General features: G+C 39.3%; 1 non-coding gene and 2 pseudogenes across 1 annotated transcript; 2 read left to right on the plus strand and 1 right to left on the minus strand.

The window, feature by feature from the left end:
• The first annotated feature begins 276,715 nt into the window (after positions 1-276,715).
• LOC130034240 (BOS complex subunit TMEM147-like) lies at positions 276,716-277,410 on the plus strand (annotated as a pseudogene).
• Positions 277,411-353,796: 76,386 nt separating this feature from the next.
• Positions 353,797-353,903, plus strand: LOC130034338 (U6 spliceosomal RNA). Its single transcript, XR_008794104.1, has one exon. It is a non-coding gene; the product is annotated as a U6 spliceosomal RNA (small nuclear RNA).
• An 83,029-nt stretch (positions 353,904-436,932) lies between these two features.
• LOC130034120 (platelet-activating factor acetylhydrolase IB subunit beta-like) lies at positions 436,933-437,812 on the minus strand (annotated as a pseudogene).
• Positions 437,813-576,716: the final 138,904 nt, after the last annotated feature.

Consider the following 576,716-nt stretch of genomic DNA (forward strand, 5'->3'; position numbering starts at 1 on the left):
TTTTAATAGTGAAAACATGAAAGAAACATAAATGTCCATTAAAAGAATTAAGATATAGTATATTTATGCATGTTAATGTTTGAATACATATATAAAATATTTGGGCTGGAGCTCTAACACAGAGGTAGGGCATTTGCCTTACAAGCGGTCAACATGGCCGACCCGAGTTTGATTCCTCTGCCCCTCTCAAAGTGCCCAGCAAACTACCGAGAGTATCTCGCCCACACGGCAGAGCCTGGCAAGCTACCCGTGACATATTCGATATTCGATATGCCAAACACAGTAACAACAAGTTTCATGATGGAGATGTTACTGGGCCCACTCGAGCAAATCGATGAACAATGGGAGGAATGTGACCGTGATATAAAATATTTATTTTCACAAATAATAGAATATTGTCATTTGCAACAACATGATGAATATTGAGAATGTTATTCTAGGTAACTAATTCAGAAAACAAATGTCTTATTATCTCATTGATATGTGGAAATTAAAAAAATTATCAAGACTATAGGAACTCTGTGACCTCGGACACCAGGCTCAACTGACCCAGGAACAGAGATCCTCTGCCTGCTCCCAGCAGCCTGGAAGAGCTCCATTACCTCCACTACCTCCACTACCCAGCAGCAGACATGCTCCAGGACACTTTCTGGACACTCAGGCCGAGAGTCACATACGAGTGAAGCCCCACAGAGTCAGGGAAGCGGAACTCTGTGACCTGGGACTCCAGGCTCAACAAACCCTGGAACAGAGATCCTCTGCCTGCTCCCAGCAGCCCGGCTGACCTCCATTACCTCCACTACCTCCACTACCCAGCCGCAGGACGCTTTCTGGACCAAGTGGCCACAAAGTGGCTGTGTGACACACAATAAAACACTTAATACAAGATTACCACACCATATTTGATTGCATTGAAATATTGTTTGAACCATGGGAACACCTGCAAGGACAATTTGAGGCCGCCCTAAAAGCTTCTATCCCTCTCGGAAAGCCTGGAAAGCTACCCAGAGTGTTCTGCCCACACGGCAAAGCCTAAAAGAGCTATCTGTGGTGTATTCAATATGCCAAAACCAATAAATACAATGGGTCTCATTCACCTCACCCTGAAAAAGCCATCAATGTGACAGTGTTAAGAAGGATGAGGAAGGAGAGGCTGATAAAATCTCAGGGCCGACCTGAGCTGCCAAAACGAAGGACAAAAATGACTGTCTGTACCTTCAATGCAAGCTGGCATCGGATGCATCCATCGAGGACCTGATGGTGCAAGTGTGAAAGATCAAGTGCGACATCATTGGTCTGACCGAGACGAGAAGGCAACAATCACATCAAGCCACATTCGAAACTGGGGAAGAATTGTTCCTCAGAACATGCGACAAAAGAGGCGTTGGTGGTGTCGGCATCCTTGTCAACACGAAAATGTCCATAAACATTGATTCATTTGAATGCCTAACAACCCGAATCAGACAAATACACTTGAATAGATGTGGCTCACTGCCTGCATGTTCTATCTTCATTGTCTATACACCAACATCCAATTATGATGAAGGAAAAATTGAGAAGTTCTACATGGAGCTGGAGAAGTTCTATAAAGAAGACCATACCTTCTACAAGATCATTGTCAGTGATTTTAATGCCAAGATAGGACCGAGAAGATCAGCCAAAGAACTCCACATCGGGACCCATGCCCTAGAATGGAACGAACAGGGTGAGAGACTGTCTGAGTTCATTATGTGGACCAAGACCATCCATGACAACTCACAATTCCAGAAGGCCTAATCTAAACATTGGACATGGGAGTCTCCCGGGATGGTTCCACAATGAAATTGACCAAATCATACTCAATCAATGGTCTTGACTGACCGATGTCACTGTTGTCCAAAATTCCAAACAGGATCGGACCATCGTCTTCGTGCAAAATTCTACTTCACAGAGTGGGGGAAAAGGGCTGCAAAGTTTAAAAAAAGAACTCCCAGAACTGCAACTGGGATCTCTTTGGCACTATTGCGGCAATATGGGAAGATGCGGTCGTTGACAATATTGACGAGGAATATGATGGACTGGTTCAGCACCTCCATGATTGTGCAAAGAATGCCTAGAATGAGATAGCCACAAAAAGACAACTGTCTTTGAAAACTCGAGCTGATTCACCAAAGTCGCTTGGCACAAGCCTTGGACAACTGCAAGCAAACATCTGAACTCGCAAAGCAGTGCAGTGAAGCGATAATAGAAGACCTCAGAGAAGAGCCGCAGTGTTGGCAGATGTGGCAGAAGCTGGGAAAAGCATTCACAATGCCCGCCTGTCCTTCGTCAACTATAAGACCAAGATGACTGCCCTCTGACATCCTGATGGATCTATCACATCTCCAGAAGGGCAATGGAGAAGATTATCCATGACTTCTACTCGTATTTATTTGATAGCCACATCCACCTGCCCACATACCAAATTCCGCAGGATGGATGTCATTCACAAAGTACTCCCTTCTGAAAAATGACATGCCATTTCATTCGTAAAGAAACGAACAGCACCCAGCGTAGACAAGGTGTGACCCGAACACCTGAAGAACCTGCCATCAATACTCTCAATACACTGGTTCGGCTCTTCACATGCTACCTGTCTGAATGCAAGGTTCCATTCCAATTGAAAACCAGCAGGACTGTACTACTATACAAGAAGGAGACATCCACGACATTGGCAACTATCGCCCAATCTGCCTATTGTCTGTCATCTACAAGCTATTCACTCGAGTCATCCTGAATAGGATTGGCAGAACACTAGATGGAGGTCAACCATGCGAGTATGCCAGTTTCTGAAAAGGATTTAGCACAATTGACCACATCCGCATGATAACCAAATTAATTGAGGTTTCTCTGGAGTTCAAGATGCCACTCTGTGTAATGTTCATTGATTTAAAGAAGGCCTTTGATTTTGTTGATACTGAAGCTGTCGTCGAGGCCCTAGCCAAACAGGGCATTCAAAGTCAATACATCAGGATCCGCCCTGAGCTGTATTGCGGATTCACTACCAGGATCTCAGCATTCTACAGGGAGGTGATCATTGATGTCAAGAGAGGGGTTCAGCAGGGTGATACCATTTCACAGAAGCTCTTCAGTGTCACCCTCAAGAACATCATGCGACGACTGGAATGGAAAGGAATGGGAGTGAAGGTTAGATGGTCAGCAACTACACCACCTTTGCTTTGCTGATGACATCTTTCTTATAACAACAAACATTAGCCAAGCGGCACAAATGTTGGCTGACTTTGACCGTGAGTGTGGAATGGTCAGACTACAGCTGAGTCTCATGAAGACAATGTTTATGAGAAGTGGTCTCCTTCCTGACATTCCATTCACATGTAGTACCAGGGATCTTATCCTGGTTGTTCACATGCAAGGCAAGCACCTGATCCTTTGCACTATATATCCAGCTCCAACTGCATAATTTTAGAGATATAATAAAACAATTTTCAAAATTTATGTTAACAAAACACAACAACTATCCAATTGCCAGTATCTCTCTTGTACTGTGGGATTAACTACCTTTGGATTCTGTCCTCGACACTTTCTCACTAATTTTAAATCAGTTTCAGTTTTCTTTCTTTAATACATAGGAGTACCCTATGACAGAACAATTTTCTCACACTTAATAATTGGCAGAATATATATGTACACATATATGTATACACACATACAATTTACCTTCTGAAGTTAAGAAATTATTTCCTATCTTCACCAATAAGATCACTCAATTACATTTTTATAGGGGTATATTATTAAACCACTACATTTCACGAACTTAATGTATTTATTTTGTCAGTATTTTGTCAGTGAAAAATTTTATCTAATTGAATTTCAAACAAACTTCATATAAGTAAAGCTTTGTAGAATTCCCTACTGTCTATTCAATAGAGAATCCAATTAAAGCTTGCCACGTGATTTCTATGCAGTCTGCAACCTCTTCCTAGGTTCCGCTGGATGGAGGAAGCCCCTCCCAAACCCCTGTAGATTCCAGGACATGAACCCATCGACCCAACAAACTGATTCTGGCTTTTGTCATATCGTATCAAAGCATGACACCGGCCCCCAGCCTGTCTTGAGACCTCTGTGCTATCTGTGACCCTGTCCCGAAGTGAGGAATACTCTCCCAAGCCCTTCATAAACCAAAAATTGCGCAGAAAGAGTAGCTCAGCAGGAAAATCCCACTCCTTCATCTCCACCAATTTCACGGCTTCTTGGGTCTTCTATCTTCCCTCAAATATGTCCATTTTAACCCTTTTATTCAAACAGTTATATAAGATACTGAACTGCTTGATCAGTGAAGTAACATCTTAATGGCACAAGCATTGTTAGACTAACAGATGATTTGAGTACTATTTTCAGAAAACAACAGATTAGATCAGGTGTCAGATATCTTGCATCTGAAAGTCAAATCGTAGCACCCACAAATCTTAAAAACAATGGTGAAGCCAAGATTTTACCTGTTCTGGCAGGTAGGTACAGAAGTCCTGGCAAATCACCCAGCTCAAAATAAACCCTTAAGTCTCATTAGTGAAGAACTTATATCAAAACTCCATATAATAGCCATGGAACTAAGGCAATCACTGCCATAAAAAATAAACAAACTTAAACACGAACTGACTCCAAGTATCAAAAAGTCCATACAAATGGCACTTACGGAGTTAAAATATATAGTAGCAAGTCACAACAATAGAATTCAACATTTAGAGGACTGTGCCAATGATATTGAAAACAAAATACTAGCATCACCAATAGCAAAGTGCAGAAAGTAAACGAATGGAAGTGAATGTCATATTCTTGATAGATAAAAGCAAGATAAATAATCGTCAAATTGTAGGAATACCATAAAAAGATGAAAAGGTAAAGGGGAAGAACATGTGGTCAATATGTAATAACTGAGTAGTTTTCTGATATTGTTAGAGAGGTTCCTTCACAGATTAAAGAGGCCCAAATAGTTTCAAACAAAATAGACTGAAACAAAAGAATACTAACATACTTGGGAATAAAAATGGTAAGATCAATAGAAAATTACAGATGATTTAAAATAGCATAAGAAAAGAAAATCCTCCAAGATAAGAGAAAGAACATAAGGATCACAACAGACCTTCCATATGACATCTTACAATCCAGGAAACACTGGAATGAAAAATTCAAAGTACTGACTGAAAATAACTTACAGCTTAGAGTCCACTATCCTGCAAAGGTTTAGGTAGACTTGAGGGCAGGATAAGAACATTTTCAAACAAACAAGAACTGGCAGCATTTGCAACAACTAAATCAATCCTTCAAAAATTAACTGGAACACACACACACGTCAACACAGTCCTTTATGTCAATAAATCTTTCTGAATGTCAATGGATTAAATTCACCTATAAAAAGAGATAAAGCAGCAGGATGGGCCAGGAAAGAAAAATTCATCTATTTTCTGCCTATAGTAAATCTATTAAACTCACAGAATAAATGTACACCACACCTCTCAAAATGACAATACATATTCTTTTCAATGCACACAAAACATATTCCAAGATAGAAATAAAGTTACTAATATAGAAATAACACAAGCTACTTTATCAGACTACAATGCCATGAAAGTAGAAGTTAATCCCAGGAAGACATTGGGGGAACTTTGAAAACATATAAGCTAAACAAAATACTGTAATCAATAATTTAATCAAACAAAGAAAGAAATACAGAAATAAAATAAAAAAAATCAAGGAAGAATAAAAATATTTCTGAGGCTAATAAGAAAAGGCACAAGATACCAAAAATCTATGGGCTTTACTGAAGGGGAAATTCACAAAAATGCAGGCCTACATTAGGGAGGAAGAAAAAGGCCAAATCAATAACCAAGGCACACATTTTAAAAATCTTTTTTTCCCTAATTTTATTAGGATACTTGGCGTCCAACACTATCTTCATTTTAATTTAGTTGATTTCCCATTCATATACATACCAACAAAATACCTGAAATGTTTTTCTTACAATGAGAACTTTTAGGAGCTACACTTGACTTCATGACATATAATATACCAGTTTCAACTAAAGTCATCAGTTGTATATTACATTCCTAGTACTCAATTGTCTTATTAATAGATATTTGTCCCTTAACCAAACTTCTCTTGCCTTCTTTGGAACCACAAACATAATCTTTTGTGTCTTTATATTTTTAACCAAACATTTTTTAGGTAACATAGATTTTAGAGCACAGTATATATTTTAGGGGTACACCTGCAAATCTTGACTCCTGTAATGTAAATTCCTGGCACCAAAGGACTAGTTTCTATGTATCACTCTCTAACTCCTGTTTCTTAAGTTGTGGGTCATGAGTTCACAATTAAATGTGCTGTTGTTTTCTTTTTTTATTTTTATTTTTTTGCTATTTGGGTCACACCCTGCGATGCACAGGGGTTAATCCTGGCTCATGCACTCAGGAATTGCTCTTGGCGGTGCTCGGGTAACCATATGGAAGCTGGGAATCAAACCTGGGTCGGCTGCGTGCAAGGCAAACAACCTACCCACTGTGCTATCGCTCCAGCCCCGTGCTGTTGTTTTAAAGTTCATGAAAAAAGTTTTAATTCATTTATGATTTATTTCTAGCAAATGGCTTATATACTATTTTATGTTCCCATATACTCAGGGCCATATACAAATTTTGGAGTGAAAAGGGATTGCAAATGTAAAGTTGACAAAATCTTGTTCTAGACCCTTTCCATGTTTAAATATTATTTGAGCTTTTTTTTTAAAATTTTTATTAGTGAAACAACATGAGGTACAGTTGTAGACTTACAAATTTTAGTTCTTGAATTTCAATTATACAGTGATCAAATACCCATCCCTCCAGCAGTGCCCATTTTCCACCACCACAGGTCCCAGTTTCTCTCCCACACCCCAACCCCCTTCCCACCCCACCTCTGTGGCAGTGCATTCCCTTATGTTCTCTCTCTCCATTTGGATGTTGTAGTTTGCAAAAGAGGTATTGAGTGCCAATCATATTTGGTCTCTAGTCTACTTTCAGCATGCTTCTCCCATCCTGGGAGGATCCTCCCAACACCCTTTATTTGGTGCTCCGTTCTCTATCTGAGCTCCCTTTTCCCCCAGCATGTGTGGCTGGCCTGCAAGCCATGGAGCAAAATTTCTGGTACTAATCTCAGCCACTCTTGGGTGTTAATCTCCTATTTTGTTACTTTATGTTCCCCAGATGAATGCAATCTTTCTATCTCTGTCCGTCTCTTTCTGAATCCTTTGACTTAGTATGATACTTTCCATGTAGTAACACTTGCATGTAAATGTCATGACTTCATCTTTTCTAACAGCTACATAGTACTCCATTGTGTAGATGTACAAAAGTTTCTTTAACCAGTCATCTGTTCTTGGGCATTCAGGTTTCTTCCAGTTTCTGGCTATTGTAAAGAGTGCTGCAATGAACAAACAAGTGCAGATGTCACTTCGACTATACTTTTTTGCTTCTCTGGAACATATTACCAGGAATATTATTGCTGGGTAAAATGGAAGCTCAATTTCTAAATTTTTGAGATTCATCCAGACTGTTTTCCAAAGGGGCTGAACCAGTCAGCGTTCCCACCAGCAGTGAAGGAGGGTCCCTTTCTTGCCACATCCGTGCCAGCACCGGTTGCTTTTGTTCTTGTGGATGTGGGCCAGTCTCTGTGGTATGAAATGGTATCTCATTGTGGTTTTTATCTGCATCTCCCTGATGGTTAATGATGTGGAGCATTTTCTCATGTGCCTTTTACCCATTCAGATTTCTTCTTTGAGAAATTTTCTGTTCATTTCATCGCCACATTTTTTGATGTGGTTGGATGTTTTCTTCTTGTGGAATTCAACCAGTTCTTTGTATATCCTTGATATCAACCCATTGTTGGATGTGTATTTGGCGAATATCCATAGATTTTCTGGGGCACAATTGTGAACGGGATTGTTTTCTTCATGTCACTTTCTTCTCTTTCACTATTTGCGTATAGGAAAGCCATGGACTTTTGGGTATTGATTTTATAGCCTGCAACTTTACTATACAAGTTTATTGTTTCTAGGAGTTTCTTGGTTGACGTTTTAGAGTTCTCTAATTATAGTATCATATCATCTGCGAATAGTGAGAGCTTGATTTCTTCCTTTCCTACCAGGATGCCCTTAATACCTAATTGCCTAATCGCTATAGCACGTACTTAAATTACTATATTGAACAGCTCCCATTTGACCCAGCAATACCACTCCTGGGAATGTATTCCAGAGAGGCAAAAAAAAGTATAGTCGACATGACATCTGCACTTGTTTGTTCATTGCAGCACTCTTTACAATAGCCACAATCTGGAAAAAACGTGAGTGCCCGAGAACAGATGTCTGGTTAAAGAAACTTTGGCAAATTTACACAATGGAGTACTATGTAGCTGTTAGAAAAGATGAAGTCATGAAATTTACATACAAGTGGTACTACATGTAAAGTATCATGCTAAGCAAAATGAGTCAGAGAGGGACAGGCATAGAATGATTGCATTCATCTGGGGAACATAAAGTAACAAAATAGGAGACTAACACCCAAGAATGGCCGAGATTAGTACCAGGAATTTTTCTCCATGGCTTAGAGGCCAGCCACACATGCCAGGGGAAAAGGGAGCTCAGATGGAGAAGGGAGCACCAAATAAAGGGTGTTGGGAGGATTGTCCCAGGATGGGAGAAGCATGCTGAAAGTAGACTAGAGACCAAACATGATTGCCACTCAATGCCTCTTTTGCAAACCACAACACCCAAAAGAGAGAGAGAACAAAAGGGAATGCCCTGCCACAGGGGCAGGGTGGGATGGGGGGATACTGGGATCTGTGGTGGTGGGAAATGGGCACTGGTGGAGGGACAGGTATTTTGTCATTGTATAATTGAAACCCAAGCACAAAAATTTGTAAGTCTACAACTGTACCTCATAGTGTCTCACTAATAAAAATTTTTAAAATATAAAAAATAAAGTGCTAAGCAGTCAGCAAAAATAAAAAATTAAAAAAATAAAAATGGAGAGTGGAAATTAGTATACATTTCTCAGTGGAAAACACGAGGAAATCCAGTAGGCATAATAAAAATGCTCAGTATTTCTTATCACCTGGGAAATTCAAATCAATTTGATAATTATATACCATTTTACATCTGTGGGAATGGCACATGCCAAAATTGTAGTAACTATCTGTGCTGGCAGGGATATGGTGAAAAGTAAATATAATTCGCTACTGATGGGAATATTGTCTGGTACAACCCTTGAGGAAAAATTATTGAGAGTTCTCAGTAAACGTAGAATTGAACTGTGCTGTGACCAGCAATTCCACTTTTGGGCATCTAACCCGCAACATAATAAACTATATCAAAAGGACATTTGCACACCATTACTCATTGCTGCACTAGTTACAATAGCTAAGATACGGAATCAACCTAAGTGTGCAATGACAGCTGAATGGATTCCGAAGATGTGGTTTATATAAGCAATGGAATATTATGAAGCTGCAAGGAATTATGAAATTGTGCAATTTGCTGCAACCTGATTGTGACTGGAAAATATCATGTTGAGTGAAGCCAGAAGAAGAAAGAAAAGTACAGGATGATCCCATTTATTTGTAGTATATAGAATACTGGATGAGGAAATGCACTGTAGTAAAAGGCAATACCTAGAGTACTCTTAACCTCAGTGTTTAGAAAGGAGCAGGGCAAAGAAGGAAAGAAATCAATGTGGCGAAGAAGAGAGTGAGAAGTAATGGGTGAATAAGAATCAGTGCTTCTGTTATACTGATGATATGGGTGAACAGGATAGCCATAATATCCAAAATATAGACACAACAAAACTGAAAACCTAAGATCTAAACTGAAACCTCTAAAATGTAATAATGTGCGTCTCAAATTGGGAGATGGGGATGGGGTGGGGGTGGGGGTGGGGATGAAGATGGAATATGGGTACACTTGTGCAGGAAAATTGACACTATTGGTGAGATTGATGTTGAAATATTATATGCCTAAAACTCAACTTCACTAACTTTGTAAATCACAGTTCTTTATTTAAAATGATGGAAGGAAAAATTGAAAAAAAATAAAATTCAATTAAAAGTATTTTCTCTTGAGACTGAGCTTCCTAATTTTTTGAAATAATTTGCCAAGGAAAATATTTAAAATATAAATGCTAGAATATATTTCGAAGACATGTTTTACTACTATCTTGATAATTTTGATTATGAAAATATTTAATTTTCTAATAATTGATTCTCCAATTTTCTTTGAAATGATGTGTGATTCTATATTTTGGTTAACTTTATTCTGTAATCTTGACAAATATGATCATAATATACAGTACAAGTATAGAAGGAATGGAACAATAAAAATTAAATCAGAAGTAAATTAAATATGTCTCCAAAGGACTGTAAGAACACAATGAAATCAGGACTGAAGGCATGGTGGGTAAGGCACTTGCTTTGCACGTTTCCTGACTAGAGTTCAATTTTTGGTATACTCTATATAACCATGAGGAATGGTTCATATATTCTTCAGTTGTTTTTTATTTGAAAGGTAAACGAAAAAGGTGACCAAAAGAAAATATTATATTTGTCCAGTTTATATGCATATGAAATAAACTTTTAATAGATCAGAAACATACAGTTAACTGTTTAATTATGAGAATAAGGATCACTTAATCACTTAACTTCCCATTAGTCGTCGATTTGCTCGAGCGGGCACCAGTAACATCTCCATTTGTCCCTGTCGCGTGCTAGTGTAGCCCAATGGCATCTGTTCACTCTGGGAACATGAAGAGCTTCAAACTGATCGTTCATGAACTTGATGAAGAAGTCTGACCAACTGGTAGGTGGGCGGCCATGCAGTCTTTTGACATCCCGTGGAACCAGTCGGTAACAGCTCTAGTCCAGCGGTCCTCTTTAAATCTCACTACGTGACCAGCCCATTTTATTTTTGACACCTTGGCAAACTAGACAGCATCCCTGATTCTTGATCGTCAATGGATGTCGGAACTCCAGATTCTTTCTCTCATTTGAGTGAAACGTGATATTCCAAGCATAGCTCTTTCTCTCATTTGAGTGAAACGTGATATTCCAAGCATAGCTCTTTCAATTCTTCTTCGGGAGACCTGAATAGCGTTCTCATCCTGTTTGCTTAGGGCCCAGGTCTCTGAGGCATATGTTAATGCAGGAAGAACAGTGGAATCAAAGAGATGTGCCCGGAACCAGAGGTTGTTCGTCCTCTTAGCTATTTCTTCAACGTTCTTGAAGGCGTTCCAAGCCGCTCTCTTTCTCCTGCACAGCTCGGGTGCCAGATCATTGGTCATGTTGACTTCTCAACCTAAGTACACATAGGTGTTGCGTTCGGGGATGGTCGTTCTGTTGATAGCGAATGGGGCATCAGGAACGAGGCTGTTTCTCATAAACATTGTCTTCGTAAGATTCAGCTGTAGTCCTACCTTTCCACACTCACGGTCAAAGTCAGCCAGCATTTGTGCCGCTTGGCTGATGTATGGTGTTATTAAAACAATGTCATCAGCAAAGCGGAGGTGGTGTAGTTGCCGACCATCTATCTTCACTCCCATTCCTTCCCATTCCAGTCGTCGCATGATGTTCTCGAGGGTGGCACTGAAGAGTTTGGATGGAAAGGTACCACCCTGCCGAACCCCTCTCTTGACATCAATGATTACTTCTTTGTAGAATGGTGAGATCCTGGTAGTTAATCCGCAATACAGCTCATGGAGGATCTTGATGTATTGAGCTATAATGCCCTGATAGGCTAGGGCTTCAAAGACCGCTTCCGTCTCAACAGAATCAAAGGCCTTCTTTAAATCAATGGACGTTAGACAGAGCGGCGTCTTGAACTCCCGAGAAACCTCAATGAGCTTGGTTATCGTGTGGATATGGTCGATGGTGCTGAATCCTTTGGGGAACCTGGCTTGCTCGCATGGTTGTCCTTCATCTAGTGTTCTGCCAATCCTATTTAGGATGACTCGAGTGAACAACTTGTAGATGACAGACAATAGGCAGATAGCGTGATAGTTGCCAATGTCATGGATGTGTCCCTTCTTGAACAGTAGTATGGTCCTGCTGGTTTTGCATTGGGATGGAACCTTGCATTCAGACAGGTAGCTTGTGAAGAGCCGAGCCAGTGTATTGGTGAGTACTGATGGTAGGTTCTTCAGGTGTTCAGGTCTGACCTGGTCTGGGCCCGGCGCTATTCCTTTCTTTACTGACTAAATGGCGTGTCGGATTTCGGAAGGGAGAATGTTGGGAACGACATATCCATCCTGTGGAATTTGGTATGTCGGCAAGTGGACATGGCTATCGGAGAGATTTGAGTAGAAGTCATGGATAATCTTCTCCATTGCCATTCTGGAGGATGCTATGGATCCATCAGGACGTCAGAGGGCAGTCATCTTGGTCTTGTATTTGGCGAAGGACAGGCAGGCGTTACGAATACTTTTCCCAGCTTCTGCCGCATCTACCAGCACTTCTGCTCTTCTCTCTTTGAGGTCTTCCTTGATCGCATCTCTGCACTGCTTTGTGAGCTCGGACGTTAGCTTGCCGTTGCCTGAGGCATGAGGCAATCCACCTTGGCGAATAAGCTCAAGAGTTTTCGAAGACAGGCGTTTTTTTTGTGGCTATCTCTCTCTTGTTGTTCCTCGCACAATCATGGAGATGCTGAACCAGTCGATCGTATGACACAATCAACTTGCCAGTAGAACTATTGAATACAACATTTCTTTTTGGGGAAATTTTTTTTTCACTTTGGAATAGCTTTTCCTTGATATCCTATATATGATTACCTATGGTAGGTAAGTGTTTAATACTATTTGAGTCTCATATTTTAGTAGTAGTTTATTCCAATATCTGTAATATTAAAACATGACATTATGACAGTAAATATATTCAAGATTTATGTAACTACAAAAATTTCATGCAACACCTGGACTTTAATGTTAGAGAATGTGGATTCTTAAAATCTAGTCTACATTTAAACAAATTCATTATTCATTTTTCCTAACCAGAAGTGTCACATCAACTGAAGGTCTTTTATTCATTTATTTATTTTTTAGTCCAACATCTTATTTTCAATTGCCTTATGAGAAACTGAAGTCTTTTATAAATTTTTCACTCTGTGGTTTAGCAAAAGATTTATCCTCTTGAAAATGAAAATAAAATAAGACAGAACCGAAATCCCCACCCAAAATTATATATGTAGCTGCAAGTATCACAATCAGAAGTTATATGGATCACCAGCAGTAGAATATAGGCAACACAGATAGAAATTTTTACCTACATAAAATGATACAAAGTTACAGCATTGACCAAAAAAGTGCAGTTTCTCATTAAACTTGGCTTTAATGTCTCTCAAAAGTCTTCCAGAGATTTTTTTGATCAATTTTCCTCCACAAGCCTGTCAGGAGTGATCCCTGAGTGTAGAGCCAGGAGTAAATACTGAGCACTGCTAGGTAATGACCCCAAAACAAGGTTTAAGTTTTAAACAGCACCTATTTTAAAGCTTCCATACGCAAAAATAAAACAAATTTGCCATCTAAATATTCTATTATTGAAAGTTTTTTCATGCATTACTAATAATTCATTAATATGTTATTATTAAAATAAGTGTCGAATTCAGACAAACCATTCAGAGACCTGTTTTCTATCATTGACTTAACCTCAGATGTCAAGATACCAGAAATAATGTTCATTTAGGCTTCGGAATCTTTTGAACAGACTTGGTGACTCCATTTCCTCCAAGCACTTTTTGCTTTTATGACATCTACGACAAAGTCTTTCCTCATGTCACAGACAGCAGAACAAACCAGACGGGTATGGTGAAAGTTCTTAAAACACATAGAATTGCTAGAAACAATATCAACATATAGCAGCTATACCTTATTTCAATAATTTGGGACCATCATCTAACTTTATTCCCAGAACAATAATAAATGTTCAGTTCAGTAAACTTGCAAGCAATATAAGCATCAGAACAGCTACCTATATATAATACTAATTTCGCCACTGTGGTTTCTGATAATCATCTGAGCTCTGAAATAGGCTACTTCCATCAGGTGTCATAAAGAGGCATACTTAAAAGTGTGCCAGTTACTTGAGTTTATAGGAGGATATTATATATAAGTACATAGACTGTAGCACTGTAGGACTGTTCTCCTTTTGTTCATCAATTCGCTCGAGCAGGCACCAGTAATGTCTCCATGTGAGACTTGTTACTGTTTCTGGCATATTGAATATGTCACAGGTAGCTTGCCAAGCTTTGCCATGCGGGCAAGATACTCACGGTAGTTTGCCGGGCTCTCTAAAAGGGGCGGAGGAATTGAACTTGTTTCTGCCGCATGCAAAGCAAATGCCCTACCCACTGTGCTATGCTCCAGTCCATCCTTGGACACTAGAATTGAACATATAAATATATATATATATACAATTCATAGGGTAGCAGGGTATCATAGATTTAAGCAGTATGGTTACATTGGTACTGGTACTTTATTTTGATCTTCATTCTCTTTTTAAGTGGAAGAAAGTAGAGAAATTGAGAAAAGTGAAATGATGCACTCTGGTTGTAACATAAGAGTCTGGACATCACATCAAGTCTTAGATACCTTGGTGGCACTTTAAAGAAAATAAGACAACAGGACCCCATTAACAGTCATTATAATCCATTGCCACAGTTGACAATCACTGACCTATATTATCCAAGATCAATTCTATTTGAAAGGTTTTAAAACATTTATCATTAACATGAGTTCTATCTCCTTTCCTTGACTCACACATACAAGTTGAAATCTTCAACTTGTATTATCTAGTATCCTGTAGTATATAAAATTAACTTTCAATATATAAAATATGTATATATATATGATTGTCATAGCTAATATCTGTTAGAGTTTTTGAGGAAATACATTTTGTTTAGGGGAACCATACCCAGTAGTGTCAGCACTTACTCCTGGCTCTATACCCAGGTTTCGATACTGGTCCTGTGTGGGAGACCATATGTTGTGCTGGGATTCAAATTTGGGTTGGCCACTTGCAGGGAAAATGTCATACTCTTTGTACTATCTCTCTGTTCCAGCAAGATAAGTTTCAGTTTCTTATTCTACAAAATTATAGAACGCAATTTCTGTTGCTCCACACCTATGTCTATTTGTTTGTTTTAAGAAACTACACCCGGTGGTGTTCAGGTACTCTTGCCTCTGTGCTGAAGGACTATTCTTGGCAGTGCTCAGAGTACCATGTGCTGTACCAGGAATCAAACCTAGGTCAACTGTGTGAAATGCAAATACCCAGCCCACAGTAATATTTCCCAGCCCCATTACACCTATATTTCCACAAAAAAGATGTACAAATTATGTATTCACATTAAGAGGCAAGAGTAGAAATTGGGTAATTTCTGTTTTCTTTTGTGTTAGCATAAGAAACACAATTGTTGTTCAATGGATTAACAACTAAAATAGGATCATTTTTTTCTTCAATTTTTATTAGTGAAACACCATGAGGTACGGTTGTAGACTTACAAATTTTGGGGCTTGGGTTTCAGTTATACAATGATTGAATACCCATCCCTCCACCAGTGCCCATTCTCCACCACCACCAGTCCGAGTATCCCTCCCACTCCCTCATCCCCCCATCCCACGCTACCGCTGTGGCAGGGCATTCCCTTTTGTTATCTCTCTCCTTTTGAGTGCTGTGGTTTGCAAAAGAGACAATGAGTGGTAATCTTGTTTGTTCTATAGTCTACTCTCATCACGCATAAAATAGCATCATTTTAATATGATTTATTCTGAGAAACACTTTAAGTCCTTAAAAGCTATTTAATACAGGGGTTTGAGGTTACTTATGGGTAGAATGACTGAATACTAGGCATATATTCATTCAAAATTTATCTCCCTACAAACTACCCCATGAATTACCATTTGTGATCTGCCTGTTACTTTGTATCCCAACAAAAATATATAATATATAGAAAACTACTTAGTAGATATATTTTAAAATGTTTTTTCCTGTGAAAACAGCAAAGTTGTAGCTATGTGAAAAAATTAACTGATAGAATAGTCTGTGGCATTGATATAAATGAATCCTAATCTACCAGAGATTGAGATAATTAGAGTGATCTGTAGATGTAGTTAAACCTGATTATTATTAATAGGTTGTTCGTATATTTTATATTGTTTCCAAATTATTCTATTTCAGAATTCCATTATTAACATTTTGAAATAAATAAATTTGATTTACAAAGATGTTAAGAGATTAGGTTTAGGAATACAAAAATTTAACACCAATCCCACCCTCCCCTGCATCAACTTCCCTGCAGAGTTGTTCAATTATTCCCTCCCCACCTCCAGTCTCTGCCCCATCCCCACTTGTCAACTTGGTAGGCACATTGAATAGTTACACTAATTGCTATACTCATTATAATAGTTAAGATATGAAATCAATCTAGGTGTCCAAAGACAGATGAATGTATTATGAAGGGATGATGCCTAGATCACCCTTGACCCCATTGTTTGGAGAGGATCACTACAAGGAAGGAAAGAAATCATGGAGGGAAGAGAAAGGAACGTAACAGGTGAGCAGGCATCAGAGACCCAAACCATTTTAAATAGAGGCTTAATCAGACAATATTCCCACCAGCAGTAAATGTGGTCTCCTTTTCTATAGCAATCCCACCAGGACTCATTATTTTCAGACATTTTGATATATATCATTCTCACTTGTGTGAGATATCTCATTATCATTTCCCTTTTCATTTGCCTGATAATAAATGCTGATGAATCATTTTTTTCACATGACTCTTAGCCTCTTCTTTGAATGTCTATCCTCTTTTCTTCCATTTTTTTCTGTGCAGATCTGTTGTTGTTGAGCTTTGTGTGTGCCCTTTATTACTTGGATATTAGCCCCTTATCCCCTTTCAGTAATGTGGTTTTCAATTTTAGTCATTGGTTCTTTTGCAAAGAAGCTTTTTAGTGTGATGTACCCCCGTGTTTTATTTTTACTTTTTTCTGAGGATGTGTAAAATAATTGAAAATTAATCTGTTATTAGTGTATTTAATGTATTTGGGTAAATATTAAGGTTTTAAAACTCCTTTGAATTAACTGTATATATGTGTGAGATAGTGGTCCAGTTTCATTCTTTACCATATAACTAACCAGTTTTCACATCCATTAATTCAAGAATCTTTTCATCCTCCACTTAATATTTAGTAATAAATTTACTGTCCATTTGAGTGTTCATCTCTGAATTTACAATTATATTGCATTGATGTGAGTTAATTCAGTTTTTATTACAATTCCTCTATAGTTAAGTTTAAAGTCAGGGACTCTTAGGCTTCCCATCATTATTTTCAAAAAAAAATCGTCTATTTTTAATTTTGAGAGCTGAATAGTGCCATACAAATTTTACCTTTATGAAGTTTTTTTTATTTAATTAAAGAACCATGATTTTCAAAGTTATTGATAGTTGAGTGTTAGGCACACAATATTCAAACACAAATATCATCCCCAATATCCAATTTCCTCCATCATGCTCTCTCCTGCAACACTTATTCCAACACCTGCCCCCTGACTGGCACGTTCCAAAGTTTAGCAGTTGTCTAGAAAATTTTTAAATATTTATTTCTATCAAAAACACCATAATTTACAAAATTTTTAATTATACAAGTGTTTCAGGCAATTAGTGTTCCAACACCATTGCTGTGGTCTTTCCTCCACCAATGCCCCTATTTCCCCATCCATCCCAAACTTGCCTCTTTACGCACATAGAACATTAACTTTATATAACTTGTTCCAACAAAACTCTAAGAAATGTCAAATAGAATGATCACTTGACATCCCGTTACTCATCGATTTGCTCGAGCGGGAGCCAGTAACATCCCCATTCATCCCTATCACGTGCTAATGTAGCCCAAAGGTGTCTGCTCATTCTAGGAAACGAAGAGCCTCCAACCGATCATTCAGGAACTTGACAAAGAAGTCTCACTATCTCACAGGTGGGCAGCCACATGATCTTTTGACGTCCCATGGAATCTAGTCAGTAATGGCTCTAGTCCAGCGGTCATCTCCAAATCTTATTATGTGTCCAGCCCATCTGATTTTCAACGCCTTCGCAAAGAAGACAGCGTTCCTGATTCTTGAACATCGACCGAGGTCAGAACTCCAGATTCTTTCTCTCTTTTGATTGAAGTGTGATACTCCAAGCATAGCTCTTTCGATTCCACTTTGGGAGATCTGAATAGCATTCTCATCCTGTTTACATAGAGCCCAGGTCTCTGAGGCATATGTTAATGAAGGAAGAACAGGGAATTAAAGAGATGTGCCCAGAACTGGAGGTTTTTTGTCCTTTTAGCTATTTCTTCGATGTTCTTAAAGGCGTTCCAAGCCACTCTCTTCCTCCTGCGCAACCCAGGTGCCAGGTCATTCGTCATGTTGATTTCTCGACCTAGGTACACATAACTGTTGCATTCGAAGATGTTCGTCCCATTAAGAGTGAATGAAAAGTCAGGAAAATGACCTTTTTTTTTTTATAAACATTGTCCTCGTGAGATTCAGCTGTAGTCCGACCTTTCCACACTCATGGTTGAAGTCGGCCAGCATTTGTGTGACTTGGCTGATGTTTGGTTTATAAGAACGATGACATCAGCTAAGCGGAAGTGGTGTAGTTTCTGACCATCTATTTTCAACCCACTCCTTCCCATTCCAGTTGTCACATGATGTTCTCGAGGGTGGCACTAAAGAGTTTCGGTGAAATGGTATCACCCTACCAATCCCCTCTTTTGACGTCAATGGTCACCTCCCTGTAGAATGGTGAGATGCTGATAGTGAATCAGCAATATAGCTCACGAAAGAACCTGATGTATTGACATTGAATGCACTGCTGGCTAGGGCCTCAATGACCACTTCAGTCTCAACAGAATAAAAGGCCTTCTTTAAATCAATGAATGTCATACAGAGCAGCATCTTGAACTCCTGAGAAACTACATGAGGTTGGTTATCATGTGGATATGGTCGATTGTGCTAAATATTTTTTGGAAACCAGCTTGCTTGCATGGTTGACCTCCATCTAGTGTTCTGCCAATTCTATTCAGGATGACTCGAGTGAACAGTTTTTAAACGACAGATATCAGGCAGATAGGGCAATAGTTGCAAATTTCATAGATATTTCCCTTTTTCTACAGTTCTGCTGGTTTTCCATTGGGATGGAACCTTGCATTCAGACAGGTAGTGTGTGAAGAGCCAAGCCAGTGTATTGATGAGTACTGGTGGCAGTTTCTTCAGGTGTTCGGGGCTAACCTTGTCTAAGCCAGGTGCTGTTCGCTTCTTTACCAACGAAATGGCGTGTTGAATTTCAGAAGGGAGAACTTTGGGAACGACATATTCATCTTGCTGAATTTGGTATGTCAACAGGTGAACATGGGTATCGAAGAGATCCCAGTCGCAGTCATGAATAATCTTCTTCATTGCCCTTCTGGAAGATGTGATAGATCCCTCAGTACATCAGATGAAAGTCATCTTGGTTTTGTCTTTGGCGAAGACAGACTGCCATTGTGAATGCTTTTCCCAGCTTATGCCACATCTGCCAGCACTATTGCTCTTCTCTCTTTGATGTTTTCTTTCATCGCTTCTTGCACTGATTTGTGAGCTCAGATGTTCCATTAAGGTTGCCTGAGGCTTGCGTCAAGCCACGTTGGCTAATGAGCTCAAGAGTTTTCGAAGACAGGTGTATTTTTGTGGCTATCTCTCTCGGCGTTCTTCGCACAATTGTGGAGGTGCTGAACCCGTCGATCATATTCCTTGTCAATGTTGTCAATGACGGCATCTTCCTATGTTGCCACAATTGTGCCAAAGAGCTCCCAGTTGGTGGTCGTTCTGGGAGTTCTCTTTTTAAACTTTGCAGCCCTTTATCCCTGCTCTGTGAAGTAGAATTTTGCATGAAGAAGACTGTTTGGAATTTTGGGACAACAGCGACATCGGTCAGGCCAAACTGTCAATTTAATATGATGTGGTCAATTTAGTTTTGGAACCGTCCACCGGGAGACTCCCATGTCCAATGTTTAGTTTCAGCCTTCTGGAATTGTGAGTTACCATGGATGGTCTTGGTTGACATGGTGAACTCAGACGCTCTCTCACCATGTTTGTTCCAATCTAGGCCATGGGTCCCGATGTGGAGTTCTTCGACTGATTTTCTCAGTCCTATCTTGGCATTAAAATCACCGACAATGATCTTGTAGAAGGTGTGGTCTTCTTTATAGCACTTCTCCAGCTCCGTGTAGCACGTTTCAATTTCCACTTCATCATAATTGGATGTTGGTGCATATACAACGAATATAGAAATTGCCAGCAGTGAGCCACATCTATTCAAGTGTAATCATCTAATTTGGGTTGTTAGGCATTCGAGTAAATCAATGTTTATGGCCAAGTTTGTGTTGACAAGGATGCCGAAACCACCGATGCCTCTTTTGTCACATTCTGAGGAACAGTTCTTCCCCAGTTTCGAAGGTGGCGTGATGTGATTGATGCCTTCTTGTCTCGGTCAGACCAATGATATTTTACTTGGTCTTTCCTGCTTCAGGTACTCAATGGATACATCCGATGCCAGCGTAGCATACATGCATTGAAATTACAGACAGTCATTTTTGGCAAATAGAATGATCAGGAAATAAATCAGTAGGAGCTGGCTCTGCTCTTATCCATGTACCCACCTGGTGGCAGGGCTCCTTCCCAGAGCCATGGCCGCTAACATCGCTGTGTGTTATGTGTGTTATTCTCCCTCTCCATATCCCATAAGAGGCATAAGTTACCCTCTTATTTGGAACTTTTCCTAGGCTTGCTTAACCGCCAGAAACACATTAGCCAATAATTCATTAAGCCCACCTCAATTAATACTGCATCATAAACAGAATAACAGTGAACATGAAGGGCTAAACCACACAGGTCACAATGGTAAAGCATCACAGAAGCCCATCAAGCTTACTTTTGAAGAGAATAGCCCAGAAGACCCCAACAGTAATGAAGTTCTAGACAACGTCTCTGACAAGAAATTTAGAAGGGAGCTACTGAGGATGCTTAGGGAGCTAAAAGAAACAATGAAAAGTGTAGGATAACATTTCTTTGTCCTTTCTCCCTTGCCACAGCTTAGGTTTATGAGGTTACACCCATCACAGTGCTCCTGAGTCACTCCCATTCCTTTGTTTATCTATAACCACTTCTCTATGCTTTCTTCCCCAACCAGTTAATCAACTTTTCACCATAAACAGATTCTTTTAATTTGTAAGGTCAGATCCATCTAGGACACTGAACTTGTAAGTTAATACTTCCTTTCTCCTCTCTTTATGTCTTATGAACAGTTTACTTTAATGCAATGACATATATATATAAAGACCATTAATATTGTGCTTTGTAACTTAGGATTTAATTGGCTTTGAATATTATTCACTCCCAAGCATCTGCTTTCTCGACTTAAGCCTCAGTTGCCCTTGGTTCTTAACACTCCAAAAGTAGGATCCCGATGAGGGACTGAATGTTCCCAAGGCAAGCGGTGAGCTACCCTGGCATCGAAATGGGCAAGCCAAAGTGCCACGATTCTTAACTATAAGTTAAGAGCTTGATCATAAACAAATGCTATCATGATCCAAAAGTAACGACAAGAATAGGACCCTTCTAGGGACAGGAAAGACTATCTGGCCTGAGCACTGTAGCCTGAGATCGAGATGGCCCTAGGAGAGCAATTCTATAAGTTTAAAGTATCTCTTACTTTATCCATACAAAATGATTTATATTATGTATGCTTGTATGTTTGTTGGACAAGGAGAGGAGAAACAGCCAGGGGATTCTGCTCTAGGGTGGATCGTCCTGCTGAGAGAGTAACTGTCCTAGAAGCAGCTTTTCCCGAGGGAAAGTATTCTACCCCTATAGATTGTGACCACACCTATGTGTAATTGTTACCCCAACCCCTCATGCTTTGGGATTTAACTGTACTGTAGTAATGGGCTGGGAGATCATAATCCAGACTCCAGAGCAAGAGGAGAAAGGGAATCGGGATCAGTATCCAGATTCCAGAATGAGAAGAATGAAGGGGGATAGAGAAGGAGAATGAAGTAGCATGGGAGAGGAAGAAGCAGGAGGGGAGGCAGAGGAGAGAGACAGGAATGAATGTAGAGAGAATTGGAATAAACTGCAACTAAGACCAACAAGTCTGGCACTTGTTCCTTCCTTCGCCTGCCATCGACATTACCCGCCACCTGGGGTGGGGGAGCTGGCATGAGACTACAGAAAGCAGGTGGGGGGCGGGGGAAGATAGAGCCACCGCTGATGCTGTCTTTTTTGAGTTTACACAGGAAAGCAATGCCAATAAAATACAAGAGAATTTGAAGTTGGAAATGCAGAAAATGCAAACAAAATTACAAACGGAAATGTCAGACCTGAAAAACCTGGTAGGCGAATTGAAAAACTCAGTGGAAGGCTCAGCAGCAGAGTAACAGCTGCTGAGGACAAAATCAGTGAGCTCGAAGATGAAGTCCAGAGACTCTCCAGAAAAGAGCAGAAAATGGAAAAGAGACTCACAATCAGGGAACAGATAGCAAGAGAAGATCGTGATGAAGCTATCAGGAGTAACAAGAATTATTGAAGTTCCAGAGGGACAGGAATAAAACCCCGATGAAGAAGAAACTGTCAGAGACATCATTGCTATGAGGTTCCCAGAGCTAAAGAAAACATATGACCACCTTCAGGAGGCCTGAAGGGTCAAGCTAGAAGAAATCCAAATAAAAATAGCCCAAGACACATCCTGATCAAAATGATCAAAACCTTAGATAGAGACAAAATTCTTAAAGTAGCAAGACCAATGAAAGAAATTGCCTATAAAGAAGCATCCTTAAGATTTACAGCTGATTAGTCTGATGAAACTCTCATGACCCGAAAACAGTGGTGGGATATAGTGAAAAAACTCAATGAAATAAATGCCTCACAAAAATACTTTACTCGTATTTTTTTACTTTAGTCATAAATTCCTAGATTCCTATAGACTGTCATTCCTATAGACTGTCATTCATAACAGAAGGAACAACACACAGTTTCACAAACAGATCAAGAACTTCTTAGTTAAAAATCATGGTTACAAGAACAAATAATGGGCTACTTTAAGACAAGATAGGCCCAGGAAATACAACGAATCTCAGCAGAAAAGTGGAAAAAAACCAATAACAATAATCTCTCTCAACATCAATGGGCTAAACGCACCAATTAAAAAACACAGAGTGGCAGGATGGATTAAAAAATTGAACTCAACACTCTGCTGCCTGCAAGAAACACATCTCAACAGTCAGAGCAATCACAGGATCAAAGTCAAAGGCTGAAAAACAATCCTACAAGCAAACAACTCCCATAAAAATGTTGGGGTAGCCATCCTAGTACCAGACCACATTGATTTCAGACTGAAGAAGGTCACAAGAGAGAGTGAAGGCCATTTCTTAATGATCAAGGAATTTGTACAATAGGAAGAACTTACAATACTAAATGTATATGCACCTAATAAGGGACCAGCAAAGTACTTAAAAAACTACTCATAGACTTGAAGAAAGACATCAATAACAACACAACACTAGTGGGATAATTCAACACAGCTTTATCACCTCTTGATAGATCAATCGGAATCAAGCTTAGCAAGGACATACTTCCTCTGAGGGAAAAAATGGAAGAAAGGGGAAGAGCAGATATATACAGGACACTTCATCCTCAAAAAGCTGAATACACATTTTTCTCAAGTGTGCATGGAACATTCTCCAAGATAGACCACATGCTGAGCCACAAAACATACCTCCATAAAATTAAGAATATAGAGATTGTATCAGCAATCTTCTCAGACCACAATGCACTGAAATTAGAAGTAAATCACACACACAAACAGAAAACTAAATCAATCACCTGGAAATTAAAAAGCTTATTAATGGACAACGAGTGGCTTAGAAAAAAATCAAAGAGGAAATCTAAAGATTCCTGGAAACAAACTAAAATGAGGACACAAGTTACCAAAACTTATGGGACACACCAAAAGCTGTGTTAAGAGGAAAGTCTATAGCTCTACAACCATTCCTCATGAAGGAGAAGCGAACCCACATAAGTAACCTAACCTCACAGCTTAAGAACTTGGAACAAGAAAAGGAGCTAAATCCAAACAGGAAGAAGGAAAAATAAAACTCAAAGCAGAAATTAATGAGATGGAAAGCCACAAAACAATCTGAAAGATCAATGAAACCAAGAGCGGGTTCTTCAAGAAAATAAACAAGATCGATAAACCTCTAGCAAGACTCACAAATAAAGGGAGAGAGAAAATCCCAATGAACAGAATTGGAAATGAAAATGGGGACATTACAACAGAAACTACAGAAATTCAAAGGATATTCAGAGATTACTTTGGGAAGTTTTATGCCATAAAACACGTAAACCTCGAGGAAATGGATAAATTCCTAGATTCCTATAGCCTCCCAAGGCTGAACCAAGAAGACCTGTAATATCTGAACAGACCTATGACCATCAAGGAAATTGAAATGGTAATAAAAAGTCTCCTCAAGCACAAAAGTCCTGGTCCGGATGGATTCACTAGTGAATTCTTCCAAATCATTAAAGAGTACTCCCAATCCTCTTTAAGCTTTTCCATGAAATTGAAGTATCAAAAACACTTCTGAACAGTTACTCTGAAGCAAATATCACCCTGATACCAAAAGCAGACAGAGATACCACAATCCCTGATGAACACAAACACAAAAATCCTCAACAAACTATTAGTAAATAGAATCCAATGACCGTCAAAAAGATTGTACATGACCAAGTAGGATTCATTCCAGGGATGCAAGGATGGTTTAACATTCAGAAATAGATCAACATAATCCATCATGTCAACAAAAGAAAATATAAAAACGATGTGATCATATCAATAGATTCAAACAAAGGATTTCACGAGATTCTGCACCCATTTATGATGAAAACTGTCAGCAAAATAGGCATCGAAGGAACTTTCCTCAATATACTCAAACCCATCTACCAAAAGCCCACGGCAATTATCATTATCAGTGGTGAAAAACTAAAAGCCTTCCCTCTAAGATTGGGCACAAGACAAGGTTGCCTACTTTCACCACTCCTATTCAATATAGTACTGAAATTCCTGGCCATTACAGTTAGGCAAGACAAAGGTGTCAAGGGCATATAGATAGGAAAGGAAGAGGTCAAGCTATCACTATTTGTAGAGGATACTATACTTAGAAAACCCTAAAAACTCTACAGAAAAGCACCTAGAAGCAATAGGTCGGTTTAGTAAAGTGGCAGGCTACAAAATCAACACCCAAACTTCCATGGCTTTCTTATATACAAATAACAAAAGAGAAGAAATAGATTTTTATAAAAACAATCCTGTTCACAATAGAGCCTTAGAAAATCAAGTACTCAGAATCAGCTTAACCAAATAGGTGAAGGACATATACAAGGAAAATTACAAAACACTACTTCAAGAAATAAAAGAGGACACTAGGAAATGGAGACACATCATGGATAGGGAGGATTAACATTATCAAAATAGCAATACTGCCAAAAGCAGTATACAAATTTAATGCAGTCCCTATCAGGTTACCTATGCCACTTTTCAAAGAAATAGACAAAACACTCCTGGTATTCATATGGAACAATAAACCGGCATGAAGAGCTAAAGTAATCCTTGGGTAAAAGAAGATGGGTGGCATCACCCTCCCCAACTTTAAACTGTACTTCAAAACAGTAGTAATTAAGACAGCATATTACTAGGCTAGAAACAGACCTGCAGACCAATGGAACAGAGTTGAATAGCCTGTCATAGACCCCCAAATATATGACCACTTAATCTGTTAAAAAGGAGCAAGAAATATGAAGTGGAACAAGGAAAGACTCGTCAACAAGTGGTGCTGGGAAAACTGGATAGCTACCTACAAAAAAAAATGAACTTTGTCCTCTGTCTAATGCCAGGCACAAAAGTTAGATCAAAGTAGATCAACGACCTCAATATCAGACATGAGGTACATAGAGGAAAATGTAGGCAGAACTCTCCACGGCATTGACGCTAAAAGCATCTTTAAGGATGAAACAGCACCGAACATGCAAGTGGAAACAAACATAAACAAATGGGACTGCATCAAACTAAGAAGCTTCTGCACTTCAAAAGAAACAGTGACCAAAATATAGAAAGAGCCCACAGAATGGGAAAGAATATTTACCCAATACCCATCTGATAACGGATTAATATCCAGGATATACAAGACACTAGTAGAATTGTACAAGAAAAAAACCTCCAACCCCATCAAAAACTGGGGAGAAGAAATGAACAGAAGTTTCCTCAAAAAAGAAATACAAATGGCCAAAAGGCACATGAAAAAATACACCCTAAAGGAAAAAGTGAGCAAAAGGGAATGCCCTGCCACAGCAGCAGGGTGGGGTTGGGGGGATGGGATGAGGATGGGAGGGCTACTGGTGTCATTGGTGGTGAAGAATGTGCAGTGTTGGAGGGATGGATACTCAATCATTGTATAATGAAACCCAAGCACGAAAGTTTGTAAGTTTACAACTGTACCTCATGATGTTTCACTAGTAAAAAAAAATGCTCCACATCGCTCGCCATCAGGGAGATGCAAATCAAAAGAATGAGATATCATCTCACACCGCAGAGACTGGCACACATTCCAATGAAGAAAAGCAACCAGTGCTGCCATGGATGTGGGGAAAAGGGACGCTCTTTTACTGTTGGTGGGAATGTGCACTAGTCCAGTCTTTCTAGAAAACATTATGGACAGTCCTTCAAAAACTAGAAATCGAGCTTCCATATGACTTTGCAATACCACTTCTCAGAATATATTCCTAGGACGCAAAAAAGCACAGTAGAAATAACATTTGTACCTATATGTTCATTTTAGCACTTTTCACAATAGCCCAAATCTGGAAGCAATCCCAGTGCCCTAGAATAGATGACTGGTTAAAGAAACTTTGGTACATCTACACAATGGAATTCTATGCAGCTATCAGGAGAGATGAAGTCATGAACTTTGCTTATCAATGGATAGATATGGAGAATATCTTGCTAAGTGAAATGAGTCAGAAAGAGTGGGACAGACATAGAAGGACTGCACTCATTTGTGGAGTAAAAAACAACATAACATGAGGCTGACACCGAAAAATAGTATATACACGGGACAGGAAGATTGCTTTATAACTGGAAGCCTGCCTCATGAGCAAAGGCGAGAAGGCAGCTGGAATATAGAAAGGATCACTATGAAAATGATGGCTTGAGGAACCAGTCAGGATTGGAGATGTATGCAGAAAGTAGATAAAGGACCAAACATGATAACCTTCCAGTGTCTGGATTGCAAACCATAATGCCCAAAAGTTGAGACAGGGTATGGGGAATATTGTCTGCCATGGAGGCAGGGGGAGGGTGTGAAAGGGGGTTTATACCAGGGACATTGGTTTTGTAGAATGTGCACTGGTGGTGGTACGGGTGTTTGATCATTGTGTGATTGTAACCCATTGTGTGATTTTTTACCTATATAAAAAAGGAAAATAAAAACCTTTAACACATATGAGCGATAGCACAGCAGGTAGGGCATTCGCCTTACAAGCGGCCAACATGGCCGACCCGAGTTCGATTCCTCCGCCCCTCTCGGAGAGCCCGGCAAGCTACCGAGAGTATTTGATATGCCAGACACAGTAACAACAAAGTCTCCAATGGAGACGTTACTGGGCCCGCTCGAGCAAATCGATGATCAACGGGAGGGCCTTTACCTTTACCTTTACCTAACACATATGATAAAATGCTTATTCTCATTTATATACTTGTGAAATCTAAAATATATTGCATTCAATTTTATTTTATATTTGGATCTCATTACAGTAATTGTCATATCTTACTTGTCTTTAATAAACTTTAAAAGAAATTCTGTGTTAATATATTTTGAAGTTTATATGAGATAAGTAAGCTCAATTTATATAAAATTTTCGCCTTCAATTTACATAAGCACTGTGGTTTGTAAAGTTTTTCATGATGACTTGTTATAAGCATTCATTATTCCAAAATGAATCCTAACACCACTATCAACTTCCTTCCACCATTGCCTCCAGTTTTCTCAATCACCCCTAAAATTGGCCCCAAAGGATGCCCACAATAATTTCTTTTATATTGCTTTTTTTCAACAAATTGCTAACAAAATCATCAAAAAATATTTTCTTAGAAGAAACTAAGTGTAAATTTTGTATCTCACCATAGAGATTTTAATTCATAGTATGAAGGATAAATACGATGTTGTTACTGGTTAAGAATTCTGTTTTATTATTTGTTTAGTCAAGATTGGTTGCCTTTTTTGTCACATCTCATCCAGTCTAGCTGGAGTGCTAATACTGGATTATCAGTATTGCAGAGTTTGGAGATGTTGCATGGTGGCAAAGGTGACTGTGTCTAAGAATTTCAGAGATTTTAACTGGGTGGGACAGCTGGTGTTAAAGTTTTAACTGAGTGGCATCTTTGGGGTGTGGAAGTGACTGCTGTTGCTTCTAGAAGTACTTCTGGAGACCATTCATCCAGATTCTGACCATCCAGATTCTGAGAAAGCCTGGAGATTTTGTTCACAGGATTTGCATGCCTGAATTTTCAGCATGTTAATTTCTGGATGAGATTTGTTTCAGAGGCAATTGGGTCCTGCTAAAGGTATGGTGGAAGTTTTGCAGTGTGGGAGCTAGCAGGTGCCCTGGGCTGGCCTTCCCCTCTCTGGGTTCACTGGATGTCTCAGCTATGCGCGAATGTCTGAAAGATTTTTGTCGAGATGATCTTTTTTTCAAAAATTAATTATTAATATCTGTTTTTTTGAGATTTACTTATGAATGTCTGTAAGTTGTGGTTTAGGTCATGTGTTTTTAGTGTTGCTCAATTTGTGCTTTGAATAAATAGATATACCAATTTCCCACATCACTAGTATACGCAAGGCACCTGATTCCTGTTTTCCGTTACGTCTGTTACTCATTTTTTCCTTCCCTCCCCAATTTGTTTCCTTCTCTGTCCTTCTCCTCCCTATACACTGGGGTCAACAGTGATCTAGGCGTAACATTTTATTACATTACAATTCCCTCATCCAGTTATTCTATATAATATGGGTAAGTGAGATCATTCTGTGTTTGTCTTTCTTCTGGCTTACTTCATTCACATGATATCTTCCAGGTTCAACCAGTTTGCAGAAAATTGCATGATTCCATTGTTACTTGAAACTCCACAGCATTCCACTGTGTATAAATACCATATCTTCATAATTCCTCCATCTGTCGATGCACACATAGGTTGATTCCATATCTTAGCTATTGTACTAAGTGCTCTAATGAGTAATGATGTAACTATGTCATTTTGAATCATTTTTTTTGCCATGGAGATAGGAATTTTGCTCCATGGCTTGGAGGCCAGCCACACATTCTAGGGGAAAAGGGAGCTCAGATAGAGAAAGGAGTACCAAATAAAGGGTTTTGGGAGGATCCTCCCAGGATGGGAGAAGCATGTGAAAGTAAACTATAGACCAAACATGATTGCCACTCATTGCCTCTTTTGCAAACCACAACACCCAATAGAAGAGAGAGAACAAAAGGGAATGCCCTGCCACAGAGGCAGGGTGGGATAGGGGAAATGAGGGGTGGGAGGGATACTGTGACCCGTGGTGGTTGGAAATGGGCACTGGTGGAGGGATGGGTATTTGATCATTGTATAATTGAAACACAAAAATGTGTAAGTTTACATCTGTACCTCATGGTGTCTCACTAATAAAAATTTAAAAAAAATGTAATTGCTAGGTCATATGGCATCTCAATTCTAAGTTTGTTGAGAACTCTTCACATTGTTTTCCATGGGAGTTGCACCAGACAGTACTCCTACCAGCAGTGCATGAGAGTTCCTTTTGTACTACATCCCTTCCAACATAAATTGTTTCTATTTTTTTGATATGTTAATTCTGTACAAATTTTAGTAATATTCTCTGTTTATGAACAATGAGTGGGGATTTTGATGGGGATTGCATGGGATCTATATAATGTTTTGGTAAGATAATCACTTTATCTCCATAAATATTTGAATTCATGAAAAAAGAATATCTTTCAATTTCCTTATTTCCTAACGTTCTTTCAATAGTCACAATATAGGTTTCTTTTTCTTTCTTTTTTTTGTGGAAAGGCAGTTTGGGTCACACCCAGCTAGGTCCAGGACTTACACCTAGGTCTGTGCTCATTCTTGGAAGTACTTGGTAGACCAGTACCATAGATTGAATCATAGTAAGCTGAATTCAAGAAGTATTCATAGTTCTCACAAAATGAGACTTCATCTCTTTTGTCCATCCCTAGAAAGGTAATTTTTTTGACAATTGTAACTTGGGTTATTTTACTTCTTTCTTACCTCATGGTCTGCATATAAAATGCAACATAATCCTGTGCTTTGCTGGTGTGTAGAAGATTTTTAGCATTCATTGTAATTTAACTCCTTTACCTATTTGCATCACTTTAAGTTCTGTTTATTGCCTAATTGTTTTGTCAATGGATGCTAATCCTCTGAAGAATAAAAGTGCTAAGATTTGATATCTTTGTCTTTCCACTGATTTATGAAGAAAGATTATCAGACATTCACCATTGAGTTTGCTAACTACTGCTTATGGCCTACTTTTTGTTTGTTTTTTTTTACAACTTACTCCCAATTCTTCACTCAGGATGGTCTGAACCACCTTCAGGTGGGCTCAGTGAACTATACTGGGTGCTAGGAATTTCATGTAGGTTTAGAGAACTTTTTAAAAATATATTTAATTAGTGAGACATCATGAGGTACAGTTGTAGACTCACACATTTTTGTGCTTGGATTTCAATTATACAATAATCAAATACCCATCCCTCCACCAGTGCCCATTTCCCACCACCACAGATCCCAGTATCCCTCCGACCCCCCATACCCCCAAATCCCACCCTGCCTCTGTGGCAGGGAATTCCCTTTTGTTCTCTATCTCTTATTGGGTGTTGTGGTTTGCAAAAGAGGCAATGGGTGACAATCATGATTGGTCTATAGTCTACTTTCAGCATGCTTCTGCCATCCTGGGAGGATCCTCCCAACACCTTTATTTGGTGTTCCCTTCTCTATCTGAGCTCCCTTTTCCCCTAGCATTTGTGGTTGGCCTCCAAGTCATGGGGCAAAATTCCTGGTACTAATCTCGGCCATTCTTGGATGTTAGTCTCCTATTTTGTTACTTTATGTTACCCAGATAAATGCAATCTTTCTATGTCTATGCCTCTCTTTGTGAGTCATTTTGCTTAACATGATACTTTCCATGTAGTACCACTTGTATGTAAATATCATGACTTCATCTTTTCTAACAGTTACATAGTACTCCATTGTGTAAATGTGCCACAGTTTCTTTAACCAGTCATCTGTCTCGGGCACTCAGGTTTTTTCCAAATTCTGGCTATTGTAAAGAGTGCTGTAATGAACAAACAAGTGCAGATGTCATTTCGACTATACTTTTTTGCCTCTCTGGGATATATTCCCAGGAGTGGTATTGCTGGATCAAATGGGAGCTCGATTTCTAATTTTTTGAGAATCGTCCATACTGTTTTCCAAAAGGGCTAAACCAGTCGGCATTCCCACCAACAGTGAAGGAGTGTCCTTTTCTTGCCACATCCATGCCAGCACCGGTTGCTTTTGTTCTTGTGAATATGGGCCAGTCTCTGTGGTGTGAAATGGTATCTCATTGTGATATTGATCTGGATCTCCCTGATTTATTAATGATGTAGAGCATTTCCTCATGTTCTTTTTGCCATTTGGATTTCTTCTTTGAGAAAGTTTCTCTTTCATTTCATTACCCCATTTTTTATGGGGTTGGATTTTTTTTTTTTTGTGGAGTTCAACCAGTACTTTGTATATCCTTGATATCAACCCCTTATCATATGTGTATGTGACGAATATCCTTTCCCATTCTGTAGACTGTCTTTGTATTTTTGTCACTGTTTCTTTTGAGGTGCAGAAGCTTCTTAGTTTAAGATAGTCCCATATGTCTATCTCTGTTTTCACATGCTTGGCCAGTGGTGTGACATCTTTGAAGACACCATTAGCTTCTATGTCATGGAGGGTTTTGCCAACTTTTTCCTTATGGATTCGGGTCTGATGCTGAGGTCTTTAATCCACTTTGATCTTACTTTTGTACATGGAGTTAGGCAGAGACAAGAGCCCACTTTTTTGCTTGTAACTGTCCAGTGATGCCAGCACAATTTGTTAAAGAGGCTTTCCCTGCTCCACTTCACTTTTGTTGCCCTCTTATCCAAGATTAGATGCTCGTATGCTTGGGGGGAGATGTCAGTATATTCAACCCTGTTCCATTGGTCTATAGCTCTGCCTTTGTTCCAATACCATGCTGTTTTAATTATTACTGCTTTGTAGTAGAGTTTGAAGTTAGGGAGGTTGATTCCTCCCATTTTCTTTTTCCCAAGAATTGCTTTAGCTATTCGTGGGGGCTTATTGTTCCTTATAAATTTCAGAAGTGTTTGCTCCATTTCTTTGAATAATGTCATGGGTATCCTAATAGGGATTGCATTGAATTTATACAGTGCTTTGGGAAGCATTGCCATTTTGAATATGTTAATTCTCCTGATCCATGAACAGGGTATATTTTTCCATTTCCTCCTATCCTTTTTTATTTCCTGAAGTAGCGTTTTGTAGTTTTCTTTGTACAGGTCCTTTACTTCCTTAGTTAAGCTGATTCCTAGGTACTTGATTTTCTGGGGCACAATTGTAAAAGGGATTGTTTTCTTCATGTCACTTTCTTCTCTTTCACTATTTACAGTTAGGAAAGCCATGGACTTTTGGGTATTGACTTTTTAGCCTGCAACTTGACTATACAAGCCTATTGTTTCTAGAAGTTTCTTGATAGAGGCTTCAGGGTTCTCTAAGTATAGTATCATATCATCTGCGAATAGTGAGAGCTTGATTTCTTCCTTTCCTACCTGGATGCCCCTAATATCTTTTTCTTGCCTAATCTCTATCGCAAGTACTTCCCGTACTATATTGAACAGCAGTGGAGGATTGGACATCCTCGTCTCGTTCCTGATCTTAGAGGGAAGGCTCTCAGTTTTTCCCCATTGAGGACGTTGCTTGTTTTAGGCTTGTGGTAGATGGATTTAACTATATTGAGGAAAGTCCCTTCTATCCCCATTTTGGCTAGGGTTTTATCATAAATGGGTGCTGAATCTTGTCAAATGCTTTCTCTGCATCTATTGATATGATCATACGATTTTTATCTTTTCTTTTCTTGATATTTTGGATTATGTTGATTGATTTCCGGGTATTAAGCCAGCCTTGTATCCCCAGGATGAATCCTACTTGGTAATGGTCTATGATATTTTTGATGAGTAGTTGAATTGTATTTGCTAGTATTTTGTTGAGAATCTTCGCATCTGTGTTCATCAGGGATATCGGCCTGTAGTTTTCTTTTCTCGTGTTGTCTTTGTTTCCTTTTGCTATTAGAGAGATATGGTCTTCATAGAAACTGTTTGGGAGAGTTTCTGTTTTTTCAATTTCCTGCAAAAACTTGAGAAGGACTGGGATTAGGTCCTCTTTAAATGTTTGGAAAAATTTACTAGTGAATCCGTCTGGACCTGGGCTTTTGTTTTTGCGAAGACTTTTGATTACAGTTTCAATTTCGTTGATGTTAATAAGTCTATTCAGATACTCCAGATCTTGATAGAGCTTTGGGAGATTATAGGAGTCCAGGAATTTATCCATTTCTTTTAGGTTCTCTTTTTTCGTGACATACAGACTTTCAAAGTAGTCTCTTGTAAAAAACTATGCACACAGAAGGTTGTGTGTTCGCGGGCTCTCTGGACGGCTCTATCTCACCGCCCGCGTTCGGTGCCCTAGAGCTGCTGTGTGTAGCCTGCATCGGGACGGCTGTTGGCCAAGGGCAGATGAAGGAAGAGACGAGGGCCAGGCCGGTTGATCTTAGTGGCAGTTTATTACAAGGAAGTTTATCCCATAGAAGAACTTATGTTGTGGAGGGCCTAGGTTCTCTCAAGCACATGTTCCCCTTGCTAGTCTCTCGGTAGTCCATCTTTCAGCCCCTCTGCTCTCTTCTTCTCCCACTCCCTTCTAGTCTGGGCTGACACTCCACCCAGTCAGGTAGCCAAATCAACATAAGAAAGCCCTTCCTGACTGCTCAAGGGCAAGATACCTCTTAAGGTGTTTTTCTCTTTTCCTCAGTCCAATAAACTTATCAACTATTTCTGAGGTTATGCAGGAAGGACAGAAAGGTGTTATCCTACAGTCTCTGATGATCTTTTTGATTTCTTTGGTTTATGTTGTGAAATAACCCTTCTCATTTCTGATTTGGTTTATTAGACTTCTCTCTCTCTGTTTCTTTCTGAGTGTTGCTAGTGGTTTATCTATCTTGTTTATATTCTCAAAGAACCAGCTCTTGGTTTCATTGATCTTTTGGATTGTTTCTTTGGTTTCCATGTCATTGATTTCTGCTCTACATTTTATGATCTCTTTCTTCTGCCTGATTTAGGCTCTTTTTGCTGATCCCTTTCTAAGGTCTTGAGCTGTGCGGTCAAGTTTTTTATGTGCATCCTTTCTACAGACCTAAGATATGCTTGCAGAGCTATAAATTTTCCCCTTAATACGGCTTTCACTGAATCCTATAGGTTCTGGTAGCTCGTGTCTTCATTCTCATTTGTTTCCAGGTATCTTTTGATTTTGTTCTTGACTTCGTTCCTGACTGACTCATTGTTCAGCATTGAGTTGTTTAATTTCCAGATGTTTGATTTGGTTCTCCTTGTTTGTGTGTGATTCACTTGCATCCTTAGTGCATCATGGTCTGAAAAGATGGTTGATACTATTTCTATCTTCCTGATTCTGTTGAGGTGTATGTTTTGTTTCCTAGCACATGGTCTATTTTCCAAAATGTTCCGTGTGCACTGGAGAAGAATGTGTATTTTTTCTTTTGTGGGTGTAAAGCCCTGTATTGGTCTATAAGTCCTTTCTCTTCTACTCCTTCTTTCAAAGCCAATGATTCCTTGCTGGGTTTTGTTCTTGTTGATCTATCCAGAGGTGATAAGGCGATGTTGAAGTCTCCAAATACTATTGTGTTGCTAGCAATGTCCTTCTTAAAATCTGTTAGCAGTTGTTTTAAAAATTTAGCTGTTCCCTCATTAGGTGCGTATACATTTAAGAATGTGATTTCTTCCTGTTGTATGTATCCCTTGATGAAGAGAAAATAGCCTTCACTGTCCCTTCTAGTCTTTTTCAACGTGAAATTAATGTTGTCAGATACGAGTATGGCCATCCCAGCTTTTTTGAAGTAGCTGTTTGCTTGCAGGATTGTTTTCCATCCTTTGACTTTGAGTCTGTGTTTGCTCTGAGTGTTAAGATGAGTTTCTTGTAGGCTGCAGAATTTTGGATCCTGCCTCTGTATCTATTTTGCCACTCTGTGTCTCTTAAATGGTGAATTTAGACCGGTGACATTGAGAGAGATTATTGTTATGGGGTTTTGTGTCATCTTTCTGTAAGGGTCTGTTTTGGTTGTAGGGTTTGTCTTGTGTTATAGTAGCCCCTTTAGCTCCTGTTTTAGGTTTGGTTTTGAGTCGATGAAGTTCCTGAGCTGCTGTTTATCTAGAAAGTAGTGTCCGTTCCTTCGATTTTGAGTGAGAGTTTAGTGGGATAGAGTATTCTTGGTGAAGCATTCATTTCAGTGAGTTTTTTCACTTTATCTCGCCACTGCCTTCGGGCTTGGAGGGTTTCCTCTGATTGGTCTGCTGTGAATCTCAGGATTGCTCCTTTGTATGTGATTTCCTTTTTTGCCCTTGGTGCTTGCAGTATTTTGTCTCTATCGGCAGCATCGATCATTCTAACTATGATATGTCTTGGAGTGTTTTTGTTAGGGTCTCTTTCAGCTGGCACCCTTCGGGCTTCTTGAATCTGAATGGTTACACTGTGGAGCTCTGGGAATTTGTTTAACCATGGTTTTTTCATTGGGATTGTTTCCCTGAGCTTCTGGTAGTCCAGTGATTCAAATGTTTTTTCTTCTTGAATCGTCTCCTAGGACTCTGATTCTCTGTAGAGCTATTTTGAGGTCCTTTGCCACTGTTTGTTGTTGCGTGTTGGCTTGGTGCAGCTGATCTTCCAGATCACTGATTCTTTCCTCAGCTATGGTCATTCTATTTTTGAGGGCACAGACTGAGTTTTTCATTTCATCTATGGAATCTCTGATCCCTGCCATTTCTGTGCGAAACTTTCCAATTTCCGTTCTCATTTCTTCCTGTATTTTGTCGAGTGTGATCAATTGTTTCTTTCATGTCCTCTTTCAATTTACTGCATATCTGTCTGACTGTTTAATTGAGTTGATTGAACATCTTGATGACTTCATATCTGAATTCTTTGTCAGAGAGGTCCCTTAGGTGGCTAGCACCTACTGAGGCTTCTAGACTTGTTTCCTCGTCCTCTCCCTGTGGCGGGGATTTGTGTTGTTTCTTCATTTTGGTGTGTATGTATAGGGCATATATTTCTCGGTATGAGTAAACTACTTACGGCCGCGTGAGCGTTGGCCTGCCAAAAATTAGGCCACTCCTACTTCTTAAAGACCATGCCCACTTCTAAAGTGGCCATACCCCCACTGATACCTGGTGTGTATCAGGGGAGTAAAGACTGGGTGGGTAGAACAGACCAGCTCAGCTTGGGCGATGGAAAGGGAGAGTCACACAGTCTCGGAGCTGCTTTTTCTCCTGGTGTCCAGGGGACACCTGGGGGACACCTGGGGGTTTACAGGGTGAACTCCAAGTCCCAGGTTCGAGAAGCGGCGGAAAAACTGACCTGGGTGGGGAGAAAAGACCAGCTCAGCTTGGGCGATGGAAAGGGAGAGGCACACAGCTGGAGAACTTTTAAAATATGTTTTTATTGAATCACTGTGGGATAGACCCTTCAAAAGCTGTTCATAATTGGATTTCAGTCATACAGTTTTCCATCCCCCAACCCTCCACCAGTGAACATTTCCCAGCACCAGTGTCCCCAGGTTCCATCTGATCAGCCCGCATCCCCCACCCCCTGCCTGCCTCTATCGCAATATTGATACTGAAGGGTTATCAAGAAAATCCCTTGCCTACTTTTAACCTTCAGATCTTATCCAGCATGATCATTCCCAGCTATTATTCTCATAGCAGTCTCTTATCTATTTTACCTACCCTCAGGCCATATACACTTGTGGTTAGTTCCAACCATTGACCAGTCCTCTTAACCTCTGTTTTCTGTTTGGGGAGATTTTGTTTGGAGCTTGTGTTTATCAATAGCATTTCAATTGTGTCTCCTGTAAATTTAAGAAGGCTGAGTTCATGTTTTTAGCTATTTAAAAATTCTGCCTGTTTTAAATGGCTAGTTTAGGTAAATGATTAAAATATAACTCAGTACCTTCTTTTTTTTATTAGATTATAGGTATTTGTGGTTAGTATTGTTTATTTTTATCTAATTATTCTTTGCTGTGATATGTTCCTCTTGTGTAGTGGTCCACTCCATCTTATTATTCTTGTTTGTGCCTTCTGAGTCTTTATGTCTTAAAATTACCATGAAACTTGTTCCTGAAGGCAAAATTTGTATTCCTTCTTCATTTCAAAGATAATGAGTCATTTTTTTTTATTTTTGGGCCAGCGATGCTCAGGGGTGACTCCTGGCTCTGCACCCAGGAATTACCCCTGTGCTATCACTTCAGTCCCAAAAGATAATGAGTCTTGACTCCATTGCATTTAGACTCCATTACAACTCTCTTTGTTTCTTGCATTTTTATTTGATTTTCTTAGTACTTATGGTATGCTTTTACTTGATTTCTTTTGTTTGATAATACTTTAAAAAGAGGCTTATATTTGTTTGCTGTCACTGTCACTGTCACTGTCCTTCCGCTGTTCATCGATTTGCTCGAGCGGGCACCAGTAATGTCTCACAACAAATTGTGAGACTTGTTACTGTTTTTGGCATACCGAATACATCACGGGTAGCTTGCCAGGCTTTGGCATGTGGGTGATATACTCTCGGTACCTTGAGGGCTCTCGGAGAGGGGCAGAAGAATCAAACTCAGGTTGGCTGCGTGCAAGGCAAACACCCTGCCCGCTATCGCTCCAGACCATTTGGTTGCTAACAGTAAAAGCTTAAAAAATGGGTAGAACCTTTTGCATGTAACAGTAATTGAATAATATTAGCAGATCTTCCTAGCTTGAATTCACTTTTGATGGATTTTGGGGATCAAATCCAGAGATTCAAACATGTGAGGCATGTACTGAGCTAATCCTCTAGTTTGACAGGTTTTTTGTGTATTATTTTTTTGTGTTTGTGTGTGTGTGTGTGTGTGTGTGTGTGGTGCCAGATATTAAAGCCAAGGTCTTACACACATGAGACAAGTGTTATACTTGCTAAGCTACTTTTCCCACCCCTTTTAAATATTTTAAACTGAGTCTGGTGTTCCTTCCCCCTTTTTTGTATGTGTATGTTTTACTTTTTATGGAAATCGAATGTATAAAGGCTTTCCCTTTATTAAAAGATTTACTTCCCCTCTGATTACTTCTGCGAATATTTGAATACAGGGGAAATTAAATGAGATAAAATAAATTTAAATGAGAGCTGTTACCGACTGTATTCCACGGGATGTCAAAAGACCGCGTGGCCGCCCACCTTCCAGATGGTCAGACTTCTTCGTCAAGATCATGAACGATCGGTTTGAGGCCCTTCATGTTCCCGGAGCGAACAGATGCCATTGGGCTACACTAGCACGCGACAGGGACAAATGGAGACGTTACTGGCGCCCACTCGATCAAATCGACGACTAACGGGAAGTTAAGTGATTAAGTGATTAAAAATAAATTAAAGTTTTGCTTCTCGTTAGTAGTTCAGGACTTTACATTATGATTTATTTTAAAATTTTAATGGAACTAGAGATGAAAATTGATAGCCACACAGTTCATGTTCAATTTTTATGCTTACATAAGACTTAGTTTTGTTTAAAACCACAAGTATCATAATTATTCATAATTGTATATATTACAGTGTATAATTTAAATTTGTAGAATTTAAAATTTATAGAATTTTAGATTAAGTTGGAATTTAGTCAATATAAGAAAGGAACTCAGATACGTATATATTAATTGGTGTGATAACTAGCAATAGGTGCTTGATGATCGATTCTAGGTCAATTGTTTAATTTCTTTAAAATTGGGCTGGAGCAATAGCACAGCAGGTAGGGCATTTACTTTGCACATGGCCGACCTGGGTTTGATTCCTCTGTCCCTCTTGAAGAGCACAGCAAGCTACTGAATATCCTGCCCACATGACAAAAAATGTCAAGCTCCCCGTGGTATATTTGATGTGCCAAAACCAGTAACAATAAGTCTCACAATGGAGATGTTACTGGTTGCTGCTGGAGCAAATCGATGAACAATGGGAGGACAGTCCTACAATGCTACAGAGTACTTATGGTTAGGGTTTATTTATTTTTTTATTTATTTGCTTTTTGGGTCACACCTGGCAATACACAGGGGTTACTCCTGGCTCTGCACTCAGGGGTTACTCCTGGCTCTGCACTCAGTAGTTACTCCTGGCAGTGCTCGGGGGGACCATATGGGATGCTGGGAATTGAACCCGGGTCGGCCAAGTGCAAGGCAAACGCCCTACCCCCGTGCTATCTCTCCAGCCCCTCTTTGTGTTTTTTATACAGACTTTTTATTGTACCATGCAGAATGATTTAAAGGCGATGCATTAGCCATAGCTGTTGTTTGTAAAGTTTGTACTATTTCTTGAAACATGAATGCTATCTGAGCTACACAGAGTATCCTATTTAAATATATGTTTCAGTCTGTGCATTTGCATTGTATGACATATCGTTGCATTTTGGCCTAAGTGTTTAATTTAATATTACTGTAATGAATATTAAGGGTATTCCCTTAAATGTAAGTTTTTGTTTTGTTCTTACTGCTCTAAATATTTATATCTGTCTTTGACCTTTCCCATTTAAATTGAAATTTTCTTTTACTGGGGGTTTGACCCCACACCATTGTGATTTTCAGAGCATATACCTAGTTCTATGCTCAGGTATCACTCTTTGAAATGCTGGTAGAAAATAATCAGTTTGGGGGATAAAACTGGTGTCCCCAAGTGCAAGAGAAGTGCCCAGTACTATCATTTTTTGATGTATTCTGTTAGACTTTATTTTGTTTAGAAGTTCTTGAGCTCCTTGAATCTGCGTATATGAATTGTATATGAATTAATGCTCAATTTGGGAAAGTTCATGGCTATATTTTCTTCCACAAATACTTCTTCCTCATTCTCTCTTTCCTCTACATAGCACTGCAACACTGTCATCCCGTTGTTCATCAATTTGCTCGAGCTGGCACCAGCAACGTCTCCATTATGAGACTTGCTGTTACTCTTTTTGGCATATTGAATACACCACGGGGAGCTTGCTATGCTTGTAGAATATTCTCGGTAGCTTGCTGGGCTCTCCCAGATGGACGGAGGAATCGAACCTGGGTCGGCTGCATGCAAGGCAAATGCCCTACCCACTGTGCTATAACTCCAGCCCTTTTTCTTTTGGGGTCACACCCGGCGATGCACAGGGGTTGCTCTTGGCTCTGAAATCAGGAATTACTCCTGCTAGTGCTCAGGGGACCATATGGGATGCTGGGAATCGAACCCTGGTCGACCATGTGCAAGGCAAATGCCTTACCCGCTGTGCTATCGCTCCAGCCCCTTCCTCTACATATGAGACTAATATAACGCAAACTATTCCTCTTGAATCTTCCCATAAATTTCTTTCCTCTTTTTCATTTTCCTTATTGTTTTTCATTCTCTGGTTTTTGAGGGCTCCTAGTTTCATGTATCTTATGGTTGATCATATAGATTCATTCCTTACTGTATGTCATTCTGCTACTGAGTCCCTCATCCTACACTTGCTATGCTCTTCATTAATAATTTTATTTTTATTATATCTTTCCTTCTCAATAGCACGGTGGTAGGGCATTTGCCTTGCACGCAGCCAACATGGCGGACCCAAGTTCGATTCCTCCGCCCCTGTCGGAGAGCCCGAAAAGCTACTGAGAGAATCTTGCCCGCACGGCAGAGCCTGGCAAGCTACCCGTGATGTATTCAATATGCCAAACACAGTAACAACAAAGTCTCCAATGGAGACGTTACTGGGCCCGCTCGAGCAAATCGATGAACAACGGGAGGACAGTGACAGTGACAGTGACATATCTTTCCTCATTAGACATCTTTTTTAAACTCGTGTGCTTATAGTTCTTCATTGGCATAAGTATCCTCATGCATCGACCAGGTGAATTCCTCTATTTCTGAATTCTGTGTTGTGATTTGAGTGTTATAGGTGAAAGCCTTGCTTTGTGCTTTCTTGGGTGGCACTATATGATTCAAACTTTAGATGCCACTTGGAGACTTGCCCTAGACTATATTACTCTGAATAGCTGCTATTAATTTTTACCACAAGGTTTTAGTTAAAATCCTCAGTACTGTGTGACAATTGTGACAGTGATACGGATGTTCACCGAATTGAGAAAAATAGTAAAAGGCATCCCTGAAACCAAAAGAAAAAGTATGAAGTAGAGCCCAGTATTTTTATTTGTTAGTGCCTAATTGTGGCAGTGGTATCGCCACACTGTTTTGGGCAGCTAGTGCACTCTAGACCTTAAGGGTGCCCTAGAGTTGTTCATCTCTATGAAAGTCTAGTGTCCACCAGGATATCTCTGTTTAACTGCATTGGAATTCCTATTAAGCTCAAACCAACCTGGTAAGTGCACATGGCCTGAACCCAAAACTGACCAGGTCTGGCCTCTTGTCAAATGCTCTACTATTTAATTGTATTGTCAGGTTTGTCTGGCAGTCAGAACCTAGAATTAGTAAATGGCTTTGTATTGAATGGATCTGTCATTTCATTATCCTTGTATGAAAATAAAGGCACTTTCCCCGGTACTGAAGATTTCCTCTTTAGTTAGGGACCAAAGACCTTTGTCAGATTGAAGTGAGACACCCCAGCAAAAATATTAGCCTTAGATTCAATGGAGTATCACCAGTAGACTCACCCCACTCCTATCCCTTCTGCCTAAAATGTACTTCTTTACTGTGATTTTGTTGTGTTTATACACATTCTGTGGTGCAGAATCTGCCAGAGAATGCAACTGGACTTCCTGGTTTCTTTTTTCATTGGAGTGCCATACAATATTATGTATATATTTTTTTCTGCAGACAATAGTGGCACCAGATATTTTTCAAGAAATAATTTCTTAAGCATAAAAAAGTGTTCAGGATAATCAAGAGTTAAATATAAACTATGATAGCAAAATGTTTTAGTAGAAAAGTGTAGTAAAATTGGTGGCTGCTAGGCATGTCAGAAAAAAAAATTGCAACATATCTATTTTAAAGTAGTATAAATTGATAGAGACTCAGAGTAAAAATTAACAAATGTATGTACGCTATAGGTGTCAAAAATCAGATGGGCTGGACATGTAATGCGATTTGGAGATGACCACTGCACTAGAGCCATTACTGACTGGATTCCACGGGATGTCAAAAGATAGCGTAGCCACCCACTTATGAGGTGGTCAAACTTCTCGTCAAGACTGTGAATGATCGGTTTGAGGCTGTTCGTATTCCTAGAACGAGCAGATGCCACTGGGCTACACTAGCACACAACAGGTATGAATGGAGACATTACTGGCGCCCTCTTGAGCAAATCGATGAGTAACGGGATGTAAAGTGATCAAGTGATGTACGCTATGATAAAGACAATTCACTTTAAGAAGTACTCTCCACATGAATACCAAGAATTCCTCAAGACATATTTCTATTAAAGACTATTCTTTGCATAATTGTTTAAGAGCAAAGACTATAAGCAACTACACACCTAGAAATATTAATAAGGCGAATCAGTGGATGAATTCAACAGATCAATACAAATCATGTTTTCTTCATTTCTTAGTATTAAATTCATCTTGTGGGGGTATAAATTTGTTCCTTTATGAATTACAATATGAAATCATTGTATATCATATGAATATTTCTATAATAAACTTAGTAAAGATATTAAAACATGCCTATATAGATTATAAGTAGTCATAAGCAAGGTAATATTTCTCCAATGAGAAAGAAAATCACATTTGGTAAAATATATCCTATTATGATTTTAATATTCTCATTCATTTTCCCCAACTTAGTAGCAGAAGTTAGTATCAGTACTTTATTTTTATTTTATTTTATTTTGTTTTGCTTTTTGGGTCACACCTGGCGATACATAGGGGTTACTCCTGGCTCTGCACTTAGGAACTACTCCTGGCGATGCACAGGGGTTACTCCTGGCTCTGCACTCAGGAACCACTCCTGGCGGTGCTCAGAGGACCATATGGGATACTGGGAATTGAACCTGGGTCGGCCACACGCAAGTCAAACGCCCTACCCACTGTGCTATCGCTCCAGCCCCAGTATCAGTACTTTAAAAATAGTTTTGAAAGCCTGATGCTAATTAGCAGAATATTCATACACTTAGAGAACAAATTTAAAATGAACATTTATCATATTTCTTCTACATTTTTGGGTGTTGAGGCACATTTATAAATAATGCTTAAAACATTTTATAATATTTTAAAGACCAAGTTCTATTGCCACTATTTAAATGCAGTAAGGTTGCAACTGGCATATTAGAACACTGAAATAGCAGTTCCGTCTATATCAAAGAATTTGAAAGGTTAACATAAAATTCAATACAATTAAATATTTAGTTTATTTTGATTCATTTCACAGTGTGTGTCCATCTCTTTAAGATTTAAGTAATAGGGAAGATGGGTTAGTTTCTCTTCTAAAATATAATACTGACCTAGAAAACAACAACTAAGAATTCATTATGTAAATGCCAAAAGCTAAAAATGGGCTCATTCAAAATTAATTATTGCCTACCATCACAATTCAAAAAGAAAAGTATCTCAAGGTAGCTTTTTTAAACCTCTTTTATTGAATCACTGTGAGATAAACCACTGCAAAACTGTTCATGCTTGGATTTCAGTTAGAGACAGTATTTCAACTCCCATCCCTCCACCAAGTGTACATTTCCCAGCACCAGTGTCCCCAGGTTCCCTTCCATCATCCCATACCTCCCACCTCACCTCCCTCTATGGCAGGCATTTGTTTTCCTATCTCGTCTCTCTGTCTCTGTCTCTGATTCTCTCTCTCACTCTCTCTCTCTCCTTCCCTCTGTCTCTGTCTCCTTTTGGGCATTGTGGTTTGCAATATTGATACTGAAAAGTTATCCAGAATAACCGTTTATGTACTTTGACCCTCAGAACTTGTCCAGTGTGATCATTCCCAGCTATTATTGTCATACTGGACTCTTTTCTATCTCACCTACCCTCAGCCCCACACACTTGTGGCTAGTTACAACCATTGACAAGTCCTCCTAACCCCTGTTTTCCCTGTCCATGAGAGTTGTTTTGTATATGTATATATCAAGGTAGCTTTTATTGTGTTTTTCTACAAATAGTTTCCCACTGCTTATTTTGCATTTTTAATTATTTGTACATTATAAAAAATATAAGTCAGTCTACGTTTTACCCGCTTTTTTCAAATTGTTGTTTAATGAATAGAAATGTAAGGAGAGAATTTTTTTTAATGTAGGAGTACTGCTATTTATTCAGCCATTGATTAAGCTGAATGAATTGGGCATGGACTCCACATTACCTTTTTTTAATTGAATAACCATGAGATACATTTACAAAACTTTCATGTTCGAGATTCAGCAGTATAGTAATTAAACACCCATCCTTCCACCAGTGCACACTTTCCACCACAAGTGTCCCCAGTATATCCCCCTTATCCCAGTCCTCACCCTGCCTTCATGGCAGGCAGTTTTCCCAATACAGGAAGAGAGATTTTCTAAAATTTCACTAATTTCTTTGCTCAGAACTCCCCTCCTTTTAATTCAAAGATAATATTTAAATAACATTTTTAAGAAAATAGTTATACTTAAGTTTCTTGTCTTCCTTTCATATATTTCAAATGTTGTGTCTTAATTTATCTGCTGCAAAATAAAAATTATTTATCTGTCTTATGTATCTTTAACATTTTTTATTTTTTGTTCTTCTTTTCTTCTTTTTAATTTTTATTAGTGAAACACCATGAGATGCAGTTGTAGACCTACAAATTTTTGTGCTTGGGTTTCAGTTATACAATGATTGAGTACCCATCCCTCCATCAGTGCCCATTCCCCACCTCCAATGCTCCCAGAATTCCTCCCACCCCCCACCCCTCATCCTACCCCAACATTGTTTTTTACTTCGAAAAAACAATTAAGTTTTAAAATAACATAAAGGATGAGGACTTGTTTATTTTGCTTTATAAAATAAATACAATAACGAAAGCAAATTATAACTTCAAGCTATAATTGCTGTGTAAATGGTTTCATATACCATGAAAAGAGAATTGTTTACACCAAATAATCAATATGGTAATTAAGTACCTTTATACATAAAAGTCACCTTTCTATTATGTGCAATTTTAATTGAATTTTTTAAATTATTTTTATTTTATACATTATTTGAATTTCTATAAATAACTTATTATAAATTAATCAATTGGGACTGGAACACAGCAGGCAGGGCATTTGCCTTGCATGGGGCAGACCCAGGTTTGATACCCAGCATGCCATATAGTCCCCCAAGCACTGCTAGGAGTAATTCCCTAGTGTAAAGTCAGGAGTAATACCTGTGCATCGGCAGGTGTGACCCAAAAAGCAAAAAGAAAAAAATTTATCAATTGATACAAAATAACTTCTAATTAGATTTTTTGATCACATAGAATATGCGAATAATATAAAATTATTTGATAATATAAAAACATCTATGCCTTCAAATTATGGAGACCTTCAGAATATTTTATTTTTATGAACAAAGTATAAAATTAAATTTCTTTTATGAATATTTTGTATTTTTAATAAGAAGGAATTTTTGTATACCTATTTAGTCTATTATTATTTAAAATTTATATCTGATTTTAGAATCACACCATGTGGTGCTCAGGGACTTTCAGCTTTGTGTTTTGGGAGATTGTTCTTGTCTGTGATCCAGGGACTGTGTGGTACTAGGGATCAAATTTGGGCCTACCACATGCAAAGTATAAGATTAAGTCATTTATATATCTCTTTGGCTCTTAGTTAATAAGTTTTATGTGATCAAAGATATATTAATTTTCATGTTTGCTTACCAACCTTGTATTCTTTCTATTGAAAGAATTGAAAGAATTTCAGAGAGAAAGAGAGAGAGAGAGAGAGAGAGAAAGAAAATACCTGCCATAGAGTCAGGCCAGTGGGGTGGGTTCATGGGAGAGAAATTGGGGACACTGTTGCTGTGAAATGTGCACTGGAGGAGGGATGGGTGTTAGAACACTGCATGACTGAAACCTAATCATGAACAGCTTTGTAAGACTCAATCTCACAGTGATTCAATAAAAATAATTACTAATGAAATTCATGTATTGATTCTTTCATAGTTGCAAATGCATAGAATAAACTTTATGTAAGTATAAACAGCTTTATATCTTATTTATTTTTCTTTTCTTTTTTTTTGTTTTGCTGTTTTTATGCACCACAACCAGCTATGCTTGTGGTTACTTCTGCCTCAGCACTAAGGGTTTACTCTTGATGGTGCTCAGGGGAACATATGGGATGCATGGGATTGAACCTGACTCTAATGAATGCAAGGCAAACACCCTTGTAATATTGTTACCACCCAGTCTTTTTTCCATTCAAAATTTTGTTTTGTTAAAGCACTATGAATTACAAAATTACCAGTCCCACCACTTCTGTCAACTACCCCACACCAGTGTCCCCAAGTTCCCTTTTCTACCCACCATCCTCACCTAATGCCAGTCTTTCATCTTGATAGGCACCTTTTAAATCTAGCCCCCTGATTTTTAATTTAGTTAATTTTGGTGTCTTCATATAATGGCATGGATACATAAGATAATGCTAGATTTGGAATTGAAATTGTATAAGTGGAATATCTTACCTTGTTCCTACTCTTCAAAGGAAGATAGTTATAACTCTACTGTTAAATATGATATTTTCTATTAATATTCTTTGTCGGCTCGAGCGATAGCACAGCAGGTAGGGTGTTGGCCATGCACGTGGCTGACCCAGGTTCAATTCCTCTGTCCCTCTCAGAGAGCCTGACAAGCTACCGAAAGTATCCCGCCCACATGGCAGAGCCTGGCAGGCTCCCGATGGTGTATGCGATATGCCAAAACCAGTAACAAGTCTCACAATGGAGACATTACTGGTGCCTGCTCGAGAAAATTGGTGAACAAGTGGACAACAATGCTACGACAGTGTTACAGTGCTAAATTTCTTTTTCAAATCAAGATGAGTCTTTTGGAAATATTATTTTTTTCATTTTAATGGTAGGTATCATAATGCTAGGTTTTTCTAAGTTAATTAAAAGTGTTATAGATTTCTCTTTAGTTCCTTGATATGGAATTTTATATTGCTTTAATTCCTTTCTCAATCATTTCAGTATAAAACATATTCTTATAGACTCCCACTCTCTCACCATGGCAGGGCTCTGGATAAAGAGGCCTATTCCGGGGACCCTGAGGTCCACCACCTCACTGATCCCAGCCCCTACTTCAATGAATTCCACCTTTTGACATCGGCTCCATTTCTCAAGACCCAGGTTTGTGCTTCTAGGATCCAGAATTCTGCTTATCCACCACCACCCTCTTCCCATAACGGGGCTCCAGATAGACAGCCCCATGCCTGGGAGCCTTAAGGTCTCCTACTCAACAATCCCAGCCACTATATGAGGAAGTCCCACTGTTTGATGTCAGCTCTAATTCTCTAATACAGTAATTGAACAGATTCAAGTTTACTACTGAATACTCTCATATTGAAGCCAGAAGGATATTACATTTATACTTCACTCACCATAAACAGATAGAAATATGAGTTAACTAAATGGAATGACTAGTTGAAGATTCCCTTGTTAAATTCAAACAGCACTTCATGGTATAGGACAAACTTATTATTTAAAAGAATGTATGCACATAATTATTCATTGTAACACTCAGTACAATAGCTAAGATTTGGAATCAATTTAGGTGTCCAACAACAAATAATGAATCCTGAATATCTGATATGTAAACACAAAGGAATACTATGAAACTTAAAAGATTGATAAAATCATGCAATTTGCTGCAACATGGATAGAACTGTAAGATGCTATGTTAAATGATGTCAGCCAGAAGAATAATCATAAATACATGATGATATCACTTATATGTGGTATTTAGAGTAACTATGAGAAAATAAATGTATTAAAAGGAGATGCCTAGAACACCCTTGGACTCACAGTATATGGAGGAGCACTGCAGCACTGTCCTCCTGTTGTTTATCAATTCATTCAAGCGGGCACCAGTAATGTCTCCATTATGAGACTTGTTGTGATTGTTTTTGGCATATTGAATACGCCATGAGGAGCTTGCCAGGCTTTGCCATAAGGATGAGATACTCTCGGTAGCTTGCCGGGCTCTCCGAGAGAGGCGGAAGAATCAAACCTGGGCCAGCTGCGTGCACGGCAAACGCCATACTGGCTGTGCTATCGCTCCACCTTCTATGGAGGAGACAAAAAGATATTGAGTGGAGGGGCTGAGAGAAGACACACATGAGAAACAGGGGGCAAGGGTTTAGGTGCATTGGTGGTGGGATGATGGAGCTAAATGTCCAAACCACAGAGTCCACAACACTGAAATCAGGAGAACCGTATTCTAATAACCAGACATACATGTTCCTGTTAAGATGACAGTCTGTAGTTTTGAGGGTAGAAGAGGGAACTTGGAGAGTGGTGAGAATGTTGATCCTGATGGCAGGATTGCTAATGGAACACTGTATATCTAAAACCCAATTATGGATAACTTCATAAATTATGGTTCTTTAATAAAATAAATTTAATAAAAGTAACATACTCACATACTTTTAGTAAGTAAGATGCTGGCCTTATATATGGCTGACCTGGTATTCATCTCTGACACAATGTATCATTCAACAAATAACTCCAGGATGGATCCTGGAGAGAATAATTTTAACACCTTTTACATAATGCTATTAGTTGTATAGAAAGAGTTAATATATGTAAGATATTGATGACTTAATTGAAAATGTGAAGGGCTGTTAAAATATTACTTACAATTAATATTGACACATTATTGACTAAAATGTTTTCAGATTTCTGATAAAATACCATGGTCTGCCTGTCTTCTCCAGCGCACAAGGGCCTCATGCATTTCATGGTTCACTTTGTTTTGTTTTCAACTTCCATTTTACTTTGTTTCTGCACTTTCAAAAAACATGCACATCAGGCACAAAACCTGCACAATGCCTGGTTCTCATGGTCACTTCATAAAAACAGAATCTTGTCACACTCCTTAGCAACAGAAATCTTCAATCTAGAGCATAAAACACTAGGCTTTTCAGAGCATTTATTTTTCTTTTCTTTTCTTTTATCTCTTAGTCTCTCTGCTTTCTTGTTTTCTTTTTCAGGTGAGATCAAATAGAGTTTTGAATTGCTATTTGGACTCAAGTTGTATCAAATAGTCTTCAGTCCAAAGCATATCCCAGAAAGAGATTGCTTTGGCCCTTTACTTTTCTTTATTTCTTTCATTTTATTTTCTCATTCCTCACATTTTCACCTGATTGATCACTTTGTACTATTGAAAAGTTGCTTTGAGAAGCAGCCATTTAAACTATTTCTCAGGGTGCTTCAGAACTCCGGACCCCATTGTTTTTAATGTAAAAGTCTATGCTCTCACTCATCCTTTCCCCTTGATAAAATTTCAAAACAATTGAATCACAAAACAAAACAGCTTGTCAGAATTAACCTGAACTAATCCTTGTAGCTTTTAACCTTAGTTAATGAAATCCAAACACTGTTTTTGTACTGACGCATTATGTTTTTAGTATCTTATACTCAAATAGTTTTAAAAAGTAAGAATGCACTTGAATCTAGGAGATATAAAAAAACAAAGGTTTAGAATTATATTTGGATATTCAGTTTCAACACCTCATACCCTATCCTCCCAACCCAAAGTACTAGTGAACTCCCTCCAGCTCTGCTTTCTGGGCTAGACCATTGAAACACGGGCATGGATAGTCAGGTAGATTAATACTGGAAGTGACGCCACACTGATAATTTTTTTGAGTCATAAAAATGTAAAATTGGAGGTTTTGTTTGGGGTGGGACATGCAAGTTAACGTAGACTATAGATCAAACATAATGGCCACTTACTACCTGTATTGCAAACCATAACACCCAAAAGGAGACAGTAAAAGGTAATGTGCCTGCCAGAGGCACGGGGTGGGGATGGGGTGTTGATGGTGGGAGGGATACTGGGAACATTGGTGGTGGAGAATCAGCATTGGTGAAAGGATGGGTACTCGATCATTGTATGACTGAAATTTAATCACAAAAATTTGTAAGTTTGTAAAGAAAAGTAAAAATGCACATGAAATTATACAATTAAGGTAAAATATATCTTACATTAACTGCTTTATTAACTAGGTATAAAATATATATTTCATTAACTGCTTTATTAACTAGCTTTATTAACTAGATATTAACATTTTATAAGCTGCATCTTTTTAGTTGTTTGTTAGAGAAATAAAGGACTCTGACTTTGAATGAAACCATTTTACATTTTCTGCCAGTGTACTAGGATGCTTTTGAGTTATGCTTAGAAAATGGACCTAATTAATATTTAATAAAATTCATGTTACTATAAATTTAGTATATAAAACTGTTATAGAGTGAATTTACCTTTCATAATAACTAATTCAAGGAGCGTGCATTATTTTAAAATCTACCAATATATTTGAAACTGCTATGCAAAGTCTAAACAGCATGCTGCTCTTGTTTTTTCTTCTACTCCATAATTATCTGATTAGTAATTCTACACACAATAAAAGATTTTTGGCAGACTGGTAGTGGGGGTTGGGGTGGGGTAGAACCATACCCTGCTCTACACAGGGCTTACTCCTGGCTTAGCACTCACTCTTGACCTCTATTCAGTCCTTATATGGTGCTGGAAATCCAACCCAGTCTTGGTTACATGCAAGTTTAACACCCTGTCTTCTGTACTACCTCTCTTACCACACAATAAAAGACTTTTTAAGATAATTGTAGAAGAATAAATAAATCATATAGCAAAATAAGTGTCAGTGCAATTATGTTCAGAGTCAACTCATGCAGTTTTAACAGCGGGTAGGGCGTTCGCCTTACAAGCGGCCAACGTGGCCGACCCGAGTTCGATTCCTCCGCCCCTCTCGGAGAGCCCGGCAAGCTACCGAGAGTATTCGATATGCCAGACACAGTAACAACAAAGTCTCCAATGGAGACGTTACTGGGCCCGCTCGAGCAAATCGACGATCAACGGGAGGGCCTTACCTTTACCTTTTATTTTTCATGTGAGACATGTTTTAATTTTTTCAACTCTCATGACTTTTTTTTTCTTTTTTGTGGCCACACCCAGCGATGCACAGGGGTTACTCCTGCTGTGCATTCAGGAATTACCCCTAGCGGTGTTCAGGGGAACATATGGGATGCTGGGAATCGAACTTAGGTCGGATCTATGTGCAAGGCAGATGCCCTACCAGCTGTGCTATCACTCCAGCCCCTCTCCTGACTTTTAAGGCAACAAAATGTTTACCCCAGAAACTATTGAGAACATATTAGAAAATTTAACTGCACAAGAAAGAATCTTTGCACAGCATCTTAGATAGAAACAAAACAGGAGGAGGTCTGAATAATTGTGGATAGATAAGTAGGGCCATGCAACTTAATTTCACCATAAAATGGATGTATTAATTTTTTATTCAGTCACAGGATTATTTTGTTTTGTTTTGAGTCCACACCCAGTGATGTTCAGAGTTTACTCCTGTCTGCGCTCAGTGGACAACCCAGGGGGGATCAGGGGACTATATGTAGTGCTGTGGATGGAACTTAAGTTGACTACTGGCAAAGTATATGCCTTTTCATTTTTACTATTGCTCCAGCACAGAATTATTTTTTTAAATGAGAAGATGAATATCTAAAACTAGTTGAAAAATGAAGTTTATGAAGTTTTACATTTATTCTAACCACATTATTACTATGGCTTTTTAAAATTGTTGGTTTGGTACATGCCCAATATCATAAATAGGTTCCTATGGAAAACTTTTATAGGCCAGGGCTTGTTTCACAAATGAAAATATATTTACTTAAGATAATTTTGACATTATAAATATCACATTTTTTTGTTATAAAAGGAGTAAATATCAATGGAATTTTATACTTGCACATAAGTCGGAGTTTTGCATCTCCTCTGTTGTAAGTTTACCAGAACTAGCACTCTCTGCTCTAATTTCTTCAAAATGTGTATAAAAGATTCTTTCAAGTGAAGACAATATGATGACCACATGATGCAAGAATAATGGCAATTGGCCTTCAGCACTGAAAAATGGGGCCTATAATATCTTGCTCCTAAGATATATGCCTGTTTCACAAAAGGCGTGGTACTTGGACAAATATACATGACAAATTACCTATTTTGAATACTGCATTTTACAATCTGGATATTTCACAAGTTGGAAATCTTTATAATATTTGTTACACTTAACAAAACATTTTATATTGATTCCCTTATATTTGAAGGGCTGGAGCTATAGCACAGTAGTAGGGCATTTTCCTTGTGCGCAGTCAGCCCGGCCAAGCCTGGTTCAATTCCTCCGCCCCTCTTGGAGAGCTCGGCAAGCTATGAGAATATCTCGCCCTAACAGCAAAGTCTGGCAAGCTACCCATGACACGTATTCGATATGCCAAACACAGTAACAACAGGTCTCACAATGGAGACATTTCTAGGCCCGCTCGAGCAAATAGATGAACAATGGGAGGACAGTTTTTAGGTGTCAGAGTTGAGATAATTCTCTCATACAGATTTCCCTTATATTTGAAAAACGGTAATTTATTTTTAATTTCTGGTTGCTACTTAGAATTCATCTAGAACGTACAAGGTATTTGCACATTGCATGGTTAATCCTAATCTATTGAATAAAATTGCATTGAAATTATATGTGTCATTTTTCAATTACATAAAATAAGACTATATTCCACCATAAGGGCAAATATCAAGGTCTCAAACATATGTTAATCAATAAAATGTACTTAAATAATAATTAATATTTAGATGAGCTGTTGGAATAGACTAAACTACTTGCATTGATTAATTAAAAATGTATGCAGTCTACTTCATCTGAGGGAAAGAATGGAAGAAAGGGACATAGTAGATATATACAGGACACGTCATCCTCAAAAAGCTGAATACACATTTTTCTCAAGCCTACATGGAAAATTCTCCAAGATAAACCACATGCTGAGCCACAAAACATACCTCCATAAAATTAAGATAGAGATCGTATCAACAATCTTCTCAGACCATAATGTGCTGAAATTAGAAGAAAATCACAAATAAAAACAGAAAACTAAATTAAACACCTGGAAATTAAACAGTGCGCTATTGAACAATGAGTGGCTTAGAAAGGTAATCAAAGAGGAAATAAAAAGATTCCTAGAAATGAATGAAAATGAGGACACGGGTTACCAAAACTTATGGGACACAGCAAAAGCTGTGTTAAGAGGAAAGTTTATAGCTCTACAAGCATTCCTCAGGAAGGAGGAGTGAGCACACATAAATAACCTACCTCACAACTTAAGAGCTTGGAGAAGGACCAACAAAAGGAGCACAACCCGAACAGGAGAAAGGAAATAATAAAACTCAGAGCAGAGATTTAAAGAGATAGAAACCCAAAACGCAACCCGAAAGATCAATGAAACCAAGAGCTGGTTCTTTGAGAAAATAAACATGATCTATAAGCCTCTAGCAAAACTCACAAAGCAAGGGAGAGAGAAAACCCTAATAAAACTAATCAGAAATGAAAAGGGGGTCATTACAACGGAAACTACAGAAATTCAAAGGATCCTCAGGACGTACGTTGAGAAGCTTTATGCCACGGAACATCAAAACCTCGAGGAAATGGATAAATTCCTAGACTCCTACAGACTCCCAAAGCTGAACCAAGAAGACCTGGAATACCTGAACAGACCTATCACCATCAAGGAAATTGAAATGGTAATAAAAAATATCCCCAAGCACAAAAGTCCTGGCCCTGATGGATTCACTAGTGAATTCTTCCAAATCTTTAAAGAGGACTTACTCCCAATCCTCTTTAAGCTTTTCCACGAAATTGAAATATCAAAAATGCTTCCGAACAGTTTCTACGAAGCAAATATCACACTGATACCAAAAACAGGCAGAGATACCACAAAGAAAGAGAATAACAGACCAATATCCCTGATGAACACAGATGCAAAGACCCTCAACAAACTACTAGCAAATAGAATCCCACTACTCATCAAAAATATCATACACCATGACCAAGTAGGATTCATCCCAGGGATGCAAGGATGGTTTAACGTTCAGAAATCAACCAACATAATCCATCATATCAACAAAAGAAAAGATAAAAAGCATATGATCATATCAATAGATGCAGAGAAAGTATTTGATAAGATCCATCACCCTTTATGGTGAAAACCCTAGCCAAAATGGGTATAGGGGGGACTTTCCTCAACATATTTAAAGCCATTTACCAAAAGCCTACAGCAAGCATCATCCTCAATAGGAAAAACTGAGAGCTTTCCCCCCCCAAATCAGGGACGAGACAAGGATACCCACTCTCTCCACTGCTGTTCAATATAGTACTGGAATTACTTGCAATAGCGATTAGGCAAGAAAAAGATATTAAGGACATTCAGGTAGGAAAGGAAGAATTCAAGCTCTCACTATTCGCAGGTGTTATGACACTATACATAGAGAACCCTATAACCTCGACCAAGAAACTCCTAGAAACAATAGACTTGTAGACTAAAGTTGCAGGCTATAAAATCAATACCCAAAAGTCCATGGCTCATTTCTATACCCAAACAGTGAGAGAGAAGAAAGCGACATGAAAAAAAAATCCAGTTCACAATTGTGCCCCAGAAAATCAAGTACCTCGGAATCACCTTAAATAACGAAGTAAAGGACCTGTACAAAGAAAACTACAAAACGCCACTTCAGGAAATAAAAGAGGACATGTGAAAATGGAAAGATATACCCTGCTCATGGGTCGGGAGAGTTAACATTGTCAAAATGGCAATATTTCCCAAAGCATTGTACAAATTCAATGCAATCCCTATAAGGATACCCATGGCATTCTTCAAAGAAATGGAGCTAACACTCCTAAAATTCATATGGAACAGTAAGCCTCCAAGAATAGCTAAAGCAATTCTTGGGAAAAAGAAAATGGGAGGAATCAAATTTCCTAACTTCAAACTCTACAATAAAGCAGTAATAATTAAAACAGCATGGTACTGGAAGAAAGGCAGAGCTGCAGACCAGTGGAACAGGGTTGAATACACTGACATCTCCCGTCAATCATATGATCATCTAATCTTTGATAAAGGTGCAAGAAATGTGAAGTGAAGTAAGGAAAGCCTCTTTAACAAGTTGTGCTGGCAAAACTGGATGGCTACATGCAAAAAATAGGCTCAGAGGTCTGCCTAACACCATGTACAAAAGTTAGATAAAAATGGATTAAAGACCTCAACATCAGACCGAAATCCATAAGGTACATTGAAGACAAAGTTGGCAAAACCCTCTATAACATTGAAGCTAATGGTATCTTCAAAGATGTCACACTGCTGGCCAAGCAAGTGAAAACAGAGATAGGTAAATAGGACTATCTTAAACTAAGAAACTTCTGCACCTCAAAAGAAACAGTGACCAAAATACAAAGACAGTCTACAGAATGGGAAGGGATATTCGCCGAATACACATCTGACAAGGGGTTGATATCAAGGATACATAAATTACTGCTTTAACTCCACAAGAAGAAAACATCCAACCACATAAAAAATGGGAAAATTAAATGAACAGAAACTTTCGCAAAGAAGAAATCCGAATGGCAAAAAAGCATATGAGAAAATGCTCTACATCATTAATCATCAGGGAGATGCAGATCAAAACCACAATGAGATACCATCTCACACCTCAGAGACTGACCCACATCCAAAAGAACAAAAGCAACCGGTGTTGGCGCAGATGTGGGGAGAAAGGGACTCTCCTTCACTGCTGGTGGGAATGCCGACTCGTTCAGCCCTTTTGGAAAACAGTATCGACAATTCTAAAAAAATTCGAAATTGAGCTCCCATTTGACCCAGCAATACCACTCCTGGGAATATATCCGAGAGAGGGAAAAATGTATAGTCGAAGTGACATCTGCACTTGTTTGATCATTGCAGCACTCTTTACAATAGCCAGAAACTGGAAAAAAATCTGAGTGCCCGAGAACAGATGACTGGTCAAAGAAACTTTGGTACATCTACACAATGGAGTACTAGGTAGCTGTTAGAAAAGATGAAGTCATGAAATTTACATACAAATGATACTACATGGAAAGTATCATGGAAAGTATCATGCTAAGCGAAATGAGTCAGAAAGGGAGTCAGAAAGGGAGGGACAGTCATAAAAAGATTGCATTCATCTGGGGGACATAAAGTAATAAAATAGGAGATTGATACCCAAGAATAGCCGAGATCAGTAGCAGGAGGATTACTCCATGACTTAGAGGCCAGCCGGGCATTCTAGGGGAAAGGTCAGCTCAGATAGAGAAGAGAGCACCATACTAAGGGTGTTTGGAGGATCCTCCCAGGAGGGAGATGCATGTTGAAAGTAAAATATGGACGGACCGAACATGACTGCCACTCAATGCCTCTTTTGCAGACCACAACACCCAAAACGAGAGAGAAAACAAAAGGTAATGCTCTGCCACAGAGGCAGGTTGGGATGGGGGGGATGGGCGATGGGAGGGATACTGGGATACATTTTCATTTCATTTAATTTCATCATCCTGTTATTCGTCGATTGCCTCGAGCAGGCCCCAGTAACGTCTCTTTCATCCTAACCCTGAGATTATATTCAATGCTCTTTAGGAGAATGAGACCCATCATTTTTACTGGTATTTGGCATATTTGGTACACCACGTGTAGTTTGCCAGACTCTGCCCTGTGGGCAGGCTACATTCGATAGCCTGCAAGTTTGTCCAAAGTTGGAATGACATAATAAGATGTCATAAAAAGATATCCTGATAAGATGTCCGGTTCCGGGAGCTGGATTTTATAGTCTCTGAGTCTTGGCCGTTGATGGGATTACACGGCGCCAGGGGGGCCAGGTGGTGGGTGTGACCCCCGCCTACTGGAATTTGGAGGATCTGGGTGGAGGATGCTTGACTCCAATCCGAGTAGGCTGGGAGATCTCGGCCCTGGAAACCGCGTGGATTTGTCCCTCTGCCAGTACCTTCATGTGTGCGGAGAGTGGTCTCAGCATGGTGGTGGCTGGTCCTGGAGGTCTTCGGCTGCCGGAGCCCTGGTCGGGGCGGGGAGGAAAGCTCAACCCGCTCCCCTCCAACGGGCCCCGGCAAGGCACAGCCAGGTGCGGGGGCAGAAGACTGCCACTGGGATACATGGTGGTGGTGGTGGAAAATTGGCACTGGTGAAGGGATAGGTATTTGACCATTGTATAATCGCAATCCAAGCACAAAAATTTTTAAGTCTACAACTGTACCTCATGGTTTTTCACTAATAAAAATTAAGAAAATTGTATGCAGTCAAATAATTATTATCACCTTAAATGATGTAGTTTTAGGAGTCAGTTATATTTAAATAAAATAGAATAATTAATAAGGATTCTAAAAAGTACCAGTACAATTCATTCTAATAAATATTATTTCTTGAATATTTACTATACATCAAGTATCAAGTTAGTGCCTAAGATGATTGAAAACTAGGTATAGCTGAAATCATTACAGTTTTATTTGGAGTTATGTGTTAAAAACTAAGCATCAAAATCACAGTATGATATTTGCTATGAAAAACTTTAAAAATGAATGTCATGAAAGCATTCACAAAAATCCTATGAGAAAAGGTAGAAATAATACATCTTATTAATTGAATTACAAATATTGAATTGAAACAAGTTATTTCATGCCCCTTTAATGTTTCTCATTAAATATGAGCATAAAAAAAGAAATATCCCTTACTGGAAAAATAACTTTGCGTGACATTGTAACTGAAACTATAAAAGCAGTTTAACTACGTAATGTCATAGGCATTAAAGGCACTTCTCTTGAGTCAATAAGTCAATATTTTACTTTTGTTCCCCTGAGTAAATCAGCCTGCTACATTTCAAGAAACTATAAAATTTTCAGGTGAAAATAAGGAAAATAAACTAAGAAAATAGAAGTTTTAGACTTTTAAATGATTTCCTCGCTGATTTTTTCCACTGTGGTTTATTTTAAACTTAACAAGAAAACATCAAGAAACTACAACTGAAATATGGAGAATGATTTAAAAGGCAATTTATGACTGTAGAGTGACTTCTAATTGTATTGAAGCCACATCCACTAACTAAATTTATATTATTATCTTATATTTCAATATTTGTTGCCTACTACATTTAAAAATTGATGTTTAGTCATAGTCTTAGAAATAGTTTATACTTATCTCCATACAATTAATATATTACTAAATATAGACAATTGTAGTACCTTGGCACTGAAAGAGCATAAAATATGGTCTCCTTATTAACAGAAATTATATAGATTATGTCTACTAAATTTATTTTAAATAGTCAAATGGAGCGATAGCACAGCTGTAGGGCGTTTGCCTTGCATGCAGCCAACATGGCTGACTCGAGTTTGATTCCTCCGCCCCTCTCGGAAAGCCCGACAAGCTACCGAGAGTATCTCGCCTGCACAGCAGAGCCTGGCAAACTACCCGTGATGTATTCAATATGCCAAACACAGTAACAACAAAAGTCTCCTAAGGAGATGTTACTGGGCCCGCTCGAGAAAATCAATGAACAACAGGAGGACCGTGGCTGACCGTGACTGAGTCAAATGAATGCTGCAATATTCAATTAAAAACTATATTTTTGTACTTTTAAGGCTTTAAACTAGATTACTAAATTATATCCATTCATTGACCTTCAAAATTCTAGAAAATGCATAAAAGTGAAAATGTAGCAATTATATTCTGATTCTGAACTACTTTTTCACGTCAACCAGAGTTTCAAAGTTCCACTGCTATGTGGAGAAATATGTTCGAATTACGATACAATTTGCAATACTTAAAATATCATCTCAGAAATACATAGACACAGATATATAAACAGCACACATCACATATGAACACACACAGAAACAGTAGCACACACAAACTTAAGCACATCATTTGCTATTATTCACTGATATATAAGATAAACTTCTACAATATTGACATAAAAAAGTGTCACTTATTTAACAAACTCTAAGGAACAAACAACCTGAATTTTATTGATTTCTATATATTTAAATAATTGCCCTAACTTTATATTTATCACACCCTGGTTATGATTCCTGGTAGAATGTATAATATTTCAATTTTGTGTAATTATAAAAAGATAAATTGACATTGATATGTTGACACAGACAAAGGATAATTCAGTACTGGTTATTTCTGTAACCTTAAATGGAAATAAAAATCACTGAATTATAAACAAAATCTGCTAACTGTTCTCATAGTCTAAAGTAACTACCCTCAATGGGCAATAATTTTGAGCCAAGCATTTTCTAGAAGACTTTCTAAGATATCATTGTACCATTTCTAGTCACCTTTCAATCTACATAAGATTTGATATGGGAAAAATTGTGTTGGACTTCTGAAGGCACAGTATAATTTCATTTTTCTTATCTGATATTATTTCTTTAATCCTAGTAAAGGGAAAATTACAAAAGAATACTAGAAGGATTCTTGTTCCTTTAAAGAAAAAAATATCATCACATTTTTCATTTAAGGATTAGATCAGAATGAAGGGACACCTGGTATTTTTATCAAAAGACACAAGAATCATATGGCAGTTCTATTTTTATTTAATTTTTAAAAGAAATCTTCACACTGTTTCCCATGGAAGCTGAACAATTTTGTACTACAACCAAACTGAATGATGAGCTGTTTTCTTCATAATTTGATCATAACTGATGGTGAGAATCTTCACATTTAACAAATAGCCATCTGTATGATTTGGATAATTTTATGTTCAGTTATTTTATTTTAACTTGTTTTGTTTGGGGTCCCATACACAACAATGTTTAGGGATTATTCCTGGCTCTGCACTCAGGACACTTCAGCCATGACTTGGGGGACCATAAGGAATGCTGAGCTGTGAACCCAGCTCTATGTGTGAAAAGTAACCATCAGACTAGCTGTACGCTTCCCTGCCTCTGTTCGGTTCTTTTCCATGCATTCCATCACTGTTCTTAAATTCAGCACTTTGTTTATCTTAGATAATAGCCGTTTGTCAGAGCATGGTGTGTGAATTTTTTCACCATTTAGCATAATGTCCTTTGTTTTAGTGATAACTTCTTTTATATTTTGAGTTTAATGTAATCCCACTTATTTATTTTTTGTTTTATTTCTTCCTAATTGAGTTCATGACTAAGTATAGACTGAGTATACCACTTAAACCGATGCCATGGAGTGCTTTGCTTATATTTTCTTTAATGAGCTTTATGGTTTCAGGTCTATCTTTATGTCACTTAAATCACTTAATCACTTAATTTCCCGTTAGTCGTCGATTTGCTCGAGCGGGCGCCAGTAACGTCTCCATTTGTCCCTGTAGTGTGCTAGTGTAGCCCAACGGAGTCTGTTAGCTCTGGGAACATGAAGAGCCTCAAACCAATCGTTCATGATCTTGATGAAGAAGTCTGACCATCTGTTAGGTGGGCGGCCACACGGTCTTTTGACATCCCGTGGAATCCAGTCAGTAACAGCTCTAGTCCAGCGGTCATCTTTAAATCTCATTACGTGACCAGCCCATCTGATTTTTGACACCTTGGCAAACGAGACAGCGTCTCTGATTCTTGATCGTCGACGGATGTCAGAACTCTGGATTCTTTCTCTCATTTGAGTGAAACGTGATATTCCAAGCATAGCACTTTCAATTCCTCTTTGGGAGACGCGAATTAGCGTTCTCATCCTGTTTGCGTAGAGCCCAGGTCTCTGAGGCATATGTTAATACAGGAAGAACAGTGGAATCAAATCTTTATGTATTTAATTTATTTTGAGTAATCTTTTGTGAATTGTGTGAGACATTGTATCATTTTTATTCTTTCACAGTTAGTTACCAATTCACTCAACACCATTTATCAAAGAGGCATCCTTTCATCTCTTTTGATCTGCTCCTACTTATGAATAATGTGAGTTGCTATCACTGGACTCTAAATTCTTAGTCCACTGGTCTGCTATGTGTATATGCATTTATCCCAGTACCACACTTTTTAATTACTGTAGCATTATATTAGAGTTTTTTTTTAAAAAAAGAAGGCAACACATCCCATCTTTTTATTCACTTGGATTGCTTTGGTTATTCAGGGGATTCATGACTCCATAGAAATTTAAATATAATTTGCTATGTGTCATTGAAAAAAATCCATTGTCATTTCTAATGTTTTGGCACCACACCTGGAGGTGCTCAGGTCTTATTCTTGGCTATACTGTCACAGATAATTTGGTGGGCTTGGTTGACCATGTTGGGGGTTTGAGATAAAACTTGGTTTGGCTGTGTGCAAGGCAAATATTCTACCAACTATACCAACTCCTACCAACTCCTACCCCTCCGCAGGAATTCGGATAAGGAGTACTTTGAATTATACAATATTTTGTGTAGGAGAAACATTTCAATCATGCTGATATTTTTATCCATGAACAGGGAATAATTTTTTGATTCCTTGTGTCTTCTATTTCTTTTAGTACTGAGTTAGAACTTTCAATATATGCAATGGTCTTACCTCTTTAATTGACTCCTAAGTATGTTATATTTGAGCACCTATAGTTGCAATTTTAAAAGATATCTCTTCTAGTTCCTTGTTTGTATTCCTAGATATAAATATAGATATCTTTATCTAGGTATTTTGAGATCCATCTTGCCTCTCACTGTATCATTGTATCACTGTATCACCATTGTTCATCTATTTACTAGAGGGGGTGCCAGTAACGTGTCCATTAGTTCCAGCCCTGAGAATTTTGCAGCCTCCCTTTACTTGTCTTTCCCAACAACAGTCTCGGAAGCTTTTTCAGGGTCAAGGGAATGAGGCTCGTTATTGTGACTGTTTTTGGAATATCGGATATGCCACGGGTAGCTAGCCAGGCTCTGCTGTGTGATCTTGCCTCTCAAGAATACAAAATACTAACTCAAAATTATATGCGCACCTATGTTTATTATAGCACTATTTCCAGTAACCAGGATATGGAAACAACTCAAGTTTCCAACAACAGATTAGTAGAAGTACAAGTATATCTACTCCACTATAAGAAAATATAAACTTGTTACTGTCAGATGTTCCTTGCTCAAGCTACCAAATATTGAAAGCTAGAAAAAAATGGCCAAATGTAAGAAAAAAAATAAAAAGAGAAAGGACGAAAGGAAGAAAGGAAGAAAAGAAGGAAGTTTTTATAGCATGATAGGAGGTTACCATAAGAGCAGAAAAATTCTTTGAGGAGAGTCCGTTTTATTTTTTTATGCCATTCTATATATGTATATATACATATATATACACATTTTATATATATATATATATTACATATGCCTGACTGGGAACACCTGTAAAGGTGATTAGAGGCTGTCCCAAAGGCCTTCATCCCTCTCAGAGAGCCCAGCAAGCTACCAACAGTATCCTGCCCGCACGGCAGGGCCTGGCAAGCTACCTGTGGCGTACTCGATATGCCAAAAAACAGTAACAATGATGGTTCTCATTCCCCTGACCCTGAATGAGCCCCCAATATGCCATCGGGTTACACTAGCACGTGACAGGGACGAATGGTGACGTTACTGGTGCCCACTCAAGCAACTCAATGAACAAAGGGGTGATAATGATAGTGCTAGTGATGTCATTACAAATACAGAGGTGAGAAAACACTTTAAATTTTTTTTCAATAAGCTAGATGTGGTAGATATTTTATCTTAAGGTTTCCTCTAACATTAATGTTTGAAAAAAGACAAGTAGAACTTTTAAAATGGCTATCACTTGACTGATTGTGATAACTAGTCTGGCCTTGTGACCAATATTTGTAACTTAAAACAATTCTAAATGAGAAAACACCAGTTTTACTAAGAAATTTAGGAAGCAAGGACATAATTCATGGTCGGTCATGGTCCTCACGTGTGGGAAGCCAAGAGCCCTCTCATAGACCCTGGCCGTGGTTCCCATGTTAGGAACTGCTCGGGAGAGACATTCATGACAGTTTCCCAGGACTTCCTGATCTCAGCCGATGCCTGATCTATAGCCACACATCAGGCTGATGGTTATCTTATCTGGCCTTAGCTATAGTAACCTCCAGGATGCGGATATGCAAATGTAAAGTGCAGGATGCATCTACTGCCCTGAGACCCTTTGATATACAAATGTAAAGCTCAGGATGCACCTACTGCCACAAGACCCTTTTGATGTACAGAGGTTTACCTTGAATGTTAGCTCTTGTTGCTGACTTTACCATGTATGGTTATATTGCCTCTGCTCCTGACTGGGCTGTCCCAGACCCTATATAAACAGCCTGTAGCCCCCAATAAAGTGCTACCCCTTTTTCTATTTCTATTTCTAAACTATACTCTGTCTCTTGTCTCTTGTGTTCATTCGGTTGGTCCTTCCCTGCACCTACGGATCCTAGGGCCACCTCCGCCGGTCGGAGAGTGGTTTTGCAGGCCCACCGCACTCACGTTGTTCATCGATTTGCTTGAGCGGTCCCAGTAATGTCTCCATCATGAGACTTGTTGTTACTGTGTTTGGCATATCGAATACGTCATGGGCAGCTTGCCAGGCTCTGCCGTGCGGGCGAGATACTCTCGGGAGCTTGCCGGGCTTTCCAAGAGGGGCAGAGGAATCGAACTCGGGTTGGCCATGTTGGCTGCGTGCAAGGCAAACGCCCTACCTGCTGTGCTATTGCTCCAGCCCAAGGACATAATATTAAAGATATAATTACACAGGGGTAAGAAATGGGAGGATTCTAAGCAAGTTAAACATGATGGACAAGGCTGACATAGTCCTTGTAATCAGGCTTGTCCCTTGGTTGGTGGGGAAAAATCCAGTAATTTGAGTAATTACTAATTTGAGTAATGTCGCTTATAGTGGAGCCTAGGGTTGTTTATATTATTTCTGAGGGAACAGAAGAGTAAGGAGAATAAGAAAGAGACAGATTCAAATTTTTCTTTGTTTTTGGTGCAGCAAATGTAGGTAAGCAAAATCACTATTAAAATTTTGAGTATTTGTCACTAAACAAAACCAAAGTGTCTGGAGACAAACTCATCACATTTTCTAAAATGGTGTAGCTGATTTTGTTTTATATAATTTTACTGGAAATTTTATTATTTTTTTTGTAAAACTAAAATCTGCATTTCATAAAGAGTTCTATTTCTAAAATGAAACACAATTTTCACTTCACGTACATCATTCAAGTGGCATACATTTGTTCATAGTAACAACTTATTATCTTTTGTGTTCTGGAATATTTGCTGCAATTTCTTCTCTTTGTAAACTCTAGTTGAATTTACTCGGATATATATATATATATATATATATATATATATATATATATATACTTTGTGGGCCTACTTGAGTCTAAGGGTTTGTCAATCCTGCACTAAAAGCAAAATCAGTCAAACAAACAAAAAACAGCTGCTGGTTTATTGACTCTGTGTGTTGTTTAATAGATTTTTATATCATTGATTTTTGCTCTAGTTATTTTATCCTTCCTTATGCTTCTTTTAAATTCATTTTTTCTTTTTAAATTTTCTTAAGCTGAGAGGTTAGTTTGTTGATTTAAGCTTCTTTTCTATTTCTTTCTGTTATTAGGATATAAGCCTGTATTTTTATGGAGTTCCCTGTTAGTCATGCTTTTTGTTTTTTCCCACACATTCTTATCATTTTTCAGTTTAATTTTCATTCTTCTTTAGAAAACCTTTTTTCCTATTTGAAACATTTGCTACTTAATATAACATTTTGAGTTTCCGAGTGTTGAATTTCTTTGGTTGATTCCTACCATTATCCTTTCCTGATCTGAAAAGATATTTGACACAATTTCTATTTTTTTTACTTTATTCCAATTATGTCACAGCTATGGTCTTTCCCTTAGAATATCCAGGGACACTGGGAAGAATCTGTATTCAGTCTGTTTTGTCTAGAGGCTCCTCAATAATCTTTCAAAATTCTTTCTTCCAATTCCACATGTATGGTTCTTATTTTTTTTATTATGTTCTGCCTTGCTCTTTGTTCAGTGTCAAGAGTTGCACATTACCATCTTCCACTACTATTGCGTTTCTGTCAAAGTGTCACTTCAGGTTGATTAACAGTTGCTTTAGAAACTTCTTTGCCCCTTCATTCCATGCATATATTTGATGAGAGTCCTATTTATCTAACAGTTTTTAATAAGTATGTAATGTCCATTCCCATTGCTTAATACTATTTTTATCTGGAATGCTATTTCATCTGATGCAGGCATGGCTATACCACATTTTAATTTTGTTACAAGACTTTTATGATTGTCTTACAGTCTTCATCCCTGAGTCTGTGTTCATCATATGAGAAACACATCATGTGTATCTCTTGTGAGAAATAGAAGGTTGGCTTTTTCTTTTCTGATACATCTAGCTACTCTGCACTCTTTTATGTGGGGGTTTACTCCATTGACATTTAGATATATTATTAATATGAAGGGATTTGTTGCCATATATCTATGAGTAATTTGGCTGATATTTCTTTTTAAAATGAGACCATAAGTGTTTCTTCCAGAGCTGGTTTAGACTATGTCCTCAACTGCTGTGTTTCCTGAGAAACCTCTTGTCAGTCATTAACAATGAGTTATAATCTTGCTTTATAGAGAATTCTGGTTGAAGTCTCTGCTTATACATTGCCTTCCATGTCATTCTACACTTTTATTGGTTGTAGAAATTCATTAGAGAGATGTACTGTGAATCTTATATTTTCCCCATACATATGAGGTTTTCCTTTTTTCTTGATGCTTCAAGGAGTTTATCTCTGTCTTTGGTTCTTGTCATTATATTTTCATTTTGACCTGGGTTGTTTTTTCTGGGTTTCCTTGATGGCACTCTCTGGTATCCTGCATCAGGGTTCTCATATTCTTCATCAGGTTGGGGAAAAATATTACCTATAATTTTTTTACACATTCATTTTCCCCTCCCCTCTCATTCATTTCCTGAAATTCCTATTATTTTGAGGTAGTTCTTCCTGGTACTATTGATGATATCTCTTATATTGCCTTCACGTTTTTCATACTGCTTTATATTGCTGCCTTGTTTTTGCAGAAAGTATTTACTGTATGTTTGAGTCCACTGATTACAATTTCACTCATTCTGCCCTTGAGACTTATTACTGTATTCTTTAGCTTATTTATATCAACTTTATATATCTTACATTGAAATATCATTTTCGGATGATTGAGCATCAATATGACTTTGTTTAAAAATTGCCTTTCGGTAGAGTACAAGGTTCTGACATCATTGAGTATCTTTCTGGATTTTGCCACATTTTCAGTTTATACAATTGAGTTTCTTCATCTTCCCATGTTTCCCCCATTCTTCCTGGTGCACATCTGGGGAAGAAGGTTATCTCTTCCTCCCCAGATACCTGACCATGCTCCACTCATGGGTACATTCTAATTGTTAGACAGAACAGCACAGGCTCACCTCATTTTGTTGCTGGGTCTGGGTATACAAGGACTTGCTTTCTTGGTGAGTGCTTGGGCTGTTCAGCTGAGCCATGGGAATTCTCCCTGTGTTGTTTCTGGGCCTCAGTGGAAACTTTCCATTTTATTAATATTTATACTATTTTTCATAGAATTGGTAGCCTTTTATATTCCCAATACTAGTCTATCAGACTTCCTTAATTGCTACATCATTGCCCACTTTTTTCAATACTTTGATATTGAGAATTTTCGCAAATGTGAAATAAAATATATTGAAATGTGGTTTTATTTCCATTTTTCCATTTTATTAAATAACTGTTATTTACAAAGTTATTGTAGTTGTTTTAGACATAATATTTCAGAACTAATCCTACCACCAGAGTTGAATTCTTACCAGCAGTGTACCTATATTCTCTTCCCCCCACTGCATCCCCACCTATCAACTGAACAGACACACTACAAATTTTCAATGAATATTTAAATTGCAGAGTCCAATACCTCATATACATTATAAACCATCTGTACTTTCTGCCATTATACTGATAGCTAGATAGATATGACTGATTGTTTTAAACCTAATTACACTATAATTTTTGCAACTAATAAACTTCTGTTGGTAACATTTTGAATGGCATAAAGTACAAAAAAAACTCTTCAGTTACATGGTAGCTGTATTTCTGGAAAACCCCATGCATACTAAAATCATGTTAAAAACACTTTGAGACTACAAGTCTAAACTCCAAGCCCATATAATCATAAACATGTTTTTCAAGAACAGGAGAAATGGTGAAACAACTGAGTGCCTGTTGAAACAACATTATTTGCCTGTTTGAAAGGGACTCAATTTGCCATATATTCAACTATTGGGAGTCATTTAGCTTTTTTTACTTAGATGTAAGATGGACTCATATTTCCTACCACCAGAATACTAAGACTTTGGCATGATTTAGTCTATATGACTAACTCAACTAATTTTCATTCTATTTACTTTTGTTCTTTTGTCCAAAATGCTCCATGTTATTGTCAATAGAGTGCTTCTCAAATGAAAGAATTAGAGCATTCTAGTTACATTTTACTAGTGAATTCTAAGTAAAACAATTATAACTCAATGATTATTGTATCGCATTTTGTGTGGGCATTTTATTCCACATTGTATTTTCTTAAACACCATGAATTATAAAATTATTCATAGTTGGAATTTTGATATACAATGTTCAATCACTAATCCCCACCACCAGTGTAAACTTTCCTCCACTAGTGTTTCCAGGTTCCCTTTCCTACCCTCTTCCCTGCTCCAGCCTGCACCTTGACATGAACCTTTTATTTAAGTTTACTTATTAAAGTTTGAGTCTCAGGATTTCAGTGTTGTTGACTCTGTGGTTTGTATAATTAGCTCTATCCTTAACAACACTGATTTACAGGAATCTGTTTGAAGTTTTTTTTTAACAATAGTAATTTTTGGGTACTGGGAATATACTATAGTGGGTAGTGTGTTTGCCTTGCATGTGGCCAACCTGGGTGAGATCCCTGGCACGCTATATGGTTTCAAGAGCCTGCTTAGAGTGATTCCTTCATACTGGGCCAAGAGTAAAGCCTGAGTATCACTTATTTATTTGGGTTTGTACCTCCCCAAATAATCATTTGAGTAGTTATAGATAGGTTATTTCATCACTCTGGGCATTTGTGCCTTGCTTATAGGTCTTGCATTATAAAAAGCAAAGGCACTGGTATACACAAAGTACTTGCCATTTATAAGATATTAAATTAAACAGGAATTAGAGGAAAATACAAGATTTTTAAAATAAGGAAGTACATGATCTGGTTATAGAAAGGATATTATATGGTTCCCTCCCACTTTTTTTCCCATTCCTAGTTCAGTTAACTTGTTAAGATGTTAATAAACTATGTATGAAAATGCTATTTATCTGCTAGTATTGGATATTTTCCCCACAGCATTTCTTCCTCTTTTAAATTTTGGCATATGTTTTACAATACTATTAATAATAGAGTTTCAGTCATGAAATGTTCCAACCATAAACCTACCATTGTCAGCGTCCCTCCAACAATGTCTCATGATTTGCTTCCTCTCATACCTTTGTCAATTTTATTAACAGTTTTAGTCACATTTTTGCTATAGTATTAGTGCTTTTTAATTTTTATGTGCACAGTCACTATATATCTGCACCAGCAAAATGTCCAAGACCTTCAACAATGTCCTTATATCACTTTCATTAGGCCTCATTGTTCCCCTCCACCCACTACAAACTTACTTGGAATTCTTAACTTTGTGATGTACAGCAAAGAATTTTCCACAATTTTATAACTTCCATTACCTTGTATTGTTTCATGCTATACTTCCAATGACTAAAAGGGGAATGATTGTATGGATAGGTAAGGGGAGAAGATAAAGATGCTATAATAAGTATTGATCAAATTACAAAGGGTCATTTTTATTATGATATTCTGCATCCTTTGATTTCACTGACAGAGTCCTTATTTTTTGCTTTGTTAAGAAGACTGTGCTGAAGCAAAAGAAATTTTATTAGTTTCAGTTATGAATGGTAACTCCGTGACTGCTTGTGTAAGCACCTTTCTAAGAGCTGTGTAAACTACTTAACTCAGGTGACACTATGAGCGATTACACATCAACGCATGTTTTCCACCCACGTTCAGTGTTCTAGAACCGCTTCCCCACCCCGGATGGCCGCTGCAATGGGCAGACGAAGGAGGAACAAGGGCCAAGCTGATTTGTGATAAGTTGCTGTTTATTTCATCTCTCCTCTCCCAAACCATCTCCACAGCTCTCTCCTCCTCTAGCCACAACTCTCTCCCCAACTCCTTCCACAACTCTTTCCAACTCTGCCCTACTACTCTCTCACTCTTCTGCACCCAGGTCTCTCCAACTTTCACTTTCTCCCCAATTCTACCTGTAGCAACCCTCTCTCTAACTCTCTAATTTCCTCCACCACACTCTCTGCAACCCTCTCTCTAACTTGCAACTCTTGCTGCTGCAACCACCTCAACTATCTCTTCTTTCATCACATATCCCAAACCATGCCCCCTCCAGAAAATATTCCAACACCCAAATAGGCTCTTGAAACTATATAGCATGTTGATTGCAGGAAAACACAATCAACATATTGATTGACCCTTCTTGACCACCCACAAGGTCAAAAAGGCACTTAATGCGTGTTTCTTCTCTCGTTAGACTAGTAGCTTAATTAACATCTTCATTCTAATTCCTAATATTTGCCATTCTGTATGAACCCAGTCATAGACACATTTAGGCATGTAGGGCAACTCTCCTGGGAACATCTCGCCAGAGGTTCAGACTACAGTGCTCAGGCAGATTAATCATTCCTAACAGTAGCAGGGTCCGAATCTAGTTATTACTTTTTGAATCATGAAAAATGTGTCCATGACCATGCTCTTAACTTATAGTTAAGAATTATGGCACTTTGGCCTGACCCATTTTGATGCCAGGGTAGCTCACATCTCGCCCTAGGTCCATCCAGTCCCTCATGAGGAAAATGCTTTTCAGGTGCTAGGAAGTAAGCCTCTGGCAACTGAGGCTTAAGTCAAGAGAGCAGATGTTCAGGAGGTAATATTATCTGGAATCAATTAACTCCTAAGTTACAAAAGCATGTCTTTTTAACTGTCTTCCTGTATCCATACAAAGGTAATTGCTTTGAAGTAACTAACAATGCAAAAGATATTAAGGAGAAGAGAAAAACACTATTTACAAGTCAACAGAGCTGATCAGGAGACAAATGTACTTGACAGGTTGGGGGAACAGTCAACAAACCCAAGCTACCTGCGGCAGGGAGGAAGGGCAAACCAATACTATCCTACAAATGCTAATTTGATAAGAGTATGTGATAACACACTAACCATTTATATATAAGACAATATTTTCAAGGGAACTTATTTTTTATTTTCTTTTATTAGATTGAATTGGGCTGGAGCAATAGGACAGTGGGTAGGGTGTTTGTTTTGCATGTGGCCAACCTGGGTTCTATTCCTCTGTCCTTCTCAGAGAGCCCAGCAAGCTACTGAGAGTATCCCACCCACACGGCAGAGCCTGGCAAACTCCCTGTGGCATATTTGATATGCCAAAAACAGTAACAAGTATCACAACGGAGACATTATTGGTGCCTGCTTGAGTAAATCTATGAACTATGGGAAGACAGTGCTCCAGTGCTAGATTGAATTATCATGAGATATAGTTACAAAATTGTTCATGATTGAGTTTGTCATGCAATATTCCAAAACCCATTTCTTCACCTGTGCACATTTCCTGCCACAGTCCCCAGTTTCCTTCCCACCTGTTCCCATTCCCAGACCCTGCTGCCTCTATGGCCAACAGTTTCTCTCTCTCTCTCTCTCTCTCTCTCTCTGTCTCTCTCTCTGTCTCTTATAATCTCTCACACATACTTTTTATCTCTTAGTTTAATTTTAGGCACTGTGCCTTACAATACTGTTACTGAAAGTGTATCATGCATAACACTTTACCTCCTTTCAGTACTCAGTTTTGTCGAATGATCATTTCTTTCATTTTTATAGTCGTTCTGTGTCCTAACTGCACTCCTCCTCCCACTTTGTGGCAAGCTTCTTAACATGGACTAGTATCTTGCCCATTTTTTCTATGTCTCTGGGTATTATTCACATCCTATAATGTTGTCGTTTTATGCCCTACAAATGAGTGCCATCATTCTAAGTTTTTCCCTCTCTGTCTGACGGATTTCACTCAGCATGATATTCTCCATGTTCATCCACGTAAGCAAATTTCATGACTTCATTTTTCCTAAGAGCTGAAAAGTGTTCTGTTGTGTCGATGTATCATATTTTCTTTTTTCACTAATCTGTCATTGGACACTCAGGTTGTTTCCAGATTCTGGCTATTGTGAATAGTGTTGTAATGAAAATAGGAGTGTAGATGCCTTTCTGCATTGTGTTTTTGGGACACTAGGGTATATTCCCAGGAATTTGTTTCTGCGTCATATGGAAGCTCTATTTCTAGTTTTCTGAAGAATGTCCATATTGTCTTCCACAAAGGCTTGGCGAATCAGCATCTCAATCAGAAGTGAATGTTCTCTCCACAGCCACACCGGAACTGGTTGTTCTTGCAAGATATCTCATTATTGTTTGGAATTGCATCTCCCTTAAAATTAGTTATTGAGAGCACTTTTTATGTGCATTTTGGCCATTCATTTGTATTTCTTGTTTGAGAAAATTTATGTTAATCACTTCTGCCTATGTTTTATATGGTTGTACATTCAGATTATTTCACAATTTCTGCTGTTTTCTATAGATTTCCTCCTTTTCATATGCCTCTAAATGCAAGATAGAGCTCAAGTAGGAAGCAGAGCCTCAACCTTTCTCCCCGATGAGTCCCAGCAGCTTCCACAAACAGTTTGAGTCATGTTAAGGGTCCACACCACAACTACTGTATTGACAGATATATAAAAAAATTACATGCTGTTCACATTTATTCTTCATTTTATTCTGTGAGGATGGGCAGAGAGGATAGATCCAACTTTTTCTTTAGTCCCTCAGCATCTTCCAGGGGGATTAACTACAGAGTCACTCCCAGCACAGCAAGAACTCTAGAAACCCAGTGGGGAAAACATATACAAACCCACCAAGCTCATTGAGCATAAATAATACCATTGAAGATATAAAGAATTCCAGGAAATCTTCAGACCACGTCTTTAGTGATACTGTGGTGTGGATGTTCAATTAGTTCAAAGAAATTATACCACAGGTAATCAGTAAAGTACATAAAAAGTATGAGAATGGAACTGAATAAACTGCTACAGTCAGAAATGACAGAACTGAAAAACATGGTAGATGACACAACAAAGTCAATAGAAACTCTGAACAGTAAAGACCATTGTATAACTGAAACCCAATCACAAAAGCCTGTAAGTCCACAACTGTACCTCATGGTGTTTCACTAATAAAAATTAAAAAAGTAATGAGAGTCTATGCAAAATGATTGAGGAACTCCAAGTTTAAGTTGTAAAAGTTTAAAGAAAGATTAATTTTTACCTCAAAAACTGATATATATTGATGGTGCTGAATGCCTTTCAGAACCCGGCTTGCTCGCATGGTTGTCCTTCATCTAGTGTTCTGCCAATCCTATTTAGGATGACTCAAGTGAATAGCTTGTAAATGACAGACAATAGGCAGATTGGGCAATATCCAATGTTGTGGATGTCTCCCTTCTTGTATAATAGTACAGTCCTGCTGGTTTTCCATTGGGACGAAACCTTGCATTCAGACAGGTAGTGTGTGAAGAGCCGAGCCAGTGTATTGATGAGTACTGACGGCAGGTTCTTCAGGTGTTCAGATCTGACCTTGTCTGGGCCAGGTGATCTTTATTTCTTTACCGACGAGATGGCGTGTTGGATTTTGGAAGGGAGAACATTGGGAATGACATATCCATCCTGCGGAATTTGGTATGTGGGCAAGTAGACATGACAATTAAAGAGATCTGAGTAGAAGTCATGAATAATCTCCATTGCCCTTCTGCAAGACATGATAGATCCATCAGGATGTCAGAGGGCAGTCATCTTGGTCTTATAGCTGGTGAAGGACAGGCGGGCATTGCGAATGCTTTTCTCGGCTTCTGCAGCATCTACCAGCACTTCTGCCCTTCTCTCTTTGAGGTCTTCTTTGATCGCTTCTCTGCACTGATTTTCAGGCTCAGACATTCACTTGCAGTTTCCGGAAGCATGAGCCAAGCCACGTTGGTAGATAAGCTCAAGAGTTTTCGAAGACAGATATTATTTGTGGTTATCTCTCTCGGCATTCCTCGCACAATCATGGAGGTGCTGAACCAGTCTATCGTATTCCTCCTCAATGTTGTCAATGATGGCATCTTCCCATGTTGCCGCAACAGAGCCAAAGAGCTCCCAGTTGGTGGTCGTTCTGGGAGTTCTCTTCTTAAACTTTGCATTCCTTTCTCCCCGCTCGGTGAAGTAGAATTTTGCACGAAGGAGTCGGTGGTCCGATCCCGTTTGGAATTTTGGGATAACAGCGACATCAGTGGACTATTTCTAAGAAAATTCCCATAGTATCCACAAAGTAGCAATAAAAAAATGACAATTGCAATGTCCATTGACTGATGACAGGATAAACACAATGTTGGATATTAAACAATGTTAATCAGTCATTCAAAGATCAAGGCAATGATTCAACCCAGGACTTGAATGAAACTTTAAAATCTATCAGAGACGGGGCTGGAGAGATGGCACAGCAGGTAGGTCATTTGCCTTGCACGCGGCAGACCCGGGTTCAATTCCCAGCATCCCATATGGTCCCCTGAGCACCACCAGGAGAATCTCCTGAGTGCAGAGCCAGGAGTACCCCTTGCATCGCCAGGTGTGACCCCCCCCAAAAAAAAGGAAAAAAAAACAAAAATAAAATATATCAGAGAAAGAAAGCTAGAAATTAAATCCAGACATGGTATCATTCCATTTATATGTGAAGAGTCAACAAATTAAAGAGGACAAAAAATTGTTGCAGGTGATTAGGTAGGGAGATCTAATAGGCTTTCTCTAACTTCTGGGGTTCTGAGAATGTTCTGAAGATAGGTATTGCTTATGGTTTCATGGTTTTGTGACTATAATGAATTACTCTAAATTATATGTTTTGAAAGGGTTAAATGTTATATAGTGTATCTTATTACAGTGAAAAACTAACATATTCTCAATCTTACCTACCCTCAGTCCCACACACACTTGTGGTTAGTTCCAACCATTGACCAGTCCTCCTAACCCCTTTTTGACCTGGTCATATACTATTCTTCTAATATATATAATATATGTATGTATATTATGGGCTGGAACGATAGCACAGCGGGTAGGGCATTTGCCTTGCATGCGGCAAACTTGGGTTCGATTCCTCTGCCCCTCTCAGAGAGTCTGGCAAGCTACTGAGAGTATCCTGCCCCCACGGCAAAGCTGGCAAGCTACCTGTGGCGTATTTGATATGCCAAAAACAGTAACAAGTCTGAAATGGAGACATTACTGATGCCCGCTCGAGGAAATCAATGAACAATGGGGCAACAGTGCTATATATATTATAGAACAAAAATGAATGTAGTCATTCTATATCTGTCCCTTTCCTCTGACACATCTCACTTAGCATGATACTTTCCATGTCCGTCAGTGGTGTTTCATCTTTGATGATACCTTTAGCTTCAATGTCGTGGAGGACTTTGCTGACTTTTTCTTCAATGTACCTTATGGATTCTGGTGTGATGTTGAGGTCTTTAATCCATTTTGATCTGACTTTTGTGCATGGTATTAAGTAGAGGTCTGATCTCATTTTTTTTTGCATGTAACTCTCCAATTTTGCCAGCACTGTTTGTTAGAGGCTTTTCTTGCGAAGACCTGAGGGTTAAAAAGAAGTAAGGGATATTCTTGATAACCTTTCAGTATCAATATTGCAAACCATAATGCCCAAGAGGAGAGAGAGAGAGAGAGAGAAAGAGAGAGGGAGGGAGGGAGGGAGGGAGGGAAAGAGAAAGCACCTGCCATAGAGGGAGGCAGGGGGTGGGGCGTGGGGGGTGATGGGATAGAACCTGGGCACAATGGTCCTGGGAAATGTACACTGGGAAATGTACACTGGTGGAGAGATGGGTGTTGGAACACTGTATGACTGAAATCCACCATGAACAGCTTTGCAATACTCTAAAAAGAAACAAAAATTTAAAAAATTAAAACTAATTGTACTTAATCTATAAAGACATTGTCAGTATGTTTATATCAATTTTATTTCCATAGAAATAAAAATTTTATAATAAAAGAAATCAATTCAAAATTTAAACAGACAAAATACATATACTTGGGAAACCACAAGCATTGTTGAGCCCTTATAAAATACCTAAAATAACATGCTCATAATGTAAACTATAAAGATATCATTTCTCCAAAACGTAATGCATAGAATCAATGAAGCCATAATCAACATACTTGTATTATTTCTTTATAAAATCTTTATTTAGTTTGTAGAAAGTGAGCATTTTTTATGAAATTTTTAAAAAAATATTTTAGTGAGACACCATGAGGTACAGTTGTAGACTTACAAATTTTTGTGCTTGGATTTCAATTATACAATGATCATGAAATTTTTAATCAGAATACTTTTGTAATTTTTAGAGTCATCCAGTAGTCTAATAAAATTGAATAGTGTTCACTCAGACACCAAAATATAACCTCAATTATAATAGTATTGCTGTCATAATTCAGCAGTGGAACAAGCATAATCTTTAAATAAATGTTAATATATTTGATATACCAGTAGAAGTAAAAGGAAATTGGTCATTTACCTCATGTTATACATGAAGGTAATTTTTGTTAGATTTTAAATTTGTATGTGAAAGAAAAAAATCTCTGAACAATATAAATTAAGGTTAACATTGTGGCTACGGGGTAGGAAATATTTATTTTTTAAAAATATTAAAGAACCATGATCTGAAAAGTTATTCATAGCTGAATTTTACACACACAATGACCGGTACTTGTCCTACCACCAGTGTTAATTTCCTTCCACCAGTATTTCCAGGTTTCCTCCCTAACACCATTGCCATCCCCAGCCTCTTGTCAGTTACCTTTTCAATTTTGCTTGTTAAAGATTGGATCTCATGATTTCAAGGCTGTTGACTCTGGTGTGGATATTCAGCTATAGTATTCCATTTTATACCATTAATTTACTTAATCTCCTTGACCCCTGACACCCCCTTTCCATTGCTTCCCATCTCTCTCTCCACCTGAAACCCAATTGATTCCATATCTTGTCAATTGTACTTAGTGCTTCAGTAATAAATTGTGTCTTTGTGTTGTTTGGAATGAAAGTTTTTCAATCCTGGTGGTAAGATCCACAAATGAAATTACAGGGTTGTATGGCAGATTAATTAAAAGTTTTCTGATAATTTTCCATACTATTTTCACAGAAGTTTAATGAAGTAACATTCCCACTAGCAATGAAGAAGAGCTCTTTATTCCTTCATATGCCTGCCAACACAGATCGATCCTATGACTTTTGATATATGCCATTCTCACTGAGGCGAGACAGTGTCTCATTATCTTGATCTGCATTTTCCTAATAAAAAGTGATGATGTACAGTTTTTTTTTCAATGTGCCTGCTGGTCTTCCTCAGAGACATCCCTTTTAATTCCGCTTATTTTTAATGGGATATTTTGCTGATCTTTTTGAATATTTTATGTATCATGGAGAGAAACCCTTCATCTGATGTGTTCAGTGGAAATACTTTATCTAGTTATCTACTTTTTAGTTTTTGCCCATGTTCTATTGCCATACAGAAATTCTTTAAGTTTATGCAGTCTTATTTATATTTGATTCTTTAGCTTTTGACAATGACATCATATAATTGAAGACACCTCTGAGGGCCAGATCTTGGAAAATTCTGCATACATTTTCCTTAATGTAATTTACAGATTATAGTCTGATCTAAAGGCCTCATCTGATTACTTTGAATTAAATTTTATGTAATTTTTGAGATAAATTTCCCCCTGTATTTTTATATGTGTTTAATCAGTTTTCCAACACCATTTGTTGAAGAGGCTGTCTTTATTCCATTTAACTCTTTCAGTTCCTTTATCTAAAATTATTTTATCCATTGGTCAGTGAAAAACTTTATATGTGGGTGTCTGTCCTTGAGCATCTTATTTTGACCCAGTAATCAGAGTCTTTCCACATTGAAGCACAATGCTGTTTTTACAACTATGGTTTTATAGTATATCAAGTTAGATAATGAGATGGTTCACAATTTCTTATTTTTTGATGTGGTTTTCGAGAGATTGCATTTGATCTATATAGTAGCTTATATAAGATTGTCATTCTGACAATATTGATTCCTGCAACCCAAGAGTTTGGGGTGTTTTTCATTTCCAATATCTTTCTAAGTTTTTCATGGTATTGTTCCCTACCTCTTTTGTTAGGGTGATTCCTAGGTACTCAATGTTTTGGGATACTATATTAAAAGGGATAGATTCTTTGGTTTCTTTCTCCACTTATTGATTATTTGTGTATAGGAATATGACCAAGTTTCATATATTGATTTTGTAGTCAGAAGCTTGATTGTATTTTGTGTTATGGTTTCTAGGAACTATTTTGTAGAATTTTTTAGCATCTTCAATATATTATGTTGCCTGCAAATAATGATACTTTGTCGACCTCTTTTTTTAGTCTGATCACTTTTATTTTCTTAACTGCATATTTCTTGTTGCTAGGACTTCTAATATTGAATAAGAGTGGAGACAGTGTACATCCTTACATTGTGTCTGATCTCAAGGGGAATACTTTAAGTTTTTTATTATTAAGAACAATATTGGCAACGAAACTTTTATAGATAGCTTTATTATCTTTTTTTTTAGTCACCATAAATTACAAAGATAAAGGTAAAGGCCCTCCCGTTGATCGTCGATTTGCTCAAGCGGGCCCAGTAACGTCTCCATTGGAGACTTTGTTGTTACTGTGTTTGGCATATCGAATACTCTCGGTAGCTTGCCGGGCTCTCCGAGAGGGGCGGAGGAATCGAACTCGGGTCGGCCATGTTGGCCGCTTGTAAGGCGAACGCCCTACCCGCTGTGCTATCGCTCCAGTCCCAAATTACTATTAAAATCAAGAGTATAATATTCCATTATCAATTTCTTTACCAGTGTCCATTACCTTACAATAATATCCCCAGTTTCCCAGTTTCCCTCTCATCCCCAAGCCTGCCTCTGTGGCAGGCATATTTCCTCTCCCAATTATCCTAGTTTTCCCTTCTGTAATGTATCACTCCAACCTCTGCCCCAGTGCCAAGCTTCTTACTGAAGACTAGTTCTCCTGCTCTTTGCTTATATTCCCTTAGACATTTGATAATCCCCTATGAAGATTATTTATATCCAACATATGAGAGATGCCATTCTGAATCTGTTCCTTATTCTCTGATTGATTTCATGAGACATGATACTCTCTAGATCCACCCATATTGCAGCAAATTACATGGATTTATCTTTTCTTATAAATTTTATATAATAAAATTTTAATTTAATTACAGAAATTTGATTTGAAAAGTTTTTGATAGTGAGTATTAGGCATATAATATTTCAAATTTAATACCACCACCAGTGTCATCTTCTCTCTAACAGTGTTCCCTCCCTACCCTTAACCTTCATCTCATTTCTCTCCTGTCAACTTGACTGGCACATTACACAGTTCCAGTGGTTGCAGCTTAGATCTAATGTTTTCAGATTTTTTTGGTTTGTGTTTTGGATATATGGCTATGCCACTTACACATGTCACCAGTTTAACTTAAGCCCTGCTGCCTTTTCACCCAGTGGTTTCCATTCTCTTCTCCCCATTATTTCTTTTCTTCTCTGTTCTCCTCTTTGGGGTCAACGGTGATCTAGGTACCCCCTTTACATCCTTATACATTATATTATATACCACAGATGAGTTAAATCATCCTGGCCTGACTTAAATTTTCTGGCTTATTTCACTCAACATAATATCTTCAAATTCCAATCATGCTGCAGCAAATCGCATGAGTTCCTCTTTCATTGCACCTGCATAGTATTCCATTGTGTGTGTGAATGTGTGTGTATATATAACACATCATCACAATCAATTCAGTTGTTTGGGGGTACCTAGGTTGATTCCATATCTTATCTATTGTGTACGGAAATGGATAATGGGGTGTATTATTGAAAGATTGTTGGATCATGTAGCAGTTCAATTCTAAGTTTACTGAGAACTCCCCACATTGTTTTTCAGAGGCTGTATACTTCACAACATTCCCAGCAGCAATGGATTAGAGTTCTCTTTGTGCCACATCCACACTAAAACTGATTGTTTCTATTATTTTTGATTTGTACCATTCTCACTGATGTGAGATCATATCTTACTGTCTTGAGTTGGATTGCTGATAAGTGATGCTGAGCATTTTCTCATGTGCCTAGTGACTGTCTACCTGTTTTCTTTTGAGAAGTGTTTATTCATTTCCTCTCCCAATTTTAATAAGGCATATGATTCTTTGGTTGATATTTCAGAATACTTTATATATACTGGATATCAAAACTTTATCTGATGCAAATTCTTTTTCTCATTTAGTTAGCTGTCATTTAGTTTTAGAGCATGTTGTTTTTGTCATGCAGATAGTCTTTAATTTTAGCTAAATAACATTTGTTTAATTTTGATTATGCTGCCTTTGTCAAAGGTATCAGATTATTGAATATGACTTTGATGTCCAAATCTTGAAAATGTTCCTCAATTTAGTTTATAGTTTCTGTTTGGATCTCAAGATGTTTGATACACTTTGAAATGATTTTTGCATGAAGTATAAGATAATGATCTGACTTTATCTTAAGGCTGAGTAGTATTCCATTGTGTATATGTACCAGAGTTTATCCATTCATCTGTTCATGGGTATATGGTTGTTTCCATATGTTGACTGTTGTATATAATGTATATGCATTTATAAATTTGTAAATGCAGATGTATTTTTTGATTTGTGCTTTTGGCTTTTTGGGTATATTCCCAGGAGGGAAATTGATGGGTCACATGGATACCAATTCTTTCATTTATTTATTTATTTATTTATTTATTAGTGAAGGCCCATATTGTTTTTCAAAAAGACTGGACTAGTAAATTTTCCTACCATCAGTGAATGATGGTCTCTTTTCTCCAACATCTTTGCCAATATTGGTTGTTGTTCATTTTGATGAGCCAATCGCTATAGTGTGAGATATTTCACTTGTGCTTTGATTTGCATTTTCCTGATGATTAGTGATATAGAACATTTTTTCATATGCATTTTGGTTATTTGTATCTCTTCTTTGAAGAACTTTATGTTCATCTCCCTGTTTTTATAAGATTGAATTTTTTTTTCTTGTAGAGTTCTACCAGTTCTTTATCTATCTTGGATTACCTTTATCAGATGAGCAAGAAAAGTCTTTTCAACAAACATTATTGGGAAAAGAGGTCAGCCACATGCTCCCAATACCCCCCCCAAAAAAAAACTCCAAATAATTCAGACCTCTTACAGGTGCCATGCACACAAGTCAAATCAAACAGAATAGAGAGCTAGATATCAGAACTGAAGTCATTATTATTTTGATTAAAGTCACTTCCACTCCCTAATTCTTTGAGTGTTTTTTTTTAATCTTGAATGGATATTGGATACTTCCAAGGCATTTTATTCACTGGTTGATAAAATAGTGTGAGTTTTGTGTTCTCTTTTAGTGATGTGGTATATTGTGTTAATTGATTACACATATTGAGCCATCCTTGCATCCCTGAGACAAATCCCACTTGCTAATACTTTATGATGTTTTTGATATGCTGTTGTATTTGGTTTTCTAATATTTTGTTGAGGGTTTTTGCACCGATATTTATCATTTATATTTATTTTTTTAGTATTCCATTAAATAACTTTATTAAATTGTACCAATGTTGATAATGCATAGTTTTTTTTAGTATTTAATGTAATATTTTTTAAAAATTTTATTGAATCACCATGAGATAGTTACAAGCTTTCATGTCAATTAGATTTATCTTAAATTTTCTTTTCTAGAATTATCTCTGTCTGCTTTGAACATCATTATAATATAGGCTTCATAGAAAGTTTTAGGGAGGATTCCTGTTTCCACCTTATATTTTGGTTGTTGTTGGGCCACACCAACAGGGTTTACTCAGGGTTTGCTCAGGGTTTACTCAGGTCTGACTCCTGACTCTGTGATCAGGGATAAGTCCTGGTAGGATCAGGGGAAATATTGAGTGTTGGACGTTGAATACAGATAAGCTGTGTGCAAGGCAGTGCCATACCTGCTGTACTATCATTCTGGCCCATTATTTTAGGAGAGCTTAAGGATCAACAATAGTAAATACTCTCTGAAACTATGATAAAATTTACCAGCAAACACCTTTGGACCAGACTTTTGTTCTAGGGAAGAGTCTTAATTACTATTTTAATTTTTTTCTTATAATTGATATGCTCATGCTTTCTGCATCCTCTTTATTCAGTTTTGGGAGACTACATGATTCCCTGAATCTGTTCATTTCTTCTAGGTTCTCCAGATTAACAAAATAAAATTATTCATAATCTCTTATGATGTCGATGTCTTAGATTTCTGGAGATTCTGTTATAATTTCTCCCCTTAGTTTTTAATCAAGCTTACTTTAGCCCTTTCTTTTATTCCCTCATGACTCTAGACAAATATGTCTCTATCATTTTTATTCTTTGTAAGAATCATCTTCTGATTTCATCAATTATTTGTATTGCTTTCTTTGTTCTTATATCATTGATTTCTGCTCAGAGTTTTATTGTTTATTTTCTTCTGCTAGTCTTTTGGTTACCTTTTTGGTTCTTCAGATATTTAAGATGTATATTCAGATTGTTGATTTTATCCTTCTGTTCCTTCCCATTGTAGGCTTGTTATAAGATTCCCCCTAAGCACTGCTTTTTTGTGTCACATAGATTGAATGCAATTAGATCTGATATAAGTATGACTGTCCTATTTTTGTTTCCCATTCCTTGTAGCGGGTAGGGCGTTTGCCTTACAAGCGGCCAACATGGCCGACCCGAGTTCGATTCCTCCGCCCCTCTCGGAGAGCCCGGCAAGCTACCGAGAGTATTCGATATGCCAGACACAGTAACAACAAAGTCTCCAATGGAGACGTTACTGGGCCCGCTCGAGCAAATCGACGATCAACGGGAGGGCCTTTTATTTCCTTGTACAACTGTTTTCCATATTTTCACTCTGAGTCTGTGCCTATCCATCCTATGACTTTTAAAACTATTTCCCTTAAGCAGAAAATGGATAAATTTTGTTTCCTGATTTATCCCACGACTTTATGTCTTTATATGGTATAGATTTGTCCATTGATGCTCAATGATATCATTGATATAGAGGGCTGTGTTTCCATTTTACTGGGTAGGGTTGTTTCTTCTTTATTTGACTGGTTTATATAGTGGCCTTTCAGTATGCTCTTCAGAGCATGCTTAGTTATCACAAATTTTCCAGGTCTTTTTTATTTTTTTACTGAATCATAGTGAGATTCATGGTTATATGATTGTTTATGATTGGGTTTCAATTACATAATAATCCAATCGCTTCAGTAGTGTACATTTCCCACCACCAAAGTTGCCAGTTTCCCTCCTGACCCTCCTCCGCCACCACTCCCTTTCTTCTCTCTCCATTTCTATCTCATTTTGGACATTATGGTTTGCAACATAGATACTGAAAGGTTATCGTGTATATCGCTTTATCTGCTATTAAACACTCAGTTCTTGTCCAGAGTGACCAAAGGGAAATATAACAATTTTTGCCAGCTCTTGTATAATTATCACAGAATGTTTTATTTTTTACTTTCTGGGACTATTTTTAATCCCTCTCTCCCATATAAATGAGAGGATTTATATGTGGTGGACTCTAGCTGAAAGTTTATTTTCATTATGTTATTTGAGTTATTTGAGTTATTTGAGTATGGCTTTTAACTCTTTTCTTGCCCATACCTCTTCTTATGGGGGATTTGTTGTGATCATTATGTTATTTCTCATATGTTTAAGGTTTGTCTTCTCTCTTGCTGCTTTAGGAAATTTGTCTCTTAAACTTTGGTTTTTGCAATTTTGACTATTATAGGAATTTTTTGCCTTTTTATCCACCTTCCTGGTGGATTTCACCAGAAGATCCGGAAAGTACACATTTGGAGCTGGAGCAATAGCACAGCAGGTACGGCATTTGCCTTGCATTGCCAACCTGGGTTCGATTTCCAGCATCCCATATGGTCCCCTGAGCACCAACAGGGGTAATTCCTGAGTGCAGAGCCAGGAGTAACCCCTATGCATTGCCAGCTGTGACCCAAAAAAGCAAAAAAAAAAAAGTACACGTTAACATACACATAAAGTCCAAATGCTGGGACCCTGGCATAGACTTTCCTTATATACTGATATCACAGAAAATTTGTTACACACTCCCAGGATTATTTCCTTCCTGGCTGCACTTTTGCAGCACCGCATCCCATGGTCCAAATGAAATAGGCTTTACCGAAGAGGCCAGTTTTGACATTGTAAATTTTTATTGGGGGACTGAGTTATCTAATATGAATTTTATGTTGTTTCCTAAGACTAAAAAGAAACACAAAGGCCTTCCCACATTCTTGACCTACATAAGATTCCATGCCAGTGTGAATTGCCCTATGTATAGTAAGGCTTGAGGGCAGACAGAAGGCCTTTTCACATGTCTTATAAACATAGGGTTTCTCTACAATGTGAATTATCATATGACCATTAAGGCTTGAGGAATAAACAAAGGCCTTCCCGCATTCCTTACATACGTAAGGTGTAAGTTTGCATATACCTTCAGTATAAGTTTGCATATGCCCAGTGAGGGTTGAGAATCAAGTGAAGGCCTTTCACGTGCCTTATACTTCTGAGGTTTCCCTCCACTGTGAATTTTCCTGTGTCTAGAAAGGTGTGAGGAGTAAGCAAAGACCTTCTCACATTGCTCACACACATTTAGTTTCTCTATAGTATAAATTCACCAATATTTTAAGAGGTCTAGGGTCAAATTAAGGCCTTTTCACAGTCCTTATATGTATGTGGTTTCCCTCCTGTGTGGATGTTCACATCATCACATTGTGATGATGCTGGACTCAAACTATGCCCTTGCCGCTGACACTCCTGGGGATTTTGTCCACTGTGGGTTTCTAAGGGAACATCATGGTTCTGGGAACACAGGGAAGCTCCCCCACACTCATTACTCTTAGACAAGTCAGTCCATGGTGACTTTGCTGTGGGCCTTTCAGTGTCAGGGACTCACTATAAACAGTGCTTCTCTCCCACATTCTAGAGTCTGCCCCAATGTTGGGGTTTGTGTCCGTGGACTGAGAACAACAGACGTGGACTGTGTGAACCTTTTCCCAGGGGAGGCTTCTTCGGAGTGAGGTTAATCTCTCCATTCTGATCACCATCATGGGCAATCTTGCCTGTCTTGGTATCCCCATGTGGTTGAGGGCACATATGCTCACTTGAGACTTTTTTTCACAGTGCGCAGGATCAGAGACATTCCAATCAGGCTGGCTGCTTCCCAGCTCATGCATACTCTGTGACTTTGTTCCCAAATCAGATTTCTGAAAGGCCAAATCCTGAAGTCAAGCTTTGAGTTCTCCATGCATGCCACTCCTCTCTGGCCTCAGGGCTCCTCCTTCCAGCCAGAAGATCACTGAAGTCTTCACCCCAGAATGCCCTGGGGTCACTGTGTCTGATGGCCTCTCACCATCTTCTTCTGCCTCTGTTTTTCCTGAGTATCAGAGACCTCGATAGCCAGGGGTCTGGGCAGGGCTTTGCAACTTGATGCAGATATCCCTGAACAATGACTCTCTGCCATTTTGATTATTATGACTTGGCAATGTTATAATTTGATTCTATTTTATTGTGTACTTTTGGACTCTTGAATCTGTGCAGCAACCTCCCTCTAGAGAGTGAGGAAGTTCTCAGCTATTATGTTTCCCACCACTTGTTATTCCCCTTTCCCTTTTCCCCTCCCTTCTTAAATTTCTGAATTTGAAAATCATTCCTCTTGTTTTTCATTAAGTACCATGTATTCTCTTCCTTATTTTCTTCTCCTTTCTTTCACCACTTCCTTATGAATACTGGATTGTCTTTTATCTTCAAGTTTGTCTGTATGACTCCCTGCTCATGAGATTCTACTATTGTGTCTTGCTATTGTGTTTGTTAGCTCTGTAAAATCCAATTGTATGAATTCTCTCATTTTTAAAAAAGTTTTTCTTTGAATTGGTTGAATTTATTGTCCAGTGATTGCTTAATTTCATTTTTTAATGCTTGCTTAACTTCTGTTGCTGATTCAATATGTTCTTATTTGAGCTGTCATTGACCAAGCTCAGTAATTTTGATGCACTTGATGACTTGCTTGGTATCGTATCCCTGTCTACCATCACAGGTGAATTTCTTTATTTTATCACTGTTTTAAAGTTTATGAGTGTTGATGTTGGAGGATAGTTTCTCACTTTAGACCTGATCTGTTCAGTTAAACAACTGAGAAGGCTCTGTTGTTCAGATTATTTTCCCTTCAATGCAGTGTTATTTGAGCACATCAAAAGGATTCATTGAGCTCACTTAAATTAATGAATGTATGCCATATGAAAATTAAAAGTGTTGCAGCCTATGTGCCCCTGATGTGAGAGATGTATGCAGTAATATCTTTGCACAGATGTGTTAGTGTCTGGGCAATTTGTTTTTTTTAGTATGTATTGATTTCAGGTGGGGCAGAACCCAACCATTGGAGCATGGAGTTGCATGAAGGGTGAAAGGTTGAAAGTTCCCAGGCTTCTTGGTGTGTCATGCTGCTGTGCACAGAATGCTCAGAGCAGGTGAGTTCTTCAAGTGAAGTCCCAGGACTGCTGAAGAACATTTCTTTAAAGAACAGGAATTTTATTAACTTTATTAGCAAAATATTTGGTGAAACGTGCCTAAATACAATTCAGATTTTATTAAGAGATATTATGGAAGTGAAAGTGCAAATTATACAGAAGATATTTGAAGTTCAAACAAATGAATTAAAAATCATATCTATAATATGTCAAGAAATCTGATCAATCAACAATTAAGTTAGGTTAATCAAAAGAATATCATATAACTCAGAACTAGAGTGATAGTACAATGGGTGCAGTGCTTGCCTCCCATATGGACAAACAAGGTTCAGTTCCTGGTAACTCATATGGTTCTTTGAGCTGTACCACAAGTGATCCCTGAACAAAGAGCCAAAAGTATGCCCTAAACACCATTAGGTATGGTCAAAATACAAACAAAAGATTATATATTTATTCTTATTTATTTATTATATTATATATTTTATATATATTATATATATATTCATTGATTTAAAGAAGGCCTTTGATTCTGTTGAGACGGAAGCGGTCATGGAAGCCCTAGCCAATCAGGGCGTACAAACTCAATACATCAGGATCCTTCGTGAGCTCTATTGCGGATTCACTACCAAGATCTCACCATTCTACAAAGAAGTAATCATCCATATCAAGAGAGGGGTTCGGCAGGGTGATACCATTTCACCAAAACTCTTCAGTGCCACCCTCGAGAACATCATGCGATGACTAGAATGGGAAAACATGGGAGTGAAGATAGATGGTCGGCAACTACACCACCTCCGCTTTGCTGATGACATCGTTCTAATAACACCAAACATCAGCCAAGCGGCACAAATGCTTGCGGACTTTGACCATGAGTGTGGAAAGGTTGGACTACAGCTGAATCTTACGAAGACAATGTTTATGAGAAACAGCCTTGTTCCTGACGCTCCATTCGCTCTCAACAGAACCACCATCTCTGAATGCAACAGTTATATATACTTAGGTCGAGAAATCAACATGATGAATGACCTGGCACCTGAGTTACGCAGGAGGAAGAGAGCGGCTTGGAATGCCTTCAAGAGCATTGAAGAAATAACTAAAAGGACAAAGAACCTCCAACTACGAGCACATCTCTTTGATTCCACTATTCTTCCTGCATTAACATATGCCTCAGAGACCTGGACCCTACGAAAACAGGATGAGAACACTATTCGGGTCTCTCAAAGAGGAATCGAAAGAACTATGCTTGGAATATCACGATTCACTCAAATGAGAGATAGAATCCGGAGTTCTGATCTTCGTCAACGCTCAAGAATCAGAGACGCTGTCTCATTTGCCAAGACATCAAAAATCAGATGGGCTGGACATGTAATGAGGTTTACAGACAACCGCTGGACTAGAGCCATTACTGATTGGATTCCACGAGACATCAAAAGATCACGTGGACGCCCACCTATAAGATGGTCAGACTTCTTCGTCAAGACCCTAAATGATCGGTTTGAGGCTCTACATGTTCCTAAAACGAACAGATACCATTGGGCTACGCTAGCACGCAACCGGGATGAATGGAGACGTTACTGGCACCCGCTCGAATAAATCGATGAATAACGGGGATTAAGTGATTAAGTGATTAAGTGATGTATATAATATGTGTAAATATATATTTTTATATATACATATGTACTAATAATCACTAATAATCATGAAAAACCAACAAATTGATCTTAAATGTATGGAAAAATTCTAAATTTTATTAGTCATTAGGGAAATACAAAAGCACAGCCAAAAATGTAACCATTTTGGCACTAATGCATTTCCTAAACTATGACTAAGATGAAAAAATTTTACTAAATGAAATATATAAAAAACAGTTTGTGGAATAATTTTGACTCTTGTTTTCCTACTGAGAACAAATAGCTACTTAATAGAATTTGCTGTTTAAATGAATGTTGTACTTATACATATCATTGTAATTGAATGACATTATTCACAAGATTATCTGCTATAGCAGAGTTGGAAACTAAATTACTTGATTCAAATCTTCAAATATATTCAGGATAGAATAATTTTCCGAATATTTTAAACACTTGTGAAAAAAGAAAAAGAAAACAAAATAATTATATAGTAGAGATACTTTTCTGTAAACAACCTAAACATTTATTACCTAGAGACAGAAAACTATTTCTTGAGTTGTGTCTTAGGAAAATTTATATGCATGTGCCCATAGAGATATGTGTCAGAATCCTTACATTCTATGCATTACGTATTTTAATGTCCCTTACGATAGAGTTAGAGGCAAAAATTTGAGTTAAGCAAACATTTGGGAATGATCCAAGGATATGAAATTGGAGAAGTGGAAGAATTACACAGGAAAAGATGGGAAATTAATAAAGTTTACGTGATTAATATAAATTGTATTCTGGCCAAGTGAGGTTCTTATTTGTACTATAAGGAAGTTCACTAAAAATCGCCAAAATATAGGCCCCTGAGAAAAATAGTCAATGTTTGATAACTAAATCCTAGGAAAATCAGCTCATATGCATTTTGTTGAGAGACTATATTCTATTATTTCTATTACTGTCCTTCTAACATTGCAAAGCAATCAACTTTGCTAAAATATCACAAGTGGAAGAGAAAAATAAACAATGTCAGGATGTGTGGGGATTAGGATGTGGTGCTGATTTATGTGAGTTGTTTCCGTGATAATACACAAGGAAACTGCTAATAATTTGCAACTGAAATATGATGTGAGGACAGAATTATATTGTAGGGCAGAAACAGAACACTAAAATATATATAGAGTATGGCTATGCAACTAAAAAACGATGAGGAAGGTTGAGCTAAACCTGGATGTGCTTAACACTTCTTTCTGATTCTATGCCCAGTGAACCATATACAGTGCCAGAGATCTAACTGGGGTTGGCCACGTGCAAGGCAAGCATCTTAAACCCTAGACTATCTCTCTGGTCTAAGGTTAAATACACAAATCTATTAGTAAAGATTTAAAAACTAAGTTCAGAAGAAAATTGTGATATAGATTATTCTGAAGGCAACATTAGCAAAGTAATAGGGGCTGGAGCGATAGCACAGTGGTGGGGCGTTTGCCTTGCACGCAGCCAACATGGCCGACCCGAGTTCTATTCCTCTGCCCCTATTGGAGAGCCCGGCAAGCGACCGAGAGTATCTCGCCTGCACGGCAGAGCCTGGCAAGCTCCCCGTGACGTATTCGGTATGCCAAACACAGTAACAGCACAGTAAGCAAGGCACAAATTAAACAATATAATTGCATTTATCAAAATATCAAATCTAGTAAAACCGTACTGCTGGCACTTAGCAATACATACATATATGACAAAGTTTTAAAGAATTATCAAGGACGTTATTGATCAAGTCAAGGTGGTGATTATAGACAAAGCATAGGAAAATGTTTTTAATTCTATCAGAATGAGCATACCCAGGGATATAAGGCTACTACAATACTATATTTTTTTCATTTAGTAGTGGTAAAGCAACTATTATCTAATTAATAATTAAGTTATTTTATACTCTTAAGCTACTGTTTATTTTTTTCTTCGATTTATATTTTAAAGATGTATTGAAAGGTCCTTTTGTAACAGCCATTAATCCATGCCACTTAGATATTCATAGTTAACATTGCTTCAAGTCTACAATAACTTAGATTTTCAATATCTTCACAATGTTAGTTTTTTGTTCATGTGAATCTTACCAATCTTCACTACATTACTAAAACGGTATTTGATTTGTATAACAGAACTTCACACATTTCAAATTTTACTCATTATCTCACTTCTTCTTAAAACTGCTGTGTCCTCATATTCAATTCTTGCTTAAACTGTTTCTCTAATTGTTCCATTGATGATCAAATCAGCTTAGTGTTTTAATTACTTATTATTTATAAGTAATTTATAAGCACGCGACAGGGACAAATGGAGACGTTACTGGCGCCCGCTCGAGCCAATCGACGACTAACGGGAAGCTAAGTGATTTTTAAGTTAAGTGATTATTTATGATGATACATAAATTTATCTTTGCCAAATTATCTTTAGTGAAATGTATATTCATATGTCAAATTATGACTTCTTACTTTTATTTTATTTTTAATATATTTATTGAATCACAGTGAGAGCAGTTACAAAGATTTCACATTTAAGTCTCGATTTAAGTCTTGGTCATACAATGATTAAACACCCATCCCTTCACCAGCGCATATTTTCCACCACCAAGAACCCCAATATACCCCCCATCCCACCTCTCCCCTTGCCTGTGAGGCAGATGATTTCCACTTAATTCTCTCTCTACTTTCTTTGCATTCATTATTTCAACAAAAGATGCACCATTATTTGGAATTGTCTGCCAACAATCAAACCTGCTGAAAAAGCATCATGAAATAATTAGTTTTCTATTGCTGGTTATGAAGACCATGTGATGTCGTGGCTGCATGATTTTGCATTTCTGATATTTTATTAATTAAGTCTGGAGGGATTTGTGCCAAAAGTCACATCATTCCGAGATTGGTTTGTGTGCCTCTGGGTCCATGGCTGTGCCTGAGAGTAGCTCATGGGGGACAACTTGTGGTCTCGGTAGGGCAAGAAGGACATGCTGGTTTCGCTCTCCATCCCATGAGGCCAGAGTTGCCCATCACCGCTGGCTTATACCTGGCTCTCCCATAAGCTCTGAGGTGCCAGCCAAAATGCAGCCGTGGGGGGAAACGGCAGAAGAGACAGACACGCTTTCCCTCCTGGGAGAGCACAGCGCCATAGCTTAATGCATAGACCATTCACAGCTCTGCCAAAAGTAGCTGGGTTCTGAATTAGGTCCATGTGCGTCTGGGGCCATAGCCATGCCGGAGAGCCCACTCGGGGGACAAATTGTGGTCTTCTCAGGGAAAGAAGGACTTGACTTCTTACTTTCAATGGGACTTTCAATTGGCCATTCAAGCCTAGAATGTTTAAAGTTGAATCCTAGATTGATCAAAATATTATTTTTTTCTTGTTTACCACAAATCAGCGCTTGGCGACTAAAAACTCTTAGTTATGAGGCTGGTACTCTAGAATTATTCCAAATGGCATTATTTCTCTAACATCTAATAGTCAAACCATAAGAAAATCTTTAGGTTATAGTCTAAAATCTTTAGGAAAAAGCAACTATTTTATTATTTCCTACTGTTTTTTCTCTGAACAAATCTACAAGTTTCTTATTTAAACAATAATGATGGGTTAGAGGTTAGATCACTGGATCACTTGATCACTTGACATCCCATTACTCATTGATTTGCCTGAGCAGGTGCCAGTAACATCTCCATTAGTCCCTGTTGCATGCTAGTGTAGTCCAATGGTCTCTGCTCGTTCAAGGAAAAAGAAGAGCCTCAAACAAATCATTCAGTATCTTGATGAAAAAGTCTGACCATCTCATAGGTGGGCTGCCACACGATCCTTTAACGTCCCATGGAATCCAGTCGGTAACAGCTCTAGTCCAGCGGTTGTCTCCAAATCTCAATACATGTCCAGCATCTGATTTTCGATGCTTTGGCAAACGAGACAGCATCCATGATTCTTGACCATCAACGGAAATCGGAACTCCAGATTCTTTCTCTCATTTGAGTAAAGCGTGACACTCCAAGCATAGCTCTTTCAATTCCTCTTTGGGAAACCCAAATAACATTCTCATCATGTTTTCGTAGGGCCCAGGTCTCTGAGGAGTACGTTAATGCAGGAGGAACAGTGAAATCGAGGAAAAGTGCCCTGAGCTGGAGGTTCTTCATTCTCTTAGCTATTTCTTCAACGTTCTTGAAAGGGTTCCAAGCCTCTCTCTTCCTCCTGCGCAACTCAGGTGCCAATTCATTCGTCATGTTGACTTCTTGACTTAGGTACACATAACTGTTGCATTCAGAGATGTTCGTTCCGATGAGAGCAAATGGAATGTCAGGAATGAGACTGTTTCTCATAAACATTGTCTTTGTGAGATTCAGCTGTAGTTCGACCTTTCCACACTCATGGTTGAAGTTGGCTAGCATTTGTGCTGCTTGGCTGTTTGGTTTTATTAGAACAATGTCATCAGCAAAGTGGAAGTGGTGTAGTTGCCGACTTCGCTCCCATTCCTTCCCATTCCAGTCATCGCATGACGTTCTTGAGGGTGGCACTGATGAAGAGTTTCAGTGAAATGATATCACCCTGCTTAACTCCTCTCTTGACATGGATAATCACTTCTTTGAAGAATGGTGAGGTCCTGGTAGTGAATTCCTAGTACAGCTCATGGAGGATCCTGATGTATTGAGATTGAATGCCCTGTTTGGCTAGGGATTCGATGACTGCTTCCATCTCAACAGAATTAAATGCGTTCTTTAAATCAATGAAAGTTAGACAGAGTGGCATCTTGAACTCCCGAGAAACATCAATGAGCTTGGTTAATGTGTGGATGTGGTCGATCATGCCGAATCCCTTGAGGAACCCTGCTTCCTCGCATGGTTGTCCTTCATCTAGGTTTCTGCTAATCCTATTCAGGATGACTAGACTGAAGAGCTTGTAGATGCCAGATAAGAGGCAGATTGGACGATAGTTGCCAATGTTGTTGATGTCTCCCCTCTTGTACAGTAGTACAGTACTGCTGGTTTTCCATTGGAACGGAACCTTGCATTCACACAGGTAGTGTGTGAAGAGCCGAGCCAGGATATTGATGAGTATTTTTGGCAAGTTCTTCAGATGTTCAGGTCAAACCTTGTCTGGGCCAGGTGCTGTTTGCTTCTTTACTGATGAAATTGCCTGTCGGATTTCAGAAGGGAGAACGTTTGGAATGACATATCCATCTTGTGGAATTTGGTATGTGGGCATGTGTACTGGCTATCGAAGAGATCCGAGTAGATGTCATGAATAATCTTCTCCATTGCCCATCTGGAAGATGTGATAGATCTATCAGGACGTCGGAGGTCAGTCATCTGGGTCTTGTAGTTGGCGAAGATCAGGTGGGCATTGCGAATGCTTTTCTCGGCTTCTGCCTCATCTGCCAGCACTGCTGCTCTTCTTCTTTGAGGTCTTCCTTTTTCGCTTCTCTGCACTGCTTTGTGAGCTCAGATGTTACCTTGTGGTTGCCTGAGGCTTGTGCCAAGCCATGTTGGCAAATAAGCTCAAGAGTTTTTGAAGACAGGCATTTTATTTGGTGGCTCCCTCTCTCTTGGTATTCTTCACACAATCATGGAGGTGCTGAAGCAGTTGATTGTATTCCTCGTCAATGTTTTCAATGACGGCATCTTCCCATATTGCCACAATAGTGCTAAAGAGCTCTCCAGCTCATGGTCGTTCTGGGTGTTCTCTTCTTAAACTTTGCAGCCCTTTCTCCCTGCTCTGTGAAGTAGAATTTTGCATGAAGGAGATGCTGGTCTGGTCCCATTTGGAATTTTTGGACAACAGCGACATCAGTCAGGTAAAACCTTCGGTTGAATATGATGTGGTCAATTTCACTGTGGAACAGTCCAACAGGAGGTTCCTATGTCCAACCGTTAGATTTGGCCTTCTGAAACTGTGAGTTACCATGGATGGTCTTGGTCGACATGATGAACTCAGATAGTCTCTCACCCTGTTTGTTCCATTCTAGACCATGGGTCCCATTGTGGAGTTCTTCAGCTGATCTTCTCAGTCCTATATTGGCATTTAAATCACCGCCAATGATCTTGTAGATGTTAGAAGATAGTGATAAATGGAAATTATCACTCTAAATAAGACCTGATTGCAGAAAGGAGTCAAAGGGATATTTGATAACATTTTAGTTATATATATCATATCATACTTTCATTTATTATGTATAAGGACATATAGCATATATAGAATATATACAAGAATATATAAGGATATATATATATATATACATATATGTGTGCGGAGAGTGGTCTCAGCATGGTGGTGGCTGGTCCTGGAGGTCTTCGGCTGCCGGAGCCCTGGTCGGGGCGGGGAGGAAAGCTCAACCCGCTCCCCTCCAAGGGGCGCCGGCGAGGAACAGCCAGGCGCGGGGGCAGAAGACAAAGCCACTCGGGTTCTGGGGCCGAGATCTCCAAGCCTACTCGGATTGGAGTCGAGCATCTTCCACCCAGATCCTCCAAATTCCAGTAGGCGGGGGTCACACCCACCACCTGGCCCCCTGGCGCCATGTAATCCCATCAACGGCCAAGACCCAGAGACTATAAAATCCAGCTCCCAGAACCGCGCGGCCCCATTTGCGGCTGCGTGACATCTTATCAGGACATCTTTTTATGACATCTTATTATCTCATTCCTACTTTGGACAAACTTGCAGGCTATCAAATGTAGCCTGCCCACAGGGCAGAGTCTGGCAACCTCCCCGTGGCATACCAAATACGCCAAATACCAGTAACAATGATGGGTCTCATTCTCCTAAAGAGCCTTGAATATAATCTCAGGGCTAGGATGAAAGAGACGTTACTGGGGCCTGCTCGAGGCAATCGACGAATAACAGGATGATGAAATGAAATGAAATATACATATATGTATATAAATTTATTGTAACCTTTCTGTGTCTGTATTGCAAACTGTAATGCCAGGAAGGAAAGAAAAATAACCAGTATTTTAATCAAAATGTCACATACCATGTCATATCATTCTTAAATGATCAAAAATCCATTGATGGAGAAGGACCAACCAAGATGACCCAGAGGGGATATATCCGAGAATATTTCTATAACAGCAACACAAAGAACACATAAGATCTGAATAAAATTCAGAATTCTTTATCAGACCTCACTGAGAAAATCAATTGAAATATTAAAGATACCTTTTCTTAAATAGTTGAGATACCACTATGGAGTATGGAACAATGGAAAATTTCAGAGCAATGCAATATTATTCCAGTAAAGGAAGAATTGTGGAGCAGAAACTGAAAGCTCAGAATTTTGCACAAATAAATAGGTGAGCTAAAATCCAGTATTGAACATAAAGCTGCACACTGAGAGAAGGTTGTGTTGATGACATAGATTTTATGGAAGGACAGTGGTGATCTTATACATCTGTCATGAGGAAGATATTGGGCGTGAACAGGATTCAGCACAGTACTCTTGTTACCCAAGTTAGGGTATGAGATACACTATCCTGTAGGTGATATCTGTTAATCAAATGAGCATCTGAGCAAGATCTTAACAAAATGACACTTTTCAAACCAATCTTGTGATAGCAGCCTGCCAAACTCAGTAGTTGTCTGGCAGGAAGATAGGTTTTTCATAGCAATGAGGCTAGTAAAGTGCATGTTATCAGAAATGAAGAGTATAGCAGTGTATACACCATTTTGACAACCTCTGGTGACTGATAGGGTGAATCTATCAGTCACTCAGGTTCTTCTAATACAGAAATTCAAATACTTGGATAAATTTTTTTAATTTGTATCCTGACCTACCCTCTAAGGAGGAGATAAGTTACAGATGAAAACTGGTCCATAAATATATTCAGTCTCACACAAGCATGTATTCTCTAATCAACACCACCCACTTCCTTTCTAACCGGTAAAAAGTTACCCCAGGCTGCTATAAAAATAGATTACCGAAAAATTCAACAGACTTGACAAACTCTACACATCTAGCAAAGTGTTACAGGAACTGTGTTCCCACCCTTGTCATCTTTAAGATATGCCTGCATGTGAATATAACTCTTAAAAATATAGGGTCATTCATTAGCTAGCTTATCTTTCAATAGTAAAGACTCACCCTAACATGGTGCCATAGACTTTTACATCAAATTAGAGCGACATACCAGATAGTTACCCAGGTCTGTTTCATTGTGTCAACAATTTCTTGCAGTACTGGGAAATGCAAATTGACCAGGTAACTATGAAGCTCATCTCACCGAACAACTGTTACTGAGCATAAGTGGTCATAACTGCCAGTTGTTGCACAGACTAACAGGATTTTACTTCATATCTCTTGCCAGACACCATCAACTGTGAATCCTGGGACAAATTCCAGAATATCACAGAAGTTAAGGGCCTTGCCTTGCATGTGGTTGACCTGGGTTCAATAACAAGCAGTGCATATGGCCCCAGACTGCCAGCAGAGACTCCTGAGCAAAGCAAGGCATTAACAGTGATTACCAGGTGTGATGCACTATTATCACAAAAATTAGAAGATATTGCATATCAATAGCATTGAGGAATGTGGATGCAATGAAACTCAAGAATTCCCCAGAAAATTGAATATAATACATTGAAAGAGGAACCTTGGGCAGCTCTAGCACAGCAGAAGACATTTACTACAGCTTCAAGATGGAGAGCAGGTTCTATAGCAGTACTTTTCCCCAGTTACATGAGAAGCCCAATACAAAATGTTCGCTCCCGCAAGCCACACACTTTCAAGCTGGTAGGACCACTAAATTGAGCATGTCAAATCACACCCTCAGCTGAGAGAATGTCAGGAGTAACAAGTGTCTGGAGCCACACACATTATACACTGTACTACAAGGAAAACAAATTTAAATATATTTTTCTGAGTCTAATTTACATTACTCAACAGGAAGTAACACAAGGCCAGAATGATACTAAAGTACATAAAACATTTTAGTCAGCTTAAAGATGACTTTAGAACAACAGTCATATTTATATTCAATGATCTGTAAAAGAAATTTGAACAAACAATAAACCTGCAAAGTACCTGATGTGAGAAAATAATTCAAATAGAAATAAAAAAAATAAAGAAACAAAATATAGGAGGGATGGGTATTCTATCATTGTATAACCGAAACCCAAGCACAAAAATTTGTAAATCTACAACTGTACCTCATGGTGTTTCACTAATAAAAATCTAAATAAAAGGAAACAAAATATAAATGAAATAAACAATATATCAATATGATCATAATCAAGTGAGTTTTATACCAGGGTTTCAAAGATGATACAATATTTACAAATAAATTAATGTAATTTATATTTTTAATATTTTGGTTTTGTAACCATATCATCCAAACATTTGTTGATTTAAAGAAGGCCTTTGATTCTGTTGAGATGGAAGCAGTCATTGAAACCCTAGCCAATCAGGGCATTCAAACTCAATACATCAGGGTCCTCCATGAGCTGTATTATGTATGATTCCACTACCAGGATTTCACCATTCTACAAAGAAGTGATCATAGATGTCAAGAGAAGGGTTCGGCAGGGTGATACCATTTCACCAAAACTCTTCACTACCACCTGCGAGAACATCACGCGATGACTGGAATGGGAAGAAATGGGAGTGAAGATAGATGGTCAGCAACTACACCACCTCTGCTTTGCTGATGACATCGTTCTAGTAACACCAAACTTTAGCCAAGCGGCACAAATGCTGGTCGACTTCAACTGTGAATGTGGAAATGTCGGATTCCACCTGAATCTCACGAAGACAATGTTTATGAGAAACAGTCTTGTTCCTGCAATTCCATTCGCTCTCAACGGAACGACCATCTCTGAATGCAACAGTTATGTGTACCTAGGTCGAGAAGTCAACATGACAAATGACCTGGCACCTGAGTTGTGTAGGAGGAAGAGAGCAGCTTGGAACGCCTTCAAGAGTGTTGAGGAAATAACTAAGAGGATGAAGAACCTCTGGCTCCAGGCACATCTTTTCGATTCCATTGTTCTTCCTGCGCTAACATACTCCTCAGAGACCTGGGCCCTATGAAAACATGATGAGAACGTTATTCACGTCTCCAAAAGAGGAATTGAAAGAGCTATGCTTGGAGTATCACATTTGACTCAAATGAGAGAAAGAATCCGGAGTTCCTGTGTGACTGAAACACAAGCACAAAAGTTTGTAAGTCTGTAATTATACGTCACGGTGATTCACTAATAAAAAATTTAAAAAAAAAAAGAATTCGGAGTTCCGACCTCTGTCAATGGTCAAGAATCAGGGACGCTGTCTCGTTTGCCAAGGCGTCGAAAATTAGATGTGCTGACACGTAATGAGGTTTGTAGACAACTGCTGGACTAGAGCCATTACCGACTGGATTCCATGGGACATCAAAAGACCACGTGCCTGCCCACCTACAAGATGGTCAGACTTCTTCATCAAGACCCTGAATGATCGGTTTGAGGCTCTTCATGTTCCTAGAATGAACAGACGCCATTGGGCTACAATAGCACGTGACAGGAACAAATGGAGACATTACTGGTGCCCGCTCGAGCAAATTGATGATTAACGAGAAGTCAAGTGATCAAGTGATCATGTTATCATTCAAAATAAATATAAAATAATATTATACTTGTACATTAATAAATTATTTCACAAGATTCAACATTGATTACATAACAAAAACTGTAACAAAAAAGGGTTATGAGAAATGTAAACCAAAGTAGGAATTGCTGTTTACAATAACTCCATTTCCAATATCATCTACAACATTGAGAATCAGAAAGCTTTCTCTCGTCATATTGCACAAAGCAAAGATACCCCTTTTCTCCACTACTAGTTAATACATATTTTTAAGGTTTTAGCCCAGAAATCAGGCAAGAAATATAAATCAAACAGGTCCATATTGTAAAAAAGCAAAACTATCACTACTTCCTGATTACATGTAACTCTTCATTGAAAAATCCTAAATATTAGAAGATGTAGATCTAGATCTAGAAGAAAATAATCCTACACAACAAAGTATCAGACTACAAAACTAATGTATAAAAATCTTTGGTATTTGTACATCCAAATAGCACATGAGAAAATGCTCTACATCATTAATCATCAGGGTGATGCAGATCAAAACAAAAATGAAATATCATCGCACATCACAGAGACTGGCCCACATCCAAAAGAACAAAAGCAACCAGTTTTGGCTCGGATATGGTGAGAAACGGACCCTCCTTCACAGACTATGGGAATGCCGACCATTCAGCCCTTTAGGAAAATAGTATGGACGATTCTCAAAAAAATTAGAAATTGAGCTCCCATTTGACCTAGGTATACCACTCCTGGGATTATATCCCAGAGATGCAAAAAAGTACAGTCAAAATGACATCTGCGCTTCTATGTTCATTGCTGCACTATGAACAGTTGCCAAAATCTGGAAAAAAACTAAACGCCCGAGATCAGAGGACTGGTTAAAGGAACTTTGGTACATCTACAGAATGGAGTACTATGTATGTGTTAGAAAATATGAAGTATTGAAATTTACATATAAGTGGTACTATATGGAAAGTATCATGCTAAGTGAAGTGAGTCAGAAAGAGAGGGACAGGCATAGAAATATTGCATTCATCTGGCGAATATAAAGGAACCAAATAGGAGACTAACACCCAAGAATAGCCGAGATAAGTACCAGGAGGTTCACTCCATGGCTTGGAGGCCAGTCTCACATGCTAGGGGAAAAAGCAGTTCAGATCGAGCAGGGAGCACCAAGTAGCAGGTGTTGGGAGGATCCTCCCAGGATGGGAGATGCATGCTGAATGTAGACTATAGACCTAAAATGATTGCCACTCAATGCCTCTTTTGCAAAGCAAAGCACCCAAAAGGAAAGAGAGAACAAAAGGGAATACCCTGCCACAGAGGCAGGCGGGGATGTGGGGGGTGTGGTGTGGGTGGGATACTGGGATCATTGGTTTTGGAGAATTGACACTGGTGGAGGAATGGGTACTCGATCATTGTATAACTGAAACCCAAGAACAAAAACTGGTAAATCCACAACTGTACCTCATGGTGTTTCACTAATAAAAATAAAAAGATTGCAAAATGAATTAGAAAAAAAAAGAAACTACTTTTTATTCTTACAGTCATCGGGATAGGTAAATGCTATGTTGCATTGGCTTTTGTTTTTTTAACTTCTGTCTTAAAACCATCCCAGAGAGAGTGTTCTCTCAAGCAGCAAACCATTCTGCCCTCCCAAGGACAGAGAAAAATGCTTTATTGCTCCTACAGTTTTAATCACTTTCTTCTCTTTTTAGACTTCCAAACTGACAATTCTGAAACCAGTGACTCATTGCATAGGCCCAATTAAAACTAAGGAAGCATGAGGTTTCACCTTTTATGCAGACAAGAATCTACAGTTTTGTTCTGCATGAAGAAGCTGCAGAAGATTGACCTTCACCCAGTCTCCCCTTAAATGCTTTTGGCACTAACATCTCTAGGTTGGTATATAGCAGGCAGCCAGGTAGATAGGGTAGGGCCCCTTATGGCAATGAATTCTTGGCAAGTACTAAAGCCAATTAGCTTTAAGTTTGCTAAAAAAAAAAATCCCACCTTGTGAAAACAGGAAGTAAAGCCTGATAAGGCTTTTACTTGGAGTCAGCATAGACCTAGAGAAGCCTGGATCTCCCTTTGGGAGAAGCTCTAGCAGGAACAAAGACCAGAAAAGGAATATCAAGGAAGGCCACCAATAGCACAGCGGTAGGGCATTTGCCATGCACGCAGCCTGCCCGGCTTGATTCCTCCGCCCCTCTCAGAGAGCCTGGCAAGCTATTGAGAGTATCTCACCAACATATATTCAATATGCCAAACACAGTAACAACAAGTCTCAAAATGGAGACGCTACTGGGCCCGCTCGAGAAAATCAATGAACAATGGGAGGACGGTGTTTGTTTGGCAATCACCCTAAAAATGGACTCTTAATCTAAGTAGAAAGCCCCATGTTGAGCAACTTGGGGGCAACTCTATAAAAGCCAACTTGAAGAGAGGATGTAGTCTGCGTGGCTGAGTGGTTTCCTGACGGGAAAGAAGAGCATTCTTGAAATGTGCACATGTGCTTCATGAGCCAATGTGTTTCTGTTGAGTGCATGTGGTGCCTGAGCACATGTATTGCTTGTACGACCCCTCTTGAGATGTCTATTTTCACAGTTTCATACCTAATGCTGGTATGTGTGCTGGGGTTCTTCACTCTTGAGAAGCCCATGTTCTCTCTTAAGTCTCTCCGCTCTCTCTCTTTCTCAAAACTAACAAGTAAAATCTGTTATACTTCGAAAAAATTTTAAAAATTAAAAATAAATAAAATAGTTACCCATAACATCAAACACCTAGGAACCAAGTTTAATAAGACATTAAAAAGACTTATACATCCCAAATATTAAGCCAGTATTGAAAGGAACAAATACATGAGTACCCCAATAAATAATAAGCATTCATTATTATGCATGGGAAGAATTAAAATTTTAAAAATCACCATCTTATCCAAAGCATTGTACATATTCTATGCAATTCCTGTGGGAAATCATCAACCTGATAAAAACCAAAGACTGGGCTAGTCCTCTGAGTAACACACACTTAAATTAGTAAAAACAAGGAGGGCTGCAAACAGGAAAAGTCCAGCTTGAATAGAATAAGAGATTATCCTGACTTTGGTGCTGCACATTAAATGCACTTGCTTATTTATCACACTATGGCCACAGCTATGTAAATATCCAAGCTATTGTACTTAATACCTATGTTAACCTGTAAAGAATAGCCTTAGTGATGGGTCAAAATTGGGCCTTGCTATTGGTTCTCAAGGCTATCTTGCTGAAGAATTAACTTTCTGTCTTACTCCTTATGATCAACCCTGCTGCACTGGTATTAAGGAGACACGTTCTCTTTATTTTGGTGGTGATCTATTGCAAATCTCCATTAAAATTTCAAGGTTATTCTTCAAAGATTTAGAGAAGACCCCGCTAAAATTAGTATAAAGTTAAAAAGCTTCCCAAATAGCCAAAGAACTGTTGAGAAGAAAAGGATATTATAGGTGTTCGTATTGTATCCCTTGTTTTAATATTTTTTTCACAGACATGGTAATAAAATCCATGTGGTATAGGAATTAAAATAGACTTTCAGATCAATGAATAAGAACTGAGAGCCCAGAAAAATGTCAGATTTATAGACTGTTAAAATTGTATAAAGGAGCTGATTCATGAAGTGGAGCAAGGTAAGACTCTTCAACAAATGGTGTTGGAAAAACTGCATTACTCCGTCAAAAAAAAATAGAAGAGTTATCTCACACCATTTACAAAAGTTAATTGAATGTTCATAAAAGATCTTGAAATTAGTCAAACACCTATCAGATACAGTGAGGAAAATATAGGCAAAACTATTTCAATTATGGACTTCATACTTTTCTTCAAAGATTTGACTCCAGTGTTAAAAAAAATAAAACAGAAACAAAGGGGATTATATTAAGTTAAAATGTTTCTGCACGACAAAATAAAGTTGTGTGAAAATAAAAACAAAATCTCTTAAAGGGAGAAAATATTTTTATATAGTACATCAGCTGAAGAGTCAATATCTTAAATATATAAATATTTGCAAAGGCTAACATGAAAATAAACCTGGTAACCTCATAAAAATGTGAAGAAATGACTTCCAGGATCAGCGGTTGCTGGGAGCTGAGGCACCATCTTACAATACACAGCAGCAAAGAGAATCGGCTGGCATGCTCCACAAGTCCCGGAGAATTCTCTGGACCCCAGACCGAGCCGATATCACTGGGAAGTCCCAGATGGGGTAGGTGCCATCTCCCCGCCTTCTCCAGATGAAATCCCAGCAACCATGAGCTTCTTCAAGCATGGCTCTGTATGAGGGTACCAGGACTATTCTTAATATTCGACACTTCCTAATATGCAAAGTGATCAATGGAAAGTAAATGATCTAGCTTTTGTCCCTGAAAGATAGGCTTTCACGTTGGTGGGAAAATATGAGCAAAATATGATGCCCAACCAAAATGCATCTGGACTGTGCATTTAACTACGGTGCTATGCCGCCCTCGGTGGGGAAGGGTATCTGTCCCTCCACGTGTTCCCCCTTGCAGCGGCGGCATGATGGCCTGCATATTTTAGAGCCTAATGAACAGCCAGGTATGAGACTGCATTGACAAGGCACACCGGGCCTCTTGGGATGGGGGGTGGAATCGTCCCTGCTCCCCACAATGACAATGCCCCAGGTTGTCACCCTCAAACGCCTCCTCCGGCTTCTGAACGACCTTGATCCCAGAGACATACAAACCAATCTCAGAACCCAGGGGCTTTTGGCAGTAATCCCTCTAGGCTTATTACTAAAATATCAGAAATCCAAATTCACGTGGCTGCTATTGCGGCCACATGACATCATATGCTCTTCATAATCAGCAATAGAAAACAAATTATCTAATGATGTCTTTTTGGCAGGTCTGGATGTAGGGGAAAATTCCAAATAATATTGATAATATTGTTGGGTATTTTTTCATAATATTGAATGTGATCAATGGGGGGGAGAGAGAGAGAGAGAGAGAGAGAGAGAGAGCGAAAGAGAGAGAGAGAGAGAGTAAAATAGAAATCTGCCGCACAGCAGGGAGTGGGTGGAAGGGGGTGTATACTGGGGTTCTTGATGGTGGAAAATGTGCACTTGTGAAGGGACGGGTGTTTGATCATTGCATAACTGACCAAGACTTCAACTGAAAGGCTTTCTGACTGTTCTCACGGTGATTCAATAAATAAAATTTTTAAAAAATGTGAAGAAATGAGCAGACACTTCCCAGCAAAAGATATATGGATGGCAGTAGGAGTATGAAAAGTGATCATCATTAGTTATTATCAAGGAAACACAGATCAACAACCCTATTGCTAGTAGTAGACTCAATAACCACCAGTGGGAGAATAGGGTTCCTTGGGTGACTTATGTAAAGGATGAGTGGAGAATAGCAATAGCCTTGAGAAGGGAGTCTAGAATTTCACTCTCTACCCACCTCAGCTACACGGGGAAGTGACTGTTAAATTCAGGAATGATGAAAATCTGTAATGAGGCCCTACAAAGCAGGCATGGATGTGTGCATCCTGCTTGTAACTCACCAACACCATTATGCTGCCTTCAAATGGCACCTGCAATCCACTTATTTTTCCCAGGGTGGGAGATGAGCCCCTGTTACCTAAATTTCTCTGAGAGCTATAGACTAAGGCTAGACTGAGTAACTGCTCTTTGCAAGAAAGAAAAGTCCACCCCACATCTTAACAAGGATTTTCAGGTCCACCTTCTTTTTTTCCCAAAACACAATTTCAGGAGACGAATTGTGAAATAAAACAAGTTTATTGGAGAATAACAGGAAGAAGATATAGATGCTAAAGAGAGAAGACATTTCTTTAGAATGAAGAGAGTTAGTTCATATACCAAGCAGAGATGTGTGGGTCATCTCCCTAGAATGGGGAAATGGGTCTGAAATACAGATCTAAAGAGATGATATGTGGGCAGCATATGTGAGGGCAGCATGGATGCGCCTCTTCTCCCACAGTTTTCCCATACTGCTACAGACCCCTACTTCCCAATGCCTTGCTGGGGTGGTTGTCAAGCAGGAGAGCTTGGAGCAATTCATGGTCTTCTTTTGATTGGTAGCAATGGCAAATATGCTCTTACCCTATCTCTTCTGTGCTTGATAATCCTGTAATGCTCTTCAACATTAGAAGCCTTATCTTCATATCTATCTTCTCTCTGAAAAACTTAGCAATGTTAATATATTAATGAGTTCATTTGCTGAAGTATATTGTTTGGAAGGTAGCTAAACTTTTTATATCCTTATGCATTTGTACATTTGGAAAAATTTAAACTTGAATAGGAATTATCAAGAGACATAAAAATTTAATTACCTGTTCAAAGAGGCCCAGAAAAATAGTGGGACCTATGACCTGGACATCACAGCAAGGATTTAATTGTGAGTGGAGACACTAAATAAATTAGTACAAAATACATTATAGGATTTTGTTATTTAAATAAAACGTAAATTTTGTAGAGTCTACCTATATATGTACCAAAATCAGATTTTGTATATAACAAAGAGATAAGAATTCCTTTTACCTCATGGAAAACTACATATAATAGTTATCATTTTTAGGTTAATTATATATTTGGAAAAAATATAATTCTTTAATATCTGTCTACAGTTTCCTAAAAATTAAATATATATATATATATATATATATACAGAGAGACATATGTAGATCTCTCTATATAGATATAGCTATAGATAGGTATACAGATATCTATTTATAGATGTAATTTTACATATAAACTTCTCTCTATAGATAGGTACTGAGAGAGAAAGAGAAACACTCAGATAATTTACTCACCTTTTTACCAAATATTGGGATAAATGATATGAGATTTTGTGAATTTCCACATCAAAATTAAATGGTGAATCACGTTATGTGGTTATTTATTAATTTTTTTCTCTTTGCATTTTTTTACTAACACTTTGATTTAATATTAATCTGAAATCACTTAATCACTTAATCCCCGTTATTCATCAATTTACTCGAGCGGGTGCCAGTAACGTCTCCATTCATCCTGGTTGTGTGGTAGCGTAGCCCAATGGTATCTGTTCATTCTAGGAACATGCAGAGCCTCAAACCGATCATTCAGGGTCTTGACGAAGAAGTCTGACCATCTTGTAGGTGGGCGTCCACGTGATCTTTTGATGTCCCGTGGAATCCAATCAGTAATGGCTCTAGTCCAGCAGTTGTCTGTAAACCTCATTACGTTTCCAGCCCATCTGATTTTTGATGTCTTGGCAAATGAGACAGCGTCCCTGATTCTTGAGCGTTGATGAAGATCAGAACTCTGGATTCTATGTCTCATTTGACTGAATCGTGATATTCCAAGCATAGCTCTTTCGATTCCTCTTTGAGAGACCCGAATAGCGTTCTCATCCTGTTTTCGTAGGGTCCAGGTCTCTGAGGCATATGTTAATGCAGGAAGAACAGTGGAATCAAAGAGATGTGCTCGTAGCTGGAGGTTCTTTGTCCTTTTAGTTATTTCTTCAACGTTCTTGAAGGCATTCAAAGCCGCTCTCTTCCTCCTGCACTACTCAGGTGCCAGGTCATTCATCATGTTGTTTTCTCGACCTAGGTATATATAACTGTTGCATTCAGAGATGGTGGTTCCGTTGAGAGCGAATGGAGCATCAGGAACAAGGCTGTTTCTCATAAACATTGTCTTCGTAAGATTCAGCTATAGTTCGACCTTTCCACATTCACGGTTAAAGTCGTTCAGCATTTGTGCCGCTTGGCTGATGTTTGGTGTTATTAGAACGATGTCATCAGCAAAGCGGAGGTGGTGTAGTTGCCGACCATCTATCTTCACTCCCATGCTCTCCCATTCCAGTCATCGCATGATGTTCTCGAGGGTGGCACTGAAGAGTTTTGGTGAAATGGTATCACCCTGCCAAACCCCTCTCTTGATATGGATGATTATTTCTTTGTAGAATGGTGAGATCTTGGTAGTGAATCCGCAATAGAGCTCACAAAGGATCTTGATGTATTGAGTTTGTACTCCCTGATTGGCTAGGGCTTCCATGACCGCTTCTGTCTCAACAGAATCAAAGGCCTTCTTTAAATCAATGAACGTTAGACAGAGCAGCATCTTGAACTCCCGAGAAACCTCAATGAGCTTAGTAATCGTGTGGATATGGTCGATGTTACTGAATCCTTTTCGGAATCTGGCTTGTTCACATGGTTGTCCTTCATCTAGTGTTCTGCTAATCCTATTTAGGATGACTCGAGTGAACAGTTTGTAGACGACAGACAATAGGCAGATTGGGCGATAGTTGCCAATGTCGTGGATGTCTCCCTTCTTGTATAGTAGTATAGTCCTGCTGGTTTTCCATTGGGATGGAACCTTGCATTCAGACAGGTAGCGTGTGAAGAGCCGAGCCCATGTATTGATGAGTACTGATGGTAAGTTCTTCAGGTGTTCAGGTCTGATCTTGTCTGGGCCAGGTGCTCTTTGTTTCTTTACCGACGTAATGGCATGTTGGATTTCAGAAGGGAGAACATTGGGAACGACATATCCATCATGTGGTATGTGGTATGTGGGCAAGTGGACGTGGTTATTAAAGAGATCTGAGTAGAAGTCATGAATAATCTTCTCCATTGCCCTTCTGGAAGATGTGATAGATCCATCATGATGTCGGAGGGCAGTCATCTTGGTTTTGTAGTTGGTGAAGGTCAGGCGGGCTTTACGAATGCTTTTCCCAGCTTCTGCCGCATCGACCAGTACTGCTGCTCTCCTGTTTTTGAGGTCATCCTTGATGGCCTCTCTGCACTGTTTTGCCAGTTCAGATGTTTGCTTGTGGTTGCCTGAGGCATGTGCCAAGCCACGTTGGCGAATAAGTTCAAGAGTGTTCGAAGAAAGGCGGTTTTTTGTGGTTATCTCTCTCTTGGCATTCCTCGCACAATCATGGAGGTGTTGAATCATTCGATCGTATTCCTCATCAATGTTGTCTGAAATTAATTATCTATGGCTACCATAGAGTTATTCTGGGGTGGGAGTGACTTGAAGTGGTGGGAGGGGATCTGGGTACACTTGTGGGAAATTACACTGGCAGAGGTATGAGTGATGGAACATTGTATGACAGAAACACAATCATGAACAATTTTGTAATGCTCTATTTCATGGTTATTCAATTAAAAATAAAAATAAATAGTGAAGAGTTTCAAAGAGAAGCATCCAGGGAGGAATATCAAAGATTACTTTGCAAAAGTTATGTCTAAGATTATTTTACTAATCAAGCTATAATTACTAGTCAGTAAAAAAATTCTACGATTGGAGACAAAAAAACTTTAAACATAGAAACTGGAATATAAAACAAAGTAAATGAAAACTTAAAATATGTAATAAAAATAAAATGTTTTGTAATTGGGTGTTTTTTAAATTATTTTAATAAATTTAAATATTATGAGTTTATGTGAGTTTAAATGTTCACTTATTGCAAGAGTACAATGTTACCATACCACTCCTACTACCAAAATACTTCTATCCCTGTACCACACAGTCCATATAACCACTTCACAACAATTTCATTAGGTCAGCTTAGTTCTCTTTTCAGAGTATAGGACATTGTGTTGTTAAGCATTGTCTATTCCCTTATTTCCTTCTTTTATACATCCTATGGGCTGGAGTGATAGCACAGCGGTAGGGCGTTCGCCTTAAAGCGGCCAACATGGCCGACCCGAGTTCGATTCCTCCGCCCCTCTCGGAGAGCCCGGCAAGCTACCGAGAGTATTCGATATGCCAGACACAGTAACAACAAAGTCTCCAATGGAGACGTTACTGGGCCTGCTCGAGCAAAATCGACGATCAACGGGAGGGCCTTTACTTTACTTTACTTTATACATCCTATGGGCTGAAGCCATAGCACAGCAGGTAAGGCGTTTGCCTTGCAAGCGGCCAATATAGCCGACCCGAGTTTGATTCCTCCACCCCTCTCGGAGAGCCCACAAGCTACGGAGAGTATCTTGCCCACACGGCAAAGCCTGGCAAGCTCCCTGTGACGTATTCAATATGCCAAACACAGTAACAACAAGTCTCACGATGGAGATGTTACTGGGCCCGCTAGAGCAAATCAATGAATAATGGGAGGACTGTGACCGTGATACATTCTATGACTGAGATCATCCAGTATTTATTTTTTTCTTCTGATGTATGTCACTTAGCATGACACCTACTTTTATCCAAGTTTTCAGATTAATTTTTTTTTATTAGTAGGAGTGGTATGGTAACATTGTACTCTTGCAATAAGTGAACATTTAAACTCACATAAACTCATAATATTTAAATTTATTAAAATAATTTAAAAAACACCCAATTACAAAACATTTTATTTTTATTACATATTTTCATTTACTTTGTTTTCATTTACTTTGTTTTATATTCCAGTTTCTATGTTTAAAATTTTTTTGTCTCCGATCGTAGAATTTTTTTACTGACTAGTAATTATAGCTTGATTAGTAAAATAATCTTAGACATAACTTTTGCAAAGTAATCTTTGATATTCCTCCCTGGATGCTTCTCTTTGAAACTCTTCACTATGTATTTTTATTTTTAATTGAATAACCATGAGATAGAGCATTACAAAATTGTTCATGATTGTGTTTCTGTCATACAATGTTCCATCACTCATACCTCTGCCAGTGTAATTTCCCACAAGTGTCCCCAGATCCCCTCCCACCACTTCAAGTCACCCCCACCCCAGCATACCTCTATGGTAGCCACCTCTCTTCTCCTTCTCTTTCTCATCTTAGGCATTGTGGTTTGTGATACAGATGCTGAAAGATGTAGATCCCCTTACCTGCTTGTCATAGTGTATCCTCCTTTATCTTAACTATAATCAATCTTCCATACCACTGGCTAACCATTGAACAATCCTCCTGGCTCATTTTCTATGGCATTGGATACTCTCTGCTTTTCTTAAGGTGGCTTAAGACTCAATAACGTAAAAAAGAAAATAGTTTAAAAATAAATCTGTCATTATTAAAGATTTTTTGAAATTTCAGACTTTATAACCCTATTCCAGATTAAATCTGAATTTACTATTTTTATAATGGCCTCCACAGGCCATTTCTATGCTTTTGGGGAAAGAAAAATCACCCTTACCCACTGTGAATTCTTCTCATGCTGCTAGAATGATTAAACATCATACAAATAAGATTAAAATAATAACATATATATATATAGTTGCTACATAGAATCAAAGATTAAAAAAGTCAGTGATTAGAAGAGAAAAAAGGAGAAGCAGGAGATACTTCAGTGGTTAGGGCACATGCTTAGCGACAGCACCATATAATCTCCAAGCATCAGAAGTTTATCCTTGAAGGTCTCCATGTTTAAATAGAGTGAACAATGTTTCAGGGCTCAAGCAGAATGGCATCTTCAGACCCTTGCATTAAACAACCAAGGATAATTTGTTGGCCAAGAATCACTAGCTGGGTTCTGTATCTATTGGGTACCACTTAGGAGTATTCCCAGGAAAAAAGGAAAACTTGGTTAAAATGTTTTTGTCCTGCTACTTTTTTATTTTAAAGTAAAAGTAGCTTTGATTTGCTTACATAGTAATATCTGAGGACTTTAAATAGAACAAAATGTGGAAAATACAAAAGAGACGTAATATAGTCCTTTGCATTCTACAATGTTTAGTCATAATTAAAGTCCTTACACTTGAGGTGGAAAATGGGCACTGGTGGAGGGTGGGATGGGTACTCGATCATTGTATGACTGAAACGCAAACATGAAAGTTTGTAAGTCTGTAACTATACCTCACAGAGATTCACTAATAAAAATTTTTTAAATAAGTCTAACACTTGACATTTAGATTATCTCATCTATTTTGATTTAAAATCTTCTTTATATATACAAACAAACCTTCATTACTTAGTAAATCTATTCTAGTGTAGTAGTTTCCAGCTTAAATGTTCTGTTCCAATGTGGCATAATAATATTGAAATTAAAGTCTTGGATATCAAGTTGTCTCAATTTATGCATATTTATTGAGCAATTACCACAAAACTAGAAATTTTGAATGAGCAAATGAATAGGTTGATGAAATATAAATCTGATTTCTGGCCTTGATGAAATGGATTCATGGTTTCTCTGAACAGAACTGAAAACTGGGAAAAAATATATGAAAAGGCTCTTCTCATGCATTGAATAATAAACAAGCAAAGGCAAATATATGAGATAACCCCTAAAAGTACAAACTATTTTTCCATGAGGCACATTCCATACTACAAAGAAACAGCTGGACTATATTCAGAGTGGGATAGTTTCCCTGAGTTGAGAGTTTAGAGAAGCTGAGAGGGTTAGAACATATAGGGCAGAGCTCTAAGAAGACTTAAAGAGTAAAAATCCTCCAAGTGCACTTAAAGATCTTAAAAGATAAAAGTTATATCATAAAATCTTAATAAATTTAAAATAAGAAAAAAATTAAATTCATATGTATAGGTGTTAACTAAATGAAGGAATTTTCACCAAGTGGTCTATACAAAAAAATATTCTACTTAAGATCATTTAGGCTGAATGTATATTAGTATATTTATTCAAGAAAAGAAGCAAGAAAAGCTAAGGGGTAATTAGTGAATTCTAATCTACAATATATCCCCAAATGGCAGAATTAAAGCATCAATAATAACAAAGGCAAAAATTGAGAATTGGCATTTTCAGAAAATTTTTAATTACAGGCGTGCAAAAAACAGGTAGTGTACAAAGCAAGGCAGTCTACAAAACAAGCTGTATTTCAGTAATAAAAGTGAGGTCTTTTTTTTAACTTGTTCAATTCGTGTATCCATTCATACTTTCTATAAACCTCTTTAAGGTACAAAATGTAGCCAAGGATCCATGAACATGGAATAAAATATTTGGTAACTCAGATCTCTTTTTCAATTATACTGAAAAGTGTAGTTATTATTTAATCTCTTTGATGGTTTCCTTATCTATAAAATCCCACTTACAAGGCTGTCTTGATTTGATTTGACCAGAAATGCAACAATATTTGCCAGGAATATTTCTCAAAAATGTTTAAAGAAAATTGTTGAAAATCATAAATGCCTGGGATAGATAGACATAAAATAGGTAGGGTTCCATCCTATTATACCTCCTTTAGCATCAATAGGTATAATCCTGAGCACACAGCCAGTAGCAAGCATGAGCACTGCTAGGTACAGCCACAAAATAAAAATTGAATAAACAAAATTATCACAAATCCAAAATGCAGTAGGAACACAAAAGGTTATCTAGATCTTAAAATAAAAATCTGGAAAATTAAGTGTTCATAAGGACTCTGGAATGATGAGAAAGCCTTAAGCATCTTTAAAACACTAGTTACAATTAGTGCTGCATTAGCAAAACTAGCAAGTTAATGAAACAATAAAAGAATAAATTTCTATATAATAAATTTCTATGTCACTATATAAGTAAGTGATATACATATATAGATCAGTGGTATATATAAATTTCATTATCTTAAATATTCTAGAAAATCACATGAGAATAATTTCTTAAAGTATGGTAAAAATGCCAATAGAATAAAGATTCATATACCAGGTTGGCCGCATGCAAGGCAAACGCCCTACCCACTGTGATATCCCTCTAGCCCCTTAAAGCTAGATTTTGGTGTTCATATATTCTGAATCTTTACTATTTCCTAATTCACCAAGCCACATTAATTAAAATTATCATCTCTTATTCAAGAGTAGGGCTGGAGCAATAGATAGCACAGTGGTAGGACGTTTGCTTTGCACACAGCCGGCAGGCTGACCCGGTTTTGATTTCTCTGCCCCTCTTGGAGAGCCCGGCAAGCTGCCAAGAGTATCTTGCCCGCATGGCAAAGCCTGGCAAGCTCCCTGTGACGTATTCGATATGACAAACATATTTACAGCAAGTCTCACAATGGAGATGTTACTGGGCCCGCTTGAGCAAATCGATGAACAACGGAAGGACAATGCTACAGTGCTACATTCAAGAGTATTGGATAGTCTCTTGCTATCCAATATATTATTTTGGATAATGATTTACTTACTATCCAATATATGATTTTCCTGGTACATTATTTGCCTCCAGCATATTCTTTTCTCTTCAGCCTTAAGTCATCTTTTGCAAAAAAAGTAATTAGTACATATAATGTTTAAAGATAGTTTAAACTTTTCAAGAGTCTCCTTCCTGGTGCTTTTCTAAGACCAAACTCAGCTATAGCCTCTGAAGCATATATGAGCTGATTTCTGCTTACCTTATGGTCTTTAGTCATATTGGTTCTCTCTGAAGTGGACAAATGCAGCAGACTCTTTCCAGCAGTCTATGTGTTTTATTGTTTATTTATGCTTGAAATGATCCTCCCTTGGCTTTTTATTTGACTCATTGCTTAATGACTTTTTTTTTTTGCTTTTTGGGTTACACCTGGTGATGCACAAGGGTTACTCCTGGCTCTGCACTTAGGAATTACCCCTGGCGGTGCTCAGGAGACCATATGGGATGCTGGGAATCGAACCCGGGTTGGTCGTGTGCAAGGCAAACACCCTACACACTGTACTATTGCTCCAGCCCCTTAATAACTACTTATTTTTTTGCTTTTTGGGTCACACCCGGCGATGCACAGGGGTTATTCCTGGCTCATGCACTCAGGTATTACTCCTGGCAGTGCTCGGGGGACCATATGGGATGCTGGGAATCGAACCCGGGTCGGCTGCGTGCAAGGCAAACACCCTACCCGCTGTGCTATCACTCCAGCCCCGATAATGACTACTTTTTAAGAAGGTGATTTCCTGACCAGTTTAGGCCTTTTCATCTTGCTCATTTCCTTCACAGCACTCTATTTTATAATTGTTTCTTTACTTGTACAGTCTTCCCCATTTAGACTGAAAGCTCAGTGAAAGCAAGAATTATTTTGATTTTACTCATCACTTTATATTCAGAGTGTTAGTATAGTGGGCTGGAGTGATAGCACAGCGGTAGGGCATTGGCCTTGTGCACAGCCAGCCTGGCCGAGCCGGGTTCGATTCCTCCGCCCCTCTCGGAGAGCCTGGTAAGCTACCGAGAGTATTCAATATGCCAAATACAGTAACAAGAAGTCTCACAATGGAGACGTTACTGGGCCCGCTGAGCAAATCGATGAACAACGGGAGGACAGTGTTTCACATACTAGAAAATACATGTTTAAAATAAAGCAACATATTAAATTAAATGATTCAATTTACATGAAATATTCACAATAGGCATGGATAGAAAAGTATGAGTTAATCCTTGTGCCTAGTATTAGAAAGATGGGGTCAAAATCTCTGCTGAAACCCTAATGCCCATAAGAGGAGAGATAGAGTAAAAGGTAAATTGTCTGCTGTACAGGCAGGGGGAGGTGTGGGACATGGGTGGGGGGTGTCAAAGTATCGCTGAGTGATCAAGCATTCACTATGTAGGAATATGTATGGCTCAGTGATCAAGCATTCACTATGTAGGCATATGGAAGTACAATCCCCAGCACCATTCTATATAAAGGTAAAGGTAAAGGCCCTCCCGTTGATCGTCGATTTGCTCGAGCGGGCCCAGTAACGTCTCCATTGGAGACTTTGTTGTTACTGTGTCTGGCATATCGAATACTCTCGGTAGTTTGCCGGGCTCTCCGAGAGGGGTGGAGGAATCGAACTCAGGTCGGCCATGTTGGCCGCTTTTAAGGCGAACGCCCTACCCGCTGTGCTATCGCTCCATTCTATATACCAACTATATATAACCATTCTATATACCAACTATATAACCATTCTATATACCAACTATTATTTCAGAGCAATGCTGGTAGTGATATCCAAGACACAACAAAGTATGTCATCTCCAGCACACTCTAACCAAGTAAGAGAGCCGCACATTACCACCATCGAGAAACACTGCTAACAGTGAGCAACCTTCATATCTAACATGTTCAACTCTGTGTTAGAATTAGAATAAAGTATTGCAAAAGTGTGTGAGCACTGCAGCAATGTGTTCAACCCTCGAAGAGAACCAGTTTGTAAAGATCTTAACTAACTATGCAAATCCCAGTTATTGGATCAACAACACACAGGAAGGGAGGAAATACCAAACTCGGAAAGACATATTAGTCAACAAACTAAAAATCACACACAAATCACAAATCATCTTGTTAATCGTCGATTGCCTCGAGCAGGCCCCAGTAACGTCTCCTTCATCCTAGCCCTGAGATTATATTCAAGGCTCTTTAGGAGAATGAGACCCATCATTGTTACTGGTATTTGGCATATTGGGTACGCCACAGGGAGTTTGCCAGACTCTGCCATGTGGGCAGGCTACATTCAGTAGCCTGCCAGTTTGTACAAAGTAGGAATGAGATAATAAGATGTCATAATAGGATGTTGCGCGGCCGCGAATGCTTTGTCCCTCTGCCAGTACCTTCATGTGTGCGGAGAGTGGTCTCAGCATGGTGGTGGCTGGTCCTGGAGGTCTTTGGCTGCCAGAGCCCTGGTCGGGGCGGGGAGGAAAGCTCAACCCGCTCCCCTCCAAGGGGCCCCGGAGGCAAGGACAGTCAGGCACGGGGGCTGGAGACTGCACTGTTTTTCTTCCGGGTGCTGGTTTTTATAGTCTCTGAGTCTTGGCCAAACAAACTAAAAACCAACAATTAATAAATAATAGCACTGCACTGTAGCACTGTCCTCCCGTTGTTCATCTATTTGCTCGAGCGGGCACCAGTAACATCTCCTTTGTGAAACTTGTTGTTACTCTTTTTGGCATGTTGGATGCACCAGCGGGAGCTTGCCAGGCTCTGTCATGCGGGCGGGATACTCTTGGTAGCTTGCCAGGCTCTCCGAGAGGGATGAAGGAATCGAACCCAGGTCAGCCATGTGCAAGGCAAATGTCCTAACTGCTTTGCTATCTCTTAATAAAATTAAAATATTTACTCATTTCAATAAGCAGAAAACAATTGATAAAATAGAATACTTTCATTAAAAACCTCATAGTTAAAGCATTTTCTCATTTTGATAAAGGTATGTGAAAACCTACTGCTAACATACATCACATTTATTTGTGAAAGAATAAATGGTCTCCATCACTTCACTTGATCAGTTGACATCCTGTTACTCATCGAGTTGCTTGAGCAGGCGCCAGTAACATATCCATTCGTCCCTGTCGCGACCTAATGCAATAAATAATGAATTAGTAGGAAAAAAGCAAGCAAAGTAAAACACGGATTTATTACAATGTCAGTTACAGTTTGTTTAGCAGCCAGCAAGAGTAATCAAGATAATAAATGAAAAAAAAATTTCAAATTGCTTATTAAGTAAGGAAAGAGAAGTTATCACTATGGATCTTACAGATCTTGAAAAATAATGATGGCACCATATCTGAGTTTGGAAAATGGGCTGGGACCACATGCTCGTGTGCATGCACACACAAACACACACACACAGCTAAACTGCCACGCCCCTACTTGAATAGGTAAGTGGCATTAGCTGTCCATTCCCTGGAAGTAGTACAGAGCATCAGTTTATCTCTGTCTGCTGTCTCTGCTATTGCCCCATCAGTGATTACTCCCTTATTCTAATAGGCAAGTCGGGCTTAAGGACCTGATAGCATCTCTTTCAGAATTGTATAGGAGAGCCCTCTCCTCGTTCATTGGAACGAGGCATCTATTGCCCTCAAAACTTCTACCTACACTACACCTGCTGAAAAACCACAGGGACTTACTTCAGACTTAGCCCAAGCCCCAAACAGCTCCCTATTAAATTGTAAGAATCACAGCTTACATCACCTTTTCTTTGTGACACCGAGTATGACTTCCTTTCATTCACCTTCCTCTGCGATTGTCTGATTACTTCCAATGCGGGGCAGACCTGCTCCCAGTAACTCCAACCCAGCTTGAACTGCAGAAACTGCCAGCAAATATTCAGACCCTGACCCCTCATTTGCAACTCTATGCCCATAGTTGTTATACACAAACATGGGACGAAGAAAAATCAAGAAAATTAGCTTCTAAGGCACAGGAGACCGAAGTCAAGGGCTGTCTTCAAGACCTTCAAAATCTTGACACCATTTGAGGAGGACCTCAGAACAAGTCTTCAAGATGATAGAAGAAATGAAAGAAATGCTAGAATAGAAATCAAATCAACTCAAAGAAAAACTGATGCAAATATTAAAGAATACATTAAATTGGCATGGAAAGAGATAAAGAATACAGTAATAAGATCTGACAACAGAATTCAGAATGACCATAGACCTTACTAGGACCCTTGAAGACAAAAGCAATCTGACATCACAAGAGCAGAGTCAATAGAAGAGCAACTTTAAGACGTGAAAGGAGCTGGAGACATAGTACAACGGGTAGGTTCTTTGCCTTGATTGCAGCCCACATGGGTTCCCCTGCTTCCCAACATGGTCCCCCAAGCACTGCCAGAAGTAAATCCTGAGTCCAGAGCCAGAAGTAACCCGTGAGCATCACCATTGTGACCCCACCCAAAAAAGTGTGGAAGAAATTGCTCAATATAGATAACAGCTAGAGAAGGGATCTTTAAATCAGGAATAACTGAAGGAGAAGAAAACTAGAAAAAGAGGGAAGTGTAATGGAATTGATAATAGCTGAAAACTTGCCAATTATCATATGGAGATTGATGCACAAATTCAAGTACCAAACAAAACATACAAAAGCATTACAACATCAAGACATATTGTAATTAACATGGTAAGAATCAAAGAGAGAGAAAACGAGAAAGATGTGTGTATATGTATGTATGTATATATATATATATATAGAGAGAGAGAGAGAGAGATTGAGAATTATTAAAGTAACCAGGAGAGAAGCTAAATCTAGAGTACAAGGGAAAGTACATCAAGCTCCCAAGAGATTTTATATGAAACCATACAAACAAGTAGAAAATTAAAGACATATTCAAAACACAGTAAGAGAAAAATCTTCAAAGTAGGATCCTCTAGCATGCAAGGACGTCATTTCAACTTGTGGGAGGGATAAAATCATTCTCAAACAAGAATTCAAGAAAATAGCAATATATAATCAAACCCTTCAATAAATGCTAAAACATTGCTTTGAAAAACATATTAGGGCAAAAATAACCCAAATCACCATAAAAATGATGAAAGATTCATTTGTATCAAGTTCCCCTGAATGCAGTAGAATGCACTCTCATAACGAAGGAAATAGAGTAGCTGGAGAGATAAAGAAACTAAATCCATCATTTTCTTCTTACAGGAAACACATCTAAACACACAGAATGAATACAGAGTCAATGTGAAAGAAAGGGGGAAAATCATAGAAGATAATTTTAACAAAATATTCTGGGACAGCCATACTTTAATCATACGTGTGCCACACCAAATCACATTCTATATTAAAACTTAGAGGTAAGATACATACCACTGATTAGTTAAGTGCAATAGATAAAGAAGTACTGTTATTAGCATCTATGTACCAAATGAAAATACAACAATTTAGAAAGCTTCTACTCACAGACTTAAAGAAATATATAGAATGAAACACAATACAAGGGAAGATTTCAACTCTATTCTCACCATTAAACATGTAAACCAGAATGTCAAATAAACAAAAGATGTGAGACCTATTCCATGTCATTTATATCATTTATGAAAACATGTCATTTAAGGAAGCAATGGAAGACCTTAAGAAACTGGAAAACATCCCATGCTTATGGATTAGAGATTCAATACCATCAAAATAATCATGTATGTATATATTGTATCTCTACATATGTCTAGTAGGAAATGTAATATAAACAGTAATATAAAATGAAAATAAATTAAAACTACAATACCATATAATTCACAAAATATGCAAAAGCTTCAGTGAAAAATATAAAAATAAATTAATAAAATTATTTCTTTTCATTTTAGATATAAATGAGGCAATCACAACTATCTTTAGGCTTATGCGATAGCACAGCGGTAGGGCATTTGCCTTGCACGCAGCCAACATGGCCAACCCGAGTTCGATTCCTCCGCCCCTCTCAGAGAGCCCAGCAAGCTATGGAGAGTATCTCACCCGCATGGCAGGGCCTGGCAAGCTCCCCGTGAAGTATCCAATATGCCAAACACAGTGACAACAAAGTCTCCAATGGAGACGTTACTGGACCCGCTTGAGCAAATAGATGATCAACGGGAGGGCCTTTACTTTACTTTCTTTTTTTTTAACAAGTAAAACAGATTTTATTAGGAGGTTTTGAAGGGAAGGAGGAAGAGAAAGTGGGAGAGAGTAGAGAATAAAGTGGTCAAGAGAGTACCTGGCCTTCTACAAGAGCAGAGAGAGCCCCTATATACATTATAAATGGAGGCATGAAAGTACACATCTCAAGAGGGGAGATGAGGGCAACACATGTACTCGGGCACTGCATGTGTTTGGGCACGTGGGAGAAAGCAGCACATGGGCTTGGGCAGCATACTCACCAAACTAATTCTTTATTAAGCAAATCTCCTTTTACAATAAAAAGATTAGAAAACAGAAATTATTGTACCAATTCACACTACATTAAACTACTTTTGTATTTCTTTCCAAATAAAAATCCTGATTTTCAACTTCATGTAAATGTGCGATTAAGAATTTGTGACTGTCAATGTTTTTGGACAAAATATATACTACTCAAAAATACATATATATACCACTCATTGAAATTATCTGAAATCCACTGGAATTTTACAAATACTGCTTGTCAATATTTTAAGTCTAACATTTTACAAAAATAAATATCTGGTGACAGAAATATTTCACAAAGGACCCTGAAGGGTTGGCATGAAATTAATTTGTATACTAGCTTTCTTTATAAATAGTTATAGAAGTTATATTTCTAATTTATTGTAATATATTTTCATCTTCAAGAGGATATTAATCTTCAAATAATTGTGTTAAATATATATTTCTAGAGTGAGGTTTGAGAATTTGGAGCAAGTCCTTGCAGTGGTCAGGGTTTATTAAATAGCTCTGCATTGGATGCTGGAGTCTGAACCTGAGTTGGTTTCATGCAAGACAAGCTCCCTTCCCACTGTATTAACTCTATTAGAATTCATTATGAGAATTCCTATAAGAGTTCCTCTATAAGAATTCCTTATAGAAACTCTTACCTTACAAATTTTATTCCTCAATTAGCAAAGGCCTTCCCTGATATCACTGTCAATAAAGAATCCCATTAAACAATAAAGTTATAACAAACAATGAAGACTACCGAAGAAAATAGAGTTTTTTAGTATTTCACATTGATTTTGAACTGATAGTTTGGTTGCCAAAGTTATTTTTAAAATGAATTTTGGAGGAGATTCACAAAGCTTGTTTCTCCATAGAGTGTGAAATGGATTATTGCTATAAAATGCTATTTTATCCACTGTGAAGTTTAAGCTGTCCCTTTGGCTTATGCTTAAGCAAATGGATATTGCGGTCTCATTTTGAGCTGGGTGGCCTAGATTTCCCCATATTTTCAGTGTCAGTGATTATAACACAAAACATTGTTTTTACAGTGGGATTATTTTATCTTACTCATACTGATAAATTAACCATCTCAGTTCTTGTTCTTGTATGTTCATTTTTTGCATAAAATTTTATCTTGATCATAACCTCAAAAGCTATTCTAGCTCTACCTATTAAATTTGATAAATGTTAAAGCTTTTACTACTTATTATCTCATGATACAGACAGTTAATTATGTCTATTATGCCTAAACGAATAAATTGGCAATAGAGAAAGGAAATTATTTAACATTTTCCTGATCAGAAAGTTTTAGAATCTGGTTGAGGTCAGGGAATGCATATGATTCATTTCTGGATCCTCAATGCTTAGAATAGAATCTAACATATGAGTACCACGGTATCACTGTATAACTGTCATCTCATTATTCATTGATTTGCTTGAGCAGGCACCAGTAACGTCTTCATTCATCTTAGCCTTGAGATTATAGCAGCCACTCCTTACCCGTCCTTCCCAAAGGTGCCGCATTGGAGGCTCTTTCAGGGTCAGGGAAATGAGACACATCATTGTTACTGTTTTTTTTTTCTTTTTTTTTATTAGTGAAAAACCATGAGGTACAGTTATAGGCTTACAAATTTTGTGCTTGGGTTTCAGTTATACAATGATCAAGTCCCCATACCTCCACCAGTGCCCGTCATCCATCCCAATGGGTCCCAGCATCCCCCCCACCCTCATCCCCCCCCCCCCCCGTCCCATCCTGCCTCTGTGGCAGGGTATTCCCCCTTGTTCTCTCTCTCTTCTTTTGGGTACTGTGTTTTGCAAGAGAGGCTTTGAGTGGCAATCATGTTTGGTCTATCGACTACTTTTAGCATGCTTCTCCCACCCTGGGAGGGCCCTCACAACACCCTTCATTTGGTACTCTCTTCTCTATCTGAGCTTCCTTTTCACCTAGAGCCTGTGGCTGGCCTTCCATTCATGGAGCAAAATTCCTGGTCATTGTTACTGTTTTTATCATATCAAATATGCCACAGAAGCTTGCCAGGCTCCGCCATGTGGGCAGGATACTCTCAGTAGGAGAACTAGACTATAAGAGGTCACGTTGCCGCACTTCCAGGAGCTCTGTCTTATAGTCTCTGGACCTTGGCCATTGATGGGATTTAATGACGCTGGGGGTAGTTTGTGGGTGTACTGCCTAGCTACTGGAAAATGGGGGATCTGAGTAGAGGAGGTCCAGTCCGGATCCGAGCGGACTTGGAGATCTCAGCCCCAGGACCCACACTCCTGAGTTCCTCTGCAGGTTCCTTCATGCGTGAGGCTTGTCCGAGCATGTGGAGAGTGACCTGGAGCATGGCTGTAGCTGGGTACCGGAGGTCTGCAGCTGCTGGGAATATGTATATGAGTAATCAAGAAATTCTTGTTTAATAAGAAATGTGAAAATGAAATAAACCAACTTGACTTAAAATGAGTTCAATAATAACTGATTTTATCTAAGTTTCATGTACGTATATGTTAGTATGTGTGATTTTATAGAAAAAATGATTCAGAGTTAATTAGTTATTGCAGTTCTTCTGGTCAAAATATGAAAGGTCAAAATAGAAAAGATTTTTTATTTAGATCTCAGTCTTTATCCAGGAAAAATAATTTATTCTAAAATAAAGCATATGATGTGAAGTTAATTTTCAATTTATCCCCATACATCTGTAACAATACCATCTGCTAATACTACTTTAAAATTTCCTGGACAGTCTTCCTATCATTTCTTTTTTCTTTTTGAACTACAGCCAGCTATGCTCAAGGATTATATAACTTTGTGCTCAGGGATTACTCCTGGTGGGTCTGAGGGACCATATCAAGTGCATGGGATTGAGCTCTGGTAGGCCATATGCAAGGAAAAATGCCCTACCCACTGTACTATCTTCCCAGCCCTTTAACTACTGGCTTTTATTGATAACTAACATAGCTTGATATCCAATTTTATCTCCTGGGAAACTCAAATTCAGAAGTTTTCTTCTGTAAATACTTGATTTAAATCATGTCAACAACAATATGTGGATAATAGACTCTACAATATGCTGAACGATTATAAATACAAAAGTGACCTGAATTGATTCATATCAATTAGGGAAATATTTTGATAGTGATATAGTTTTGTATTTCTGGTTTTATTTACAGCACAATCTCTAAGAACAATAGAGAACTAATTTAGATCTTAATACCTTGAGATAATTTTAACATGGACACTTGAAATTACCCATATGTCCATCAAAATTAATATGGAAAATTAATATGGACAAATGTAATTAAAAGAATTGCAGCAGAGCTTTCCAATAAAGAAAAATAAAATGTAATAGGAGGAAGAAGAGAAGGCAGACAAAAATTGAAAAGAGGTAGCAGAGGAGTGAGAAAACTAAGAATCCAAGAATGGATTGTCATTTGTAGCTCAATGAAAATGAACTACAAATGTATGAGTTAACACTATTCAAACAGTCTAAAAAAAAGAATAAAGAGGGTGTATTTAAAGGTCCATTTGATAATACATTTGAAACTTTCTGTGTATTAAATTATGTAAAAAACAGATTAAATGTTTTGGGAACATGAAGGTAGTTATGAAAACTTCAAAATCCAAACTTCAAGTACAATGAAACATTCGATGATAAATACCATCCACTGGCCAAAAGAGATAAAAATGGATTTTACAGCTTGGGATTAAAGAAAGGAAGGTTTTTCTACTAGAATTTACAGGTTTTGCTCTAATCCTAAGTGGAATTAACATGAAAATTGGCAGTGCTCATTTGGAGTTGTCACCCAAGGAATTGCATACATTTAGTTGAGTCGAGCATAGTTTTGAAATGCCTTATAATAATATGATTCCAAGGATACTTTAGGTGGATAAGGCCTTAAAGTAGGTAGCAAAGAATTATGACCAAAGAAAACTGGTTGATTTAAGGTGAGAGAATTTTTTTAAAAATGCAAATAAAACATGCAGTTAAATAGCCAAATCTTTGAAAATACTTATTTAGTGATTAATCAGTTTTTTGGACATGCAGAGAAGATGAAACGACAAGAGAAAATCTTATGAAGACTAAAAACTACACTTAAAATATATTTAAATAAACTACATTTAAAATAAATTAATATGTGATCTTTTAAGAAAATATTGGACATAAAAATTAAAAAATAGGTCCCTTTGACAAGAATAATAGTGTACTTCTGTAAATGAAAATGTACTACAAGCTTAAAATCTCCAAAGAATGGCTTAAATAGCATATGTCAAAAATGAAAAAAACGATTAGTTACTTGGAATATAATACTATTTGGAGATTTTGGATAAGGTCAGAAAAGCTGTTGTTTTATCCCTTAATCAAACAAAAACTGTATAGATGGAAAACAACAAATCCTTTAAAATCTGTCAGGGAAGTGAAATCACTGTGTTAACAACTGACCTCCAAAATGAAGAAACCAACAAGCTATTAAAGACAGCACAGCTTAATGGAGCACAATATCACAAGTGCAGATCTCTACAGGAACCAGTCTGTAGGTAAGAAAACCCGAACTATAACTGATAAATTGCTACAGATACAGTGCAGACAACCCTAGAGATAAAACCCGCTCAGTGACCCAGTTATCTATCAGAGAGCCCTATACATTCAAGAATTTTATCTCCAGAAACTCAACAAAATTTTCAAAGTTAATATTGGGTCTCAGACTCCTGAAAGGACAGGAAGAAAGGAACCATTTTTAAGTATGACAGAGCATTCTATTCTTAACAAAGTCTGACCTCAGAGGAAAAGCTATTTAACCTGATCTTAATCAGTTCAAGTTTTTCAGAGCCTTCAAATAGGGGAGAGAAAAATACCAGACTCTAATAACATTGTCCCTGAATGGGTTGAGACAGGATGGTGACTAAGAAGTTCCTGTGAAATATTCAGTCCAGAAATACAGGATCTCTAAATGACTGAGAACTGCTTTTAGCACTTACAGAAAATGTCTTCACTCCCTGCATGTTAATACCATATTACTAAAGATCCGTTTACAGCAGTTTCATCAACTGATATGTCATTTATATCCATAAAAAATACAAGACAATATAATAGGCGAAACCCACTGTTTGAAAAGAATCAGTCTTAGACAAGGTAAAATAAGAGGCAAAAATCACAGTTTTGCCTTAGAATATATATTTTGCCTTAGACAAAGGGAAAATAACAAGCAAAAACCAGAGTTTTAAAAAAGTGTATGCATCAGGCTTTTATATTTCTTAGATGTTTGAATTATCAGACTGGGAATTTGAAACAAGTATGATTAATAAAATAACAACTAAATTATATAAAGGAAGTAATATTCAAGAAGTGACGTACAGCATAAAGAAATGCACATTCTTTTTCTTTTTTTTTTTTTGTGGTCATACCCAGTGATACACGGAAGTTACTCCTGGCTTATGCACTCAGGAATTACTCCTGGCGGTGCTCAGGGGATCATCTGGGATGCTGGGAATCGAACCCAGTAGGGGGCGTGCAAAGCAACTGCCCTACCCACTGTGCTATTGTTCCAGTCTCCGAAATGTACATTCTAAGAACTCAAAAGTAGTTCTGGACATGGCTGAGGAACAAATTTCTGAACTTGAGGATATATTACTAAAACTAATAAAATTGAAAAATGAAGCCTTTCAAAAATACTTGAATGCTATAGGGATAATACAGAGCTTGTCTTGCATGCTACCAACCCATATATGGTTCACAGAAAATTACCAGAAGTGATCCCTAAGCACAGAGACAGAGTAATTCCTGAGCACATCAGGATATGACCCAAAATAAAGTAAGCAAAGTACTAAAGGACACAAAAATTCTAAAATAATAATATCCAGGATGACCACAAGATGTAACAAAATGAAAATAATGGAAGAAATATAAATAATGATAATTTCTCAAAACCCATAAAGCTCAGAGATCAACTAAAAGTGTTGGTGTAGACCAAAAATTAGCACATTTTCAAATAACAAGAATTAAAAATAGATCTGGGTGCATTCTGAGAATTGTGGTGGCTTGCCAGGCTCTCCAAGAGGGGCAGAGGAATCAAACTCGGGTCGGGCATGTCGGCCAAGTATAAGGCAAATGCCCTACCTACTGTACTATCTCTCCAGCCCCTAAATACTCTAGTTCAGAATAAAGTCGCAAGTGGGAAAGTTAAGTATATTTTCCTCTTTTCTCATTTTGTTTTGGGGCCATATATAGCTGTGCTCAGAGTTTATTCCTGGTTCTTCACCCAGGAACTGCTCTTGGTGGAGCTTCAGGATGTTCCCAGGGATTAAACATAGATTGGCTGCATGCAAGGCAAACAGCCTACACTCTGTACTCTCTCTCCAGCTCCCATAATATTTATTTTTAACAAAACTTATACTGAAAGTAAATGCTGAAGGAAAAAGATATGCCATATGTATATGAAGCATAAGTAGTCTGAACTAGAACTGGAGTGATAGTAGAGCTTGCCTTGCATGTAGCTGACCTGGATTCAATCCTCGGCACCATTTATGATCCGAAGCTCTGCCAGGAGTGATGCCTGAGGATAGAGCCTGGAGTATGCACCATGCACTACCAGAGGTGGCCTAAAATCATATATATATATATTCATATATATATTAATATTCCATATATATAGACTATATGGAATATAAAATAAATACAAAGAACAGCACTAGAACACTATTTCTTTTTTTAGTTTTTAAAGCATTTATTTTAATTTTTAATATATATTTTTAATGAATCACTGTGAGAAACAGATGACTGGTTATAGAAGGCTATTTCTATTAAACTTTAAAGTAAACCACAAAAGTATTATATATTATGAGACTATTCATACACACATTTTTGACAGAACTAACAGGAGAACCATATATCTACACTTATAGAATGAGATTTCACCACACTTTTATCATCAATAATTATATAGCTTCAGGAAATAGTAAACATAGAACAAGAACAACTTTGTTAAGTTCTCTAATCTAAATGATATTGCTAGCTATATCATATTAATGATAACATTGATAGCTACAAGACACACTCTCTTAAAAGGAACAACCATCTTCATTCACCTTGCTCATTTGCATTGGCCAAGTTTCTATAATTATAAGCTGATCAATGTACCATAGAAAAAACTCAGTTCAATATTTTTGAGCAATATTTCAAGTCCATTTAAGCTTTACATGAATCAAACATTCATTTGATATTTAAGTAATATTAAATCATATAGTTGCACTAAAGTTTGTTTAGCATCAGGTGAAGATCATTTGTGCTGTTTCTTTTCTTAAATGAATAAAGCTTTTATGAGCATGCATGTTTATATGATCATATAAACAACTGTTTATATGATCATATATCATTTTTCTGGGATAAAAAGCCCCCAAAATTATATCATCCAGCAATTGTTATATTAGTTTTGAAATAAACTGTTAAATGTCTTTCAATGATGACACATTTTTAAATACATCAACAATATGTGAATGATCTGGTTTTCCCACATAATCACCAGACTTTGGTGGAATCACTATTTTTCAGCTGTTTTAATATATCATGATTGGTCATTGTGCTTTTAATTTAACTTTCCTATTTCCTGATGATGGTGAACATCATTTCATGTACTTATTTGCCATCTGTATATTCCAGTAGAGTGCTCTTATAAAAGTCATCTCTTTAATAAGATTCAGAGATATCACTTGTCCCTGTCATGACATGACAATTTACTATGAAATCAAACTGGAAGATATCTCTCACCCTGTGACCCTGCACTCAAATCTTAGGTTTCCATCCTCTAGAACCTTAGGAAATAAATCTGTATTCATCATACACTACCCAGTCAGTGGAATTTTTTTGTAGCAGCCAAAATTATATAAGGTATTGTTAAAAAAAACTATGCACGGTGAAGGTTGTGTGTTCATGGGCTCTCTGGACGGCTCTGTCTCACCGCCCGCGTTTGGTGCTCTTGAGCTGCTGTATGTGGCCTGGATCGGGACAGCTGTTGGCCAAGGGCAGATGAAGGAAGAGACGAGGGCCAGGCTGGTTGATCATAGTAGCAGTTTATTACAAGGAAGTTTATCCCATAGAATAAATTTATGTTATGGAGGGCCCAGGTTCTCTCAAGCACCAGAGAGCACCAAAAATTGGCTACAATTGCTAGAGCTTGGAATCTACATCCCAAAGACAAGAATCTGAGCTTTGTATCCCAAAGACTAGTCTGGCTAGAGCTGGGAATCTATATCCCAAAGATCAGGCCTGGCTAGCACCTGAGATCTGCATACCTAAGATCAGCTAGGTTTCTGTGAGAGAAGGGAAACCACCTCTTACAATATACTGAAATTGTTTACTGAAGGCAGTTTGAAGGAGAGAAATGTTCAGTCTCATCCAAACTAGTCAGGACACACAGGAAAGCCACTTCTAGAACAGATTCTCATTTAACAGATCAACCCACCCTAGAACAGAATCCCCTGGGTGTGTTTCTCCTCTCCTTGTCCAACAAACATATAAGCATACATAATATAAATCATTTTGTATGGACATAGTAAGAAATACTTTAAGATTATAGAATTACTCTCCTAGGGTCATCTCGATCTCAGACTACAGTGCTCAGGCCAGATAGTCTTTCCTATCCCTAGCAGGGTCCTAGTCTCGTCGTTACTTTTGGATCATGACAGCATTTGTCTATGTCAAACTCCTAACTTATAGTTAAGAATCGTGGCAATTTGGCCTGGCCCATCTCGATGCCAGGGTAGCACATAGCTGACCTGCTTGCCCTGGTTCCATCCAGTCCCTCGCAGGACCCTGCTTTGGGGGGCACTAGGAACTGAGGGCAACTGAGGCTTAAGTTGAGAAAGCAGATGCCCGGGAATGAATAATATTCAAAGCCAATTAAATCCCAAATTACAAAGCATAATAATGTCTTCCTGTATCTATACAAAAAGGACATTGCATTAAAGTAAGCTATTCAAAAGACATAAGGAGAGGAAAAAGGCAATATTAACTTACAGTATAAGTTCAGTGTCCTGGAAAGATCTGACCTTACAAATTAACAGAAACTGATTAGGGGAATAAGCTGATTAACTGTTTGGGGAAGAGAGCATAGAGAAGTAGTTACAAATAAACAAAAGAATGGGAGTGACCTGGGAGCTCTGGGATGGGAGCAACCCAATAAACCTAAACTACCTGAGGCTATGCAGGAAGGACAAAACAGTCTTATCCTACAATGTACCTTACTATTCTTCTTAATTGTTTAAATGTCTAAAATAACATTTCATGTTTTATTTAGTAATAAATTGTGTCTTCACTTTATTTGTCATTAGTTGGCTTTGTAAATATTTATCAATATTGGTAATTTTCAGCAACGATTCTTTCATTTTATTGATTTTTATCATTTATTTTCTCTTTTCATAGTCACTTATTTGCTTCTTTCTTGCATATGGTGAATTTTTCCCATATTTTTATAATCCTTGAGATTGAAACTAGGAATTTTTTGAGCTCTTGATATCTAATGAAAACATATTTGAAATTCCCTATTGGCATAGTTTTGATAGAAACAAAACAATTTATTCTGATGCATAATGTTCTATATATGTCTATAGTAGATGCATTCAGTGATTCTGGGAGACAGTAGGGCTGTTTCCTGAAAGACTGACAGTGAGATTATTATATAGTTCAATGTTTAGTGGAATACAAGTAATTTAAGCAGTGAAGCTTGTAAGGCATGTGTTATTAGTAATGTAACTGATGGGGATCTTGCACATTTTAAAGATGTGCCTAAAAATCTATAAATGCCCACAGCAGTATGGAAAGGATATTTTATGCTTAAAAAAGCAATATTGGTCGTGTTAGAAAATATTACATTATAGAAAATGCTTTTTGTATCCACATTGATAATTAAAATAGTTTAATGCAAATCTCTATAAATGATCAGACACAGTATGTTTGATATAAATTAAATATAAATTCTTATTGGTAAAGTGTAAAATCTCAACAAGTCAGGAATAAAACACCTGAGCCATACCTTTTGCCACATTCTATTTTTAAAAATGTTGTTTTGATATGTTAGTTTATGCCCAGGAATTGTTTATGATGTTTAATTTCCAAGAGTTTGAATTTTTTATATTGTTGTTAAATTAATGAATTCAAGTATGAATTCATTTTTGCCAGAGTAAAAGTAAAGTAAAGGCCCTCCCGTTGATCATCGATTTGCTCGAGCGGGCCCAGTAACGTCTCCATTGGAGACTTTGTTGTTACTGTGTCTGGCATATCGAATACTCTCGGTAGCTTGCCGGGCTCTCCGAGAGGGGCGGAGGAATCGAACTCGGGTCAGCCATGTTGGCTGCGTGCAAGGCAAACGCCCTACCCGCTGTGCTATCGCTCCAGCCCAAAAAGAATCTTAATTTCAGTGTGATATTTGAAATTTGTTGAACATTTTATGACATGGTAAATTATATATATTGGTGAATATCCATGAACTATTGACAAATATATGAACTGTTTGTTTTGGGTGAAATGAAAAATATATGTGACAATTCCGGCTTTTTTCATTAAACGTTGTAACACTGTAGCACTGTCCTACCAGTGTTCATCGATTTGCTCAAGAGGGCCCAGTAACGTCTCCACTGTAAGATTTGTTATTACTGTGTTTGAATACGCGACGGGTAGCTTGCCAGACTTTGCCATGTGGGTGAGATACTCTCGGTAGCTTGCCGGGCTCTCTGACAGGGGCCAAGGAATCGAACCCAGGTCAGTCAGGTCAGCCACATGCAAGGCAAATGCCCTACCCAGTGTGCTAGCATGGCAGCCCATTAACAGCTGAACAGTCGTTAATTTCCTGTCTCATTGTTCTATTAGCTGAGAAAATGTGTTTAACTAACTAAAATTTCCTGTCTGACTATTTTTCTTTTAAATGTTATATTTTATTTAGCCATTTCTCTTAAGGTAGTGGTATTTACAATACTTTTAGTCATATTTTTATACATATATCATGTTAATACTGCACCCAGCAGCAGAGAGCCTACTTACATCCACAAGTGTTACAATGACACCTCAAAAACCTTGTAAACTCAGTTTTATAGATAAAAACTTCAGTTTCCATAACTCTGATAACTTGTTGTTCCCTTGTTATTTTCATTTTTATTCAACATATTAGATCATTTAAAAATATTCTAAGTGTGGAAAAACCTACACACATATAAATTAATATAGCTATTCTCCTGAATTTTCACAAAATTATGAATCAATAATAAGTTGATAATGTAGCTTTTTCCAAGAACTATATATATAATTTTTCAGGTATATAAGTTAAAAATTAATATCATGAAAAATTCTGTGCTAATATATTTTAAAATGCTCATGAAAAAGATCACCAGATCACTTGATATCTAGTTACTCATCGATTTGCTCAAGCAGGTGCCAGTAATGTCTCCATTTGTCCCTGTCATGTGCTAGTGCAGTCCAATGACTTCTGCTCATTCTAGGAACAAGAAGAGCCTCAAACCGATCATTCAGGGTCTTGAGGAAGAAGTCAGATCATCTCGTAGGTGGATGGCCACGCTATCTTTTGACGTTCCCTAGAATCCAGTCAGTAATGGCTCTAGCTCAGCGGTCATTTCCAAACCTCATTACGTGTCAGCCCATTTAATTTTCTACCCTTGGCAAATGAGACAGAGTTCCTGATTCTTGATCGTTGACAGAGGTTGGAACTCCAGATTCTTTCTCTCACTTGAGTGAAGCGTGATACTCCAAGCATAAAGGTAAAGGTAAAGGCCCTCCTGTTGATCGTCGATTTGCTCAAGCGGGCTCAGTAACGTCTCCATTGGAGACTTTGTTGTTACTGTGTCTGGCATATCGAATACTCTCGGTAGCTTGCCGGGCTCTCCGAGAGGGGCGGAGGAATTGAACTCGGGTTGGCCATGTTGGCCGCTTGTAAGGCAAACGCCCTACCGCTGTGCTATCACTCCAGTCCAGATAGTTAGATCACTTCACTGTCACTGTCCTCCCATTGTTCATCAATTTGCTCGAGCGGGCCCAGTAACATCTCCATTGTGACATTATTACTGTGTTTTGGTATATCAAATATGTCACAGGTAGCTTGCCAGGCTTTGTTGTGTGGCTGAGATACTCTTGGTAGCTTGCTGGGCTCTCTGAGAGGGGCAGAGGAATCAAACTTGGGTTGGCCATGTTGGCCGCTTGCAAGGCAAACGCCCTACAAGCTGTGCTATTGCTCCAGCCCGGGTGTGACACAAAAAGCAAAAATAAATAAATAAAAAATAAAAGATTGTAATAAATATATCTATGCACTGTAGCACTGAACTGTCCTCCTGTTGTTCTTTGATTTGCTCAGGCGGACATATGTAATGTCTCCATTGTGAGACTTGTTACTTTTTTTTTTGGTATATTGAATTCACCACAGAGAGCTTGCCAGTATCTCGCTGTGGGGCAGGGATACTCTCGGTAGCTTGCCAGGCTCTCTGAGAGGGACAGAGGAATCGAACCTGGGTCAGCCATGTGCAAGGCAAGTGCCCTACCTGCTGTGCTATCTCAGGGGCAAAGGTGTCAGGATTCGGCCCGCGCTGCTGCAGACCTGGCTCCCCCGGTGCCAATGGTGATGACCACGGAGGAGATGAAGGCAGCCGAGAGCATGGCGCAGGTGCTGCTGCCACTCAGGGGAGTTGAATTATCTCTGTGGATGTGAAAAACCTCATCAGACACAAAACATTCAATAAAAACAAAACAATAATTCCTTATGGGAAAGGTGTAACATGTGTTAGTAAATTAAGAGTTTTAAAAAAATGTTTTTCAAAAAAACTATTGAATTACCATGAGATCCACAGTTGCAAGTTGATCATTATTAGAGTTCATTACCCAATGTTCCACCACCTTTCCCTTCACTAGTGTAAATTTCCCACAGTGAATATTCCATTTCTCTCCTGCTCCCCTCCCTGTAGGCAGCCTCTATGGCAAGCACTTTTTTTTCTCTCTGTCTCTCTGTCTCTCTCCTTCCTTTTAAGCACTTTGGTTGCAATAGAGGTGCTGGAATGTTATAATGCTCCTTCATTTCCCTCTTTCAGTACACCGTTCTTATCCAGATTGATGATGTTCAACTATCATTGCCATAGTGTTTCTTTCTCTATCTGAAATGGCTTCTCCCCCAAGACCTGAGGCAGGCTTCCAACCATAGACCAATGCTCCTGGCCTGGATTTCTACTTTGCATGGGTTTTAGTCTCATACTATGTTTTTTATGTCCTACAAATGAGTGAAATCAGTCAATGTCTGTCCTTCTCCTTCTGCCTCATTTCGCTCAGCATGATACTCTCCATTTCTATCACAATTACAATAAGTGAATTTCATGACCTCTGGCAAGCTCTCCATGGCATATTTGATATGCCAAAAACAGTAACAACAAGTCTCACAATTTATTGTGTGATGGTACTGGTGCCCGCTTGAGCAAATCTTAAACAATGGGAGGACAGTGCTACAGTGCTATAGTTGCTACAGTGAATTTTTTCTAACAGCTGCATAGTAGTCCATTGTGTCGATGTGCCATAGTTTCTTTAACCAGTCTCTGTTCTTGAGAATACAGGTTGTTTGTAGATGCTGGCTAGTATTAATAGCGCTGCAATGAAAATAAAACTGCAGATATTATTTCTGCTTTTTTTTGCACCCCCGGATATATTCTCAGAAGTGGTATTGCTGAATCATAAGGAATCTAAATTTCTAGGTTTTTGAAGAATGCCTATATTGTTCCCCAAAAGTCCTGCATTCCCATCAATAATGAATGAAAATCTCTTTCTCCCCGTATCCTCATCTGCACTGGTTGCACTAGTCCTGTTCTGATGTGTGCAAGTCTTAGTCTCTGTCAGATGAGATGATATACCTTTGTTGTTTTGATTTGTATCTCCCTGCTGTTTAGTGATGCAGAGCATTTTAGTGTCTTTTTCCCATTTGCATTTCTTCTTTGAAGGCATATCTTTCATTTCTTTCCACCCTTTTTTGATGAAACACTACTGACCAAGCATGTGGAAGCAAAGATAAACAAATGCGACTACATTAAACTAAGAAGCTTCTGCACCTTAAATGAAGTGGTGACTAAGATACTAAGAGCCCATAGAATGAGAAAAAATCTATTTGATAAAGGTTTAATATCCAAGATATATAAGGCTCAATTATAATTTTTATAATTTGATATTTTCTAACATGTAGCAAATATTTCCATTATTAGAACAAAATGTACTTGGTATAACTTTTCAAGTACACAAACTTTTAAATCTAGTAGAAGACATCTATAAGAACTATAAGTGAATGCTATACTCAATGCCAAGTGCTGAGATGTTTGTCTTGTCTTTTAAAGAAGCTCCTTTAAATCCTCTTGCAAAACTTATTTCCAAACCTATAAATTCCCTAAGCTCTTTCCAGTGCTGAATCTCTGTATCATTCTCTGAAATGTGAATAATAACCTATTTAGATAAAGAAATCATGGTGATGTATTCATTTCACTGAGTTTCTGTACTGTATCCCTCCATTCAATCTGGTTTGGAGAGTTTCATATGATAGGTCTGATGTAAATAGTATGAGTTTCCTTAGTATTTAAGCTCTTTTTATGATCTTGATAATTTCAATATACTCTCTCTCCTTGTATTTGGTCATTTTATAAACAATGTATTTTTCTGTTTGGCCCATTTTCACTGAATCTTTCAAGTTTCTTGGATCTGGGTGCCTGTATTCCTCAACTCTGGGAAAAACTTAACTATTATTTTTTATCTCTGATTCTTTATCAAATTTGCCTTTATGTTCTCAATGGAATCCAAAAATTCTTTTACTGTTTCTTCTGAATTCATCTCACAGTTTTTTAGTATGCTGTGAATTTCCTTCCAGATATTTTCTTCTATCTTCTGTTTTTTTTTTCCTAGAAACTTCTTGCATCTCCTCACTGAGCTCCTCAATCATTTTCTCAGATACATTTATTCAGCTGCTTAAATCTTCTTTGGTTTTTTATATCACCTACCATACTCATCATTCCTGAGATTTTTTTATTATAGTTTTCTCATTTCTGTTCTCATACTTTCTGGATTTTGCTGACCACCTGTGCCATCATTTCTTTGAGTTCATTATACATCCCCGTCGTGGTGTCACTAAAATCATTCTCTGAGGATTTGCAGAACAGATTGTTGCTGGTTGATACTTTCATGTTATTTTTGCTTATTAAAATTTGTGGGTTTCTACAAGTTCAGTCTTTCCTGCTTGGTTTGCCGTGTTACTGTTTTGCTGGGAATTAATCTTTGAAGTTATCCCCCATTTTCAGCCCACCACTGGAGTCTCTGAAGGATAAGTGTGGGAGTTACTCTTTTCTTTTCCTGACAGTCTTCAACCACTTACAAGAAGTATATTTGAGAGCAGTGTGAAATTTGATGAGTAAAAATGTCTGGATATGGGAACTGGGCTCTTGATGTTGTTGGAAATTTGGCATGGAAGATGACTGCAGAAGTTGGGCATGGAGGCCTTCAGGTCCTCAGATGAAGGGAGGGAAATCTGCCTCTGCTTCAAACTAGTTAAAGACATGTCAGCTGGGAGATCAAAGTGTTATTTATTTAGTGTGATTTTGGTAAATATTGAAGACAGGCAGTAGGGAGAAATACACTTTTTCTCTTAGTTTTATTTTAAATTATCTTACTCTACTTTAACAAATAATTTTCTTGTGCCAGAGATCAATCCCAATCCCTTTTAAAGTAAAAGTATAATAGTTGTCTTTAAGTTTTTCCTATAGATGTATTGAATATTAAATTACATGATTCTGTAACTTTTCTTTATTAATTAAAATTTAAAAATTGTAAATCCATGAGATGAAGGATATTTTATTGTATTTATTACATTTTCTTTCACCAATTCTAGTGTGTTTTTCTAGATATTATCTACTAAAATATACATCTGGAAATAACCTGTATTTTCTCATTATATCAACTCACCTGTCATTCAGTTTCAAAGTGAAACAAGAGGATAAAACATTTGGAGTAAATGTAATACTTCAAAAATTTAAACTAATCCTTATTAAATGATTGAAAGCTTTCAGAAACAAACTGATTTCAAAATTTAGTTCACAAATTATAAGTAACATTTGCTATAAAACATAAAAATTATTGTTACAGCAAGTTCAGTTTATAGCACATAAAAGGAATACTTGAATCTTAAATAAGGCTTAATAACAACCTTACAATTTGAAAACTTTTGGTCAGTTCTTGTGTGCTACAGTAATAAAGAATTCTAACGGAACTTTCCATCCCAATTATTATAGATTTTGAGTGAAAGGAGTTAACTTGTACAAAGTAGAACACTATTTAGAAAATCTTATTCAACTATTGTATTTCATTAATATATCATTAAGAAAATTTACTTCATGATATCTATTTTATTTTTAGATAGGTAATGCAAATTATACTCAATGTTGTTCTGTCTCATATGGTATTAGCATAGGTCTCCTTTAACCATTGGAGAAATAATTCTTTTAATGCTTAGAAGGCCAGTATTTTATTACCAGGATAAGCATCTACCCTTATAGCATTGGATGATTCAATATTTTGATGTCCAAGTTTGAATCTTTGAAAATTGAGTTGATAAAATCAATGGCTTAATACTCTCTCTTTGAAATGTCCTTAGCAAAATGATGTTTAAATAATGAATAGTCTAGATTCTGAAACAGTCCCTTAGGCTTAAAGTACATGGTCCAAAGTAATCCAAATTGCTCATAGGAAGGTAAAAGTGAAATAATAGTTTTACCAAACCAAGAATAATTTGAATTACATTCAAACACAGGAGTGGTTTAATTATATTGTACAAATTGATTGGCAAGTTAGTGTTTTCAAGTCAATTATATTATTTATTTTTAATTTAGTGTAAACCATCTAATAAATTATTTAAATTTAAAATAATTTAAAATTATTGGGATAGTGTTTAACTATGAATAAACTTTATGAATATTTCCCTTTATGTTTACAAATTGTTCTTTTTACTAAGAAACCTCAAAAATTTATCAAAAACTGTCATTATAAAAAAAACATCTTCTAGTCTTCAGTGTCTTTCACGTACAATAACAGCTTTTTCGTGCAATAGTAATTTTTTTTATTATTCCACTGTTATTTTTATTTGGTCATGTGTTCAGCTCCTGTGTAATTTTTATGTTTTTTTTTAATTTTTATTAGAGAAGCAGCATGAGGTACAATTGTAGACTTAGAAATTTTTGTGCTTGGGTTTTAGTTAGTTATACAATGTTCGAGTACCCATCCCTCCACCAGTGCCCATTCTCAACCACCACTGATCCCAGTATCCCTCCCACCTCCCATCCCCCCATCCCACCCTGCCTCTGTAGCAGGGCATTATCTTTTGATCTGTCTCTCCTTTTGGGTGTTGTACTTTGCAAAAGAGTCATTGAGTAGCAATCATGTTCGGTCTATACTCTACTATCAACATGTATCTCCCATCCTGGGCGGATGTTCCCAACACCCTTTATTCGGTGCTGCCTTCTCTATCTGAGCTGTCTTCACCTCTAGAGTGTGCGGCTGGCCTCTAAGCCATGCAGCAAACCTCCTGGTACTTATCGTGTGATAGTAATTGGGTAAATTTTTACTTTTTACTTTGCAGACTTAAATACAGACATAAAGTTTGTCCACCCATTGCAGCCCCAGCACCAAGCCCTTCTCTCTTGACTTGACTTGTACGGAGTATTAGGAGTTTCTGAGTAGGAGATGGTGCTAAAACCCTCACAGACAATTATCCCAGGTGCTTGAAGGTGGTAATCCATTTATGCCCACAGTCCCAACCACTTGCACAGCTGCAGGACAACTACCATCTAATAACATCATTAAATCCTGGGACTTAAGAATCTCTGCAGAGGTAACAAAGATACCCTGACAACAGCCCTCTCCTAGCCTCAGCCCAAAGAATACCATGTGAATATAAATAGCATCATTAAAATGCACCAATCTACTCTAACCAACGTCAATTATTAACATCTAAGACATGGAGAAAATGTAAGAATTCTGAAATAAAAATAGAAGACAACAAACTAAAGATATCACGATCACAATCATCATGTTGTTCATGGATTGCCTCCAGCTTGCACCAGTAACGTCTCCTTCGTCCTAGCACTGAGATTTTAAAGAGCCATATCAATGCTCTTTCAGAGCTAGGAGAATGAGACCTATCATTGTTACTGGTATTTAGCATATTGAGTACGCCAAGGGAAGTTTGCCAGACTCTGCTATGTGGCCAGGATATTTTTGGTAGACTGCTGGGTTCTCCAAAGTAAAAAGGAGATAATATCAAGATGCCGTGTGGCAGATATCAGATGTGACAATAGAACTATATAATTTTTGTAAAACTGTTTCTAGGATAACAATTACAGCAATGCTCAAAGTCTGAAGATGACATTTGAGCAAAAAATCAAATTCTTGACAAGAACTTAATAGAAAAAAATAAAAGAAAACATCCAAATAGATATTCTTTAGGCCTCTTGTTTCTGTTCTTCCACCTTCCTCTATAGATTAGATAAATTCTCTCCATTGATCTCTTTTTTTTCTTTCTTTTTTTTTTATTAGTGAAACACCATGAGGTACAGTTGTAGATTTACAATTTTTTGTGCTTGGGTTTCAATTATACAATAATAAGATACCCTTCCCTCCACCAGTGCCCATTTTCCACCACCATGGATAATATCCCCCCACCCCCGTCCCCCACCCCCCAATCCCTCTGTGGCAGGGCAATCCCCTGTGTTCTCTCTCTCCTTTTGGGTGTTGTGGTCTGCAAAAGAGGCATTGAGTGGCAAACATGTTCAGTCCATAGTCTACTTTCAACATGCATCTCCCCTCCTCGGAGGATCCTCCAAACACCCTTTATTTGGTGCTCCCTTCTCTATCTGAACTGCCCTTTCCTCTAGAATGCCCGGCTGGCCTCTAAGCTATGGAGTAATCCTCCTGGTGCTGATCTCAGCTATTCTTGGGTATTAATCTCATATTTTGTTACTTTATATCCCCCAGATTTATGCAATCTTTCTATGTCTATCCCTCTCTTTCTGACTCATTTCGCTTAGCATGATACTTTCCATGTTGTACCACTTGTATGTAAGTTTCATGACTTCATCTTTTCTAAGAGCTACATAGTACTCCATTGTGTAGATGTACCAAAGTTTCTTTAACCAGTCATCTGTTCTTGGGCATTCAGGTTTCTTCCAGTTTCTGGTTATTGTAAAGAGTGCTGCAATGAACAAACAAGTGCAGATGTCACTTCGACTATACATTTTTGCCTCTTTGGGATATATTCCAGGAGTGGTATTGCTGGTTCAAATGGGAGCTCAGTTTCTAATTTTTTGAGAATCGTCCATACTGTTTTCCAGAAGGGCTGAACCAGTCGACATTCCCACCAACAGTGAAGGAGTGTCCCTTTCTCGCCACATCCAGACCAGCATCGGTTGCTTTTCTTCTTTTGAATGTGGGCCAGTCTCTGAGGTGTGAGATGGTATCTCATTGTGGTTTTGATCTGCATCTCCCTTATGATTAATGATGTAGAGCATTTTCTCATGTGATTTTTTGCCATTCGGATTTCTTTTTTGAGAAACTTTCTGTTCATTCCATTGCCCCATTTTTGGATGGGGTTGGATGTTTTCTTCTTGTGGAGTTTAACCAGTATTTTGTATATCCTGGATATCAACCGCTTGTCAGATTTGTATTCGGCGAATATCCTTTCCCATTCTGTAGACTGTCTTTGTATTTTGGTCTCTGTTTCTTTGTAGGTGCAGAAGCTTCTTAGTTTAAGATAGTCCCATTTATCTATCTCTGTTTTCACTTGCTCGGCCAGTGGCATGGCATCTTTGAAGATACCATTAGCTTCAATGACATGGAGGGTTTTACCAACTTTGTCTTCAATGTACCTTATGGTTTCTGGTGTGATGTTGAGGTCTTTAATCCATTTTGATCTTACTTTTGTACGTGGTGTTAGGCAGAGTTCTGAGCCCATTTTTTTTGCAGGTAGCCGTCCAGTGATGCCAGCACAATTTGTTAAAGAGGCTTTCCTTTCTCCACTTCACATTCCTTGCACCTTTATCAAAGATTAGATGATCATATGATTGAGGGGAGATGTCAGTGTATTCAACCCTGTTCCATTGGTCTGCAGTTCTGCCTTTGTTCCAGTACCATGCTGTTTTAATTACTACTGCTTTGTAGTACAGTTTGAAGTTCGGGAGGTTGATACCTCCCATTTACTTTTTCCCAAGAATTGCTTTAGCTATTCGTGGGGGTTTATTGTTCCATAAAATTTCAGGAGTGTTTGCTCCATTTTTTTGAAGAATATCATGGGTATTCTTATAGGGATTGCATTGAATTTATACAGTGCTTTTGGTAGTATTGCCATTTTGACAATGTTAAGTCTCCTTACCCATGAGCAAGGGATATCTTTCCATTTCCTCATGTCCTCTTTTATTTCCTGAAGTAGAGTTTTGTAGTTTTCTTTGTACAGGTCCTTTTCTTCCTTAGTTAAGCTGATTCCTAGGTACTTGATTTTCTGGGGCACAATTGTGAACGGGATTGTTTTTTTTTTCATGTTGCTTTCTTCTCTCTCACTGTTTGCATATAGGAAAGCCATGGACTTTTGGGTACTGATTTTATAGCCTGCAACTTTACTTAATCACTTCACTTAACTTCCCGTTAGTCGTCAATTTGCTCAAGCGGGCGCAAGTAACGTCTCCATTTGTCCCTGTCGTGTGCTAGTGTAGCCCAATGGCATCTGTTCGCTCCGGGAACATGAAGGGCCTCAAACCGATCGTTCATGATCTTGACGAAGAAGTTTGACCATCTGGTAGGCGGGCGGCCATGCGGTCTCTTGACATCCCGTGGAATCCAATCAGTAACAGCTCTAGTCCAACGGTCATCTTTATTTCTCATTATGTGACCAGCCCATCTGATTTTCGACACCTTGGCAAATGAGACAGCGTTCCTGATCCTTGATCGTCAACGGATGTCAGAACTCCGGATTCGTTCTTTCATTTGAGTGAAACGTGATATTCCAAGCATAGCTCTTTCTATTCTTCTTTGGGAGACCTGAATAACGTTCTCATCTTGTTTGCGTAAGGCCCAGGTCTCTGAGGCATATGTTAATGCAGGAAGAACAGTGGAATCAAAGAGATGTGCCTGGAGCCGGAGGTTCTTCGTCCTCTTAGCTATTTCTTCGACGTTCTTGAAGGCGTTCCAAGCCGCTCTCTTCCTCCTGTGCAGCTCGGGTGCCAGGTCATTTGTCATGTTGACCTCTTGACCTAGGTACACATAGCTGTTGCATTCGGAGATGGTCGTTCCGTTGAGAGCGAATGGGGCATCAGGAACGAGGCTGTTTCTCATAAACATTGTCTTCGTAAGATTCAGCAACGTTACTATACGAATCTATTGTTTCTAGGAGTTTTTTGGTGGAGGTTATTGGGTTCTCTAAGTATAGTATCATATCATCTGCGAATAGTGAGTGCTTGATTTCTTCCTTTCCAACCTGAATGCCCTTAATATCTTTTTCTTGCCTAATCGCTATTGCAAGTACTTCCAGTACTATATTGAACAGCAGTGGAGATAGTGGGCATCCTTGTCTCGTCCCTGATCTTAGAGGGAAGGCTCTCAGTTTTTTCCCCATTGAGGATGATGCTTGCTGTAGGCTTGTGGTAGATGGCTTTAATTATGTTGAGGAAGGTCCCCTCTATACCCATTTTGGCTAGGGTTTTCATCATAAAGGGGTGCTGGATCTCGTCAAATGCTTTCTCTGCATCTATTGATATAATCATATGCCTTTTATCTTTTCTTTTGTTGATATGATGGATTATGTTGATTGATTTCCGAATGTTAAACCATCCTTGCATCCCTGGGATGAATCCTACTTGGTCATGGTGTATGATCTTTTGGATGAGTATTTGGATTCTATTTGCTAGTAGTTTGTTGAGGATCTTTTCATCTATGTTCATCAGGGATATTGGTCTATAATTCTTTTTCTTTGTGGTATCTCTGTCTGCTTTTGGTATCAGTGTGATATTTGCTTCATAGAAACTGTTCGGAAGTGTTTTTGATATTTCAATTTCGTGGAAAAGCTTAACGAGGGTTGGGAGTAATCCTCTTTAAAGATTTGGAAGAATTCACTAGTGAATCCATTCGGGCCAGGACTTTTGTGCTTGGGGAGACTTTTTATTACCATTTCAATTTCCTTGATGGTGATAGGTCTGTTCAGGTATTCCAGGTCTTCTTGGTTCAGTCTTCGGAGTCTGTAGGAGTCTAGGAATTTAACCATTTCCTCGAGGTTTTGATGTTCCGTGGCATAAAGCTTCTCAAAGTACTCCCTGAGGATCCTTTGAATTTCTGTAGTTTCTGTTGTAATGACCCCCTTTTCATTTCTGAATCGGTTTATTAGGGTTTTCTCTCTCCCTTGCTTTGTGAGTTTTGCTAGAGGCTTATCGGTCTTGTTAATTTTCTCGTAGAACCAGCTCTTGGTTTCATTGATCTTTCGGATTGTTTTTTGGGTTTCCATTTCGTTAATCTCTGCTCTGAGTTTTATTATTTCCTTTCTCCTGTTCGGGTTGTGCTCCTATTTTTGGTCCTTCTCCAAGGTCTTAAGCTGTGAGGTAAGGTTACTTATGTGTGCTCGCTCCTCCTTCCTGAGGAATGCTTGTAGAGCTATAAACTTTCCTCTTAACACAGCTTTTGCTGTGTCCCATAAGTTTTGGTAACCCGTGTTCTCATTTTCATTCGTTTCTAGGAATTTTTTGATTTCCTCTTTGATTTCCTTTCTAAGCCACTCGTTGTTCAATAGCGCACTGTTTAATTTCCAGGTGTTTGGTTTAGTTTTCTGTTTTTGTGTGTGATTTACTTCTAATTTCAGCGCATTATGGTCTGAGAACATTGTTGATACAATCTCTATCTTCTTAATTTTATGGAGGCATGTTTTGTGGTTCAGCATGTGGTCTATCTTGGAGCATGTTCCATGTACGCTTGAGAAGAATGTGTATTCAGCTTTTTGAGGATGAAGTGTCCTTTACATATCTACTAAGTCCCTTTCTTCCATTGTTTCCCTCAGATGAAGTGTGTCCTTGCTAAGCTTGAGTCTGGTTGATCTATCAAGAGGTGACAAAGCGGTGTTGAAGTCTCCCACTAGTATTGTGTTGCTATTGATGTCTTTTTCCAAATCTATGAGTAGTTGTTTTAAGTACTTTGCTGGTCTCTCATTAGATGCATATACATTTGTTATTGCAAGTTCTTCCTGTTGTACAGATCCTTTGATCAATAAGAAATGGCCTTCAATCTCTCTTATGACCTTCTTCACTCTGAAATTGATGTGGTCTGATATTAGGATGGCTACCCCAGCTTTTTTATCAGAGCTGTTTGCCTGTAGGATTGTTTTCCAGTCTTTGACTCTGAGTCTGTGTTTGCTTTGACTATTGAGATGTGTTTCTTGCAGGCAGTAGTATGTTGGGTTCAATTTTCTAATCCATCTTGCCACTCTATGTCTTTTAATTGGTGAGTTTAGCCTATTGACATTGAGAGAGATTATTGTTATGGGATTTTGTCCCATTTTTCTGTTGAAATTTGGTGTATTTGAGGGACATTTCTTGCCTTAAAGTAGCCCATTTAGTTGTTCTTGTAACCATGGTTTTGAGTCTATGAAGTTCCTGAGCTGTTGTTTGTCTGTGAAACTCTGTATTGTTCCTTCTATTTTGAATGAGAGTATCGCTGGGTAAAGTATTTTGGGGAGGCATTTATTTCATTGAGCTTTTTCACTATGTCCCACCACTGTTTTCAGGCCATGAGGGTTTCATCAGAAAAACCACTTAATCTCTTAATCACTTAACTACCCGTTAGTCGTTGATTTGCTCGAGCGGGCGCCAGTAACGTCTCCATTTGTCCCTGCCGTGTGCTAGTGTAGCCCAATGGCATCTGTTCGCTCCGGGAAGATGAAGAGCCTCAAACCGATTGTTCATGATCTTGACGAAGAAGTCTGACCATCTGGTAGGTGGGTGGCCACGCGGTCTTTTGACATCCCGTGGAATCCAGTTGGTAACAGCTCTAGTCCAGCGGTTGTCTTTAAATCTCATTACGTGACCAGCCCATCCGATTTTCGACACCATGGCAAATGAGACAGCATCCCTGATTCTTGATCATCGACGGATGTCAGAACTCCGGATTCTTTCTCTCATTTGAGTAAAATGGGATATTCCAAGCATAGCTCTTTCTATTCTTCTTTGGGAGACCTGAATAGCGTTCTCATCTTGTTTGCATAGGGCCCAGGTCTCTGAGGCATATGATAATGCAGGAAGAACAGTGGAATCAAAAAGATGTGCCCGGAGCCTGAGGTTCTTCGTCCTCTTAGCTATTTCTTCGACGTTCTTGAAGGCGTTCCAAGCCGCTCTCTTCCTCCTGTGCAGCTCGGGTGCCAGGTCATTTGTCATGTTGACCTCTCGACCTAGGTACACACAGCTATTGCATTCGGAGATGGTCATTCCGTTGAGAGTGAATGGGGCGTCAGGAACACGGCTGTTTCTCATAAACATTGTCTTTGTAAGATTCAGCTGTAGTCCTACCTTTCCACACTCACGGTCAAAGTCGGCCAGCATTTGTGCCGCTTGGCTGATGTATGGTGTTATTAAAACAATGTCATCAGCAAAGCGGAGGTGGTGTAGTTGCCGACTATCTATCTTCACTCCCATTCCTTCCCATTCCAGTCGTCGCATGATGTTCTCGAGGGTGGCACTGAAGAATTTCGGTGAAATGGTATCCCCCTGCCGAACCCCTCTCTTGACATCAACGATCACTTCTTTGTAGAATGGTGAGATCCTGGTAGTGAATCCGCAATAGAGCTCACGAAGGATCCTGATGTATTGGGCTTGAATGCCCTGATTGGCTAGGGCTTCAATGACCGCTTCCGTCTAAACAGAATCAAAGGCCTTCTTTAAATCAATGAACGTTAAACAGAGCGGCATCTTGAACTCCCGAGAAGCCTCAATGAGCTTGGTTATCGTGTGGATATGGTCGATGGTGCTGAATCCTTTGAGGAACCCGGCTTGCTCGCATGGTTGTCCTTCATCTAGTGTTCTGCCAATCCTATTTAGGAGGACTCGAGTGAACAACTTGTAGATGACAGACAATAGGCAGATCGGGCGATAGTTCCCAATGTCATGGATGTCTCCCTTCTTGAACAGTAGTATGGTCCTGCTGGTTTTCCATTGGGACGGAACCTTGCATTCAGACAGGTAGCGAGTGAAGAGCCGAGCCAGTATATTGATGAGTACTGAGGGCAGGTTCTTCAGGTGTTCAGGTCTGACCTTCTCTGGGCCGGGTGCTGTTTGTTTCTTTACTGATGAAATGGCGTGTCGGATTTTGGAAGGGAGAACGTTGGGAACGACATATCCATCCTGTGGAATTTGGTATGTTGGCAAGTGGACATGGCTATTGAAGAGATTTGAGTAGAAGTCATGGATAAACTTCTCCATTGCCGTTCTGGAGGATGTGATGGATCCATCAGGATGTCGGAGAGCAGTCATCTTGGTCTTGTAGTTGGCAAAGGACAGGCAGGCATTACGCATACTTTTCCCGGCTTCTGCCGCATCTACCAGTACTTCTGCTCTTCTCTCTTTGAGGTCGTCCTTGATCGCATCTCTGCGCTGCTTTGAGAGCTCGGACGATAGCTTGCGTTTGCCTGGGGCATGCGCCAAACCACGCTGGCGAATTAGCTCAAGAGTTTTCGAAGATAGGCAAAGAAAGGAGAGGCCGACAAAATCTCAAGGGCGACCTAGGCTGCCACAACGAAGGAAGACAAAAATGATCATCTGTACTTTCAATGCACGTCAGCTAGCATCAGATGCATCCATCGAGGACCTGATGGTACAAGCGAGAATGATCAAGTATGACATCATTGGTCTGATCGAGAGAAGGCAAGAATCTCACCATGCCGTTTTCGACACTGGAGAATAATTGTCCCTCGGATCATGCGATAAAAGTGGTGTTGGAGGCGTTGGTGTCCTTGTCAACACAAACTTGGCTAAGAGCATTGAGTAATTCGAATGCCTAACAACCCGAATCGGACGTTTACAATAAAATAGATGTGGCTCACTGCCTGCAATTTCTATCTTCGTTGTCTACGCACCAACATCTCATTATGATGACAGAGAAATCGAGAAGTTCTACATGGAGCTAGAGAAGTTCTATAAAGAAGACCCCACCTTCTACAAGATCATTGTGGGTGAATTTAGTGCCAAGATAGGAACGAGAAGGTCAGCTGAAGAACTTCACATCGGGACCCATGGCCTAGAATGGAACGAACAGGGTGAGAGACTGTCTGAGTTCATCATGTCGACCAAGACCATTCATGGTAACTCACAGTTCCAGAAGGCAGAATCTAAATGATGGACATAGGAGTCTCCTGGTGGACGATTCCACAATGAAATAGACCACATCATATTCAATCGATGGTTTTGCCTGAGCGATGTTGCTGTTGTCCCAAATTTTCGAACGGGATCGGACCACCGTCTCCTTCGTGCAAAATTCTACAAATCAGAAAAATCAGCTGTGAATTTTAAGGATGCTACTTTGTAAGAGATTTCATTCTTCAATCTTGCTGCTTTCAGAATTTTGTCTCTGTCTAAGGTTTTGGTCATTTTGATCAGAATGTGTCTTGGGGTATTTTTTTTCGGATTTCGTCTAGCTGGTACCCTTCGGGCCTCCTGAATGTGGTCACAAGTTTTCTTCAGCTCTGGAAACGTTGTAGCAATGATGACTTTGACAGTTTCTTCTTCATCAAGGTTTTCTTTCTGTACCTCTGGTACTTTAATAATTCTTATGTTACCCCTCTTGTCTTCATCACGATCTTCTCTTGCCATCTGTTCCAGAATTGTGAGTCTCTTTTCCATTTTCTGCTCTTTTCTGGAGAGTCTCTGAACTTCATCTTCGAGCTCACTGATTCTGTTCTCTGCAGTTCTTACTCTGCTGCTGAGGCCTTCTACTGAGTTTTTCAATTCGCCTACGAGATTTTTCAGGTCTGACATTTCCGACTGCATTTTCCTCATTTCTGCCTTCAAATCCTCTTGTCTTCTATTGGCATTGATTTCCATTGTTTCTTTTAGTTCCCTAAGCATCCTAAGTAGCTCCCTTCTGAATTCCTTGTCAGAGAGGTTGTCTAACACTACAGTACTGTTGGTGTCATCTGGGCTAGACTCTTCAATAAGAAAGTTTGGTGGGCTTTTGCATTGCTTTACCATTGTGACAAGTGTGGTTTAGTCCTCCACGTTCACTGTTACTATTCTGCTTGATATGCAGTGTGAGTTAAGATAGGCTTATGAGTTATTGGCTACTGTGTTTTTAGTGGCTGAGCAAAACTAGAGAAGTTTCCATCTAAGAAGGTAGCTTATGGTTCCTATGGCATATGCAGTGGGAAAATATTTCGCGGCCGCGTTAGCAGCCGCGGCTCCGAAAAGAGTCCCTGGCACTGGGCGAGGAGTTGGGAACGTCTCCTGGTTGGAATGAGGAGACGTTCAGCTTTCTTGCCCAGAGCTGGGCCTCCGTGTCCGTCCCGCACAGATCAGGAGAGAAAACCGGCTTTCTAGGAGATGGAGCTAGCTGCACATGCCCAGAGAGGGTCCCAGGCCCTTGGGGTTGTGCTGTACCTGGTTGAAATAGGAGCCGTTCAGCTTTGTTGCCCAGAGCTGGGCCTCTGTGCCCGTCCCGCGCAGATCAGGGGAGAAAACCGGCTTTCTAGGAGATGGAGCTAGCTGCGCATGCCCAGAGAGGGTCCCAGGACCTTGGGGGCGGGCTGTACCTGGTTGGAATAGGAGCCGTTCAGCTTTGTTGCCCAGAGCTGGGCCTCCGTGCCCGTCCCGCCCTCTCCATTGATCTCTTGTACTTGTCTTTCTTCTCCTCTCACTCTTTTCTCCTGGAATTCTTATTATTTTGAAATTGTTCTTTGTGGCATTGTCAACAATTTCCCTTATACTCTTTTCTTTTTTTTTTTTGCTTTTTGGGTCACACCCGGCGATGCACAGGGGTTACTCCTGGCTCTGCACTCAGGGGTAATCCCTGGCGGTGCTCAGGGGACCATATGGGATGGTGCGAATTGAACCAGGGTTGGACACATGCAAGGAAAACACCCTACCCGCTGTGCTATTGCTCCAGCCCTCTCTTCATTTTTAATCTTGATGTATTTTCTGTTTTCTCTTCATTCTTGGTGTATTTGTTTACTGTAGCATTATGTTTATCTATTTACTTTCCAGCGTTCGCCTTACAAGCGGCCAACATGGCCGACCCGAGTTCAATTCCTCCGCCCCTCTCGGAGAGCCCGGCAAGCTACCGAGAGTATTCGATATGCCAGACACAGTAACAACAAAGTCTCCAATGGAGACGTTACTGGGCCCGCTCGAGCAAATCGACGATCAACGGGAGGGCCTTTACCTTTTACCTTATTTACTTTCCAGAAATATATACACATTATTTCTAAGGCTTACTCCTGAAATACCACAAATAAAAAGAAATATCCCATAACATAGATCACCAAGCAACATTAAATGTTGCAACAAATACCTTAAAATCATTAATTTCTTTAAATGTCAATGGACTAAAATCCTACATAAAATGACACAGAAGTAGGATGGATTAGGAAACAAAACCCAATCTTCTGTTGGTTACTAGAGACATACTTAAATGTCCACTGTAAATATATACTCAGAGTCAATGGATAGAAGATAATTTTACAGGCTAATGGTAGACAGAAAAAAATTTAGGACAGATATACTTGGTTCATAACAAATAGCATTCAAAATAAAGAAGATAATAAAGGATAGTACCTTACATACAGTTTAAGGGGTTCAATAGATCATGAATATTAAAGCATCATCAACATATGATGCTTAACATCTTCATTTCTGCACCAAATGAAGAGGCAGAAATTTTAAAAGGCAAAAACTAAGAGATCCCAGAAAATATATCAATAGCAGCTCAACAGTGATGTGAAACTTCAATACAACATTCTCATGGTTGGACAAAACAATCAGGAAGAATACTGATAAATAAGCGAGACCCTAAGTTAGGAAAGGGACGATCTGGATCTAATATATATTAAGAACTATCCAGGCCAAAAGAAATGAATACAGATTCATCTTCACGATACTTGGGACATTCTCCAGAATAGATAACATTCTGGAATACGAAAACGAAAGGGCTAAGGGCTAAAGCAAAAAACGTCTCTGTAAAACTAGAGAGCTGAAATCAGTAAACTAAAGTCTTGTCTAGAGAAAATAGAAACAATGAATCATTTGAACATCCATAACAATCACAAAAATAGAAATCATGCCAAGTATGCTCTCAGACCACATAGCCACAAAAGTATAAATTAACCATAAATTGAAAGTGGCAAAGAATTAAAGACCTCGAAGCTAAACAGAATGCTTCTAAATGACACTTGTATAAAAGAGGAAATTTAAAAAATAAGTAAAAGGTTTTCTTGAAGGGCTGGAGCAATCGCACAGGGGTAAGGCGTTTGCCTTGCACGCAGCCAATATGGCCTACCCTAGTTTGATTCCTCTGTCCCTCTCAGAGAGCCTGGCAAACTACAGAGAGTATCTCGCCCGTGTGGCAAAGCCTGGCAAGCTACCCGTGACATATTTAATATGCCAAACACAGTAACAAGAAGTCTCAAAATGGAGATGTTACTGGGCCCGCTTGAGCAAATCGATTAACAACGGAGGACAGTGGACAGTTTTCTTGAAATAAATGAGAATAAAGACAGCAATACTGAGAGGAAAGTTTATAGCTATAAAAGAGCACACCAGTAAAACGAAAGGGCTAACATCAATAAACTAAACTCTTGTCTGGAGAAAATAGAAACAAAGAATCACAAAGTAAATAGAATCCCAAAGTTAATAATTATATATGCTGATTGTAGTTAAATGACTGCAGAGCCTGGCAAGCTACCCATGGCATATTCGATATGCCAAAAACAGTAACTACAAGTCTCACAATGGAGACTTACCAGTGCCCGTTCTAGCAAATTGATGAACAACGGGAGGACAGTGCTACAGTGTTATAGTTAAATGGAGATTAAAAAATTATATATAAATCAATAATATAGAAAAGAAGAAAACAAAAGCAATAATCAATGAAACCAGAAGAGTTTCCAAGTGTAAACAAGATGGACAAAACCTTACCTAGGAAATGAGAGGGGAGAGGTCGCAACAGAAAGCTTCAGAATGCAAAAAAATTCATAAAAGGGTACTATAAACATTTTTATGTCGCTAAGCTCAAGAACCTAAATAGATTAATGCTAATAATTATACAAAATCCAAATATTGAACCAAGAGAAAACAAATATCTCAAATAGAGGAATATTGGGTAAAGGAAATGAAACAGTAACATTTTAGCTCCCTCCCCCCAAAATAAATAAAAGCTATGAATGAGATAGACCCAATAGTAAATTATACTAAATTATTAGACTAATTTATCATATTATTATAAATTATGGCTGGAGCGATAGCACAGCAGGTAGGGCTTGCAAGTGGCCAACATGGCTGACCCAAGTTCGATTCCTCCACCCCTCTCGGAGAGCAGGCAAGCTACCGAGAGTATCCTGACTGCAAGGCAAAGCCTTGCAAGCTACTCTTGATGTATTCGATATGCCAAACACAGTAACAAGTGTCACTATGGAGACGTTACTGGGCCCGCTCGAGCAAATCAATAAACAATGGGAGGACAGTGACAGTGATTATAAATTATCATTATATAATTAGACTAATTATATTAATGTCCTAAAAAAACCTTAGTGCCCACACTCCTCTAGCTCTTCCAAAATACTGAGAAATAGGAATCTTCTCCAATTGCTTCTGTTGCACTTCATTGACCTAAAACAGATAGAAACACTATTATGTAGTAAAATTATAGATCAATATCCCTGATAAACATCGATGTAAATGGTCTCAACAAAACCGCTGAATTGAGTTCAAGAGTATACAAAAAGGATTATATAACATATTCAAATTAGAGTTAGTCCCAGGGATGAAAGTTGGTTCAGTAATTGCAAATTAAGTCAATACATCAAATAGAGACAAAGGTAAAGGTAAAGGTAAAGGCCCTCCCGTTGATCGTCGATTTGCTCGAGCGGGCCCAGTAACGTCTCCATTGGAGACTTTGTTGTTACTGTGTCTGGCATATCCAATACTCTCGGTAGCTTGCCGGGCTCTCCGAGAGGGGCGGAGGAATCGAACTCGGGTCGGCCATGTTGGCCGCTTGTAAGGTGAACGCCCTAACCACTGTGCTATCGCTCCAATGAATAATAAAACCACATGGTCATATTAGTTGATGCAGAGAAGGGATTTTGACAAGATCCAATACCCATTCATGGTTAAATTTTTTTTTAATTGGATTAGAGGTGTTTGACTTACCATGCAAGTCTGAAATATACCACATAGCTCTATAACAAAAAATACATGGTACTGGAATGAAGATAGACGTGCAGAACAACAAAAAATATTTCAGAGTTCTGTGTTAAATACAAGAGTTATAAACAGCTAATCTATGACAAGGAAGCTCATTATATATAAAAAACCAATCTCAACAGATGGTGTTGAAAAAATAGGTGTAAATTAATGAAATTAAAATTTTATTTCATGCCACACACAAATGTTACTCAAAGTAGACTAAATATTTCTAGACTATACCAGAATCCATAAAAACATTGAAGAAATCATCTTCAGACCTCTCCAGGAACTTGATCGCAGAGGAGTCTCTAAGACGTTGTCCAAAAGTTGTGTTGGCAAAGACAATGAAAAGAAAAATAAGCATATGGGACTACATCAATTAGAAAGTTTCTGCACAGTGAAAGACATTCATAATATAAAAATATCTTTACAATGTAACAAAATATTTGTACATTATATGTCATATAATGATATGCTACCAATAACTATAAGGCACACACAACTCAACAAAATATCCAAGAACCCCATTCATAAATGATAAGAGGATATGAACAAACACTTTCTCAAAGAAGACATATGGGTGTCAACATACATATGAAAAAGTACCCATTGTCATTCATCATTAGGAAAAATAAAATCAAAACAATGAGACACCATTACATGCCAGTGAAATTGGCACATATCAAAAGTATGGAAACACCCAGTTGGTAGGGTTGTAGTGAGAAAGAACCCCTCAATCTACTGTTGGTGGACTATCATCTGTCCCAGCCTCTTTAAAAGCAATAAGAGGAACTATCCAGAAAACAGAAAATCCAGCAATATCATTTCTTGGCATATAACACACCAATCACAAATTTGAATAATATATGTACACCTATGTTCACTGTCACACTAAGTACAGCAGCTAAGATATAGAAACAAATCCAATGTCCAATTATATGTAAGTGGACAAAGGAATTGTGATGTATGTCACAATGGATTACTATGAATCCTTAAGAAAGAAAAACATGTGCTGCTATTTTTAGCAAATGGATGGAAATACAGGATATCATGCTAAATGAAGTCAGTCAGAAAGAAAGGGGAAAAATACAGAATAACATCTCTCACATGTGGGAATTAAACGCCAAGTTTTCATAAAAGGGCTAAAAACAACACAACAGAGCAACGCAACTGATCAACACATTTCAGTTGGAAGGTGATGGTTGAAAGAATGATATGTTGTGGTCACTGGAGGAGAGAAGTGGGTATAGTGATGATGGGTGTGTTGTTGAAATTATGTGCATGAGAAACCATTATTAACAGTATCAAAATTAACATTAACAATATCAAATCACAGAACACCAATCAATTTTTTAAAGTTTAAAAAATAAATATGATATCATGGTGTTGCTGTTATTTACATACTTCACTGTAGAAAAGGTACATAACACACTCATGATTTTATTAATTTTTAATCACGACGATCACGACCACCCTGTTGTTCGTCGATTGCCTCGAGCAGGTGCCAGTAACGTCTTCTTCGTCCTAGCCCTGAGTTTTTTTTTTTTTTAAAGTGCCATATTCAAGGCTTTTTCAGGGTTAGGAGAATGAGACCCATCATTGTTACTGGTATTTGGCATATTGGGTATACCACGGGGAGTTTGCCAGACTCTGCCGTGTGGGCATGTTACATTTGGTAGCCTGCCAGTTTGACCGAATTAGGAATGAGATGATAAGATGTCGCGCGGCCGCGAGTGTGATGAGTGTGATGATCTCTGGATCCTGGCCGTTGTTGGAGTTACACGGCAGTTGGTGGGTGTAACTGTCTAGTTACTGGCAGGTCCAGTCCCAAACTGTACAGGCTTGGAGATCTCAGCCCCGGGTCTGATAATAATAATAATAATTTATTATTATTAAAATATTATTTAATTAAATAATTAAATAAAAAATAATAATAATTTTTAATACCATTAAATATATTACCAATATTGTGTAAATATTATAAGAACTTTTATGGTACACGTTGCAAAGCATAGTTGGGGGCAGCTAGGGGTGAGGATCCAGTCCCTGAAACTTGACCCAAACAGGACCAGAGGTAGGCAGCCCCTCCTCCAAAGCTCCCCTATTGACTTCCCAGCAATGATCCTCCTCCTCTCTGGTAAATGTGAGCTCAGTAAAACAATGAAAGGGGAAAGTTGAGCGAATAGGGCTCCAGTCAAAAGGAATCAACATACTGCTTTACCTTTTTCTTACTTTGTGTAAATATGTTCTTTCCTTTGTACAAGTATGCTCTGGAAGACCCCTAAAATGTTTGTTTCTTTTTTTTAATTTTAAAAAAGAAAGACATGCACTCTAGGAGTGCTTCGGAGAGACAGCTCATTTATTGCAATCAGAGTCAACCTTATATACTACAAGGGGCAAGAAACAAACATCCATCCCTTGGCAACCAACCACCACTACATATAAGAATGATCATATAGGGGCTGGAGAGATAGTACAGCTGGTAAGGTGTTTGCCTTGCATGCGACCAATCCGGGTTCGATTTCCAGCATCCCATATGGTCCCCTGAGAACCACCAGGAGTAATTCCTGAGTGCATGAGCCTGGAGTAACCCCTGTGCATCACCGGGTGTGACCCAAGTAGCCAAAAAAAAAAAAAAGAACGATCATATAAATTTTGTTTGTTATAAGTGGGATCTTGCTAATCTCAAAAAGCCATCAAGATTTTTCTATTTTGCAATACATGTCAAATTAGTTTCAGAATAATAATTTTTGTATGTATATATCACTTGTTTAAAACACTTTTTATTGAATGAGATATAAAGTTGTAAAGTTATTCATGGTTGAATTTTAGTCATACAATTTTCTAACACCCATCCCTTTACCAGTGTATATTTCTTAACAACAATGCCCTCAGTTTTAATCCCACTCCGCCCAACTAGCCTGCCTCTATGGCAGGCTTTTCTCTTTTTATCTTTTTACTTTTCTCAGTCTCTATCAGTCTCTCTGTCTCTGACTCTTTGTTTCTATCTCTCTGTCTCTGTCTCTGTCTTTCTTTCTCTTTCTTTTCCCCTCAGGCACTGTGGTTCCCAATACTTTCACTGAAGGTGTATCATTTCTCACTATTCACAGTAGCCAGAATCTGGAAACAACTCAAATGTCCTTGAAGAGATGAATGGCTAAGAAACTATCATTTTTTCAACCCAATCATTTGTTCACAAATGGTGTTTCCCACCTTTCGGTTGCTATGAATGATATTTCTGTGAAGTTGTGCATAAAATATTTAATTGACAACTTGTTTGCACTTCCTATATAGAAATAAAATTTCTAAATCATATGCTAAATTTATGTTTATATTTTTGGAGGAATGACCACAATATTTTCTCCAGCAACTCTAGCATTTTGAGATTCCATAATAAATACTTTAGTCTCAAATTCTCCATATTTCTATCAAAAATACCCTGGAAGCCCAAAATCACACAGCAGAAACACCATCTGCACTCCTATGTTTATTACAGCACTATTCACCATAGCCAGAATCTGGAAACAATCTGAGTGCCCAAAACAGACAAATAGATAAAGAAACTATAAAACATTTACACAATGGAATACTATTAGGAAAAATGAAATGAAAGCTGCCAAGAGGGTTGAACTGCTTTTTATTTATTTATTTATTTATTTATTTGCTTTTTGGGTCACTTTCTTCTCCTCTCTCTCTTTTCTTCTGGAATTCTTATTATTTTGAAATTGTTCTTTGTGGCATTGTCAACAATTTCCCTTATACTTGCTTCATTTTTTTGGCTTTTTGGGTCACACCCGGCGATGCACAGGGATTACTCCTGGCTCTGCACTCAGGAGTTACTCCTGGCGGTGCTCAGGGGACCATATGGGATGGTGGGAATTGAACCCGGGTCAGCTTCGTGCAAGGCAAATGCCCTACCCGTTGTGCTATCTCTCCAGCCCCATGAACTGCTTTTTCATAATAGACATCTTGATGTGTGAATCGGTAACTTTAGTGAAATTTTAATTCAATGAATGAATGAAAATTAATTAAGTGTACATTATTGCTTAAGTGTTGTAAGTCAAGTCAGGCTGGAGCGATAGCACAGTGGTAGGGCTTTTGCCTTGCCAACCTGGCCAACCTGGGTTAGATTCCTCTGCCCCTCTCAGAGAGCCCAGCAAGCTACTGAGAGTATCTCTCCCGCACAGCAAAGCGTGGCAAGATACCTGTGATGTGTTCAATATGACAAACACAGTAACAACAAGTCTTAAAATGGAGATGTTACTGGGCCCGTTTGAGCAAATTGATGAACAATGGGAGGAGGACAGTGCTACAGACAGTGCTACAGTTGTAAGTCAAAAGTATTTGTTCAATTAGGTATGTTAGTATCACTACAAAAGATAACTACATGACCATTCTATATTAAATGAGGATTCGTATGACAGATTCAGTAATGTTCCTGTTCTCTTATGTTCCTGCTCCTGTGGCATCCTAACAGACACTAGAAAACTGTAAACATTGTCAAAATTCTTGAAATAGAGCCACTGCAAATCGACAAGTGCTTAGACATATCAGTTCTTTGATAATCAGTATAAACACCATTTAATTCATTCAGTAATATACTAAAAAGACAAAATTGGGCTGTAATGATAGTGACAAAGGATGGGGTTCTTGCAATGTATATGCTACATGAGACTGATCCACTGATCAAACATTGATCTCTGGTGCTTTATGGTTCTCTGAAGACTAGTAATTGTGGTCCTTGCAGTCCCCAGCACTGCTGGGTGGTACAAGTGAGACAGCATCACCCAGGCCAAGCAATGTTTCTTCCAGCTCTGCTGGGGAAAGCCATATGAATAAAATTTAAGGCAAATAATTTAAAATTCTGAGCTGTAGTTAGAACTGTCAAATATCAAGATTAATCCTACAGTTGCCTTCATGGTTCCTTAGTATCACGAAGAACAGAGAAAATTCCTATTATATACTGATCATCTAGAGTGACTTGAAATGTATTGACACCATTTAAAAGCTAATGTCAGCCTCAATTTTAATAGGTTCAGCTCCACATCTCCTGATATTCTGATTGTTATCCATTCTAGGTGAGATTTATCTCCCAGCTAATATATCTGGGGTTCTTTGCAACCAGAGACAGATGGATCACCCTTCTTTTTGGCTAGCTCCTAGAAGTCTCCAGACATGAAATTCTCGACATCACAGAAACAATTCAACATATCATAACAACTCTATTCATCAAAGTTCACACTGCTCAGTTATACTTCCTGTCATTGGGAGATAACAGGCAGCAAAGAAACAGAGAAACTCACACTTATCTCTCAGGGATTCCTACTTTGGGGATGATGATAGGTAGTACTGTTACAATTCACCCTCAAGACAATAGGAACACTTCGTACCCAATGGAGAAGACTCAATTTTTAGAATCCTATTACGTTTAGTGAATGAAAACAATAACATAAAAAGAATAACTAGCAACAACTGGCTCTGCAAATCCTCATAAAATTATTTTAGTGACACTAACATACAGATGTTTAATCAGTTCAAAGAAATGATAGTACATGTAGACATCAAACCCCAGAAAGTATGAGAGCAGAAATGAGAATAAAACAATTAGAAATAAAAATATGATGAGTATAGTTGGTGATAAACAAAATCAAATAGAAAGTCTGAGCACCAGAATAATAGCGTCTAAAAGAAAAAATGAGAAACTCCTAGATAAGATGCAGGAAACCTCTAGAAAGCAACAAAAAATGATAAGGTGGATTCTAAAAAGAAATTAACATCATAACAGGGAACTGTGATGTGAGTTCAAATGAAACAGTATAGAACTTATTGGAGTCTGAAGTCCCTGAAGAACATGAAGGTGAGTTTTATGAGGAATAGAATTAAAGATATCACAGATAAGAATTTCCCAGAATTGAGGAACATATGTACTCAGATCCAAGAGGTCTAAAAAGTTCAGTGAAAATGGACTCAAATAGAAAATCACCAATACATCATCCGGAAAATGACAAAATCTAAGGACACTGAGAGAACATTGAAATCAGCAAGATCAAAAAAAATAAGAACTTACAAAGGAAATTCATAAGATTTACAGCAGAGATATCATATGAGACTCTCCAAGCCATAATCAAATGGAGGGGTATAGTACAAAACCCAGTGAAATGAGAAAGTCAAAAAATACTCTATCCAACTATATTATTATTCACATTTCAAAGAACAGGACAGAGAGTCAGGGACAGGAAACAACTTAGGAAATTCACAATCTTGAAACTAGTTTTTCAAGAAGTATTAAAGGATCTTCTTTAAAAGACAGGAAAAAAAATTTTAACACTCAGTATAGCACTCACTTACGGTATTTATGGTTGCTCTCTACTAAATTATAAGAAAGATATGTAAACTTGTTTCTTTGAATCTAACATGATTTTATATTTTTATAGTATATACTATATATTTTTCTATATAGACTTTCTCTTAAAATTTTCTTAATTCTCTTCCTTATCAAAGTTTACACTTGTTAGGGATTGGAGAGATAATACAGCAGCAGGTAGGATGCTTGCTTCGCACGTAACCAACCTGGGATTGATCCTATATGGTCTCCTAAGAACCACCAGGAATTTTTGAGTATAGAGTCAGAAGTAACCCCTGAGCACTGCCAGAAAACAAAAAAAATCTCCAAAGTTTATAGTTGTAGGATTTATATATATACTGTAAAATTTAAAATATATTAACACATACATATTTAAGATAGTATTTTTTAGTATTTGTATACTTGTAAAAAAGAAAGATGTACAATTTTTGAGAAAAATATTAGCTTACAACTTATTTTAAATTTTTGCAAATAAGTGTTAATCTCTATTTAGCTATATGAGTTTACGTGTCACCATATCCACAATAAAAAGAAATCCCAGATGTGGTATCACGGTATCACGGTCACAGTATCATGGTCCTCCTGTTGTTCATCGATTTGCTCGAGCGGGCCCAGTAATGTCTCCATCATGAGACTTGTTGTTACTGTGTTTGGCATATCGAATACGTCACGGGTAGCTTGCCAGGCTCTGCCGTGCAGGCGAGATACTCTCGGTAGCTTGCTGGGGTCTCTGAGAGGGGTGGAAGAATCGAACTTGGGTCGGCCATGTTCGCCACTTGTAAGGCAAAATGCCCTAATGCTGTGCTATTGCTCCAGTCCTTTATCAAGTTGTAAATTTCCACTGACATCTGGCTATCTTTGCCAGAAGAGTATGGGGGCTGAAGCTATAGTATAGTGGGTTCGGTGCTTGCCTTGCAAGCAGTAGACCTGGATTCTATTCCCAGCACTCCAGAAATTATCTCTGATCTCGTAGCCAGATGTAAGCTGAGGGAATAGCTTGCTGTGGTCCCGAAACAAGAAAGAAAGAAAGAAAGAAAGAAAGAAAGAAAGAAAGAAAGAAAGAAAGAAAGAAAGAAAGAAAGAAGGAAAGAAAGAAAGAAAGAGAGAAAGAAAGAGAGAGAAAGAAAGAGAAAAAGAAAAAAGAAATTGCACGTGTGCTTTTTGAAAGTCTGTACAAAGTGTTTTAAGTTCAAGAGAATGAAATGGTTATTGAGAGAACACATTTCCCTCTGTAACCTGGTGTCTGACACTTTTTGTGCTATCTCCTGTCAATATTTTTAATTCAAAACACAATAAATGGGACATTCCAAAGGAATAAACTATAAGAAATCTGCCAGTAATTTTCTTTCTATGTGTTGTTTTTCTGCTTTTAGTATCAGGGTGATACAAATGGCCAAAAGGCACGTGAAAAATGTTTTACATAACTAACCATCAGGGAGATGCAAATCAAAACAACAATGAAATATCATCTCACACCACAGAGACTGGCGCTCATCAAAAAAAAATAAGCCCTGGTGAACACAGCATTGTTCATATGAACAACTGAAAAGGTAGACATGCTCTTTCTTGAGCCTCGTATTAGGCTGAGGGATTTTCATGTAAACATATAAACTAGTTCTAAATATGCTTGTCTTAGTTCTATATACATACAATAATTTGGAGAAAGCAAGGAGTTTTAACAGCTAAAATAAGCATGGAGCAGAAATCCCAAAACTATTGGAGACAGTGCAGGCCTCCAAGGAAATAGCAGTGCTACATGGCAGGCCCTTTCCAACCACAGATTTCTTATTAGACTCAAAAGTTTAGAAATAATCAAGCATGTTGTTAATCTGGGACAAGTGCAGCAGGCAATTCAGAAATATGAAAATGCTGTTTCACCATACCCAAATAAATAATTACCTCCTAACAAAGATCACCCTGGTAGTTGGTTCTTACTAAAAACTTGGAAGATCAAATGCCCTTCAGATTAACTGTTGCATAAGTGAAAGGGACCTTATGAAGTTAACCTGAACATTCCCAAGACTGTGAAACTTTCCCCTTTAGGATTTAAGATAGTGAAATCTCTAGGGGGCCATACAAAGCAGACATTAAGATATGGAAAGTGCTCCCCCACCATGGCAATGAGTTCTTGGAATTATTAAAACACATAGTCCTAAAGCTGCTGAAAAATAACAACCCTGAAGCACAGGGAAAACGCCTGTAAAACAAACAAAGAAAGTGTGGGCATATACCTTAGCCCATATGCTGCCTGTGCCCATGTGTTACTGCTCAGCTCAAGTGGTACCCAAACACATGTGTCACACACATCTGCCCTCTAGAAATGTGTACTTTCATATGTTCATCTCTAATGCTGGAAAGTGTAACGGGGCTCTGTCTCAACTCTGAAATGTCTTCTCTCTGTCCCTCCCTCTCTCTCACACCTCTCTCTCTCTCTCTCTCTCTCTCTCTCTCTCTCTCTCTCTCTCTCTCTCTCTCCTCTCCCTTTCCTTAAATAACTTACAAATAAGACCTGTTTTTACTTAACAAAAAAGATATTCAGGACATAGTTGTCTCATATATTTTCATTCCTTGCCTGTACATAGTGTTTTAATTAATGTTTACACTGACATACCAAAAACCTAGAACAAAACAGAAGCATATTCAGACTATTTGTCAATAGCCCTTTGAAGTGACGACTATTCTAACTTCTACCATTGTTATTAATATTGTCTATTTTTAAACTTGAAGAAAACAAACAGGTTTATTTTTTCAATATAAACGTAAATAATAAGCATTCAAGTGGTCCTATGATATGTTTGTTATTTTCATTTGTAACCCTATATGAGCTTATAAAAATTATTATGAACAATATATTGTGGGACTTTTGTGATAACTTTTGACAACTGTAATTTTCCCACCTCCAAGGTTTCTATGAAATTCTTTACATGTCTTATACCCCAAAGTGGAATTCCTTGACTGTAGAAATGCACATATGTGTGTGAATATACACATAAGTGTGTGACTATACACACACTATACACACTCGAATGACTAATAATCTTGGTGACATGACTTTAAATTTTAATGAGTAATCACAAATCACAAATCATCCTGTTGATCGTCGATTGCCTTGAGCAGGCCAGAGTAATGTTTCCTTCATCCTAGCCCTGAGATTACATTCAAGGCGCTTTAGGAGAATGAGACCCATTAATGAGTAATATATTCAAGAAATGCTTAATAGATGCCTCCTGTGTCCATGATACACATAGGTTATAAGATTGATTGTTTTCCTATTTTGGGTGGTGGAGTGGAAATTGGGGCTATATCCTGCAGTGCTCAAGGCTTACTCATGGCTCTTTGTTCAGGGATTACTCCAGATGGTGCTTGTGGAACATATAAAGTGCCAGGGATCTAACTGGGATTGTATGTCAGTAGACCAGTACATTAACCGTGTACTATATCTTCTGACTTGTTTTCCATTATAATTCATATTTAATAAGATCATGAAAATAGTTTTCATTACTTATCAGGAATATATATGTATATATATATTGCTTTGGGGGTCATACCCAGTGATGCTCAGAGGTTGCTCCTGGCTCTTCATTCAGGTATTACTCCTGGCAGTGCTCAGGGGACCATATAGGATGCCGGGGATAGAACATTGGTTGTCCCCGTGCAAGGCAAACGTGCTACCTGCTGTACTATCACTCCTGCCCCTTATCAGGAATATTTTGTTCTCAAATTTTACCCTTCAAAACTTACGCTTTGTATAAGGAAGGAAGGTCCACAATTACCTCTGAATTTGATTTCATTCTTTTTCTTCAGAAAATTTAACTAGGAAAACATAGGACACCACTCATTCTTTTTTTTTTCCCTTTATTTTATTTTATTTTATTTTTTTTTTACAGTTGTAAATTTACAATTTTTTGTGCTTTGGTTTCAATTATACAATGATAAAATACCCATCCCTCCACCAGTGCCCATTTTCCACCACCATGGATAATATCCCTCCCACCCCATCCCCCCATCACCCCTGTCTCTGTGGCAGGGCAATCCCCTGTGTTCTCTCTCTCCTTTTGGGTGTTGTGGTCTGCAAAAGAGGCATTGAGTGGCAAACATGTTCAGTCCATAGTCTACTTTCGACATGCATCTCCCCTCCTGGGAGGATCCTCCAAACATCCTTTATTTTGACACCACTCATTCTTAATTAAGGATCTTACTAGTGCCTTGTATCTGAATAGATAAGGAACTGAGTGGTAACATATAATGGGTGTTTTAATTCTTCTTGTTGTGAAATTGTCATATAAATATTTAGATAAAAGTTATAAGGCATTTTGCCAACCTTATTCTAAAAGTCTAAAAACTAATATGAAAATGTCATTATTGAGTTAAGGAAAATATGCTGAAATTCAAGTTCCAAGTCTTTCAGTAAATATAAGAGTGATAATTTTAAGATTCAGGCTTTTCTCTGGTTTCTTGCAGACATGAAGGGTGATTACATACACAGAATTTACCTTTAAAAGGCAATAAAGCAGGGATTTTTTTGTCTGGAAGCATACTTTTTTTTTGTTTCTGCCTTTAGGCCATACAGCAGTGTTCAGGACTTACCCCTGGATATGCACTCAGGAATCAGTCCTGGTGGGCTTCTGGGACCACATGGGGAGTCAAGGACTAAACCAAGATCTACTGCATTCAAGGCAGTCTCTGCATATGCTGTACTATCACTACACATCCTCTGACAGCATAAGTAAGAGTAATATCTCCTTTGGTATTACTGGTTCTTCCTGTTTCTTTATAAATAAAATTACAAACCCTTAACTCTGACTTTTTAGAATTGTAAGATACTTTACTTGAATAGTAGTTTGTTTGAGTTTGTGTGTTTTGTATCTTATTTGAACCACACCAATTCTTTCAACTTTATATAAGACAGAGAGATTGTTTTATTAAAAGCAGGCAGACATATAGATGGAAAGATAACATGGAAAATTGGAATTGGTAAAAAGTAAAAATAACTGAATACAATGCCAAAAAGCATCACGTATACCCTAGCAACAGTAAAATAACCAAAATACCCTGATTATTTATCTGTGTATTCTTCTTTTAAAATTATGAAAAAGTTTCTGCTCTGTAAGAATTGAGAATATTGTGGGGTAAAAAAATAGATGAAATATGTCTCAGAAGAATAAGTACTAAAAAATCGAAAAAATTCTTTCTGTTTTGTTAATATTTATCCACTTTGTCAGGGATGTTAGTACAAGAATATGCTAACATTATCAAAATCCTTCATGAATTAATTTAGCATTTTTCATAATAATGAGATGTACAAAAATAACATAAACATAAATTCTCAAATATATCACTCTATGATTTTCCCTAATTTCATACTTGACTTGAAATAACTTGAGTAATCTTTTTAAGACATCAAAATATTTATTATATAACTCCCTGGGCAAAAACTGTTTGACTACTTCTCATTGCACTAAATATACAATCCAATCTCACTTCATTGATTTATAAGACCATATGTGATATGATTGGGGGGAACACTGAGATGTGCTCAGAAATTACTGAGAAACCGTTTATATATGCTGTATATCTTAATGTTCTTTCATGTCACTCTTATTACTGTTTTTATTTCTTTTTTTAAAATTTTTATTAGGAAAACACAATGAGGTACAGTTGTAGACTTACAATTTTTTGTGCTTGGGTTTTAGTTATACAATGATTCAGTACCCAACACTCCACCAGTGCACATTCCCCACCTCCAATTCTCCCAGCATCACTCCCACCCCCACCCGCCCATCCCACCCCACCCCTGTGGAAGGACATTCCCTTTTGTTCTCTATCTCCTTTTGGGTGCTATGGTTTGCAAAAGAGGCATTGAGTGGCCTTCATGTTCGGTCTATAGTCTACTTTCAACATGCATCTCTATACTGGGAGGATCCTCCCAACACCCTTTACTTAGTGCTCCCCTCTCTATCTGAGCTGCCTTCTCCTCAAACTTATACGGCTAGTCTCCAAGCCATGGAGTGAACCTCCTGGTACTTATCTTGGTTATCCTTGGGTGTTAGTCTCCCATTTTGTTGCTTTATATTCCTCAGATGAATGCAATCTTCCTATGTCTGTCCCCCCCTTTCTGACTCATTTCACTTAGCATGATACTTTCCATGTAGTACCACTTATATGTAAATTTCATGACTTCATCTTTTCTAACATCTGCATAGTACTCCATTGTGTCGATGTACCAAAGTTTCTTGAACCAGTCATCTGTTCTCGGGCACTCAGGTTTTTTCCAGATTTTGGCTATTGAGAACAGTGCAGCAATGAATAAAGAGTTGCAGATGTCATTTCAACTGTACTGCTTTGCCTCTCAGGGATACAATCCCAGGAGTGGTATTGCTGGGTCAAAGGGGAGCTCAATTTCTAATTTTTGGAGAATTGTCCATACTGTTTTCCAAAAAGCCTGAAACAGAAAATATTCCCACCAGTAGTGAAGGAGAGACCCTTTCTTGCCATATCCACACCACCAGTTGCTTTTGTTCTTTTGGATGTGGGCCAGTCTCTGTGGTATGAAATGATATCTCATTGTTGTTTTGATCTGCATCTCCCTGATGATTAGTGATGTAGAGCATTTTCTCATATGCCTTTTAGCCATTCAGATTTCTTCTTTGGGAAAGTTTATGTTCATTTCATCACCCCCTTTTTTGATAGGGTTAGATGTTTTCTTCTTGTAGACTTCAACCAGTACATTGTATGCCCTTGTCATGAACCCTTTATCAGATGGGTATTGGGTAAATATCCTTTCCCATTCTGTAGATTGTCTTTGTATTCTGATCACTGTTTCTTTGGAGGTGCAGAAGCTTCTTATTTTAAGATAGTCCCATTTGTTTATCTGTTTCCACTTGGTTGGGTAGTGTCGTTTTCTTTCTTTCTTTCTTTTTTTTTTTGCTTTTTGGATCACACTTGGTGATGCACAGGACTTATTCCTGGTTCATGCACTCAGGAATTTACTCCTGGCGGTGCTCGGGGGACCATATGGGATCCTGGGAATCGAACCTAGGTTGGCTGCGTGCAAGGCAAATGCCCTAACCGCTGTACTATTGCTCCAGCCCCTAGAGTGTTGTTTTGAAGATACCATTAGCCTCATTATTGTGGATGGTTTTGCCGAACTTGTCTTCAATGTATCTTATGGATTTTGGCCTGATGTGAGATCTTTAATCCATTTTGATATGACTTTTGTGCATGGTGTTAGGACGAGGTCTAAGCCCATTTTTTTTGCATGTTGTTGTCCAGTTATGCTAGTACCATTTGTTGAAGAGGCTTTCCTTTCTCCACTTTACAATTATTGTTCTCTGATCAGAGATTAGATGTTCATACATTTGGGGTTGTGTGTACGGATATTCAACCCTGTTCCATTGGTCTGCAGCCCTGTCTTTGTTCCTGTACCATGCTGTTTTACTTATTACTGCTTCATAGTAGAGTCTGAGGTTGGGGAGGGTAATGCCTCCCCACGTCTTTTCCCCAAGAATTGCTTTAGCTATTTGTTGGTGTTTGTTGTTCCATATGAATTTCAGGAGTGCTTAATCTATTTTTATGAAGAATTTCATGGGTATCCTTATAGGGATAACGTTAAATCTGTATAATGCTTTCGGGAGTATTGCCAATTTGACAATGTTGATTCTTCCTATCCATGAGCAGGGGATGTGTTTCCATTTCCTCGTGTCCTCTTTTATTTCATGGAATGGCATTTTGTAGATTTCATTGTAGAGATCCTTTACCTCTTTAGTTAGGCTGTTTCCGAGTTATTTGATTTTCTGGGGCACACTTGTGAACGGGATTATTTTTTCATGTCACTGTCCTCTCACATTATTTGCATATAGGAAAGCCATGGATTTTTGGGCATTGATTTTATAGCCTGCAACTTTGCTGTACAAGTCTATTGTTTCTAGGAGAGTCTTGGTAGAGGATTTAGGTTTCTGGAGATAGAGTATCATATCATCTGCAAATAGTGAGAGATTGATTTCTTCATTTCCTATCTGGATACCTCTAATGTCTTTTTCTTGCCTAATCGCTATTGCATGTACTTCCAGAACTATGTTAAACAGAAGTGGTGATAGTGGGCATCATTGTCTTGTCCCTGACCTTAGAGAAAAGGCCCTTAGTTTTTCCCCATTGGGGATAATGATTACCATGATTTGTCATAGATGGCTTTAACTATCTTGAGGAAAGTTCCTTAAAAACCCATTTTGGTGAGAGTTTTCATCATAAATGGGTGCTGGATCTTGTCAAAAGCTTTCTCTGCATCTATTGATATGATCATATGGTTTTTATCTTTACTTTTGTTGATATGATGGATTATGTTTATTGATTTCCAAATGTTAAACCATCCTTGCATCCCCGGGATGAATCCCACTTGGTCATGGTGTATGATCTTTTTGATGAGTTGTTGGATTCTATTTGCTAATAGTTTGTTGAGGATCTTCGCATCTGTGTTCATCAGGCATATTGGCCTATAGTTTTCTTTGTTATTGGTGTTTTTTTCCTTTAGGTATTAGGGAGATATGTGCCTCATAGAAGCTGTTTTGAAGAGTTCCCGTTTTTTTTTTCAATTTCCTGGAAAAGCTTGAGGAGAACTGGCATAAGGTCTTATTTAAATGTTTGGAAGAATTCACTAGTGAATCCGTCTGAGCCTGGGCTTTTGTTTTTGGGAAGACTTTTTATTACCGCTTCAATTTCCTTGATATGAATGGGTCTATACAGTTATCCCAGGTCTTCCTGATTAAGTCTTGGGAGATTATAGGAATCCAGGAATTTATCCATTTCTTCTAGGTTCTCTTGTTTCGTGACACATAGACTTTCAAAGTAGTCTCTGATGTCTTTGAATTTCATTGGTTCTGTTGTGATGTCCAGTTTTTCATATCTGATTTGGTTTATTAGGGTTATCTCTCTCTCTTTCTTTGTGAGTCTTGCTAGTCGTTTATCAATCGTATTTTCTCAAAGAACAAACTCTTGGTTTTACTGACCTTTCGAATTTTTTTTTGGTTTCCATGTGTTAATTTCTGCTCTAAGTTTTATTATTTTTTTCCTTTGGCCAATATTGGGTTCCTTTTGTTGGTCTTTTACTAATATCTTGAGCTGTGTGGTTAGGTTATCTATGTAGGCCCTTTCTTCTTTCCTTTGCAACGCTATAAATTTTCCTCTTAGCATGGCTTTAGCTGCGTCCCATAGGTTCTAGTAGCTTGTGTCTTCATTCTTGTTTGTTTCCAGGTATCTTTTGATTTCTTCTTTGACTTCCTTCCTGACTCACTCATTGTTCAACATTGAGTTGTTTAATTTCCAGGTGTTTGATTTGTTTCTCGATGTCTTTGTGTGATTCGCTTTTAATCTTCCACGCATCATGGACTCAAAAGGTTGTTGATACTACTTCTATCTTCCTGATTCTATTGAGGTATGTTTTGTGACCTAGCACGTAGTCTATTTTGGAGAATGTTATGTGTGCAATGGAGAAGAATAGGTATTATTTCTTTTGGGGGTGTAAAGTCCTGTATAGGTCTATTAGCCCTCTCTCTTCTATTTCTTCCTTCAAAGTCAATGTTTCCTTGTTAAGTTTTGTTCTTGTTGATCTATCCAGAGGTGATGAGGTGATGCTGAAGTTTCCAACTCTAACATTGTGTTGCTAGCAATGTCCTCCTTAAAAAGTGTTAGCAGTTGTTTTATGTACTTAGCTGGTCGGTCCCTCATTAGGTGCATATACATGTAAGAGTGTGATTTCTTCCTGTTGTACATATCACTTGATAAATTGAAAATGGCCTTGGCTGTCCCTTCTAATCTTTTTCAACCTGAAATTTATGTTGTCGGATACTAGTATGGCCACCCCAGGTTTTTTGTAGGAGCTGTTTGCTTGCAAAATTGTTTTCCATCCTTTAACTTTGAGTCTGTATTTGCTCTGATTGTTCAGATGGGTTTCTTGTAGACAGCAGAATGTTGGTTTCAGTTTCTGGATCTATTTGCCACTCTGTGTCTCTTGCTTGGTGCATTTAGACCATTGACATTGAGAGAGATTATTGTCATGGGGTTTTGTGCCATGTTTCTGTAGGGGTTGGTTGTGTTTATAAGTGGTTTCCTTGTTATCTTACAGGAGCCCCTTTAATCCTTCTTTTAGATTTGGTTTTGAGTCTCTGAAGATCCTGGGCTGTTGTTTATCTACAAAATGGTGTATAGTTCCATCGAGTTTGAGTGAGAGTTTAGCTAGATAAAGTATTCTTGGTGAAGCGTTCATTTCATTGAGGGTTTTTTTTTTTTTTACTATATCCCACCATTGCCTTCGGGCTTGGAGGGTTTCCTCTCATAGGTCTGCTGTAAATTTAAGGGGTGCTCCTTTGTATGTGATTTCCATCATTGACCTTGCTGCTTGTAGCATTGTGTCTCTGTCCACAGCATTCATCTTTCTGACTATGATATGCCTTGGAGTGTTTTAATTAGGGTCTCTTTTATCTGGCACCCTTCTGGCTCCTTGGATCTGGATGTCTGCATTCTTTAACTCTGGGAACGTTTCAGCAATGATTTCTTTGACCATGGCTTTTTCACTGGGGTTGCCTCCCTGTCCTTCTGTTACTCTGATGATTCTTATGTTGTTCCTCTTGGCATCATCTCCTAGGTCTCTGATTCTCCTTAGAGCTATTTTGAGGTCTTTTTCCGTTGCTTGTTGTTCCCTATGCGATTTCTGTTGCTCATCTTCAAGTTTACTGATCCTGTCTTCAGCTGTATTCATCCTACTGCTAAGAGCACCTACTGACTTTTTAATTTCGGCTACCGAATCCTTTATTTGTTACACTGCATTTTGTAGCTTTTTTATTTCTGCTCTCATTTCTTTTGTATTATCTAGACTATCCGTTCTATTGTTTCACTGTTTCTTTCATTTCTTCCTTTAGTTTTATGGATATCTCCTCCATTGATTCTTTGAGTAGATCCTTGAACATCCTCTGCATTTCATTTTGGAATTCTTTATCAGAGAGAGCATATTTGTGGATAACCCCAGTTGAGGATTCGGGACTCTTTTCTTAGTCCTCTCCTTGTAGTGGAGATTTGCGCTGTTTCTTCATGTTGTTTTGGTTGTCTAGAGGTAGAACCCTGTAATTCACTATCACTGTTCCCTCTTATTGTGGGAAAGGATTCTGGATAAGTCAGTCGATGGTGGTCTCCCTTCTCCCTTTCTAGTGTCTGATCTTCCTCTCACGCATTATTCTTTGGCTTATGGAGGGCATCTCGTGAAGCTTTGAAGGAGGTGCTCTTTAATATTGGACTTGTACAGAGTCTTGTCTACTGGTCTTTTTTTAGAATTAGAGTAGGCCAGTTGACTATTGTTGTATTGTAGTTGAGGTGGCCAGAATTTTTCCACAGAATTTGGTGATAAAGGCTGAGATGAAAGTCCAGAGTGCTGGGAATGGGAAGTATAATTGTGGCCAGGAGAAGGCCACTCCCACTTTGAGGAAGCCATGTCCCCCAAAGTGGTGGTCATGCCCCCAGCCAGTCCAGATGCTAGTCCACAGACCTGCTGGGGCAGCGACTAGTTGGGCTGGCACTCTCTGCAGAAGTGGAGGCAGGTGCCTCTTTCAGTATCTAGAGTTTGCGGGGGTTGGGGGGAGTAGAGGGAGGCAGAACAGCTCTTGGCTTTGAGCTCCAGTGTTCCTCACTTCCTGTCCTCCACAGACCAAGAATGAAAACCGGCTGTTCTCAGGGGAGCTAGTTAGATGCATGGCCCCGGGAAGGGGTTCTGCCCCCGGGCGGGTACCTGGATGAGTGGGTAGAGGGAGAGGCACTGTTTTTAAAAGGAGTACTTGCCCTAAGGTTTACAGTAATGTTGATGATAGGGTTTGTCTTTTTTTCCTTTTAGCACTTCTTTCCCCTCCTTTTTGAACATTTCCCTGCACCAGAGGGAGATGCCTCCGGCCTCTCCAGTCCCCCAGAAACTATGGATAAAATTAAAAAAAACAGCCAAACTGTAGTACATATATACAATGGGATATTTCTCATTCACAAAGTCCTGAAATTTTCTGCTACACTGAGGGACCTCGAGAGGATCATGCTCAGTTAGAGGGAAAGAGAGACTAACAGAGAATGGCATCACTTATATTCAGGATATAAAGAAACATAATATTGTAATAGCAAAACCGTTTTCTTTTGAAACAATTTTAGCTTTACTTTCACAAGGGACAATATATAGCAAAACCATAGAACACATTCTAAATCAGAAAAATTACATTGGTGTAGCACAATTAATCTAGAGTCTATTTATATTACATCAGTGGTTATATGAAGTGTTGCCTAATGATTCTACTTTCACAAGTATATATCATGTAGAAATCTGTTCACTCACCACCACAGTTAGGATAGAGCACTGTTCCATCATTTTAAAAATGCCATGCTGTCATTTTATAGTCACACAATCCTGCAGTCTGAATTCCGAACTAATACCAATCTGCTATGTATAACTATAATTTTATTGTTTATGTAGTTTCATGCAAATGAAATTATAATGTAATTTTTAGAAATTGGTTCTTAAAGATACAGCAAAATGCTACAAATATACATAATTATTATTGCACATATCAGTATTGTTTCTTTTTATTTTTGAGATATATGACTTGGTAATATAGTCACACATGGAGGACATGTGTAATTATTATAGGAAATGTTACTAAAAATTTTTCCTATTAAGGATTTTGTGTGAAGAGGTGAAAGCACCTTGCTTTTGAATTTATGACTCATCTGGTAAATATGTAATTAACCATATAAAAACTGCCAAACAATTATTCAAAGTAACTGCTATTTTATATTCTCACCAAGAAAGTATGAGTGTCTTTTCTTTGCAAGTGCTTGTCAGTATTTTGTGGTGTTATTAACTTCTTTTTAGTTTGGTTTATTGTTCTCGGGCACAGAAACGAACATGGGATCTTATAGAGGCCCCTAATTAGCAAACATTTAAATGGAAAATACTACATGACTGTGGCTTTAAATTGAATTTCCTTGAAGGTTAACAAATGCGTGCATCCTTTGATAAACTTAAGTGTCACAAATATATTTTCATTGCTGACATGTCTAGTGGAAATGACAATTACTTCAACCTTCCTAGAAAATAATATGCACATAAAAATTTAGAAATTGAACTTCAATTCAACTCAGCAATACTGCTCCTGGTAATGTATTCTAGTGGCCAAAAAACACAAATGGTGAAAAGTCACCTGCAAGTCTATGTTTATAGCAGCACTATTTACAATATTTAATAGGGAAACAAACCAAGTGTCCAAGAACAGTCTCTGTGGCATGAGAGGATATCTCATTTTTGTTTTGCTTTGCATTTCACTTATAGTTAGTAATGTATAACATTTTTTCATGTGTGTATTGGTCATTTGCATTTTTTTCTTTGAGGAAGTTTCTATTCATTCCATCTCCCCATTTTTTGATAGGGGTGTTTGTTTTTTTTTAACTTGTAAAGTTCCCCCAGTGCCTTATGTATCTTGGGTATTAACCCATTATCAAACAAGGACTGGAAAAATAATTTTTCCATTGTGTGGCCTGTCTTAGTATTATGGTCATATTTTCCTTTGAAGTGCAGAAGTTTCTTAGTTTAATGTTTCCCATTTGTTTGTATTTGGTTCCACTTGCTTGAGCAGTGATGTTTCATCCTTAAAGATGGAAGGGCATAGGATTTAAGCTGAGCTTCTCCCTCTTTTCTACTGTTCTGTATCCCTTGCTTTCTTCCTTTCTCTCTGGCTTTATTCCTTCCTTCCTCTCTCTCCTTTCCCCCCTTATTCTCTCTCCTTACCTCCCTTCCTCTCTCTTTCTCTCTTTCTTTTTCTTTCTTTCTCTCTTTCTATATCTCTTTTCCTTCCATCTTTCTTTCTTTCTCTTTTGAATTTTCATACGATAGTACTATGTCATATGCAAATAGTGAGAGCTTGACTTTTAAAGTTTTCCCAGTGTCTTATACATCTTCACTTTCTTTTCTTTCTTTTTATTTTTGTTTTTGCTTTTGGGTCACACCCGGCATGGCACAGAAGTTAGTCCTGGCTCTATACTCAGGATTTATTCCTGGCAGTGCTCGTCACAAAATTCCTACCATATGGGTGCTGGGAATCAAACCCGGGTCAGCCACATGCAAGGCAAACACCTTAACGTCTGTACTATCACTCCAGCCTCTATATTTTCCTTTTCTATCTGGATGCCCTTAACATGTTTTTCTTTTCAAATTGCTGTGGAAATGAAATCCGGTACTATATTCAAAAGGAGTGATAAAAGTTGGCAAACTTGTCTTATCCCGCTCTTAGAAGGAAGGCATTAAAATTTCCCCACTGAAAATAATGTTTCTGCGAGCTTGTTTTTGGCTCTGTTGAGGAGCATTTCTTCAATTATCATTCTGTTGAGAGTTTTTTTTATTATGAATGGTGATGTAACTTGCCCAACTCTTTGACCACATCTATTGATATGAGCATATGGTTTATATTTTTCATAGGTATACTAAGTTGGTTGACTTGCATATATTAAATTGTTCCTGTATTTGCAGGAAAAATATGAATTTGTATGTTGTCAGAGCTTTTTAATAAATTATTACAACCTATTTGATAGCATTCTGTTGAGAATATTTGTATATGTGTTCATGTAGGTTATTGGCTGGTAATTTCCTTTTTTTGGTGTCTCTGTAGATATTTTTTCCTAAAATTTTAATTAGTGAAACAGCATAGATGTTGCATTCGGAGATGATCATTCCGTTGAGAGCGAATGGGGCATCAGGAACGAGGCTGTTTCTCATAAACATTGTCTTCGTAAGAATCAGCTGTAGTCCAACCTTTCCACACTCACAGTCGAAGTCGGCCAGCATTTGTGCCGCTTGGCTGATGTTTGGTGTTATTAAAACAATGTCATCAGCAAAGCGGAGGTGGTATAGTTGCCGACCATCTATCTTCACTCCCATTCCTTCCCATTCCAGTCGTCGCATGGTGTTCTCAAGGGTGGCACTGAAGAGATTCGGTGAAATGGTATCACCCTGCTGAACCCCTCTCTTGACATCAATGATTACTTCTTTGTAGAATGGTGAGATCCTGGTAGTGAATCCGTAATACGGTTCACAGAGGATGTTGATATATTGAGCTTGAATGCCCTGATTGGCTAGGGCTTCAATGACTGCTTCCATCTCATCAGAATTAAAGACCTTCTTTAAATCAATGAATGTTAGACAGAGAGGCATCTTGAATTCCCGAGAAACCTCAATGAGCTTGGTTATCATGTGGATATGGTCGATGGTGCTGAATCCTTTGAGAAACCTGGCTTGCTCGCATGGTTGTCCTTCATCTAGTGTTCTGCCAATACTCTTTAGGATGACTCCAGTGAACAACTTGTAGATGACAGACAATAGGCGGATCGGGCGATAGTTGCCAATGTCATGGATGTCTCCCTTCTTGAACAGTAGTACAGTCCTGCTGGTTTTCCATTGGAACGGAACCTTGCATTTAGACAGGTAGCATGTAAAGAGTCGAGCCAGCATATTGATGAGTACTGACGGCAGGTACTTCAGGTGTTGAGGTCTGACCTTGTCTGGGCCGGGGCCTGTTCGTTTCTTTACTGACAAAATGGCGTGTCGGATTTTGGAAGGGAGAACATTGGGAATGACATATCCATCCTGTGGAATTTGGTATGTCGGCAAGTGGACATGGCTATTGAAGAGATTTGAGTAGAAGTCATGGATAATCTTCCCCATTGCCATTCTGGAGGATGTGATAGATCCATCAGGACGTCGGAGGGCAGTCATCTTGGTCTTGTAGTTGGAGAAGGACAGGTGGGCATTACGAATACTTTTTCCCGGCTTCTGCTGCATCTACCAGCACTTTTGCTTCTCTCTTTAAGGTCTTCCTTGATCCCATTTCTGCACTGCTTTGTGAGCTCGGACATTAGCTTGCGGTTGCGTGAGGCATGAGCCAAACCACGTTGGTGAATAAGCTCAAGAGTTTTCGAAGACAGGCATTTTTTTTGTGGCTATCTCTCTCTTGGCGTTCCTCGAACAATCATGGAGGTACTGAACCAGTCGATCGTATTCCTCGTCAATGTTGTCAACAATGGCATCTTCCCATGTTGCTGCAGTAGTGCCAAAGAGTTCCCACTTGGTGGTCATTCTGGGGGTTCTCTTTTTAAACTTTGCAGCCCTTTCTCCCTGCTCTGTGAAGTAGAATTTTGCACAAAGGAGACAGTGGTTCGATCCAGTTTGGAATTTTGGGACAACAGCAACATCGCTCAGACAAAACCATCAATTGAATATGATGTGGTCTATTTTGTTGTGGAATCGTCCACCAGGAGACTCACATGTCCAACGTTTAGATTCGGCCTTCTGGAACTGTGAGTTACCATGGATGGTCTTGGTCGACATGATGAACTCAGAGAGACTCTCACGCTGTTCGTTCCATTCTAGGCCATGGGTCTCGATGTGAATTTCTTCAGATGATCTCCTCGGTCCTATCTTGGCATTAAAATCACCCACAATGATCTTGTAGAAGGTGTGGTCTTCTTTATAGAACTTCTCCAGCTCCATGTAGAACTTCTCAATTTCTCTTTCATCATAATGAGGTGTTGGTTCGTAGACAACAAAGATAGAAACTGCAGGCAGTGAGCCACATCTATTCAAATGGAAACATCCAATTTGGGTTGTTAGGCATTCGAATGAATCAATGCTCATAGCCAAGCTTGTGTTGACAAGGACACCAACGCCTCAGACACCTCTTTTATCGCATGTTCCGAGGAACAATTCTTCTTCAGTGTCGAAAATGGCATGAGATTGGTGCCTTCTTGTCTCGGTCAGACCAATCATGTCATACTTGATCTTTCACGCTTGTACCATCATGTCCTGGATGGATGCATCTGATGCTAGCATATGTGCATTGAAAGGACAGATGATCATTTTTGTCTTCCTTTGTTGTGGCAGCCTAGTTCGGCCTTGAGATTTTATCGGCCACTCCTTTCTCATCCTTCTCAATGCTGCCATATTGTTGAAGCCTTCAGGGTCAGGTGAATGAGACCTATTGTAATTACTGGTTTTGGCATATCGAGTACACAGTGGGTAGCTTGTGAGGCTCTGCCGTGTGGGCGGAATACTCTCTGTAGCTTGCCAGGCTTTCCGAGAGGGATAGAGGCTTTTGGGGTGACCTCTAATCGCTCTCATAGGTGTTACCATATTTGAACCCAATCAAATATGGGATGGCAATTTCGAAAGATGGGTATTTAGTATCTTATAATGTGTGTGGGTCCAGAAAGTGTCCTGGAGTGTGGCGGTGGCTGGGTAGTGGAGGTATCTATGTGTACCTAGGTCGAGAAGTCATCATGACAAATGACATGGCACCTGAGCTGCGCAGGAGGAAGAGAGCGGCTTGGAACGACTTCAAGAGCGTCGAAGAAATAGCTAAGAGGATGAAGAACCTCCGGCTCTGGGCACATCTCTTTGATTCCACTGTTCTTCCTGCATTAACATACACCTCAGAGACCTGGGTCCTACGAAAACAGGATGAGAACGCTATTCGGGTCTCCCAAAGAGGAATTGAAAGAGCTATGCTTGGAATATCACGTTTCACTCAAATGAGAGAAAGAATCCGGAGTTCTGACATCTGCGATGATCAAGAATCAGGGATGCTGTCTCGTTTGCCAAGGTGTCAAAAATCAGATAGGCTGGTCATGTAATGAGATTTAAAGATGACCACTGTACGAGAGCTGTTACCGACTGGATTCCATGGGATGTCAAAAGACTGCGTGGCTGCCCACCTACCAGATGGTCAGACTTCTTCATCAAGATCATGAACGATCAGTTTGAGGCTCTTTGTGTTCCTAGAGCGAACAGATGCCATTGGGCTACACTAGCATGCGACAGGGACAAATGGAGATGTTTCTGGCGCCCTCTCGAGCAAATCGACGATTAATGGGAAGTCAAGCGATCAAGTGATCAAGTGAAACACCATGAGGTATAGTTGTAAACTTACAATTTTTTGTCCTTGGGATTCAGTTATACAATGATCGAATACCCATCCCTCCACCAGTGCCCATTCTCCACCAACACTGATCCGAGTATCCCTCCCACCCCCTATACCCCCATCCCACCTTATTTCTGTGGCAGGGCATTCCCTTTTGTTATCTTTTTACTTTTGAGTGCTGTGGTTTGTAAAAGAGACATTGAGTAGCAATCATGTTCGGTCTACAGTCTACTGTCATCACACATCTCCCATCCTGAGGGGAACCTCCCAACACCCTTTATTTGGTGCTCCCTTTTCTATCTGAGCTGCCTTTTCCCCTAGCGTGTGCGGCTGGCCTCAAAGCCATGGAGTAATCCTCCCGGTACTTATCAGGGCTATTCTTGGGTGTTAGTCTCCTATTTTGTTATTTTATGTTCCCCAGATGAATGCAATTTTTCTATGTCTTTCCCCCTATTTCTGACTCATTTTGCTTAGCATGATACTTTCCATGTAGCACCATTTGTATATGAATTTCATGATTTCATCTTTTCTAACAGCTAGATAGTGCTCCATTGTGAAGAGCTACCAAATTTTCTTTAACCAGTCATCTGTTCTTGGGCACTCAGGTTTTTTCCAGATTCTAGCTATTGTAAACAGTACTGCAATGAACAAACAAGTGCAGAAGTCACTTCGACTAAACTCTTTTCCCTCTCTGGGATATATTCCTATTCCCAGGAGTGGTATTGCTGGGTCAAAGGAGATCTCAATTTCTAATTTTTTGAGGATCATCCATAGTGTTTTCCAAAAGGGCTGAATAAGTCGGCATTCCCATGAGCAGTGAAGGAGGGTCCCTTTCTTTTTTTTTTAATGCCCCAAGACCACAGGCCAGCCTGTTTTTTTTTTTTATTTTTTTTTTTATTAGTGAAACACCATGAGGTACAGTTGTAGATTTACAATTTTTTGTGCTTGGGTTTGATTATACAATGATGAGATACCCATCCCTCCACCAGTGCCCATTTTCCACCACCATGGATAATATCCCCCCCACCCCCATCCCTCCATCCCCCCTGCCTCTGTGGCAGGGCAATCCCCTGTGTTCTCTCTCTCCTTTTGGGTGTTGTGGTCTGCAAAAGAGGCATTGAGTGGCAAACATGTTCAGTCCATAGTCCACTTTCGACATGCATCTCCCCTCCTGGGAGGGTCCTCCAAACACCCTTTATTTGGTGTTCCCTTCTCTGTCTGAGCTGCCCTTTCCTCTAGAATGCCCGACTGGCCACTAAGCTATGGAGTAATCCTCCTGGTGCTGATCTCAGCTATCCTTGGGTATTAATCTCATATTTTGTTACTTTATATCCCCCAGATGAATGCAATCTTTCTATGTCTATCCCTCTCTTTCTGACTCATTTCGCTTAGCATGATACTTTCCATGTTGTACCACTTGTATGTAAATTTCATGACTTCATCTTTTCTAACAGCTACATAGTACTCCATTGTGTAGATGTACCAAAGTTTCTTTAACCAGTCATCTGTTCTTGGGCATTCAGGTTTCTTCCAGTTTCTGGTTATTGTAAAGAGTGCTGCAATGAACAAACAAGTGCAGATGTCACTTCGACTATACATTTTTGCCTCTCTGGGATATATTCCCAGGAGTGGTATTGCTGGGTCAAATGGGAGCTCAATTTCTAATTTTTTGAGAATCGTCCATACTGTTTTCCAGAAGGGCTGAACCAGTCGACATTCCCACGAACAGTGAAGGAGTGTCCCTTTCTCGCCACATCCGCGCCAGCATCGGTTGCTTTTGTAATTTTGAATGTGGGCCAGTCTCTGAGGTGTGAGATGGTATCACATTGTGGTTTTGATCTGCATCTCCCTGATGATTAATGATGTAGAGCATTTTCTCATGTGCTTTTTTGCCATTCAGATTTCTTCTTTGACAAAGTTTCTGTTCATTTCATTGCCCCATTTTTTGATGGGGTTGGATGTTTTCTTCTTATGGAGTTCAACCAGTACTTTGTATATTCTTGATATCAACCCCTTGTCTGATGTGTATTCGGCGAATATCCTTTCCCATTCTGTAGACTGTCTTTGTATTTTGGTCACTGTTTCTTTGGAGGTGCAGAAGCTTCTTAGTTTAAGATAGTCCCATTTATCTACTCTGTTTTCACTTGCTCGGCCAGTGGCGTGGCATCTTTGAAGATACCATTAGCTTCAATGTCATGGAGGGTTTTGCCAACTTTATCTTCAATGTACCTTATGGTTTCTGGTCTGATGTTGAGGTCTTTAATCCATTTTGATCTTACTTTTGTACGTGGTGTTAGGCAGAGTTCTGAGCCCATTTTTTTGCATGTAGCCGTCCAGTGATGCCAGCACAATTTGTTAAAGAGGCTTTCCTTACTCCACTTCACATTACTTGCACCTTCATCAAAGATTAGATGATCATATGATTGAGGGGAGATGTCATTGTATTCAACCCTGTTCCATTGGTCTGCAGTTCTGCCTTTGTTCCAGTACCATGCTGTTTTAATTATTACTGCTTTGTAGTACAGTTTGAAGTTAGGGAGGTTGATTCCTCCCATTTTCTTTTTCCCAAGAATTGCTTTAGCTATTCGTGGGGGCTTATTGTTCCATATAAATTTCAGGAGTGTTTGCTCCATTTCTTTGAAGAATGTCGTGGGTATCCTTATAGGGATTGCATTGAATTTATACAATGCTTTCGGTAGTGTTCCCATTTTGACAATGTTAAGTCTCCCGACCCATGAGCAGGGGATATCTTTCCATTTCCTCATGTCCTCTTTTATTTCCTGAAGTAGCGTTTTGTAGTTTTCTTTGTACAGGTCCTTTACTTCCTTAGTTAAGCTGATTCCTAGATACTTGATTTTCTGGGGCACAATTGTGAACGGGATTGTTTTTTTCATGTTGCTTTCTTCTCTCTCACTGTTTGCATATAGGAATGCCATTGACATTTGGGTATTGATTTTATAGCCTGCAACTTTACTATACGAGTCTATTGTTTCTAGGAGTTTTTTGGTGGAGGTTATTGGGTTCTCTAAGTATAGTATCATATCATCTGCAAATAGTGAGAGCTTGATTTCTTCCTTTCCTACCTGAATGCCCTTAATATCTTTTTCTTGCCTAATCGCTATTGCAAGTACTTCCAGTACTATTTTGAACAGCAGTGGAGAGAGTGGGTATCCTTGTCTCGTCCCTGATCTTAGAGGGAAGGCTCTCAGTTTTTCCCCATTGAGGATGATGCTTGCTGTAGGCTTGTGGTAGATGGCTTTAATTATGTTGAGGAAGGTCCCCTCTATACCCATTTTGGCTAGGGTTTTCATCATAAAGGGGTGCTGGATCTTGTCAAATGCTTTCTCTGCATCTATTGATATAATCATATGCTTTTATCTTTTCTTTTGTTGATATGATGGATTATGTTGATTGATTTCCGAATGTTGAACCATCCTTGCATCCCTGGGATGAATCCTACTTGGTCATGGTCTATGATCTTTTTGATAAGTAGTTGGATTCTATTTGCTAGTAGTTTGTTGAGGATCTTTGCATCTGTGTTCATCAGGGATATAGGTCTGTAATTCTCTTTCTTTGTGGTATCTCTGTCTGCTTTTGGTATCAGTGTGATATTTGCTTCGTAGAAACTGTTTGGAAGTGTTTTTGATATTTCAATTTCGTGGAAAAGCTTAAAGAGTTTTGGGAGTAAGTCCTCTTTAATGATTTGGAAGAATTCACTAGTGAATCCATCCGGACCAGGACTTTTGTGCTTGGGGAGTCTTTTTATTACCATTTCAATTTCCTTGATGGTGATAGGTCTGTTCAGGTATTCCAGGTCTTCTTGGTTCAGCCTTGGGAGTCTGTAGGAGTCTAGGAATTTATCTATTTCCTCGAGGTTTTGATGTTCCGTGGCATACAGTTTCTCAAAGTACTCCCTGAGGATCCTTTGAATTTCTGTAGTTTCTGTTGTAATGACCCCCTTTTCATTTCTGATTCGGTTTATTATGGTTTTCTCTCTCGGAGGGTCCCTTTCTTGCCACATCTGTGCCAACACCAGTTGCTTTTGTTCTTTTGGATGTGGGCCAGTCTCTGTGGTGTGAGATGATATCTAATTGTTGTTAAGATCTGCACCTCCCTTATGATTAATGATGTAGAGCATTTTCTCATGAACCTTTTAGCAATTCGGATTTCTTCATTGGGAAAGTTTCTGTTCTTTTTGTTGCCCCACTTTTTGATGGGGTTAAATGTTTTCTTCTTGTGGAGTTCCACCAGTACTTTGTATATCCTTGATATTAACCCCTTGTTGGATGTGTCTTCGGCAAATATCCTTTCCCGTTATGTAGACTGTCTTTGTATTTCAAGCGCTGTTTCTTTTGAGGTGCAGAGTCTTCTTAGTTTAAGATAGTCCCATTTGTCTATCTCTGTTTTCACTTTCTTGGCCAGTGGCGTGACATCTTTGAAGATTCCATTAGCTTCAATGTCAAGGAGGTGTTCTACAAGGTGTTAGGAAAAGATCTGAGCCCACTGTTTTGCATGTAGCTGTCCAATTTGGCAACACAATTTGTTAAAGAGGTTTTCCTTGTTCCACTTCACATTTCTTGCCCCCTTATCAAAGATTAGATGATCATATGCTTGGGGGGAGATGTCAGTATATTCAACCCTGTTCCATGTGTCTGAGCTATTTTGAGGTCTCTTGCCATTATTTGTTGTTGCCTGTTGGCTTGGTGCAGCTGATCTTCCAGCTCACTGATTCTGTCTTCAGCTGTGGTCATTCTACTTTTGAGGGCACAGACTGAGTTTTTCATTTCATCTATGGAATCTTTCATTCGTGACATTTCTCTGCGTAGCTTTCCAAGTTCTGTTCTCATTTCTTCCTGTATTTTCTCGATTGTGCGATCCATTGTTTCTCTCATGTCCTGTTTCAATTTACTGGATATCTGTCTGACTGTTTCATTGAGTTCACTGAACGTCTTCATGACTTCATATCTGAATTCTTTCTCAGAGTGGTCCCTTTGGTTAGTAGCACTTACTGAGGCTTCTGAACTCCTTTCATTGTCCTCTCCACGTGATGAGGATTTACCTTCTTTCTTCATGTTGGTGTGTAGTTATAGGAACTGTGATGTCACACTATATTTCTTGGTATACTAAACTACCTGTGTCTGCCTAAAATTAAGCCACGCCCACTTCTACCAAAGCCATTCCCACTTCTGAAGAGGTAACGCCCCCACGGGAACCTGGTGGTGGGGAGGGTGAAGGCTGGTTGAGGAGGGAGCCTGCGGAGCAGCGTTGGGGGCGAAGAGGAAGAGGCTCAGGTCCGCTTTCGTTCCATATTCAGAGAGGACGCCTGGGGCTTTGTAAGGCGAAATCCAAGTCCTGGATTTGAATTCTGGCGGGCAGACTGACCTGGGTTGGGGAGGAGACCGGCGGAGTTGCGTTGGGGGTGAAGAGGAAGAGGTTCAGGTCCGCTTTTGTCACAGGGTTCGAGAGGACGCCTGGGGCATTGCAGGGCGAAAGCTGTAGTTTTTTTTTTTTTGAATCAGAGTGATGTTTTATTCATAGGAACTGTCTGGGAGGGTTTGGGTTCTTAAAATCTCTGGAGTCATCTACAATGAAATGGTTGTAGGTCGACTTTAAACATTTGAACAAATTCACTGGTGAATTCATCTTGGCCTGAACTTTTTTTGGAGAAGACTTTTGATGACTCTTCCAATTTCCTAGATATTAACAGTTCTGTTCAGTAATCTAGATCTTGGTTTAGCATTAAGAGGTATTAGGAGTCCAGGAATTTATCCACTTTTTCTTCTCTTTGCTTCTGGAATAAAGATTCTCAAATTAATCTCTGATGATGCTTTGAATTTTTTGTTTTCTATTGTGATGTCCCCTCTTTCATTTCTGATTTGATTTATTAGGGTTGTTCCTCTTTCTTTGTGATTCTTGCTAGTAGATTATTGACGTTGTCTACATTTTCAAAGAACCAGCTCTTGATTTTATTGATATTTTGGGTTTTTTTCAATTCCTGTTCATTCATATTGATTTAACTTTTATCATTTTCCTTCCTCCTGTCTGTTTTGGGCTCCTTTTGTTGTCATTTTATAGTTTATTAAGTTATTATTTTAAGTTACTTATGTGGGTGCTTTCTTCCTTTGTGATAAACACTTTCATGGCAATGAATTTTCCTATGAATACTACTTTTGCTGTATCCCCAATTTCTGGTAGGTAATCTCATCATTCCCATTTGTGCCATGAGACTTTATATTTTCTCTTGAATTCTTCTCTTACCCATTGATTGTTCAGTAATGTGGTATTTAATTTCCAGTTGTTTGTGTAGTTTCTCAATTTCTATTTTTGATTAACTTCCACTTCTACTGAATCATGGTCTAAGAATATAGTTGATATGATTTTTATGCTCTTGACCTTGTGGAGATTTGTTTTGTGTCCAAGCATGTGGCCTATCTTGGATAATTTCTCATGTGCACAGATCCCGTGTGAAACTCCCACAAAGTACCAGGAATAAAGGCAATCTCATCCAAATTCAATAATCTGGTGCTTCTGTTTACAATATAACTCTAGTTACTTCAGTCTACATGTATTTGACAGCCACAGTTGCTTTATAAGGATTTATTAAATCCTTTAAAGAATAATAGTGCCTGTGGTTCTGATTTGTGTGCATCTATATGAAAACAGGGCAATTATGGAGCAAGTACCCTACAGATGCTTTAATACGAAGGTCTAGGTTCCATGAAATCTGGCCCAGGGTTGACAGTTGCTGAAACATTGAAGTTGAGATGGTATTATTGTTCAACTATTTTGAATGGTGACTGGAAATTATGGTCATGTGCAACCAATAAAAGCTGTCCAGTAAGTCAATATTCATAGCTATTAGGAGATTTCTGTGTATGCCACTACCAGTTTGGGGATGACTATTCTGAATCAGGCGTGAGGAATTGGATTAAAATCTTTGATATCAGCTACCTTGTGCCAAGTATGAAGTGGCAGCTCCTACTTATTTTTTCAGGAAGGGATTTTCCCAGCTCTAGTCCAGGGAAGTCTGTATCCTATCTGTAATTTCCCCTTCTCTTTCTGATGCTGTGGGAACGGACACAAAACCAAGCTTTTTTGAATACATTGTTTTCATTGTCCTCCGAATTAGGTTTGATACTATGTTTATTGCACCTAGTTTCAGGGAGCTTCCTTTGGTTCTGAGGCATCTATGGCTGGCTATAAAACTGACTGGTTGCATGGCCACTCTTACTTAAAATGTTGGACAAAAAGGCCATGATCAGGCCATGTCTGTATTCACAGCTGAGTGAAGCTGAAGCCAAGACTGTTATCCTGCTGAGGGATCCTTACCACAAGATTAGCTGCTTTGTGAATATAAATATTGAGTTTAACAAATCTTGAAACTATACAACTCCTGAGAACATATATATGTATATATACATACATATATATCAATTATTTGAGAAAGGTAACACTTATAAACTCAAAAAAATTTGTTGGGTGAGGAGGAGCACATCAACTTAGGTGGAAATTCTATAAGGCTGGCTGGAAAAGAGAGTGACCACATTTGGTATGGTTTATTCCCTCATTGTAACTGCCTACCATGTTGAAACTAACAAGCTCTGAGTTTGGTTGGCTGGAAAAGAGCCTGGCCATATTTGGTATGGCTTATTCCCTCATTGAAACTGCCTACCATATTGAAACTAACAAGATCTGAGTTTGGTTAGTTTTGATTTTTTTGCTACCTGGCTATACACAGTGTTTACTCCTGTCACTAAACTCAGGGATCACTCCTGGCACCTTTCAAAAGACAATATGTTGACACAGCTAATCCAGGTCAGCTGTATGCAAATCAAGCACTTTAAGCACTCTACTATTTCTCTTCCTCATGAATCCTTTTAGAACAAGCAGGTGTTGGTCGAAAACTATGTTTTGTAACTTCCTTGCATTCAACACCCTCTTAGTCTAGGTTGACATTTTTTAAAAGTTTGCTTTCTGGGTCACACCCGGCGATGCATTCCTGGATCTGCACTCAGGAATTACTCTTGGAAGTGCTCAGGGGACCATGTGGAATTCTGGGAATTGAACCTGGGTCGGCCGTGTGCAAGGCAAATGCTCTACGCACTGTGCTATCACTCCATCCCCTAGGTTGACATTTTCTGTCCAGTATAAGTGTGCTGGACTTGCCAGACTTTTTCCTCATTTAACCTCTGCTTCTTCACTCCCTCAGCTCAGTGAAGCACTCCCTCTGTCCCTGTTCACAGTTCTTCCTTAAACAGAGCTGAATAACCCTGACGTAATGGCTATTTTTTCCAGTGAAGTTTTTTCAAAGTGACTGATTATAGGGTGCTCTACTCTGTTTATTTTTATGTATTCTTTGTGTTAATACCACAGGAGCTTTCATGGACTGTTTCTAACCCTGTTTCTATCTTGATGATAAAAGTTTGTTAAGCTATCTTACCTATAAACATTATAGAGTTATTTTATGTTTACAAGATGTCATAGGAGGATTTATTTGGGGAAGCAGTTATCTTATTCATAAGGTAAACACTGATAAGGCAGTGCAGGAAAATTACGTTCCTAGAATTAAAGATAAGACTTATTATATGGTCATGGAAATATGTCAATACCTCATTTTCTGGCTGACTTCTATTTAAACTGCTGGTTACACATTTACAATGAAGGTCAAGATTGTTATTTGCCTCTTTAAAATGTTAACATCTTGAGATAAATTCCTAGGCATATTTAAAAGTTTTTGAAATTTATTTTCATATTCTAAATATCAATATTTTCTGAATATAGATTTAAAACCAAAACTCACTAACCAATATTCTCAAATTACATAATATCTGTAGTACACCAAATCAAAGATCATAGATGTAAGTTTTAAAAGGCAAAAAAAACAATGACTAAGGTATTTCAATCTATTGTTAACTTACATCGTCAAAAATGCCTAACTCTATTATCTCTATCTCTATATCTATCTATCTTTATATCTATCTATCTATCTATCTATCTACCTATCTATCTATCTACCCAGCACTGTAGCACTGTCCTCCCTCTGTTCATCGATTTGCTCAAGTGGGCACCATTGTGAGATTTGTTGCTGTTTTTGGTATAATGAGTAAGTGACAGGGAACTTGCCAGGCTCTGCTGTGCAGTCTGGATACTCTCGGTAGCTTGCTGGGCTCTCTGAGAGGGAGGGAGGAATTGAACCCGAATTGGCTGCATGCAAGGCAAACGCCCTATCCACTGTGTTATTGCTCCAGTGCATGGCCTGTTAATCTCCCTTAATTACAGTCAGGCAACTTAAAGTAGAAAAATTCCACATATATTGGGTAAAAAAGAGATATAGAGTTAGAAAATATTAAGATAAGGGGATGACGTGATATTTTAATGCATATGAAACATGTCTTTAATATAGGAGACACAGATTTAGTACCCAGCACTCCAGATAATCCCCCAAGCCCCACCAGGTGTGGTCCCTGAGTGCAGAGCCAAGAATAAACCCTGAGTACTGCTGGGTGTGGCCAAATAAAAAGGAAAATATAGGTGAGAAAGTTGTTTGTGAGGCAGGTATATATTTGAAATTATGTACATTTTTTATAATTTCACTTTGTAATCAGTACTATCCTAAAATAGTGAAATAAAAATCGTACCATTAGTCTTCACCTATCCTAAATTAAAATAAACAGAATCCACCTCCCCCAAGTGTTCACGAGCTAAAATAAGTTAAATATGGGTTTTCTTCTTTCTCATTTTCAGTCAAATTGATAAATTACCAGGCTTTGATGCTTTAGGTGTAAGTTTTATATCAATTGAGGCTGATAGAAAATACCACTGAAGACACATGAAGCTGTATCACATTTGGCAGTGATAAACACACTCAACGGGCAGTAATAGAGACTCATCAACTCTTGGATATTGAGTTTGATTCAGCCAACACTCATACGAAGAATAAGTTTTCAAACATTTTTTCCATGCGCTTAGGTTTCTCTGACAGTAAACAAAAACTGTATTTTTTTTCTATTTCGGACTACCTCTATAAAAGCACAGACATATATCCTATTGTTCAAATTTGAACTTAGTTTCAGATGTCACAAATCTGATACATTCTTGGTGTTCTTATAGCAAATTATACTTTGTTCCTTGTCATTGCTCCTTTTGTATTCTGGAAAGAAACTCCACATAAGCAGCTCAGATAGAGGGGAGCACCAAGTAAAGGGTGTTTGGAGGATCCTCGCAGGATGAGAGATGCATGCTGAAAGTAGACTATAGACCAAACATGAAGGCCACTCAATGCCTCTTTTGTAAACCACAGCACCCAAAAGGAGAAAGAGAACAAAAGGGAATGCCCTGCCACAGAGGCAGGGTGGGACGGGGGTTTGGGGGGTGGGAGGGGTACTGGGACCCGTGGTGGTGGAAAATGGGCACTGGTGGAGGGATAGGTGTTTGATCATTGTATAACTGAAACCCAAGCACAAAATTTTGTAAGTCTACAACTGCACCTCATGGTGTTTCACTAATAAAAATTTAAAAAAAGAAACTCCACATAAAAAAGTATATTAGTTCATATCAACATAAGCTTTCAAACTTGTATGTTTTGGGAAAAAATTAAAAGATACAAAAAATAAGATTCATGGGGCAAATCAAGTAAAATAATTCCTATTTATGTATTTGTGGAAACATACACTTTAAAAATTTTTATTTCTGTTTTACTTAAGATACCATGATTTAAAAAGTAACTCATAATAGTTATTTCACTCGTTCAATGTTCCATCACTAATCCCATGACCAAGATCCCCTTCCCTAAGTTTCGCTGCCCCCTCCTAGCCAGCCCCCGTTTCAGACATATAAAATTTTTACTTATATGACTTGTTCCAACAAAACGTAATGGAATAGCAAATTGCACTATCGGAAAATAAATCAATAAAATCAATTTCTGATGATTTATAGCTAATAATCTTTACCTATGTAAATAAAGAAATTGAAATCACTTAATAGCATCTGCCTATTCTCTTTAAATGAAGCTTTCAATTTTGGCCTAAAATATATGCATTAGATTTTATTTTGCACTAGGGTCTTATTTTGGTAACTATCATGTTCTCCCTCTCATAAATGGAACATACTAAAATTCTTTGCTAATAAATTTTATACTTTCCATGAAATAGGCAAAACTTAAAAAGAAAAATTTAGTAAGAATGAAGATAATTAAGAAAATTTAAATGGAAACTTTTGAATAGACATATAAAATTATAGTGTATAATATCCTAATAAATGGAATATCGGTTTGATAACAGAAAATATTATATTATAGACAATGCTCAATTGTCTAAAATAACAAATAAAAGATTGCAATAAAAATCACTGAATGAGGGGCTGGAGCGATAGCACAGTGGGTAGGGCATTTGCCCTGCACGCAGCCAGCCTGGGTTTGATTTCCGGGGTCCCGTATGGTCCCCTGAGCACTGCCAGGAGTGATTCCTGAGTGCAGAGCCAGGAGTAAACCCTGAGCATCAACCGGTGTGACCCAAAATTGTGAAAAAAAATCACTGAATGTAAAAGAGCTGATCAGAAATAGAACAATCTAAGATGAGGATTTATTGAGATATTAATTTAGTACTGAAACTTTAAAAATCTATTAGCAACCTTGGAAATTCTTAGTGAGTGCTATTTTCAATGCCATTTGTTCGTAAGTTAGTGAAATTCTTTAATAATTCCTTTTAATGTTTCTTGCAAAACTGATTTTAAGGCAATGACTTCCGTTAGCTGTTGCCTGTCTATGAAGCTCTGTATAATTCCTTCAAATCTGAATGATAATCTAGCTGAATAGAGTATTGTTAGTGAGGTGTTCAATTCTTTGATTTTTTTTGTGCTATATTATTCCATTTCCTTCTGGCTCAAGAATCTCATTTGATGAGTCAGAAAGAGAAGGATAGACATAGAAAGATTGCATTCATCTGGGGAACATAACGTAACAAAATTGGAGACTAACACACAAGAGTGACTGAGATTAGTACCAGGAGTTTTGCTCAATGGCTTGGAGGCCAGCCGCACATGCTAGGGGAAAAGGCAGCTCAGATAGAGAAGGGAGCACCAAATAAAAGGTGTTGGGAGGATCCTCCCAGGATGGGAGAAGCATGCTGAAAGTAGACTATAGACAAAACATGATTGCAAACCACAGCACCCCAAAGGAGAGAGAGAACAAAAGTGAATCCCCTGCCACAGAGGCAGGGTGGGGTGGGGGATGGGGGGTGAGAGAGATACCGGCACCCGTGGTGATGGAAAATGGTCACTGGTAGATGGATGGGTATTTGATCATTGTATAATTGAAACCCAAGCACAAAAATTTGTAAGTCTACAACTGTATACCTCGTAGTGTTTCACTAATAAAAGTTAAATTAAAAAAATCTTATTTGATAGGTCTGCTGTAAATCTTAGAATGTTCCTTTATATGTAAATTACTTTTGTGATAGTCCTGCTTATGTTACTCTGTCTCTGTCTTTGTCTTTTGTTATTTTGAGTACAATGTATCTTATAGTTTTCCTAGGTTAGTCTATTTTCACTGGGACCGTGCAGGCCTTTGGGATCTAAGTGCCCATATTCATCAACTCTAGGGAATTCTTATTGATGATATCTTTTTTTGTCATATTCTCAACAAATTTTCTTTCCTGTTTTTCAGGAACTCTGATTCTTATATTTTTCCTTTTGACCTCATCCATAATTTTCTGGTATGCTGTTCATTTCTTTTTAGATTATTTTCCACCTTTTATTGTCTCCCAATTTTCTCATTTTTACTTATATTTTCTGGTGCTTCACTGACTACGTGTGCCATAATTTTACAAGTTTGTTAAAAATCCACATATTGGTGTCACTAAAATCATTATCGAATTGAGTTACTGAGGTTGTTTTTGTTGTTTGTGTCTTTGGTGATAGTTTTCACTCATAGATCTTGGAGGGTTTATTACTTGATTTCCCCCGTTAGTTTGATATTATTATTGCTGTATTAGTTGTGATTCTTTTAGTTCTTCTCTCCTGGATGATGCTGAGGTTTTAGACAGAGAGTTCCTGTCTTCCTTTCTTCCTGTCTTCACCAAATGACATAAAGTATAATTTGCTTTGTAGATCTGTTGCTTCAGGAACTGTAGCATGTCCACTTAATATAAGGCAGATTAGTTCAAAGGCTGCTGGGATCATGGTAGAAGGGAAGTTCCAAACTGCTTCTCATTCTGCAGTAGACCCAGTGACAGTCACCAGACTAGCCTCACCTGGAATTACAGAGAGGCACAAGCAGAAGGTTAGGAGCTGAGGTGTGGGCCAAGTTAGTAAAGCACTTTATCTTTTATGTATAATGTAGACTATAGTCCTCTAGGGAAATTTCTTAATATAAAAAGTGATCTATGTTTTACTGTCACTATCACTGTCCTCACATTGTTCATCGATTTGCTTGAGCGGGCCCAGTAACATCTCCATTGTGACACTTGCTACTGTGTTTGCCATATCGAATATGCCAGGGGTAGCTTGCCAGGCTTTGCCTGGCGTTGCCGTGCAGTGAGATACTCTTGGTAGCTTGCTGGGCTCTCCGAGAAGGGCAGAGGAATCGAACTTGGGTCGGCCATGTTGGCTGCGTGCAAGGCAAACGCCCTACCCGCTGTGCTATAGCTCTAGCCCATATAAACTATGTTTTACATCAATGAAATATTCCTGTGACAGTTTTATGAGTGCTGGTCACGAGGACAATTCTTGTAAAAAATAAATTTTTAATCATAGAGGTAGGCCAATTTCATGAGAGTAATATAATAAAATATTTGACACTCTTCAAAGCAATGCATTAGACCAAATGAATAGCCTAGATTTACAAAACCAAGTGGATTGTACAGTGAAGAAAATCAGGAATTCTTTTGTTTTCAGAAAGCTTTTGAATATGTAGTAAATTTATAAAGGAATACAACAAAATATGTGCAGATTTTTCTCCACTCATTAATATAAATAGAAACAAATTTCAACAATTAAAGTCTACGTGTATTCACCATAGTTCTGCAAAACCATTTCAAACTATTTTATTTATATGTGGTACAGAATTGTTGAGAAAATTTAACTGACATCCTCTGAAAGTGGCTTAGGCAGTATTTTGCAAAAGTGACATATTCCATGGCATTTCTTTTTCCCCTTTTTTAAAAATTAATTAATTAATTAATTTTTTTTTTTTAGTGAAACACCGGGCAGCAAAGCCTGGCAAGCTACCCGTAACGTATTCGATATGCCAAACACAGTAACAACTGTCACAATGGAGACGTTACTGGGCCCGCTTGAGCAAATCAATGAACAACGGGAGGACAGTGACAGTGAAACACCATGCGGTACAGTTGTAGACTTCCCACGGCATTTCTATTCTTATAGAGGTATTTTATTTGCTTTCAAGTGCCACTTTTTAACCAGAATATTTTTATAATTATAAATGAATTACTCAAAACAGCCCCATCTTTTAAGGCAGTAATAATTTTAATCATATACATAAATAGATCATGGTCCTCCCATTGTTCATCGATTTGCTCAAGCGGGCCCAGTAACGTCTCCATCATGAGACTTGTTGTTACTGTGTTTGGCATATCAAATACGTCACGGGTAGCTTGCCAGGCTCTGCCGTGCGGGGCGAGATACGCTCGGTAGCTTGCCAGGCTCTTTGAGAGGGGTGGAGGAATCGAACTCGGGTCGGCCATGTTGGCCGCTTGTAAGGCAAACGCCCTACCTCTGTGCTATTGCTCCAGCCCATATAAATAGATATAAACACAGAAATATACATAAAATGAATGCATATATGAAGATAAAAATAGCCTTTTCCTGAGAACTTGAACTTTTGTAAGAAAATTATTAGGCAGAAATCTTAATTATACCTACTTCTATTCCTTTAAATGAGAAAAATAATAATATGAAAGTTATTTTGCCTAACTTTTGCTGAATTGCCACTATAGTACTAATTAACATAGACAGTCATATTTTAAAATATGCTAAGAAATTAGAAAAATGTCTATTTCCCAGTTGAGTTGTTTTAATGGAGATTGGCTAATATTAGTCACTGTCACTGTCCTCCCATTGTTTATCAATTTTCTCGAGCGGGCCCAGTAACGTCTCTATTGTGAGATTTTGTTGTTACTGTGTTTGGCATATCGAATACATCATGGGTAGCTTGCCAGGCTTTGCCATGCAGGTAAGATACTCTCGGTAGCTCGCTGGGCTCTCTGAGAGGGCAGAGGAATCAAACGGGTCGGCCATGTTGGCTGCATACAAGGCAAATGCCCTACCCACTGTGCTATTGCTCCAGCCCAATATTAGTCATATGATAAATTTTATATAAAATGATAAAAATAATTCTCAGCTAAGTAAATGAGATATGGAGTCAAGATTGTTAGAATGTCTGTGTCTATAGAAAATGTTTACAGTTAGATATATTTTATGTGGATCATGATAGAGAGAGGGAGTGAGAGAAAAAGAATAGAGAGGTAGAAATGTGGGCTGCATTTTACACAAAGAATAATATTGCATAAATTTTGAGTCTCTAAGATAGAAGCATGCTTTAAGTCTCTATACCTCTGAAATTAATAGGAATTCAGGTCAATTACCATTTTTTTTTCTTTTTGGATCACACCTGGCAATGCACAGGGGTTACTCCTGGCTCTGCACTCAGGAATTACCCTGGTGGTGCTCAGGGAACCATATGGGATGCTGGGAATCAAACCCGGGTGGGCCGCATGCAAGGCAAATACCCTACCCACTGTGGTATTGCTCCAGCCCTTCAAGTACTCTTTTTAATTAGGGAGTAACATAATATTATGTACTCAGAGACTTGCCCTTCATACTCTTTCTCAAAGACAAGAGATCTCTTGAATTTCAAGAAAGTATTATTATCCAGGGAAAGAAATATATCCTTGAACCAGTGATAAAAAATAGTGTATTTTGTATTATTAGCTTAGCTAAAGCTGTGAGAAATTTTGAAGTCAGACTAAAGGTGATGTATTTTAATAGACATATTGTCTCTATCCTTGTTCTATAATAGGAATGAATATGAACTTTAATTGTATGATGAAATAAAAAAATGAATTCCCCTCAACATAGTTTTTTGTTTAACCAAGGGGGCTATTACAGAAATAATAAAGAACTAAGTAACATACAATCATGCAGTTTTGTTACTTTAGGAGTCAAGGAACATTAATGCAAAAGATGCTTATCTAGCACCAATTGTGTCACAAATCATTTTTTTCTCTATGGTTGTGAACCACTATCTCTGAACAAGCACAAGCTCAGATATGATTAGTTTCACTCTTCTGTTGGCTACAAATGTAGCCAAAATTATTAGCTCAGAATATCTGTATGAGGAAAGCACTACATTGTGTGCTTATATATTCTCTGAGTGTGCCAAAATCAATAATAAAGCAACTTCAAAATATTAACATATTTATGTCATAAAAATATTATGTATTAAAACTTAAAGAAATATTATAGATCACAGTCTTTTCACTGATTTCTAGTAAGTAGAGAAATTAAGAACAAAGGAGTGATTCTAAAAGATATATATACTAGTTAGGGATTGAACCTCGAGTAGCTACAATCTCCAAATTTTTTGGTCTGGTAAAATAAATTACAAAACAATGACATAGCTTCATTTAGACTAGTATACATTTTTGTATTTCAACTTTTTTTTTGCTTTTTGGGTTACACCTGGCAATGCACTGGGGTTACTCCTGGTTCATGCACTCAGGTATTACTCCTGGCGGTGCTTGGGGGACCATATGGGATGCTGGGAATCGAACCTGGGTTGGTCGATTGCAAGGCAAATGCCTTACCCGCTGTGCATTCGCTCCAGTCCCTCAAAATTTTGTTTTATTAAAACACCGTGAATTACAAAATTATTTATAATTGGGTTTTTACATACAGTGTTCCACAACCAATCCCATTACCAATGTTAACTTCCCTCCAACAGTGTTCCAAGATTTCCTCTCATACATCCCCATCCTAGCCCCAGTCTGCAATCTTGACAGACACGTTGATTTGGTTACTAAACTTTCAGTCTCATGATTTCAGTGTTGTTGACTCCATGGTTTGACTATGTAGCTCCACCATTTCTTAGCACTACTGACAAACCCGGGTCAGCTACGTGCAAGGCAAACACCCTACCTGCTGTGCAATTGCTCCAGCACCACTAACGTCCTCTTTACCCCTCTTTCATTGGTTCTTACTTATTTCTTTCCCCCTTCACCTTCAGTCTATTTCTCTCCTTCTACATGTACTCTGGGGTTAAGGGACCCCTTCTTTAAATTATCGCATTTCCTCACCCAGTTACTCTAAATACCACATATAAGTGACATCAACCTGTTTGTCCTTCAGGCTTGCTTCATTAAACATATTTTCCAGTTTTATCCATGTTATAACAAATTTCATGATTTCACCATTCCTTACAAATGTGTAGTATTACACTGTGTGTATATATCTATGTGTATAATATCTCCAATGAAAAATGATAGCAACTCCACTTTTGTGTATCTACCCTCTGGAGAGAAAAATAATCATTCAAAAGAACATATGCACACCACTATTCATTGCAGCACTAATTACATTAGCTATGATTTAGAATTAACCTATATGTCCAACAGCAGATCAGTAGATCATGAGAATAGTATACGTCGTAAAAACTCAACTATCAATAACTTTGTAAATCACAGGTAAATAAAATAAAAACATATCAAAATCAAATTAAAATAATGAAAAAAACTACCCTTAACTTCCAACAAACAAAAACGACAGTTTGAGCTTATGGGATATGTATTCTTTCTCTTCACTATAAAAGATCATGTACGGAAAGTATCATGTTAAGCAAAATGAGTCAGAAACAGCAGGATAGACACAGAAAGACTGCATTCATCTGGGGAACATAAAGCAACAAAAAGGGAGACTAACACCCAGGAATGGCTGAGATTAGTACCAGGAATTTTGCTCCATGACTGGAAGGCCAGCCACACGTGCTAGGTGAAAAGGAAGCTCAGATAGAGAAGAGAGCACCAAATAAAGGGTGTTGTGAGGACCCTCCCAGGGTGGGAGAAGCATGCTAAAAGTAGTCGATAGACCAAACATGATTGCCACTCAATGCCTCTCTTGCAAAACACAGTACCCAAAAGAAGAGAGAGAGAACAAGGGGTAATACCCTGCCACAGAGGCAGGATGGGACGGGGGGGATGGGGGGTGGGGGGGATGCTGGGACCTGTGGTGATGGATGACGGGCACTGGTGGAGGGATGGGGACTTGATAATTGTATAACTGAAACCCAAGCACAAAATTTGTAAGTCTATAACTGTACCTCATGGTGTTTCACTAATAAAAAAAGAAAAAAAAAGATCATGTATTTAAAGAACAAGAAAGGCTGACCCACCACAGCCACCATCCCTATTGACTCATCCACTGGCCCTGTTATACTAATTGATGACAATATCTCTGAGAGATGCAAACAGAGCAGCTAAAGTTCATGCATACTGGTTCCCCACATTTAAGAACTCTGGGGAGGCCTTGAAAGGTGGGTGGACAGTGTTTCCACCCTGCCTAAGCTCTGGCAGCAGAACCCACACCCTGCCACCACAGCCAGGCCAAGAATTCAATTCCATAACTTTACTATTTTTTTCTGTAGATGTTTCAAACTACAAAAAGTTTCAGGTATCCTGATGTTGAGGCTGAGAACTTTGGGGTCTTCTCAGAGTGGTGGCAGGAAGCTTACCCCTCTAATCCTCATTAAGACTTTAGATACCCAGTAACCATACCAGATCCCACAGTTGTTGCATGTCATCTCATTGGTCCAGAGCACCCAAATTATAGATCTGAAATTTCTGAACTATTTGATATCTCCAAATTCCATAATAGTGACATTATAGAAGTAGCATAACAAATTATTTGAGAATGTTAACTATGAGTGCTGAAAGTAGACTGTAGACCAAACATGATGGTTGCTTATTACCTGCATTGCAAACTATAATGCCCAAAAGGAGAGAGAGAGAGAGAGACAGAGGGGTGGGGGAAGGGAATATGATTCCCACAGAGGCATGTGGGAAAGTGGTAGGGGAATACTGGGAATATTAGTGGTGGAGAATAGGTACTGGTGGAGGAACTGATACTCGATAATTTTATGACTGAAACACAATCACCAAAGTTTGTAAATCTATAACTGTACTTCATGGTGATTCATTAAATTTTTTTTGTAAAAGAAAATAAAATTTTAAAAAAGGGAATGTTAACTTTGAAACCAACTAAATGCAATAAACAAAAACAATAATGCTGAAGGATCAACTAACAACAAAGCTCTTAGTAAATCTTAGACAAGGACTTAATAGCTTTGTGGTGAGATATGACAATTTTCAATAAAAATTGAGTTTTTAACCTTATTTTTAAACTTATTTTATTTTATCTTTGCTTTTTCTGGGTCACTTGGCGATGCACAGGGGTCACTCCTAACTCTGCACTCAGAAATTACTCCTGGCAGTGCTAGGGGGACCATATGGGATGCTGGGAATCAAACCCGGGTCAGCCACGTGCAAGACAAACACCCTACCCGCTGTGCAATTGCTCCAGCACCAGACTTATTTATTTTATCTGGACCCTCGTTATCTAATCAATTTCAACTCTACAAGTGTATCAATAATTATGGCTATTATCTACATTAAAAATAAATAAATCTTAAAAATAAATAACAAAAAGTCACATTTTCCCTATTAGTTTTCTTTGACATTATTTTGATATTCTAGATTTTATATGAACAAATTTTCAGATTATTAAATAATTTCCCATTATATACTTATAGGCTCAATATTTATTAATATCATAACTTATTTTCTTTCTAAGAACCCTGAACATGAACTCATAGGAAGAATAATGTTAAATATTAAAAAAAAAAAAAGGCCCTCCCGTTGATCGTCGATTTGCTCGAGCGGGCCTAGTAACGTCTCCATTGGAGACTTTGTTGTTACTGTGTCTGGCATATCGAATACTCTCAGTAGCTTGCCGGGCTCTCCGAGAGGGGTGGAGGAATCGAACTCGGGTCGGCCATGTTGGCCGCTTGTAAGGCGAACGCCCTACCCGCTGTGCTATCGCTCCAGGAAAATTATTGTGTAGTTTTTCAAATTTCAATTTCAGATAAATTACTGATTTTGAGTGCTTGTATACATAATATTTTTATATGTACTCTTTGTGAAGGTTAGATCTATTTCAGTGTTACTTACATTTTAATAAGTACCTGTATTAAATCTTAAAACTTGTTAGTCTAAAGGTTGCATTTTCATATCACGTGTTACTGTGTATGTTCCTTCTCTTCTCAGATGGATTCTCTAAGTGTAGAAATCACTACATAAAATATGTTTTCTATACTTCTCCCTCTACCCAAACTGGAGTTGTCACAGTCAGTGTTCCATATAAAGTTATTGAATTAAAGGATTATCTCCAAGATAGTAGATAGGGTTTTTGACAGTATTTGAGAGAAAAATACACATTCACCAGCTATATGATCCTGCATACTTGACAAAGTTGCCATTCAGTTTCTCACCTGTAACACTGAGAAAAAATCAATTATTATAATTACATCAGAAGTATAACATTTATAAAAACACTTAGCACATTTTCTTCTTAACACAAAGGACAAAAGCAATATATTTTAATTCCCTTTTTGTTCTTTCTCTGTTTTAATTAGAATCAAGTAATTACAGAACTGAGCCAGGAAAACCACAACAGCAGAACAAAAAATATTATCAGATAAAATCACCCAGAAAAAGATACTTTACTTCAGTTAATTATTTATCAAGTTAAGATATTATCCTCACAAAGCTAATTGGAAGATTAAATGAAAATAATGTATGTGATGCAATTATTACAGAGCCACCTCAGAGGAAAGTTCAATATGTCATATTTATTGTTACAATATTTTATTAAGCCAAAGTTCTTTATCACCATTAATAAAATGTTAATATAGTCATCAGTTATATTATACTTAAGAGATTAAAATAAATAAATACATTTGTGATATTCATATGTATTAGAACTGGACACGTGTCCATAATGTATTTGTAGGGAGTTAAACATTTTTCCTTCAGTCTCTAGCTGGGTCCTCAGAGACTTCTGGTCAATAGAGACAAAAGCCCAAAACAAACATACTGCTGAGGGAGAAATAAAAATGCAGTGCAGAGACTACTAGAGGGGATAAGGGAAACAATAGTGATAAGAAAACTTATTTTTTGGTGATGAGAAAACTTATAAGAAAACAATCATTCCACACCCTAGATAGATGCAGACAGAATCCTGTCATGAATCCTGTGACCATATTTACCTTATTTAAATAACCATTAAGATGTTGCCTTTGTTTCCTCTATCATTTTCCAGCTCTGTATGTGTGTATGTTTATATGTTTAAATACTAGAGATCATTAGTTTCATTCACAAGCAAGAACATATGATATACATATTTTACTAAGTCAAACACTATGCAATTATCACAGTCATAAAATTTATAATTCCTATCATTTAAATATATTTTATTTAATCAAATAACTGTGATTTACAAAGTTGTATTGGTAGTTCAGATTTAAGCATATAATATTTTTACACATATCCCACCACTAGTATCAATTTCCCTCCATCAGTGTTCCCATATTTCTATCATATATACACTCAGTCCGCATTTCAATTTATCACATTATCTCAAAACATGTTTAAAATGGATTTGGATCTGGATACCAATATAGTCTATATAATGCATTGTTTATTTTCGTCTCTTTTAGCCTGACTCATTTCATTTATCTTGACACTCCATGTCAGATACAAGTTAATTAAATATGTGACTTTCATTCAGAGCATTTCTCTAAAACTGGAAAGAGAAAGAACATATAAAACTAAGTTATTTGGAGCAAGAAAACCCTGCACCACATAACTGACACAGGTTTAATCCCTGACTCCCCTGAATATGTCCCTGAAAGTGCGGTCAGCAGTGAACCTGAACACAAAGCCAAATATATCCTCTTAGAACCGTGGATCTTGTCTAGATAAAAATAAAATAAAATGGGTCACTGTAAATGTACAGATGTATTGTCCATTATTAGTTATGTTGATTAGTGAACAATTCAAGATACTGTAAGTTAATTGGATTGCATTTACTGAGTAAATATGCTCATTTTTAAACAAAAGAACGGGGTCTGTCTGGGAATATGATTAAGGGGCAAATCACATGTCTTGCATGTATGAAACCTGGGTTCCTTAGTAGAAAGAAAGAAAGAAAGAAAGAAAGAAAGAAAGAAAGAAAGGAAGGAAGGAAGGAAGGAAGGAAGGAAGGAAGGAAGGAAGGAGAGAGAATGAGAGAAAGAAAGAGAGAAAGAGAGAAAAGAGAGGAAAGAGAAAAAGAGAGAGAGGAAGGGAGAGAAAGAGAGAGAAAGAAAACTAAAAAATATTTTTATTCTGAATTTACTTCTGTATTGCATCAGTTAATTTTTAGTGTCACTTTTCAGAAAGTAAATGAGATTCTCCATAGTTCTACAAGGTTCGCCACTGACAAGGTTAATGTACAAGTGATAAAAATACATGTTTCATTTTAATGCTTTCTTCCAAAACTACCCTCTGGAGAAACTTTGCTCTAAGCATTTACTTAATAGTATGATCCAAAGTTTAGCCTTCTGTGAACAATTTAGCTGCAAGGTAAGTTCTCTGATAAACTCTAAAATGATATGCATTATACACTTTTTAACACAATAGAACAATTTCTTCTAAGAATTTTTATGATTCATAAATTTCACAGGCTGGACAATGTCTTAGAATGTATTAATCTGAATAATGAATTATTAATCAAAATGAAACAATAAGCATAGTGTTTACAGGTACTCAACATTAGGGAAAGATTTTAAAACATGATTATAAGCAGCCAATTACGTCTAATGAATAAATGAATATTAACCATTTCCTTATCAAGCGTTTTGCTTTTTTTTATCATTTCATGATATTGTATTAATGAGAGAAAATTTGTAAAGATGGCGGCTCTCTGGCACATCCATGTCACCAGAGGCACATGGACCTAATCCAGAGCCTGGCAGCTTGTGGCAGAAATGTGAATGGACTATGTGTTAAAATATGGCGCCATGGCCCCCCTGTGAGGGAAAGGGTATCTGTCTCTTTTGTCTCCCCCCCCCCCCCCCCCCCCCCCCCGCCAGCAGCCTGGTTGCCGCCTCCTCAGAGGTTATTGGAAAGTCAGGTTTGAGTGGGTGGTGATGGGGCAACTGCAGCTTCATGGGATGGGGGGTGAAACTGTCTCGTACTTCACGCCCTACCGAGGCCACAAGTTGCCCCCCATGAGTGGCTCTCCGGCATGGCCATGGCATCAGATGCACAGAAACCAATCTCATAATTATACGGCTCTTGGCAGAAATCTCTCCAGACTTAATTAATAAAATATCAGAAATCCAAAATCATGCAACCGCAATAACCTTATGAATGACATCATATGATTTGCATAACCAGCAATAGAAAACAAATTATTTCACAATGCTTTTCAGCAGTTCTGATTGTTGGGGGGGGGGGGAAATTCCAAACAATAATGGTGCATCTTTTGTCTAAATAATGAATGTAATCAAACTAAAGAGAGTTAAGTAGAAATCATCTGCCTCACAGGCATCGAGACGGGTGGAAGGGGGGTATATTGGCGTTCTTGGTGGTGAAAAATAATTACTGGTGAAGGGAAGGGTGTTTGATCACTGTTTAACTGAAACTTAAACCTGAATGCTTTGTAACTTTTCTCATGGTGATTCAATAAATAAATTTAACAACAACAACAAAAGGATATTTTGTAAGGACACACATAGTTTGTACCAAGGAGATCAGCTGGCCGTGAGCCATTAACATATTTTAATGCATAAGTTTATTCTAAAGTTTTATTAAAATAATACTAATGCTTTACATTTCTTCAATTTATGTCTTCAAGTAAAATATCTTACTTCTCCATTCAAAATATATTTTGCAGTTACTGTCCTAAATTTGGGAAATCTTAAAAATGTCACCCAAATTTCTTTAAAGCTAGTAAAACTCCAATCTCATGTACCTTACTTAGATGGGACCTCTTCAAGTACCTGATAGGACCTTGGCAATGAACCATACATTTCTGAAAACTTTTCAAAAGTATCATGTTTTAATATTATTGTTTTGAGAGTCATTCCAGTGTGATTTTCACATTGTCAGACAGCACTGAAGAAGTGATAAAGTCTTCACATTCTGACTAAATGAAAAAAGACACACATATAACACAAAAATAAAATAAAATTCACAGTATATCATTGTAATGTGAACATCAGTGAAAGATTTTTCTTAGAGTGGACATCATTCAAGAATCACTGAAGTGTAAGAAATAAATGTGGTAAGTTAAACGAAATTGAAATAATCCTAAAATTATACATAGCATAATGTATAATGAGCTGCAAGCAGAAAGTATAAGATAGTTTATTAACTATTAATATTTATCTGTTCATTAATTTTGCTTTTAATTTAATATTTATGGGATAAATTTATTTTATCGGAATATATGTTACAGGAATATAACTTTTAATATCTGTTATCACACTGTAGTCTCTAACAAATTATAGATATCCAACTACTACAATCCATTGGAATATCTCCCTCTTCAACAGAACCCCACCCCATAATCTCAGATTTGTTGTCAGACCAAAAACTTATTTTGTAATTAACTGATCTTAGAGAAAATGCTTCACTTTCTTCTCCATTTTCTATGTTGGCTATTTCTTTCATATAACTTATAGTTTGAAGTGGTATTTATCTACTATCTTCATTTTCAAAAATATTTTATCATAAGTAAATTGTAAATCTTGTCAAAAGCATTCTTTTCATTTGTACAGTGATAATATAAGATACACTTTCCTTTTTATGTTGAATATAAAGTGATTAAATTGCATTTGTTGAACCATTTTTACTGGGTTGGAATAAATGGAACAATTTATTAATGGAAAAAAACTGGAATAAATGGACTACACTCTTGTATTGCTAATTTCTATTCACTGAGATTTTCTTGAGGATTTTTTAATCTAAGTTTATTGATGGCATTGATATATAGTTTAGTATTTTGTTATGTCTCTGTCTTCTTTAGATATCAGAGTAATTTTGACCTCACTAAATGTGTTTAGAAAAATTTTCTTTTCTAAAATTTCATGGAAGAATTAGAGAAGGATAGAAAATAAGTAACCGCAGAAGGACTGATACAGTTATAAAGTGATCTAAAAATGGGCATTTGTTTTGGGGAACAGTTGCTCAGTGTCTCAGTTTTACTGTTGATAGTTGGTTTATTTGTGTATTCTATTACCTCTTATTCAATATACGAAGACTGTCAGATTATAAAAATTGGCCAGTTTTTCTGAGTCTCAATTTTGGTACAAAATGATGCATAAATGAAGTAATCATTAAGCATATTTCAGAACGCATCATATAAATAAAGATTTTTAAAAAATATGTCGTATATGTAGCTTGCTCGAGCGGGCCCAGTAACGTCTCCATTGGAGACTTTGTTGTTACTGTGTTTGGCATATCGAATATCGAATACATCACGGGGAGCTTGCCAGGCTCTGCCGTGCAGGCGAGATATATGATCCCTCTCATTTTTGTGATGTTGGTTAAAACTTTGCACATTTCATTTATAATTCTAGTTGGTAAGGTTTCTTTTCCTTTATCCTTCAGTAACTCAGTTGAGTGATTGTTAATTTGAGAAAGAAATAAACCCATGTGGAGAAAAATGCTAAAATTGAAAAGAGATTTAATTAGGAGGCAACAGAATTTGGGCCCAAACCTGCCAGTGCTCAAGGCTTACTCCTGCATCTGCTTAGGGATCACTCCTGATGATCCCCAAGGAATCATATGCAGAGCCGGAAATCAAAGCAGTGTCTGCAACATGCAAGGGAATTACCACAGACTCTGTACAACATTCGCAGCCTCTCCAAAGAAATTTCTATTGTGGAAGTTTAGACTCGGAAGTAAGTTGAGAGTCTACCAAAAAACACCTGGTACTCTATATATGCAGGAGTAGAATGCAAAGCAGAACAAGAACTATAGTGTATAAAGTGGTTTCCTAATGTCTAACAAGTATCGTCTTTGTGCAGCTTTCCTTATGTGTTACATGTTGGGTTTCGGTCTCAATTTTTATATTATGTGAAATAAAAACAAATTCATGGTCACGGTCCTCCCGTTGTACATCGATTTGCTCGAGTGGGTCCAGTAACGTCTCCATCGTGAGACTTGTTGCTACTGTTAGCCCATAAAAATTTCGAATAAATAGGTAAAATGGGAAATAATTTAATAAAAGAACTGAAAATCTGCTTAAATAACTACAGAATATAAAATATAATGATTGGGACAAAATTTTGAAAAGTATGTGATTATTTTTAGTTTTTAAATATGTCCAGTTTCATGTTAAAAAGGAAGAATACACACCCCATAAAATAAAAGTTTCTATTACAGATTATATCATTGGCTACATTGAAGGGGAAAACTAATAATTTTTTTCCATTTTTTTTATTATTAGTGAACACCATGAGGTACAGTTGTAGACTTACAATTCTTTTGTGATTGGGTTTCGATTATAAAATGATCAAATACTCATCCCTCCACCAGTGCCCATTTTCCATCACCATGGATAATATCCCTCCCACCCCCATCCCCCCCATCCCACCCTTTCTCTGTGGCAGGGCAATCCCTTGTGTTCTCTCTCTCGTTTTGGGTGTTGTGGTCTGCAAAAGAGGCATTGAGTGGCAAACATGTTCAGTCCATAGTCTACTTTCGACATGCATCTCCCCTCCTGGAAGGATCCTCCAAACACCCTTTATTTGGTGACCCCTTCTCTATCTGAGCTGCCCTTTCCCCTAGAATACCCGGCTGGCCTCTAAGCTATGGAGTAATCCTCCTGGTGCTGATCTCAGCTATTCTTGGGTATTAATCTCATATTTTGTTACTTTATATTCCCCAGATGAATGCAATCTTTCTATGTCTTTCCCTCTCTTTCTAACTCATTTCGCTTAGCATGATACTTTCCATGTTGTATCACTTCTATGTAAATTTCATGACTTCATCTTTTCTAACAGCTACATAGTACTCCATTGTGTAGATGTACCAAAGTTTCTTTAACCAGTCATCTGTTCTTGGGCATTCAGGTTTCTTCCAGTTTCTGGTTATTGTAAAGAGTACTGCAATGAACAAACAAGTGCAGATGTCACTTCGACTATACATTTTTGCCTCTCTGGGATATATTCCCAGGAGTGGTATTGCTGGGTCAAATGGGAGCTCAATTTCTAATTTTTTGAGAATCGTCCATACTGTTTTCCAGAAGGGCTGAACCAGTCGATATTCCCACCAACAGTGAAGGAGTGTCCCTTTCTCGCCACATCCGAGCCAGCATCGGTTGCTTTTGTTCTTTTGATTGTTGGCCAGTCTCTGAAGTGTGAGATGGTATCTCATTGTGGTTTTGATCTGCATCTCCCTGATGATAAATGATGTAGAGCATTTTCTCATGTGCTTTTTTGCCATTCCGATTTCATCTTTGAGAAAGTTTCTGTTCATTTCATTGCCCCATTTTTTGAAGGGGTTGGATGTTTTCTTCTTGTGGAGTTCAACCAGTATTTTGTATATCCTTGATATAAACCCCTTGTCAGATGTGTATTCGGTGAATATCCTTTCCCATTCTGTAGACTGTCTTTGTATTTTGGTCACTGTTTCTTTTGAGGTGCAGAAGCTTCTTAGTTTAAGAAGGCCCGATTTGCTCGAGCGGGCCCAGTAACATCTCCATTGGAGACTTTGTTGTTACTGTGTTTGGCATATCGAATACTCTCGGTAGCTTGCCAGGCTCTCCGAGAGGGGCGGAGGAATCGAACTCGGGTTGGCCATGTTGGCCGCTTGTAAGGCGAAAGCCCTACCGCTGTGCTATCGCTCCAGCCTAGTCCCATTTATCTATCTCTGTTTTCACTTGCTCGGCCAGTGGCGTGGCATCTTTGAAGATACCATTAGCTTCAATGTCATGGAGGGTTTTTCCAGTCTTGTCTTCAATGTACCTCATGGTTTCTGGTCTGATGTTGAGGTCTTTAATCCATTTTGATCTTACTTTTGTACATAGTGTTAGGCAGAGTTCTGACCCCATTTTTTTTGCATGTAGCCGTCCAGTGATGCCAGCATAATGTGTTAAAGAGGCTTTCTTTACTCCACATTTCTTGCACCTTTATCAAAGATTAGATGATCATATGATTGAGGGGAGTTGTCAGTGTATTCAACCCTGTTCCATTGATCTGCAGTTCTGCCTTTGTTCCAGTACCATGCTGTTTTAATTATTACTGCTTTGTAGTACAAAAACTAATAAATTTGATATGTGGTCACCTACTCTATCTAGTAATCACGAGAAAAGATCCAGTCTTTGTTGTTATGCAATCCTCTTAATCACAGATCTTTGCCGTTTGTTCAACTATGTCTGCATTAGTACTGTTTGCAATAGTCTAAATTTGCAAACAGCCTGAGATTAATGATGCATGAGTGATAACGGTGATTTGAATAAAGAATGCAATAGTATAAAGAATGCAATACTATACAAATACTATATGAATACTATATAAATAAATACTATAAAGAATGCAATACTATAAAGAATCAGAACATATGAAGCTCTTCAAATTATGTTTCATGTATAACATACAAAATACAATAAATTACTGCTATTTTGCTGCACTGGTTTATTGCTGCTAAAAATTTGATCGGCAGCAACATTCAATTTTTCTATTAAAAAGATGAAATTTGACATTTATGCAACTGTATTCTGCTAAGCAAAAGAAGTCAGAAGTAAAAAGTCAAATATAAGATGATATTGCACATATGTGATTATGAAAATATAAAGCAGGGGGTATCAGAGACATCCAATAAAAACAAATATTTAGACTCCACAAAAATTAGTTTATAAAAAGAATGACTGAACTGAAAGGATGGAAGGGATTCAAATAAAATATAGTGTAGAGCTATTGGTAAAGTAAGTAAAGTAGTAAAGGCCCTCTCGTTGTCCATCGATTTGCTCGAGCGGGCCCAGTAACGCCTCCATTGGAGATTTTGTTGTTACTGTGTTTGGCATATTGAATACATCACAGGTGGCTTGCCAGGCTCTGCTGTGTGGGCGAGATACACTCGGTAGCTTGCCAGGCTCTCCGAGAGGGGCAGAGGAATCGAACTCGGGTCGACCATGTTGGCTGCGTGCAAGGCAAATGCCCTACCCGCTGTGCTATCGCTCCAGCCAGAGCTATTGTTATGGTAAGTAAAATAGTACCCCTAAAACATATAAGCATTTAAAAATGTAAACCAAAAAGCTATCAAAAAGTAATTAAAAATATATCCATTTATCCATTCATTCATATTATGTATGTATGTTTTTCTCATTCTATATGCCTAAGTACTCAAGTTTTATTGGGACAATGTGGGAAAACTTTAAGCAATACAAAAAAATACACATAGTAATCTGAGGTAGAACAAATTGAAGAAAATAGCATGACATAATATGGAAAAAGTGACTGGGATCAAAATGAATTTTTTGTACTTTTTTATTTGTATCAAGTTATCATAATTCACAAAGTTGTTCTTAGTAGCATTTTATGCATAAAATGGTAAAACATCACTCACACCATTAGCGTCACCTGCCCTCATCACATATCCACAGGTTCTCTCTCAACCTATAACCTTCTTTTTTGGAGGCACATTTTTAAGTTTAATCATTGTAGTTTGATTCTCCTTCTTGAAGAATTGTATCTATGGTTTATATTAGGCAATAAGAAAGATATAATTTTAGGAAATTTTTTTTGCTCGGATATTATTAATGGTAGAACAATTAATGTAGTAATAGCACAGCGGGTAGGGTGTTTGCCTTGCACGTGGCTGATCTGGTTTCGATTCCTTCATCCCTCTCAGAAAGCCCAGCAATCTACCAAGAGCAACCCTAGCACATGGCAGAGCCTGGGAAGTGCTCTGTGGCATATTCAATATGCCAAAAACAGTAGTAACAATTCTCACAATGGAGATGTTACTGGTGCCTGCTCGAGCAAATCAATGAGCAACGGGAAGACAGTTCTACAGTGCTATTATTAATGGCTTTATTTGTAAGGTATTATAAACTACAGATCTAGGCAGATAGTTGACCATAAATGTACTTTTGAGTGCTTGGATCTGGCAAAAATTCTTACCTTTGTCACTTAATAGCTGGTAAATCTTTTTTTTTTTTGGTCACACCCGGCAATGCACAGGGATTACTCCTGGCTCTTCACTCAGGAATTACTCCTGGCAGTGCTCAGGGGACCATATGGGATGCTGGGAATCAAACCTTGGTCTGCCGCATGCAAGGCAAACACCCTACCTGCTGTGCGATCGCTCCAGACCTAATAGCTGGTAAATCTTTAGCTTTGTTTTGATTTTTTGTTTGTTTTTTATTTTTTTTGTTTGGTGACTACATTCAGTGATACTCAGCAGTTACTCCTGACTCTGCACTCAGAATTTACTTCTGTCAGTCCTTGGGAGACATTATGGGATTCCATGGATCAAACCTGGGTTACTTGTGTGTAAGAACTCAAACTACCTGGCTGTACTGTCACTCTGGCACCTATCAGCTGATAGTACCTACAATCTGGAACTATAAGATTATTTAACTAGCTGATACATCATCACCAAGTTCCTTAATCTCTCTAAGCCTGTTTTCTCTGTGAAGTTGAGTGATACAGAATCAAAGGTACTGTGCACAGAGCTGCATAATTTATTTGGCCTGTCAGGTTCTTGTACCAGTTCTTTTTAACATTGCTAATGAAATATATTTGAAACAGTCCTTATTCTGCTTACAAATGTTCTGGTATAGATTTTGATAATAGTATTTAAAAATATTGAGGGTCCACATCAGAGTTCCTTCCTATCCTGCTTGCTGCTCCACCAGCTCAAGTGAGGATTATTTCCAGTTGATATCTCTGTATATATTCTAAATGGGAAGTAGAGGTCAAACAGAAAAAGATAGGTCTCCCATCCTGCTTGGTTCCAGTAGCCTCCACACCTGACCTGTTCATGTTAAAGGCCCACACCTTAATATGAAGTGACATATATACTCATCAAATTACATGCTTCTCACAGTTAGTCTCTCTGTCATTCTTTGAGTAGGGTCAGAGGAAACAGTAACCCTTAATTTAACCCGTCAGCCTCTTCCAAGGAAGTTAACTACAAAATCTCACCCCTAGCACAGCAAGAACAAAAAAAATTAAAAACAATAAGGAATACACATAAAAACCCACCAAGTTCAATGAGTGAAGACAGTATCACTAAAAATGTAAACAATGCCAGTAAATCTTCAGTGTTTTTAGTGACACTATGATAAGGATGTTCAACAACTTCAAAAAAAACACATTATTATGGGTGTCAGCAAATATCACAAAATTATGAGTTGAAATTTAACAAAATCTACAGTCAGAAAGTACAAAATTTGAGAACATGGTAGATGATATTTAAAAAGTCAATAGAATCTCTGAACAGCAGAACAACAGGAGTTGAGCAAAAGATTTAGAAGCTCCAAGATGAGAAGGAGGAAACTGTCAGGAAACAGCAGAAGGTGGAAAATGGTCTGAAAAGAAACGAACAGCACATCAAGAACTATGAGGTGAGTTCAAGAGAAGCAATATAAGAATCATCAGAGTCCCTGAAGAACAGGAAGACAAATGTGTTGAAAGAAACAATAGTTAAGGAAATCATCAATAATAACTTCCCAGAGTTAATCATTACAGGTACTCAGATCCAAGAGTCTTGGAAAGTCCCAGTAAAAATAGACCCAATTATATAAACTTAAAGTAACATTATATTCAAAATGACAATATCTGAAAAGAGAATAAGAGTATTGAAAGCACCAATATCAAAAGTAACTTACATACAAACGAAATTCTATTAAGATGTACACCAGATCTATCAAACGAGACTCTACAAGTCAGAGAAGAATCACTTATCACTTAATCACGTAGCTTCCCGTTAGTCGTCGATTTGCTCGAGCGGGCGCCAGTAACGTCTCCATTTGTCCCTGTCGCGTGCTAGTGTAGCCCAATGGTGTCTGTTCACTCTGGGAACATGAAGAGCCTCAAACCGATCATTCATGATCTTGATGAAGAAGTCTGATCATCTGGTAGGTGGGCGGCCACACGGTCTTTTGACATCCCGTGGAATCCAGTCAGTAACAGCTCTAGTCCAGCGGTGGTCTTTAAATCTCATTACGTGACCAGCCCATCTGATTTTTGACACCTTGGCAAATGAGACAGCATCCCTGATTCTTGATCGTCGACGGATGTCGGAACTCGGGATTCTCTCTCTCTCATTTGAGTGAAACGTGATATTCCAAGCATAGCTCTTTCTATTATTCTTTGGGAGACCTGAATAGAGTTCTCATCCTGTAACTCAATGAAATGAACACCTCAACAACAATGCTCTATCTACTTAGATTTTCATTCAGATTTGAAGGAACTATACAGAACTTCCTGGACAGGAAAGCTTAGGGATTTTGTAGCCTTAAAACCAGTATTGCAAAGAACATTAAAAGAGCTCTTTTAAAGGACAGGGAAAATTTTACATCAGGTGACACCGAGTATGGTAGTCACTAAAGATGCATATGGTTGCCCTCTAGTAGATTTAGAAAAGATAAAAACAAATAGCAAATAATCACCACAAAATGACATTTACTATTTTAATATCTGATAATTCTATTTGCCATTATTTTAATGTGTTTTGGAATAATTAAACAATCAGAGATATCTTTCCATTTTCTGGTATACTCTTTTATTTCCTGAAATAGAGTTTTTTAGTTTCCTTTGTACAGGTTTTTACTTCCTTAGTTGAACTGATTCCTAGGTACTTGATTTTCTGGGGCAAAATTGTGAACGGGATTGCTTTTTTTCATGTCACTTTCTTCTTTCCCACTATTTGCAAATAGGAAAGCCATGGAAACCCAAGCACAAAAATTTATTAAGTCTACAACTGTATCTCATGGTGCTTCACGAATACAAATTTTTTTAAAAATTAAATAAATAAATAAAAAACAATAGGAAATAAATTTGTTGCAGCCTTGCCAAAGGGATAAAAATGTTTCATTTATTGGCAATATTTCACAAAGCATTGTACAAATTCAATGTGATCCCTACAAGGATACCCATGACATTCTTCAAAGAAATGGATCAAACAGTCCTAAAATTCATATGGAAAAATAAGCCCTCACGAATAGCTGAAGCAATTCTTGGGAGAAAGAAAATGGGAGGAATCAACCTCCCTAACTTCAAACTCTAATACAAAACAGTAATAATCAAAACAGCATGGTACTGGAACAAAGGCAGAGCTGCAGACTAAGGGAAGAGGGTTGAATATACTGATATCTCCCCTCAAATATATGATCATCTAATATTTGATAAAGGAGCAAGAAATGTGAAGTGGAGTAAGGAAATCCTCTTTAACAAATTGTGCTGGCAAAATTGGACAGCTACATGCAAAAAATCGGCTCAGATCGGAATTCAAAAGGGACATTGTAGAAAAGGCTAGCAAAACACTCCATGATATTGAAGCTAATGGTATCTTCAGAGATGTCACGCCACTGGCCAAGCAAGTGAAAACAGAGATAGACAAATGGGGCTATCTTAAACTACGAAGCTTCTGCACCCCAAAAGTTACAGTGACCAAAATACAAAGACAGTCTACAGAATGGGAAAGGATATTCGCCGAATACACATCTGACAATGGGTTGATATCAAGGATATACAAAATACTGGTTGAACTCCACAAGAAGAAAACATCCATCCCCATAAAAAAAATAGGGCAATGAAATGAACAGAAACTTTCTCAAAGAAGAAATCCGAATGGCAAAGAGGCTCATGAGAAAATGCTCTACATCTTTTATCATCAGGGAGATGCAGATCAAAACCACAATGAGATATCATCTCACACAACAGAGACTGACCCACATCCAAATGAACAAAAGCAATGTGTGTTGGCACCTATGTGGCGAGAAAGGAACCCTCCTTCACTGCTGGTGGGAATGCCGACTGTTTCAGCCCTTTTGGAAAACAGTATGGACTATTTTCCAAGAATTAGAAATTGAGCTCTCATTTGACCCAGCAATACCACTCCTGGGAACTTAGAGAGGCAAAAGAGTATAGTCGAAGTGACATCTGCACTTGTTTGTTCATTGCAGCACTCTTTACAATAGCCAGAATCTGGAAAAAACCTGACTGCCCGAGAACAAATGTCTGGTTAAAGAAACTTTGTTACATCTACACAATGGAGTACTATGTAGTTGTTAGAAAAGATGAAGTCATGAAATTTACATACAAGTGATACTATATGGAAATTATCATGCTAAGCAAATTGAGTCAGAAACATAGAGACAGACATAGAAAGACTGCATTAACTTGGGGAACATAAAGTAACAAAAAGGAGACTAATACCTAAGAATAGCTGAGATTAGTACCAGGAGGTGTACTCCATGGCTTGGAGGCCAGTCACACATGCTAGGGGAAAAGGCAACTCAGATAGAGAAGGAAGCATCATATAAAGGGTGTTGGGAGGATCCTCCCAGGATGGGAGAAGCATCCTGAAAGTAGACTATAGACCAAACATGACTGCCACTCAATGCCTCTTTTGCAAACCACAGTACCCGAAAGGAGAGAGAGAACAAAAGGTAATGCCTGCCACAGACGCAGGTTTGGATGGGGGTTTGGGGGTTGCAAAAATACTGGGATCCGTGGTGGTGGAAAATGGGCACTGGTGGAGGGATGGGTATTTGATCATTGTATTATTGAAACCCAAGCACAAAAATTTGTAAATCTACAACTGTACCTCATGGTATTTCACTTATAAAGTTTTTTTTAAAAAAGTATATTCTAGAAAATTGTTTCATTTATGACTGAGAAGATATGGTGATTACCACAATAAGAATCAAGTACAAAATAAAATATAATGCAATATATTTTAGATGTCAGAGTTGAAAAACTTAGTTTTGTAAATGAGAATAGTCTTTATACATTATTTTATGATATAATTTGAATTTCTTTATTTACATGGGCTAACTTATATGGCAATCATTCACTATGAATTACTAGATTTACTTTCTGATAATTACATTTGAAATTTCTATAAGTTTTGTTGAAGCAAATAATATTAAATTAATTTTTTGTCTGACTGTCAGGTTGGGTAGACTGGGGTGTGGCAGGGAACCTGCAGACAGGAAAAGAGACATTGGTAGTGGGATTGGTGTTGCAACTCTATTATGAACAACTTTTTTTTTTATCTAGTGAGGTACAGTTGTAGATTTGTAAATTTTTGTGCCTGGGTTTCGATTATACAATGATCAAATGCCCATCCCTCCACCAGTGCTTATTTTCCACCACCACGGATAATATCCCTCCCACCCCCATCCTCCCCATCCCACCCTGCCTCTGTGGCAGGGCAGCTCAAATAGAGAAGGGGGCACCAAATAAAGGGTGTTTGGAGGATCCTCCCAGAAGGGGAGATGCATGTTGAAAGTAGACTATGGACTGAACATGTTTGCCACTCAATGCCTCTTTTGCAGACCAGAACACCCAAAAGGAGAGAGTGAACAACTTTTAAATCTTAATTTAAAAATAGTACCTTATACAATTGTAAGTACTACTAATAATTGGATAACAGTTTCCTAAAGGTGACAGAAATTGAGAACTGGCATTTAGTAGGAACTTTACCATGACAAGGGAGTGGGTAGCAGAGAGGTAAGATTTGAGGACACTGGAACAATGGTGGAGGTAAGTGGATACTCAGGTGTTGAGTGTACTGCTGGAACCGTTTAATGCATGAAACCGTACCATTAAAATTATTGAGAATTATGGTACCTAAAATAAAATATGAAAATGAACAAAGTTAATTGAAATATTTAGAAATCTTAAAATTAGGAATACCCACATAAAATTTCAGATAATCAGTTGTTCTTTTTTTTCCCCAAAATTGTTTGAGCTGCTAACACACAATGAAACAATGAGATATAACTGTTCACTTGAGTAGTTATATATTGTTTATTATGAATGCAGAAACAGCTATATATAAATATATAAAATGTGATTCCATATTCAAAAGCATCTATCTGACAGATCTGAGTAGAGAGAATCTAATCCTTCAGGAGAGGTATACACTCTTGACTCAGTCTACCTTGTTTTTTTTAATTGCTCTTTTTGACAATATTTGAATTTTAGTACCTGCTAGAACATATAGTAAGCCCTTTGTCTCTGATCAGAAATTTTATCGAAGATGGGAAGGAAATCTCCCTCCTTCCATCAGCTGCCTTGCACATGGCTTCCAGCTTGGATATTCCAAGGCTTCTGTGGGTAGAAGAGGTGAGTAAAGTAAGAGGTAGGCTGTAAAGTTTGGACCCTTCTGTGGCAGTTCTGGGCCCTGAGTTTCACCTCCCCAAACTGAAAAATGCTTGGTGAGCTGAGCATACCCCCACCCTACCCCTATCTCATCTCTAGGCGCTAAATCCCTTCCACAAATAGTTTTTAGCCAAAAACTAGCATGCAAACATCTTTCTTAATGTATCTAAAGCATTTTAAGTTGAAAGATAGTAATCTTGTGCCAAAGAGACAGTATAGCAGCTAGGGTACTTACCTTGTACACAACCTACCTGGGTTAAATGCACACACTCCTTTAGATACTTTGAGTTCTATTAGGTTTGATTCCTGAGCACAGACCCAGGAGTAAGCTCTGTGTACTGACAATTGCAGCCCTAAAACAAACAAAAATCCTAGAAATCTGCTTTTTTAAACCCAGGTAATGCTAGCATGGTATTAAACTGCATCTTTTATCTAGACCAGGAATACATCTTGTCATTTTCTATACCCTGACAAATAAAATCCACTCTATAAACATAATGGAGATTATTATTTTGCTAATTTGTTAAGGAGGTGGTGTAATTTACAGCAAACTTTCCAAACAATATTTATTATAATAAAATAGTTTCCTTTTAAAAATTACTCTCAATTATCAATAATCTTATCCCATAGATCCATATATTTATTGTTCTAGCTAGTCTGCCTTTGACTAGCTTCCCTGATAGAATACAACTCACCATAAAAATGCTGTCTTTGGTGCATATTCTGCCTGAACCCATGTGCTGCTTGCACCCACGTGGCCGAACACATGTCTTGCCTGAGCCAAGTGTCGCCCGTATCTCCCCTCTTGGTATGTGTACTTTCATGCTTTCATATCTAATGCTAGGATGTGCGTAGGGTCTCTCTCTACCCTTGGAGAAGCTGGGCTTATCTCTTGAGCACATTACTCTCCACTCTCTCCCACTTTATCTTCCTCCTTCCCTTCAAAACCTTCAAATAAAATGTATTTTACTTTAAAAAAATAAAGCTGTTTTTGTATTTATGTAGAGCAATTTGGTTGTTTCATATTATTTTGCTCGAGCGGGCCCAGTAACGTCTCCATTGGAGACTTTGTTGTTACAGTGTTTGGCATATCGAATACATCACGGGTAGCTTGCCAGGCTCTGCCGTGAAGGCGAGATACTCTTGGTAGCTTGCCGGGCTCTCCGAGAGGGGCAGAGGAATCGAACTCGTGTCGGCCATGTTGGCTGCTTGTAAGGCAGACGCCCTACCACTGTGCTATCGCTCCAGCCCTAGAATTATGATATTATCTTAGTATCATAATAATAATGCAATTATGTTCATAAAATGTTTACCTTAGTTTAAAACTTAGAAAAGTTTAGGCTAAATATAAATAACAAAGGCTTTTGTGGGAAGAAAAAGATTTAGAACCTTTTTTTATACTTTTAGTTTTGAATTCAGGTTTTAATTTTGGTTGGGCTGGTATTGTTCTTCTGATATAACCATATTATCATCAGTATTTTAACCGGGATATGACTTGAGAGAATTTTGAAATTATTTAATGAGAAAAAAAGATTTTTTAAAAAATTTTTATGTGTACAGCATCAGTGTTAAAAACAATAATCAGCCTTTTGCTTTTATGTCAAGAATTTAATGGTTTAGTACAATACCTAGTAGAAGAATGATAATCTAAAGAAGGATGATTTTATCTACACTTCTGGGTTATTTCAGTTGGAAATAAACAAATTTAATGTCTGACAGATGAATAGGATCCAAGGAATTTGGTTACACAGATGGATTGTATACAGGCTGAAAGATCCCAAATAAATTATAGCAAAATGGAATATATATATATACACATAAGTATATGTATTCATGTATGTATAAATGTGTATATATACATATCGAATCTAATGCCAGACACAGTAACAACAAAGTCTCCAATGGAGACGTTACTGGGCCTGCTCGAGCAAATCGATGATCAATGGGAGGGCCTTTACTTTACTTTACTTTACTATACATATAAATGCCATACATTAGTAACAATATGTAAGTAATGACTTGAAACTCAAAAAAAGATAGGGAAATCATACAAAGATAAAATCAAAGTTTAGTAAGCAAACATTTGCCATGTTGAGCTAATACACTAGTACTCAGTAATAAATTGGAGCAGATTTTGCCAAATAGTCCCAGTCAATCACATTTATCTCTTAGGTAGAAAAAGAAAAAGTCCCCTACGCTTACATGTTCTTTCAGGCTAGTTAATCAACAATATTAATATCTAATAGATTAGTACAATATAAAAATCAATTATATAGGCATTAGTAAGATGTGGAGAGAGTATCTCGCCCACACGGCAAAGCCTGGCAAGCACCCCGTGATGTATTCGATATGCCAAACACAGTAACAACAAAGTCTCACGATGGAGACGTTACTGGGCCTGCTCGAGAAAATCGATGAACAATGGGAGGAAGGTGACAGTGACACGAGAGGATTCAAATATAACTAGTTAAAAGGGGGGTATGTATCTCAAACTAAGTAATGAGCTAAAACCTGAGACTCCAAGGACCAGGAACCTCACATTATGAGAACAGGATGACTCATTACTTAGACCAGATGTCCTATAGTTACATATATGTTCTGCCATAAAAATAGAATTTCATTATACAAAGACTTTATTTCCTGTATAAACCTTACCTGCAAATAATATTTAAAGTTTTTTTTTAAATAGTTATGTGAAGGCCAAAAGTTTTTCATGAAGATGAAGAACATTAATTCACCTCATTTTGAAATAATCTACCAGCCAAAGTAACACATCTTAATAATGCCTGCTCTGAACATTTTGGAGACATTCAAGGTCAAATTAAATTCAATAATATTCCAGTTCCTGAAAAATATTTTATTCCTCTCTAAATTACTTTAGATAGTTGAGAGACAATATAAAGAGCTGTTCATGAACACTTTTTGTTCTAATTTTCTCTAGCTTAAAACAGTCGTGAACTGATGGAAGCTGAAATAAAAACTACTTGAGGTATTTAGAAATTTATATAATCTATAAACATTCGACAGCTACCAATAATAGACTTCATGGAGTGGGAATAATATCCCCAATTAAATATACTGAAATAATACATTTTGAACAAAATAAAAATGATATTAGTAGATGTGGTGGCAGTAGAAACAATTGGAGTGTTCTAAATGTAACTAACACAGTTATGAAATCTTGAAAATTTTATTTGGTTTTCTTCTACTTATCACTTGATCACGTGACATCCTGTTACTCACCAAATTGCTTGGGTGGGCACCAGTAACATCTGCATTCGTCCCTGTAGCATGCTAGTGTAGCACAATGGCATCTGCTCGATCTAGGAACACAAAGAACCTCAAACAGATCGGTCAGGGTCTTGACAAAGAAGTCTCATCATCTCGTAGGTGGACGGCTATGTGATCTTCTGATGTCACATGGAATCCAGTCGGTAATGGCTCTAGTCCAGCGGTCGTCTACAAATCGCATTACCTGTCCAGCCCATCTGATCTTCGATGCCTTGGCAAATGAGACAGCATCCCTGATTCTCGACCATCGACGGAGGTCAGAACTCCAGATGCTTTCTGTCATTTGAGTAAAGTGTGATACTCCAAGGGGTCCCGGCGAGGGACACCCAGGCGCGGGGGCAAAAGACTGCACTGTTCTCATCCGGGATCTGGATTTTATAGTCTCTGAGTCTTGGCTGCTGATGGGATTACACGGCGCCAGGGGGCCAGGTGGTGGGTGTGACCCCCGCCTACTGGAATTTGGAGGATCTGGGTGGAAGATGCTCGACTCCAATTCGAGTAGGCTTGGAGGTCTCGGCCTCGGAGGGGAGCGGGTCGAGCTTTCCTCCCCGCCCCAACCGGGGCTCCGGCAGCTGAAGACCTCCAAGACCAGCCACCACCATGCTGAGACCACTCTCCGCACACATGAAGGTACTGGCAGAGGGACAAAGCCACGCGGGTTCCGGGGCCGAGACCTCCAAGCCTACTCGAATTGGAGTCGAGCATCTTCCACCCAGATCCTCCAAATTACAGTAGGCGGGGGTCACACCCACCACCTGGCCCCCTGGCGCCGTGTAATCCCATCAGCGGCCAAGACTCAGAGACTATAAAATCCAGATCCCGGAACCGCGCGGCCGCATTCCCGGCCGCGCATCATCTTTTCAGAACTTTTCTTTATGACATCTTATTATCTCATTCCTACTTTGGGCAAACTTGCAGGCTATCAAATGTAGCCTGCCCACAGGGTATAGTCTGGCAAACTCCCTGTGGCGTACCAAATATGCCAAATACCAGTAACAATTATGGGTCTCATTCTCCTAAAGAGCCATGAATATAATCTCAGGGCTAGGATGAAAGAGACGTTACTGGGGCCTGCTCGAGGCAATCGACGATTAACAGGATGATGAAATGAAAATGAAATGTGATACTCCAAGCACAGCTCTTTCTATTCCTCTTTGGGAGACCCAAATAGTATTCTCATCCTGTTTTCATAGGGCCCACGTCTCTGCGGAGTATGTTAATGCAGGAAGAACAGTGGAATCGAAGAGTTGTGCTTGGAGCCGGAAGTTCTTCATCCTCTTAGCTATTTCTTCGATGCTCTTGAAGGCGCTCCAAGCTGCTCTATTCCTCCTGCACAACTCAGGTGCCAGTTCATTCTTCATGTTGACTTCTCAACCTAGGTACACATAAGTGTTGTATTCGGAGATGTTCATTCCATTGAGAGCGAATGGAACATCAGGAATGAAACCATTTCTCATAAACATTGTCTTCTTGAGATTCAGCTGTAGTTCAACTTTCCACACTCATGGTCAAAGTTGGCCAGCATTTGTGTTCCTTGGCTAATGTTTGGTGTTATGAGAACAATGTCATCAGCAAAGCTAAGGTGGTGTCATTGCCAACTAACTTGTATCCCATTCCTTCCCATTCCATTTGTCGCATAATGTTCTCAAGGGTGGGACTGAAGAGTGAAATGGTATCACCCTGCTGCACCTCTTGACATGGATGATCACTTCTTTATAGAATGGTGAGATCCTGGTAGTGAATCCGTAATACAGCTCATGGAGGATCCTGATGTATGGAGTTTGAATGCCCTGTTTGGCTAGGGCTACGATGACCACTTCAGTCTCAACAGAATCAAAGGCCTTCTTTAAATCAATGAATGTTAGACAGAGTGGCATCTTGAACTCCCTAGAAACTTCAATGAGCTTGTCTATTGTGTGGATATGATCTATGGTACTGAATCCTTTGCAGAACCCGGCTTGCTCACATGGTTGTCCTTTATCTAGTGTTCTGCCAATCCTATTCAGGACGAGTGAGCAGCTTGTAGATGACAGACAACAGGCAGATCGGGCAATAGTTGCCAATGTCGTGGATGTCTCCCCTCTTGTACAGTAGTACAGTCCTGCTGGTTTTCCATTGGGACGTAAACTTGCATTCAGACAGATAGTGTGTGAAGAGCCAAGCCAGTGTACTGATGAGTACTGATGGCAGGTTCTTCAGGTGTTTGGGTCTGACCTTGACTGGGCCAGGTGCTGTTCCCTTCTTTACTGATGAAATGGCCTGTCAGATTTCCGAATGGAGAATATTTGGAATGACATATCCATCTTTCGGAATTTGGTATGTGAGCAGGGAGACGTGGCTATTTGACGGATCTGAGTAGAACTCATGAATAATCTCCTCTATTTCCCTCCTGGAAATTGTGATAGACCCATCAGGATGTCGGAGGGTAGTCATCTTGGTCTTGTAGTTGGCGAAGGACAGACGGGCATTGCGAATTCTTTTCCCGGCCTCTGCCGCATCGGCCAACACTGCTGCTCTTCTCTCTTTGAGGTCTTCTTTTTATAAGGAATAAGATATGGAGAAGCATGCTGAAAGTAGACTATAGACCAATAAAGATTGCCACTCAGTGCCTCTTTTGCAAACCACAGCACTCAAAAGGAGAGAGAGAATAAAATGGAATACTCTGCTACAGAAGCAGGGTGGCATGGGGTTATGGGGGGTGGGAGGGATACTGGGATCCGTGGTGGTGGAAAATGGGCACTGGTGAAGGGATGGGTACTTGATCATTGTATAATTGAAACCCAAGCACAAAAATTTGTAAATCTACAACTGTACATCATGGTGTTTCACTAATAAAAATTTAAAAAAAAAGATATGAGTGATATGAAAAGACGGTTTTACATTCTATTCTACTCTCTTTATCTGTGAATAGGATCTTTGAAATATACTTTGAGGGTGATAATTAGGGTAGAAGAGAATGACAACAATAAGAACTGATGAGGCTTTCTTGAGTTATGTCTAATACTACAAAGGAGAGATTTTGTAAGAGGGATGGTACAGTGAGTAAGGAGCTTGATTTGCACATGGTTAACCAAGGTTAGATCCCTCGAACCATATATGTTGGCCTAAGCACTGATCATTGTCAAAGCCTTGTGCACCTCTGGATATGAACCCAAATACCCCTCCCAAATTAACAAAGAAAAAAGAGAAGATATATTTATAAACAAAGTTAATGCTTATTTCTATTCAGTATGCAAGAACTGAGCTTCCAATGTGATTGGTGAAGTTGTGATATTGAATAAATTTGTATGTTAAAAAGAAGTTTCATAATTAATTCTCCTAATATTATTTGTAAGCTTCTCAATTTTATTTTATCTGAAAATGATAACAAAAATCAAATAATACTTTGATTTTTAATGGTCATATGTTTTCTAAAGTATTCACCAATTTGGTAAATATAAACCCTTTAAATCTCAAGAGATGGGAAAAAGATATTATTTTTGATATGTCTGCCTGTGTTGTGAATTTGTGATTAGTAGCCGTCCATCCAAGATGAATTTGAGAAAATGCAAAATTTTTTGCTTATTCAATATTTGATATCACAGAGTGTCTGAATAGTCAGAGAAATTTGTGAGTTTTCCAAATATAAAGATGGTAAAGACAGACCTAGATAGTTTCTTCTAACCTGTAAATAATCAGTCATCCCTTTTCTACCTCTCTAGGGTTTGAAATTAGTATAGTTAGAGAAAGAAACAAACAATAGTGACTTTAACATGCTGAAAACAAGACATGTGGAAGTGAACACAAGGGACCACAGCACACATGGCTAGAACTTCTTGGAAGGAAAGTATCTAATATGCTGAAAATAAGAAGAGCAAAGCTCAGGGTGGGAGGGATACTGGGACCTGTAGTGGTGGAAAATGGGCACTGGTGGAGGGATGAGTATTTGATCATTGTATAATTGAAACCCAAGCACAAAAATTTGTAAGTCTACAACTGTACCTCATGGTGTTTCACTAATAAAAATAAATAAAGAAAGAAAGTATAAAGTGCTCCAGCCCTGATTGAGATAATAAACAACGAAACCTTCAAAAAAATAAAATAAATAGTTAAAAGATTTTGGAGTTTTTATTTTTTCTAAATTAAAGGTACTTAAAATATATTTTTGCAGGGATAATGATGACTTAAAGCTATGTAAATTTACATATCCAAGTGAAATCAGATTGTCTATTTGCTAAAAAAAAGATATTTGATTTTTGCTGATGGTTTGATGTCAAAGATTTTTATTCTGTCAAATAATATATGTGCACCAAGACATTTTGTCTGATATTTGTAAGTTTATTTGAATAACAGCTGTACAGTTCTGATTAACAACTACCATTTTAAAATAAGAAAAGCAAGGAATTATATCCTATAGTGCCATTCAATTAACTCCAAATGGAAATACCATATTTGCGTGGTCATAATGTCATTGTTTTTAAGGACATTTTACACATGTTAATGCAAAGTATGACTAAAATTAACAAGGCTAATGTTTAACAATACACACTTTGTTATATTTGAGTGAATTGTATTATAAGTAATTATCTTGTCTGTAAAATGGCAAATATTTGTTCCAAATTATATAATACAGGAAATTCAAATGTTCTGTATTTTCGTCAGTCTCACTAAAGGTGATCTGTTAAAGACATAAAGTGGTATCACAATCTCAATGATTTTGATATGATTATGATATGATATGATTATGGGTATTATAAATCAAATAAAGAGCACCTTCAAATCATTTATTGTGATTTAGAGTTCAGTACTATGGTTATGGAACCTATGTAGCTGTTCTAGAAATATGTGAAATTCTCTGACAGTTTTCATTAAAATGAGCTTTTGAGTTACACAAGGAAATGCTGTTATGCTTTATCTCAGTTTGAAAGATGTTTCTGTAGCTGAGCATAAAAGCATCACAGCATTCCATTTTCTCTGCATAGGGTTCCTAATCTTACTTCTGAGGATAGTGCTCCCATAGTAGACTAATATATAAAAAAAATTTCAAAGAACACAGTTGCCATTCTTAGAGTTTATTACCGGAATGTTGAATTCTGCGGATTGTACCCTTGTGCCCCTTATGCCGGCTAGCACATTACATTACAGGCAATAGAAGCTTTTCATATTAGGAATTTAAAATACCATATCACTTTCATATTTGCATTTTCTATAAATTCGCCCATTAACCTCCAACTATTAATGTATGATTTATTTGTGACTAGTGCTGTGGAACCAGTTTGTATTGACAGTACTTTTTATTTATTTATTTATTTATTTATTTTTTCTTTTTTTATTAGTGAAACACCATGAGGTACAGTTATAGGCTTACAAATTTTGTGCTTGGGTTTCAGTTATACAATGATCAAGTGCCCATCCCTCCACCAGTGCCCGTCATCCATCACCATGGGTCCCAGCATCCCCTCCCACTCCTCATCCCCCCTCCCCGTCCCATCCTGCCTCTGTGGCAGGGTATTCCCCCTTGTTCTCTCTCTCTTCTTTTGGGTACTGTGTTTTGCAAGAGAGGCTTTGAGTGGCAATCATGTTTGGTCTATCGACTACTTTTAGCATGCTTCTCCCACCCTGGGAGGGTCCTCACAACACCCTTCATTTGGTACTCTCTTCTCTATCTGAGCTTCCTTTTCACCTAGAGCGTGTGGCTGGCCTTCCATTCATGGAGCAAAATTCCTGGTACTAATCTCAGCCATTCCTGGGTGTTAGTCTCCCTTTTTGTTGCTTTATGTTCCCCAGATGAATGCAGTCTTTCTGTGTCTATCCTGCTGTTTCTGACTCATTTCGCTTAACATGATACTTTCCATGTAGTACCACTTGTATGTAAATTTCATAACTTCATCTTTTCTAACAGCTACATAGTACTCCATTGTGTAAATGTACCAAAGTTTCTTTAACCAGTCATCTGTTCTTGGGCACTCAGGTTTTTTCCAGATTCTGGCTATTGTAAAGAGTGCTGCAATGAACAAACAATCGCAGATGTCACTTCGACTATACCTTTTTGCCTCTCTGGGATATATTCCCAGGAGTGCTATAGCTGGGTCAAATGGCAGATCAAATTCTAATTTTTTGAGAGTCGTCCATACTGTTTTCCGAAAGGGTTGGACCAGCCGGCATTCCCACCAGCAGTGAAGGAGGGTCCCTTTCTCACCACATCTGCGCCAGCACCGGTTGCTTTTGTTCTTGTGGAGGTGGGCCAGTCTCTGTGGTGTGAAATGATATCTCATTGTGGTTTTGATCTGCTTCTCTCTGATGATTAGTGATGTAGAGCATTTTCTCATGTGCCTTTTTGCCATTCGAATTTCTTCTTTGTGAAAGTTTCTGTTCATTTTATCACCCCATTTTTTGATGGGGTTGGGTGATTTCTTCTTGTGGAGTTTAACCAGTACCTTGTATATCCTTGTCGGATGTGTACTTGGTGAATATCCTTTCCCATTCTGTAACCTGTCTTTGTATTTTGGTCACTGTTTCTTTTGAGGTGTAGAAGCTTCTTAGTTTAAGATAGTCCCATTTGTCTATCTCTGTTTTCACTTGCTCGGCCAGTGGCGTGACATCTTTGAAGATACCATTAGCTTCAATATCATGGAGAGTTTTGCCGACTTTGTCTTCAATAAACATTATGGATTCTGGTCTGATGTTGAGGTCATAAATCCATTTTGATCTTACTTTTGTGCATGGTGTTAGGAAGAGATCTGAGGCCACTTTTTTGAATGTAGACGTCCAATTTTGCCAGCACAGTTTATTGAAGAGGCTTTCCCTGCTCCATTTCACTTTTCTTGCCCCCTTATCAAAAATTAGATGATTATATGTTTGGGAGGAAATGTCAGTATATTCAACTCTGTTCCATTGGTCTGCAGCTCTGCTTTTGTTCCAGTACCATGCTGTTTTAATTATTACTGCCTTGTAGTAGAGTTTGAAGTTAGGGAGGTTGATTCCTCCCATTTTCTTTTTCCCAAGAATTGCTTTAGCTATTCGTGGGGGCTTATTGTTCCATATAAATTTCAGGAGTGTTTGCTCCATTTCTTTGAAGAATGTCATGGGTATCCTTATAGGGATTGCATTGAATTTGTACAGTGCTTTGGGAAGTATTGCCATTTTGATGATGTTGATTCTCCCCATCCAAAAACAAAAGCCCAGGCCCAGACAGATTTACTAGCGAATTTTTCCAAACATTTAAAGAGGACCTATTGCCAATTCTTCTCAAGCTTTTCCAGGAAATTCAAAAAACAGAAACTCTCCCAAACAGCTTCTATGAAGCCCATATCTCTCTAATACCAAAAGGAAACAAAGACACCACAAGAAAAGAAAACTACAGGCCAATATCCCTGATGAACACGGATGCGAAGATTCTCAACAAATACTAGCCAATAGAATACAACAACTCACCAAAAAGATCATACATCATGACCAAGTGGGATTCATCCCAGGGATGCAAGGATGGTTCAACATTCGGAAATCAATCAACATAATCCATCATATCAACAAAAGAAAAGATAGAAATCATATGATCATATTAATAGACGCAGAGAAAGCTTTTGACAAGATCCAGCACCCATTCATGATGAAAACCCTTGCCAAAATGGGGATAGAGGGGACTTTCCTCAATATAGTTAAAGCCATCTACCACAAACCTACAGCAAACATCATCCTCAATGGGGAAAAACTGAGAGCCTTCACCCTAAGGTCAGGGATGAGACAAGGATGCCCACTCTCTCCACTACTGTTCAATATAGTACTGGAAGTACTTGCAATAGCGATTAGGCAAGAAAAAGATATTAAGGGCATCCAGATAGGGAAAGAAGAAATTAAGCTCTCACTATTCGCAGATGACATGATACTATACTTAGAGAACCCTAAAACCTCTACCAAGAAACTCCTAGAAACAATAGGCTTGTATAGTAAAGTGGCAGGCTATAAAATCAATACCCAAAAATTCATGGCATTCCTATACACAAATAGTGAAAGAGAAGAAAGTGACATCAAGAAACAATCCCATTCACAATTGTGCCCCAGAAAATCAAGTATCTAGGAATCAGCTTAACTAAGGAAGTAAAGGACCTGTACAAAGAAAACTACAAAACGCTACTTCAGGAAATAAAAGAGGACACGAGGAAATTTACAGTACTTTTTAAATGCAGTTTTAGCAATAAGAAGTAGATGGACTTGGAGTCTTGAATGACAGTTCAGTAGGTCAATGGCTTATCTTACATGTGGCTGAACCAGGTTTGATCTGTGACACCCTAGAGAGTTCCCTCAGATCCCCTAGGAGTGACCCTGACCACAGAACCAGTATTAAGCCCAGAGCGCTACAGACAAAAAAGAAAAGTAACAAAAATGGAACAACTAAAGCATTAGACTATTACCTTCTTCTCATAGTGACAAACTGGTGATCTCAACAAAGATTTTATAGAAAAGGGAACTTGGAAGCACATTTTTCCAGACATTTATTGATCTGGTGGTAGTCAGGGTAATCAATAAGTTCCCTAGTGGGTTTTAGGATGATTAATAAATTTCCTAATAAATTAGCCTGATACCCTGAGGCACACTTCTACTGTATTTGCAAATAAATTTTTCTGTTAAGCTTTCTGCTTTTTTGTCCTTTAGGGCAAGATATGGGTGACATTCTTCGCAAAATCTGCAACCAGCTCATTCCTAATCAGTTTCCTGATATTGAATTCAGTTCTTAATTTCCTTGGGTTGGTTTCAACATCATGTTGTTTATTTTAAGTATATCCTATCAAGTAACACTTTCAATAGTTTTCTGAGATGTACACTACTATCATTTCTTTACTATACATAAGGCAATTCAAACTCGGGGATTCAAGGAATATGACCTTGACTATGCTTACATTATTATTAGAACAAAAACTCCCAGTTGGATTTCTCTCACTATTTGTTCCTTATAACACCCCTGTTAAAAATACGAGTTAAAAATCAAGAGTGCTGATATACTGGGACAGATTTCTACAGACTAAGATATCTTACAATGGATATTTATCTCTTGATTTGCATTTACTCACAACTAGTCAGTTTCCTATCTCAGGTTACAGATCTCAAAGTCCATATGCATGCATTTTGTTGTTGTTATTCAACTTGGAATGACCACAGACAATTAAAAAGGCAAATGTTTATCTCCTTTAAACTATTACTTCAAGGATACAGATCACAGTGGAAGGAAAAGGAAATGAGATGGCAAGTGAGACAAAGGGCAGAGGTATGTGGTGACACTGGTGAAGGGTGTCCAGCTGGAATTTAGTCAGGCTTAAAGCCATATCATTACCAATCATATTATCAGTCACAATGCCTTAAAAAAAAGTTCTAGTTACAGACACGGGGTGGATGTGTGAAGGAAAACTGGGGATTTTGGTGAAAGGAAGTTGATATTGGTTATGAAATTAGTGTTGGAACATTCTATGTCTGAAACTCAAGCACAATGGGTACTTGATCATTGTATAACTGAAACCCAAGCACAAAAATTTGTAAGTCTACAACTGTACCTCATGGTGTTTCACTAATAAAAATTTTTTAAAAAATCCCTTGTAGATCATGGTGTCTTAAACAGTAAAAGTATAAATCTAAAATAAACTATTGCTACAATTGCACATTTTTGTTTCGCTGAGAATGGGCCACTTGATAATATAACATAGACTCCATAGTTTGCATTGGGGGTGGATAAGGAAACATCTTAACTTCTTGACCTGTATATTTCTAAACTTTACGCTGAAAAGTAAAGTTCTCTTTTTATCCACACAGCTGTAAAATTTTATCTTAGCTAGCAGTTATGGCAACTGTGAAGTGACACAGTCAAACTCACCAGACTGCCTAGAGCCATAAAAAGACTTAGAGTCAGGTACCAGCCATAACTGACTGTACTCAGGGTTATTTCTGCGTCTGTGCTCAGGGATCATCCCTGGTTTCACCCAGAGGTTCATATGCAACACCATTGATAGAACCAGGGTCAACTAGATACAAAGCAAATAACTTAATCCCCATACAACCTCTGTGGCCTATGGACAAGATAAATTTAAATTTCAGTTACTCACTCTTTTTGAGTTTCTCCCCTGCTAATGGGAAAAATAATTTTCAACATTAATTTCTCTTTTTGTCATTTTATTAACACACAGGGTAACAGTTACTCCATCTAATTTCCAAAGAGCAGGAGAAAATATATTTCCTTGCAACCATAGAAAAAGGGGGACAATAGAAAAGGCTGAAATATATCTCAGGGGTCTGTATGGGATTGAGTTCTATCCCTAGCACAGCATAGACAGCCACCTCCCCCACACAGCACCACTAAGTATAACACTAAGTATAACCCTGTAAAGTCCACAAACAGTACCAGGTGTGTCCCAGGTGACTCATAGAACCCTAGGGCCCAAGAAGCACCATATCCATCACTGAGCCAGGACAGTGAAACACCTGGCCTACTTGGGGCATTATTAGAAATGGATCCCCAGTGATTCTGAAAACTGCTTGAGAGGCCTTTCACCACCCCAAATCTTTTCATGGGTTTTAGTATGCTTTTAATAATATTTTACAAATGACATATATCATATTTTTAGGAACAGAAAAGCAAACATAGCCCTCAAAAGTTCCAAGCCATGTAAACAGAAATTGGCAAAAATTTCAGCAAGATAGACACCTGCTTCCTTCAGGAAACTTCTCAAGGCATCTAAGGAAACTTCCCACTGTGTCTTAATTCTACTCATTTGGAACACGTGCCCATTTTTCTTGATTGCCTTACGCATGATTTCACCATCCCAAATCTTATGAACACATTTTATAAAATGGGATAAGAGGAAAATTCTCCATTAACCATGATGGGACAGAAGCAAAAGTTTTGTTTTGAATTTTTTCCAAACATTTTCTCCTTAGATTTTTACTGAGTGATGAAGAAGATGGACAAATTCTGGTAAGACCAATGAAGTAAGACTAAGACTAAGAGGATTAGCTTTCCTAATGTGAAAAGATGATATCCTTGCCTGGAAAAGAAAAAGTAGTATGAGATTATATCCAGTTATGAGAGTGGGATTATTTTTTCCTTGGTTAAAAAAGATCTGGGAAATGTTTACCTTGGTTATGGTGAACTTGGAATATATTTCCTAGCTTGAAAGAGACTGAGAATTTGAGGGGTCTACGAGTTGAATAGGTCTGTTGCTGGAGGAGGTTCCTTGGTGGTTTATGTGAATTGGTGAAGAGAGAGGCAGTATCCTTGAGAAGGAAATCTACTACTTTTCTCTGCCCACCCAAGAAGCACCTGGGAGATTCAGGACTAATAAAACTCTGCTTACGAGCCCCTATAGGGCACAGATAATAATTATCTGCCAGCCGCAAAAGGCAGTCATCAAGCTGTGTCTGAAGTCTACTTGTTCTTCAAGAGAAGTAATCCCTGCAGCATGATTTCTCGGGGAGACATGGACTCAAGCTGGAGCAAGGAATTGCTCTTTGAAATAAACAAATGTCAGTTCTAATCTTACCTAGGCCTTTTCTTGTTTGTAGCTTTTCCCTCAGAAAAAAAAATTTAGGAAGAGGCACTAATAATGGGGTTACTGAGAAATGAAGGGAGAGGAGTGGAGAATAGGTTAAGATGTGTGTTCAAGAGATAACACAGGTTTCTTTAGAGCAGAAGAACACAAAACACTACATTTCAAGAGAGAAAATGCAAGCAGCATGTGTATGAGCGACATTTGCACAGGTACTTGGGTTGTTTGGGCACTATGGGTACACGGGCACCATAAACATCAGCAGTATGAACAAGATTTTATCTCTGCGAAGTTAGTTTATGCACAATTCTTCCAAACTGCCACCCTAGATGAGAGTTTGATGATCTCGTTTCAATATACTTTGCATCACATTTGATCCAGTGGTGGAGCCTCTCTGCCCAGTTATTCAGTCTCCTCTTATCTCAGAAAACATTTTTGCATTTGTCCTATAATTTAGCATCTCAATGATTCTCCTGGCTCCTGAGAAGGGCTTTTGTTTTCTTTGTTTTTTGGGCCACACTCAGCTATGCTCAGGGCTTACTCCTTGTTCTGTGCTCAAGGATCACTCCTGGCAGGGCTTGGGGACCATATTGGTTGCCAGGAATCTATTCCAGGTCGGCCACATGAAAGCCAAGCAGTCAACCCACTATACTATAGCTTTGGCCCTGACATGGGTCATTTGTGTTTTGTCTTTTAGGTTTCAGTCAGTTTTCCCCAACATACATTACCAGGTCTCTTATTTTCTAACCTACAACAGCTTTAATGCATTCTCTTACATAAATTATCAAATATTTGTAAAAATAAACATTTTTTTAAAATTAGGATTTCACAAACCTAAGTCAGATATGGAGAAAGGAGAGAGCTCCTTCTCTTCAACTCTCTTGACACTGTTAGGTGACTGAGGCCAAGCACTGACATTAAGAGCTAAGATTTAGACATGGGTGGTTTGACTTAATATCAGATCATAAGGGGGTACATGTAGGTTTCATCATCATGGTTTTAAGCTATATTGTTACTCAAGGAAGGAATAGAAACTGAGACTACAAGAGGTGATAGCTGAGCATAATCAGCAGTTCAAGTAACACATTTTGATGCAAAATAACTAGTCTCTTTGCCTTGTTGCAGCCAATGAAAATGTTAAGTAAAACATGCAAGGCTGGGGCAAGAAAATGCCCATAAATGTATACTGATAAATTTTATATGTAATCCATAAAGAGTTCTCAATGTGAAATTTCTTTCTAACTGGGAGAATTTTTAAAATATTTTAAAATGTTTTAATTTTTAATTGTTAAAAAGTCATGATTGAGTCTGAAAAATTACTTTAAAAATTTTGTTCTAAGCATGAAGCCGCCAACTTCAGTTTCTTCACTGGCAATAGAAAATACAAAGTACTCCTGAAAGATCTTAGAGGAATCCACCTCCTTATTGAGTAGTCTATTGTTTAATGTTTCTTTTTTTTACCTACCTTCCATAGTAGTAGAAGGCAAACAGATTTCCTCTCATAGTGACTAAAATGAAACATTTACTTCTCTTGAAAACCTTCTTCAATTTACCACAATGTTTACTTTCTCAGCTCTATGAGAGGTAAAAAGGCTGTCTTACTGTCTGAGGCATACATCTATTTGATCACAATTTTACTTGCTAGCTTTGGGATACCAAAATAGTTCTTTCTGATCAGCTTCCATTAAGAATCACCAAAAGCAAAACATGGGTGGAAAAGTGGTGATTGGTCTCAGTTGGCCAACAGGATAGATTTGCACTGGAGAGTTTGCTATTTTACTCTACCAAGCAGGGCAGTTGCCTTTCTTCTTTAATTCATTTTTATTTTTTATTATTGAATCACCATGAGATAGTTACAAAGCCTTCCTGTTCCGGTTTTTGTCATAGAGTGTTCCAATAGCCATCCCACCACCAGTATTTTCCACCACCAATATCTCACATCTCCCTCCTGCTCCCTCCCCCCTCACCAATCTCCTGTCTCCATGGCAGGCATCTCTCTCTCTTTCTCTCTCACTCTTTCTGTATGTGTGTTTCTGTCTTCCCCTCATTTTAGCACTCAATTCTTATCTAGAGTGATCATATCAAATATCATTCTAATGTGGTCCCTTCTCTATCCTCCTCCCCCTCTAGTACTGGCAGGCTTCCAACTGTGGACCAGTCCTCCAGGCCCTTGTTTATACTGTTCTTGGGTATTAAATCCCATATTATGTTTTATTTTATATCACACAAACTACTGCGAAAATATCTGTCCCACCCTTTTTGACTCATTTCACTCAGCATGTTCATCCATTTATAAGCAAATTTCATGACTTAATTTTTCCTATTGCCTGCATAATATTCCACTGTATAGATGCACCATAGCTTCTTTATCCAGTCATATATTTTGGGCTCTCAGGTTGTTTACAGAATCTGGCTATTGTGAATCATGCTGCAATGAACATAAAAGTGCAGATAGGAATTAGTGCTCTGTGATTTTTTGCCTTCCTGGTATATTCCCAGAAGTGGTATTGATGGGTTGTATAGCAACTCAATTTATAGTTTTTTGAGGAATGCCCATATTTTTTTCCCAATAAGACTAGACCAAATAGAATTCCCACAAACAATAAATGAGTGTCCCTTTATCCCTGCATCTGCTCTGGCACCAATTGTTCTTTTTCTTTAGGTATGCAAGTCTCTATGATGTGAGATTATATCTCATTGTTGTTTTCATCTCCTTGATAATTAGTGATGCAGAGTCTTTATTATGTTCCTTTTGGCCATTTGTATTTCTTCTTTGAGTAAGTTTCTGTTAATTTATACTTCCCAATTTTTAACGGGGTTAGATTTTATTCTTTTATAGTATATCATTCATTTATATATCTTTAACCCCTTATCAGATGGATATTGTGTAAATATTTTTTCCCATTCTGTGAGTTGTCTTTTTATTTTGTTCACTATTTTGTTGGATGTGCAGAAGCTTCTTAGTTTACGGTATTCCTATTTGTTTATCTTTGCTTCAAATTTCTTGGTCAATAGTATTTCATCTTTGAAAATGCTTTCAGTTTCAATGTCATGGAGATTTCTACCTTTGTTTTACTCCATATACCCTATGGACTCAGGTCTGATATTGAAGTTTTTAACATATTTTGTTCTGAATATTTTTGTATCACATTAGAAAGAGGTTTGGATTCATTTTTTTCAACTACAATGTAACTACCTAGTTGTCACAGCACCACTTACTGAAGAACCTTTCCCTCCTCTATTCATAATTCTTGATCCTTTATAAAAGATTAAATGATTATATATTTGAGGTTCTGTGTCGGGATATTCAATTCTATTCCAGTGATCTGCAGGTATTTATTCTGGTACCATGCTGTTTTAATTACTTCCATTTGGATTACAGTTTGAGGTTGAGGAAGGTGATGCCTGACATCTTCCTTTTCCCAAGGACATATTTAACTATTCATGGGAATTTATTGTTTCATATGAATTTCAGGAGTGTTTGATCTGTTTATTTGGAAAAAAATAGTTATGGGTAAACTTATAGGGAATTCATTGAATCCCTTTGGGGAATAGTGCCATTTGACATTGTTAATCTTCCCAGTTGATGGGCAAGGAATTTGTATACATTTTCTTGTGTGCCTTTTTATTTCTTAAAGAAGTGTTCTGTAGGTTTTTTCCATTGTATAGGCTCTTTAATTTTTTATTTAAGTTGATTCCCAGATACTTGATTTTGTGAGGCACAATTGTGAATAGGAATTTTTTTAAAATATCTCTTTCATCTCTTTTATTATTTATGTATAGGAAAGCCATGCACTTTTGAGAAATGATTGATTTGTAAACTGCCACTTGAGTATACAAACCTGTGTTTGTCTAGGAACTTTTTTGTAGAGTCTTTAGGATTTTCTAAATATAGTATCATGTTATCTGAAAATAGTGAACACTAGACCTCTTCCTTTCTTATCTGGATACCCATGATATATTTTTCTTGTCTAAATTCTATGACAAACAGAGGCGGGGTGGGGAGGGGGAGGGGTGGAGGGTGGGTGGGATACTGAGATCATTGGTGGTGGAGAGTGGGCACTGTTGGAGGGATGGATAACCTATCATTGTATAACTGAAACACAAACATGAATGTTTGTAGGTATGTAAGAGTACCTCACAGTGATTCACTAATAATTTTTTAAAAAATGTTATGACAAGTATTTACAGCATTGTATTGAAATTGTATTGAATGCGAGTGGCAAGATTAGGCAACCTTGTCTTGTGCCTAATTGCTTTTTATTTGTACTTATTTTTATTATTTTTATTGAATCATTGTAGGATTCACTATTACGAAGTTTTCAAGGTAGAGTTTCAGTGCTACAATATAACATCCATACCTACACCAATGTACAATTCCCACCATCATTGTTCTCAGTATCCCTCCTGCCACACCAACCCCAAGTCTACTTCTAATGCAGGCTCTGTTCTTCTCTCTCTCTCTCTCTCTCTCTCTCTCTCTCTCACTCTATATATATATATATATATATATATATATATAAAATATACATATATTCATTATGGTTTGCAATACAGATACTGAGAGGCCATCATGTTTGCTACTTTATTCACTGTTATCAAACATCTCCCATCCAGAGTGATCCTTCCCAAACATCATTGTCACAAAATCTTACAGAGAAGGATTCTATTGATTCTATTTTTCTCCCATTGAGAAAAATACTTGCTATAAGCTTGTGGTAGATCACTTAATCACTTAATCACTTAATCCCCGTTATTCATCGATTTACTCGAGCGGGTGCCAGTAACGTCTCCATTCATCCCGGTTGCGTGCTAGCATAGCCCAATGGTATCTGTTCGTTCTAGGAACATGCAGAGCCTCAAACCGATCATTCAGGGTTTTGACGAAGAAGTCCGACCATCTTGTAGGTGGGCGTCCACGTGATCTTTTGATGTCCCGTGGAATCCAATCAGTAATGGCTCTAGTCCAGCGGTTGTCTGTAAACCTCATTACGTGTCCAGCCCATCTGATTTTTGATGCCTTGGCAAATGAGACAGCGTCCCTGATTCTTGAGCGTTGACAAAGATCAGAACTCTGGATTCTATCTCTTATTTGAGTGAATGGTGATGTTCCAAGCATAGCTCTTTCGATTCCTCTTTGAGAGACCTGAATAGCGTTCTCATCCTGTTTTCGTAGGGTCCAGGTCTCTGAGGCATATGTTAATGCAGGAAGAACAGTGGAATCAAAGAGATGTGCTCGTAGCTGGAGGTTCTTTGTCCTTTCAGTTATTTCTTCAACGCTCTTGAAGGCATTCCAAGATGCTTTCTTCCTCCTGCACAACTCAGGTGCCAGGTCATTCATCATGTTGTTTTCCCGACCTAGGTATATATAACTGTTGCATTCGGAGATGGTGGTTCCATTGAGAGCGAATGGAGCGTCAGGAACAAGGCTGTTTCTCATAAACATTGTCTTAGTAAGATTCAGCTGTAGTCCGTCCGACCTTTCCACATTCACGGTCAAAGTCATTCAGCATTTGTGCCGCTTGGCTGATGTTTGGTGTTATTAGAACGATGTCATCAGCAAAGCGGAGGTGGTGTAGTTGCCGACCATCTATCTTCACTCCCATGCTTTCCCATTCCAGTCATCGCATGATGTTCTCGAGGGTGGCACTGAAGAGTTTTGGTGAAATGGTATCACCTTGCCGAACCCCTCTCTTGATATGGATGATTACTTCTTTGTAGAACGGTGAGATCCTGGTAGTGATTTTGCAATAGAGCTCATGAAGGATCCTAATGTATTGAGTTTGTACGCCCTGATTGGCTAGGGCTTCCATGACTGCTTCCGTCTCAACAGAATCAAAAGCCTTCTTTAAATCAATGAACGTTAGACAGAGCAGCATCTTGAACTCCTGAGAAACCTCAATGAGCTTAGTAATCGTGTGGATATGGTCGATCGTACTGAATCCTTTTCGGAATCTGGCTTGTTCACATGGTTGTCCTTCATCTAGTGTTCTGCCAGTCCTATTCAGAATGACTCGAGTGAACAGTTTGTAGATGACAGACAATAGGCAGATTGGACGATAGTTGCCAATGTCGTTTATGTCTCCCTTCTTGTATAGTAGTACAGTCCTGCTGGTTTTCCATTGGGATGGAACCTTGCATTTAGACAGGTAGCGTGTGAAGAGCTGAGCCAGTGTATTGATGAGTACTGCTGGTAAGTTCTTCAGGTGTTCAGGTCTGATCTTGTCTGGGCCAGGTGCTCTTTTACAATATTGATGAACATTTCTTCAACTTCAATTTTGTTGAGTTTTTATATCATGCATGGGTGATGAATCTTGTGAAAAGCTTTCTTTTCATCTATTGTTTTGCTTATATGGATTTTATTTTTTCTTTTATTGATATTATGTTGATTGACTTGCAACTGTTAAACCATCCTTACCTCCCCAGGATGGAAGCCACTTGTTTATGGTGTATGAGATTTTGTTATGTTGGATTTTGTTTGATAGAATTTTGTTTAGAATATTTGCATCTGTGTTCATCAAGGATCTTGTCCTGTAATTCTTTTCTGGAGGGTGATTCCATCTAATTTTGGTATTAAGGTGATAATTATCACATAGAAACTGTTTTAGAGTTTTTCTGTTTCTTCAATTTTTTGGAAGGGCATGAAAAGGACGGGCAGTAGATCTCTTTAAAAGTTTGAAAAATTCACTAGTGAATCTATCTGGACTTTTGTTTTTGGAAATATTTTGACTACCATTTCAATTTCCTTAATAGTTATAGGTTTGTTCAGTTATTCCAAATCTTCTGTACTCAGTATTAGAAGGTTACAGCAACCTAAGAATTTATCCATTTTTCTAAGTTCTCTTAGTTCATGATATAAAGATTCTCAAAGTAATCTCTGATTATCATTTGAATTTCTGTAGTTTCTGTTGTAATTACTCCCATTTCATTTCTGATTTGATTTATTAGGGCTCTAAATCTCTCTTTCTTTCTAAGTCTTGCTAGTGGTTTATTGATCTAGTTCATGTTTCAAATAATGCAGCTCTAGGTTTCATTGATCTTTTAGATATGTTTTTGGGATACCAGCTTGTTAATTTCGACTGTATTTTATTATTTCCTTCCACCTGCCTGGTTAGACTCCTTTCATTGGACATTTTCCAAGATCTTAAGCTGTGAAGTTGTTATTTATGTGGATCCTTTATTTCTTCCTGATGAATACTTTCAGATCTATAAACTTTCCTCTTACCACTGCTTTTCTTGTGTCCAACTAATTCTGGTAGTTCTTGTTCTTATTCTCATTTGTTTTCAGGAATTTTAAAAAGTTTACTCTTTGATTTCCTCTTAACACACTGGTTGTTCAGTAGCAAGTGATTCAGTTTCTAGGTGTTTGTTTTGATTCTCTGTTTCTCTGTGTTACTAAGTTCTATTTTCAGTGCATCATGGTGTGAAAAGACAGTTGATATCATTTCCTTCCTCTTAATATTTAAGAGGTAAGTTATATGGCCCAGTATGTGATCTATCTTGGAGAATGTCCAATATGCACTAAAGAAGAATGTGTATTTTGCTTTTGATGGATTAAAATCCCAGTATTTATCTACTAGCCTGCTCTCTTCCATTTTATCCTTCAAAGCCAGTATTACCTTTTAATTTTTATTCTTAGTGATCTATCAAGAGGTGAGAGAGCAGTATTGAAGTCTGCAACTACTATTGTATTGCTATCAATGCCCTCCCTGAAGTCTATTAGCAGTTGTTTGAAGTTTTTTTCTGGTTCCTTTTTGGGTGCATATATGATCTGGAGTATAATTTCTTCCTAAAGCACAGATTCCTTTATTAATAAATGACCTTCATTGTCCTAATATTTTCCGTCTGAAATCTATGTTATTTGATATTAGTATGGTGACCCCAGCCTTTATGAAGTAGTTGTTTGCTTGAAGAATTGTTTTCCAGTCTTTGACTTTGAGTATGTGTTTTATCTTACTAGTCATGCATGTTTATTTTATGCAGCAGAATTTTGGATTCAATTTTTAATCTAAATCTGTCACTATGTTTCTCTTAATTGGTGTATTTAGATCATAAACATTGAGGGAGAATATTGTTATGGGGTTTTGTGCCATCCTTTTTTAGAAGTCTGTTGTTTGTGTGTTTTGCCTTGCCGTATAATTGCCTCTTCCATTGTTCTTTCATTTTTTTTTCAGTCTATGAACTTACTGAGCTATAGTTTTTTCATGAAAATGAAGTTGTGTGTCATTCCTTCATATCCAAATGAGAATCTAGCTGGACAAAATGTTCTTGTGAAGACATTCATTTCATTAAGTCTTGTTTTAGTATCTTTCACCATTGACCATGGGCCTAGAAGGTTTCATTTGATAGGTCTGTAATAAATCTAAGGGATGCTCCTTTGTATGTAATTTCCTTCTTTGAGCCTCCTTCTTTCAATATTGTTTCTATATCTAGGATTTTCCTTATTCTGAGTAGTATATGAATATAGTCTTTTTATTAGGGTCTCTTTTAATTGGTATCCTTTAGGCTTTGTGGATCTGGATACCTGCATTCTCCAGCTATGAGAACTTTTAGCAATGTGATTTCCCCACGAGGATTGCCTTTTTCTCTCTCTGGAATGCCAATTGTTCTTCAGTTGTTCTTCTTATTTCACCCCCAAGACTCTTGTCTGCTCCTGGATTATTTTGAGATCTTATTCCCACCTGCTGATTTTCCCTGGAGGTTTTCTGCAACTCATCTACAAGCTCACTGATTTTATCTCCAGCTGCTGTTAACCTACTGTTAACAATGTCCATTGAGTTTTTCATTTCATCTACTGAATTTTTAAAAGATGTTTCTGCTTATAGTTTTCTGTTTCTGCTCTCATACCCTCCTGTATTTTATTGGCTGCCTGTGCTGTTCCACTCTTTCTTTGAGGTCATTATACACTATGAACATGTGATCTCTGAATTCTGTATCAGGGAGATTACATTTAGACCATACTCCTTATTGAAGTTTAAGGCGTCTCTGTATCCATTCTTCCTGGTGGGGTTCTGCAATATTTCCCCCAAGGTCCTGTGGTAGTCTGAAGGTGGTTCTTTCCAATACATTCTCAGTGTCCCCTTGCTCACTGCCAGGGAATGCTCTGGGGGAACTCGGTGGATGGTGGTCTCTTATTTCCCCGTCAAAGATATTCCCAACCAAGCAGGGTTCCTATGTATTTGTGTGGAGCCTCTTGCAGTGATTCGGAGAATGTGTTCTTTGTATATAACTTAATCACTTATCACTTAATCCCCGTTATTCATTGATTTATTCGAGCGGGTGCGAGTAACGTCTCCATTCATCCCGGTTGCGTGCTAGCATAGCCCAATGGTATCTGTTCGTTTTAGGAACATGTAGAGCCTCAAACCGATCATTTAGGGTCTTGACGAAGAAGTCTGACCATCTTATAGGTGGGCGTCCACGTGATCTTTTGATGTCTCGTGGAATCCAATCAGTAATGGCTCTAGTCCAGGGGTTGTCTGTAAACCTCATTACGTGTCCAGCCCATCTGATTTTTGATGTCTTGGCAAATGAGACAGCGTCCCTGATTCTTGAGCGTTGACGAAGATCAGAACTCCGGATTCTATCTCTCATTTGAGTGAATCGTGATATTCCAAGCATAGTTCTTTCGATTCCTCTTTGAGAGACCCGAATAGCGTTCTCATCCTGTTTTCGTAGGGTCCAGGTCTCTGAGGCATATGTTAATGCAGGAAGAACAGTGGAATCAAAGAGATGTGCTCGTAGCTGGAGGTTCTTTGTCCTTTTAGTTATTTCTTCAATGCTCTTGAAGGCATTCCAAGCCGCTCTCTTCCTCCTGCGCAACTCAGGTGCCAGGTCATTCATCATGTTGATTTCTCGACCTAGGTATATATAACTGTTGCATTCGGAGATGGTGGTTCCGTTGAGAGCAAATGGAGCGTCAGGAACAAGGCTGTTTCTCATAAACATTGTCTTAGTAAGATTCAGCTGTAGTCCGACCATTCCACATTCACGGTCAAAGTCGTTCAGCATTTGTGCCGCTAGGCTGATGTTTGGTGTTATTAGAACGATGTCATCAGCAAAGCGGAGGTGGTGTAGTTGCCGACCATCTATCTTCACTCCCATGTTTTCCCATTCCAGTCGTCGCATGATGTTCTCGAGAGTTTTGGTGAAATGGTATCACCCTGCCGAACCCCTCTCTTGATATGGATGATTACTTCTTTGTAGAATGGTGAGATCTTGGTAGTGAATCCGCAATAGAGCTCACGAAGGATCCTGATGTATTGAGTTTGTACGCCCTGATTGGCTAGGGCTTCCATGACCGCTTCTGTCTCAACAGAATCAAAGGCCTTCTTTAAATCAATGAACGTTAGACAGAGCGGCATCTTGAACTCCCGAGATACCTCAATGAGCTTGGTTATTGTGTGGATATGGTCGATGGTACTGAATCCTTTTCGGAATCTGGCTTGTTCACATGGTTGTCCTTCATCTAGTGTTCTGTTAATCCTATTCAGGATGACTCGAGTGAATAGTTTGTAGATGACAGACAATAGGCAGATTGGGCAATAGTTGCCAATGTCGTGGATGTCTCCTTTCTTGTATAGTAGTACAGTCCTGCTGGTTTTTCATTGGGATGGAACCTTGCATTCAGACAGGTAGCGTGTGAAGAGTCGAGCCAATGTACTGATGAGTACTGATGGTAAGTTCTTCAGGTGTTCAGGTCTGATCTTGTCTGGGCCAGGTGCTCTTTGTTTCTTTACCGACGAGATGGCATGTTGGATTTCGGAAGGGAGAACATTGGGAACGACATATCCATCAAGTGGTATGTGGTATGTGGGCAAGTGGATGTGGCTATTAAAGAGATCTGAGTAGAAGTCATGAATAATCTTCTCCATTGCCCTTCTGGAAGATGTGATAGATCCATCATGATGTCGGAGGGCAGTCATCTTGGTTTTGTAGTTGGTGAAGGACAGGCGGGCATTACGAATGTTTTTCCCAGCTTCTGCTGCATCTACCAGTACTGCTGCTCTCCTGTTTTTGAGGTCATCCTTGATGGCTTCTCTGCACTGTTTTGCCAGTTCGGACATTCGCTTGTGGTTGCCTGAGGCATGTGCCAAGCCACGTTGGCGAATAAGTTCAAGAGTGTTCGAAGAAAGACGGTCTTTTGTGGTTATTTCTCTCTTGGCATTCCTTTCACAATCATGGAGGTGCTGAATCATTCGATCGTATTCCTCATCAATGTTGTCAATGACGGCATCTTCCCATGTTGCCGCAATAGAGCCAAAGAGCTCCCAGTTGGTGGTTGTTCTGGGAGTCCTCTTCTTAAACCTTGCATTCTTTTCTCCTCGTTCTGTGAGGTAGAATTTTGCACGAAGAAGACGGTGGTCTGATCCCGTTTGGAATTTTGGGACAACAGCAACATCGGTTAGGCAAAACCGCGGATTGAATATGATGTGGTCTATTTCATTGTGGAACCGTCCATCGGGAGACTCCCATGTCCAACGTTTAGATTCAGCCTTTTGGAATTGTGAGTTACCATGGAAGGTTTTGGTTGACATGATGAACTCAGACAGTCTGTCACCCTGTTCGTTCCATTCCAGGCCATGGGTTCCGATGTGGAGTTCATCAACTGATCTTCTTGGTCCTATCTTGGCATTAAAATCACCGACAATGATCTTGTAGAAGGTGTGATCTTCTTTATAGAACTTCTCCAGCTGCATGTAGAATTTCTCTGTTTCTCTTTTACCATAACTTGATGTTGGTGCATAGACAACAAAGATAGAAACTGCCGGTAGTGAGCCACATTTATTCAAGTGTAATCGTCCGATTCGGGTTGTTAGGCATTCAAATGAATCAATGCTCGTGACTAAGTTTGTGTTGACGAGGATACCGACACCACCGACGCCTCTTTTATCACATGTTCCAAGGAACAGTTCTTCTCCAGTGTCGAAAACAGCATGATGGGATTGATGTCTTCTCGTTTCGGTCAGACCAATGATGTCGTACTTGATCTTTTGTGCTTGTATCATAAGGTCTTCAATGGATCCAGCAGATGCCAGCGTACGAACATTAAAAGTACAGACAATCATTTTTGTTTTTCTGTGTTTTGGCAGCCTATGTCTGCCTTGGTGTTCTATCAGCCTCTCCTTCCATATCCTTCTCAACTCTGCATATTCAGGGTTAGGGAAATGAGATCCATTTATTACTGGATTTGGCATATCAATTTGGTCTATTTGGTATAGACTACGGATAGCTTGCCAGGCTCTGCCGTGCGGGTTGGATATTTAAGGATATTTAAGGTACCCTGAAAACATAGAGAAAAGTAAATAAATAGTCGCGCGGCCGCAAATGCGGCTGCGCGCTCCCGGGAGCTTGTTGTGATAATCTCTGGATCCTGGCCGTTGTTGGGGTTACTTATATAACTTAATGTTATTTTAATTAGGGTTGTATTGTTTCTTGTGCTCACCATTACTTTTGTGGATTTGGGGAAAATTTGCTTGAAGTAAGGGCTAATGAACTATAGACTTAATGTGGTTAGTGTAGCCAGGTTGCCTCAGTGAATGTTCCATATTAAGAGGCCAATTTGTGGATCTTATTTAATATGGTAGGTTATGACAGGGGAGATAAACTGGATCCTTGCTATCGCTAGGAAAACTACACCCATCACTGGTCAACCTGTGGGAGATGTGAAGCATTAGGGCTTTGCAGGGTCCATTACAGCATGTGATTTGAAACTTCTGCCATATTTTGGGCCACATGAAAAGTCTTCCCACAAAGTTGTGTCTTTCCATTATAGGAATTCTTATATTAACCATAGTAGGGTTAAATTTAACAAAAAAATATTAGGGTCTATAATCATTTCAATACTGAGATACTATAATTATAAAATAGTGAATTATTGTGGAGAAAATTTGAAATGTATTTTAAATCATGGAAAGATTTGAGTATTGAAAAAACATTGAAGTATCTTTCAGGGGAGTTTTTATTTTTTATTTTTAAATTTTATTCAATCACCGTAAGATAGTTACAAGCTTTCATGTTTGGGTTACAATCACACAACAATCAAACACCGATCCCTCCACCAGTGCACACTCCCCACAATCCATTTTCCCCGGTATACCCCCTCTTTCCCACCTCCCCCTGCCTCCATGGCAGACAGATTCACCATAACCTCTCTATACTTTTGGGCATTATGGTTTGCAATACAGACCCTGAGAGGTTATCACGTTTGGCCGTTTATCTACTTTCTGCACACATCTCCCATCCTGATCAATTCCTCCAGCCATCTTTTACTTAGTGATCCCTTCTCTATTCCAGCTGCCTTCTCCCCTTTGCTCATGAGGCAGGCTTCCAGCTATGAAGCATTCTATCTGTCCCATGTATCTTTAATTATCAGCTTCATGTTATGTTCTTTTATACTCCACAAATGAGTGCAGTCCTTCTATGTCTGTCCCTCTCTGACTCATTTCACTTAGCATGATACTCTCCATGTCTATCCATTTATAAGAAAAGTTCATGATTTCATCTCTCATGACAGCTGCATAGTATTCCACTGTGTAGATGTAACAAAGTTTCTTTAACCAGTCATCTGTTCTAGGGCACTTGGGTTGTTTCCAGATTTTGTTTATTGTGAAAAGTGCTGCAATGAATCTATAAGTACAGATGTCATTTCTACTGTGCTTTTTTGCATCCTCAGGATATATTTCGAGAACTGGAATTGCGGGGTCATGTGGAAGCTCATTTTCTACTTTTTGAAGGACTGTCCATATTGTTTTCCAGAAAGGCTGGACTAATGGGCATCCTCACCAACAGTGAAAGAGCATCCCTTTTTTCCCACATCCACATCAGGGCAGATTTTAACCTTGAATCAATTCCTATAGTGTGCTCAATTTATTAGCTTTTCAAAACTTCATGTATTTTCCTTAAAATAACAATAATATCTTCTAGTATTGCAGTGAATAAAATTAGAACAATGTTTGATCATGCAAACCTATTACATAGAATTATGAAAATACTAATCCCCAAATTTTAATCATGGCTTAAAATAATGGGAGAAATTACAAAATGGTTTTAAAAGGATGTTTTAACTTAAAATATACAGTTTTATACAATCAAACATTTGGATACAAAGGTTTTGTATTATCAGTGCTTAATTATCAGAACTAGCTACTTTTATCTTAGGAAATTGACCTGATCTTAAGGATTTTTGACTAATGTAAAGATAGAATACTTATTTGGATTAATAATTTCCAAATAAGTAAGTTTTTCAAGATTTTGATGTAAATGGAATTAGAATAAAGTGACTTGTATTAATTATTTTCAAGTCTGGCTAACCTTATTGTGAGACAAAGGAGTATAACAAAGTGTTTTTATATCTAGTAATATGTGATCTCTGAGATATTTGGTAATTTAAATTATAGAGCTATTTAGCAAAATTATAGGTTATTTCAAACATTGCCTTGGTAAACTGAAGTTATAGCATTGTATCTTGGTAAACATGTACAGGCTTATTATAAGGAGATGTTCTGTCTTTAGTAAAAAGGATAATAAATGTCAAACTTTATTAGCAAGTTAATATCATACTTTAGTATTTCTAAGAAGAGTCTGGAGTTTTTTTCACACCACAGAAAAACCTCCAGTCAAAGGACCTATGCATTTTTTATTTTATATTTTTGTTTATTTTGTCCTTTATTGGGGCATATGGGATGTCAGAGATGTCACTAGATCAGTTCTGTTCTGTGCAAGTCAAGCACTTTACCCACTGTATTCTCTCCATCCTGCACCTAGGCAATTGTTAACAAATCTGCCAAACATACTGAAAGGGAAATAATTATTGAACACTTTAAAATACAAGTTTCTCAAGTCCTCTTTTTTAGCATTCAGTGAGGAACAATTGAGTGACCAGCTTTGTCAAACTAAATTGTCAGTTTGTCTGATAAAATAACTGTGTCATGACATGTTTTTCTCGGGGGCTGGAGAGAAAACACATTGAGTAGGATGTTTACCATGTATAAAGCCAACCCATATTTGATCCCTGCACCACTTATGGTCCTCAGAGCACACCAGAAGTGATACCTGAGCAAAGACTCAGAGGCAAACCCCTTAAACAGGCAGGTGAAGCTCCTAAACAAAACAAATAAACAAAAATCATGTGTATCTTACTTTAGATCCTATGTCCAGCCTATTTGTGACTTATATCACTTTAATATATGTGTGTGAATTTTGCTCTAGCATAGTATTAGATTATGTTGCCAGAAATCAGACTGTTCAAAATTACAGTTGGCACAAATATTTAGCTAACCTATTTAGCATTACGCAGTATCATGGGAACCATTTTCACTTAAAAGTGTTTTACATAGTTAATATCATTAGAGATATATGTTTCCGGAAGTTGATATGGAACCTCAAAAATTCATATATTGGTAATTTCTAAATGTTTTTTAAATTATATGTAAAAAGCTACTTTATACTTTTGTTATAGGGAGTTTTGGGAAAAGGGGTCTTAGATACTCCAGATGCCTCATAAAACTAATGACAACAACTTGTCATACTCTGTTAATTTCACAATTTCATATTCTGCTCAACACCTTGAATTAGAAATATAACTAATTAAATTTCCTAAAAACTTATTAAGTGTTCCAATAGTGGAGCTAAATTTGTTATTGTGTTAACTTCTCTGCCACAAACTTTGCAGGTTTATAAATATCCCTTTCATACTTCTTTTTAAAAGTTATTCTAAATTTCCCAGAGAGACAATCAAGGGCACTGCTAAAGAAGAGCAAATTCGAGCGTTTTATGCCTTATTTCAACTTTAAAAATCAGTGGCATAAGATTTGAAACACTCTTTATAATACATTTGATATTACCCAGTCAGATAAAAAGAAATGGTCAGAGCTTCCCCAGATTACCGAATTAAGTTTATTTTTCACACTTATATTTATTTTTATTTAACTATAATTGATAATTTTAAGTACATTTTCCTTTTATCTATTTTTTCATGTTGCTATGGGTATTGTGTTTTTTGCATTTTTCTAGCTGGAGAATAATTATTCTTACTTTGAACTGAAACTGGTTAGAATCTTTACAGTAGAAAATGTTATGAAACTATGATTTAAGGATATAATAAACTAAAAACTTAATAAATCAATATATTAAAATTTCAGCTTTAGTAAAGATAATGCAAAAATTTGTGCTTTGGTAATGGTTTATTTGTAAATTATATATAACAATATGGATATGGGCTGGAGCAATAGCACAGTGGGTAGGGCGTTTGCCTTGCACGCAGCCAACATGGCTGACCGAGTTTGATTCCTCCGCCCCTCTTGGAGAGCCTGGCAAGCTACCGAGAGTATCTCGCCCGCACGGCAAAGCCTGGCAAGCTCCCCGTGACGTATTCGATATGCCAAACACAGTAACAAGTCTCACAATGTTACTGGGCCCGCCTGAGCAAATCGATGAACAACGGGAGGACCGTGACCGTGGCCGTGAATATGGATATATGAAAATTATATGCAAATTGTCTGAAAATAATAGGGTACTACAGAAATTAATAATCTTAACTATTTGTACAACCTCCTCCACATGCTAAGACATGCCTCATGCATGAAAGAACCGGCAGAGAAACCCAGGTGTGCGGGACTTGGGGCTGAAATCTCTAAGCCTGCTCGAATCGGGACTGGGCCTCCTCCACCCAGATCCCCCATATTCCAGTAACTAGACAGTTACACCCACCAACTGCCACCGGCACTGTGTAATGCCATCAATGGCCAAGATCCAGAGACTATAAAACCAAGCTTCTGGAAGCACATGGCCACATTTGTGGCCGCTTGGCCTCTTATAGTCTAGTTCTCGCTCTCATAGAACCTGACAGGCTACCAAAAGTTTCTTTCCCTCACGGCAGCTTCTTGCAAGCTCCCCGAGGCATATTCGATGGGCCAAAACCCAGTAACAATGATGGGTATCATTCTCCTGACCGTGAAAGAGCCTCCAATGCAGCAATTGCTAAAACTCTCAGAGCTAGGATGAATGAAGATGTTACTGGTGACTGCTCGAGGAAATCGATGAGCAATGGGATGACAGTGACACTTTTCACACAATCAAGGAACTAACTCAAGATGTGTAGAGAGAAATGATGAATGTTACTCATCATCAATATATTCACCCATATCAATATATTCATTTATGTATAGATACCTGTTCTAATGTCATTGCTGCTGTGGCTGGAGCAATAGCACAGCAGTTAAGGTGTTTCATTTGCACGTGGCCGACCTGGCTGACCCTAGTTTGATTCCTTCTTCCCTCTTGGAGAGCCCGGTAAGCTATCAAGAGTATCTCACCCACATGGCAAAGCCTGGCAATCTACGCATGCGTTATTTGATATGCCAAACCCAGTAACAAAAAGTCTCACAATGGAGAAGTTACTGGACCCACTCAAGCAAATCGATGAACAATGGGAGGACAGTGGATAGTGCTACAGTGCCTTTGGCAAAGTTTACCAAGAAAGTAAATGGCCAAAAATAAGGTATATTGGAGAAACACCCACAAACCGCCTCCTGCTTAGCTGTAAAATTTGAGGAAGGCCTCTCTAGTTCCTGATTGAACTTCTTAACAGCCATGATCCCAGAGACTCAGAGACAAATCTGGGAACCCAGCAGGATTTGGGCAGAAGTGTGTCGAGTCCCTGCAATGGGTTACTGGAACAGGACCACCCAAGGAGGAAAGGCTGTTGTCCCTCTTCCTGCTCCCCCTTGGCAGCTTGCTGGCCGCCATCTTCCAGAGGTGACAGGACAGTCAGGTTTAGGCCCACAGTGTTGAGACATGTGGGCCCTCATGGGAGAGGGTGGAACCGGATCTTCACTCCATGCCCCAACGATACTCCCAAGTTACTAACCACGAAAACCCCAAGTTACTGACCATGAACAGCCTCTCTGGCTCCTGATCAAGCTACTTAACGGCCATGATCCAAGAGACTCAGAAACAAATATCAGAACCCAGTGGCTCTTGGCAAGAATGCTTCTGGTCCCCGCAGTAGGTTACTGGCACTGGGCAACCCCAGTGGGGAAAGGGTTCTGTACCTCCGCCTGCTCCTCCTTGGTGGCCCCATGGCTGCCATTCTCCAGAAGTCATTGGACAGTCAAGATTGGGCCCGCAATGATGAAACATGCAGGGCCTCATGAGATGGTGGTGGAGCCAGCCCTTTTCTCCCATCCCAACGAGACCCCGAGTTGCTGCTCACGAATGGCCCATGAACGGCCTCTCTGCCTCCTGATCAAGGTGCTTAACGGCCATATCCCAGAGACTCAGGAACAAATCTCGGAACCCAGCCGGTTTTGCCAGAAATCCCTCCAGATTTAATTGTTAAATTTTGGAATTCCAAAATCGTGCGGCCAATACTGCAGCCATGCAACATCATATGTTATTCCTAACCAGCAATAGAAAACAAATTGTCTTTGGTTGCCTTTTCAACAGATCTGAGTGTTGGGGTAAAATCCCAAATAATAATGGTGGGTCTGGTGTCGAAATACTGAATGTAATGAAAGTAGAGAGAGAGTAATATGGAGATCATCTGCCCCACAGGTAGGGGGATTGTGTGGGAGGAATGGTATACTGGGGTTTTTGATAGTGGAAAATGGACACTGGTGAAGGGACGGGTGTTTCATAGTATGACTGAGCCTTAAAACCGAAAGCTTTGTAACTGCTCTCATGGTGATTCAATAAATAAAATTATAAAAAGGTGGGGGGAAAGCAAGGTGAAGTTTATGCCCAATTCAATCAGCTTAATCAATGGCTGAATAAATAGCAATAATCCTACATAAAAAAAAACATGACTGTTATAATACATGCCTATCAGCACTTGCTGCACAGGAAAAATTTTAAAGTTTCAAATTGATCATGGGCTCTTCCTCTTCATCCCCATTGCTGTGCCTGTCTTCTCCCCCCCCCCCACCCCAGGTACATAAATCTGCCAGTATTCGAGCCTGGGACATGACTTTCTCCATGAAAGTGCCCTGGGCACCTCCAGGACCCTTGGAAAACAGCATCCCTGAGCCTCTTCTGCTTTATCCCCAACGCTGTGCTGGTTTTCTTCTTCTCCCAGCTAGTATCCCCGCCACACCAGGTTCCCCGTGGGAGTGTGGCCTCTTCAGAAGTGGGTGTGGCTTCTGCAGAAGTTGGTGTGGCCTAATTTTAGGTGGGCAGCCGCTCAAGTGACATGAAAAAAACAATCCCGTTACAATGGTGCCCTTGAAAATAAAGTACCTAGAACTAAGATTAACTAAGGGAGCAAACGACCTGTACAAATAAAACTACAAAACGCTACCACAGGAAATAAAAGAGGACACAAGAAAATAGAAAGATATCCCCTGCTCATGGATCAGAAGAATTAACATCATCAAAATGAAATACTTTCCAAAGCATTGTACAAATTCAACGTGATCCCTATAACTATACCCATTACATTCTTCAAAGAAATGGAAAAAACACTCCTGAAATTCATGTGAAACAATAAGCTCCCAGAATAGCTAAAGCAATTCTTGGGGAAAAGAAAATGGGAAGAATCAACTTCCCTAACATCACACTAAACTACAAAGCATTAATAATTTAAACAGTATAGCACTGAAACAAAGGCAGAGCTGCAGACCGATGGAACAGGGTTGAATATACTGACATCTGCCCCCAAAACATATGATCATCTAATTTTTGATAAGGGGGCAAGAAATGTGACATGGAGCAAGAAAAGCCTCTTTAACAATTCTTTGTTGCAAAACTGGAAGCTACATGCAAAATAATGGGCTCAGATCTCTACCAGGTAAAAAAGTAAGATCAAAATGGATTAAAGACCTAAACATCAGACCGGATTTCAAAAGGGACATTGTAGAAAAGGCTAGCAAAACACTCCATGACATTGAAGCTAATGGTATCTTCAGAGATGTCACGCCACTGGCCAAGCAAGTGAAAACAGAGATAGACAAATGGGGCTATCTTAAACTAAGAAGCTTCTGAACCTCAAAAGAAACAGTGACCAAAATACAAAGGCAGTCTACAGAATGGAAAAGGATATTCGCCGAATGCACATCTGAAAATGGGTTGATATCAAGGATATACAAAATACTGGTTGAACTCCACAAGAAGAAAACATTCATCCCCATAAAAAATGGGGCAATGAAATGAACAGAAACTTTCTCAAAGAAGAAATCCGAATGGCAAAAGGCACATGAGAAAACGCTCTACATCTTTTATCATCAGGGAGATGCAGATCAAAACCACAATGAGATATCATCTCACACCACAGAGACTGGTCCACATCCAAAAGTACAAAAGCAACTGTGTTGGTGCAGATGTGGCTAGAAAGGGACCCTCCTTTACTGCTGTTGGGAATGCCTACTGGTTCAGGCCTTTTGGTAAACAGTATGGACAATTATCAAAAAATTAGAAATTGAGCTCTCATTTGACCCAGCAATACCACTCCTGGGATTATATCCCAGAGAGGCAAAAAGGGATAATTGAAGTGACACCTGCACTTGTTTGTTCATTGCAGCACTGTTTATAATACCCAGAACCTGGAAAAAAACAGTGCCTGAGAACAGATGACTGGTTAAAGAAACTTTGGTACATCTACACAATGGAGTACTATGTAGCTGTTAGAAAAGATGAAGTCATGAAATTTGCATACAAGTGGTACTACATGAAAATTATCATGCAAAGCGAAATTAGTCAGAAAGAGAGGGACAGACATAGAAAGTTTTCATTGATCTGAGTAACATAAAGTAACAATATAGGAGACTAACACCCAAGAATAGCCGAGATAAGTACCAGGAGGTTCACTCCATGGCTTGGAGGCCAGCCGCACGTGCTAGGGGAAAAGAGAGCTCATATAGAGAAGGGAGCACCAAATAAAGTGTGTTGGGAACATCCGCCCAGGATGGGAGATGCATGCTGAAAGTAGACTATAGACCGAACATGATTGCCACTCTATGCCTCTTTTGCAAAAGACAGCACCCAAATGAAGAGGGAAAACAAAAGGGAACGCCCAGCCCCAGAGGCAGGAAGGGATGGGAGGTATGGGGGGTGGGAGGGATACTGGGATCAGTGGTGTTCGAGAATGGGCACTGGTGGTGGGACGGGTATTTGATCATTGTATAATTGAAATCCAAGCACAAAAAATTGTAAGTCTACAATTGTACCTCATGGTATTTCACTAATAAAAATTTAAAAAATGATAATGGGCTAATTCATACTTCAAAATAATTTTTCCAATTTTGTATTCATTGAGGCATTAACTTGTCCCATGGAAAAACCTATACAACCCGCAGGATCAAGCTCTATTAGAAAGAGCCTGTTAGACTATAAACTCTTTTATAAAATATGAAGGGGTCCATTGGAGAGAGCCAGAATCCCACCGGCCAAAATATAACTATGCTTTAAATGCTGCATCATTTATTTTTTTAAAATGTGGACTCTCAATGACTCAAAAATATGAACAAAAACATGCACAACACAAGAATTTATAAAGGCACTATGTTCTTTGGAAAAGATACCTTAAAATTGCCAAGATAATTATCATGGAATAACATAGAAATATCCACACAAAAAAGGAAGAAAAAGTTTCGGAAATGCTATCTAACATAATATATATATTTTTTGCATTTGAATAGCTATAGAATATAATTGACTTTTAGAAATAGAATTCTAAAAGAATTCGCAAAGGATTCAGCACCATCGACCATATCCACAAGATAACCAAAATCATTGAGGTTTCTCGGGAGTTCAAGATGCCGCTCTGTCTAACGTTCATTGACTTAAAGAAGGTCCTTAATTCCGTTGAGATGGAAGTGGTCATTGAAGCCCTAGCCAATCAGGGCATTCAAGCCCAATACATCAAGATCCTCCGTGAGCTGTATTGTGGATTCACTACCAGGATCTCACCATTCTACAAAGAAGTAATCATTGATGTCAAGAGAGGGGTTCGGCAGAGTGATACCATTTCACCGAAACTCTTCAGTGCCACCCTCGAGAACATCATGCGACGACTGGAATGGGAAAACATGGGAGTGAAGATAGATGGTCGGCAACTACACCACCTCCGCTTTGCTGATGACATTGTTTTAATAACACCAAACATCAGCCAAGCGGCACAAATGCTGGCCGACTTTGACCGTGAGTGTGGAAAGGTAGGACTACAGCTGAATCTTATGAAGACAATGTTTATGACAAACAGCCTCGTTCCTGACGCCCCATTCACTCTCAACGGAACGCCCATCTTCTAATGCAACAGCTATGTGTACCTATGTCGAGAAATCAACATGACAAATGACCTGGCACCCGAGCTGCGCAGGAGGAAGAGAGTGGCTTGGAACGCCTTCAGGAGCTTCGAAGAAATAGCTAAGAGGAAAAGGAACCTCCGGCTCCAGGCACATCTCTTTGATTCCACTGTTCTTCCTGCATTAACATATGCCTCAGAGACCTGGGCCCTACGCAAACAAGATGAGAATGCTATTCAGGTCTCCCAAAGAAGAATAGAAAGAGCTATGTTTGGAATATCACGTTTCACTCAAATGAGAGAAAGAATCCGGAGTTCTGACATCCGTCGACGTTCAAGAATCAGGGATGCTGTCTCATTTTCCAAGGTGTCAAAAATCAGATGGGCTGGTCACATAATGAGATTTAAAGATGACTGCTGGACTAGAGTTGTTACCGACTGGATTCCACGGGATGTCAAAAGACCGCGTGGCCGTCCACCTACCAAATGGTCAGACTTCTTCATTAAGATCATGAACGATCAGTTTGAGGCTCTTCATGGTCCTAGAGCGAACAGATGCCATTGGGCTACACTAGCATGCGACAGGGACAAATGGAGATGTTACTGGCGCCCGCTTGAGCAAATTAACTACTAACGGGAAGTTAAGTGATTAAGTGATTAAGAGACCAATCTGATAAAAACACATCACTTTGATAAGCAAAGATAATCTTAAAGATTATTCAAAGTAAACTAGATGAAAAATGAAGTATTGTCTCCCTGTGGCAATTACACTTTTTTGTATAAGTCTAGTTTTAAAAAAATTTAATAAGCTTCACTAGTTTTATGTTCAAATATACTCATTAAAATTTGGATATGTATGTATCTCATTTACCATCACTATTATAATGAATCTCTATGAGAATCATCTTATCACAATTGGGAGTTCTGTTTTTTGGGCTGGAGAGAAACGGCGGTGTGAACATGTTTATCTTGCATGGAGCCTACCCTGGTTCAATTTTGGAAACTGCATATAAGTACATTTAGCAAGAGACAAAACATAAGTAATGAGCACTCATGTGTTACCCTACTCCCCCACCTCCCCAAAAAGTATTTTCATTTTTGTTTTGTTATTGCTTTGATGTTGCCAAGTCCATACCCAACAGTACGCAGGGACCAAAGCCACTCCTGGCAATGACTGTGGACTACATAGGACAAGGAATCAATTCAGAATCCCAAACATTCACGGCATGTTGTCTTACACTTATGCCACATCTATGAAATATTAAACCTAATATGATACTGTTCTGATAATAATTATGCATTTTATGTTTACAAAGTCTAAAAGCCTTCTCTGAAAATGCTTACTAGGGCAGACCTCTGGTTTCCCTCAGTTTTCTATGGAAATTTATTTTTATTCATTTATAATTAGTTGACAATATCATGCCATTTCAATAATACAGGCTTTAAACATCTCTATGTCTATAGGACTTAACACCACACCCACAACTAAAGGTATAGTGGCACCAGTCCCCCAATTGCCCTCTCCTTAGTCCTCTCATCCCTTTCCTCTCCTTTGTTTAACTGTGGAAGGCAACTGCTTATGTCTCCAAAGAATACTGTTCTGAAAATTATTTTTAATATGAACCCTTAAACAATCATAATTTGGAACACCAAGTGCAAAATATTAACCTAAGTTAGAACCATATTTTTAAAATTAGGGGTTAAATAACTTGCTCAAAGTCAAAGCTAGTAGCTGAAACTTATAGTTTCTAATTTTAAAACATTATGCTGAAATTTAAAAAAAGGACCTGGAAATACTAATTTAAGAACTAAGAGGGGAAAAGCAAAAAATATTTTCTTTAAAAATCTTTAGTGTAACAAATTACTCTCATTATATAGAAATAGAACATTCCGTTTTGGAAAACAGATTTTGATAAGGTTGAGAAATTCTGCTAGTCCACATACAATTCTTCAAGTAGAAAAATCTATTTTCAGCCTGACACAAGATGATTAAATAATAAAATTTGGTTACAACTGGTAATATCAAAGATCCAGCCAAGGTTTTTGTTTTACCAAGATTAGGGTGTCAAAATGGAAGGAGCCCATAAAACTGTATGTAATTTACATTGTTATTTTCCTTTCTAATGAAGAAAAGTACATCACTGATATAGGAATATGGAATTAATTGGACCTATATTTCATTTCAATTCTGTCTTTACTGATAAAGAAGTCTTTAATCTGCAGTGTAGGAGAACTTTCTATCACATACACAATTGAAATTATCCAACAAAACTCGCTTTTTGAAAACTGTAGCCTCTGTAACCTTCTTAGTGTTCAGGGGAATCATTTCTTCCAACCTGCATTATCAGCTCTATCCCTTTTATTAGAGAATCTGTCAAAGATATAGTTCTGCAAATTGGTTATCTCTCTGGTTATTGAAAAAAGGATCAGAAATGATTTTATTTTATTTCAGGAAGGAATGTGTGCTAAAAAGTCATGACTGGTTTTGCTCCTAATTATCGTAGGCAAAATAGTAACATTCATGAAAAAACTCTAAGGTTTAACATATATGTAATATCACATTAGTGTTTTAAATAATGAATATTATCTGAAAAAATCCCATTCTAATTGCTATGAAAATTCATAAAGATCAAATCATCTTTTCCTTTAAAAGGCATATTAACTCCCAACCAAAATTTAAATCTATTTAGACATGTATATATAGAACATATGCTATGTATACTATAGAATATACATGAATGTATACTAAATTTAGTATATTTCTGAATTTTCCCATCTCTAGAAAAAATATGAGAGGAAAGCTTCCGTGATGCTAAAGACATCATGGCTGATACAAAAAAATACATCAATGCACACCACGGTACATGACAAATTGCTATGCATAAGTAAACTGAACATTATTCACAGAGGCACATTTTCTGTTATAATGTTTTTGTTTCCTTGTTGTTCCTAAAAGATAAAATATAAGATGATTTAAGAATGATGGTACAGATTAGATAATTTTTTCAGGCCTTAGATTAGTTCCAATGTGAATATACACAATACTTTCAGGTTAGACCTCTCTGAGATGTTTAAAAATGAGTCCCCACTTATTAATGCATTTAAACTGTGCTTAATCAAGACTTTGCAAGGTACATATAAAAATGGAAATAAGGAGTATTACCCAGAGTTTATACAAATTAACTTTATTTTAAATCAAAGAGTCCTATCCATAGGGTCTGGGATATCAGCCCTTTACTGTACTAGTAACCCATTCCTAGTACCGTGAGTTTTAGACTTCTCTCTTCAAGGCCACAAACACTGGTACTGTGAATTGTTGATTTTTCTCTTTGAGTCCCCTATTCTACTCCTCGGCTCAGCATATATAGATTCGCTCTCTCTCTCTCTCTCTCTCTCTCTCTCTCTATATATATATATATATATATATATATATATCTAAGTATATATATATATCATTTGTATATATTCTCCATACATGTGTAATTTAAAAACTCATATTTTTATAATTTTTCTATTAGTAATTTATTGGGCATGGGGGAATTCCTCTCTTTATTACAGTTCTCATAGAAGCCTTCTTCAAGTTACTTGGATTCATTTACCATTTAAAAAGCAAAAGGTGGAGAAATAGGGAAGTATAAAATAAAACACATTGATAAGAAAGAGCTATTTGGAAGCAGTAAAATCCTATGGCTTTCTTATAGAAACTAGTATAAACAATATTTTCCCTAGGATAATATCAGACCATTCTAGATGCTAAGAAACTCATTTTTAGTGAATTTAATTAACACACTCACCATGTACATTTAGACATATGAAATGGGTTCTTCATCAGTATTACATTTTAAGTGCATCTTTACAATAATATATATTATTTTTAAATTTTATTTTATTTGTATAAAGCTGTTCATGATGATTTATTACATTCAATATTCCAACACTAATTCCATCACCGTTACACCTTCCCACCACATTATTTCTGATTTTCCCAACTGCAACCTAAGCTTACCTCAATAGCAGACCCAAATAGTTTATTTTGTACTCATTGTCATGAATAATTCACTAAAAATGATTTAAAAAGATTTCCTTAAAAGAAAGTGTGTGGAGATTGTTGTATCTCACCATGGAACAATTAAGCCCTTGTATAAGATATTACTAACATATTGTCACAGATTAAGTCTTATATGCTAATATTTTCTTAATTGAATATGGTTACTATATATCCCATCCCATCCAATGCGGTGTGCTAATCCTGGTATAGCAGTGGTGTAGAGTATTAGATGTCACTCCAGGAATTCTAAAATTTTAAATGGGGTAATAAAGCTGGAGTCAAATATTTAACTGGATGGTGGCTTTAGGGTCCAAAGACATCTTTGCAAGTTGTTGATATCTTTCAATATTTATTTATGTGTCTCTGGGTCATGGCCACTGCAGGATAACATTGATTTGTAGATTTTACCTGGACTCAGGGAGCTTAGGCTTGTTGGGTTACATCCATCACAGTGCTCCCGAGGCATTCCCATTCCTCTGTGTTTATCTTTGACCTCTTCTCTGTGCTATGCTTCTCCAACTACTTAATCACCGTTATCTCCAAATCAGACTCTGTTGATTTGTATTTGTAAGTGAAATATTGCTTTTCTCATTTCCTTATATCCTTTTGCATAGTTTACTTCAGAGCAATGATTTTTTTGTATAGACACAGAAAGACAGTTAACGCTATGCTTTTCTAACTTGGATGTTAATTGACTTTCAATAATATTCACTCCTGGACATCTTTTTTCTCTACTTAAGCCTCAGTTGCCCTTAGTTCATAGCACTCCAAAATCAGGGTCCCAACGAGGGACTGGATGGACCCAGGGCAAGCTGTGAGCTACACTGGTATTGAAACGGGCCAGGTCAAGGGCCATAATACTTAACTAAAAGTTAAGAGCATGGTCATGGACAAATTCATGATCCAAAGAGTAACTACTGGATTAGGACCTTGCTATGTTTAGGAAAGACTGAGCACTGTAGTCTGGGTTCTGTAGCCAGATGTTCCCAGGAGAGCCATGCTACACCCTTAATGTATCTTTTACTGTGTCCATACAAAATAACTAGAAAGATTATTTTGAGTGTAGTTACTACCTAAAATGCTTAAAGGTCGGGGGAGATCAAGACTGTGAGATGGAGCGCAGAGAGACTAGCATGGGATAGAGGAGGAGATGGGAATGAGGGGCAGCGTGAGACTGGAATGGGAAGTTTAGTGAGACTGGAACAGATGCATGTGGAGAATGGAATAAATGGCAACTGATCACCAACCAGCCTGGATACTCTGTTCCCTCCTTCCTGTTTTTGCTGCCAGCGGTCGCAGGCCAAGGTGGGGAAGTGGTTCATGGCTACCAAAAACATGTGGAGGGCGAGAGAGAACACAGCCACCAACCCACTCACTTACTTAATTTGTGATTACACAGCTGGTTAATAAGCTTATATGGAACCAAAAGCAGTTCATTGGCATGACTGCCAGGGTCTCAGAAGAACTAGGGATATGGGAAGAGGTAGACCAACCCAGAATCTATGATAGTCTGGAAATTTCAGTCACAAAACCAGCAAGTGCCTTTGGTATCATATAATCTCATTAATTGGTCATGATCCTGAGACTTATAGATACATCTCATAGGAGATCAACAGGCTTCAGAGATGCCTGCAGAGCTTGTGCCAGCTGAATATCATCCAGGACACAACAGAATGGAGGCAGGTGAGCGCACCACCTGCCCAAACAGAGCCCCTGCAGCGGAAAACCTCCATTACCCAATTACCACCATGCCCATGGCTGGACTTTACAGATCAGTATGAGCCTCATCCAGGAAAGAATCTGTTTGAAAACTTAATACTACATTTTTATGCTTTCAAGTTTTAGGAATTATTTCTGCACATTACCATTTCTAGGTGATTCTTCATTTAAAAGTTTTTTCTCTTGATTCATGTTTTATTTTGGTTGATTTTTGATACTTAACTACTTTTCTTGAAAACATTTGTTTTCACCTGTCCCCTGAAAAACGTATTTTTTATTTATTCTGTTAATTACTTTTTCTTTATATAGGGGCACTCTCATTGATGCTCTTCTTGGAGGTGCAGGTCTGATATTTCCTTGTTTTTACCAGGTGATATAGAAAATGTATGTGAGCCTCCAGGACACTTGCACAAATAACCTTCCCTCAACTCTAGTGCCTGGTTCCAAATAAGGATTTTATGGAGAGCAAGAAATATGTTAAGCAAGTATTTATATGAAAATGTATAAGAACTGAGTTTCCTGTTAGGGTTAAAGTGTTTCTTTAAGGAAAAGAGAAGGTAGAAAAGACACTCCTATGAGCAATGTACTTGAGGTTTGTAGGGAAGCATCACCATTATCTTTATTTCACATTTTTACGGTTTAATATTTCCTGCTTCCTTATTCACTACCACTCTCTTCCTGATATAAACAACCAGATAAAATTGGAGGGAATACTTGGGTTATCAGGTTCTCACTCTATTTAGCCACTTTCATGAATTGCATATTGTGATGGTGCTAGGAATTTATCTCTCAGTCTCATCAGACTGATAATTGCAAACTAGAAATTATTACATTATTTAACTCTGATATATAATAATTAGTTTACTTATATTTACCTAACCAAAACTATATCCCCAAGTGACTATAAAATTGCTTTTTCATACTTTTTAATCTTTAAAACTTTCAGTCCTAGATGTATACTCCAATAATTCTTCTTATACAGTTACAGACAAAAACCATAGGAATCCTCCATGAATTTTCGAATTATCAGTAAACTGATAACATTTGTTCTTATTTTTTAAGGGTAAGGTAATAGTCTGTTAAGAAGTCAAAGGACTTAGGATAATAGGCCATAACCTATTTAAAAAAACTATGTAATTTTCTTACAGCCACCACACTCAGCATGTTGTCACCCCACAACCCTACACAGACACAAAAGAAAAACTGAGGGCTGGAGATTTAGTCCAGCCATAAGGAGCTTGCCTTGCTTGTGGCCAACATGGGTTCAATCCCTAGTACCCCATTGGCCCCCTAAGCACACGGGCAATTTTTTAGTAGAGATAAAGGAGTAGCCCCCTGAGCAACGCCAAATATGACACTCCAAATATAAATAAAATAAAATAAATAAAAACTGTGGACTGGTGATGTGGCTTAATGATTAAAGTCTTAAATATTTGAGAACATCAGTTCAATCTTCCATAGCTAAACCAACTAATCAAGAAAACAAATAAACAAAAACAAAGAGGTGGGAAGAAAGTTTCTGCACTGTCAGAAGTTCCAGTGCTCCATCCATACCTGACTTCTTCTGTAATATAAATGCTCCTGTTCCACAACTAATCTCAGAGAGACATAAAGCTCCTGGAGCATGCAGCCACAGACGCTGCCACTTGACAACTCCAAATTTCATGGTACTTTATAGCCCAGTACTTATAGCATAGCTAATTAGATAAGCAAATTGAATAGAAGCCCACAATGCTCAGTGAGTAAAAATTACACAGAAAGCTCACCTGGCACCTTACAATTAAGTAAATCCTCAACGACAATGTGACATATATGTATTCCATGAGATATATGCATTTCATGGGATATGTTTATGTTATGATATATATGCTATAACAATCAATATAAAGTAAATTATCTTATGCCTGATAAGCAGAAATATTTGAGGGGTTGGGTGGGAAATTGCGAACATGGGAAAGAAAGTCATATTGGTGGTAAAATTGGTGTTGGAACATTGAATACCTGAAACAACTATATTATGAGCAACTTTGCAAATCATAGTGTTAAAGTTATTTTTTGTTTGGGTGCCAAATTCAGTGATGCTCATGGGTTACTATTGACTTTGCACTCTGGAGTCACTCCTGGTAGTACAAGAGATACCATATGGGATTCCAGGAATTGAATCTAAGTCAGTCTCTTGCAAGGCATGAAAGTTACCCTCTGTCTATCCCTCTGTTTCTTAAGTAAAGTTTTTTAAAAAAAAGGAACAAAAATAAGTAAGAGGAAAGAACATATATTGTTGGGGTTGTATGACTTTAATAGAGCATAAGGGGAGAAAATAAAGGAATTTAAAAGGGAGAAGTATTGGAACTTAAGAAAATGGGCATTTAGAGGAAAACCTCAGAAAAGCGATTATATATAGTCATTTTCAATAAACATTATTAAAATTTCTTTTGTGTTTAATTAAAATTTAATATTCAGAACTGTAGGTATCCTATTCCCAAAATTTTAACTCCTGTATAAAAAACAACAAAATATAATATATTAAAATGATATCAGTTTTTCTTGAACCAGAAATTCTGGTAAATCAAAATGTAAGCAAAAATAGTGGTAATTTGAGAGGATAGAAGCAAAGCTGAGCTTGATAACAAGGTAATATGTGGTGATAGCAATTCAAAAAAAGAGATTGCAATTAGATTTCAAATAAGGCATAAGAATATGTAGCTAGGGGTTATGTTGCTGCCAGCAGGTCAATCTCTACCTGTGAGGCGAGTGCATCAGCAGCCTGATGGTGCCTTCAGACTTCCAGATACCGCAAAATTGCTACTGTGCCTTTGGCTAGACCCCAAAACCTTGGAGCAAAGTTTACCAAGAAAGTAAACGGCCAAAAGTTAGGTATGTGGGAGACATACCCACAAACCACTTCTGGCTCAGCTATATAATTGGAGGTATGGCCTCTCTGGTTCCTGATTGAACTGCTTAACTGCCATGATCCCAGAGACTCAGAAACAAATCTTGAAACCCAGCAGCTTTTGGCAGAAATGCGTCTGGTCCCTGAAGTAGGTTCTGGTGCTGGGCCAACCCAGGTGGGAATAGGTTTAGTGCCTTGGCCTGCTCCCCCCGGAGGCCCAGTGGCCACCATCCTTCAAAGGCCACTGATCAGTTAGGTTTGGGGCCCCAGTGACGAGACATGCAGGGCCTCACGGGATGGGGGTGGAGCCGTTCCTGTCCTCCCCACCCCAACGAGACCCCAAGTCATGGCCCACAAACGGCCTCTCTGACTCCTGATCAAGCTGCTTAATGGCCACAATCCCAGAGACTCAGAAACAAATCTCGTAACCCAGCGGCTTTTGGCAGAAATGCGTCTGGACCCCACAGTACGTTACTGTCGCCAGGCTACCCCAGGGAGGAAAGGGTGTTATCACTCTGTCTGCTCCCCCTTGGCGGCTCAGTGTCCGTCATCCTCCAGAGGCCATTGGACAGTCAGGCTTGGGCCTGCAGTGACAAAAATTGTTGGGCTCACGAGATGGGGGGGAGGCGGGCCTGTCCTCCCCACCCCAACCAGACCCCAAGTCATCGCTCACAAACGGCCTCTCTGGCTCCTGATCAAGCTGCTTAACGGCCATGATCCCAGAGACTCAGAAACAAATCTGAAAACCCAGTGGCTTTTGGCAGAAATGCGTCTGGACCAGGCAGTAGGTTACTGTCGCCAGGCCACCCCAGGAGGGAAAGGGTGTTGTTCTTCCTCCTGCTTCTCCCTGGCGGCTTGGTGGCTGTCATTCTGCAGAGGCCATTGGACAGTCAGGCTTGGGCCCCCGGTGACGGAATTTGTTGGGCCTCACAGGATGGGGGTGGAGCCGGTCCTGGTCTCCCCATCCCAACGAGACCCCAAGTCATCACCCACGAACAGCCTCTCTGGCTCCTGATCAAGCCGCTCAACGGCCATGACCGCAGAGACTCAGGAGCAAATATCGAAACCCAGGGGCTTTTGGCAGAAATCCCTTCAGATTTAAGTGTTAAAATTTCAGATTTTCAAAATCACATGGCCCTTCTGCAGCCACACGACATCATATGTTATTCATAACCAGCAATATAACACAAATTGTCTACTGTTGCCTCTTCAACAGATCTTAGTTAGGGTAAAATCTCAAATATTAATGGTGGGTCTGGTGTCGAAATATTGAATGTGATCAAAGTAGAGAAAGAGCAATGTAGAAATCATCTACATTAGATGATTTCTATTGTAGGTAGGTGGAGGGTAGATAGGTAGGGGGAGGGTGTGGGATGGGCGTATACTGGGGGTTTTCGTGGTGGAGAATGGACACTGGTGAAGGTATGGGTGTTTCGAGACTTAGACCCGAAAGCTTTGTAACTGCACTCACGGTGATTCAATAAATAAAATTATAAAACGTGCAAAAAAAGTAAGGTGGACTTCATACACAATTCAGTCAGCTAATCAGTGGCTGAATAAATAGCAGTACTCCTACATAAAAAAAGAATATGTAGCTAGTGAGCATATTGGAGAGTTGTCAGTAGACTGGAAAGTCATAGTACAGAAAATAGCATATATAAACAAATGCTATGGAAGAATTCTGTGAATTATATTCCTGGAAGACAAAATGGAGCCACAAAAAAAAGAAAATGACAGAACAATCAGATACAGTTTCATATACATGTGCTGCACTTGGTTCTGTGCGAAATGTTAGGAATACAAAGATGACTGATTTAATTTTGTTGTAACCCAATGAAACATATTCAAGCATCCAGTTGCAATAAAGATTATAACAGAAGTTTTGTTAGAAGAGTAGACACACTGGAAGAATCAATAAATTAAATTGGGTTAAAGAATAACAAAATAGATATCCATACAGCACTTTGCACTTAGCAATAGATAACGTTTTACATAATTACTTAGTAAATCAGAGTAATATATTTATAAAGTAGATCCTGCAATCATGTTTTATGTACACACAAGGAACTGGTGCTATAGATTGCTTAACTGACTTATCCAAGGACTCATGTTTTTAAAACAGTAGAAGTGTAAAGCACTCTGGTTCAGAAGTTTCAGGCATTTATATCACACTTTGAAAACAGAGCATGAGTTGTTTGCCTTGGTGTTGAAGTATGTGTTAGGAATTCATCCAGTAATCTGTTAATTCATTTAGATTGAGTCAGTGTTTTGTCTATTGTGAATGGTACTGCTCTGAACACAGGGGTGCAATTTTTTTTTAAATCCTGTTTTTCAAATAGATATCCAATAGTATTACTAGATAATATGAAATTTCAGACCATTTTCACTTTATTGCTTTATTATTAAGGTAACTTTGCTTTATATGAGTGTGGATATTTATGTGTTATGGGGTATATTATGACAGCCCACAATCAAAGTAGCATTATCATAGATGCTCCTATATTCCTGTCCTTCTTGTTAACATCTTTTCTGTCGTCTGAGTGTTTGATTCTTTTGTTTCTGTCATTATGCAGCTTTGACTTTTATATAATACATTGTAGATCTATAGTTTTTTTTGTCTCATTGTAATTAGTTATAAGTGGATGGAAAGACAAGACAACATTTAGGCAGCATTTATTGCTTGTAAGCTTCTACATAATAGTAACAACAGATGAAAGGCACACCTTTATTCTTAAGCATCAAATGAGCAGAAGATCTTAGATTCTGAAACGATTTCCTCAAGTGGGGCCACATATTTTCTACGTGTTCCAGATGTAGAAACTCTTGCTGTTCCTACCATTTCACACCAGTGATGATGAGACACATCAAAAACAATAACAATCTTAGTTGGCATGGATGTGGTAAAAAAGGAACTCTAATCCACCCATTGTGGGAATGTTGTCTGGTATAACCTCTGTGAGAGTTCTCCATAAACTTATAATTGAACTGATATATGACCCAGAAATAGCACTTTGGGACATCTAAGCCTCAGCCATAAAAACACTCTCTAAAGCACATTCATTGCTGCACTCAGTAAAATAGCTAAGATAAGGGAGCAACCTTGGTATCTATGAGATGGGTTGATTATGAAGATGTAGTATATATACAAGATATAATATTATGCAGCAGCGAGGAAATATGAAATCAAGAAATTTGCTGCACCATGGTTGAAACTGTAAGATATGTTAAATGAAGTTAGCCAGAAGAAATACAAACACAAGTGGATCTCACTTATCTATGGTATATAGAATATTATATGAGGAAATCAGACGAGATCGGGCGCGTTCAGGGTGGTATGGCTGGAGCGATAGCAAAGTGGTAGGGCTTTTGCCTTGCACGCAGCCAACATGACCGACCCGAGTTCAATTCCTCTGCCACTCTAGGAGAGCCCGACAACCTACCGAGAGTATCTTGCCCACACGGCAGAGCCTGGCAAGCTACCCGTGACGTATTCGATATGCCAAACACAGTAACAACAAAGTCTCCAATAGAGACGTTACTGGGCCCGCTCAGGAAAATTGATGAACAACATGAGGACAGTGATACAGTGATTCTTAATCACATTAATCACTTAACTTCCCGTTAATCGTCGATTTGCTCGAGTGGGCGCCAGTAACGTCTCCATTTGTCCCTGTCGCATGCTAGTGTAGTCCAATGGCATCCGTTCACTCTGGGAACACGAAGAGCCTCAAACTGATCGTTCATGATCTTGATGAAGAAGTCTGACCATCTGGTAGGTGGGCGGCCACGCGGTTTTTTGACATCCACTGGGATACAGTCGGTGACAGTTGTAGTACAGTGGTCGTCTTTAAATCTCATTACATGACCAGCCCATCTGATTTTTGACACCTTGGCAAACGAGACAGCATCCCTGATTCTTGATCATCGACGGATGTCGGAACTCCGGATTTTTCTCTCATTTGAGAGAAACGTGAAAATCCAAGCATAGCTCTTTCAATTCTTCTTCGGGAGACCCGAATAGCATTCTCATCCTATTTACGTAGGGCCCTGGTCTCTGAGGCATAGGTTAATGCAGGAAGAACAGTGGAATCAAAGAGATATGCCTGGAGCAGGAGGTTCTTCGTCCTCTTAGCTATTTCTTCAACGTTCTTGAAGGCGTTCCAAGCCGCTGTCTTCCTCCTGTGCAGATCGGGTGCCAGGTCATTTGTCATGTTGACTTCTCAACCTAGGTACACATAGCTGTTGCATTTGGAGATGGTCGTTCCATTGAGAGTGAATGGGGAGTCAGGAACGAGGCTGTTTCTCATAAACATTGTCTTCGTAAGATTCAGCTGTAGTTCTACCTTTCCACACTCACGGTCAAAGTCGGCCAGCATTTGTGCCGCTTGGCTGATGTTTGGTGTTATTAAAACAATGTCATCAGCAAAGCAGAGGTAGTGTAGTTGCCGACCATCTATCTTCACTCCCATTCCTTCCCATTCCAGTCGTTGCATGGTGTTCTCAAGGGTGGCACTGAAGAGTTCCGGTGAAATGGTATCCCCCTGCCGAACCCCTCTCTTGACATCAATGATTACTTCTTTGTAGAACGGTGAGATCCTGATAGTGAATCCGCAATACAGCTCACAGAGGATCTTGATGTATTAGGCTTGAATGAACTGATTGGCTAGGCCTTCAATGACCGCTTCTGTATCAACAGAATCAAAGGCCTTCTTTAAATCAATGAACGTTAAACAGAGCAGCATCTTGAACTCGCGAGAAACCTCAATGAACTTGGTTATCGTGTGGATATGGTCGATGGTGCTGAATCCTTTGCGGAACCCGGCTTGCTCGCATGGTTGTCCTTCATCTAGTGTTCTGCCAATCCTATTTAGTATGACTCGAGTGAACAACTTGTAGATGACAGACAATAGGCAGAACAGGCGAGAGTTGCCAATGTCATGGATTTATCCCTTCTTGAACAGTATTACGGTCCTGCTGGTTTTCCACTGGGACGGAACCTTGCATTCAGGCAGGTAACGTGTGAAGAGCCGAGCCAGCATATTGATGAGTACTGACGGCAGGTTCTTCACGTGTTCAGGTCTGACCTTGTCTGGGCCGGGTGCTGTTTGTTTCTTTACTGACAAAATGGCGTGTCGGATTTCGGAAGGGAGAACGTTGGGAACGACATATCCATCCTGTGGAATTTGGTATGTCGGCAAGTGGACATGGCTATCGAAGAGATTTGAGTAGAAGTCATGGATAATCTTCTCCATTGCCGTTCTGGAGGATGTGATGGATCCATCAGCACATCGGAGGGCAGTCATCTTGGTCTTGTAGTTGGCGAAGGACAGGCGAGCGTTACGAATACTTTTCCTGCCTTCTGCCGCATCTACCAGCACTTCTGCTCTTCTCTCTTTGAGGTCTCCTTGATCGCATCTCTCCATGCTTCACGAGCTTGGACGTTAGCTTGGGGTTGCCTAAGGCATGCGCCAAACCACGTTGGCGAATAAGCTCAAGAGTTTTCGAAGAGAGGAGTTTTTTTGTGGCTATCTCTCTCTTGGCATTCCTCGCACAATCATGGAGGTGCTGAACCAGTCGATCGTATTCCTTGTCAATGTTGTCAACAATGGCATCTTCCCATGTTGCCGCAATAGTGCCAAAGAGCTCCCAGTTTGTGGTCGTTCTGCGAGTTCTCTTTTTAACCTTTGCAGCCCTTTCTCCCCGCTCTGTGGAGTAGAATTTTGCACGAAGGAGACGGTGGTCCGATCCCGTTCGGAATTTTGGGACAACAGCGACATCATTTAGGCAAAACCGTCGATTGAATATGATGTGGTCTATTTCATTGTGGAATCGTCCACCGGGAGACTCCCATGTCCAACGTTTAGATTCTGCCTTCTGGAACTGTGAGTTACCATGAATGGTCTTGGTCGACATGATGAACTCAGACAGTCTCTCACCCTGTTCGTTCCATTCTAGGCCATGGGTCCCGATGTGAAGTTCTTTAGCTGATCTTCTCGGTCCTATCTTGGCATTAAAATCACCCACAATGATCTTGTAGAAGGTGTGGTCTTCTTTATAGAACTTCTCCAGCTCCATGTAGAACTTCTCGATTTCTCTTTCATCATATTGAGATGTTGGTGTGTAGACCACGAAGATAGAAACTGCCGGCAGTGAGCCACATCTATTCAAATGTAAACGTCTGATTCCGGTTGTTAGGCATTCGAATGAATCAATGCTCATGGTCAAGCTTGTGTTGACAAGGACACCGATGCCTCTGACACCTCTTTTATCGCATGTTCCGAGGAACAATTCTTCTCCATTGTTGAAAACGGCATGGTGAGATTCGTGCCTTCTTGTCTCGGTTAGACCAATGATGTCATACATGATCATTCGCGCTTGTACCATCAGGTCCTTGATGGATGCATCTGATGCTAGCGTACGTGCATTGAAAGTACTGACTATCATTTTTGTCTTCCTTCGTTGTGACTGCGTAGTTCGACCTTGAGATTTTATCGGCCTCTTCTTTCTCATCCTTCTCAGTGCTGCCATGTCGGTGAAGCCTTCAGGGTCAGGTGAATGAGACCAGTTCTAATTACTGGTTTTGGCATATTGAATACACAACGGATAGGTTGCCAGGCTCTTCCGTGCGGGTGGAATACTCTTGGTAGCTTGCCAGTCTTTCCGAGAGGGATGGAGGCTTTTGGAGCGACCTCTAATCGCCCTCGAAGGTATTACCATATTTGAACCCTATCAAATATGGTACGGCAATTCCGGAAGATGGGTATTTAGTGTCTTATGATGTGTTCGGAAAGCGTCCTGGAGTGTGCTGGTGGCTGGGTAGTGGAGGTAGTGTCGGTAGTGGAGGTCTGCCAGTGAGGTATTTATCTGGTCCCAGTAGGGGGAGGGTGGGTCTTCTGTGTACAATCCGATCCCTGGGTCTCTAGTGGTTGGTAGTAGCTGACAGGGCCGTTTAGGGTGGGGATCCTGATTAGAATCGCTTTGTCACCTGTGGTTGGTGGGAGCAAGCAGAGAATCTCTGTCCCTGGGTCCGTTGAGCCTGGAGTCCGAGGTCTCAGAGAGTTCCGCTTATCTTGTTCTGTGGGTCTCCAGTCGTGTGTGAGTCTCGGCCGGGGCTGCCACGTGGGTCCGGAAAGCGTCCTTGAGTGTGGTGGTGGCTGGGTAGTGGAGGTAGTGACACAGTGATACAGTGATGAGGAAATGTACTGTAGTAAAACAATGATACCTAGATCAGCTTTGAGCTCAGTGTTCAGTGAAGAGAGTGAGAGATAAGGAAAGAAATCAAGGGGGAGAAGAGTTTGGGAAGTAATGTAAAAACAAACACCAGGGCTTCAGTTCCACTGGTGATATGGGCCTTATATCCAAAATGCTGACTCAACAAAACTGAAAACCTGAGATCTAAGCTGCAATCACTGAAACTCTGTAATGTGCCTGACAAGTTGACAGGCAGGGCTGGGGTGGTGGCTGGGGTACGGAAGAAATATGGGAACACTGGTGAAGGGATGTTGACACTGGTAGTTAGATTGGTGTTGAAATATAGTATGCTTAAAATGCAACTATCGATAACTTTGTAAATCACTGTTATTTAATTAAAAATGAAAATAAACTTCTCTCTGCTCCAAAATCTTTAGAGATCCAGATTGTTCTTTAGCAGGATTTGTAATAATCTTTGAGCAGTAATTAATCCAACATGAAATTTATGTATAAAAAGTAGACAAATATCCTCTAAATGCTAAAAGACAGGAGTCAAAGAGTAACAAAATGTAAAATGGCGGGGATATGGTGCCGTCTGCAGGTCAATCTGTACCTGTGAGGCGAGTGCATCAGCAGCCTGATGGCATCGTCAGATTTTCAGATACCCCAAAATTGCTGCCGTGCCTTTGGCCAGACCACAAAAACTTAGGGCAAAGCTTACCAAGAAAGTAAACGGCCAAAAGTTAGGTATGTGGGAGACACACCCATAAACCACCTCCGGCTCAGCCATATAATTGGAGGCATGGCCTCTCTGGTTCCTGATCGAACTGCTAAACAGCCATGATCCCAGAGACTCAGAAACGAATCTCGGAACCCAAAGGCTTTTGGCAGAAATACATCCTATTCCTGCAGTAGGTTACTGGTGCTGGGCCACTCCAGGTGGGAATAGGTTTCATGCCTTGGCCTGTTCCTCTTGGCAGCCCAGTGACCACCAACCTCCAGAGGACACTGGACAGTCAGGTCTGGGCCTGCAGTTATGAGACACGTGGGGCCTCACCAGATGGGGGTGGAACCGGCCCTTTCCTCCCCATTCCAGCGAGACCCTGAGTCGCTGCTTACAAATGGTCTCTCTGGCTCCTGATCAAGCTGATTAATGGCCATGATCCCAGAGACTCAGAAAAAAATCTCGAAACACAGCAGCTTTTGGCAGAAATGCATCTGGACCATATACAAGGTGGCCACCGCCTCAGAGCTTATAGGAAAGCCAGGTATGAGCCAGCGGTGATGGGACAACTGCAGTTTCATGGGAAGGGGGTCGGTACTGGCTCATCCTTCACACCCTACTGAGGTCACAAGTCGGCCCCCATGAGCGGTTTTTCAGCACAACCATAACATCAGATGCACAGAAACCAATCTCGTAATTATCCGGCTCTTTGCAGAAATCCAAAATCACGAGGTCACTATTGCGGCCGTACAAGATTATATGGTTCTCATAACCAGCTATAGAAAACAAAGTATTTCACAATGCCTTTTCAGCAATTCTGATTGTTGTGGGGGGAATTCTAAACAATAGTGGTGCATCTTTTATCAAAATTCATTTCATTTCATTTCATCTTCCTGTTAATCGTCGATTGCCTCGAGCAGGCCCCAGTAATGTCTCTTTCATCCTAGCCCTGAGATTATATTCAGGGCTCTTTAGGAGAATGAGACCCATCATTGTTACTGGTATTTGGCATATTTGGTAGGCCACGGGGAGTTTACCAGACTCTGCCCTGTGGGCAGGCTACATTCGACAGCCTGCAAGTTTGTCCTAAGTAGAAATGAGATAATAAGATGTCGCGCGGCCGCGAATGCGGCCGCGCGGTTCCGGGATCTGGATTTTATAGTCTCTGAGTCTTGGCCGCTGATGGGATTACACGGCGCCAGGGGGCCAGGTGGTGGGTGTGACCCCGCCTACTGGAATTTGGAGGATCTGGGTGGAAGATGCTCGACTCCAATTCGAGTAGGCTTGGAGATCAAAATAATGAATGGAATCAATATAGAGAAGAGTTAAGTGGAAATCATCTGCCTCACAGGCATTGGGAGGGATGGGAGGTAGGTATATTGGCGTTCTTGATGGTGAAAAATGAGTACTGGTGAAGGGAGAGTTGTTTTGTCATTGTATGACCCAAACTTAAACATAAAAGCTTAGTAACTTTTCCCACAGTGATTCAATAAATAAATATAAGAATAAAAAAATAAATAAATAAAATTATGGAAAAAAGTAAAATGGCTATTAGAGAACAAAAAGGTGAAATTGTTTCAGGTATAATGTGCTATATAGAGGAGATTTGATTGATTCCTATGGAGGGAAAACTGAATAGCTCATTGAACAAAGTAATGTAGTAATTCATCCTGTTTGTAAAAAGTTGGAGTATATATTTTTCATCTGTTTGGTGTTATTAATTCAGATACAATATGGGGTATTAATTATTGTGCAATTTTTCTATTTTGCTACAAGATAGTTATTTGTCAAATAGCTGCCACTGTCACTGTCCTACCATTGTTCATCGATTTGCTCGAGCGGGCCCAGTAATGTCTCCATTGGAGACTTTGTTGTTACTGTGTTTGGCATATTGAACACATCACGGGTAACTTGCCAGGCTCTGCCGTGCGGGCGGGATACTCTCGGTAGCTTGCTGGGCTCTCCGAGAGGGGTGGAGGAATCGAACTCGGGTCGGCCATGTTGGCTGCGTGCAAGGCAAACGCCCTACCACTGTGCTGTCGCTCCAGCCCTTTATCAAGTTGTAAATTTCCACTGACATCTGGCTATCTTTGCCAGAAGAGTAAAGAAGAGTGTAAGAATTGAATATAAGCATGGGGGTGAAAATTAAAGGGCTGGAGCACATGTTTGGTATGCACAGAGTTCTGGTTTTGATCCTTGGTATCACCTGGCTGTTAGATGACTCCTTGTAATATCCTTGATGGGCTACAATTACTATGGATATTCTAAAGTCAAAACAGCAGAAAAGAACTTGGTACTTGGCCAGAGATATAGTCAGTGGGTAGAGCAGTTGTCTTGCATACAACTGACATGGGTTTGCTCTCTGACATCCCATTTATTCCTCAAAGTATGCCAGGAACGATTCCTGAGTACTAATCCATGATTATCCTCTGAGAAACACCAGGTGTGGCCCAGAGAATAAACAAAAAATTAACTGTATTAAACATTGGGGAATGAAATTTCAACCTGGCAAGGATGTAAATGCTGCCTTGTGCTAGAAGAATCAGTAAAGAGATAGACAAACAATAACATTTCAAGTGCTGCAAAGGAAACTACCAAGTCCATTCACCATATTATGTATCAGTTGCATATTTTTAAAATATTTGAAATACTAAAAAACTTCATAGGTATTATTTACTATAGCTACATCTGGAAATTTTCAAGAGATAGAATTTTTTTCCTCAGTGAGGTGTATCTAGTTGGCAACCCCTTGAATCATTTAAAAATAAAAAAAGAAAAAAAAACCTTTTGTTTGTTTTTTTCACCCCTTACATCTTGACAGTTAGTGAAGCAATCAAGGTATACGTTTCGACAGAGGTTGTACCAAACAACATTCCCTCAATGGGTAGATAGATGTTCCTTTTTTACTACATCCATGCCAACTAAGATTGTTATTATTTTTGATGTGTGTCATTATTGCTGGTGTGAAATGGTAGGAACAGCAAGTGTTTCTACATCTAGGACATGTAGAAAATCTGTGGCCCCTCTTGAGGAAATAGTTTCAGAATCTAACATCTTCTGCTCATTTGGTCCTTAAGAATAAAGGTGTGCCTTTCCCCTGTTGTTACTATTTTGTAGAAGCATACAAGCAATAAATGCTGCATAAATATTGCCCTGTCTTTCTATCCACAATTTTCAGTTTGGGTGACAGTTGGCTCTCTGGGTAACCCTAATTGCATGGTGGTTTTTTTTGTTTTGTTTTTGTTTTCCTTTTTTGGGTCACACCCAGAAATGCTCAGGGTTTACTCCTGGGTTTGCACTCAGGAATTATTCCTGGCAGTCCTCAGGCTACCATATGGGATGCCTGGGATTGAACCCGGGTCAGCCACGTGCAAGGCAAATGCCCTACCCGCTGTGCTATTGCTCCAGCCTAATTGCACGTTTTAAGAGCTGACTGGACTGACTTGTCAATAATGTCATCTTTGGGCATCTTGCGGAGCCGGAAAACTTTATTACCATATTCTATAATGACCCTAAATTGATCATGTTATCCCGCTTAAATTTATTCCCATATTTAGCAGACTAGCAGTGGTAATAATCCATTTCAAAAGAATAAATGCTGTGGATTGTTCTGTGGTGCTGTCCAGATTTTAAGAAGGGCAACAGGGTGCTTTTATACAAGGCTCCTGAGTTTCCAGGCAAATATTTGTTATTGTCTTTTGAATAGTCTTATTCATGTTCTCAATCTTTCATTTCAACCAAATTTATAATTTTCCCAAAGTTACTGAAACTTCCTGAATAATTATCACCGCAAAGGAGGACTCAGTGATACTGTGTAGAGAAGGCATGTGAGTTCAAATCAGGAGCATAAAAAATTTGCAGACCTTCATGTTTTTCTCAAATTAAGTATATAAGGGTTCAAGTACCCAATAACGGTGTCTACAAATTCTAGGAGATATTTCTCCCCTCTATAGCATGGCATCAGGGGAAATTTGTCCTTCATGCCATAACCAGATATAATTCTCAATGGTAAACTAGTGTGTTTAAGGGAAGAGAAGTTAGGTGGTTTTGAGGATTATTACTCTCAAAAGCCTTATTTATTAATGGAAACTGTTTTGCTATTTTTCTTATTTCTTTCCTAGAAAAGATAATGAATAATGATTCTGCAAGTTATCTTTCCCATAGTGGTTGATCTCATAAAAGTGTCTGAGAGGTTTCCGATGGTCAACCAATCACTGATATTAGATTCAGCCTTTTGCTGAATTACCTGATATTGTTTTACTTTTTATATGACTATCTCTCTCCTTCCTTCTGTTCTTGAAGGGAATACTGGGGTTTGTTAGGGAACTACACAGAAGCTTATGAATAAGTTGTCTATCTGGGCATTAAGATGCATGATTGACTGCTCTATAAGTATTTTGCTCTTTTCTAGTAAGGCAATCACATTGTCTGGTAAGGAAGCAATATTTCTGGTGTCCTTTGCAATAAATTAGTACCATGTGATGGATCTGTTGTACTGCCTGTAAGAGAAGTAAGATCAGGTTTTTCTATTTTGTGAAAATATTTAGTTGACAGCACTCATTCCTTGTTTCGTATAATAATGGAAATGGAATATATTACAAGTAATCCATACTTGGAAACTGTGTTTATATATATATAATATATATGTACATTATATAACTGTATATATCTCTATATATGTATGTAGAGAGAGTTTTGACTATTTTGCCATTTGTAAGGATCTAATTAAGGTTATCAACTCTGCTTTCTGGAAAAAAGGTCAAGAGTTTTATCTTCACAGCACTACAAAGATAATGCATTGGTTGAGGCACTTGTCTTGCATACTGCCAACACCCATTTGAATACTTGGCACCACATGTGGACTCCTAGGGTTACTTCTGAGGACAGATCCAAGAATAGCAAAAGGCCATTGTGTGGGTGTGGCCTCAAAAAAATTTTCATTGCTATCTTTTTCCCTTTAAGACTGTCTTTCCTCAGTCTGATAAAAAAAATTCTTGCAGGCCACATTTATCATAGCTGACAGTGGAATTTAGGGACTACTGCATCGTTTTAGCAATTTCTTAAAAATATCGGTGGCACAAGGGCAATAAAATGCAGAGTTGTTTAAGACATATTTCCACTCGATTCTGAATCTCAGTTTGTGTAATGTGGAAGGCCTCTTAACCCTGGTTAAAACATCAGAATTTTCATCCTTATTCTGTGTTATTTGCCTATTTTTGTCAAAATTAACGAATTTTGTTAGTCACATTTTGATACCTTTATGAAGACAATAATGAAGTGTCTCATAGTGTTCATGTGAACTCCATCCCCATAATGCCACTGGGAGTCCTGGTAAGGAACAGCATTTCCTACTATCTAAAGTATTCCATCACCTGTGTTGGTAGCTATCAGACTGCCAGGATATTCCCTGGTATTTATAAGAATTCTATGTTTTTAATCTCAGGTGCAAGAGTAAGTCAAGACCATGATAAAGGTCATGAGAGAGGAAGCTATATTTGGTTTAATAAATTTATTTAAAATAATTGTGGCAATTTGCCATGCGAAAGTCAATTGGAATGACATCTTTTACCTCCATCCAGGTGGTGTCAGTCACAGAGAATAAGACAAAAAACATAGGAGACAAATATACAAGGACTGTTTAAGGCTTAGTGTCCCCTGGGGTGAGCTCAGAGTCTGACACTTATTAAATACACTATGATTTCCCAACCCTACCTCACAACATATGAGCCATTGTTTAAGTTGACAGAGACGTTTAAGGACAATTAGTGAGCACATAAATATTCAATGGGCACATTTATATCAGAGGTTTAGATATCTCACTTAGCCAATCAGAAGACACCCTTAAAATATAAAATCATGACAATTTCCTATTATATATTTTGCCTATGTTGTCCTCTGCATCTGCAAGGGACAGGACTAGTGACAATGTGCATGAGTTAAAGGAGAGTTCTGGAGATGACCTTACCCATCTACTTGAACTGTGCAATAAGCTCTATGCTCAGGGAACACTTCTATCAGGCTCAAGGAACCTTACGGGCTTCCAATAATTCTAGCTTAGGTGGCCTCATGCAAAGCAAGTTTCTTGGCCACTTTTCTAGGGATCTGGTTCCTACACTAACTTCTTAATCTTCTTAGTTTTCTATGAAAATCTTTAACACAATTCTCAAGTGCCCACAAGTACAGGAAAAATCAATTTTCACATTAGCACTAGCAGATATTTTATAGGACAAGAAGGGAAAAGACAGGTAGTTAAGATCAAGGTGACATTGGAAGTACTAAGTAATATGCAAGCTTTCACATTTTTCATTTTTTTCATTTCATCATCCTGTTAATCGTCGATTGCCTCGAGCAGGCCCCAGTAACGTCTCTTTCATCCTAGCCCTGAGATTATATTCACGGCTCTTTAGGAGAATGAGACCCATCATTGTTACTGGTATCTGGCATATTTGGTATGCCACGGGGAGTTTGCCAGACTCTGCCCTGTGGGCAGGCTACATTCGATAGCCTGCAAGTTTGTCCAAAGTAGGAATGAGATAATAAGATGTCATAAAGAAAAGTTCTGATAAGATGATGCGCGGCCGCAAATGCGGCCGCGCGGTTCCGGGATCTGGATTTTATAGTCTCTGAGTCTTGGCCGCTGATGGGATTACATGGTGCCAGGGGGCCAGGTGGTGGGTGTGACCCCCGCCTACTGGAATTTGGAGGATCTGGGTGGAAGATGCTCGACTCCAATTCGAGTAGGCTTGGAGGTCTCGGCCCCGGAACCCGCATGGCTTTGTCCCTCTGCCAGTACCTTCATGTGTGCGGAGAGTGGTCTCAGCATGGTGGTGGCTGGTCCTGGAGGTCTTCGGCTGCCGGAGCCCCGGTCGGGGTGGGGAGGAAAGCTCGACCCACTCCCCTCCAAGGGGTCCCGGCGAGGGACACCCAGGCGCGGGGGCAGGAGACAGCACTGGTCTCGTCCGGGATCTGGATTTTATAGTCTCTGAGTCTTGGCCGCTGATGGGATTACACGGCGCCAGGGGGCCAGGTGGTGGGTGTGACCCCCGCCTACTGGAATTTGGAGGATCTGGGTGGAAGATGCTCGACTCCAATTCGAGTAGGCTTGGAGTTCTCGGCCCCGGAACCCGCGTGGCTTTGTCCCTCTGCCAGTACCTTCATGTGTGCTGAGAGTGGTCTCAGCATGGTGGTGGCTGGTCCTGGAGGTCTTCGGCTGCCGGAGCCCCGGTCGGGGTGGGGAGGAAAGCTCGACCCGCTCCCCTCCAAGGGGTCCCGGCGAGGGACACCCAGGCGCGGGGGCAGGAGACTGCACTGGTCTCGTCCGGGATCTGGATTTTATAGTCTCTGAGTCTTGGCCGCTGATGAGATTACACGGCGCCAGGGGGCCAGGTGGTGGGTGTGACCCCCGCCTACTGGAATTTGGAGGATCTGGGTGGAAGATGCTCGACTCCAATTCGAGTAGGCTTGGAGGTCTCGGCCCCGGAACCCGCGTGGCTTTGTCCCTCTGCCAGTACCTTCATGTGTGCGGAGAGTGGTCTCAGCATGGTGGTGGCTGGTCCTGGAGGTCTTCGGCTGCCGGAGCCCCGGTCGGGGTGGGGAGGAAAGCTCGACCCGCTCCCCTCCAAGGGGTCCCGGCGAGGGACACCCAGGCGCGGGGGCAGGAGACTGCACTGGTCTCGTCCGGGATCTGGATTTTCACAGAGACAATAAAAAAATTCTTAGAGCTATAGCTCTTATTACAGAGAAGACAAGACAAGAAACACAGATCTGAATTCCAAAGAAAATAACAGAGTTTGAAAATAAACTTACAAAACAAAGATAACAACATAAGAGCCAGGAGACAGGCAAATAAAAATTGTAGAGAACAGTCTACTGGCATTGAATTACCAGAGAGTCTCTAAAGCACTAGTTATTGATACTAGTACTGGTTGATTACAGGGTCTCAGAAGATAAAACACAGGAACACTGAACCTCAAGAGCAAAACCTTCCTCTTTCCTGATATATTAATATCAAAGTGACAGAGAGAGAGAGAACAAAAGAAAGAAGAGGGAGGGAAGGAAAGAGGAAAGTGGATAGAGAGAGGGAGAGAGAGAAAGAGAGTGTAGCAATAAGTTTATTCTGAGATGAGCAGCTGAGTCTTCATAAGGTCAGTTGGAGAAAATAGTTTTCTCTGAAGGAGTAAAATAAATTCCGTAGCCTCTTGTCAGCATATGAAATAAATTTCATACTGCTATTGCAGGTTATAGATGCTCAGGGAATCTATAGCCCCACCTTCATGTATCCTATTGAGTCACCAAATAGGTTGAAAAACCGAAGATATCTTTTGTTCTTAGTATAAATAGAAATGGAAGAGCGGCCTAAGGGAGAATCAGCTTGCATTTATTTTCGTGAGCTTGTGCACAAAGGAGACACAGCACAGGACAGGTCTGTTATCAGATTATCCAAGTAAAGTCAAGAAAATGTTTTGAAAAGGGAGAGGTTTACAAAGGAGTGAGGTTTATGCATTTTAAAAAAAGATACAGGGAGTTGAAAGGCTTATTCATGGGGCTCTTGTCTATACAACATGCTAAGTTGGATATAATTTTTATTATTAAAATGATGGGCAATGTTTCAGATATTGGTTAGCACTGGGATCTATCTTAGTATATGTTAGTTCAAACTAAGTTAGGCTGAGTCATATAAACTTACCCTGCATTCCTATGTACATTCAAGGACTTCTAGTTTAGTCTTTGTCTATTGTGGTGATAAAAGAGCATGCTTAGTTGTTTCAAAAGTGGGATGGCACTTTTCTCTCTATCTCTCTCTTTCTCTCTCTTCCTCCCCTTCTGGGCATTATGGTTTAATGCAGGTTCTTAAAGGTAAATGTAATTATCTATCTATCTATCTATCTATCTATCTATCTATCTAGATATATATCACTGTCACTGTCCTCCCGTTGTTCATCAATTTGCTCGAGCGGGCCCAGTGATGTCTCCATTGTGACAATTGTTACTGTGTGGCATATCGAATACGTCATAGGTAGCTTGCCAGGCCTTGCCGTGCGGGTGAGATACTCTCGGTAGCTTGCCTGGCTCTCCAAGAGGGGCGGAGGAATCAAACTCGGATTGGCCATGTTGGCCGCTTGCAAGGCAAACACATTTCCTGCTGTGCTATCGTTCCAGCCCATATCACGATCATCCTGTTGTTCGTCGATTGCCTCGAGCAGGCACCAGTAACGTCTCCTTTGTCCTAGCCCTAAGATTTTAAAAAGTGCCATATTCAAGGCTCTTTCAGGTTTAGGAGAATAAGACCCATCATTGTTTACTGGTATTTGGCATATAGGGTACACCACAGGGAGTTTGCCAGACTCTGCCGTGTGAGCAGGTTACATTTGGTAGCCTGCCAGGTTGTCCAAAGTAAGAATGAGATTATAAGATATAAATGTGGCTGTGTGCTGGATTTTATAGTCTCTGGGTCTTGCCATTGATGGGATTACACGGTGCTGGGGGTCAGTTGGTGGGTGTGACCCCTGCCTATTGGAAGATGGGTAGAGGATGCTCAGTCTCAATATGAGCAGGCTTGGAGATCTCGGATCCGGGACCCGCATGCCTTTGTTCCTCTGCTGCTACCTTCATGCTTGTGGAAAGTGGTCTCAGCATGGTTATGGCTGGTTCTGGAGGTCTTTTGCTGCCGGAGCTCTGCTCTGGGCAGGGAGGGAAACTCAACCCGCCCCCCTCCAAGGGGCCCCAGCGAGGACAGCCAGACGTGGAGTCAGGAGACTCTGTGCTGTTTCTTCCGGGAGCTGGGTTTTATATTTTTATATAAATATAAATATACATATATTTATAAAGCAATACATAAAGCAATACGTATATATTGCTTTACCTCTTTACCTGTTTCAGCACTGTTGTTATTTTTTTTATTGATTCACAGTGAGATACAGTTACAAAGCTTTCATGATCAGATTTCTGCCATACAAGGCTCAAACATTCACCCTTTCACCAGCATACTTTTAACACCACTAATATACTGAGTATCCCTCCCTTCTATCACCCGGAACCCACCCCCATGTCCCAGCCTGCCTTCATGACAGGCACTTCTTTCTCTCACTTTGAGAAATAATGGTTTGCAGTAGAGGTACTGAGACGCTAGAATGTTTGATCCTTTACCGACTCAACTTCAGCACACATATCCCATATAGAGAGATCCCTCCAACCATCATTATCATAGCTGTCCCTTCTCTATTCTAAATGCCCTCTCTCCCAACACTTGAGATAGACGTCCAACCATGAAAAATAATCCTCCTGGCCCTTGTTTCTAATTTCCTTGAGTTTTAGTTTCACACTATTTTTTTCTTATCTCCCACAGATGAGTGCAGTTATTCTATGTCTGTCCCTTTCCTTCTAACTCACTTCACTCAACATTTTACTCTCCATGTCCCTCCATTTCTAAATAAATTCCACTACTTCATTTTTTCTAATAGCTGCATACTGCTCCACTGCATAGATGCACCATGTTTTTTAACCAGTCTCTGTTCTTCTTCACTTGGGTTGTTTCCAGATTCTGGCTATTCTTAACAGTAGTGCAATGGAAAAACAAATGCAGGTGCCATTTTTTACACCCAAGTGATATATTCCCTGAAGTAGTATTACAGGGTCATACGAAAGCTAAATTTCTAGCTTTATGAGGAATGTCCATATTGTTTTTCAAAAATTCTGAATCAGTTGGCATTCCCACCAACAATGAAAGAGGGTCCCTTTGTCCTGGCATCCCTGCCAGAACTGGTTACTCTTGTTCTTTTGGATGTGTACCACTCTCTGGTAGAAGATGAGATCACATCGCTGTTCTAATTTGTGTTTCCCTTAGTAGTGCATTTTATCATGTGCCTTTTGTATATCTTTTTTTTAGGGAGTTTCTGTTCATTTATTTTCCTTGTTTTTGATGACTTTTTTCTTGTAAAGTTCTACCAGTGAAGGTTAATATTTCGTGGATATTAACCCTTAATCAGATGGGTATTTCATAAATATTTTTTTCTAAAATATAGTCTTTGTATATTTTGATTATCATTTCTTTTGAGGTTCAGGAGCTTCTTGATTTAATGTAGTCCCGTTTGTTTATCTTTGCTTCCATTTGCTGGGTCAGCGGCTTTTCATCCCTGAAAATTCCTTTATCTTCAATGTCATGGACGGTTCTGTACACATTTTCCTCCATATGTTTTGTGGAATCAGGTCTGATTTTGAGGTCTTTAATCCATTCTGATTTGACATTTACACCTGGTGTTAGAAGTCTGAGCTAATTTCTTTTGCATGTAGTTGTTCAATTTTCCCACCACCACTTGTTGAAGAGGATTTCCTCGTTCTAATTTGCATTTTTGCTACTTTATTAAAGAATAAGCGATGATATATTTGAGGGTATATGTCAGGATATTCAAATCTATTCCACTGGTGTGTGGGTCTATCTTTATTCCCATACCATGTTAAACACTCAATTCTTGTCTAGAGTTGTCACTGTCACTGTCACTGTCCTCCCGTTGTTCATCTATTTGCTCGAGTGGGCCCAATAACGTCTCCATTGTGAGACTTGTTGTTACTGTGTTTGGCATATCGAATATGTCATGGGTAGCTTGCCAGGCTTTGCCGTGTGGTCGAGATACTCTCAGTAGCTTGCCGAGCTCTCCTAGAGGGATGGAGGAATCGAACTTACGTCGGTCGTGTCGGCCACATGCAAGGCAAATGCCCTACCTGCTGAGCTATCGCTCCAGCCTTGGCTGGGGCATTGAGGCCCGCAGGATGCAGAGGCCTGCGCTCCAAGATGCTGCTGCGTTGGAGGTCCCAGAAGCCAGCGCTGTGATGCTGTTCCACTTCTGGAATTGCTTCGCTCTGGCCTACTTCCCCTACTTCATCACCTACAAGTGCAGCAGCCTGTTCGAGTACAAGCGCCTTCTGGAAATGTGTCCAGGCCAGGGTCACCTACCTCTTCGTGCAGCTGTGCAAGATGTTGTCACTGGCCACTTTCTTTTCCACCTGGGAAGGCGGCATTTATGACTTTATTGGGGAGTTTATGAAGGCCAGTGTGGATGTGGCAGACCTGATAGGCCTCAACCTTGTCATGTCCCAGAATGCTGGCAAGGAGGAGTACAAGATCATGGTTGCTGCTCTGGGCTGTGCCACTGCTGATATCATTATGTCCCACTGCATCTCCCTCTAGGTTGGCGCCTGGCGCATTTAGTTTGACTGGAGGTATATCCAAATGAGCATTGACTCCAACATCAGTCTGGTTCATTACATTGTGGCAACAGCCCAGGTGTGGATGATCACCCGTTGTGACCTGTAGCACACTTTCCGGCCAGCAGTCATTGTCCTCATGTTACTCAGTGTCTACAAGGCCTTTGTCATGGAGACTTTTGTCCACATCTTTTCCCTGGGCAGCTGGACGGTTCTTCTTGCCCAAGCAGTGGTGACAGGGCTGCTGGCCCATAGCACTCTGGCCCTATATGTCGCCATCAAGAATGTGCACTCCTAGACATGATTTCCCAGGTAGTCACATCTGCAGGTTTCTGTGAAGTAAACAGTATTTGTCTAGAGTTACCATTTTCAAATATTGTCTTAGTGGTTCCTTCTACATCCTCACTGCCTTCCCCTATCTCACTTATGGCAAGCTTCCAACACTGCACCAATCCTCCCAGCCCTTATTTCTTCTGTCCTTGAGTATCATTTTCTTAATATGTTTCTTTTTATTCCACAAATGTGTGGAATAACTCTGACTCACTCAATCCACAAATGTGTCCCTCTCCTGAATCACTTCACTCAGCATGATACTCTTCCTGTCCATACATGTAAAGGCAAATTTCATGACTTCATTTTACCTGGTGACTGCATAGTATTCCATTATATATGTGTACCATAGTCTCTTTATCTAGTCATCTATTCTTGGGCACTCGGTAGTTTCCATATTCTGGGTATTGTGAATAGTGCTGCAATCAACATAGAAATTCAGGTGGTATTGCTGTATTGCTGCTGTGTGGTTTTGGTCCTCCCAGGTATATTCTCAGATGGGGTATTGCTGGGTCATACTGAAGTTGCTCAATTTCTAGTTTATTTGAGGAATGCCCATACTGTTTTCCAAAATGGATCAACATTTCCACCAACAAAGAATGAGAGTTCCTTTCTTCCAGTATCTTCACCAGCACGGATTGTTCTTGTTCTTTTTGATGTGGTATGAGATGGTATTTTAATTGTTTTGATTGCATCTCCCTGATGATTAATCTGAGTAGTATCCATGGTTGATGTATATATATATATATATATATATATATATATATATAGTTTATTTTAAAACGTTTTATTTAACTTTTGTTAGTCTTTAACTTTACTTGGGAACCATGGTTTATAAAGTTGTTCATAATACAGTTGTTTCAGACATTCTTTATTGAGCACCAATCCTACCACCAATGTGATCAGTTTCCCACCCATCCCTCAAGCATTCCCTCTTGGCATACACAAAATAATTTATTTTTATATTATTTGTTACAACATAATTAGTGGACTTATCAAAAAATAAAATCATGTTTTAAGTAAAAGAAAATTTGTGAAAAATTTTGTATTTCACAGTGATGTTATTAAAGTCATTATCTAAGATTTACTGAGCTGTTTGTTGCTAATTAAGTCTTCGGAGTTACTGTTTTCACAAACTGAACTTAATGGGCTTCTATACTACATTCCCATCTAATTTGTTGTGCTCCAACTAGACTGTCTTTTTTTGTGGAATTTGGAGGTGTTGTGTGGCTGCATACATATCTGTGCATTACAGGAGCACCAGGAGCTCAAGGAGCTGTAGAACAGGGATGATTCTCAGTCCAACACTCTCCAAAAGGCCTTAGAGTTTTAAGACCAAAAACCGTTGTGCCTGGGAATTTCTTCTGCTTGGCATCTCTTCCTAGAATAGTTGTGAAGCTGCGAGGTTTACATGGTGAGGTTGTGGGATGTATGCCACAATTTCTTTAACCTCTATTCAAAAAACTGTGTGTTTCCCATACCTTGTTTATTGAAAGTAGTTCTACAATAAACATGCATATGCATATATATACATATATATGTATATGTATGATTGTTGTGTGTATGTATCAAATGAGTGTTTCAATGTTATTAAGTTAGATATAAAGTAGTGCATTACATGCAGTTTTATTTCTTTAATTATGTGAACTCCCATACTATTTTATACAGAATACAAATGACTTGATATCCCGCCAACAGTGAATGAGAGTTACTCTTTTTTTGCACAATCGTACAATCACCTAATATTTATGGGGGTTGGGGACAAAGTTTATTCTCACAGGATTACAGCATTGATTTGTCATTCCCTAATATTTAGTGAAGATGGGAATGTTTTCATGTGACTATTGGCCATCTGTGCTTCATTGGAGAAGTCGTCATACAAAACTTCTCCCATTTTATGGGGTTAGTTTTTTATTATTTATTTTTATGAGTTTCATACATCATTTGGTTCTTAGCTCTGTCACTGTCCTCCCATTGTTCATTGCTTTGCTCGAGCAGGTCAAGTAATGTCTCCATTGTGAGACTTGTTGTTACTGTGTTTGGCATATCAAATACGTCAAGGGTGGCTTGCCAGGCTTTGCCGTGTGTGCAAGATACTCTCAGTGGCTTTCCGGGCTCTCCAAGAGGGGCAGAGGAACTGAACCCGAGTCGGTCAGGTTGGCCGTGTGCAAGGCAAACGCCCTACCACTGTGCTATCGCTCCAGCCCCTTAGCTCTATGTTATGTGTATAATGTGTGAAGATTTTCTCCTATTCAGTGAGTGTCATTTTTTCAGCAAAACTTTCTTTCATAGTACAGAAGGTGTTTAAGTTGATGTAGTTCTTTTTGTTACTTGCTTTCGTGTTCCTTGTCAAGAGGGTCAAATGACTGAAAATACATATGAAGCCAATATTGTGGATGGAGTACTTTGCCTATTTTTAAATGTATTTTATGGAGTCAGGTCTACTACTTAAACCTTTCAGGAATTAAATAATTTTTGTACATACTGAAGGGTATTAATTCAACTTGCTACTTGCATGTAACAAATCAAATTTTCCAGCATTATTTGTGTTCTCTATACTTTCAGCTCTCTATCATAAATTGGCTGTTTAATATCTGAAGATTTTAGTATGAGCTCTCAGTTATTTTTATTCATGTTTATACTCAATGTTCAAAACTTTTTGATTAATATTGCATGTTGTTATAATTTAAGTTGGGAAAATAAATGCCTCATATCTTCTTTTTCTCAGAATGGCACTGACAATTTTGCAGCCCTTTCTACCCGCTCTGTGAAGTAGAATTTTGCATGAAGGAGATGGTGGTCAGATCCCATTCGGAATTTTGGGAAAACAGAAACATTGGTCAGGCAAAATGTCAACTGAATATGTGGTGGTCAATTTTGTTGTGGAACCATCCACCGGGAGATTCCCATGATCAAAGTTTAGATTAGTCCTTCTGGAACTGTGAATATCCATGGATGGTCTTGGTTGACATGATGAACTCAGACAGTCTCTCACACTGTCTGTTCCATTCTAGGCCATGGGTCCCGATGTGGAGTTCTTTGGCTGATATTTTTGGTCCTATCTTGGAATGAAAATCACTGACAGTGATCTTGTAGAAGGTGTGTTCTTCTTTATAGAACTTCTCCAGCTCCATATAGAATATCTTAATTTTTTTATCGTAATTGGATTCGTAATTGTCATTCGAATGCCTAACAACCCAAATCAGACGTTTACATTTGAATAGATGTGGCTCACTGCCTGCAGTTTCTATCTTCGTTGTCTACGCACCAACATCTCATTATGATGAAAGAGAAATCGAGAAGTTCTACACGGAGCTGGAGAAGTTCTATAAAGAAGACCACACCTTCTACAAGATCATTGTGGGTGATTTTAATGCCAAGATAGGACCGAGAAGATCAGCTGAAGAACTTCACATTGGGACCCATGGCCTAGAATGGAACGAAGAGGGTGAGCTCTTTGGCACTATTGCGGCAACATGGGAAGATGCCATTGTTGACAACATTGACAAGGAATACGATCGACTGGTTCAGCACCTCCATGATTGTGCGAGGAATGCCAAGAGAGAGATAGCCACAAAAAAACTCCTCTCTTCGAAAACTCTTGAGCTTATTCGCCAACGTGGTTTGGCGCATGCCTTAGGCAAACGCAAGCTAACATCCAAGCTCGTGAAGCATGGAGAGATGCGATCAAGGAAGACCTCAAAGAGAGAAGAGCAGAAGTGCTGGTAGATGCGGCAGAAGCCAGGAAAAGTATTCGTAACGCCCGCCTGTCCTTCACCAACTACAAGACCAAGATGACTGCCCTCCGATGTCCTGATGGATCCATCACATCCTCCAGAAGGGCAATGGAGAAGATTATCCATGACTTCTACTCAAATCTCTTCAATAGCCATGTCCACTTGCTGACATACCAAATTCCACAGGATGGATATGTCATTCCCAATGTTCTCCCTTCCAAAATCCGACACGCCATTTCATTAGTAAAGAAACGAACAGCCCTCGGCCCAGACAAGATCAGACCTGAACACGTGAAGAACCTGCTGTCAGTACTCATCAATATGCTGGCTCGGCTCCTCACATGCTACCTGTCTGAATGCAAGGTTCCGTCCCAGTGGAAAAGCAGCAGGACCATACTACTGTTCAAGAAGGGAGACATCCATGACATTGGCAACTATCGCTCGATCTGCCTATTGTCTGTCATCTACAAGTTGTTCACTCGAGCCATCCTGAATGGGATTTGCAGAACACTAGATGAAGGACAACCATGCAAGCAAGCCAGGTTCCGCAAAGGATTCAGCACCATCGACCATATCCACACGATAACCAAGCTCATTGAGGTTTCTCGGGAGTTCAAGATGCCGCTCTGTTTAACGTTCATTGATTTAAAGAAGGCCTTTGATTCTGTTGAGACAGAAGCTGTCATTGAATGCCTAGCCAATCAGTTCATTCAAGCCCAGTACATCAAGATCCTCCGTGAGCTGTATTGCGGATTCACTATCAGGATCTCACCGTTCTACAAAGAAGTAATCATTGATGTCAAGAGAGGGGTTCGGCAGGGGGATACCATTTCATCGGAACTCTTCAGTGCCACCCTTGAGAACACCATACGACGACTGGAATGGGAAGGAATGGGAGTGAAGATAGATAGTCGGCAACTACACCACCTCTGCTTTGCTGATGACATTGTTTTAATAACACCAAACATCAGCCAAGCGGCACAAATGCTGGCCGACTTTGACCGTGAGTGTGGAAAGGTAGGACTACAGCTGAATCTTACGAAGACAATGTTTATGAGAAACAGCCTCGTTCCTGATGCCCCATTTGCTCTCAATGGAACGACCATCTCCGAATGCAACAGCTATGTGTACCTAGGTCGAGAAGTCAACATGACAAATGACCTGGCACCCATGCTGCGCAGGAGGAAGAGAGTGGCTTGGAACGCCTTCAAGAACGTCGATGAAATAGCTATGAGGATGAAGAACCTCCTGCTCTGGGCACATCTCTTTGATTCCACTGTTCTTCCTTCATTAACCTGTGCCTCAGAGACCTGGGCCCTACGTAAACAGGATGAGAATGCTATTCGGGTCTCCCACAGAGGAATTGAAAGAGCTATGCTTGGAATTTCACGTTTCACTCAAATGAGAGAAAGAATCCGGAGTTCCGACATCCATTGATGATCAAGAATCAGGGACGCTGTCTTGTTTGCCAAGGTGTCAAAAATCAGATGGGCTGGTCACGTAATGAGATTTAAAGATGACCACTGGACTAGAGCTGTTACCGACTGTATCCCACGGGATGTCAAAAAACCGCGTGGCTGCCCACCTACCAGATGGTCAGACTACTTCATTGAGATCATGAACGATCGGTTTGAGGCTCTTTATGTTCCCAGAGCGAACAGATGCCATTGGGCTACACTTGCACGTGACAGGGACAAATGGAGACATTACTGGAGCCCGCTCGAGCAAATCGATGACTAACGGGAAGTTAAGTGATTAAGTGATTAAGTGATCATAATTGGATGTTGGTGCATAGACAACGAAGGAAGAAACTGCTGGCAGTGAGCCACATCTACTCAACTCTAATCATCTGATTCGGGTTGTTAGGCATTTGAATGAATCAATTCTTATGGTCAAGTTCGTGTTGACAAGGACACATAAACCACCAATGCCTCTTTTGTCGCATGTTCCGAGGGAAAATCCTTCTCCAGTGTTGAAAACGGTGTGATGTAATTGATGCCTTCTCGTCTCAGTCAGACCAATGATTTTGTACTAGATCTTTGGTGCTTGTAAAATCGGCAACTCAATGGATGCATCTAGTGCCAGCATATGTGCATTGAAAGTACAGACAGTCATTTTTGTTCTTCTTTGTTTTGGCAGCGTAGGTAAGCCTAGAGGTTTTATCAGCCTTTCCTCCCTTCTTAACACTGCCATATTGGTGGCTCTTTCAGGGTTAGGGGAATGAGACCCATTGTTTTTACTGGTTTTGGCATATTGAATAAGCCAGAAATAGCTTGCCAGGCTCTACCGTGAGGGCTGGATATTCTCGGTAGCTTGCCGGGCACTCTGAGAGGGATAGAGGCTTTTAGGGTGAACTCTAATCGCCCTTGCAGGTGTTCCCCTGGTTTAAACCATATTTGAACCCTATCAAATATGGTGTGGTAATCTTGGAGATGGGTATTAAGTGTCTTCTGATGTGTTCACAAAGCGTCCTGGAGCCTAGCGGCGGCAGGGTGCTAGAGGTAATGAAGGTAGTGGAGGTCAGCCTATGAGGTATTTATCTGGTACTGGTGGGTGGTTCTTCTGTGTGTAATCCCTGGGTTGCAGGATTTTGGTGGAAGCACACAGGACAGGGTAGGGTTGGTCTTCTGATTTTAATCCCTTGGGTCTCCTGGATTTAAACCCTTGGTCATCGTAGATTGGTGGGAGCAGGAAGAGGATCTCTGTTCCTGTTCCATTGAGCCTGAAGTCCAAGGTCACAGAGTTCCATTTACCTGATTCTGTGGGGCTTCACTCATGCATAAGTCTTGGCCAGAGCATCCGGAAAGCGTCCTGGAGCATGGTGGCTGCTGGATAGTGGAGGATCTCTTTGATATCCACATCCACCTGCCCACATACCAAATTTGGCAGGATGGATATATCATTCAAAAGGTTCTCCCTTCCAAAATATGACAGGCCATTTTATCGGTAAAGAAGCAAACAGCACCTGGCCCAGATAAGGTCAGACCCAAACACCTGAAGAACCTGCCATCAGTACTCATCAATACACTGATGTGGCTCTCCACATACTACCTGCCTAAATGCACGTTTCCATCCCAATGGAAAACCAGCAGGACTGTACTACTGTACAAGAAGGGAAACATCCACAATGTTGGCTACTATCGCCCAATCTGCCTGTTGTCTGTCGTCTACAAGCTGTTCACTCGAGTCATCCTGAATAAGATTGGCAGTACACTAGATGAAGGACAACCATGTGAGCAAGCCAGTTTCCGAAAAGGATTCAGCACAATCAACCATATCAACAAGATAACCAAGCTCATTGAGGTTTCTTGGGAATTTAAGATGCCACTCTGTCTAACTTTCATTGATTTAAAGAAGGTCTTTGATTCTGACTGAAGTGGTCATCAAAGCCATAGTCAAACAGGGCATTCAAACTCAATACATCAGGATCCTTCGTGAGCTGAATCTCACGAAGACAATGTTTATGAGAAACAGTCTTGTTCCTGATGTTCCATTCGCTCTCAACAGAACAAACATCTCCTAGGTACACTTATATGTACCTAGGTCGAGAATTCACCATGACAAATGACCTGGCACCTGAGTTGTGCAGGAGGAAGAGATCAGCTTGGATAGCCTTCAAGAACATTGAAGAAATAGCTAAGAGGACGAAGAACCTCCGGCTCTGGGCACATCTCTTCGATTCCACTGTTCTTCCTGCATTAACATATACCTCGGAGACCTGGGCCCTACAGAAACAGGAGGAGAACATTATTTGGGTCTCCCAAAGTGGAATTCAAAGAGCTATGGTTGGAGTATCATGCTTCACTGAAATGAGAGAAAGAAACCGGAGTTCCGACCTCCGTCGACGATCAAGAATCAGGGAAGCTGTCTCGTTTGCCAAGGCGTCAAAAATCAGATGGGCTGGACACATAATGAGATTTGGAGATGACCGCTGGACCAGAGCCATTACTGACTAGATTCCATGGGATGTCAAAAGATTGTGTGGCTGTCCACCTACGAGATGGTCAGACTTCTTCGTCAAGACCCTGAATGATCACTTTGAGGCTCTTCGTGTTCCTTGAACGAGCAGACACTATTGGGCTACACTAGCACGTGACATGGATGAATGGAGACGTTACTGGCGCCCTCTCGACCAAATTGGTGAGTAGCAGGATGTCAAGTGATCAAGTGATCATGAGACACTTGCAATTCAGCAAATTTGCGCATTTATGAAAATTTTAATAATGTTACTTATATTTTCTCAAATAATGCCACTGGAATTTGATATGGGTTACATTAAATCTGTATAAGGTTTTGTATTCAATGGTTATTTTATCAGTGCTAATTCTTCAGATCTCATAATAAAAAATATTTTTCCATTTCTGTGTCTTAGTTCTTATACTAGCAACTTATATTTTTCAGAATGTCTTTTATAAACTTTAATTTTTAAGTAATAATTTATTTAATAACTGTGAGATGCACAGTTAAAAAGTTGCTCATTATTGGATTTCAGTTATGCATTATTCCAAAACCTATTCCTTCACCAGTGTACATTTCCCAACTCCAATGTCCTCAGTTTCACACCAGTCACCACAGCTTCAGCCTGATTCTAGGGCAGACATTTTTCTTCTCTCTCTCTCTCTCTCTCTCTCTCTCTCTCTCATTCTCTCTCTGTCTGTCTCCCTCTCTCTTACCAACGTTTACAAAGTAGATAACTAACTATTTGATTGGGGACAAGCAGGCAAGTGATTATAATATAAATTTATTCTGCTTTATTGTGGGCATAAAGAAAAAGTTTTGATTTCTGTGTATTGATTCTAGTGTCTGCTACTTTAGTATTGGTGCTGGTTTCTAATAGTTTTATGTTGGAGTGGATAGGGTATCATTTATTTGTTTTTATTTTTCTCCAGGAATATTCTACTCCTCTTGTAGTTTCTTTGTTGGCCCAGGAGTTATTCAGAAACATGTCATCTGCTGCAGTGATGACTCAAATGGCTAGTGTGGATCTGGTGCCCACTGGATTCAGTACCTCACAAAGCATGGGCCCCTGAGAACCTCCAAGTGTGGCACCAAAACCAACAGAGAAAAAAACAGAATCACAAATATGTTTTGCCTGTAAATTTATGAGGGTTTTCTTATTTTCTTTATATGATTTCTATTCTTATACCATTGTGGTCAGGAAAGGTATTTAATATGACATCAGTTAATTGATTTACTTTCTGACCCGACATCTAATCTACTCTCTATTTGAATATATTACATGAGCACTTGAGGAAATTTCTATTCACTTTTGTGGGATAAAATTTTCTATATATTTTGATTAAGGATAGTTGGGATTATTTTATTTAATGGAATTGTTTTCTTATTGATTTTTTTCTGGATGATCTATTCAATTCTGTAATTAATGTTGTAATATCCCTAGAAATATTATTATAAATGACTCTTTAGGTCTATAATTTATTCTTTAATATTCGGTTCCCTCCAGATTAGATGCATATCTATTAAAGAAGTTAAGCTTACTGTATAATTCACCATTAAATTTAAAATATGTGAACAAAATGGAACACCTGACATTTTGTTTATGATTGCTAAATTTTTATTTTGGCTTTTTGAGTCACACCCCGAGATGTTCAGGGAACACTTCTGGCACTGCACTCAGGAATTAATCCTGACAGTGCCTGGGGGACCAGATGACATGGAAGGGTTGATCTCTGGTAGGCCATGTGCAAGGTAAACATCCAACCCCCATCGCTCTGCTCTGGCCCCAATTGTTAATAAAAAACTGCTTAATACTCATGACATTAGAGCCCATATAGCTCCTCAGGTTATATATTCATGTTTTTCTTTTCTTTACCACACCTGGCAGTGTTCTGTGCTGACTCCTGGATCTGTTATCAAGGATAACTTATGGGACAACTCAGGAGACCATATGTGATGCCAGGGATTGAACTGTGGGCCACATGCAAGGCACACATCTTACTCACTGCACTATCTCTCCAGCCCTTCAAGTTAAATTTCAGAAAGGTTTTTTTTTAAATAAATGGATTACTAAAACATATAAAGAGTTATGATTTAAACCTTAAATTGTCACTGTCACTGTCATCCCATTAATCATCAATTACTCAAGTGGGTGCCAGTAGCGTCTCCATTTGTCCCAGCCCTGAGATTTTATCATCACAAATTTTATGCTCTCTCTCTCTCTTTGAGGATGCAGCATGACAGCTGGATGTCCTTGGGCATAATGGTGATGCGCTTGGCAGGGAATGCACAGAGGTTAGTGTCCTCAAGGGGCCCCACCAGGTAGGCCTCACACACCTCCTACAGTGCCATGATGGTAGAGCTCTGGGAGTGCAAGTCATTCTTGAAGTCCTACGCGATCTCGCACACCAGCCATGGGAAGGCAGCTTGTGGATGAGCAGCTCGGTGGACTTCTGATAGCGTTGGATCTCGCGTAGCACCACCGTGTTGGGCAGGTAGTTGTGTGGCTTCTTCACATCACTGTAGCTGGTGCACTCTTACAGGCACCTTAGCGGTCAGCTGCCTGTGGGACGCCTTACTGCCCATTGACTTGGGAGTTACCTGCTTAGTAGAGCCCTCTTGTTCTTCCCAATTTAGCCGGAGACTCCTTCAAAGTTAGGGAAATGAGACCCATTTTAGATACTGTTGTTGGAATATTTAAGTGGTAGCTCAATTATATTTTCTTTCCTTCAGCTTTTTATTTTGAAGCAATGTCAAATTTTAGAAGTATTATAAAAATGTCATAGATACTGTTCACTAAAACCACCCAAATGTTAAATTTTAAATTGTTACACTTTAATTGAATTACCATGAGATACATAGTTACAAAGATATTCATGATTTTCAGTCATATAGCGTTCCAACATCCATCTCTCCACCTGTGTAGTTTACCTCCACCAATGTCACCAGTTCCCTCCTGCAACCCCCCTCAGTCTCTATGGCAGGCACTTCTCTCTCTTTGTCTCTCTCTGTGTGTGTATATGTCTGTGTCTGTCTCTCTCTCTCTCTATTTCTATCTCTATATAGCTCTCTTTTTTACCCTCTCTCCTTTTGAGCATTATGGTTTGAAATACAGATACTAAGATTTATCATGTTGGTTCTTTTCACTGCATTAAACACACAGTTTCTATCCAGAGTGATCATTTCCAAATATCATTGCCATAGTCGTTCCATCTCTATCCCAACTGCCTTCTCCCCCAGTACATAAGGCAATCTTCTGACCGTGGACTAATCCTCCTGGCCCTTGTTTCTACTGTGCCTAGGTATTAGTTTCTTACTATGCTTTTTATGTCCCACTAGTGGACTTAATCATTCTAAATTTGTCCCTTTCCTTCTGACTCGTTCACTAAGCATGATACTTGGTGAACATGACATAGTTCACTAACCATGTCCATTCATTTATAAGCGAATTTTATGACTTCATTTTTCCTAACACTGTGTGGTATTCTATTGTGTAGATGCACCATAGTTTCTTTATCCAGTCGTCTTTTCTCACATACTCCATTTTTTAAAGTTTATTTTTAGATTCTGGTTATTGTGAATAGTTCTACAATAAACAGAAGTGCACATGTTATTTCTGCAGTGTGTTTTTGTGCCTCCAGGGTATATTCCCAGAAGTGGTATTGCTAGGTCTTAATAGAAGCTCAATTTCTACTTTTTTGAGGAATGACAATATTGTTTTCCAAAATGGATGAACAAGTCACCATTCCCAACAACAATGATGGATGGAGAGTCCCTTTCTTCTAGTATCTGCGCCAGCATTGTTCTTGCCTTTTTTGATGAGTGCCAGTTTCCGTGGTTTAAAGTGATATCTCATTGTTTTGATTTGTGTCTTCCTGGTGACTAGTGATGTAGAGCATTTTTTTATATAAGACCTGGAGCAATAGCACAGCAGTAGGGTGTTTTCTTTGCATGCAGCCAGCCAGGCCAAGCCGGGTTTGATTCCTCCACCCCTCTCGAAGAGCCCGGTAAACTACCGAGAGTATCTCACCCACACAGCAAAGCCTGGCAAGCTCCCCGTGATGTATTCAATATGCCAAACACAGTAACAACAAGTCTCAAAATGGAGATGTTACTGGGCCCGCTCGAGCAAATAGATGAACAACGGGAGGACAGACAGACAAACAAACCTGAATCTATAATGTACTTGGAGGAAAATATAGATAGGCAAAACCATCCGTGACATTGAAGCTGAAGGTAACTTCTTTTCTTTCTTTCTTTTTTTGCTTTTGGGGTCACGTCCAGCAATACTGAGGGGTTGCTTCTGGCTCTTCACTCAGGGAGTGCTCCTAGCATTCCATAGGAAACCATATTGGAGTCCAGAAATCAAAGCTGGGTGGACCATGTGCAAGGCAAACTGCTTACTCTCTGTACTAGCGCTCTGGCCCTGAAGTTAAAGGTATCTTTCAAGATGAAACATCACTGACCAAGCAAATGGAAACAACAATAAACAAATGGGACTACATTAAACTAAGAAGCTTCTGCACCTCAAAAGAAGCAGTAAACAAAATACAGAGAGATTCCAGAGAATGGAAAAAAATATTTACCCAATACCCATCAGGTAAGGGGCTAATGGCCAAGATACTAAAGGCACTGGTAGAAATCTACACAAAAAAGCATTCAAACCTATTCAGAAAATGGGGAGAAGTAATGAACAGAAACTTCCTCAAAGAAGAAATACCAATGGCCTAAATTATGACATTTGATGATTGTCTCTCTTCGTATCTTTTTGTGTTTGCCTGTTTTCCTTTTTATCTCATATACATTTATATAGTCATAGTAAATATTCACATTTAATTGTTGTTTGAGAAAGATTTAGATATGAAATTTTCTCTATCTCTAGATACTCTATGTTTAGCTCCTTAAAACTTATGTTTTCTTGGAGTTATGGAGATAGTACAGAAGTGAAGTTGTTTGTCTTGATAAACATAATTCAGTTCAATACCTAACACTACTGAGCGTCATTCCTAAACACATTTGGGCATGGCTTAAAATACAAACAAATACATGTTATTCTTTTACACAGTATATTTATGAACATAGGAAATTTAAAAGAAAAATAATGATGTTAAGTTACTGTTCTATTAAGTTTTACCAATTATCACATTAATGTCCTTCAAAGGAAGGGAAAAATCTGGTCCAGTATCTATTTCTAAAATCACATTTATCATTTTGTTTTCACATCTGTTTTATCTTATTTAATGTGAGACATTTTCAAAAATCTTTCTTTACTTCTCATCATTTTTCAATATAACAAGAAAATTATTTAGTCATATCCTTCAAATTATATTTTCTTGATGCTTCCTTACGATTACATCTAATTTGCACATTTTTGACACATTTTGACAGGAATATTACATAAGTAATATTTGTACTTCTCAAACTATTTGAACTGATATGATAAAGTTCATAGTTACAATTTGTTCAATTACTAATTATTTTAATTTTGATAATTGGTTAAGAGAATGCCTGCAAAGCTCTCCGCTATTTAGTTACTGGATTCCCCTTGTATTTAATAAGTTGGATTTTGTGGGCAGCTTGTTTGTTTTTAGGCACCGTCTAGCAGTGCACAGGACTTATTCCTTACTCTATGCTCAGAACTCACTCCTAGAAGTGCTTGGGGGACCTTAATTGGTATGGAGGATCAAAACAGGGCCACCTGCATACACAGTAAGTGCTTTAGCAAAATGATATACTGTCTCTCTGAATCCACTAACAAGTTAATTTTGAAGAGATCATTTGAAATTAATTGAATACCTTATTTATCATCAGTTGAAGATTTGATGACCACTAATTATCCTTGCTTAAGGCAATTATGGCAGTTACCAAATAGAGATATATTTTGATTTATGGTTTAATAAATTAGGATTTTATTTTAGGGGTATTTTCTAAATATGTATTATTAAAGTCCATATCTTTCCTTGAACATGTATCTCGCTTGCTTGCATGTTTCTATTCTGGAACACATACTTCTCTCTTCCTCTCCTCTCATATATTTTAAAATAAGTTGTAATAAAACTATCTTGATTCACCAAAAATAAATAAAAATAAAGAATAATTAACTGCTGGAGCGATAGCACAGCGGTAGGGCGTTCGCCTTACAAGCGGCCAACATGGCCGACCTGAGTTCGATTCCTCCGCCCCTCTCGGAGAGCCTGGCAAGCTACCGAGAGTATTCGATATGCTAAACACAGTAACAACAAAGTCTCCAATGGAGACGTTACTGGGCCTGCTCGAGCAAATCGACGATCAACGGGTGGGCCTTTACCTTTACCTTTACCTAACTTGTTCGTAAGTTACCAACATGATAGTTGTATTTGACAATTCTTTCATTTCCTTTTTTTGACCAATACCATATATGTATTGGTGAGGTCATAATATGCCTCATCAAGTTTATATTCATGGTTTTTTGGAATGTAATTTATAATCACAACAGAACCACTGAACTGACTTAGTCAAGGGATATACTTCTGTTCACTTCTTATGAAACCCATTTGCTGACATATTTCAAACCTCTAAGCTTGTCTAGACTGCTTCTGATCAATTAGACATCCCACCTTCTGGATATTTTCCATCTCAGTGTTCCCATGAGTACCATCAAATCACATTTTCTGTCTGATAAAAAAGAGAAGGTATCACAACAGTACCCTAATTTAAATATTCCTGTGTTATTTAGGTCATGTTTATTTTTTCAAGCATACTTAGAAAATTTTAAGCATACTGTCCAAAGAGTAATCCATAAAAATTACTATTTAGCATATTATCAGGAATTGATATTGTGATATATTTTAACATGTTTTAATTAGAAAAAGAAATGAAAAAGATGGCTTTCATACATGTTTTTCTGTAAGAAATTAAAAGAATGATCAGCTCTTATTTTTGCCCATTTTGTCTCTTGTCTTAGTGGTAGGTATTTATGTTTATTAAGTTATTCCAATTCTGTCTTTGAAGCCAAAGTTTTTCTCCACGTATGACATATGGTTCGGATTAAGTGATTTGATCTAATGTGTTACTTCAACCCCTGCCGTTTTGTTGGAGAATGTAATCAATTGATTCTTAATGTAATTACCGAAGAGAGAATTTATGATTGACCTTTTGTGATTTGTTTTCTGTTTGCCTAATAGCCTTTTAACTTTCCTGTTATGTCACTACTGAATTTTTTAAATTATTTTTCTTTTTATTATTTAAAGATTTCCCATATTTTTTAAATTATTTGGTGATTGAATAGTTGTTCTTGGAATTACAATAAGCATCTTATCCCAAAACAATGCAGTTCTAATGTCCTGACTTAATTTTAATTAAAGCTTTTGTTCTAATATATTTCTGTTTCTTTCTCCTCCTGTATGTTATTATGTCACGCACAGAACATCTTAATAGAGAATCATAAGCAGAACTTAATTGCTGATTTATTCAATTGTATATTATGTTAGAAAGAGCAACATTTTTTTCACCATGTTCTTTTTATTTATGTAGGAATAATAAATTTATATTTTGCATCTTATGCTTGACGTCCTTCTGCTTTTTTTTATTGCCATTGCTTTGTTTCTGATGGTACATCTTTATGATATCTTAATTTTTTATTCTTGAGTTATATTCTTTGAAACTTCATGTGTAAGAATTCGATGAAACCTGGGTGGAATGTGATATTTATTTATTTATTTATTTATTTATTTCTATTAGTGAAACACCATGAGGTACAGTTGTAGATTTACAAATTTTTGTGCTTGGGTTTCGATTATACAATGATCAAATACCCATACCTCTACCAGTGCCCATTTTCCACCACCATGGATAATATCCCTCCCACCCCTATCCCCCCCATCCCACCCTGCCTCTGTGGCAGGGCATTCCCTTTTGTTCTCTCTCTCCATTTGGGTGTTTTGGTCTGCAAAGGAAGCATTGAGTGGCAAACATATTCAATCCATAGTCTACTTTCAACATGCATCTCCCTTCCTGGGAGGATCCTCCAAACACCCTTTATTTGGTGCTCCCTTCTCTATCTGAACTGCCCTTTCCCCTAGAATACCTGGCTGGCCTCTAAGCTATGGAGTAATCCTCCTGGTGCTGATCTCAGCTATTCTTGGGTATTAATCTCATATTTTGTTACTTTATATCCCCCAGATGAATGCAATCTTTCTATGTCTATCCCTCTCTTTCTGACTCATTTTGCTTAGCATGATACTTTCCATGTTGTACCACTTGTATGTGAATTTCATGACTTCATCTTTTCTAAAAGCTATATAGTACTCCATTGTGTAGATGTACCAAAATTTCTTTAACCAGTCATCTGTTCTTGGGCACTCAGGTTTCTTCCAGTTTCTGGCTATTGTAAAGAGTGCTGCAATGAACAAACAAGTGCAGATGTCACTTCGACTATACATTTTTGACTCTCTGGATTATATTCCCAGAAGTGGTATCGCTGGGTCAAATGGGAGCTCAATTTCTAATTTTTTGAGAAACGTCCATACTGTTTTCCAAAAGGGCTGAACCAGTTGGCATTCCCACCAATAGTGAAGGAGTGTCCCTTTCTCGCCACATCCGTGCCAGCACCAGTTGCTTTTGTTCTTTTGGATGTGGGCCAGTCTCTGAGGTGTGAGATGGTATCTCATTGTGGTTTTGATCTGCATCTCCCTGATGATTAATGATGTAGAGCATTTTCTCATGTGCTTTTTTGCCATTCGGATTTCTTCTTTGACAAAGTTTCTGTTCATTTCATTGCCCCATTTTTTGATGGGGTTGGATGTTTTCTTCTTATGGAGTTCAACCAGTACTTTGTATATTCTTGATATCAACCCCTTGTCTGATGTGTATTCGGTGAATATCCTTTCCCATTCTGTAGACTGTCTTTGTATTTTGGTCACTGTTTCTTTGGAGGTGCAGAAGCTTCTTAGTTTAAGGTAGTCCCATTTATCTATCTGTTTTCACTTGCTCAGCCAGTGGCGTGGCATCTTTGAAAATACCATTAGCTTCAATGTCATGAAGGGTTTTGCCAACATTGTCTTCAATGTACCTTATGGTTTCTGGTCTGATGTTGAGGTCTTTAATCTATTTTTGATTTTACTTTTGTACATGGTGTTAAGCAGAGCTCTGAGCCCATTTATTTGCATGTAGCCATCCAGTGATGACAGCATAATTTGTGAAAGAGACTTTCCTTACTCCACTTCACATTTCTTGCACCCTTATCAAAGATTAGATGATCATATGATTGAGGGGAGATGTCAGTGTATTCAACCCTGTTCCATTGGTCTGCAGTTCTTTCAGAAAGAGCAACATTAAAAAAAAAGTTTCATATTGTCTTTTGTATTTTCTCATATTCACCACTAGTCCTTATTACTTCATGTTCTTATATAGTGATTTTTCATCTCAACCCACAGGCTTCTTTTTAGTATTTCTTCAATAACAGATATTACATGTAATGCATTTCTCAGTTTTTGTTTATCTGAGAATGTCTTAATTCTCCTTTAATTTTAAAGAATTTGGGAGAGGAGTAAAGATGTTTTTTGTTAACAGACTTTCTTTCAGCACCTTGTAGATATCTTTTTAGTAAATTCTGATCCAAGAAGTCAGTTATACAGTTATGTATTTATCTTATCAAATATTTCTTGAACACGATGAGTGAATATTCCTTAGTATTTTCATAATCCATTTTATGTATTATATTTCAATTTTGAGAATTATATCATGATTCATTTACATGTGAGCTTCTTTGAGTTCATCTTAAAATTAATTAAATTTTGTGAATGTATAGAATAAATTTTATATCATAAGTTAGAAACATATAATCAATTATTTCTTGAAATCTTTTTCTGTTCCTCTTTCTAACTTTCAAATTGTCCTTATATTAATGGGTTTCAACATACCCACAGGTTTCTAAAAGTTTACTCATTTTTTTAGTTTTTTTTTGTTGCTAAACTAAATAATTTCAATTGACTTCTCTCAAGATTTTTGCTTCTGTGTGTTCAGTTTCTATCGACTGTTCTTTTCCCACTGCTGTTTGAGCTGTACCTTATCATTTCTTTGTACATTTCATGTTATATGTTATTTTTGTTATTGAAATCAAGCATTTTAGGCAATGTAATGTGATGACTGTGGAAATCACATTCTCTCTCCTTTGGGTTTATTTTAGTGGATTTTTGGATTCTTGATGCTGTTTGTTTAGTGACTCATTTTGGATTAATTTGGTTAATGTGTTTTTTGTTTCTATTTTCACCATGCATATTTGTCTACATAGCTCAATAATCAGTAGAGAATTTGGCAAAGAACTTCAAATGACTGAAAGACTTCACTTTTTACTCAGTGACTATGTTTGTACACAAGGGTATATTGCCAAAGGCTCAGTGCTCAACCCACTCACACACATACAGTTCTACATTGCTTCCAGGAAAATGGCTGAGATTCAAGAACATTCTCTGAGAAAACGTCAGCTGATCTTCCCAGCTCTAAAACTCCTGAGCCTTTGGGCTGCATATGTGACCTCATAACACCTCCAAACTTCATGAACTGACACCTCAGTAAGAAGCACAGAAAATTAGATGGGAAGTTAGCCTACAAATATAAATGAGTAAAAAAAACCAGAATGCTTAGTTAGCACCTAACATCTCAGTAAATACTCATAAAATGACTTTGGTAACACCATTATGAGGTATATGTTGTAACAAGCAATATGAAGTGAATTATTTTGTGCCTACTAAAGGAGTAGGCATAGGGGTGATTGGTAAACTGGAGACATTGGTGAGGGAAGGTCACACTGATGGTGGCATGGAGTTGGAACATTGATTACCTAAAACAATTGTATTGTGAGAAACTTTGTAAATTTTGGTGTTTATATATATTTTCATGCAGATGGGGTACAATTTCAATGATCATATATTTTTAGTTTACCTTTAACCTCTTAGTTGTTAGATTTAGAGGTCTTCCAAAGATAAGAGATTGGGGACTTCTTACTTTTTGAATGGACTTACAACCCTGAAATGTATGTAATATTCTAAATTCACGGTAGTATTTTAAAGCTTTGCAAAGCCTCCTGTAAATATATCATACCCCAAACCTTCCTTCACGAGGAACTTTTTAGATCAGACTTAAGTTTAAAAGATTTTTCTGCGTGGTATTTCTCACTTTCTGGTAATTATTTTATAGACATTTTCTTAGATGTACATTTGGGCTGGAGCGATAGCACAGCGGTAGGGCGTTTGCCTTACAAGCGGCCAACATGGCCGACAATGTGCCTTTGGACCCCATTTTAGTGCACCAACAACCCTGGTCCAGAGATACCCAATTGAAGCCCCAAATAGATTAGTGCCCTACAGAAATGTCTCTGGAACCCAACCATTTACAATCTAGGATTCCAGATGCGCACAGCCATGGTACCCATGATATTCAAAATAAGCAATGGACAATAAATTATCTAACATCTGCCCCTGGCAGTCAGGCTTGAGTGGTGGTGGAAAAATTCAAGCAAAACATAATGTCCAAAAGCAGAGAGAGAGAATTAGGTAAATTTCCTGCCATGGAGGCAGGGTGAGGTCTGTGATGGGGCAGGGGGGGGGGATATACTGGGAACACTGGTTTTGGAAATTGTTCACTGGTGACGGGATGGGTGTTTGATCATTGTATAGCTGAATCTCGAAACATGAAAGCTTTGTACCTGTATCTAATGGTGATTCAATTAAAAAAAAAGAAAGTGCTAAACTAAAAAAGTCAATATTCAGTAGTCCATATACAAACAGTGAAATAAAATGAAACAAATATAAAGGATAAATTCTCATTAACAGCTGATCCTCCAAAATCAAAATCAAGTACTTGAGAATCAATTCAACAAAGGAGGTGAAAGATGTATGCAAAGGCATCTGTATATAGCTGTTAAAGTAAACAAAAGAACAGACTAGGAAATGAAAACTCATCCTTTCTACATGATCAGAAAAATTAACATCGCTAGGGCTGGAGCGATAGCACAGCGGGTAGGGCGTTTGCCTTGCATGCGACTGACCTGGGTTTGATTCCAAGCATCTCATATGGTCCCCCGAGCACCACAAGGCCAAATTACTGAGTGCAGAGCCAGGAGTAACCCCTGAGCATTGCTGGGTGTGACCCAAAAAGCAAAAAAAAATCTCTTTTTTAAGGAGTGGACCAAGACTTATCTGATATAGTAGATTTTCTCTCAAAGTGCACAGTATATTCTGAGTGGTATTCCTGATTAAGTCATAAAGCTAGAGGCTTAGTAATCTTTTTCTTAGAGTGATACTTCAAGAAAATTTATAGATTGAAATGCAAGCACTAGGTACAGCAGGTCCTCAAATAATGCCATTTCATTTGATGCCATTTCGATATACTGGTTGAAGGAAAATAAATTCTGACTCGTGTAGAATGAAATTTTGTTATATGAAGACCCAATTACACTACAGAGAAATTTTCTCAAAATTGCAGTTTCCAAGAATCTAGCAATACTAAGAGCTTGCTGAAATTCCAGACATTCTGTTCGGAAATGGAGAGACGATCATGGCATGAAACCTAAAATTATTATATAGATTAAGGAACAAAGAAAGGGTTATTTATTCTGAAATAAAATTGTATAAGTCGGATTTATGGGATTTTCCCCTTACTTCATTTGGCTCCTTAGCTGGCATAGTAATACATTTACATGACAGAGATTGGCAAAAGACAAGTTAAATTTTATGGCATAGAGGTTCATTAAATATGAAAATGACTTGCTTAAACCGCCAGTATATATTTTAGAGAAAGATTCACTAGATCTCTGAAGAATGGACAAGACGGACATTCTTTAAAATTTTTGTCTAGACAACTAATTTAAGGAGACATGCAGAAATTGTTTACACAGATTTCCGTTCCTGACTGCAAGGAAGTTTATCTCTCTGTAGGGAGAGTACCTTTTACATAAAGGTTTATTTTCCTATTTCAAGGGGAAAAAGAAGGAAGAGTCATGAAATATTCTTGATTCTAGGTGAAAAGGAAATTGATTGTTATAAAGGAAGTTTAATGTTCACAGTTTCTTTAATTTGAAATAACCAGTGATACTCTGACACATCTTGGGGCAGACTGATCTGAGAACAACTGTTCATTCTTTTGTTGTTTGAAAAGCTTGGTTTAGGTTAAAATGATCTTGTTTGAAAAGTGTTATTGAAGAACTTGTTCTTTGCTGGAGTTTTGCTGTTCTCAGTACGTGATTAAACTAATGACTCAAATTATATCTTGCAAAGTATCCAGTGTACTTTCCCATTTCTTTTCTTCCTCATACTATTTACCCTGATAGCATATACCTCCTCTATTTTTGCTGTATTTAAAGCCTGCCTTTATTTAAAAACCTAGCTCAAACATTATCGATTTAAAACATTGTAAAGCACTGTAAAGCAATGTAAAACATATACTTCCATTTCCTTCTCCAAGCACTGAATTTTCATTTTATATCTCACATGAGTAACAAATTACAAAAAAGTTTCTTATTTTATATTTACAAATTTTATTTCTCTAATTTCATTAAAGTTTCCATAAGAATTGCAGGAGTACAGTGACAGTTTCTCCATACTCCTCTGGACTCCTCGAACACTGGTGGACTAAACAAATTAACATAGATAGAAAAGTTAGTAGGAAAAAATAATTTAAATTGCATAATTGTAAAAAATCGATATAGATATGAATTCTAAAGCGAATGGAGAAAAATTAGATCTTTTATTCTGATCTAAGGCATAAGATATTGGGCTGAGAGTCAAAGAGATGAGAAAGACTCATAATGAGTAAAGGGTAAATAACATAGTAAAGATGTAGTGGTTCTGTATTAGATTTTTACTCACCATAGCATTAAGTTTTTCAATAGTTTTTTTTTCTCTCAAAAATTATAACCATGCGAATAGTTCCAAACTTTATTCTTCTAGGTAATTAAGAAAGTTCTCAGGGACCGACCTTGGTTCATTATAATTTTCTAGCCGAGGGGTCACAACTATTGTCTTTTGTTGGGAACTGGCCCTTGTGCCCCCTGCCTCAATTCTCTGTAAAGAGAACTGGCAGGGGAGAACTTGGAGTGAGGGAGCATCATGTTCTGGGGGGTAACCACGTTAGGGGGGTGAAGGGAAGGCTGCGCCTGACCAACTTGGCCTCATTCCGTCCTGTTGTGCTAGATTCCTGTCTTGATTTGCTAGAAAGAAGAAAACACTGCTTGTGTTAGCACCTGCATAATAGAACAAGAAATAGAAAAAAGCTTGATCAATCTGTAACTTTTGATTGTTTGATGAATTGTTTACTGCGTACTATATTAACCAATTAGCTTTGCAATAAAGTTACTGTACGTTTCAAACATTCCTCCCTACCCCATCTTTGCAGTTCTCATTCCCTTTCTGTTAGACTAGCTGCGCTGGTCATGGCAGTCTTTAGCGTATGTGATAGTCTTCCAGTGTCTAAACACTGGGGTTTAGTGCACAATGTTTTAACTGTGTCACAAGAGCCAATTAGTCACATGGCTTTGGCTAAAGATTTTGCTCTCTGTGCCTCAGTTTATTCAACTAAAACTTAAGGTGATAATGAAAATAATACATATAAAAACTTTAAAATACTGTCAGGTGTATAATTCGTATTTAGTGGATTAGGCATTGTTATAAAATGAAGTAGGGAAGCTTTAACCATCCCCCTACTTTCATTATATTCTCTTTGTAGTTCATACCCACCAGTGTTCAGAGCTACTACTTGCTCAATGCTCAAAGGTCACACTCAGTGGTGCACAGAGAAACATGTAGTACCAGGAATTGAACCCAAGGATCCAATTTGAAATGCATGAGCTCACCCCAATTTCAAAAAAAATAATTAGAGACTTTAATGGGATGAAATAAGGAAATCACGCAAGCTGTTTAAAGTGAAAAGTTTTGAATTTGTGTGAATAAACAAACTACAATTTGAAATAATACCTTCTAATTGTATTCTCTGGCATAATGGCCATAATAATAGCCTCTCATGATATACATGATTGAATCTTTTTTTCCTTTTTCTTGAAACTATAACTTTTGGCCCAACTCTAAAATCTTTATCCCAGTTCAAATAAGATAGACAATAAAGTTTTTCTCTAATGCCTGACCTGACTCCACTTTAAACTGGTTCTACTAATCTACTTTCAAAAGAAAAAATAAAAACTTATCTAAGATAAGTTTTGTATTCATACTATATCCTTCTAAAATATCATAAAATACTGCATAATAACCAAAAACCACATTCCCATCTTAGTTCTGTTACTATGCATATAATTAATGTAAGTACAATTCAAAGTTCTATTAACAACTCAAATTTGCAATTAAATTAAATTAAATATTATAATCTTAGGCTCAGTGAGAGAGTACAGAGGTTTTAGTAATTGCCTTGCAAAGTGCCCAGCCTTATTTCCATTCCTGGTACCACGTATTTCCCCTCTACCACAAAGCATGGCTCTCTCCTCAGGCCAGAGGCAATAATATTCCTTGAGAATTACCAGGTATGGCTCAACTCCCGCGCCCCCAAATTTATATACATCAAAAATAATACCACAATACCTGGTTGGCTATAATTTAAAATCTGGTATAAGGAGGAAATGGTATTATTCACCTGCACAAAGCAATGGAGGCAAAAGCATAGGAAAAGCCTCAAGTGCATCAGAAATTTGAGAACTCCCAGATGAAAATACTAAAACAATAATCAGTGTCAGAAGAAGAAGAAGTAAATTTCTCAAAATTTTTTTAAAAAGTGAAAGGAATTAGAAGGAGAGAGTCAGACATCATATGACCACATTCTTTTGCAGGACATAAAGAAAGTCATAGTATAAGAATAACACCCAAAGACAATAGAAACAAGGGCCAGGAGAACTGGTCCATGGAAGGAAGCTTGCCACAAAGGGGGAGGTGAAGTGAAGTTAGAGCAGAGAAGTGCCCACTATGACAATGAGTTGAAAATGATCACTCTGGACAAGAACTGCATGCTGAAAGAAGTTAAAAAATTTAATCCTCTTTAATAATCTTTATGAGTTTTTGAAATAATACTGGATTCACTGAAGGTAGTTTTGTAAAGGTCATAGCTGGTCCCTTTTAGGCTGTGAAAAAAATTAAGAAACCAGCCCATCTACATTCTCGCTTCATGCAGAGAACTCTAATGTATTTTTCTTGCTCATCTAGGATGCTGGGAAATGCCATACACTCATTAAAAACAAATGTTTTTTTCCCTTTAGCTATCAATCTAATGTAAAACTTTCTTATATTGAAAATAGTTTGCCAGTCACAATAGTATATAGTCTGTATTGGAGTGTGATGTATTCTCTAAACAATTTCTATTGCTTCTTCATCTAGGAAGATCTATCATAAAGATTTGTTGATTTATTTCTGTTTAATCCAAGTAACAGTAATCATTTATTTTAAAAAGTACAGTTAAAATTCTGAATGCAAATAAATCCTTTCATTAAAGCTGGAAATATGCTTCCTTACTATATTATATAGTAAATTGTGAAAACAAGTGTTCTTTATATTTACATGGGAAATAACTTTCACTTAAAATATCAGCAGTTTTATTTCATTTAGCACAATGTTATGTATTTATTACTGTCTGTCCTCCCGTTGTTCATCGATTTGCTCGAGCGGGCCCAGTAACATATCTCCATTGGAGACTTTGTTGTTACTGTGTTTGGCATATCGAATACATCACAGGTAGCTTGCCAGGCTCTGCCATGTGGGCGAGATACTCTCGGTAGCTTGCCGTGCTCTCTGAGAGGGGCAGAGGAATCAAACTCGTGTCAGCCATGTTGGCTGCGTGCAAGGCAAACGCCCTACCACTGTGTTATCGCTCCAGCCCATGTATTTATCTTTAGCAACTTCTAAAGACCTATTGATATTATCATGTATTAATAATTGAAATATTCTAAATAACTTAAGACAGTAAATAAGTGATTGCCTTAAATAGTCAATCTCCTATAGTTAGGCTGATTACAGTATAAAATATGTATCCCATTTCATTAATAATCATTTTTAGATTGATATTTTATATTTTACTTTCTGCAATAAAGAACTAAGCTGCTGTATGTCATAAAATGATAAAAAATTATTTTTCAATTGCAAATATTTTTTATATGTGATCCAATTCAGTCTTCCATCTTTGGTTATATATTGCTTGAAATTATGCCTAAGAAATCACCTACTTAGAAATCTCCAGTTTTTACATCATATTTTACATAATTTTTATTAGGTTATGCTTTCTAAGGGCAGATATTGCTCCAGATAGCACAGTAGGTAGGGTGTTTGCCTTGCACGCAGTCAACCTGGATGACCCAAGTTCGATTCCTCCACACCTCTAGGAGAGCCCGGCAAGCTACCGAGAGTATCTCGCCTGCACAGCAAAGCCTGGCAAGCTACCCGTGACGTATTCAATAAGCCAAACACCGTAACCACAAGTCTTACAATGGAGACATTACTGGGCTCACTCGAACAAATCGATGAACAACAGGAGGACAGTGCTACAGTGGCAGTGCTACAGTGCTTTCTAAGAGAGTTTGGTCATTGTTGACAAATTCTGAGATGCTGCAGGGTCAGTTATACCACCTCTTTTTCTTTAGTTGGTTAGGCTTTCCTTGGTCAGCTCTTACATTTTTTCTTAGACCTTAGAACAACTTAATTTTCAGAAAGTATTGAAGTTTATGGGCTCCACAGGTGACTTACATGAGGCAGAAAAGAGAGAGACCATCACTTTCTCCAGATCCTCCTCTGCCACCCCTGGACAAACTTAGAAGACTGGGACTAATAAAGTCTGCAATGAGCCCTTGAGTAGCATAGGCCAGAGTCTCTCCAGCCCCATCAGGTAGCCATCAAGCCACACCTGATGTCTACCTTTTCTTCTCAGCAAGGGTGTTGATCTCCACAACCAGGTATCTCAGGGAGCTGCAGACTCTCAGGCTGGAGCAAGGAATTGCTCTTTGCAGGAAAGAAAACCTAGACATTGGCCTTACCCAGTGTTTTCAGGTCTTTGTCCTGTCTTACAGAATGGAATTACAGGAGTAGGCAAGCAGTGCAGTAAAAACATATTTTATCAGAATGGTTTGAGTAAGGTGAAGGATGGAGAGAAAAGTGGGAGTAATGCGTTCAAGAGAGAACACAGGTTTCTCCAGAGATGGAGAGAGCCCCAATAGACATCTCAAGAGGGTAGATGTGGGCAATACATGTGCTCAGACACCACATGTGTTTTGCCACCTAGGCACAAGCAGTACATGGGTTTGGGAAGCATATATGTACCATTCCTTTGTTCAAGGTGGCTTTTATAGGGTTTTCCCAAGACACCCACGTGGGCTTCTACTTAAAGTTCATCAGTAGGGTGGTTGCCAAGGGGGTAGAATTGGGAGTAGTAGATGGTCTTCTTTGAAATTCCTTTCCTGGCCTTTGTTCCTGCTGGAGCTTCTTTCATGTGCGGTCAGGGACAAGGAGCCTTCCCGAGGTCTCTTGGTGCCAAGTGAAAGTCTAATCAGGTCTGAGCTCTTTAAAGCCTTAGGATTTTGGTTTTATTTCATCCTAGGAATTCCACAGTCATGAAGGCCCTTTCCTGTCTACCTGCCTACATCAGTTTAGAGATTAAAATTTGTTCTATACCATAAATGCAACATTAGAACAATCTCTCTTATCCTTATACATGGAATTTCAAAGTAAAGACATTTAAAAAGCAATTTCTATATTTCTCTGAATGTATCAAAGTTATTTTTCTCTGCTAAGCAATGAAAATGGCAGATATTTCAAAAATAAATTGTAGCAACCAAATAAATGTGTTCTCAATTCACGGTGTATTTCTCTTTCCCTGACAAAGTGTTTTCATGTGAAGACTAATAAAGCCCTAATTTTATTTGTTTACTTCTTTGATTTACACATCAAAAATTCATTAGATTTTGTAAAATATGACTGAAGAAAAAGTCTTAAAGATATAGAAATTTTGTGCTTTGTTCACATTCTTTATTTAGTTGTAAAAAAGTGGATTTTACTCTAGTTGGACATGCAAAACTTGATCACCAGGTCAGTTCCCAGGATGATTTTGTACTTTTCACTTTTCCTGGTAATATTCAAGTATCCTTTATTGAAGACTGAGAATTGCCTCCACAAATAGATATTTCATTAGAGAAAAAAATTGTATAGAAAATCTTTTGAAGGACTTTTGTTCTTTACTTTGAATGGCTTATCAGAAACTATTCAGAAAACACATTCCCTCAGGCAATTACAGTCTATTCAAATTACCAATGAACTTGAAATATGCTCATTTTTAAACCGTGTTTCTGTATAAATCTGCTCAGATGGCCATGGAGGAAAGAAATTTTGAAAAGAAGAAAGTAGATGAGTTCATGATCTCCGTCCCACCAGGCCCACCACTAACATAAAAATAATCCATCTGAAAAATGAACTTTTATCTACTAAGTTTTAGATTTCTTAAACATATATATGAGAAATTTTCTCTTCTGTACATAAACTTGTTCAGTAAATAGGAACTAAATATTTTCAAGCAGAACCTTCAAAAATCATCAGAACTTCAATGACAAGGGTACAATCTCTCAATTTATGCACCATCCCCTATTCTATCCAATTCCACTTTAATAGGATAATAACCACAGTCGTAAAGTTTTTCTCAACCTTCAACTAGGATTGATATTATATTGAAGTAGACAACACAGATTAAGTTTAATTGATTTTCTTTATTAAATGGTACAATTTGGAAAATATTCCATGTAATGTAGATAATCTTTAAGCTTCTCATCTGTGGCAGAGTAATGAATCAAAAATCATGATCATGTTAGGTTTTAAAATGTTTCCCTCAAATTTTATTTTATTAAACACCATGATTTGCAACGTTATTCATAGTGGGGTTTTATATAGACAATGTTCTGTCAGCAACCCCATCACCAGTTTTTTCTTCTCTCCACCAGTGTTTCCAAAGGTCCTCTCCAAACCCACCCACACCCCAGCCTGCCATCTATACAAGCACCTTTTTAACTTTGTTTATTTACGTTTGAGTCTCTTGATATCAGTGTTGCTGAATCTGATGTTTGGATACTTAGCTCTAATGTTGCTTAACACTCCAACACACTGTGAGCCCCTCTTGCTTCTCATATGTCTCTTTTCCCAACACCCTTCACAAACTAGCACCTCCATATTAAATCATTGTATTTCCTCATTGTTACTCTAGACACCACATATAAAAGATGCTATCCTTTTTTATACTTCTGTCTTACTTCAGCTAACATGATATTTTTTCATTAAATTCATATTGTAGCAAATTACATGATTTCAGTTTCTAACTTCTGCATAACATTCCATTGTGTATATATGGATATATATTTGTGTAAATATATGTATATATATCACATTTTCTTATTTTGTTTTTTAAATCTGAACTAGTTTTTATTTTTTTAATTTTTATTAGGGAAAAACCATGAGGTACAGTTGTAGACTTACAAATTTTTGTGCTTGGGTTTCAATTATACAATGATCGAGTACCCATCTCTCCGCCAGTGCCCATTTTCCACCACCACAGATCTCAGTATTCCTCCCACTCCCCATTCATCTGTCCCAATCTGGCTCTGTGGCAGGGCATTCCCTTTTGTTGTCTCTCTACCTTTGGGTTCTGTGATTTGCAAAAGAGGCATTGAGTGGCAATCATGTTCGGTCCATAGTCTATTTTAAGCATGCTTCTCCAATCCTGGGAAGATACTCCAAACATCCTTTACTTGGTGCTCCCTTCTCTATCTGAGTTACCTTTTCCCCTAGCATATGTGGCTGGCCTCCAAGTCATAGAGTAAATTTCCTGGTACTTATATCGGCTATTCTTGGGTGTTAGTCTCCTATTTTGTTACTTTATGTTCCCCAGATGAATGTAATCTTTCTATGTCTGTCCCTCTCTTTCTGACTTATTTCGTTTAGCATGATACTTTACATGTAGTACCACTTCTATGTAAATTTCATGACTTCATCTTTTCTAACAGCTGCATAGTACAACATTGTGTAGATGTACCAAAGTTTCCTTAACCAATCATCTTTTCTCAGGCAATCAGATTTTTTTCCAGATTCTGGCTATTGTAAAGAGTGCTGCAATGAACAAACAAGTGCAGATGTCACTTCGACAATACTTTTTTGCCTCTTTGGGATATATTCCCAGGAGTGGTATTCCTGGGACAAATGGGAGCTCAATTTCTAATTTTTGGAGTATCTTCCATAGTGTTTTCGAGAAGGGCTGAACCAGTCAGCATTCCCACCAGCAGTGAAGGAGGGACCCTTTCTCGCCACATCTGTGCCAGCACTGGTTGCTTTTGTTCTTTTGGATGTGAGCCAGTCTCTGAGGTGTGAGATGATATCTCATTGTGGTTTAGATCTGCATCTCCCTGACGATTAATGATGTAGAGCATTTTCTCGTGTGCCTTTTTTCCATTCGTATTTCTTCTTTGAGAAAGTTTCTGTTCATTTCGTCTCCCCATTTTTTGATGGGGTTGGATGTTTTATTTCTGTGGAGTTCAACCAGTATTTTGTATATCCTTGATATCAACCCATTGTCGGATGTGTATTTGGAGAATATCCTTTCCCATTCTGTAGACTGTCTTTGTACTTTGGTCACTCTTTTGTTTGAGGTGCAGAAGCTTCTTAGTTTAAGATAATCTCATTTGTCTCTATCTGTTTTCACTTGCTCAGCCAGTGGTGTGACATCTTTGAAGATACCATTAGCTTCAATGTCATGGAGGGTTTTGCCAACTTTGTCTTCAATGTACCTTATGGATTCCGGTATGATGTTGAGGTCTTTAATCCACTTTGATCTTACTTTTGTACACCGTATTAGGCAGAGATCTGAGCCAATTTTTTTTGTATGTAGCCACCCAGTGATACCAGCAGAATTTGATAAAGAGGCTTTTCTTACTACACTTCATATTTCTTACTCCTTTATCAAAAATTAGATGATCATATTTTTGAGGGGAGATGTCAGTATATTGAACCCTGTTCCTTTGGTGTGCAGCTCTGCCTTTGTTCCAGTACCATGCTATTTCAATTATTTCTGCTTTGTAGTAGAGTTTGAAGTTAGGGAGGTTGATTCCTCCCATTTTCTTTTTCTCAAGAATTGCTTTAGCTATTCATGGGGGCTTATTGTTCCATATGAATTTCAGGAGAGTTTCCTCCATTTTTTTAAATAATGTCATGGGTGTCATTATAGGTATCACATTGAATTTGTACAATGCTTTGGGAAGTATTGCCATTTTGAGAAATTTAATTCTTCTGATCCATGAACAGGGGAAAGCTTTCATATTCTCTTGTCCTCTTTTATTTCCTGAAGTAGCGTTTTGTATTTTTCTTTGTAATGTCGTTTACTTCCTTAGTTACACTTATTCCTAGGTACTTGATTTTTGGGGGCACAATTTTGTGTTTTGTTTTTGTTTTTTAATTTTTATTAGTGAGACACCATAAGGTACAGTTGTAGACTTACAATTTTGTGTTTGGGTTTCAATTATACAATGATCAAATACCCATCCCTCCACCAGTGCCCATTTCCCACCACCACGAATCCCAGTATCCCTCCCACCCTCCATCCTCCCATCCCACCCTGACTCTGTGGCAGGTCATTCCCCTCTGTTCTCCCTATCCTTTTGGGTGATGTGGTTTGCAAAAGAGGCATTGAGTGTCAATCATGTTTGGTCTATAGTCTATTTTCAACATGCTTCTCCCATCCTGGGAAGATCCTCCGAACACACTTTATTTGGTGCACCCTTCTCTATCTGAGCTTCCTTTCCCCCTAGCATGTGTGGCTGGCCTCCAAGCTATGGAGCAAAATTCCTTGTACTAATCTTGATAGGGCACAATTTTGAACGGGATTGTTTTTTATGTCACTTTCTTCTCTCTCACTGTGTATAGGAAAGCCATGGACTTTTGGGTATTGATTTTATAGCCTGCAACTTTACTATACAAGCCTATTGTTTCTAGAATTTTCTTAATAGATGTTATAGAATGCTCTAAGTATATTATCATATCATCTGTGAATAGTGAGATCTTGATTTCTTCCTTTCCTACCTTGATGCCCTTAATATCTTTTTCTTGCCTAACCATTATTGCAAGTACTTCCAGTACTACATTGAACAGCAGTGGAGAGAGTGGGCATCCTTGTCTAGCCCCTGATCTTAGAGGGAAGGCTCTTAGTTTTTCCTCATTGAGGATGATACTTGCTGTAGGCTTGTGGTAGATGACTTTCACTATATTAAGGAAAGTCCCCTCTATACCCATTTTAGTGAGAGTTTTTGATTATAAACGGGTGCTGCATCTTGTCAAATGGTTTCTTTGCATCTATTGATATGATCATGTGCTTTTTGTCTTTTCTTCTGATAATATGATGGACTATGTTTATCGATTTGTGAATGTTAAACCATCCTTGCATCCCTGGGATGAATCCTACTTGTTCATGGTGCATGATCTTTTTGATGAGTCATTGGATTCTATTTGCTAATAGTTTGTTGAGGATCTTTGTGTCTGTGTTCATCAGGGATATCGGCCTGTAATTATCTTTCTTTCTGGTATCTCTGTCTACTTTCAGCATCAGGGTGATATTTGTTTTATAGAAACTGTTCGGACATGTTTTTGCTATTTCCATTTCATGAAAAAGCTTCAAGAGTATTGGGAGTAAGTCCGCTTTAAATATTTGGAAGATTTCACTTGTGGATATATCTGGGCCAGGACTTTTGTGCTTGGGGAGACTTTTTATCACCATTTCAATTTTCTTGATGATGATAGGTCTGTTCAGGTATTCCAAGTCTTCTTGGTTCAGCCTTGGGAGTCTATAGGTATCTAGGAATTTATCCATTTCCTAGAGGTTTTCATGTTCTGTGGCATAAAACTTCTCAAAGTACTCTCTGAGAATCCTTTGAATTTCTGTAGTTCCTGTTGTAATGAATCCCTTTTCATTTCTGATTTAGTTTATTAGGGTTTCTCTCTTCCTTTGTTTATGAATTTTTCTAGAGGCTTATCAATCTTGTTTATTTTCTCCATGAATTATCTCTTGGTTTCATTGATCTTTCAGATTGTTTTTTGAGTTTCTGTCTCGTTAATCTGTGCTCCGAGTTTTATTATTTCCTTTTGCCTGTTCGGATTGGGCTCCTTTTCTAGGTCCTTCTCCAAGCTCTTAAGCTTTAAGGTTAGGTTACTTATGTGGTCTTGCTCCTCCTTCCTGAGGAATTCTTGTAGAGCTATAAACTTTCCTCTTAACACAGCTTTTGCTGTGTCCCATAAGTTTTGGTAACTCGTGTCCTTATTTTCATTCGTTTCCAGGAATCTTTTGATTTCCTCTTTACTTTCCTTTCTAAGCCACTCGTTTTCCATTAGTAACCTGTTTAATAAAGCTTTTTAATAAAGCTTTTTAATTTCCAGGTGTTTGATTTAGTTTTTTTTTTTGTGGGTGATTTCCTTCTTATTTCAACGCATTGTGGTTGAGAAGATTGTTGATACAATCTCTATTGTCTTAATTTTATGGAGGGATGTTTTGTGGCTCAGCATGTGGTCTATCTTGGAGAATGTTCCACGCACGCCTGAGAAGAATGTGTATTCAGCTTTTTGAGGATGAAGTGTCCTGTATATATCTACTAATTCGCTTTCTTCCATTTTTCCCTCAAATGAAGTATGTCCTTGCTAAGCTTGAGTCTGGTTGATCTATCAAGAGGTGATAAAGCGGTAATGAAGTGTTCCACTAGTATTCTGTTGCTATCAATGTCTTTCTCGAAGTCTATGAGTAGTTGTTTTAAGTACTTTGCTGGTCCCTCATTAGGTGCACATGCGTTTAGTATTGTATGTTCTTTCTGTTGGACAGATCCCTTGATCAATAAGAAATGGCCTTCACTGTATCTTGTGACCTTCTTCACTCTGAAATCAATGTGGTCTGATACTAGGATGGTTATTTCAGCTTTTTTATGGGAGCTGTTTGCTTGTAGGATTGTTTTCCAGCCTTTGACTCTGAGCCTATGTTTGCGTTGACTATTGAGATATGTTTCTAGCAGGCAGCAGAATCTTGGTTTCAATTTTCTAATCCATCCTGCCACTCTGTGCCTTTTAATTGGTGCGTTTAGCCCATTGATGTTGAGAGAGATTATTGTTATGGGATTTTGTCCCATTGTTCTGTTGAAATTTGGTGTATTTGAGGGGCCTGTCTTGTCTTAAAGTATCCCATTTAGTTGTTCTTGTAACCATGGTTTTGAGCCTATGAAGTTCCTGAACTGTTGTTTGTCTGTGAAACTGTGTGTTGTTCCTTCTGTTATGAATGAGAGTATTTTTGGTGAGGCATTTATTTCATTGAGTTTTTTCACTATATCCCACCAGTGTTTTTGGGCCATGAGGGTTTCATCAGACAAATCAGGTGTGAATCTTAAGGATCCTCCTTGTAGGAAATATCTTTCTTTGATCTTGCTGCTTTCAGAATGTTGTCTCTATCTAAGGTTTTGGTCATTTTGATCAGGATGTGTCTTGGGGTACTTTTATTTGGATTTCTTCTAGCTGGTACCCTTCGGGCCTCTTGAATGTGGTCACATGTTCTCTTCAGCTCTGGAAACGTTGTAGCAATGATGTCTTTGACAGTTTCTTCTTCATCAGGGTTTTCTTCCTGTCCCTCTAGGACTACAATAATTCTTATGTTACCCCTTTTGGCTTCATCAGGATCTTCTCTTGCCACCTGTTCCCGAATTGTGAGTCTCTTTTTCATTTTGTGCTCTTTTCTAGAGAGTCTCTGGAATTTATCTTCAAGCTCACTGATTCTGTCCTCAGCAGCTGTTTCTCTGTTGCTGAGGCCTTCCACAGAGTTTTTCAATTCGCCTACCACGTTTTTCAGGTCTGACATTTCCGTTTGAAATTTCCTCATTTCTACCTTCAAATCCTCTTCTCTTTTATTGGCATTGCTTTCCATTGTTTCATTAGCTCCCTAAGCATCCTTATTAGCTCCCTTCTAAATTTCTTGTCAGAGAGGTTGACTAGCACTTCATTACTGTTGGTGTCTTCTGGGCTAGCCTCTTCAATAAAAAAGCTTGGTGGGCTTTTGTGTTGCTTTACTATTGTGACCAGTGTGGTTTCGACCTTCACCCTCACTGTTACTATTCTGTTGAGATGCAGAATGAATTGAGATGAGCTTAATGAATTATTAGCTAATGTTTTTTCTGGTGGTTAAGCTAACCTAGTGAAAGTTCCATCTAAGAGGGTAACTTACGTTTCCTATGGGATATGCAGTGGGAGAATAACTCGTGGCCACTAACGTGGCTGCAGCTCTGAAAGGGGCCCTGGCTCAAGGCATGTACCTGGTGAATGAGGAGAGAGTGCCCGCAGTGGCTCAGCTATGTTTTCGCGTGGTGTGCATCAATTACCATCCCCCGCAGACCAAGGATGAAAACCAGCTGTTCTCAGGGAATCTAGTTGTCATATTTTCATGACCCACTTATCTACTGTTGAACATCTAGGTCGATTCTGTATTTTAGCTTTTCTACTGAGTACTGCTATGAATAATAGTATGAATATTTCCCTTTTTATGAATGGTTCTCTGTCCTGGGGGTAAATGTCCCAAAATGGATTTCCTTTCTCATATATCAGCTCAATTTTAAGTCTTCTTGGAAGCCTCTCTTCTATTTTCCATAGAGGTTGAGAGAGACAGCATGAGCAATATATGAGAGCTCCTTTTCATCACACCCCCTCCAACAATGGTTTCTCACATTATTTTTAATGCATGCCATTATCACTGTTGTAAAATGGCATCACATTGTTCTTTGGATTTGGATTTCCATGATGATAGCTGATGATGATTATTTTTTCATATACTATTGCCCATCTGTTTGTCTTACTTGAAGTGCATGTCCATTTTTTCTCCCACTGTTTGGTGGTGTTTTTGTATTTTTGAATAGTTTATATATACTGAGTATCAACACTTTATCTGACATGTTGACTGCAAATATTTCTTCTATCAGTTAAATACCCTTCAGTTTTAGCCTGTATTTAATTTTACATGCAGAACCTCTTTAATTTGATACAGTAACACTTGTTTATTTTTTATTCTGATGCATTTGCCAAAGTGGCATTGTTTCATTGGTGACAGCACTGAGATCCAGATCTTGGAATGTTTTGTCAATATTTTCTGCAATGTATTTTATAGACTTTGGTCTGATCCCAAGGCCTTTTTTTATCAATTCAGAATTGACTTTTGTGTAATATGTGAGATATGGATTCAGTTTCATTGTTTTACATAATTATTTTAAATGAGCCTATAATCTTATAAATATTCTTTGTTATTCTTCTTTGCAATTTCCAAGTGTTTCTGTGGGGTAGATATGAAGATTTGTATTAAATTGTTATTGGTAAATTACTAACATTCACAATAACACTTCCATCACATTTGCACTCAAGAAATTTTATTTCCTGTCTAGAGCATTAGCTATGAGTTGGGCATTTGACTTTTATACAGCCACCTATATTCAATCCAAGCATCCCCTGTGGTCCCCTAAGATTCACCAGAAGTGATTCCCAAGTGCAAATGCAGGTGTGGATAAAAGATAAGATGAGGAGGATGATGATGAAGGAGAAGAACCAACTATCTTTAGTAGTGAATTTAAGCTAGCTTGTGACTCCTAGAAGGGAAGAACTAATTGGAAAGAAATAATTAATTAGAAAGAACCAATTAATTCACTACGAACAAAGTCATATTAAAACTATGAATAAGAAAGACTACTAGAGGGCTTGAATATTAGTACAATGGGTAGGGTGCCTGTCTTGCAAGTCAACCAACTTGAGTTTATTCCCAAGCATCCCATATGGACCTCTAAGTACCTACAAGAGTGAGCTCTAAGTTCAGAACCAGGAGTAAGTCCTGAGAACCTCTTAGGAGACCCCAAAATTTTTAAAAAAGTCAAGAAAAATACACCAGAGTTCAAAGTCTATTTTCTTGGCAATACCCTAGTAATGAATATTATTAACAGAATTTGAAGCTGTAGCATTTTTGGGAGACCTTTATATAATCAGTTGTGTGAAGCAATTCAGGAAAATATATTCTTGAATTGCCCACACTCCTGTACTCTATGTGTGCAATTTCCTCCTTTTACTTTATTACACTGTATACTGTAGATGTGCAAAAATTTTGTTAAGGTTACAACATTTTCCTTTACATTGTGGAAATCTCTCTTTCCTCTCCAATATTTTGTTAATAAATTATTCTGCTTATGCTCTCAATATTCATTTTCCTTGAAAGACCATTTTGTGAGAAAATGAACCTTGAAAATCAGAATCGAGTTTTGAATTGAATTTTCTTTTTTATAAGAACGTAATCTCACCTGAGGATGCTTTGGTAAAAGCTCCCAATCCACACTGTATAGTTCAACTGAGTCTCAATTATAGTTTAACGGCTCTCTTAGTGATGCTGTCATGATTATAATGTACACACTATGCAAGATATTCTGGACAATTTCACAAGTTCACTCTAATCAGGCACTCACTTAACTGGCAGCATCATATCTGGGCCAGACAAGATTAAGATAGTAAGGTATATTGTGGCTGCTTTCTTCCACACTGTGATTCCTCACTAGCAACCATTTTAACTGGACTTTGATTATATGAAAACATATGATCATTACAATAGATGCAGAGAAAGCATTTGAGAAGATCCAGCACCCGTTTATGATGAAAACTGTTGCCAAAATGGGTATAGAGGGGACTTTCCTCAATATAGTTAAAACCATCTACCACAAGCATACAGCAAGCATCATCCTCAATGGGCAAAAACTGAGAGCCTTCCCTCTAAGATCGGGGAAAAACTGAGAGCCTTCCCTCTAAGATCAGGGATGAGACAAGGTTGCCCACTCTCTCGACTGCTGTTCATTACACTACTGGAAGTACTTGCACAATTTGTTAAAGATGCTTTCCCTGCACTACTTCATATTTCTTGCTCCATTATCAAAGATTAGATGATCATATGTTTGGGGGAGATGTCAGTATATTCAATCCTGTTCCATTACTCTGGAGCTCTGCCCCTGTTCCAGTACCATGCTGTTTTAATTATCATTGCTTTGTAGTATAGTTTGAAGTTGAGTAGATTTATTCCTCCCATTTTCTTTTTCCCAATAATTGCTTTAGCTAATCATGGGAGCTTATTTTTCCATATGAATTTCGGGAATGTTTGCTCCATTTCTTTGAAGAATGTCATGGATATCTTTATAGGGATGGTATTGAATTTGTACAATTCTTGTGGGAGTATTGCCATTTTGACAATGTTAATGCTCCGATCCATGAGCAGGAGATATCTTTCCATTTCCTCTTCTCTTCTTTCAGTTCCTGAAGTAGCGTTTTGTAGTTTTCTTTGTACAGGTCCTTTACTTCCTTAGTTAAGCTGATTCCTAGGTACTTGATCTTTCGGAGCACAATTGTGAACAGGATTGTTTCTTTTCATGTCACTTACTTCTCTCTCATTATTTGCTTATAGGAAAGCCATGGACGTTGGTTATTGATTTTATAAATTGCAACTTTACTATACAAGTCTATTGTTTCTAGGACTTCCTTGGTAGAGGTTTTAGTGTTCTCTATGTATAGTATCATTATCATCTGCGAATAGTGAGAGCTTGATTTCTTCCTTTCCTACCTGGATGCTCTTAATATCTTTTTCTTGCCTAACCGCTATTGCAAGTACTTCCAGTAGTATCATGAACAGCAGTGGAGAGAGTCGGCAACCTTGTCTCGTCCCTGATATTAGAGGGAAGGCTCTCTGTTTTTCCCTATTGAGGATGATGCTTTCTGTATGCTTGTGGTAGATGGTTTTAACTATATTGAGGATAGTCCCCTCTATACCCAGTTTGGCAAGGGTTTTCATCATAAACGGGTGCTGGATCTACTCAAATGCTTTCTCTGCATCTATTGATATGATCATGTTTTTTATCCTTTCTTTTGTTGATATGATATATTATGTTGATTCATTTTCGAATATTAAACCATCCTTGCATCCCTGGGATGAATCACACTTGGCCATGGTGTATGATCTTTGAGATGAGTTGTTGAATTCTATTTTCTAGTATTTTGTTGAGAATCTTTGCATCCATGTTCATCAGGGATATCAGCCTGTAGTTTTTTTCTTGTGGTATCTTTGTTTACTTTTGGTATTAGAGAGATATTGGCTTCATAGAAACTGTTCGGGAGAGTTTCAGTTTTCTCACTTTCCTAGAAAAGCTTGAGAAGCACTGGAAATAGGTTCTATTTATAAGTTCGGAAAAATTCGGTAGTGAATCATCTGGACATGGGCTTTTGTTTTGGGAAGACTTTTGATTACAGTTTCAATTTCCTTGATGTTAATAGTACTATTCAGTTTCTCTAGATCTTCTTGATTCATCCTTGGGTTATTATCGGAATCCAGGAATTTATCCATTTCTTCTATGTTATCTTGTTTCGTGGCATACACACTTTCAAAGAAGTCTCTGGTGATACTTTGAATTTCTTTGGTTTCCATTCTGTTACCCTGTGTAAACTCAAAAATGGACATAGCACAGCTGTGGCGGTGGCTCTGTTTCTCCCGCCGCCAGCATTCGGTAGTCTCGGGCCGCTTTCCCCACCCCAGGGAGGTCGATGGCGATGGGCAGACAAGGGAAGGAACGAGGGCCAAGCTGGTTGGTCTTAGTTGCAGTTTATTTCATTCCCATCTCCATTCTCCTCTGATTCTCCTCCTGCTTCTTCCTCCCCCATGTTACTTCATTCTCCTTCTGTATCCCCTTTCATCCTCCTTCTCTGGAGTCTGGATTCTGATCCTGATCTCTCAGCCCACTCTTACAGTTTAGTTAAATCCCAAAGCATGAGGGGTTGGAGTAACAGTTACACATAGATGTGGTCACAATCAATAGGGGTAGAATTCTTTCCCTTGGGCAAAGTTGCTTCTAGGACAGGTTGTCATTATTAGATCAACCCACCCTAGAGCGGAATCCCCTTGGTGTGTTTCTCCTCTCCTTGTCCAACAAATATATAAGCATATATAATATAAAACATTTTGTATGGATACAGTAAGAATTGTCCTCGTAGGGCCATCTCGATCTCAGACCACAGTGCTCATGCCAGATATTCTTCCCTACCCCTAGCAGGATCCTAGTCTTGTCGTTACTTTTGGATCACGACAGCATTTGTCTATGATCAAGCTCTTAACTTATAGTTAAGAATTGTGGCACTTTGGCCTGGCCCATTTCGATACCAGGGTAGCTCACCGCTTGCCCTGGGTCCAATCAGTCCATCGTTGGGACCCTGCTTTTGGGGTGTTAGGAACTAAGGGCAACTGAGGCTTAAGTTGAGAAAGCAGATGCCTGGGAGTGAATAATATTCAAGGCCAATTAAATCCTAAATTACAAAACATAATGTTAATGGTCTTCCTGTATCTATACAAAAAGGGCATTGCTTTAAACTGTTCATAAGGCATACGGAGAGGAGAAAGGCAATATTACACTCACATATATAAAATCATAGATTTCTGAGGAATCTAACCTACAATTTAGCAGGGTCTGGTTAGGGGAAAAGCTGTTTAACTGGTTTTGGGGGAGAGCATAGGGAAGAATTTACAGATAAACACAATGGAATGGAAGTGCCTCAGGTGCACTGTGATAAACCTGAGTTCCTCCGGGAGAAAAGGGAGAAAGGACAAAGCAATGTCACCCTACAATTACCCCCTTCTCATTTCTGATTTGGTTTATTAGGGTTCTCTCTATCTCTCTTGCGTTGTGAGTCTTGCTAGTGGTTTATCTATCTTGTTTATTTTCTCGAAGAACTAGGTCTTTGTTTCTTTAATGTTTTGGATTATTTTTTGAGTTTCCATGTCGTTGATTTATGCTCTACGTTTTATGATCTCTTTCCTTCTGCCCGGTTTGGGCTTCTTTTGTTGGTCCTTTTCTAAGTTCTTGAGCTATGCAGTCAAGTTTTTTATGTGGGCCCTTTCTTCCTTCCTGAGAAATGCTTGCAGAGCTAAAAATTTTTCCCTTAACATGCCTTTAGCTGTGTCCCATATGTTTTGGTAGCTCATGATTTCATTCTCATTTGTTTCCAGGAATCTTTACTTTTTGTATTTGTTTTTGTCCTTTACTTCCTTCCTGACCCACCCATTGCTCAACATTGAGTTGTGTAATTTCCAGGTGTTTGATTTGGTTCTCCGTGTCTGTGTGTGATTTGCTTCTATCTCCAGTGCATTGTGGTCTGAAAAAATTGTTGATACTATTTCTATCTTCCCGATTCTACTGAGATATGTTTTGTGGCCTAGCACGTGGTCTATTTTGTAAAATGTTCTGTGTGCACTGGAGAAGAATGTGTATTCTTTTTTTTTTGGGGGGGGGGGCTGTGTAAAGCCCTGTATAGGTCTATAAGCCCTCTCTCTTCTATTTCTTCTTTCAAAGCCAAAGTTTCCTTGCTGAGTTTTGTTCTTGTTGATCTATCCAGAGTTGATAAGGCGATGTTGAAGTCTCTGACTACTATTGTGTTGCTAGCAGTTTCCTCCTTAAAATCTGTTAGCAGTTGTTTTAAATATTGAGCTGTTTTCTCATTAGGTGCGTATACATTTAAGAGTTGATTTCATATTATCCTCTCTTCAGAGGAATGTTTGGAGATGCAAGACTCAGGAGGACCCCATGTTGTTATCCAGATATGAACAATTTCACATTTGTTAACTGGGAACTTTGCCCATATTAAACTAATTTAAACCCAGCCTACACTGTTTTATTGTTATTTTTTTAAACACTGATTTCAAGTCATTTCTTCATAGTCTCTATAAAGGCTGTGCTCAGTCTGTTCATATGCATGGAATCTGATTTCAAATACACTAACCGTGGGGTGTAGGAACTAAAAGCCTGCTGTGTGAAGCTACTTATGGTTCGCTGGTTTTTGTACCAATATTTTTATACACTTCAGGGCAAGTCTTGTCAGTTAACCTTACATTTTGAGTTAGCTGAGTAACTCAATATTACATTTCTTGAAATCTGTTTTACTACTTTGACACTTTGATAAAATGGTCAGTATCAACATCTTTTCTGGCAAAAATGTGCTGGAGCATCTACTTTAAATATGGATATCTGAATGATACTTTTTTATCTTTGGCATTTTGATAAAATGGTCAGTACCAACATCTTTTCTGTCAAAAATGTGCTGGAGCATCTACTTTAAATGTGGATATCTGAATGATAATTTTTTCTTCATGTAAGTGCCTGTGCAGAGTTTCAAAATTTAAAACTGCCAAATATTTTCATGATCACTTGCATGTAATAATCTAGAAAAGACTTAAGAAATTTTGAAAACCAATTGTATTTAACCAGCCTCCAATTGTGCAACCATAATGTATAATTAATAATTTGAAACAAAAAATGTGCGATTTCTTCCTGTTGTATGTATCCCTTGATGAAAAGAAAATAGCCTTTGTTGTCCCTTCTAATATTTTTCAACCTGAAATTTATGCTGTCAGAGACTAGTTTGGCCACCCCAGCTTTTTTGTAAGAGCTGTTTGCTTGCAGGATTGTTTTCCATTCTTTAACTTTGTGTCTCTGTTTTCTCTGACTGTTCAGATGAGTTTCTCGTAGGCAGCAGAATGTTTGGTTCTGTCTCTGAATCCATTTTGCCACTTGTGTCTCTTAATTGGTGAATTTAGGCCGTTACCTTTGAGAGAGATTATTGTTATGGGGTTTTGTGTCATCTTTCTGTAAGGGTCTATTGTGCCTATAGGGTATGTCTTGTCTTGTAGTAGCCCCTTAAGTCCTTATTTTAGGTTTGGTTTTGAGTCTGTGAAGTTCCTGAGCTGTTGTTTACCCAAAAAATAGTGTATCATTCCTTCAAGTTTGAATGATAGTTTAGCTGGATAGAATATTCTTGGTGAAGCTTTCATTTCAGTGAGTTCTTTCCACTATATCCCACCATTGCCTTCGGGCTTGGAGGTCTGCTGTGATAGGTCTGCTGTGAATCTAAGGGGTGCTCTTTTTATTTGATTTCCTTCTTTGACCTTGCTGCTTGCAGTATTGTGTCTCTGTCCAGAGCATTCATCATTCTAACTATGATATGTCTTGGAGTGTTTTTGTTAGGGTCTTTTTTAGCTGACACCCTTTGGGCTCCTTGAATCTGAATGGCTGCATTGTCGAGCTCTGGGAATTTTTCAGCAATGATTTGTTTAACTGTGGCTTTTTCATTGGGATTGTTTCCCTGACCTTCTGGTACTCCAATGATTCTTATGTTGTTCATCTTGGAATCACCTCCTAGGAATCTGATTCACTCTCGAGCTATTTTGAGGTCTCTTTCCATTGTTTCTTGTTGCCTGTAGGCTTCCTGCAGCTAATATTTCAGCTCACTGATTCTGTCTTCAGCTGTAAGCATTCTACTGTTGAGGGCACACTGAGTTTTTTATTTCATCTACCGAATCCTTTATTCGTGACACTTCTGTACATAGCTTTTCAATTTTTTTATTCTTAAATTTAGTTTTATTTTAATAACATTATTCACAGTAATTTATTTCATTCACTATTCCAACACAAATCCCACCACCATTACACCTTCCCAACACCATTATTTTTTTCAATTTTTTAAAAAAAATTTTATTAGTGAAACACCATGAGGTACAGTTATAGACTTATAATTTTTTGTGCTTGGGTTTCAGTTATACAATGATCAAGTACCCATCCCTCCACCAGTGCCCATCCTCCACCACCACAGGTCCCAGGATCCCTCCCACCCCCATCCCCCCATCCCACCCTGCCTCTGTGGCAGGGCATTCCCCCTTGTTCTCTCTTCTTTTGGGTACTGTGTTTTGAAAGAGAGGCATTGAGTGGCGGCAATCATGTTTGGTCTATAGTCTACTTTCAGCATGCTTCTCCCACCCTGGGTGGATCCTCTCAACACCCTTTATTTGGTGCTCTCTTCTCTATCTGAGCTTCCTTTTCCCCTAGCACGTGTGGCTGGCCTCCAAGTCATGGAGCAAAATTCCTGGTACTAATCTCAGCCATTTCTGGGTGTTAGTCTCCCATTTTGTTGCTTTATGATCCCCAGATGAATGTAATCTTTCTGTTTGCATAGCTTTTCAATTTCTGCTCTCATTTCTTCCTGTAATTTCTTGATTGTCCAATCCAATTTTTCTTTCGTGTCCTCCTTCAATTTTTTGGATAACTGTGTAACTGTTTCTTTGAGTTCATTGAACATTTTCATTACTTCATAACTGAATTTTTTATCAGAGAGGTCTCTTAGGTGAGTAACACCTAATGAGGCTTCTGGACTCTTTTCATCGTTCTCTCCTCATGGTGGGGATTTGCGTTGTTTCTTCATGTTGGTATGGTGGTATGAAGACTGAGATGTTACATGAGATTGCTGGGTGGGTATGAGTAATTACCTGTGGCTGCGTGAAGGGACACTGGCCAAAAAATTAGGCCATGCCCACTTTGAAGAGGCCACGCCCCTTCCCGACGAGGCCACGCCCCCTACGAGTACCTGGGGTGTGTGTGTGGGGGTAAACCTGAGGGATGGAGAAGACCAGGCACAATGTTGGGGATGAACAGGAAGAGGCTCAGGGATGGTAGGTGGCCCAATGTCCTAGAGGACATCTGGGACGTGTATATGCAGGGAAGGCAAAGTCCCGGGTTTGAATAATGACTGACCGAGGGATGGAGAAGACCAGACGCAGCATTGGGGACAAACAGGAAGAGGCTCTGGGTATGTGGGTGGCCCAGGGTCCTAGAGGATGCCTGGAGCACGTACACGAGGAAGGCAAAGTCCCGGGTTGAAATAATGACTGACCTGAGGTGTGGAGAAGACCAGGCACAGCATAACTTTTTAAATGAATCACCCTAAGATATAGTTACTGACTTAGAAACTTTTGTGATTAAATGTTTTAGTCTTATTTTCCATTTAAGGGACATGGATAAGAGCACCTAGTAAGCTTTTCAAAAAGGGCACAATGGACCAGATAAATGTGAAGCCTGTAATCTAGAATTTAAAATTACTACTATTTTACTGCAAAAGTTGATAATGCAGTAAAATTGAACATATGATAACATTAAACCTATGATAATATTATTGTAAATCATTTACTAATACATCACTTTAAGAATTTTAAATGGTTGAGAATTTTTTAAAGAATTTTTTAAAGAGTATACTATCATCACTACTATTGAAAATATAAACTTTGTGACTTAAAAAATGAACCATCAAACCATCATTATAATCTAACCATGAAAACTCAAATATGAAGGATTAATTTATCCATTATTTTTCATGAAAGTAAAAAATAATGCATTAAATTTTGTAAATTATTAAATGCAGTCAGATTTAGTTTCTAAGACAAGAGCAAAACAACAACATGCAGTGATATTTCAATCACTAGGTTCCCACCCAAAGTGCTTAGATATTTATCTGAAAATATTAGGAATATTTTGACAAACTTCTTTGGGCATGGTTGGACCACCTCTGCTAGTGTTCAGGGTTTCTTATTTACTCTGTTATGCCCTGGAGTTTCTTGGGGACCATGTTTGAAGCCAAAAAATGAGCCAGGAATTGTCTTAGGCAAGTTCCTTGCCCACTCAACTTACTCTACATCCCATAGCTCTTTAAAAAAAGAAAGGAAAGATTAAATTTAATTAGAATAGCTACTTCTCCTCAATTCAATTTGCAGGCTAATGATTTATTTGATTAAAATGGATAAATAAAAGATGTGTCACCAGGAAATTAGTGGCACTAAAGTTTTGACTCAGTGATGGGTTGCTTAACTATGAAAATACAATCTGAAAAATATTTGTTAGATAAGTTTATCATTGTACAATTGTCATAGTATGTTATTATACAAACATATATGGTATGGTGCCTAAACTACATATAGAGATTGCATTGCTGTGTGCACTATGCCATTGATTATCATGTGGGATTTAACTATTTTTCTTGGCTTTCAGCCCCCAAAATCCAGTAAAATATTTTAATGTATTTTCAGACTGGAGAGATAGTACAGTTCTTAAGGTGTTTGTCTTGCATGTGGCAACGCTGGCTTTTCTCCTTGACACTCGTGTTGCTTATGTTCCCCTGAATATGACCAGTAAACAGCTATGAGTAAGCCCTGAGAACTGTAGTCAGTAGCCCACACTCCCAAAATATTATATGAGATTTTAAATGAAGAAAATTGTTTTCTGGAGTGGAAAAATTAGATACATGCATAGTTTCAGGCTTTTATGTATTGAACTAACAATTTATCTATAATTAAAGGGCAAAGTAAAAATCCTGTTATGATACGACCAAAATGAATTTAGAAACTCTGAGTGGAGAGATAGTACAGTTGGTAATGCTGTTGCCTTGCACATGATGAGTCTGAGTTTGATTTCTGGCATCACATTTCTGAGTGCAAACCCAGGAGTAACCCCTGAGCATCACATGGTAATTAAATGAGAATAATCATAGCTAGGAGTGAACCCTAAGTAAAAAGCCAGGAGGAAGTGTGATCACCACCAAGTGTGATCCAAAACAAAAGCAAATGTGCAAAATACCTATAGTTAGACCTAAGGGAAATATTGTCAGAAAAACAACTTAGTGGAGTTTATTTATTTATCTTTAAAATTTTTATTTAATTAAAGAACTGTAATTTACAAATTGGGCTGGAGTGATAGCACAGCGGTAGGGCATTTGCCTTGCATGCAGCCAACATGGAGGACCCGAGTTCGATTCCTCCGCCCCTCTCGAAGAGCCCAGCAAGCTACCGAGAGTATCTCGCCTGCACGGCAGAGCCTGGAAAGCTACACGTGATGTACTCAATATGCCAAACACAGTAACAACAAGTCTCATGATGGAGATGTTACTGGGCCCGCTCAAACAAATCGATGAACAATGGGAGGACCGTGTGTGTGAATTTACAAAATTATTCATAGTTGAGTATGTTTAAGACATGATATATTCCAGTCCCAATCCCATCACCATTGCCAAAGCTTCTCCACTAGTATTTCTCAATTTCCCTCTTGCACAGATTTCCAGATTTCTACCTTGATAGACACATTTTTTATTAGATTGTTGAAGTTTGAATCTCATTAGTTCAGTGTTATTGACTCAATGGCTTGGAAATTTAGCTATATGACTCCTCTCTACAAATGAAGTACTGAGTCCCCTTGAGCTTAATTTATTATTGCTTCCCTTCATTCATATATTATTTCCTCCTGTGAATTCTTTCCTTCTGTATCATTCTCATTCTGATATTCTAGGGCTAAGGATGATCTATGTATCCTCCGCTTCCTATTTAGCATTGCGTGGTTCAGTCATTATATATAATACACATAAATGAGATCATCTTGTAATTGTCCTTATTCTGGTTTACTTCATATAACATGATATCTCCCATTTTCATCCTTATTGGAGAAAATGACGTTATACTTTTTCCTTACAGTTGTGAAGGATTACATTATGTATATATACCACAAGCTATGATGAGCTATCATTGGATTCTTTTTTAAAAAAATTTTATAAGTGAAACACCATGAGGTAGAGTTGTACACTTACAAATTTTTGTGCTTGGGTTTCGATTATACAATGACCAAATAACCATCCCTCCACCAATGCCCATTTTCCACCACCATGTATCCCAGTAACCCTCCCACCCACATCCCCCCCATCAACTCTGACTATATGGCAGGCCATTCCCTTTTGTTCTCTCTCTCCTTTTGGATCTTGTGGTCTGCAAAAGAGGCATTGAGTGGCAAACAAATGCACTCCATAGTCTACTTTCAACATGCATCACCCCTCCTGGGAGGATCCTGCCAAAAACCCTTTATTTGGTGCTCCCTTTTCTATCTGAGCTGCCCTTTCTCCTAGAATACCCGGCTGGCCTCTAAGTCATGGACTAATCCTCCTGGTACTGATCTCGGCTATTCTTGGGTATTAATCTCCTATTTTGTTACTTTATGTCCCCAAGATGAATGCAATCTTTTTATGTCTGTCCCTCTCTTTCTGACTAATTTCACTTAGCATGATACTTTCCATGTAGTAGCACTTGTATATAAATCTCATGGCTTCATCTTTTCTAACAGCTACATAGTACTTCATTATGTAGATATACCAAAGTTTCTATAACCAGTCATCTGCTCTTGGGCACTCAGGATTTTTCCAGATTCTGGCTATTGTAAAGAGTGCTGCAATGAACAAACAAGTGCAGATGTCACTTCGACTATACTTCTTTGCCTCTCTGGGATATATTCCCAGGAGTTGCATTGCTGGGACAAATGGGAGCTCAATTTCTAATTTTTTGAAAATCATCCATACTGTTTTCCAAAAGGCTGAACCAGTCAGCATTCCCACCAGTAGTGAAGGAGGGTCCCTTTCTCACCACATCCGGACCAACATCGGTTGCTTTTGTTCTTTTGGATGTGGACCAGTCTCTGTGGTGTGAAATGGTATCTCATTGTGGTTTTGATCTGCATCTGCCTGATGATTAAAGGCGTAGAGCATTTTCTAATGTGCACTTTTGCCATTCGATTTCTTCTTTGAGAAAGTTTCTGTTCAATTCATTGCCCCTTTTTTATAGGGTTGGATGTTTTCTTCTTGTGGAGTTCAACCAGTCATTTATATATCCTTGATATCAACCCCTTGTCAGATGTGTATGAGATGAATATCCTTTCCCATTCTGTAGACTGTCTTTGTATTTTGGTCACTGTTTCTTTGGAGGTGCAGAAGCTTCTTAGTTTAAGATAGTCCCATTTATCTATCTCTGTTTTCACTTGCTCGGACAGTGGCGTGACATCTTTGAAGATACCATTAGCTTCAATGTCATGGAGGGTTTTGCCAACTTTATCTTCAATGTGCCTTATGGATTCTGGTCTGATGTTGAGGTCTTTAATCCATTTTGATCTTACTTTTGTACATGGATTTAGGCATAGTTCTGAGCCAATTATTTTGCATGTAGCCATCCAGTTTTGCCAGCACAATTTGATAAAGAGGCTTTCCTTACACTACTTCTCATTTCCTGCCCCCTTATCAAAAATTTGATAATCATATGATTGAGGGGATATATCAGTGTATTCAACCCTGATCCATTGGTCTGCAGCTCTTCCTTTGTTCCAGTACCATGCTGTTTTAATTATTACTGCTTTGTAGTAGAGTGTGAAGATAAGGAGGTTGATTCCTCCCATTTTCTTTTTCCCAAAAATTGTTTTAGCTATTCACGGGGGCTTATTATTCCATATGAATTTCAGGAGTGTTTGCTCCATTTTTTGAAGAATGTCATGGGTATTCTTATAGGAATTGCATTAAACTTGTACAATGCTTTGATAAGTATTTCCATTTTGACAATGTTAATTCTCCCGAAGCATGAGCAGGGGGTATCTTTCCATTTTCTCGTGTTCTCTTTTTTTTCCTGAAGCAGTATTTTGTAGTTTTCTTTGTACAGTTCCTTTACTTCCTTAGTTAAGCTGATTCCAAGGTACTTGATTTTCTGGGGCAAAATTGTGAACGGGATTGTTTTTTTGATGTCACTTTCTTCTCTCACTGTTTGCATATAGGAAAGCCATGGACTTTTGGGTATTTATTTTATAGCCTGCAACTTACTATACAAGTCTATTGTTTCTAGGAGTTTCTTGGTGGAGATGATAGGGTTCTGTAAGTATAGTATCATATCATCTGCGAATAGTGAGAGCTTGATTTCTTCCTTTCCTATCTGAATGCCCTTAATATATTTTTCTTGCCTAACCGCCATTTCAAGTCCTTCCTGTACTATATTGAACAGCAGTGGAGAGAGTGGGCATTCTTGTCTTGTCCCTGATCTTAGAGGGAAGGCTCTCAGTTTTTCCCCATTGATTATGATGCTTTCTGTAAGCTTGTGGTAGATGGCTTTAACTATATTGAGGAAAGTCCCCTCTATTCCAATTTTGGCTAGGGTTTTCATCATAAATGGGTGCAGGATTTTTTATATGCTTTCTCTGCATCTATTGATATGATAATATGCTTTATATATTTTCTTTTATTGATATAATGGATTATGTTGATCCATTTCCAAACGTTAAACCATCCTTGTATCCCTGGGATGAATCCTACTTGGTCATGGTGTATGATCTTTTTGATGAGTAGTTGGATTCTATTTGCTAGTAGTTTGTTGAGGATCTTTGCATTTGTGTTCATCAGGGATATCGGCCTGTAATTCTCTTTCTTTGTGGTATCTCTGTCTGCTTTTGGTATGAGTGTGATATTTGCTTCGTAGAAACTGTTCAGAAGCGTTTTTGATATTTCAATTTCGTGGAGAAGCTTAAAGAGGATTGGGAGTAAGTCCTCTTTAAAGATTTGGAAGAATTCACTAGTGAATCTATCTGGGCTGGGACTTTTGTGTTTGGGAGACTTTGTATTACCATTTCAATTTCCTTGATGATGATAGGTCTGTTCAGGTATTTTAGGTCTTCTTGGTTCAGCCTTGGGAGTATTTAGGAGTCTAGGAATTTATCCATTTCCTCGAGGTTTTCATGTTCCGTGGCATAATGCTTCTCAAAGTACTCCCTGAGGATCCTTGAATTTCTGTAGTTGTTGTTGTTATGACCCACTTTTCAGTTTATTACGGTTTTCTCTCTCCCTTTCTTTGTGAATTTTGGTAGAGGCTTATCGATCTTGTTAATTTTCTCTAAGAACCAACTCTTGGTTATATTGATCTTTCGGATTGTTTTTTGGTTTTCCATCTCGTTAATATCTGTTCTGAGTTTTATTATTTCCTTCCTCCTGTTCGGGTTGTGCTCCTTTTTATTGGTCCTACTCTAAGCTCTTAAGGTGTGCGATTAGGTTATTTATGTGGGCTCACTCCTCCTTCCTGAGGAATGCTTGTAGAGCTATAAACTTTCCTCTTAACACAGCTTTTTGCTGTGTCTCATAAGTTTTGGTAACTATTGTCCTTATTTTAATTCGTTTCTAGGAATGTTTTGATTTCTGCTTTGATTTCCTTTCTAGGTCACAGGTTGTTCAATAGCACAGTGTTTATTTTCCAGCTGTTTCATTTAGTTTTCTATTTTTTGTGTGATTTACTTCTAATTTTAGCACATTGTGTTCTGAGGAGATTGTTAATACAATCTTTATCTTCTTAATTTTATGGAGGTATGTTTTGTGGCTCAGCATGTGGTCTATCTTGGGGAATATTCCATGCACGCATGAGAAGATTATCATTAGATTTTTATATTAATTCCAAATCTTAGCTATTGCAATCAGTGCTTCATTGAATGCTTGTGTGATATTATCCTTTGAACGAATGTTTTTGCGTCCTTGGGTGTGTATAAATAGTATATTTTAATACTATACTTTCATCATCAGACAGATCAAATATAATATATATGCATATATATATATATATGCCTATGTATACACACAGCAAGTTTTCATAAATTCAGGAAAAGTGAAATAATACCAAGTAGCCCCTCTTATTATAATAGCATCAATTTGTAAATAAACCAAAATTAGATAGCTGGGGGCAAAATCAAACATTTGTATTTTGAACAAGATACTTATGTACAACCATTGGGTCAAAGCGGAAGTTAAAATTATTTTAAAATATTACTCTCAGAGAATATTTTATCAGTAGGATGCTTGCCTTTCTACTTACTGACTTGGAATCTATGACCTTCTGTAACCCATATGGTTCCCTAAACCTACTAGAATTGATCCCTGAGTGCAGATCCCAAAGTAAGCACTGAGCAGCCCTCGGTGTAGCTCATCTCCACCAAAAGAGATTTCTCAATGATAAAGAGAATGAAAATACTAGCTATCAAAAATACAGCCGTAGCTGTACTCAGAGGGAAATTGATAGAACTAGAGACATCAAAGTAGTTGCTGAAATTACTAGTAGTGTAACAAAGGATGCTCAAAATAAGTTGAGGATAGAAATTTGAAAATCAGAAAATCAGTGGTATGGAAACAAAGATCCAGTACAAAAGAGCAAAGAAAGGAAGAGTGGAATTTTTAAAGTCGTTAAGATAGACAATAAATCCAAAACATAAGATACAATATGCTGATTAAATGTATCATAAATTGAAGAGGAAAAGTTATTATAAACAGCTCAGAAATATGAAATGTCATAAAAATTACTCTGTTCCAGCTTTATGTCAAATTTTAAATTCATTTTATTATTATCACTTCAATTCTTTATCAATTCTAGATAAACCTATTTTTAATCAATTAACTGAATGGTTTAGAGCAACTGGGGAAGTCATACATTATTCATAAATGGCATCCTTTAAATTTACTGCTTTATGTCAATTCAAATTGCACCCGGTACAGTGCTCACGGAGCTGGGTGATGTAAAGCATAGGACTTAGGGCTCAGCAGATAATGCAGGCATTCCAATATTCTGAGTTAACTCTCTGACCTCATGTCAACTTTATTTTTTAAAATTTATTTATTTTTGTGTCACACCCGGCGATGCACAGGTGTTACTCCTGACTCTGCACTCAGGAATTAATCCTGGCAGAGCTCAGGGCACCATATGGCGTGCTGGGAATCGAACCTGAGTTGGCCGCGTGCAAGGCATATGCCCTATCCGCTGTGCTATCACTCCAGCCCCCCTCATGTCCATTTTAAAGCAAATCCTTATAGAACCAACAAAAACACAAAAGTAAATTCGTTAAATTAAAATGAAATATTAATTTTATAACAAAAAACACTTTTTTTCTTTGCTTTTGACCACACCTAGAAGTACTTAGGGCTTACTCCAAGCTCTGTGCTGAGGAATCATAGCAAGTGGTGCTCAGGGGACCATACATAGTGCTGAATATTGAACTTGGATAAATCACATGCAAGACTGCAAAGCAAACTCCTTATCCACTGCACCTTCTTTTCCTCCCTCAAACATTTTTTTTACTTTTAGGCCACACTGAGCTTTTTCAGGGCCTACTCCTGGTTATGTACCTAGGGATAAATCCTGGAGGGACTCAGGGGACCACAGATGCTGCCCAGGATCAAAACCAGGTAGGTCACATGCAAGAAAAATACCCTACCTGTTCTACTGTTGCTATGCTTCAAACATTATCTTTAAGATACAATTAATTCCAACAACAGTGTATTGCATATGCCGCAACTAAATTCCCACCTCCCACCAATACTATATGTATATACATATATATATGGAAAAATACTCTGCATACTTTAAGTTGATAGTATAATTATAAAAACAAGTTGAAAATAGAACAAAATTGAACAGTAGATTATAAACTTGGATAAATATAGTATTGAAACTTACCCAAAAGAAACTGGTGGTGGAATTGGTGATGCAATATTATATGCCTGAAACTCAAATATCAAAAACTTTGTATATGACAGTCTTTAGTAATAAAAGAAAATGAATTAATCAATAAAAGTGCAAAAATTGAGAGCAGAATTTAAATTAAAAAACAGCAAATTTTAATGACCAGGCTTTTGAAAATAGATAAAATATTTCTCTTATTTTGTCCTTCCCTCTATAGCCTGTTACAAAGGGTGGGGAGATAGTGCAGGGGCTATCCCTGGCACCACATAACCTCTTGTGTATCATCCTATGTAGCACTACTCGTATCCACTACTACAGAACACAAGGAGAACTGGATCAATATTACCTAGCACTCAACCACTGATCAGTCTTCTATAGTGTCAATAGGAAGGCCTCTGGTACTGTGAGCATTTTTTGAAAGTTTTCTAAAACATACATACACACAAACTTATGCAAAATCCTATTAAAAGGAAAATAATATGCAGGTTGAACCTTTAGTCAGAAATAGTTTTTAGATTTGTATGTACAAAGCAATGTATATCAGAGGAGCTTTGCCATAAGGTAATTTGATCACCTTGATTCCCACAAGCCTTCAGGCCTTTCCAAAAAAAAAAAGCCTGGCCTTCAGGCCTTTCCAAAAAAAAAAAAAGCCTGGCCTTTCCAAAAATAAAATCAATTGCTATATTTTCTGCTTAAACTTCTTTCTATGACTATGCAGACATTGAGGATATAAAGAAGTCTTCTATATTCTAACCTAGTACTTTAGTTAATAAAACTCTTGTTATGTTACCTTCTAGGCACAAGTAACGTCTCCTATAATTCTAGCCTTGAGATTTTAGCAAGTGCCATATTGAAGGCTCTTACAGGGTCAGAGGAATGAGACCATTCATTGTTACTGGATTTTGGCATATTGAAAACACCATATCCATGGTAACTCACAGTTCCAGAAGGCTAAATATAAACGTTGGACATGGGAGACCTTCTGCGGACGGTCCCAAATGAAAGTGACTCTTCGTCCCCCAAACTGTGCTGGTATTCTCTCCAACCCAGGTCCGTTTATCCGCCAGTATTCGAACTTGGGACTTGGATTTCTTCTTGCAAGCCCCCCAGGCGTCTTCTTGGACCCAGGGAGAAAAGCAGCCCTGAGCCTGTGACGCTTCCTATTAATCCCCCAAGCTTTGCTGGTCTTCACCCCCACCCAGGTCAGTTTATCCACCAGTATTCAAAATCGGGACTTGTATTTCTACCTGCAAGCCCCCCAGGCATCCTCATGGACCCTGGTAGAAAAGTAGCCCTGACACTCTGCCTCTTCTCTTTGTACCCCAAGCTGTGCTTCCCCATCCAGGCTTTACTCCCCCCACACACACCAGGTACCCGTGGGGACGTGGCCTTTTAAGAAGTGGGTGTGGCTTAATTTTAAGCAGGCGGACGCTCACGTGGCCGCAGATAGTTTAGCCTTACCAAGAAACCCAGTCCCCACACCTACACACCAACACGAAGAAACAACGCAAATCCCCACCACATGGGGAGGATGATGAAAAGAGTCCAGAAGCCTCTGTAGGTGCTGCTCACCTAAGAGACCTCTCTGACAAAAAAATTCAGATATGAAGTCATAAAGATGTTCAATGAAGTCAAGGAAACAGTCAGACAGATATCCAGTAACATGACAGAAAAAATCGACAAATTACGGGAAGAAATGAGAGCAGAAATGTCATGAATAAAAGATTCCGTAGATGAACTAAAAAAATCAGTCTGTGGCCTCAACAGTAGAATTACAGTTAGCTGGAAGATCAGATGCACCAAGCCAACAGGCAAAAACAAACAATGGCAAGAGACCTCAAAATAGCTCTAGAGTGAATCAGAGTCCTAGGAGGTGATTACAAGATGAACAATATTAGAATCACTGGAGTACCAGAAGCTCGGGGAAAGAATCCCAATGAAAAAACCACAGTTAAACAAATCATTGCTAAAAAATTCCCAGAGCTCGAAATACAGCCATTCAAGTTCAAGGAGCCCAGAGGGTGCCAGCTAAAAGAGACCCTAGCAAAAACACTCCAAGACATATCATAGTTAGAATGATCGATGCTGCCTATAGAGACACAATACTGCAAACAACAAGATCAAAGAAGGAAAACACATACAAAGGAGCACCCATTAGATTCAAAGCAGACCTATCAGAGAAAACCATCTAAGCCAGAAGGCAATGGAAGGATATAGTGAAAAAACTCACCGACATGAATGCTTCACAAAATATATTCTATCCAGCTAAACTCTCACTCAAAAGGAAAGGATCAGTACAATATTTTCTAGATAAAAAGCTGCTCAGGAACTTCATAGACTCAAAACCAAACCTAAAACAAGGGCTAAAGGAGCTACTACAAGTCAAGAAAAAGCCTACAATTACAACAGACCCTTGCAGAAAAATGACACAAAGCCCCATAACAATAATCTTTCTCAACGTTCACCAATTAAGAGATACGGAGTGGCAAAATGGATTCAGGGACAGAACCCAACATTCTGTTGCCTACAAGAAATTAATCTCAACAGTCAGAGCAAACATAGGCTCAAAGTTAAAGGATGGAAAAAATCCTGCAAGCAAACAGATTCGTCAAAAAAGCTGAGGTGGCCATACTAGTATCCGACAACATTAATTTCAGGTTGAAAAAGATTAGAAGGGACAGCGAGGGCTATTTTCTCTTCATCAAGGGATACGTACAACAGGAAGAAATCACACTCTTATATACGCACCTAAGGAGAGAACTGCTAAATACATAAAACAACAGCTAACAGATTTTAAGGAGGACATTGATAGCAACACAATAGTAGCTGTAGACATAAACATCGCCTTATCACCTCTGGATAGATCAACAAAAACAAAACTCAGCAAGGACTTCTGAGGGAAACAATGGAAGAAAGGGAGTTAGTAGATATATACAGGACAATTCATCCTCAAAAAGCTGAATACACATTCTTCTCAAGCATACATGGAAAATTCTTCAAGATAGACCACATGCTGAGCCACAAAGCATACCTCCATAAAATTAAGAAGATAGAGATTGTATCAGCAATCTTAGACCATAATGCGCTTAAATTAGAAGTAAATCACACACAAAAACAGAAAACTAAATCAAACACCTGGAAAATAAACAGTGCTTTATCAACCAACCAGTGGGTTAGAAAGGAAATCAAAGAGGAAATTAAAAGATTCCTAGAAACGGATAAAAATGAGGACCTGATTAACCAAAACTTATGGGACACAGCAAAAACTGTGTTAAGAGGAAAGTTTATGCTCTACAAGCATTCCTCAGGAAGGAGGAGTAAGCACACATAAATAACCTAACCTCACAGCTTAAGAGTTTGGAGAAGGACCAACAGAAGGAGCACAACCCGAACAGGAGAAAGGAAATAATAAAACTCTGAGCAGATATTAATGAGATGGAAACCCAAAAAATAATCCGAAAGATCAATGAAACCAAGAGCTGGTTCTTAGAGAAAATTAACAAGATCGATAAGCCTCTAGCAAAACTCACAAAGAAAGGGAGAGAGAAAACACTAATAAACCTACTCAGAAATGAAAAGGGGGTCATTACAACGGAAACTACAGAAATTCAAAGGATCCTCAGGGAGTACATTGAGAAGCTTTATGCCACGGAACATGAAAAGCTCGAGGAAATGGATAAATTCCTAGACTCCTACAGACTCTCAAAGCTGAACCAAGAAGACCTGGAATACCTGAACAGACCTATCACCATCAAGGAAATTGAAATGGTAATAAAAAAGTCTCCCCAAGCACAAAAGTCCGGGCCCTGATGGATTCATTAGTGAATTCTTCCAAATCTTTATAGAGGACTTACTCCCAATCCTCTTTAAGCCTTTCCACGAAATTGAAATATCAAAAATGCTTCTGAACAGTTTCTACGAAGCAAATATCACACTCATAACAAAAGCAGGCAGAGATATCACAAAGAAAGAGAATTACAGGCCTATATCGTGATGAACACAGATGCAAAGACACTCAACAAACTACTAGCAAATAGAATCCCACTACTCTAAAAAAGATCATACACCATGACCAGGTAGGATTCATCCCAGGGATGCAAGGATGGTTTAACGTTCGGAAATCAATCAACATAATCCATCATATCAACAAAAGAAAAGATAAAAAGCATATGATCATATCAATAGATGCAGAGAAAGCATTTGACAAGATCCAGCACCCCTTTATGATGAAAACCCTAGCGAAAATGGGTATAGAGGGGACTTTCCTCAACATAGTTAAATCCATCTACCACAAGCCTACAGCAAGCATCATCCTCAATGGGGAAAAACTGAGAGCCTTCCCTCTAAGATCAGGGATAATACAAGGATGCCCAATCTATCTACTGCTGTTGAATATAGTACTGGAAGCACTTTCAATAGCGATTAGGCAAGAAAAAGATATGAAGGGCATTCAGGTAAGAAAGGAAGAAATCAAGCTCTCACTATTCGCAGATGATATGATACTATACTTAGAGAACCCAATAACCTCAACCAAAAAACTCCTAGAAACAATAGACTTGTATAGTAATGTTGCAGGCTATAAAATCAATACCCAAATGTCCATGGCTTTCCTATACACAAACAGTGAGAGAGAAGAAAGCTACATGAAAAAAAAAATCCCGTTCACAATTGTGCTCTCAGAAAATCAAGTAGCTAGGAATCAGCTTAACTAATGTAGTAAAGGACCTGTACCAAAAAAAAACTATAAAACGCTACTTCAGGAAATAAAAGAGGACATGAAGAAATGGAAAGATATGCCCTGTCATGGTTAGGGAGACTTAACATTGTTAAAATGGCAATACTACCGAAAGCATTGTATAAATTCAATGCAATCCCTATAAGGATACCTATGACATTCTTTAAAGAAATGGAGCAAACACTGCTGAAATTTATATGGAACAATAAGCCCCCATGAATAGCTAAAGCAATTCTTGGGAAAAAGAAAATGGGAGGAATCAACCTCCCGAACTTCAAACTCTACTACAAAGCAGTAATAATTAAAACAGCATGATACTGGAACAAAGGAAGAACTGCAGACCAATGGAACAGGGTTGAATACACTGAAATCTCCCCTCAATCATATGATCATCTAATCTTTGATAAAGGTGCAAGAAATGTGAAGTGGAGTAAGGAAAGCCTCTTTATCAAATTCTGCTGGAATCACTGGACGGCTACATGTAAAAAATGGGTTCAGATCTCTGCCTAAAACCATGTACAAAAGTAAGATCAAAATGGATTAAAGACTTCAACATCAGACCAGAAACCATAAGGTACTTTGAAGACAAAGTTGGCAAAACCCTCCATGACATTGAAGCTAATGGTATTTTCAAAGATGCCACGCCACTGTCCGAGCAAGTGAAAACAGAGTAGATAAATGGGACTATCTTAAACTAAGAAGCTTCTGCACGTCAAAAGAAAAAGTAACCAAAATACAAAGACAGTCTACAGAATGGGAAAGGTTATTCGCTGAATACACATCTGACAAGGGGTTGATATCAAGGATATGCAAAGTACTGGTTCAACTCCACAAGAAAAAAACATAAAACCCCATAAAAAAATGGGGCAATGCAATGAACAGAAATTTTCTCAAAGAATAAATCCGAATGGCAAAAAAGCACATGAGAAAATGCTCTACATCATTAATCATCAGGGAGATGCAGATCAAAACCACAATGAGAAACCATCTCACACCTCAGAGACTGGCCCACATTCAAAAGAACAAAAGCAACCTGTGCTGGCGCGGATGTGGCGAGAAAGGAACACTCCTTCACTGTTAGTGGGAATTCCGACTGTTTCAGCCCTTTTGGAAAACAGTATGGACGTTTCTCAAAAAATTAGAAAGTGAGCTCCCATTTGACCCAGCAATACCACTCCTGGGAATATATCCCAGAAAGGCAAAAATGTATAGTCGAAGTGACATCTGCACTTGTTTGTTCATTGCAGCACTCTTTACAATAGCCAGAAACTGGAAGAAACCTGAGTGCCCAAGAACAGATGACTGGTTAAAGAAATTTTGGTACATCTACACAATGGAGTACTATGTAAATGTTAGAAAAGATGAAGTCATGAAATTTACATACAAGTGGTACAACATGGAAAGTATCATGCTAAGCGAAATGAGTCAGAAAGAGAGGGATAGACACAGAAAGATTGCATTAATCTGGGGGATATAAAGTAACAAAATATGAGATTAATACCGAAGAATAGCTGAGATCAGCACCAGGAGGATTACTCCATAGCTTAGAGGCCTGCCCGGCATTCTTGGGGAAAGGGCAGCTCAGATAGAGAAGGGAGCACCAAATAAAGGGTGTTTGGAGGATCCTCCCAGGAGGGGAGATCCATGTTGAAAGTAGACTATGAATTGAATATGTTTGCCACTCAATGCCTCTTTTGCAGACCACAAGACCCAAAAGAAGAGAGAGAACAAAAGGGAATACCCTGCCATATAGGCAGAGTTGATGGGGGGATGTGGGTGGGATGGTTACTGGGATACATGGTGGTGGAAAATGGGCACTGGTGGAGGGATGGGTATTTGATCATTGTATAATCGATACCCAAGCACAAAATATTGTAAATCTATAACTGTAGCTCATGGTGTTTCACTGATAAAAATTTTAAAAATGTCAGCTAGGAAATACTGGCTTTGAAAGAAGAAATAGAAGATAAAGGGCTTATAGACCTAAACATTTTTTTACACCCCAGAAAGAAAGAATACACATTCTTCTCCAGTGTGCATGAAACATTATTCAAAATAGACCATGTCCTAGGTCAGAAAACATACCTCAATAGAATCATGAAGATAGAAATACTATCAACAAACTTTTCAGGCCGTGGTGCACTGAGAATAGAAGTGAAACACACATAGAGATGCAGAACCAAATCAAACACCTGGAAATTAAACAACTCAATGCTGAACAACGAATGGATCAGGGAAGAAGTCAAGGACAAAATCAAATGATACTTGGAAACAAATGAGAAAGAAGACACAAGCTACCAGAATTCATGGGATGCAACTAAAGCCATATTAAGGGGAAATTTTCTAGCTCTGCAAGCATTTCTAAGGAAGGAAGAAACATTATCAACTTGACTTCAAATCTCAATAACTTAGAAAAGGATCAACAGAAGAGTCCAAATCAGGCAGAAGAAAAGAGAGCATAAAATTTAGAGCAGAAATCAAAGACATGGAAACCAAAGAAACAATCTGAAAGATCATTGAAACCAAGAGCTGGTTCTTCGAGAAAAAGAGCAAGATAGATAAACCATTAGCAACACTCACAAAGAAACAGAGACAGAGAACGCTAATAAACCAAATCAGAAATAAGAATGGGGATATAACAAAAGAAACCAAAGAAATGCAAAAGATCATCAGAGACTACTTTGAAAGTCTGTATGCCACAAAACAAGAGAACCTATAAGAAATGGATAAATTCCTGGATTCCTATATTCTCCCAAAGCTGAATCAAGAAGACCTAGGGTACCTGAATAGACCTATTAACATCACGGAAATTGAAACTGTAATCAAAAGTCTTCCCAAAAACAAAAGCCCATGTCCAGATGGAATCACTAGCAAATTCTTCCAAACATTTAAAGAGGAAGTAATGCTAGTTCTTCTCAAGCTTTTCCTGGAAATTGAAGAAACAGAAACTCTCCCAAACAGTTTCTAATAAGCCCATACCTCGCTAACACCAAAAGTATACAAAGACAACAAAAGAAAAGAAAACGACAGGCCAATATCTCTGATGAACAGGGATGTGAAGATTCTCAACAAAATACTAGCAAATAAAATTCAACAATACATCAAAATTATCATACACCATGATCATGTGGGATCCATCCCAGGGATGCAAGGATGGTTTAACATTTGAAAATCAATCAATATAATCCATCGTATCAACAAAAGAAAAGATAAAAAGGATATGATCATAACAACAAATGCAGAGAAAGCATTTGACAAGATCCAGCACCCGTTTATGAAGAAAACCCTCGCCAAAATGGGGATAGAGGGGACTTTCCTCAATATAGTTAAAGTCATATGCCACAGGCCTACAGGAAGTATCATCCTCAATGGGGAAAAACTGAGAGCCTTAACCCTAAGATCAGGGAAGAGACAAGGATCCCAACTCTCCACTACTGTTTAATATAGCACTGGAAATACTTGCAATAAGTTAGGCAAGAAAAAGATATTAGGACATCCAGGTAGGAAAGAAAGAAATCAAGCTCTAACTATTCGCAGATGATATGATAAAATACTTAGAGAACTCTAAAACCTGTACCAAGAAATTCCTAGAAACAATAGACTTGTATAGTAAAGTGGCAGGCCATAAAATCAATATCCAAAAGTCCATGGCTTTCCAATACGCATAGTGAATGAGGAAAAAAGTAACATGAAGAAAACAATTCAGTTCACAATTGTGTCTCAGAAAATCAAGTATCTAAGAATTAGTTTAACTAAGGAAGTAAAGGACCTGTACAAAGAAAACTACAAAAATCTACTTCAGGAAATAAAAGAGGACACGAGAAAATGGAAAAATATCCCCTGTTAATGGATCGGGAGAATTAACACTGTCAGAATGGCAATACTTCCCAAAGCACTGTACAAATTTAATCTGATCCCTATTACGATACCCATGACATTCTTCAAAGAATTGGAGCAAACACTCCTAAAATTTTTATGGAACAATAAGCCCCCACGAATAGATAAAGCAATTCTTGGGAAAAAGAAAATGAGAGGAATCAACCTCCCTAAATTCAAACCCTATTACAAAGCAGTAATAATTAAAACAGCATGGTACTGGAACAAAGGCAGAACTGTAAACCAATGCAACAGGGCTGAATATACTGAAATCTCCCCCCCCCCCCATCATATGATCATCTAATCTTTGATAAGGGGGCAAGAAAAGTGATGTGGGTCAAGGAAAGCCTCTTTAACAAATTGTGCTGGTAAAACTGGACAGCTACATGCAAAAAGTGGGCTCATATCTCTGCCTAATGACATGTATAAAAGATCAAAATGCATTAAGGACCTCAACATCAAACCAGAATCCATAAGGTACATTGGAGACAAAGTTGGCAAAACCCCACCATGATATTGAAGCTAATGGTATCTTCAAAGATGTCACGCCAATGGCCAAGCAAGTGAAAACAGAGATAGATGAATGGGACTATCTTCAACTAAAATGCTTCTGCACCTCAGAAGAAGCAGGGACCCAAATACAAAGACAGTCTACAGAATGGGAAAGGATATTCGCCGGATACACATCGGACAAGGGGTTGATATCAAGGATATACAAAGTACTGGTTGAACTCCACAAGAAGAAAACGTCCAACCCCATCAAAAAATGGGGAGACTAAATGAACAGACACTTTCTCAAAGAAGAAATCCAAATGTCTAAAAGGCACATGAGAAAATGCTCTACATCATTAATCATCAGGGTGATGCAGATCAAAACAGCAATGAGATATCATTTCACAACACAGAGACCGGCCCACATCCAAAAGAACAAAAGCAATCTGTGCTGGCAAGAAAGTGGCGAGAAAGGGTCCCTCCTTCACGCTGCTTGGAATGTCAACTGGTTTAGCCCTTTTGGAAAACAGTATGGACGATTCTCCAAAAATTATAAATTGAGCTCTCTTTTGAACCAGCAATACCGCTCCTGGAAATATGTCCCAGAGAGGCAAAACAGTATAGGTGAAGTGACATCTGCACTTGTTTGTTCATTGCAGCACACTTTACAATAGCCAGAATCTGGAAAAAACTGAGTGCCCAAGAACAGATGACTGCCTAAGGAAACTTTGGTACATCTACGCAATGGAGTACTATGTAGCTGTTTGAAAAGATGAAGTCATGAAATACTTACAAGTGGTACTACATGGAAAGAATCAAATTAAGCGAAATAAGTCAGAAAGAGAGGGATAGACATAGAAATATTGCATTCATCTGGGGAACATAAAGTAACAAAATAGGAAACTAACAACCAAGAGTGGCCGAGATTAGTAACAGGAGGTTTGCTCTTTGGCTTGGAGGCCAGCCACACATGCTAGGGGAAAGGGAGCTCAGATAGAGAAGGGAGCACCAAATAAAGGGTGTTTGGAGGATCCTCTCAGGATGGGAGAAGCATGCTTAAAGTAGACTATAGACCAAACATGATTGCCACTCAATGCCTCCTTTGCAAATCACAACAGCTATAAGAAGAGAGAGAGCAAAAGGGAATGCCCTGCCACAGAGGTTGTTGGGACTGGTGCGATGGGGGGGGGGAGGGATACTGGGATCTGTGGTGGTGGAAAATGGGCACTGATGGACGGATAGGTATTTGATCATTGTATAATTGAAATTCTAGCACAGAAATTTGTAAGTCTACAACTGTACCTCATGGTGTTTCACTAATATAAATTTAAAAAAAATTGAACACATCGTGTTCAATCAACAATTTTGCCTGACCGATGCCGATGTTTTCCCAAAATTACAAAAGAAAACGGACCACCATCTTCTTCGTGCAAAATTCTACTTCACAGAGCTTGAAGAATGGGCTTCAAAGTTTAAGAAGAGAAGTTCCTGAATGACCATCAACTGGGAGCACTTGTAGCACTATTGCAGCAACATGGGAAGATGCTGTCATTGATAACATTGACAAGGAATACGATCGAATGGTTCATCACCTCCATGATTGTGCGAAGAACTCCAAGAGAGATAGCCACAAAAAGACGCCTGTCTTCGAAAACTCTTAAGCTCATTTGCCAATGTGACTTGGCACAAGCCTCAGGCAACCGCAAGCGAACATCTGAGCTCTCAAGCAGTGCTGAGAAGCAATCAAGGAAGACCTCAAAGAGAAAAGCAGCAGTGCTAGCAGATGTGGCAGAAGCTGGGAAAAGCTTTCGCAACACCTGCCTGTCCTTCACCAACTATAAGTCCAAGATGACTGCCCTCCGACCTCCTGATGGATCTATCACATCTTCCAGAAGTGCAATGAAGAAAATTATCCATGACTTCTTCTCGTATCTCTTTGATAGGCTTGTTCACCTGCCCACATACCAAATTCCACAGGATGGATATATCATTCCTAACTTTTTCCCTTCTGAAATTCTACACGCCATTTCATTGGTAAAGAAATGAACAGCACCTGGCCCAGACAAGGTCAGACCCGAACACCTGAAGAACCTGCCATCAGTACTCATCAATACCCTGGCTTGGCTCTTTACCCTCTATCTGTCTGAATGCAAGGTTCCGTTCCAGTGGAATACCAGTAGGGCTGTTCTGTCGTACAAGAAGGGAGACATCCACGACATTGGCAACTATCGCCTGATCTTCCTGTTGTCTACAAGCTGTTCACTCGAGTCATCCTGAATAGGATTGGCAGAACACTAGATGTAAAACAACCATGCAAGCAAGCCGGGTTCTGAAAAGGATTTAGCTTGATCAACCATATCCAAATGGTAACCAAGCTCATTGAAGTTTCTCAGGATTTCATGATGCCACACTGTGTAATGTTCATTGATTTAAAGAAGGCCTTTGATTCTGTTGAGACTGAAGTGATAATCAAAGCCGTAGCCAAACAGGGCATTCAAACTCAATACATCAGGATTCTCCCTGACCTGTATTACGAATTTACTATTAGGATCTCACCACTCTACAAGGAAATGATTATCCATGTCAAAAGAAGATTCAGCAGGGTTGTACCATTTCACCAAAACTGTTCATTGTCACTCTTGAGAATGTAATGAGATGACTGGAATTGTAAGGGATGGGAGTGAAGATAGACGATCGGCAACTATACCACCTCTGCTTCGCTAACAACATCGTTCTAATAATACCAAACATTAGCCAAGCGGCACAAATGCTGGTCAAGTTTGACCATGAAAGTGGAAAGGTCGGACTACAACTGAATCTCACGAAGACAATGTTTATGAGAAACAGACTCGTTTCTGACGTTGCATTTGCTCTCAATGGAAGGAATATCTCTGCATTCAACACTTATTTGTACCTAGGTCAAGAACTCAACATGATGAATAACCTGGCATCTGATTTGTTCAGGTGGAAGAGAGAGGCTTGGAACACCTTCAAGAGCGTTGAAGAAATAGCTAAGAGGACGAGACGAAGAAACTCCAGCTCCAGGCACATCTCTTCGATTCCACTGTTCTTCCTGCATTAACATATGCCTCAAAGACCTGGGCCCTACGAAAACAGGATGAGAGCGCTATTTGGTTTTCCCAAAGAGGAATCGAAAGAGCTATGCTTGGAGTATCATGCTTCACTCAAGTGAGAGAAAGAATCTGGAGTTCCGACCTCTATCCACAATCAAGAATCAGGGATGCTGTCTTGTTTGCCAAGGTTTTGAAAATCAGCTGGGCTGGACACATAATGCGATTTGGAGGCGTCTGCTGGACTAGAGTCATTACTGACTGGATTTCACAGGATGTAAAAATATTGCCTGGCCACCCAGCTATGAGATGGTTAGACTTCTTCATTAAGACCCTGTTTGAGGCTCTTCGTGTTCCTGGAGTGAGCTGACACCACTGGGCTACACTACCACGTGACAGGGACGAATAGAAACATTGGTGAACCCCCTCAAGCAAATTGATGAGTAAGGGTATATCAAGTGATCAAGTGATCAAGTGAATATGCCATGGGGAGCTTGCCAGACTCTGCCATGTGGGCAGGATACTCTTGGTAGATTTCCGGGTTCTCCGAGAGTGAGAACTAGACAATAACTGGTCTCGAGTCTCATGGACAGGATATATATATATATATGCTGGAGCGATAGCACAGCGTTAGGGCATTTGCCTTACAAGCGGCCAACATGGCCGACCAGAGTTCGATTCCTCCACCCCTCTTGGAGAGCCTGGCAAGCTACCAAGAGTATCATGATGGAGACGTTACTGGGCCCACTCAAGCAAATCGATGAACAACAGGAGGACTGTGATGAGATATATATATATATGTATATATATATATATATAGCTTCGTAAATTATATATAGATATATATATATCTATATATAATTTACGAAGCTAAAACCTTGCATTTGGTAGACTGGGAACACCGTAAGGGAGAATAGCGGCTGGTCTAAAACCTCTATCTCTCTCATAGCCTGGCAAGCTACCGAGGGTAACCCACCCGCATGGCAGAGCCTGGCAAGCTACCCGTGTCATATTCAATTTGCCAATAACAGTAACAATAATGGGCCTAATTCCCCTGACCCTGAAAGAGACCCCAATACGGCAGTGTTGGGAAGGATGAAGAAGGATAGGCTAAAAAAATCTCAGGGCTGAGCTAAGCTGCCAAAAAGAATGACTAAAATGACTTTCTGTTCTTTTAATGCATGTATGCTGGCATCAGAAGCATCCATCAAGGACGTGATGGTGCATGCACAGAAGATTAAGTACGACGTCATTGGACTGACTGAGATGAGAAGGCATCAATCACATCATGCTGTTTTTGACACTGAAGAAGAACTGTTTCTCAGAACATGTGACCCCAGAGGCATCGGTGGTCTCAGTGTCCTCGTCAACACAAACTTGGCCATAAGCATTGATTTTTTCGAATGCCTAACAACCTGAATCAGACGCTTACGTTAGAATAGATGTGATTCATTGCTGGCAGTTTCTATCTTTGTCATGTACACACTAACATCCAACTATGACAAAGAAGAAATTGAGAAGTTCTTCATGGAACTAGAGAAGTTCTATAAAGAAGGTCACACCTTCTAAACAGTCATTGTCCATGATTTTAATGCCAAGATAGGACCGAGAAGGTAGCTGGAAGAACTCCACATCAGGACCCATGGCTTAGAATGGAACGAACAGGGTGAGAGACTGTCTTAGTTCATCATATCTACCAAGACCATCCACGGTAATTTGAAGTTCCAGAAGGTTGAATCTAAAGGTTGGCATGGGAGTCTCCTGGTGGACAATTCCACAACGAAATTGAGCATATCATATTCAATCGACTATTTTGCCTGATTGATGTCACTGTTGTCCCAAAATTCCAAACAGGATCAGACCACCATCTCCTTCATGTGAAATTCTACTACACGGAGCAGGGAGAAAATGTTGCAAAATTCAAGAAGAGAACTTCCAGAATGACCACAAACTGGAGCTCTTTGACACTATTGAGGCAATATGGGAAACTGCTGTCATTGACAACATGGACAAGAAATACGATCGTCTGGTTCAGCACCTCCATAATTGTGCAAGGAATGCCTAGAGAGAGAAAGTCACAATAAAGCACCTCTCTTTGGAAAATCTCGAGCTATTCGAACACTTGGTTTGGCGTGAGCCTCATACAATGAAAAGCTAACATCTGAGCTCTCAAATCTATGCAGAGAAGCAATTAGGGAAGACCTCAAAGAGAGAAGAACAGCAGTGTTGGCCGATTTGGCAGAAACGGAAAAGTATTCACAACACCCACATAGCCTTTGCCAACTATAAGACCAAGATGACTGCCCTCTGAGGTCCTGATGGATCTATCAGATATTGAAGAAGGGCAATGGGAAAGATTATCCATGACTTCTGCTCATATCTCTTCAATAACCCCGTCCACCTGCCCATATACCTAATTCCGCAGGACGGATATGTCATTCCCAGTGTTCTCCCTTCCAAAATCCAACATGCCATTTCATCAGTAAAGAAGTGTACAGCACCTGGTCCTGACAAGGTCAGGCCCGAACACCTGAAAAATCTGCCACCAGTAATATTTTCAATACACTGACTCAGCTCTTCACATGCTACCTATCTGAATGCAAGGTTCTGCCACAATGGAATACAAGCAGGACCATTCTGTTGTCCATGACATTGGCAAATATTGCCCAATCTTCCTGTTGTTCATCATCTACAAATTGCTCACTTGAGTCATCCTGAATAGAATAGGCAGAACACTTGATGAAGGACAACCATGCGAGCAATCCGGGTTTCAAATAGCATTCAGCATGATTGACCATATCCACACAGTGAACAACCTCATTGAGGTTTTGCAAGAATCACGATGCCGCTCTGTCCAATGTTCATTGTTTTAAAGTAGGCCTTTGATTCTGTTGGGATTGAAGCAGTCATCAAGCCCTACCCAAACAGGGTGTTCAAACTAAGATCATCAGGTTCCTTCGCGAGCTATATTATGTATTCACCACCAGGATCACACCATTCTACAAGGAAATGATCACCAACGTAAAGAGAGGGGTTCGGCAGGGTGATACCATTTCGTTGAAACTCTTCAGTGCCACTCTCAAGAACGTCATGCTATAACTGGAGTGGGAAGGAATTAGAGTGAAGATAGACAGTCGGCAAGTACACCACCTCTGTTTTGCGGATAACATCATTCTTATAACACCAAACATTAGCCAAGCGGCACAAACGCTGTCCGACTTTGACAGTGAATGTGGATAGATCAGACTGCAGCTGAATCTCACAAAGACAATGTTCATGAGAAAGGGACTAGTCACTGATGTTCCACTCACTCTCAACAAAACAAAAATCTCTGAATGCAGCAGTTATGTGTACCTGGGTCAAGAACTCAACATGATGAACAAATTGGCACCAGAGCTGCGCAGGAGGAAGAGTGTGGCATGGAACACCTTCAAGAGCGTGGAAGAAGTGGTTAAGTGGACGAAGAAACTTTGGCTCTGGGAACACCTTTTATTTTTTTTCTTAAATATTTATTAGTGAAACACCATGAGGTACAGTTGTAGACCTACAAATTTTTGTGCTTGGGTTTCAGTTATACAATGATAGATTACCCATACCTCCACCAGTGTCCATTATCCACCACCACTGATCCCAGTATTCCTCCCACCCCCATCCCCCCATGCCACTCTACCTCTGTGGCAGGGCATTCCCTTTTGTTATCTCTCTACTTTTGAGTGCTGTGGTTTGCAAAAGAGACATGGAATGGCAATAGACTCCACCATTCTTTCTACACTAACATATGCCTCAGATACCTGGGTCCTATGAAAACGGGATGAGAATGCATTAGGTCTCCCAAAGAGGAATAGAACGAGTTATGAGTTATGCGTGGAATATCACACTTCACTGAAGTGATAGAAGGAATCCAGAGTTCTGACCTCTGTCGATGATTGAGTATCAGGGACGCTGCCTCATTTGCCAAGGTATCAAAAATCAGATGGGCTGTACATGTAATGTAAGTTGGAGACATCAACTGGTCTACAGTCTTTACTGACTGGATTCTAAGGGCCCTCAAAAGAACGCCCAGCCAACTACGTATGAGATGGTCGGACTTCTTTGTCAAGATCGTCAATGAATGAATAGTTTGATACTCTCCATGTTCCTGGAGTGAGCATATATCATTGAGTTACAGTAGCACGCAACAGGGACGAATGGAGATGTTACTGGTACCCACTCAAGAAAATCGATGAACAACGGAATGGCAAGTGATACAAGTGATTCATAAAGCTGTTCATGATTGGGTTTTAGTCATACAGTGTTCCTACATCCATCCCTCCACCAGTGTAACTTCTCAGCACCTGTTAATACACTTAATCATGGCTGCTGAGGATGCTGACTGGTCCAATCATTTTTGGCAAACAACATGGATATTCCTTAAAAATAGAATATTCCATTGCGCAAATAGAATCCAATGACTATCAAAAGTATAATGACCGGGGCTGGAGTGATAGTACAGCAGGTAGGGCGTTTGTCTTGCACGCGGCCGACCTGGGTTCGATTCCCAGCATCCCATATGGTCACCTGAGCACCACCAGACGTAATCCCTGAGTGAAAAGCCAGGAGTAACCCCTGTGCATTGCAGGGTGTGACCCAAAAAGCCAAAAAAAATATATCATGACCAAGTAGGATTCATCCTGATGATGAATTGTAAATCAGTCAACATAATACATAATATCAATAAAAGAAAAAATAAAAACTATATGATCATATCAATAGATGCAGAGAAAGCATTTGACAAAATCCAGAACCCATTCATGTAAAAGAATCTCAACAAAATGCAAGTTGAATAAACTTTCCTCAATTTGGTCAAAGCCATTAACCCAAGCCCACAGCAAGCATTATTTTCAATGGGAAAAAGTTATAACTTTCCCTCTAAGATCTGAAAAAGACATGGGTGTCCACTCTCACCACTTCTCTTAAATGTAGTCCTGTGATTAGTTTCCATAGCAGTTAGGGAAGGAAAAGATATTAAGAGCATTCATATAGCAAAGGAAGTATTAAAGTTCTCACTATTCACAGATGACATTAAACTATACTTAGGGAACTCTAAAGTCACTACCTAAACTCTCCTAGAAATAATAGATTTGTATAGTAGAGTGGCATAGCTTACAAAATCAATGGCCAAAAGTCCATGGCTTTTCTATATGCAAATAATGAAAGAGAAGAAAGTGATATTTAAAAAAAAAACTGTTCACAATTGCGTCTTAGAAAATCAAGTACGTCAGAATCAGCTTAACTAAGGAAGTAAAGGAACTGTACAAAGAAAACTACAAAATGATACTTTAAGGGAAAAAAGATGGCATGAGGAAATGGAGACACATCTAGTCATGAAGTGGGCGAATTAACGTTGTCAAAATGACAATATTTCCCAAAGCATTATACAGATTCGATGCAGTCCCTAAATGGATACTTAGGTCATTTTTCAAAGAAATAGATTAACTAGTCTTGAAATTCATATGGAGCAATAACCTCTCAAGAATAGCTAAAACAATCCTTGTGAAAAAATAAGATGGGTGGATGGAGAGATAACACAGAGGGTAGGGCGTTTGCCTTGCATGCAGCCGACCAGTGTTCAATTCCCAGCATCCCATATGGTTCCCTGAGCACCACCAGGAATGACTCCTGAGTGCAGATCCAGGAGTAATCTCTGTTCATCACCTGGTGTGACCCAAAAAGAAAAAAATAACATAATAAGATGGGAGGCATCACCTTCCTGAATTTCAAACTTTACTGCAAAGCAGTAGTAATTAAAACACCATGGTATTAGAATAAAGACAGATCTGCCCACCAATGGAATGTCCTGACACACCATCAAATACATGATTATTTATTTATTTATTTATTTATTGCATTTTTGGGTCACACCCGGTGATGCACAGGGGTTACTCCTGGCTTTGCACTCAGGAATTACTTCTGATGGTGCTCAGAGAACTATATGGGATGCTGGGAATCAAACCCAGGTAGGCCACATACAAGGCAAATGCCCTACCCACTATACTATAACTCCAGCCCTGATCTTTAATTTTTGATAAGGGAGCAAGCAATATGAAGTGGAGCAAGGAAAGCCTCTTTAAAAAGCGATGTTGGGAAAACTGGACATCTACATGAAATAGCGAACTTAGATCTTTATCTAATTCCACCCACAAAATCCAGGTTAAACTGGATTTAAGACCTCAACATCAGACCTCAATCCATGAAGTACATAGAAAATAATATAGGCAAAACCTTCACAACATTGAAGCTAAAGGTATCTTCAAATGTGTAACAGCACTGCTTAAGTAAGTGGAAGCAAAGATAAACAAATAGGACTACATTAGTCTATGAAGCTTCTACACCTGAAAAGAAGCAGTAACCAAAGTACAATGACAGCCCATGGAGTGGGAATTCACCCAAAACCCATCTGATAAGGGTTAATAACAAAGATATACAAGCCACTTGTAAAATTTTACAAGAAAATGTCATTCAACCTCATCAATAAATAAGGTAAAGATAAAGGTAAAGGCCCTCCCGTTGTTCATCGATTTGCTTGAGCGGGCCCAGTAACATCTCCATTGGAGACTTTGTTGTTACTGTGTCTGGCATATCAAATACGTCACGGGGAGCTTGCCAGGCTCTGCCGTGCGGGCGAGATACTCTCGGTAGCTTGCTGGGCTCTCCGAGAAGGGCGGAGGAATCGAACTCGGGTCAGCCATGTTGGCTGCGTGCAAGGCAAATGCCCTACCGCTGTGCTATCGCTCTCGCCCATCAATAAATAGGAAGAAGAAATTAACAGAAACTTCTTTGGAAAAGAATTCCAAATAACCAAAGGTACATGAAAAAGTACTCTTCATCACTAAGCATCGGAGAGATGGAACTCAGAACAAGAATATCATCCCACACCAGAGAGACTAGCACACAAGAAAAAAAAAAACAATAACGAAAATTGCTGGTATGTATCCACGGAGAAAGGGACTCATCCATTGCTATTGGGAATTCTGGCTGGTCTAATCCTTATTTTTGGAAACAATATGCACATTTCTCAAAAAAACTAGAAATTGGGCTCGCATTTTACACCGTAAAACCACTATTGGGAATATTTCCTAGGTGACCAAAAACACACAGCAAAAACACTGTCTGTACTTCTATGTTCATTGTAGCACTATTCACTACAGCCAGAATCTGGAAATAACCAAGTGCCCAAGAACAAACAATAGGATAAAGGGAATATGGTGCACTTACACAATGGAATATATGCAGCTATTACAAAATATGAAGTAATGAAATTTGCTTATAAATGGATGGACATGGAGTGTATTATGCTGAGTAAACTGAGTCAAAAGAGGGACATATATAGAATGACTGTATTCATTTTTGGTATATAAAAACTTTATAAGACTAATATCCAAGGCAAAAGAAAAAAGGGGCCAGGAGAACTGGTCAATGGTTGAAATCTACACAAGCATGAGGGCAGCAGAGGGTAGGTATGACAGAGCAGGGACTGTATGACAATAGTTGAAAAAGATCACCCTGGTTAAGAATTGAGTATTGTAAGTAGGTAAAGGGATATATACAATAACCTTTCAGTATCTGTATTTCAAATCAAATGCTGAAAAGGTGAGAGAGGAAGAGAGAGAGAGATGGAAGGAGACAGAGAGGGAGAGAGAGGGGATGCGAGAGAGCGAGATAGAGGACAAGAGAGAGAGAAAGAGGGAGGGAGGGGGAGAGAAAGGGAGAGAAGAAAAGTGCCTGCCATAGATGGAGGTTTGAGGGGAGAAATGATGGTGATGGTAGGAATGCTGGGAAATGAACACTGGCGGTGGTGGAAGGATGGATGCTGGAACACTGCATGGTTGAAATCCAACATGAACAGCTTTGTAATGGACTAGCTCATGGTGATTCAATAAAAAAATTAAAAACTGAAATTCAGTTACTTTTTCTTAAAAATTTAGTAACAAATTAATTTTATCTAAATGTTTATGGGCTGGAGCGATAGCACAGAGGGTAGGGAGTTTGCCTTGTATGCAGTCGACCCGGGTTTGATTCCTCTGCCCCTCTCAGAGAGCCTGGCAAGCTACCTGTGACATATTCGATATGCCCAAAAACAGTAACAACAAGTCTCACAATCTTTTGTGAGATGATACTAGTGCCCATTCAAGAAAATTGATGAACAATGGGAGGACACTGCTACAATGCTACAGTTTATTTTAGAGACTGTGGTTTACGGTACTCTTAATATTAGGATTTTACGCAAAACTCATTCCAGCACAATATCTTTCACAAGAGTGTCCAATTCCACTCAGCATTTTTTCAGTGTCTCAGCCTGCTTCATTATCACTTTCAGTGCTTACCACTGTATGATGTTATGTAATTTTGTCTATTCTCTTACCATGCACACTTCAAAATCAGGTTCATGAAGGTAAAAGAATTTTTCAATACTACAATATAATCAGAGCACAAAACAACACTATGCATAGTAAGTAAACATTGTTGAGCAAATCAACTTAATGCATCATACGGACCTTTTAAAAAATAGTTTCATTTAAAATATTTTATTGAAGTAAAAGTGACGTGTTAACAAGATAGCTTTAATGGTTATTTCTTTGTGTAAAATTGCTGGAATTCACTACCACCAAAGTTGCCAGTACCCTTCAACAGTTTTCCTTAAGTTACTACTAGTCTAACTCACCATTCTGCACTTCAAATCCACCCCCACCTTCCCCTCCCCCTCTTCATAATCTCAGTTTTCTAGTCCATGATAAAGGGTTTGCCATGGTTTGTTACTTTTTTTTTCTTTTTGGGTCACACCCGGCAATGCACAGAAGTTACGCCTGGCTCTGAGCTCAGGAATTACTCCTGGCGGTGCTCAGGGGACCATATGGGATGCTGGGAATCAAACCTGGGTCAGCTGCGTGCAAGGCAAACGCTCTACCTGCTGTGCTATTGCTCCAGCCCCGGTTTGTTACTTTTTATCCTCTTATTTTGTTACTCTAAAATCCACCTGTTAGTGAGATGTCTGGTACTTTTTTTCTATTTATGACATATGTATTTTGTACCTTATTGTCTATTTCACAAAGTTCCCTGATGATCAGAAATATAATATGTTCCTTAGAGGAGAATCCCTTCCCACGTTTTATATTGTTTTCACAATAATCATACACCATATATTTGTTATTTTACTTTCACACCCTTAGAAATTATATCAGTAATCAACTGTCAAAAGTGGAATGATGTGGTTATCAGATATATCCTTAAAATATGTTCAAAAGAGACTTTGTTAGCAAAAGGTATTTTACAAATCTATCTAGCATTAATGATTTTCAAGTGGGTAGACTATTATGCATTATCTGTGTAGATCAATATAATTTTTTTTCAAATATCTTTCAGATCAAATGCTTCTTTTTTCCCCTTTATTTTATTTAGATCAATATAATTTAAAGAATAATTAAAAATGGAAGAGTATTGTAAGTTTTAGAAAACCAAAGACAGTAATAAGTAACAAACTAAATCTATCAATGCTGACTTTGAAGGTGGAGGAAAAAAGCCATAGATCGAGGGACATGAACAACTTCAAAGTCCAAAAAAGGAAGATATAAAAGATATTGTTCTCTAGAGCTGTGGTTCTATAAAGAAACAAAAACAACAAAAGAAACAAAACTAAATAGGAAAATTTTGCCAACCATAGTGGCATCTATGTTGAATTAGTTACCTACAGAGACATATTACAATATCCTTTAGTTGTGATTTCCTGTTATGTAACAATCAAATAAAATGAACATCAGAAAAACAACAAAAGAGACATTCAATGCCTTTCTATATCAATTCAATATATTTCTTCTTCCTGTATGAGAAATGAAGCCAACATCTGTAGGGCTGATGTTCTATGTATGTGCAACATGAGAGTTGTATATATACAGAATATTTCTATTTTATATATAAGAGAATCCCATGTTCAACATTGGACATGGGAGTCTCCCGGTGGACAGTTGCACAACGAAACTGACCATATGATATTCAGTCCATGGTTTTGCCTGGCAATGTCACTGTTGTCCCAAAAATCCAAACGGTATCGGACCACCATCTCCTTCGTGCAAATTCTTCTTCAAGGAGCAGGGAGAAAGGTCTGCAAAGTTTAAGAAGAGAACTCCCAGAACAACAATCAACTGGGAGCTCTTTAGCACTATGAGGCAACATGGGAAAATGCCATCATTGACAACATTGTAAAAGAATACAATCGACTGATTCAGCAACTCCATGATTGTGCAAGGAACACCGAGAGAGGGATAGCCACACAAAGATGCCTTTCTTTGAAAACTCTTGAACTCATTCACCAACGTGGATTGGCAAAAGCCTCAGGAAACCACAAGCCAGTGTCTGAGCTCTCAAAGCAATGCAGAGAAGCCATCAAGGAAGATCTCAAAGAGAGAAGAGCAGCAGTGCTGGCTGATGTTGCAGAAGCCAGGAAAATCACTTGCAACACCCACCTGTCCTTCGCCAACTACAAGACCAAGATGACTGCCCTCCAACCTCCTGATGGATCTATCACACGTTCCAGAAGGGCAATGGAGACGATTATTCATGACTTCTACTTGGATCTATCTCTTTGATACCCACGTCCACCTGCCCACTTACCAAATTCTGCAGGATGGATATGTCATTCCCAACCTTCTCTCTTCCAAAATTGACTTGCCATTTCATTGGTAAAGAAGTGTACAGCACCTGGTCAGACCTGAATACCTGAAGAACCTACCGTCAATACTCATCAATGCACGGGCTTGTCTCTTCACACCTGTCTGTCTCTATGGACAACCAGAAGGACTGTTCTGTTGTATAAGAAGGGAGACATCCACGACATGGCAACTATCACCCGATCTGCCTGTTGTCTGTCGTCTATAAGATATTCACTCGAGTCATCCTGAATAGGATTGGCAGAACTCTAGATGAAGGACAACCATGGAAGCAAGTTGTGTTCGGAAAAGGATTCAACATTATTGACCATATCTACACGATAACCAAGCTCATTGAGGTTTCTTGGGAATTCAAAATGCCGCTATGTTTAGCCTTCATTGATTTAAAGAAGGCCTTTGATTCTGTTGAGACTGAAGTGCTCATCGAAGCTGTAGCCAAACAGTGTGTTAAAACTCAATACATCAGGATCCTCCGTGAGCTATATTACGGATTCCCTACCAGGATCTCACCATTATACAAGGTAGTGATCATGTCAAGAGAGGGGTTCGGCAGGGTGATAACATTGCACCAAACTCTTCAGTGCCACCCTCGAGAATGTCATGCAACAACTGAAATGGGAAGGAGTAGGAGTGAATATAGATGGTTGGCAACAACATCACCTCTGCTTCTCTGAAGACATCATTCTAATAACACCAAACATTAACTAAGCAGCACAAATGGTGGCCGACTTCAATCGTCAGTGTGGAAATGTCAGACTACAGAGGAATCTCACGAAAACAATGTTTATGAGAAATGAACTCATTCCTGATGTTCCATTTGCTCTCAATGAAACCAACTCTCCGAATGCAACAGTTATATGGACCTAGGTCGAGACATCAAGATGAGGAATGACCTGGCACCTGATTTCTGCAGGAGGAATAGAGTGGCTTGGAAGAAATAGCTAAGAGAACAAAGAACCTCTGACTCCTGGCACATCTCTTCGATTCCATTGTTCTTCCTGCATTAACATATACCTCAAGACATGGGGCCTACGAAAACAGAATGAGAATGTTATTGGAGTCTCCCAAAGAGGAATAGAAAGAGCTATGCTTGGAGTATCAGGCTTCACTCAAATGAGAGAAAGAACATGGAGTTCCAACCTCCATCGCTGATCAAGAATCAGGGATGCTCTCTCATTTGCCAAGGCGTCAAAAATCAGATGGGCTGGACACATAATGAGATTTGGAGATGACCGCTGGACTAGAGTCATTACCAACTGGATTCCACAGGACATCAAAAGATCACGTGGCCGCCCACCTACCAGTTGGTCAGAATTTTTATCAAGACCCAGAATGATCACTTTGAGGCTCTTCATGTTCCTAGAACGAGCAGATGCCATTGGGCTACACTAGCATGCGACAGGGATGAATAGAGATGTTACTGGTGCCCGCTCAAGAAAATCGATGATTAAAGGAATGTCAAGTGATCAAGTGATATGTAAGAGAATTTAAGAATATCTATTGTATTAATTTTATTGTCATTTTAGTTATTCTTTTTACAGGACACTCTCATGTTTTTTATGAACAAAGTTCATCAAAAGTTACAAAATTCAGTGCTCGCTTCGGCAGCACATATACTAAAATTGGAACGATACAGAGAAGATTAGCATGGCCCCTGCGCAAGGATGACACACAAATTCGTGAAGCGTTCCATATTTTTCCGACTAGTTCAGCCCTTTTGGAAAACAGTATGGACATTTCTCAAAAAATTAGAAATTGAGCTCCCATTTGACCCAGCGATACCACTCCTGGGAGTATACCCCAGAGAGGCAAAAATGTGTACTCGAAGTGACATCTGCACTTGTTTGTTCATTGCAGCACTCTTTACAATAGCCAGAAACTGGAAGAAACCTGAGTGCCCAAGAACAGATGACTGGTTAGAGAAACTTTGGTACATCTACACAATGGAGTATTATGTAGCTCTTAGAAAAGATGAAGTCATAAAATTTACATACAAGTGGTACAATATGGAAAGCATCATGCTAAGCGAAATGAGTCAGAAAGAGAGGGATAGACATAGAAAGATTGCATTCATCTGGGGGATATAAAGCAACAAAATATGAGATTAATACCTAAGAATAGCTGAGATCAACACCAGGAGGATTACTCCGTAGCTTAGAGGCCAGCCGGGTATTCTAGGGGAAAGGGCAGTTCAGATAGAGAAGGGAGCACCAAATAAAGGGTGTTTGGAGGATCCTCCGAGGAGGGGAAATGCATGTTGAAAGTAGACTATGGACTGAAAATGTTTGCCACTCAATGCCTCTTTTGCAGACCACAACACCCAAAAGGAGAGAGAGAACAAAGGGGAATGCCCTGCCACAGAGGCAGGGTGGGAGGGGGGGGGGGTGGGGGGGATATTATCCATGGTGGTGGAAAATGGGCACTGGTGGAGGGATGGGTATTTGATCATTGTATAATCGAAACCCAAGCACAAAGATTTGTAAATCTACAACTGTACCTCATGGTGCTTCACTAATAAAAAAAAAGTTACAAAATTCATCAAAGTTCAGCAAATTCACCAATACTTACATATCCAGATGCTCTATTTTCTCCGTATGTTACATTTAGCCCACATTTTCCTTCCATATCTCTTTCCATTTCTTGGGAATTTCTGTTTTATTCAGTTGAATGCCAGGATATGTCCTAGTCTTCCAGTCTAGTCTTGTTTCTTTTTTGTTTCTTTATAGAACCACAGAAAATTTAGATAATCTGGTATTTTATCACCCTAAGACCTATTTTACTTAATATGATGGACTCTATCCAAATTCCAACAAACTTCAAAATTTCATAAACCTTTATAGCTTCATTGCTTTCCTATACATAAGTACATATAACAATCTCTATATCTAATCATCCGTTATTGTACATATGTCTTGTTTTCACATCCTGGTTATTTTACTTAGGTCTTTGATTAACATAGTTGTGTGTACATTCCTTTGAGTGACTATTTTTGTGTTGTATTTATAATTTTGTAAAGGTAGAAGGGTCTTGAGTGAAATCTATTGGTTTCCAGACTCTATTCCAGACTCCATATCTGGGGTCACTTGCTAGGGTGATATAGTGCCAGGTACTAAATCAGGGCTGACCATTTGTAAAATAAGCACATTAATCCCTGTACTATACCTTATGAACTATATTATTAATTTTTAAATGTAGGAGTACTGCTATTTATTCAGCCACTGATTAGCTGATTGAATTGGGCATAAACTCCACCTTACTTTTATTTTCATTTTTTAAAAATAATTTTATTTATTTAATCACTGTGAGAGCAGTTACAAAGCTTTCGGGTCTAAGTCTCGGTCATACAATGAAACACAAGTACCTTCACCAGTGCCCATTCTCCACCACCAAAAACCCCAGTATACCCCCATCCCACACCTTCCCTCTACCTGTGGGGCAGATGGTTTTCACATTACTCTCTCTCTACTTTGATCACATTCAATATTTTGACACCAGAGCCACCATTATTATTTGGGATTTTACCCCAACACTAAGATCTGCTATAAAGGCAACAGTAGATAATTTGTTTTCCATTGCTGGTTAAGAATAACATATGATGTCATGTGGCTGCAATAGTGGCCATGCGATTTTGAAATTCAGAAATTTTAACACTTAAATCTGGAGGGATTTCTGCCAAAACCTGCTGGGTTCCGATATTTGTTCCTGAGTCTCTGGGATCGTGGCCGTTAAGCAGCTTGATCAGGAACCAGAGAGGCCGTTCATGGGCGGCGACTCAGGGTCTCTTTGGGACGTGGAGGAAAGGGCCGGTTCCACCCCATTCCATGAGGTCCCATGTGTCTCATCACTGAGGTTCCAAACCTGATTGCCCAATGGCCTCTGAAGGACGGTGGCCACAGAGCCACCTAGAGGGAGCAGGTGGAAGGACAACACACTTTCCCCCTTGGGGTTGCCCGGTGACAGTAACCTACTGCGGGTTCCGGACACATTTCTGCCAAAAGCTACTGGGTTCTGAGATTTGTTTCTGAGACTCTGGGATCAAGGCCATTAAGCAGCTTGATCAGGAGCCAGAGACGCCGTTTGTGGGCCATTCATGGGCGGCAACTCGGGGTCTCTTTGGGACGTGGAGGAAAGGGCCAGATCCACTCCCATCCAGTGAGGGCCCACGTGTCTCGTCACTGAGGGCCCAAACCTGATTGTCCAATGACCTCTGGAGGATGGCAGCCACCGAACCGCCAAGGGGGAATAGGCGGAAGGACAGCACCCTTTCCCCCCTGGGGTGGCCCAGTGACAGTAACCTACTGCGGGTCTGGATGCATTTCTGCCAAAAACCACTGGGTTCTGAGATTTGTTTCTAACTATCTGGGATCATGGCTGTTAAGCAGCTTGATGAGGAGCCAGAGAGGCTGTTCGTGGGGCATTCATGGGCGGCAACTCGGGGTCTCATTGAGAGGGGCGGAAAGGGCTGGCTCCACCCCCATCCTGTGATGTCCCGCATGTCTTATCACTGTGGGCCCAAACCTGACTGTCCAGTGGCCTCTGGAGGATGGCGGTCACCGGGCCTCCAGGGGGAACTGGTCAAGGCACAAAACCTACTCCTACCTGGAGTGGCCCAGCACCAGTAACCTACTGCAGTAACAGGATGCATTTCTGCCAAAAGCCTTGCACGCAGCCAACAATGGCCGACCTGAGTTTGATTCCTCCACCCCTCTCGGAGAGCCCGGCAAGCCACTGAGAGTATCTCACCCACATGGCAGAGCCTGGCAAGCTACCCGTGACGTGTTCAGTATGCCAAACACAGTAACACGTCTCACAATGTTACTGGGCCCGCTCAAGCAAATCAATGAACAATGGGTGGGATGTGACCGTGACTTTCTTGCTGATCTTTGCCCCAAGTTTTGGGGGTCTGGCCAAAGGCGCAGCAGCAATTTTGGGGTATCTGAAAGTCTGATGGCACCATCAGGCTGCTGATGCACTCGTCTCACAGGTACAGATTGACCTGCTGGCGGCACCATAACCCCTATTATTAATTTTTAAAGAAATATTTATATCTTTTCTGTAGAGACTAAACCAGAAAATATTCCATCCAATAGTGATTGAGAGTTCCTTTCAGACTCACCTAGATGATGAAAGAGGTGTGTGTCGGTATTTCAGGTTCATAAGGGCAGGTTTGTGTTTAAGATTCTGTATCAGGACCTTTAGGGCTTCACAAGACTTAGAACATGTTCATTGTCCATATATACCTCAGTTTCTTAATCAACTCATCCTTTGGTGGACAAGTCAATTTCATGTTTAAGGAATTGTAAATGATTCTAAGATGGACATAGAAGAGCAAATATCCATTAAATTAGTTTTTCATATATTTTGTATAAGTATGTAGGAGTTGTATTGATAAGTAATATGTAATTTCCATTTTTATTTTAAAAGAAATATTCATAAAATTTTCTTTAATAATATGCCAATTTATATTCCCACCAGCAGTGCACCAAAGTTTTTCTATATATACTAACCAGTACTGGTTGCATCCATCCATTCATTTTGCTATACGTCAGTGTTCAGGAATAAAGTGTCATTTCATTGTAGTATTTATTTACATTTCTTTAGTAATTAGTCATAATTATTTATTTCTGTAGTCATCTTGTCATCTTGTAAGATTTCTTAGAAGGTGTGTCTATGTTTTTTCAATTTATTATTGAAATTATTGGTTTGTTAATATTGTGGAGTTGTATATTTTCTTATATATACATATACATTTGCTATATGTATATGTATCATACATACAAAATCATATATAGATATATGTATGATTTTCCCATTCACAAAATTGACTTTTTATTTTGTAGTTAAATCTTTCAACTCAGTAAATTTTAAATTTGAAAAGACAAAGTCATGAAATTTACATACAAGTGGTACTACATGGAAAGTATGTTAAGTGAAATGACTCAGAAAGAAAGGGATAGACATAGAAAGATTGCATTAATCTGGGGAACATAAAGTAACAAAATAGGAGACTAACACCCAAGAATGGCCTAGATTAGTACCAGAAATTTTACTCCATGACTTGGAGGACAGCCAAACATGATAGGGGAAAAGGGAGCTCAGATAGAGAAGGGAACACCAAATAAAGGGTGTTGGGAGGATCCTTCCAGGATGGGAGAAGCATGCTGAAAGTAGACTATAGACCAAACATGATTGTCACCCATTGCCTCTTTTGCAAACACAACACCCAATAAGAGATAGAGAACAAAAGGGAATGCCCTGCCACAGAGGTAGGGTGGGATGGGGGGATGGGGGGTGGGAGGGATACTGGGATCTGTGGTGGTGGGAAATGGGCACTGGTGGAGGGATGGGTATTTGATCATTGTATAATTGAAACCCAAGCACAAAAATTTGTAAGTCTACAACTGTACCTCTTGATGTCTCACTAATAAAAATTAAAATTTTTTAATTTATTGTGCTAGATTTGAACCCAAACCAGAAATACTCAGAGGCTACTCCAAACCTCTCTGCTCAGAGGTCAATCCTAGTGTATCTGAGGGATCATAATGTGGTACCAGTGGTTGAACCTGGGCCTCTTGCTTGCAAACCATACATTATATACTATTGAACTATATCTTCTTTCAAATAATTTTAATTTGACACAGTCATATAATTTTATTTTTTTCTGTTTCCCATGCCATTAGAGCTGGATCCCCAACTAGCCCTCTAATGTGCATAAGCCCTGGTTTACATTACTTATGTTTTTCTTTATGTAATTGATCTGATATCTAAGTACTAATTAATTTTGAGGCAATTTCTCCGTATATTGTTATTAGTGTGGCAGGTTTTGTTTTCCATGTTCCAAAACAACATTTTATAAATCATGGAATATTTGTAATGAATTTTAAGTTAGGGATTTTTAAGTCAGGGTTTTTAAGGTGGGGTTTTAAGTTAAGGGTTTGTAAAGAGTTTTATGTTTTCATCTCCCAATAAAACACTATTTCAATTATGACATATTTGTAATGAGTTTTAAGTTAGGGATTTTCAGTTAAGGATTTTAAGGCAGGGAGTTTTAAGTTAGGGATTTCTAATGAATTTTAATTTCGGGAATAACTTTATCTTTTTGGCTATTTTGTGGTTTCAAGAAATTTTTAGATTTTCTTGTTAGATTTAAAGATATCATAGGAGGGGCTGGAGTGATAGCACAGCTGATAGGGCATTTCTCTTCCATTTTGTGGACCCGGGTTTGATTCCCAGCATCCCATACGGTTCCCCAAGCACTGTCAGGAGTATTTCCTGAGTGCATGAGCCAGGAGTAACCTTTGTGCATCACTGGGTGTGACCAAAAAGAGAAAAGAAAAGAAAAGAAAAGAAAAGAAAAGAAAAGAAAAGAAAAGAAAAGAAAAGAAAAGGAAAATATCATAGGAAGTTTTAGAAGAAATAAGTTGAACATGTAGATTACTTTAAGTGAGTAATTAATTCAAGAAAATGGGGTATCTTTCAATGTTTTAAAGTCTTCTATTTATTTATATAATGTCTAAGTTTTCAATATAGGGCTTTCACCTCCTTTCATGTCTTGATTCACACATATTTTATCTCTTATGAAGCAATTGAAATAGGACTTTAATTTATAGAACAACTGTCACGGTCATGGTCCTCCCGTTATTCATCAATTTGCTCGAGCGGGCCCAGTAACATCTCCATTGTGAGACTTGTTGTTACTGTGTTTGGCATATTGAATACTTCACTGGTAGCTTGCCAGGCTTTGCCGTGAGGGCGAGATACTCTCGGTAACTTGCCGGGCTCTCCGAGAGGGGTGGAGGAATCGAACTCGGGTTGGCCATATTGGCCACTTGCAAAGCAAACGCCTTACCCACTGTGCAATCGCTCCAGTCCAGAACAAATGTAAGTTGTCTTAATTTCTATTTTCTTCAAATGATGCATACAGAAAACCAACACATATATTTGTAATAAATTCACATCATAACACTTTACTGAACTAGTTGCTTCTAGTAATGTTTTGTTAGAATATTTAAAGTTTTATCTATAGGTAGTTCTAACATTTACCAACAGCAAGTTTTACTTCTTTTCTGATTTAAATTCCTTTATATATATTTTTGCATCATTAAACTGTTCATTATGTCCAAAATGACGTTTAGAAGTTATAATATCATTGGAAATTCTCATTTAGTTTCAAATCTCCGGCACTGAATTTTATTTTTCACTATTCGTTATGGAATTATCTGTGGGTTTCTAATGTGTGAACTTTATTATATGGAGGTATGTTCTTCTATTACCAACTATCTGGAATTTATTAAAAATAGTCAATCATGTTAAAGGTACGTTCATTATATATTGATATATTTATTTCCAATAGATTTAAGAATATCCCCCCTTTTTATATAGTACATCAATAGATTTTTTCATGTTGAACAAAATTGGGATCCTAAGGTAAATCACACTGAGTCAGGATTGATTCTCCTGATGCACTACTCCATTAATTTTACCAGATAGTGATGAAAAGTTTTGCTTTTATATTCTTCATATGCACGGGCTGGAACGATAGCCCAGCAGGTAGGGTGTTTGCCTTGCACGTGACCGACCCAGGTTTGATTCTTCCGCCCCTCTCGGAGAGACTGGCAAGCTACAGAGAGTATCTCGCCCGCACAGCAAAGCCTTGCAAGCTACCTGTGATGTATTCAATATGCCAAACACAGTAACAACAAGTCTCACAATGGAGAAGTTACTGGGTCTGCTCAAGCAAATCTATAAACAATGGGAAGACAGTGGGCAGTGGATTATTCATAGGTAGCGCTTTGCAGTTTGTTTGTCAGCTTAATTCTCTCCTTCCAGGACTTGTGGATTTCAATCTTAAAGTGTCTGGGAGTGTTCCCCATATTGAACATTTTTGTGAAAGTTTGATCATAATTTTAAGTATGGAAAGTTCTTTAGAGTTCACTTAAGATACCATATGTTACTGCACTTCTGTTCTTAGGGAGACTTTTTGATTGATTTTCTTTAATTACTATATTTGTGATTTGCTTGTTCAATATTTATATTTATTCCATGTTCAGGTTAAGAAGGTAGTTATTGATTCCCTAAGATATATTCCTAGAAGTGGTATTGCTGGGTCATATGGAAGCTCAGTTTCTAGCTTTTTGAAGAATGCTTATCTTGTTTTCCAAAAACGTTGGACTAGTTGGCATTCCCAGCAATAAAGAAGAGTCCATTTCTCCTTCCAGCATCCATGCCAGCATTGGTCGCTCTTGTTCTTTTTGATATGTGACAGTTTCTGTGGTGTGAGATGATTACTCATTGTTTTCTGATTTGCATATCTCTAGTGATTAGCGATTTAGAATGGTTTATTGTGTGCCTTTTGATCATTTGTATTTCTTCTTTGAGGAAGTTCCAATTCTCCCTATTTTCTGATGGGGTTGTGGGAAATTTTTTCTTTAAAATTCTACCAGTGATTTATATATCTTGGATATTAATCCCTTATCAGATGTGTATTGGGTAAATATTTTTCCCAATCTGTGGAATGTCTTTGTATCTCAGTCACGGTTTCTTATGAGGTGCAGAAGCTTCTTAATTTAATGTAGTCCCATTTATCTTTTGTTCTACTTTCTTGGTCAGTGGTATTTCATCTTTGAAGATACCTTTAGCTTCAATGTCATGGAGGGTTCTGCCAACATTTTCCTCCATATCGCGGTATGGATTCATGTCTGATATCAGTTTTTTAATATACTTTCATCTAACTTTTGTGCCTGGCTTTAGAAGTAGGTCTTAGTTTATTTTTACATGTATCACAGGCACCACTTGTTGAAGAGATTTTCTTTGTTCCACTTTATATTGTTTGCTCCTTTATCAAAGATTAAATGATCATATATCTAAAGGTTGGTGTCCACATATTTAACTCTATTCTATTATTCTAAATGTCTCTATATATTCCAATACAATGATGTTTTGATTATTACCATGTTATAGAAGAGTTTGAAATTGGGAAAGGTGATGTCTCCCATCCTATTTTTCCCAAGGATTGGTTTAGCTATTTAAAATAAACCTCATATGGAGGTTTATTTTTCCATGAGTTTCAATAAGAGTTGATCTCTAAGTCTTTGAAAAATGTCATGGGTATCCTAATAGGGAAGACACTGAATCTGTTTACTGCTTCAGGGAGTATTGCCATTTTGACGTAGTTAATTCTCCCAACCCATAAGCAGGGGCTGTGTTTCCTTTTCCTCGTGTACTCTTTTATTTTTTGAAGAAGTGTATTTTAGGTTTCTTTGTATAGGTTCTTCACTTCATTAGTTAAACTGATTTACTTGATTTTTTTTTACGTAGGAGTACTGCTATTTATTCAGCCATTGATTAGCTGATTAAATTTGGCATGAACTCCACCTTACTTTTTTCATAATTTTATTTATTTATTTTTCTTCTAATATTTATTTATTGAATCACTGTGGGAAAAGTTACTACGCTTTCAGGATGAAGTCTTGGTCATGCAATGATCAAACACCTTTCCCTTCACCAGTACTCATTTTTCACCACCAAGAACCCCAATATATCCCCCTCCCACCCCTCCCAATGCCTGTGAGGCAGATGATTTCTACTTAACTCTTCTCTACATTGATTCCATTCATTATTTTGACAAAAGATGCACCATTATTGTTTAGAATTTCCCCCGCAACAATCAGAATTGCAGAAAAGGCTTTGTGAAATACTTTGTTCTCTATAGCTGGTTATGAGAATCATATAATCTTGTGTGGCTGAAATAGCAGCCTTGCGATTTTGGATTTCTGCAAAGAGCCAGATAATTACGAGATTGGTTTCTGTGCATCTGGTATGGCTGTGCCAGAGAGCCGCTCCTGGGAGGCAATCCGTGACCTCGGTAGGGCGGGAAGGATGAGACTGTACCGCCCCCCTTCCTATGAGACTGTAGTTGCCCCGTCACCGCCGGCTCATACCTGGCTTTTCAATAATCTCTGAGGCAGTGGCCACCTTGCTCACGGGTGGGAAAAAGGCGGAAGGGAGCAACATCCTTTCCCTCCCGGGGAAGCATGGAGCCGTAGTTTAATGCGTGGTCCATTCACTTTTCTGCTGCAAGCTGCCGGGCTCTGGATTATATCCTTTTGTCTCTGCAGCCATGGCCGTGCTGGAGAGTCGCTCATGGGGGACTACTCATGAACTCAGTAGGGCGTGAAGGACGTGCCGATACCGCCCCCCCTTCCCAAGAGACTGCAGTTGCTTCATCAATGCCTACTCATACCTGGCTTTCCAAGTAGCTCTGAGGCACTGGGCCACCTTGTATGCAGTCCAGATGCATTTCTGCCAAAAGTTGCTGGGTTTTGAAATTTGTTTCTGAGTCTCTGATATCATGTCCGCTAATTAGTTTGATCAGGAACCAGAGAGGCCGTTTGTAGGCGGCCACTCGGGGTCTCGCTGGGATGGGGAGAAAAGGGCTGGTTCCACCCCCATCTGGTGAGGCCCCACATGTCTCGTAACTGCAGGCCCAAACCTGACTGTCCAGTGGCCTCTGGAGGATGGTGGTCACCGGGCTGCCAAGGTTAACCGCTCAAGGCACAAAACCAGTTCCCACATGGATTGGGCCAGAGCCAGTAACCTACTGCAGGAACAGGACGCATTTCTGCCAAAAGCTTTTGGGTTCCAAGATTCGTTTCTGAGTCTCTCGGATCATGGCTGTTAAGCAGTTCGATCAGGAATGAGAGGCCATGCCTCAAATTATATAGCTGAGCCAGAGATGGTTTGTGGGTGTGTCTCCCACATACCTAACTTTGGCCAATAACTTTCTTTTTTTATATTTTTATTAGTGAAACACCATGAGGTATAGTTGTAGGCTTACAAATTTTTGTGCTTGGGTTTCAATTATACAATGATCAAATACACATACCTCTACCAGAGCCCATATTCCAACACCATGTATCCCAGTATCCCTCCCACCCCCATACCCCTCATCCCACCCTGCCTCTGTGGCAGGGCATTCCCTTTTGTTTTCTCTCTCCTTTTGGGTCTTGTAATCTTCAAAAGAGGCACTGAGTGGCAATCATGTTCGGTCCATGGTCTACTTTCAACACACATCTCCCATCCCGGGAGTATCCTCCAAACACCCTTTATTTGGTGCTCCCTTCTCTATCTGAGCTGCCCTTTCACCTAGAATGCCCAGCTGCCTCTAAGCCATGGAGTAATCCTCCTGGTACTGATCTCGGCTGTTCTTGGGTATTAATCTCCTATTTTGTTACTTTATGTCCCCCAGATGAATGCGACCTTTTTATGTCTATCCCTCTCTTTCTGACTCATTTCACTTAGCATGATACTTTCCATGTAGTACCACTTGAACGTAAATTTCATAACTTCATCTTTTCTAACAGCTACATAGTACTCTATTGTGTAGATGTACCAAAGTTTCTTTAACCAGTCATCTATTCTTCGGCACTCAGGATTTTTTCCAGATTCTGGCTTTTGTAAAGAGTGCTGCAATAAAGAAACAAGTGCAGATGTCACTTCGACTATACATTTTTGCCTCTCTGGGATATATTCCCAGGAGTGGTATTGCTGGGTCAAATGGGAGCTCAATTTCTAATTTTTTGAGAATTGTCCATACTGTTTTCCAAAAGGGCTGAACCAGTCAACATTCCCACCAACAGTGAAGGAGTGTCCCTTTCTCGCCACATCTGCGCCAGCATCAGTTGCTTTTGTTCTTTTGGATGTGAGCCAGTCTCTGAGGTGTGAGATGGTATCTCATTGTGGTTTTGATCTGCATCTCCCTGATGATAAGTGACGTAGATAATTTTCTCATGTGCTTTTTTGCCATTCGTATTTCTTCTTTGAGAATGTTTCTGTTCATTTCATTGCCCCATTTTTATGGGGTTGGATGTTTTCTTATTATGGAGGTCCACCAGTATTTTATATATACTTAATATCAACCCCTTGTCAGATGTGTATTCATCAAATATTCTTACCAATTCTATAGACTATCTTTGTATTTTGGTCACTGTTTCTTTTGCGGTTCAGAAGCTTCTTAGTTTAAGATGGTCCCATTTGTCTATCTCTGTTTTCACTTGCTTGGCCAGTGGCGTGACATCTTTGAAGATACCGTTAGCTTCAATGTCATGGAGGGTTTTGCCAACTTTGTCTTCAATGTACCTTATGGTTTCTGGTCTGATGTTGAGGTCTTTAATCCACTTTGATCTTACTTTTGTACATGATGTTAGGCAGAGTTCTGAGCCAATTATTTTGCATGTAGCCATCAAGTTTTGCCAGCACAATTTGATAAAGAGACTTTCCTTACACCACTTCTCATTTCATGCCGCCTAATCAAAAATTTGATGGTTATATGATTGAGGGGAAATATCAGTGTATTCAACCCTGTTCCACTGGTCTGTAGCTCTGCCTTTGTTCCAGTACCATGCTGTTTTAATTATTACTGCTTTGTAGTAGAGTGTGAAGTTAGAGAGGTTAATTCCTCCCATTTTCTTTTTCCCAAGAATTGCTTTAGATATTCGTGGGGGCTTATTGTTCCATATGAATTTCAGGAGTGTTGGCTCCATTTTTTTGAATAATGTGTGTATCCTTATAGGGATTGCATTGAATTTCTACAATGCTTTGGGATATATTGCCATTTTGACAATGTTAACTCTCAGGACCCATTTGCTCGAGCGGGCCCAGTAACGTCTCCATTGGAGACTTTGTTGTTACTGTGTCTGGCATATCGAATACTCTCGGTAGTTTGCCGGGCTCTCCAAGAGGGGCGGAGGAATCGAACTCGGGTCGGCCATGTTGGCCGCTTGTAAGGCGAACGCCCTACCCGCTGTGCTATCTCAAGACCCATGAGCAGGGGATATCTTTCCATTTTCTCATGTCCTCTTTTATTTCCTGGGGTAGCGTTTTGTAGTTTTCTTTGTACAGGTCCTTTACTTCCTTAGTTAAGCTGATTCCTAGGTACTTGATTTTCTGGGGCACAATTGTGAATCGGATTGCTTTTTTCATGTCGCTTTCTTCTCTCTCACTGTTTGCATATAGGAAAGCCATGGACTTTTGGGTATTGATTTTACTGCCTGCAACTTTACTATACAAGTCTATAGTTTCTAGGAATTTCTAGGTGGAGGTTATAGGGTTCTATATGTATAGTATCATTTCATCTGCAAATAGGAGAGCTTGATTTCTTCCTTTCCTACCTGAATGCCCTTAATAACCTTCTCTCCCCTAATCGCTATTGCAAGTACTTCCAGTACTATATTTAACAGCAGTGGAGAGAGTGTGCATCCTTATCTCGTCCCTGATCTTAGAGGGAAGGCTTTCCGTTTTCCCCATTGAGGATGATGCTTGCTGTTGGCTTGTGTTAGATGGCTTTAACTATTTTGAGAAAAGTCTCCCCTATACCCATTTTGGCTAGGGTTTTCATCATGACCGGGTGCTAGATCTTGTCAAATGCTTTATCTGCGTCTATTGATATTATCATATGGTTTTTATCTTTTTATTTGTTGATATGATGCACTATCTTGATCGATTTCCTAACGTTAAACCATCCTTGCATCCCTGGGATCAATCCTACTTGGTCATGTTGTATGATGTTTTTGATGAGTCGTTGGATTCTATATGCTAGTAGTTTGTTTGGGATTTTTCATCTGTGTTCATTAGGGATATCGGCCTGTTATTCTCTTTCTTCTTTGGTATCTCTGTCTGCTTTTGGTATCAGGGTAATATTTCCTTCGTAGAAACTGTTTGGAAGTGTTTTTGATATTTCAATATTGTGGAAAAGCTTAAAGATGATTGGGAGTAAGTCCTCTTTAAAGATTTGGAAGAATTCACTAGTGAATCCATCTGGGCCGGGACTTTTGTACTTGGGGAGACTTTTTATTACCATTTCAATTTCCTTGATGGTGACTGGTCTTTTCAGGTACTCCAGGTCATCTTTGTTCAGCCTTGGGAGTCTTTAGGAGTCTAGGAATTTATCCATTTACTCGAGATATTCATATTTCTTGGCATAAAGTTTCTCAAAGTACTCCCTGAGTATTCTTTGAATTTCTGTAGTTTTTGTTGTAATGACCCCCCTTTCATTTCTTATTTGGTTTTTAAGGGTTTTCTCTCTCCCTTTCTTTGTGAGTTTTGCTAGAAGCTTATCGATCTTGTTAATTTTCTCTAAGAACCAGCTCTTGGTTTCATTGATCTTTTGGATTGTTTTTTGGGTTTCCATCTCGTTAATATCTGTTCTGAGTTTTATTATTCACTTCCTCCTGTTTGGGTCGGGTTCCTTTTTATTGGTTCTTCTCCAAGCTCTTAAGCTTTTAGGTTAGATTATTTATGTGTGCTCACTCCTCCTTCCTGAGGAATGCTTATAGAGATATAAACTTTCCTTTTAACACAGCTTTTGCATTGTCCCATAAGTTTTGGTTACTCGTGTCCTCATTTTCATTCGTTTCTAGGAATCTTTTGATTTCTTCTTTGATTTCCTTTCCTAGCCACTCGTTTTTCAATAGCTCACTGTTTAATGTCCAGGTGTTTGATTTAGTTGTCTGTTTTTGTGTGTGATTTACTTCTAATTTCAGCTCATTATGGTCTGAGAAGATTGTTGATACAATCTCTATCTTCTTAATTTTATGGAAGTATGTTTTGTGGCTCAGCATGTGGTCTATCTTGGAGAATATTCCATGTACGCTTGAGAAGAATGTGTATTCAGCTTTTTGAGGATGAAGTGTCCTGTATATATCTACTACGTTCCTTTCTTCCATTGTTTCCCTCAGATGTAGTATGTCCTTGCTAAGGTTGAGTCTTGTTGATCTACCAAGAGGTGATAAAGCAGTGTTGAAGCCTCCCACTAGTATTGTGTTGCTATTGATGTCTTTATCCAAATCTATGAGTAGTTGTTTTAAGTACCTTGCTCGTCCCTCATTAGGTGCATATACATTTAGTATTATAAGTTCTTCCTCTTGTACAGATCCTTTGATCAATAAGAAATGGCCTTCACAGTCTCCTGTGACCTTCTTCACTCTGAAATCAATTTGGTCTGATATTAGGATGGCTACCCCAGCTTTTCTATGCGAGCTGTTTGCCTGTAGGATTGTTTTCCTACCTTTGACTCTGAGCCTGTTTGCTTTGACTATTGAGATGTGTTTCTTGCAGATAGCAGAATGTCGGGTTCAATTTTCTAATCCAGCCTTCCACTCTGTGTCTTTTAATTGGTGCATTTCGCCCATTGACATTGAGGGAGATTATTGTTATGGGATTTTGTCCCATTGTTCTGTTGAAATTTGGTGTATTTGAGGGGCCTGTCTTGTCTTAAAATATCCCATTTAGTTGTTCTTGTAACCATGATTTTAAGTCTATGAAATTCCTGAGCTGTTGTTTGTCTGTGAAACTGTGTGTTGTTCCTTCTGTTATGAATGAGAGTCTTTCTGGGTAAAGTATTTTGGTGAGGCATTTATTTCATTGAGGTTTTTCACTATATCCCACCACTGTTTTTGGGCCATGAGGGTTTCATCAGAAAAATCAAGTGTGAATCTTAAGGATCCTGCTTTGTAGGAAATTTCTTTCTTTGATCTTGCTGCTTTCAGAATGTTGTCTCTATCTAAGGTTTTGGTCATTTTGATCAGGATGTGTCTTGGGGTATTTTTATTTGAATTTCTTCTAGCTGGTACCCTTCGGGCCTCCTGAATTTGGTCACAAGTTTTCTTCAGCTCTGGAAACGTGGTAGCAATGATGTCTTTGACAGTTTCTTCTTCATCAGGGTTTCCTTCCTGTCCCTCTGGGACTACAATAATTCTTATGTTACTCCTCTTGTATTCATCACGATCTTCTCTTGCCATCTGTTCCTGAATTGTGAATCTCTTTTTGTATTTTCTGCTCTTTTCTGGAGGATCTCTGAACTTCATCTTCAAACTCACTGATTCTGTTCTCTGCAGCTGTTACTCTGCTGCTGAGGCCTTAAACTGAGTTTTTCAATTCGTCTACCAGGTTTTTCAGGTCTCACATTTCCGTTTGCATTTTTCTCATTTCTTTCCTTCAAATCCTCTTGTCTTTTATTGGCATTGCTTTCTATTGTTTCTTTTAGCTCCCTAAGCATCCTACATAGCTCCCTTCTGAATTCCTTGTCAGAGATGTTGTCTAACACTACACTACTGTTGGTGTCTTCTGGGCTAGCCTCTTCAATAAGAAAGTTTGGTGGGCTTTTGCGTTGCTTTACCATTGTGACCAGTGTGGTTTAGACCTTCATGTTCACTGTTACTGTTCTGCTTGATATGCAGAATGAATTGAGATAGGCTTAAGGAATTATGGGCTAATGTGTTTCTATTGGTTGAGCTAACCTAGAGAACCATAAGAGGGTAACTTATGTTTCCTATGGGATATTTAGTTCATGGCCACTTACACGGCCATGGCTCCGGAAAGGGTTCCTGGCGCTGGGTTCCCGGCGGCCAGTACCTATTTGAATGAGGAGACAATGCCCGGAGCTGTTCAGCTTTGTTTCTGTGAGATTTGTCTCAGTTCCCGTCCCGTGCAGATCAAGGGGGAAAACTGGCTTTTCTAGGGGATCAAGCTAGCTGCACATGCCCAGAAAGAGTCCCTGGCCCTGGGCGCTGGGCAGGCAGTACCTGTTTGAATGAGGGGACAATGCCCTGAGCCATTCAGCTTTGTTTCCACGAGATGTGTATGGCAATTTACTTTCTTGGTAAACTTTGCCCCACGTTTTTGAGGTCTGGCCAAAGGCACAGCAGTAATTTTGGGGTATCTGAAAGCCTGACGGTGCCATCAGGCTGCTGATGTACTCGCCTAACAGGTACAAATTGACTGGCTGGCGGAATCATACCCCCTAGATTTACTTGATTTTTTGAGGCCACATTTTTGAATGGGACTTTTTAAAAAAATCTCTTTCTTCTCTTTCATTATTTGTATATAGGAAAGCTATGGACTTCTGAGTATTGTTTTACAAACCTATTTTACTAAAGATATCTATTATTTCCAGGAGTTTTTGTAGATTTCTTAGGATTTTCGAAATATAGTATCACATCATCTACAAATAATGAAAACTTGATTTCTTTCTTTCCTATCTGGATGACTTTGATACCTTTATCTTGCCCAATTGCTATGGCAAGTACTTCCCATACCATATTTAATAAAAGTGGCAAGAGTAAGAGAACTTGCCTTGTGTCTCATCTTAGAGGACCGATCTTTAACTTTTCCCCATTGGGGGTACAGCTTGCTGTGTGCTTATTGTAGGTAGCTTGACTATATTGAAAATGTTCCTTCAACTCTCATTTTTTAAAGAGTTTTTATCAGTGACATATACTGGATCATGTCAAATCTTTTTTTTTCACATCTACTGATGTGATCATATGATTATTTATCTATTTTTTATGAATATGCTATATTATATTGATTAGCTTATGAATATTAAAACGCTATCTGCACTTCTATGTTAATCGCAACACTATTCACAATAGAATCTGGAAACAACCCAAGTAACCATGAACAGATTACTAGCTAAAGAATCTATGGTACATCTACACAATGAAATACTATGAAGCTGTTAGGAAAAATGAAATTATGAGCTAGCTATAAATTAATGGACATGGAGAATATCATGCTGCATATCAAACTTGTCATAAGTAAAGGGATTGATATAGAATGATTGGACTCTTTTGTGAGATATAAAAAAGACATGAGACCAATACCCAACGGCAGTATAAACAAAGGTCATGAGGATATATCCATGACTGGATGCTTACCTTAAATGCTGAGGGAAGAAGGCAGTTGGGATAGAAAAGGGATCATTATGACAAAAGGATCACCATGACAGAGGGATCACTATGGTATGGAAATGATCACTCTGAATAAGAACTGCATGCTGAAAACAGGTAAAAAAAGGGAATATTATAACCTCTCATTAACTGTATTGCAAGCCATAATGCTCCAAAGTAGAGAGACAGAGGCAGTCAGAGAGAGAAAGAGAGAGAGAAACGGAAAGTGCCATCAATAGAAATAGGCTGCAGGGAATGGGAATATGGTTCCCATATGGGAATATGGGAATGGGAAACTGGGGATACTGATGGTGGGGAATATACAGTTCTGGAGGGATGATTGTTTGACACTGTATGACTGAATGGCAGAAACCCAACCATGGTCATCTTTGTAACAATATATCTCATAGTGAGTCAATAAAAAATAATTTTAACAAGGAATGTGGCTATCAGGTCAGTGTGAGAGTGCACTGTGTTGGAATGCATGCTTTATATGCACAAGACCAGGTTTAATACCTGGCACCAAATATTTCCTAAGTATGACTGGAGGAAAACCCCCAAAATAAAGTTGTTTGCCTCTTGTAGATCATCTGTTGATCTTTTAGATCATCTTTTATGTTTCTGTTTCATTGTTCTCTACTTTAATGTTTATTTTCTCCTATATATTGTATTTTGATTCTGCTTATTCAAACTTTGTTTGATGTTTGAGTTATGAGGTAGGATTATTCATTTTATTTGAAACTTTACTTATTTATTTATGAAGGGGTGTGCTGGAGCGATAGCACAGCGGTAGGGCTTTTGCCCTGCAGGCAGCCAATATGGCTGACCCGAGTTCGATTCCTCCACCCCTCTCGGAGAGCCCGGCAAGATACCGAGAGTATCTCACCCGCACAGCAAAGCCTGGCAAGCTCCTGGTGATGTATTCGATGTGCCAAACACAGTAACAAGTGTCACAATGGAGACGTTACTGGGCCCGCTCGAGCAAATCGATGAACAACGGGAGGACTGTGACCATTTATGAAGAGGTGTATATAGTCATAATACCTACTTAACATTATTTTTGCTGACTCTTGTAAGAGCTGGTAATTTATAGCTTTGTTTCTGTTAGCCTCAAGTAATGTTTTGACTTTCCTATTTACTAATGTTTGAGGTGTTTCTCATTTTTCTTTAATTTTTAAAATTTTTTAGAGAAATTGTGCCTTTGTTAGCATAAAACTATTTGGATATTTTATGATTTTCATAGTTATCTGGCTGGAGTGATAGCAAAGAGGTAGGGTGTTTGCCTTGCACACAGCCAACTGGCTGCCCGGGTTCAATTCCTCCGCCCCTCTCGGAGAGCCTGGCGAGCTACCGAGAGTATCTCACCTGCATGGCAAAGTCTGGCAAGCTACCAGTGATGAATTCGGTATGCCAAACACAGTAACAACAAGTCTCACAATGGAGACGTTACTGGGCCTGTTCGAGCAAATCGATGAACAAGGAGAGGACTGTGCTACAGTGCTACATAGTTTATCAATTTAGTTTGTGCTGACAAATCTTGTCTCACAGCTATTTTACACATAAAAAAGAACACAATACAGAAGACTACAGTTGTTTAAAACAAATGTCTGTTTTAATTTTTCTTGTATTTTTAAGAAGGGTCTGCATTTGTAAATTCAAGTTTGATTAGCCCTTGATAGTTCTTTGCTCAATATATTGAACACATTCATTTTCTTTGTTTTTAGTGCCTCTAAGCTATTTCTTTCTCTTGTTTTCTTCTATCAAATTCTTGTTACTTAGTAGCATGCTTAAGCTTGTATCCATTCTTATTTTTGCTGTTTATTTTGATATGGTGTTTTCTTTTGCTTCTATTTGGAATAGTAATAGAACTAACTCTCATCAGGTTGTTCTTCAGGTTGAGGCTGGTCAATGCTCTGGTCAATTCTACATTCTTCTTCAGGCAAAGCCTGATTGATTTGTTCGCACAAAAACTGGCTAAGTTTTCTAAATTGCCTTTCTTTTCTAAGTCTTTCCAGCTAAGTAGAGATGTTTCAGAGGATCTGGCTATCTGTCTGTGAATTCGGATTTCTGTGATGTCTGGGCCTTCTTTTTTCACTGTATTAATTTCTTGTAATTTTTCTGAATCTTCAGTTTTCTTGTAAATGCAAAAAGCTCCATCTCCTCATGAGCACTGCGAGTAAAGGTCTGTTCATAGTTGAGTTGTCAGATCCTGTGCTTCACATTCTTTTTCCTGTCTCATTGTACAACAAGTTGCAGAGCTGTTGAGCTTCCTGAGAGAAGTCCTGTCTATTTCCAGAGCACATATGGTGAATTTTTACAATGAATCTTTTTGGAAGCATCAGGTTGATTTGAAGTCTGTTTGGAAACATCATGTCGATCTGCCCACAGACAGTACTGGCTGTGCTGAGGAGGTAACCCTCTAATTTTCTTTAAACTGTTTACTGTCTTTTAACTGTTTATTGTTAATCTCATACAATTCAGTTAGAAAAAATGTTTGATAATATTTCTATCTTAAGATGTAATTGAGACATCTATTTTTTCCCAATGTGTGATTAATCCTTGATATTATCCCAAGAAACACTTATGAAGAATGGACTTTTTTTCATTTTATATATGTATACATCACTGTCATTGTCACTGTCCTCCCATTGTTCATTGATTTGCTTGAGCAGGTCCAGTAACGTCTTCATTGTGAGACTTCTTGTTACTGTTTTTGGCATATCGAATACATCACGAGTAGCTTGCCAGGCTTTGCAAATATGTATACATATACATACATATATGTACATATAATATTTTCATTTACTTTATTAATGCTTAAAAATTATTTTAGGCACCTGGATTACAAAACTTTGAATAGTAGGTTTCATGAATAAAACTTTCAAGCATCACACCCTCAATCAGAGTGTCATTTCCGTACAACATTGCCCCAGTGTTTCCCCAAATTCTTTACCTCCCATGCCTCTCTGTAGTGAACTTCATACTGAAGACAATTTCTAATTTTCATTGACTTGTGCTACAGGAGTTTATCCAGACCCTCAGGCGGAGACTGACTCATGGGTGAAGCCCCACAGAGCAGGGAAAGCGAACACTCTCACCTTGGACTCCAGGCTCAGCGGATCCAGGAGCAGAGATTGTCTGCCTGCTTCCAGCAGCCTGGAAGACCTCCACTACCTCCACTACCTCCACTGCCCAGCCAACCCTACACTCTCGGATGCTTTCTGGACCGCACGGCTGCAACACAGCTGCACGACATCCAACATCATAAAACACTTAATACAAGATTACTGCACCATATTTGATGGGGTTCAAATATGGTTTGAACCATGGGAACACCTGCAAGGATGATTAGAGGCCAACTTAAAAGCCTCTATCCCTCTTGGAGAGCCTGGTAAGCTATTGAGAGTGTTCTGCCTACACAGCAGAGCCTGGAAAGCTATCCATGGTGTATTCGATATGCCAAAACAAATAAAAACAATGGGTCTCATTCCTCTCACCCTGAAAGAGACACCAATATGGTAGCATTATAAAGGATGAGGAAGGAGAAGCTGATTAAATCTCAGGGCCGAACTAGTCTGCCAAAACGAAGAAGGACAAAAATGACTGTCTGTAATTTAAATGCACGTACACTGGCATTGGATGCATCCATCGAGGATCTGATGCTACAAGCTCTAAAGATCAAGTATGAAATCATTGGTCTGACCGAGAGTAGAAGGCATAAATCACATCACACAGTTTTTGACACTGGAGAAGAATTCTTCCTCAGAACATGAGACAAAAGAGGTGTCGGTGGTGTGGGAGTCCTTGTCAACACGAACTTGGCAATAAACACTGATTCATTCGAATGCCTAACAACCCAAATCAGACGATTACACTTGAATAGATGTGGCTCACTGCCGGCAGTTTTTATCTTCGTTGTCTATGCACCAACAACCAATTGTGATGAAGGAGAAATTGAGTTCTACATAGAACTGGAGAAGTTCTATAAAGAAGACCACACCTTCTACAAGATCGTTGTCTGTGATTTTAATGCCAAGATAGGACCGAGAAGATCAGCCGAAGAACACCACATCAGGACCTTACCCATGGCCTAGAATGTAACAAAAAGGGTGAGAAACTGTCAGAGTTCATCATATCAACCAAGACCTTCCATGGTAACTCACAACTCAAGAAGGCCGAATCTAAATGTTGGACATGGGAGTCTCCCGATGGATAGTTCCACAACAAAATTGAAAACATCATACTCAATCTATGGTTTTGCCTGACTGATGTTGCTGTTCTCCCAAAATTCAAACAGGATCAGTCCACCATCTCGTTTGTGCAAAATTCTATTTCACCGAGCAGAGAGAAAGGTTCTGCAAAGTTTAAGAAGAGAACTCCCAGAATGACCACCAACTGGGAGCTCTTTGGCACTATTGCGAAGATGCCATCGTTGACAACATTGACAAGGAATACGATCGAATGGTTCATCACCTCCATGATTGTGCGAAGAATTAGATAGCCCCCAAAAGATGCCTGTCTTCAAAAACTCTTAAGCTCATTTGCCAACGTGGCTTAGCGCAAGCCTCAGGGAACCACAAGTAAATGTCCAAGATCGCAAAGCAGTGCAGAGAAGTGATCAAGGAGGACCTAAAAAAGAGAAGAGCAGCAGTGCTAGCAGATGTGGCAGAAGCTGGTAAAAGCTTTCGCAATACCCACCTGTTCTTCGGCAACTATAAGACCAAGATGACTGCCCTCTGACGTCCTAATAGATCTATCACATTTTCCAGAAGGCAATGGAGAAGATTATGCATGACTTCTACTCAGACCTCTTTGATAGCCATGTACACCTTCCCACACACTAAATTCTGCAGGATGGATATGTCGTTCCCAAAGTTTTCCCTTTCGAAATTCGACACACTATTTCACTGGTAAAGAAGTGAACAGCTCCCGGCCCAGACAAAGTCATACCCAAACACCTGAAAAACTTGCCATCAATACTCATCAATACACTGGCTCAGCTCTTCACACGCTACCTGTCTGAATGCAAAGTCTCGTCCCAATGGAAAACCAGCAGGACTGTACAAGAAGGGAGCCATCCACGATATTGGCAACTATGGTCTGATCTGCCTGTTGTCTGTCTTCTACAAGCTGTTCACTCGAATCATCCTGAACAAGTTTGGCAGAACACTAGATGAAGGACCACCATGTGAGCCAGCAGGTACCGAAAAAGATTCACCACAATTGACCATATCCACACTATAACCAAGCTCATTGAGGTTTCTCGGAAGTTCAAGATGCCAGTCTGTCTAACATTCATTGACTTAAAGATGGCCTTTGATTCTGTTCATACTGAAGTGGTCTTCGAAGCCCTAGCCAAACAGGGCGTTCAAACTCAATACATCAGGATCCTCTATGAGCTGTATTGTGGATTCACTACCAGGATCTCACCATTCTACGGGAGGTGATCATTGACGTCAAGAGAGGGAGTTGGCAGGGTGATACCATTTCACCATTTCAGTGCCACTCTCGAGAACATCATGCGACGACTGGAATGGGAAAGAATGGGAGTGAAGATAGACGGTCGGCAACTACACCACCTCCACTTCGCTGTTGACATCGTTCTAGTACACCAAACATGAGCTAAGTGGCACAAATGCTGCCCAACTTCGACTGTGAGTGTGGAAAGGTCGGACTACAGCAGAATCTCACGAAGACAATGTTTTTAAGAAACAGTGTTGTTCCTGACCTTCTTTTCACTCTCAATGGGACGAACATCTCTGAATGCAACAGATATGTTACCTAGGTCAAGAAGTCAACACGACGAATGACCTGGCACCTGAGTTGTACAGAAGGAAGAGAGAGGCTTGGAATGCCTTCAAGAGTGAGGAAGAAATAGCTAAGAGGACGAAGAACCTCCATCTCTTGGCACATCTCTTCGATTCCACTGTTCTTCCTGTATTAACATACGCCTCAGAGACCTGGGCCCTATGAAAACAGAATGAGAATGCTATTTGGGTCTCTCAAAGAGGAATTGAAAGTACTATGCTTGGAGTATCACACTTCACTCAAATGAGAGAAAGTATCCGGAGTTCTGAACTACATTGACGATCAAGAATCAGGGACGAAGTCTCATTTTCCAAGGCGTCGAAAATCAGATGGGCTGGACATGTAATGACATTTGGACACGACCACTGGACTAGAGCCATTACTGAGTGGATTCCACTGGACATCAAAAGATTGCGTGGCTGCCCACCTATGAGATGGTTTGACATCTTCATCAAGACCTTGAATGATCAGTTTGAGGCTGTTCTTATTCCTAGAACAAGCAGACGCCATTGGGCTACACTAGCACGTGCCAGGGACGAATGGAGATGTTATTGGTGCCCACTCGAGCAAATCAATGAGTAACGGGATGTCAAGTGATCAAGTGATCAAGTGCGGGGAATTTGTTAATATTTTTTGAACCAATCATTTCAGTGTTAGAAAGTTATGTGTTGAGATTGCCTATAATTATTATATTGCTTTCCCTGACAGGACATAGATGCCTTGATGTCTGTTAATATGTGCTTTATACATGTGGATGACATTGTTTCGATGCATATGTCATGATGATCATTGTATGTTCTTGGATTGTCTCCATGGCCTAATTATAATATCCATTTTTATTTTAATAGCATTTTAAATGAAAGGTATATATTGTCAGTTATAAAAACTGCAATTCCTTTCCATCCCTCAAACTGTTATTTTAAAACATCTTAGTCTAGCATTTTACTATAACTTAATGTTAATCTATATATATATAAAATGTAAGATTATTTTTATTGAACCACTGAGAGATAATAGTTATAAAGTTGTTCTTAATTGAGTTACAGTAATACAATATTCCGACAACCATCCCCTTATGAGTGCACTTTTCCGGCCCCCAATGTTCCCTGTTATCCTTCTGTTCACTATCCCCCTTTTCCCTACCACCACTTCTGAGTCTGTACCAGGTACTTTTCCCCTCTCTCTCTATCTCTCTATTTTCTCTTTAATCCATTGTGGTTTGCAATGTTGTTATTGAAAGAATATAGTGCATATCATTTTACTTTATTTCAGCACTCGATTTTTGTCCAGAGTGATCATTGGCAATTATCATAATTGTCCCTTCTATGTCCTAAACTGTGCTCCCAACCCCCCTTTGTGGCAAGCTTCCTATCATGGAGCAGTCATCCTGGCCCTTTTTTTTGTTCACATACTTCAAATATATATATATATATACAAATATATACATATACATACATATATATGTGGATGAAGGTACCGACAGAGGAACAACGGCATGTGGGTCCCGGGGCTGAGATCTCCAAGCCTGCTCGGATCGGGGCTGAGCATCCTCCACCCAGATCCTCCATCTTCCAGTAGGCAGGGGTCACACCCACCAACTGACCCCCCGGCGCCGTGTAATCCCATCAACGGCCAAGACACAGAGACTATAAAACCCAGCTCATGGAAGCGTGGCGCATTAGTGGCCGCTACATCTTATTATCTCATTCTTACTTTGAACAACCTAGCAGGCTACTGAATGTAACCTGCCCACACAGCAGAGTCTGGCAAACTCCCAGTGGCATACCCAATATGCCAAATACCAGTAACAATGATGGGTCTCATTCTCCTTACCCTGAAAGAGCCTTGAATATGGCACTTTAAAATCTCAGGGCTAGGACGAAGGAGACATTACTGGGGCCTGCTCGAGGCAATCGATGAACAACAGAATGATCGTGATTGTGATCGTGATATATATATATATATATATATATATATATATATCACAGAGGAGTGTAATCATTCTATATTTGTCCCTCTCCCTCTGAATCATTTTATTCACCATGATACTTTCCCTGTTCATATGTGTATAAACAAATTTCATGACTTTATTTTTTTCTAACAGATGAGTAGTGTCTCATTGTGTAGACATACCATAATTTGTTTATCCACTCATATATTCTCAGACACTTGGGTTGTTTCCAGATTCTGGCTATTGCAAATAGTACTGCAATGAACATAATGTAAGACTCTTGTATGTGTAGTATAGACAGAGCCTCACTCTTTTTAATTCAATCACACAAGCTAAATATTTGATTGAGTAAAAGCCATTCAATTGAGCTTAATTAAAGAAATATGGGGGTTATTTACAGACTTTTTATCTTTTGTTACATTAATCATAGTTTTGAAAGTTCACATTTTTTCCATCTATATTTTTTCATGTGATATTTTGTTCAATTGGCTCTATTAATTTCTTCATTTTCCCTATAAATGTCTCTTCCTGATTGTTGTTTTATGAATACCATGGAGACTCTTATATTTTGCATATTTTAAAATGCATTTTGTCCTGGTAGTACCTGTTATCATTTCACAATTATGTCCGCCTTTTCTTCTTCAACTTGTACGTTTTCTCTATCCCACCTTCCATCTTTTTAGAAAGTGTAAAAGTTATTGGAAAGTAGAAGACAAAAGAAGAGAAACTCTTTGGGGAAAAACTTGGTGTCAGATTAAGCTGACTTGTTCATTCTCGTATTGATGCCACTTTTTGTTTATGCTGCTATATCATATTTATCCACCTGCTCGATTTTTGATATGTTTTTCTCTTAATACAGAAGATTCTCCTCCCTTCTGGAGAGCCTGGCAAGCTACCGAAAGTATCTTTTTTTTTCTTTTTGGGTCACACCCAGCGATGCTCAGGGGTTACTCCTGGCTCTGCACTCAGGAATTACTCGTGGAGCTGCTTGGGGGACCATACGGAATTCTGGGAATCGAACCTGGGTCAGCGCGTGCAAGGCAAATTCCCTACTCGCTGTGCTATTGCTGTAGCCCCTACCGAGAATATCTTGCCCACATGGCAAAGCCTGGCAATCTACCCATGAAGTGTTCGATATGCCAAACACAGTAACAATGTTACTGGGACTGCTCGAGCAAATCGATGAACAATGGGAGGACAGTGACAGTGACAATTACAGAAGATTCTATCCATATTTCTTATATATCTGGTCTGGTGGTAGTATTCCATCACTTTTATTCATTTTGAAAAGATTTCTTTATCATAACCTAATGATAATTTCATAATACAAAGTATTTTTGGATAACAGTTTTTAACTTTCAGTAATGTGAACATGTCAATCTACTCTATTACTAAACTGTTGGGTTTCTGCTAGTAACCTGATTAAAAATTGATAGATGTGAAGTTATATGATACGTCTTTCTTTCTTCAAGCAGCTGTCAGTCCTTTTGCCTTACTTTGACATTGAATAATTTGACATTGCAGTGTATTGATTTTTATATTCAAAATATGATCTTGTTACAGCTTCCTGGACATCTATGAGTATATTTTTCCTTAGGTTATGGAACATAACAGTGGACTAGGGAGTCAATTGGTTTGACTAATTGTCCATCGTCTCTGAGCTCACTATGCTATTGGACTAGAAATAGCAGATCTCGAATCAAGAATGACAGCCCCCAACCAGAACATCAGAGGCAACAGAAGAAAAACCCAAGGATGGTCCTGATTCAAACTTCATATTTTACTGCTTCCCAATTTAGTGTTTGTGAGAGCAGAGCTGGGTATCTGGAAAACTTGAGTGCTCAGTGTATCTTCCTATCCCCAGAACCTTAAGAAGCTTGAAGCTAAAATCTGTTCCTAGACCATTGAGGTCCTGGCAGCTTTGCATCTGCATCTTCACTGATGAAATTACACATGATTCCACAGCAAGTGTTATTTCCTGAAAGGAACAGTATGAGAAGTTGTTTCACGATTTATGACTTCTGCTAAAACTTAGTTGAAACTCTTTAGTTAATTCAGTTTTTTGTCTAGATACTGGAGACATCAAATCACGTGTGCCTAAGTCAGTAATCTTCTTTCTTTAAAACATTTATTTAAAAGAAGATTTTTTTCAGTTCATGAAGTCCATTCCTGCGCTTTGTTTATATATCACATATGAGTGAGATAATCTGGTCTTTCTTTTTCCTTCCCACATACTGCTATGAACATAACCCCATACAGTACCCTCAATGCTGCAGCAAATGCAACATTTCACCTTTTTTTAGCTGAGTTCCATTTGGTATGTATACACATTATTAGTAAGTCAAATATTGTTAGGTATTTGAATTGAGTCTCCTGCCCCCGTGCCTGGCTGTCCTCACCGGGGCCCCTTGGAGGGGGGAGGGTTGAGTTTCTCTTCCCCTCCCCCACCCCGAGCAGAGCCCCAGCAGCTGAGGACCTCTGGAGCCAGCCACGGCCATGCTGGGACCACTCTCCACACATCCGGACGGGCCTCTTGCATGAAAGAACTGGCAGAGGAACACAGGCATGCGGGTCCTGGGGCTGAGGTCTCCAAGCCTACTCGGATTGGGACTGGGCCTTCTCCAACCAGACCCCCCCATCCTCCAGTAGGTAGGTGTCACACCTACCAGCTGCCGCCAGTGCCAGGTTGGTCCCATCAAGGGCCAAGACGCAGAGACTATAAAACCAAGCTCCAGGAAGTGCGCGGCTGCATTTGTGGCCACGTGACATATTATTTTTTTTTTTTCCTTTGGAGAACCTGGCAGGCTACCAAAAGTATCCTGCAGGCACGGCAGATTCTGGCAAACTTCCCGTGTCGTACTCAATATGCCAAATACCAGTAACAATGATGGGTCTCATTCTCCTAATCCGGAAAGAGCATTGAAATGGCTCTTTTAAAATCTCAGGGCTAGGAATAAGGAGGCGTTACTGGTGCCTGCTCGAGGAAATCGATGAACAACAGGATGATTGTGATCGTGATCGTGATGGAAGGTCTCAGATAATACTTACTTAAAAGAGGTCCCTATCCATCAAGGTAGCTATCTATAATCTATTTTCTTCTGTTACTACTACAATTTTGATGTTTGTTCTTCTCATAGATTTATATTTATAATAGACTTTCTTATTTTTGTTATGTTTAATTCATTTTTGTGATTTGATCTTTAATTGTTAAACATTTTTCCACTACAATATTGAGACTGTCATGATTTTTATGTTAGGTATAATTTTCTTCAATGCATTTTTCATACCCAAAATAACTGTTTGGAACTTTAGTGTCTTTAATCGCCTTGATGGCTACATGTAAAAAACCTATTTCTTCTTCTATAATATTAAACTGGTAAATAAAAGTTCATCCACATACCAATGGGCTGAGTAAAGGGTGAAATATTTGTCTCTGGAATTTATGGGCACCAAACATTTTTAACTCTGTAACTCTATGCTGACTCTAACTCCTTCATAGACTGTGGAATTTGGAGACATCAACCTGTCACATTCCCTGATAAGTGGCAGGAAAGTGTGCCCTGATGCTGAGCATTATAAAAGAAACCATTTTTTCTCTTTCAATTTATAACTGTTGCCATGTATTGTTCCCCTTTTATCTCATCAAAATGTGGAACAATGCTTTGTTTTACCGCAAATTGTAGTTATTCTTGCACACTCTTGACTGTCACACTGAAACACAGTTTTGGTTTATAAATGTAATTGTAATCGTTGAGTCATTTGCTGTGCATTAGAGGTCCTGTTCCACTGCCTTAAAATTTGAATAAACTTCTTGCTCTACTCTCCTATTTTTTGTTCTCAGCAGCCCTCAACTGATTCTTATTCCTAATGGTCAAAATTAATTCAATAACATATCTTTGCATATATTGTTCAAAACTTGTGTAAGTATTTCTAGAGTTAATCCTGAAGGCAGAATTACTATGTAAAAAGAATCATGCATAATACATTTCAAAACTTAATTTCTAAATTGATTTGCAAATATAAATGCATATAAATTTATGTGCCATGAATAATGGCATGAAAATGTGCTTGTTGTTTGTCTGATACTACTGTATAATTGATTTGCAATACATTGGTAGCACTCTGAAATCCGTGACTGTGCTTGCTGTTTGCGGAGACTCCTCTTCTTACTGGTTACTTCCAAACAGTAAATAATTGAGGATAGCATAGGTTTTAACATAGTCCATTTCAAAAACCTGCTGGAAATTGCTTTGTGTGTTTGCTTTCGGGCCACACCTGGTGGTGAACAGGCTCTGTACTCAAGAATCACTCCTGATGGGGTTTGGGGGACCATGCTGGATGCAGGCAAAGGAATCTTGGTTGGACATGTGAAAGGTAAATATCCTTCCCCATTTTGCTGTTTCTCCAGTTCGGTGCAGAACTATTTTGATGGTGGGAATCTTAATTACTGCCCTGAATACTTGCAGAACTCTGTGAGAACTACAGTGTAATCCATAATATATTTAACATATCTTTATTTCTTCCTTATTTACCTATTATATTTCTTAGAGAAAGACAAATATATGTTAAGGCACAATCAGAGGAAATTTCTAAGGAGCACTCTGATTCTGTCTCACTAAGATTAAGGAAGAAGGAAGTAGAAGCTAAGATGGAGTGGTAAACTTATTGCCTAAAGTGTTTAAGAAATTACTATCAGGCAACTTAAACTATAAGAATATATTTTTGAGTGATAGAATGCAGATATACTAATATTGATTCCTGATGTGGAAAAGGGGTTCTCCAACATTTACTGTAGACACAATGGAATGTATAACGTTCTATATCTATGTAATCTAGTGCTCTTAGTTGACAAGAAGATAAACAGGTATATGAATGTGTATTCTGAAACCCTCTGTCTGCTGAATGTCCCACTGTTTAATGTTTGCATTTTTTAAATAAATGCAAAAGTTTACTAAATGTATTGAATCCTATACTGTTACTGCTGGCTGTGTCCTACTTCTCTATAGTTCTTATATTTGAGCAACTAAGAATTTATTTAAAACTATCATTTTAATATAATTTTATCAAAATTTATGTACCCATACTTATTTGTGCATACAAAGTAAAGCTATCAATCAATTATTTTACTTCCTCAAATAAACCCTAAAAAAAGAAAATTAATTTTAATGTTATGTCACTTTTCCCTCTTAGTCTCATAGATAAACTGACTTTCATTTACTCTCAATTTTCACTTTTTTATTCATAGTCATAAAATTGAATTTGATATAGATTCCATATATTTTGTTTGTGAATTTCCAAAAATAAGGGAAACTGACTTATTTTTGTTTTAAAAATAAAATAATGCATTTTTCATAAGGGTGAAGCAATTTTTTCTCTACACAAAATCACCCCTTTCTAATTTACATTCATACGTGTTCTTCACTCAAAGCAGCTTCCTTTTCTCTGAGTTGATAAAGGAAACATATGGTTATATATCTGCCTGAGCTAATTTAAATTATCTTCCTTAAAAAGAGGCTGAGTCAGGGCACTCCCTTTTGTTCTCTCTCTTCTAACCAGAGCACCCAAAAGGAGAGACAGAACAAAAGGGAATGCCCTGACACAGAGACAGGGTGGGATGGGGGAGATGGAGTGTGGGAGGGATACTGGGATCAGTGGTGGTGAAGAATGGGAACTGGTGGAGGGATGGGTATTCAATCATTGTATAACTGAAACCCAAGCACAAAAATTTGTAGGTCTACAACTGTACCTCATGGTGTTTCACTAATAAAAATTTGTAAAGGTAAAGGTAAAGGCCCTCCCGTTGATCGTCGATTTGCTCGAGCGGGCCCAGTAACGTCTCCATTGGAGACTTTGTTGTTACTGTGTCTGGCATATCGAATACTCTCGGTAGCTTGCCGGGCTCTCCGAGAGGGGCGGAGGAATCGAACTCGGGTCGGCCAGGTTGGCCGCTTGTAGGGCGAACGCCCTACCCGCTGTGCTATCGCTCCAGAGAAAATAAATAAATGAGGCTGAGAAAATAATTTAGAAATCCATCTCTTTCACAAAAGCAGACTTATTGTATGTATTTGTAAAAGTATATAATTGCAACAATACAATGTCAAAATACTATGCTTTCTTCTCAAACACTGAAGGGAAATCATTATATAGTAGAAATTACTGGCAAGCAATCATTTTCTGAGTGTACATTTGCCAGAATAAGTGGGGATAGATTCTTGGGTTTGTCTATTTATAAAAGGAAAATGTACTGTGAGGAAAAACTTAGCATAAATCTTATTTTCAGTTTAATTGTTCTTCAGAAGATGGGACATTATAAGAAATCCTGTATTCCACTCTTTTGTTAGAATGTGAGTTCTTTAATCTCTGAGCAAGGAAAAATTTACTGCACTTATTTACTAAAGCCCCTGTTGCAACAGTTTAGGTGAAAAATGTACAATTAGGACCCATTCATCCTTTCTCATGTGTTTGAAACATAAGGTTTTTGTCCTGTTGCTTACAAAATTATAAAGTTCTTTTATTATCATTCATTTTGATTTAGTTCAAATATTGGAAATTTCAGTTATTTATTCTGACATTTTTTAAATTAAATGGTGCCACAATTTAAAGTAGTATTATTAATTACACTGTACAGGAATACAATACACCATAGTCTTTACCAGAATACCAATATCCCTCTGCAACTGTTCCTAGGCTTTATGTTACAGAATATCTATTTTGACATGTTTAAAGACAATAGTAAAATTAAGTTGGACTTTTGTTCAGGATTTGATAAACAGGCAAAGAAATAAGAAATGCAAAGTATTTCAATATCACAATGGTTTGTATTTGCGAGAAATTCATTTGCAAACAAATATTTATATTTTTACATAATATACATAAAATGCTTCGTTGCTGTGTTTAACCTCCTATTTAGTCACCATATAAATATTCTCATAAAAAGACACTGAGGAGGTCTGAGAGACAGTACAATGGGCAGAGCCTGCCGTACATACAATGACCCAGGTTTAATCCTCGACAACCATTATGGTCCCATAAGCACTGTCAGGAGTGATCCTTGAACACAGAGACAAAAGTAATCCCTAAGATCTAGTGGATGCAAACAAAAAATCAAAAACCTAAAAGAACTGCATTTGAATTATTTAGAGAAAATGACAGTGGCATTGTCACTAGGGTACTGTGAGTTATGATGTCAAAATATTGTTAGTCATTTCCCAAATATGCATAGTCCAATAAATTGCGGATATTTTGCCTGAAAATGAATAATCCCTTAAACTCTTAAAAGCTTTGTGATTCTTAATCACACTGAAATTTTTTACTCAGCACTTAAATTGATTGACAGCTTTGTAGATCAAATTTATTATTCTTTTAAACTTATTTTTTTTCCTTCTAAGGTAATTTCAAGCCCCGAGGCTCACTCACATGTGAGAAATTATTACTATAATTATTTAATTTTGAACTTTAATGTTCTTGCCATTACTACACTATGAGTTCAAAATAGACTTGGCCTTGTACTGTAGTGTAATAGACAGTGCGAATGAGAATATTCGTGTCACCAATGTCGCCATTGGTGGTAGGAAATATTTACTCGTGAAGAGACAGGTGTTGCGACATTGTTATACTGAAACTCCAAAAGAACAACTTTGAACAACTTTGTAAGAGTGTAGCTCACTGTGATTCAATAAAAAATAAACACGAAGAAAGAGATTGGGTTCTCCTAATTTTTGCTATACCACTTATTTACTTACTATGCATTACAGTTTATTTCCCATCAAAAAGATATTCCTTTTATGAGCAATTATTTTCAACAACATTGAAAGCACAGGATCCAAACTATGACAACCAAACTTAAAAATGAACCTCTTAGGCTGGTGAAAGTGGGCAACTTGGGTATGCTGGTGGTGGTATTGTTGCTGGAGCACTGTAACTCAACTACTTAATTCTAAACTAAAACTCACCTATGAATAACTTTGTAAATCATGGTTCCTTAATAAAAATAATTAAAAAAAATAAAAACTCCCTTTAAAACTCAAGGATTAGGCATAATGTAATTTATCTACCAGATTTATTTCTTTTGTGATCAGTAAGATCCAGGCTATTAGAGGAAGTACTGGAAACCTGAAGCTGAGGCATTACATGGAGGCAAAAGAGCATTCAAAATGGGTAGCAAAACAGATCCAAAGATCAACATTCCTTCGTTAATAGTTAGTTTTAGAGGTAACTTCTGAAAAAAAAAAGAAACTTTCTAATGAACAGCTGCAACCATAGAGTACACAAGTGATGGACTTTTGTTTCAGACAGGAGAGTATAAAATGAAACAGCTTGCTTGCCTCCCTCTTGCATTTAGATTATAAAATCTTAAATCTAAATTCCATGACAAGGGTTCTGAATGAAATGACATTTCTCTGGCGTCGAGAAGGGAAGATTAGCAGCTGCTATTATTCTCTCTTTTCTCTTTATTTCTTTAATAATCATGAAACTACTTAAAAGAAAATGAATGAAGACCTCCCACCTTGCTCACATTGTAAACACATGGGAAAGAAAAGGAGTGCATGCCTTAGGAGGTCTACATGTGCCTGAAGGCCAATAAAGGATCCTGCACCCCTATCTCCCATCTGGCTTGGCATTCACACCATTCAAATTACTCTATATATATGTTCTAACAAATTAAGGAAACAAATTTGGGGACATAGGGGTCCCCAGGGTCATCCCTTTCCCAGCTGCAAGGTAGCTCTGAAACACTATTGATTTTTTTACTGTTAAGGGTATAACAAAAGTATTTATTGGACTCTCATTATATGTCTAGCACTTTATATGTATCTGATGTAAGTTTGTCAGCAGTTTGGTTGGTATGCTTTCTATCTTTATTTTAGTTCAGAAATAGGCAAGGAAATCTTGTTTGAATATCTTAAAGGAGCAGATGACAAAAGATTTGGAAGCTATCATTGTACTCACAGTCTACACTTTTTACCATTTCATGAATGGGATTCAGTGAAATGGAAGTGGCTAATGATGTAATTAAGCAATTTTCTGAGGATTCAAGCTTCTAACTGGACAAAGCATTCACATTACTATTGCCAAAACACCACAGGGGAAAAAGAAAAATGTCATCGAGAGATAAGGACTTTGCAAACAGTTATACATATATAGCATCATGGAGAGTGACTATCCAGATGGAAGACTAATATTTTATTTTGCATCTGGGATTTCTGGCATTTTAGGAAGAAAGACTATTGACTTCTTTTCAGTTAGTTCCCATTTGCAGTGGTATCAACATACTATAAACAGAAGGAGATAAAAGATGATAACGTTTATACTACATCAATTTTGTGTTGAAATTTGCCTGAAATTTCAATTGCTTTTTTAGTGTATTTTGATAAGATGTCACCAAAAACAGCTTCAACAAAACTGCAGAAGTCAGATTCGGATTTTGGTGCCCTTTTGCAGCTTCAGAGATGTACCACCCTTTCATCTTCAAAAGGTAAAGGGTAAGTTTGTGCTTTATAAATTCACCACTACTTGTATGCTCTTAAAAACAAGTCTTTTATAGCAAAAGAAATTTAAAAGTGGTTGACATTTTCCATGTTACTATGGTACAGATTAATGGGAGAATTTCAGAAACCTGTCATGGGCAGCCAATTTGTGACCATACTGCAGGTCTGAGGCCCTGTAACACATCTAAAAAGCCACTGAATAATTTTATTTCTATGTGAATGATTCTTCAAAGTCTTCTATCATAAAAACTGATATAAAATTAATGACATCAATTAATAATTATTTAACTTAAAAGAATGAACAATGCAAAGGCTATTAATTTAAACTCCAATTATTTACTTGAAATTATGAGCAAGCAAAAATGCTTTTATTGTGTTACAACACTTGAAAGGCAGTAATTAAAGATCTATAATGCCACAAAATTTCCATGTATTATATGATATCAACATACTTCTTTCTACTGTTTTCATTTACTAGATGTGTCTTAGAAATACAGCTACACAGCTCTATCCTTGAATTATTTAAATATTTAAGGATAATATGCACATAGTTGGCCTTTTTCAACAAAATTATTTTCAAAAATAGTTACACAGCCTTAAATTGCTGTCTCCTCTACAAATATCAGTAATCTTTCTTAGTTTTTACACTTAATTTCTGGGTTCATTTTTGCATTTTGGGTTGATTTTTGTAACTTTTGCAAGATGTGGATTAAAACTCATTTTGCATGTCAATATATACTTGCTCAGTAATATTTGCTGAATAAAATATTTTCCCATATGATCTCTTTCTTGTTCTCTGTTAAAATCAAATGTCATATAGTTGTTGGTATCCTTTTTAACTGTATCTTGTCATGAAGATTCATTTGCCAATTTGAAGAGATTACTCACACTAATATGTTTTGTATCAATATGATTAATCTTGAAATCAACTAGTTTTTATCCTTCAAGTTTGCTCATTATTAATTGGTTGCTTTTTAAGATTTTCTCTTTGGTTTTCACATGCCTTATAATTTTTTTGAGATTGTTTTGTATCCTTGAGTTGATATTTTTTGTCATTTGGAAAACTTTTGTCTTTTACTTTGTTAAAAATTGTGTCCTCTTTTCTCTCATCTAAAAATATGACTTGCATATGTATTAGGATGCTTGGAACTATTCCAGAACTCAGTTATAGTATGTTTGTGTTATCTAACCCTGCAATGTTGTTAAGGGCTTTAATTTCTTGAGAGGTGCAGCATAGTTTCTACTGCAATGCTTATTCATTAATCTTTTAGTAGTTTGTTATTAATCTCAAGCACAGAATTTTATCACCAAACTTAAAACTGTAATCCCAAGATGTTTTATTTAATATGATTAAAGATCTTTTGTCTTCACTTACTGTTTTACATGAACTGGAGCGGTACGGCATTTGCTTTGCACACAGTCGACCTGGACAATCTGGGTTTGTTTCCTCCACCCCTCTCAGAGAGCTTGGCCATTTTTTAAAAATTTTTCTCCTTATTATGAGTTGTTTTTGTTTTTTGGGTCACACCCGGCGATGCTCAGGGGTTACTCCTGGCTTTGCACTCAGGAATCACTCCTGGCAGTGCTCAGGAGACCATATGTGATGCTGGGAATCGAACCTGGTTCGGCTGCATGCAAGGCAAATGCCCTACCCGATTAGGATGTCCTATTAGTACATCCCATATGGAAGTGACACTGAATGTTCTTTTTAATTTTTTAATAGTGAGACATCATGAGGTACAATTGCAGACTTACACATTTTTGTGCTTGGGTTTCAATTACACAATGATCAAATACCCATCCCTCCACCAGTGCCCATTTCCCACCACCACAGATCCCAGTATCCCTCCCACCCCCCGTCCCCCCCATCCCACCCTGGCTCTGTGGCAGGGCATTCCCCTCTGTTCTCTATCTCCTTTTGGGTGTTGTGGTTTGCAAAAGAAACATTGAGTGGCAATCATGTTTGGTCTATAGTCTACTTTCAGCATGCTTCTCCCATCCTGGATTTTTTTGTTTTGTTTTTGTTTCTGTTTTTGGGCCACGCCTAGAAGTTGCTCAGGGCTTACTTAAGCTACGTCTGGTGGGGTTAGGGAACATATGGGGTGCTGGGGATTGAACCTGGGTTGTACATGTGCAAAGCAAGGCACCCTACCAGCTGCACTATTGCTCTGGCCCTGGACTTGACAGTTTGCTTAAAATCAGCATTTATGATTTACCTTTCTGGCTTCACTACTGATAGATACCCTCTCTTTGAATTGTATATTATAATAATCTATTCCTTTCCATGTCTTTTTACTACACTATTAACAAATTCTTTCAACTATTTAGAACTATTTATAAGAAATATTATATTTATAGAAATATAAGAATATTTTTCACTGGAGCAATAGCACAGCGGTTGGGCATTTGCCTTGCACGCAGCCAACATGGCCGACCCGAGTTCAATTCCTCCGCCCCTCTCGGAGAGCCCGGCAAGCTACCGAGAGTATCTCGCCCACACGGCAAAGCCTGGCTAGCTCCCCGTGACATATTCGATATGCCAAACACAGTAACAACAAAGTCTCACAATGGAGACGTTACTGGGCCCGCTCGAGAAAATCAATGCGCAATGGGAGGACAGTGACAGTGATTATTAGTTGTGTTTTCTTCTTTCTTTCCAGGACTGGTAACTATTTAGTATATTCCACAATTTGTTATGTGTTATAAGCGTAGGGCTGGAGCAATAGCACAGCGGTAAAGCATTTGTCTTGTGCACAGCCGGCCCAGCCGAGCCAGGTTCGATTCCTCCACCCCTCTCAGAGAGCTCGGCAAGCTACCAAGAGTATCTCGCCGGCATGGCAAAGCCTGGTGAGCTACCTATGACGTATTCAATATGCAAAACACTGTAACAACAAGTCTCATGATGGAGACGTTACTGGGCCCACTCGAGCAAATCAATGAACAATGGGAGGACAGTGCAGTGCAATACAGTGCATTATAAGCATATGACTTTATAGATTAAAATTCCTATCATATTTTAGAGTTTTATTCTGGGATACAATAAAATTATATATATATATATGTGTATATATATATATATGTAGAAAGAGAGAGAGAGAGAGAGAGAGAGAGTACCGGTTGCTGAAGAACTCTTGAACCAGCCACAGCCATGCTTTTCTTTTCTTTTTTCATTTTTTTAAATTTTTATTAGTGAAACACCATGAGGTACAGTTTTAGACTTACAAATTTTAGTCCTTGGGTTTCATTTATACAATGATCGAGTACCCATTCCTCCACCAGTGCCCATTCTCCACCACCAATGATCCCAGTATCCTTCCCCCCCCAATCCCCATCCCACCCCGCCTCTGTGGCAGGGCATTCCCTTTTGATCTCTCTCTCTCCTTTTGGGTGCCGTGGTTTGCAAAAGAGGCATTGAGTGGCAAACATGTTCAGTCTATAGTCTACTGTCAGCACACATCTCACATACTGGGAGGATGCTCCCAACACCATTTATTTGGTGCTCCCTTCTCTATCTGAGCTGCCTTTTCTCCTAGCATATGCGGCTGGCCTCCAAGCCATGGAGTAACCTCCTGGTACTTATCTCAGCTATTCTTGGGCATTAGTCTTCTATCTTGTTACTTTATGTTCCCAAGATGAATGCAGTCTTTTTATGTATGTCCCTCTCTTTCTGGCTAATTTCACTTAGCATGATACTTTCCATGTAGTATCACTTGTATGTAAATTTAATGGCTTCATCTTTTCTAGCAGCTACATAGTACTCCTGTTGTGTAGATGTACCAAAGTTTCTTTAACCAGTCATCTGCTCTCGGGCACTCAGGTTTTTTCCAGATTCTGGCTATTGTAAAGAGTGCTGCAATGAACAAACAAAGGCAGATGTCACTTCGCCTATACCTTTTTGCCTCTCTGAGGTATATTCCCAGGAGTGGTATTGCTGGGTCAAATGAGAGCTCAATTTCTAAGTTTTTTTGTTCTTTTTGGGTCACACCCGGCGATGCACAGGGGTCACTCCTGGCTCTGCACTAAGGAATTACTCCTGGTGGTGCTGGGGTGCTATATGGGATGCTGGAAATAGAACCTGGGTTGGCCACGTGCAAGGCAAATGCCCTACCAGCTGTGCTATCACTCCAGCCCCTCAATTTCTAAGTTTTTGAGAATCGTCCATACTGTTTTCCAAAAGGGCTTAACCAGTCAGCATTCCCACCAGCAGTGAAGGATGGTCCCTTTCTCGCCACATCTGCACCAACACCGGTTACTTTTGTTCTTTTGGATGTGGGCCAGTCTCTGTGGTGTCAGATGATATCTCATTGTTGTTTTGATCTGCATCTCCCTGATGATTAATGATGTAAAGCATTTTCTCATGTGCCTTTTTGCCATTCGGATTTCTTCTTTGAGAAATTTTCTGTTCCTTTCTTCGCCTCAGTTTTTGATGGGGTTAGATGCTTTCTTCTTGTGGAGTTCAACCAGTATTTTGTAGATCCTTGATATCAACACCTTGTCGGATGGGTATTGGGCGAATATCTTTTCCCATTCTGTAGACTATCTTTGTATTTTGGTCAGTTTCTTTTGAGGTTCAGAAGCTTCTTAGTTTAATATAGTCCCATTTTTCTATTTCTGTATTCACTTTCTTCACAGCCATGCTTAAGACTACTCTCTACATGCTCGAATGAGCCTCAGTCATGAAGAAACCAGCAGAGGAACCCAGGAGTGCGGGACCCAGGGCTGAGATCTTCATACCTGCTCAGTTTGGGACTGGGCCTTCTCCACCCAGATCCCCCATCTTCCAGTAGCTAGGTGTTACACCCCCAACTGTCCCCATTGTCGTGAAATCCTATTTATGACGAAGATCCAGAGACTATAAAACCAAGCTCCCGGAAGTGACCTCTTAATGCCTAGTTCTCACTCTTGGAGAACCTGGCAGGTTACTGAGAGTATCCTGCCCACATGGCAGAGTCTGGCAAGCTCCTCGTGGCATATTCAATACGCCAAAACTCAGTAACAGTGATGTATCTCATTCCCTTGACCCTGAAAGAGCCTCCAATATGGCACTAGCTAAAATCTCAGGGCTAAGATGAATGGAGATATTACTGGTGCCTGCTCGAATAGATTGATGAATGGAATAATATATATATAGGAATAATATATATATATATATATATATATATATATATTTGGATTTTGGATCACTTTCAGCAATGCCAGAGCTTACTCATGGATCACTCCTGGAAAGGGTCTAGGGACAATATGAAGTATATGAGATAGAAACTAGTATTACAAGACTAGCATCCTAGCATTATACTATGTTTCCAGCCCTATCTTTTCAGTTCTTGCTTTTAAGAGTTTTCAGGTATGGGTTAGAGAAGTAGCATAGGAATTAAGGAAGTCCCTTTTGTGTAGCTGATCTCTAATTGAGCCACAGCACCACTTGGTTCCCAGAACATCAGAAGGTGCAGCCCCAGAGGCCTCTGAGTAGGCATGGCCTGGGTACATTCTACACCACAGAGCATCACAACTATAGGTCCTACCACAGAACTCTTGGTCTAGCTGGCCTAGAAATAATGGAAGGATACCCTGGGCTTCCTAATCACTGCTCGAAAGCCACTCCCACAACTGCTTGAAATAAAATGACTTAATAGGCAGCACTAGAGCTTTGATGAATTTAGCACGTATCCCCACAATCTTGTGGCTATTGTTTTAATAGTTTGAGTAACAATACATCATTTCTCTGACAGAGTCTTTAGCTATTATCATTAAACTTTCTTCAATATCTGTCCTACATCATGATAAACTAAGAGTTAACACAGTGACCACTCTATCAAAATTGTTCCTTAAGTAAATAATATAAGAAGGCACTCTCTTCTTAACATCTAAACTGAAATGTGGCAATAAATATGTTTTTGTTGTTCAACAGTTAAGATTTTTTGGTTGCTTTTAACAACATAACCTGGAATATGTTTACTGTCTCTGGGAAATAAGATATTTCAATTTTCTGGGAAAGGTCTGGTCATTTTCAAAATATGGAGAATTTGAATTAACTTCATAGCAGAAAAAAATCTTTGCCATATTTAGTGATTGAAAAGTCATACCAATTGTTAAAATTGCAGTTGCCTTATGTAAACCTAAAGAAGAAATTCTGTAAATTAAATAATTTAATGCTTTGATGGCAGTTCTGTGTACTTTAGAATTAGCCACATAATTTTCTTGTTTTGAAACTATTTTTATTAACAGCAAGGACTTAGCAGTTGCCTTTGCCTTATGTTTTCAGCTCTTCAGCTTCACTACTAGATGTGGTAAATATGTTTCCACAAATATAAAACATAGTGCAATAGAACATAATGTAATGCAACAAATGCATATTAATTTACATATATGTGTACTTATAATATTTTATACATATAATCTTGTCTTTAGAAGAAAATGAGAAATCAAATTGCCATAGATTTTTAAAATGCATTTCTCTATCAGAGATGTTGGAATACTTTTTTAAATGTCTATCCTTAATAGAGGAAATATACTGCTTAAATGAATAATCAAATCTCTCAATCATATAACAGGTCTCTAAGGAAATGCACCCATGTAAGGCAAGCTTTGACAGATTAAAATGAAAAATAAGAACAAATATATCGTCAATATGACTAATGAAAATAAGCAGGAGAGTGCTGAAAGCCTGTATCATGAGACACTGAAATGAGGGCTGTCAATGCCAGCATATGCATTTACTGAAATGTGAATGTTCTCCTGCTCATTAAAAACTGTAGTAAATATTCAAGTACTACATTTTCATTAACATACTAAGATTGCTTTTTAAAGGCAGTTATTTATTTTGAATTGCCCTGGGGAAAATGTGCATTTGAGAGTGGTTCAATTAAAACTCAAATAAATCATGTGCCATATTAGATAATGGATAGAAATTTATTTTGCAATCTAAAGTAAAAAACTTGAAAATGCACTTTTCTGAAAATAATTATTTATATTTCACTTCTTTCTCCTTTATATTCATGCTGATTTCTTTAGTCTTAAGACAATAAAAGTATGAGGACAGTGAAAATTAGCAACATTTTACTACTGTTTACTGAAAACCTGCTTTGAAAAAAATAGCAGTATTGAAAAACACAAATATAGATAAACCAGTAAAAATTAATTGGATGGAATGCAATAATGATTAGTGAAAATTCTAGATCATTAGTTCACAAAGAAATCTAAATGGTTTACTTAAAGCATTATGAGAAAGAATTTTAAAAGCCATTTAATCTTTAGTAATTAGTAAGACTTGTTTTAGTAAAAATGTTGCTACAATTAGATATTAAGTGGAGAACAAGAAGTAAAGTAGAAATACAATCAACTGTGGATCAAGATATTTATGCTGCAATTAGATTTAATACAAAAAAGAAGTTTATTTCTAATCTAAAAAAGGGTATTTCAATAGATAATATCTGATATTTCTGAAGCTCTGAGGTTTTAAAAGAAATTTTATTGAAAATTTAGGCATTTTTTCTGTAATGTTTAATGTATTATTATTAAATTTTATCAGTCCTCTTTTCTATATATAGTTTAAATATAAGTCAAACTCTGGAAAACTTCTTTTTCTGCTTTGTGTGTGTGTGTGAGTAAAGTTTTGAGGGTGTCACACCACAGAGAGTGCTCAGGAGGTATTATTTGCTCTGTACTGGGGGAGTCATTGCTTGGGGATTACTTTCATTAGTGTTCAGGGAAGCATGTGGCACCATCAGACCTGAGCAACCTGCTTATAAAGCAATATCCACAACCCATTCTCCTTGAATATCTCTTTGGCCTTTGCTTTCTAATCTGAAAGAATTTTAAGGTATTCTGACAGCTAGATAGATATCAATCTAAACCACTTTTAAAACTAAAATTAATGGGAAATACGACAACTAAAGATGTAGCCATTTCTTTTTTTTTTGAGATAAAATCTTCATTTATTTACATCTTTTTTTTGAATCACCACGAAATACAGTTACAAAGCTGTACATGATCTGATTTCAGCATTAAAATATTCCAACAATCATCCCTCCACTAACGTATATTTTCTCCCAACAATATTCCCAGTCTCCATCCCTCCAAGCCCCTCTACCCCCACCCCTGCCCAGGCTCTCTCTATGGCAGGCCCTTCTCTCTCTCTCTCTCTCTCTCTCTCTCTCTCTCTCTCTCTCTCTCTCTCTCTCTCTCTCTCTCTCTCCTTCTCTCCTATATCTCCCTTTCTCTCTCTCCCTATCCTTCTAAGCATTATAGTTAGCAATACATATACTGAGAGGTAATCATGTTTGTTCCATTGCCAACTTTCAGATGCAGTGAAGTAGTGGGTATTTCATTCTTCTTGCATTCTGTCAAATGATGGAACACAGTCATTTTGCTCCCAGTAACAAACTGATCTTTGATTTAAACTTAACGCCAGCTAGGAAAAGACGGACTGGTATATTATAAAATATTTGTAATAGAAGGACATGGGAATAGAGAAGGAAGGGGAATAAGTTCACAAGATTGAGTTTCATAGTCCTTTTTGTGTGTGTTGTTTTGTTTTGTTTTTGGAATATACAGCATTCTCTTTTACATTTGTGTAGATTCAGAGTTTTCTAAATATCATTTCTTTTCTTTCCAATAAGAGTTCTGTTCCTCTTTCCTCAACTCTTCCAATCTGTCTCACCCTATAGCTTCCCTTTTTTATACACATACACACACAAACACACACCCACAAACACATAGATAACATAAAATAGTGCCTCTTTGGACTAAAACATGCAAAAATACCTATGAGAATGTAAATCCAGGATTAATATCTTATCTCTTACATTTTTAAGGATAAATTTTCATAAAATCAGCTCACAATTTTTAATGGTATTACACTGGGATCTTTATTTATAATGAAGAATTTTATCTGAGTTAAAGGAAAAGCTAAGTTATTAGCATCCAAAAAGAGAAATAATTATCATTGCATATTGACAAATCTTCCTGTACTCAGTGGCCAGAAATCTATTTATTTTGGATGATCCTATGATTCATCCTTGTTATTATCATAAAAAGTGGTATAATATGCGCATAGTACTGACTCAAAAATGGCACTGATTCATAGCATATTTCCTTGCAATATTGTGAATTATAGACTATTATGCATCAGATGTGCTTAGCAGTCATAATTGCCTAAGTGAATCTGGATAAAAAATAATTGTAGAAACTAACATTACTATTCACAAATGGTCATTTAAGTTTCCTTTCATAAAATTTTCTTTTTTAAAATAAAATATTATTCATGGAGTCTGAACAAAACTGTTTATATTTCTTTGACTTTGAGAACAACAAAATGCATGTGGATGCTTTTATTTAAGGAAAACTTAGCTACATGTAGCAAGATTAAAAGTTTGCTGACATCTGAAAAATAAAGGATCACAATTTAGATTAGATGCAGTTCAAATAGAATCAATAAAACACTTTATATCTGCTGTTTCATTTGATATCAATTATATTCTAGCAAGGATTTAAAACCATATTTAGAGATCAGTGGTGTAACACGGGAATGGTACTTGCTTGCATGTGAGAGGATTTGGCTTCAATTACTGGTACTATGAAATAAACATTTTTGGTTTTTGTCTTTGGCCACACCCAGAGCTTCTCAGAGGATAATCTTGGTTCTGCACTCAGGAACTACTCCTGGAGGTGCTTAGGATCCATATAGTATGCAGGGGATCAAACCCTGGTCCACAGCATGCGAAGTGAGTGCCACACCCTCTGTGCTATCTCTACAGACCCTATAAAACAATAAAACGACAACAAGATCCAATATTTTCCTCCTTTATATAAAAGGTTGAGAGTCTCAGACTTAATTTCTCATCTATGGATATTTAGAACATATAGTCTTGTCAGCTAAAATCTGTTTTTCTCAAATGTTGGAAAGATAGAAAATCTATCCTTTGAAAATGAAACCACTTTCTGATGCATCTTTACTGTTTCTTCAATCTGTATCTTTAATTTATTTTGAAAGCACTTGCTGAAGAGGTTTTCTTTATTACACTTCTTATTAATAACAAGTTTAATACTGCCTATTGAATATTCTATTTCTAAACTTGGAGGCTATCATATGCTTGCATTTGGAACACATCTCTTCCATCTGTCCTGTTTCCCAAGAATTATATTGACACCATCTAAAAGTACCTAAATGGGGCTAGGTGGAGCATGCAGGTTTTAAGGATACTGGAGTATCCCCAAACATCCCCCTTTCAAATAAATAAGATTATAAAAAGTAAAAGCAGAAATGACTAGATATTTATAAATAAATGTAACTAGTAACTTGTGAAAAATAGGATAAATGCTCATCTTGAATAAGAGAATGATTTGTCATTTTTAATTACATTGCTAATTTGATTTTAGATAAAATTCCTTTAGAAATGGCTATAATTGCACTTATATATAAGCTAAATGGACCCAGTTACTGTTTAGAGGAAAAGTTGCTTTAGTTTCCACCTCTAGAATGAATTTGTGTAATATTTAAAGCATTTTTACATTAAATACAACTACAGAAATGGAGATATTTAAAATTAGACCTCTATTGCATTAACCACTATTACTGAACATGTCGTTTTATCATATAAATATAGAAAACACAATTTCAAGAATTAACCAACATCTTAGCTAAAACAAAAGATAAGTGACAAAATTACTAATCTCCATTAATTTGTAAGAAATATTTAATGCCCCCAAAAGATTTAAGAATCTTTGAAACCTTGAATCAGTTTTCTGAAAAATTTTCTATAGTCTTACTCTAGTTCTCCAAATTTAGGACATTGACTAGGTAAGATGTTCCCTGATCAATGCCAGAAATTTTATCTAAGATTCATACTGAATTATCTAAAACTCAGAATAAACTCATGTTTAGAGCACAGAAAATTTCAGGTTTGCTGATTTATATGAATTTTGCAATTGTAAACATCTAAGAGAAAATTGTGCACATTTTAGCATGTATTCAACTATTCAATAATTTAAACGTAAAATTTATATATATATATTTATATATATTTGTTGTTGTTGTTGTTTTTGGGTCACAGCCGGTGATGCACAGGGGTTACTCCTGGCTCATACATTCAGGAATCACTTTCGGCGATGCTCAGGGGATCATATGGGATGCTGGGAATTGAACCCGGTTCGGTCGCATGCAAGGCAAACGCCCTACCCGCTGTACTGTCACTCCAGCCCAAAGTTTATATTTTTAATCAAAAAATAATACATGGGACAGACACTTCAGATTTATGATCCTAATCCATTTCTATCAAATTATTTTGGGATGTAGTTCAGAAAACCTTTAAGTAACATTTATTTAACATTACTCAGGGAAGCAAGAGCAAAAAAAGAAAAAAGAAAAAAAAAACAATTGGATCGCATCAAACCATTAATTATCTGCATAGTGAAAGAAACTATAATTAAACAGAAACCATAGATTTTACTGAATGGGAAAATTTAATCACACCACGTATATATGAGGAAAGGACTAACATTTAATACATATAGAACTTCATCAAAATTAACATAAAGTAGACAACCTGATACTTGTTGAATAGAAATTTTGCTAAATTAAAAACACAGATATTCAATAGGAAAAACACAGATATTCAATAGGAACATGGAAAAAGTGTCTTGTAGCCCATAATCAGAACATTTTGCAAATCAAAGAAATGATGATCCACCATCTCTTTTTTCTCTCTTCTTGGGGTGCCTCTATCAAAAAGGCTGAAAATAGTATCTAGCACTATGACTCATATTGTAGAATACATGTTTCGTATGGCCCCAGCTCTTCTGATTGTAATTTTGTAGTCCTGTGCTCCACATGGCCTGTAGACCACAGTACCATCTATAATTCATTGACCATCCCAGAAGGTAACTTTCACAGCAATTTAAAGAAGGTAAAAACAAGTGTTTGAGCAAATGTGGAGAAAATTACATCCCTATTTTTTAATGATGTTGAATATATAAGCAAAGGATTCAGTGATAAGAAAACATGAAATCTTGTCTTTTTCTGCAACATGGATAGAACTGGAAGTTGTCATGCTAAGTGAAAAAGAAGACAAATACCAGATAATCTCACTGGTATATAGTGTACAAAGTATTAAAGCAAGAAATAAGGAAAACGCTTAGAAAGAGAAGAGCACAAAGGTTACCAGAGTGGGTTTGGGTAAAGTGATCAAAGAGAAGAGACTTTTGAAATTGGTGCTGTAACATTTCATTTCATTTTTCATCATTTCATCATCCTGTTAATCGTCGATTGCCTCGAGCAGGCCCCAGTAACGTCTCTTTCATCCTAGCCCTGAGATTATATTCACGGCTCTTTAGGAGAATGAGACCCATCATTGTTACTGGTATTTGGCATATTTGGTAGGCCACGGGGAGTTTGCCAGACTCTGCCCTGTGGGCAGGCTACATTCAAAAGCCTGCAAGTTTGTCCAAAGTAGGAATGAGATAATAAGATGTCATAAAGAAAAGTTCTGATAAGATGTCGCGCGGCCGCGAATGCGGCCGCGCGGTCCCGGGATCTGGATTTTATAGTCTCTGAGTCTTGGCCGCTGATGGGATTACACGGCGCCAGGGGGCCAGGTGGTGGGTGTGACCCCCGCCTACTGGAATTTGGAGGATCTGGGTGGAAGATGCTCGACTCCAATTCGAGTAGGCTTGGAGGTCTCGGCCCCGGAACCCGCGTGGCTTTGTCCCTCTGCCAGTACCTTCAGGTGTGCGGAGGGTGGTCTCAGCATGGTGGTGGCTGGTCCTGGAGGTCTCCGGCTGCCGTGGCCCTGGCCGGGGCGGGGAGGAAAGCTCAACCCGCTCCCCTCCAAGGGACTCCGGGAAGGAACACCGAGGCGCGGGGGCAGAGACTGCACTGCTCTCGTCCGGGATCTGGATTTTATAGTCTCTGAGTCTTGGCCGCTGATGGGATTACACGGCGCCAGGGGGCCAGGTGGTGGGTGTGACCCCCGCCTACTGGAATTTGGAAGATCTGGGTGGAAGATGCTCGACTCCAATTCGAGTAGGCTTGGAGGTCTCGGCCCCGGAACCCGCGTGGCTTTGTCCCTCTGCCAGTACCTTCAGGTGTGCGGAGGGTGGTCTCAGCATGGTGGTGGCTGGTCCTGGAGGTCTCCGGCTGCCGTGGCCCTGGCCGGGGCGGGGAGGAAAGCTCAACCCGCTCCCCTCCAAGGGACTCCGGGAAGGAACACCGAGGCGCGGGGGCAGAGACTGCACTGCTCTCGTCCGGGATCTGGATTTTATAGTCTCTGAGTCTTGGCCGCTGATGGGATTACACGGCGCCAGGGGGCCAGGTGGTGGGTGTGACCCCCGCCTACTGGAATTTGGAGGATCTGGGTGGAAGATGCTCGACTCCAATTCGAGTAGGCTTGGAGGTCTCGGCCCCGGAACCCGCGTGGCTTTGTCCCTCTGCCAGTACCTTCAGGTGTGCGGAGGGTGGTCTCAGCATGGTGGTGGCTGGTCCTGGAGGTCTCCGGCTGCCGTGGCCCTGGCCGGGGCGGGGAGGAAAGCTCAACCCGCTCCCCTCCAAGGGACTCCGGGAAGGAACACCGAGGCGCGGGGGCAGAGACTGCACTGCTCTCGTCCGGGATCTGGATTTTATAGTCTCTGAGTCTTGGCCGCTGATGGGATTACACGGCGCCAGGGGGCCAGGTGGTGGGTGTGACCCCCGCCTACTGGAATTTGGAGGATCTGGGTGGAAGATGCTCGACTCCAATTCGAGTAGGCTTGGAGGTCTCGGCCCCGGAACCCGCGTGGCTTTGTCCCTCTGCCAGTACCTTCAGGTGTGCGGAGGGTGGTCTCAGCATGGTGGTGGCTGGTCCTGGAGGTCTCCGGCTGCCGTGGCCCTGGCCGGGGCGGGGAGGAAAGCTCAACCCGCTCCCCTCCAAGGGACTCCGGGAAGGAACACCGAGGCGCGGGGGCAGAGACTGCACTGCTCTCGTCCGGGATCTGGATTTTATAGTCTCTGAGTCTTGGCCGCTGATGGGATTACACGGCGCCAGGGGGCCAGGTGGTGGGTGTGACCCCCGCCTACTGGAATTTGGAAGATCTGGGTGGAAGATGCTCGACTCCAATTCGAGTAGGCTTGGAGGTCTCGGCCCCGGAACCCGCGTGGCTTTGTCCCTCTGCCAGTACCTTCAGGTGTGCGGAGGGTGGTCTCAGCATGGTGGTGGCTGGTCCTGGAGGTCTCCGGCTGCCGTGGCCCTGGCCGGGGCGGGGAGGAAAGCTCAACCCGCTCCCCTCCAAGGGACTCCGGGAAGGAACACCGAGGCGCGGGGGCAGAGACTGCACTGCTCTCGTCCGGGATCTGGATTTTATAGTCTCTGAGTCTTGGCCGCTGATGGGATTACACGGCGCCAGGGGGCCAGGTGGTGGGTGTGACCCCCGCCTACTGGAATTTGGAGGATCTGGGTGGAAGATGCTCGACTCCAATTCGAGTAGGCTTGGAGGTCTCGGCCCCGGAACCCGCGTGGCTTTGTCCCTCTGCCAGTACCTTCAGGTGTGCGGAGGGTGGTCTCAGCATGGTGGTGGCTGGTCCTGGAGGTCTCCGGCTGCCGTGGCCCTGGCCGGGGCGGGGAGGAAAGCTCAACCCGCTCCCCTCCAAGGGACTCCGGGAAGGAACACCGAGGCGCGGGGGCAGAGACTGCACTGCTCTCGTCCGGGATCTGGATTTTATAGTCTCTGAGTCTTGGCCGCTGATGGGATTACACGGCGCCAGGGGGCCAGGTGGTGGGTGTGACCCCCGCCTACTGGAATTTGGAGGATCTGGGTGGAAGATGCTCGACTCCAATTCGAGTAGGCTTGGAGGTCTCGGCCCCGGAACCCGCGTGGCTTTGTCCCTCTGCCAGTACCTTCAGGTGTGCGGAGGGTGGTCTCAGCATGGTGGTGGCTGGTCCTGGAGGTCTCCGGCTGCCGTGGCCCTGGCCGGGGCGGGGAGGAAAGCTCAACCCGCTCCCCTCCAAGGGACTCCGGGAAGGAACACCGAGGCGCGGGGGCAGAGACTGCACTGCTCTCGTCCGGGATCTGGATTTTATAGTCTCTGAGTCTTGGCCGCTGATGGGATTACACGGCGCCAGGGGGCCAGGTGGTGGGTGTGACCCCCGCCTACTGGAATTTGGAGGATCTGGGTGGAAGATGCTCGACTCCAATTCGAGTAGGCTTGGAGGTCTCGGCCCCGGAACCCGCGTGGCTTTGTCCCTCTGCCAGTACCTTCAGGTGTGCGGAGGGTGGTCTCAGCATGGTGGTGGCTGGTCCTGGAGGTCTCCGGCTGCCGTGGCCCTGGCCGGGGCGGGGAGGAAAGCTCAACCCGCTCCCCTCCAAGGGACTCCGGGAAGGAACACCGAGGCGCGGGGGCAGAGACTGCACTGCTCTCGTCCGGGATCTGGATTTTATAGTCTCTGAGTCTTGGCCGCTGATGGGATTACACGGCGCCAGGGGGCCAGGTGGTGGGTGTGACCCCCGCCTACTGGAATTTGGAGGATCTGGGTGGAAGATGCTCGACTCCAATTCGAGTAGGCTTGGAGGTCTCGGCCCCGGAACCCGCGTGGCTTTGTCCCTCTGCCAGTACCTTCAGGTGTGCGGAGGGTGGTCTCAGCATGGTGGTGGCTGGTCCTGGAGGTCTCCGGCTGCCGTGGCCCTGGCCGGGGCGGGGAGGAAAGCTCAACCCGCTCCCCTCCAAGGGACTCCGGGAAGGAACACCGAGGCGCGGGGGCAGAGACTGCACTGCTCTCGTCCGGGATCTGGATTTTATAGTCTCTGAGTCTTGGCCGCTGATGGGATTACACGGCGCCAGGGGGCCAGGTGGTGGGTGTGACCCCCGCCTACTGGAATTTGGAGGATCTGGGTGGAAGATGCTCGACTCCAATTCGAGTAGGCTTGGAGGTCTCGGCCCCGGAACCCGCGTGGCTTTGTCCCTCTGCCAGTACCTTCAGGTGTGCGGAGGGTGGTCTCAGCATGGTGGTGGCTGGTCCTGGAGGTCTCCGGCTGCCGTGGCCCTGGCCGGGGCGGGGAGGAAAGCTCAACCCGCTCCCCTCCAAGGGACTCCGGGAAGGAACACCGAGGCGCGGGGGCAGAGACTGCACTGCTCTCGTCCGGGATCTGGATTTTATAGTCTCTGAGTCTTGGCCGCTGATGGGATTACACGGCGCCAGGGGGCCAGGTGGTGGGTGTGACCCCCGCCTACTGGAATTTGGAGGATCTGGGTGGAAGATGCTCGACTCCAATTCGAGTAGGCTTGGAGGTCTCGGCCCCGGAACCCGCGTGGCTTTGTCCCTCTGCCAGTACCTTCAGGTGTGCGGAGGGTGGTCTCAGCATGGTGGTGGCTGGTCCTGGAGGTCTCCGGCTGCCGTGGCCCTGGCCGGGGCGGGGAGGAAAGCTCAACCCGCTCCCCTCCAAGGGACTCCGGGAAGGAACACCGAGGCGCGGGGGCAGAGACTGCACTGCTCTCGTCCGGGATCTGGATTTTATAGTCTCTGAGTCTTGGCCGCTGATGGGATTACACGGCGCCAGGGGGCCAGGTGGTGGGTGTGACCCCCGCCTACTGGAATTTGGAGGATCTGGGTGGAAGATGCTCGACTCCAATTCGAGTAGGCTTGGAGGTCTCGGCCCCGGAACCCGCGTGGCTTTGTCCCTCTGCCAGTACCTTCAGGTGTGCGGAGGGTGGTCTCAGCATGGTGGTGGCTGGTCCTGGAGGTCTCCGGCTGCCGTGGCCCTGGCCGGGGCGGGGAGGAAAGCTCAACCCGCTCCCCTCCAAGGGACTCCGGGAAGGAACACCGAGGCGCGGGGGCAGAGACTGCACTGCTCTCGTCCGGGATCTGGATTTTATAGTCTCTGAGTCTTGGCCGCTGATGGGATTACACGGCGCCAGGGGGCCAGGTGGTGGGTGTGACCCCCGCCTACTGGAATTTGGAGGATCTGGGTGGAAGATGCTCGACTCCAATTCGAGTAGGCTTGGAGGTCTCGGCCCCGGAACCCGCGTGGCTTTGTCCCTCTGCCAGTACCTTCAGGTGTGCGGAGGGTGGTCTCAGCATGGTGGTGGCTGGTCCTGGAGGTCTCCGGCTGCCGTGGCCCTGGCCGGGGCGGGGAGGAAAGCTCAACCCGCTCCCCTCCAAGGGACTCCGGGAAGGAACACCGAGGCGCGGGGGCAGAGACTGCACTGCTCTCGTCCGGGATCTGGATTTTATAGTCTCTGAGTCTTGGCCGCTGATGGGATTACACGGCGCCAGGGGGCCAGGTGGTGGGTGTGACCCCCGCCTACTGGAATTTGGAGGATCTGGGTGGAAGATGCTCGACTCCAATTCGAGTAGGCTTGGAGGTCTCGGCCCCGGAACCCGCGTGGCTTTGTCCCTCTGCCAGTACCTTCAGGTGTGCGGAGGGTGGTCTCAGCATGGTGGTGGCTGGTCCTGGAGGTCTCCGGCTGCCGTGGCCCTGGCCGGGGCGGGGAGGAAAGCTCAACCCGCTCCCCTCCAAGGGACTCCGGGAAGGAACACCGAGGCGCGGGGGCAGAGACTGCACTGCTCTCGTCCGGGATCTGGATTTTATAGTCTCTGAGTCTTGGCCGCTGATGGGATTACACGGCGCCAGGGGGCCAGGTGGTGGGTGTGACCCCCGCCTACTGGAATTTGGAGGATCTGGGTGGAAGATGCTCGACTCCAATTCGAGTAGGCTTGGAGGTCTCGGCCCCGGAACCCGCGTGGCTTTGTCCCTCTGCCAGTACCTTCAGGTGTGCGGAGGGTGGTCTCAGCATGGTGGTGGCTGGTCCTGGAGGTCTCCGGCTGCCGTGGCCCTGGCCGGGGCGGGGAGGAAAGCTCAACCCGCTCCCCTCCAAGGGACTCCGGGAAGGAACACCGAGGCGCGGGGGCAGAGACTGCACTGCTCTCGTCCGGGATCTGGATTTTATAGTCTCTGAGTCTTGGCCGCTGATGGGATTACACGGCGCCAGGGGGCCAGGTGGTGGGTGTGACCCCCGCCTACTGGAATTTGGAGGATCTGGGTGGAAGATGCTCGACTCCAATTCGAGTAGGCTTGGAGGTCTCGGCCCCGGAACCCGCGTGGCTTTGTCCCTCTGCCAGTACCTTCAGGTGTGCGGAGGGTGGTCTCAGCATGGTGGTGGCTGGTCCTGGAGGTCTCCGGCTGCCGTGGCCCTGGCCGGGGCGGGGAGGAAAGCTCAACCCGCTCCCCTCCAAGGGACTCCGGGAAGGAACACCGAGGCGCGGGGGCAGAGACTGCACTGCTCTCGTCCGGGATCTGGATTTTATAGTCTCTGAGTCTTGGCCGCTGATGGGATTACACGGCGCCAGGGGGCCAGGTGGTGGGTGTGACCCCCGCCTACTGGAATTTGGAGGATCTGGGTGGAAGATGCTCGACTCCAATTCGAGTAGGCTTGGAGGTCTCGGCCCCGGAACCCGCGTGGCTTTGTCCCTCTGCCAGTACCTTCAGGTGTGCGGAGGGTGGTCTCAGCATGGTGGTGGCTGGTCCTGGAGGTCTCCGGCTGCCGTGGCCCTGGCCGGGGCGGGGAGGAAAGCTCAACCCGCTCCCCTCCAAGGGACTCCGGGAAGGAACACCGAGGCGCGGGGGCAGAGACTGCACTGCTCTCGTCCGGGATCTGGATTTTATAGTCTCTGAGTCTTGGCCGCTGATGGGATTACACGGCGCCAGGGGGCCAGGTGGTGGGTGTGACCCCCGCCTACTGGAATTTGGAGGATCTGGGTGGAAGATGCTCGACTCCAATTCGAGTAGGCTTGGAGGTCTCGGCCCCGGAACCCGCGTGGCTTTGTCCCTCTGCCAGTACCTTCAGGTGTGCGGAGGGTGGTCTCAGCATGGTGGTGGCTGGTCCTGGAGGTCTCCGGCTGCCGTGGCCCTGGCCGGGGCGGGGAGGAAAGCTCAACCCGCTCCCCTCCAAGGGACTCCGGGAAGGAACACCGAGGCGCGGGGGCAGAGACTGCACTGCTCTCGTCCGGGATCTGGATTTTATAGTCTCTGAGTCTTGGCCGCTGATGGGATTACACGGCGCCAGGGGGCCAGGTGGTGGGTGTGACCCCCGCCTACTGGAATTTGGAGGATCTGGGTGGAAGATGCTCGACTCCAATTCGAGTAGGCTTGGAGGTCTCGGCCCCGGAACCCGCGTGGCTTTGTCCCTCTGCCAGTACCTTCAGGTGTGCGGAGGGTGGTCTCAGCATGGTGGTGGCTGGTCCTGGAGGTCTCCGGCTGCCGTGGCCCTGGCCGGGGCGGGGAGGAAAGCTCAACCCGCTCCCCTCCAAGGGACTCCGGGAAGGAACACCGAGGCGCGGGGGCAGAGACTGCACTGCTCTCGTCCGGGATCTGGATTTTATAGTCTCTGAGTCTTGGCCGCTGATGGGATTACACGGCGCCAGGGGGCCAGGTGGTGGGTGTGACCCCCGCCTACTGGAATTTGGAGGATCTGGGTGGAAGATGCTCGACTCCAATTCGAGTAGGCTTGGAGGTCTCGGCCCCGGAACCCGCGTGGCTTTGTCCCTCTGCCAGTACCTTCAGGTGTGCGGAGGGTGGTCTCAGCATGGTGGTGGCTGGTCCTGGAGGTCTCCGGCTGCCGTGGCCCTGGCCGGGGCGGGGAGGAAAGCTCAACCCGCTCCCCTCCAAGGGACTCCGGGAAGGAACACCGAGGCGCGGGGGCAGAGACTGCACTGCTCTCGTCCGGGATCTGGATTTTATAGTCTCTGAGTCTTGGCCGCTGATGGGATTACACGGCGCCAGGGGGCCAGGTGGTGGGTGTGACCCCCGCCTACTGGAATTTGGAGGATCTGGGTGGAAGATGCTCGACTCCAATTCGAGTAGGCTTGGAGGTCTCGGCCCCGGAACCCGCGTGGCTTTGTCCCTCTGCCAGTACCTTCAGGTGTGCGGAGGGTGGTCTCAGCATGGTGGTGGCTGGTCCTGGAGGTCTCCGGCTGCCGTGGCCCTGGCCGGGGCGGGGAGGAAAGCTCAACCCGCTCCCCTCCAAGGGACTCCGGGAAGGAACACCGAGGCGCGGGGGCAGAGACTGCACTGCTCTCGTCCGGGATCTGGATTTTATAGTCTCTGAGTCTTGGCCGCTGATGGGATTACACGGCGCCAGGGGGCCAGGTGGTGGGTGTGACCCCCGCCTACTGGAATTTGGAGGATCTGGGTGGAAGATGCTCGACTCCAATTCGAGTAGGCTTGGAGGTCTCGGCCCCGGAACCCGCGTGGCTTTGTCCCTCTGCCAGTACCTTCAGGTGTGCGGAGGGTGGTCTCAGCATGGTGGTGGCTGGTCCTGGAGGTCTCCGGCTGCCGTGGCCCTGGCCGGGGCGGGGAGGAAAGCTCAACCCGCTCCCCTCCAAGGGACTCCGGGAAGGAACACCGAGGCGCGGGGGCAGAGACTGCACTGCTCTCGTCCGGGATCTGGATTTTATAGTCTCTGAGTCTTGGCCGCTGATGGGATTACACGGCGCCAGGGGGCCAGGTGGTGGGTGTGACCCCCGCCTACTGGAATTTGGAGGATCTGGGTGGAAGATGCTCGACTCCAATTCGAGTAGGCTTGGAGGTCTCGGCCCCGGAACCCGCGTGGCTTTGTCCCTCTGCCAGTACCTTCAGGTGTGCGGAGGGTGGTCTCAGCATGGTGGTGGCTGGTCCTGGAGGTCTCCGGCTGCCGTGGCCCTGGCCGGGGCGGGGAGGAAAGCTCAACCCGCTCCCCTCCAAGGGACTCCGGGAAGGAACACCGAGGCGCGGGGGCAGAGACTGCACTGCTCTCGTCCGGGATCTGGATTTTATAGTCTCTGAGTCTTGGCCGCTGATGGGATTACACGGCGCCAGGGGGCCAGGTGGTGGGTGTGACCCCCGCCTACTGGAATTTGGAGGATCTGGGTGGAAGATGCTCGACTCCAATTCGAGTAGGCTTGGAGGTCTCGGCCCCGGAACCCGCGTGGCTTTGTCCCTCTGCCAGTACCTTCAGGTGTGCGGAGGGTGGTCTCAGCATGGTGGTGGCTGGTCCTGGAGGTCTCCGGCTGCCGTGGCCCTGGCCGGGGCGGGGAGGAAAGCTCAACCCGCTCCCCTCCAAGGGACTCCGGGAAGGAACACCGAGGCGCGGGGGCAGAGACTGCACTGCTCTCGTCCGGGATCTGGATTTTATAGTCTCTGAGTCTTGGCCGCTGATGGGATTACACGGCGCCAGGGGGCCAGGTGGTGGGTGTGACCCCCGCCTACTGGAATTTGGAGGATCTGGGTGGAAGATGCTCGACTCCAATTCGAGTAGGCTTGGAGGTCTCGGCCCCGGAACCCGCGTGGCTTTGTCCCTCTGCCAGTACCTTCAGGTGTGCGGAGGGTGGTCTCAGCATGGTGGTGGCTGGTCCTGGAGGTCTCCGGCTGCCGTGGCCCTGGCCGGGGCGGGGAGGAAAGCTCAACCCGCTCCCCTCCAAGGGACTCCGGGAAGGAACACCGAGGCGCGGGGGCAGAGACTGCACTGCTCTCGTCCGGGATCTGGATTTTATAGTCTCTGAGTCTTGGCCGCTGATGGGATTACACGGCGCCAGGGGGCCAGGTGGTGGGTGTGACCCCCGCCTACTGGAATTTGGAGGATCTGGGTGGAAGATGCTCGACTCCAATTCGAGTAGGCTTGGAGGTCTCGGCCCCGGAACCCGCGTGGCTTTGTCCCTCTGCCAGTACCTTCAGGTGTGCGGAGGGTGGTCTCAGCATGGTGGTGGCTGGTCCTGGAGGTCTCCGGCTGCCGTGGCCCTGGCCGGGGCGGGGAGGAAAGCTCAACCCGCTCCCCTCCAAGGGACTCCGGGAAGGAACACCGAGGCGCGGGGGCAGAGACTGCACTGCTCTCGTCCGGGATCTGGATTTTATAGTCTCTGAGTCTTGGCCGCTGATGGGATTACACGGCGCCAGGGGGCCAGGTGGTGGGTGTGACCCCCGCCTACTGGAATTTGGAGGATCTGGGTGGAAGATGCTCGACTCCAATTCGAGTAGGCTTGGAGGTCTCGGCCCCGGAACCCGCGTGGCTTTGTCCCTCTGCCAGTACCTTCAGGTGTGCGGAGGGTGGTCTCAGCATGGTGGTGGCTGGTCCTGGAGGTCTCCGGCTGCCGTGGCCCTGGCCGGGGCGGGGAGGAAAGCTCAACCCGCTCCCCTCCAAGGGACTCCGGGAAGGAACACCGAGGCGCGGGGGCAGAGACTGCACTGCTCTCGTCCGGGATCTGGATTTTATAGTCTCTGAGTCTTGGCCGCTGATGGGATTACACGGCGCCAGGGGGCCAGGTGGTGGGTGTGACCCCCGCCTACTGGAATTTGGAGGATCTGGGTGGAAGATGCTCGACTCCAATTCGAGTAGGCTTGGAGGTCTCGGCCCCGGAACCCGCGTGGCTTTGTCCCTCTGCCAGTACCTTCAGGTGTGCGGAGGGTGGTCTCAGCATGGTGGTGGCTGGTCCTGGAGGTCTCCGGCTGCCGTGGCCCTGGCCGGGGCGGGGAGGAAAGCTCAACCCGCTCCCCTCCAAGGGACTCCGGGAAGGAACACCGAGGCGCGGGGGCAGAGACTGCACTGCTCTCGTCCGGGATCTGGATTTTATAGTCTCTGAGTCTTGGCCGCTGATGGGATTACACGGCGCCAGGGGGCCAGGTGGTGGGTGTGACCCCCGCCTACTGGAATTTGGAGGATCTGGGTGGAAGATGCTCGACTCCAATTCGAGTAGGCTTGGAGGTCTCGGCCCCGGAACCCGCGTGGCTTTGTCCCTCTGCCAGTACCTTCAGGTGTGCGGAGGGTGGTCTCAGCATGGTGGTGGCTGGTCCTGGAGGTCTCCGGCTGCCGTGGCCCTGGCCGGGGCGGGGAGGAAAGCTCAACCCGCTCCCCTCCAAGGGACTCCGGGAAGGAACACCGAGGCGCGGGGGCAGAGACTGCACTGCTCTCGTCCGGGATCTGGATTTTATAGTCTCTGAGTCTTGGCCGCTGATGGGATTACACGGCGCCAGGGGGCCAGGTGGTGGGTGTGACCCCCGCCTACTGGAATTTGGAGGATCTGGGTGGAAGATGCTCGACTCCAATTCGAGTAGGCTTGGAGGTCTCGGCCCCGGAACCCGCGTGGCTTTGTCCCTCTGCCAGTACCTTCAGGTGTGCGGAGGGTGGTCTCAGCATGGTGGTGGCTGGTCCTGGAGGTCTCCGGCTGCCGTGGCCCTGGCCGGGGCGGGGAGGAAAGCTCAACCCGCTCCCCTCCAAGGGACTCCGGGAAGGAACACCGAGGCGCGGGGGCAGAGACTGCACTGCTCTCGTCCGGGATCTGGATTTTATAGTCTCTGAGTCTTGGCCGCTGATGGGATTACACGGCGCCAGGGGGCCAGGTGGTGGGTGTGACCCCCGCCTACTGGAATTTGGAGGATCTGGGTGGAAGATGCTCGACTCCAATTCGAGTAGGCTTGGAGGTCTCGGCCCCGGAACCCGCGTGGCTTTGTCCCTCTGCCAGTACCTTCAGGTGTGCGGAGGGTGGTCTCAGCATGGTGGTGGCTGGTCCTGGAGGTCTCCGGCTGCCGTGGCCCTGGCCGGGGCGGGGAGGAAAGCTCAACCCGCTCCCCTCCAAGGGACTCCGGGAAGGAACACCGAGGCGCGGGGGCAGAGACTGCACTGCTCTCGTCCGGGATCTGGATTTTATAGTCTCTGAGTCTTGGCCGCTGATGGGATTACACGGCGCCAGGGGGCCAGGTGGTGGGTGTGACCCCCGCCTACTGGAATTTGGAGGATCTGGGTGGAAGATGCTCGACTCCAATTCGAGTAGGCTTGGAGGTCTCGGCCCCGGAACCCGCGTGGCTTTGTCCCTCTGCCAGTACCTTCAGGTGTGCGGAGGGTGGTCTCAGCATGGTGGTGGCTGGTCCTGGAGGTCTCCGGCTGCCGTGGCCCTGGCCGGGGCGGGGAGGAAAGCTCAACCCGCTCCCCTCCAAGGGACTCCGGGAAGGAACACCGAGGCGCGGGGGCAGAGACTGCACTGCTCTCGTCCGGGATCTGGATTTTATAGTCTCTGAGTCTTGGCCGCTGATGGGATTACACGGCGCCAGGGGGCCAGGTGGTGGGTGTGACCCCCGCCTACTGGAATTTGGAGGATCTGGGTGGAAGATGCTCGACTCCAATTCGAGTAGGCTTGGAGGTCTCGGCCCCGGAACCCGCGTGGCTTTGTCCCTCTGCCAGTACCTTCAGGTGTGCGGAGGGTGGTCTCAGCATGGTGGTGGCTGGTCCTGGAGGTCTCCGGCTGCCGTGGCCCTGGCCGGGGCGGGGAGGAAAGCTCAACCCGCTCCCCTCCAAGGGACTCCGGGAAGGAACACCGAGGCGCGGGGGCAGAGACTGCACTGCTCTCGTCCGGGATCTGGATTTTATAGTCTCTGAGTCTTGGCCGCTGATGGGATTACACGGCGCCAGGGGGCCAGGTGGTGGGTGTGACCCCCGCCTACTGGAATTTGGAGGATCTGGGTGGAAGATGCTCGACTCCAATTCGAGTAGGCTTGGAGGTCTCGGCCCCGGAACCCGCGTGGCTTTGTCCCTCTGCCAGTACCTTCAGGTGTGCGGAGGGTGGTCTCAGCATGGTGGTGGCTGGTCCTGGAGGTCTCCGGCTGCCGTGGCCCTGGCCGGGGCGGGGAGGAAAGCTCAACCCGCTCCCCTCCAAGGGACTCCGGGAAGGAACACCGAGGCGCGGGGGCAGAGACTGCACTGCTCTCGTCCGGGATCTGGATTTTATAGTCTCTGAGTCTTGGCCGCTGATGGGATTACACGGCGCCAGGGGGCCAGGTGGTGGGTGTGACCCCCGCCTACTGGAATTTGGAGGATCTGGGTGGAAGATGCTCGACTCCAATTCGAGTAGGCTTGGAGGTCTCGGCCCCGGAACCCGCGTGGCTTTGTCCCTCTGCCAGTACCTTCAGGTGTGCGGAGGGTGGTCTCAGCATGGTGGTGGCTGGTCCTGGAGGTCTCCGGCTGCCGTGGCCCTGGCCGGGGCGGGGAGGAAAGCTCAACCCGCTCCCCTCCAAGGGACTCCGGGAAGGAACACCGAGGCGCGGGGGCAGAGACTGCACTGCTCTCGTCCGGGATCTGGATTTTATAGTCTCTGAGTCTTGGCCGCTGATGGGATTACACGGCGCCAGGGGGCCAGGTGGTGGGTGTGACCCCCGCCTACTGGAATTTGGAGGATCTGGGTGGAAGATGCTCGACTCCAATTCGAGTAGGCTTGGAGGTCTCGGCCCCGGAACCCGCGTGGCTTTGTCCCTCTGCCAGTACCTTCAGGTGTGCGGAGGGTGGTCTCAGCATGGTGGTGGCTGGTCCTGGAGGTCTCCGGCTGCCGTGGCCCTGGCCGGGGCGGGGAGGAAAGCTCAACCCGCTCCCCTCCAAGGGACTCCGGGAAGGAACACCGAGGCGCGGGGGCAGAGACTGCACTGCTCTCGTCCGGGATCTGGATTTTATAGTCTCTGAGTCTTGGCCGCTGATGGGATTACACGGCGCCAGGGGGCCAGGTGGTGGGTGTGACCCCCGCCTACTGGAATTTGGAGGATCTGGGTGGAAGATGCTCGACTCCAATTCGAGTAGGCTTGGAGGTCTCGGCCCCGGAACCCGCGTGGCTTTGTCCCTCTGCCAGTACCTTCAGGTGTGCGGAGGGTGGTCTCAGCATGGTGGTGGCTGGTCCTGGAGGTCTCCGGCTGCCGTGGCCCTGGCCGGGGCGGGGAGGAAAGCTCAACCCGCTCCCCTCCAAGGGACTCCGGGAAGGAACACCGAGGCGCGGGGGCAGAGACTGCACTGCTCTCGTCCGGGATCTGGATTTTATAGTCTCTGAGTCTTGGCCGCTGATGGGATTACACGGCGCCAGGGGGCCAGGTGGTGGGTGTGACCCCCGCCTACTGGAATTTGGAGGATCTGGGTGGAAGATGCTCGACTCCAATTCGAGTAGGCTTGGAGGTCTCGGCCCCGGAACCCGCGTGGCTTTGTCCCTCTGCCAGTACCTTCAGGTGTGCGGAGGGTGGTCTCAGCATGGTGGTGGCTGGTCCTGGAGGTCTCCGGCTGCCGTGGCCCTGGCCGGGGCGGGGAGGAAAGCTCAACCCGCTCCCCTCCAAGGGACTCCGGGAAGGAACACCGAGGCGCGGGGGCAGAGACTGCACTGCTCTCGTCCGGGATCTGGATTTTATAGTCTCTGAGTCTTGGCCGCTGATGGGATTACACGGCGCCAGGGGGCCAGGTGGTGGGTGTGACCCCCGCCTACTGGAATTTGGAGGATCTGGGTGGAAGATGCTCGACTCCAATTCGAGTAGGCTTGGAGGTCTCGGCCCCGGAACCCGCGTGGCTTTGTCCCTCTGCCAGTACCTTCAGGTGTGCGGAGGGTGGTCTCAGCATGGTGGTGGCTGGTCCTGGAGGTCTCCGGCTGCCGTGGCCCTGGCCGGGGCGGGGAGGAAAGCTCAACCCGCTCCCCTCCAAGGGACTCCGGGAAGGAACACCGAGGCGCGGGGGCAGAGACTGCACTGCTCTCGTCCGGGATCTGGATTTTATAGTCTCTGAGTCTTGGCCGCTGATGGGATTACACGGCGCCAGGGGGCCAGGTGGTGGGTGTGACCCCCGCCTACTGGAATTTGGAGGATCTGGGTGGAAGATGCTCGACTCCAATTCGAGTAGGCTTGGAGGTCTCGGCCCCGGAACCCGCGTGGCTTTGTCCCTCTGCCAGTACCTTCAGGTGTGCGGAGGGTGGTCTCAGCATGGTGGTGGCTGGTCCTGGAGGTCTCCGGCTGCCGTGGCCCTGGCCGGGGCGGGGAGGAAAGCTCAACCCGCTCCCCTCCAAGGGACTCCGGGAAGGAACACCGAGGCGCGGGGGCAGAGACTGCACTGCTCTCGTCCGGGATCTGGATTTTATAGTCTCTGAGTCTTGGCCGCTGATGGGATTACACGGCGCCAGGGGGCCAGGTGGTGGGTGTGACCCCCGCCTACTGGAATTTGGAGGATCTGGGTGGAAGATGCTCGACTCCAATTCGAGTAGGCTTGGAGGTCTCGGCCCCGGAACCCGCGTGGCTTTGTCCCTCTGCCAGTACCTTCAGGTGTGCGGAGGGTGGTCTCAGCATGGTGGTGGCTGGTCCTGGAGGTCTCCGGCTGCCGTGGCCCTGGCCGGGGCGGGGAGGAAAGCTCAACCCGCTCCCCTCCAAGGGACTCCGGGAAGGAACACCGAGGCGCGGGGGCAGAGACTGCACTGCTCTCGTCCGGGATCTGGATTTTATAGTCTCTGAGTCTTGGCCGCTGATGGGATTACACGGCGCCAGGGGGCCAGGTGGTGGGTGTGACCCCCGCCTACTGGAATTTGGAGGATCTGGGTGGAAGATGCTCGACTCCAATTCGAGTAGGCTTGGAGGTCTCGGCCCCGGAACCCGCGTGGCTTTGTCCCTCTGCCAGTACCTTCAGGTGTGCGGAGGGTGGTCTCAGCATGGTGGTGGCTGGTCCTGGAGGTCTCCGGCTGCCGTGGCCCTGGCCGGGGCGGGGAGGAAAGCTCAACCCGCTCCCCTCCAAGGGACTCCGGGAAGGAACACCGAGGCGCGGGGGCAGAGACTGCACTGCTCTCGTCCGGGATCTGGATTTTATAGTCTCTGAGTCTTGGCCGCTGATGGGATTACACGGCGCCAGGGGGCCAGGTGGTGGGTGTGACCCCCGCCTACTGGAATTTGGAGGATCTGGGTGGAAGATGCTCGACTCCAATTCGAGTAGGCTTGGAGGTCTCGGCCCCGGAACCCGCGTGGCTTTGTCCCTCTGCCAGTACCTTCAGGTGTGCGGAGGGTGGTCTCAGCATGGTGGTGGCTGGTCCTGGAGGTCTCCGGCTGCCGTGGCCCTGGCCGGGGCGGGGAGGAAAGCTCAACCCGCTCCCCTCCAAGGGACTCCGGGAAGGAACACCGAGGCGCGGGGGCAGAGACTGCACTGCTCTCGTCCGGGATCTGGATTTTATAGTCTCTGAGTCTTGGCCGCTGATGGGATTACACGGCGCCAGGGGGCCAGGTGGTGGGTGTGACCCCCGCCTACTGGAATTTGGAGGATCTGGGTGGAAGATGCTCGACTCCAATTCGAGTAGGCTTGGAGGTCTCGGCCCCGGAACCCGCGTGGCTTTGTCCCTCTGCCAGTACCTTCAGGTGTGCGGAGGGTGGTCTCAGCATGGTGGTGGCTGGTCCTGGAGGTCTCCGGCTGCCGTGGCCCTGGCCGGGGCGGGGAGGAAAGCTCAACCCGCTCCCCTCCAAGGGACTCCGGGAAGGAACACCGAGGCGCGGGGGCAGAGACTGCACTGCTCTCGTCCGGGATCTGGATTTTATAGTTTCTGAGTCTTGGCCGCTGATGGGATTACACGGCGCCAGGGGGCCAGGTGGTGGGTGTGACCCCCGCCTACTGGAATTTGGAGGATCTGGGTGGAAGATGCAGTCTCTGCCCCCGCGCCTCAGTGTTCCTTCCCGGAGTCCCTTGGAGGGGAGCGGGTTGAGCTTTCCTCCCCGCCCCGGCCAGGGCCACGGCAGCCGGAGACCTCCAGGACCAGCCACCACCATGCTGAGACCACCCTCCGCACACCTGAAGGTACTGGCAGAGGGACAAAGCCACGCGGGTTCCGGGGCCGAGACCTCCAAGCCTACTCGAATTGGAGTCGAGGTGCTGTAACATAAATTTAGAAAATGTGTAAAATCGTATTCCTTTAACATATAAAATGTACAACTTAATGATACTTGGGCTAACAACAAAAAGAGAAATAGATGCAATTTAATTTATTGGTAACACCATCGGGTTTTGTGTGGTTAATCACTGAAAGAATGTGTTTAAGGACAGTGTCTTTGGAATAAAGGTGATGTGAATTAGGACGGGCCATTTTCATGTGATCTTGAAAAATTTGAACTTTTAGCTAGTATAAAAACTATTCAACTTCTAAATTCTTGCTTGTTTTTAAACTGTGAGAGCATGAGACAGAATAATAGCTTTGGGGAAAAAAAGGCTAGTTGGTTAATTATTGATTGTTGCACAAGGACCTATTTTGAAGAGCTTTAAGAAAAGTTGCCTTGCTTCTAACCCTGTGCTATTACTATAACATAGTCACCTGACAGATTTCCTTGCTAAGGCTGCCTAGTCATTCCTCAGGAAATGAAGCCCGTTCAAGAATCCTTAAAAGGACTTTCTTTTTGGATGGAGCATCTTGTAAACCCACAGGATTTTATGTCTCCTTGGATGTTAATTGGTTTTTAAGCCTGATGGATTTACAACACTTAACAAAAATTCCAAGTTAACTTTGAAATGTTCAAGTGCACACATGAATGAGCAGCTGTAGTTAATTTTCTTTATTAGCTTATGGGCCTTTGCTATGTAACCCCACTTTCATATTCTAATTTGAGACTGAATATAGCCATTTTTTAAATGAACATTAATGTATTTTAAAGAATTTCCATCACTGGGGTTAAACATTGTATTCTTTTAAACTGAATCATCATGAGATACACAGTTACATAGTTGTTTATGATTGGAATTCAGTCAGACACTGTTTCAACACCAGCCCTTCCATCAGTGTTTATTTCACACAACTGTCCCCATTTTCTCTCCCACCAACTCCCGATCCCCCAGCCTGACTAAATGACAGGCCTTTTTCCCCTTCTTCTTCCTCTCCCTCACACCCTCCTTTTCCCTTTCCCTCCTCCTCCTCTCTCTCTCTCTCCCTCATTTTCCCACCCTCTCCTTCTCACCACTCCCCCCTCTTCTGAACATTATGGTTTTCAATACATGTAATGAAAAATTAACATATATATATTCATGTATACCATTTTACATACTTTTAGCCTCAATTTATATCAAGAACGATCATTTCTAACTATCATAATCATAGTACACCTTCTATATCCTATCTGCCACCCCCCACTTATGGCAGGCTTCCAACAGTGGGCCAGACTTTCCTTGTTTTTACTGTCTTTAGGTATTAGCTTCATAGTATGCTTCTATTTATATTCCACAAATGAATGCAGTCATTCTATGTTTATCTTTCTCCTTCTGAATCATTCACTCAGCATGATACTCTCCATGTCCTGTCATTTATAAGTGAATTTTATGACTTCTTTTTTCCTGGTGGTTTTGTAATAGTCCATTGTGTGGATATATCATAGTTTCTTATGATATATAAGTCTGTGTTCTCGAGCGCTTGGGTTGTTTCTGGATTCTGGCTATTGTGAACAGTGATACAATGAAAACACAAGTGCAGATGCCATTTCTGCTGTGGTTTTTGTATCCCCTGGATATATTCCTAGAAGTGGTATTGTTGAAAGCTCAATTTCTATCTTTTTGAGGAATGTCCATATTGTTTTCCATAAAGGCCAGACCAGTCAGCATTCCCACCAATAATGAATGAGAGCCCGTTGGTCCCTGCATCTGTGCCGGCAATCATTGCTCTTGTTCTTTTGTATATGTGCCAGTCTCTGGGTGTAAAAGGTAAAGGTAAAGGCCCTCCCGTTGATCATCGATTTGCTCGAGCAGGCCCAGTAACGTCTCCATTGGAGACTTTGTTGTTACCGTGTTTGGCATATCGAATACGTCACGGGGAGCTTGCCAGGCTCTGCCGTGCGGGCGAGATACTCTCGGTAGCTTGCTGGGCTCTCCGAGGGGGCGGAGAAATCGAACTCGAGTCTCTGGGTGTAAAATGATATATTTCTGTTGTTTTGATTTTCATTTCATTGATGATTAGTGATATAGAGCATTTTTAATGTAACTGTTGTATTTAAGTGTTTCTCTTTTCATGTCAGAAAATAATTTAATCTTAAAAATAATAATAGCAGAATTTTTAAGTTTTCATTATGCCTATTAATTGTAAACTCCTGTATATACTTGTAGGCATAGGCCTTACAGGATAATGTAAAATATATAGACAACTACACAAAATATTGACTGTGAAGTTAGAGCATCTCAATGGGAATTTATATCTCAGTTCTAACAAAATGTGGCATGTATAAAGCAGTATACATAAATACATATATGGTAAAGGTAAAGGTAAAAGGTAAAGGCCCTCCCGTTGATCGTCGATTTGCTCGAGCGGGCCCAGTAACGTCTCCATTGGAGACTTTGTTGTTACTGTGTCTGGCATATCCAATACTCTCGGTAGCTTGCCGGGCTCTCTGAGGATACATATATGAATACATATATGAATACCCACAAATATTAATAAGTCCCTAAATAAATAATTTTTTACCTTGTTGGTCAGGTTCAAAGAAATGCAACCCATGCTTTCCATATAATAGTCTTTCTGAGTTTGGTTTCTGGATCCAGCACTATGATCTTTTCCAGGATGCTGATAGCCTAGTGATTTTCAGTTTGAGCATAGCCAAATTTGGTTGTAAACCTTGATTTGCAAGAAAAATCAGTACAATTGTACTTATGCTTACTTTTATCTCAGTCTAGATTTATATGAAAAACAATTTCAAGAATTATTTAGGGGAATTGATACACAATAAAGTTGCTTTAACTCTCTAAGAATCTGTTGAAAAATACAATGTGTCTTATAGATGACAGTATTTAAAATTCTCAAGTTATTATAAGTTCTTCTATAGAGTAAGATTCCAAAATATTCCTGTTAATGTATTATTTTTAGTCCATTCCATAATAATAGTACAAATGAAAACGCAAATTTATAAGAGTAAATAAAAGAATAAGTTAAAAACAAAGTAAACTTTTCTTAAGATAATTATTTTTCTAGTAATGTGAATACTTGTCATAAGAATCATTTATATTTATAGTGTATTGTACATGGTTTTATTTAGCAACCATGTTTATTAATCTTAGCTATTAATAACTAATAATAAGTGTACAGAATTCTTTTTTTTTAATGAATCACCATGAGATACAGTGAGATAAAGACTTTCAAACTTTAGTGATTACATTTCAGTCATACAATGATCAAGTACCTATCCCTCCACCAGTGCCTATCCTTCACTACCAATGTTCTTAGTATCCCTCCCACCACCCCTACCCCTTCCCCCCCCACCTCTGTGACAGGCTCATTCCCTTTTACTTTCTCTACTTCTTGGTCTTATGTTTGGTCCATAGTCTCTTTCAGCATGCATCTACCATCCAAAGTGAGCCCTCCAACCATCATTTACCTAGTAGTCCCTTCTCTATCCCAGCTGCCCTTTTCCCCAACACATGCTGTCGGCTTCCAAGCCGTGTACGATCCTCCGGGCCCTTATCTCTACTATCCTTAGGTGTTAGTCTCCTATTATGTTACTTTATATTCCACATATGCGTGCAGTCATTCTATGTCTGTCCCCCTCTTTCTGGCTCATTTCACTTAGCATGATACTCTCTATGTCTATCCACTTGTATGTAAATTTCATGATTTCATCTTTTCTAACAGCTGCATAGTATTCCACTGTGTAGATATACCAAAGTTTTTTATTCAGTCATCTGTATAGATTTTTTAAGCCCTTAGAAGTTAAATTTTAAAAACTGAATCCTCTTTATGCAAATTATAAAACACATGGAAATAGTCAGGTGATAATTCATCAAAAGGTACAGTTCTGAAGGCTAGAGAAGTAGTCCATCCTCTTTACATGTTACACTTAATGAAAAATATTTGAATGACAAAACTGCAGCATCTTGATTTCTTGTCAGTAAGTCACACTTCAAAACCTTATGAATATATTCATAATGGTACCTAGAAAAAAAGTCTAGCTTCAACTGTTTTTGTCCCAGAGCATTAGTCTTACTGAACTAGAAAATATTTTCATTTTGTTTCCCAGATTTTGACTTACTTACCTATTTTTCAAAATATTGCATCTGGGAAACAATATTTTTGAGAAAGAATTGAGGCTTGAGGGATAGATAACCATTATATAATATTATTTATGATATAGCTTATTTATGGATGGAGAATGGCTATCAAAAAAGCAAAGAGGTGGGAGCTATTCATGAGTTATTTAAATCCAATGGTAGAGTTCTAAGATTAGGTATATTTGGATATATACATTTAAAACTTTATTGAAAATTTCTTAAAATTAAATTTTCTAGTATCAATACAATTATTAAATAATTGTCTTTATGTTAAGCAACAAACATTCCTATTCCAAAGGTGTGACTTTCAGTTTCTTTTAATGTATGAGAATATTTTACATAGTGAGCATATAAAACAAATCTATTTCAGAAGTTTTTTAGACGTATTTTAGCCATAGTTTATAGAATTTTTCTTCACATTTTAATGAGACTGATTCTGAGATTAGCAGTGGAATTCTCAGATAAAATCACTGTCTAAGAGTTTTAAACACCATCTTTTGCCTTTTGTGTTATTGAAAAGTTTGAATCTAGTCTGATTCTTGGTCCTATAACTATAACCTACTTATTTAACCTACTTATTTTCTTCTTCGGGAGCATTATTTTGTCACCATAGTAGATATTATGATTGTTTGTCTTAGTATGGGTTTAAAAATTATACATATATGCCTGAATATTGTTCTAAAAATAGTTCCATTCAATAAACGATTCAGTAAACATTTATTATAAGGGTTACTTTTTAATTGTTTCTCTATTTCTTAATCTATGTTGCATGTCCTTTTCTTTATTGAGTTGAACATTTTTAGTGGTGACACATACTACCAAGTATGAATAGCTTTCAAGAGCTTATTGTAGATAATTTTTGAGAGCCTAATACAGGTCCTAGAACAAATTTTTAAAAGAAAATAAATCTTCTGAATAAATGATATCTACAACCACGAAATGGACAGTATTACATAATTTTTGCTTATGTTTAGTAATTTTCATAAACATTTTTCCGCTTGGCCTGAAACCAACATTTTGGGAAGATATGAGAAGAAAATTCAGATAATGAAATTTTAAAATGTCTTCCAAATGTCCCCATTTACTCTAAAATTGTTAGCTGGAATTTATAACACTAAATCATCAGGTGTTTCTCTGTTGCTCCTTTAAATATAAACCTTAGTGGGTCATATATTTTGGAAGGCATTAACTAGATTGCCTTGAAAGAATTCTTAAAGGCTGATTTTGAGCTGCAACTCTGCTAAGATCCTTTCTGCCCCATATCTCATCTGGGCATGAAAGTTTGATTAAACTAAATTTTATAAAAGTCAGTTTATTTTCCAAGTTTTGTTGCTTTAAAAATAATAAACACCTAGTAACAGCACATAAAGTATAAAACATTCATAAATTCTATGAATTATGGGAATACTTAAATGTTTCTGAGAGGAGCGATAGCACAGCGGGTAGGGCGTTCGCCTTACACGTGGCCAACATGGCTGACCCAAGTTCGATTCCTCTGCCCCTCTCGGAGAGCCCGGCAAGCTACCGAGAGTATTCGATATGCCAGACACAGTAACAACAAAGTCTCCAATGGAGACGTTACTGGGCCCGCTCGAGCAAATCGACGATCAACGGGAGGGCCTTTACCTTTACCTTTACCTTTAGAAAAATAGGTGTATTCTAAATCAAAACAGATAAATTCGTGTATCAAGAATTTATGATTTAGCTTACTTATGGATGGAGAAGGGCTGTCAAAAGTAAACAAAAAGGTGTAAGCTATTAATTAGTTAATTAGATCCAGATGTTTGAGTTCAAAGATTTGGGTGTAATTGGATATCAAGAATTTTTAGTCTTATGATCACTTTCCTTCTCAAGCAAGCAATGAAGTTCTCTACAATAAGATCATTTTCTATAGAGTGGAAAAGCTGCTAAGATGCCAAATGATACCACCTACATCAATCTCAGGTGGAAAAGTTAGAGGCCTTCTTGGGATGGAGGTGGGAAGATTCCCTTCCCTTCTAGAAGCTGCTACCTTTTCCGACATACAAATGATCCAGCTCCTCAGCTCCTGGTGAGCGTATGCAGCCACATGACACTGCTGTCATATTTCTCACTCAGCATTCAACCATAGGGTTTCCCTGCTTAGGCTTAAAGACAACCCCCTTCACACATCACTTTCTTATTTACCAAAATTTGTCAGTATGCAAAGAACTTAAGCAAGTCCTGACTTAATTCATATTAGCATATAATGTTTATCACTTAAGTCACTTAGTCACTTAACTTCCCGTTAGTCGTCGATTTGCTCGAGCGGGCGCCAGTAACGTCTCCATTTGTCCCTGTCACGTGCTAGTGTAGCCCAATGGCATCTGTTCGCTCTGGGAACATGAAGGGCCTCAAACCGATCGTTCATGATCTTGACGAAGAAGTCTGACCATCTGGTAGGTGGGCGGCCACGCGGTCTTTTGACATCCCGTGGAATCCAATCAGTAACAGCTCTAGTCCAACGGTCGTCTTTAAATCTCATTACGTGACCAGCCCATCTGATTTTCGACACCTTGGCAAATGAGACAGCGCCCCTGATCCTTGATCGTCGACGGATGTCAGAACTCCGGATTCGTTCTCTCATTTGAGTGAAACGTGATATTCCAAGCATAGCTCTTTCTATTCTTCTTTGGGAGACCTGAATAGCGTTCTCATCTTGTTTGCGTAGGGCCCAGGTCTCTGAGGCATATGTTAATGTAGGAAGAACAGTGGAATCAAAGAGATGTGCCCAGAGCCGGAGGTTCTTCGTCCTCTTAGCTATTTTTTCGACGTTCTTGAAGGCGTTCCAAGCCGCTCTCTTCCTCCTGCGCAGCTCGGGTGCCAGGTCATTTGTCATGTTGACCTCTCGACCTAGGTAGACATAGCTGTTGCATTCGGAGATGGTCGTTCCATTGAGAGCGAATGGGGTGTCAGGAACAAGGCTGTTTCTCATAAACATTGTCTTCGTAAGATTCAGCTGTAGTCCTACCTTTCCACACTCACGGTCAAAGTCGGCCAGCATTTGTGCCGCTTGGCTGATGTTTGGTGTTATTAAAACAATGTCATCAGCAAAGCGGAGGTGGTGTAGTTGCCGACCATCTATCTTCACTCCCATTCCTTCCCATTCCAGTCGTCGCATGATGTTCTCGAGGGTGGCACTGAAGAGTTTCGGTGAAATGGTATCACCCTGCCGCACCCCTCTCTTGACATCAACGATCACTTCTTTGTAGAATGGTGAGATCCTGGTAGTGAATCCGCAATATTGCTCACGGAGGATCCTGATGTATTGGGCTTGAATGCCCTGATTGGCTAGGGCTTCAATGACCGCTTCCGTCTCAACAGAATCAAAGGCCTTCTTTAAATCAATGAACGTTAAGCAGAGCGGCATCTTGAACTCCCGAGAAACCTCAATGATTTGTATTATATTTTAGTTTTATTGCTTTTGGTCACACCTAGCAATGCTCAGGGGTTGCTCCTTTACTCGTGGCTCTGCACTCAGGAATCACTCTTGGCGGTACTGGGGGGACCATATGGGATGATGGGAATCAAACCTGGGTCAGCCACGAGCAAGGCAAACGTCCTTCCTGCTGTGGTATTGTCCCAGCCCCTATATTATTTTTTAATGATTAACAAGGATAGATCTTTGAGAAATGGTGGTGAATATTTTCATTGATTATATTTGATAATAAATAATACTATTTTATTTCCCCCTGACTTGTTTCAATTTTATGCACAATCTTTAATTTTTCTCATATTATAGGGGCAATGGAAAAATGCGGTTTCTTGCAAACAGTGCACTAACACCCTCCTTTCCACCATAGTGTCACGTTCCAACAATTCCTCCCTATCTTTATTCAGTGGGGACAATTTGGTGGAGGATTTGGTATGGAACAGTGTTTTCATGAATTCCTATCATTAATAATATTATAAATCATGAAGACTAAAGTAAAAAATTAAGTGTTTTTAGAAGCAACGAAATTTTTTATTACTGAAATAAATGGTAAGATGGTTGAGAAGGTGACAAAGTAACAGCGAACCTCTACACCAAATAATTGATCACCCTACTTATAATTAAAAGTAGTGACCTCATCATTATTATCTCATGCAAGACAGGGGGTTAGACAACAGATAGAAAACAGAGGAAATGGAAGAAAGGGTATCAATAGGTCAGTGCCAAACAAAGGTGCAGGAAATTTCTGCAAATATGATAGTAGATTGTGGGTGGATCACTCTCCTCCACCCACTTTTATTATTTAGTCTGGGTTCAATACATTTGGATCCATGTTGTGGAGCATCCTTGAAGCGCAATGTTCATTGCTTCTTAAACGGAAGAAAAATCTGACATCAAAACTAAGCAGCAGGCTGTGACAATTTCCCAAGTAAGGATTAAATTTTATAGAGTATAGAATAATAGTTTATTATTCCAAGGTCAACAAAAGTCACTGTATGCTGCAGAGGAAAAAAAAACTCCAATGAACAGAAGCAATGTTTTCTCCTATATCCATACACTTTTACATGTACAAACTAATGTCAAGATACAACATCTCCATGCACTTATGTCTTAAAGCAGAAAAGAAAATAGCAAATAGAAACAATTCTATTTTTCAAAACCTTTGGAAAAGATACTGTCAAAACATCTACCAGGAGATGAAAAAGTAGGCCTCAATGTGAGCAGGGTTATGAGGCAATATTTCACTGAAAGTTAGTCTACTGTACTCAAGAATTTAGTTAATGTTGTAATTTTATTCTTCCTCAGAAAACTCATTTATCTTAAAAGACTTTTTGGAAACATTTCTCAGGAATTCTTAAAATCAAACGAACAAAGACACATAATATATATATATGTATCTTGTTTACATATACTATATATTATATATATAGTTTATTCTAATAAACATATGGGCTGGAGCGATAGCACAGCGGTAGGGCGTTCGCCTTACAAGCGACCAACATGGCCGACCCGAGTTCAATTCCTCCGCCCCTCTCGGAGAGCCCGGCAAGCTACAGAGAGTATTCGATATGCCAAACACAGTAACAACAAAGTCTCCAATGGAGACGTTATTGGGCCCGCTCGAGCAAATCGATGATCAACGGGAGGGCCTTTACCATTAAAAGGCCTTTACCTTTTAATAAACATATGGCCTGGTATCTGTGTATGTGTCTACAGATTATCTCTAACCATTTGTTTATTTCAAGAACCACATTTTCATTAAATATTAAAAGGATATTTAAAAAATCACCCCAACTACTTCTTCTGGCCCCTCCGTTCCATGTTAGTAGGGGGAGCCAGGAGCACTCCTCTTTCCCACGCCCCACATGCCTCTTCTTCCCGCTGCCCCAGATCCCCTTCAGACCTCCACTGCCGGGGGAACCAGAGGACACTTTGGGGGACACCTGCCCGAGTGCAGCCAGACTCCCCAGCAACTCTTCGGGCCCCTCTATTCCAGGTTCGTAGGGGGAGCCGGGATCACTCCTCTTTCCTGAGCCCCACGCCTCTTCTTCCCTTGAACGGATCCCCTCTGACCCCCGCTGGGCAAACAGAGGACACTTTGGGGGAAACCTGCCCAAGCTCCACTGGACTCCCCATCCACCTCTTTGGGTTCCTCCATTATAGGTTCCTGGGTGGGAGTGTCCCTGGGACTGGCTGGGGGCCTGGCCACTACATAGGGGGTGTGGCCTCTCCACAAGTGGGCATAGCTTTCTCCGGGGCAGCAGCAGTTGTATCTCCCACACTCCCAGTACTCTGGACTTTCATCCAACCCTATATATCCTAATACTGACGAAAAATTTCTGAGAACCTCAACTACAATACAACAATATTCCTCTCACCTACTCTAATTCTAACAAAAGACCAATACAAAAGAAGCCAAATATTAAAGAGCACTTCCTCCAAAGCTTCACTCATTGCCCGTTATAAGCCAAAGAATAATGCCTGACTGAGAGGAAGGTCAGACTCAAGAAAGGGAGAAGGGTAACTACCATTGATCAACCTTATTCAGAATCCTTTCCAATGATAAGAGGGAACAGTGATAGTGAATTCCACAGTTCTACCTCTAGACAACCAAAACAACATGAAGAAACAGCGAAAATCTCCACTACAAGTAGAATACGAAGAAAAGAATCCCGAATACTCAACCAGGGTTATCCACAAATATGCTCTCTCCGATAAAGATTTCTGAGACAAAATGCAAAGGATGTTCAAGGATCTACTCAAAGAATCAATGGAGGAGATATCCTAAAAACTAAAAAAAAAAGAAATGAAAGAAACAATAGAGCCAATAGTCGAGAAAATGAAGAAATGAGAGCAGAAATTAAAAAAAAAGCTATAAAAAGAAGTGTCACAAATAAAGGATTCAGTAGACGAAATAAAAAACTCAGTATGTGCCCTTAGCCATAGGATGAATACAGCTGAATAGAGGATTAGTGAGCTTGAAGGTGAGCAGCAGAAACCCCAGAGGGAACAACGATCAATGGGAAAAGACCTCAAGATGGCTCTAAGGAGAATCAGAGACCTAGGCGATGGCACCAAGAGGAACAACATTAGAATCATTGGGGTATCAGAAGGACAGGGAGGTAACCCCAATGAAAAAGCCACAGTCAAAGAAATAATTGCTGAAAAGTTCCCAGAGTTAAAGAATGAAGATATCCAGATCCAAGGGTGCCAGCTAAAAGAGACCCTAATAAAAACACTCCAAGGCATATCATACTCAGAACAATGGATGCTATGGACAGAGACACAATACTACAAGGAGCAAGGTCAAAGAATGAAATCACATCCAAAGGAACACCCATTAGAGTCACAGCAGACCTATCAGAGGAAACCCTCCAAGCCCGAAGGCAATAGTGGGATATAGTGAAAAAACTCAATGAAATGAACGCCTCACCAAGAATACTTTATCCAGCTAAACTCTCACTCAAACTCAATGGAACTATACACCATTTTGTAAATAAACAACAGCTCAGGAACTTCATAGACTCAAAACCAAATCTAAAAGGACTAAAGGGGCTCCTGTAAGATAAAAAGGAAAACACGTATAAACACAACCAAGTCCTACAGAAAGATGGCACAAAACCCCATGACAATAAACTCCCTTAATGTCAATGGTCTAAATGCACCAATCAAGAGACACAGAGTGGCAAAATGGATCCAGAAACTGAAAGCAACATTCTGTTGTCTACAAGAAACTCATCTGAACAATCAGAACAAACACAGACTCAATGTTAAAGGATGGAAAACAATCCTGCAAGCAAACAGCTCCCTCAAAAAAGCTGGGGTGACCATACTAGTATTCTACAATATAAATTTCAGGTTGCAAAATATTATAAGGGAGAGCCAAGGTCATTTTCTACTTATAAAGGGATATGAACAACAGGAAGAAATCACACTCTTAAATGTATACGCACCAAATGAGAGACCAGCTAAGTACATAAAACAACTGCTAACAGATTTTAAGGAGGACATTACTAGCAACACAATAGTAGTTGGAGACTTCAACATCACCTTATCACCTCTGGATAGACCAACAAGAACAAAACTCAATAAGGAATCATTGGCTCTGAAGGAAAAACTAGAAGAGAGAGGGCTAATATACCTATACAGGGCTTTATACCCCCAAAAGAAAGAATACACATTCTTTTCCAGTGCACATGGAACATTCTCCAAAATAGACCATGTGCTAGGCCACAAACCATACTTCAGTAGAATCAGGAAGATAGAAATAGTATCAACAATCTGTCCAGGCCACAATGCACTCAAGATAAAAGCGAATCACACAAAGAAATCGAAAAACAAATCGAACACCTGGAAATTAAACAACTCAATGTTGAACAACGAGTGGGTCAGGAAGGAAGTCAAAGACAAAATCAAAAGATACCTGGAAACAAAGGAGAATGAAGACACGAGCTACCAAAACCTATGGGACGCAGCTAAAGCCGTGGTAAGAGGAAAATTTATAGTGTTGCAAGCATTCCTAAGGAAAGAATAAAGGGCCTACATAGATAAACTCACCACACAGCTCAAGATTTAGAAAAATACCAACAAATGGAAACCATTATTGGCCTAAGGAAAAAAAAGTAATAAAACTTAGAGCAGAAATTAATGACATAGAAACCAAAGAAACAATCTGAAAGGTCAATGAAACCAAGAGTTGGTTCTTTGAGAAAATAAAAAGATTGATAAACCACTAGCAAGACTCACAAAGAAAGAGATAACTCTAATATATCTAATCAGAAATGAAAAAGGGGACATTACAATAGAAACCAATGAAATCCAAAAGATCCTCAGAGACTACTTTGAGAATCTATATGCCATGAAACAAGAGAACCTAGAAGAAATGGATAAATTCCTGGGTTCCTATAATCTCCCAAGACTGAACCAGGAAGACTTGGGATACCTGAACAGACCCATTGATTTCAAGGAAATTGAAGCAGTAATCAAAAGTCTTCCCAAAAACAAAAGCCCAGGCCCAGACATGTTCGCTAGTGAATTCTTCCAAACATTCAAAGACCTTTTGCCAGTCCTCCTCAAGCTTTTTCAGGAATTTGAAAAAATAGGAACCCTCCCAAACAACTTATATGAGGCACATATCTCCCTAATAACTAAAGCTAACAAAGACACCACCAACAAAGAAAACTATAGGCCAATATCCCTGATGAACACAGATGCGAACATCCTCAACAAAATATTAGCAAATAAAACCCAACAACTCATCAAAAAGATCATACACCATGACCAAGTGGGATTCATCACGGGGATGCAAGAATGGTTTAACATTCGGAAATCAATCAACATAATCCATTAAAAAAGTAAAGAAAAAAAACTATATGATCATAATAATAGGTGGAGAGAAAGCTTTTGACAAGACCCAGCACCGTTTATGATGAAAACTCTCACCAAACAGGTTTTTTTTTAATTTTTTTTATTAGTGAAACACCATGAGGTACAGTTATAGACTTACAAATGTTTGTGCTTGGGTTTCAGTTATACAATGATCAAGTACCCATCCCTCCACCAGTGCCCATCCTCCACCACCACAGGTCCTAGTGTCCCTCCCACCCCCATTCCCCCCATCCGACCCTGCCTCTTTGGCAGGGCATTCCCCCTTGTTCTCTCTCTCTTCTTTTGGGTACTGTGTTTTGAAAGAGAGGCATTGAGTGGTGGCAATCATGTTTGGTCTATAGTCTACTTTCAGTATGCTTCTCCCACCCTGGGAGGATCCTCACAACACCCTTTATTTGGTGCTCTCTTCTCTATCTGAGCTTCCTTTTCCCCTAGCACATGTGGTTGGCCACCAAATCATGGAGCAAAATTCCTGGTACTAATCTCAGCCATTCCTGGGTGTTAATCTCCCATTTTGCTGCTTTATGTTCCCCAGATGAATGCAAATTTTCTGTGCCTATCCTGCTCTTCCCGGCTCATTTCGCTTAATATGATATTTTCCATGTAATATGACGTGTATGTAAATTTCATAACTTCATCTTTTCTAACAGCTACATAGTACTCCATTGTGTAAATGTACCAAAGTTTCTTTAACCAGTCATCTGTTCTCAGGCACTCAGCTTTTTTCCAGATTCTGGCTATTGCAAAGAGTGCTGCAATGAACAAACAATTGCAGATGTAACTTTGACTATACATTTTTTGCCTCTCTGGGATGTATTCCAAGAGTGCTATTGCTGGGTCAAATGGGAGATCAAATTCTAATTTTTTGAGAATCGTCCACACTGTTTTCCAACAGGGTTGGAACAGCCGGCATTCCCACCAGCAGTGAAGGAGGGTCCCTTTCTCACCATATCCGTACCAGCACTGGTTGCTTTTGTTCTTGTGGATGTGGACCAGTCTCTGTGGTGTGAAATGATATCTTATTGTTGTTTTGACCAAATGGGTTTTAAAGGAACTTTCCTAAGACAGTCAAAGCCATCTACTATTCACCCATGGCAACCGTTATCCTCATGGGGAAAAACTAGGCCTTTCCTCTAAGATCAGGGACAAGACAAGGGTACCCACTATCAACACTTCTATTTTTAACATAGTACTGGAAGTACTTGCAATAGCAATTAGGTAAAAAAGACATTAAAGGTATCCAGACAGGAAAGGAAGAAATCAAGCTCTCACTATTCTCAGATGATATGATACAATATCTCGAGAATCCTAAAGCCTCTACTAAGAAACTCCTAGAAACAATAGCCTTGTACAGTAAAGTCACAGGCTATAATATCAATGCCCCAAAATCCATGGCTTTCCTATATGCAGATAATGAGAAAGAGGAAAGTGACATTAAAAAAAAGCGCACAAGGATAGCTAAAGCAAGTCTTGGGAGAAAGACTTGGGGAGGCGTTATCCTCCACAAACTCAAACTCTATTATAAAGCGGTAATAATTAAAACAGCAAGTTACTGGAACAAAGTCAGGGCTGCAGACCAATGGAACAGGTTGGATTACCCATACACACAACCCCAAATGTATGAACATCTAATCTTTGATAAGGGAGCAAGAAATGTGAAGTGGAACAAGGAAAGCCTCTTCAACAGATGGTGCTGGCATAACTGGAAAACCACATGCAAATAATGGGCTTAGACCTCGACCTAACATCATGCACAAAAGTCATATCAAAATTTATTAAAGATCTCAACATCAGGCCAAAATCTATAATATACATTGAAGACAACTTTGGCAAAACCCTCCAGGATATTGAGGCTAATGGTATCTTCAAAGATGGCACTCCATTGACCAACCAAGTGGAAACAGAGGTAAACAAATTGAACTCTCTTAAATTAAGAAGCTTCTGCACCTCAAAAGATACAATATCCAGAAAACAAAGACAATCTACAGAATGGGAACGGATATTTACCCAATACCCATCTGATAAAGCGGTTGATATCAAGGACATACAAAGAACTGGTTGAACTTGACAAGAAGAAAACATCTAACTCCATCAAAAATTGGTGATGAAATGAACAGAAATTTTCCCAAAGAAGAAATCAGAATGGCTAAAAGGCACATAAGAAAATGCTCTACATCACTAATCATCAGGGAGATGCAGATCAAAACAACAATGAGATATCATCTCACACCAGAGACTGACCTACATCCAAAAGAACAAAAGCAACTGGTGTTGGCGCCTATGTGGTGAGAAAGGAACCCTCCTTCACTGCTGGTGGGAATGCCGACTGGTTCAGACCTTTTGGAAAACAGTATAGACGATTCTCAAAAAATTAGAAATTGAGCTCCCATTTGACCCAGGAATACCACTCCTGGGAATATATCCCAGAGAGGCAAAAAAGTACAGTCGAAATGAAATTTGCACTTCTATATTCATTGCTGCACTATTCACAATAGCCAAAATCTGGAAAAGCCCGAGTGCCCCAGAACAAATGACTGGTTAAAGAAACTTTGGTACATCTACACAATGCAGCTGTTAGAAAAAATGAAGTCATGAAATTTACATACAAGTGATACTACATGGAAAGTATCATGCTAAGCAAAATGAGTCAGAAAGGGAGGAGAGGCATAGAAAGATTGCATTCATGTGGGGAATATAAAATAACATATTGGGAGACTAACACACAAGAATAGCCGAAATAAGTTCCAGGAGGTTCACTCCATGGCTTGGAGGTCAGCTGCACATGCTGAGGGAGAAGGCAGCTCAGATAGAGAGGGGAGCACCAAGTAAAGGGCTTTGGGAGGACCCTCTCGGGATGAGAGATGCCTGCTGAAATAGACTATAGACCGAACATTATAGCCATTCAATGCCTCTTTTGCAAACCCACAAAACAGCACCCAAAAGGAGAGAAAGAACAAAAGGGAATGCCCTGCAAGAGGGGCGGGGTGTGATGGGGAGTTGGGGGGTGGGAGGGATGGGGGGTGGGAGGGGGGTGAGAGTATTGGAGGTAGGGAATGGGCACTGTTGGAGGGATGGGTACTCAATCATTGTATAACTGAAATTCAAGCACAACAATTTCTAAGGTCAACAACTGTACCACATGAAGTTTCACTAATAAACAATTTTAAAAATCACCATCACACAAATAAATAAAATGCAATTTAGATCTAACATTTTTGTGAAATTGCCTTTGTTCTTTATTTTCCATTAACTTTTCAAATGACCTTTTAAATTAATTGATTCATTCTTATTTAATCAAAAGGCTATTTTTTACAAAGTTTTTGATAAATGAGTCTTAGGTTTACAGTATTCCAGCTCCACTCCCCACCACCAATATGAACTTTCCTCCACCAGTTTTCCCATGCTTTCTCCCACTAATGTCCCTCTATCACCCCCTCTTCGCCTTGACAGGAGCATTTCATAGTTTAGTTGTTATAGTTTAGATATTATTTTTATCATTTTTCTTGAGTCTGTTCTTTGTTTATATAGCTATATCCCTCTTCCACATCGAGGGTATACTCAAGACCCCACTCTGCTTCCCTATTGCTTACCATTATCATCTTCCTTCTCCTCTTGATTTATGTCTTTCTCTGTCCTACTCCTTATATTTTTGGGCCAAGGATGATACAGGCATTTTACCTTTAAATCACTGCATTCCTACATCTGGCTATTATATGTACCACTGATAAGTGATACCATGCTGTGTTTGTCCTTATTTTTCTGGCTTACTAAATTCAACATGATATTTTCTAGTTCCAACCAGATTGCAACAAATTGTGTGATTACATCATTCCTTTTATCTGCATTGTGTAAATATGCTGCATGTTCACTTTCTTGAATATTAAATAAATAATATCTTCAGGCCCAGAGGGTACAGTGCTTATTATGTTCGCCATGCACATGGGTGTCTGGGGTTGGATTCCCAGCTCTGTATATGGTTACCCAAGCAGCATCAGGATCTGAGAGTAAGTCCTAATTAGTGCCAATATGACACAATAAGAACCATGTTCATGAGTAAATGTGTGTAATGCACAATGCATAAGTGGTGATGGTGGCATTGTCTCTCTCACCCGCCATGTGCATTGGTAGGCCATGAACCACCTCCCTACCTCGGCCTGCAGCCACTACCAAAGGACACAGGAAGGAGGGAACAGGGACACCAGGCTGGTTGATCAGTTGCAATTTATTCCATTCTCCCCATGCACCTATTCCAGTCTCACTAAGCGCTCCATTCCAGTCTCACACTGCCCATCATTCCCATCTACTCCTGCCATCCATGCTATTCTCTCAGCGCTCCATCTTGTCCCCTTGGTCTCTCACCAATCTCCAAACATTGGGGGTAGCAACCACACCTAGGTCCTGTAGCACAACAAACATATGAAAGCTCTTCCTGATCTCCTGGCTGCAGGAATTCTGCTCAAGGGCAAAATATCACTGAGGGATGTGTTTCTCCTTTCATTAGTCCAATAACCATTGAAACATTCATCTTAATTTTACTTTTTAATATTGGTCATTTTGTATGGACATAGTAAGAGATACATTAAGCTTATAGGGTGGCTCTCCTGGGGACATCTTGCTATAGATCCCAGACTACAGTGCTCAGGCCATATTAGTCTTTCCTAACCCTAGCAGATTCCTAATCCAGATGTTACGCTTTGGATCGTGACAGAATTTGGCCATGACTATGCTCTTAACTTTTAGTTAAGTATTATGATGCTTGTCCTGGCCCGTTTCAATGCCAGGGTAGCTCATAGATTGCCCTGGGTCCATCCAGTCCCTTATTGGGATCCTACTTTTGGGGTGTTAGGAATTAAGGGAAACCGAGGCTTAAGTCAAGAAAAAAGTTGCACAGGAGTGAATATTACTTAGAGTCAATTAACTCTCAAGGTAAAAAAGCATAGCATTAACTGTCTTCCTGTGCCTGTACAGAAAGGACATTGCTCTGAAGTAAAGTATGGAGAAGGACATAAGGGAAGGAGAAAAGCAGTATGTCACTTACAAATACAAATCAACAGAGGCTGGTTTGGGAATAAAGGTGATTGACCAGTTGGGGAAGCAGAGCACAGAGAAGAGATTAAAGATAGACACAGAGTAATGGGAGTTCCTCAGGAGCACTGTGATGGGTGTAACCCAATAAACCTAAGCTCCCTGTGGCCAGGGAGAAAGGACAAGCCAACGTTACCCTATACAAATGAAATAATGTATTAATAACCTGTAATGTAATATTTTCCAAAGTCACATATTAACAAATTCTTTTTGACTTGTAATAACTCTGCATCACAATATATAGTTTTAAATGATTGTTTAAAACGCTGAACAGACAAATTGAAGGGCATGGAGGGGAATACAGTGCTTTTTTTTTTAGATGGGAAAATTCCCAAAGTCAGACCTAGTTTTCAAACTATTTATGATGGGAAAAACATTTATTTTTTCTAAAGTATGGTAGTCCACAGAAAGATTTATTCTAATTGTTTTCTTTGAACTTTGTCAAAAATCTAGGATCAAAGACATGCTGATTGTGTATGTGTGATAATACACATGGACTTATTCATTTATAGTGGGGCCCATATATTCATAAACATTTATATATAAATAAAAGTAAAAAATAGTACTTTTAATGCATGCTACATTAAACTTTGCAATTTTCAAATTGAAATTAAATACAAGTGAAACTAATATTAGATTCATGTTGAAAAAATAAACTTGTATTTCTCCAATTACCTTAAAAAGGCAGATACCAATAACATTTTGCAATCTTTTTTCCAATATATATTTTATTATAGCACATATATAACATTTTAATTTGCCATTTTGAAATAGACACTACACACACACCTAAAATTAATCAAAAACAAATAGCAATTTTTACAAAAATACTCTCAATGAAAGATTAAATTCAACTTGGAAGTCAAATCACTGTGCAGTCTAATGTAAGGAGAACACAATTAGAAGTATATCTAATGTGGAAAATGACTTGCTATTAACTTTTGATATCCGCAGGCATTTTTACATAAATTCTCACTAGTATTACAGAGCATTTTACATAAATCCTCAATAGTATTACTGAGCCTTCAATTAATAGACTGCCAAAACAAATATTCTCTACTGTTTTGGCAAATGTGTAATGATAAAACTTCCAATTCATAATCCCCATTCATTGCAAATACGGTTCAGATGATTTTATTTTTTTTGTTGTTGTTGTTTGTTTGGGGGTCACACCCCACAGAGTTCAGAGCTTATTTGTGGCTCTGCACACCGGGATCACTCATGGCAGTGCTGGGGGAATTATATAGGGTGCCGGATATTGAACCCGAGTAGAATGTGTGCAAAGCAAGTGTCCTACCTTCTGTAATATCTCACCAGTCTCTTCATAATGTTTCTGTAGTACAGCCTTATATACAAAATACTTAAAGATTATTTATTAAGCAAATTAACTGATGTTACAATGATACACATTTTGGAAAAACTCCTTGTATCCATATCTTCCCAAAATTCAGGTCATCAAGTCAGAAAGGAAAACAGGAATTAACAATTCAATATAAAAAGACAATGTCAACTGTTCATTTTCGTGCCCTAGCTCAATTAGTTTCTATATTCTTGGGCCTGGTGTGATCAAAGGATCTCAGGTTTACATTTTAATATATTTTTAAAATTTTAATAGAATTACCATGAAATACAAAGGCCCAACTGCACAGAGGTAAGGCATTCACCTTACAAGCGGCCAACATGGCCGACACGAGTTCGATTCCTCTGCCCCTCTCGGAGAGCCCGGCAAGCTACCGAGAGTACTCGATATGCCAAACACAGTAACAACAAAGTCTCCAATGGAGACGTTACTGGGCCCGCTCGAGCAAATCATGAAATACAAAGTTCAATATTATTCCTGACTGAATTCCAGGCATGAATTCAGTGCCAATCCTTTCAGTGGTGTACACTTACCTCCACCAATGTTACCAGTTTCTTCCTGTGCCCCAATCTGCCTTCATGGCAGGCACTTTTTTTCTTTTCTCTTTTTATTCCCCTGTGGTTTACAATACTGTTACTGGTAGTGAAACATTGATATCCCTTTACTACTTTTCAGCACCTAGTCCTGGTTGAGAATGACCATTTTCCACTACTTTGTAGAAACAAAATGATTATATGCTTTGATTGTCTTCATGTATCACTTTTTCTTATAATTCCATACATCTAGTGTCTTTTCATCAGCACAGCTCAATATGAAAGTCTCTAGAGAATGGAATAAGACCCCACATACCCAGTTATAACCCACAAGGGTCATTAGGCTTATGCCAGTGATGACATCCCACACCTTAATAGTTCTATACCTGAATCCAGATAGTAAAACTGTCCCAATTTTTCCAGTATCAGAAACTTTTACTTCAACAAGGGGAGAATATGTACATTCTGGAATCTACTAAATGCATTCTACAACATGCCCATGTTCCCAAAGCTTGTTTTTGCACTGCAAAGTTGTTACAAACAAGATACACACGGTATGGTTATTAGAACACTCAAGCTAAGAGGGTGCTATCCTGATTTTGTTGCACCTTATGTACCCACTTTGTGTGGCCTGTGAATGTTTTCACACAGTAGCCACTGCGTTTATCCTACATCCGTAAGGTTTTACTGTGAGGCAGACACTATATAATATCCACTGGGTGTGAAAGCCACAGAAGAAACACTGTGATCATGGGAATAGATGGTTTTAATGCAGTAATAATTCTAAAACCTCCACAGTTTAATGGCTGTATCTGCAGAACAATTTTCTACTGTGGTCAAATGAAACATCCTGAACTGAGTCTGTATGACATTTAAGAGTTAGTTCATAGACTCCAGTCTCATAATCCAAAGTCTTAACTCTTGCATCTTCTGAAGAAGAAACCATAATAGTAAATATGAGGTGGAAAATCTCTCTAGTAACTTGTCTCTTGTGGCCACTCAATGCACGGTTTCATGGAGTGAAGAAGAACCCAGTCCTTTTGTTCTTGTTTCTGTCCAAGGAGTACATTTGCTTTCAGTTATACTTTTGGTTTAGATTTAATTTTAAATCCATAACTTTCTCTTCTTTTACTTGAATCACCGTGAAATAGTTACAAAGCTTTCATGTTCGAGTCTCAGTCATGAAATGATCAAACACCCATCACTCCACCAGTACACATTTTTTCACCACCAATGTCCCCAGTATCCTGTCCCATCCCACCCCCTCACCACCTCCATGGAAGACAATCTCCACCCTACTTTCTCTCTACTTTTGGGCATTATGGTTTGTAATACAGATACTGAGATACTATCACTTTTGGTCCTTTCTCTACATTCCACAGAAATCTCCTATATCAAACTATCCCTCATTGACTTAGTGATCCCTTCTCTATTTCAGCTGCCTTCTCCCCCAGCTCATGAGGCAGGCTACCAACCATGTAGCAATATTCATTGCCCTATCTCTAATATCCTTCGGTGTCAGTCTCCTATTATGTTATATTATGTTCCACAAATGAGTGCAGTTTTTCTATATCTGTATCTCTCTTTCTGACTCATTTAACTTAGCATGATATTCTCCATGACCATCCACTTTATTTTGCTTTTTTTGGTCATATCCAGCGATGCTCAAGGGTTACTCCTGGCTCTAGACTCAGGAATTACTCCTGGTGGTGCTCGGGGGACCATATGGGATGCTGGATATTGAACTCAGGTCGGCTGTATGCAAGGCAAATGACCTACCGACGGTGCTATAGCTCCAGACCCCGACCATTCACTTTAAAGAAAATTTCATGACTTCATCTTTCTTAACAGCTTCATAGTATTCCATTGTGTAGATGTACCAAATTTTCTTTAACCGTGATGATCACAGACACAATAATACTCAACAAAATCCTAGCAAACAGAATCCAACAACTCATCAAAAAGATCATACAAAATAACCAAGTGGGACTCATCCTGAGGATGCAAGGATGGCTTAACATTTGCAAGTCAATAAACATAATCCATCATATCAATAAAAGAAATTATAAAAACCATACAATCATATCAATAGATACAGAGAAAGCATTTTACAAGATCGAGCACCCGTTATTTTTTATTAGTGAAGCACCATGGGGTACAGTTGTAGATTTACAAATCTTTGTGCTTGGGTTTCGGTCATACAATGATCAAATACCCATCACACCACCAGTGCCCATTTTCCACCATCATGGATAATATCCCCCCCACGCCCCCGTCCCACCCTGCCTCTGTGGCAGGGCATTCCCTTTTGTTCTCTCACCCCTTTGGGTGTTGTGGTCTGCAAAAGAGGCATTGAGTGGCAAAGATGTTCAGTCCATAGTCTACTTTCAACATGCATCTCCCCTCCTGGGAGGATCCTCCAAACACCCTTTATTTGGTGCTCCCTTCTCTATCTGAACTGCCCTTTCCCCTAGAATACCCGGCTGGCCTCTAAGCTATGGAGAAATCCTCCTGGTGTTGATCTCAGCTATTCTTGGGTATTAATCTCATACTTTATATCCCCCAGATAAATGCAATATTTCTATGTCTATCCTTCTCTTTCTGACTCATTTCGCTTAGCATGATACTTTCCATATTGTACCACTTGTATGTAAATTTCATGACTTCATCTTTTCTAAGAGCTACATAGTACTCCATTGTGTAGATGTACCAAAGTTTCTTTAACCAGTCATCTGTTCTTGGGCACTCAGGTTTCTTCCAGTTTCTGGCTATTGTAAAGAGTGCTGCAATGAAGAAACAAGTGCAGATGTCTCTTCAACTACATATTTTTGCCTCTCTGGGATATATTCCCAGGAGTGGTATTGCTGGGTCAAATGGGAGCTCAATTTCTAATTTTTTGAGAAACGTCCATACTGTTTTCCAAAAGGGCTGAACCAGTCGGCATTCCCACCAACAGTGAAGGAGTGTCCCTTTCTCACCACATCCGCGCCAGGACCGGTTGCTTTTGTTCTTTTGAATGTGGGCCAGTCTCTGAGGTGTGAGATGGTATCTCATTGTGGTTTTGATCTGCATCTCCCTGATGATTAATGATGTAGAGCATTTTCTCATATGCTTTTTTGCCATTCGGTTTTCTTCTTTGAGAAATTTTCTGTTCATTTCATTGCCCCATTTTTGGATGGGGTTGGATGTTTTCTTCTTGTGGAGTTCAACCAGTATTTTGTATATCTTTGATATCAACCCCTTATCAGATGTGTATTCGGCGAATATCCTTTCCCATTCTGTAGACTGTCTTTGTATTTTGGTCACTGTTTCTTTGGAGGTGCAGAAGCTTCTTAGTTTAAGATAGTCCCATTTATCTATCTCTGTTTTCATTTGCTTGGCCAGTGGCGTGGCATCTTTGAAAATACCATTAGCCTCAATGTCATGGAGTGTTTTGCCAACTTTGTCTTCAATGTACCTTATTGTGTCTGGTCTGATGTTGAGGTCTTTAATCCATTTTGATCTTACTTTTGTACATGGTGTTAGGCAGAGTTCTAAGCCCATTTTATTCATGTAGCCATCCAGTGATGCCAGCACAATTTGTTAAAGAGGCTTTCCTTACTCCACTTCACATTTCTTGCACCTTTATCAAAGATTAGATGATCATATGATTGAGGGGAGATGTAGTGTATTCAACCCTATTCCATTGGTCTGCAGTTCTGCCTTTATTCCAGTACCATGCTGTTTTAATTATTACTGCTTTCTAGTAGAGTTTGAAGTTAGGGAGGTTGATTCCTCCCATTTTCTTTTTCCCAAGAATTGCTTTAGCTATTTACGGGTGCTTATTGTTCCATATAAATTTCAGGAGTGTTTGCTCCATTTTTTTGAAGAATGTCATGGGTATGCTTATAGGAATTGCATTGAATTCATACAATGCTTTCGGTAGTATTGCCATTTTGACAATGTTAAGTCTCCCGACCCATAAGCAGGGGATATCTTTCCATTTCCTCATCTCCTCTTTTATTTCCTAAAGTAGCGTTTTGTAGTTTTCTTTGTACAGGTCCTTTACTTCCTTAGTTAAGCTGATTCCTAGGTACTTGATTTTCTGGGGCACAATTGTGAACAGGATTGTTTTTTTTCATGTAGCTTTCCTCTCTCTCACTGTTTCCGTATAGGAAAACCATGGACTTTTGGGTATTCATTTTATAGCCTGCAACTTTACTATACAAGTCTATTGTTTCTAAGAGTTTTTTGGTGAAGGTTATTGGGTTCTCTAATTATAGTATCATGTCATCTGCGAATAGTGAGAGCTTGATTTCTTCCTTTCCTACCTGAATGCCCTTAATATCTTTTTCTTGCCTAATCGCTACTGCAGGTACTTCCAGTACTATATTGAACAGCAGTGGAGAGAGTGGGCATCCTTGTCCCGTCCGTGATCTTAAAGGGAAGACTCTAAGTTTTTCCCCATTGAGGATGATGCTTTCTGGAGGCTTGTGGTAGATGGCTTTAACTATGTTGAGGAAAGTCCCCTTTATACCCATTTTGGCTAAGGTTTTCATCATAAAGGGGTGCTGGATCTTGTCAAATGCTTTCTCTGCATCTATTGATATGATCATATGCTTTTAATCTTTTCTTTTGTTGATATGGTGGATTATGTTGATTGATTTCCGAACGTTGAACCATCCTTGCATCCCTGGGATGAATCCTACTTGGCCATGGTGTATGATCTTTTTGATGAGTAGTTGGATTCTATTTGCTAGTAGTTTGTTGAGGATCTTTGCATCTGTGTTCATCAGGGATATCAGCCTGTAATTCTCTTTCTTTGTGGTATCTCTGTCTGCTTTTGGTATCAGTGTGATATTCACTTCAGAGAAACTGTTCGAGAGTGTTTTTGATATTTCAATTTCGTGGAAAAGCTTAAAGAGGATTGGGACTAAGTCTTCCTTAAAGGTTTGGAAGAATTCACTAGTGAATCCATCTGGGCCAGGGATTTTGTGCTTGGGGAGACTTTTTATTACCATTTCAATTTCCTTGGTGGTGATAGGTCTGTTCAGGTATTCCAGGTCTTCTGGGTTCAGCCTTGGGAGTCTGTAGGAGTCTAGGAATTTATCCATTTCCTCGATGTTTTGATGTTCAGCCAGCACCCGTTTTTTATGATGAAAATGCTCAGCAAAATTGGCATTGAAGGAACTTTCTTCAGTATAGTCAATGCCATCTACCATAAGCCCATGTCAAGCATCATTCTCAATGGGGAGAAACTAAAATCCTTCCCTCTAAGATTGGGGACAAGACAAGGTTGCCCACTCTTGCCACTCCTTTTCACTATAGTACTGGAAGTTCTTGCCATAGCTGTTAGGCAAGAAAAAGATATCAAGGTCATACATATAGGAAAGAAAGATATCAAGCTATCACTATTTGTGGACGATATGATACTATATTGAGAAAATCCTAAAGACTCTATAAAAATCTCCTAGAAACAATAGGTTTGCATAATAACGTGACAGGCTACAAATTCAAGACTCCAAAGTTCATGACTTTCCTATATATAAATAATGAAAGAGAAGAAAGAGACGTTTTAAAAAATCCCATTCGCAAGAGAGCCTCAGAAAAACAAGTACCTCGGAATCAGATTAGCATCTCTTTCTTTTTCAATCTAATAACTGTTGTCCATTTTCTTTCTTAAAGGTAAGCATATTTATTATCTAATTCTTGAGTCATCTATAATTTGGTTTCCATTTTAAAAACTGAATATGCTTGTTCAAAGCCATTTGAATGAAGATAATCAGTTGTAGCTTTATAGGTATCCTCATATCTCTGGGACAGTGCCATTTTGCAGCAACATTATGCTTATTTAATATAGAACTGTTGCTTATTTGGGAAAGCAAAATGCCTTTCAATTCTTGGATTTATAATTTAGTAAACCTCTGATTGCATTCCAAGTGGGATTTTTTTGCATTCACAAATGAGTGAATATGTAATAAGGAGATATCCAGCAATTAAGTTTATTCCAGGAGAGGTATGTGTCCAAAGCCTCTTCACATATTTCCTCCCATACAAAAATGGGAGACTTATGAAGCTAGAGAGAACTGAGAAAAGAGGGAGGGAAAGAGGATTAGGGAAAATGAATTGCTTGTCCCAGTCCCTTAAAATGGATCATTGTATAACTGAAACCCAAGCACAAAAATTTGTAAGTCTACAACTTTAGCTCATGGTGTTTCACTAATAAAAAATTTTAAAAACTGGAAGAGGCTGTAGGGCACAGACTGCCCTAACTTTATAGGCCTTCAGTTTAAAGCCATCCCTGGTTCCTCTCCTTACACCAGACCAATCTTGCCCTTCTCTAACTAGATCAAAGGGTCTCTGATTCTCTGCTACCTCTGTATCCTGACTCCACAGCTACCCACACTCTAGAACTACCTCTCCTTGCTCTTCTTATAACCTGCTCTGAACAGTTCAACAAGAGACCACAGTAGACATTGGTACCTTTGTGTTCAAAGTTGTTTGAAAGCCCGTGTCTTTATATCAGGATATATTGATTCCCTTTGAGAGTACTGAGGATACGGCCCCATCCAGGAAGCATCTCTGGCTTTTGAGACTCAAGCTTACAAGTCACCCTCCTAACCATGGCACCCAAAGTCATGTGACTATTTCATCTATGACATCACTGAACGTATTATCATGACCCAGCTGCTATGGTTGCATATGGGTACAAAAATGTAAAGCTTAAAGGGGACTCTCCTCTTCCCACCAGGAGGATTTTCTTCTCTATAAGGCAAGAAGATCTAAAGTCATGGAGATATGGTCAAGTTTCAAATGCAACCATAAAGGTCCTTAGTTTTGAAAGGACTTCAATATGAAAGTTGGACAAAAGATTCAGTTGACTTTCTTGAAGCCAATGAGGGACTGGTGTGACTATTGCCTGAAACACAATATTTTTGTCACGAAACTAGTGTCAACTAGGGAACTGTAGGAATTGTTGCATATCAGGTGGTCACTGTCCTGCCAATGAATTTCCAACTAGTATAATATAACAATTTTAGACACTATTGGGCCCTGATGTCTTTTTGAGGCGGGCTATCTGGTTGAAGAATTGTCTTCCAACCTTCAACTTTGAGTCTGCGTTTTCTCTTATAGTTCATATGTGTTTCTTGCAGACAGCAGAACATTGTGTTCAATTTTCTCATCCATCCTATCACACTGTTTCTATGAACTGATGCATTTAGCCCATTGATTTTGAGAGAGACTACTCTTATGAACCTATGTGCCATCTTTTTGCAGGGATCTGGTATGTTTGTGGATCTTGTATTATATAAAATAGCCCATTCTGTTCTTTATGTATAAATGGTTTTGAATTTGTGAAGTTGTTGTTTACCTGTGAAGTTATGTATTGTTCCTTCAAATATGAATAGTAATTTTACTGGGTAAATAATTATTGGTTAGGCATTAATTTCACTTAGTTTTTTTCATTAAATCTCACCAATTTCTTTGGAGGGTTTCATCTGGTAAGTCTGTCTTAGATCTTGAGGATGCACCGTTGTATGTTGTTTCCTTCTTTGATCTTTAGGCTTTCAGTATTAACCTCTGTCCTATATCTGTGCTTTTTAATTCTGATTAAAATGTGTCTTGGAGTATTTTTGTTTGAATTCCTTTTAACTGGTACCTTTTAGATCTCCTAGATCTGGATGCATTCACTCTTCAGCTCTTGGAACTTCTCAGCAAGGATGTTTTTGATTGTTGCCTCTTTATCAAGGTTTCCTTCCTGCCCCTCTGGGACTCCAATGATTCTTACATTGTTCCTCTTAAATTCATTCCAGAGATCTCTTGTCATATTCCTTCTGTTAAGGCTTCTTTTCATGTTCTGCTGGTGTCTGGAGGGCTTTTGTACCTTATCTTGGAGCTCATGGATTCTATCCTCAACAGCTGTCACTTTGTTGCTCACCCCTTTCAATGAGTTTTTCATTTCACCTACCAAATTATTTAGATCTGTCATTTCTATTTGTTGTTTTCTCACTTCAATTTTTATTTTATTTGGACAGTGTGTTACATTATTACTTTGAGTTCCTTACACATTTTCTACAATTTCTCTCAAAATTTCTTATTAGAGAAGTTATTTAGCTCATTATAACTGGTTAAGACTTTATTAATGAAGCCTGCTTGGATTCTGTGTTACTTTACCATTGTGACTTTTGCAGTTTGAGTTATTTCTTATGTGTTGTCCTGTGGTTAGGTTCCAACAATTTTCTTTGTATGTTATGGAGAATCATGGAGAAGTGAAAAAATGTGTGGCCATGGTGTGGAGCAGAGCTGCCTTTCTTTTCATGGGAATGATACAATCCTGACCTGTGACTCAAAATGGTTATCCTGAGTAAAATGCAAGCCCCGCAAACGTATGATCTTCCTCATTTTTAGGGACCAGGACTGGCAGAGTCAAGCTGGGGCGACTAAGCAGCCCTCTCCTTCTTTATCCACTTTGTTGGGTTGGAACCTATTCTACTCTTTTTTTCAAGCATATGCTAATTAATTTTCATATATATTTCCTAATTTTTGTTCTTCATTGTTTTCTTTTTTTAAAATTTATTTATTTATTTATTTATTTTTTAATAGTGAGGCACCATGAGGTACAGTTGTAGACTTACACATTTTTGTGCTTGGGTTTCGATTATACAATGATCAAACACCCATCCCTCCACCAGTGCGCATTTCCCACCACCTCGGATCCCAGCATCCCCTCCCCCCCCCAGCCCCTATCCCACCCTGCCTCTGTGGCAGGACATTTCCCTCTCTCTCCTTTTGAGTGCCATGGTCAGCAAAAGAGGCATTGAGTGGCAATCATGCTTGGTCGTCAGTCTACCCTCAGCATGCTCTCCCATCATGGGCAGATCATCCCAACACCCTTTATTTGGTGTTCCCTTCTCTTTCTGAGCTCCCCCTTCCCCTAACATGTGTGGTTGTCCTCCGGGTCATTGAGTAAAATTCCTGGTACTAATCTCTGCCATACTTGGGTGTTAGTTTCCTATTTTGTTACTTTATGTTCCCCAGATGAATGCAATCTTTCTATGTCTATCCCTTTCTTTCTGAGTCATTTCGCTTAACATGATACTTTCCATGTAGTACCACTTGTATGTAAACTTCATGACTTTGTCTTTCCTAACAGCTACATAGTACTCCATTGTGTAAATGTGCCAGAGTTTCTTCAACCAGTCATCTGTTCTCGGGCACTCAGGTTTTTTCCAGATTCTGGCTATTGTAAAGAGTGCTGCAATAAACAGACAATTGCAGATGTCACTTCGGCTATACTTTTTTTGCCTCTCTGGGATATATTCCCAGGAGTGGTATTGCTGGGTCAAATGGGAGCTCAATTTCTAGTTTTTTGAGAATCATCCATACTGCTTTCCAAAAGGGCTGAACCAGTCGGCATTCCCACCAACAGTGAAGGAGTGTCCCTTTCTCACCACATCCGCACCAGCACCGGTTGCTTTTGTTCTTGTGGATATGGGCCAGTCTCTGTGGTGTGAGGTGATACCTCATTGTGGTTTTGATCTGCATCTCCCTGATGATTAAAGATGTGGAACATTTTCTCATGTGTCTTTTAGCCATTCGGATTTCTTCGTCAAAGTTTCTATTCATTTCATCTCCCCATTTTTGATGGGGTTGAATGTTTTCTTTTTGTGGAGTTGAACCAGTATTTTGTATATCCTTGAAATTAACCCCTTATCAGATGTGTAGTTGGCGAATATCCTTTCCCATTCAGTTGACTGTCTTTGTATTTTGGTCACTGTTTCTTTTGAGGTGCAGAAGCTTCTTAGTTTAAGATAGTCCCATTTATCTATCTCTGTTTTCACTTGCTTGGCCAGTGGTGTGACATCTTTGAAGACACTATTAGCTTCTATGTCATGAAGGGTTTTGCCAACATTTTCCTCAATGTATCTTATAGATTCCGGTCTGATGTTGAGGTCTTTAATCCACTTAGATCTTACTTTTGTACATGGAGTTAGGCAGAGATCTGAGCCCATTTTTTTTGCATATAGCCGTCCAGTTTTGCCAGCATAATTTGTTAAAGAGGCTTTCCCTGCTCCACTTCACTTTTCTTGCCCCCTTATCGAAGATTAGATGCTCGTATACTTGGGGGGGGGGGCATCAGTATATTCAACCCTGTTCCATTGGTCTACAGCTCTGCCTTTGTTCCAGTACCATGCTGTTTTAATTATTACTGCCTTGTAGTAGAGTTTGAAGTTAGGGAGGTTGATTCCTCCCATTTTCTTTTTCCCTAGAATTGCTTTAGCTATTCGTGGGGGCTTATTGTTCCATATGAAATTCAGGAGTGTTTGTTCCAATTCTTTAAAGAATGTCATGGGTATCCTAATAGGGATTGCGTTGAATTTATACAGTGCTTTGGGAAGTATTGCTATTTTGACAATGTTAATTCTCCGGATCCATGAACAGGGGATATTTTTCCATTTCCTCGTATCCTCTTTTATTTCCTGAAGTAGAGTTTTGTAGTTTTCTTTGTACAGGTCCTTTACTTCCTTAGTTAAGCTGATTCCTAGGTACTTGATTTTCTGGGGCACAATTGTGAAAGGGATTGTTTTCTTCATGTCTTTTTCTTCTCTTTCACTATTTGCATATAGGAAAGCCATGGACTTTTGGGCATTGATTTTATAACCTGCCACTTTACCATACAAGCCTATTGTTTCTAGAAGTTTCTTGATAGAGGTTTTAGGGTTTTCTAAGTATAGTTTCATATCGTCTGCGAATAGTGAGAGCTTGATTTCTTCCTTTCCTACCTGGATGCCCCTAATATCCTTTTCTTGCCTAATCGCTATTGCAAGTACTATATTGAACAGCAGTGGAGAGAGTGGGCATCCTTGTCTCGTCCCTGATCTTAGAGGGAAGGCTCTCAGTTTTTCGCCATTGAGGACGATGCTTGCTGTAGGCTTGTAGTAGATGGCTTTAACTATATTGAGAAAAGTCCCCTCTATCCCCATTTTGACTAGGGTTTTCATCATAAATGGGTGCTGGATCTTGTCAAATGCTTTCTCTGCATCTATTGATATGATCATATGAATTTTATCTTTTCTTTTGTTGATGTGGTGGATTATGCTGATTGATTTCCTAGTGTTAAACCGGCCTTGTATCCCCGGGATGAATCCTACTTGGTCATGGTGTATGATCTTTTTGATGAGTAGTTGAATTCTATTTGCTAGTATTTTGTTGAGAATCTTCGCATCCGTGTTCATCAGGGATATCGGCCTGTAGTTTTCTTTTCTCGTGATATCTTTGTTTCCTTTTGGTATTAGAGAGATATGGGCTTCATAGAAACTGTTTGGGAGAGTTTCTGTTTTTTCAATTTCCTGAAAGAGCTTGAGAAGGACTGGCAGCAGGTCCTCTTTAAATGTTTGGAAAAATTCGCTAGTGAATCCATCTGGGCCCGGGCTTTTGTTTTTGGGAAGACTTTTGATTGCAGTTTCTATTTCGTTGATGTTAATAGGTCTATTCAGATACTCCAGGTCTTCTTGATTCAGCTTTGGGAGATTATAGGAGTCCAGGAATTTGTCCATTTCTTCTAGGTTCTCTTGTTTCGTGGCATACAGACTTTCAAAGTAGTCTCTATTGATCTTTTGGATTTCTTTGGTTTCTGTTGTGATATCCCCCTTCTCATTTCTGATTCGGTTTATTAGGGTTCTTTTTCTCTGTTTCTTTGTGAGTGTTGCGAGTGGTTTATCTATCTTGTTTATTCTCTCGAAGTACCAGCTCTTGGTTTCATTGATCTTTAGGATTGTTTCTTTGGTTTCCATGTCATTGATTTCTGCTCTAAGTTTTATGATCTCTTTCCTTCTGCTTGATTTAGGTTCTTTCTGTTTATCTTTTTCTAAGGACTTGAGCTGTAAGGTCAAGTTGTTTATGTGCACCATTTCTACAGACCTAAGATATGCTTGCAGAGCTATAAATTTTCCCCTTAATACAACTTTCTCTGCATCCCATACGTTCTGGTAGCTCGTGTCTTCATTCTCATTTGTTTCCAGGTATCTTTTGATTTCGTCCTTGACTTCGTTCCTGATCCATTCATTGTTCAGCATCGAGTTGTTTAATTTCCAGGTGCTTGATTTGGTTCTCCGTGTCTGTGTGTGATTCACTTCTATCCTCAGTGCATCATGGTCTGAAAAGATGGCTGATACTATTTCTATCTTCCTTATTTTGTTGAGGTATGTTTTGTGTCCTAGCACATGGTCTGTTTTGGAAAATGTTCTGTGTGCACTGGAGAAGAATGTGTATTCTTTCTTTTTGGGGTGTAAAGCCCTGTATAAGTCTATAAGCCCTCTCTCTTCTATTTCTTCTTTCAAAGCCAATGATTCCTTGCTGGGTTTTGTTCTTGTTGATCTGTCCAGAGGTGATAGGGCAATGTTGAAGTCTCCAAGTACTATTGTGCTGTTTGCAATGTCCTCCTTAAAGTCTGTTAGCAGTTGTTTTAAATATTTGGCTGTTCCCTCATTAGGTGCATATACATTTAAGAGTGTGATCTCTTCCTGTTGTACGTATCCCTTGATGAATAGAAAATGGCCTTCATTGTCCCTTCTAGCCATTTTCAGGGTGAAATTAATGTTGTCGGATACTAGTATGGCCACCCCAGCTTTTTTTACAGGAGCTGTTTGCTTGCAGGATTGTTTTCCATCCTTTGACTTTGAGTCTGCGTTTGCTCTGAGTGTTGAGATGAGTTTCTTGTAGGCAGCAGAATGTTGGGTTCTGTCTCTGTATCCATTTTGCCACTCTGTGTTTCTTCAATGGTGAATTGAGACCGTTGACATTGAGAGAGAGTATGGTTATGGGGTTTTGTGTCATGTTTCTGTGCGGGTGTGCTGTGGTTGTAGGGTTTGTCTTATCTTATAGTAGCTCCTTTAGTCCTTGTTTTAGGTTTGGTTTTGAGTCTATGAAGTTCCTGATCTGCTGTTTATCTAGAAAATAGTGTAGCTTTCCATCTATTTGGAGTGAGAGTTTAGCCGGATAGAGTATTCTTGGTGAAGCATTCATTTCAGTGAGTTTTTTGACTATATCTCGCCACTGTCTTCTGGCTTGTCGGGTTTCCTCTGAAAGATCTGCTGTGAACCTCAGGGGTACTCCTTTGTATGTGATTTCCTCTTTTGCCCTTGCTGCTTGCAGTATTGTGTCTCTATCGGCAGCATCGATCATTCTGACTATAATATGTCTTGGGGTGTTTCTGTTTGGGTCTCTTTTAGCTGGCACCCTTCGGGCTTCTTGAATCTGGATGGCTGTATCATGGAGCACTGGGAATTTTCGGCAATAATTTGTTTCAGCAGGTTTTTTTCATTGGGATTGTTTCCTTGAGCTGCTGATAGTCCAATGATTCTAATGTTGTTTCTTCTGGAATCATCTTGTAGGACTCTGATTCGTTCTTGAGCTATTTTGAAGTCCCTTGCCATCGTTTGCTGTTGTCTGTTGGCGTGGTGCAGCTGATCTTCCAAGTCACTGATTCTTTCCTCAGCTGTGGTCGTTCTGTTGTTGAGGGCAGTGAGTGAGGTTTTGACTTCGTCTATGGAATCTGTGATGCGTGCCATTTCTGTTCGGAGCTTTCCAATTTCGGCTCTCATTTCTTGCTGTATTTTGTCAATTGTGCGATCGATTGTTTTTTTCATGTCCTCTTTCAGTTTAGCGGATATGTGTGTGACTGTTTCATCGAGTTGATTGAACATCTTGATGACTTCATATCTGAATTCCTTCTCAGAGAGGTCCCTAAGGTGGCTAGCTCCTACTGAGGCTTCTTGAGAGATTTCCTCATAGTTTCCCTGTGGTGGGGATTTGCGTTGTTTCCTCATGTTGTTGTGTATGTGGAGGGGTAATATTTGTTGGTTTGAGTGAACAACCTGCGGCCACGTGAGTGGCTGCCCGCCGAAAAATAAGCCACGACCACTTTTAAAGCCACGCCCACCTCTGAAGTGGCCACGCCTCCGCGGATACCTGCTTTTTGTCCAGGAAGTAAAGACTGGGTGGGGGACAAGGAAGCAGCTCTGATGGGTAGCCGGACCAAAGGGACAGGCAGAGAGGGACGCAGATCCCCTTTTCCCTCTTCATTGTTTTCTAATTTCGCTACCTATACTCAGATAATATACTTTATTTAATTTGGTTTGTTTTATGACCTGGAATATGGTTCATTCTAAAGACTATTCCATGTACCCTTATGAAATATATACCCACGTACTCTCATGTAATTATCATGTGTATGTTAAGTCTGGGCTGGAACAATAGCACAGCAGGTTGGGTTTTTGCCTTGCAAGAGGCCAACATGGCCGACCGGAGTTCAATTCCTCCACCCCTCTCGGAGAGCCCAGCCAGCTACCTAGAGTATCTTGCCCACACAGCAAAGCCTGGAAAGCTACCCGTGATGTATTCTATATGCCAAACATAGTAACAATTGTCACAATTGGGATTTTACTGGGCCCACTCGAGCAAATCGATGAACAATGGGAGAACAGTGAGAGCGATGTTAAGTCTAATTGAGTTGTATTATTTCTCAAGTTTTCCTTCTAGTTAATGTTCTGCCTAGTTGTTCTAGTCAAATTTGGAAGTGGATTATTATTCAAGTCTTAATGCTCTTGTTAACTAACCTTTTATTCTAAAATGGAATTTTCCAATTTAGTAGTGAGGTGGGGCAGTTGGGCCATAGACAACAGTGCACAAGGATTAGCTTTGGTGTAATACATTTGGATTGCTTCTGGATTTACAACAACCAAACCCACACCTACTACTTGCAAAAAAATCACATTAGTGAAATGAGTCAGAGGGAAAGGGACAGTCACAGGATGATTGCACTCAGTTGTGGGGTATACAAAATAAGATATTAGAGTAATTCCCAAAGGAAATAGACAGAAGGCCAGATAGGAATTTTGCCACAATGGGTGGAGAGTACAGTTAAGACAGAGAAGGGACTACCATGACAATGATAGTTGGAAATGATCAGTCTGGACAAGAACTAAGTGCTGAAATGAGGTAAAGTGTTATGTATGACTCACCTTCATTAGTAGTATTGCAAACTACAATGCATAAAATAATAAAAGGAAAAAGGAGAGAAAAGTGTTTATCATAGAGTCAGGCTGGGAAGGTCGATGTAAGGAGTAACAGAATTAGGGACATTGATGAAAGAAAATATACAAAGGAGACTAATTCATATAAAATTTTCTATTTCAATTTCAATTTTTCCCACTTTATTTAAACACCATGATTTACAAAGTTGTTCATTATTTTTATAGGCAATCAATATTCCAACAACAGTCCCACCACCAATGTCACCTTCCCCCTATTGTCTCCATTTTCCAAACCAACCTCAAGCCTGCCCCTATAGCAGGTCCACAACAATTTATTTTGTATCCGTTTGTTACCACTAAATGGCTAGTGGAAGTTCAAAAAATAATTCAGTCAAAGAAACTTTGTGAAAATTGTTGTATTTTACCTTGGATAATAAGTCCTTGTTTGAAGGTTTTCTAAACTGTTGTTGTTGAATTAAGCCTTTTTATGTTACCATCTTTGTTAGTCAAGCTAAGTAGGCGTCTACATTGCATTCCCTCCCATTTGGTGTCCTCCGTCTGGGATGTTAGTATTGTAGAGATTGGCAATGTCACTCCAAAAATGCCAGGAGATTTAACTGGCAGAGAGTTTACATGATGATGGTAGTGAGACATGGGTATGACTGCCAGGACTTCCTGAAAAACAGGGTGGGCGTAGGGAATGAGCACATCCTTCCTTCAAAAAGGCCCTGTGTTTTCAGCCCTCTAAAACTGATGTACCCGAAATTTTTGGCATCTCTGTGTTAGAGTGCAGTTGTGAGACTGTGCTATCCATCCAGAGGCATAATGGTATCTGTTGGGGTGTGAGTGTGGCTGTCAGGGCTTTGGATAGGTGGAAACTTGTCCTATCTCCTCTTCAGAGGGTATTGGAGGTCTCAGGCCAGGACCAGTTTATCCAAGATTTTTTTGCAGCTAGGTGATCTTTTAGATTTTGAAACAGGCTGGTATATGAGCTTAGATGGTGGCTGAGTCAATACATTTCTTAAAAATTCTTAATAATCCTTTGCACTATCTGATTCACATGAATATTTGAGATTGTAATTAATAATGCTTCCCTATTATACTCCTTGGATGTATTGTAACACTTCTGTTTTCCTTCACTTATTCTACGAGTTCAACTAATAGTTCTCAGATCATATAAGGATATTAGAGATTATGGAACAGTGTGTGTAAAGCACTTAACAAAGTCATTCAAAATGATTCCCGCCCCATTTGAGCAAATAACTGTTTTGAGCCGGATTGTTTTATCTTGAGTGATTATCATAGTATGTGGAACATGGCATTTGTGCAACAAAGAAATTGGAATGATGGATGGATGGATGAATTGATGGGTGGATGGATGGATAGATGGTCAGAATAATTGCTCATTTCTAATTATGTACTTACTAAAATTAAAAATTGGAGTGATGTTTAAGAAAACTCCATATTTGTGTATGACAGCAACCAATAAAACTATTCGCAGATGATATGATACTGTACTTAGAGAACCCTAAAACCTCTACCAAGAAACTGCTAGAAACAATAGACTTGTATAGTAAAGTTCCAGGCTATAAAAATCAATGCCCAAAAGTCCATGGCCTTCCTATACGCGAATAGTGAGAGAGAAGAAAATGAAATGAAGAAAAGAACCCCATTCACATTTTTATGCCAGAATATCAAAAACCTGGGAACTAGTTTAACTAAGGAAGTAAAGGACCTGTAGAAAGAAAACTACAAAACGCTGCTTCTTGAAATAAAAGAGGACGTGAGGAAATGGGAAAATATCCCCTGTTCATGAATCGGAAGAATTAATATTGTCAAAACGGCAATACTTCCCAAAGCACTGTACAAATTCAATGCGATCCCTATTAGGATACCCATGAATACCCATGACATTCTTCAAAGAAAACACTCCTGAAATTTATATAGAACAAGAAGCCGCCACGAATAGCTAAAGCAATTCTTGGGAAAAAGAAAATGGGAGGAATTAACCTCCCGAACCTCAAACTCTACTACAAAGCAGTAATAATTAAAACAGCATGGTACTGGAACAAAGGCAGAGCTGCAGACCTATGGAACAGGGTTGAATATCCTGACATCTCCCCTCAAACATATGATCACCTAATCTTTGAAAAAGGAGCAAGAAATGTGAATTGAAGTAAGAAAAGCCTTTTTAACAAATGGTGCTGGCAAAACTGGATGACTACATGCAAAAAACTGGGCTTAGATCTCTGCCTAACACCATGTACAAAAGTAAGATCAAAATGGATCAAAGACCTCAACATCAGACCGGAATCCATAAGGTACATTGAAGACAAAGTTGGCAAAACCCTCCATGACATTGAATCTAATGGTGTCTTCAAAGATGTCATGCCACTGGCCAAGCAAGTGAAAACAGAGATAGACAAATGGGGCTATCTTAAACTAAGAAGCTTCTGCACCTCAAAAGAAACAGTGACCAAAGTACAAAGACAGTCTACAGAATGGAAAAGGACATTCTCCAAATATACATCCATCAAGGGGTTGATATCAAGGATATACAAAGTACTGTTTGAACTTCACAAGAAGGAAACATCCAACCTCATCAAAAAGTGGGGCAACGAAATGAGCAGAGATTTTCTGAGAGAATAAATCCGAATGGCTAAAAGGCACATGAGAAAATGCTCTACATCAATAATCATCAGGGAGATGCAGATCAAAACAACAATGAGATATTTCACACCAGGAGACTGGCCCACATTCAAAAGAACAAAAGCAACCTGTGTTGGCGTGGATGTGGCGAGAAAGGAATCCTCCTTAACTGCCGGTGGGAATGCGGACTGGTTCAACCCTTTTTTGAAAACAGTATGGACGATTCTCAAAAAATTAGAAATTGAGCTCCCATTTGACCCAGCAATACCACTCCTTGAATATACCCCAGAGAGGCAAAAAAGTATAGTGGAAGTGACATCTGCACTTGTTTGTTCATTGCAGCACTCTTTACAATAGCTAGAATATGGAAAAAACCTGAATGCCCGAGAACAGATGACTGGTTAAAGAAACTTTGGTACATCTACACAATGGAGTACTATGGAGCAGTTAGAAAAGATGAAGTCAAAAAATTTACATACAAGTGGTACTACATGGAATATATCATGCTAAGAGAAATGGGTCAGAAAGAGAGGGACAGATATAGAAATATAGCATTCATCTGGATAACATAAAGTAACAAAATAAAAGATTAACACCCAAGAGCAGATGTGGTAAATACCAGGTTGTTCACTCCATGGCTTAGAAGCCAGCCACACACTGTAGGGGCAAAGGCAGCTCAGATAGAGAAGGGAACACCAAATAAAGGGTGCTGGAAATATCCACCCAGGATGGGAGATACATGCTGAAAGTAGCGTATAGACATAACATGATTGCCACCCAATGTCTCTTCTGCAGACCACAGCAGTCAAAAGGAGAGATAGAACAAAAGGGAGTACCCTGCCACAGAGGCAGGGTGGGATAGGGGATGGGAGGGGTGGGAGGGATACTGGGATTGGTTGAGATGGAGAATGGGCACTGGTGGAGGGATGGGTACTCGATCATTGTATAACTGAAACCCAAGCACAGCAACTTGTAAGTCTACAACTGTACCTCATGGTGTTTCACTAATAAAAAATTTTTAAAAAATTTTTAATTTAATACATTTGAGGAAACATAATGAAAGGCTAATGAAACTACAAAGTAAGCAAGCCTGTGTTGCAGGCATCCTTTAACAAGTTAGAAATCTTCAGAGTTTTTGTGAAATTTTCTTGTTATATCCATTTTCTTGGAAAAATTTTTGTAGAGACTTTTAGGTTTATGGCAAGGATTACAAGATACCTTTGTTATATATGGTCTGATTAGCAGAACTGGAAAACTAGACAGATATCCAGACTCATTTAGCATCCAATGGTTAGGTTCATACTATTTCTGTGCATGGCCCAACCATGTCACTTTCTTATTTCCTAAAGAACCAAAGTACACTGAAAATATTTGCTATCGTTGGCTCAGTTCATATTACTATGGGAACTTTAATCATTAGAAACATACGCCTGCTTAAGAAAATGGTGGTGTAGCTTTTAATTGATTATAAATGATAGTAAATGATGATACTCAATTAATTCATGAGCTGTTTTAAATCTTTTAATTTTAGATGCCATGATAGATATCATAATGTTAGTGTATGTTTTTATGCATAGGATGCTCCTACCAAATTCTCTGCAAGAGTGTCACTCCCTAACAATATCTCCAGATCCTCCTTCAATACCACATCAATACCACATCCTCTAGTAGAGGATGAATTATTGTTGAAATATTGTTTGCAAATTGAACCCTATCATTAACAAGTCAGAAATTATAGTAACTAGTTACTGAAGTTAAAAAATCACTGTCACTGCCACTGTCCTCCCATTGTTCATCGATTTGTCAAGCGGGCCCAGTAACATTATGAGACTTGTTACTGTGTTTGGCATATCAAATACGTCACAGGTAGCTTGTCAGGCTTTGCTGTGCAGACAAGATACTCTCAGTAGCTTGCCGGGCTCTCTGAGAGGGGTGGAGGAATAAAACTTGGGTCAGCCATCTGGCTGCGTGCAAGGCAAACACCCTAACCCGCTGTGCTATTGCTCCAGCCCAAGTTAAAAGATAATAGTTTTTATTATATAAGTTAGTTTTTATCTCTGAAATAAATGACCAAATTGGTTGACAATCTGAAAAATCACCAGTGAACTGCTCAAGCAAATAGTAGACTCATCTACTTAAAACTGAAATCATTCACCTCATCAGTGGCATACCAAGGAAGCACATGGTCACACACTAGACAGAAACTAGAGAAAACAGGAAGAAGTGGGACACCAATAAAGCAGTGCCAAACTACCGTGCAGGAAACATCTTCAAATCTAATATCAGAGACCAGACAGAGCACCAGTATCTATTAGTCAATCTGTATTCAATAAATGTGAATCCATACTTCGGACCATCCCTGAGATTCAATTTTTGTGGATTCTAAATGGAGGACAAAACGCACAGCTGAACTAAGGCAGCAGGCTGTGAAAACTACCTGTTTCAGAATAATATTTTACTGTACTCAGATCTCTCCAAGACATTGAAGCTAAAAGCATCTTTAAGAACAAAACAGCACTGACCATGCAAAAGGAAGCAAATATAAACAAAGGGGACTACATCAAACTAAGAAGCTTCTGCTCTTCAAAAGAAACAGTGACCAAAATACAGAAAGAGCCCACAAAATGGAAAGAATATTTACCCAATACCCATTTGATAAGGGATTAATATCCAGGATATACAAGACACTAGTAGAGTTGTACAAGAAAAAAACTCCAACCCCATCAAAAATGGGGAGAAAAAATGAATAGAAGTTTCCTCAAAAAAGAAATAGAAATGGCCAAAAGGCATATGAAAAAATGCCCCACATCACTAGCCATTAAGGAGATGCAAATAAAAACAACAATAAAATATCATCTCACACGACAGAGACTGGCACACATTCAAAAGAACAAAAGCAACCGGTGCTGGCATTGATGTGGGGAAAAAAGTGACACTCACTGTTGGTGGGAATTTCCACTAGTCCAGCCTTTCTGGAAAACTATGTGGAAAGTCCTTCAAAAACTAGCAATTGAGCTTCCATATGACCCTGCAATACCAGTTCTGGGAATATATTCAGAGACTACATACAATAAAGCATTGTAGAAATGACATCTGTACCTACATATTCATTGCAGCACTGTTCACAATAGTCAAAATCTGGAAACAATCCAAGTGCCCTAGGACAGATAACTGGTTAAAGAAACTTTGGTACATATACACAATGGAATACTATGCAGTTGTCAGGAGACATGAAGTCATGAACTTTGATTATATATGGATAGACATGGAAAGTATTATGCTAAGTGAAATGAGTAAGAAAGAGAGGAACAGAAATAGGACTGCACTCATTGGTGGAATATAAAACAACGTAACACGAGGCCGACACCTAAACATAGTAGACACACGGGACAGGAAGATTGCTCCATAGCTGGAAGCCTGCCTCATGAGCAAAGGGGAGAAGGCAGCCTGAACAGAGTAGGGATCACTAAGAAAACGATGGCTTGAGGAATGGGTCGGGATGGGAGATGTGTGCTGAAATTGAATAAAAGACAAAACATGTTAACCTCTCAGTGTCTGTATTGCAAACCATAATGCCCAAAAGCAGAGAGAGAGTATGGGGAATATTATCTGCCATAGAGGCAGGAGGAGGATGGAGAAGGGGGTATACTGGGGAGATTGGTGTTGGGAAAAGTGCACTGGTGGAGGGATGGGTGTTTGATCATTGTGTGATTGTGACCAAAACATGAACGCTTGTAACTATCTCACCGTGATTCAATAAAATTCAAAAAAAAATTTAAAAAGAATAACATTTTACTGAGTTTAGAGCAATAGTTTCTTACCCTTTTGTCAACAAATGTCACTGTATACTGCAGAGGAAATAATCCAATAGACTGCGGTTTGCATTTTCGAAAATTGTTAAAATTTCCTCCCCTCAATGTTTATTCATATCTATCAGTGATTTACAGATTTTAACTTACGCAAACACAATTTTTGTTGTTACATGCTAAAAATAAATTGAAATATGTTATTTGTACATGTTCAAACAAATGTCAAGATTCACTCTTTTGGTGTATTTATGTCTTAAAGCAAAACAAAACATAACAGCAGATAATAATAAATATATTTTTAAAACATTTATAAAACATTTATAAAAATATTCTGTCAAATTTTGGTGACTGGATTGTAGAGCTGGGAATCCCAGCTAAGGGTGAGGCATACAGGGAATAATGAGGTGAACTGGAAATTATACCAGGGGATCTTGGGAACTATAGTGGCAGTAAGGTGAGGTATCTGTGTATTGATAGATATTAAATATCTATCAATATAAAAATATTCTGTCAAAATTATCTAAATGGAAACAACAAAATACTTTTCACTGTGATCAGGGTTATGAGGCGATATTTTCCTGAAAGTTATTCCACTACATTTTAAAAAATTAGCTACAGTCATGATTTTCTTCTGCAAAATGCCCTTAGATCTCAAAAGTTTCCTAATCAGAATTATCCCATAGGAATCATTAAAATCAAACATAAAGGCACAAACTAGACATAAAGTTTGTTCTAACAAATATATGGTCTTATCTGTGTATACGTCTACAAGACATCATTAAAAATTGCCTATTTCTTGTTAGAAAAGACAAAGTCATGAAATTGACATACAAGTGGCACTACATGGAAAGTATCATGTTAAGCGAAATGACTCAGAAAGAAAGGAAGGGATAGACATAGAAAGATTGCATTCATCTGGGGAACAGTAATGTCTCCATTTTGAGACTTGTTGTAACTGTGTTTGGCATATTGAATACATCACGGGTAGCTTGGCAGGCTTTTCTGTGCAGGCAAGATACTCTCGGTAGCTTGCCGGGCTCTCTGACAGGGAGGGACAGAGGAATCGAACCCGGCTCTGCCGGGCTGGCTGCGCGCAAGGCAAATGCCCCACCACTGTGCTCTTGCTCTCATTCAAATGAATTTTTGGTAATAAGAGAAGGATTAACACTATGTTTAGCACCTTTATCTAACATAGTTCTTTGTATCTTCAAACTATTTTTTCCTAAAACCTAGTAGTCAATAGCAAGAGTTGTTCTTTTTGTATACCTTAGCATTTTACAAAAAAACTATGACTCAAAGACATGGCGAGTGTGTGTGTGAGTGCTTGTGTGTGCAAGAGCACATGTGGACTTACAGATAGACCCAAATACAACCATTTTTATAAAAATCAAATAGAATATAGTTCACTTTTATGCATGCTTCATTAACACTTTTTTAACTTGTAAACAGTTGAAACTGCTCTTAGATTCATGTTGAAAAATCACAGTCACATTTTTCCATTTCCTTAAAAATGCCAGATGTAACATTTTCAATATTTGTCATTTTGAAATGTACATTGCACATACTAAATGTCATCAAGGACAAAGAGTGATTTATACCATGACACCCTCAATTCAAGATTAAATTCAACTTAGAAGTCATTTTACTATCAGTGTAATGTAAGGAGAACATAACTAGAAGTATAAATAATGTGTAAAATGATTTTCTACTAGCATCTAGTTTATGCAGTAATTTTCTCACAAAAATATGCAACTGAGCCTTTCCTTAGAAGATTTCCAAAGCAAATGTTTTCTATTAGATTGGCAAATGTGTTATGACAAAAATTCCAAAGTGTAATCCTGAATAGTTATACTGATGGTTCAGAAGATTTTGTTTTGTTTTGTTTTATTGTTTAATTTTTGGTCACACTCAACAGTGCGTACTTACAGTACGTACTTCTGGCTCTTCCCACACTGATCACTCCTCACACTCAACAGTGCCCTCTGTATGTACTCTTTATGTACTTCTGTCTCTTCCTTCAGTGATCACTCCTGGCAGAGCTGGGGAACAATATGAGATGCCAAGGACGAAACCCATGTAGGCCATGTGCAAGGCATGAACCCTACCTGCTGTACTATCTCCACAGTTCCCTAAAAAAGAGGATTTTTAATTGTATACTTACTATCTAACGTCTTTAAAAAATATTTGTAAATATATATATGTGATGTTACAAATTTCAGAAAAAAGTTCTAATCACCCATGTGAGACCATTAGTCAGGCACAGAAAGTTAGCAGAAAGGAAAACAAGAATTAATAATTAAACAAAAAAGATGCTGTCAACTCTTAAGTTTAGTGCTCTAATTTAATAAATTTAACAACCAGACTTGGTATGACCAAAGCAGGCTAGGTATTTTTTTTCAATTTTTTAAAAATGTTCTCATTGAATCGCCCTGAATTACAAAGTTTAAAAGCTTTTCATGGTTGAATTTCAGGCATACAATTTCCAACAATAGTCCAATCACCAGTGTCCATTTCCTCCACAAATATCCACAGTGTCCATCCTGTCCCATAGCCTGACTCTATGGCAGACACTGCTTTCTTTTTCTCCCCCCCCCACCAACCATTTTATGCACTATTTTTTTTTACCAACACTGTTACTGGTGTATCAACATGTGTGTCACTTTACCTCATTTAAGGACTTATGTTACTGTTGCAATGATCCATTCCCAGAACTTTCACACACTCTCTCCACCAGTGGAGAGCTTTCTACTAAAGACCAGTTCTCCTCTGCTCTTTGCTGCCCATGTTGTTAAAGGCTATGGTACATTATGTCGGCTTCCAATCCATGCATAATCTTTCTGGTCCTTATCTCTACTATCCTTAGGTATTAGTCTTCTATTATGTATCTTTATATTCTGCATATGTGTGCAGTAATTCTATGTCTGTCCCTCTCTTTCTGACTCATTTCACTTAGCATGATACTCTCCATGTTATCCACTTGTATGCAAATTTCATGATTTCATCTTTTCTAACAACTGCATAGAATTCAATTGTGCAAATTTATCAAAGTTTCTTTAACCAATCATCTGTTTTCAGGCATTCGGGTTTTTTTCCAGATTCTGGCTATTGTAAATAGTGCTGCAATAACATACAAGTGCAGATATCCTGGAGATGCGAACAAGTACAGTAGAAATGATTTGAGTCTGCCTTCCTGTACTTGACTTGGGGGTAAGATTCTGAATGAAATAGTAAAACTTCAGATGAGTATTTTGGGAATATTCAACCCTCCAGTTTTTCTTCCTCAACTAGTCTGCATTCCTCTATTTCATGATCATGGCTGCTTAATCTATGTCATTTTATTACATTTCGAATTTTCTTTACCAAGTATTGTCTTCACTTCTCTAAAGACTTAGTGTCATATTGTGCCCAAATTGTTTGGACAATTGGTTGTCCTTTCTTTTTACTTTATAGGAATTTTGCTAGCACAACGGGTAGAAAGTTTGCATTGCACGTGGCAGAACCCACCGACCCGAGCTTGATTCCTCTACCTTCGATTCATCTGCCCCTCTCGGAGAGCCTTGCAAGCTACCGAGAGTATCTCGCCCACATGGCAAAGCCTGGCAAGCTACCCATGATGTATTTGATTTGCCAAACACAGTAACAAGTCTCACAATGTTACTGGGCCCGCTCGAGCAAATTGATGAACAACGGGAGGACAGTGACAGTGACAGTGACCAATGTACAAGATGATTTTTAAATATAAATAATGCATTGACAAATTTTGTTTTACATGGTATAAGAGTAATGAATTTTACTAAAACAAAAGCAATATTTTATACATGCCCTTAATGACATAAAACACTATTTTATTTAATATTTATATAACTAGCCACCTTTTTATAATACTGTAAATGATAGGATTTCATACGTACAGCATTGTAACTGTACCCCGTTAACCCTAATATCCTCCATCTTCACTTCCCTCACATAGTAGCCTCAAAATTGTAGAACAGTTATTAGTTTCCATTGCCTTTGGCAATTTGTTATCCCTTTACTATGATTCTTTATATCCCACATATAAATATGATCATTCTGTACCTACCTCTGCCCTTATTAAAAACTTCACTTATCATAATGTTCTGAGATTTGTCAGATAGCAAAAAATTGAATATTTTCATTTTTAATAAATCTCGAGAGTATTTCACTCTATATATGTATGATAGCTTATTTATCCAGTCATCTTTTTTGTACACTTTGCCTGTTTCCAATTTTTGGCTATTCTGGAGCAATAACACAGCAGTAGGGCATGTGACTTGCACGCAGCCAATATGGCCAACCCGAGTTCGATTCCTCCGCCCCTCTTGGAGAGCCCGGCAAGCTACCGAGAGTATCTTTCCCATGTGGCAAAGCCTGGCAAGCTCCCTGTGACGTATTCGATATGCCCAACACAGTAACAAGTGTCACAATGGAGACGTTACTGGGCCCGCCTGAGCAAATCGATGAACAACAGGAGAACCGTGACTGTGACCGTGAATAGTGCTACAATGAACATCACTGTCATTGTCCTCCTGTTGTTCATTGATTTGCTTGAGCGGGCCCAGTAACGTCTCCATTGGAGACTTTGTTGTTACTGTGTTTGGCATATTGAATAAATCACGGGTAGCTTGCCAGGCTCTGCCGTGCGGGCGAGATACTCTCTGAGAGGGGTGGAGGAATCGAACTCGGATCGGCCATGTTGGCTGCGTGCAACGCAAATGCTCTACCGCTGTGCTATCGCTCCAAATGTCTTTTCTAAATAGAGTTTTGGGCCCCTTTTGGGGTAGATGCCAAGAAATCAAATTGGTGGGTTATATGAATCTTAATTATTAGTTTTTCATAAGTATTCTTATTGTTTTCTAAATAGGCTGAACCAGTTGACATACTCAGCAGCAGTGGATGATGACTCCTTTTCAACACATCTGTGAAAGTTATGTAAAATAAAAAGAAAAAAGATTCCCCAATGGTCAAAGCAAAACCAATATTAGCAATAAGATAAATATTGGATTATAATCCAAAATGTCAAATAAGTATACACAAATACACTTATAGGGTTAACTCTCATACAGTAAATAAATGTTGAAGAGACTAAGTTTTCATGTAGAAGAAATCCAAATAAATTATGAAGCTCATTCTGTGCTCAGAAAAGTGAAATATACATAAGCTACACATATTTTTACTTCCTTGCGAAGAATATTATATGGAGTTAGTGTTAAAATAACTTTATAGATCTTTACAGCACACAGCAGCAGAGAAGAAAGGCTGCATGGCGGGGCTCCATAGCTCCCGAAGAAGACACCAGGTCCCAAAAAGAGCCGAGATCACCGGGAAATCCCAGATGGGGTAGGTGCCGCATCCCACCTCCTCCAGATGGAACCCTGGTGACCAGAAGCCTCCACAAGCATAGCTCGAGTATGCGGGAACTAGGACTTTTACTGCAACAAGCGACCGCGCGACATCTCTGTTTATACAAAGTGATCAATGGAAAGTAAATCATCCAACATTTCTCCCTGAAAATCAGGCTTAACTCTTATACAAACCACAACACCCAATAGGAGAGAGAGAACAAAAGGGAATGCCATGCCACAGAGACAGGGTGGGTTGGGGAGGGTGGGGGGTGGGAGGGATACTGAGATCCTCGGTGGTGGGAAATGGTCGCTGGTGGAGGGATGGGTATTCAAAATAAATAAATAAATAATTACAAAAAGAGAGATTCTGCTTGAGGGTGATCACTGTATCACTGTAAAAAAAATAAATAAATAAAATAACCTTATAGTAGAAGAGTCCATAGACACTTGAGGTAGCTAACACTGCCTCAGTCAGGTAGTTAAGGTCAACATCAAGTTATACTAGCAGTGTGTACCCTTGATATGATGTGATAAAATGCACTTTTACATCTGCGTATTTCCTCCCAAAAGATAGCAAACCAATTCAAAGTCTCTTTCTAAGCATTAGGAAAGTATCAGAAAAAATCCAATTAGGGGAAAATCTATAAAGTAGCTCATTTAGCGTGTGGAGAAATAGTGCAGGAGGTAACGGGCTTGCTTTTCATGAAAAAATTCCGAATCACTATTGGCAACCCATGGTCTCCCAACACCAGCAGGTGTCATAACCGAGCACAGAGCCAGAAAGAGTCAGGGACACTGCTGAGTGTGGTCCCAAATCCTAATTTTTTTTTTAAAAAAAATAGCCCATTACTTGTCAGATCGCTTAAAGTCATCAAAAAGAAAATATAGGAATAAAATCTGACAAATTGTCACAGTCAAGAAGAGCTCGGTATGAGTCTCATCCGGGCCACCCTGGAGGGGAGCAGTTGAGTCCCACCGCCCACCCTAGCAGAGCCCCGCCAGCCCAAAACCTCCAGAACCCAATTTCCACCATGCTCAAGGCCAATTTCCACAGGCTCAGGACAAGCCTTATCCATGAGAATGAATCTGCTAAAACACTCAGATAGTGAGTTTGGTGACCAAAATCTCCAGACTCTGAGATGCCTTCTGACTCCAAAGTCATCATGCAGTCAAAAATTTCACTCAGCTCTATCACCTTATTTAAAATTCTAGAATTCCTGGAATGACATCTCATACTCTATCTACCAGTGAGATACCAAGAGTAGTGCACCACATTTGATGGAGTATAAAGCAGAGTAAAGTAGAAGGCAATCAATCTCATCCTGATCACAAAGGCTCAACCTGTAACAACATGTTAGTAATATCATATACAAGTGCTTCATGGCTCCAGGGTGAGATACAACATCCTTCACATACTTTCCTCTAAGGAACTTTTTTGGGATAATTTTTAGTGGATTATTCATAACAACTAATATAAAATAAATTATTTAAGACCTGTTTTGGTGGCAGATTAGTGTGGTTGTGGGTAAATTCAAAATAATGATGCTTGGATTAGTGTTGGAATATTTAATGTAATAAATTATTGTGAACAGATTTAGAAGAATAAAATAAAATTTTAAATAAGAAAGGCCTGAAATCAACACTACATTGACAATAGAAATTAAGCAAGTACTATCCAGTGAATTAAAAATAATTACTAGACAAGAAATTCAACCAAATCAAAGAACTGATTCTGAGGATACCAGATTCCATACAAATGAAATCAAAAGAACTAAAGAACACAATTACACTTCGTAGTAGCAAAATCACACATGTAGAAAACCACATAGGTTAATTGAAGACAGAAATACAAAACAGCATTGATAAGGAATTGTTGAAAGAAAAGAGAAATAAGGGAACAGAATAGAATATAGAATACTATATTCTATTCTGAGTTCGATTCCCAGCATCCCATATGGTCCCCTGAGCGCCGCCAGGAGTAATTTCTGAGTGCAAAGCCAGGAATAACCCCTGTGCATTGCTGAGTGTGACCCAACAAAGCAAAAAAAAAAAGTGAAGAGAAATGTTGAATATAGAAGAAATAGTGTAAGAGTCAAAATTGTTATCACATATGAAATGCTTGCAGAAGAGAAAAGAGTGAAATGACATATTAAAATTACTCACTGAAATGCAGTTTCAATCTAGAGTCCACTTTCCTGAAAAACTCTCCTTTAGATGAGAGGTAGAGATAAAAACATTCTCAGACAAAGAAGAGTTGACATTGGCTATAACTAAACGAGGTCTGAATGAAACACTGAAATATCATTTATATAAAACAAATAACAAATTGTAAAAGCAACAACCCCACATGGTAAATTGACAGCACAACCCGTTATAAAAATAATTTCTATGAATGCCAATAGACTGAATTTTCCCATCAAAAGGCATGTATCTGGCGGGATAGGTTTTGAAACAAAATGAATCCATTTGCTAATGACAGAAAACACATATGAATCACAGGATAGACACAGGCACAGTGAAAGTGGGGAAAACAATCACAAAAGTCAATGAAAAATAAAGCTGGGAGAACAATATTTATATCAGACCAAATATAATTTAATTTATTGTTACTACAGATACAGATAGACACTGATTATTGGTTTAGGAAACAATAGATATAGAAGTGTCAGATTGCGGCAACATGGGAAGATGCCATTGTTGACAACATTGACGATGAATACGATTGACTGGTTCAGCACCTCCATGATTGTGCGAGGAACGCCAAGAGAGAGATAGCCACAAAAAAATCGAGTCATCCTGAATAGGATTGGCAGAACACTAGATGAAGGACAACCATGTGAGCAAGCCGGGTTCTGCAAAGGATTCAGCACCATCAAACATATCCACACGATAACCAAGCTCATTGAGGTTTCTCAGGAGTTCAAGATGCTGCTCTGTCTAACGTTCATTGATTTAAAGAAGGCCTTTGATTCTGTTGAGACGGAAGCAGTCATTGAAACCCTAGCCAATCAGGGCATTTAAGCTCAATATATCAAGATCCTCCGTAAGCTGTATTGCGGATTCACTACCAGGATCTCACCATTCTACAAAGAAGTAATCATTGATGTCAAGAGAGGGGTTTGGCAGGGTGATACCATTTCACCGAAACTCTTCAGTGCCACCCTCGAGAACATCATGTGACGACTGGAATGGGAAGGAATGGGAGTGAAGATAGATGGTAGGCAACTACACCACCTCCGCTTTGCTGATGACATTGTTTTAATAATACCAAACATCAGACAAGCGGCACAAATGCTGGCCAACTTTGACCGTGAGTGTGGAAAGGTCAGACTACAGCTGAATCTTACAAAGACAATGTTTATGAGAAACAGCCTCGTTCCTGATGCCCCATTCACTCTCAACGGAACCACCATCTCTGAATGCAACAGCTATGTGTACCTAGGTCGAGAACTCAACATGACAAATGTCCTGGCAACCGAGCTGCACAGGAGGAAGAGAGCGGCTTGGAACGCCTTCAAGAGCGTCGAAGAAATAGCTAAGAGGACAAAGAACTTCCGGCTCCGGGCACATCTCTTTGATTCCACTGTTCTTCCTGCATTAATATATGCCTCAGAGACCTGGGCCCTATGCAAACAGGATGAGAACGCTATTCGGATCTCCCAAAGAGGAATGGAAAGAGCTATGTTTGGAATATCACGTTTCACTCAAAAGAGAGAAAGAATCCAGAGTTCCGACATACGTTGATGATCAAGAATCAGGGACGCTGTCTCGTTTGCCAAGGTGTCAATAATCAGATGGGCTGCTCACGTAATGAGATTTAAAGATGACCACTGGACTAGAGCTGTTGCCGACTGGATTCCACGGGATGTCAAAAGACTGCGTGGCCACCCACCTACCAGATGGTCAGACTTCTTCATCAAGATCATGAACAATCGGTTTGAGGCTCTTCATGTTCCTAGAGCTAACAGACACCATTGGGCTACACTAGCACGCGACAGGGACAAATGGAGACATTACTGGCACCCGCTTGAGCAAATCGACGATTAACGGGAAGTCAAGTGATAAAGTGATCAAGATATAGAAGTACTGACTTAGCATACACACACCAAATTTAGAGTCAGAAAAATTTATAAGGCTTTTCTGACAAACATAAAGAAAAACATTGATGGAAACACAATAGTTGTGGGAGAATTCAACATTCTTCTATCAATACTAGATAGACAGAATATCAGAAATTTAGACAAAATATCAGAAAAACATGAGAGCAATAAATAAAGAAATAGAAAAGCTGGGACTAATTGATATATAAAAGGTCTTCCATCTCAAAAACACAAAAACATTTTTCTTTTGTGCACAAGAACATACTCTAGGATAAATGACATATGAGGGCATTGAATAAATTTACCTGAATTCTCAATGTTAAAAATAGCACATCATAACAGATCGCAAAGCCATAGAATTAGAAATTAATCATAAAGTGTAGCAACTGTAACACATGGGGAATTAAAGTATACACTACTAGAAACAGCTTGATCAAAGAAGAAATCTAGGACAAAATGAAATATTTCTTGAGATTCGTGATAATAGAGAAACAATTTATAAAAATCTAACAGATATTTCACTGCCACTGTCCTCCTGTTGTTCATCAATTTGCTCGAGCAGGCCCAGTAACGTCTCCATTGGAGACTTTGTTGTTACTGTGTTTGGCATATCGAATACATCACGGGTAGCTTGCCAGGCTCTGCCGTGCGGGCGAGATCCTCTCGGCAGCTTGCCGGGCTCTCCGAGAGGGACAGAGGAATCAAACTCGGGTCGGCCATGTTGGCTGCGTTCAAGGCAAACGCCCACCCGCTGTGCTATCGCTCCAGCCCCTATGAATTTTTGCAAACTTAGTAATTATATAAAACTATTTTCAAACAAGAATGCCATGGATGTATAAATTAACCACAGAAGATGTATAAAATTTACAACATTTGGAAGCTGAACAAAACACTGCTAAACAAGAATTCAAAGAGTAAATCAAGGAACAAATGAAAAGATTTCTTGAAACTAATGAGAATAAACACACAGCTATCAGAATCTATGGGCTATAGCAAAAGTTGTACTAAAGGAGAAATTTATAGCAATGCAGGCCTGAATTAAGAAAAAAAGAAAAAGCCCAATGAACAAACAGAACCAAGAACTCAAAAATCTGAATACTGGAGATGGAACAAAAGTCAAAACCAAAAAAGATTACAAGGAAAAAAAAATAAAAACTAGAGCAGAAATAAGCAACTTAGAATCCAAAAAGCAAATCAAAGAATCAATGAAACCAGGAGCTGATTCTTTGAATACATAAACAAGATAGACAAACCTTTAGACAGACTCATGAATAAAATATAATTATTGTTCAAATGGGCTGGAGCGATAGCACAGTGGTAGGGCGTTTGCCTTGCACGCAGCCAACATGGCCGACCCGAGTTCGATTCCTCCGTCCCTCTTGGAGAGCCCAGCAAGCTGCCGAGAGAATCTCGCCCGCACGGCAGAGCCTGGCAAGCTACCCGTGATGTATTCGATATGCCAAACACAGTAACAACAAAGTCTCCAATGGAGACGTTACTGGGCTCGCTCGAGCAAATCGATGAACAACGGGAAAACAGTGACAGTGAACAGTGACATTGTTCAAATAAATTATATCAAACAAAAGGAGATGCATTACTACAAATCCTTCAAAAATTCAAAATATAATGAGAGATTGCTATGAATAACTTTATGCTCTTAAGCTGGAGAATGTGGAAGAAACAGATAGATTCTTAAAATCATATAATCTCCCAATGCTAAACAAGAAGGAAGTAGAAAGCCAAAAGAGGCTGATCACAAGAAAGGAGATTGAAGCAGTAATTAAAAATCTCAATAAGAACAAAAGTTCCATTTCATATGGGTTCATTGGTGCATTCTATCAAATCGTCAAAGATTTACTGCCTTTACTCCGTAAGCCCTTCCAAAATATCAAAGATACAGGAATCCTTCCTAACACCTTGTAAGAAGTTAATATCACACTAATATTCAAAGCTGAAAGAGATACTTCAAGAAAAGAAAATTTAAGACTAGTCTCTCTCATGAAAATCGATGCAAAATTCCTTAACTAGGTCTCCACTTACCAAGTCAAACATCTCAAATTATCAAACACCTTTGTCAAGAGGGAACCCTAGTAATGTAAGTGTGGTTGAATATATGTAAATCGTTTTCTACAATTCACCAAGTTAGTAAAAGTAAAGATAAAAATCATGGGATCATATCAATTGCTGCATCAAAAGCCTTTGAAAAGATCTAACATACGTTCATTAAAAAATAAAATCTCAACAATACAGGGGAATAAGGAACACTTCTCAAGATAATAGTGTCCATATATAACAAACCCACAGCCAGTATCATTATTAACGGCGAAAAACTTTACATTTTCATCTAAGCTCAGGTACAAGGCAGTATGTATACTCTGTCTACTTTAATTCAACATAATATTAGAAGCCCTTGCTATAGCAACCAGGGAAGAAAAATGAGTCAAAGGGATTTAAATTGGAAAATAACTGAAATTATCACCAGGATAATTTCAAATAAATTTAGAAAGAGATAGATGGCTAGTGTGAACAGTGCTACAATGAACATACAAGTTAGGATAACATTTCTGCTGTGTGATTTTGAACCCTGGGGATATATTCACAGAAGTGGTATTGCAAGGTCATATAAAAGCTCACTTTCTATCTTTTGAGGAATGCCCATGTTGTTTTCCAAAAAGGTTGGACCAATCACCATTCTCACAAGCAATGTATAAGTGTGTTTCTCCACACATCTGTGCCAGCACTGATTATTCTTATTCATTTTTATGTGTGCCAGTCTCTGTGGTGTTAGGTGATATCTCATTGCTGTTTTGATTAGTATCTCCCTGATGATTAACTTTGTAGAGAACCTTTTCAATTGCCTTTTGGCCATTTTTACTTCTTCTTTGAGAAATTTTCTGTTCATTTCTTCTCCCCATTTTTGATGGGGTTGGAGAACTTTTCTAATAAAGTTCTAACAGTACCTTATTTATATTGGATATTAACCCCTTATCTGATGAGTGTTGGGTAAATATGTTTTCTCATTCAATGTGCTGTCTTTGTATCTTGTTCTGGAAACAAGCTGATTGCCTGAGAAGAGATGACAGGTTAAATAAACTATGTTAAAATAGAATACTATACAACAGTTAGAAAAAAATTAAGTCATGGAATTTTCTTATATATTTTATTTTAATCAGAATTTTTTGATTTTTAAAAACTTTTTATTAAATCACTGTGAGATAGACCCTTACAAAGCTGCTCATGATTAGATTCCAGCCATACAGTATTTCAACACCCGTACCTACACCAGTGTATATTTCCCAGTACCAGTGTCTCCAGGTTCCTTCCCATCACTCCCTACCCCCACCACTGCCTGACTCTATGGCAAGTGCTTTTCTTCTCTCTCTCTCTCTCTCTCTCTCTCTCTCTCTCTCTCTTTCTCTCTCTCTCTCTTTCTCTCTCTCTCCCTCTCTCTCTCTCCTTTTGGGCATTTTGGAACCCAATATTGATACTGAAAGTTTATCAAGAATATCCCTTTACCTACCTTTAAAAAAATTTATTAGTGAAACACCATGAAGTACAGTTGTAGAATTACAAATTTTTGTCCTTGGGTTTCAGTTACACAATGATCGAGTACCCATTCCTCCACCAGTGCCCATTCTCCACCACCACTGATCCCAGTATCCCTCCCCCCCCCATCCCACCCTGCCTCTGTGGCAGGGCATTTCCTTTTGTTCTTTTAACACTTAGGTCTTGTCCAGAGTGATCATTTCCTGCTACTATTGTCATCCTGGTCTCTTCTCTATCTTATTTACATTCAGCCTCACACACACTTGTGGTTAGTTCTAACCATTGACCAGTCCTCCTAGCCACTGTGTTCCATGCCCATGGATATGAGTTTTCTACTATATATCATTTTTATATACTACAAATGAATGCACTAATTTTATATCTTATAAACAGATAGAATTGGAGAGGAACATGATAAGTGAAATAAGTCAGGAGTATAAGGACAGGTATAGAATGACTCCACTTATTTGTGGTATACAAAAAAGAAACAAAGCATAGTAAGAAACTAACACTGAAGGACAGCAGAAACAAGCTTCAGGACGAATGGTCCATAGTTAGAAACCTGTCTCAAGTTCTGGGGGAGAGGAAAATTTGGACAAAAAAAAGGACCATTATGACAACAACAGTTGGAGGCGATCATTCCGGATGGGAGACATGTGCTGGTAGTGGACAAATGACCAAATATGATGGTCTCTCTGTAACTGTATTTCAAACGAAAATGCCCAAAATTATGGAGAGAGAGAAATGTACCTTCCATAGAGACAGTTTGAGAAGTGGGACAGGAGGGATATGGAGGATATTGGTGGTGGGAAATATACACTGCCAGAGAAATGTGTGTAGGAATATTGTATGACTGAAACTCAATCATGAAAACTTTGCAACTGTATCTTACAGTGACATGGTGATTCAATATAAAAATAAAATAAATAAATATGATTAAAATAATTGAAAAAGTTATCTTTGTTATAAGTAAACAAAGATTTTGGAATATAGCTCCAAATACTTTAGGCTTAACATTGGTTTGTCCTTTCCCCCTTGACACAAGGAGCTTAGGTTTATTAAATCACACTCTCCACTTTGCCCCCGAGTCACTTCCATTCCTTTCTTTATCTGTAACCACTTCTATGCTCTCCACCCCAACTCGTTAATCAGCTTTTCCCCTAATCAGAATCTGTTAATTTGTAAAGTCAGATACTTCTAGGACACTGAAATTGTATGGTAAGTTAATATTGCCCTTCTCCTCTCCTTATGTCTTTTGAATAGTTTACTTTAAAGCAATGTCCTTTTTGTATAGATACAGGAAGACAGTTAATATTATGCTTTGTAACTTAGGATTTAATTGGCTTTGGATATTATTCACTCCCGGGCATCTTCTTTCTCACCTTAAGCCTCAGTTGCCCTTGGTTCCTAACATCCCAAAAGCAGGGTCCTGATGAGGGACTGAATGGACCCAGGGCAATCTGTAAGCTACCCTGACATCTAAATGGGCCAGGCAAAGTGCCATGTTTCTTAACTATAAGTTAAAAGCTTGATCATGGACAGATTCTGTCATGATCCAAAAGTAACAATGAGACTAGGACCCTGCTAGGTATAGGAAAGACTATCTGGCCTGAGCACTGTAGTCTGAGATTGAGATGGCCCTAGGAGAGCAATTCTATAAGTTTAAGGTATTTCTTAGTGTATCCATGCAAAATGATTTATATTATGAATGTTTATATGTTTGTTGGACAAGGAGAGGAGAATCACACCCATGGGATTCCGTTCTAGGGTGGGTCGACCTGATAATGAGAATCTGTCCTAGAAGCGGCTTTCCCCAAGGTAAAGAACTTTACCCCTATTGATTGTGACCACACCTATGTGTAAGCCCCAATCCCTCATGTTTTGGGATATAACTAGACTGTAAGAGTGGGCTGGGGGATCCGGATCCAGACTCCAGAAGGAGGAGAAAGGGGATCCAGATTCCAGAGCCAGAAGGAGGATGAACGGGGATTGAGAAGGAGAATGAAGTAGCATTGGGGAGGGGAGGCAGAGGACAGACAGGAGTGAATGGAGAGAAGTGGAATAAACTGAAACTAAGACCAACCAGCCTGGCCCTTGTTTCCTTCCTTTGCCTGTCCATCACCATCAACCTCCCCGGGGTGGGGAACCAGCGTGAGACTACTGAATGCGGGAGGTGGGAGAGATGGACTGCTGCGGTCTTTTTGAGTTTACACACAAAGAGATAAACGACCTTAGGGAAAAGGAAAATATCTTATGATCACAGATTGTAAGAACCAATATTATTTAAATGAGTATCCTTCTGAAGTGATGATGTTGATTCAATGCAATGCCTGTCCTAATTCGGACAGAAGTCAATGGTAGAGTTTGTATTGAAGCAGAAAAGTTCATAAATGGACATATTCATACTAAAAATGAGAAATTGAGCGTTATTTATTACCTGACTTGGAGCCTTATTATAAAGCTATAGTGAACAAAACTGCATGGTACTGGAAAAAGATAAGCTCTCTGAAAATTAGTCAGAATCAAATACCCTTTGACAAAACCCCATAGAGAAAGCTAATTTTTATAAGGGAACTGAGAACATGAGATGTAGTAATAATTACTCTCTTCAACACATGGTAGCATTGCACTGTAGCACTGCCCTCCCATTGTTCATCGATTTGCTTGAACAGGCACCAGTAACGTCTCCATTGTAATAATTGCTGTTACTGTTTTTGGCATATTAAATACCCCACGGGTAGCTTGCCAGGCTCTGCTGTGGGGGACGGGATACTCTCGGTAGCTTGCTGGGCTCTCCGAGAGTGATGAAAGAATCAAATCCGGGTTGGCCGCATGCAAGGCAAATGCCCTACCCACTGTGCTGTCGCTTCAGCTCTCAACACATGGTACTTGGGAAAATGCCTAATTACGTGAAAAATTAAATCTGTATATATATATATCTTGCACCTAATACAAAAGTCAATTCAAAACAGATCAAAAACATTGAGATCCAACCAGAAACTATAAAGGACTACTGAGAAAAATAAAGGCAGAATGCCTCAAGATTTGAACCATACGTGCATCTTCACTCATCTAAAGCCACTGGAAAAGGCAAAAAAATAAAAAAACAAATAAAAAATTGGTCTACATAAAATTATAGAGATTCTACATTACAAAAGATACCAGGGTTCAAGCTAAAAAACTGCTAACTGATTACGAAACATTATTTGCATTCAAAACATAATATAAAGGTTTAACATCCAGGATATATGAAGTACTCACAAAGGTCAACAAAAAAATCCAAAAACCCTATAAAAATGTAGAGAAGAAATGAATAGACACTTCTCAGAGGAAGACAGTGGATGGCCAGTAGGCACATGAGAAAGTATTCAGCATCACTTATGATCAGAGAAATCAAATCAAGACGACAATGAGATATCATCTCACACCAGTGAGTATGGCACATTTCAAATATGATAGAAACAATTTCTATTGGTAGATATGTGGTTAAAAAGGAACTCTCATTCAATGTTCATGGAAATGTTGCATAGTACAACCCCTGTGGAAAACACTATGGAGAGTTCTCAGTAAAATTAGCATTGAACTCCTAAATGATGCAGAAATTTCACCTTAGGACACTTACCCCCAGCGCATAAAACAGACTCTCAAAAGGATATATGCACATCATTATTCATTGCACTCAGTATAATAGCTAAGGTATGGAACAAATATCGGGCTTCAACAACAGGTAAATAGATTCTGAACATGTGATATATATATGTATATACATATATATGTATAAAACGAAATACTATGCAGCTGCAAGGAATGATGGAATCATGCAATTCATTGCAACCTGATTGGAACTTGAAGATATGTTGAGTTAGATAATCCAGAAGAAGAAAGGCAAACAGGATGATCTCACTTATCTGTGGTATATACAATATTGGATGAAAAATGTGTTGTAGTAATAGGGTGATGCCTAGATTACCCTTGACACACATGGTTAGAGAGAAGGACCAGGAAGGAAAGAAAAAGTAAAAGAAGAAGAGAAGTGATTGATGAACAGGGGCCAGTGCTTCAGTTATACTCATGATATAAGTAAGCGATATAGACATATATAAAAAATTATATATAAAAAAACACAGACTCAACAGCACTGAAAATATGAAATCTAAGCTGCAACCACTGGAATTTTGTAATGCGCCTGACAACGGTTAGAAGTATGGGGTGTTGGGGAGGGAATTATGGGCACACTGATAGAGGGAAGTTTACACTGGTACTGGAATTGGTGTGAAACATTATATGCCTAAAAGTAAGCTATAAATAACTTTATAAATCACAAGTTTTTAATTAAATTTTTAAAAATTCTTAAAAATAGTTACCATTTATTGTGACTCATGTTTCACCTTTTCTTCATCACAATGCTTTTTATTCTCTACATTCTGACTGAATCACGTTCTGTAGCTTATGGAAAAATTGATATTCTGACCTGTGTTTAAATATTAAATTCAGTATTGACACTTTTCAACATACTACTTTTTGAAATAATTCTTAAATTCAAATATTTAAGTTATATGAAATGTCTCTTTTGATATAAAAACAATATAAATATAGGAATTTAATTGATAATGAAATTACATATTTTTCTAACACATGGTTTCACAAGCTCTCAGGAAATAGAATGGCCTTCTAAACTAAACAGAAGTGTGAACAATAAAAATTTGTCTGTATACATGAGTCTATATTTGCAGACGTGCCAATTTACAAGTAAAATATACAAACTGATTTTTACAATTTAAATAAGTTATAATTCCTACACTATGCAAACCATATCTATGCTCTTTGAGATATTCAAACATACTACCTTTGAAATAATTGCTCTCTAAAGAGATTTAAATTATTTATAGAGCAACAGCAACCTGGAAAAATATAAGTAAAAGTAAGTAAGTAAGTAAAGGCCCTCCCGTTGATCGTCGATTTGCTCGAGCGGGCCCAGTAACGTCTCCATTGGAGACTTTGTTGTTACTGTGTCTGGCATATCGAATACTCTCGGTAGCTTGCCAGGCTCTCCGAATATAAAATACATAATAAATAAAAACAGATTTAATGGGCTGGAGCACAGCGGGTAGGGCATTTGCTTTGCATGCGGACAACCCAGGTTAGATTCCTTCATCCTTCTCGGGATTATTACTACATTTTGTATTACTACATTTTGATATTTGATTAAAGATTTTATAAATGTAAATTCTTTTTAAGAAATAAAAATAATTTAAAATAGGTATATTGGGGTTGGATCAATAGCACAGTGGGTAGGGTGTTTGCCTTGCACACGGTCAACCCGGGTTCAATTCCCAGCATCCCATATAGTCCCTCCGAGCACTGCCGGGAGTAATTCTTGAGTGCAGAGCCAGAAGTAACCCCTGTGCATTGCCGGGTATTACCCAAAAGGAAAAAAAAATAGGTATTTCATAATATGTCTCATCCATTATTTCCAATCCTGCAGGAAGTTCTCTAATAGACTATAATTAGACATTTATGTGGGAAATTCAGTTAAATTAAGCTGCATTTGCTTAGCTAAATACAAATTAATTCATGCCATTTATTGCACTTAGGAGAGTTTTGCAACTATTTATAGGAGCTTTTAAATATGAATACATAAGAGGTATTTAGATTAATAGGAATGAGAGTCAATGCCTATGTTGACTGGACATAATTTTATTTTACTTTGAATGTCAGAAATGAGGCCATAACAATATTAATGATTATTCAATGATATAGTTAAATTTAAGATTCCAATGCTTTAAGCATGGTCATAATATTCTTGATGGATTTAGTTCTCTGTAATGTGTGTAATAGAGATGATAAATTTCTTTGTTCCATATATCTTTCAAAATATACCCAAATTCTACTTACTTTAACTTTTGTGATGTATGATTCATGAAATTATTTATATTTTGATAAGTTCATTTTTGTTCCTGCAACTGTACTTCAGTAACACTTTATTCATCTTTACTAAATTATCTAAAAGATGTAATAGGTTCTAGTTGTTACAGGTTCTTCTTTTACACTAGTTATTGTGTTCCATTCATTCATCCCCTGGCATATAGCAACGATTGTTACAAACCAGGACCACAGACTATATTGTTGAAAATAATAAAGCCAAAGTATACATGAAAAGTATTAAAACTCTAAATCAGAGCAAATTTTTCTTTCATAGTGAATGACTGTCAAGGGATGATATTTTCTGATAATTAGAACTTTGGTTACCCTGAAAAAAAATGTAAGGAATTCTAAGTCCCTGGACATTAAATACATGCAGAAAAACAAATCATAAAATCTATACTAATTTTCTCAGTTGTAAATCATTTAAACTAACCTTGAGGATATGTGCACTGATATTATTAAATTGCTATTCATTCTAATTCATTATTGATTCACACAGTTATGAACACCACCAAGTAAGCAGGATGATATCAAATTGTAATGTGATACTCTACAAATGTAATCAATTATGATACATTCTTTCATCTTAGATTCTACGCATAGAAATTACATTTGCTCTGAGGGATTGTTGATTTATACAAAATAGTTAACTTATTTTGGCAACTTAGATTGATAAGTCATGATTGGAAAAGTGCCATAGAGAATTTCATTTAACACTGGAGGTTATATTTAAATTACTTATAAGGAGTAGTGTTTAACTGTTAATAACTGCAAATTCAGGAAATTTACAGTAATCACACTGTGCAAAACTCAAATATTTATCTGCTGTAGAAAAATTTTTAATGGAATAATTAATTTGAGTTGTCCTGAAATAACTCCTGAAAACACCAAGGCCTACTTATGAAAAGAATAAGAAAGTTAAATTGGCCAAGAATTAGGTTTAGACTACTGAACACATATGATTCATTATAGTTGCTTTGTTTTTATTTGTGGGGATTTTAGGACTATACTTAGCTGTGATCTGGGATTACTCCTGGCTCTGTGCTCAGTGATCACTCCTGAGTGTGCCTACAAGCCCAAATGCAGTACATATGATGAAACCTGCCTCTGTTGCATGAAAAGCAAGTGCCTTACCTGCTCTCATATGGCCAGATTCATGATTTTTAAGGAGAATTTCTGAACTAGACATAACTCTTTGTAAAAAACTAAACACACGGAAGGTTGTGTGTTTCTGGGCTCTCTGGACGGCTCTATGTCATAACCCACGTTCGGTGCCCTTGAGTCACTGTGTGTGGCCTGGATCAGGACAGCTGTTGGCCAAGGCAGACAAAGGAAGAGATGAGGGTCAGGCTGGTTGGTCTTAGTAGCAGTTTATTACAAGGAAGTTTATCCCATAGAAAAAATTTATGTTATGGAGGGCCCAGGTTCTCTCAAGCACGTGTTCGCCCTTGCAAGCCTCCTCTCCACAGTCCATCTTGCCTCCCTGCTCTCTCCTATCTCCAGCTCTCTCGCCTCTAACTCTCTTCTCTCCAACTCCCCTCTAGTCTGGGCTGACACTCCACCCAGTCAGATAGCCAAATCAACATAAGAAAGCCCTTCCTGACTGCCCCAGGCAAAATACCTCCTTAAGGTGTTTTTCTCTTTTCCTCAGTCCAATAAACCATCAATAAACTATCAACTATCAACTATTCCTGAGGCTATGCAGGAAGGACAGAGCAGTGTTATCCTACAACTCTTGACTTATTAACTCTAGTAAAACAATGTAAATAAGTGAGAAAATAATCTAAACAATGTTTTTATTTTAAAATAGAATGCTACAGTAAGCTTTAAAATATTGTCTCATAAATAACAGGTATTTCCTGATTTTTCTCAGTGATCTTCTAATGATACAGGTGTAAGTTAAACTATTCGACAAATAATGCTAGTTAAGAAAGAAACCAAATCTGTTCAATTTTTCATTTTAATTTAAATTATTGCACTGAACTAGATTTGCAGTTTTAGTTCTTGCATTGAGAATAAACATACTGAAAAATGTTAGTTTACTTCTGCGTGTTTGCTTATGTATATATATGAGAGAAATAAATATAGAAAAATGAGGAAATAATGAAAGGTCTGTGACCATCTATTTAGTATATTTTGGTTTTTCTGGGTTAAAATCAAAGTTGTGGGGTCAGAGAAATAGTGCAGTGCAGTGCTAGAGCGATTGCCTTGCATGCAGCCAACCTTGGTTCTACTCCTGCACCCAAAATGGTGTCCTGAGCCTACCTGGAGTGAACCTGAGTGTAGAGCCAAGAGTAAGCCATGAGCATCACAAATGTGGTCCAAAACCAAAATAAAAAAATCAAACTTCTCATCAGTCACAAAATCCGAAGCCCTTCAATGCTTTAAAATATAAGTATCCTGAGGATATTCATATTTAAATGACCCAATGTCACTAGATATACTAAAAAATTTTAAGAAATATATGTTAAATAATGTTACAAAATAAGTACTTTTGAGGGTGGTAGCAGTTTCTTGAAAACCCTAATTCCAAGCATAGTGCATAAATTATCTTAGTTCATATATTTATAAATATGTTCAAATAGTTCATATATTTATAAATAGATCTAATAAAAATTTGGAGGTAGAAATCCATAACTCTCTATGTATGCAAAGATCACAAGCCAATTTCAAAGTGGAGAAAATAGTCATTCTTATGAAAGTAGTCTAAGAAGAATATTTTTGCTTTTGTTTTTCCCAAATAGTACACAACGAATCCTCAGGGCCATTCCTAGCAATATAGGCTAATCTGTAAAGTTGGTTCAGTGATATAGAACACAGCAATGCAACAGAACTGGGATTCACCAGGGATATCCACTTGGTACTTGGTACCTCCAGAATTATACCAGGAGTTTCTTAAGGACTATGTTGTGCTAGGTATTGAACACAGGTGCTTGCATATACAGTGCATATGTAAATGAATGTTGAGCTATCCACAGGCCAAACTAAAATATTTTAAACTGGTAAATGCAGGCAAAAGAATGCAAGTTCATAAAATAAAAATGTTATGTTTAAATAGATGACATTTTTTGTTTTAAACAATAACTTGAATTGCTACTATGTTATAACTAAGCTAAATTCTGTAGCTTAATAGCCAAAAATTTTTGATATCATGACTCCCAAAGTTTATTATATAAATGAAAAACCTGCTGCTTTTGAAGTTAAAACTGTTAAAATTTAAAATTTAATGTAAAGTTAGAAACATGTTAATGACAACCTAAATACTGTTCTGAGGTAAATCTCATCAAGGGAACAGAATGTATCAGTTAATATTCCAGTAAAGTAAAAGTAAAGGCCCTCCCGTTGATCATCGATTTGCTCGAGCGGGCCCAGTAACGTCTCCATTGGAGACTTTGTTGTTACTGTGTCTGGCATATCGAATACCTCACGGGGAGCTTGCCAGGCTCTGCTGTGCGGGCGAGATACTCTCGGTAGCTTGCCGGGCTCTCCGAGAGGGGCGGAGGAATCGAACTCGGGTCGGCCGTGTTGGCTGCGTGCAAGGCAAACGCCCTACCGCTGTGCTATCGCTCCAGCCCCCAATATTCCAGTAAGGAAACAAAAGTTGAATTTTATCAGATGATCACTTGATTACTTGACATCCCGTTACTCATCGATTTGCTTGAGCAGGCGCCAGTAACATCTCCAATAGTCCCTGTTGCATGCTAGTGTAGCCCAATGGTGCATGCTCACTCCAGGAACATAAAGAGCATAAAACCGATTGTTCAGGGTCTTGACGAACAAGTCTGATCATGTCTTAGGTGGGTGGACACGCAATTTTTGATGTCACGTGGAATCCAGTAGGGAATGGTTCTAGTACAGCGGTCATCTCCAAATTGCATCACATGTCCAGCCCATCTGATATCCGACGTCTCAGCAAACGAGACAGCATCCCTGATTCTCAGTCATTGAAAGAGGTTGGAACTCCGGATTCTTTCTCTCACTTGAGTGAAGTGTGATACTCCAAACACAGCTCTATAGATTCCTCTTTGGGAGACTAAATAGCCTTCTCATCCTGTTTTCATAGGGTCCAGATCTCTGAGGTGTATGTTATTGCAGGAAGAACAGTGAAATCGAATAGATGTGCCTGGAAGCAGAGGTTCTTCGTCCTCTTAGCTATTTCTTCAATGATCTTGAAGGCTTCCAAACCACTCCCTTCCTCCTGTGTAACTCAGGTGCCAGGTCATTCATCATATTGACTTGTCGACCTAGGTACACATAACTGTTGCATTTGGAGGTGTTTTTTCCGTTGAGAGCAAATGGAACGCCAGGAATGAGTCCGTTTCTCATAAACATTCTGCGAGAGATTCATCTGCAGTCTGACCTTTCCACACTCACGGTCGAAGTCGACCAGCATTTGTGCTGCTTGTCTAATATTTGGTGTTATTAGAATGATGTCATCAGGGAAGCAGAGGTGGTGTAATTGCCGACCGTCTATCTTCACTCCCATTCCTTCCCATTCCAGTTGACGCATGACGTTTTCGAGGGTGGTACTGAAGAGTTTCGTTGAAATGGTATCAACCTGCTGAACCCCTTGCTTTACATTGATGATCACTTCCTTGTAGAATGGTGAGATTCTGGTAGTGAATTCCTAGGAGAGTTCACAGAGGATCCTGAAGTACTGAGTTTGAATGCCCTGTTTGGCCAGGGCTTTGATGACCGCTTCCATCTCAACAGAATCAAAGGCCTTCTTTCAATCAATGAACGTTAGACAGAGAGGCATCTTGAACTCCCAAGAAACCTCAATGAGCTTGGTTATCGTGTGGATATGGTCAATTGTGCTGAATCCTTTGCAGAACCCAGCTTGCTTGCGTGGTTGTCCTTCATCTAGTGTTCTGCCAATCCTATTTAGGATGACTCGAGTGAACAACTTGTAGATGACAGACAACAGGCAGATCGGGCGATAGTTGCCAATGTCATGGATGTCTCCCTTCATAAACAGTAGTACAGTTCTGCTCGTTTTCCATTGGGATGGAACAATGCATTCAGACAGGTAGCGTGTGAAGAGCCAAGCCAGTGTATTGATGAATAGTACGGCAGGTTCTTCAGGTGTTTGGGTTAGACCTGGTTTGGGCCTGGTGCTCTTTGCTTCTTTACCAATGAAATGGCATGTCAGATTTTGGAAAGGAGAACACTGGGAACAACATATGCATCTTTTGGAATTTGGTATGTGGGCAGGGGAATGTGGCTATTGAAGAGATCTGAGTAGAAGTCATGGGTAATCTTCTCCATTGCCCTTCTGGAAGATGTGATAGATCCATCAGGATGTCGGAGGGCAGTCATCTTGGTCTTGCCGTTAGTGAAGGACAGTCGGGCATTGCGAATGCTTTTCCCAGCTCTGCCGCATCTGCCAGCACTGCTGCTCTTCTCTCTTTGAGGTCTTCATTTATCACTTCTCTGCACTGCTTTCCAAGCTCGGACATTCACTTGAAGTTTTCTGAGGGTCACGCCAAGCCACATAGGCAAATGAGCTCGAGAATTTTTAAAGACAGGCGGCTCTTGGTGGCTATCTCTCGGTGTTCCTCACACTCTCTTGGAGGTGCTGAACCAGTCGATCGTATTCTTCATCAATGTTGTCAAGGACAGCATCTTCCTATGTTGCTGCAATAGTGCCAAAGAGCTCCCAGTTGGTGGTCGTTCTGGGAGTTCTCTTCTTAAAATTTGCAGCCCTTTCTCCCCGCTCTGTGAAGTAGAATTTTGCACGAAGGAGATGGTGGTCCACTCTTCTTTGGAATTTTGGGACAACAGTGACATCGGTCAGGCAAGACCTTTGATTGAATATGATGTGGTCAACTTTGTGTGAAACCGTCCACCGGAAGACACCCATGTCCAATAGTTAGATTTGGTCTTCTGGAACTGTGAGTTACCATGGATGGTCTTGGTTGACATGATGAACTCAGTTTCTCACCCTGTTCTATCCATTCTAGGCCGTGGGTCCTGGTATGGAGTACTTCAGCTGATATTCTTGGTCCTATCTTGGCATTAAGATCACCAACAATGATCTTGTAGAAGGTGTGGTCTTCTTTTTAGAACTTATCCAGCTCCATGTAGAACTTCTCAATTTCTCCTTCATCATAACTGGATGTTGATGCGTAGATAACGAAGATAGAAACTGCCGGCAATCAGCCACATCTATTTAAGTGCAATCGTTCAATTCAGGTTTTTAGGCATTCGAATGAATAATGCTCATGGCCAAGTTTGTGTTGACAAGGACACCAACACCACCAACGCCTCTTTTGTTGCATGTTCCGAGGAATACTTCTTCTCAGTGTCGAAAATGGCATGATGTGATTGATGCCTTCTCATCATGGTCAGACCAATGATGTCGTACTTGATTTTCAAACTTGTTCCTTTGGTTCCTTGATGGATACATCCGATGCCAGCATACATGCATTGAAAGTACAGTCAGTCATTTTTGTCCTTCTTCATTTTGGAAGCCTAGTTCGGCCTTGAGATTTTATCAGCCTCTCCTTCCTCATTCTTCTTAATGCTGCCTTATCGGTGGCACTTTCAGGGTCAGGGGAATGAGACCCATAGTATTTATTGTATTTGGCATATCCTATATGCTAAAGATGAACTTTAGTTAATTTAATACAAAATATAAAATATTATATTGCAAAAATAGAATGAGGTGCGAACACGGTATTAAAGTAAAAAAATGTCCAAAGAAATGTGAACTTTTTTTATATTAGCAACATAACTTTTAAACATACAAGCTACTCCCAAATCCCTATTGCCATCAGAGCCACATTAAAGTAGAGACACTCTATTGTATTTAAGAAGACAAATACTGCTAAGCCTTTTTGATACAGATAACATTTATGTTGGATGATTTTTGAATATTTAGTAGCTTTCTAACTCTCTATTTTCTCAATTTGCATAATAAAATAAAACTATCATTTGTGTAGAGATAAGTTGAGAAATAAATATGAAAATACATCAACGTGCTTATTCATGGTCTAGTTCAGAAAATGACTGAAATAGTCTCTGCTAATCTTTTATGACTGATTACTTGACACCTTAGCTCTTTCTAAAAGCATTTTATTTTATTTAAGTTCATTATTTATTGTAATTTTGGGCTGGAGCGATAGCACAGCGGGTAGGGAGTTTGCCTTGCAAGTGGCCAACATGGCTGACCTGAGTTCGATTCCTCTGCCCCTCTCGGAGAGCCTGGAAAGCTATCAAGAGTATCTCACCCACACAGAAAATCCGGGCAAGCTACCCTTGACATATATGATATGCCAAACACAGTAACAACAAGTCTCACAATGGAGATGTTACTGGGCCCACTCGAGCAAATCAATGAACAACAGAACAGTGACAGATTTATTGTAATTTTATTTGTCTAAAAAACTCTTTAGTGTAAGTTTTCATGCATAAAACATTCCGGCACTATTAGAGATAGTTTGTCTGCTTCCTTTCACCATTGTCCCAATGAACCTTCTCAAGTCCCCATCCACACATAATAAATTTCTTACTGAAAGCCAGTTGTGAGTTTCTGTTGCTTTGGGGAATTTATTATTCTATTACTGTTTCTTTATATCTGCATAAGAGAGATCATTCTGGGGACTGGAGCAATAGCACAGAGGGTAGGCATTTGCGTTGCACACGGCTGACCAGGGTTCAATTCCCAGCATCACATATGGTCCCCCAAACACCAACAGGAGTGATTTATGAGTGCAGAGCCCGGAGTAACCCCAAACATTGGCTGGGTGTGACCCAAAAAGCAATAAAAAAGAGATCATTCTGTGTCCATCCTCTCCTAAATAACTTCTCTCACCACGATCCATCAATGTAGCAGAAAATTGCATGATTTCATCAATTTTTAAATCCACTTATATTTCATCATGTATATGTACCTTAGTTTATTTATCCTCTCTTCTGTTCTTGGACATTTGAGGTGTTTTGGATTTTGGTTATTTTGGTTCTTGTGAATGATGTCACAGTGGAACATAGGAGTGCACACTTATCTTCTCAGAGGGTTTTTGAGTACGTTGGGCATATGGCAAGAAGTGGAACTTCCCTATCATATAGAAAGTCAAATCCTTGGTTTTTTAGTCATATCCATGTTGTTTTCCTTGAAGAATAGACCAGTAAATAGTCCCATCACCAGTGAATGACAGTCCCTTTTTCAAAACGTCCACACAATCATTTTGTTTCTGTTGTTTGTGATGTGTGCCAGTCTCAGTGGTATGAGATGATAGCTTGTTTTGATTTGAATTTTCCTAATGATATGTGAGGCAGAGCATTTCATATAGCATTAGGGCCATCTACATGTCTTCTTTGAAGTAGTTACTTTTCTTCTTTCCACCTTTTTTTTTGGTTTGGGGGTCACACCCAGCGATGCTCAGGGGTTACTCCTGGTTTTGCACTCAGAAATTACACCTGGCCATGCTCGGGGGACCATATAGGATGCTGGGAATTGAACTCAGGTCAGGCCGTGTGCAAAGTAAATGCCCTACCCACTGTGCTATCACTCCAGCCCCTTTCTATCAATTTTTAATGGGGTTTCTTTCATCAAGTTCTTCCAGTGGTTTATATATTTTATATATTTGTTAATCCTTTGTGAGGTGAGTGGTGTAAAAATATTCTTTCCCAGTCTATAGGTTGTTTTTTATTCTAGGAAATGTTTCCTTTGCAGCGTAGAAGTTTTTTTTTTTTCAGTTTGAGGCACTCCCATTAGTTTATCTTTCCTATTTGTTTAGCGAATGGCACACAATCATTGAAGATACATTTAGATTTAATTCTATATACTGTTCTACCTAAATTCTCCTCAATATAATCTATTGATTCAATTTGGATATCATGGTCTCTAATTCGTTTTTATTTGATTTTTGTACATAATGTTATAAATGAGTTAAATTCATTATTTTTCATGATATTGACCAATTTTCTCACCACAATTTGAAGAGGCTTTCTTTGTTTTACTTCATAATTTTTGTTCTATTATGAAATATATATACCTGAGGTTATGTCCCTGGGCCCTCAATTTTTTTTCCAGTGATCAGAGTCTGGTCCAGTACCGGTTTTATTTTTTACATACTTATAGTGTAGTTTGAAGTTGAGGAAAGAGAATTGCCTCATCTGACATTTTCTCAGGATTGCTTTGGTTATTTGGAAGAAGAATTTTATTTTCATATAAATCTCAACAGTGATGATCTATGTATTTAAATGTCATGAGCATTTTTATAATTATTGCATTGAATCATGCTTTGAGAAAGATTGTAATTTTTTTATTAAAATAGTTTTTAATAGTGAGACATCATCAGGTACAGTTGCAGACTTACACATTTTTGTGCTTGGGTTTCAATTATACAATGATCAAATACCCATCCCTCCACCAGTGCCCATTTCCCACCACCACGAATCCCAGTATCCCTCCCACCCCCCAACCCCCCTATCCCACCCTGCCTCTGTGGCAGGGCATTCCCTTTTGTTCTCTCTCTTATTGGGTTTTGTGGTTTGCAAAAGATGCAACGGGTGACAATCATGTTTAGTCTATAATCTACTTTCTGCATGATTCTCTCATCCTGGGAGGATCCTCCCAACACCTTTATTTGGTGTTCCCCTCTTTATCTGAGCTCCCCTTTCCCCAAAGATTGCAATTTTAATAATATTAATGTTTGCAGTTTTAAAGATGGATGTTTTCCTTTCCTAATTTCCTCTTTTATTTTGTAGTATCCATTTCTAGTTTTCTTTGTAAAAGTATTTAACCTATTTTATAATTCTGATTCTCCAGTATTTGATTTTCTGAAGCAAAACTGAATGATACTGATTTTCAGTTTTTATATCTTCTATTTTATTACTTCCATATAAAAAGCCATGATTTCTGTGTGTTAATTTTGTAGGTTTTCACTTTATTATACATTGGATAGATACAGTAGTGCTAAATTTTATGCTATTGATATAAAACATTACTACACCCCACCACAGCCCAATGTCCATGATCCTCTACCACCATCCCTATGTTATTTCTATTCTGGTCTTCTTTTCCTTCTCCCATCCTCATTTTCTGATAATTGGCTTTGTAATCCAAGGTCAAAGTTTGTCTTTGTTCAATGATGTATATTCTCTTGTTTTATCTCTCTATATTCCACAAATCTTTTCCCTCTGCCTTATTTATCTTAACACGATAACCTCTTGTTATATAAATATTGCAATAACTGCGAAATTTCATCTTAGAACTTCATAATATTCCACTATATATATATACACACACATATATATGCGATAACTTTTTTAAAATTTTTTATATGCGATAACTTTGATCCATTAATTTTTTATTATTTCCAAATCCTGGCAACTATACTAAGCATTGCAATGAAAATAGATATACATGTATCTTTTAAAATTAGTGTTTTCTCTTCTTCAGTTTGGGGTAACTTGCCAAAAATTAGAACACTTGGTCATGTGGAACTTCTATTGTTACTATACTGAGAAATTACCATGCTGCATTCCATAGAGTCTGAGACACACAAAAATTCCACATAAGGGAGCTTGAGCAGTAGCACATTGGGATGGGTATTTGCCTTGCGTGCAGCTGACCTGGGTTTGATTCCCAGCATTCCATATGGTCCCCTGAGCACCGCCAGGAGTGATTCCTGAGTTCGAAGCCAGGAGTAGCTCCTATGCATTGCCGGGTGTGACCCAAAAACAAACAAAAAATTCCATCTATACTTAATGAATGTTCCTTTTCCACTACATCCCCACTAGCACCGATGATCATCAATGTTTTATGTAAGCCATCTGCACAAGTATGAGAGACCTAACTCACTGTTCTCCCCATTTATATTTCCCAAATAATAAGTAATTATGAATATGAATACTTTTTAACATAGCTACTAGCCATCTATAGGTCTAACAACTTTTAAGTCTAGCATAGTCCACCACTCCAATTATAAGGAATATAGCATCATTTAGGCTGACCCACACATGTAAATTTGGTCCTTGGCTTGAGATGACTAATTGACAATGAATACATTTACAGATTCCTTGGTAACCATCCCAATTTTTTCTCTTCTCTTTAGGATACCATCACCCAAAACTGTGAGCACAGGTATAATAATATACCACATTATGGGTCTATGCTTCTTCTTCAGGATGCCCAACTTATGGGTCCAATCCAGTGGGACAAAGATTGTATGAACAATGGATTAATTAACAGAATTCAGAGCAAACTGGTCAGATGTTTTCAAGTGTCCCCAAAGGGAAGGGGATCTAGCAGACTATCTGCCACTGGCGTGTAAGTCTATGGTAGCAAGTTTCTTTGCCAATTGGTTCCCACCACCAGGAACAAGCGATATTTGGACACAGCCCCAGCAATCCTGAAATAAAACATTGCTCTCAGTTGGGAAAACACAGGAGAAGCTAGAAACCAGAAAGATATATGGCAGTTGGTTTCTCCTCACATGCATACAGTGGACCAAGTATCATAAAATGAAGGAATTGAACAAGCTACAAGAGCAGGGGCACAAAGAAGAAGCTCTGGAACAGCAAATCTGACTGTAGGTTGAGTTGCAGGAAGGGCTAAATAATGAGCAGTTTACAGCTAATTGGGGGATGCAGTTTGGTGCAGCATTCTCAGTATATCTTGTTGCTCTTTGGTGGCCATGTTTGTATCCTATGCTTGACACTACACCACTGAGGCAATGAGTTTGCAAGCCAGCTTAGACAAAGTGGAGACCCATAGACTTGAGTGGCTGGGCTGGTATATTAGGATAGATAGACACACCAATAAAGTAATGCAGACTTTCTCAGTTTACCCACATACTTGTGTAGGCTGGTCTTCTGATGGTGGACTGGAATAGAAAATAGGTAGAAAACTAAATGCTTATCCATTAAAGTTGTGGCTGGTTAAGACACAACAGTTAATTGCTCTGATGAAAGTTGCAGATTACTTGGCATAACCCTGAGGAAGACATGGACAGGTAGACATAGGAGGTGTAGAGCTCCAGGTTGATCTGGTGGTTGATGGTGGCCTCCGAGTCCTGGTGGTAGCTGTGGCACACCTGCGAGGGGGACGCGGTGGTCATGGTGGCAGCTGAGATGGGACAAGGCGGTGGTGAGCATTGATTCATTTGAATGCCTAACAACCCGAATCAGACGTTTACACTTGAATAGATGTGGCTAACTGCTGACAGTTTCTATCTTTGTTGTCTATGCACCAACATCCAATTATGATGAAGGAGAAATTGAGAAGTTCTACATGGAGCTGGAGAAGTTCTATAAAGAAGACCACACCTTCCACAAGATCACTGTCAGTGATTTTAATGCCAAGACAGGACCAAGAAGATCAGCCAAAGAACTCCACATTGGGACCCATGGCCTAGAATGGAACGAACAGGGTGAGAGACTGAATTCATCATGTTGACAAAGACCATCCATGGTAACTCACAGCTCCAGAAGGCAGAATCTAAACTTTGGACATGGGAGTCTCCCGGTGGATGATTCCACAACAAATTGAACACATCATACTCAATCGACGGTTTTGCCTGACCGATGGCCGCTGTTGTCCCAAAATTCCAATGGGATTGGACCACCGTCTCCTTCATGCAAAATTCTACTTCACAGAGTGGGGAGAAAGGGCTGCAAAGTTTAAAAAGAGAACTCCCAGAACAACCACCAACTGGGAGCTCTTTGGCACTACTGCTGCAACCTGGGAAAATGCCATTGTTGACAATAATGACGAGGAATATGATTGACTGGTTCAGCACCTCCATGACTGTGTGAGGAAAGCCAAGAGAGAGATAGCCACAAAAAATATCTGTCTTTGAAAACTCTTGAACTTATACGCCAACGTGATTTGGTGCATGCCTCAGGCAACTGCAAGCAAATGTCTGCTCGCAAAGCGGTGCAGAGATGAGATTAAGGAAGACCACAAAGAGAGAAGAGCCAAAGTGCTGGTAGATGAGGCAGAAGCTGGGAAAAGCTTTCGTAATTCCCGCCTGTCCTTCATCAACTACAAGACCAAGATGACTGCCCTCCGACGTCCTGATGGATCTATCACATCTTCTAGAAGGGCAATGGAGAAGATTATCCATGACTTCTACTATGATCTCTTCGATAGCCATGTCCACCTGCCCACATACCAAATTCCACAGGATGAATATGTCGTTCCCAATGTTCTCCCTTTCGAAATCCGACATACCATTTCGTCGGTTAAGAAACGAACAGCACCCGGCCCTGACAAGGTCAGACCTGAATACCTGAAGAACCTGCCATCAGCACTCATCAATACGCTGGCTCGGCTCTTCACATGCTACCTGTCTGAATGCAAGTTTCATATTGTCATGTATTCATCCTAATTCAAAAGTTTAAGGGGAGATTCTTCCTTCATATTATATATAAACCAGCAGGACTGTACTACTGTACAGAAGGGATACATCCACAACATTGCCAACTATTGTCAAAGCTGCCTGTTGTCTGTCATATACAAACTATTCACTCGAGTCATCCTAAATAGGATTGGCAGAATACTAGATGTAGGACAACCATGTAGGACAAACCAGTTTTCAAAAAGGATTAAGCACGATTGACCATAACCACATGATAAACAAGATCATTGAGGTTTCTTGGGAGTTTAAGATGCCGCTCTGTCTAATGCTCATTTATTTAAAGAGGGCCTTTGATTCTGTTGAGACTGAGGTGGTCAGTGAAGCCCTAGCCAAACAGGACATTCAAACTCAATACATCAGGATCCTCTGTGAGCTGTATTGTGGATTCACTACCAGGATCTCACTATTCTACAGGGAAATGATCATTGATGTCAAAAGAGGGGTTTGGCAGGTTGATACCATTTTAACAAAATTCTTCAGTGCCACCCTCGAGAACGTCATGCGACAACTTGATGGGAAGGAATGGGAGTGAAGATAGACGGTCGGTAACTACACCACCTCTGCTTCACTGTTGATATCGTTCTAATAACACCGAACATCAGCCAAGCAGCACAAATGCTGGCTGACTTCAACCGGAGTTTGGAAAGTTCGGACTACAGCTAAATCTCATGAAGACAATGTTTATGAGAAACAGTCTCATTCCTGAAGTTCCATTCAATCTCAACAGGACAAACATCTCCGAATGCAACAGTTATGTGTACCTAGGTCGAGAAGTCAACATTTATGAATGACCTGGCACCTGAGTTGTACAGGAGGAAGAGAGTGGCTTGGAACGCCTTCAAGAGCATCAAAGAAATAGCTAAGAGGACGAAGAACCTCTAGCTCTGGGCACATCTCTTCAATTCCACTGTTCTTTCTGCTTAAACATACACCTCAGAGATCTGGGCCTACGAAAACAGGATGAGAACACTATTCGGATCTCCCAAAGAGAAAGCGAAAGAGCTATGCTATGAGAGAAAGATCCAGATTTCCAACCTCCATCGATGATCAAGAATCAGGGACACTGTCTCATTTGCCAAGGTGTCAAAAATCAGATGGGCTGGACACGTAATGTGATTCGGAGATGAAGGTTGGGCTAGTGCCATTACCAACCGGATTCCAAGGGACTTCAAAAGATTGCGTGGCCGCCCATCTATGAGATGGTCAGACTTCTTTGTCAAGACCCTGAATGATTGGTTTGAGTCTGTTGATGCTCCTAGAACGAGTAGACGCCATTGGGCTACACTAGCACGCAACAGGGACAAATGGAGACATTACTGGCACCTGCTCGAGCAAGTCTCTGAGTATTGGGATGTCAAGTGATCAAGAGATTGACTTGTCTAAAGTTTGAAGTCTCATGAACTCCTCCATATACCTTGATTTGGAACTCAGCATGAGTCCACAGAGAAGTTAATTTCTTATTATTTCTCTTGTATTTGAATGCTACATATTTCATATAGAGCTTAGCAGTGTATTTCGGAGTTTATAATACCCAGACAAATGTTATAAGCAAGAGTAAGAGTTCATGATTTTCTTATTCTTAATATATCACTTCAATTTTTTCCAAGTTTTGAAATATTTGAAACCTCCTTTCAGTGTTTCGGTTGAACTACTAACGGCCCCTTAGTGCCTTATCAAATCTTCCCTAGATGAGCCCTTTTTATTCCTGTTTTTTTTAATTTGTCTAGTAATAGATATAAATATAAATATATATTAATTTATTTGACTCTGATATTCAGGCCAATTTTATTTGCATTAAACTGGTATGAAATACATTTTATGTAATGTATCTAAGAAATTTTACTTAGTTTAATATCTTAGTTTAATAATTGAGTTTAATAGCAGAATTATTATTTGACTCAAATAGCAGGATATTGTACTTAGTTATTATGAAATACGATTTATTCAATCAATCTATTTCAAACTACAATTATTACCACTCCTTGTCTTTTTCACTCTGCACTAGACATCAAGTTTGTTCCCTCTACAAAGCATTTATGTTAGCTATTCCTCTTTCCTGAAATGTTATTGCTCTAGATGTTACCGTAACAAATTTAGTTTCTTCAGGTCTCTGAGGAAATTATCTTCTCAGCTAGACCACTGAAACATCATCAACTGCCATAACATTCACTCTCTATATTCTGTTTCATTTTTTAAAAATAGAATTAACTTGGTACTTGAAAATATGCTGCATATTGATGTCTATTGCTATTTTGAACACTGTTAAATGAAATATAAACTTTATATGTGATGGAATTTTACCTGACTTTTTCCACTGTTCCTTTATATAACATCAATGCCTGGCATATTGTAGGTATTCAGTTCAATAAACATTTTTTGAATAAAAGGACAAGGTACTATTGGAGAGCATGCAATAAGATTGACATTGTTACAAATTCTGAGGATTTATCAATAAAAATACCTTTGAAAAAAATGATAATGTGTATTTTTGTATAGTCACAAAATATATGCTTGTATATAGCTTTGTAAATCAGAACTGCTGAGAGATTATGTATTACTTGATTTGAGTAGGAAAATAACAAAAAAAGAGACAATGTTGGAATGTTTTTATTGAACTAATTACTTCCTATTTCTATCCTGCAGTCTCCCTCCTTTCCCAGAGGAACTTAGTACTTGCTGTCTTTCTTCTATGTAGCTGATCTAGTATTGTAATTGTTGCCTCATATTTGCTTTTCTTATACGTTTCAAATATTCCTAATTTTCGCATGCTCACAGTTTAACATTTATATTTCATAGAGTTCCAGAGTTCAGGCAGCCACATTAACATAAACTGTCTATATATTTATCTGAAATTAATGTAGTATATGCCTTTTACCACTGCCATGAAATAAGCACTAAATATATTTAACTAAAGAAGACAGATAAAGGCCATACATTCAAGAAGCTCTCCCATTATGGTTAAGATTTACACCCCCCCAAAAAAAATAGCAAACAGTTGAGTTCTGTGTCTTCCTTTTTATAAAAAGAATTCCACTATTTCTAATATGATTGTATACAGAACACATTAATGTTTAAATTCACCCCACTTCATGTTATGAACTTTATTGATAGACCAGGTACCATCATTCAGTGGTTTTTATTTCTGTATATATTTATTTTCATCATCACCACATTTGAACCAAAGGAGTGAGAAAGATTAACAGCAGAATAAACAATTTAAACAACATTAATAAACAAACCAATTATCATAAAAGTGGGTTTTTCCACTAGTAGCTCTCCTCCCATTATTATTGAAGGCTTGAAACATTAAGCAATACATTGATATTCCAAGGTAACACTCTCATTTATTTCTAAGTCAGGCTTCAATGAATGTCGAGATTGGTTTTATCCCCTCTGCTATTGAGAGATATTTGCAGCTTTTAAAAGTTTAGGAAGCAGTGACTCATATTGACTCATATCTTATTCCTCAAGAAAGTTAGGAAAAGTCAACAGGAAACAAATATATTTTTTCTTTTTAAAAGGTGAAATTATGATTCATGAAAGGTGTATAATGTCTGAATATTCCTTTACTGAGTAAGTACAAACATAATAATAACGGATTATAAGAAAATGTATCTTATGAAAACCTTTTTGTAAAAAAATTTTAATTTTAGAGTTAGAGAAATAATAGTAATAAATAGTAGAATGCCTCTTTTGCAAAGCAAACCCTCTACCTATTGTAACATAACTATAGCCCTTTTCCTATAATTCTTTACAAACAGATTCAGTTTTATAGGCTGACTCTTGAACTACGTTGTATTTATTATCACTTACTCTTTTAATTTGTTTCTTTGTTCCCAGAACATAAGTAGTTTCCTCTTTCTGACTCATTTCATTATGACATACTCCAGTTCCATCTAAGTTTCAGAAGACTCAAGATTTCATCTTTACTTGTATGTAAGTATATCATTCCATTGTGTGTACACATATAAACCACAATTTTTTATCTACTCATATATTGTGGGTCACATGAGTTGTGCCTAGAACTTGGATACTATAAATAGTGCTACATAAGAGTGTAAATGATAGCACCACTGAGATTCTGGATTCTTGAGAATTCTGTGAAAGATTTGTATACAAAACTCAGAAGTTTATGTAGTTAGAGTTTATTTTGAAGTTCATGTAGATGGATCTGGGTTTCTCCAAAACTTCTGGGCCTCTCCTTTAACTAGTGTATGATACCAATTGTTGTATCCCTCAATACCCGGTCCAGTGTTCCATGTCCTAAGTCCTGTCCCAATACTATTCTCTATCTAGCATGATTTCCTAATCTGAAATCTTGTTCCTGTGCATCTCTTAGACTGTCCCCAGCACAGCAACCTGATGTGGCACGTTTTCTTAGCCTCTTGCCATGGCCACATGGGCCTGGGTGAGATCCCTGCTGTCTTGCCATCTACCTGTGTGTGAGAGTTCTGCTTAGTTCTGCAATTTGTCAAGGTGCAAGAGTCCTTCCTGATTTTGCACTCTGTATGTATGTGAGTGTGGAAAGAGATAGATATCCTGACTGGTGGCTTCCAGTTATGTGCTGCTAACCCCACCTCAGCTACCCTATTTGCTATTTTCATCTGGTACCTTTTTCAGTGGGAGTAGATTTAAAGTGACCAAGTAAATTAGTTAGTTCACCTTCAGCAACACGATTCCACTCTTGCTTTATCACAAATATCATTTTGAATTAACATTCTTGTTTTCTTAGGAGGATGCCAAGAACAATTATTCATTTCCTTTGTGTCTGTAGCATGCTTTATTTTACATATATGTAATTATATATTAATATATATTATTATTAATATATTAAAATTAATATATAGATTAATTTTAGGTAAGGAGCTCTGATTTACAAAGACGTTGACAATTATGTTTTAGGCATATAAGATTTCTATTTTTTTCTCTTTCTGTTTAATGTATATAAGATTTCAACACTGATCCCACGAACATTGTAAACTTTCCTCCACCAGTTTTCCCAAACACCATTCCCACCCCAATCTGCACACCATTCCCCTCCCTGTCAACTTTACAGGCACAATACAAAGTTACAGTGGTTTCAGCTTAGATCTCATTTTTTCAGTGTTGTTGAGTTTGTGTTTTGGATATATGGCTACATCACTCACCCATATCACTAGTATAACTAAAATTCTGACCCAGTTTATCCATTACTTAGTATTATCTTCTTCCTCCCTTGATTTGTTTACTTCTCTGTGATTCTCCTCTAAATCCTGGGGTCAATGTGATCTAGGCATCCCCTTTTATTGTAACTATTTATTTGTCCAGTATTCCATATCCCCAAAATAAGTGAAATCATTCTCTTAAAGATTATTAAATTTTTCTTATTAATTTTTTCTTATTAATTTTATTGAATCACTGTGAGATGGTTATAAGCTTTCATTTTTGGGTTACAATCACACAAGGATCAAACACCCATCGCTCCACCAATGCACAATCTCCACCACCAATATCAACAGTATAACCCCTTTTTCCAAGCCTCCCTCTGCCTCCATGGGAGATATAATTCCCCATAATCTCTCTCTACATATGGGCATTATGGTTTACAATACAGACCCTGAGAGGTTATCATGTTTGTTCCATTATCTACTTTCTGCACACTTCTCCCATCCCGACTGGTTCCTCCAGCCATCTTTTACTTAGTGTTACCTTCTCTATTCCAGCTGCCTTCTCCCCTTTGCTCATGAGGCAGGCTTCCAACTATGGAGCAATCTATATGTCCCGTGTATCTACTGTCCTTAGGAGTCCGCCTCATGTTATGTTGTTTTATACTCCACAAATGAGTGCACTCATCTATGTCTGTCCCTCTCTTTCTGACTCATTTCACTCAGCATAATACTCCCCATGTCTATCCATTTATAAGCAAAATTCATGACTTCATCTCTTCTGACAACTGCATAGTATTCCATTGTGTAGATGTACCAAAGTTTCTTTAACCAGTCATCTGTTCTAGGGCACTCGGTTTTTTTTCCAGATTCTGGCTATTGTAAACAGTGCTGCAATGAATATATAGGTACAGATGTCATTTCTACTTTGCTTTTTTGCATCCTTGGAATATATCCCCAGGAGTGGTATTGCTGGATCATATAGGAGCTCAATTTCTAATTTTTTGAGAATCATCCACACTGTTTTCCAAAAGAGCTGAACCAGTCGGCATTCCCACCAGCAGTGAAGGAGAGTCCATTTTTCACCACAACCACGCCAATACCGGTTGCTTTTGTTCTCGTGGATGTGGGTCAGTCACTGTTGAGTGAGATGATGTCTCATTGTTGTTTTGATCTGCATCTCACTGATGATAATGATGTAGATCATTTTCTCATGTGCTTTTTTACCATTCAAATTTCTTCTTTGAGAACGTTTTTGATCATTTTGTTGCCCTATTTTTTGATGGGCATGGATGTTTTCTTTTTGCGGAGTTCAACTAGTACTTTGTATATCCTTGATATCAACCCCTTGTTGGATGTGTATTGGGCGAATATCCTTTCCCATTCTGTAGACTGTCTTTGAATTTTGGTCACTGTTTCTTTTGAGGTGCAGAAGCTTCTTTGTTTAAGATAGTCCCATTTGTTTATCTCTTTTTTTACTTGCTTAGCCAGTGGTGTGACATCTTTGAAGATACCATTAGCTTCAATGTCATGGAAGGTTTTGCCAACTTTGTGTTCAATGTACCTTATGGATTCCAATCTTTAATTCATTTTGATCTTACTTTTGTACGTGGTCTTAGGCAGAGGTCTGAGTCCATTGTTTTTGCATGTAGCTGTCAAATTTTTAAAAAAAATTTTATTAGAGAAACACCATGAGGTACAGTTGTAGACTTACAATTTTTTGTGCTTGAGTTTCAGTTATACAATGATTGAGTACTCAGCCCTCCACCAGTGCCTATTCTCCACCGTCAGTGCTCCCATTATTCCTCCCACTTCCCCATCCTCCCGTCCCCCCCCCCATCCTTGTGTTAGGGCATTCCCTTTTGTTTTCTCTCTCCTTTTGGGTGCTGTGGTTTTCAAAAGAGGCTTTGAGCTGTCTGATTTTGCCAGTACAATTTGTTAAAGAGGCTTTCCTTGCTCCACTTCACATTTCTTGCTCTCTTATCAAAGATTAGATGATCGTATGTTTGTGGGCATTTCTCGTAACCTTTAGAACCTCTTGTTCTTTCTCCTTTGCTGGAGAGTTTACTCTTCTCTGGTTGGCCTTGGTTTCTGCATCTTGGTATTATCTTAGCCTCTCTGGCCCCCAAAAGATCAGTATTTACCTCTCAAAGGGATATTCTTATACTTAAATCTTATTATTTTCTAAAAGCAAATAATCAGGTCCTCCCTCCCTATCTATCTACAAAATGCTAGAAATTTCACCCCCTTAAATATTCAAATGTTACATGAGTGAAGGTCTATTTTATTCAATATCTTCATACTAACTAAAGAATATACACCTGTATGTGTGTGTGTGTGAAATCTCATGCTGACTTAGTTTCTTAGTTTTAATGGGATATATGCAATGGTTTGTTTGGTTTCCTACTTGTATTTATGAAAGACAAATCATATTTGAAAACAATTCTTTCTAATTAAATATTAGGTTCCAGAGGAGTTAAAGCATTCTCATGAGTAGGGAGGGCAAAATCTTTCAGTGACTGAGAAAATTATAAGCCACAGTAATAGCAATTGCTTCTTTCTTTTGCATGGATTTTTTTCTGAGTTAGGGGTTTCTTTATAATTATATAAAATGTTTGTTTACAAAATTCATAATCTCAAAAAGTTAGTGTTTATTGTACTCTTTAAGTAGGATCAGCATCCACCACCAATGTTCAACCTCTTTTATCCACATATGACATAAGTCATTTGTCACGATATGTCATGGCCTGTTCTTGTCCCTAGACTTTCTCTATATAATATATGTTTACCTAGCCTGGATTCTTGTTGAACCTCTTTGGTACATACCTCAGGGATTCATTGGTTTTCCTTATTCTCTGGTCATGGGCACATGAATATGTATGAGATTAATATAGTTTATATTTGTCATTGTGTTGCCACAGTAATGAATTTTGCTGCACTGTTGGGTTCTTGAGAAGTGCATGAAAGATTTACATATAAAACTCTGATGGTTAAGAAGCTTGAGCTGAGCAACAAGGAGCTGGAATGGAGCAGGATGATGCAAATCAAAAGAACAATAAGATGTCATTACACACTACAGAGACTAGCACATGCCAACTAATGCTTGAGTGGATGCAGGGACAAATGGATTATTGTGCATTGCTGGTGGGAATTCCAACTGGTTTCTCCTTTTTTGGAAAACAATATGGACATTTCTCAAAAAATCTAGAAATTGACCTTCGATACTACCCAGCAATACCACTACTGGGAATATATCCTGGGAGCCCTAAAACACACAGGAGAAATGTTATCTGCATTTTTACATTCATTGCACCACTATTCACAATAGCCAGATACTGGAAACAACCTGAGGGCCCCAGAACAGAGGACTGGTGCAAGAAACAGTGGTACAACTGCGCAATGAAATACTATGCAGCTGTTAGGAAACAGAAAGCTATGAAATTTGCTTATAAGTGAAAGAACATGCAGAGTATAACGCTGAATGAAATGATTCAGAAGGAGAGGGATAGGCCAAGAAAGATTAGACTAATTTATGAAATGTCACTGTCACTCACGTTGTTCATCGATTTGCTCGAGTGGGCCTAGTAACATTGTGAGACTTGTTACTGTGTTTGGCATATCAAATATGTCACAGGTAGCTATCCAAGCTTTGCCGTGTGGGCCGACTCTCTGAGAGGGGCAGAGGAATCAAACTCAGGTCGGCCATGTTGGTCGAGTGCAAGGCAAACGCCCTACCCGCTGTGCTATTGCTACAGCCTTATGGAATGTAAAATACATGAGACCAACACCCAAGAAGAATAGAAACAAGGGCCAGGATTGGTCCATGGTTGGAAACCTGATTAATGTGCTGGGAGAGAAGACTGTTGGGATAGAGAAGGGACCACGATGACAAAGATATTTGGAAATTGTCACTCTGGATAAGAACTGCATGGTCAAAGTAGGTAAAGGAACAAAGATGATAATCTCTCAGTATCTGTATTGTGCACCATAATGCTCAAATGGAGAAGGAGAGAAAGAAGAATAATGCCTGCCATAGAGACAGGCTGTGAGGTGGTGGGGCATGGTGAGAAGGAAACTGGAGATATTGGTGGTTGGAAATGTACATTGGTGGAGACTTGGGTGTCGGGACATTGTATGACTAAACCCCGATCATGAACATCGTTGTAACTGTGTATCTCATGGTGATTTAATTAAAAATACACTTAATCACTTAATCACTTAACTTCCCATTAGTCATTGATTTGCTCGAGCGGGAGCCAGTAACGTCTCCATTTGTCCCTGTCGCGTGCTAGTGTAGCCTAATGGCATCTGTTCGCTCTAGGAACATGAAGAGCCTCAAACCGATCATTCATGATCTTGATGAAGAAATCTGACCATCTGGTAGGTGGGCGGCCATGCAGTCTTTTGACATACCGTGGAATCCAGTCGGTAACAGCTCTAGTCCAGCGGTCATCTTTAAATCTCATTACATGACCACTACCACTACCTCCACTACCCAGCCGCTGCCACACTCCAGGACGCTTTCCGGACCCGCGTGGTAGCTCCGGCCGAGACTCACGCACGACTAAAGACCCACAGAACAAGATAAGCGGAACTCTGTGAGACCTTGGACTCCAGGCTCAGCGGACGCAGGGACAGAGATTCTCGGCTTGCTCCCACCAACCACAGGTGACAAAGGGATTCTAATCAGGAGCCCCACCCTACCCTGCCCTGTCTGCTCCCACCAACCACCCAGGGATCAGATTGCACACAGAAGACCCACCCTACCACTACCGGATAAAAACCCCACTGGCAGACCTCCACTACCAACACTACCTCCACTACCCAGCCACCGCCACACTCCAGGACGCTTTCCGGACCCGCGTGGCCACGACACATCATAAGACACTAAATACCCATCTTCTGGAATTGCCATACCGTATTTGATAGGGTTCAAATATGGTAACACTTACGAGGGCGATTAGAGGTGGCCCCAAAAGTCTCTATCCCTCTCAGAAAGACTGGCAAGCTACTGAGAGTATTCCGCCCGCATGGAAGAGCCTGGCAAGCTATCCATTGTGTATTCGATATGCCAAAACCAGTAACTACAACTGGTTTATTCACCTGACCCTGACCCTGAAAAATACACTAATAAAGTAAATTTGTGATGATATATTGCTATATGATTTTAAAATATGTGAATACATAAATTAAAATAATTTAATGCAACACAATATAATTTAAATTTACTTTTAATTTTTAATTTAATTTTACTTAAAAATATAAATTATTTTTAATTTACAGTTTTTTCTGTACCATATAAAATATTTTGCATTACATTTTCTTTTTCATTGGACCTTATTATGGTAATCATCATGTCTTCCCTGCATAATTAGAATATTATATATTTTATATATATATATATTTATATATTTTAGAGTTTACATGAATTAGATCAAACCTACAAATGCAAAATTTAGTTGGAGTAAAGATAATTAAGAAAAATCGAAATAAACCTATAAAAGTACAATGTATTTTATGCTACAAAAGGAAATATTTGTTTATATAAGAAAATATTAAATTATATATGCTCTTAAGCATCAAAATTCATAAATAAAATATTTCAAAAATCACTATAGATGTAAAAAACTGAACATAGAAGATTCAATAACAATAAGATATTAACTAATTACTGAAAATGTAAAAAATTATTTAACAAACTAAATGTAAACGTATCTGTCTTAATCTATTGAGGGCAACCATAAGTCCTATGAGTGAGGACTTACTCAGTGATACATTGGCAAGTTCGTCCTTTTCTTTAAATAAGCTTCTTTAATGCTTGTAACACTTGTTTCAAGGATATCAATTTCCTAAGATTTTTTCTGCCCCTGAATCTAGGAATCATTTCTTCAAATCTAAGGATAATAGATAATAGTTGGAAAGAATATTCTTGGTTATATGTTTATTTAATTGTGCTTTATTTACTATGTTCTTTCGTTTTTCTTCTGGTTTAGAGTCTCATTTCATAGGAGTGGTGTGAGTCTTATGGACTTTCCTAAGCATGCAAGTTCTGCTTTTGTTCTTAATGCTTTCAATACTTTCTCAATCTTTTTTTTTCCCATTTGATGTACAATTTTCCTTGACGTTTTTCTAGTTGAGTCTATTTTTTATGGGAACGTTTGAGACTCTTAGTGCCTATGTTACTCAACCCTGGGGAATTCTTATCAATGATTTACTTAACTATGGTTACTTTATCATAGTTGCCTTACTGTTCTTAAATGACTAGAGATTTTTATATCATTCCTTTTGAACTCATCCCGTAGTTCTCTGATATACTATTCATTTCTTTTCAGACTATCTTCCATATATTTAGTATCTTTTAGTTTTACTCATATAGGAGCTCTTTGATATTTTGTTCATCTGCTGTTATTCTGTAATTCAGAGCTGCTACTTTTAAATGTTTAATTATCACCTACTATTTTTGTTTCTGTCATTTGATTGTAGCAGTTTTTTTGTTTCTACTCATATTTTCTGTTGTTTTGGATTTTATTACTTATATTTTCTGTTTCTTTGAGTTTATTGAAATTCCTCTGAATGGAGTTACTAAAGTTTTTGTCTAAGGATTAAACGTCTTCACAATGGAGTTACTTAGCTAATTGGTGCTCTTGATCCTTCTGTGTCATTGTTTTTGCTCACTTGGTTTGGTGGGATTCAACACATTTTCCCGTTGGGTTTACTATGCTCCTACAGAAATGTTAGTTGTGTGGAACTTGGAAGAACTTTTGTGTGACCCTGTATGTGCCTGCACACTTTAGGACCTGTATAGATGGGCATATTGATGTGAGAGAGATGGTTAGATGTGGAAGTCTCTGTGCCTAGCTGGAAAGGAGGGGATTCTACCCACCTAATTCTGAAAAGGAATCAGAATTTTCACCCCAAAGATAACTCACCTAGAAGTGTGTGGCGCTCTTTGAGTCTATCTTGCCTTGCAGAGAATCTTTTTGAAAGCTTCTTAAGAAATTGGTTTTAAGGCCCTGAAGATCCTAAGCTGTTGTTTGTCTACAAAATTTTGTTTTGTCCTTTAAATATAAATAATAGTATAGTGGCATAAAGTGTTTTTGGTGAGATATTCTTTTTATTTAGCATTTTTCTTATATCCTCCATTATTTTCTAGCCCATATTTTCTCATTTGATATGTCTGCTACAAATCTTAAGGGATTTCCTTTGAATGTGCTATTTTTATTTGATCGTGCTGCTTCCAATATTCTGTCTCTCTTTAGTTTTGTCATTTTTATTAAAATATGTCATGGAATTTGTCATTTGACTCCCAGATAGTTTTTGTCTATGTTGATTTTAACACTATAGGTCTTTTGAATATGCATTCATATATCACTTTGCTCTGGGAAATTTTTATCTATTATTTATTGAATTCTTGGTTCATCAAGTTTTCCTTCCTGCTCCATAGGGACTGATAATTTTTATTGTCCAATTCTCTGGTGTGCTATTGATTTTTCCCAGTGTTTCTTCCATGTTATGTTGGTTTTAAAGGTTTTCACATCCCATCGTATATCTTACAGATATTTTTCCTCTGCTGTTCTTAGTCTGTTGTTGAAACAAACCTTTAAGTCCTTTTCTTCATTAACCATACTCTTCAGTTCAGCCACTTTTGGTAGTTTTCTTGTTTTTGTTCTCAGGTTATCTTGTACCTGTACCATTGATTATTTAATATCTCTAAATACTCCATTCATGATGTCCCTAAGGTTTTAATCTGAGAAGTTATAGTGCTGGATGATTTTGGTATAGTCTTCTGGATAATTACTTTGACTTGGTGGGCTTTATGGCAGCTTGCTCAACATATTTTCTGTTCTCTGGGGTGACATTCGATAGCATACTCCTGTAAGAGTTCTCTGAATGATACAATCATTAAAGGCAGTTAGGAATACCTTATGACTATGGATATCCTGGGGATATTGGTATCTTCAGTATGAAGAAGTAGAAGTTTTGCAAAACACACATATATTTCCATGCAGTTCAATATTCATTTAGTAGAAAGTGAAAGTTAAAGGTTTCATTTGGATCCCTTATGGGTCTGTTAATTGAGTTTCAGTCCAGGACCCTGCTCTCATTCCTGGACTCCAAGCTGCTTCTGCCAAGCGCACACCATGTTAGGGTGCTCACCTGTTAACTGGCAAGGTGAAGATTCATCTGGTAAGCTTCAAGCATGATGGCCGAGGATGAGATATTTCCTGGAGCACAAGAGGATATTATATTCTATGTGCTAAACTTGACCTTTAATATGTTAACATCAAAATAGAAATGTGTCTCCATTTTCACTGATGTGAATTGAGAGAATATTATTTTTGCTATTCATAGTGTGCTTTCTATAATTAACATATCATTATCATTAAATGATTAATAATATAATTAACATATCATTATGTTATTATGATTCTATAATTAACATAACATATCATTAAATGATTCCTTAGATGAATATCGACAACTCATTTTAATTATACTTATGGTTACAATAATATAGTAAGAAGATCACTTGATTAATTGACATCCCGTTACTAATCGACTTGCTCAAGCAGGTGCCAGTAATGTCTCCATTCATCCCTGTTGCTTTCTAGTGTAGCCCAATGGCGTCTGCTTGTTCTAGGAAAAAAAAACAGACAAAAACTGATCATTCAGGGTCTTGACGAAGAAGTCTGACCATCTCATAAGTGGGCAGCCATGCAATCATTTGACATCCCATGGGATCCAGTTAGTAATGGTTCTAGTCCAGCAGTAATCTCCAAATCTCATTACATGTCCAGACCATCTGATTTTTGACACCTTGGCAAACGAGACAGCGTACCTGATTCTAGATTGTCGACGGAGGTCGGAACTCTGGATTCATTTTCTCATTTGAGTGAAGCGTGATAATCCAAGCATAGCTCTTTTGATTCCTCTTTGGGAGACCCAAATAGCATTCTCATCCTTTTTTCGTAGAGCCCAGGTCTCTGAGGTGTATGTTAATGCAAGAAGAACAGTGGAATCGAAGAGATGTGCCTGGAGCGAGAGGTTCTTCATCCTCTTAGCTATTTATTCGGTGCTGTGGAAGGCATGCCAAGCCACTCTCTTCTTCCTGAGCAACTCAGATGCCAGGTCATTCATCATGTTGACTTCTCAACCTAGGTACACATAGCTGTTGCATTCAGAGATTCTCATTCCGTAGAGAGAATGGAATGTCAGGAATGAGACTGTTTCTCATAAACATTGTCTTTGTTAGATTCAGCTGTAGTCTGACCTTTCCACACACATGGTCGAAGTCGGCCAGCATTTGTGCTGCTTGGCTGATGTTTATTGTTATTAGAACAGTGTCATCAGTGAAGCGGAAGTGGTGTAGTTGCCAAACATATATCTTCACTCCCATTCTTTCCCAGTCCAGTCATTGCATAACGTTCTTAAGGGTGATCCTGAAGAGTTTCGGTGAAATGGAATCAACCTGCCGAACCCCTCTCTTGATGTCAATGATCACTTCCTTGTAGAACGGTGAGATCATAGTAGTGAATCCACAATACAGCTCATGGAGGATCCTGATGTATTGAGTTTGAACACCCTGTTTGGTTAAGGCTTCGATAACTGATTCAGTCTCAACAGAATCAAAGGCTTTCTTTAAATCAATGAATGTTAGACAGAGCCACATCAGGAACTCCTGAGAAACCTCAATGAGCTTGGTTATTGTGTGGATATGGTCGATTGTGCTGAATCCTTTTCGGAACCTGACTTGCTTGCATGGTTGTTCTTCATCTAGTGTTCTGCCAAGCCTACTCAATATGACTCAAGTGAACAGCTTGTAGAAAACAGACAGCAGGCAGATGGGGCGATAGTTGCAAATGTTGTGGATGTTTCCCTTCTTGTACAGTAGTACAGTCCTGCTGGTATTCCATTGGGACAAAACCTTGCATTCAGACAGGTAGTGTGTGACAAGCCGAGCTACTGTATTGATGAGTAGTATGGCAGGTTCTACAGTGTTTGGGTCTGACCTCATCTGAGCTGGATGCTGTTCTCTTCTTTACCGATTAAATGGCCTGTCATATTTCAGAAGGGAGAACTTTGGGAACGACATATCCATCCTGTGGAATTTGGTATGTGGATAGGTGGACGTGGCTATCGAAGAGATCCAAGTAGAAGTCATGGATAATCTTCTCCATCGCCCGTCTGAAAGATGTGATAGCTCCATCAGGACGTCAGACTGCAGTCATCTTGGTGTTGTAGTTGGCGAAGAACAGGCAGGCATTGCAAATGTTTTTCCCAGCTTCTGCCACATCAGCCAGCACTGCTGCTCTTCTCTCTTTGAGGTCTTCCTTTGTCGCTTCTCTGCATGGCTTTGCAAGCTTGGACCTTCACTTGTGGTTGGCCGAGTCTTGTGCCAAGCCATGTTGGTAAATGAGCTCGAGAGTTTTCAAAGACAGGCGTCTTTTTGTGGCTGTCTCTCAGTGTTCTTCACACAATCATGGAGGTGCTGAACTAGTCGATAGCTTGCCAGTCTCTGCCGTGTGGGCGGGATATTCTTGGTTGCTTGCCAGGTTCTCCTAGATGGATAGAGGCTTTTAGGACGGCCTCTAATCACCCTTGCAGGTGTTCTCATGGTTCAAGCCATATTTGAACCCTATCAAATATGGTGCAGTAATTTTGGAAGATGGGTATTAAGTGTCTTATGATGTGTCGCATGGCCACTTTGCAGCTGCTTCGTCCAGAGAGTGGCCTGGAGCATGGCGGCGGCTTGTTAGTGGAGGTAGTGGAGGTCTGCTGATGAGGTATTTGTCTGGTACTGGTGGGGTGGGTCTTATGTGTGTAATCCCTGGGTGGCCGAAGGTTGGTGGAAGTAGACAGGGCAGGGTAGGGTTGGACTTCTGGTTTTAATCCCTTGGTCTCCAGAGATTGATGGGAATAGGCAGAGGATCTCTGTTCCTGGGTGCTGTTGAGCCTGGAGTTCAAGGTCACAGAGTTCCGCTTACCTGGTTCTGTGGGGTTTCACTCATGCGTGAGTCTCTGCACGAGCGTTCGGAGAGCATAACTGAACTTAATGTTATGTTCTTTATCACTAATAATTTTGGTTTCATATCTAAATTACTATTTATAATCTTCTTAACCTAATTGTCTCAAATTTACATACATTTTTCTTCCATGTATATACTTTTAGTTCTTTACTTAAGCTTTATTTTGAGTTAATTTGTGTGTGATTTGAAGAAAGAGATAAATTTGTTTATTTTGCATCTTACCACCCAGGTTTAGCAAGACCAATAGTTGGAAAAACTGTTCTTTCGATAAGAGAAGGAACACATGGAGGGTGCGGGATCCCGGAGGAAAAAAAAAGAAAAAACAGGTTCCAAAAAGAGCCAAGATCACCGGCAAGTTCCAGATGGAGTAGGCGCTGCATCCCGCCTCCCCCGGATGGAACCCCGGTGACCAGAAGCCTCTACAAACACAGCTCGAGTATGCGGGAACGAGGACTTTTTCTCAAAACCGCGCGGCCGCATAAGCGGCCGCGCGACATCTCTCTATATACAAAGTGATCCGTGGGAAGTAAACCACCCAATCTTTCTCCCTGAAAATCAGAGTTAAGTTTGGAGCACGGCCACAGCCCCAGAAACACAAGGACTTAATGCAGAACCCAGCAGCTTAGAGCAGAAAAGTGAACGGACGATGAGTTAACCCAGGCCATCATCTCTGCCCAGAGGGGAAAGGGTGTCGCCCCATTCACCCTCTCTTCTCTGGAAAGAAGGATGGCGGCTGCATGGGAGCCTTGTGGACAGCAGGTATGAGCCGGGGGTGTGGGGGGCGACTAAAACCTCACGAGAAGGGGGGCATTCCGGTCCGTCCTTCACGCCCTACCGAGGTCAAAAGTTGCCCCCCACGAGCGGCTCCCCAGCACGGCCACAGTCCCAGAAGCACAAGGATTTAATGCAGAACCCAGCAGCTTGGAGCAGAAAAGTTAAAGGACTATGCGTTAATCCAGGCCATCAAGTCTGCCGGAGGGGAAAGGGTGTTGCCCCATTCGCCCTCTCTTCTCTGGAAAGAAGGATGGCGGCCGCGTGGGAGCCTTGTGGACAGCAGGTATGAGCCGGGGGTGTGGGGGCGACTAAAACCTCATGGGAAGGGGGGCATTCCGGTCCGTCCTTCACGGCCTACCGAGGTCACCAGTTGCCCCCCACGAGCGGCTCTCCAGCACAGCCACGGCCCCAGAAGCACAAGGACTTAATGCAGAACCCAGCAGCTTGGAGCAGAAAAGTGAACGGACTATGCATTGATCCAGGCCATCAAGTCTGCCGGAGGGGAAAGGGTGTTGCCCCATTCGCCCTCTCCTCTCTGGAAAGAAAGATGGCGGCCACATGGGAGCCTTGTGGACAGCAGGTATGAGCCGGGAGTGTGGGGGCGACTAAAACCTCATGGGAAGGGGGGCGTTTCGGTCCGCCCTTCACGCCCTACCGAGGCCACCAGTTGCCCCCACGAGCGGCTCTCCAGCACGGCCACAGCCCCAGAAGCACAATGACCTAATGCAGAACCCAGCAGCTTGGAGCAGAAAAGTGAAAGGACTATGCGTTAATCCAGGCAATCATTTCTGCCCAGAGGGGAAAGGGTGTTGCTCCCTTCCGCCCTCCTCCCTCTGGAAAGAAAGATGGCGGCCACATGGGAGCCTTGTGGACAGCAGGTATGAGCCGGGGGAGTGGGGGCGACTAAAACCTCATGGGTCGGGGGGCGTTCCGGTCCGTCCTTCACGCCCTACCGAGGTCACCAGTCACCCCCCGCGAGCGGCTCTCCAGCACGGCTATGGCCTCAGAAGCACAAGGACTTAATGCAGAACCCAGCAGCTTGGAGCAGAAAAGTGAACGGACTATGCGTTGATCCAGCCCATCAAGTCTGCCGGAGGGGAAAGGGTGTTGCCCCATTCGCCCTCTCCTCTCTGGAAAGAAAGATGGCGGCCACATGGGAGCCTTGTGGACAGCAGGTATGAGCCGGGAGTGTGGGGGTGACTAAAACCTCATGGGAAGGGGGGCGTTTCGCTCCGCCCTTCACGCCCTACCGAGGCCACCGGTTGCCCCCCGCGAGCGGCTCTCCAGCACGGCCACGACTCCAGAACACAGAAACCAATTTCTTAACTATCTGACTTTCAGTAGAAATACTTCCAGGGTCAATAGGTAAAATAGCAGAAATCCAAAACCAACATTTAATTCTTGAACCCAGCTGTAGAAAGCAAATCACTTCATAATGCTTTTTCAGCATGCCTGATTTGGGGGGGGGGGGTAAACTCTAAATAATAGTGGTGAATCATATTGAAACAATTAATCTAATCAAAGCAGATAGAGTGTTAACTAGAATTCATCTGCCTCACAGGAACGGGGAGGGGTGGGGGGTGGGGTTTTATTGGGGTTCTTCAGGGTAAAAAATAAGTATTGGTAAAGGGAAATGTGTTTGATATTTGCATGACTGAGACATAAACCTGAAAGCTTTGTAACCTTTCCCACAGTGATTCAATAAATAAATTAAAAAAAATGTTATATCCTAAAAAATAAAATAAAATAAAATAAAATAAAATAAAATAAACTGTTCTTTCTCCCACTGAACTTTTGTTACTTATGACCACATGTAACAGTGGTCATAAATGTAAAGTTTTATTTCTAAACTCTTAATTCTATTCCATTTATCTGAATGCTGCATACATATTTATATGCAATATCATGTTCTGAACTCTTAATTATATTCCATTTTCTTATATGTTATATTATAAATCTATATGTCAATATCATACTACCTTCGTTACTGTAGTTTTATGGATAGTTTTGTAACTGGTAAATACAAACCTACCCCAACTTTATTGTTTGTTTTTCCAATATTGGTTTGATGATTCTAGATCCTATCTATTTTTATCTAAATTTTTGGAAATTATTTTTTAATCTACAAAAGCTACAGCATTAAGTATAATAAGTATTTCAGTCAATGAAAAGGAATGCATTTATATTTTAATAACTTTCTGCAACATTTTATAATTTTCATATTATTAGTTTTGAGCTTTTATTTAATTTATTTATAAGCATTTTATAACTTTGATATCACATAAATCAATTTTATATTTTGTTTTTAGATTGTTCATTATGAGAACATAGAAATGCAATGCAGATGTTTAAGCTACTCTAAAATAAAGTGCATCAAAAGACAAATAAACAGTTCTATTGCCAATGGAACATATTGTGTATATAACAATGTATTTACAACTCCATTTACTTTGTCCTTATATGATGCTAAAGTAATTCTAAAATGGAGTTTCTAAGGAAAATAAACTCAATAACATTAAGGTCAATTATGCTAAATGTCAATCCTGGAAACTTTAAATATGTATTATTTTAGCTCATGAAACATAGAAATGTTCACTAATAACATCTTAATAATTTTTTAAACAGGTCTTGTATTAAAGACCTGTTTAAATATATTAAACATATTTAATATTTATTAAATATAAACATTACATTAATATTTATATTTAAAAAGATGGAATGAGATAAAGGAATCATTTATATTCATTATAAAATGTAAAACTGCAAATAAGAGAGGGGATACAAAAATTCAAAACACTATAGCCTCTCACATTACAAGGTGTTGAAAAAGTCAAGTATTAAGAAGCAGCAAATATAGGGGTAGTTTATTTATAGATATTAAAACACTGTTATTTATATTAAATCTATATTTAAGGCTCCCTTCCCTGGTGAGATGCCTACCCACACACACCCTGTCTGGGGACTTACAAGAATATTTCTGCACAAACCCATGCCTGATAGACCATCAAATATCCATTACCAAGTGGGCGCTAATCCCACACAGCTATTGTACTTTACCTTATACACTCTAAAGGCAGATGGGAAACCACAAGGTCTTATTACTGACATTATAGTACCATAAAACTTCTGACAACTAAAAGGAAACAACCAGATGTACACCTTTGTGTCCCACTGAAATACCTTTGCAGGGTAACGGAAATAGTCCAAATAACAGAGACATAAACTTTATCCTATTAGTGTAACATAGAGCACATCATGTCAGTACTTCAGATAACCAGGAATTTCAAGCTCTACTGTCAATACTGACAAAAATTATCAGCAAAATGGGAAAACCAATGAATTCAGCTATATTGGTAGATAGGAACAGAGACTGAGCTAAATCCAAGTTCCTCAAAATTCTCGAGCCTAAGAGGAGAATCTGAAATCATAACTCCATTCAATGATAATAGAAATTAAGCAAACATTGGGAAGAGAAATTAAAAAATCATTGGAAGAAAAATTTGATCAAGTGAAAGAATAATTGATTTAAAGTATAAAAGAATACATATAGATAGAATTTATGGGGATAAAGAAGACAATAGTAAGTCACAACAACAGAATTTAGAATTCAGAATATAGATAACTTTATCAGCAATCTTCAGGACAAAATACAAGTCATGAATCACAATGAACTGTCAAAAGAAAGAAGTGATAAAAGACTAGGGAGGAATATATCCAAAGTACAAACTAAAAAACACTGAAAATATGAGATTTAAATTACAACTGCAGTTCATTGTAAAGTGCCTGTCAAAGTGGCAGGTGTGGGAAGGAGTGTGGGTGTGAGTATGGAAACACTTGTGAAGGGAAAATGACACTGGTGATGGGATTGGTGTTGAAACATTGTGTGCCTAAAACTCAACTATAATTAGCTTTATGAGTGATGATTCTTAAAATGAAAAGTTTAAAAAGAACGGGATTGATTGGTGAGTTTTATCAGACATTCAAGAAAGCGTTATTTCCTATACTCCTCAATTTCTTCCAAAATATTGAAAAAATAGTTACACTTCCTAACAGGTTATATGAAGTTAACATTACACTAATACAAACAACAAATAGACGTGTCACTAAAAAATTATACCAGTATCATTAATGAACATTAACACAAAAATACAAAATAAAAATAATAACATTCATATAATATTTATTTTGCATTGAAGGAAACTAGGATATTATTACATAATACATCAAAGTCATTTGAATATATCCCAAATCACCCTTTTTATTTCTTACTTTACTAGATAAATCACAGAACAAAAATTAATTATTTATCTAAACTCATATTGATGTTGCTCCTTTGCTATAATCTTGAAGTAGTATTTCTTTGACTCACTAATAAAACAAATTATGGTTGAAGAAGTAGTAGCTAGATGAGTAGTTAAGTACAAGTCAGCATTAGAAAACATAGATTAGGAAACATGTATTAGTAATTTAAAACATGTATTAGTATTTGCCTCCAAAATTTAGTGAACAGGGACGTAATCCTAATATTTATAGAATGTGGAACCTGAGTGTTTGTTAAATAACTATTAAGTTTGTGGTGTAAATCTTAAGATTGGATCTTTATTGTGATACAGGCTGTGTGTTGAGAGAAATCACACAACTATCCCTATTTCCTTTCTTTATATTCTTATTGAGGTGCTGTAACTTAGGAAGTTTTTCATAGCACCCAACTTTACAATCAGCCATGATCAAATTCCATGTGTACAGTTTTTCTGACCTTAGATCTCAAACTCCATCATGCCATTATCAGAGATCACTCCTGCTTGTGCTCTGGGACCAAATGTGGTGCCAGGGACAGAACCCAGATCAGCCACATTGCAAGGCAAATGCCTTAACCACTGTTCTATCACTCTGGCTCCAATTATAAGCCTATTTCTATAAAAAACAAATAGCATTCAAGCTAAACAAAGTATTAAGTGTGAAGGTTGTGCATCACATACTGGTCAAGGTATAAATACATCAATGGTCCTCACTATTATCAACTTATATCCATCTATTAACTGGCTAAGCAGTAAAATTGATAGAGAGATAATAATTGTGTGAGATTATAATGTCCCACTCTGATCATTGGACAAATTAACCATACATAGCATCAGTAAAGAAAAAGAGCCTTACATGACAAAATGTAAAGACTAAAAATCTCAATTAACAACATAAATACAAAACCACCATACCTACTATCCACCTCTAGAGAACTCTTCAATTTTGTTTCTTTTGTTAACTTGTTTCTGCCGTATTATTTTTCCTTATATCCCACATATAAAGGAAGTAATGTCATACCTATCCATCTATTTCAGACTTCACAAATAACTATTTCCCCATAACCTCCCACCAGCCACCTTGGCCAGAAAATGTCAAAGTTTCATGGTTGTAGTTTGACTCTCATGTTTACATTGTTGTTGAGTCTATGCTTTGGATAATAGCTATACCACTCTTCCAATTTTTCTGGATACCTGAGGACCTTGACCAATATTCTCCCATTACTTACCCTTCTAATTTTTTTCTTCCACTAAAATTTCTTTCTTTCTTTCTTTCTCTTTCCGTTACTCTGTGGTAAAGGGTGATATAGGAATCCACCCATAATATATTATGCCTACTTGTCCAGTTATTTTACAAATCAGAGAGAGATGACTATTATTTTGCAATTTGTTCAAGTTACTCTATATTTTGTTCTTTATTTTAAGGCCACACTCTGCGGTTCTCTGGGCTTTCCCTTGGCTCTTTGCTCAAAGTTCACTCGTGGTTGCACTCACAGGATAATATGGAGTGCCAGATAACAAACCGAGGGTAAGGCAAGTGCCCTATGTACTATAGTATCTCTCAACCCTCCTGCTTTACACTCTTGAAACTGCTTCTCTCAGTTTAGTAAGCGTGATTCTGGATTTTATTTTTCAAAAGTATGGTGTGGATTTTATGTTTGTGTGCTTATTTGCTTTTTGTATCTTCTATACCATCAAGTATCATATCAAGCAAAATGCCAGAACATATTTAGTGTACATTAGGGTTAGTAAGAAGAATAATTTCTTCTAAGAACTAGTCTTCCATAAAAAGATCCTAGAAATTGTTGACATATATAAGATTATATGTATATGTATATAATATACATGCATAATATGCAGATTTGAGAGAGACATCTCTTACCAAACATGATGAAATCTTCTCAAAGGAAACATAATAATTGGGATGAATAGATCAGAGAAGTTTGTATTATTAACTGGATCATTTAGCTCTAAATACTGAATTTTGGAATGCTAGAGTGATTAATTATTTGAAACATGATATTAGAGAGTATTAATAAATTGAATCAGCCTAAGGAGGAAAAACTATTAAACACCAAGAACAATTATATATGAGACTTTTTAAAAATTTATTTTAATTTTTATTGTACACCATGAGGTACAGTTATAGACTTACTAATTTTTGTGTGTGGGTGTCAATTATACAATGATCGAGTACCCATCCCTCCACAAGTGCCCATTTTCCACCACCACTGATCCCAGTATCTCTGCCACCCCCATGCCCCCATCCCCCCCCCATCCCCACCCTGCCTTTGTGGAAGGGTATTCCCTTTTGTTCTCTCTCTCCTTTTGGGTGTTGTGGTTTGCAAAAGAGGCATTGAGTGGCAATCATGTTCAGACTATAGTCTACTTTCAGCATGCTTCTCCCATCCTAGGAGGATCCTCCCAACACCCTTTATTTGGTGTCCCCTTCTCTATCTGAGCTGTCTTTTTCCCCAGAGTGTGTGACTGGCTTCCAAGCCATGGAGTGAACCTCCTGGTACTTATCTTGGCTATTCTTGGGTGTTAGTCTCCTATTTTGTTACTTTATGTTCCCCAGATGAATGCAATCTTTCTTTGTTTGTTCCTCTCTTTCAGACTCATTTTGCTTAGCAAGATATTTTCCATGTACTACCACTTTTATGTAAATTTCATCACTACATCTTTTCTAACAGCTACATAGTACTCCATTGTGTAGATGTACCAAAATTTCTTTAACCAGTCATCTGTTCTCGGGCACTCAGGTTTTATCCAGATTCTGGCTGTTGTAAAGAGTGCTGCAATGAACAAACAAGTGCAGATGTCACTTTGACTACACTTTTTTGCCTTTCTGGGATATATTCCCAGGAGTAGTATTGCTGGGACAAATGGGAGCTCAATTTCTAATTTTTTGAGAATCGTCCATACTGTTTTCCAAAAGGGCTGAACCAGTCGGCATTCCCACCAGCAGTGAAGGAGGGTTCCTTTCTCAACACATCTGCACCAACACTGGTTGCTTTTGTTCTTTTGGATGTGCGCCGGTCTCTGTGGTGTGTGATGATATCTCATTGTTGTTTTGACCTGCATCTCACTGATGCAGAGCATTTTCTCATGTGTTTTTTGCCATTCGGATTTCTTCTTTGAGAAAGTTTCTGTTCACTTCATCACCACATTTTCTGATGTGTTGGATGTTTTCTTCTTGTGGAATTCAACCAGTATTTTGTATATCCTTGATATCAACCCCTTGTCGGATGTGTATTGGGCGAATATCCTTTCCCATTCTGTAAACTGTCTTTGTATTTTGGTCACTGTTTCTTTTGAGGTGCAGAAGCTTCTTAGTTTATGATAGTCCCATTTGTCTATCTCTGTTTTCACTTATTTGGCCAGTGGCATAACATCTTTGAAGATACCATTAGCGTCAATGTCATGGAGGGTTTTGCCAGCTTTATGTTCAATGTACCTTATGGTTTCCAATCTGATGTTGAGGTCTTAAATCTATTTTAATCTCACTTTTGTACATGGTGATAGGCAGAGATCTGAGCCCATTTTTTAAATGTAGCTGTCGAGTTTTGCCAACACAATTTGTTAAAGAGGCTTTCCTTGCTCCACTTTGCATTTCTTGCCCCCTTATCAAAGATTAGACGATCATATGCTTGGGTGCGAGATGTCAGTATATTCAGCCTTGTTCCATTGGTCTGCAGCATATTTGCCATTTTGGGTCAGAAAAATAAATAAATACATGTTGTTGTGATCACTTGATCACTTGACATCCTGTTACTCATTGACTTGCTCGAGCGGGTGCTAGTAACGTCTCCATCCATCCATGTCATGTGCTAATGTAGCCCAATGGCACATGCTCATTCTAGGAACACGAAGAGCCTCAAACGAATCGTTCAGGTTCTTGACAAAGTAGTCTGACTATCTCATAGGTTGACGGCCATGCAATTTTTGACTTCTCATGGAATCCAGTTAGTAATGGCTGTAGTCAGTGGTCGTCTCCAAATCTCATTACATGTCCAGCCCATCTCATTTACAACACCTTGGGGAATGAGACAGAGTCCCTGATTCTTTTACAGTCGACGAAGGTCGGAACTCCGGATTCTTTCTCTCATTTGAGTGAAGAGTGATACTCCAAGCATCACTCTTTTGATTCCTCTTTGGGAGACCTAAATAGCGTTCTCATCCGGCTTTCATAGGGCCCACGTCTAAGAGGCATATGTTGATGATGGAAGAACAGTGGAATCAAAGAGATGTGCCAGGAGCTGGAGGTTCTTTGTCATTTTATCTATTTCTTTGACGTTCTTGAAGGCATTCCAAGCCTCTCTCTTCCTCCTGGACAACTCAGGTGCCAGGTCATTTTTCATGTTGAATTCTCGACCTAGTTAACACATAACTGTTGCATTCGGAGATGGTCATTCCGTTGAGAGTGAATGGAACATCAGGAACGAGAGCATTTTTCATAAACATTGTCTTCGTTATATTCAGCTGTAGTCTGACCTTTCCACACTCACGGTCGAAGTCGGCCAGCATTTGTGCCACTTGGCTGATGTTTGGTGTTTTAAGAACGATGTCATCAGCAAAGTGGAGGTGGTGTAGTTGCCGACCATCTATCTTCACTCCCATTCCTTCCCATTCCAGCCATCACCTGATAGTCTCGAGGGTGGCACTTAAGAGTTTCGGTGAAATGGTATCACCCCGTCGAATTAAGTAAGAGTGCTTCTTTTTCATTTTTATTTTCTTTTCAGTCATTCATAACCATATATTTTTGCTTTCATATAATTGTGTTATTTTAGTCAGAAATGATAGATTGGCAGGTTTAAAAAACTCAACCATAACATGTTGTTGTGATCACTTGTTCACTTGACATCCTGTTACTCATCGACTTGCTCGAGCGGGTGCTAGTAATGTCTCTTGACATCAATGATCACCTCCTTGTAGAATAGTGAGATAATGGTAGTGAATCCGCAATACAGCTCACGGAGGATCCTGATGTATTGACTTTGAATGCCCTGTTTGGCAGGGCCTCGATGACCACTTCCATCTCAATAGAATCAAAGGCCTTCTTTAAATCAATGAATGTTAGACAGAGCGGCATCTTTAACTCCCGAGAAACCTCAATGAGCTTGGTTATCGTGTGGATATGGTTGATTGTGCTAAATCCTTTTCGAAAACTGGCTTGCTCTCATGGTTGTCCTTCATCTAATGTTTTGTCAATCCTATTCAGGATGACTCTAGTGAACAGCTTGTAGACGACAGACAAATGGCAGATTGGGTGATAGTTGCCAATGTCGTGGATGTCTCCCTTCCTGTACAGTAGTACAGTCCTGCTGGTTTTCCATTGGGATTGAACTTTGCATTCAGACAGGTAGCGTGTGAAGAGTAGAGCAAGTATATTGATGAGTACTGACGGCAGGTTCTTCAGGTGTTCGGGTCTGACCTTGTCTGGGCCTGGTGCTGTTCGCTTCTTTACCAACAAATTGGCTTGTCAGATTTCGGAAGGGAGAACTTTGGGAACGACATATCCATCCTGTGGAATTTGGTATGTGTGCAGATGGATGTGGCTATCAAAGAGATCTGAGTAGAAGTCATGGGTAATCTTCTCCATTGCCCTTCTGGAAGATGTGATAGATTCATCCGGACGTTGGAGGGCAGTCATCTTTGCCTCATCATGTTGAGATGATTTGTGTCTAATTTCTGGTTTTTGAAAATGTATCGTGTGGATTTGTTAATTTCTTATTATATATTTTCTTTGAGATAAATAGATTAATATCTTGCCATTAATCTTTCATTTTGATCAAGGTAGCTTAGACTACAATGGTTGAGTTTTTTAAACCTGCCAATCTATGATTTCTGACTAAAATAACACAATTATATGAAAGCAAAAATATATGGTTATGAATGACTGAAAAGAAAATAAAAATGAAAAAGAAGCACTCTTACTTAAATCAGTCTACTGATTCAATCCAACCCCTTTAAATTTCCCTGTGGCATCATTAATTAAATAGAATAAACTTTTTTATAATTTGTACAGGACTGTACAATATTTCAAAGAGCCAAAGGATATCTGAAAGAAAATAAGAAAAATGAGTTACCTTACTTGCTTCAAATTATATTATAAAATTACAATTAAAGTAGTTTGGTATTGGAAATGATCAGAGAAATCAGAATGTGACAATAAACTCATATATATTATTATATATTATTATATATGAATGAACATAAAAAAGAAAAAGAAAACCTTTTCAAATAACTAGTACTTGGAAGACAGGATTATCCTATAAACAGTCAACTAAATTACTATTAAACATATACATATGCAGAAATTGACTCAAAAGAAATTAATGGCACAGATACTTGGTGGGAAATAAAAATGCAATAAAGAAACCGAAGCCCTAAGCCTCAATATCAGGTATTAGATATTTAATATCAATAGCAAAAACAAAAAATAGAATTTTAAATAGAATAGTAGTAGAACTATTGCAACTCAACAACAAAAGGGAGGAAACAAATCAAAAAACGAAAAGTTGCCAGAGCAAAAATGAAGAGAATGGGAGGAATTAGCAAATGGGTCCTTTTGATTCTGGAGCTTTGGTAGTGGGTGCAATATGCTCTATACACATACTAAGATAAAAGCCATAACACTGAAATTCTATAGTATTATCTGTAATAAGTTAAATTTTTAAACATAGAGAAGGTCTTAGAGAAGTGAAATAATAACTGGTTCAAATCAAGGGTCTTAGGGATTGAAGGTAAGACCAAAGAAATGGAATTCAGCACTTGGGAAGGACTTATCAAGTGCTAGTGTCTTTGCTAGGTCCTTTACATACTCATGGATATCTATTTTACATAGTCAAGTTCAGAAGGAGAGAGGTGAAATAACTTGCCAAAGCTACTGCATAATCTGACTGATCAGGACTCAAATTGATGAAAATAACATGTTCTACATATTTCTATATTTAAACATAGAAGTAGGTCCTCACATTTTTTATCTTGCATCTAATAATCTTGGTTATGGAAAGTTTTAGTTGCATTTATCTTGAGTGCAAGTTAGTCAATCTGAAATAATAGAGTCGTAACTTTCACCAGTGATAGTATGTTATAAGTTTCCATGAGTTAATAAGGAAGAAAGAAGATGGACTAGCTGTTGAAATAGTATTAGTGACTTAAATACAGAGGACAGATGCATCTCAATAGTGAATATCTGCTATTTATACTAGCATTGCAATAAAATTATTACCTGATTATGTCTCTGTTTTCACTGATAATGCAGTTCTTTTCTAGCTTTTATTTTGTTTTTTTATTTATTCATCCATTTGATGATTTTATTGATTTAAACAACCATTACACAGTATAGGAAAATATTTGTTTCTGTCATCTAAGTGAACTTTGTGGACTGTTATCAATATTTCATATTATTTCCTTTAATTCAGATATCATATCAAGTCAATCTTAGCTGCGGCTTAGTATTGTTAAATAACAAAATATAAAACTTGAAATGATTTCTAATTTAAAATGTTTTTTGCATGACTTTAATTTTTTTCTATTTTTGTTGATATAATTGTTTTATGGAATTTTGAGAATTCAGCTTCATATGTGTGCAATTGTCACTACTCTAAACCCCAACATTAAAGTGCTATACTACCAACAAAAACACATCCCTATTTTTACTCCCTTTACACTCCAATTTTCCTACACTAATCCCTGCAGTTTACATCTGTCCTAGGAGTTAGTTTTGTCATTTATTAATAGTGGTTTTGGAAAAATAATTTAAATTATTGAATCACCATGAGATACAAAATTATAATGATAAGTATGATGGTGTTTTAGGCATACATTGTTCCAACACCAATCTCTTCATCAGTACCCACCACCTTCCACCAGTTTCCTCAGTTTCCATTCTGCACTCCAGCCTGCCTCTGCTGCAGGCACTTGCAGGCACTTTTATGCATTGTCCTAGTGTTTCCTTCCCGAACTAATCCTTCCTACCCCTGGTCTAGTGGCAAGTTTCCAACTGAAGACAAGTTCCCTGTACTTCAATTCTATTATCACTGTTACCAATATTTTTGATTAGATATTTATATCAAACATATGAGTAAAATCATTTAATAATTTATTTCACTTTCTTATTTAGCTTGGTATAATCACCTTGAAGTTCATACCCTAATGAACAGAATTCATATTTTAATACGAATTTTTATCCCATGAGTATATATACCACATCTTCTTTTATAGTCATCAACAATGGGATTTCCTAATGGAAAACCAGCAGGACTGTACTATTATACAAGAAGGGAGACATCCATGACATTGGCAAGTATCGCCCAATCTGCCTATTATCTGTCATCTACAAGCTGTTCACTCGAGCCATCCTGAATAAGATTGGCAGAACACTAGATGAAGGACAACCATGCGAGCAAGTCAGGTTCTGAAAAGGATTCAGCATCATCAAACATATCCACACAATAACCAAGCTCATTGAAGCTTCTTTGGGGTTCAAGATGCTGCTCTGTGTAAGGTTCATTGATTTAAAGAAGGCCTTTGATTCTGTTGAGACTGAAGCAGTCATTGAAGCCCTAGCCAATCAGGGCATTCAAACTCAATACATCAGGATCCTCAGTCAGCTGTATTACGGATTCACTACCAGGATATCACCATTCTACAAAGAAGTGATCATCGATGCCAAGAGAGGGGTTCGGCAGGGTGATACCATTTCACCAAAACTCTTCAGTGCCACCCTCGAGACCATCAGGCGATGACTGGAATGGAAAGGAATGGGAGTGAAGATAGATGGTAGGCAGCTACAACACCTCCACTTTGCTGATGACATCGTTCTTAAAACACCAAACATCAGCTAAGTGGCACAAATGCTGGCTGACCGTGAGTGTGGAAAGGTCGGACTATAGCTGAATCTCACGAAGACAAAGTTTATGAGAAACAGCCACGTTTCTGACGTTCCATTCGCTCTCAACAGAATGACCATCTCCGATTGCAACAGTTACGTGTACCTAGGTCGAGAAGTCAACACGACAAATGACCTGGCACCCGAGCTGCACAGGAGGAAAAGCAGCTTGGAACGCCTTCAAGAGCATCGAAGAAATTGCTTAGAGGGCGAAGAACGTCTGGCTCCAGGCACATCTCTTCGATTCCACTGTTCTTCCTGCATTAACATACGCCTCAGAGACCTGGGCCATACGAAACAGGAAGAGAAAGCTATTCGGGTCTCCCAAAGAGAAATCGAAAGAGCTATGCTTGTAGTATCACATTTCACTCAAATGAGAGAAACAATCCAGAGTTCTGACCTCTTTTGACGATCAAGAATCAGGGATGCTGTCTCATTCTCCAAGGTGTCAAAAATGAGATGGACTGGACACGTAATGAGATTTGGAGATGACCACTGGACTAGAGCCCAAGACTGGATTCCACGGGACGTCAAAAGACCGCGTAGCCGCCCACCTACCAGATGGTCAGACTTCTTCGTCAAGACCCTGAACGACCAGTGTGAGGCTCTTTGTGCTCCTAGAACGAACAGACACCGTTAGGCTACACTAGCATGCAACAGGGACAAATGGAGACATTACTGTTGCCTGCTTGAGCAAATCGATGATTAACAGTTAGTCAAGTGATCAACTGAATGGGATTTTAGTTGATTTCATTTTTTTATTGTGAGTAATGCTGCTGTGCATTATTCTGTTGAACTAGAGCTTTCAAAACCTTAGATGTACAAGAAGGAGTGACATTGCTGAATCTATGGAATTTTTATGCTTGCTTATTTAGGGAATCTTCCATAATAGTCATGTCAAATTATATTGAAAAAAAGCGTACTAAATTTCCATTTTCTCTACAAATACTAGTTTTCAATACTTTGTATATAGACCATTGTCATGGAAACTGGATAATCCAATAGTGGCTTTCATTTTCATCTACTTTATAGTTAGTGTTGTTGAACATTTTATCGTGTACTTGTGGACGGTGAATTGCATGTCTTTTTTGTTGAAGTGATATTTTTGTCCATTTTATATTGAATTCCGTTTTCTATTTTCTTACTTAATTTTTGGTTATCTATATATGTGGATCTTAATGGCTTGTCATTTCTAAGATATGCAAATAATATCTTCTGAGACTTTCTTAAATATGATAGTGATTCTAGTTCTAATCTAGACCACTAAAACATACAAGTGAACTCTATAGCACGAAAATACACTATAGTATTTTTAAGGTTATGTTTCTATTATTCTTTAAAAGTTTGAAGACCATTTTAAATGTTGAAATAAAAGAAACATTCCCAAGCCATTCTCTTGTGGAAGAGAAACACCATATCACAAAAAGAATATTATCTTCTTTTCCTACTTTTCAAGATGCCATGAGACTTAAGAACTAACATAGTAAACTTCTGAGTGTTTCCTTTTATGAGTTCTGTTTTATTGGGGGGGTATACCCAGTGATGTTCAGGGCTTATTCCTCATTCTCTCCTCAGGGCTCACTCCTACACCCTACTGCTGAGAAGATCATGGACAATATGTGATGCTGCCAGGGATAGAACCCAGGTTGACATGTGCAAGACAAATTGCTACCAGCTGAGCTATTGATCCTGTCCCAGTATCTTTTTAAACTCTTATTTTAGGCACCATGGTTCATAATATTGTCAATGATAGAGTTACATGAATAACACAATCTCTTCCCCCATTCCCTCCCAGAGTGACGATTTCTCACCATCGTTGCCCCAATGCTCCCCAAACTTATCCCCCATTACTTTCTCTCTGGTGGCTTCATCCTCGTTCTCTTGACATTGAGAATTAATTATACCCCTACTATGTTTTTTATATCCTACATAAAAGAGTCATTCTGTGTCTGTCCATCTCCTTCTAACTAGATTCATTCAGCTTGATACCATTAAAATCCATCCATGTTACAGCAAATTTCATGATTTCATATTTTTATACCTGTGTATTATTACAGTGAGTAAATAAAATAGCTTATTTATCCAGTTATCTGTTCTTTGACACACTTGGATTGTTACCATATTTAGGCTACTGTTTTGCAATGAATGTAGGGTTTCAAAAATCTTTCCTGAATTGACCTTTTTATGTTGGGGTAGATACCAAGAAATGCAGATACAGGTTTATATAGCAGCTCAATTCCTAGGCTTTTTTTTTTTTGATGAGTATATGTACTGTTTTTCAAAAAGCTTGAACTGGTCAAATTCCCCACAAGCAGTAAATGAGTGTTCCACCTATGCCAGCACTGGTTGTTTTGTTCTTTGTGATATGCCAGACTGATTGTTGTTTTGATTCGCAATTACCTCATCTTGAGTGATAAAGAGAACATTGTTATAACTTTAAAATATCTGTAGGTCTTCTTTGAGGAAAATTCTGATAATCCTCATCTCCATTTTCTTATGGGATTTCTTTCTTGTTTTTTTTTTCTCCTTACATTAGCTCTATCTCATAAGTATGTTGGATATATATGTTGAAGATTAAAAACTTTGCCAGATTAATTGTGGAAAAATGTTCTTTCCAAGTCTTCAATTTGGTCATTGTTTCTTTTGTAGTGCAGAAGCTTCTAAGTTTTATATAATCAAGTTTGTAAATCTTTGCTTCCATTTGTTTGACCACAGGTTTTAGCCATTGGAATTACCACTTTCATTCATGTCATGGATGTTCAACTTATATTTTTCTGAATGAAATTTATTGATTCAGGTCTAATATCAATGTATTTAATCCATTTTGATTTGAATTCTGTTCAGGGTATTAGGTAAGGGTCTGCCTGCATTTTAATATGACTCACCAGTTATCTAAACACCAGTGTTGAAGATGCTTTCATTGTTTCACTTAATATTTTCGCTATATTATCAAATATTAAATGTCCATATATATAATGGAATGCCTTAAATATACTCACTGGTCAAAAAGTTCATCTAATTCCTACAATGTTTTATAACTATAACTTTACAAAAAATTTATTTTTTATCTATTCACATTCATGCTACTCAATATTTTTTTTTAAATTTATTTATTGAATCACTGTGGGAAAGGTTACAAAGCTTTCAGGTTTATGTCTCAGTCATGCAAATATCAAACACATTTCCCTTTACCAATACTTATTTTTTACCATGAAGAACCCCAATAAAACCCCACCCCCACCCCTCCCCGTCCCTGTGAAGCAGATGAATTCTAGTTAACACTCTATCTGCTTTGATTAGATTCATTGTTTCAATAAAAGATTCACCACTATTATTTAGAGTTTACCCCCCCCCCAAATCAGACATGCTGAAAAAGCATTGTGAAGTGATTTGCTTTCTACGGCTGGGTTCAAGAATTAAATGTTGGTTTTGGATTTCTGCTCTTTTACCTATTGACCCTGGAAGTATTTCTACTGAAAGTCAGATAGTTAAGAAATTGGTTTCTGTGTTCTGGAGTCCTGGCCGTGCTGGAGAGCCGCTCGCGGGGGGCAACCGGTGGCCTCGGTAGGGCGTGAAGGGCGGACCGAAACGCCCCCCTTCCCATGAGGTTTTAGTCGCCCCCACACTCCCGGCTCATACCTGCTATCCACAAGGCTCCCATGTGGCCGCCATCTTTCTTTCCAGAGAGGAGAGGGCGAATGGGGCAACACCCTTTCCCCTCCGGCAGACTTGATGGCCTGGATCAATGCAGAGTCTGTTCACTTTTCTGCTCCAAGCTGCTGGGTTCTGCATTAAGTCCTTGTGCTTCTGGGGCCGTGGCCGTGCTGGAGAGCCACTCGTGGGGGGCAACTGGTGACCTCGGTAGGGCGTGAAGGACGGACCGGAACGCCCCCCTTCCCATGAGGTTTTAGTCGCCCCCACACCCCCGGCTCATACCTGCTGTCCACAAGGCTCCCATGTGGCCGCCATCTTTCTTTCCAGAGGGAGGAGGGCAGAAGGGAGCAACACCCTTTCCCCTCTGGGCAGAAATGATTGCCTGGATTAACGCATAGTCCTTTCACTTTTCTGCTCCAAGCTGCTGGGTTCTGCATTAGGTCATTGTGCTTCTGGGGCTGTGGCCGTGCTGGAGAGCCGCTCGTGGGGGCAACTGGTGGCCTCGGTAGGGCGTGAAGGGCGGACCGAAACGCCCCCCTTCCCATGGCTACTCAATATTTTTAATCTAAAATGTATTTTTTAATTTTTATTAGTGAAACACCATGAGGTACAGATGATGACTTACAAATTTTTGTGCTTGGGTTTCAGATGTACAATGATCAAATACCCACCCCTCCACCAGTGCCCATTTTCTACCACCACTGGTCCCAGTATCCCTCCACACCCATCCCTCCCATCCCACCCTGACTCTGTGGCAGGGCATTCCCTTTTGTTCTCTCTCTCCTTTTGGGTGTTGTGGTTTGCAAAAGAGGCATTGAGTGGCAATCATGTTCAGACTATAGTCTACTTTCAGCATGCTTCTCCCATCCTAGGAGGATCCTCCCAACACCCTTTATTTGGTGTTCCCTTCTCTATCTGAGCTGTCTTTTTCCCCAGAGTGTGTGACTGGCTTCCAAGCCATGGAGTGAACCTCCTGGTACTTATCTTGGCTATTCTTGGGTGTTAGTCTTCTATTTTGTTACTTTATGTTCCCCAGATGAATGCAATATTTCTTTGTCTATCCTTCTCTTTCTGACTCATTTCACCTAGCATGATACTTTCCATGTAGTACCACTTAAATGTAAATTTCATTACTTCATCTTTTCTAACAGCTACATAGTACTCCAATGTGTAGATGTACCAAAGTTTCTTTAACCAGTCATCTGTTCTCAGGCACTCAGGTTTTTTCCAGATTCTGGCTGTTGTAAAGTGTGCTGCAACTAACAAACAAGTGAAGATGTCACTTCAACTATACTTTTTTGCTTCTTTGGGATATATTCCCAGGAGTGTTATTGCTGGGAAAAATTGGAGCTCAATTTCTAATTTTTGGAGAAGTGTCCAAACAGTTTTCCAAAAAAGCTCAACCAGACGACATTCCCACCAGCAGTGAAGAGGGTCCCTTTCTCAACACATCTGCACCAATACCGGTTGCTCATGTCCTTTTGGATGTGGGCCAATCTCTGTGGTGTGAGACGATATCTCATTGTTGTTTTGATCTGCATCTCACTGACAAGTAATGATGTAGAGCATTTTCTCATGTGCCTTTTTACCATTCGAATTTCTTTGAGAAATTTTCTGTTCATTTCGTCGCCTCATTTCTTGATGGGGTTGGATGTTTTCTTCTTGTGGAGTTCAACCAGTACTTTGTATAACCTTGATATCAACCCCTTGTCAGATGTGTATTGTGCAAGTATCTTTTCCCAATCTGTAGACTGTCTTTGTATTTTGGTCACTGTTTCTTTTGACGTGCAGAAGCTTCTTAGTTTAAGATAGTCCCATTTATCTATCTCTGTTTTCACCTGCTTAGTCAGTGGCGTGACATCTTTGAAAATACCATTAGATTAAATATCATGTAGTGTTTTGCCAACTTTGTCTTCAATGAACCTTAAGAATTCCGGTCTGATGTTGAGGTCTTTAATCTATTTTGATCTTACTTTTGTACATGGCATTACACAGAGATCTAAGCCCACTATTTTGCATGTAGCTGTCCAATATTGGCAGCACAATTTGTTAAAGCGGCTTTCCCTGCTCCACTTCACTTTTCTTGCTCCCTTATCGAAGATTAGATGATCATATGCTTGGGGGGAGATGTCAGTATATTCAACCATGTTCCATTGGTCTACAGCTCTGCCTTTGTTCCAGTACCATGCTGTTTTAATTACTACTGCTTTGTAGTAGAGTTTGAAGTTAGGGAGGTTGATTCCTCCCATTTTATTTTTCCCAATAATTGCTTTAGCTATTCATGGGGAATTATTGTTCCATATAAATTTCAGGAGCGTTTGCTCATGTCAGTGATTTTTTTTTTCACTATATCCCGCCATTGCCTTCGGGCTTGCAGGGTTTCCTCTGATAGGTCTGCTGTGAATCTAAGGGGTGCTCCTTTGTATGTGATTTCCTTCTTTGACCGTCTGCTTACAGTATTGTATCTCTATAGGCAGCATCGATGATTCTAACTATGATATGTCTTGGTGTGTTTTTGTTGGGGATCTCTTTTAGCTGTCTCCTCTGGCTCCTTGAACCTGAATGGTTGCATTTTGAGCTCTGGGAATTTTTCAGCAATGAGTTGTTTAATCGTGGTTTTTTCATTGGGATTGTTTCCCTGACCTTCTCGTACTCCGATGATTCTACTGTCGTTCCTCTTGGAATCATCTCCTAGGACTCTGATTCTCTCTAGAGCTATTTTGATGTCACTTGCCGCTGTTTGTTGTTGCCTGTTGGCTTGGTGCAGCTGATCCTCCAGCTCACTGATTCTCTCTTCAGCTGCGGTCATTCTACTGTTGAGGGCAGAGACTGAGTTTTTCATTTCGTCTACGGAATCTTTTATTCGTGACATTTCTGCTCTTATTTCTTCCCGTAATTTGTCGATTTTTTTCTGTTGTGTTACTGGATATCTGTCTGACTGTTTTATTGAGTTGATTGAACATCTTTATGACTTCGTATCTGAATTCTTTGTCAAAGAGGTCCCTTAGGTGAGCAGTATCGATAGCAGCTTCTGGAATCTTTTTGTTGTCTTCCCCATGTGATCGTGATTTGTAAGATAACATGTAAGATAACAGCATGGTGTTTCTTTATGCTGCTGTGTTGGTATGGGGACTAGGTTCCTTGGTATGGCTAAACTATCTGCAGCCATTTGAGCACTGGCCCGCTGAAAATTAGGCCACGCCCACTTCTACAGAAGTCACTTCCACTTCTGAAAAGATCACACCCCCACGGGTACCTGGTGTATCTGGGAGGAGTAAAGACTGGGTAGGGTAGAAGACCAGCACAGCTTGGTGGACGAAGAGGAAGAAGCTCAGGGCTGCTTTTCTTCCAGTGTCCGAGAGGATGCCTGGGAGGCTTACACGGAGAAATCCAAGTCCCAGGTTTGAGTTCCGGTGGATGAAATGACCTGGGTTTGGGAGAAGACCAGCACAGCTTGAGGGAATAAGAGTATAATAAATTTCAAACTAGGGGAAAGAGAAACATCCCACCTTCTTTTCCCCCTGGGGATTGCTTTGGTTATTTGTGGGGGTGGAGGGGGGAAGTGTAATACTCCAAATTATTTTTAGTGTGTTTGATCCACGTCTTTTAAAATGATTTTGGAATTTAATTTTTCACACTTATTTTATTAAAGCACTGTGATTTACAAAGTTATTCATAGTTGAGTTACAGACATACAATGTTCCAGCACCAATCCCAAACACAATTGTCAACTTCACTCCACCCGTGTTCCCAGATTCCCTCTCCTGCCCACTTACTCCAGCCTCAGCATGCTATCTTTACAGGAACTTTATAAATATGGTTATTAAAGATTTGGTCCTGCAATTTCAGTGTTGTTGACTCTCACTTGGATATTTAGCTCTACCATTCATTAACACCACCATTGTAACTGAATTCCCTTGACCTCTGTCCCCATTGATCTTTTTTTATTTACCCATTCTCCCCTTCCCCCCACAGTTTGTTTCTCCTCCCTATTATCTAGGGCAAAGGGTAATATAGGTATCCCCCTTTAAATCATTTCATTGAATCATCGTTATAATAAATACCTCATATAAGTGATATAATGCTGTTTATCCTTCTTCAGCTTACTTCATTTAACAAAGGAATCTTCCAGTACCATCCATGTTGCAGCAAATTGTATTATTTCATCATTCTTTTCTACTGCATAGTGTTCCTTTGTGTATATATATGTATATATATACATATATATATATATACCCATATATAGCTGGAGCTGGAGCGATAGCACAGCGGGTAGGGCGTTCGCCTTACAAGCGGCCAACATGGCCGACCCGAGTTCGATTCCTCCACCCCTCTCGGAGAGCCCGGCAAGCTACTGAGAGTATTCAATATGCCAAACACAGTAACAACAAAGTCTCCTGTGGAGACGTTACTGGGCCCGTTCGAGCAAATCGACGATCAACGGGAGGGCCTTTACCTTTACCCAGCAAAAACCCGATCATTTATTTTTATGGGCTGGAGCAATAGCACAGCGGTAGGGCATTCGCCTTACAAGCGGCCAAGATGGCCGACCCGAGTTCGATTCCTCCGCCCCTCTCAGAGAGCCCGGCAAGCTACCGAGAGTATTCGATATGCCAGACACAGTAACAACAAAGTCTCCAATGGAGACGTTACTGGGCCCACTCAAGCAAATCGACGATCAATGGGAGGGCCTTTTAAATTTTTTTTAAATTAAAATATATACCCATACTCCTGATCCACTTAATTGTTGTTGGCATCTAGTTTTATTCAAAATCTTAGCTATTGTACTAAGTGCTTCAATGTACAACAGTGAGCATATGTTCTTTTAAAATTATTTTATTTAATTATTTTAATTGAATCACAGAGAAATACATTTATAAAACAGTTTATGATTGGGTTTCAGCCATATAAAGTTCTAACACTCAGCCCTTCACCAGTGTACATTTCCAACTACCAGAAATGCCATCTGCACCTTTATGTTTATTGCAGCACTAATTATATTAGAATCTGGAAACAACCCTAGATCCCATGAATAGACGACTGGGTAAAGAAACCATAGTGCATCTACACAATGGAATACTATACAGCTGTTGTAGAAGTTAAGTTGTGGGATTTGCTTATAAGTGGATGGACATGGAGACATGCATATGTACCTTTGAATGAATTTTTTGTGTGTCTTGGGGATAGGTAACCAAAAGCAGAATTGATGCACCATACAGCAGCTCAATTCTGACTTTCTCATGAAACATTCCTACTGTTTTCCATAGGCATTGGACCAGAAAATATACCTACTTGCAGTGGATGAGCATTCATTTTTTATCATATCCCTGAGAACAGATTATTCTCAATATTTTGATGTGTCATTCTCTCTGGTGTAAGATAACATATCATTATCGTCTGATTTTGATTTCCCTAAAAAGTAATGTTGAGCATTTTAATGACTTTATTGGCTAGTTATTGGTCTGTCTTAGAGGAGTTCATGTTCATTTCCCCTGCCCATTTTGGATAGGTATTTTTATATAAAAAAAAAGATATGGGTTTCTGTGCATTGATTTTGTAACCTACTACTTTACTCTATAAATATACTGTTTCTAGAACCTTATTTGTAGAAGTGTTAGGGTATTCTAAGGATAATATCATGTCATCTGCTAATGAGTTTGACTTCTATTCTATGTGGATGACCATAATATTTGTTTTGTGTCTAATTATTATGGTAAGCAGTTCCAATACTATATGGACTAGTAGTTGTGAGAGGCAGTAAACTTGTCTTACTCCTAATTTAAAAGGAAGATTTCCTGATTTTCACCATTGAGAACAATATTTAATGTGGTCTAGTGGAAATTAGCTTTAACTGTGTTCAGTAAAGTTTATTCCACTCCCACTTTGTATTGAGTTTTTAATCATGCATAAATGCTCCTTTGTCAAAATTTCTGAATTTGTTGATATGACTTTTTAAACTTCCTTTAATATATAGGGTGGATTACATTGACTGGCATACATATATTAAACCATACTCCCATCCCTGGTATGAACCCTACTTATTCACTGTGAATGTTCTTTTCTCATTAATTTATTATTTTATTTATTTATCGAATCACTGTAAGATAGAGAGATAGAGTAACAAAGCTCTTCATGGTAGGTTTCAGTAATACATTGTTCCAACACCCATCCCTCCACCAGGATATATTTCACACAATTTCCCACTCACTACACTTCCACTAGACTGTCTTTATGGCAGGCATTTTCCTTCTCTCTCTCTCTCTCTCTCTCTCTCTCTCTCTCTCTCTCTCTCTCTCTCTCTCTCTCTCTCTTCCTCCTCCACCCCCGTGCCCTCTTTTGGGCATTATGATCTAGAGTACAGATACTAAGAGGTTACCATGCTTGCTCTCTCAAAATCTTTTCAGCTCACAGTTATCAAAAGCAATCATTTCCAACTTTAATTGTCATAGTGTCCCCATCTCTATCACAACTGATTTCTCCCCTAGCACTTGAAATAGGCTTCTAACTGTAGACCAATCCTCCTGGTCCTTGTTTCTACTATCTTGGGTATTAGTATCATATTTTTATATACAATAAATGAGTCCAAAATTTCTATATTTTTCCATCTCCTTCTGAATAATTTCACACAGCATGATACTCTTCATGTCCATCCTTTCATAAGCGAATATCATAGCTTGATTTTTCCTAAAAGTTGCATAGTATTCCATTGTGTACATACACCGTAGTTTCTTGAACCAGTCATCTGTTCTCAGGAGGTCACTCTGGTTGTTTCCAGAGTCTCTCTATTGTGAATAGTGGTGCAATGAACACAGAAGTGCAGAAAACATTTCTGCTATGTGATTTTTAGCCCCTGGGTCATATTCAGAAATAGTATTGATGGGTTGTATGGAAGCTTAATTTCTATCATGTTTAGGAATGCCCATATTGTTTTCCAAAAAGGAAGAATCAGTCAGCATTCTCACCAACAATCAAGAAGAGTCTCTTTCTTCCCTTATCCATGCTAGCACTAGTTGCTCTTGTTCTTTTTGATGTTTTCTAGTTTCTGTGGAGCGAGACGATATTCATTGTTGTTTTGATTTGTATCTTCCTGATGATCAGCAATGTAGAGAAATTTTTCAAAAGATAAAAGTGTCTTTTGTCCTCTTCTATTTCTTTTTTTAGCCTCTTGTATTTCTTCTTTGAGGAAGTTTCTGTTCACTCCTTCTCCTCAGTTTTTGATGGTTTTAGTTGTTTTTTTTTTTTTTCATGTAATGTTCTACCAGTGTCTTACATTATCTTGGATATCAAGTCTTATTAAGAGCAGGATATGTGTTTCAATTTCCTGGAGTCTTCTATTTTTTTTTCTTTTGGGTCACATCCAGCGATACACAGGGGTTATTCCTGGCTCTTCTCTCAGAAATTACTCCCGACGGTGCTCAGGTTGGCCACATGCAAGGCAAATGCCCTACTGGCTCTGCTATTGCTCCAACCTCTCTTCTATTTTTTGAAGTAGTGTATTGTACGTTTCTTTATATAACTCCTTCACCTTTTTTAGTTTAGCTGATTCAGATGTACTTGATTTTCTGAGGTATATTTGTGAATGGAATTGTTTAGCTAATATCTCTCTTCTTTTTCATTATTTGTATATAGGAAAGTCATAGATTTCTGGGTATTGGTTTATAACATGCTAATTTAACATGCTAATTTGCTAACTTACAGACCTACTATTTCCAGGAGCATATTTTAGATTTCTTAGAATTTTCTTATTCTATTATGTCATCTGCAAATAGTGAAAGTTTGACTTTTTCCTTTCTTATCGGGAAGTCCTTGATATCTTTTATTGGCTTAACTATTGTATCAAGTACTTCCCTTATTATTTTCAATAGAAGTGGTGAGAGTGAGCCAATTTGTCTTCTGCCTGATTTGGGGGAAAACTGTTTCGTTTTTCCACATTGAGAATAGTGCTTATTGTGAGCTTGTGGTAAATGGCTTTAACTATATTGAGGAAAGTTCCTTCAACTTTGATTTTGTTGAGACTTTTTATCATGAATGGACGATTGATCTTGTTAAATGCTTTCTATTTTTCTGTTGGTATGACCATATTATTTTTATATTTTACTTTATTGACATATTGCGTTATGTAAATTGACATGCAAAAGGCAAACCATATTTGCATCCCCGAGATAAATCCTACTTGGTCATGGTATATGATCCTTTTGATGAGTTGTTGGATTTTATTTGTTAGTATTCTGTTGAAGATATTTGCATCTGTGTTCATCAGAGACATCTGTCTATAAATTCCCTTTTTGTAGTATCTTTGTTTGCTTTGGATATCAGGGTTATACTTGCATCACAGAAACTGTTTGGGGATGTTTCTTTTTCCTCAATATTCTGGAAAAGCTTGAAAAGTATTGGCAATAGTTCCTCTTTAAATGCTTGAAGGAATTCACTTAATGAATCCATTTAGACTTAGCTTTCGTTTGGGGGAAGACTTTCTATTACCATTTCAATTTACTTGATGATAATAGGTCTATTCAGGTATTCCAAATTTTCTTGGTTTAACCTTTAGAGGTTATAAGAATCCAGGAATTTATTCATTTCTTTAAGGTTCTCTTATTTCATGGAATAAAGTTTTCAAAATAATCTCTGATGATCCTATGGATTTTTGTAGTTTCTGTTGTGATGTCCCCCTTTGCACTTCTGATTCAATTTTCAGGTTCTCTCTGTGTTTCCTTTAGAGTCTTCCTATTTTTTTATCAATATTATTTATTTTCTAAAGGAACAAGCTCTTTGTTTCATAGATCTTTTTTTTTTTATTTCTTTATTGAATCACCGTGGGAAAGGTTACAAAGCTTTCAGGTTTAGGTCTCAGTCATGCAAATATCAAACACATTTCCCTTTACCAAAACTTATTTTTTACCATGAAGAACCCCAATAAAACCCCACCCCCACCCCTCCCAGTCCCTGTGGGGCAGATGAATTCTAGTTAACACTCTATCTGCTTTGATTAGATTCATTGTTTCAATAAAAGATTCACCACTATTATTTAGAGTTTACCCCCCCCCCCAAATCAGACATGCTGAAAAAGCATTGTGAAGTGATTTGCTTTCTACAGCTGGGTTCAAGAATTAAATGTTGGTTTTGGATTTCTGCTATTTTACTTATTGACACTGGAAGTATTTCTACTGAAAGTCAGATAGCTAAGAAATTGGTTTCTGTGCACTGGAGACGTGGCCGTGCTGGAGAGCCACTAGTGGGGGGCAACTGGTGGCCTCGGTAGGGCGTGAAGGGCGGACCGAAACGCCCCCCTTCCCATGAGGTTTTAGTCGCCCCACATCCCCGGCTCATACCTGCTGCCCACAAGGCTCCCATGTGGCCGCCATCTTTCTTTCCAGAGGAAGGAGGGCGGAAGGGACCAACACCCTTTCCCTTCTGGGCAGACATGATGGCCTGGATTAACGCATAGTCCTTTCACTTTTCTGCTCCAAGCTGCTGGGTTCTGCATTAAGTCCTTGTGCTTCTGGGGCTGTGGCCGTGCTAGAGAGCCGCTCATGGGGGGGGCAACTGGTGACCTCGGTAGGGCGTGAAGGGCAGACCGAAACGCCCCCCTTCCCATGAGGTTTTAGTCGCCCCCACACCCCTGGTTCATACCTGCTGTCCACAAGGCTCCCATGTGGCCGCCATCTTTCTTTCCAGAGAGGAGAAGGCGACTGGGGCAACACCCTTTCCCCTCCAGACAGACCTGATGGCCTGGATCAACGCATAGTCCGTTCACTTTTCTGCTCCAAGCTGCCGGGTTCTGCATTAAGTCCTTGTGCTTCTGGGGCTGTGGCCATGCTGGAGAGCTGCTCGCGGGGGGCAACTGGTGACCTCAGTAGGACGTGAAGGACGGACCGGAACGTCCCCCTTCCCTGTTTCATAGATCTTTTGCATTGTTTTTTGAGATTCCAGCTCGTTAACTTTAGCTCTACATGATATTATTCCCTTCTTCTTGTCTGGTTTGGACTCCTTTTTTGGTTATTTTCCAGTATCTTAAGTTGTGAAATTAGGTTATTTTTTATGTGAGTTCTTTCTTCTTTCCTGATAAGTGTTTACAGAAATATAAACTTTCTTCTTAACACTGCTTGTGCTGTGCTCCACAGGTTTTGATGGCTTGTTTCTTCACTCTCGTTTGTTTCCAGGAAGAGTTTGATTTCCTTTTTGATTTCCTCTCTAAGCCACTGGTTGTTCAGTAGTGAGCTTTTTTATTTCCAAGTGTTTGATTTGATTGTATGGCTTTGTGCTTCATTTAAGCCTATTTTCAGTTCATCATGGTCTGAAAATATAAATGATATGATTTCTATTCACTTAATGTATGGAGGTATGCTTTGTGGGATAACATGTGGTCTGTCTTGGAGAATATCCCATGTGTGCTAGAGACGAACGTGTATTCAGCTTGGGGAGGATGCAAAGTCTCATATATATAGTCCCTTTCTTCCATTTTTTCCTCAAATAAAATATTTCCTCACAGAGTTTTAGTCTAGTTCATCTTTCTAGATGTTACAAAGTGGTGTTGAAATCTCCAATTACTATACTTTTGCTATCGATGTTTTTATTTATCTATTAGTGGTTATTTTAAGTAGTTTTTCTGGTCCTTCATTTGGTGCATATCCGTTTAAGTGTGTGAGAACTTCCTGATATACAGATCCCTTGATCATTAAGAAACGACCGTCATTGTCTCATAAAGATATTCAGTTTGGGGTCTATGTCATCTGATATTAATATACCCACCCATGCTTTTTTGTGGGTGTTTTTGTTTAAAGAATTGTTTTGGGGGGCTGAAGCAATAGCACAACGGGTAGGGCGTTTGCCTTGCATGCTGCTGACCCGGGTTCGATTCCCAGCATCCCATATGGTCCCCGAGCACCGCCAGGAGTAATTCTTGAGTGAAGAGCCAGGAGTAATCCCTGTGCATCGCCGAGTGTGACCCAAAAAGAAAAAAAAAGAATTGTTTTTGATCCTTTGCATTTCTATCTGTTTGCTCTAGGTGTTCAGATGTTTCTTGTAGGCAGCAGAGTGCTGGGTTCATTTTTCTAATCCATCCTGCCACTCCGTATCTCTTAATTCGTACATTTAGCACATTGAAATGAGAGAGAATATTGTTATATGGTTTTTGTGACACGTTACAAAAGAATTGGGTATATTTGTGGGGCTTGCTTATTTTAATGTAACCCATTTAGTTCCTCCTGTAACAATGCTTTTGAGTCTAGGAAGTGCCTGCGTTGTCATTTACCTGTGAAACTGTGCATTGAACCTCATTCCAAATCTGAATGAGAGTTTGGCTGGGTCAACTATTCTTGGTGAGGCCTTCATTTCACCGAGTTTTTCACTATACCCCATCACTGTCTTTGCACCAAAGACTTTCATCCGATAATTCTGTTGTAAATCTTAAGGATGCTCCTTTGTAAGTAATTTCCTTCTTCGATCTTGCTGCTTTCACTATTATATTTCTATCTATGGTTTCTGTCATTCTGATTAGGATGTGTGGTGGAGTACTTTATTTGAATTTTTTTTAGCTGGTACCCTTCTTGACTCCTGAATGTACTGAGATGCTTGCACTCTTCAGCTTTGGAAACTTCTCAGTAATGATGGTTTTGACAATTGTTTCTTCATCAGGGTTTTCTTCCTGACCCTTGGGGACCCTGATGAATCTTATGTTATTTCTATTAACTTCATCATGATGTTCTCTTGTTTTCTATTGTATTATTTTGAGGCTCCGTTCCATCTTTTGCTGTTGTCTGAAGATTCTCAGTACCTCATTTTGGAGCTCACTGATTCTGTCTTCAGAAGCTGTTACCCTGCTGCTGAGACCTTTCACTGAGTTTTTCATTTCACCTATGAAGTTTGTCAGATCTTTCATTTCTGCTTATATTTTCCTTTATATTTTCCTCATTTCTGCTGTCATATCCTCTTGTATTTTATTGGCAGTGCATTCCATTCTTTGTTTGAGTTCCTTTTTATATTTAACGGTTCCATTATAAATCCCTTATCCTAGGGGTTATATAGTTCATTATTACTGTTTGGGTCATCTGGGCTAGTGACTTCAACACTGAAATATTCATCTGTATAATCCATTATGCTTTTAATCACTATAAGCAACTAATCATTACTGATATACATTATAATAAGTAAACATTATTAAGCTTTGCAGAAATTTAACAGAACATTGCCCATTACATAGAACAATTATTGTTTGAGATAAAGCTGAAATCACAATAAAATATGTTTTATGGAAAGAGGAGTATTTGTTGTCTTCTTTTCTTCTTTCTATGTGCTGTCTTCTCTGTACCAGTAGATATTTGGTTTTAATTTTATTAGGTATTTAGACAGTGGGCCGGAGCAATAGTACAGCGGGTAGAGCATTTGCCTTGCACACGGCCAACTGGTGTTGATTCCTCCGCCCCTCTCGGAGAGCCCAGCAAGCTACCGAGAGTATTCCACCCTCACGGCAAACCCTGGCAAGCTACCCGTAACGTATTCGATATGCCAAAAACAGTAACAACAAGTCTCACAATTTGTTGTGAGACGTTACTGGTGCCCACTTGAGAAAATCAATAAACAATGGTAGGACAGTGTTACAGTGCTATTCAGACAGTAATAATTAACACATCAGTTATAAATATGAACAACTCTCTTGTAAGTGCTATCAACTTCATCTCATTTTCTTTTTAACTTATTTTATTTACATTTAAATCATTTCAGTATTAAGGCACCATGATTTACATAGTTATTTAGTCATGTTTTAGAAGTATAATATTTCTACAATTCTACCACTAGTGTCAATTTCTTTCCACTAATGACCTAGGTTCCCTCCCACATCCAGTTTGCCTCCTTAATAGGCACACAGTTTGTAGTTTAGTTGTGGTGATTTGAATCTCATACTTACAGTGTTGGTGACTCTGTAATTTTGATATACACATATATAACACCTCAATACCATCAACGTGCACAAGGCCCCTGGCCAACTATACTTTTCACCTTATATCCATTTCTTCTTGCCCTGCCCTCAGTTTCTTCTTTTTCATTTTTCTCATTTTTATAGTCTAGTATCAAGGTTAATCTGAATATTTCCCCTTTGATACAATGTATTTGTTTTTTTAATCTGTTTCGTAAACCAAAATGAAGAATTTGTCATGGTTTATTATTGTATATTCTTTTGTTTTGTTACTCTATATACTACAGTTTTGTGATGTTATGTGGTATCTTTCCCCTTCCTCTAACTAATTTTATATAACATGTGAAACTCCAGTTCCACCCAAAATGCAGTAAACTGAAATAATTCATCTTATCATATCTGCATGGTATTCCATTTTGTATATGTACCAAAATTGCTTCTTTAGCAATTCATATGTTCCTGGGTTTTTGCATTTTTTCATATCCTGGTTATTGTACTAAATTTCCATCCAAGTACTAACAAGGCCTGACCCTACTTAGCTTCAGAGATTAGACGAGATTGGGCGCATTCAAGGTGCCAGTAGGGCATCTGACCAAATTTTAATTAATATAGGTGTGTATATATTTCATTTATTTATTTATTTATTTAGATCTGGGGTACCCAAGACTTATTCCTAATTCTGTGCTCAAAGTACATGACTGAGAGTGTTCAGGGAAGTATACATAAAGCCAGGAATTGAACTGGTGTTGGCCCCATGCAAGACAGGTAGCTTAACCCCTATGATAATACCACAATACCCTATTGTGGTAGCACTGTAGCACTGTCCTCCCAGTGTTCATCAGCTTGATCGAGCAGGCTCAGTAATATCTCCATTGTGAGACTTTGTTGTTACTGTGTTTGGCATATCGAATACATCAGGGGTAGCTTGCCAGGTTTTGTCGTGTGGGCGAGATACTCTTGGTAGCTTGCTGGGCTCTCTGAGAGGGGCAGAGGAATTGAACTCAGGTCGGCCGGGTCAGCAACATGCAAGGCAAATGCCCTACCCGCTGTGCTATTGCTCCAGCCCAAAAAGCTTTGTGGTAATATTTTTAAATTATTGTTATTATTATTATTATTATTATCATCATCATCTGGAGCGATAGCACAGCGCGTAGGGCGTTCGCCTTACACGCGGCCAACATGGCCGACCCGAGTTCGATTCCTCCGCCCCTCTTGGAGAGCCCGGCAAGCTACCGAGAGTATTCGATATGCCAGACACAGTAACAACAAAGTCTCCAATGGAGACGTTACTGGGCCCGCTCGAGCAAATCGACGATCAATGGGAGGGCCTTTACCTTTACCTTTACCTTCTATTATCATCATCATTATTATCTTTGGGGTGATATTCCTAGATGTGGGAATTATGGGACAAATGAAGCTCCATTTTTACATTATTGATAAACATAATACCACATCTCTTCCAAGACTATTTCCAAGTATTTTATAATATGCCCTTTTCATATTTCAAGAGATGTGTCACTGTCACTGTCTTCCCATAGTTCATTGATCTGCTCGAGTGGGCTGAGTAACATTGTGAGACTTGTTACTGCTTTTGGTATATCAAATATATTTCGATATACACAGGTAGCTTGCCAGGCTTTGCCGCGGGCAAGATACACTTTGGTAGCTTGCCGGGCTCTATGAGAGGTGCGGAGGAATGGAACCTGGGTCGGCCATGTGCAAGGCAAACGCTCTACCTGCTGTGCTATTGCTCCAGCCCAACCGGCCAACATGGCCAACCTGAGTTCCATTCCTCCGCTCCTCTCAGAGAGCCCGGCAAGCTACTAAGAGTATCTTGCCCACATGGCAAAGCCTGGCAAGCTACCAGTGATGTATTCAATATGCCAAACACAGTAACAAGTCTCATAATGGAGACATTACTGGGCCCGCTTGAGAAAATCGATGAATAATGGGAGGACCGTGACCGTGACTGCCCTTTTCATTGATTTGAAATGGTATCTCATTCTTTTTTTATTTGAATATACCAATTAAAAAGTAACAATTAAAACTGTGGGTTCACTTAATCACTTAATCACTTAATCCCCGTTATTCATCGATTTATTCGAGCGGGTGCCAGTAACGTCTTCATTCATCCCGGTTGCGTGCTAGCGTAGCCCAATGGTATCTGTTCGTTTTAGGAACATGTAGAGCCTCAAACCGATCATTTAGGGTCTTGACGAAGAAGTCTGACCATCTTATAGGTGGCCGTCCACGTGATCTTTTGATGTCTCGTGGAATCCAATCAGTAATGGCTCTAGTCCAGCGGTTGTCTGTAAACCTCATTACGTGTCCAGCCCATCTGATTTTTGATGTCTTGGCAAATGAGACAGCGTCCCTGATTCTTGAGCGTTGACGAAGATCAGAACTCCGGATTCTATCTCTCATTTGAGTGAATCATGATATTCCAAGCATAGTTCTTTCGATTCCTCTTTGAGAGACCCGAATAGCGTTCTCATCCTGTTTTCGTAGGGTCCAGGCCTCTGAGGCATATGTTAATGCAGGAAGAATAGTGGAATCAAAGAGATGTGCTCGTAGCTGGAGGTTCTTTGTCCTTTTAGTTATTTCTTCAATGCTCTTGAAGGCATTCCAAGCCGCTCTCTTCCTCCTGCGCAACTCAGGTGCCAGGTCATTCATCATGTTGATTTCTCGACCTAGGTATATATAACTGTTGCATTCGGAGATGGTGGTTCCGTTGAGAGCGAATGGAGCGTCAGGAACAAGGCTGTTTCTCATAAACATTGTCTTCGTAAGATTCAGCTGTAGTCCTACCTTTCCACACTCACGGTCAAAGTCCGCCAGCATTTGTGCCGCTTGGCTGATGTTTGGTGTTATTAGAACGATGTCATCAGCAAAGCGGAGGTGGTGTAGTTGCCGACCATCTATCTTCACTCCCATGTTTTCCCATTCTAGTCGTCGCATGATGTTCTCGAGGGTGGCACTGAAGAGTTTTGGTGAAATGGTATCACCCTGCCGAACCCCTCTCTTGATATGGATGATTACATCTTTGTAGAATGGTGAGATCTTGGTAGTGAATCCGCAATAGAGCTCACAAAGGATCCTGATGTATTGAGTTTGTACGCCCTGATTGGCTAGGGCTTCCATGACCGCTTCCGTCTCAACAGAATCAAAGGCCTTCTTTAAAAAAACTGTGGGTTATCACCATTAAAATCTAGTCAAATCCGCACCTTTGACTTATCCTGACCTGCAGAGTCTGGTGAGAAATAATAAAACTAATATAGTGGTTTCTCAGGTTGCATATTAGTCTTAGAAGTACTGAACAAGGGGATAAGTTGGCTGTATATTGAACACAATTTATCTTCCTCCACCCTGCATCCAAACTTGTGAGTTATTGTTTCTGCTGACAGGTACAGGTAACAGGTACATTAAGGACAGGTAACAGGTACATTAACAGCAAAGGATAAGATTTAAATAGCTGTGGTCACAGGGTGATAAATGATCAGCAGGCACCATTTGATGTTTAGCATTGATGTCAGGGTAATCTCCTGGGTATATTTTGCAGCTCATATTAACTAAACTAGATATTAATGTAATAATAATTTTTATTGTAGTTTTTCCTGGGCACACATTTGCAGCACTAATTGTGTAAACTATTTAACCTTGTTCAACCAACGGAACTATCCCAACGCTGGAGTTATTAAGAAATGATTTCCCATATCTCTCCCACTTCTTTCATTTTACCTTTTATTTATTTATTTGTTTATTTATTTGGTTTTTGGAATACACTTGGAGTGCTCAGATCATACTTCTGGTTCTGCTTCCAGTGACCACTTTTGGTAGGACTTGACGGACCTTTCACCATGTCAGGTATCAAACCTGGGTGAGCTGTAAGCAAGGCTAACGCCCTACACACTGTACTAGAACTCCAGTCCCCCTTTTTATTTTTTAAAGGTGGACTATTAGTGCCATAGATGTCCTGCCCTTTCAGTTGAGTTTTCCAATGGTTGACGATATTATTGATTCAAGAAGAAATTTCATAGGGTTTGAGGTCGTGCAATGTCCATATCTGGCATAGGCTACTGATGCAACAATAAATTATCTGTAAGAGTATTAGAATTGTAGTTCCTACAGGAATCCAGATTTTAATAGTTTCCCTATGTGAAAGCTTTATGGAATTGAGGTTACTCTACCAATCACATGAATTGCTGTACACCTCCATTTCTTATTGGAAGGAAATAATTTGCTGATATAGTAAAACATCAAGTGTGTGCATTGTTTCAGACAAACTTGGATAGAATACCATCTGTAATTGTTTTCTACTCTACTCCAAGTTACTTTTGATTATATAAAGGAGTGAAATCATATACAAACTACTAAAGTAGGTGCACAGAGAAGTCAAAATTAATATATAGGTGTATCTTGCCACTGACTGAGATATTCCACTTCTAACTCCACTTCTTCCAATTGTGTTGTGATTTGCTTATCAATGGAAATTGAATGAATAGTTCTTGGGTAGTGTTTTGCATAAATTAGATTACAAGGTAAAATATTTAGGAGTGGGAGTGTTGTTGAGGTGCTCTCACTAGAAGTTTGATTCTTACTGAGACGAATAGCAGAGTTAAGTAAAATAATATTACCAGTATATTAGCAGTAATTGTGAAGAATTATGGGTGATCAATGATATTGTAAAATTAAATTCTCTGTAATATTGAGTGCTCCATTATTTTTTAGCATAAATTCTCCTTGTTTTCTTGCTTTCTCGAGGCCTCCCCAAATGACTTTAGGTTAGTTATAGTCACTTTTGGGTCTAAACAGCGATACGTCTCCTTAATAGTTGATCCAGCTCAAGTGTCTGTCCTTCAGTATGTTGCATTTCTTTGGCTCCCCTAGGGTCAGTTGGTCTGGTTCTGGTGCTAATCCATGGTAGGATTTTACCCTTCTTGCTGGGAACCATACCAGTTGTTTTCCTGTTGAAGTGTAAACATAAACTCTCACCCATGTTTTCAATTCCCCTGGACAGTGCCAGCTATCTTCTAGCAAGGTTCTGAAAGAACCTGAGGCTTTAGTCAATTCCTGATGGGCTGTGCATGTTTTTGTGCAGGTGAGAATCTTTGAGATTTAAGCTTTAAAAAATCAAAATACTGCAATATTTAAGGAAAAATTATGTTTTTGTTCATGAGAAATTCATGAGAATATCGTCCATGTTTGTTTATTAGGAAGAGATTTTAGATTTTTATTTTTTGCCACACCTTGATGTGCTCAGGATTTACTCCTGTCTCTGTGCTCAAAGATCACTCTAGAAGTGCCAGGGACTCATACAGGTGCCAAGGTCACACCTAGGTCTGATGCTTGCAAAGCATGTGCATTACCCATTGTACTACCTCTCTGGTCCCAAGAATCATTATTATTAGGTATACTCTTTCTACTATAGTTTCATTTGGTAGGTTGTAGGATATAATTAAATATCCAAACAAGTACAGAATTTTAAAAATATTGTTGAGTTATATGCTGAACCATTGTCAGATTTTAACATCAAAGCTTTCCCCAAATAGTGAATGTTGACAGTGTGATATTACAGCTGTGTTGCTTTCTTTTCAATGAGCTTTGTCATTGATAGCATTTGAATAGGTATCTATAAATACACAATTTTTTTTGATAAGTCGGAACTCTTCATAATGAATGGCATCTGTTTGCCAGAGATCATTTGGCTAAAGACCTCGGGTTCATTTCCTGCAAGCATGAGATAGGAGAATTAACTTGGCAATATGATCAAACCCAGATGCCTTTTGCATATAACTAGGTAATACTGAACACTTTAGATAGGACTATGCCAGAGGTTATGTGGATGCTGAGCTTAAAATAACAGGCTTGATCTGTTTTAGTACTACCCTTAGCTATTTCTCAAAGCAATTTAGAATGCTGCTTGATGTGAGCAATAAAGATGAGCTGCTTATGCCCCTGTAAAGTATGCTGAAGAGGAATTTAACACAACAAATTCAGGATCACTGTTAATTTATTTAGTATAGCTTCTGGAAATTGAATGAGTATTTTTACACCATAATATAAGTCAGAAATGATGTCTAAAAATTCATGACTAAAAGTATATAAAGTTGTAAGAGTAACTCTGAAGGTATGTAGTAGAACCTAAGCTGTAAATTTAACAGATTTTCATACGTTTTTGTTCTTAGTTTTAAAATGAGTCTAGAACATCTTTCTAAGACTTTTCCCCTGGATTCTTTTGAACAAAAGTTCTAAAACAACTTCTCAGACACAATATTTAAAATACTCAGAAATAACCAAAACAAAATTGTCTTTAGAGTTTTTGATCAATTTTAGTATATCCATATAACTAGTTACATTATGTATTAAAAAAGGCTCATCACATTTTTAGATAATGCTTTTACTTAAACTAATATGGAGGGGAGGGGTAGCTCATCCAGTTGTGCTCTGGGTTTGTTCAGGCTCTGCACTCAGGCATTGCTTGGGGACCTTATATTGTCCTGTTATCAAACACTTGTTGGCCTCATGCAAGGCTCGTGTCAAACCCACTGTATTATCTCTCCAGTCCCAAAGCTGGCCGAGAACTTTTTTGAAGGCTGAAAACTTTTAGGTGAAATGGTGCTTCAATATGCTTCCCATGACTCTCCAGCATACCCTGAATCTATATACTTCCACTAACTGAGATTTTTAGAAATTTGATTTGGGGGAAGTCTTCTCTCACAAGTCTAATTGCCCATTGGTAGTTTTTTCAAAGCCATGCTTAGGTTTGACTTAGGATCTAGCAGACAAATGGATATGATATGGCAATTTTAGGCCAACTGATTTTCAATTCAGTTTAGAAAAACTGCTCATTCAATTTTTCCCCTAGAATGCTAAAAGGGAGATGGTGTAATAGCTTGTTTTTTTAATGTATCCTTTTTTTTTTTGCTTTAGTTAAAGTAATCACCTTAATCAGCAAATGTATAAGTCTTATTGTCTGATTTTCACTCTAAGAGAACCTGGCAGGCTACCAAGTAACCTGCCCTCATATATGCCTGACTGGGAACAGTTGTAAAGTTGATTAGAGGCTGCCCCAAAAGCCTTCATCCCTCTCAGAGAGCCCAGTAAGCTACTGAGAACATTCCTCCCACAAGGCAGAGCCTGGCAAGCTACCCATGGGGTACTCGATATGCCAAAAACAGTAATAATGATGGTCCTCATTCCTCTGACCCTGAAAGAGTCCCCAATATGCCATTGGGCTACAATAAATAGCATGTGACAGGGATGAATTTAGATGTTACTGGTGCCCACTTGAGCAAATCGATGAACAACAGGATGACAGTTATACAGTGATAAGTCCTTGGGCTAGATTCATTTCTATGAAGGGGTTGTGTGTGAGAAAGTCTCTAGGCTCTTTGGGAGATGTTTAATAATAAAGTCTGATACCTTTTTGCTGATAAAGTTTTCCATTTATTACACCTATTCTTAATGCACAAGTCTATTTATAATAACCCTCTAAACTTTTACCAAAATACAATTCTTACACCTTTGGATTGTCAAGGTGGTTTCTGAAATAATCTATTATTTTACTAAATAGCTCTAAAAATTTAAGCTACAAAAATCTCTAATGAAATACTATACATATAAAACCCAGCAAAATCTACAAGAGAACACTCCTACAACAATATACTTGTAGAGTAAAATAGCAGGCTACAATATCAACATGCAGAAATCCATGGCAGTTACATATGCAAATAATAAAGTTTAAGAGGGAGAGTATAAAAAGTTATTTTATTCATAATTGTGCCTCAAAAATAACTTAGTTGAAAATCATCTTAACAAATGACATTATGTAGAGGCCAGAATGATAGTACAGTGGGTAAGGAGTTTGCCTTGCATGCTGCTGACTATTCAATCTCCAGTATCCCATATAGTCCCCCGAGCACCTCCAGGAGTAATTCCTGAGTGCAGAGCTGGGAATAACCCCTTGACACTGCAACGTAGGCCCCCAAACAAATAAGCAAACAAATAAACAAAAATATACAACGGAATATAAAATTCCCTGATAAATAAAACCTAATGAACTCCCTAAAATTCCTATAACATTTTAGAGACATAGACCAAATGCTGTAAAAATTTATACGGAGTAATGAAATCGCCCATATTGTCAAGCTTGTCATTGGAAAAATACAATGTGGGGTTTTTATGTTATAAAAATATGGGCTGGAGACATAGCACAGCAGGTAGGGTGGCCTACCTGGGTTTGATTCCTCTGCTCCTCTTGGAGAGCCCGGCAAGCTACCGAGAGTATCCCACCCGCACGGCAAAGCCTGGCAAGCTACCTGTGACATATTCAATATGCCAAAAACAGTAACAACAAGTCTCACAATGGAGACGTTACTGGCACCCGCTCAAGCAAATCTATGAACAAAGGGATGACAGAGATACAGAACAGTGGACATTGCTACTATAAAACTATACTACTAAAGTAGGTATGGACCGGGATAAAGAAAGACTTAGACAGATGAAATAGAATATAGAGCCCAGAGTAATCCTCCGGTGTATGGCGAGCTAATCTTTGAAAATGGAGCTAGAAGTGTGAAGAGGAACAAAGAAAGCCTCTACAATAAATGTTGATAGGAAACATTTTCAGTCACATATTTAAAAAATGAACGCAGGTCCCTATCTCACCCCTTACAGAAAAGTTAATGGGAACTGGATTAAACACTTTAATATCAGACTTCAATTGATAAAATATATTGAGAAAAAAAGTAGAATGTTTCATGGCATTGACTCTATATGTCTCTTCATGAATCTATGCTATTAGCCAAGCAAATGGAAGCAAATGTAAACAAGCGGGAACACATCAAACTCAGAGTATTTAATAGATCCTTGCCTTCTTTAGCATCACTTGACTCATCTAAGAAAACCATTCCTCTATTCTGTAATATATTTTCTTTATATTTGTAGCTCTGAAAAATTATCTTATACATGTTCGATGTATACATATAATTAAACTCACTAAATTAATCTGAGGTGTTAATGATAAGATTCACGTAAAACTGGTCAAAAGAAAACAGTTGTGATTATTTCAGAATGGAACTACTATCTTGCAGAGGATTTGCTAGGTTTTTCTACTTTCTTTTTACATTTTTATTATTATCCTTTTTGACAATGTCACGAGGGTTTGAGTTCCAAATGTGACAGATGTTCTGTGTCTGATTAATTCATTAGATGACTAGAGGTACACAGGCTGTTCTGAAAATATTACATGAGCCAGACTGTGACATTCAGTCTGCTATATTCATTTAGAGTGCCGAAATGATGGATGCTGATGATCAAAACTAAATCCATTGGTGATAATGCCAAAGTGGAGTGATCAGTGTTTGAGCCATTTAGAGGTCATGGAGTTTTTACTCTTTTCAATAGTTTTAGAGAATTCAACTGCTCCTTTGCCTCTATTATACTAATTATATAATTTAGTGCCTCTGTAGATTGTAAAACTCCACATAAATAGCCACAGAAAACCAAACTGTGAAAAGTTTGGTGTAAAGGGTCTGTTTATCAATGATGTCTTATTTTACACACATATATAAGTAAAGCTACTTTTTTGAGAGAGTTTATCAAAATGTATTAATGAAAACCAGTTAATTAAGCCTAGATCTATAGAAAAATTTTCTCATCTACACTATTGAACCAAAACTAATTTTCTCGTATGAAGTCCTTTCTTGTTTTATGTTGAAAAGTATCTTAAGGAAAACCCAGGTGAGAATACGCTTGTTGATAGCCAATCAACAGATTTTCCTTTTCCCCTCAAAAATTGTCTTTATACAACAGGAGCCAAAATGAAAAACAACCTCAGCATGAGGTTGCTTTCTCAAGGTTCTACTATTTAATTAAGTCATCACATATAGATACAAAAGTAACTCTTTATACAAAATAGAGAAGATGATAGCTTTTATGTCCATGGATAACCCAGCTGGAAAGTGACAAGGATATTAAAAATGTGCTTGATGTAATTTTGTACTGTTTTGGCAAGGACCCCTAGTCCTTAAATGTATGTGAATTTATGACACTACTAATTTATTTTTTTCCATATCAGTCCCAGATTTCTATACACATTAAACATTTTTGCTTTGATTTTCCCAGTACAGCATTTTATATAATTTATTAAGTTTGAAGTTTCCTTTAGCAGTTTTTGAAACTTCCCTTTTTATTTTACAATGTTATCTGTTTATATGCTTCCCACAGTTTGGTTTTTAAATATATCCCCACTGAAAGAGTTCTTTTACTATGGAAAGTGTTTCTACTAATTATTATTTTCTTAACAACTCCAGGTTATTCTAATAAAACAATTGCGAGTTTCTTCTAATTTTTTATTTTAATATTTGTTTTAGTTTTTGTGCTACACTCAAAAGTGTTCAAGGTTTACTCCTGTCTCTGTACTCAAGGACCACTCTTGGCAGAAATAAGGTAGCATATGTGATGCCTGCGCTCCAACTCCGGTCAGTTGCTTTCAAGGCAAGTGCCTTTACACCCTGTACTAACTCTCAGACTGAGGACTTATTTTATTTGTGGGAAATTCTCAAATATAAGTATCATATCTATAAATAGATATGCCAGAGAAAGTATAATATTCTAGAATTTTCAACAAATTATTATATAAGCCAGGCCTTATTTTCTCATATCTAAGGTAAGAATGATGATTTCATCTGGATTCTACCAGACATAAGAGAATGCATATCTTATTACGAGTCATTCGAAATTATGTGCTGTGTTTATCAATGATGTCTTATTTATACACACTCTCTTTTTAAATTTAAAATTTTTGTTTATAACATTATTAATAAAGTTTTCTCATGAACATAATTCCAACACCACACCCATCACCAGTGTCTCCATTTTCCTCCTTCAAGGAACCCAGCCACCTCGCCAACACATTCATTTTCTAAGTGTGGTTTTGGAAGCTCTTGGCTGAGTAATAGGAGTAATAGCACTTAGAATTTTATAAGAAATTAAAATAATTAGTCTGTAAATGGGGGCTAGAAATCTGTGTTTAATAAGTCCCCATTCCGTATGTTCCCTACAACCCAGCAGGTGTGAACTTTGAGTTCAGAGCTAGCAGAAAGTCTGACGACCACTCATAAACTATATATATATGCATATATATATATATATAAAGTTTGCAAAAGCAGGTCAACTTCCCCAAACTGCATGTCAACTTACCCAAACTGCATTTTGCTGAGATGCTTGAAAAAAAGTTTTTGTAACAAGCCAATGACGTTACCCATACCTATCATAATATCTAAGTACCTCGAAGGTCGTTTTATTTTATTTTGGTTTTTTTAGTTTCGGAGCTACACCGAGCTCAGGCCTTACTCCTGGATCAACTCTAGGCGATCACTCCCTGCAGGACTCCAGGGACCATATGTGGTGACCGGGAACAAACCTAGCTGGACATGTGCCTTACCAGTTCCAGTACTTTGACTCTGTCTCCGGGGAGGTAATTTAAAAGCATTCACTTGCAGGCATTAATTCTGGAGAAGGAAATAAACAGTTGACTCATTTCTTATGCTAATTTCCTTGCTTCTTGAGATCTGAGAAAAAACAGAGTACACATTTGCTAAAGCAGAGACTTAGAAATTCCTCACACATCCTACGCTTTCTTTTTCCTTTTTTCTTTTCTTTTTTTTTTTTTTTTTTTTTTTTTTGCTTTTTAGGTCACACCCGGCGATGCACAGGGGTTACTCCTGGCTCTTCACTCAGGAATTACTCTTGGTGGTGCTCGGGGGACCATAGGGGATGATGGGAATCGAACCCAGGTCGGCTGCATGCAAGGCAAATGCCCTACCTGCTGTGTTATTACTCCAGCCCCATCCTACTCTCTTTCTGATTGAAAAATAAATCAAGAGATGGATTACTCCTGTACTCTGTGAGATGTCAAGTCATATTAGTCATTTGTGTAATTTGAATGCTAGGTTTTCTTTTTCAATACTTCAGATCAATTGAGAAGGAAGGAGCAGCTGTTACTATTTTCCTTCAGAGACTTTGTTTGGAGAGTCAATGGGCTTTTCAATTCAAAAAGGAGAAAGCACTATGTTGGTAACAGTAGTCATGTATCTCCGCAGGGCTCTTACACTATCAAGCTTGTGAGAACAGCAGTATCAATTAAACGCCTCAAAGGGAAAATTTATTCTTAAAAACACAATTTAGCAGTGGGCAAGTGTCCATTGAACAAAATGACCAAAAAGTATGATTTTAAAATTATATATCTAACATTTTGTTGCAAAATGTAGTCAATAAATATATTTTTCTATTAATGTCTACAAAAAAACTTATTATGGCTAATAGTTATGACACAGATTAGAACAAATAGTATTCATTATTTTTATGTCAATAATGTCCTCCCAAAATTAAGATAGTGGTGAGATTTATCTAATTGATGTTGGAGACCAAGCACTGAAGTATTTTTTTTCATAGAAAAGGAAACTGTTTCTTTTTTTGGCACAATTTAACTTCTTTAAAGCGTTTCTATGCATTACGCATTTTTAAACAAAGTTTAAAAATAAGATTTTTCACATTTTGTCAATCTCTCATTCAAATTAATAGAATAATAGATCTCACACCTACCATCCAACAAAATAATATAGTATGAACTTTGATTGGTACATATTGCCGAGGTCATGATACAGATGTTAAGATAGGAGATAGCTATAGAAAAGTGGTTGTTAATTGTTTTCACATCGTGACCACATACTAAGATAACCTGCTTTCAGTCTTTTCCCTCTTTCTAATAGATATAAATGCTCAGTAAATACAGTAAACTTTTCTTAACAGAAGTCGTTTCCAAGACCTATAATACAGATTAAAATGAGAGTAAAGTTGATAGTATAGTAGCATTTGTTCTAGTGTCTCTTACTTTACTCTCACTAGACAATCAATACTCATTGATTTACGGAGTACAAAGTGTCTGCTAGCCTTAGCTCTCCCATTCTTGTTTTATCCACTGTTAGCTATAAAATCAGCTGATTATTTTTAAGTAAACCTAAGTGTTTACTTATTTTCATGAAATACATTTTTTCTTAAAATTCTAGAAGACTCTTCAAAATTAAGAACTGAAAACCAAGGTAGATAGATTTGATTTTGTTGCATACAAACAAGACTGGCATGCTCTTATAACCAATTCTGTCTACTTAGCTAGGAAATTATCATATTAGGGTATGGTGGCAGGACGCTCTGTTCAAGAACTCAGTTCTATTTTTTCTTTTTTTTGTAATTTGACTGTCACTGATGAACAAATTGCAAGAAATCTATCAGTGATTTATTCTTCTATTGAGAAATTTTAAAAGGAAATCATTCTATGCGTTTTAATTCTGCAAGATGTTACAAAACGAACAAACACACTGTGGTTTACTGTTAGCAAATTAAAGTGTAAAACAGATACAACTAAAATGTCTACTTATCTCTAAGTTTAATTACATATTTAAGCAACACTGTAGCACTGTCCTCCCTTTGTTCATCTATTTGCTCCAGCGGGCCCAGTAACATCTCCATTGTGAGACTTGTTGTTACTGTGTTTGGCATATATATTACATCACGGGTAGCTTGCCAGGATTTGCCATGTGGGTGAGATACTCTCGGTAGCTTGCCGGGTAAATGCCATAATTAAAAGTAAACAGATTCTGTATATATTACATATGTCACATATATTAGATATATTTAAATGTGATAATGATTTAATCTGGAAGAAACTTTACATAAGGGAATCCTGCCTAGTATACATTCTCTTATGACCTGAAAAGCTTCTCTCCTTTTCCCTTCTATTCTCTTAAATAAAATTCTTTTCTGGAAAATAAAAATGATAATGAGTAAAATTTACAAAAAGTATAATCAAGCAGCAAGATCTTTAATTTGTTCTTTCTCTTCTCCATTACCCAGCCGCTGCCACACTGCAGGCCACTTTCCAGATGCTCGGTTTGAGACTCACACACGAGTGAAGCCCCACAGAATCAGGTAAGCAGAACTTTGTGACCTTGGACTCAAGGCTCAATGGAACCCAGAAACAGAGATCCTCTGCCTGCTCCCACCAATCTCCAGCGACCCAGGGATCACACTCAGAAGCTCACCCTGCCGGTACCAGATAAATACCTCATTGACCAAACTCTACTACCTTCACTACATCCACTACACAGCTGCCGCCACACTCCAGGCCTCTTTCCGGACACATCATAAGATACTTAATACCCATCTTCCAAGATTACCGCACCATATTTGTTGGGGTTCAAATATGATTTGAACCACGGGAACACCCTCAATGGCAATTAGAGGTCGTCCTAAAAGCCTCTATTCCTCTCGAAGAGCTACCAGGAGTATCCCGCCTCCATGGCAGAGCCTGGCAAGCTATCTGTGGTGTATTTGATATGCTAAAAACAGTAAATACAATGGGTCTCATTCCCTGACCCTGAAAGAGCACTAAATATGGCAGTGGCAGCGTTAAGAAGGATGAGGAAGGAGAGGCTGATAAAATCTCAGGGCCCAACAAGGCTGCCAAAACGAAGGACTAAAATGACTGTCTGTACTTTCAATGCACATACACTGGCATCAGATACATTAATCGAGGATCTGATGGTGCAAAGGCAAAAGATCAAGCACAACATCATTGGTCTGACAAAGAAGAGAAGACATCAACCACATCACTAACTGTTCCTCAGAACATGTTGGTGGTGTCGGTGTCCTTGTCAACAGGAATTTAGTCATGAGCATTGATTCATTCAAATGCCTAACAAACTGAAATGGACGATTACATGTGAGTACATGTGGCACACTGCCAGCAGTTTCTGTCTTCGTTGTCTATGCACCAACATACAATTATGATGAAGGAGAAATTGAGAAGTTCTACGAGGAGCTTGAGAAGTTCTATAAAGACCACACCCTCTAAAGATCATTGTGGGTGATTTTAATGCCAAGATAGGACTAAGAAGATCAGCCAAAGAACTCCACATCGGGACCTAGAATGGAATGAACAGGGTGAGAGACTGTCTTAGTTCATCATGTTGACCAAGACCATCCATGGAAACTCACAGTTCCAGAAGCTGAATCTAAACATTGGATATGGGAGCCTCCCGGTGGATGGTTCCACAATGAAATTGACCACATCATATTCAATTGATGGTTTTGTCTGACCGATGTCTCTGTTGTCCCAAAATTCCAAACAGGATTGAACCACCATCTCCTTCATGCAAAATTCTACTTTACAAAGAGGGGAGAAGGGGCTGCAAAGTTTACGAAGAGAACACCCAGAATGACCACCAACTGGGAGCTCTTTGGCACTATTCATCCCAAATAGGATTGGCAGAACACTAGATGAAGGACAACCATGCTAACAAACCGGGTTCCGCAAAGGATTCAGCACGACAGACTATATACACACAGTAACCAAGCCCATTGAGGTTTCTCTGGAGTTCAAGATGCCACTCTGTCAAATATTCATTGATTTAAAGAAGGCCTTTGATTCTGTTCAGACTGAAGCAGTCATGGAAGCCCTAGCCAAAAAGGGTACACAAACTCAATACATCAGGATCCTCCTTGAGCCTTGTTACGGAATCACTACCAGGATTTCACCATTTTACAAGGAAATGATCATGTAAGTCAAGAGAGGGGTTCAGCAAGGTGATATCATTTCATTGAAACTATTCAGTGCCACCCTTGAGAATGTGATGCGACAACTGGAATGGGAAGGAATGGGAATAAAGATAGATGGCTGTCAACTACACCACCTCTGCTTTGGTGGTGACATTGTTGTAGTGACAACAAACATCAGCCAAGCGGCACAAATGCTGGCCAACTTTGACCCTGAGTGTGGAATTTTCGTACTGCAGCAGAATCTCACAAAGACAATGTTTATGAGAAACAGTCTCATTCCTGATGTTCCATTTGCTCTCAACAGAATGAACATCTCTGAATGCAGCAGTTATGTGTACCTAGGTCGAGAACTGAACATGGCAAATGAACTGGCACCTGAGTTGCGCAGGAGGAAGAGAGCAGCTTGGAACGCCTTCAAGAGAGTCAAAGAAATAGCTAAGAAGACCAAGAACCTCTGGCTCCAGGCACATCTCTTCGATTCTACTGTTCTTCCTGAATTAACGTAGGCCTCAGAGACTTGGGCCATAGGAAAACAGGATGAGAACACTGTTTGGGTATCCCAAAGAGGAATATCATTCTTCACTCAAATGAGAGAAAGAATCCAGAGTTCCAACCTCCTTCTGCGATCGAGAATCAGGGACTCTGTCTCGTTTGCCAAGGCATAGAAAATCAGTTGGGCTTGACATGTTATGCGATTTGGAGATGACCGCTGGACTAGACCCAATACCAACTTGATTCCACGGGTTGTTAAAAGATCGCATGGCCGCCCACCTACGAGATGGTCAGACTTCTTCATCAAGACCCTGAATGATTGGTTTGAGGATAGTCATGTTTCTTGAACTAGCAGATGCCTTTGGGCTACACAAGCACGTGACAGGTACAAATGAAGACATTAATGGCGCCTGCTTGAACAAATAGATGAGAGACGGGATGTCAAGTGACCAAGTGATCAAGTAAACATCTCTTTTAAGTTATTTACTGTTCCAGGCAAAATACATATGGGATACTTAAAAATAATATACAAGTAAATAATAGAAAAAATAGATAAGACCCAGCTGCCACTGCCAGGCCCCCAGGCAGGAGCAGCTCCAGCAGCTCCAGCCATTTCTGCAGGGAGCGCCGGTCCATGTAGTCGCCGCCCAGACCAACAGGTCTGTGGACTAGCATCTGGACTGTCTGGGGTCATGGACATTACTGTAGGGGTGTGGCCTCCATTTAAAGTGGGCGTGGCCTCCCAAAAGTGGGCGTGGCCTTCTCCAGGAGGGTGGCCGCTAACACTGCTGCAGTTATATTTCCCACCCCCAGCACTCTAGATCCTCACCCCAGTCTTAGTCATCTAAATCTGTGGGGGGAAATTCCGGCCACCTACACTACAATACAATAATAATCCACTGGCCTACTCCAATTCTAATAAAAGACCAATATACAATAGAATCTATATAAACGCAATATTAATAGAACACCTCCTACAAACCTTAGCTAGATGCCTGTCATAAGCAAAAGAAAAATGCCAGAGCAGATGCTCAGACCCTAGAGAGAAGGGTGTCCACCATCGACTGGCCCTATCCAGAATCCTATTCCACGATAAGAGTGAAGAGTGCTAGTGAATTCCAGGATTTTACCACTAGACAAACAAAACAACATGAAGAAACAATGCAAATCTCCACAACAAGGTGAAGACGAAGAAAAGATCCCTGAATCCTCAACCGGGGTGACCTACAAATATGCTCTCTCTGATAAAGAACTCCGAGATGAAATGGACCGAGATTCAAGGACCTACTCAAAGAATCAATGGAAGAGATATCCAGAAAACTAAAAGAAGAAATGAAAGAAACAATAGAAAGGTTAGTCGAGAAAATATAGGAAGAAATGAGAGCAGAAACAAAAAAGCTACAAAAAGAAGTGTCACCGATAAAGGACTCAGTAGATGGAATTAAAAACTCAGTAAATGCGCTTAGCAATAGGATAAGTGCAGCTTAAGAGAGGATCAGTGAGCTTGAAGATGAGCAATAGAAATCCCATAGGGAAAAGCAAGCAATGGCAAAAGATCTCAAAATGTTCACTCTCTCGACTACTGTTCAATTTAGTACTGGGAGTACTTGCAATTGCGATTAGGCAAGAAAAAGATATCAAGGGCATCCAAGTAGAAAAGGAAGAAATCAAGCTCTCACTATTCACAGATGATATGATACTATACTTAGAGAACCCTAAAATCTCTACCAAAAACTCCTAGAAACAATAGATCTGTATAGTAAAATTGCAGGCTATAAAATAAATACCCAAAAGTCAATGGCTGTCCTATATGCAAATAGAAGAAAACGACATGAAGAAAACAATCCCAATAACAACTGTGCCCCAGAAATTCAACTACCTAGGAATTAGCTTAACTAAAGAAGTAAAGGATCCATAGAAAGAAAACTAAAAAACACGACTTCAGGATATAAAAGAGGACATAAGGAAATGGAAAAATATGCCCTGTTCATGGATTGGGAGAATTAACATTGTCAAAATGGCAATATTTCCCAAAGCACTGTACAAATTCAATGCGATCCCTATCACGATACCCATGACATTCTTCAAAGAAATTGAGCAAACACTCCTGAAATTTATATGGAACAATAAGCCCCCACGAATAGCTAAAGCAATTCTTGGGAGGGAAAATGTGAGGAATCAATCTCCCTAACTTCACACTCTACCATAAAGCAGTAATAATTAAAACAGCATGGTACTGGAACCAAAGCAGAATAGCAGACCAATGGAACAGAGTTGAATATACTGACATCACCCCCCAAGCATATGATCATCTAATCTTTGGTAAAGGAGAAAGAAATGTGAAGTGGAGTAAAGAAAGCCTTTTCAACAAATGGTGCTGGCAAAACTGGATGGCTACATGCTAAAAAATTGGCTCAAATCTGTGCCTAACACCATGTACAAAAGTAAGATCAAATGGAATAAAGACCTACCTCAATAACAGACCGGAATCCATAAGGTACAATGAAGACAAAGTCGGCAAAACCCTCCATGACATTGAAGCTAATGGTGTCTTCAAAGATGTCACACAACTGGCTAAGCAAGTGAAAACAGAGATAGACAAATGGGACTATCTTAAACTAAGAAGCTTCTGCACCTCAAAAGAAACAGTGACCAAAATACGACACTCTACAGAATGGGAAAGGATATTCACCGAATACACATCCGACAAGGGGTTGATAACAAGGATATACAAGGTACTGGTTGAACTCTAAAAGAAGAAAACACCCACCCCATCAAAAAATGGGGCAAGGAAATGAACAGAAATTTTCTCAAAGAAGGAATCAGAATGGCTAAAAGGCACATGAGAAAATGCTCTTTATCATTAATCATCAGGGAGAAGCAGATCAAAACAACAATGAGATATCGTTTCACACCGCAGAGACTGGCCCACATCCAAAAGAACAAAAGCAACTGGTGCTGGCACGGATGTGGCGAGAAAGGGACTCTCTTTAACTGCTGGTGGGAATGCCGACTGGTCCAACCCTTTTGAAAAACAGTATGTACGATTCTCAAAAAATTAAAATTTGAGCTCCCATTTGACACAGCTATACCACTCCTGGGATATATCCCAGACAGGCAAAAAAGTATAGTTGAAGTGACGTCTGCAATTGTTTGTTCATTGCAGCACTCTTTACAATAGCCAGAATCTGGATAAAACCTGAGTGCCCGAGAACAAATGACTGGTTAAAGAAACTTTGGTACAATTACACAATGGACTACTATGTAGCTGTTAGAAAAGATGAAGTCATGAAATTTACAAACAAGTGATACTACATGGAAAGTATCATGTCAAGTGAAATGAGTCTGAAAGAGCGGGATAGAGACAGAAAGACTGCATTCATCTGGGGATCATAAAGTAACAAAATGGGAGACTAACACCTAGGAATGGCCGAGATTAGTACCAGGAATTTTGCTTCATGACCTGGAGGCCAGCCACACGTGCTAGGGGAAAGGAAGCTAAGATAGAGAAGGGAGCACCAAATATAGGGTGTTGGGAGGATCCTCCCGGGATGGGAGAAGTATGCTGAAAGTAGACTATAGACCAAACATGATTGCCACTCAATGCCTCTCTTGAAAAACACAGAACCCAAAAGGAGATAGAGAGAACAAAAGGGAATGCCCTGCCACAGAGGCAGGGTGGGAAGGAGGTGGATGGTGTTGGAGGTATGCTGGATCCATGGTGGTGCAGGATGGGCGCTAGTGGAGGGATGTGTACTTGATCATTTTATAACTGAAACCCAATCACAAAAAAATTGTAAGTCTATAACTGTACCTCATGGTGTCTCACTAATAAAAAATAGATAAAAGATTTGATATTTCTCTGTTTTTGGTACATTTTAATTTTTATATTGCACTGTAACACTGTTGCACTGGCCTCCCATTGTTCATTGATTTGCTCGAGCGGGCACCAATAACATCTCCATTGTGAGTTTTGTTGTTACTGTTTTTGGCATACCTAATATTCCATGGGGAGCTTTCCAGGCTGCGCTGTGCTCTTTTCAGGCCAGATATCTTGGCAGCTTGTTGGGCTGTCTGAGAGGCATGGAGAAATCAAACCGTGGTTAGCCGTGTTCAAGGTAAATGCACCACCTATGGTGCTATTTCTCTAGCCCCAATTTTATATTAATGAGACAATAATGAATTGTAAAAATTTGGAGACATATTTTCAAGGTACAAGTTAGCACACTATATACATCGATGTGAAATTATTGACAATTGATCCTAAGAGCTTCCACCTGTCACACCCACACACTAGCTATGCTTTTAGTAAACTCTGTTCTGTGGTCTCAGTGTTTTGTTTCCATTGACATTATCTGGATATATATATATATATATATATATATATATATAAAATCACTTGTCATCTTGTTGATCATTGATTTGCTTGAGGAAGCGCCAGTAACATCTCCATTCATCCCTGTCTCATGGTAGTGTATCCCAATGACGTCTGCTTGCTCCAGGAACAAGAAGAGCCACAAACCATTGTTTCAGCGTTTTGACAAAGAAGTCTGACCATCTTGTAGGTGGTCGGCCAGGCCTTCTTTTGACTTCCTGTGGAACACTGTCAGGAGCAGCTCTAGTCCAGTGGTTATCTCTAAATCACATTATGTGTCCAGCCCATTTGATTTTTGATGACTTGGCAAAGGAGAGAGCATCCCTGTTTCTTCATTGTCAATGTAGGTCGGAACTCAGGATTCCTTCTCTCATTTGAGTGAAACTTGATATTCCAAGTACAGCTCTTTCGATTCCTCTTTGGGATACACAAATAGCATTCTCATCCTGTTTTCGTAGAACCCAAGTCTCTGAGATGTATGTTAGTGCAGGAAGAATGGTGGAGTAGAAAATATGTGCCCAGAACTAGAGGTTCTTTGTCCTCTTAACCACTTCTTTGACGCTCTTGAAGGCATTCCACACCGCTCTATTCCTCCTGTGCAGTTCAGGTGCCAGGTCATTTGTCATGTTGAGTTCTCGACCTAGGTACACATAACTGCTGCACTCTTCTCTCTTTGAGGTCTTCCTTTATGGCACAGCTTTAGGAGATCTGACGTTAGCTTGTGATTGCCTGAGGCTTGTGTCAAACTACGTAGGTGAAAGAGCCTAAAAGTTTCCAGAGACAGGCATCTTTTAGTGGCTTTCTCTCTCTCTAAGCATTCCTTGCAGAATCACGGAAGTGATGAAACAGTCAATTGTATTCTTTTTCGATGTTTTCAATAATGGCATCTTATATTCCTGCAGCAGTGTCAAAGAGTGCCCAATTGGTGGTCATTCTGAGAGTTCTCTTAAACGTTGCAGCCCCTTCTCCCTGCTCTGTGAAGTAGAATTTCACATGTAGGAGACGGTGGTCTGATCCCATTTGGCATTTTGGGACAACAAACGACATCAGTCAGGCAAAACCGTTGATTGAATATAATGTGATCAATTTCATTGTGGAACTGTCCACTGGGATACTCCCATGTCCACCGTTTAGATTCTCCTTTCTGGAACTGACAGTTACGATGGATGGTCTTGGTTGACATGATGAACTCAGGCAGTCTCTCACCCTGTTCATTCCATTCTAGGCCTTGGGTCCCAATGTGGAGTTCTTCTTGTGACCTTCTCAGTCCTATCTTGGCATTAAAATCATGCACAATGACCTTGTAGAAAGTGTGGTCTTCTTTATAGAACTTCTCCACCTCCTTGTAGAACTTCTTTATTTCTTCTTCATCGTAATTGGATGTTGGTGCATAGAAAACAAAGATAGAAAGTGCCGGCAGTGAGTCACATTTATTCAAGCTTAAGCATCCAATTCATGTTGTTAGGCATTCAAACGAATCAATGCTCATGACTAAATTTGTGTTGACGAGGAGACCAATACCACCGACTCATCTACTATCGCATGTTCCGAGGAACAGTTCTTCTCCAGTGTTGAAAACAGCATGACATGATCAATGCCTTCTTGTCTCAGTCAATCCAATGACATAGTACTTGGTCTTCTGTGCTTGTACCATCAGGTCCTCGATGGATGCTTCCAATAACAGTGTGTGTGCATTAAATTGCAGTCAGTCATTTCAGTCCTCATCATGTATAAATGTATGTATATATTTGTATATATACTGTATATACTGTATTTTACTCTTCCTCTCTCTGACTTATTTTACTTATAATAGTTGAGGTTATGCTGTAGATAAAGAAGTTATTTCATCCTTTTTTTAGACCTGAGTAGTATTCATATGTATATATGTATTTATATGTATATATATACACATAGATGTATATATGTGTATATATGTATATATTCCACATGTATTTTATTAGGCACTCCAGTTGTGTCAAGATCTTGTTTATAGTAAATGGCACTACTATTAACATAAGATGTATACAGCTTTTGAAATCAGTGTTTTTGTATTGTTGATTGGGATGTGGGTTATTTCCAAGGTGGAGAATAAGCTTGTTTTAGTATCTTGGGATAAAGATTGAGTAATTAAATAAAAGAATAATATATTCATTATAATTTTAGTTCTTTATGAGTCTACCATTTTCCATAGAGGATAAAGTAGTTTACAATCCTACCAGTGGTAAATGGAGGTAGTATTTTCACTGCATCTTCTCCATCGTGGGTTGTTTATGAACCGTATGAGATAGGGGTAGCTTGTAGCTCATTTGTCATTTGATTTTGATTTTTATACAAATGGATATGATGAGCATTTGTTCATGTGTCTTTTATAACTAAATATCTCCTATGAAGAAGTGTATATTTAGTCTCTCGCCATTTTATGGGATGGTTTTACTGTTGCTGTTAATATTTGTTTCTGATTTGGATGTTGGATATTAACCCCTTATGAATCAGATGATCTGAAAATATTTTCTTCCATTTAGTAGAGCATATTTCCACTTTAGCAATGTTTTACTCCATGGGAATGGAACTGGTTTAATTTTATGTAGTCTCATATATTTTTTATATTTGTGGACATTGCAAGGAATTCTCAAGAAGTCTGGGGGCCCCAAAAGTGATTCGTGGACAACAAAGTATGTGGTTCAATTTAAGGACTTGAGGGTGCTTGTACTGTTCAAACGATGCAGTGCTGCATATGACCTTGATCAATTGCTAAAACTGGAGTCTTCAGGACTACCACACCCAGCAGTGCTCTAGGGAAGTTGTGGTGCTCAGTTCAAGTCCACGTCAGACAGATGTGAGGCATATTTCCAAACTTCTGTTCTATCTCCTACCCACACTCCCTTATTTGTTTTTGCTTTAGTTTTCCATGCCAGTGGACTAGAATGACTAAAGATACATCTAAAGTAAATATCATAGAATACTTTGCCTACATGCTGGAGCAATAGCACAGCAGTAGGGCATTTGCCTTGCACGCAGCCGGCCCGGCCAACCTTGGTTTGATTCCTCCACCCCACTTGGAGAGCCCAGCAAGCTACCGAGAGTATCTCCCCCACACAGCAAATCCTGGCAAGATACCCATGAGGTATTCCATATGCCAAACACTGTAACAAGAAGTCTCACAATGGAGACATTACTGGGCCCATTCGAGCAAATCAGTGAACAACAGGAGGACAGTGCGACAGTGCTACAGTGCTACTCTGCCTATATTCTTGAAATATGTTATTGATCCAAGTCTAACATCAATATGTTTTCTCTATAATGAGCTTACTCCTGTGCTTGTTTTAGAAAATGTTCCAATTTAAATTGTTATGGTTTTTCAATTTTAAAACACTAAATCCTTTTATTTGGAAATCAAAACTACTTAAAGTGTAAAATTCCCTTATTTTGATAGTTGTAGTATAAGTTGCTTTACCTGAAAGTTTTAAAATCATCATGAGCTTTGATGTGTGTATGTGAACAGGGCAGGGAAGCAGGACATACTTGCTCAACACATGTGTCTAATAATATAAAATTTAATCATGTGTATACTGTTGAAAGAATGTTATTTTCCGGAATGTGGCAAACTAAAGTAAGTTTGTCACTGTCACTGTCCTTCTGTTGTTCATCAATTTGCTTGAGCGGGCCCAGTAACGTCTCCATTGGAGACTTTGTTGTTACTGTGTTTGGCATATCGAATACATCACGGGTAGCTTGCCAGGCTCTGCCGTGAGGGAAAGAAAGTTTGCAATTAACCTAAAGAAATATATAGATCTATTATATTATCTTTATGGTATTTATTAGCTTTTTAATAAGAAAAATCCTATTCTAAATGAAAACATATTTTTTAAAAGAATTTAAGGCTCTTATAAGTTATGAATCCAATGACTTAATTGCTGGTACAAATGAATTAATCATGTCAAAAGAGACACATGATATTTGAGCTAATGTGAAATGAGCCAACACTCTACCTGTCTCTCCCTAGATAGTTATTGGAATTTTCTTTTCAACCTGCAATACTATTTGACATTTCCAAATGTCAAATCAGGGATTAAGAAGAGAAATAATAAATTTTATTTAAATAGTGAAAGTTTGATGCCAGCTTCTCAAAGTGATAGCAACCGTTTAATGATGAATAATGAATACCAAAAGACAAAATTTCATCCAAGTATTGTTTTACTTTATTCTCACTAATTACTTTCTTATAAGAAGTAATGCTTCTCAGCTCTTACAAAGGTTAAAAAAGGTTCTACTATTTGATTTCTTCATAGCATTTTGAAATTTATAATCAACTTTACTCTAGAGGATACAGGTCAAGAACAACTAAATGTACTGATACATGTGACAAGGCATGAGTAGGAAAGTCCTTGTTCTCTGTCCTTTTCAACTGATCTTCATACATTCAGGAAAGGGAGTCTTTGTTTTCTGGGAGAAGGAAGAAAGTCTGTGAAAGAGGAAAAATACGTAAGTGTCTTGCCTATAAACTCATACTTCACATATCCCCATGTGATTGGCTATCATTTTTTTCTATAGTAGTAGAAAAAGTTCAAATCTAATGCATACCAGACATGGTCATTATTTAAACTGTTAATCTCAGATTCTTTGAAAAAAGAAGTAAGAAAGATGGTTTTGGAGAGATGAAAGCAAATTCAAATTTTAAATAGCTGCTTGGAAAACTCACATAACTTATGAACGTCACCTCAAGATAATATGATACGGAGTTTTTGAAGACTAATATGCAGTATGTGAGACAGATAGTGGTTGAGATACATAAATGTCACTTAATAATAGCTGCCTTTATAAGGTCTTTGGAGATAAAGATGATAATAAAAGAGTATGAGGAGATAATTTTGGGCATGTATGATAATACATGCCCTATTTACTGCACTACAACATGGAAAGCAGAAAAGTGAAGCCAAGATAGTGAAAGGTGCAGACATTTAGTGTTCTTTCATGAATCTGGTAAAATTGTATATCCAGTCCACCAAATTAATTAGAGAATCATCCCTGGGGTCAGTCTAACCATGGAGGAGCTCTCACACAGGAATTGAGTTGTAGATTCACACGGAAAGGGACAACTTTCATAGATAAAAAGCTGCAGCACAGAAGATGTAGAAGGTGTGTGGGGATTTTATAGGAGAAACAAGTTTCAGTGTAAGAGGGTTTAGAACACTGTCCTGGAAATAGAGGGTTACTATCCCAAACCAGAGCTCTCAAACAATGCAATTCTATTTTTTGCATGATTTGAAGAGGTGGGAAGAGACATAATTTGACTGACATGGGGTCTGGTCCAGCTGCAGGAATCATCACAGCAGACTTTGAAATTCTAGCATGGGGGTGGGGCGAGGGGAGGCTGTCATTTAGTCTGGTAGCTTCCTTTCCTGATACAACCTCTGTTGTGCCAATCCAGTAACAAAGCAAATTGGTGGCTGAGTGACACTTAACCTAGATAACAAACTCTGTATTACTAGCTGACAGCTCTCTGTTAGCAAGCAGATTATACCTTCCAAATCATTTCTAGCTATCAAGAGGACCTTACCTCCTTTGCTGATTTTCTGCTCTGTGCCTAAGATCTGGTCCCTTTAATGCTGTCTTCTGTTCATTCAGATAATATATCCATCTGCATAACTATAACAGGGAATTTGGAAGCTGCCAGGAACTGGTGATTCAAGTACTAACTGCCACAGGAACGTATTTCTAAAGGTATAAAGGTCTCTGGTAACTGAGTCACTGAGTCTAAAACTCAGGCTCTCTGGATGCAAGAGACAGTGCTTGCCTTTTACACAGCTGACCTGGATTCAAACTCTGGTACCACATGTAGCCTCCAAACACCACTAGGAGTGATAAGATACAGAGCTAAAAACCAGGAGAAAGCCAGGATTAAGTGCAGACACCAGAGACTGAACAAACTTAATATACATCTATTCTTGTTATACACAAGCCCAGATTACCCAGTTGCATCTTCCCAGGCCCTTGAGAACTAGCACAAAGTTACTTGTGACATGAAAAATTAAATACTGGAGCTTCCTCAAAAGATATGTTTGAATTTGGTAAAGATTGATAGAAGATTTGCTATGACTATAAACTGCTGATCATCATCCAAACTTGCTTCAACATAGCACTATTATACAACTGTGATTTTGAACATCTGATGGCACCAGTCTGCTCAAATTCAGTGTCATGGGGCTTACTGAATACTGGTGATGTGAACCACAATGTGCTACTGAGGTCTATTAACTATGAAACTACAATTCCTGGAAGATGCTGCCAAAAACAAACCCTGGTACCTACAAAGTTTAACACAGTAAACAATACAGAATCCAAACACAGTCTCTACTCACTATCCAGGCTCGCTAGACTTTCATACCTCAGTAAGTTCCAGATAACATCTGTGAGACCTGGATCAGATTGTAGGCCAACTAGACTTTTATCATTTAACTTCTATGGCGCAATCATGACCATATAATTTCGCAAACATTATGTCACACAAAACTGATAGAAATGCAGTTATTATAATGAATTTGGAATTGTGAACCACCCAAAATTATTCAAATTTAGAACTTTTCCCTTAGTACTCACATAGCACCAATCATAATGAAGAAACTGAGGAATTTATATATATCATGAGATGAACACAAAAATCCAGGAAGGACCCCCATAATACACGAATATTCAAAGCCTTCTAAGCATAAAACCTAACATTGCTCACTAGTATGAAAAAATCAGGGTAACTCTATCAATGATGAAGAAAATATTACTATATAAAATACAACGTAAATTACAACAAAATACTTAAATGCATATAAATTACCCAAGAATACAGTAATAAGGATGAATAGCAGAATGAAAAAAAGCAGAAGAGAGAAACTGTTAGCTCTAGAATAAGATAGATGAAATGAACAAAATAAAACAGAGAAGAGGAAAAAATTGAAAACAAAAAAAAACTTATACATAGTAGGAAGATAAAAAGAAAAAATAAATAAACAAATAAATAAATAAATCCCAACTTGAAGTATTAAGATATGCAAAATTCATAAAATGAAGGGGTTAGAGAGAGAGCACAATGGGTTAGACACTGACCTTGCATGCAGCCAACCTGAGTGGACACCTGTCATCTCACATGGTCTTCTGAACTCAAAAGGAGTGATCCCTGACTGCAGATCCTGGAGGAACTTATGAGAAAGCCCCTATGAATGAGCAAACTGATCTTAAAGTTTTAGTTTTCCTATTAGTAATTAATCTATTTAGCATTTCTATTTTATCCTCATTCAGTATTCTGAAGTTGTATAATTCTCAGATTTATTTATTTCTTCCAGGTTCTCCAACATAGTTGCATAAAATTTTTTATAGTATCACTCGTATCACTTGTAATCCCTTTGTTCATCGATTTGCTTGGGCAGGTGCCAGTAACGTCTCCATTCATCCCTGTCATATGCTAGTGTAGCTCAATGGCGCCTGCTTGATCCAGGAACCTGAAGAGCCTCAAACCGTTCGTTCAGGGTCTAGGTGAAGAAGTCTGACCATCTCATATGTGGGCAGCCATGAGTTCTTTTGATGTCCCGTGGAATCCAGTGGGTACAGCTCTAGTCCAGTGGTCTTCTCCAAATCGAATTATGTGTCTAGTATTTATAGTAGTCTCATGATTTTTAAGAAAATTTCTACTTTTATTGTTTCACCTATTTGAATTCTGATCATATTTATTATTTTTCTCTTTCTTTTCCTTTGGAGGTATGCTAAGTGTTTCTTGTTTTTTTTCTTTATCTTTTGATTTCTTTTGTGTTGGACTTGATTTTTATAGTTTATTTTATTTTAATTATTTCCTTTGCTCTATAGAATTTTTATCTCATTTATTCTTTTTTAAATAGTGACATTTTATTATAATTTTTAAAATTAGAGACCTCTATTTTCAGAGTTATTCATAATACAGTTGCTTTAGGCATTCAGGCATTTAATGTTCCAACACCTATCTCACATCTGAAGAATCCAAATAAATTCTTAAAATGTGAGGTTAAGATACTTTCCTTGTTTTCTGATATAAGCCTGCATAGCTATGATCTTCTCTGTTTAAGTGTTTTGATTGTGTCCCACAAGTTCTGAGAGGTTTTTTTTTCTTATTTTTTTTCTTATTGTTTCAGTGCCACCCTTGAGAACATCATGCAACAACTGGAATGGGAAGGAATGGGAGTGAAGATAGACGGTTGGCTACTACACCACCTCTGCTTTGCTGATGACATCATTCTAATAAGACCAAACATTAGCCAAGCATAACAAATGCTGGCCGACTTCGACCGTGAGTGTGGAAAGGTCGGACTACAGCTGAATCTCATAAAGACAATGTTTATGAGAAACAGTCTCATTCCTGACATTCCATTCGCTCTCAACAGAATGAACATCTTTGAATGCAACATTTATGTGTACCTAGGTTGAGAAGTCAACATGACCTGGCACCTGATTTGCGCAGGAGGGAGAGAACACCTTGGAAGGCCTTCAAGAGCGTCGAAGAAATAGCTAAGAAGATGAAGAACCTCTGGCTGTGGGCACATCTCTTCGATTCCACCGTTATTCCTGAATTAACGTAGGCCTCAGAGACCTGGACCCTAAGAAAACAGGATGAGAAAGCTATTCGGGTCTCCCAAAGAAGAATTGAAAAAGCTATGCTTGGAGTATCATGGTTCACTCAAATGAGAGAAAGAATCCGGAGTTCTGAACTCAGTTGACAGTCAAAAACCACGGATGCTGTCTGCTTTGCCAAGGTGTCAAAAATCAGATGGGCTGGACACATAATGAGATTTGGAGATGACCGCTAGACTAGAGCCGTTACCGTCTGGATTCCACGGGATGTCAAAAGATCGAGTGGCTGCCCACCTATGAGATGGTCAGAATTCTTCGTTAAGACCCTGAACAATTCGTTTTGAGGCTCTTCATGTTCCTAGAATGAGCAGACTCTATCGGGTTACACTAGCACGCGACAGGGACAAATGGAGATGTTACAGGCGCCCACTCGAGCAAATTCATGAAAGACGGGATATCAAGTGATCAAGTGAAGTTTCCAGAAACATTTTAATTACTTATTTGATTTTCTTTTACACAATGATTGCTTAATGGTGAATTATTCACTTTAGTTTCAAATTCTTGAAGTTTTCCTCACTTTTGCTTTATTTTGTTTTGGAACCAGGTCTGGCAGTTTTCAGGGCTTGTTTGCCTCCAACATCAGGGGCAATACAAAAGTCTAAAGTTCTCAGTTCCACCATTTCTATGAAACAAAAATACTGGAAATCTTTCCCAGAGAAATTAAGATGAAAGCAAATAATTTTTTCAATTTGGAAATGACAAAATTAACTTTTATTTTATATGACATTGCCTTATAAGGTAATATCAGACTCTGTTAGAAGTGATAAACAATGTAAATCAAATTGTAGGTTTTGTCACCATGTGAAAATCAACTACATACCTATATGCTAGAATAATATATCAAAGGATCAGAGAGATAAATGCAGTGGGTTGGACATTTACTTTGTGCAAGGTCAATCCAATTTCTAACTCCCCAGCACCACATATGATCCCTTGGTCCCCACCATTAATTTTGAGCCCTGAATACAGAGTAAGCTTTGATAACAGGCTGGTTTGGTCCACAAAAAAAAAAAAAAACACACTATGAAGCACTTTTGAAGAAAATTTATTTTCATTGATCTCAATTATTGAAATACTTAGGGACAAAGTTCACCAAGGATGTAAAACAACTATACATTTAAAAAAAATTAGGTACTTAAGCAATAGTACAGAGGGTAGGGCGTTTACCTTGCATGCGGCCAACCCAGGTTAGATTCCAAGCATCCCATATAGTCCCCCGAACACTGCCAGAAGTAATTCCTAAGTGCAAAGTCAGGACTAACCCCTGTGCATCACTGGGGGTGACCCCAAAAAGCAAAAACAAATAATTATGTTAGTGATGAAATAAATAAAAGGAAAAATATGTGAAGATAAAACATTTTTATTGAGTGAAGAATTAATACAGGTAAAATGACCATGCTACTCAAAGCACTCGATAGATTCAATTAAGTATGCATTAAAATGTATGGAAATTGTTATAAGTAGACTAAAATAGTCAATATAAAGTTATATACAATCACAAAAAATCCCAAATAGAAAAATTGATCCTGAGGTGGAAATAATGAAACCAGAAGTAGAAGTATCACACTATCTGATTTGAAAATGCATTAAAAGTTTATGTAATCTAAAAAGTATAAGACTGGCATGAGGATAGGCACACAATGACATTTAAAAAGAACTCAAAATAAGTCTTCTCATACTGTCAACCAATATTTCACAAATATAGTAAAAATACACAAGAGGGAAAGTATACTTTCTTTAATAAGTAAAACTGAGAAAACAGGACAGTCATATACAGAAGAATAAAATAAAATGTTTATCTTATTTCAACAACAAAAATCCATTCAAATTTGAAGAATTAAATTTAATACATAAATATAAAACTTGTTCAAGTCCATAGAAATTTAATAAAACAATGAAAAAGTAAGTTGATATTGGTCTTGGCAATACTTTTCTGGATATGGTCTCTAATTGCATGCCTGAAAAGCTAAAATTGATAAGTAAGACAATTAATGTAAAGAGTTTATTTTATTTTATTTTGCTTTTGGGTCACACCTGATGATGCACAGGCATTACTCCTGGCTCTGCACTCAGGAATTACTCCTGGCAGTGCTCAGGGGCCATATGAGATGCTGGGTATCAAACCCAGGTTGGCTAGGTGCAAGGCAAACACCCAATCCACTGTGCTACCACTCCAGCCCCCGTTTATGTGCAGCAAAGGAATCAAAGTGAACAGACAACATAAAGAATAAGGGGGGAAGTGGTCTCCCAATTAGGCCTAGAACTCTACGCGTGCACAGCCCCCAGGCAGCCAGACTTACAAGACTGCTGATGCATTCTGCAAAAATAGGAAATGAAAAATGGAAAAAAAACAATCTTAACAAATATTCAAGGATCTGGGATTACTCAGAAGTGAGGTATTAAGATAGAGAGTATTAAGTGGTATTAAGAGGTATTAAGATAGAAAGCTAACAAAACAACAGAGAGAACAAAGGAAATAGGATTTTCAGAAAAGTCCACTTTCTTAAAACTAATCTAGTTAGTTTTGTCAAGTTTCACGAGAGCTAGGCAAGAATACTCAGAAATTGCAGTCTAAAACTATACTGACCCTGACCTGAAAGATTCTTTCAAGGGGAAATAGCAGATATAACTTGGAGGCCTTCAAATTTTCATTTCATTGATAAAAAGTTTACTATTTGATTGTTAAGACTTAAAAAAATGATGAAAATCACTCATCATCTTCAAAACATTTTCTAGCTTATTTGAAAATGTTAGAACATTTTATTTCTATTTAAATTCTTGTAAAGTTTCATTTGTAATATATAAGACAACTAAAAGCTTTTAAGAACTATTGACATTCAAAATAAAATAATAATGGGTACTAACGTGTTTTCAGAATTAAGTTTAGGCAGAAGACACTGCATTGATTTAGGCAGGTACTTTGTAGTATCTCTTTTCCTGAATTCAAGGCTAGCCTGGTTTATTTAATTTATTGCCTAACTGCAAAGTTGCTATCATTTTATTGTAATAGCTTAACATCAGGGCAACCATCTTGTCCTCAAATCCCCATTTTTAGTTTCCATTTTTTTTGCCTTAAAACAGACTCCAGAAATAGCCACTTACAGACATATCCTGTGATTGTGACCAGTGACTGAAACTTCATCTAAGAACATCAATAGAATGTATTTTAAATACTTATATCCAATTTTTATACTCATCTATTCAAGCCTTAGACTAGTAGCAGACTGAAGACTAAATTTTAAATAGCATTTTTTTCATATAAAGTCGCTATCCAGAAGGAATACATTTTTTCAAGGCACGAGAATAGGTCTACAGACTATAGGATAAATTTCTATCTTCCTCGAGAATGTAGGACCTGAAGATGATTTTACAGTTGAACTAGATCTTTGGGAGGATCTTAGAAATGAATTATCTCACAGACTATCAGAAAAGACAGACCCTAAAATGGAAATGCATCGCACTGAAGATTTGCAGTTTAGAAACAGTAATTCTCAGAAAGGTGATCTAGTATTATGAGAATTATAGAATTATCATATAAAAATGAAAAATTTTAATGTCATACTTACCCAATTTAATGGTCTAAATATAATTATTGGGGGGAAAGTAGTTAAACGATTTTACTTCTTTTTAAAATTCAGAGTAATTGCTCTAAAATTACAAATTTTCCGAACACGTTTGGGCTATAATTAAACTTGTTTTTTAAAACAAAAGAGAATTACACTAAGCAATAAACTAAATAGAAACAAGAGGGAATAAAACCTATGTAACATGTTGTCAATATAAAAATCACCAGGGGAAGGTTCAATTACAGAATTTTTTGTTTCTGAGCTAAAACATAAACTAGCTTTAGAGCAACAAGATTTTATGTTTAGAAAAATATGCAATTTTTAATAGAAATACCACTTTAAAATTTAATTTTAAACAGCCTTTTCAAGAGTAATGAGACATTCACTGTCACTGTCACTGTCCTCCCGTTGTTCATCGATTTGCTCGAGCCGACCCAGTAACGACCCACTGGAGACTTTGTTGTTACTGTGTTTGGCATATCGAATACATCACGGGTAACTTACCAGGCTCTGCCATGAGGGTGAGATACTCTCGGGAGCTTGCCGGGCTCTCCGAGAGGGGCAGAGGAATCGAACTAGAGTCAGTCGTGTTGGCTGCATGCAAGGCAAACACCCTACCGCTGTGCTATCGCTCCAGCCCAATGACATATTAGCTTGATGAAACTAGAAAATCATCACTGGGCAAATTTTATTTACCTTTTATTGAGATTCCCAAAATGTCACAGGAATTATATAAACCAACCAAAAACTATCCAAATTCAAAACCCAGTGAGAAGAATTAAAACAAAATGAAAACTGCAGTACCTTTTATGATGGTCAATATCAGATAGAACATTTCTATAGGGAGATACTTTAATCCAGGGCTAGTGATGTAAAAAAAAAACAATAAAGTACTGAAGTAGAGCTTATCAAGGACCAAGATACATTCTTCTGACATTTTCCTAATGAAAGGTCTGACTTTTAAAAAATATATATATACTATCATAATTTAACATATTCTAAAACATATTTCGGTTAGTTTTTATTGAAATATATGGCTGACCATTACACAACATTAGTTATGTAGCTGTATAACATATAACACTAACATATAACACAATTACTTGGTATTTGCACACATTATTAAATGATGAACCCCATAAATATAGTTAACATCCATCACCACACATAATTGTGTTTGGTTTTCCTGCAATGAGTGTTTTTTTTTCTTTTTGGGTCACATCAGGTGATACACAGGGGTTACTCCTGGCTCATGCACTCAGGAATTACACTTGGTGGTGCTCGGGGGACCATATGGGATGCTGGGAATTGAACCTGGGTTGGCCACGTGCAAAGCAAACATCCTACCCACTGTGCTATCACTCCAGCTCCCCTGTAATGAGTGCTTTACAGATAGATATTTATCAACTTTTAAATATGCAGCATTGTATGAACAATGCTAAAATCTATTAAACTTGATATTCATGAAAACCATCCTTACTTACATGTTTAATTTTTAATATTTTTTGCTCAATTTTTTAAAATTTTTTAATTTATTTATTTATTGAGTCACTGTGGGAAAAGTTACAAAGCTTTCATGTTTAAGTCTCTTGGTCATGCAAATATCAAACACATTTCCCTTTACCAATACTTATTTTTCACCACGAAGAACCCCAATAAACCCCCCAACACTCCCAATGCCTGTGAGGCAGATGAATTCTAATTAACACTCTATCTACTTCGACTAGATTCATTGTTTCGACAAAAGATGCACCATTATTATTTAGAGTTTACCCCCCAAATCAGACATGCTGAAAAGGCATTGTGAAATAATTTGTTTTCTACAGCTGGTCACAAGAATCAAAGGATGTCGCTTTATATTATCTCTGCAACACCTCTGTCTCCTAACTCAAAATCCTGATTGAAAGAATACATCCAGGGGCCATAGCGATAGCACAGCGGGTAGGGCATTTGCCTTGCACACAGTCAACCTGGGTTCGATCCCTGGTGTCTCATATGGTCCCCCAAGCACCACTAGGGGTAATTCCTGATTGCAGAGCCAGGAATAATACCTAAGCATCGCTAGGTGTAACCCAAAAAGCAGAAAAAAAAGAAAGAATACATTCACTTTATTCTTTCTTAGGTAGTGTTGACTAATTGGCTGATAAAATAAGTGTTAGCTAAAATTAAATGTAGTCTAGAACCCAGATAGTGTTTTATACTCAACATCTGAGTCTACATTTTCATGCCCAAGTATTGAACATTCATTATATGTAAATTCAATACATTCTTATACCACAAAATAAACAATTATTCACACAAAATTCAATTCTTAAAATTTGAGCAAAAACTGGCATGTCCATGGCTCCAGAAGCACAAGGACTTAATGCAGAGCTCAGCAGCTTGCAGCAGAAAAGTTAATGGACTATGTGTTAATCCACGACAACATTTCTGTCCGGAGGGGAAAGGGTGTTGGTCCCTTCCGCCTTTTTCCCTCTGGAAAGAAAGATGGCAGCCACTTCAGAGCTTTGTGGAAAGTCAGGTATGAGCCGGTTGTGATGGGGCAACTAAAACCTCATGGGAAGGGGAGCGTTCCCGGCTCGTCCATCACGCCCTACCGAGGTCACGAGTTGCCCCCCACGAGAGGCTCTCCGGCATGGCCATGGCTCCATAGCACAGAAACCAATCTCATAACTATGTGACTCTCAGCAGAAATACTTCCAGGGTTAATATGTAAAATACCAGAAATTCAAAATTGCTTTGCATGCAGCTGACCTCAGTCTGATCACTGAAACTGCCTATGGTCCCATGAGTACCCCTAAGAATGATCCCTGAGTGGTAAACAACAAATAAGACATGGGAATTATTGGATATTGCAAAAAATAAAACAAAAAAAGCAGCATATTAGAGTGATGAGACAATTTGCAATATATGATATCACAGATATTTTTGGCTGAAATATAAACTAGGGAGTTTTTCATGGGGAGAAGGAACATGTAAAAACATTTGCAATGTGCCAGCCATTACCATTTTTATACCGAGAAAAAAGGGAATGTTTTACTTATATACTAGAGTGGTGGAGATTGAACCCATATTGCATGCATGCAGTGAATGTATGAGATCTGCTAAACCACCTCCTTAGCTCCCAAATTTTGATTAAAATGTAAATTAAATTTATAATTTTATTTCAGGAATATTAATTTTATATAAATTGGGGGCAGGAGATTCTATGTTGCTCTCTCTTTCGGAGCTTTGTTTTATAGTCTTTTGATCTTGGCCGTTGATGGGATTATGTGGTGCCGGAGAGGGGGCAGTTTGTGGGTGTGACTGCCAAGCTACTGGAGAATGGGGGATCTGGGTGGAAGAAGCCCAGTCTCGATCAGAGCAGGAGGGGGGGCGGGTTGAGTTTCCCTCCCTGCCCAACAGTACCCCAGCAGCTGAAAACCTCCAGAACCCAGCCACAGCCATGCTAAAGGCCACTATCCACATGCTCTGACCAGCTCTGACCATGCTCTGACCACACGTGAAAGAACTGGCAGAGAAACCCAGGTATGCAAGACCTGTGGGCGGAGATCTCCAGGCCTTCCCAGGCCTGCTCAGGTAGGGACTGGGCCTTCTCCACCCAGATCCCCCATTCTCCAGTAGCTTGGCAGTCACACTCACAAACTGCCCTCCCACCCCATGCACCATGTCATCCCATCAACGGCCAAGATCCAGAGATTATAAAACAAAGCTTCCAGAAGCACGGCCAAATTTGCTGCCACACAACCCCTTATAGTCTAGCCCATTGATGTACTAAAGCAGCATACTTGTGTTTGGTTTTAACATACTTGCTTCTCGTATTCTCTTATATACATTTTCTGTCCGTCTCGGAGATCCTGGCAAGCTACCAAGAGTATCCTGCCCGTACAGCAGAACCGGGCAAGCTCCCCGTGGTATATTAGATATGCCAAAAGCAGTAACAATAATGGGGCTCATTCTCCTTACCCTGAAAGAGCCTCCAATAAGACACCATTCAGAAGGATGAGTAAGGTGAGGCTGCTAAAATCTCAGGGTTGGGATTAATGGAGATGTTACTGGCAGCCACTGAAGAAAATAGGATGACAGTAATACAGTGATACTGTGATACAGTGATATAAATTTGGGAGTCTTTCTTTTTAAACTTATTTGGAGTGTGTGTGTGTGTGTGTGTGTGTGTATGTTTACAGGAATGCCACTGAGCAGTGCTCAAGGGGCTTGGACCATCCTTAGTGATACTGATGATTTCACTGGTTCCATCAAGGCCACCCCAGCAGCGCTAAGAGCCCAACTGGTGTATACCCAGCAAGGTATTGGAGACCATGAGATCAAATAAAAGGACTCCTAAATGTCAAAATTTTGTTTTAGCTTTTTGGGAAATCATTCCAGTACAAAACTTATGTTTTGAATCAAATCTGTATTTCTTCTTCATGTTTGTTAAAGAGAAGGCAATGCAGAGCCAAATTTATTATAGTCTTTTTTTTTTCACTTGTGTCAACCAAACCATCTGTTTGTCTAAATAAGTTAGAAATGCAAGAAAGTCATTACTGTCTTTTAGTTAAAAAAAATACGTGAAATATTTAAAATAAGGTGAATTTCACAAGTCAATTACTTCCTAACAAAAATTTAAAGGTTTTATTTTACAATTTTCCATTGATAAAAGATTCTAGTTCTTCTCAAGTTCCTAAAAGAAAATTTTATATAGTAATTCTAAGAACAGCATGATCAATTGGAATATGGATCCTCAATGTAAGGGTGGTTTAATATATGCAAGTCAATCAATGTAATACACCATTTTAACACAAGGAAAAGAAAAAAAATAATGATAAAAACATTAGATGCTAAGAAAACACTAAATGCTAAGAAAAAATTTGATAACTTCCAGTACTTACTCATGATAAAAACACTCAATAAAATGGGGGTTGAAGGAACTTTTCTCAATAGAGGTAAATGCATTTACCACAAGTACACAGCAAACATCATATTCAATGGCTAAAAACTAAAAGCCTTTCCTATAATATCAGGAATTAAAACGAGTTTGCCCACTGTTATTACTACTATTCAATATAGTACTGGAAGCCCTTGCCATAGTAATTAGGCAATAAACAGATATTAAGGGCAGCTAGACTGGAAAAAGTTGTCTAACTTTCACTATATGCAGATTACATAATACAGTAACTAGAAAATAGTAAAGACTCATAAAAAATGCCTTAAAAACAATATACTTTAACTAGTCATCTCTTCTCAGGCACTCAGGTTTTTTCCATATTCTGGCTATTGTAAAGAGTGCTGCAATGAACAAACAAGTGCAGAAGCCACTTCGACTATACTTTTTTGCCTCTCTGGGATATATTCCTAGGAGTAGTATTGCTGGGTCAAATGGGAGCTCAATTTCTAATTTTTTGAGAATCGTCCATACTGTTTTCCAAAAGGACTGAACCAGTTGGCATTCCCACCAGCAGTAAAGGAGGGGCCCTTTCTCACCACATCCGCGCCAGCACCAGTTGCTTTTGTTCTTTTGGATATGGGCCAGTCTCTGAGGTGTGAAATGGTATCTCATTGTGGTTTTGATCTGTATCTCCCTGATGATTAATGATGTAGAGCATTTTCTCATGTGCCTTATTGCCATTCGGATTTCTTCTTTGAGAAAATTTCTGTTCATTTTGTTGCTCCATTTTTTGATGAGGTTGGATGTTTTCTTCTTGTGGAGTTCAACCAGTACTTTATATATCCTTTATATCAACCCCTTGTCAGATGTGTATTCGGCGATTATCCTTTCTCATTCTGTAGACTGTCTTTATATTTTGGTCACTGTTTCTTTTGAAGTGCAGAAGCTTCTTAGTTTAAGATAGTCCCATTTGTCTATCTTTGTTTTCACTTGCTCATCCAGTGGTGTGATATCATTGAAGATTCCATTAGCTTCAATCTCACTGCCTTTTTGCAGACCACAATACCCAAAAGGAGAGAGAGAACAAAAGGGAATGCCCTGCCACAGAGGCATGGTGGGATGGGAAGATGGGGGGTGGGAGGGATATTATCCATGGTGATGGAAAATGGGCACTGGTGGAAGGATGGGTATTTGATCATTGTATAATCGAAACCCAAGCACAAAAATTTGTAAGTCTACAACTGTAGATGACTGCCCTCCAACGTCCTGACGGATCTATCAAGTCTTCCAGAATGGCAATGGAGAAGATTATCCATGACTTCTACATAAATCTCTATGTTAACCATGTCCACTTGCCGACATACCAAATTCCACAGGATGGATATGTCGTTCCCAATGTTCTCCCTTCCGAAATCCGACACGCCATTTTGTCAGTAAAGGAACGAAGGTACCCGGCCCAGACAAGGTCAGACCTGAACACCTGAAGAATCTGCCTTCAGTAGTCATCAATACGCTGGCTCGGCTCTTCACATGCTACCTGTCTGAATGCAAGGTTCCATCCCAATGGAAAACCAGCAGGACTGTACTACTGAACAAGAAGGGAGACATCCATGACATTGGCAACTATTGCCTGATCTGCCCATTGTCTGTCATCTATAAGTTGTTCACTCGAATCATCCTAAATAGAATTGGCAGAACACTAGATGAAGGACCACCACGTGAGCAAGCCGGGTTCCGCAAAGGATTAAGCACCATTGGCCATATCCACACGATAGCCAAGCTCATTGTGGTTTCTCGGGAGTTCAAGATACCGCTCTGTCTAACATTCATTGATTTAAAGAAGGCCTTTGATTCTGTTGCGACAAAAGCAGTCATTGAATCCCTACCCAATC

This window comes from Sorex fumeus, unplaced genomic scaffold (genome assembly GCF_029834395.1).
Source record: "Sorex fumeus unplaced genomic scaffold, SorFum_2.1 ptg000058l, whole genome shotgun sequence".
Taxonomy (NCBI): domain Eukaryota; kingdom Metazoa; phylum Chordata; class Mammalia; order Eulipotyphla; family Soricidae; genus Sorex; species Sorex fumeus.